Below are 576,716 nucleotides of genomic sequence, written 5' to 3'. Positions count from 1 at the left end.
TTTAAAAACAGAATCCCATCCAGAAGAGATAAAGACACAGCTCACTGCGGAAGCTGTGCCAGGCCAGGCACCAAGCCTTTCACGCACATTATCGCACCGATTCCAGCCAAGCACCTGCGAGGCCTGTTCTACCATCCCAAGCGAAAGACTGGTGAGCAGCCTTCGAGGTTAGGCAGTTTGCCTAGGGTCACCCAGCTACTTGATGCAGCCAGGATTTAAACTCAGATGGTTTGATCCAAAGCCCTTTGATGTTTGCCATCTCCATGCTCTGCCGCATGATAGTTACCTTCTGTCCTCTGAAACTGCAGCTGGAGGGAATCCGTATGAGGCTGTCTCTCCCAGCTTCTATAGTTGACCAGTCCTGGGCATTCATTTTGACTGGATTGAACTTAAGCCAGTTCATTTTCAGCCAAGTCTCCAATTTAGGCAGCCAGTGGGGAAGATACAAAAACCACCCTGTCGGAATCAGATGAAAAAAACACAGGCTGGGGATTCTTCCATAATGATGAAGTAGGAGGTCCGGTCCCTTGCTGGTATTTTAAATGGTCTCTTATTGACACTGAGCATTGAGCTTCCCTCTGGCAGGAGACACAAGAGCAGCCTCCCCTCTGTGGACCAGCAATCACCACAAACCATCCTTGGGATTTTCAGAGAGAAGGATGGCTTTATAGAACGCAAAACAAAACTCTATCCACACCTCAACACCTGAAAGTGAATAGTGCTTGGCGATGGAACAAGGAGCACAGTAAATATTAAATCAGCTAAACCCAATTCAATTGACCACAGGACTTAAAGTGGGAAAGGAAATAGAATTGATTGAAATGGATTTGCCAGTCTCTTCTGTTCATCTTCCAGCCACATCTATCCTCCCTTTTATCTTTCCTTCCACCTGCTTGGCCATCAGCCATCGGCTCGGCTCCCGGGAGTGCTGTGAGTCCACTAACCCTAAGGAAGGCACAGGGGAAGGTGAGTGGGCAGAGCAGGTGGGCATCGAGAGCACAGAAGCTTCAAGCTTTTGTTTCTTCTCACCCTGGAAGCAAAGGGTCACTCAGGAGAGAAGGATCTAGAGCAGATGTGGGGCAAGAACCTACAGATTCTGATGGGAGGGAGACCAAGAGGGGAGAGGGAGAGAGGAATTCAGAGGGAGGGGATGTAGAGGAGGACAGGGGTAGATAAAGTTTAAAAAGGAGGAGAATGGAATGAGCTGAAAGGGAAGAGCCCCAGAAACAACCCAGAAAGTCTCTCTAGAATAATATGTCCAAACAGCACTATTATGCCTTCCTGCTTTTTTTTTTCCAAGTCCTTAGAGAATTTAAAAATGTACAATAGGTATCAAGACACCTAAGAAGTCTTTTTATTTTACCTATTGAGCCCGAGTAGGACAGAGCCCCATTTGCCTTGAGACTTACACTGTCTTCCTTCACAGAACCACTAACAAGCACCTGCCCCCGTCTATGGGCACATCTGTGTCCTCACCCCCCAGTGAAAGACTATCAGGGGCGGGTACTGTCTCTAATAAGCCCTTCATATAATTGCTGCCTCATGGTAGGTATTTAATAAATAAATTAAAAACCTAAGTACCATTGAAGCCAAGTCTTTGAATAGACACAAGAATACAGCCTGTGTGCCCTAGCTGGTTTGGCCCTGTGGATAGAGTGTTGGCCCTTGGACTTGAAGGGTCCTGGGTTCGATTCTGGTCAAGTCACATACCTTGGCTCTAGGCTTGATATCTGGCCCTGGTCAGGCACGTGTGGGAGGCAACCAATTGATGTGTCTCTCTCACATTGATGTTTCTCTCTCTGCCTCTCCCCCTCCCTTCCACTCTCTCTAAAACTCAATGGGAAAAATATCCCCAAGTGAGGAAAAACAACAACAAAAATACAACCTGTGTGACTGCATGTATAGAAAATTCCAAAATAGGCAAACCTAATCTGGGGTAGGGAGTCAGGATGACTTTTTTTTTTTAATATGTTTTTATTCATTTCAGAGAGGAAGGGAGAGGGAGCGAGAGATAGAAACATCAGTGATGTGAAAGAATCATTGATCGGCTGCCTCCTGCACACCCCACACTGGGGATGGAGCTGGCAACCGGGACATGTGCCCTGACTGGGAATCAAACCGCGATCTCTTGGTTTTTGAGTAAGGGTAGTAATGGGAGGTGGTGTGAGTGGCCTCTGAGGAGTGGCGATGTTCTGTTGCTTAATCTGAATGGTACGTTTTGTTTTCGTTGTGAAAATTATTGAGCTGTACACTTATGATTTGCACACTTTTCTGTATGTATTTGTGTATGCTGCAATAAAAAGTTTACTAAAAAGAAAAATCAAATAATTAACTACTCCAGCCAGTAAACCTCTCAAAAGAGATTTAGGTGGATGCAAGATTCCAATTATACAAGGAGCTGCTTCTCCCCTTCTTTCTTTGGCTGAGTATAAATTAAAATAGCTTGCAAATTATATGACAAGTCTCACCAGCACTTCCTAAACATAATTACTCAGTACCATATCTTATTTCGCTGCTAATCAATCATTGATCCTTAACAGGTCAACAAAAAGAAATGCATCCATATGTATGTACAAATTACAATTTAATTAAGGACCTCTATAGTGCCATATCCTATATTTTTAATTCCCCAAAATGTTGTTATACTGGAAGGAAACCAAAAGGCTTTTGTACATCAGTAAGCTTTCAGGATGTCAGACACTGAAAAGTGAATTGTGCCTCTGATTAATTGACTTTAATAATAATAATTTTACTTATATAGAGACCTTGCCAAGGCATTCAGGGAGCTGTAAAGCAACTCATAATCCATGATTAAAGCATTATACAAGCAATATATAACAAGCCTCCCTCCTAAAGTAAAACAAAGGGAGGAGATGGATGGGCTGAGATATGAAGGTGCAGGAGAGGGAACAGGCTGTAGATTCACTGTGGAGAGGGTGATAAATGCTTCATTAGGGGATGAGGGGAGTTTCCTGGGATTGGCGAGGGAGTGTAATTTAGCGGAGTTGAATTGAAATAGTGGCCTATGGGGAGTCAGTGCTAGCCCTGCTGAGATGTGTGCACTTCCTCCTCTCTGCGCCTGATGGAGGACACAGATAATAATCACATCTCTCCTGCCAGCTACATCCTATCTAGGAGCAGGATTTTTCATAATGATCCAACCAGCAGAAGCTAAGGAAATACTTATAAATTATTCCTCACTTCTTGACATTGACAAAAGATCTAGGTAATTTTCTTTTCATCAACTCTTATTAGCAAAGTCCTGGAAAATATAAACATGTGAAAGTGACAGCGAAGGTGCACAAGTGGGCAAGTTCTGAGAAAACAGCAGTGGGAATGGAGACTTAGGTATGACTGGTTGAAACGTCCTTCCTTTGCAGACTTTTCCCCAGTCCCACCAGCACTCCCTCCCCATCCCACTCACCCTGCCTACCCCGGGGGATACCTCTGCAGGTCCCATGACCTCTCTCATCACCATGGCCCCTCAGTTAGTCTTTTTAGTTTTTTATTTTCTTTTTTTTTGCAACTTGCAACCAATGCATGGACATTATAAAAAGTGTGGAAAGGAGAGAAAGATGTAAAGGAGGACAAAAATTATCCTATTCCAACCACCCAAAGGCAGCTGCTTTTGAGATTTTTAAAAATATTGTATTAGTGTGTGTGCGTGACATGTATATGAGAAAAGCCTCCATGGATATGTACTAAATAACCACGTTGTCAGTGATTATTTCTAGGTGGTGGAATGATGGTTGACATTCACTTTTATTTTTATGACTTTATATAATACTAGAAATATTATATATGGATATCTATTAGTTAAAATCAGAGCAAAAGTAATAAAGTAAAAAGAGTCAAGTAAGTTATTTTTTTTATTGAGCTTTGCCACATGCTATTAAATATTACCTAGATCATCTTTTTTAGATGGAATAACAAAATAAGACTTCCAAAAAGATGATACGGCAGATGTTAAAAACGTTTTTTAACAGAGCTACTCCACTGTAGGTTTCAAGTTTAATTCATGTTTAGTTTCACTAAGTAACAAGCAAGGAACGATTCATTGTAGGAAAAGTTAAAGTAATTAACAAAACCCACAACTGATGAGATGGAAGATTAAAAGTGAGGCTGCCTCACTAATAAGGTGATATGTGCAGTGAAACAGAAAGGCTGAACTACGAAAAGGAATTTTCCTCTGGCCAGAGCTGGAGCAAGGAATTCCCTATGGCTCAGTTAATTTCACCTAATCCCTGGGTAAATCAAATAAAATGTTTATCTTATGCTGGGTAGATACAATGACTAATATCTACCCAATAGACAACGATGTCTGTAATGAAATAATTTTTCAAACCTCTCTTTTGTGGTTTTTTTAATCTAGGTTGGCTATGTAATCATGTGCCTTTGTTTGATGAAAGCTTACAAAGATGTTCTGGCAGGGGAAACAGGGGAGCCAGAGTTTACTGGGAATCCTTGAGCAATGAGTGATTTATTAGTGGTTGAGGAGTCAAGTGAGAGCTAGTGCCCTGGATGGAATAAAAGAGCTTCCATTATTCAGAGAGTGCAGGAGAAGGATGGGGAGAGACTGCGTGGAAGGCTGCCATAAGTCTAACAAAAAAGCAACTTTCTGGGAAAGAAAGTAGACATTAGGGCAAAGAAGGCAACCGTATTCTACTTACTGAGCAAAAAAATTGACATTAGGGAGGACAGAGGATAAAAAATGAGTCTAGAGAAAGGCAGATTGCAGAGCGTTAACACTGTGTATGTTTTGCTTTTGTGCGACTATTTCTCCTTCAATATGTGCCCCTCTCTTGATTGCTGATTACATAATCACCAATTTTATAGACTGCTTTGTTCAAGATGAGGATTTTTAAAAAAGCCTATGACTGATGCTACAAGATTGTTTGGTCTTATCTCTTTGCATGTTTGTATTTACCTACAGTACATGGCATCTGAGACTATCACAGAAGAAAGAAAACAGGAAAGAATATAAGCCGCCTTAGTCGCTTGAAGTAGGGAAGCAGCTGAGTCAAAGCTGGGGTTATCAGGTCCAATTCTTGGATTACTCCCATGTGGTAAGACTGTCTTTGAACAGTGTTTATCAAACCGCAGGTTGGGAACCATCACTAAGTTGTGAAATCAGTTGGGTGGATTGAGTTGCAATGTATATTTTTTATGTGAGTCAGGGTCAAAAAAGAAGTACATTCTTGAATAATAGCAAGTTAAAAAATGAAAGCATTAAAATCCCAATTCTCTGGAAAAGTGTTCTTTATTATAATAATTTTCCACAAGATTTTATAGTAGGGAGAGCCGAGGCTTGAGTTGTTTCAAACCAGACTAAATAAGGACGTTCTCAGAAATGCACCTAACTGGCAAGTTAAACCTTTCAGTAAAATGGGTGAGGGTGAATATGTCTGTGTGAAAGTGGGTATTGAACTTAACACATGTCACCCTTTGAAGCCCAGTCATGTTAAATCTACATATGTTCTTCTTTTGGTAATTTAGGAAAATTCATGGGAAGCTAGTAGATCATTGAATTCAAAATACTAGATAAGAAAAATATCACGTGTATTCCTTTTGAAATATGCTGCTTGAGTTTTCTTTCTAGATTTACTTCACTGTTTATATTTTCTATATAGTTGTATTAAAATGAATTTCCTTCTCTGAACATAGAATCTCTGACTTTGGAGGAAAGTGGGTGATTTAGAAACAAACTGAGTGATTGAAAATTGCAACTTTGAGATTAAAATTTGCCTCATGTGCCCTGGCTGGGTGATTCAGTTGGTTGAAACGTCTTCCAGTACACCAAAAGGTTAGGGTTCTATTCCTAGTCAGGGCACATACTTAGTTTTCGGGTTCAATCCCCAGTAGGGGCGAGTACGGGAGGCAACCAATGGATGTTTCTCTCTCATATCAATGTTTCTCTCCCTCTCTCTCCATTGCTCTCTCTCTAAAAATCAATAAAAAAAAACATATCCTAGGGTGAGGATTAAAAAAAAATTTGCCTCATATATTCCATGAATTAGCTATTTTGTAAGAATTTTGCAGCTGGCAAAATTCACATTATATATATATATATATCTCCTATATAATAAAGAGGCAATATGCAAATTGACCATCATGCCCTCCCACAAGATGGCCATCTCCATGTGGTCACAAGATGGTTGGCAGGGGAGGGCAGTTGTAGGCAATCAGGCCAGCAGGAAGGGCAGTTAGGGGCAACCAGGCCAGCAGAGGAGGGCAGTTGGGGAGGACCAGGCCTACAGGGGAGGGCAGTTGGGGGTGACCAGGCTGGCAGGGGAGGTCAGTTGGGAGTGACCAGGCTGGCAGGGGAGGGCAGTTGGGGGTGATTGGGCTGGCAGGGGAGCAGTTAGGTGTTGATCAGGCTGGCAGGGAGTGGTTAGGGGGTGATTAGGCTGGTAGGCAGAAGCGGTTAGGGGCAATCAGGCAGGCAGGCAGGCAAGCGGTTGGGAGCCAACAGTCCTGGATTGTGAGAGGGATGTCCAACTGCCTTGGGGGATTGGGCCTAAAGTGGCAGTCAGACATCCCTCAAAGGGTCCCAGATTGGAGAGGGTGCAGGCTGGGCTGAGGGACAACCCCCCCAACCCCCCCCAGTGCATGAATTTTGTGCACCAGGCCTCTAAAATATATATATAATTTTTATTCTATTATATAGTATTTGCAAAAGAGAAAAAATTAATTTGTCCAATCAGTCTTAAGTCCTATTGAAGATGAATTTACTTTAGAAGTACCAGAATTCTTTTACTAGGAAATTTTGCACCTAGAGTCAATGGAGGGTGAATAGCATCATATCTTGTTATTCACGTGCACACTCACCTGAATTGATCCATTCTCTCCCCAGCCCGGTCCCTGTCACTTTTCAGGATGTAACAAAGAGAGTTGTTATAGAATTGCCAGTAGTGACCTGGATGTCAGAAAATCAATTATTTATGTAATATTATATCTTAACTTTATTTTAGTATACTTTTAAAATCCATATGTGAAATTCCCCAAAAAAGGAAGCACTTGGTAAAGAGATGTGGGTGAGTGATGAGGGGCCTTGAGGAAGAGAATAAGCAGTGATGAAAATCAACTGCAAGGGTTTGGCATGCAAACTCATGTGGGAAGCATTTAAAATCTTTTTCTATGACAGTATCACTAACTGAAATCCTAGGCAATCAGACTTCCAGAAAGTACTATTTAAGAGCTTACAGCAACAGATTGAAGTGTGGTTATTGCTTTTTGAATTTTCATTTGCTGAAAATTCATCTTTCAGTCTGTTCCTCACTTAGTTATTGGAGGTTTGTAGTACTCTCTTTAATAATTAGCAATCAGATTTCTTCAAAAGGGAAAAAAATTCCTTGCAAAATTATCTTTTTTTAAAGTTGCTGATTAAAGAGCACTGGTTCTTGGTAAGAGTGCTGAAGATTACTTAGAAGCGCAAATCTTTATTCATGAATACCCTTTGAAATTCAGTTTTGCATCTACTTAATGTCATGTTTCTTCAAAATGAATGAAGCTATTTAAAAACAGGAATAAATACCCCACATTTAGTCCTTTCAAACAATTAAAATAGTTAAAAGTGATTGTCCTCTTTGCTTAGAAAACCTTACCACCTAAACGTCACTCTTTGTAAATTTTTTACAATATTAAACACAATGTCTGTCAAAACTCTTATCTTTTTTTTTGTAGAAATTAACAAGCTGATGTAAATATTGATATGAAATAAAGGGGACCCGAATAGCCAAAACAATTGAAAAAGAAAAGTTGGAGGACACATACTTACCAATTTCAAAACTTATTGTAAAGCTACAATAATCAAGATTAACAAAAAATTAGCATATGTTTAGACATATAGGTTAATGGAATAAAATGGACAGTCCAGAAACAAACCCATACATGTATGGTTAACTGATTTTTGACAAGTGTATCCAGAGAATTCAGTGGGGGGGAAAATAGTATTTTCAACAAATGATACTGGGACAACTGGCTGTCCATGGGCGGGGGAGTGAAGTTGAACCCCTTCTTTATGCCATATACAAAAATTAATCCAAAATTAGACTAAAATGTAAGAGCAAAAAGTATGAAATCCTTAGAAGAAAACATAGAGGTAAATATTTGTGACCTTGGATTAGGCAATTGTTTCTTAGATATGGTACAAAAGAATAAATAATAAAAGAAAAAATAGATTGAACGTTGTCAAAATTGAAAACTTTTTTACTTCAAGAAAATGAAAATACAACTCACAGAATGGGATTAAATATTTACATATCATATATCTGATAAGGGTTTGATATCCAGAATAGATAAGGAACACTTACAGCTCAAAAATAAAGTACAAATAACCTACTATTATAATGAGCAAAGGATTTGAATGGGCAGTTCTCCAAAGGAGTAAATAAAAAGAGTCTCAGTATTATTGTCATTAGGTAAGTGCACATCAAAACCACAATAAGATACCACTTCATAGGCATTAGGGGTGGTTAAGATCAAAACATGGACAATCATAAGTATTGTTGAAGATATGGAAAAACTGGAACCTATATACTGTGTTGGTGAGAATGTAAAAAGGTTCTTCTACTTTGGAAAACAGTTTGGAAGTTCTTCAAAACATTAAACATAGAGTTATAATATATCCATGCAATTACACTCCTAGGTATAAAGGGAGTTGAAAACATGTTCACACAAAAATTTGAGCATGAATGTTTATAGCAATATTATTTATAATAGCCAAAATGTAGAATCAATCCAAATATCCATCAACTGATGAGTGGATAGAAACAATATTGTATATTCATTAAATGGAGTATTCAACTATGAAAAGAAATGGAGTGCAGATACATTCTACAGCAAGCATGTCAAACTCAAGGCCTGCGGGCCGAATGCCTCATTTATTTGGCCCGTGTTAGCCTTTGAGTTTGACATGCTTGTTCTACAGCATGGACCAACCTTGAAATCATTGCTTTTGTCTGGAAGAAAGCTGCCCCTGCGTTCTTGCCCTGATGCCAGACAATTTAGTTTCTCCCCGTATATTTTTTAATCCTTTCAAGCTGCTGACCCAGCTCTGGAGCTCAGAGGGAGTGAGTCTGAGTAAATCTGTGTCTGGCCCTTTAAGAGGAACTGCCTGGGTCTCCAGCAGCCTACAAGTCACTCATCCATAATTCCCACTGGTTTTACAGCCCAAAGTTATGGGGACTTCTCTTCCTGGCCCTGGAACCCTGGGCTGGGGGCCTGGTGTAGGGTTAGGATCCCTTGTTCCTTATGGGAGGCCTCCTCAGCCAAGATATCTCTCCCAATTAAAAACAAACACACCACACTTGGGTGTCGAACCAGCCTGTTCTGTACCTCCACCCCTGCTACCAGTCTCAATGTGCTTTCTTCTTTAATTCTCTAGTTGTAGGACTTCTATTCAGCCATATTTCAGGTGGTTCTGAATGATGGTTGTTCTGTATTTTAGTTGTAACTTTGATGTGGTTGTGGGAGTATATGAACACCATGTTTACCTGTGTCTCTATCTTGGTTTCAGAGAGCAGGATGTGTTCTCTGATCAACCCTGCTCATATTCAACTTTCTCTTACATACTCTCCATTTTACTAATTTGTACTAATAGACATGCTGCTTTGAATTGCTGTTAATTATTTGTGTGTCTAGGTGATTTTTCTTACTGGGTTTTCAAAGGATAAGGGTATCTAGTTTTTTCATTTCTGTTTCATTTTATTTTTATTCCTTCACTATCTTTAAGTAGAATTTTGCCCAAAGCCATTACTTTATTATGGTTAATCAAATGTGTTGACTTATGACCTACCTGATTATTAGCAACCACAACACAATGTCATCAGGGTCTCCCTTTCCCTTTCCTTTTGACTTGAGGTCTATTATGATTTCTTCGTTATAAAAGAATTCTTTCCAATTCCTCTTGGGGGATGCCCAGGCCCTTGGATTCCTCTTTGGTTCAGTGACTAAGTGAACCAGTGACACTGACCAGTCAGAGATGATACTATGAGACAGGACTTGGACAAAATTGGTTTTGTTATAAGCTCCTGTCCCATATCTCTCCTTCCTGGGGTGTGGTGTTATTCTTCTTTCTTTTTATCCCTAAAACATACAGGGTAGGATCTAAAAATTGATCACAATAAGACACAAAAATTGATAAGATTTAAAATGTCCCCTTTCCTTAGATTAATTGCAATTCAATAACCTAGCAAAGTCTTAAACTGAGGATTGAGACTCAAACCATGGAATTTCAGATATTTCCTCCTGCAAGAGGAAAAACATTTTCTGGCCAGCTTTGTTTCCTCACCCATCTCAGCACCCTTTTTAACTTGAATCTAGACGCATCGTGCTCCCAGGGGTCCCCAGTTCATATCTGAAATTGGCTCTGGATGTTGCCTTCTTGGTGACAACTTGATATTTATGTGAAATGAAGTGGTAATTTCATTTCCTGTTTCTTGTACAAAGATGCCTGGTGCACAAACTCCATCTAACAAGTTTCCATCAATAATTAGCACTCTGTAGGAAACAGACACAGGGGACTGAAGAGCCTGGAGGAAAAAGCCTCTATCCCTTGAGTGCTTCCTTTAACAAATCGTAGGCACATCCTTCAGCAAGAAAGGCTGAGGGGAAGGAGAGGTAAAGTTTAACGTACAACTTTCCAACTTCGGCTGGGGATAAATTGGGTAAGCTTTGGGATTCACCAGAATCGGATCTTCTAATCATCTTGAGAAAGCAGCTTATAAGTTTAATATAAATGTAGAGATGCCCTTGCTAGGAGAACCAGGCAGCACACATGTCATCTTTTTGATTGACAGCTGCAACAGCAGACACTAATGCCTTTCAGATGATGTGATCATATTCTATCAAACTGTAAGGCTCTAGTGTAAATTCTACGTAGATCACTTACTGACTCTCCTGATAATAAAAACATCAGAATATGAATATTTCTTTCTTTGGGAGCTTAACAGAGAGGACACTGAGGCAGCTCTGTGACTGTATAAGCCAAAATACCATTGTCAACCATCCTATCTAATAAAAGAGTATTATGCAAATTGACTGTACCTCTGCTATACCCACAAGCCATGCCCATCAGCCAATTAGGAGCGAGTATGCAAATTAACCCAACCAAGATGGCTGTGGCCACGGAGTGAGCAGGAGGCTTGGGTTTCCCTGGCAATAGAGGAAGCCAAGCTCCCTCAGCTCTGGGCTCTGCTCAAGGCTACAAAGTTTCAATTATAGAAGATAAATAAATCCCAGATACCAGGGCCTCTGCTTGGGTCTCCAGATGGCATGGTCGGCCTACGAACCACCACAGGCCCCTCGCCCAGGCCGCCCCACGCCCCAAGGGAACCCACCCTGATCCGGGACACCCTTCAGGGCAAACCAGCTGGCCACCACCCATGCACCAGGCCTCTATCCTATATAATAAAAGAATGATATGCAAATTGACCATCACTCCAACACACAAGATGGCTGCCCCCATATGGACACAAGATGGCCACCACAAGATGGCCAGCAGGGGAGGGTAGTTGGGAGGGACCAGGCCTGCAAGGGAGGGCAGTTGGGGGCGATCAGGCCTGCAGGGGAAGACAGTTGGGGAGTACCACGCCTGCAGGGGAGGGCAGTTAGAGGTGACCAGGCTGGCAGGGGAGGGCAGTTAGGGATGACCAGGCCTGCAGGAGAGGGCAGTTAGGGGTGACCAGGCCTGCAGGGGAGGGCAGTTAGGGGTGACCAGGCCTGCAGGGGAGGGAAGTTAGAGGCAATCAGGCTGGCAAGGTAGCAGTTAGGCATCAATCTGACTGGCAGGGGAGTGGTTAGAGGGTGATCAGGCTGGCAGGCAGAAGCGGTTAGGGGCAATCAGGAAGGCAGGCAGGCGAGCAGTTGGGAGCCAGCAGTCCTGGATTGTGAGAGGGATCCCAGATTGGAGAGGGTGCAGGCTGGGCTGAGGGACACCACCCCCCCTCCCGCTGCACGAATTTCGTGCATCGGGCCTCTATAATAACCAGGGCCACTATAAAAGTTAGTTTGGATTCAGGTAATAGAAGTTTTTAAAAGCAGAGAACTAAGATCATAGGTTAGAAGTACCAAATGTATGAATAGTCCTTGAAAGTTTCTCTATGAGATACTGCTTTCTAAAAGAAACCCACATCTTAGAATAGTTATTTAATCACAATAACATGGAAACTCCCTATATTGATTTCTTCCAAATAACAAGAAGGCTTTTCATACATATAGTGTTTTACTCTATATAAGGCAACACAGTGCAATGATTAAGAATATGACATTGCTAATTACTATCTGTGTGACCTTGATTAAATTTTTTAGCCCTCTGTGCCTTGGTTTCCTTATCTGTAAGTTGGAATAACAGTAGCACCTAACTCCTAAGAATCTTGTGAGGACTAATTTGTTAAGACACTTGAAGCCCTTAAAATGGTGCCCGACACAGAGTAAGGCCTCCATAAATGTTAGCTCTCAGTACTATTTTCTTTTTCCTAACTACATTCATTTGTTAGTCACAATAAGTTTTGCAGTGTTAAGATATATTGATGTGGCAGCCAGTGATAGAACTAACGAAAGCAGAGAGACAACTTACTGATTCATGGAACCCAAGGAAGTTGGACACCCAAAACTGTGGGAAGGTCTCAGATGTATCAGGTGTCCAGGAGTTCTGGAATCAGGACTTAGATGTCCCCAGAACATGTTTTTTTGTTTTTCATTCCTGCTTCCTTCTGAGATCAGCTAAATTTGCCTTTCACTGTGGACTAGCTTTCTTATCATGGTATGTAACAACTTATGATTTCAACTTAGGTTTAAGTCTAATCACTTCTCACACTGATAAAGAATTTACTACTTATTTGTCATTCTCAAGTTTGGAATCCTGGAGAAGGATTCTGATTATTAGAGATTTACAGGGACCAATTGATGGGGACCAGGAAGTAGGATTTTATAAAAACATGATTATCCTATTATATATCCCATGATGATGGTGAGAGAGGGTGGGAGGTAGAGAGTGAGGCATGTTGAAAAACACCAGGGTTAGGGTGAGTGAGAAGTTGATATATATGCATTATACCAGGAAAGATTTTTTTAAATGTTGTTGTAGTTATAATTCACATATCATAAACTCACCCTTTTAAGGTGTACAATTTAGTGGTTTTAGTATATTTACAAGGTCGTGCAACCATCACTGCTATCTAATTCCATAACATTTTCTCACTTTCCCAAAGAAACCCTTACCCATTAGCAGACCTCCTTGCGGTTAAGTGAGGCCACATCACTTTGTTCTCAGCAATATAAACAAAAGTATGTGGGAGGCTGCTGGAAACATTCTTTAAATTGAAAGAGGCAAGTTTCTCCTTTTCTTCCTCTGACTCTTTCTGCCACCAGCCTGGACTGCTGGAATGATGACTGGAATATCAGCAACCATACTGAGCCACGGATGGACCTTGCGGATGGGTGTCGTATGCTGTGTATGGTACAGTAGATAGCTAGGAGACTGATGATACTGTGGAGTTGCAGGATCAGCCCTGCACCTATCTCAGGTGATTCTGGTATTAGAGAGGGAGAAAAATAAGCTTCTACCTTTTTTAACCACTGTCAATGTGTTATGTTTTGTTTTTGTTTCTGGTGTTTGGCTATCTTTGTTTAGCTAAACCACATGCTAATCCTATATAATAAAAGGCTAATGCACACCTATTACCAGTCTCAGCAATTGACCCCTGGTTTATGGACATTCACCAGTGTCCCACTATGTGTGTGAATGAAGAAATTGGTGTTTCCAGAGTCTCCTTCTTTGGAATATCTCATCCTTGACCCAGGTGCATCTCTTGTCTACCACCCATAGAGGGCTTCTTCTGGCTAAGGCTGTGGCTCTGGCTACCAGTATTATAAATGGAGTTGATTGACAACCTGACATGCCATCTCCTTTTTGCTTCATTATAATGCACTCTAATTTTTCCCTTCCTCCTCCTGATTATTTCTGTTTTGGAATTTTCTTTCTCCATTGGTGGTGTGGTGGGTGGGATATGGACTCAGAAGTGCAGAACTGAGTTGATTATACTCATCAATTCTTTGCACTCTAGCATTGTTCATCTATTCAAGGCCATCTTTTGCTTTCTTTTATTTGATCATTTTTCTGCCTTCATTCTTTCTCCTTTTAAATACTATATATATATATATATATAGTATTTGTATTATTTGTACTAAGAAACAATGTACATATATATATATATGTATATATAATATATATATAATGTATATATAATATATAATATATATATTAAATACCATATATATATATTAAGAAATATATACATATATTTCTTTATTTAGATATGTGTGCTTCATTGAAAAAATTAAAGATATTTTGCATGTGTTTTTAAAGGCAACAAATGGAATTGTGCACTGTGTTAGTTTGCTAGGGCTGCCAATGAAATACCATGGACTGGGTGGCTAAAAAAAACAGAAACAGATTTTCTCACATCTGGAGGCTAGAAGTCTAAGATCAAAGTGTCAGCAGGTTTGGTTTCTTCTGAGGCCTCTCTCTTTGGGTTGCAGATGTCTGCCTTCTTGCTGTGGACCTCACATGGCCTTTCCTCTGTTCATGTACAACCCTGTTTATTTTTATGTATGTCCTAATCTCCTCTTCTTTTAAGGACACCAGTCGATTGGATTAAGGCCCCTCCCAGTGTCCTTGTTTTAACTTACCTTTTAAAGACCATATCTCCAAATACAGTTACCATATTTTCTGTCGTATAAGACGACTTTTTAACCCAGGAAAATCTTGTATACGCCCAGTCGTCTTATATGCCGGAAAAATATGGTACATTTTGAGGTACCAGAGGTTGGGACTTCAACATATGAATTTGAGGGGGACAGAATACAGTCTGTAACATACTCTATAGCTCATTATTTTCTCTTTCAACTTTCTAAGATCTTCCCCTAGCTGATTTGGCTCAGTGGATAGAGCCTCGACCTGTGGACTGAAGGGTCCCATATTTGATTCTGGCCAAGGGCACATGCCTGGGTTGTAGGCTCGATCCCAGTAGGGGGCGTGCAGGAGGCAGCCGATCAATGACTCTCTCTCATCATTGATGTTTCTATCTCTCTCTCCCTCTCCCTTCCTCTCTGAAATCTATAAAAAAAACCCACAACATTCTAAGATCTATTTATGTTACTCTATGCAATCTAGTTTTTAACTTATGACAAGTAGTTCTGTTTATGGGATATGCCATATTTTATTTATTTATTCCCCTAAAGCTGGACTCCCTGGTTTGTCTGAAACCCTTTACCACCATGAATAATGATGTTTACACATTGCTCCTGTGGGCCTGAGCAAGAAATTCTCCGGATTATGGGCTTGCTAGGATGCAGCATGTACACATGTCAAGTATCAATAAGTACCTCCAGGCTGCTTCAGAATCAGCTGCAGCTGTGGATGAGGATTCCTCCTTCTCAACATCATCATCATCATCACTTAATGCCACTTCCTAATATTTTCCACTCTAATGGGCAAAAAATTATCTTGTTTTGTTTAGCACATTTCTGACCACTATTAAAGTTGAGGATCTTTCTATGTATTTAATAGCCAGTTAGGTTTTCACATCTGTGAATGCCTGTGTAAATACTTTGCTCATTGTCCTATTTTTCTTGATAATTTGAGTTCTTTGTATATCTAGACATTAATCCTTGTTGGTTTCTTGTAAATATCTTCTTCCACTCTATCACCTCTTCCATGAGAAACTTGATCTAGTGCCTTTCATAAAGCAAGAATCTTTACTTTTGCTCTAATATAATTCATCCATTTTCCTAATATGGTTTGGTTTCTTGTTTAGTTTCTAAAATTCACCAACTTCCTGCCCCTCAATATCACAAAGATATTCTTTTACATTTTATATTCTTAGCTTTATATTATTTAATTGGCTCTATAGCTCTCACACTTATGGCTTTAATCAATTTGGAACTTGTTTTTTAATAGTCATTATTAGATAGTTACTTCTCAATGCCCATTCTCTTGCTCCTTAGGTATGTAGCCTCAGATTTTAGAGAGGCATATTGCTACCCATAAGAAAGATTACATTTCACAGACCTCCTTGCGGTTAAGTGAGGCCACATGACTTTGTTCTCAGCAATATAAACAAAAGTATGTGGGAGGCTGCTGGAAACATTCTTTAAATTGAAAGAGGCAAGTTTCTCCTTTTCTTCCTCTGACTCTTTCTGCCACCAGCCTGGACTGCTGGAATGATGACTGGAATATCAGCAACCATACTGAGCCACGGATGGACCTTGCGGATGGGTGTCGTATGCTGTGTATGGTACAGTAGATAGCTAGGAGACTGATGATACTGTGGAGTTGCAGGATCAGCCCTGCACCTATCTCAGGTGATTCTGGCATTAGAGAGGGAGAAAAATAAGCTTCTACCTTTTTTAACCACTGTCAATGTGTTATGTTTTGTTTTTGTTTCTGGTGTTTGGCTATCTTTGTTTAGCTAAACCACATGCTAATCCTATATAATAAAAGGCTAATATGCAAATCGACCAAATGGTGGAACGACTGGTTGCTATGATGTGCACTGACCACCAGGGGCAGATGCTAAACGCAGGAGCTTCCCCCTGGTGGTCAGTGCACTCCCACAGAGAGAGCGCCACTCAGTCAGAAGCCAGGCTCACAGCTGGCGAGCACAGTGGTGGTGGCGGGAGCCTCTCCCACCTCCACGGCAGTGCAGTGCTAAGGATGTCCGACTGCTGCCTGCTCTCCAGGGGTAGTGGGCCTAAGCCATCAGTCGGACATCCCCTGAGGGCTCCAGGACTGCAAGAGGGCACAGGCCGGGCTGAGGGACCCCCTCCCCGAGTGCACAAATTTCATGCACCAGGCCTCTAGTATAGTATAAAGTAGAGAGCCAAAACCCTATTTTCCCCCCTATACTAGTAGTGAGCCTATCTTCCCAAACCCATCTATGTAATGATTTGCCCTTTCCCTACTAGTTGTGATGTTATCTCTATCATGTATTAAGTTCTTATATATTCATGAATGCATCTAATGTGAGGATCCCCATACTGTTTTATTTGTCTGCTCCTGCACCAGAAAATAGATATAAACTCTATCAAGTGTTTTTCCTCCATTTATTAAAATGATTCTTCTCATTTACCAATGTCTGTGAGGTAACTTTAAGTATAACTGTTGTAAATAATTTATTAGTGAATATTACTCCAATATTCAATATAAAAGTCTGTCTGCAGATTATTCAGTGAGTTTGTTCCATTTCCATTGATTTCTCTGATTTACATAAATGCTTCTCTTCTAATACTTGTTTCCTATCTTCCCTTGAATAGATTAAAATATTCTTATAGTGTTTGAACATGAAGCATCTATTACTATTTTTATGATAGTTTATTCTAATTTATTAAATCCTCACTTATGCTTATTTTTCTCCATCACTATGTAGGAAAACTATGAAGTAACAAAGAAACAAAGAAAACAGGAACTTTAGCACACTATAATTTCCTTCTCCTCGACACCGCCCACCCATCACACACACACAAAACCCTCTTCCCCATCCAATAGGTATCAGCTAAATTTCAGTTCTGAATTATTATGAATATACTTTTTCTTATTTGTTTTGGCCAAGGCTTAAATAAACAAAAATAAATCTTACTATGTTCTTTATTCACCCTTTTTCCTCATATCTTATTGCTTCCTCCTATATTAATATTCCTTCTTGATGGAATACATTGGAAGAGAAAGTTAGTGTGGCCAACTCTCTGAGAAATGTAATACCTAACAGTATTTTTATTCCATTATTACATTTAAATGACAAATTAGTTGATTATAAAGTTCAAGGTTGAAAGTTGTTTTCCTTCAATGCTTGAAAGAGATTATATATCTGTTTTCTATACAGTTTTGCTGTTGAAAAATCTGCTTTTCTTTTTCTTTGATGTTTTAGAATTTCACTATAATGTGTTTAGAGTAGAGTTTTTTCTTGTGTGCCCTATTCAACAGTTTAAATCCTGGAGTTTTGGTTCTTTCTTTAATACTGGGAGACTTTTGGTCATTACTTCCTTAAATATGTTGTTGTTTTCATTTAATCCCTATCTGCATCTGGGGCTCCCACTAGATAAATGCTGATTTTTTTTTTCTTCATGTTTTTTACTTCTCTTTCATTCTCTTCATCTCTTTATCCCTTCCTAATACCTTCTGGGAGAGTTCCTTGACCTGATCTTCCAACCCACTGATTTGTTCTTTGACTGTAATCATTCTGCTATTAAATCCATTTGGTGTATGTTCTATTGTCTATTTTTCATAATTGCTTTCCTCTGCTTTGTGTTTCTAATATTCCTACTCATACCTATGAATGTTATTTATTTATTCATTTTAAATTTTTATCTGTTACAGTAAGTCTGCTTTTGGAGAGGCAAGTTTTTCATTATTTATTTAAATTTTATAGTGAAAATGTCTTGATTCATTTTCCACCTTCCCCACCCTGCTCAGGGTCCCTGAAGGCTGACCTGTACCAATGACATCAATCGGCTTCCTTGTCTTCTGGCTGCCTGTTGGGTTCAGCCTACAGGGAGACCCAGCAGGAGAATGGTGGAAGGGAAGAATGTGAGGGCATTTATTTTCTCAGTTTACTCCCTAGGGTGTTGATATCATCCTTAAATATAGATCAGAACTCCTGTCAAGATAGCGCTCTCCAAATGACTTTCTCCTTGTGATTCTGATACCTCCTACCACTCCTCCACCTTTCAAGCCTCTTATTAGCATTTAAACACTGCTATATGCTGCCTAAAAAATTATAAATATGTCTTTCTACTAAAGTGTTGTCAAATGATCCATTTGAGTATGCCACCATTTTCTGTTAGGACCCTGACTGTATATTCAAATATGCTCATGATATCTACCTGGGAAGAGGGGCAATGGTTTATTAGGGCTTGAATAGTATTTCTCCAGTGAGTTAGAATATAGGAAGCACTTATACCAAGTATTCTTGGGCAGTGCTCCATGGTTGAGAGGCCCTGTGCTGCAATCCAAAACTAAGCCACCCCTGCACCATCCTCTCCACCCCAGGAGTTCAGTCCCTCTTCCCAGGAACTGCTTTGATCCAAGGATGTTACAGTTGTTTCAACTGTGGTGGTGGGTTGAAGAGAAGCAGGTTGCTGAGGTGCTTGACAGCTCATCTGCACTCATGCTGTCCATTCTGTAGCTTCTGCAGCTTCCAGGATATTATCCTGTCACTGTGGCAACAGAAGAGAAGGCAATGATCTGCTCAGGGCAATCAGGAGAGAGAAAAGAGCTCCACTAGAAAATGCCCTGACAGCTTATTCCCACTTGGGGCTATAGAGCATGTCTCATCATCTACCCACCCCTGCCACCACCTTTTATTTCTAAAGACTTTCTCATTATTTTTGTTTTGTTTTATTTTTCAAGTTGTGGAGCCAGCTCTGAGCTCTTCTTTAGTGTCTTTTAGGTTCAGTTTGGGGTATGGAATCATCAGTGGAATTCCTTGGACCTGTAATTGAATGTGGTTGCTCAAACAGATACCCATGTTTTGTTAGCATTGACGTTCTGATTGACTAGGGCAATAGTGGCTTGCCCAAGGAAGCCTCTTAACTGCTACTGACTCATGAGCTAATAGACAAGGTCAACCTTCAGAGGTCATTCAATCTATCCCCCTAGGAAAATCTTCACCCAACACTATCACAGACAGACAGTTAGGAAATGCCTGCCCAAGTGAGGGAAGGTCTGGCTCTATCTTCTATGGTTATTGTACTTACCACCATCTTGAATATTGTAGTGGATGTTCTGATGTACCATCCAGTTCCTCTTTAGGAACAAAATATTTTTACCCCAACTCTTGGGAATGCTGCCAGCAGATAGTCTTCAGATGTCAGTTCTTTTTGGGGACTGCGTAAGCTGAAGAGATAAGAAGAAATATGATGATGATGATCTCGACAACAACAGTGCTGCTGCTACGAAATGTAAGGGAGGAATCAAAGAACTATCAAAGTTCCCACCTTTAAGTAGCTCACACTTTTGTTAGGAAGATGATTCATAAATAAAAACTATATATATGATAAACACAGTAATTTGGGAATTTGGAGGTATATGCCTGATGTCCGTTGGTCAAGGCTACTATTGGAAGATTCTGTATGTAGGAGGGACTTGTAAAGGGTCTTGGCTGGATGAAATTAGCCAGAATATATTGAAAATATGGTTGATTTAGGGATTTCTTAACTCTATCAGATATTGTCTATCTTACTTCAAATAAGATTAATATATATTTGGGAGAATTCCTGTAATGACCATGGGAGCAATCAAAGAAAGCCGAATTTCATCACAAAAAAGTACCTACTCGTCCTTGCAACAACCCTGTTGGATAGGTACTATTGTGATTCTCACCTTTCGGATTAGGAAGTGAGGCATGGGGGGCAGGGGCGGCGGGGTTTGGGGGAGGTTTAGTGACTTGCCCAAGATTACACAGTGAGCAGGTGGTTGGTTTTGGACCAAATCCAATGCAGTATGAGCCAGAGTGTATGTTTTACTACCCTTTTCCAAGGCAGGTACTGCTTTCCTCTGAGACACCAAAAGATGAGAATTGGCTTGAAACTATGTAGGAAGTGATAGTATGGGTAAACTACTATACCTCTGGGGAGAGGAGCTTGTTTATCATTTCTCATCTTTTCTGCAAAAGCAATTTTTGCAGCAGCTCAATTTATATCACAAGTAAATGAAACAGGTGCTCATTAGACTTCCAGGCTGGTATAACTCTCACTTTGCAATTACTGTAAGAGGTGGAGAAGATGAACAACCCTAATGTTCACTATGGAAACCTGAACATCATTTCTGTTCATGTGGAGTTCATTACCCCAAGTTCTTTAAACTGGGTTTTGTGAAACAGGCAAATGTTGCTGGTGTGGAAGGGCAAAGGAGAGGAAGGTGGTGTATCTTAAAAAAACAAAAATCAAGTAATTGATAAAGATCCCCTGCTCTTTCCTTTTATGACAATCTTTTAGTGTTTTTAATGCCTCAATGTTTTTCATGAAAGTTAATAAGATATTTATTTCGGATGGGACAGCACCTTATCTGATGGCTGAACTATCTTGAGTTTAGCCTTTGAGGCTTTAATGAGCAGAGAATGTATGCCATTGTAAAATGTCTGAACAGAATTCATCCAGATTGCACAGAGAAAAACGGGCTTTTACAAACATGAGGAGAGCAACAGATTGATCCAAGGGATTCCTAAAGTCACTGATTTGTTTTTAAGGACTTTTCTTTGGTAAAGTGTCTGCTGCCATTTGTCTGTCAGTAAACCTGGGATCAAAGTTCTGATTCCCCCAGGATTAATCATTTTCTTCTTTATCTACATCAAAGTTCTTTGATATGGCAAAACTTCCTTTTTCAGTTGAACTTGCTGTATGTTTAAGTTTCAATCAATAACAGTAAATATTGATTTGAAAGGTCATTGTTTACTTGAAGGAAAAGGGTTATCATTAGAAAAATTCCAATTTGCCATTTTTTAATTCTATTTCTTTCTACAAAATGGGTTTATTTAAAAATCTTAGTAAGCTGGGAATTTGGCCAAAATTTCTTTACTGTTTCACTATCTTATTTTAAAATATTTGGGGGAATTTTTCTAATTCTGCATGGATTTTGCAGCATAGTTATAAGTATAGAGTTTGGAGTCACAAACATGAGCTGATTTGTAGTTCTATACCTTGTTAGGAGATAATGACAAGACCTACATTTAACGGTGGTTTTTACTTTCAAAACATATAATCAATATCAAGAATTTAGTTCATTGCCTGGCACACAAATGCTCAATAAATATTAACTATTGATACTATTATATTATTTAAAAACATATATATGCAAATTATGGTGTGTGTGTGTGTGTGTTGCATAATCTAAGTACTGCTACAGATTACAGAATCTGAATATAATTGGGCTCAGCAATTTTCTTAAAAGTTCAATAGATCATAAAAATCCTTGAGCGAAGATGTCATTTGTATGGGGATATCCAACATGATATTTAAAAGTTAGACATGCATGTCAAGCCAGCTTGACTTTGTAGTTTAAAATGGAGAATATATTTTTGCTTTAGAATTCAAATTTATAGGTTCACAATGCCCAATATAGTTAAAATAGTATATTTATAAGTACATACTAATTGAAGTGATGATATATGCTAATGGAGTATGAACACTACACTGTGTATCTGTTCGTGTGTGTGTTAATGTGACCATCAGTATTTCAAATAGGGAACCACAGACCTGTTAATAGTGTTGACGGCCTATTTTTCATCATAGACAACTGGGGAACTGTAAAAGAATCACTTTCACATATTTTTTCCAAATGCAGATGCCTGGGCTTCATCTTGGACTTAATGAATCACAATTTCCAGGAATGGAATCCAAATATTTGCACTTAAAAAAAAAAAAAGGAAAAAAAATATTTGCACTTTTAATACTGCAGTTCTGTCATAAGCTACTAGGAAAGTGGGAATTTATAAAAGTATGGTTTTTAGACATTCCGTAACAGACTGTGCAAGACTATGATCCATGGAAAGAGGCAAACAAATGAGGTGAGCCCTTCAGTTGCTCCAGCATCCTGCCTAAAGGCTGTTTCCAGGCCTCAGGGCAGGAGGGGGAAACCCAAACAGAGCCTGAGGGTCTCAGTGGGGGGTTCTGGGAGACGAAGGTAGCTAGGGTTTGTGGAGCAGAGTATCAGAGAGGAGGAAGTTGTACAGAGAAAGCTCTGGAGATTAGCAGAGGGTTCCCTGAGTCTGGCTGAGTAGCAACCTGTGTATGCATATGTGAATTGAAGCTCCATGAGCCTGGGGAAAGACCAACCCTCCAATCTCTGCTTCTCCCCCCACCCCACCAAATAACCCACTCAAGATCCTATTTTCCTATTTTCAAACTTTTTATAGATGGAGTTATATAATATATATATTGTGGGGGGTTGACTTACTTTGTTCGACATTATGTTTGTGAGGTTGATTCATGTTGTGTGACAGTAGCACATTAATTGTCATTGCTACATGTTCTTTTATTATACACAGTATTTATCATTAGGCAATTAATGGAACTTTAATTTAGCTATTCAAGTTTTTAGCTATTACAAATAATGGTGCCATGAATATTTCATACATGTCTATTGGTTCATATATGTAAGCATTTTTCTTCAATATTAACTTAGGAGAAGACTGGTTGGGTCTTAATATATGTGTACATGTACTGTACACTTTTCCCAAAATGGTTGCACCAATTTCATCCCCACCAGCAGTGCATAAAAGTTCTAGTTGTTCTTATTCTAGTCAACACTTGATGTAGGCATTCTTTTAATTTTAGACATTCTGTTGGGGGTGTAGTGGTATATTGTTGAGGTTTTAGTTTGCATATTTTACTGATTATTAATAATATTGAGTATCTTCTCATATGTTTATTGACCATTTGAATATCTTTCTATAGCATTGTCTATATTTTTCTTATGGTTATGGAAATTATTTTTTTATCTTCTGAATACAAGCGCCTTGTTATATTTTTAAAATTTCAAATATTTAAAAAACTCCGTAGTTTGCCTTTCCCTTAGGAACACGAGTGCCTAATTTTAATTTATTCATCTTTTCCTTTATGGTTAGTGCTTTTTGTGTCCATTTAAGAAATCTTTGTCAACCTCACTTTATGAAGATTTTTCCTATGTATTTTTTCTAGATATTTTTCCTACTATGACTTTGGGAACAGTCAGATAATCACTGAATTCTATTATCAGTTGTTGTTGTTCTTTTTTTAATATGGATATACAATTAGCCCTGTACCACTCATTGCAAGACCATCTTCCCCTCTCTCTGCTGTGCCACCTTTCACATATGTCAAGTGTCCGTATGTGGGTGGGTCTTTTGCTAGATTCTATTCTGTTTCATCTCTGTTAGTCTATTCTTGTACCAATACTACAGTCTCAATTATAGTAGCTCTATGACAAATCATGATAGTAGTGTAGCTTCTCCAACTCTATTCTTTTTCGTCAAGATTACTGCAGCTATTAGCCCTTTCTATTTCTATATAAATGTTATAATCAGCTGATCAATTTCTACCTTTTGGTGTCAATTGTAGTATTCTTCTGGAAATTTTTCCATTTGACTAAATTTCTAATCTCTGATCATAATCCTAATATCCTCGTATTATCTTTCTTATTGTCAAAAGAATTCATGGTAATTTTCCTTTTACATTTTTATTATGGTTATTCCTGCCTTTTCTCTTTTTCTCATTGATCAGTCATGCTAAGTTGTTATCAATTTTCATAGTTTTTCCAAAGAATAAGTTTTTTTGGCTTTGTTAATTGGCTTGTTTTTCTTTTTAAATAATTCTTGCTTTTGTAATTAAAATTTCCCTGCTTCTATTTTGGGTTACATTTAGTTTTATTTTTGTAACTTCTTGAGATAGATACTTAAACCACTGATTTTAAGCACCTTTGCTTTTTTAATATATATATATTTGGCTTCTAAATATTTTCCACTAAGCACTGCTTTAGTTTCAACACACAAATTTTATCATGTCTGATTTCCATTATTATTTTGTTCAAGTATTTTCTAATTTATGATTTCTTCTGGGTCACATGGGTTATTTAAGATTGTATTATTTAAGTTCTAAACATACTGGAATTTTCTAGGTTGTTTATTTTGTTTGTTTTTTGTTTGTTTGTTTGTTTTTAGTGGTGGCATTGCTATAGACCTCTAACTTATTTCCACTGTGGTCAAAGAATATACTCTCTTATGAAATTTGTTAGAGTAACTGAAGAAAACATATATTCAAATTTGATAAACAATTCTACACTTGGGTAAATTATTCTATACATGGCATTCAAGTTCATGTCATCAAGTTCTTAATATTAGTTATTAATAATTAAGATTTATCAGATAGATTATCTATTTCATTCTTCTTTATTATTTCTCTACTAAAATTCTCTATTTTGTCCTTTTAATTTCTTGGAGATATTATTTTGAAGTTCATGTCTGGTAACTGCATCAGACAGAATAATAAATTCTTACCACATATTTAGATAAGTTTCATCTTCGAAAATACCCAGGCATTTTTGATTGGGTATCAGATATAAAATGTAGAGAGGATATTGAAGCTCTGGATAATGTTATCTTTCTTCGGAGAGATTTTTCTTTTACTTCTGGAAGTCAACCTTGAGTGAGGGCCTCCATGTCACCTTACAATCAGAAATTAAAATGATTTAAAGTCTAATGTCAGCATCTGGCAGAGCTGGTCTATTTCCAGTTTACTCCTCTAAATGTATATCCCTTTGGGGTCCTGATGCACCTCTAGAAATAGATTTCTTTTCTTTGGCAACTCTTCAACTTCAGTTTTTGCCTCCTAGACCCATGTCTGCTTAAAGTTTTGCTCAGCTTCTTATCTACTGCTGGTAAGAATGCCATCTCTCTTGAAAGGGTAGTGGCACCAAATGCCAGACTCACCTTTGGGTTTCCTCTGTGTGTGTGTGTGTGTGTGTCTTCCAGTTTTACTAGTTCTCAATGGGTTATTTAGTCCAAATAACTAGTTTTTTAATATAATTTTTTAATCCTCACCCAAGGATATTTTTCCGTTGATTTTTAGAGAGAGTGGAAGAGAGAGGGAAAAATAGAGAAATATCGATGTGAGAGAAACATTGATTGGTTGCCTGCTTCATGCGCACCAAAGAGGGCCCCAGCTGGGGAGGAGCCTGCAACTGAGGTACTGGAAATCGAACCTGGGATCCTTCGGTCCGCAGGCTGACGCTCTAGCCCCTGAGCCAAACCAGCTCAGGCCAAATAACTAATTATTGATAGCTAAAAAATAGAACTCTTAGACCAGAGAATTTTTATCTAATGGAGTAAGCTCATCTCATCTTATGTGTTAATTGGTTCAGTAAACACCTATGATTGAAATTCTCCTGGCACATTTGTTGTTTTCCATCTCTACATTTTAGAGTGGCTTGCTTTATTGCTGTTGGTAGCTGATGCAGATTTTGGTACTTGTGTCTGATTTGGGTACTGCTGCCATATGTAAAACCCAAAATGTGATTGACTTTGTCGCCACTTGGTTGGTGGCAGTTGGAAGGGACACAAGGAAAATGTTAATGAAAATCCAAAGGGCCTGAGAAGAGTGTTTGCAGAAATTTAAAAGGCCCCAAAGAAGCTGTCAGTTGAACCTAAAGGGAAGAGAGGAAAATATTATTGAAAGCTGGAGAAACAGGTGCTCTTGCTATGTAGTAACAGAATATGAAAATTAGAAAATGTGATAATAAATTTGATGATCTAGCTAAGGGAGTTTCAGGAAGAGCACTGGTGGTTCTGCTTGAGTTTTTAGCTACCTATAATGAAACGGAAGGAGCGAGATGAACCAAAAAGGAACTGTGGCAGGCAGAATTCTAAGATGGCCCCATGATCTCCACCTCCTGGTGCTGCACCCATGATTAGGTTACATTATATGGCAGAAGGAATTTCACAGATGTAATTAGAGCCCCTAATCAGTTAACTTTGAGTTAATCAGAAGATTATCCTGGGTGGGCTTGACCTAATCAGGTAAGCCCTTAAAAGGGACTTGCCCCTTTATGTGAAGAGATTTGAAGTGGAGCCAGGCCATGAAAAGGCCATATGGTAAGAACCTGACAGTGTCCGCTAAGAGCTGAAAACAGCAAGAAACAGGGACCTCAGTGATACAGTCCAAGGAAATGATTTCTGCTATCAACCAAGGGAGTGTGGAAGCAGATCTTCTCCAGTCAAGCCTGAAGATGAGGAGAGCTGGCTGACACCTTGATTTCATCCTGGGAGGACCCAGCTAAAATATGCTGGACTCCTGATCCACAGAAACTGAGAGATTATAAATTTGTGTTGCTTTAAGTTTGTGATAATTTGTTACACAGAAATAAGAAAACTAGCCCTAGCCAGATTGGCTCAGGAATAGAGCATCAGCCTTCTGACTGAAGGGCCCCAGGTTCGACTCCGGTCAAGGGCACATGCCTGGGTTGCAGGCTCAGTCCCCAGTGGGAGGCATGCAGGAGGCAGTCGATCAAAGATTCTCTCTCATCATTGATGTTTCTATCTCTCTCTTTCTCTTCCTTCCTCTCTGAAATCAATGAAAATATATTTTTAAAAATGAAATAAAAAAACTAATATAGCAGTTGTTCAATTTTCAAGCAAAAGTTGAAGAAAGGAGCCAGGATATTTTAGATGTGAAGATAAAAGTATATATTTTTAAATCTCTTAAGATGGCAAAATATTCTCAAATTAATGGCTTCAAAATTAAAAGTAAAAATAGCTTCTTTGGTTAGCACATATTTGAGGCAGTATAGTGTAGTATAGCTTCTTTAGTTAGCACATATTTGAGGCAGTATAATGGTTAACTTGTTTGGGTGGAATTCTGGCCCTGCCTTTTACTAGCTGTGTGATCTTGGATAAGTTACTTAAATACTCTGCTTTAGTTTCTAAATATCTAAAATGGGTTTATTTACCTCATTAGGTTCTTGTTCTGATTAAATAAGTAGATACAATACAAATAAAACAGAATTTTTTACCTAGCAAGTGCTGAGTAAATAATTAATGATTACTGCTAGGACTCGCTTTGTCTTTTTTTTTTTACTTTTGTCTCATTTCTTATGGGACATTAAAGGCCAAGTCTAGTTTGAGGAGAGTAGGAAATATAGAGGAAAGAACAAATAAAAGAGAGAATTGGTGAAGAGGTTCAAGTACATGTTGAATTATTACAGCCTGTAACTTTTGTGATGCTCTTTGGGTGCAAAATAATTTTACGTTCTCAGCATGCATAGAAGGAAGGAAGGAAGGAAGGAAGGAAGGAAGGAAGGAAGGAAGGAAGGAAGGAAGGAAGGAAGGAAGGAGGGAGGGAGGGAGGGAGGGAGGAAGGGAAGGAGGGAGGAGGGAGAGAGGGAGGGAGGAGGGAGGGAGGGAGGGAGGGAGGGAGGGAGGGAAGGAGGGAGGGAGGGAGGGAAGAAAGGAAGGAAGGAAGGAAGGAAGGAAGGAAGGAAGGAAGGAAGGAAGGAAGGGAAGAAAAAAAGGAAGAGAAGGAAATAAGGAAAGACTAAATCCAGATAGAGATCAAATCTAGGCTGGGCTTGAAAGATTATTATTATTGTTTAAAATATATTTTTATTGATTTTTAGAGAGGAAGGGAGAGGGAGAGTGAGATAGAAACATCAATGATGAAAGAGAATCATCGATTGGCTGCCTCCTGCATGCCCCCTCCCTAGGATCAAGCCTGGAACCCAGACATGTGCCCTGACCAGAAATCGAACCATGACCTCTTGGTTCATAGGCCAACGCTTAACCACTCAGCCATGCCGGCCAGGCTGCAGGCTAATTTTTAAATTGATAATTTTGTATGGCCCTCGAATGATGTTATAAATATCCAGATGACCCTTGGCAGAAAAAAATAAATAAACCAGAGCTCTTTTGTTAAACACAGGGCATATATGAAAAGGAGTGCTCATATCAGTCTATGCATAAGACCTGTTTTACTAATTATTCCCTCAGCATGACATCTCCCTGGGTCAGACACTTAGTAACCACACCCAGACATCCCACAGGTGGCTACTGACATCCAGGATGTCCTCATCAGGCCAGGCCCAGCCTCTGCACAGATACAGAGCAGAAGCAAGGAAAGAATCCATCACTCAGGCACATGTCTCTCAGAAACACTTCATAAAGAAAAATGGTGGCTGACTGAATTGCATAATCCTCCCTCTAAACATCCCACCAGAAAGCACATATGTTCTTGAAATGAACATCCCTAAGAAGAAAGTTGTCTAAAATGTGCTGCATGTGTGTTTTCTTTTCCTGAGGGAAAACCTGTTTAACTTTGGGTTTCACCACTCATAAATTATCACGTTATTTCTCACTTATGGCGTAAATATCAGTCTGGTTGGTATATGCACCCACACATCAGCTGAGACAGAAGAAAGCTAAATTTACCAAACATTAAATCAATAAGCATGTGTGAATGGGTAAACAGCATGAGATCCTTAACTTAATAAGGCCACAGCACTACTGTTAATCATCTGTTTTGCAACTTCTGGAGTTTTTTTTCCTTCTAATTTTATAGTGTTGCTAGAAGCCTAGATGAGTGAAGGTCCTATCTATCTATCAGAAGAGAACAATGCACCTCAAAATAGGAAATGGGAAATATTCCCTGGGCAATGAAGCCACGGTAATACCTAAAGTGCTGCAGCCAGTGCAAGATACTGTGTTTAATAAGGAAGAAATAATAACTATAGTGTATTTTCCTTATTTCAACTAATGAGAAACACTGGAGTAGACAGGACTGCCAGATGTCTCAGGAAAATATCATTCTTCCAGATGGAAAGTGGAGGAAACTGTAGGAACAAATTAATAAAAATAGCATTTCTTCTCCTTCTTCTCTTCCCTGTAAGACAGGCCTCCGAATCCACAAGAACAGATTGACTACCTCTTCACAGTGAAAAATACCCGCCAGCACTACAGGCTATCCCTTCCTAAACAGTTCTGTGTAAATGTGAAGGACAATAGTATAGAGAGAGTTGATCTGCCCAGTAAAACCCAGAGGGATTCTGGGCTTGGAGTTGGCCAGAATATGGGAGTGACAGGGAGGTGGGAAACACGGCATTAATTGGAAGCCCTTGTAAACATATACAACAAACTGCCTGAGGGAAGCTGCTGGGCGGACTCTGGCCTCTACTCATTCATCTGACCAGCATATAGCCCAACTCTCAGCCACTTATCCTAAAACAAATCCTTTGCATTGATACTCTCCACCCTCTTTCTACCACTGTCACCACACGTAAACATAGCTCCTAGGCAGCTTTTCCACTCAGGTGAGAATGAGAAAGAAAGTATGCTAACATTTGCAATGGCAGAAAATCCATATTTGCTACCTAGAAAGAGTAATCTATCCATGTTTACAGGTTAATGGACAATAAATCACAAGAAGAAAGCCAGAATCATGAAATTAAAAGTCCAAGATAAAAACAGTATCTGATTCCCAATAAATATGAAGTAATTTAGGAAAGAGAAAACAAAAGAAAAAAAAAGCAAAACTAAAAATATATTTTCAAAGAGATTCAAGAATATATTTTAAGTGTACGTATGTTTTTAAAATTCATGAAATATCTCTGAATGGTTCATAAGAAATTAATAACAAGGTTGTCTCTAGGGCTGGAAACTGGGTGAGCAAGAGCTTACTTGTTACTTTACTTTTTATTTTTACCTATTGAATTTTGCCCCAGGAACATGCATTACTATCAACAGATTAATAAAATTTAATATACCCATAAATTAAGAACAAAGTACTATAAAAAAGAAATGACCAGAGAACAAGAAGAAGCTCTTGGAAAGTAAAAACATTATTTTTGAAGTAACTCCATACTGCTTTCCACAGTGGCTGCACCAATCTGCATTCACACCAACACTGCACAAGGGTTCCCTTTTCTCCACATCCTCACCAACACTTGTTTGTTGATTTATTGATGATAGCCAGTCTGACAGGTGTGAGGTGATATCTCATTGTGGGTTTTTTTTTAATATATTTTATTGATTTTTTACAGAGAGGAAGAGAGAGGGATAGAGAGTTAGAAACATCGATGAGAGAGAAACATCGATCAGCTGCCTCCTGCACACCCCCCACTGGGAATGTGCCCGCAACCAAAGTACATGCCCCTGACTGGAATCGAACCCGGGGACCCTTGAGTCCGCAGGCCGACGCTCTATCCACTGAGCCAAACCGGTTTTGGCATCATTGTGGTTTTAACTTGTGTTTCTCTGATGATTAGTGATGTTGAGCATCTTTTCATATGTCTATTGGCCATCTGTATGTCTTCTTTTGAAAGTAAAAGCATTATTATACACACACACACACACACACACACACACACACATATATAATCTTTATTGTTAAGATTATTACAGATGTCCCTCTTTTTGCCCCCCATAGCTCCCCTCCACCCGGTTCCCACCCCACTCCAGGCCCTCGCCACCCTATTGTCTGTGTAGGTAATGCATACATGCATATAAGATTTTGTCTAATCTCTTCCCACACCACCCCCCACACTCCCTTCCCTCTGAGAATCGTCATTCTGTTCCATTTCCATGCCCCTGATTCTATTCCATTCACCAGTTTATTATGTTCATCAGATTTTTTATTCTTTTGATTTTTAGATTCACTTGTTGATAGGTTTGTATTTGTTGTCACTTTGTTGTTCATAATTTTTTATCTTTACCTTTTTCTTCTTCCTCTTCTTAAAGAATACCTTTCAGCATTTCATATAATACTGGCTTGGTGGTGATGAACTCCTTTAGCTTTTTCTTGTCTGTGAAGCTCTTTATCTGACCTTCAATTCTAAATGATAGCTTTGCTGGGTAGAGTAATCTTGGTTGTAGATTCTTGCTATTCATCACTTTGAATATTTTTTGCCACTCTCTTCTGGCATGCATAGTTTCTGTTGAGAAATCAGCTGACAGTCTTATGGGCACTCCCTTGTAGGTAACTGTTTTTCTCTTGCTGCTTTTAAGATTCTCTCTTTGTCTTTTGCCCTTGGCATTTTAATTATGATGTGTCTTGGTGTGGTCCTCTTTGGATTCCTCTTGTTTGGGTTCTTTGTGCTTCCTGGACTTGTAAGTCTATTTCTTTCACCAGGTAGGGGAAGTTTTCTGTCATTATTTCTTCAAATAGGTTTTCACTATCTTGCTTTCTCTCTTCTTCTAGCACCCCCATAATTCAGATGTTGGTATGCTTGAAGTTCTCCCAGAGGCTCCTTACACTATCTTCATATTTTGTATTCTTCTTTCTTTTTGCTCTTCTGGTTGGGTGTTTTTTGCTTCCTCATATTTCAAATCATTGATTTGATTCTTGGGATCCTCTAGTCTACTGTTGAACCCCTGTATATTATTCTTTATTTCAGTCAGTGTATGCTTTATTTCTGACTGGTCCTTTTCCATTTTTTTAAAAATTAAAAAAAATTTTTTTTTTTTTTGCATTCTCACTAAGATCCTTGAAGGTCTCACTAAGTTCCTTGGAAGTTTCTAGAAGATTCTTGAGTAACCTTATAACTGTGGTTTTGAACTCTATATCCAGTAGTTTGTTTTCTTCCATTTCTTTCATTTGTGTATCTTTGTCTCTGCATTTTGGCTGCTTCCCTGTGTTTGTTTCTATGAATTGGGTAGCTGCTAAGTCTCCTTGAGTTGATAGAATGGCCTTGTGTAGTAGGTGTCCTATAGGGCCCAGTGGCTCAGCCTCCCCAATCACCTGAAGTGGACACTCTTGGTGCGCCCTTTTGTGGGCTGTGTGCACAGTCTGGTTGTAGTTGAGCCTTGATTGCTATTGGTGTCACTGTGAGGAATTGACCTCCAGGCCAATTGGCTGTGAGGACCAGCTACAACTACAGTGGGAGAGCTGCTATGCAGGAGACACTCTTATGGGGCAGGACTTGCTTCACTGAGGCTTTGTTGCTCACTGAGTCTGCCCCTTGAGTGTGTCACTTATGGATGTGAAGAGTTGTAATCTGGTATGGTCTGACACTGACCACTGGCTACACTGGCTCTTGGGTCTCCAGGGAGGTGCAAAGTCAGCCACTGCCTAGGGCCACCCAGTAGGAGTTCCAGAGAGATCTGCAGGTTCCTCCTCTTTGTGTCGGGTTTGGAAGTGTCCATGCAAGGCCCAGCTGTGAAGCAAGGCAGGCTGCTGCTGGTGCCAGCCTCGGGCCTTTTATTGATAGCTTTGGGGCTCCCAGACCCAGCTACAGCTTGTTTGACAAGTTTTAGGCTGAGAAAGAACAGGCCATTCTTATGCAAAATCCACTGCACAGAGCTTGGGTGGGGTTGTAAATTGGGTGGGGCAGGGTCTGAGGGAATCACCAGGGCGGAGCAAACAGAAATGGCTACCAGTCAGCCCTCTGACTGGGGAGGTTCCAGCATAGGAACAATGATCCCTACGAGCACCTCCTCTGGGAGAAAGCCACCCTCGAGTTGCTGCCCCAATGCCAGACAATCCAGTTCCTCCTGGTATGTGTCTGTGTTCCCCAGAGCCTTGCCCTGGTGCTGGAGCTCAGAGGAGGGGGGACCTTGTAAGTTCAGTTTGTGGTGCCGGCCTTATAAGAGGAACAGGTGGGTCTCCAGCAGCCTCTTTGTCAGCAGCCCAATCTTCACTGGTTTTGCAGCCCGTAGTTCTTGCAGCCCATAGGGACTTCTTTTCCCAGCTTTGGGACCCTGGGCTGGGGGTCTGGTGTGGGATTGGGACTCCTTGCTCCTCCAGGAGGCTTCTGTAAAGATGCTTTCCCTTCCGATTGAAAAAGAGGCACACATGGGTGCCGGACCAGCCCGTTCCGCACCTCCGCACCTCCTGCCAGTCTCAATGTGCTTTCTTCTTTACCTCTCTAGTTGTAGTACTTCCACTCAGCCAGCTTTTCCATGTTTCTGGATGATAGTTGTTTTGTACTTTAGTTGTAATTTTGATGTGGTTGTGGGAGGCAGCAAGTACAGGCATTTACCTATGCCACCATCTTGGTTCTCCAGTAAAAGCATTATTGATGAAATAATAGAAGAGTTGGGATAACAGCAAATAAAACAGAGACAGCAAATCTCACTAGTATGAGCTTCATAAAAATAAAACAGAAAGGAAAAAAGAGAGATTATCAAAGAAATAACAGAAGAAAATTTCTGGGAGCTAAAGAGACATGGAATGTCTTTAGGTTGAAATGGCTGTTTTCATAATTCTTCTACTGTTTTAAAAGATAACTGCTTAAAATTATAATTATAAAACTATATTGATGCACTTAGAACATGTAAAGATGTAATTTGTATGACAACTAGTCCAAGAAGGGATGCAGGAAGGGATAAATGTTGGGGTAAAGTTTTATATAATATTGAAATTAAATTAGTATTACTCTGGAGTAGATTATTTTAAATTAAGATTGAATTTACTCACCAAATTTAGAGCAGAGTGAATGAAAAAAAGACACACAACCAGAAATATAATTGTGAAATTTCAGAATTCTAAGAATACAAAAAAGATGCTAAATACTTCCCACAAGCCTGGTAAAATGGCTGATTCCCTATTCAGTATTGGGTCCTTCACGTACACAGAGGCAGGGATCCCGTAATGTCTACTCTAATGGAGCAGTAGGCTGCCATTATGGAAATAAGAAGGCATATAAAAAGTCAGTGAATAATGGGAAAACATTTTGGGATATCTTTTAAAATAAAGATTTCTATGCAGGAGAATGTCTTTGTGAGTTTGCAGGAAAAAAATAGATGGTTTTTTTGTTTGTTTAACAGAAGACACCTAAAGCACAACCCATTAAGTAAAAAAATTTGATAAATGTGTCCATATAACTAACATATTCTATGCCAAGAAGGATAGAATAAACAAAAACAAGAGATTGAGGAAGATATTTGTAACTTGTATCTTTAGATAACATTTTGGAATTCAGAATATATAAAGTTCCTATAAATCTGTAAGAAAAATAAAACAGTACAAACTGGACAAATGATCTCATGAGGCAATTCATAGAAGATGAAAATAGAATATTGAGTGGAATGATGCATTCTAAATTACAATGATGGTTGCTTCTAAACAGACACTGTCAAATATCTAGTGAGGGAGAGGAATAGGTGAGAACAAAGAGGAGTCTCACTTGTGATATAGCTCCTAGTCTTAGAGAGAGGGCGGGGGGGATTTCTCCATCTAGAGTTGGTATAGGAAGTTGACATATACATATTCCTGATTAAGACTTCTTAGTCACATGTCACAGATGGTTGCCTCTGATGAGTTACAGGCAGTATTCTTATCTATACCACATTTTTTTACAAGCCTTACAATTCTATAATTAATTCTGTGTCACCCAATTTAGTTTATGGCCAGGGACTCCTCATAAGCAATTGCTTCATTGTGTTTTACTTATTGTGGTTAAGATAATGTGACTGATGCCTTTTGCAATAACAATGAGATTTCTCCATAAAAGTCATTCTTTATGAGCAGATAGTTCATGATAGCAGCTTGTTAGAAGCTTGGGTTTCTCTGCCCTTCCTTCCTGGCCACCCCGTTCATACTGCATTTGAGTCCAGGCAGTAAATATGACCCAAAAAGATGGATCAAGGAAGTATTTGACACGAAAGCTCTTGCAGGGGAAGTGGCTTACCACCGTGTGGATAGAAGCCATTGGGACAGGTAGTCCAGGGAACTGGAATTAGATGTTGTTCTTCCAGCCTACTAATAAGACTAGGATAACAATAACTGGATAGAGATCTTTATTTTGAATACCTCTCAACATATTTAAGATGTAGGCTGATCTTTAGAAAAAGTACCCAAAGAACCTTGTGATTAGCATACTTTTAAAAGGCAATACCATAGAACTAAAATAGCTACAGAACTTACTCTTTTGATAAGGGAAAAACTTTTTTCTAGATTTATGCTCAGGTTGATAATGGAAATAAGATTCGTTCTTAGTAGTGAGAAATCTCAGTGCCATCTGATGTTCGTGGTTGTATTATTCAGAGTAGTTAATTGCAACAGACAGCCATGAAATCTCAAGGGGTTAACACATAAAGGTTTGTTTCTCACTTTCATCACAGTGCAACGTTGGCCAGGCAGTCCTTCATCTCATCTGTGCATGCTCTCCAAGGTTGCCTCCACTGGAAAGAGAGTGGTGGAGAAAGCATATCAGCGCCCACATGCCACAGCCTGGAAGAGACACATTCAGAGCCCACTGGTCAATTGAGTGATATGGCCCCAACCTAACTGCAGTGGGGATTGGGAAATACAGAATGCGGGTGTAGGCTTATGTTTAGGAAAAAGTACCCAGAGAATGCTATACCAAGCATCACTTTTAAATGCACGGTCATAGAAGGAACACATAGGTAGGTATTTGGTAAGCATGGTGTCTATCACTGTAGCTAAGCACAGCTCTCAGGTCAGGTTTTAAATCAGTATCACTTATATTTAGTAAAGCTGTCCTACTACATTCAGAATTTACATTTTAACTCCTTAAATCTATGAGCAGAGTAGGTATTGGCATGTCTAATTTAATCTTCAGATATTATGGAGCATACCTTGCCCCCTTTCGCCCCCCTACCCCCACCCCAGCCCCCTTGCTAAACCTGTTAGTAAAAGCTTATTTTTATGGATAGGATATTTACTTTTAATAAGTCATTTAATTTCTGAGATTCTTTGGCTAGTGCTTTCATGTCAATTTTGCTTTAGTTAAAAGGGGTTGAAGGGCCATTGATAGTGCCTCTTAGAAGATGATCCTGCAACATTATAGCGAATACATCTTTTAGATTCCTGGGTGGAGACAGGTGGTGCAGCCCAGAAGTAAAATAATCAGTGTGCCCCAGACAGTTGATTTTATATGTCATCATAAATCTCTAGACAATGACTGATGGTGCTTGTAAACATCCTCCCACAAGCTCATCAGATGTGTTTGTCATAGTGCAACCAAGAACCGGGGGCCCCTGTCATGGTCATTGTGAGTCACACAGGTAACGGAAGCACAACATACTTTATGAAAACAGTGTTTGCTTTGCTCCAGATGGAATTGAGCCTCTCAGCATATGAATCCCAAGAAGTGGTCTGACCTTAGATTGTTCAGTTTGTTTTAGCCCTCATGCCTGAGGTTTCACTCATTTGCTTATCGGTAGTATCTAATGGATTTGTACTGTGCTATTTTCCAATATTTTGGGAAAAGCATCTCTCCTCTGTTGTTATAAGAGACTTTGATTTTGTTAAAAAATAATGAGCAACAATAGGTCAGTAGGCCTTCAGCAAGACTGCTCTTAATTATTCTAGAAATACACAGCCACCCCATCTTTGTTTTCTAAGAAACTTCAAAGGAACAAAAAAAAAACTACCATGTACACAGAGATGGAGTGATTTTACTCCATTTTTAGATGTTGTAGGTAATGGAATATAGTATTTTGAATCTTTTAATTACATGTTTTAATGGAGAAAAGCTGATGATTTCATGCTGTCGTTGTTGAAGAGTGTTAGGATACTATTAAATTCACACAGATTATCTATAGGTCTAGGAATTGCTAATGTGTTTGAGCTTTGCCCATTATTTTCACTGTTATTCTAGTTCATCTCAAAGTCTAGCATAACATGTCTTCTCAGGAAGTCTATGAAAATTCTGCCTCTGAGGATGGGTACAAGAATAGGATGTATGGGTGTTTAGGAAGAAGTGGTTTAGATAGAAGTGGCTGTTTTACTTATTCTACCTTCCCCATCCCTTGAATACTCTTAGTTGCCAATTAATAGCTTTGTGGACACAAACTTAATTTTTTATAAGTTAAATATGCAAATTTCTTTATTAATGAGTGTAACTTGAGGAAGATGAAGTTACCTACATGTAACTGACAAAGTAAGTATTTTTTACATATATATTCTGTTACTTATAAGCGAGGCAGGATAATACAGTGGTAAAACATATCAGCTTAGAATCAAATTTCCTATATTCATATTCCATATGAGCTATGTGACTTTATGTCTCAGAACCTTAGTTTCTTTGTCTATAAAGAGAAGAAAATAATATTATCTATCTTACAGTGTCATTATAGATAAAACATTTAACATAATTTAGTAAGTAAAATTAATATTTTTGTTTGTGTTAATATGAGTTTGACCAGGTGCTGTCCAAGGTCCTGAGGTGAGTTCTGACTCATAGTACATTACGACACAACATGAACAATGCAAATGGTTTGCCCAGAGCTGTACAGTATGTACAGTCTATCAAGTAGATAGCCTTCCACTCAGTCAGGTTATAGCTATGTAGGACCATCTTTCTTACTAACTTGAAGTTGGACCACTGAAAAACTGCTTCACATAAGTTGTATGATGGGATTAAGTGCCACTAAAACAACTTGAGACAGCTGTTTTGATTTTCCTTCCCCTCAATTAATTTTATTAATTGACCAATTAATATCTTTGTGGACACATCTAAATTTTTAAAAATGCATATGAAAATTATTTTTTAGTTATATGAGTTTGATGTATGAGGGGAAATTTATGATAAGAATCTGTTTAACTTAATAGACATCCTATCAGCATTATATTTATTTATTAAATTATTATGATTAGAATATAATTCCCAATGGGTTGATAAACTGTATTCAATAATCAAAATTCTTCCTGACATTGTATTATGTATTATACTAGTGACCAGTGCACGGATTCGTGCACATTGAAAAGAAATTAATTAGAAGGTGGCTGGTGGGGCGGGAGTAGGCAAGACAGGCCAGACACTCTCTGGAGCCAACCTCCCGCAGTCCCTCCCTGGCTGGCCACACCTGGGGTGGTGCTGTGGTTCGAAGGGCATCTGCGAAGTGAGCCCTGGGAAGTGGGGTCCCTCAGCCTGGCCTGTGGGGATCGGGCTGAAATCGGCTCTCTGACATCCCCTGAGGTGTCCCAGAGTGCGAGAGGGCACTCTGCAAAGTTGCTGTCGTACAAGGTGTAGAACGCAAACACAAGTGTGCAATAAACCAGATTCGGGGCTGCAGTGCCCCAGCAACAACATAACCCACGGCCAAAGGTGGAATCTCATGCCCACGAGGAATCGGGCTCCCTTCTCTCTGGTTTCGGGATGTGTCATCCTGCGCGTCATAGGGACCAGTTGGACGGTTGGACACTTAACATATTAGCTTTTTAGATAGATAGATAGATAGATAGATAGATAGATAGATAGATAGATAGATACCGTATTTTCCGGCGACTGGGCATATAGAAGATTTTCCTGGGTTAAAAAGTTGTCTTAGCCGAAACCGGTTTGGCTCAGTGGATAGAGCGTCGGCCTGCGGACTGAAAGGTCCCAGGTTCGATTCTGGTCAAGGGCATGTACATTGGTTGCGGGCACATCCCCAGTAGGGGGTGTGCAGGGGGCAGCTGATCGGTGTTTCTCTCTCATCGATGTTTCTGGCTCTCTGTCCCTCTCTCTTCCTCTCTGTAAAAAATCAATAAAATATATTTAAAAAAAAAAAGAAAAGAAAAAAAAGTTGTCTTATACGCCAGAAAATACAGTAGATAGATAACTTTTATTTTTTAACTTCTTGTCCACATTTCTTATGAGAGAATATATGCTCCCTAAAAGCAAGGTGTTATCTCTTTTGTTCACCCCTTATTCCTAGAGCCTGGAGCTGTGCATGGCATGTAGAATATGCCAACAAATTAGATAACTTAAATGAAATGAACAAATTCCTGAAAAGACAGAAACTATTAAAATTGGCTAAAAAAGAAAATCTGAAGAGACATATAACAAGAGATTGAATTTCAACAGATGCAGCAAAATCATTTGAAAAATTCCAACACTTTCAACACACACACACACACACACACACACACACACACACACGGAATAGAAGGGTATTTCTCAACCTGATAAAGGGAATCTATAAAATAACCTACAGACAAATTAGACTTAATGGCAAATCACTGAAAGCTTTTCACAGTCCACAGAATGGGAGAAAATATTTTCAAATCATATATCTGACAAGGGTCTTGTATCCAGAATATATAAGAAAAATAACCCAATTTAAAAATGGGCAAAGGATATAAATAAACATTTCTCCTAAGAAAATATACAAATGGCCAACAAGCACATAAAATGATGTTCAACACCATTAGACATTAGGGAAGTGCATATTAAAACCACAGTGAAATACCACTTAACAACCATTGGAATGTCTATAGTCTAAATCATGGACAATAATAAGTTTTGGCAAAATGTGGTAAAGTTGGGACCCTCACATATTGTTGGCGAGAATGTAAAATAGTGCAGCAGTTCAGCAGTTTCTCAAAATATTAAACATAGAGTAAACATATGACCCAGCATTTTTGCTCCTCAGTATAAACCCAAGAGATTGAAAACATATGTCATGTACATGAATGTTCATAGAAACAGCATTCATAATAGCCAAAAAATAAAAACAAATTCCCATCAGTGGATGAATGGATAAATAAAAGGTGGTATTTTAGTCAGTGGATATTTATTCAGTCATAAAAAGGGATGAAATATTGATCCATGCTACCTCAGGAAAGAGCCTTGCAATTATCATGAGAAGGGAAAGAAGCCAGTGACATAAGGCCACACATTATATAATTCCATTATATAAAATGTCCAGAATAGGCAAATCCATAGAAATAGCAAGTATATTATGGGTACAAGGGGGAGGAAGAAATGGGGAGTTATTAATATTTCTGGGGTTTCTTTTTGGGTGATGAAAATATTCTAAAATTAAATAATAGTGGTATTGCACAACTGTGAATATGCTAAAAGCCACTGAATTGTACACTTTAAAATGGTGAAACACATGACAGGTGAATTCTATTTCAATAAAGCTGTTTTTAAAATATGAAAAAAAATGAAGTATATTTAATAGCCAAACATACTTTTCTTACCTTACCTGCCTCTTACAAAGGACACGGAAAGGAATCCAGATATATTGTTCACTTTCCATTATCCTCTCGCTATATTTACTCTGTCACCTTTTTCTTGAACTTTGCAAAAAAACATTTGTTCTTACTTTCACTTACTACTTCACTTCTCTCTAAAGCCCTACATTGTGTAAATAAACAGCATTGCTCACAGTGAGAGAGAAATTCATCCTCTTCACAAGATTGAAGGCAGCAGGGAATAGTCTGGAAGTTACAGGATATTTTTTGGTTGACTTGAGAAAGAAATCTGGACACACTCCCACATAAAAACTTCTATCCATATGTGTTTGCTTATGTAGAAGTTTGGTATAACATACATCTAATGTTGTGATAAAGCAAATTATTTTGTAGTCGATGCATGATAATGTAGAGTTTCCTAAAGTGATATAATATTGTGGGGAGGATTATCTCTTCATTCTCCCCCTGCCCCTGCCCCTGCACAGAACCCAACTCTTCCCAATGCCTGGAGAGGGAATGGGGAATAGAAAGGAGCTCTTTCTAATGTAACTGAAGGAAGGAGACATGCACCAATGGATCATGCTAGATTCAGGGAATGTCCTAAGGGAATTAACCTTCGTGATGTGAAGTGTCTGAATTGTTGCTAGATTTTTCCACTCTTGGGTTGGCTCTTTTTTTATAGTTTCTTCTGTCTTCCTATTCAGTCATTGATTTGAAGCTCTCCTTCTCTCCCAGTGTGTAAGGGGAACTGGATGGAATAAAGAGTGACTATCACCATCAGCAAAAGCAGGACACAAGTCTGCTCCTTGGGGTGGGTAGAGAAATGGTTATAGAGCCTCAGGTACTTTTGAGGGAGACGAGAAGACACAGGAAGAGGGCCCAAGGGGAATATTATCTGATAATTGAAGTCACTGGGGCTATCTCAGAGTAAGGTCCTGTGTCTAAACGTGCAAATCAGAGATAACCCAGCTAGATAAAGAAAGTCAGTTGCAAATCTTTGCCACCTCAAGGCCCCTGGGAGGATTAAAAAAATTTATTTCTTAACTCTGGTGTAATAACAGATAACAGTCAATGGGATTTTGTACCTGTATTTAATTGGTCGAAGAAGTGGGTAGGTCACTCTTACCGTGACTCCTAGAATACCAGCTAGCTCTTTGACTTTTCAGTTCTGAGGGACAGGAGGAAAAGAGCCATGAGTGGGACCAACCAACATTCCCTTCCTTGATAAAAGATCTTCTCTTTTGTTTACAATAATAAACATTCGATTGAGGGATGAAAGTTAAAAAATTTTTAATTTTATATTTTCCAGATCATGGTTATATTCAGACACACGCACACACATACACACTGGTTCTAATATTTGGGGATCAGTTTTATAGGTTGCTTTATAAAGTGGTCGTTGATTACATAATTAAACAAATACATTTGGTATTGATGAATTAATTTCAGATTTAGGGGACAAGAAAGGAATTGAATTTAGAATTAATATCTTACCCAATAGAAAAAGTAAAAATATTCAGTAATTTTATAAAATGACTAAATGCCAATTCTATTTGATAAGCATCCCGATGAGTCCTACAAAAGGTAGGGGTCCGTGAGTCTGAAATGGTCCATTCTTATTATTAGGATAAATCTCCAGATCCATTTGGAGCAAATATGTGCTAATAAGACCCAAAATGAAAGAGATCTAAATTCCTCTCCAGATATATAGATGGATGGGTGGATGGATGGATGGAGAGATGGACTGATAGACAAATAAACCACTGCCCGCACATTTCAGGATTTGCAAAAAAATTAATTCTCAAACTAGTCAGGTATTCTAATGATTTAAGTGTGTCTAAGAAACAAACACACCTATTTTTATGAGGTGAGGCAAAATGACTCTTGTGCCAAAATAATTCAGCATTGTCAAGGGCTGGGTTTCTTTCATTGCTATTGTCTTAATGCCCAGAAAAATGCTTTGTTTGAAGCATATTCCAGGACAAACACATCTTTCAAGTGTCAGATTTCATATGCCTGCATCGTTTCCTAGTCCCTTACCTGTCATTATATGAAACTTTTATGACCACTGGCAGACAAAGGCCAGAAAGACAAAGGGAAGAAAAAGAGAATAGTTCTGTAAATAACAGATCAGCAATTTAGGCTCAGCTGAGGAATTTGGCTCCCAGGCCCCAGACTGCTGAAGAGGCTGGATTCAGATGTAGTTGACACTCTCGAGTCATACAGATGAGCTTCAAGTGCCCTTGTGCCCTAATGTTAGTGGTGCTAACCCTGCTCAACCACCACACAGGTCACAGAATCTTACATCAGTTGCTTAATCTGCTTGCCTTTTATCTGCAAAGTGAATCTACTGACATTGTACTCTCCTTTGATACATAATATAGCTAGAAAATATGGCTAATGAAAAATAATTAGAAAAGAAAATAACAGCTATAAATTAAATAAGTATAAATGAAATAAAGATGGTCATCATAGGCACAAAGAGAACTTTGATTTCTCCATAACAATAATAGCCTAAATTTATGGAAGGTTTTATTATGTGCCAAGAATTATTCTAAATACTTTACTTATTTAACCACTTATTTAATGTTTTTTGAAACCCCATGAGTTCAGTATTTCATCTATAACATGCAGAGAATAATCATTCTGCATCACAAAATTGTTGGAACAATCTCAGGCATAGAGGAAGCACTCAATAAATGTTAGCTGTTATTTGGCTCACAATCTACTGTGTGTTTTTTTTAAAGATTTGAAAGCAACAGGAAGAGAGAGAGAGAGAGAGAGAGAGAGAGAGATTTGTTGTTTCACTTATTTATGCATTCATTGGTTGACTCCTGCAGGTGTCCTGGCCTAGATCAAACCCACAACCTTGGCATATCAGGACAAAGCTCTAAACAAATGACTACCTGGCCAGGGCCACAATCTTCTCTTTTTCACTCCTTGAAAATTCAGGCATTTGCTTTGCCCCAGTTTTCTGGCACTTTTTTCCTTCTCCATGACATCACAAAAGTCATATACACAGATTCTTTCCATGTTTTAACGTAAAATTTTTAGAGCTTGAAAGATTGGATGCATTTGAAGCAGGGGTGGGGAATGTCCGACCCACAGCCTGGATACGGCCAGAGAAATCATTTGGTCTGGCCCTGCCAAGGCAACCGCAGGCGGGACTTGAAATTCATTAAATCTAGGGGCTTTTTTTCTTAGCAACATACATTTATGTTGTGAATTATATTGAGCGAATGATGTAATAAATATCCAAATGTCCCCTGGTAGAAAAAAGGTTCCCCACCCCTGATTTAAAGCCACAAAGTCCACGCTTACTTGGTATCTTCTCTCCTACCTTCCCGTTCCCTTTTTGCTGAGGTTTAAGCCATGCTTGCCTTGAAAATAGTCCTGATATTTAAATAGTATATTTAAATTTACAAAGTAATTTTAAATGTGTTTTCTCCATATAGCAGAGTGGTCTTTGGAGGAATGTTTAGGCTTGTGTCCAGCTCAGCATCCACTGGGTGTGTAATATGAAGTGATTCACCAACTTCAGCCCGTTTCCTCGTGTATAACATGAAATTAATAAAAAATACATACCTAAAAATAAAAAATGAAAAGCATAACTACCTGGGATCTATTTTTAAGTGATATAATACATGCACAATAGAAAGTACACATAGTGTTAGTGGAGATTGTTATTTGTAGTAGTAATAGTGGTGGCCTTTCAAACATCTCTTGCACCCCACAGAGTTAGACTGAGCTAGCTAGCCATGGTCATACACTTAACCTTACTGTAACTGACTGTATCCTTACCAATAGAAAAAGGAAAGAAGATTCCAATAATTGTATTAAAATGCCTAAAGGCCAACTCGATAAACATCCCAGGGAAACCTAGAAAGCTAGGGGTCCTTGAATCTGGCTAGTTCCACTCCTCTTAATAAGTCTCCAGATCTGCTGAAGACATCTAGTGGGAATTATGTCAATCAGACCACAATTGGCATGTCACCCAATTCTAGACAGTAACACAAGAGATAAAGTCTGCTAGGGAGTTTCCAGGAAAGGAGTTCTTGCTGCTAAAAGACAGCTGCAGGAAAGAGCTGGTGCTTCTTCCTTCGGGCATTGTCATGCCTGGATGTGATAATGGGAACAGCTGGAGCCATTGTGCTGCCAGCCTGTGGATGAAGCCAATACAAGAGGAAGGTGGGGGAAGCTGGAACCTTGGGGTGCTGGGCGCAGAGCTGCCCTACCCCTGAGCTCCTAGTTACATTTTCCTACTGCTTAAGCTGTCTGGGTTGGGGTTTTCTCTCACTTCCAGCCAAAGCACTCTCTGACACAAAATGTTGATAATAATAAATCAGCAACAACATATGAGAAGGACTGATGAGCTTTATATTTCTCTATAAAACTTTCAAAGAGGTCCTGCAAGTGAATTATTTAATCCAAGTGTTCACAAGAAGGACAATCCCTCCCATATAACTCATTTAAAGGTGCCATGTTCTAAGCTTATATGTGGCAAATTGGTTTTCCAAATTTCTTGGGCTTTATATTTCAGCGGGATATGCTGGAGGCATACTATATGCTTGGGCAAATATTATGATCCAGGAGATGTGGCTACATTTACTCTTGCCATCTTATGATAAAGCTAGGGTTCTCCAGTTATAGAACTTTTGTAGAATAATGATCAGCTAATGGCTTTCAATCACCCCCTTGTCCTTTTTTTTTTATTACCATTGCTTTCTAATGTCCATATAAACATTGGCTTTGATGTTAGATTTTCAAATAACCAACACATTCTCTGTTTTGAGAACATTTTATCAACATGATCTGTGTTTGACCTTATGTTTAAATTGATTTTTTTTCCTGATAACCCGATAACCCATTCCAGATGATCCTTTTTTTCTTTGCAACCAGTACTAACTATTATGATCATCTATTTCCTAACACCCCTGTTGCTCTTCAAACTTTAGGGTGGTACAGAATCTCCTGGAGGGCTTGTTAAAACAGATTACTGACAAACTTTAGGTCTGGACTGGCGCCCAAGAAGTTGCATTTCTAACATTTCTCAGGTGATAATCATGCTTTGTCCAGAGACTACTATTATAACACAAACTTCTAATATTTTTTATTTATTTATTGAGAGTGACATTGGTTAACAGGATCATACAGTTTTCTGGTGTAGATTTCTATGTTACAAGGTCTGTATATTGCACTGTGTGCCCACCACCCAAAGTTTTTAATACATTGAGGACTTAGAAGTGAATCAAGTACACCATCGTTGGAAAATATTCTCAGGTGTTTCTTTCCTTTCAACAGATCAGTATGAAATTTATACTAATACCATTTTTAACCCACATCTAAGAAGATTACTTGGACTTTTAATGTATTTCTTCTTCAAGGTTCTTCCTTGGCCCTTTTCTTCTCTTACTTGATAATCTCACCAATGTTCACTGTTTCAACTATGGTTATTGCATAGCTATCTCTGATATTCATATCTCCATCTCTGACCTCCCTCTCAACCTTCAGGCCTCCTTTCTCCGTAAGCAAGCTCTCCAGGAACTTAAACTTGTGTTGTCAAAATATAGTCTTCCCCTAAACCAACTGGTTTGGACTGCTTTTTATTTCCCAAATTCCTCTGCACTATTAAATGAAATAGGAGTGCAAACACCAGAGATCTAATCATCATATTGTGTGATCATGGGAAATCAAATAACCTCTCTGGCCCTCAGTGTATCCATCTGTAAATTGGAGTAGGGATTCATCTTTTGGTTTTTATGGTTTGGCTATAACTGTAGCTGTGGGTGTATTGATTGTTTTAGAGCCTGGCCTTGCTCCTAGTTTCCATTAACAATGGGAGTCAGGGAACTTCCAGGCTTGTGCCAGCCTGCTTTTACTGGCTTGGAGGAGCTGAATGCTAAATAATCAGGACTTTTGCAAGTTGGTTGTAAATCTTAATAGCTTGAAATTGGCCATGATGGGAGTATTTACTCCAACAAATTGGCAGATGCTACAAATCAGAGCTCTTGCCCACCCCTTCTCAATATATCACTGCCCCTGTGCATTGAGGAATGCCCACCCTCACCCTCATCCATGCTAAGAAAATGCTCTGTACGGATACAGAAAATGCTTGTCCTTCCTATGGTCTTCCAAAATGTTAAGGGGCACACCATCATTTCTTAGTTGTGGCTGACGGAGAATAAGAATGGCTTAGAACCTACATTTGAGAATGTGAGACATGGACCTTAGCTTCCCAGGGTTGGTCTCTGAATAGACTATTGGAAAAATATACTTGCTATATATTATGTGACCACTTGTTCCCTCTCACTCCTTTTCTCTCTTTCTCTCTGAACCATTTATCAGCTGCCACCTTTTCTCTTCTGTTGTTTCCTTTCCTGCTTTGAGATCGTAGACTAGGAACTGAATGCACAGGCTGTAGGAGCGGTCATTCCCTCTCTGAGCTGAGAGGCCACTGCAGCACTGTGAGTGTGAACATGCCTTTGTTCAAGCACTGGTTTTACCTCCTTTTAGCCATCTAATCTTAAAGTATTTATTTGAACTTTCTGCTCCTTTGATTCCTCATAGATAAGCTAGAGATGCAGTCAGTTCTGCTATAAGACCTGTTAAATAAATTAAAACAAAAAAGAGAAAAGGGAAAATTGTTCAAAGAAGTTGAGCACAATACCCTGGTGCGTATACAAGAAACATGATGAATGCAGAAAACTACACGCAGCTGCACGAAGCCCCAGTGGAATATACAAACATGCACACACCTGGCACAGACAAGAAGCCATGCCCATCCACATCTGGTGATAGAGCTTCCCCTCCCATTTCTGATAACCCTTCTCCCACCACTTCACAATAACAAGCGCTCACTTGGGCCACGCAGTCAGACACTCTTCCCTCTCATTGACTCTCCCTCTTTATTTCCAGCCTATTTTGTATTTTATCTCTCCATTCGCCGATTCTCTCCTCACTCTTTTCCTCTATTTCTTTTGTTATCTGCACACAGAGTGGCAAGCTGGGAGCAGGTGGAAAGGCTATGGGACTGCAGGTGCCCACCCCCTCAAGCAAGCTGCAGGTCTTTTTCAAGGTAAAATACAGTATGTATTGTAGTAATTATGTATTTCTTAACTATTTCACATCTATAAATGTGTGCTCCCATTTTTATTATGTGCCCCTTTTTAAAATGTGCCACTGAAAGGTTCTTGAGTGTTATACCCCAGCCTCGCTTTACCATAAGCATAGGACCTGTGCTTTATTGCATAATTTTGCACAGAGTGGTGATTTTCAGGGACACAAAGATCATGGCTATAGTAGAACAGATACAATATCAGTAACTGCCTCTTTCACAAGGTTAATGATTAAGTGAGTAAATATATGCAAAACACTTGGGTTAACACTTGGCTATAGTAAGTGGTAAATTAGCAATGGCTATTTTTGCTCCAACAAAGCAGGGATTGAAGTAGATAGTATTCTCCAAAGACCTTCCAACTCCAGGATTCTATGCATTCTAGAGTCTGGCCCCCTCATTGTGCATGCATATGAGATGGGAAACTTGAGGCTTGCTCGAGGCCATACAACTAGCTAGTGAGGCCATGGGAAAGCACTGATATCCAGGGCTCTTACCGTCTCTCCAAACCAGTGACCCACAGACTAAAGGCAATAACTGAAAATGAATTGCAAAGTAATTAACATCTCTCAGTTTCTAAAATGCACACTAAATGTTAGTAGTTATGTTAAAATGTGTCACATGGAAGGGACTCTAAGGTTCTTAGCCGTTTGGGCGGTGTCACAAGTTATAGCTATAACTATATAGCTAGAAGGCAGATGTCTGGCCTATTCAAATTTTACTCTGAATTAGAAGCACTTTTCCATATTTGTGCCTAAAGGGAGAAAGGCATACAAGGGTAACATCCAGTCATTGGCAGATGAATGCCTAAGGGGCAGAGAGAAATTTATTTTTATCTCTCCCATCACATTATTATCTTTTCAATAGCAATTCCCTCAACTCCCAACATTCAGAACACTTATGCCCACGGGTGAAGGTTTTATATGTATTGCTGATGGTATACATTGCATGCCTAGCTAAGGGATATTTGTCCTTTGTTATGAAATAGCTTTAAGAGCCATTGTGACCTCACTTACATATCTATTTTAAAAAATTTTTATAATTTATTTTTCAACTACAGTTGACAAACAATATTATATTAATTTCAGATGTACAACATTGTGATTAAACATTTATATACTTCACAAAGTGATCATTCTGATAAGTCTAGTACCCATCTGACACCAAACATAGTTATGATATTATTGACTATATTCTGTATGCTGTACTTTTTATTCCTATTACTATTTTTGTAACTGGGAATTTGTGCTTCTTAATTCTTTCACCCATTTCACCCATTTTCCCAACCTTCCTTTTACCTGACACCCATCAATTTATTCTATGTATCTGTAGTTGGTCCTATTTGTTTTTTCATTTATTTTGTCTTTTAGATTCCACATATAAATGAAATCATATAATATTTGTCTTCTCTGTCTGATTTATTTAATTTACCCATAGGTCCATCCATGTTGTTGCAAATAACAAGATTTCATTCTTTTTTATGGCTGAGTATAATATTCCATTGTATATATGTATCACTTTTTTTTTATCAACTCAATAATCCATGGACACTTAGATTGTTCCATATCTTGGCTATTGTAAATAATGCTGCAATGAGCATAGGGGTGCATATATTTTTTCTAATTAGTGTTTTGGAAATACGCAGAAGTGCAATTGCTAGGTCATATGGTAGTTTTATTTTAACGTTCTGAGGAACCTCTATACTATTTTCCATAGTGGCTGCACCAATCTGCGTTCCCACCAATAGTGCACAAGGGTTCCCTTTTCCCCACATCCTCGCCAACACTTGTGGTTTGTTAATTTATTGATGACAGCCATTCTGACAGGTGTGTGGTTTTAATTTGCATTTCTCTGATGATTAGTGACATTGAGCATATTTTCTTTTCTTTTTTGAGTTTTATAAGAGCTTATTTGAGCCAAACTGAGGACATATGCCAGGGAGCAAGATCTCAAATGCTCCTTGAGCATCTTTTCATGTGTCTATTGGTCATCTGTATGTCCTCTTTGGAGAAATGTCTGTTCAGGTCCTATGTCCAATTTTTAAATTGGGTTGTTTGTTTTCTGGTGTTAAGTTGTGTGAGCTCTATATATATTTTGGATATTAACCTTTTATCAGATGTATCATTGGCAAATGTCTTCTCCCATTCAGTAGGTTGTCTTTTTATTTTGTTAATAGTTTCCTTTGCTGTGCAGAAACTTTTCTGTTTGATGTAGTCCCATTTGTTTATTTTTTTCTTTTGTTTCCCTTGCCCAAGAAGACATATCCAAAATAATGTTGCTAAAAGAGATATCAAAGAGTTTATTGCCTATGTTTTCTTCTGAGATTTTTATAGTTTCAGGTATTACATCTAAGTCTTTAATCCATTTTAAGTTTATTTTTATATAAGGTGTGAGAAAGCGGTCTAGTTTCATTTTTATGTATGTATCTAAGACATAACTTATTTAGATGGTTTAATGGGGATGGTGGGTCAATTAATTGTACTCATTGTGTCACTTCTTGGAGGAAAGATGAACCAATAAAAATAAGGACATTCTTATAAAGTTGTGTTTTTATTTTTCAGCCTGGATTATATTAAAATAACTAGGGGCCCAGTGCACGAATTCATGCACCTTGAAAGGAACTGTGGGCCGCGAGGCTGCGGTGGGCACAGGGGTGGGTCTTGGCCTGGCCCCTTCCATCATGGCCCCCTGGTCCCCTGTCTCCCAGCAGCCCCGCTCCCGCTGTTGCTGCTCCCATGTGCTGATGGTGCCAGTCCCACTAGCACCCGCTGAGCAGAACGATTGGGGCCGGCACCAGCAGCGGGTGTGAGCAGTGGCTGCTGCCCCGATCACCCCTCAGGAGCAGGGGGAGGTGGAGAAGCTCTCAGGGGTAATTGGGGTCGGCAGCCGTTGCTGCTTGCACCCAGAGTGATCAGGAACTGCACTGGGCACAAGCAGCAGGTATGAGCAGCAGCTCTGGCACCGGCTGTGGGTGTGAGCAGGGCCAGCGCCGGCAGCAGGTGCGAGTGTCTGGCGGGACTGTGGCGTGTGGGAGCAAAGATTTTCAGTAACCACCAGAGGCTCACCCCGATGACAGCGACCAGAACCCCGCCTTGTTCTGGCACCCTCGTTCACCTGCTTCACCATCCTACCGTGGCCGATGCCCGCCATGTTTCGTGCACGCCCCCTGGTGGTCAGCGCATGTCATAGCGACTGGTTGTTTGGTTGTTCCGCCATTCGGTCTATTTGTATATTAGGGTTTTATATATATAAATAGCAAACTATATTTTTTAGAGCACTGGTTCTCAAAATATGTCCCACATATCCTGGGAGTCCTAGGGACCTTTTCAGAAGGTCTGCAAGGTCAAACTAGTTTCATAAAAACATTAAGACATTATTTCCTCTTTGTCAGTGTTGACATTTGTCTTGATTTTGCAAAAGCAAGTTGTAGCACCTTAGCCCCAATCAAGGCAATGGTACCAAATTGCCCTAGTAGTCATTGTGCACTTGCAGTTCAACAAACAAACAAACTCTGGTTTCATTTAAGAAAGTCCCTGCCGAAACCGGTTTGGCTCAGTGGATAGAGCGTCGGCCTGCGGACTGAAAGGTCCCAGGTTCGATTCCGGTCAAGGGCATGTACCTTGGTTGTGGGCACATCCCCAGTAGGGGGTGTGCAGGAGGCAGCTGATTGATGTTTCTCTCTCATCAATGTTTCTAACTCTCTATCCCTCTCTCTTCCTCTCTGTAAAAAATCAATAAAATATATTTAAAAAAAAAAAGAAAAAAAAAAAAAGAAAAAAAAAGAAAGTCCCTGATGCAGCAGTAAAAATTATTAAATCAATCTTTGAGAACATATCTTTTTCATCTGCATGACAAAGGGGGAAGTGCTGATAATGCACCAAAGTCCAATGGTTGTCTCAAGGTAAAGCAATAGTACAATCGTTTGACTTATGAGCTGAACTAGCCACTTTTTTCATTGAACAGTTTTAATTTGATTGAACAACTGATATATAAAATATGACATTTTAGACTTTGCATAAATGAACCAAATGCATCTTGGTTCTAACTTTAGATATTTGTTGCCAGTGATAAAATTTGAATATTATAGGGTTTTGGAAAGTTTTCAAATGCCACCATAAGCTTGACAGCTTCTCAATACTTAACAACTATTGGTGGTGATATGAATGAGTGTGATTTTTAAATATTGTATAGTAAAATATGTCAAAATTTGGAAGATATGTATAGCTCAGTGAAACAATATTTTCCAATATGTGGTGTTATAAAATCAGGAATGGGTAAAAACAATATTCAAAATACAAGCAAGACCAATGGACTTTAATGTGACAGAGTATGAAGAGTTCATTGATATGGTTTCAGATTTCTTATTGCAACCAACCTTTAAGAAGCTTCTACCTGTTGGCTTCCAGTTAAGATGGCAGAAGAAGTAAATGGCACTTGCATCTTCCCATGCCCACATCAAAATTACAACTGAACTAAAGAACAATCATCACTGAGAACCACCTGAAGTGTAGTTGAACAAAAGTCCTATAATACAGGATATACAGAAGAAGCCAAGTGGAGACTGGTAGGAGGGGAGGAGATGAGAAGTGGGGAGGTCCCACACCCATGTGTGGCATTTAAAAATCAGGAGGGATATCTTTGCTTTGGAGGTCCCTTCTAAAGATCAAGGGGTTCCAGCCCCACACCAGGTCCCCCAGCCCAGGGTTTAAGTGCCAGGAAGAGAAGTTCCCATAACTTCTGGCTGTGAATACCAGCAGGGATTGTGGCTGAGGGAGACAGAGGGCTGTGTAGTCCCAGGTGTTCTTCTTAAAGGGCCCATGCAGGATTGACTCGGAGTCACTCACTCTAAGCTCCAAGTGCTGGGGCGGTAGCTTGAAAGGCACCAGGTGCCATATCTTAGTGTCCATCAACCTGGCTAATACCACTCTCTGTGTCCTGGTGATTAAACTCAAAGAAAAAAATAAAATAAAAGGAAACTTCTTCCTGCTGAGTTTTGCCATATATCAAAGAAGACTATCCACAATTATATAAAAAGAATATTAAAATAGTTCCTCCTTTTCCAACTAAGTATCTGTGTGAAGCCAGATTTTCTTCATATACTCAAAGCAACATGTTGCAACAGAGTGAATGCAAAAGCAGATATGAGGATCCAGCTGTTTTCTGTTAAGCCAGTCATTAAAGAGATTTGCAAAAATGTACAACTATGCCACTCTTCCCACTAATTTTTTTTTGTTTTGGAAAATATAGTAATTTTTCATAAACAATGTGTTATGTTAATATGTTAATTAATTTATTATTTTAAAATAAGTTTATAAGTAGATATTTTATATGTCTCCATTTAAAGTGAAATAAGCTAGTCAGAGAAAGACAAGTACCATATGATTTCACTCATTGTGGAATTTAATGAACAAACTGAACTACCATGCAAAATAGAGACAGACTGATAGACAGCAGACAGACAGTTCTGGTGGTGAGGAGAAGGGGTGTTGAGAGGGGTGGAGGGATTGAGCAAAAAAGAAAAAAAGAGAGAACTCTTGGAAATGGACAACAGTGTAGTGAGGGTGGGGTTGGGCTGGGGGAGTGGGTGGAGGTGGAAGTGGGCATAGAGGGGATAAATGGTGATGGAAAAAAATAATGTCTCCATTGAAATTTCTAGTATAATACATATTAATGGATATGATCTACAAAAACAAAAGCTCTTGGGAATTCTCAATATTTTTTAAAAGTTTAAAAATGGGTTCTGAGCCCTGGCCACGATCCGAAGGGTCACAGGTTTGATACCTGGGCAAGGTCATGTACCTTGGTTACAGGTTGGATCCCTGGCCCTGGTCAGGGGGCATGCAGAAGGCAACCAGTTGATGTTTCTCTCTCACATCGATGTTTCTTTCTCTCTCTCCCCGTTCTTCCTCCCTTTTACTCTCTAAAAATCAATAGAAAAAATATCCTCTGGTGAGGATTTTTTTAAAAAAATAGATCCTGAACTCAAAAAATTTGAGACTTATTGTCTTAGAGCTCTGAACTGGACTTAAAGAAACGTGGCCCATGAACCACTAGCCTCAGAATGATTAAATATAATATATAGAAATATGTATAAAAATAAATATTCCTGGGCCCTTTCCCACATTCAAGAAACAGACTCTCACAGCACGGGGATGGGAAAACCTTCATGCCTGAGAAGCTTTTTCAGTCATTCTGATGATCATGCAGGACCCTGTACTGTCAGGGGTCCTGGACAACATTTCCAGGTTGGCTACAATTTATGACATGATCTTGGGTAATTCTGTTAGTTTCTTGAAACCTCTGTTTTCATCATAATAAGTTGGACCCATGGGCTTACCACAATAAAAACTTATTCAGAGAGCCTCAGATAAAAGGCTTTTAGAACACCCCACACGTTGCCATTTCTTAAATTACATGCATTAAAATAAATGACTACATGTTGCAAAGCTATATCCTTGACTATTAAAAATAGTGTTTAAAGTAGCGTTTTAAAAAACTTTAAAAGTAGTCTCCTGATCTATTCTCCATCAATTTTAAAAACTTACAGCAGACATTTTTATCAACAGTGCATATTAGCTGGGTTCTAACCCAATGTGTATTCCCAAAAAACAATACCTGAAAAGAGAGAGCAAGAGGAAAGCATAAAGGTAGAGTATCCCCCCACCCAAGTTAATAAATAACAGCTATAAAACTTAAATACAAAGTGACTCTGAAGTGCCAAGGAGCCCTGAAAAATGAAATCTTTTTAGAAGGAGAGATGATCCTCTCTGCCTGAGGCTGCAGAGGGAAAGAGTGGTACAATCCCTTTCATGTTCCACTAAGCTCCAAAGTCCACAGCTCCATTCCCTCAAACCCCCTGAAGGCAAGGACGGGCCCAGAGTTCCTAAAGCTCACTTGGAACAGGGCTTCAAGAGCTTTAAAAGTTAAAAGCAAAAACTTTAAACTTAATCTGTTGCTCCCAGGAATATCCATTGAAGGAGGTGCAGCTAGGGGCAGAATGCGTCCTCTCTGCCCTTCTCTGGGAAATGGTGGAGCTGTCACTTCCTAGGTTCTTTTCCAATAACAGAGACAAGCCATCCAGTAATTCCTGATAGAGGCTCACCACACTCCTTCCCTTTGTGCCTCACATGCTGATGCACCATGTCAAGGCAAGGCATATTTTCCTGAATGAGGAGTCCCTTCCCCCTGGCCAGTGTGGCTAAGTTGGTTGGAGCCTCCTCCCGTACACCCAAAGTGGTGGTTTCAATTCCCGGTCAGGGCATATACCTACATTGCGGGTTTGATCTCTGGTAGTGCAGGAGGCAATCTATCAATGTTTCTCAATGTTTCTTTCTCTCTCTCTCTTTCTCCTTTCTCTACAACCAATTTTTTGTAGATATTCTGTGAATAGGGAATATCTACACCAATAAAAGAGAAATACGCAAATTGACCGTACCTCCATGACGACCACCAGCCAATCAGGAGTGAGTATGCAAATTAACCCAACAAAGATGGCAGATTAATTTGCCTATGCAGGCGCAGAGTAAAGACTGAAGACTAAAGACTGAAGACTGAAGAGGCTTGGCTTCTCTGCTGTGGCCAAAGCGAAGGCCTAGGTGCTGGAGGAAAACTGGTGCCAGCATCCTGGGAAAGGAAGTCCTATTGCACGAATCTTTGTGCAATGGGCCTCTAGTGTTTAATATTAATGGATCATGTTTATTGAATCTGTCATGTCAGGTGCTGGGCTCACAACATTTCCAACAATTCTATGAGGCAAATACTGTTATTACATCTCTTTACACAGGAGGAAACTGAGGCACAGAGACATTGAGGAACTTTCTAAACCAGTGGTGGGCAACCTTTTGAGCTTGGTGTGTCAAACTTCGCCAAAAAACTGAGCATAACTCGGGTAGTGTGTCACTTTGAGGAAAAAAAATTATTTCGCAAATGTTTCATCCTCAGAAGCAGCAAATGTTTCATCCTTGGCATGCAGCCACCTTAGCGGCCGCGTGTCATCAGAAATGGCTACACGTGTCAGTGCTGACACGCGTGTCATAGGTTCGCCATCACTGTTCTAAACACTCCCCAGTTAATAAGTAGTTGCATTGGATTCAATCCTACAAGTGTAGGACTCCAGGACTTGAGCTCTGAACAGCTGCTACCTTATTGTATTTTCTTACCCAAAGAACTGAGAGACAGAATAACCACCTTTGGAATGGTGAGAAGAGAGGGAATGGGACCCCTTAGTAAAGTCTTTAAAGCCCAGTAATAAGTCTTCAGAAGATTATTCTATAGATTTTATTAAATCTCTCACCTGCATTAAATTTGACTATTTTCATGTCTAGTTTAATTTGTTGCCCACTTCATTTGTGAATGGTAGAAAAGCTGCCGATTTCAGGACTATGGTGGCCAGTGGTTTCTGATTCCCCCTCCTCCCTTTTTTCTTTTTAGATATGTCCATTGATCAGGATTCAGGGCACGGTCATGAGTAGGGATTTTGTAGTATTGCTTAAACCTTTGAGCTAATATGCTTCTCTGTTCCCCAGCATCATAGTAGCTCTTATAGACCATGTCCAAACAATACTTTCTAGCATTTCTAGAGGAATGGAGGTTTGAAAAAGCATTTGTGTCTGAGGGAATCACTTTTTAGAATTCATTGTAGAGACTATTGCTGGATGTCCTAGAATTATGGCCTTTCTGATTTTTTTCTGTCCCCTCTTGCTCTCCAAATCTGTAAGCTGAGCCGGAAACCATAGTTTTTAGCTATCTCCATCATTCTTTTTCTTTGTGATCCCCAGTTCTTCCCCCAATAGAGTCTTTCTTTATATCTTATACTCTTAACATTGACATTTGTTTTTAGTCCAAAACTTACTTAAGTCATTTGAGAGTTCTATGATCATTGACTTGAGTTGTACAGAGTGGATGTACTGCAAAAATCTAAAGAAATAGCTTCTTTGCTCAAGGGAATGTCAACAAGAGAAACAGGGAAAAAAACAACTCAGATATTTTAGAAAGCATGCAGTAGTTTCTCAGGCCTTCTTTTTTCTTTAAACCTCATTTCAGTGGAAAGAAGGAATCTTTTGAGGGTTACCAGTCGGAATTGATAAGACAGTTGGGTTATAGAATATGTTGGGAGAGAAGGTCTTTTACTTATTATCAGATCCTCAGAGTACATTATCAAGGTTTGCCTTGTTGACATGTTTAAGGTGCTTAACAGCATGCTAAAGTATTTACACAGTTGTAACTTATTTATTTAATATAATAAATAATATTTGTATGGTGTTTTTGCATGTATTGCTGTTTGTCCTCACAGCAGTGCAGTTCAGTAGGCATCATTGATGATGCATAGAATGTTAAAGAACTTGTTTGAAGTCAAGCAGCAAAAAAGCAGAAGAGTCAGGAGTGCTCTCCTTTCCAATAGTACTAATATAAAGAGTTAAGTTTGCCTTAAACAAACATGCTGTCACTCAACAAGCATTTACCATGTACCTCTTAAATTAAATCACTAAATAAGTTTTACTCGAAGGTGAGTAATGGGATCACTGCCCTGAAATTCCTTATTGAGAAAAACAGACATGCAAACAAACCTCAGATGTAACATGGAATAAAAAAAAAGACTGGACTCTAGAATATTAGCTGAATATGTATTTAAAGTTGATAAGGAGAGCTTGCTATTTCATGGAGTACTACCATGAATTATATTGTAATGTGGATATTCACCCTCTACTTAGTTTTGTCAACCTTGAACAACACTCAGTTTGCTTAGAGTCTAAACTTTAAACTAAGATAATTTCGATTCTTTCTTATATTATTTACCTATAAAAGAAAAAGGAAAACTTAATTCAGTCCTTTTCCAAATCAGAACAAATTGCAAGTGGATTGGGTACTAAGCACATTTTAAGAAAATTTGAAATTTAGTTCTGTTCCTAAGTGAGTTGTCTGTGTAATATTACCCATGGGGTTATATGTAAAAACATCTTCCAAATGTTACTTGGCATAATTATTATTCTTGATAGCAATGATAATAAAATCCTGACATTTTGTCTTTTGTATTTTGGTTGGAAGCAGAATCATTAGATCAATTAACCAAGCACAGAACCTGGAGATACTTTAGAATCCTTTGCCTCATATATTTAATTGGTTGTAAGCAATCTCATCTAAATCTCCATAATTAGGCATTTTGTGCAAGCTTTGTCTGCTAGCCACCATGCCCCCTTTTTAGTTTATGGGAGTACCCTCTCTCTGGTCTTTCTCCAATAGCCTGTGGTTAATTCTGAATGCTAAGGTTCTTATTCTCTCCTGCAATAGAGGACAACATTATGCAGCGGGAAAAGCTCAGGATTTAGAGTAAACAGATTTGGATTAAACTTCTTCTGCCAAATTACTAGCTGTGTGATCTTGGGCAATTTACTTAACATCTTTGATCCACCGTTTTCCTCACCCATGGAAAGTGGGTGATTATGATAAAACTTACTTTGCTAGGTTCTTGAGTAGATTAAAAATATATGTAAAGTCCCCAACACAATGTCTGGCACAATTTATACATTAAAAATGTTATTTTTATTCCCAGCTCTTTAATTTGGTTTCTCATTAACCAGTAATTCAGAATCCAAACTGAGTTATCTGTGAATTAGTCCCGTGGTCCTTCCTTCCATCCCCCATCCACTACTATCTCCCCAGATAGTCACCACCTTGCTTTGCTAGCTTTCTTTGTCCACTGGAGCCTGCTTATCTTCCCTATCTTAACCTTTCATTCATCTCCAGCTTAGAGTCTAACTCATCCAAGAGGTCTTCCTGATTAAATAAGAAGTTAGCATGTTTATTAGCTTATCTTTCTAACATTTCTAACATTTGAGTTTAACGTTAACCATCTGCTGTGTATAGAATAAATACATAAAACTATCCTTTGCCTGTTTACCCCCACTCTATAGCATATAGCAGGCAAAGGTTGGTAGAAAAAATAGCTTGATCAAATGCATAAACTATTCTTGCTAATTCAAGTCATTCTGCGATTCAAGTCAAAGGTAAAGAAACCAAGTCATAATTTCTATGAGTTTGAATCCAAGAAGCTGTGATTTTAATTGATGGAAATGTCAGTTATGATTTAGTGATAGCAAATGCTATATGACTCTTAAAGGAAAATATATCTCTATAGAATTGTCCCCTCACTACAGCATAAATGAAATTTACTGAGTACTGAGCCACTACTGCCCCCTATAGTCCATACAAGATATATTAGGGAGCAATATAAAATGTTTTGCCTTGACATTCTCAGGTTTTTGTGTGTGTGTTTTTTTTTTGCAGGGGGGGGAGACCATTTTATTTTTTTAAATATATTTTTTATTGTTGATAGTATCTCAGAAGGTTTTATTGTCACAAGATATATTGATTGTCTAACCAGCATCCTATCCCCACCTACCCCTTCACAGTGGAACTCTGATCTTACACAGGCATCCACAAAATGCAGCCCATGTGATGGGCTTTAAATAACCTGGGTTGGTTTAGTAACCTGGCTTAAGCAATCAGTGCATGGCATTCTCTTGGTAATGGAACGTACGTTGGGCCAATTAGACTGAAAGTAAGGAATCTTATTGCATAATTGGGGGAGAAAATTTCATTTGCTCTCCGCTGGATATAAATGAGGAATCATATATCCTTGTTACTTCTGGTAACCTTCTCTGATCATTGGGAAAACGATGTGGAAAGCAAAGCACTGAGATGAAAAGAACATGGGGTCTGGACTTTGAGCTGCTAAATCAGCCAACCCGGACACTCTACCTACATTGGACTTTTTATTACATGAGAAAATACATTTTATAACTGGTTAAGTCTGTTTGAAAGCATCCTGTTAACAGTACCGAAAATGGAAGCAAAGGAAATACTAATAAATCTTTAAGCTCTGTTTATTTCCAAGCTTAAGGACATTATATAAATATACATTCTGGGATGGCACACTTCCAAGGCATACTTTCTCAGCCCATCTGTAACTAGAAACAGAATGGGTCTATTCAGGTTCAATTTCTTGTTGGGCTCTTTAGCTTTCTAAACCAGAGCTTCTTGATGTTAAAGCCCATGAGTCTGTCTATGGTCAGCCAGCAACCATATGATTGCTGCGTTCAGGTATTTGACACATCTGACTTCATTGCCATAAACTTCTTTCCCCAAAGCCTGGCTTCTCTCTACTTAAAAATATATCGTCAAATCAGACCAGATCATCATAGTTATTTTTACTGAGTTGCCCATTGGTGAGATGTCATCACCATATTTTCTTTTTTTCTCCATTTATCAAACATGTATTGAGTACCTGCTATGAGTCAAACATTATATAGAGCATAAACACATGAGGAAAACCTCTGTTCTTGTTTTCTAGATTTTACAAGCAGTGTCATGAAAATTATTTGCAATATGTAGAAATAACACTTTACCCATATGCTAGGTGTTTGCTTCTTTTTCCAAAGTGTGAAATAGTCATTGATTTACAAATGTAATATAATCCTTTTTTAGCCAAGATTTACTCAGTTGCAAAGTGGACCTAATAATATCTTGCTGTTTATTTAAAAAAGTTTTTCAATTACCGTTGACATTCAATATTATATTAATTTTAGGTGTACAGCATAGTGATTAAACATTCATATAATTTACAAAGTGATCCCCCAATAAGTTTTGTACACACCTGACACCATATATAATTGCTACAATATTATTGATTACTAGAGGCCTGGAGCACGACATTCGTGCACTGCAGGGGTGGGGGGGCGTCCCTCAGCCCAGCCTGTGCCCTCTCACAGTCCGGGAACCCTCAGGGGATGTCCACCTGCGCAGAGGCGGGAGATGCTGCTGCCACCGCTGCTGCGTTTGCCATCTGTGAGCCTGCTGGCAAGATGGGCTTCTGGCTGAGCCCTGCTCTTCCTGTGGAGCGCATTGACCACCAGGGGGCAGCTCCTGCATTGAGTGTCTGCCCCCTGGTGGTCAGTGCACGTCATAGTGACCAGTAGTTCTGCAGTTTGGTCGATTTGCATATTAGCCTTTTATTATATAGGATTTTCTTTAAGCTGTACTGTACATCCCTGTGACTATTTTGTAACTACCAATTTGTACTTCTTAATCCTTTCACCTTTTCCACCCATTCCCCCAACATCAGATCTCATCTGGCAACCCTCAGTTTGTTCTCTCTCTCTGAGTTTGTTTCTGTTTTGTTTGTTCATTTACTTATTTATTTTCAGATTCCACATATAAGTGAAATCATATGGTAATTCTCTTCCTCTGTTTGACTTATTTCACTTAGCGTATTACCCTGTAGGTCCGTCCATGTTGTTGCAAATGGTAAGATTTTACTCTTTTTCTATGTCCAATTAATATTCCATTGCAGATATGTACCACTTCTTTATCCATTCATTTTCTTATTGGAACATTTAATCCATTTTCATTCAAAGTAATTATTGAAAGGTATATGCTTATTGCCATTTTATTAATTGTTTTCCGATTGCTTTTGTAATTCTCTGTTCCTTTCTTATTCTCTTGCTATCTTCTCTTGTATGTTGCTGATTTTCTGTAGTATTGTGTTTGGGTTCCTTGCTCTTTATTTCTTGTATATCTCTTATAGATTTTCGGTTTGTGATTACCCCATACTTCCTATACACCATGTTATGCTTTTAGCAGTTTAAGTTGATGATCACTTAAGTTCAAACACACTGACTACCATTTTTACTCACCCCCTCCACATTTATGTTTTTGTCATTATTTTTTTACTTCTTTTGTTTGTGTGTTTGTGTATATCCTTTAATTTACTGTTATAATTACACATGATCTTTCTAATTTTTCCTTTTAACCTTTGTACTAGCCTCAGTGTTGGTTGAACCACTGCTTTTATTATGTGTCTGCCTTTGTCAGTGAGAATTATTTTTCTTTGTGATATTTTCTCTCTCTCTTTAAAATAATTAATTAATTAATTTTTAATTAATTGGGGTGACATTGGTTAATAGGATCATATAGGTTTCAGGTGTGGATTTCTATGTAACAAGATCTGTATATTGCACTATGTGCCCACCACCCAGTCAAATCATCTCCCGTCACCATATATTAGGCCCCCTTCACTCCCACCTCCCCACTGCTTCCCTCTGATAATCACCACACTGCTGTTTGTGTCTATGATTTTTAGTTTTATATCCCACATATGAGTGAAAGCATATGGTTCTTAGCTTTTTCTGCCTGACTTATTTTACTTAGCATAATATTCTCAAGCTCTATCCATGTTGTTGAAAATGGCAGTATTTCGTCTTTTCTTATGGCCGAGGAGTATTCCATCGTGTATTTGTACCACATCTTCTTTATCCAATCCTCTATTGAAGGACACCTTGGTTGTCTCCATGTCCTGGCTACCATGTATAGATTTATGAATTCTTTATATATTTTGAATATTAATCCTTTGTTGGATCTACTGCTTGCAAATATCATCTCCCATTCAGTTGGCTGCCTCTTTGTTTTGTTGTCAGTTTATTTTGCTGTGCAGAAGCTTTTTAGTTTGATATAGTCCCATTCATTTATTTTTGCCTTTACTCTCCTTGCCTTTGGAGTCAAGTTCCTAAAATGTTCTCTATGACTAAGGTCCATAAATTTAGTACTTATGCTTACTTCTATGTAATTGTTTCAAATATTATATTTAGATCTTTGATCCATTTTGAATTAATTTTTGTACATGGGGACAAACTGTAATCCAGTTTCATTCTTTTACATGTGGCTTTCCAATTTTTACAGCACCATTTATTGAATAGGCTTTCTTTACTCCATTGTATGTTTCTGGGTCATTTGTTAAAAATTGTCTGCCCATGCGGTTTTACGTCTGGGCTCTCAATTATATTCCATTGATCTGTGTGTCTGTTTTCTGCCAATACCATGCTGTTTTGATTATTGTAGCTCTGTAATATAATTTGAAGTCAAATAGTGTGATACCTCTGGCACCGTTCTTTTTTCTCAGGATTGCTTTCGCTATTTAGGGTCTTTTGTGGTTTTATACAAATTGGATGATTTCTCATTCCATTTCTTTGAAGAATGACATTCGGGTTTTGATAGGGATTGCATTAAATCTGTATATTGCTTTGAGTAATATGGCCAGATTTTAACTATGTTGATTCTTCTAATCCCTGAACATATTTTTCCATTTTGTTGTGTCTTTTTCAATCTCTTTTAACAATACTTTGTAGTTTTCAGTATATAGGTCTTTCAGGTTCTTTGTTAAGTTTATTCCAAGGTATTTAATTCTTTTGATTGCAATTGCAAAAGGAATTGTGTTTTTTTCCCCCATCCATTTCTTTTTCTGAAGTGTTGTTAGTATACAGGAAGGCAATGGATTTTTCACATTGATTTTGTATCCTGCAACTTTATTGTATTTGTTTATTGTTTTTAATAGTTGTTTTTTTTTTTATGGAGTCTTTAGGGTTTTCTATGTACAGAATCATGTCATCTGCAAAAAATGAAACTTTTACTTCTTCTTCCCCAATTTGGATGCCTTTTATTTATTTCTCTTGCCTTATTGCTCTGGCTAGGACTTCTAGGACTGGGTTGAAGAAGAGTGATGAGTGTGGACATCCTTATCTTGTTCAGTTTGCTCGTATTTTGTTTAGGATTTTTGCATCTGTATTTATCAGAGATATTCATCTGTAGTTTTCTTTTTTGTGTGTTATCCTTGCCAGGTTTCAATTTCCTTGGTAAAGTACTCTTTTGTTCATTAATTTGTTTTATGAGTGCATTGAATTGCCTGTCTGTATTTTCTCTCATCTTGTTGAGTAGTTTCAGAACTGCAATATTGAATGCTCTGTCATTTATATCAATACTTCCATGTGTTCCAACTTGCTTTCTGGAGATTTTTCATTTTCTTTCCGACCTTCTTCATTACCATGGTTATTCATGGTATTTACTGCTCTCCTTTGTCTAGGCATTTATTGTATTGCTGAACTTTCTCTAGCAGCTTTCTCTGAAGAGGTCTTTCTACTATTTTCTAGTAGATGATGCTGAATCACAAGATTTTTACCTCTGTGACCTCCTTGGCTTCCGTCAGACAGTACAGCTGCACTGCTTCAGGGTGGAGTTTGTTTTGCCCTCACTGTAATGGCAATCCTGGACCTCCGGTGGTTCCCTCCTGCCCATGCACCTCACCTGCATATCAATAGCAGAGGGAAACAGTGATTTTACTGCAGTAGCTCTTGGTTTACAGATAATGTGCTCCTCGACCCAACAGCAAGGGCAATTGGAGGTGTTTTGGGAGCCCAAGGGGTGGCAGGGCTCTGTGGCTACATTTCTTTGTTTGAAACACCACTGCCTGACAGTACTATGTCCTTGCCCAGGCATCTCTGCTGGCTCAGCCTCTGTTCATCCCGCTCACCCTGATGAAGAGGTCACTGGGCCAAGGCCAGCCATTTGTGGATTAACCTCTGGTAGAGGTTCCAGCTGACCAGTGAATTGGGTGGAGCGGGGGTTTCAGAGAATCACCAGGGTGTGGTGAGAACAGTATTAGCCAGATTAATGGAAACTCAGATTTGCACCTACCTGTGCCTGCCAGCTGTGCATAGGGAGGGCTCAACAAAGAAGAAATGGCATCTGCTGGCACTTTAGTCCAGGAGAGGGCTGCCCTTCCAGCCCTTGCCCTGAAGCCAAATAATTCAGAGCAGCTAAGCCTATGTGCAGGCCCTTTAAGAGGACACTTGGGTCTACAGCAGCCCTCTGTCTTGTCTCACACAACCCAATCCCTGCTGATTTTCACAGCCAGATTTTGCAGGGATTCCTCTTCCTGACACTGATGCTCTGGGCTGAGGAAACCGGTGTAGGGCCAGGACCCCTCACTTCTCAGGGGGTCCCCTGAGTTGTCCCTCCCGATTTTTATCTGTCATACATGGGTGTGGAACCAGTCCAGTTTCAATGCGGTTTTTTCCTTATATCCTCATTTATAGGGTCTATGTTCAGCTAGTATTCAGGTGGTTCTCAAAGGTGATTGTTGTATAATTAAGTTGTAATTTTGATTTGGTTGTGGCAGGAGGCAAGCACAGTGTTTACCAGATGTCCTCATCACCATAGTCTCAAGGTTCTTATTTTTTTTTTATACTAGTAGACATGCCAAACCATTATTAATTAAATTCAATATTTTTCTCTTTATATTTCTCCTCCCATGAGACATAACTGTCTTCTAGTATGAAGATTAGTAATACCTGAGCAATTTATTTATTTATTTTTAAATATTTTAAAAATATATTTTATTGATTTTTTTACAGAGAGGAAGGGAAAGGGATAGAGAGTTAGAAACATCAGATGAGAGAGAAACATTGATCAGCTGCCTCCTGCACACCCCCTACTGGGGATGGTCCACAACAAGGTACATGCCCTTGACCGGAATCGAACCTGGGACCCTTCAGTCCTCAGGCAGAGGCTCTATCCACTGAGCCAAACCAGTCAGGGCAATTTATTTATTTTTAAAATTAAGAACATTTCTTCAAAAAAAAAAGTGTTTCATAAAAGAGGGGACTTGAGAGTTATTCACAAGAATACTTAAATTTTGTGGTTTTATTTAAATAAAATTCTATCAAACAAATTAATTTAAACATATTTTGGACCATTTGTATCTTATAATTAAAAACTGCTTGGGAGTTTCACTGCCTGAGCTCCTGTTTGTGCTTCCAAAAGAGTTGATGACAATGGTACTTCTTGAATTGTTGCCAAGTAATGAGAAAAGAACACTGATGTGCTTGATACATTGAGGATGTCTTCTCATCAAAGGAAGGCCAAATGGTATCACAACAGACTATATGAACTAGGTTTCTCAGTAGTCTAATTATGTAAAAACTAGTGGCCTGGTGCACAAATTTGTGCACATTGAAAGGAAATTAATTAGAAGAAATATTTTAATATCGCTATTCACCCTTTCTCTATAAGAGAAGTGTCGCCGAAACCGGTTTGGCTCAGTGGATAGAGCGTCGGCCTGCAGACTGAAGGGTCCCAGGTTCGATTCCGATCAAGGGCATGTACATTGGTTGCGGGCACATCCCCGGTAAGGGGTGTGCAGGAGGCAGCTGATTGATGTTTCTCTCTCATCGATGTTTCTAGCTCTCTATCCCTCTCCCTTCCTCTCTATAAAAAATCAATTAAAAAATATATTAAAAAAAAAAAAGAGAAGTGTCAACCAAATTCATGATCGACAATGACAGATAGAAACATACGCGTACAATTGGTGCTAGTCAAAGCTTTATATGTATTGCGCATGCGTGAGTCAACTTAGCCTTTTATAGATATAGAATAAACTTGCTTAATTAGACCTGCTTTCTGATGTAGCTAAACTTTTTCCAGCCTAGTGAAGCACCCCAACTTCTCTTTCAGGTAATTGTCAGCAACACAGCAGTAAATATCAACGTGAAGCACATTATTATTGTAGATCATGCAGGGAGAACAAAGGGTAAAATATATAACTGCAGCAGTGTTTGACTATATTCTGTGCAGTGAGAAAACCTGAAGTCATTTTCAAGGTCCACCATTTCTTACTTCTTTTCAGTCAGGTCAAGTTTCTAAGCTTTCTAAATCTCTGTTTTCTGGCTAATGAAAAGAAAATAGGATTCCACTGAGTCTCCTATCTACCTACTCCAGAACTTCTGTGAGGATCAAATGAGATGAGGCATGGGAAAACACTTCACAAACATTTGGTTAAAATGTAAAATGTTGCCGAGACCAGTTTGGCTCAGTGGATAGAGCGTCGGCCTGCGGACTCAAGGGTCCCAGGTTCAATTCCGGTCGGGGGCATGTACCTTGGTTGCAGGCGCATCCCCGGTGGGGGGTGTGCAGGAGGCAGCTGATCGATGTTTCTCTCTCATCGATGTTTCTAACTCTCTATCCCTCTCTCTTCCTCTCTGTAAAAAATCAATAAAATATATTAAAAAAAAAAAGAATTACTTAAGCATCTAATACAATGCCACTGTATCAGAATATTTGCCTACACATCTCTCACCCTACTAAAAGCTCCTTGCAAGAAAGCTCTGTATCTTCTTAAAAAAAAAAAAAAGTAAAATGTTTCCACCTGGCTATAAAGCAAGTTGTGTTTCTGGGCTGAAGAAACTCCAAGGAGGTTAGTCGCTAGGGAGAGGAAGCCAGGCATTGCTATATGACATCATTACCCAGCGCCCACAGCGACCATTTCCGGGCTGGGTTGGGCTGTGGGCCACATTTTGCGCCATGGGGTCTCGGCAGCATTGGCTGCGATTTGGTGGGCTGCTGTTCCTGGGTGGTGGCGGGGCCCATGGCACTCTTGGGGGAAGCCGAGTGTTGCTTTGTGGGCGCCAGGTCCACCATGCTGTTTCTCTGTAAATGGCCAGTGCATGTCACAGCAGCTCCTGCATTGAGTGTCTGCCCCCTGGTGGTCAGTGCGTGTCATAGCAACTGGTCAGATGGTCGGACACTTAGCATATTAGCCTTTTATATATATAAATGAGGGATATTGAGTCATCAAATTATAGCATGCCAAACTTAAACTTTTATCTGAACATTCAATTACATTAATGTTGCAAACAGGACAGTTTCAAACATTTACCATGTAAAATTACAGTTGGTAACTAGCTTGTTTTTGTAGCCTTGTTTATATTTATTTATTTTAGCATTATAATATATTTAATATCATTTCTGCATCATTATTATAGGCTACAGTTTTAAATAAAGACAAAACCAAAATGTTTTCTATAAAAGCACAGAAAGTACCATCTGAGTAAAGTGTTATATTCAACATGGTTCACTGAATGGGTAGTAAAAATAGTTATCAGCCTAGATATTAGGAGACTAAAATTCTTGGCCACGTTCTGCCTGTGGAAGTCTAGTCATTTATCAGTGCTAGGCTTCAGTTTCCTGAATTGCCAAATGGGTGTTCTGGGTTGATAACCCCCAAAGCCCTTTTCCAGCCCTCAGCTCCTCATTACACACATTTGAAAAGACTTTGAAGAATTATTAAGTGCTCAGACTTTCTTACGTTTTCTTTTTAATTGATTAATTAATTTATATTTATTGATTTATTTTTAAAATATATTTTTATTGTTGAAAGTGTTATAGATATCACCCATTTTCTCCTCCTTACTGACCCATCCCCCCAGTCCCTACCCACTCCCCAGGTCTTATTTTGTTGGTCAATTCATTTTGTTCATTAGATTCCACAAATAAGTGAGATCATGTGATATTTGTTTTTCTCAGTTTGACTTATTTCACTTAGCATAATATTTTCCAGGTCCATCCATGCTGTCACAAAGGGTTAGAGACCCCTCCTTTTTTATAGCTGCATAGTATTCCATAGTGTAAATGTGCTTTGCTTATATTTAAACAAATTTGTTTCATGTAATTAAATATATAAAAGCTATAAGCACACAGAGTTGATGCCTTGTTTATCTAAGTGAACATTTAGTAACATCTCACTGTATCCATTACTAGGAACATGATCTTGGGTAAAATATACACTGAGTGGCCAGATTATTATGATCTCTGAACGCATAATAATCTGGCCACTCAGTGTATATCCTATATAATAAAAGGCTAATATGCAAATTGTCCCCTAGACCAGGAGTTCGACCAGTAGGCAGGCCGGCCAACCGCCCATGTCCCCTCTGGCCAGGTTGGCCAGACCCCACCCATGCACGAATTCATGTACCAGGCCTCATATATATATATACTTGGAAGTCCTCAGGTTCTACATATATACTGAGTGGCCAGATTATTATGCATTCAGAGGTCATAATAATCTGGCCACTTAGTGTATAGCCTCTTTGTTCCTGGGTTTCCTCATCTATAACAGGAGATAATAGTATTATTTACTTCATTACATTTTGTGAGGATTAAATGATTTAATATATGTAATATATTCTAAAGTGTACCTGAAATTATATTAATTACTCTATGAGTTAAATCTATTTTTACTACTATATATATATATATTTTTTTAAATATATTTTTATTGATTTCAGAGAGGAAGGGAGAGGAGAGAGAGCTAGAAACATCAATGATGAGAGAGAATCATTGTTCAGCTGCCTCCTGCATGCCCCCTATTGGGGATCGAGCCCACAACCCATGCATGTGCCCTTGACCAGAATCTGGGACCCTTCAGTCTGCAGGCCAATGCTCTATTCACTGAGCTAAACCAGCTAGGGCTACCATTATATTTTTACTACTATTACAAATAAAATTATATAAGGCAAACTGAAAGTTCATCAGGATCTTTTCCTTATTTAAGGATGTAGTAGAATTTGATGTCTTCCCTTTCTCAGAGCTTGGCAACAAATCTGTGGCCCATGAACAACAAGAGTGAGATTATTATAATATGTCTTCTTTGGCCTTATTTTGGCTCCATTTATGTTCCCATCCATATTTTCTCTTTTCTTTACTCATACTTCTAATTTATGAGGTCTTGTTGTACTTTATGTGTTTTTTAAAGCTATGTTAAGTCCATTTTGAAACAGAAGGTGTGGTACATAAAAATCAATAAAAATGCATATCCACTACTAGACTGTGTGGAAATAGAGCATTTAATAGACATTAAGGTTCACTGGGATATATTACCACATAAGGAAAGAATCTCAGAAATTATTTCCTTGCCTGTGAGATATTTTCTCAGGAGCAGGAGTACAATGCAATTGACCACAATTATCTTCTGTCCATTCTATGAATGTTGCAAGTATTCTATTTCCATAAAAAAAAACCCTTTGGTAGTAGTTTTCTCATTTTCTTTTCTCTTTCACACAATGAGTTCATTTAGGACACCCAATGTTTGTCTATATTTTACTTAAATTTCTAAATTTGTGATTGAAAAATTTTTCTTGAGAAGGAAATATAGGCATTCATGATGAAAATACAATGACTCAGGCCCAGAAAAATAGAATATTATTTGTGATGACAGCTATATAATTTCCCTTTCCTGCTCGCTCTGCTTTATTTTTCTGGGCCAGATTTCAACCGCAAATATTTTGTGCTGAGATAAATGAATACCCTGTAAGAGATTTTTAGCTGCTGTTAGAATTTAAGTGAGATGAGAAATAACGTGATTCATCAGGTGTTAAAATTTTCTACTTATAGTTCTTGGTAAAAAAAAAAAAAATACCTATCAGTGTATTCAGAACTATATTGCTTTTAAACCAATTATCACTTTGTGTTGGGGGCTGAGATGGGAGAGAGAAAGGAAGTGATAACTTCACTTAAAAAGTGTCATCCATATCCTTTAAGGAGCATTATTCTCCAATTAAGTTTCCCTATTCAACCTGATATTCAACTTTAATTTCATTAATATTTTTTCCTTTAAAAGTATTCATTTGATGCATGGTTTATTAAGACATGTAAAGAGAAAACATGGAACCTGAGGACTTCCAAGTAATAAATAACTTTTAAGTGATTTTTGTGCTTCCCCACATCCAACCAATTCAGATTTTATGGCATGTTAATGATTTCTCCTTTTATTAATTATTGTAATTTCTGCCTGCTGGACTTGCATTTGGAATAACAGCAGAATATTTATTCTCTCAGGATTGCCATCTGTTCTTTATGTGATCAATGTCTACCTTCTGCTGGTAACATAAAGTTAGAAAGCTACAAATGGCTTTTCACAGTGTCCTTGTGAAATGTAATCACCAACTTGAGGTTTCCTTGAAACATGTACACAACAAATAATTTTGACACATAGAGGTTTCTGGTTCTTTCAGATCTGTGGATCAGCCTAATATAAAAACTGACATGTGGCCCTAGCCGGTTTGGCTTTGTGGATAGAGTGTCAGCCTGTGGACCGAAGGGTCCCAGGTTCGATTCTGGTCAAGGGCACATACCTCGGTTGCAGGCTCCTCCCTGGCCCGGGCAACCAATTGATGTGTCTCTCTCACATTGATATTTCTGTCTGTCCCTCTCTCTCTAAAAATCAATGGGGAAAAAAATCAATGGAAAAATATCCTTGCGTGAGAATAGAAAAAAAAAGTGACATGTGGTGTGGTATGAATAGTACTAATAGACATATATGATGTTTGCCAATCTCTTCCCTACACATTTCATGGATTATTATCCTAATCCTACCTAATAAAAAGGTAATATGCAAATTGAACATACCATCGACACACCCACAAGCCACGCCCACAAGCCACGCCCACAAGCCAATCAGAGCAAGTATGCAAATTAACCCAACCAAGATGGCTACAGCCACAGAGAGCAAGGTTTCCCAGGTAACAGAGCAAGCCAAGCTTCCGTGAGCTGTTGCAGGCCTAAGCCTTCACTCAAGCTACAAAGTTTCAATTATAGATGGCAAACAAATTCAAACAGAAATGGCGGCAGAACGAAGCTTGAGAGAGCAAGCCAGGGTTGCCGGCAGCAACAGGGGAAGCAAAGCTTTCCGCACACCCTGTCCGGGCCCAGCATCCGCTTAAGGCTACAAAGTTTCAATTATAACCCCAACAGAAACGGCTGCCGGCCGAGGAGGGAGCAGCAGGCTTGGCTCCGCTCCAGGCTACAAAGTTTCAATTGTAGAAGGAAAATAAATTCCAGATACCAGGGCCTCCGCTTGGGTTGCCAGGGGGCGTGGCTGGCCTGCAAACCACCACAGGCCCCTCGCTCAGGCCGCCCCACGCCCCAAGGGAACCCCCACCGTGATCTGGGACACCCTTCAGGACAAACCAGCTGGCCCCCACCCCTGTACCAGGCCTCTATCCTATCTAATAAAAGAGTAATATGCAGATTGACCATCACTCCAACACACAATATGTCTGCCCCCATGTGGACACAAGATGGCCACTACAAGATGGCCAGCAGGTTAGGGCAGTTGGGAGGCACCTGGCCTGCAAGGGAGGGCAGTTGAGAGGGACCAGGCCTGCAAGGGAGGGCAGTTGGAGGTGATCAACCCTGCAGGAGAGGGCAGTTAGGGGTGACCAGGCCGGCAGAGGAGGTAAGTTGGGGGCAAATAGGCTGGCAGGGGAGCAGTTAAGCATCAAACAGGCTGGCAGCAGAGTGGTTAGGGGGTGATCAGGCTGGCAGGCAGAAGCAGTTAGGGGCAATCAGGAAGGCAGGCAGGCGAGCAGTTGGGAGCCAGCAGTCCTGGATTGTGAGAGGGATGTCCGACTGCCCGTTTAGGCCCGATCCAACCAGGATCGGGCCTAAACGGGCAGTCGGACATCCCTCCAGGGGTCCCAGATTGGGGAGGGTACAGGCTGGGCTGAGGGACAACCCCCCTCCATGCACGAATTTCGTGCACCGGGCTTCTAGTACTAAATAAGTCCTTCTCAGCTTCCTTGAAATTCTGACAGCAAAGCTTTTAAGTTCAAGAAGTGAGGTTCTATACACAAGAAGTAAATATTTGAAGAGCTGTGTGCAGATAAACCCAGTTAATGGGTCTGTATGGTATGTTTTGATGTTCCTCTCCTATTGGCCTTGATGATCTATTTGGAATAAAGCAGACTTATTCTTCCTAGATAAAAATTTCTGAGTCATTCATTAAAATTTAAATACTCCTTGAAGGGTGACTATAAACTACTTTCAATCACTGAAATTAGTTTATCAGATTTTAATGTGTTACTTATTTAAAAAAACACACACAAAACCTCAAACAATCTAAAGAGAAAATTTTCTTTCCCATACTCACATTCCAGTCCATTCTTAGATATCTTCCAAAAATTATCTTTGCAAATACAGGTATTTATTTCAGATTAAATTTTTCAAGTGGGACAATCACATATTTAAAAGTTAATATTCTTTTCCTTTATAACCATCTTCTTTATTTCATACCCAGAGGAACTGGTATTAAAAGCATTTCTCAATGCCTTGATAAAAGCAAATAATATCTTATAATGTCTGATTTTTTTTTAAATGGGAAGACACTATGTACTTTACTTGCTAGTTGTTTTCTCACTTAACAATTCATGGATATCTATAAAAAGTAACCAATATAATCTTACTTTTTTCTTTTAAACAACTACGATATTCCTTAGAATGTATATACCATAACCAATTACAACTACAACAATGTTTTAATAAACATTCTTATAAGTGGTCTTACATCTCATGTTTTTACTTCAATAAAAGGGAGTCCCAAAAGTGAAATTTGTAGGTAGAAGGATATGTATATACTAGTGGCCCAGTGCATGAAATTCATGCATGGAGGGGGGGTGGTTCCCTCAGCCCAGCCTGCACCCTCTCCAATCGGGGACTCCTTGGGGGATGCCCAACTGCCAGTTTAGGCCTTATCCCACAGGGACCGCTGGCTCCTAACCACTCACCTGCCTGCCTGCCTGATCTCCCCAACTGCCTCTGCTTGCTTGCCTGAATGCCCCTAACCCCTCTGCCTGCTTGCCTGATTGCCCGTAACCTCTCTGCCTGCTTGCCTGATTGCCCATAACCTCTCTGCTCGCCTGCCTGATCGCCCCCAACTGCCTCTGCCTGCCTGATCACCCCTAACTGCCCTCCCCTGCCAGCGTGATCTTGCCCCCAACTGCCCTCCTCTGTTGGCCTGATCTCGCCCCAACTGCCCTCCCCTACTGGCCTGGTTGCCCCCAATTGCCCACCCCTGCTGGCCTGATCTTGTCCCCAATGGCCCTCCCCTGCCGACCTGATCTTGCCCCCAACTGCTCTCTCCTGCCAGCCTGATAGCCCCCAACTGCCCTCCCCTGCCAGCCTGATCTCACCCCCAACTTCCCTTCTCTGCCAGCCTGATCTCACCCCCAACTGCCTCTGCCTGCCTGATCACTCCTAACTGCCCTCCCCTGCCAGCCTGATCTCGCCCCCAACTTCCCTCCTCTGCTGGCCAATTTGGTTCTAATTGGTTGGTTTCTATGCCAGTCAGAGTCAAAAGCTCCGCCTCCTAGGCAGCCATTGGCTCCTCACACTTCACCCAGATTTGGTTCTGACTGTTCGGGTTTCTATGCCAGTCAGCGTCTCTGGGCCTATCAACAGGGTCTGATCAGAAAGGCGGGGCTGATCAGCAGCCCCATTGGAGACCTGGAGAGAAATGGAAGTGCAGCTGCTGAGCTGCCCAGAGAGAAAGAGAGGGGCAAGTGATGATCAATAGCTGCCACACAGGCTACGGATCAGACCCTGCTTCTCTCTTCAGGCCTCTCTCCGGGCCTGATTCACAGCCCCCTCAGCAGTCAGTGCTGAGTCACTGCACCTGCAGCCGCAGCAGTCAACACTGGGTTGCCACGGCAACACAGAGCTGTCTGCAGGACTGACTTCTGGTTGGTCGAGCCTTTGGTCGTGACAGACTCATGGTTTTTATATATTAGGATTACATTTTAAGTGATAAAGCCAGATTTCAAAAGTGTCACAACTCATCCTCAAATTCCTACCAGAGACTTTTTTCCCAGCATCCTTGACAGCACTAGCTTTTTATTATTGTTTATAATGTGCTACTGTTTTTACTTTTATTTGCCTGGTTGATTGAACATCTTTTATTATTTGCCAATGAATTTACTCTTTTGTGAATTAACCATTCATATTCTTTGTCACCATTTGTATTGAGTTGCTTGTCTATTATTATTTTTTGTTATTACTAGTTTTTAGAATTAATTGTATATTGGTTGTATAATTGGTAGTAATATATGTTGCACATATATTTTCCTAATCAATGATGTGAGAAGTCATTTAGTGTAGTGCCCAGTTTCTGAAGCCAGACTGTCTGAGTTCAAATACTAGGTTTATTATTTATTGGTTGTGTGATCTAGAGCTATAGTTTCATCATCTGAAATAGGGGGAAGATAATAGTGCCTAATTCATAAGGTGAGATGAGGATTAAATGAATTTTAAAATGTAAAATTATGTAGAATAGACATGATGTACAGTAAGCTAATATTTTTTGTTTGCTAATATTATTTTTATAATATATTTTGCCTTAGAAACCTTTTAAATTGTTATACAAGATCTATGTTTATGAGTTTGCTTAATGGTTCCTGAGTGTTCTGTCTTATAAAGATTTCCTCTGCCCCACAATTATGCAAACTAATAACTTTATTTTTCATTTAAAGTTAAATCCATATATAATTTATTTCTGTATATGTAATGAGATAGGAAATAAATTTTGTTTTTTCCTAGATAATTAGCCTACTATATTTACACTATATATTAAATAATATCTACTTTTTCCTATAAATGGAATACTACCTTTGTCATTTATGTATACTTGATGAATTTTCCTTCACTCTATTTTACTATTTCTACTATTTTTATTATAGTAGCATTATCTTATATTTAATATCTGATAAGGCAAGTCCCTTATCAAAATTCTCTTTTTTAGAGTCTTCTTGGCTTTTCTCAGATGTTTTCCATTGACCTTTAAAATATTACTCAGCTCTAAAATATGTTTATTTGAATGGAATTAAATTTACATATTAATTTGAAAGGATAACATTTTATGATGTTAAAGTTCCTCATTTGGGAACATTTTTCAATGAGTTCAGATTTTTATTTATGCTCCTTAGTATAATTTTGTTTTTTTTCATGTATATTTTGTCATGAATGATATTTCTATCTGTTATAAATATGCTACACTATTCTGTTGATTATTGCTAGTATAAAGAGAACAAATTATTATTGTAAATTACCTCAAATACATTCTTTTTAAAATACTATTAACTTATTACAGTAGTTTCTTAGAGTTTCTGTAATCATATCCTGCAAAAAAATAATTTTGTTTTTATTTTTCAATATCTACATGAATTTTTTTTCTAATGCATTCGCTCTAAAATGATGTTGAACAATAAAGTTAATGTAGACATTCTTTCTGTATTGTTCCTGATTTTAACATAAATGGCTTTGGCATTTTACTATTTAGTATGATGTTGGCTGATAGTTTGTGTCAAATAATATAATATTTTCCTTCAACTTTTATTTTATTTAGAAGGTTGGTTGGTTTTTTTTGGACGTTTTTAAAAATTGATTTTAGAGGGGGAGGAAAGGGAGAAAGAGAGAGAGAGAGACTGAGAGATGGGAGAGAGATACATAGATTGATTACTTCCCATAGCACCCCAACTGGGTATTGATCCCATAACCTAGGTATATGCCCTGACCAGGAATTGAACCTGCCACCTTCCAGTGTATGGGATGATGCTTCAACCAACTGAACCACACCAGCCAGGGCTGGAAGTTTTTAAAAATAGAAATGAAGATTGAATTTTGATAAATCTTGTTTTAGTATACTATTGCTATATTCATAACAATACTCATTTTTACACCCAATTTGTTGTTGTAATGAATTATCTTGAAAGATTGTTTAATATTGAACTATCCTTGCATACCTGGGGTAAACTCAAATTATTACGCTTTTATTTGTTTCTAGATTAGATTGATTATATTTTGCTTAGAATTTTAAATCTATGTTCTAAGGAAAACTGACTTATAAGTTTCTTGTTTGTACTATCTATTGGGTTTTGTCAATAAGGTTTTGCTGTCTGTATAAAATGAAGATTAATGCATTATACTAACAGCAAAAATACATTGGATGACGGAATCATCAGTTTTTAAAGACTAAATAGATCTGTAAAGCCATCTGGGCCTATAGCTGTTCTTAAAGGTGTATCTTTAGTTGTCTTCTATTATTATTGGTTTGTTTAGGTGTTCATTCTTTTCTTAGGCTAATTTTAGTAATTTACATTTTGCTGGAAATTTTCCACTTCTCCCTAGATTTTCAATTTTATTGCCTTAGGGTTGCACAGGTTTTTTTTCCTACCATGTCTATAATCTCTTCCATATCTGTGGTTAAACCTCTCTTTTCTTAAACTATGTTAAATTATATTTCTTTCCATTTTCTTAATCAGGCTTATCTTTTTTATTTTTCTTAAGGAGCCTACCTTTGTTCCAGATTTTTCTTCAAATAAGAGTTAAATGAAGTGGAAAAGATAAGACACAGGCAGAGAGGAGAGCCCTGAGAAAGGCCCTGTGGTGGGAAGGCTGTAGCTCACTCACTACTTTGCCATAATTAGTACTTTAGGGATTAAATAAAGCTATTATGTTCTAGCTCTCAGATTGTCAGAGGTAGCTTGGTACAGTGGCAGGATGACAAAGAGATTTCAACTAATATGGCAACCCAAATAGATTGGAATCTGCTGCCTGCTACTCTGTGTGGAGAAGGATACTGAAACCGTGTTTCTGACAGTAGGTTTAGTTATTAGATTTGGGTCCAAGTGTATTTACTAGTTGTGCTTGGCACACTGTAGGCAGTCAACCAATAACTGTTTGAGTGCTCTTAAACTCCCTGAGCCTCACCATTGCCATTATAGAATGGAATGGCAATACCAACCTCATGGATTTATTTTGAGGACTAAATAAAATGACTATTTGTGATTGCAAGTGTTTTCTCAATTATAGAATGTTATGAAGATGTAAAATTTATGACCTGAAACTGTACTAAAATTAGACTCTTGAACTGCTAAGTCATCTACTAAACACTTACTATGTTTTTATTTTCCTGACATATTTAATAATTTATCATTTAATAATAAGCAATTTAGAAAACAAATTTCAGCAGCAACAGGTTGCTCACTGGCCTATAAGACTTGCCTGATATGATAAGATGTGACCTCAGGGCTTCCTTAGTTTCTGATTTTCATCTTGTATATATATTTAAGTTATAATAACAATTGAATTCCTAAAATGACTGTAACAAAATAAATATCTCTAAGACAACAAAATCATGCCCAGTTTTACATGGAAATTATTGGGAGGTACAGTCACTAAGCCAGAGCCGTCAAAACCTTTGTGGGTTTACCTATGATTTCCTCTTTAAGAGAATCAGTCATACAGGCTCACTTTCAACATCAGTGAACAGTTGCTTTATATATAGGTCAGGATAATAGTTGTCCTAATCATTATTAGCCACTTATGCCAATTATTAGCAAAATACAAAATGTGGTGGATGAAAGAGGCTTCATCCTTCTTTTAGATGTTATATCTTAGTTTAGGCTCAGTTTATCCTTAAGCAGGGAGCACTGATGTAGTGAGGTCATTTTGAGGACAACATTATTTTTCAACAATTAACACTTGTCACGGGGCCTCTCTTAAGTCAGCCGTTGTTGTCATTTTCCCCTCTTTTTCCTTTTCCTTTGACCTGGAAATCCCAGGGCAGGTCACTGATGCTGGACCTTTATCAAGCTGTCCTAGAGTAAAAGCCATGACTCATTCTCAAATTCAGAAAAAGAGAGTTCAATGATTAACAGAGGCAGGGAGGAGGCTACGGTGGAAGCCCATGACTGAGTTCCCAGAAAGGGCTGCATATTGGCAAACAGAGGGTAGGGTTTTCATGTCAGCTAGCAAAGCTGCTTGATCTCAATAACTCACCAGCCTCTGTCACTCTGTGCATGGATCACACTATCCACCCAGGTCAGAGAGCATGGATCCTTTAAACAGAGGGACATGCCATTCTCACTATGGGGCACCTGGTCCCTGGGCCTTCTGACTGGGAAGAATTTCTGACTTCATCTCATGTGAAGCCTCTGAACCATCCATTCTCTCTCAGGCACTTTAAATGACTCATGGAAGAACCTTGGTTGGCTCTCTGGAACGGCTTCTAGAAAATAAAGCAGGGTGGCCAGACTGTATTTTCATGAAAGTAAAGGGGAGTTAGGAAATTAACCATTTTATTACATACTTGAGGCCCAGTGCACAAAATTCATGCATGGGGGTGTGTGTCCCTCAGCCCAGTCTGCACCCTCTCCAATCTGGGATCGGGCCTAAACAGGTAGTCAGACATCCCTCTCACAATCCAGTAATGCTGGCTCCCAACTGCTTGCCTGCCTGCCTTCCTGATTGCCCCTAACCGCTTCTGCCTGCCAGCCTGATCACCCCCTAACCACTCCCCTGCCAGCCTGATTGATGCCTAATTGCTCCCCTGCCAGCCTGTTTGCCCGTAACTGCCCTCCCCTGCAGGCTTGGTCACCCCTAACTGCACTCCCCTCCAGGCCTGGTCCCCCCAACTGCTCTCCCCTGCAGGCCTGGGTCCCTCCCAACTGCCCTTCCCTGCAGGCCCAGTCGCCCCCAACTTCCCTCCTCTTCTGGCCTGGTCGCCCCTAACTGCCCTCCCCTGCAGGCTTGATCACCCCCAACTGCCCTCCCTTGCAGGCCTGGTCTCTCCCAACTGCCCTCCCCTCCTGGCCTCATCGCCCACAACTGCCCTCCCTTGCAGGCCTGGTCCCTCCCAACTGCCCTCCCCTGCTGGCCATCTTGTGGCGGCCATCTTGTGTCTACATGGGGGCAGCCATCTTGTGTGTTGGAGTGATGGTCAATTTGCATATTACTCTTTTATTAGATAGGATAACACATTTGATGGTCAATATTAAATATATGGATATTTTAACTCTTAGAGTATTTCAGTGCAATATCTGAGAGCTATGCATTATAAAAGCACAAAATGTGGTCTTTTTTGCCAGCTTTATCAACCCATGATATCCCTAATCATCTTGAACAGAGAAAGCGGTTATAAAATGTTTAATACCTTTGACTTGACTTCTACCTAAACTGAAAAGGCAAACAGCTAGTGATCACATTATTGTGTATACCTTAAATTAAGTTATTAACTGTTATAAAATGGAAGGAGATTTTGTGATCAGCAATATTTCAAAAACGCTTTAGACAAAGGCTGTCTAGAATAAACACTTGCAAGTATATTTAAAAAGCTGTAAATCCACCTTGCAAACAGTTTAGTGAACTAATTTAGGAGTTTTACCAGAAAGGAAGAACAATGTCATCAGTAATTTTGTGAGTCTTATGAAAAGTAATTTAATAAGAGAAAAGCCATAAAAATTTGTCTTACAAATGGGAAATCTAACTTTCTGAGTTATAAAACATCACTGTTAAGACAAGGTTGCACACATTTGCTGCTCAAGCCTCACATACTAGTACAAAATAATAAAAATAGTTATAATAATTTTAAAGGCTTTAATTTGGCCAATCATATATGTGTGTTCATAAAGTAGTAAAATAACTACCATTTCTTAAATATGAGCATATAACTTACAGTTAGTAGACATTAAATTGTGTCCGAACTTTATTCTTGGATTCTTAGGTTTGTGGGTTCTCATAAAACAAAACTCACAAGCCTTCCAGAATAATCAGAACCACAGAGGGCTAGCAATGCTTGCCAAAGGAGTGGGGGATTTGTTAGAGATAGTTGGTGACAGTTCCCAAATCTAATGCTCTAGTCACATCATTTGTACCACTTGATTATTTACAAAAGCACCTGGATTTGAGCACTTTTGGTCGTGGGCTCAAATTTATTTACATATCTTAATACTGAAGCTACAGCATTTGTCGTATGTCTCTTGCCTCATATTTTAATGTAAACTGTGCTTTTTAACACTTCCTGTGTTTATTATATAAATGATAGAGAATTTGACTAAGTTAAGGCTTTTAAAATTATTGATTTCTGTATTACTGCCTGCAGCTTCAGGAGCAACTTTGTAAAACCATATCTTAACAGTGACCAGTTTTATAACTCTTATAGTGTTAGATTTTTCAATTATAAGACAAATTTTGTCAATGGCTTTTCTCATATTAATCCTTTAATATTAATCAACAATGAAATGTCCATTAACTGATTAGGAAATAAGATATATTATTCTGGGTTGTGTAATGTTGAGAAGTTTGGGTCTTCAAAAAAATGTTAGACTTGTTGCTGACTTTGAGCAATAACCACATTATAGTCATTAACTGAAAAATAAAGACAAAAATATGCCATTGTGTCCACTATGTGAAAAATAAAATCTCGTAATATCATAGGCATGGAAGTTGCTTATCATTTCACATTTAGTGCTTTGTTTGAACTGGCCCATGACCCATTTGAGATCAAAGTTCATGCAACTGGCAAGTAATGGTGGCATTATTTTGTGTCTCTGACATGTGAAATGCACAAAAAAAGGAATTCATAGTGACAAATTGTTTGGCATGAACAAGTCCCCTTTAACCCTTAAATATCTTTTCAAATTTGAATGCGTATAAATAATGAGATAAATAAATTATTAAAGGTGGCCAGTTATATTCTTATTTTCCTCTCCCGAAAGGCTTGGTATTCCTAGTTCTTGTTTTTATGCCATTCAGAGTGCATTTCATGGTCTAAGACCCACACATTTACTAAACATGACAGAACTTTAGCAGTGGAATAATGCTATATTTTAGCTATGTAATGCATTAAATAGGCTTTTATGTTTAGGCTTAAACCCTAACTATGATTTACTATATCTGGAGGAGAGTGTGGGGGGAGGGAAATAAATTCAGAACTGGAATGCAATGTTGCCTGTTACCTGCACATAGCCAAAATTACTTCCAGCCACACCTGTGTGCCACGCACAGGCCAGAGCAAAGAGGAGAAAAGGAAGCCTGATGCTTTACAATATAAACTTGAAAGGGAGGCTTACCACTGGAACAAGAGAAGCCACTTCGCTGTTCGGATTCCTACCTTCTGCCTCTCCGAGGCAGAGTATGAATCAAGAAAAGTTAGGTAGGGTTTTCCTTCACTCTTCAGCACCATTTTTCAAATGAAGAACTTATATGAACTTTAAAGGGGTGGCCAGTTAAGAGAAAAATGAGGGGTAGGATTATCTGTCCAGGCAGATAGTCAAGGTCCAAGGTTTGTTTTGGGGGTCAGCATGCCTAGGAAGGGGCACTATTTTTGGAATGCAAGGTCTATTTGGGGGGAATCAAGGTCTCTATTTTGTTAATCAAGTTCTTTTGGGACACAGCTACATCTATTTGCTCACATATTGCCTATGACTGCTTTCATGATACAACTGCAGAGTTGAGTAGTTGCAACAGAAACTGTATGGCTTGAAAAGCCGAGAATATTTGCCAGCTGGCCCTTTATATGAAAAGTTTTCTGATCCCTGATCTGGACCCAAACTAATTAAACTAATTGACACTATGATGCAGATGACTAATATTTCTCCCATAACCACCCCCAAGAATGTTAACCTATTAAAATGTTATTAAGACAAAATTAATTGCAACTATATGAATAAAATCTCAGTGGCCACTTGACATATTTTGTAGTAGATACTCTAAGGTCTACCAGGAGATGCCTACATCTTTGGTTACGTGTACCCTTCACTTAAGCCTATTTTTAGTTAGCTGAACTCACTATATTTGCTCATACCCTGTTTACTGGGCTTGGGTTGCTCTTTCCATTTCCACCCCACCCTTTGTATCTGAATAATTCCTACTTGTCCTTAAGACTTAGCCCAAGATTTTCCTAAGAGATTTATTCCCCATTAAAGCATTCCCCAAACCTCTGCCATCCCATCCCATTGTTTTTCTTGCTGACCCCACAATTCTAAGTACCACAATGCATATTATTCACTTTATCAAAGCATTTGTCACACTATATTATAATGACTTGTCTATAATTTTCTCCATCCTACCTAATAATAGACAAATATGCAAATTGACCGCACCTTTGCTACGCCCAAGCCACGCCCACTAGCCAAGCCAAGCCCACCAATCAATCAGGACAAGTATGCAAATTACCCCAATCAAGATGGCTGCTAATTTGCATATCAAGTCAGCGTAGAAAGAAGCCAAAAGCTGCTGAAGGGAGCAAAGCTGCAGAGAAGCAAGCAAGCTGCAGGGAGGAGCGGAGGCGGGGCTGGGGGGGAGAAGGAAGGAGAGCAGGCGGGCTGGCAGAGAAGGCAGGGGCAGGGGAGAAGGGAGGAGCGCAGGCGGGGCCGGGGGAGAAGGGAGGAGAGCAGGTGGGGCAGGGTAGAGTGCAGCAGGAAACCCTATTGCAGGATTTTTCCTGCAACGGGAACGCTAGTTAAACTATAAACTCCTTGAGTGTTCAGACTGCCTTTGTTCATTCTTATATCCCCAAGGTTAGTATGGTACTTGGCATACTATAGGTGAACAATATTTAATGAATCAACATTTATTAATCTTCTTTGGTTTAATCCCTGATAAGCAAAATACTGGCTATTCCAATGGGAGGAAAGTTTATAAGTAGAGAACCTCCTCAGAAAATTTCCTTGAATACTATGAAAAGAAAGTGGGTAGACAACATCTATAATTGCATCCTTGTCTTGTTTCAAATACCTTATTTTTTGAGCACCACTAACAGCTATTGAATTCCAAGATAATTTTTTTGTGTGTGTGTGGTGAAAAATTGCCAACAAGGTCGTGTGCTCAGAAAGTATAGATTACAGTTTTTTATAAACCTGGGTGTATCAAGGCATTGATAATGTGGGCAGTATTTTCTTAAAAATGAAATGCTCCTGAATAATTTTCCCATCACGTCAGTACATAGCATTGAATCCAACAGCATTAAGCAAATTCTTCTTTTTTATTTAACTTTACTGGAAAGATTTACAGAATTATAGATTATTATTGTAGGTCTTCATCATAGAAGTAGCAAACTGAGAACTCGAATAGGAAGCCCCATTAATATTATCAAGTTTTATAAAACATGAAAGTCCAGACCTCTATTTTACAGTGGTCCAGACTTATCTTGATCAAGTTGAAATTGACCTTACCATGAATGCTACTTCTGAAAACCAGGCCTCATCAGCACTGGCCATTAAGCGGAATAATCCATTCAGACATATTGTCAGGCATCCTGCAGGTACTGGAGAACTGCATGACAACAGAATAAACCTCCACTGCTAGACAATGGGAGGATATTTCAATCTTCGGTTGATGCAGTTTGTTCTGTTTACCATTCACTTCCTCTTCTTTTGGTACATTTTCTTTTATGGACTCACCTCTATCTCCCTCATAGTCCATGTGCTTTGGGTGGGCCTGACTCTACACTTATTCACTCTAGGCTCTTGGAGACATGTCCCAGACTAGACCAATTAGCATTTCCATCACAGTAACTGGTTCTGGGATTGGCATACAACTCTAAGCTAATCCAATGAGACTCAACCCTGAAGTGATAAATATCACTTGCCAAGGGCTACCATGGTGAGAAGGTCTACCTAAGAGTAATACCACTGCAGGGGAGAGCAGAGCTGAGAGTTAGAGACTGAGTAGAGTCCTGGCAGAATTATTTAATCTATGCTCAAAGCTAGAACTTCCTTTGAATACTTCAGTTATTTCAACCAATAAATAGCATTTTTTTTTTATTAAACTAATTTGAGTGGGGTCTCCATTGCTTACAAACAAAAGGTTCTATCAACTCTAATGATTATGTAATGAAAATAAAGCATTATCTGGAAGAGATATATGGGGAGGGTCCAGAGAGTTCAAATAATAGAAGAGTAAAAGAAAAGGTTAAGAGAATGAATAATGAACATCTCTGAAAGACTTCTAAAGCTAGTTTAAAAATTAGACAAATTCTCAACTAGGAATGATATGTGGGGAAAATAAGTTCTAATATTTCACTGAAGCTGTTAAAAAAGCAAGAAACTTTGTTCCACTGTATGAATAGATCATTTATTCATTTAAAAAATACATATTTTATTGATTTTTTTACAGGGAGGAAGGGAGAGGGATAGAGTTAGAAACATCGATGAGAGAGAAACATTGATCAGCTGCCTCCTGCACACCTCCTACTGGGGATGTGCCCACAACCAAGGTACATGCCCTTGACTGGAATCAAACCTGGGACCCTTCAGTCCGCAGGCCGGCGCTCTTGTCCACTGAGCCAAACCAGTTAGGGCTCATTTATTCTTTAATTAATGGATATGTAGGTGTTTTCTGTTGTTGCTAATAATAAAATATTACTAGCATTCTTGTACATTTCTCCTTCTTCACGCATTGGGCATGTCTCTCTGGTGTACAGTTAAAGGCAAAATTACTTTATTGCTTCAACTTTACTAGATATTGAAATATTGCTTTCCAGATGGTTGCAATGATTTATATTCCAGCAGCAACTTGTAAGAGTTCTTGTTAATTCATAGCCTCATCAATACTTGCTATTGTCAGACTTTTAACTTTTGACAATATAGTAGGTATGAAATTGTTTCTTGTTTTACTTTGCTTTCCAGGATTTTGTCATCTGGTATAAGACACTGGTATTTCCCCTTCTTTGACTCAAGGATGAATAGTGTAGTGGTTAGTTGCTAGGGAACAGTCTGTCTATACTTGAATTGGGCTTATACCATTACCAAGAAGTTAAATAACTTGGAAAATTTGTTTTATAATTTTATCTGTATAAATTTTACATTTTTGTTTCATTTCTAGAGGGTATATTTTGTTGTTGTTCTGCTCTGAGTAGTATATTACTTGTGACTTATAATGAATATGTGAGTTACAAAGTTAGTTGGATTTTTATGCAATAAATTTGTCAAATTGAAGCTGCTTCAGACCTTCATGTATATGCTATCAATCATATAAACTGTATTTTTCTTTTTTTGTATTTTTCTTTATATTATTTTTATCTTCTCATCTTTATTTCATGTTTAGGAGGGCAATACTTATTATTTTCTCAATCTCTTCTATTTTCATTTTTATCATCCTTTTATTCTTGGCTATTTTAATTCTTTTCTTTGTCTTAATGACATTGACTATTAGAGTTTTTGGTTCTGTTGTTATAAGATAGTTTTTGACATTTTAAAACTTTACACCATTTAAAAAATTTTTGTTTTATGTTTTTGACACTCCTTAGAATACTTTTCCCTCATCATATTTGAATATTGGTATAATCAATAATTATGAAAAACAAAATTAATTTTAAGGCATACCAAAAGCTGTCAAATACAATTATCATCAAATCATTCATACTAATACTACATATCTAATTTTACTGATAAATATGTTTAGATTTGTCACTGGAACACTTGATTCTTCAGGCCATTTTACTGCACTGGTGATGAGTTTGTGTATTGTTTTTTGATTTTTTTTTCTGGAACCATCATATTATCAGTGTGGTCAGACACACTAAATATGTGAGTTAATAGATTGGGAATTTTGAAACTCATTGATGTATTTGCTGTTTGTAGTGGTACTACAGGTTTGTATCCTTTGAATATAGGAATTACAGTTAATTTAAATGATATTTCAGGTGATCCTATAAAAATATATCATTACCATTGTAAACACTGCATTATATCATGGTTTTCTGACAGAACTTCTGGAACATCTTATGATTGGAAGAATTTTCCATAGGTGAGCTTCTGACTCCATACATTTCAAATCTTGTTTCTCTTCTACTATCCACATATTTCGAGTGCCAGGGACCATAGCCCACAGTCTATGTTATAACCTCTAATTGGCACCTACATCACATGACTCCAGTTAGGTCCACACAGTGGCAGCAGAAATATTTCTGAAAGTCATTCTTTACTGAAACAGAAGCCAGCAATAGCATCAGTGAATAAACACTAACTGTAAACCACATAAATATACCCAACTAAACTCAAATGCAGTGAATCTCCAAATCGACTTCCCTTTAGTCATAGCCCCCAAAATGCTCACAGCCACTCCAGTGACAATTTACACAAAGAGAAATGTGATGAAGAGGTAGTTAGACTCGAAAGCGACAGTGATCTTATCCAATGTGGTCAAAGTATCTTACTTTTCAATTTTTACAAAAACATGACCATGTGAACCCATTTCTAGCCCCCACCCCCCACCTCAGGCCCTGGAGGAGTCTCCTGCAAGCGAAAGGCCCTATAGTTAAGCCTGTGGCTTTGGTTAGGAGGTAGAGGTCCAATTTTGTTATGTTCCATATGGATAACCAATAGACTCAGCATGTTTATTGTAAAGTCCATTTTTTTCCTCTTTGGATCTTCAGTATCACCTGCTAATATATTGGGTCTCCAATATAATCGGGAACCACATGTATATGTGTTCACTGCACAGGTTCCGGTTTTCCCTCATGGCTGGTTCCTTTTTAAAATGCTTTGGTCTCTTAGCAATTTCCTTTACTTTCTATAAGCCTAATAATGCAAGGAAAGTATGTTTTATACTGGTTCTACTTGTTTTATAGCAGTGGTTCTCAACCTTCCTAATGCCGTGACCCTTTAATACAGTTCCTCATGTTGTGGTGACCCCCAACCATAAAATTATTTTCGTTGCTACTTCATAGCTGTAATTTTGCTACTATTATGAATCGTAATGTAAATATCTGTGTTTTCCGATGGTCTTAGGTGACCCTGCTAGCGGGTCTCAACCAGTGGGTCGCGACCCACAGGTTGAGAACCGCTGCTGTAGAGCCTAAGACCATCGGAAAACACACTACCGGGATCGGGCCTAAACAGGCAGTCGGACATCCCTCTCACAATCCAGGAATGCTGGCTCCCAACTGCTCCCCTGCCTGCCTTCCTGATTGCCTCTAACCACTTCTGCCTGGCAGCCTGATCACCCCCTAACCACTCCCCTGCCAGCCTGATTGATGCCTAACTGCTCCCCTGCCAGCCTGTTTGCCCCTAACTGCCTTCCCCTGCAGGCCTGGTCACCCCTAACTGCCCTCCCCTGCAGGCCTGGTCCCCCCCAACTGCTCTGCCCTACAGGCCTGGGTCCCCCCCAACTGCCCTTCCCTGAAGGCCCGGTCACCCCCATCTTCCCTCCTCTGCTGGCCTGGTCACCCCTAACTGCCCTCCCCTGCAGGCTTGATCGACCCCAACTGCCCTCCTCTGCCGGCCTGGACATCCCTAACTGCCCTCCCCTGCAGGCTTGTTTGCCCCCAACTGCCCTCCCTTGCAGGCCTGGTTCCTCCTAACTGCCCTCCCCTGCTGGCCATCTTGTGGTGACCATCTTGTGTCCACATGGGGGCAGCCATCTTTGACCCATGGGGGCAGCCATCTTGTGTGTTGGAGTGATGGTCAATTTGCATATTACTCTTTTATTAGATAGGATATATATATTTATATATTTATTTATTTATTTATTTATATATTTATTTATTTATTATAGGAATTGGCTCATGTGGTTATAGAAGCTGAGAAGCCTCATGATCTGCCACCTGCAAGCTGGAGAACTTGGAAAGCCAGTGTTGCAATCCAGTCTGATAGTGTAAGTCCTGATCTGAGTCTTAAGAACCAGAAGTGCAGATGTCTGAGGGCAGGAGAAGAGAGATATCTCCGCTCAATCAGACAGAGTAACTTCGCCCGTCCTCCACTTTTTTGTTCTATTTTGGCCTCTACAAATTGGATGATGCCCACCAAAATTGGAGAGGGCCATCTGCTTTACTCAGTTCACCAACTGAAATGCTAATCTCTTCCATAAACACCCTAATATACACACACAGAAACAATATTTTACTGGCTATCTGAGAATATCTTGGGCCAGTCAAGTTGACACCTAAAATTAACCATCACAGCTTATAAGTGCTCTGACCAATAAATACTAGCCACATGTGGTATCAAAACTTGAAATATGTCTAGTGTGGCTAAATAACTTAATTTTAAATATTATTTAATTTCAATTTTTAGGTTAGGGCTACTATAACGGACAATGCAGATCTAGAGAATTTTATTTGGGAGGGGGGATTGCTGGTCAGGAAAGGTCTCTCAGAGGTAAAAAGTGTGTAAGTAGAGATGTTGAGGATGAGTTGATAGATAGAATCTAAGTGAGAGGTGAGGTGGGTAGGGGAGGGGAAGCCTGAGGGTGTGCTGTTAAGACTCAAGAAGTGGGAAGCACATTCCAGAGAGAGGAAACAGCATTTGCAAATCACTGGAAACAGAGAAGTTTTAAAAAGGGATTTTTAGTGTTAATAAATTGGGTTCTTTTGCAGAAATTTTATGATATAAATGATTTTTTATTGGCCAAGGGCTTATTTCATTTCAGTATTTTAATTTGGGATGCATTAAGTAACATGTTCTGGCAGGAGAGGCATATCACAGCCAGTTCTCAAATATCCTACCTTTCTCAGTGAAATTTCATTCCCTAAAGACTTAGCTTACCTTTTTTTACTTAAGAGCCTTAATGTCTTCATTTGGTATTTCATTTAGATTCATCATCTCCCAATGTTTTGAAACTTATGGATCTGATACACACACACAGACACACACACACACACACACACACACACACACACACATGTATGTATACTAGAGGCCCAGTGCACGAATTTGTGCACCAGTGGGGTCCCTTGGCCTGGCCTGCAGGATCGGGCTGAAACTGGCTCTCTGACATCCCCTGAAGGGTCCTAGATTGCAAAAGGGTGCAGGCCAGGCTGAAGGACCCCACTGGTGCATGATCGGGGCCAGGGAGGGACACAGATGCGGGAGGTTGGCCAGCTGGGGAGGGACTGCAGGAAAGCTCCAGGGCATGTCTGGCCCATCTCAGTCCCCGATTGGCCGGACTCCAGCAGCCTGCTAACCTACAGGTTGGAGCGTCTGCCCCCTGGTGGTCAGTGCACGTCATAGTGAGTGGTTGAGTGGCCTTAGCATATCATTAGCATATTACGCTTTGATTGGTTGAACAGCCAACCGGACAACCAGGCACTTAGCATATTAGGCTTTTATTATATAGGATGTAATTCTGATATTATATATAATATTTAATTCCCATTGTGTTATGATTAAAATTTAATACTGGGAGATAATTTCTTATTCTCAAGAAAGGATTTACAGTCCAAGGATGCTTAAATATAATTTTTTGGTACACTAATTAGCACTTCATAGCTCTTTTAATTATAAAGAAATATTATCCCATTTTAAACTCCCTTTTCCAAAGACCTACTCATTTCTCACTCCTGACACCACCTTTTCTGTGTGTGCAGATTTTATTGAATATAACCTATTTTTCTTGAAAAGCATTTCTCTAATTTTCCATTTAGTTTGAAAGTTTGTAGATTTTTGTGCATCGGACGAATATTATTATTTTTTGTGAAATAGATAAGATCTGACCTCCCATGTTTTTCTCCATTAGACCATGTGTATGTTTTATTTTGTTGTTATTGTTGTGAGACAGATATTTTTGATGTTTATGTAGGAAGTAAGATCTAAGGTTTAGCACACAAGCTGGGAAACTGGAAGTTTTGGATGCCACTTTACTGTGTGACTTAAAGTCAACTGCTCAGGTAGGATGATGCTATTCCTAATGTTCAAGGTGATTCTATACCCATCTTATGTATTTTCCTGATTTATTTTTAATATTATTAAGAAGTGTTAATAATAACTGGTTGAAGTGTATTCAACCCAGGAATTTTCAGAGATGTGTGACATAGTCTGGTCTAAAGGACTACTAAGTGGAGTGTACATCTCTCTTCTTAAGCAGCTCAACACCACTAAGGGCGTTATTTAAACAGTCTCCATGCCTGTTAATGAACAACCACAGGGCTGTAGTCAGAGATTGGAGCCTGAGTAGTTAAGAGTATAAAAGTCACCTGAATGCACATAGCAAAGTAATGTCGTAAAAAGTGAAGAAAGCACAAAAAAGGGGAAGATTGAAGAATAAACGTGGCCACATAAATGGAACGTTAAGAAAGCCATGGTGCGTGGTGCCCAAGAGCGTACCTGCACTGAGTGGAAAGAGGGGGACTTTTTGGTAAGGAAGTGCCAGGTATGTCCTAGGTCAAGTGTCAGTGCTTGACTAAAGACGATGTCAGCAGCCACCTGGGATCGAGCATGAGCAGATTTGATCCCAGGCTTCTCTTCTTACTGAGTGCCCTTCACAAATAACTCAATTTTTATGGATCTCAACTTTCTCTTCTAAAAAGTGATAATTATATCTACTTCACAAGTTAATATAAAGACTAAGCGAGGTAATCTGACCTTAGATAAAGAACAGTTCTCTTCCCATCCGTCTAACAACATCAACATGCATTCCTTAGAGGCATTTCCTGGGGTTCGGTGCTGGGACTGGAATTGGACTGTTCAAGTTATAGCTCTCACTTAGCTGTGTGACCTTGGGCAAGTTACTTGATCTCTCTGTGCTTCAGTTTCATTATATGCAAAATGAGGATATCAATAGGATATGGGCTGTTATGAAGATTAAAAATATGTGTAAAGTACTTAGGACAGTGCTTAGCACAGAGTAAATATTTTTAAAGTGTTAACTGAAAATGTTCAACAGTTGGGGGAAGTAGAAGAGGGTAAAGGGGGAATATATGATGGAAGGAGACTTGACTTTGGGTGTTGAATGCACGATGCAATATACAGATGATGTTTTATAGAGTTGGACACTTGAAACCTGTATAATTTTATTAACCAATGTCACTTCAATAAATACAACAAAAAATAAAAAAATTAAAACGTTCAATAGTTTTGGATTCTTTCTAGAAGTGATTCATTTTTGTCTTTGGTTATATTCACATAGCTGAACTGGAAGACATGGCAATAGTCTTGCCAGTTGTGGGTGAATTTCTTGTCATTCTAGTGGGAAACATTGCCTGCCCAGAACAGGAGGTGGTGGTAGCTTCCGCTCTAACTAGGCTTGTACATGGTTGCAGGGCAGAGACTGGAACCAGCAGCCAGGCTGCCGAGCATCCAGTCTTTGTTACTGGCACTGGGCAAATTAACATGTCTGACGTTTCCTCCCTTGGGAAACGGGGATCATTTTTGCCTCTCTGGGTGGTTGGAGGATTAAATGAGGTAACTCACCTACAGCTCATACAGCCGGCACCCATCACCGGGCTGCAGTGGTAACGATCATTACATCAAATATATATGCAGCAGTTGAGCCCTCAGGGATTTTGAAGGCAGCTAGAAGTGGGCCCTTTCTACCTGCCTGAACTCAGGCGGGGGTAAGAGGAAAAACACAATTTCTCCCTTTTGTAACTAAATGACTGTGGAGTTCTCCTCCCTGGACCTTGCCTTTCATCCCCGCCTCTGCTCCCTACAAATATAGGCAAAGACACCATCCCGTCCAATTCTATAATCTTCTCATTTCTGTATGCGGGTTTATCTGCGCTTGGTGGTAAGCCCGGGTTGGGTGGGGAGAGGCATTAAAAACCTGGCAACCCCACTCCCCATCTCCGGATGCCTCAGGGCCCTGCCTGCCGCCCTCGGTTAAAAACCTGCTTTCTATTTCACTTCCCCGCAGTCTTCTGTGCAGTAGCTCATTACCACGCGATTCAATCACCACCGCTGCCAGCATCTCCCCAGAACGTTCCCCCCTTCCCCCATTAAGGGGACATTGGTCGTAGCTGACATTTAAAGGTAATAAACACTGATTTTAAAATATTACAACCATCTCGCCTGAAGAACCAGCAGCAATGAATAACAGAGCAGTCCAGCGAAGAGCGCCGGCCGGGGCTCGGCTCGGCCAGCCCTTCCTGCCACACCATTCCCCACACCGGGCTGCACAAGGCACCGTTTCCAGGCACCACTCGAGGCTGCCAATTCCACTTTCGTTTAATCTCATTTTAAATCCGGCTACAGATGAGGCTTTGTGGCTGCAGCGAGAAGCAGGGCAGGGGCAGCAGCGGAAGGGACTCGAGGCCTGGATGGGAAGGGGGCGTAGGGGCCGCTCAGGGTTCGGGGCCGCGGGCGATCCCCAGAAGAAGTGCGGGCCGCTCCCGCTCCGAGGTGGGCGAGCCCCCAGGGGCGCGGGGCGCAGCCGGCGCAGACAAAGAACCCGGCGCCAGCTCCCGTCCCCACCGCCTCTCTCCTTCCCCCACGCCCCCTCTCCGGAAAAGAGGGGAATCTGCGGGCCAAAGGGGATGGTCGGTTCACTTCTTTTACTCCTCCCGAGAGCTAGGCAGGAGGTTCTCTCTCTCCGAGGCATTGACGTCCCGCACAGAGATTCTCGGACCCCGTGCCCCGCGACAGTACCCTCGGACCCCGCCAGCTCGTGCCCCTCAGCGGCCCTTTCGGGTGCGACCCGAGCTCCGGGAGGCTGCGCCTCGCACCGCGCGAGGTGCGGGAGAGGGAGCTCGGGAGGACGGGGGCGGGCGGGCGCGCGCGCGCGCGGGGGGGGCGGTGCTCGGAGGCGGAGGAGCGGCGGGGACACGTGCGGCGGTGCGGGAGGGGCGGGACTCGGCGCCCGGGGCTTTAAGAAGGTGTGGAGGGGGGCGGGCGCTTTCCCAGGACTGGCCGAGGGGCGTTGCGCGGAGGCAGTGGCAGCTGCGGCGCGCAGTGGCTTGGACGACGCGCTCTCGGCGCCCACAGATCCGGCCCCGCTCCAGCGCGGCCCAAAGAAACTTTGGGAGCCGGGGTCTCCCGCCGAACTTCCCTGCGGGGCTTCGCTCCCGAGCCCGCCCCGCTCCCCTCCGCCGCCTCCTCGCCTTCCCTCCGTGTGGCTCCTCCGTCCCGGCGTCTCCAAAACTGAATGAGCGAGCGGCGCTCGGAGCGCGCGGCGGCATGGAGCGCAGTGGCTGGGCCGCGCGGACTTTCCTCCTGGCGCTGTTGCTGGGGGCGACGCTGAGGGTGCGCGCGGCGGCGGGCTATTACCCCCGCTTCTCGCCCTTCTTTTTCCTGTGCACCCACCACGGGGAGCTGGAAGGGGATGGGGAGCAAGGCGAGGTGCTCATTTCCCTGCACATTGCGGGCAACCCCACCTACTACGTACCGGGACAAGAATACCATGGTAGGTACCGAGGCATCTCCGCGCTCGCCACCTGACCCCGTGCGCCCGCAGCGCAGCGTTTTCTTCTCCCTTTTCCCAAGGGGACAATTTAAACAGGAGCCAACCCTCCCCTCAACATTGCGTCCTGTGGAGGGACACAGAACAAAGTTAGTGAGAATGGAGGCGGGATTTATTAAGCGCCCTCCGCACACATCACACTCCCCTCACGCATCTATCTCACCGTAATGGGCTGGTAGTTGTAAGAGATGCCTGAGAATTCTCGGGGGTCGGGTCTCGCCCCCCTCCCTCCCAGTTCATGTGGCTGACACTTGGAATGAACCCGCGCATCTTGATTCCTTAACCCCAGTACTTGGATTCCAGACCTTTGTCTCGCTCCCGGTTCCCCCCTGAAGGGTCCGCGGCTGACGTTGGCGCTGGCACCGGGCTTTCCGGATGGTCTGGTGACAGATTGACGCGCCCCGGTCTTCGGCCGCCCCGCGCGCTCGCCAGCCCGCGGCAAAGTTCCCGCTGCTCACCAGCCAGGGGTCCCTCTATTTTATCCAGCATCCGGCAGCCGTCCTGAACGGTGGCGGCTGCCCCCAGCTCTCTCTCTCTTTTTTAAAGTGTTTAAATGTTACTAATGATGCTTTCCCTCATCCCTCTGTGACTTTAAATGTGCTGTTTATACTTAGAATGATCTCTGTGATGTTTATTAATGACTTTGTCTTCTATTTGTGCAGCTTTAATTTCCAGGTAGGGGCTGGGAGGCCCTTATAATTTAAAAGTACCTTTAAAAAAAGGATCATTATAGAGTCCTTCAGCAAAATTAAATATTACCGAAGAAGTAAAATTTACTTCCAACAAATATAATTTTATGTGGTGCATGTATTTTTAATATTGTAGACTAGTAAATCCAGTTTGGGGGAAAATAAAAAGGTATTGTCTATTTTTTTCTGTATTTCTGCTGGAACTTCTTAATATTTCACTTCCATGGAGCTTTCAAGCCATGACAGGCACTATTTAATAAGAATTTTAAGGCAAAAATTTCTTCTACCTAACCAAATAGAAACTATTGTCTAGTAATCTCATAGTTTTGATCTCTTGTAGGCTAACAATTATTTACATAGCAGGAGATAATCCATGGACCAGCTGGCATTTCAGATAACCATGCATATAAAAATGAAGAATCCTTAAGTTTTCAATTAAAAAATACCTTTATGTCTACCTTAAAGTGTTAAGCCTAAACAAATGCTTCCTAGAGATTTAAATGAGTGCTTTTACAACTTTCTTGTGGCATGGTGGCAGCCTTGTCTGTAAAGCAGTTTAATTTGGTGGAATTTTAGACTTTGGAAAATTAATTTTCTATAACCAGTCTCTTCTTGAATAAAAGGGCTTACCACATTCTCTTCCCAAGAGCATTCTTGTGTTTTTCCTGGGGTCTGTAAGTGGAAAGACCAGCCAACATGGCAACGCCGATCTAACCCAAAGACTGAGCCAGTCAGTGTGGGTAGCCCTCAGTGAGGGTGCTTGCCTGTTAGTAGCTGGAAGTGAGAGGGGTAAGTAAGCGAGACAAGGCTGAGCTAAAAGGTATGATTGTCAGGTCCTGACGGAAGACCATGTGATAATACAAAGCCCGTTTTCCACATCCGTTGTAAGGTGTCAGCATAGAAAACTTAAAAATACCAAAATATGATCTAGTATTTGCTTTTGCGATAAATCTAGGAAATGTAAGTCACCCTAAGCCTGACCATAATCACATCCCTAAACCTGAAAAGGAATGGATGACACAGAATAAGAACAAAGTGTAATACTTCAAGTTGGACATTGGGGGGATAGTCTTGATTTGTACCTCTTTTTCACTACCAGAAAAGGCAGAGAAATTTTATTATGTAAGGCTAAGAAGATCAAATTATGATAAGGTTTGAGAATAGTTAATGCCAGATATGAAATTTCTGTTACCTCTTTTATCAATATTTAGATTTTGAAACTGGCTGTAGCTCTAGACCTTCAGAAAGAGTTTTTCCCCTATAAAATGTTCTACAGGTAGAAGAAATATTTAAAAATGTAACAATGCTTACATGTGTCTCTTTTTCTCTTAGCCTTTTAAAAATTAATATCAAAAATTAATTACATAGTATCTTTTAAGAATTGAACTGCTGAAAACTTTACCTAATATACTTTTGTGGTTGACTCCTTTTATGTGAGAACAAAATAGGTCATTCTGCCAAAAAATTTTTAAGCTAAGACATCAGTAAAATATTAGCTTCAGACTTTATTTCTAACCTCCTAAGTCTTTAAAACGTAGCAGTATATCGGAAAAAAAAAATCATTCCTACCTATGATTAACATTGAACTCAGCATTTGAAGGAATCGTGTTTGGGTGCAGCTGATGGCTGTCTCCTTTTTGCCTAAGTGAATGCATTGAGATAGAGAGAGGTGGTATGTAGCACGGCACCTTACCCAGAACATTATTGTGAATGAGACTGTGTCAGCTGCCTTCTGACCCTGGTGCTGTGTGACAGAGCTTGGAATGTGAAATGGAAAGGCAAATGTCAGTCTGGTATAAGAGTGGTTCAAAATCATGGCTCTCTGTATGTGTCACACTTATTAGAGATTTACATTGAAAATTAATTTTGGAGAAAAAACAGAACCAAGAATATAATGCTAAAGAATTTGAAGCTTGTGTGTCTAACAGAATTGTTACATATTCCAATGTTAAGTAGTATACCCACCTTTTTGCAGTTTGGGCAACTCTGTAAACAGTGCATGGTTACTTCTACTATTTCCCATCTCTTAATAAAGGGGCGCCATTTGGTACCCCTGTTGTCAGCTTCCTATGTCTTTTAAGCTCTGTTAGTCACAATGAACTGTGGTGTCTTTAAATGAGTCCACCACACCACCACAGTGCAGAAGCTCAGCAAAAAGAGGTCTCATATAACATCCTGTTGAATAAAAAAAGCAAGGTCTCAGGGTCAGAATTCTTTTTGGTAGAATTTCCTTTTTTTGCACAAATCCAAAAATATTGTCATTTTCCACATCATGGTTTCCAGGCCCAAACCTGCATTTTTTAATTTATTTTTTCCCTTCTTGGTACAAAGTTGCAGATGATGGGAAAATAGGAAGTGGAAATCTAGATGGTCCAGTCAGGTAGCCATCCTCTTTCCTAGTGATGCCTGGTGATTCCCTGCTCCTTCTCCCAGGGATCAGGCCGCATTGTGAAACAAGCAGACGTTGAGTTGATGCCTGCACCTTTCCTTTCCCATGATAATCCCGCTTTTCACCCCCACAGGTCAGGTATCTGGACACCTCTTTTGTTGTTGTTGTTGTTGTTGTTGTTGTTGGCAGCCCCTCCCCCAATTTAATTTATAGTGAATATGTCAATATTTGTCAAAATTAAATTCTCCCACAGTCTCAATCACAGCAGTGGAAAGATGTTTTTTTTTTTTTTCCTTTTTGTTTGAAGGATTTTTGGCATCATTTTGGGGAAGAAAGACGATATACCACTGAAATCATGTTAGTAAGGACCCATCTACTCACAAGATTGGCTTTACTCAGTGACCATCAGAAGGAGAGGTCAGACCTTAGAAAAAAACTTAAGTGAAAGCCACGCATAGGTATATGAGTCTGCCCAAAGTGCTTGAGACAATTTGTCTGAATTCTTAAAAAAAATAAATTAATTTTAAAATTGAGGTTACATTATATAAATTTCAGGTGACTAGAATCTCTGTTATTGTAGTGGCATAAGGTGGGGAAAATGTTCAATTACAGTGCAAAATATGCTCTAAGATATTGATTTGAGGGGAAAAATTATGCCTTAAGCAAAAATGAATTGGTGATATGGCATGATGCTTTTAAAATGGGATGTTTTAAAATGGGATGTATTTTTAAAATCCCTGCCAATAATTCTTTCATGCTACATTTCCACTCCATTATTTATTTAACCATATTGTGAGGTGGGTGGGAAAATAAATTCCTACTGCTAAAACAGAACATTTACCTGAAAAAAAGAAATAATCAGGATAAAATATATAGAGTACTTTGTTGTAACAATTGTCAGCATTTCTGTTATACATACATATATTCTGGAATCAACTGGTTGTTATTTTAAAATCACTGTTCAAAGGCAGTGCAATATAATGACCTTTCCAATATAGGAATGATATATGTCAGCCATAATTTTTGGTAATATACTCCAGATTAAATTCTGTTCAAAGGACTGATTTTAATATTTGGATTAAAGTGATCTGCTCTTGCTAAGGTTACTGTTGCTCAGCTGTATGGTTATTTATCCTTTATATGTCTCAGATGCCGGAATCAGTATATTTAAACTCTCAGAATCATTTGTCAAATACAATTTATAAGTGAACTGCAATGCAGCTGTGTCCTTCTTGTGAATGACTAAGAAAATTGAGCATTTAAAGCATTTTGCTTTGCTTGTCATGTATTTCATCTCACTTTCTACAATTTATTTCAAACACATTTTGCTGAAGTGGTTTAGATTGTTTCTTAAATCATAAATGTTGCTCTAATTTATATTTCCTGTGTGTTTCAATTCCAGTCATTAATAATAAAACAACAACAGGTCTTTAGAATTATTGAAAACAACTTATTTATGCAGATATTCTTACTTCACTCACCACACTACATTACAAGAAAGTATTTAATTAGGATATTTCCCTTTGATTTTATGAATCTTTATTTTAAACTTTTAAAATTTTCATTAAAAATGTTAAAGATTAAATAAGAAAGTTGTATCATTTAATACTGTAAGTATAATTTTTACAGAACTGTCTTGTTAAATTTTTTTTATCTGTAAAGAGTAGGTGATAGCTATTTTAATTAGATTTAAAGGAGCCCTGACAACTTTGCTCACTGGTTAGTGCGTTGGCCTGCAGACGGAAGGTCAAGGGTTCGATTCCTGGTCAAGGGCATGTACCTTGGTTTCAGGTTCTGATCCCCGGCCCCAGTCAGTGGGAGACAATTAATTGATGTGTCTCTATCACGTCGATGTTTCTCTCTCTCTCCCCTCTCCTCCCTCCCACTCTCTCTAAAACAAATCAATGGAAAAATTATCCTCTCATGAAGATTAAAAAAAAAAGATTTTTAAAGTCAATACTATTGAGTTCCAATTTTTTTTAATATATAAATTAGTTTCATTCTAAAGGATATCTCTTTCTCTTTTTTTCCTCTTTAGAGCTGGTCAAGTTTATAGGATGATCTGGGAACCTTGCATTATCAGTTACATAGGATATGTTGCATATTAAGCTGTAATTGCTCTGATTATTTCAGATGCTACTTTGACACTTACTTTTTGTGTCTTTAATCTTTACAATTAGTTGCTGATTCACTGATCCCTTTATTTCAATTTATTTACATTTGAAAAAACATAAATTGAGTGACTAGTACTTTTTGAACACTGGCATTTAAAAAATGTTGTACATATTCTCACACAAAAGTATGAAGCTTAAATGTTTTAAGTTTTTAAATTTAAAATTCTTTATGTCATACAGAAATAGGAAACGTGGTTGGCTCCGCACTGTCAGGAAGAGAAGAAAGGCAGGGCATTTGTTTGGATGGGTAGGTTCACTAGGAACAGAGAAGTGGTGTAGGCTGTGTCTGAGTGATGACATAACACGTATAAATCTAATTATTTTGGTTTCAAGAAATGATTAGTGCTTATTCCCCCAACTTTTGAGTCATTATAAAATAACCAAAGTATATAATTTTAATCTAATAAGCTTTAGGCAAAGAAGTGTAAAAAACACGTTTTCAGCAATTGGAATTGAATTTTCAAATATGAAGATCCCATAGTGACTGTTCAAACAGTCAGGGGTGTTCTTTGTACGTGTGTGTGTGTGTGTGTGTGTGTGTGTGTGTGTGATTATTCTTCACTCTCAGGAAATCCCTATGACATGATCGCACGTTGGTATCAGTTGTGTAGCCCAGAGAGTAATTTTCACCGTGGTCACCTGCTATGTTCATCTTTTTGACAGCAGAGCTTCTGAAGGGTTGAATGCTGTGCTTATGGGTTAACCAATTATTTCTAAAATGTGTGGTTCTCTAAAGCTGTACATTTTTTTCTTCTTTATTTGATCTGCTGTAGGAACCAACTATAACAACTGGATTTGGGGGTGTACGGAAGGATCAGTACAAAATTTGATTTGTGATTTAAAGTAATCCAAATCACGCAGAAAACAAAGCTAAGGTAATTAGATCGCTTTGAATGCCACAAAGAGATAGTTATGGGAACTCCAAGGTTCCAAAGTAAACACTGAAAACCCAGGTTATCTTTCAATGCTGAACTAGCTCTCCTGAGGAAAATAAAACTTTATTTTTAAAACAAAATACATTAAGTTTTGATTAGAGGACTCTTTGAAACTATAGGAGAGCTCATGAGTGTTTCAGATAGGACTGGTTATTGATGTACATTGGTGCCCATGTACCAGGTGACTTAGAGAAGGAGTGATAACGGTTTACCAGTGACTGCTACACTCGCCTCAGAATCATCTCTGCCTTGCCTGCTCTGCCCCTTTCCTTCCATCTGTATCTCACCTGCTTTCTCCCTTGATCCCTCTTTTCCTCCTCCTAAATTTTTTTATTGTCTGTCTTCTCTTGCTCCCTTTCACCATGTCACAGGTCCTTGCTTTCCCTCTCCTCTTTTCTGCTTTACAATTCTGCTTCTTTGCTTTCTGTTCTTTCTCTTTTTCTTTCTTCCCTTCTTATTTCCTGTCACCATTTCTGCTCCTTTTCTCTCTTCTGAAAAATAGCAGTACATGTATGTCAATTATTGGACTCATTGGGTGTTTGCAATAATAGATGCGGGTGAGTACGTTTTTGAATTGCTCTTTAAAAATGTTATCTCTCTGTGACGAGCAGTTGCCCTTTTTGAAAATCATGGGTGATCCATTTCTAATAGAAAAGTGGGCCCTTCCTCCTACACTGTAAAATCTCTCAGAAGAACGATCAAGCATGAGGCTGTGTAATGCTGAGTTAGCTACTTTCCCTGCTGTCAGTTATGTGGTCAAACTGTAGAATCTGATGCACCTGAGCACATATATACACACAGGAGACTGCACAATGAATTCGCTTGAATCTAAAGGCAGCTCGTTTTCTTGCTGATCTCATTGCCGAGGCTCATCATTGCAGTTGCATGTGAAATAGTGATGCTACCTTTGTAGGGAGCTGGCAACTCAACAGAGGCCAAGAAGGGGCTGGGGGACCTTGGTATAAGGCAAACACTAGATTGGAAGTCAAATAGCTCTGGGGTAAGTCCCACAGTTTTTCTTGAACAATATTGGTTTTATTGTTTTGTACCAGATGAACTCTAATGTCTGTTCTAGTTCAAAACGGCAATGATTCCTTACCCGAAAGCTCAGACTTACAACACTAGAAAGAGCAGTGCAGGGAGGCACAGGGATGTAGCGGAAAGAGTTCAGGTTTGGGCAGCAGAGAGACGCTGTGAATATCCGTTCTCTGCCACTTTTAGTGGTGTGCCTTTAGCAAGTTACCTATTCTCTCCAAACCTCAGCTTTCTCACTTCTAATCTAGAAATAATAATAGCTTTATTTCAGGGCTATAGTTATTTGAAAAGGGAATACATATAAAGCACCTGACACTTACCTAATAAGTAGGTATTTATCAGATAATATTTGTCTTCTGGTACAATCACCCAGCATTAGGTAAGTATATTTAGAATCATTGTATATACCGATAGAAGCTATTCACCTGTGTCTGTTCACTTTGTGCCTTGTTAGTATGTGGCATGTTTCAAAGGAGATTCCAAATAGAGTATATTGAGAAGTAAAAAAAATAAAAATAAAAAAAAATCAACCTACTACCAAATACGTATAATCAGAAAGTGCTTCCAAGCCAAAATGAATATATGACTTGCCTTGAATTTAAAGAGTTAGTATAGTTCTAGTCTAACTTAGCCAGTTTCTTCCTGTTCTAAACCGAGTATTCTTTCTTAGTTGCTGGTCATGATCACAACCAAATTTTGTGTATTTAGGTATTAGTCTAGGAAAGATGTCAAGATAAGTAAATAGCAACCTCAGAGTTTAATATATTTTGTCAAATCCTATAAAAATATATGTCTACAACCCTATGCAAAATAATTTTAAAGTGTAAAACTATTTCAGCCAAAGCAGAACTAGGAGAGATTGATGTTGATAGTGGATCCAGGGTTCCCCAGTCCTCAGGGACTGAGGGAGGAAACTTAAATCCACAAGTGGTTACGTGGTGAAGTGGAAGGCTACTTCACTTACAACAAAAATATAAATGTTAGGATGAAGGCATTGGCTGGCCAGTGCACTCTGTCTGTCCATGGAGCAAAGCTTATATGGGTGGGCAAATGACTATTAGGTTATTTGGGAACATGGAGTTAGATGATCTCAATGGCAGATTCCAAGCTCTAGGAAAGCGGCTCCTTCCAACTCCTGTCAGTGGGCTGGTTGGCATCTTCCTTCCTGGACAGTGTCGGAGGAAGATTGTCCTGTTTCTAGACTCCGTAATGCCTTGTTTTGTGGCACTAATTGCTTGTTGTCTTTCCAGTCATTACCAAAATTCCCTTTCTGACTGATTTTGTCAAGAATAACGATGAGTCCAGTTAAAAATATTCATCTTCAAGGCTCCATTGTCATGTAATTTAGTGAACAGTGGAAATCTACCGGGTGGTGGGGTCTTTAGAAAGATTATTGATAAAATGGACAAAGATGATTTAAAAAAAGACTCAGCAAATACTTGCTTTTTGCTCTCCCCTTACCCATTTCTTCTAGCCAGGATGTGGTACAACCATCTTAGGACCTTGGGGATAATGCTTACATGGTGTGGCATTAGGTGTTTGGATGGAGCCTGGGCCTTGGTTTATACCTGTACCAGTCCTGAAATACCACTTCTGGACTTCTTGTATCATAAGATAAATGAGTCAGGTTCCTGTTATGTACAGCTGAATGTAATCCTAATGATTTCTTCTAAGCATACAAAGGATTCAGTTTATATTCTCTTTAAGGTCAGCCATACTTGTATCAAGCTCTGAATTACTCTGGTTCTCCCATAAAATTGCTTTTGGTCCCCATGATAGAACTAGGATGTTTCCTAAGACACGTTTGATAATATATTTCAAAGCACCCCTCAAGTTGTGCAATTCCTGCAGGTCAGCAGAATAGTGCATTTCATGTTAACTTGTAAATAATGCTTTGAGAAGGTAACCTGTGCCTGACCTCCAATTTTTGGAGTTTCTTATAACTGACAAATTATGCTAGTTAGTTTCCTTCACTGGACTTGGTTTCCTGGTAGTCCTATCTCTCTAAAATGCAGTGTCACCATATGTAAATCCTGTTGATCTTTAAAATACTTAGATGTGTGACATAGTTGTAAATGTGAGCTCTGCCCCAACCTTAACCTTATTCGTCATGTCTGGCTCAACCTCTAGGCCCAAATCCAACATTGTCATTTCTCTGGCTTGCTACATTATCAACAGCGGAAACAGGCATCTCAATCTTACCTTCGGGAACATGTAATCTTTTTGTTTAGGCCACTTTTGTTATGAATGTTGAACTATCCTATGATCATGGTCCCAGTTCTTTTCTTACTTCCTTTTCTCTGTAAACACTTCCTGCATTCTCATCCTGCAAAAAGATGCAATAGGTCCAGTGTTTGTGATGAGGGAATATAAAGAAATTAGTTTTAAGCTCTTTTAGAAAAAGTTGGTTCCCATGCCCATTCCAGCCCTGATACTTTCAAAATAGTTTAAAAAGGCAACTCTAGGTCTTAGGAATAACCCTGCCTTAGCCAGTTTAGCTCAGGCTGATAGAGTGTCAGCCTGCGGACTGAAGGGTCCCAGGTTCGATTCCGGTCAAGGGCACATGCCTGGGTTGCGGGCTCAATCCCCAGTAGGGGGCATGCAGGAGGCAGCCGATCAGTGAATCTCTCTCATCATTGATGATTCTATCTCTCTCCCCTCTCTCTTCCTCTCTGAAATCAATAAAAATATGTTTAGAAAAAAATAAAAACCGATAAATCCTAAATAGCATTTAGCATATACCAGGCACTGATCTAAACACTTTACATATATTAATACATGTTATTATCAGAACAACCTCATGAGGTAGGTATGTACTTTTATGGATATAGAAACGGAGTCACAGAGATATAAATGTTTTTGTCCAAGATCACAAAGCTATTATGCAGTCCATCTTGCTCCAGAATCCATACTTTTAACCAGTATGCATTTATTTTTAGAAATGATAATATTTCAGGAAAGGTATAATAAGAAGAAAGAGTAAGAGACATTTTAAGAAAGAGAAAACAAGGAAAAGTAAAAGCTAATTTTGTTATTTAAAACAAAGTTTAAAAAAATCAAACCAGAAAGTTGACATCCAAGCCTAAAAAGGCCAGAATTTTAGTCCTAAATATTCCTTGACTAGATGTTATCTTTTAGATAACGCACAAAGCAAAGATATCATTTAGTATGCTGTTGACCTGAAAGTTAATGTACCTTCAAAGTATGGAAAAGTGATTTGTAACAGTTGGTGAATGTATGTAACATTAAAATTTTAAAGTAAATAGTAAATTTGTTCTCTGACTCACCAATAGAACTTGAGGAGCACTGAATATAAGACGAGAGTTATGAACTTAAACATTTTAAAAGATTTTCATTGATGTTCATCCGTTTGCAATATATGTCTGTCTTGAGCATATTTCATAAGTGTTTTTGGTCTGAGGGGCAGCTTGCGAAATTGAGTGATATGGTACGCAATGAAAGTTCCGGGCGGTACCCCAGAGCTTTCCGCCGTGTCTGACCTCACTAGTCAGAGGTCTGTTCTCACAATGACATTGACACCGATGGCATAACATTTGTTTTGTCCCTGCCTTTATAGGGTTACTTTTTATAAGTGGATCAGATCTTGAAAAATCACTTTATGTTGAGCTCATTTGAGTGAGAAAGAAAGAGCAACGGCCAAGCTACCTCTCCTGCCCTTGCCCCCCAGTAATTCACCGAGGGCAGAGGGCAGACCTGGGCTCTGTGGCAACCAGGTGAGGGTGACACATGAGGGATTGCCAGGCTGTCAGTGTCTGATCTTGTCTCACACTTACATTAGTAATACAGACGTTTCCTCACTTGTCACCATTGTCGTTTATCCCGAAGTTTGCCATCAGATCTGAACTGAAGTCCACTGGCACCTGGTAGAAGCTGAATCAAAGGGTGGAGGACAAATTCAGGGTGAAGGCTTCCCGTTCAGAGCCCTCAGAGGTTCTCAGAGGGCCTGAAGGGAGGCCCATGCTTTCACTAGGAGAGAGAAATTTGCCTCATTAGACTTTAACAAAAAGACAGTAGCTTTTATAAAGATACTAGAGGCCCAGTGCACGAAATTCTTGCACTGGGGGGGGGGGGGAGGGGGGGAGGCAGGTCCCGGGGGGGGCGGGTCCCTCAACCCAGCCTGCACCTTCTCGAAGTCTGGGAGCCCTTGGGGGATGTCCTACTGATGGCCTGCAGGGAGCGGACCTAAGCCATCAGTCGGACATCCTTAGCACTGCCGCAGAGGTGGGAGAGGCTCCCGCCCCCGCCGCTGCACTCACCAGCCATGAGCCCAGCTTCTGGCTGAACGGCCCACCCCCTGTGGGAGCGCACTGACCACTAGGGGCCAGCTCCTGTGTTGAGCGTCTGCCCCCTTTTGGTCAGTGTGTATCATAGCGACTGGTCATTCTACCATTCAGTCCATTTGCATATTAGCCTTTATTATATAGGATCACAGCTGTCACAGGGGTGGGTGGGGGGCACTGTATGAAAGAAGGTGAAGGGATTAGCCAAAGAACATACATGCATAACTCATAGACACAGACAACAGTGTGGTGATGGCCAGAGGGAAGAGGGGGTGAGGGCGGGGTGTGTGTGTGGACAAAGCAGTGAGGAGGGGGAGATTGATATCTGTAATAGTGTGAACAATAAAAATAAAGTAAAAAAAAAAAAGATATTACAAAAAATGCAGAGAAGGTCCACATATAGATGTTTTCTTTTTTCAGGTAGGACAAACCAGGTAGTTTCTCCTTTTAGCATTTGCCAGTGAGCTGTGCCAAGTTGTAATTCTAATGGGCAAATCTGTGAGCCACAAGGGTGGGGTCACAAGCCGTAGGACTGCTTTGCCCGATGAGCTGGCCTGATGCAGGTACTAAACCTTTGAGAATATTCCTCTCAAGCACAAATAGTTTATGTCAGCCTTTTAACAGAAACGGTGAGGCAGACAGTTCAATTCCAAATAAATTGTGAAATATTTTAAACACGCAGAAAACTACAAGAAATGAAAATTCAAAATAGGTATCACTAATGAGTACCCAAGGGATACCTGTCTGTAAAATACACTGAAGTAAAATACAAATGCTCTGGAGATCAAGCTCTCCACAATTGTTAAACTAATACTCATCGATTTGACCTGCATTGCTGAATTATTTTTGCTCTAACCAAGTTTGTCCTGTCCCACCTATACCAGTTGTTCCCAAGTGTTTTTTACAACTTAATGAAAAGCAAAGAAGCCCTGCAAACACAGAACAGGAAATCTTGAATGAGGCACATGCTTGATTGCCATCCTGTAGAAACAGCCATTAAAAAGTCCATTTTAATTAATTACAGACTAATAAATGTTTACAGGGAATAAAAATAGTTAAGGATGGTTATTGGACTATTAATAAATAAAGGAATTTCTTAAGCTTTTATTTTGCCAATCTAACAGCCTCTAAGCCTTTATTTTTACTGATGGTGGGAAACTGACCTGACTTGAAGATTTTTGAGTTTACTAACTACCACAGAACTATACAGTTTGGAGACTATCAGATATATCAGGGTACTCTGGTTGCCAGCCACAGACACATACATCGGCTAACTTGGGCAATAGGCAGTTATTAATAGGAAGTAGGGCCTGGCCAGTGTGGCTTAGTGGTTGAGCTTCCACCTATAAAGCAGGAGGTCACGGTTTGATTCTTGGTCAGGGCACATGCCTGGGTTGTGGGCTCGATCCCCAGTAAGGAGCATGCAGGAGGCAGCTGGTCAATGAATCTCTCTCATCACTGATGTTTCTATTTCCCTCTCCCTTCCTCTCTGAAATCAATAAATATATATATTTTAAAAAAGGAATTGGGGTAACTTGGAGAATGGAAGGCAATTCCAAGCATTAGAATTGATGATAGTGTATCAAGGAGGAGGGAGTGATCAATTACTACAGGAATTGTGGTGGTAAGAACTCCGATTTTCTGGATTTTAAAAAAAATTTCTGCCCTTTCCCCTGATTTTCAGGGTTTTCTGGCCCCACAGTTGAGACGAATCCTCTCCAGCTCCTTTCCTTTCTTGCCACTGAATTCTAATTCCTGGGACCACAAGTCTCATTGCCCTACCTGGGGTATGGCCATCCCACGGAGATGGATGTTGGGGTGGGAAGGATATATTTCCAAAGGAAAATAGAGGTACTGTTACCCCGAAAAAGGGAGAGTAAGTGTAGGATAGACAAAAACAGCAGGTGACTGCCACAGTATTCAGTATGTATGTTTAAGAAAGAAAGATGTGAATGATCTCTGAGATAGCAAGGTGCTGTGTACAACACAGGCCATGTGGAGAAGCACTGGTCCTGGGTACTGTAGCATCCTTTAGCAGATGTGAGGGTGTCAGTGATTTGTGTGTGTGTGTGTGTGTGTGTGTGTGTGTGTGTGTGTGTGTGAGGGGGCGGGGGGCAGGGAGCAGAACTATCCTCTTATTGCACATATCGATCTAGCCTAAAAGTGAGTTATCGTGCTTCTGTAGTTTTGTGAATTGTCTAATTCTCTGATATCTGCCCAGTGGGGTACAGACTGCCTATCCTTTACACGAAGCTCAGATTTTATGGGGTGTGTACGTCCGTCTTCACTTCAAAACCCCAGAGAACTTACATTCAGGAGCCCGCAAGGGAACATCAAAGGTAAATTAGTGACTGCATGGCTCTGGCTTCATGCTCACAATAGACAAACCATCCCTACATTCGCTAGGAAGATGTCAAAGTGCTTCTCTCAGTTTTCAGCTCACCAGGGTCCTACCACCACTTGTCACAGTTGATCACCTTGGCCTTCTCCTTGACACACTGTTACCATTTGGCCTCTGGGATTCCCCTCTCTCCTAGTTCCTCCCTACCCCTACCTCCTCTCTCAGCCTCCTTTGCTGTTTCGTCCTCTCCTCTCTGACCAGGGCTCTGCCTGCCCTTGCTCCTTTTCTCTTTTTCATCTGTCCTATTTCCCTAGGGATCCCATCGACTCTGATGCTTAAAGAGCCATGTACATGCTAATGACTCCCTGGACTCCTATGTCTTACTCCCTACTCAGCATCTCCGCTTGGATATCTCTACTGGCATCTCAAACTTAATATACCCCCAAATGAGCTTTTTGTCTCCCCTAACTCTGTCACCGTCAGAGTAGCTCCTTGAATTCCCTCAACTCTATTACTGCTGAGTTCTTATAGTTGTACAATCCCCAAGCCTTTTTCTAACACCCCACATCCGATCCATCCATAAGTCCTGCTGTGTTTACATTAACAAACACACCCAGAATCTGATATTGCCACCCCCTCTCACCTGGATTATGGTAACTGCAAATCACCTGTCCTCTTTCAACACTTGCTCACCTTCATTCTAGTCATAAAGCAGCAGCCAGATTGATTCTATTAAAACCTAAATCATGTCACTCCTTTGCTCCTTACCTAGGGCAACTGTGCATTCTGCCAAGTGGCCTGGAACAGGCCTGGTCAGCCCCTGTTTTCCCAGTGTCCCATCGGTTTAGCATTTTAAGTCACAAAGTCTACATAATTCCATCCATCCCTGTCGTTGTTCCCCATCGCTGAGAAAAGTGATAGTCCTTGGCCGATAAGGCCCTGTCGCACCTGGCTCCTCTGTGACTTTTCTGACCTCAAATGTTACTACGTTCTTTTCCAATGAACCCATGACGGCCTCTCTTTTGTTCTTCAAACACATCTCAGGGCCTTGGCACTTGCTGCTCCCCTTTCCAGCATGCTATTCCCCAGTTAGCCCATGCGTCCTCCCTTCCTGATTCAGGCTCATATTCAAATGCCCCCTTCTCAGGGAGGCCTTCCCTGACCACACTGTTTAGAACTGTGGTCCCCCTCTCCCTTGTATTCCATATCCCCCTGGACGGCTTTATTTTTTTCATAGCTGTTTTCATCACCTACATGTTTCCCTTTTACCTTGTTTGCTTTCTCTGTGCCTTCAGGAGAATGCCGTTATGCTCCACTGAGGCAGGGGTTTTGTCTGGTCCCTTTGCTGCTCTGTGGCCAGTGCCTAGAATAGTGCCTGGCACATAGCAGGCACTTTGAACATTTTCATTTAATGAATCAATGAGCAAAAATATCACTTAGGAACCCTGTCAAATCTCAGTTATAGTTAAAACTGTTGTGTGAAAGTGATAATTCCAAAATAATTGAAGTAATTAAGGGAGTGATTTATGAAGATGGGTTTGTGAGTACAATTTCTAAATTTTGATGTTCTGATTCCATGATAATAATGTTTAAAAAATATGAATACCATGTTTCTACTTTCCCACCCTCCAAACTTACAAAATTCTCATGACTTTTGTGAGGCTGTGTAATGCTATTTATAGTAGCCTGCTGGATTCCCTTTGCTTTAACTATATGTTAGCGTATCCAAAAAAGTTCTCATAGCAATTAGTGACTATAATTATTAATAGAAACTATAATAGACTTCAAGCTCTTATTCCCAGAAGCTCCTTTATGCTGCACCATAAATAAATTTGAAGCAATTCTGATGAATGGGTAACTACTTTGTATTCATCTGAATGGGAGTATAATGGGAAGAACAGACACCGAAATAGCTTGGCTCCACACTCATCAGATATGTAATAACTTTATAGAAAACACACAGAAAAGGACACTCAAAAAGTTTCTTAAAAGATTTAATCTTTAGCCCTAGCTAGTTTGACTCAGTTGGCCTGCGGACTGAAAGGCCCTGGGTTCAATTCCAGTCAAGGGCACGGGCCCGGGTTGCAGGCTCGATCCTCAGTAGGAGGCGTGCAGGAGGCAGCCAATCAATGATTCTCTCTCACCATTGATGTTTCTGTCTCTCTCTCTCCCTTCCTCTCTGAAATCAATAAAAACACATTAAAAATATTTTTAAAAAAGATTTAATCTTTAAAGAGAAAGATATTTGGGCAGAGATGAATCTACAAAGGGAACAGTAGCTGAGAATTCTAGATCTTCATTAAATTGCTCTTATTGATACACTCTTAAGTTGTGTGGATCAGAAGTTCCCAAACTTGTGGGTATTGACATGAATGTTCCCAGGAGTTATTCATGAGAATTAATAAGATTTAAATAGATAAGATTTAAATGCCCTCTCACCCACTCTAATATATTTGAATACTTTAATTTATGAGCCTTTGAAATCAGAGGAGACTTAACCTTTAGAGATTTTTGTGGTACATAGCAGACATTCTCAGGGGACTGGCTGGGTTCATTTCCAACTTCACATGGTCAAGCTCTGTGGCCTTGAGCAAGTGACCTCACCTCTTTGTGTCTCAGTTTTCTGTTCTGAAAAAGAGCACTGATGATTGTACCTGTCTCATTGGTTTGTTATGAAACTTCAATGAGATAGTGCATACAAAGAGCAACACAGCACTTGACACAGAAAATAATGTTGAGTATTATTATTAACTAGAGGCCCGGTGCATGAAATTCGTGCACGGGGGATGGGGGGGTCCCTCAGCCTGGCCTGTGTCCTCTTGCATCCGGGACTCCTCAGGGAATGTCGGGCCTAAACCAGCAGTCAGACATCCTTCTCACAATCTGGGACACTGCATGCACCAATGACCATACTTTTCATACAGGTGAAAGGCATCTTGCTGTTGTATGGGCAGCTACATTTTTTTTGCCCTGATTATAAAAAGTAGTGTATAATATGATCCTTCTGAGGCAGTAGTACCATTTTCCCCATCTTATTGGGGGAAAAACTAAAGCAGAGAGAAGTAATTGGCTTTGTCACACACTTATAAGTGTCAGAGTCAGGGCTGACCACAAAATGTGCAAGCCGGAGTCCATGCATGTCATCACCGCATCATCCTGGTTTTTTGTTCACTATTAGAGTAGTCTTGCCAGGTTTTAATTTTTAAATCTAAGAGACTGTTCCCAATATATAGGGTAGGGTCCCTAGGCCTGGCTGGCAATCAGGGCCATCTGTGGGGTGACCGGTGAGTGGGGTGATCGGGGGTTCCCCGCTGGCACCTGCCTTGTCTGGTGGCCTGGTGCCACCCGCTGGCTGGCCCCGCCCCCCGATTGCTGCCACTAGTTGCCTCACCCTGGTGGTCAGTGTGCATCATAGCGACTGGTCATTCCACCATTTGTTTGATTTGCATATTAGGGTTTTATTATATAGGATGTGGAATACTTTCTGATTCTTTTTCCTGTGAGGTTCTATATTTACAATAATGGGGTTTATAATCTTTGTTCTCTTAACATTATGTGCTCATTGTATTGACATTTAAGAAACAATTTTAATGACTGCATAATATTCTACTGTATGGTTGTAGCATGATTTATAAATTGTTTGGCATTTTCATTTTTTTTTCAATGTTGTAAACACTATAATGAATATCTTTGTACATCTTTCAAATTTTGGCAAAAATTCCCCTCCCCCCCAAGTTGAGGTCTTATTTTTTTATGAATTTGTATATGCACATAGTGTTAATATACTAGTATTTGTGCAAACAGATGCATTTTCTTTTGTTCTCTCATATTGCTTTTGTCCTCAAAGAGTCCTTTTCTGCTTAGACACTAGGTAAATATTTACATAAACATTTTGTCTATTTCATTGTATTTTATGGGTGACAATAACATGCATGCACTGTTAGTGCCTTGATCTCATTTGTTTATGCTTCTTTTCTTGTGGAGCAAGCCGCGCCCTAGAACTGCAGAGGCACTCTCTGTTGTCACAGTTACCTTCTGCTTTTACCTGCTTTGTCTTAGCCGCTATGAGAAATGCTCTTGAAAAAGCCGACCCGTGCACCATATGGATTGAATTATTGCTACTGACTGTGGTGGCCGCGTGCACATGCCAGGTGCCGTTACTGAAGCCTTCAGGCACCTCTGTTTCTTTTGATGGTGTAGTTCACTCTCCTGCACACAGTTCTTTTTGAGACTCTAATTTTCTCATTGTGAAACACCACTGGATCAGATAGACTGCTGATATCATGAATGTACTCTTTTGCTGATAGTACTTTTTGGGGGTACCAATCATAAAAGCATTTCTACTTCATCTTGCAGCACCTATGTATTGCCTCATGCTTATGTACATTAGTAGTGTGTGGAGCATTTTCCTCTTTACCAAAGAAAATATTAATAAGGCAGAAAGGGAACACATATAAAATGCAAACTGTGTTCTTTCTATGTTAGCTCTCAAGTGACTCTAGTGGCTCTCGACTCTCATTCTTTCTTGTAAGTGGTGCACTGTATCTCATCATAGCTTTTTCTTTTCCTAAATCTAGTGATGCTCAACTTAAGGAATCCTCCAAGGATGACTGCCCCTCTATTTCTAACAGAAGTCAAGTGACCGATGCCAGTAATTGTGGCATGGGATCTGCCCGTAGCTCTCCAGCCTCCCAGTCCCCCTCGGCACTTCTCAATGGGACAGGGTCATACCTCTTTGCCCTGTAATTCTGACAAATACTCAGTAGGGAAATTTAGAAAATTTTGTTATGAGATCCAGTGAAATCCTCTTTGAAACTGTCCTCAGGACTGTGCCCTTCCAGTGCGAGAAGGAAACTAATCTCTAAATCTAATCTTTTACTTGTAAGCAATTTGTGTTTTTATCCACATATATACCTGCAGATAGGAATGGGATCAAACTATACCTACCACAGTGGGCTTTTCTCACTCAGCTATATGTCCTAAGTATCTTCCTTTTTTTAAAAAAATTCATCTTTATTGTTGAAAGTATTATAGATGTCCCCCTCTTTTCCACCATTGATCCCCTCCACCCCGTTCCCGCCTCCTCCCCACCTTGTTGTCTGTGTCCATGGGTTATGTATATATGGATATAAATTCGTTGGTTAATCTCTCCACCCCTCCCCTTCCCTCATCAGTCTGTGGCATGCTTCCATGTCTCTGGATCTTCCAATGTCAGTAAATGCAGAGGTTCATCTTTGTTTAGTGGACACAGTATTACATTGTATGGATATACACACATATACTCAATCCCTCTAGGATTCAAGTTCAGGGTAATATCTACAACATTGCAAGAGATTTTTTAATTCATTTTTATCCCCTCCCCCCCCTATGCCGTAGGGCAACTAAATATTCTAAAACTGGCAGTTTGTTTAGTTTATTCATCCAGTGCTTACATTTGGAAAATAAAGGAGGTTCTATAGCCTGGCTTCTCTAATCTGAAATATTCATCTATACTTTGTAAAAAGAATCATAATGGATTTAATGTTTTATATTCTTATTGTCATATGCTATATGTAAAAATAAATTTAATTTTCTAAATACATTCTAAAGATAAGATTTTGACATGGTAAACATAGATATAGGTAAGAATAATTCAAATGTTAAAAATTGGAAAAGAGCAAAGAATATTAGTTAAGGCAGGTAAATTCTTACTTTAGTTAATAAAATTAAATAATTGTTTAAACAGTTGAAATTAAAAATTTTATGGACAAATACTGTTCACATAAGTCAGGGGTGGGGAACCTTTTTCTGCCAAGGGCCATTTGGATATTTATAACATTATTCGTGGGCCATACAAAATTATCAACTTAAAAATTAGCCTGCTATATTGTCAAACATTTAGTTAACTCACCCCTAATGCCTTGGCAGGGCCAGACCAAGTGATTTTGGGGCCTTAGCCCATTCCCCACCCCTGACATAAGTATTCTAGATTCTCTAGCTGTATAGGAAACAAAGGACTCTGCGGTGCTGGCAAAAACGAGAAGAGGTCTAGGAATGGCATTGATCCAACAGGTGAGTAAAGAAATATGTGAATGAGATGTGCTATCATTGCCATTAATGTCAAGATTATTTATTTTTTCCCCCAAATGGATTATTTAGAACAAAGTCTTATTTTGTGGTGGTAAGGAGAGGGATAAAAAGACCCCTTTCAACAGTGTTTGGGAACTCAGGACTTAAATACTATCATTACTAAAGAGTAGCTAATATTAACTTTATGCTTCTTACTTACAGACACTTGTAGTTTATATACATGATCTCATTTAATTTTCACAACTGTTTGAAATGACACTCCTCTGCATATTTACATATGGCGAGACCGAGACATGAAGAGGATTAAGTGACGCTCCTAAGGTCATGGAGCTAACAAGGGCAGAGCAGAATGCAAACCCAGGAGGAGGATTTCTAGAGTTGGACTCACAATCCTGAATCACTTCCCATGTATTTGTCTCATAAGAAAAACAAACAAACCAACCCCCAGAAACTAGTTCAGCAGCACGGTATGTTTCTGTTTGCTTTACACTTGAGCTGATACATGATGCATGAGTGAATTAGCTCGTACCTGGTGAGCACATTATCCAATCGGCTGCCTTCTCTCTGTTTCTTTTTTGGTCTTATCCTGCCCATTGTATTGTTTATTAACTGCCACAAGAATGTAAACCATTGAAAATGGGGCTGAGGGTGGGGGAACTGAAATTCATCAGTTGGTGATTTCTAACTCTCCCTTTACTCGCTCCAAAGGTAAAGCAAAAATAGGTAAAACTATTTCTTGGATGATTATTGCCAATCATAAATTTTAAAGATGAGTTTTGAATTCCTTGACATTTAAGATATATGGTTTGGGAATAATGGATTGGTTCTTCATCAGGACCTGGACCAGTTGTAGAGTATCTTCTTAATTCTGTCTTCTCTCAGAATTGTCACCTGTTTACCTCAGTTAGCCAGGAACACAGGAACCTGTAACAGGCATGTGGTCTAGTCTGTATTTCTTGCACAAGCAACATTTTAAATTCTGTTCATTAGCTCTTTGCTGACCAAACACATTTGTGTTACAGCAATTCATCTGCCCTAACAATTTCCATATCCCTCTTGTGCACACTCGCCTCCAAACACCAACTATCCATAAAGCTGGCCCGAACTTGTTAGTGATTTCTGAAGAGGAATTAGCACGTGTGTGAGGAAAGCACCTCAGCAGTCTTTATTAATTACGTAGCTCTGCCATTTCTACTCTTTCTGAAAAGTTTTACAGTACTTTTTCTTATACATAAAGAAGGGTTTGGGGGCAGATCAGAATGCCAGCTTTGCTTATTCATAGGAATCCTCACATGGACACACACACACACACAAATATAAATAAAGATATATGGGAACATTTCATAGAAACTTTAGTGTTTGTTTGTTTTCCCATAGTGGCTGGTCACTCTAATCCTGGTTTGGGAATCAGTTTTATTTAGAGAGGATTCTACTATTTCATTGATTGATTTATTCATTTGCTCATCAAATACATCAGGAATTTTCCGTCCTTATGGAGATTAGAGCCAAGCTGGGAGAGTCGGAAAATAATAAGAGAAGCAAATAAAAAATACAGTATGTGAGATGAGAAAACTAAAGCTAAGGAGAAAAGAGTGCAGGGAAGGGGATAGGGCATGTCAGGAGGTGGGAGGTGGTGAGGAGCAGCCGACCTGAGTGAAGACTTGGAGGCGTGCGGGGTGAGCTCTGCAACTGTCTGAGGAAGAGCTCCCTGGGCAGAAGCGACAGGAGACACAGAGGGGCCTCCATCTGTATTGGGTCACAGCAATGGTGGATAGTGTGTCTGGGTGGGCGGGCAGTAGAGGGAGATGAGGAGAAGGGGAAAAAGACAGAACCACTAAAGTAGAGTTTCATGGGCCTTGGTTAGGAATTGAGTGAAAGGGAACCTTTTGAAGGGTTTTGAGCTTTCAAGGAGCTACTCCTTCGAATTTCTTCCTTTCAGAAGGACCATTCTGTACTGCTGAATTGGGAATGAGCTGCAAGAGAGGCAGGAATGGAGGCAGGGAGCAGTTAGGAGGCCATTGGGACTGATGAGCTGGATTAGGATGGTATCCTGTTTTAATTTTTTGAACATATCGTGTGTTGGGGGAGGGGAGGGAGAGGAAAAGGAGGGGCGAGGGAGGGAAAGAGAGAAGGGGAAAAGTCAGTGTGGCTTCAAGAGTTCTGGCTTGAGTGACTTGGGGAATGGAGTTGTCATTTATTGAGATGGGGAAGACTGCAGGAAGAGGAGGTTTGAGCAGAGCATCGGGAGCTCAGTGTAGGACATGGTAACACTGAGGGAATTGTTGGACACACATGTGAGAATTGCTATTAGGCAGTTGGATACAAAAATGGAATTCAGGGAAGAGGTCTGAGCTGGGGCTATAGATGGGTCATCATCTGCATGTAAATAGTATCACAAGGAGTGAGTGAGGCAATCAGAGGAAGTCCGTGGGGATTTACTCTAAGCCAGTGGTCAGCAAACTCATTAGTCAACAGAGTGGCTTGCGAGCCGCAGTTTGCTGACCACTGCTCTAAGCAATGCAGGAAGGAAAGGAGCAGCGTGTGGTTACGAAAATTTTATGGGTTTTGTGTTTAGAGGTTTGTATGACTTTCAACAAATCTCTGTTATCGGGCTCAATTTTCTTGTCTGTAGAATGGGGAAGTAAATAGCCTCAGTTATCACTTTTTTGGACTAGATGAGCTGGTCATTTGTAAAATACGAAGTCTAATGTTTCTGAATTTTTTCAGTTTGGCAACAGAGAGGCTGAGATGCTTTAATTTCGGTTCAGTGAGATTATTTCTGAGAGCCATTGCATAATGAGTCATCTGTGTATGGCTAATCACAGGTACTACTTCTGATCCTAGTCTTTCATTTGTCCAAACGTAAGTTCTGATGAAGTGTGCATGCATACACACACACACACACACACACATACACACACACACACACACACACACAAACACACACACTCTGATGATCCCTATCAGTCTGATCTCTCTGATGGTTGGGTGGCTGAGACAACAGTGAATGGTAGAAAACTTCCTATGAGGCTGCTTCACACGGACCCAGAAGCATCCTGTGGTTCACATGGATTTCCTTAAACTTGCAGGAAATCAGTCACAAATCAGACCTGAACTTTTATTTTAGGAATTTAGTCCATTAATCTTGCTATCTTTCCTTGAAGTAGTAGAAGCTGTATACCAAATATGTAAAATAGGTCTTGTTTGTTTCAGAAAGACAAATGAACTCCATAAATCGCCAGTAAAAATCGCCTTATTCTTAGGGGAGGGGAATATTCATTGAGGGCTTATTCCACGTGGGCACTGATGGGTGCTTATTGTGCATTATCTTGATTTAATTAATCTTTCTGTGAACATGATGAGTTGATACTGTTCAATCCATTGTTTAGATGAGGACCTGAGACACAAATAGCTTAAATCCCTTGCCTTGAGTTGCATCAGTAGGGCTGTTCAATTTGGAAGTTAGAAGTCAAACAGCGCTCTGGGGCCTCAGAGCTCCTGTTGTCCCATGATACACATTGTATTCTTGAGGTGTCCAGGTCAGGAGAGCCAAATTTAGGAGAGGTACGTCTGCCTAGGGGAGTCTGAAGGGGCCCAAGTCTGTGCTGGTACTTGACCAATGTCTGCTGTTCTAGTGTTTCCAATGCTCAGGCGACTACTGGGCCATATGTTATTATCTTTCAGGCTATTACGAGTGCTTTTTCAAACCCACATTAAGGTATATGTTTTGCCTTCAAGCAGATTTTCTGCAGATTTAATGTATTTCCTCTCTGTCACACAAACATGTGAGTATTCCTTAGTCAATAATCCAGGAATGACTATGAAATCTGAAAATATTCAAATACATATAAAACTAATACAGATGCATTTAGAAGAGAGGACCCCTATTGGAGAGGTCAGGGAGCCTGGGATAAAAGTGGGTGAGTGGCAATTTATGGAATGTAATGAACAACATAAACTAATGAACAAAAACAGATTCAGAGAAGCATCGATCAGACTGTCAAACCTCAGAGGGAAGGTAGGGGAGGGTGGGGGTAGGGGGAGAGATCAACCAAAGGACTTGTATGCATGCATATAAGCCTAACCATGGACACAGAAACCAAGGGGGTGAGGGCATGAGTGGGGGGGGTGGGGGGGGTAATGGGGAAATAAGGACACATATGTAATACCTTAATCAATAAAGAAATTTTTTTAAAAAAAATAAGTGGGTGAGTGGGCATCACACCAAGGTCCTGCTGTGTGTGTGTGTGTGCATGTGCACACGTGCATGTGTGCATGCACAATGCAAGGTAACTATGAAGGTTAACCTAGACATGTGGCAGAGTTTTATGACATATTACACACATGTAAAGGACTGCTGTTATGGTTGAGTCAATTCTCTCAGAATTAGATAACTTTTTATAGTTAAAGACCAGGGACTCATTCTTCTAGTTTCAATCCCTAATATAATTATTTTAACTTCACCCATTTTTATTCAGCAAAATGTGTGTGTGTGTGTGTGTGTGCATGTTATACACACACACACACACACATATATATATAATATAATATAATATAATATAATATAATATATACATAATTTATTTTCCTTCAGATACTAATTTTCTTCTGGAGTGATGAGAAGTTTGAACAATCCTTTTTCACTTGAGACAAATTTCAGATTTCTCTCTCTCTCTCTTTTTTTAAACTCGAGGGACAGAATTCCAGAGATATTTCCAATGAGAATGGCTTGATGAAGCCAAGGCAAACAGCCCAGTGCCCCTCCAGTGATACCTCTGCAGCATTTCCTGCGCGCTGCCAGCTTCCTTCCTGCTCTGTGGCAGTTTTCTTAGTCTCCTGTTACCTGTGTTTAGCTTCCAGTTCCAGATTTGAAGTGTTAATCTTCTTCTGGCTTAGAGAATCCCAAGACACCAAAAACATTCATTCATCACCCTCCCTCCTTTTTTGCTTTTCATGTTCCTCTTTGACTGTCATTTCTAAGCACAAGTTGTAAGGTTGCCAGGACATTTCTCTTTTAACACCCCAGTGATTCCATTCTTCTTTATTTTGGTCCAGGACAGCAGTATTTGCCATCTACAGCTTCTTCTTTACCATCTACTTCCTTTTCAAGTCTACTCTGACATTCTAGCAGTTCTAACTAAGCTTCTTAAATCATCGCTAATAATCCCTTTTGGGAGAAGATGTAAACAGTTCTTTTTAGTCTAAAATACTTTCATATCTTCTCCTTGTTAAGCAAGCTTCTATCCAACGATTATAGTATATCAGTATGATTTCTAATTAATAAGTTTTGAAAACTAGCCTAGAGGAGATATTTTTCACATAAGATTTATTTTTATTTTACCCCAAATTATTCTGTAAGGATATACTTTTATATCATGCTCATTAAAATTTATATTTTTGTCATATTTTAAAAATTTTGCTTGGCTTTATCCTGGCCTTTTATTTATAGGAGATTGATTCAGCAATATTGTTACCCTGTTTTCTTATTGAACACTTGTTAGGTTAAAATAAGTTTTATCAGGGTTGGGACATCATAGAGGAACATGACTTCATATAATGAAGGGATAGCAGGGGGAGAAACACCTTTTAATAAGACCAGAGCCCATTTCCATGTTAAAACACTACTTTCTTCAGTAAGATGAAATTTGAAGGTGGATTTTTTTTTAAAGAAATCAAAATGGCATGTTATCAGAATATTCCTTCCATCCTTCTGTGAAAGTGTCAGCATCCTTCCTATTTAAACATGTAATGATTTAAAATTTTTCCTGAACTTTTCAATGTAAACAGCTACTGTGTTTGCCTTTTTAGTACATGTCTCCGTACTGCTGTCTATGGGAAAGATACTGGTTCTTCATGTCTCCTTTTACTTTATACGGATATATGCATTTGGGGTCATTTTCAGTGACATAACTTAGGACCCCAGAGATATTCTTACAGTGTCAAGTTTACATCAAGAGAGAGAGAGAGGGAAGGAGGGAGAGGGAGGGAGGGAGAGAGTGGGAGAGAGAGAGAGAGAGAGAGAGAGAGAGAGAGAGAGAGAGAGAGAGAGAATGTGTTTAAAGAAAGACTTATAGAAATATTTCAAGAGAAATCTTCATATTATTTGAAAACTGAAAAGGGCCCAGAGCAAGTTGTCAACTCATGATTGCTTAGGTGCCAAAAGTAAAATTTTAAATAAATTTACTTTAAAATAAATATTACACAGTGTGTTAGTGAAGTCAGGAATCATAGAGAGTTGTACATAACTTATGTACTTTAAAAAATCAGTATTTTATATTTTCTGACTTTGTAAATAGACTGTAGGAGGATATAAAGAACCAGACCCAAGGTTCTCACAGATTCTTATACTCAATTCTCTACTGCCTTGAAGTTCATCAAATAATTAACAAACAGAATCAAAACAACATAAAACAAAACCACTGGTTTTAAAAAAGCCCTAAAAGCAATAAATAGCAATAGCATCAAATCTAAATTATTTCCTTTAGGATTAACTTGACAGTTATTACAATGAAATGATGTTTGACATCAAGTAGGAACTGGTATCTGAATCTATAATAAAAAGGTAATATGCTAATTAGACCAGACAGCTGAACAACCTTCTGGATGTCATTCTGGACATCCTTCCCGATGAAGCTGCAGCGACGGGGGCTGAGGCAGAGGCGGTTAGGGTGATCAGGCAGGCAGGCGAGCAGTTAGGGGGGATCAGGGTGGCAGGCGAGCAGTTAGGGGCAATCAGGCAAGCAGGCGAGTGGTTAGGAGCAATCAAGCAGGCAGGCGAGTGGTTAGGGGCGATCAGGCAGGCAGGCAGAGTGGTTAGGGCGATCAGGCAGGCAGGCAGAGTGGTGAGAGGGCAATCAGGCAGGCAGACAGAGTGGTGAGAGGGCGATCAGGCAAGCAGGCAAGTGGTTAGGGGCGATCAAGCAGGCAGGCAGAGTGGTTAGGGGCAATCAGGCAGGCAGGCAGGTGAGTGGTTAGAGGGTGATCAGGCAGGCAGGCGAGCAGTTTGGGGTGATCAGGCAGGGAGGCGAGTGGTTAGGGGTGATCAGGTGGGCAGGTGAGTGGTTAAGGGTGATGAGGCAGGCAGGCAAGTGGTTAGGGGCCATCAGGCAGGCAGGTGAGCGGTTAGGGGTGATCAGGCAGGCAGGCAAGCAGTTAGGGGCAACCAGGTGGGCAGGCGAGCAGTTAGGGGCGATCAGGTCAGCAGATGAATGGTTAGGAGTGATTAGGCAGGCAGAGGGGTTAGGGGCGATCAGGCAGGCAGGTCAGTGGTTAGGAGCCAGCAGTCTCAGATTGTGAGTGGGATGTCTGACTGCCGGTTTAGGCCTGATTCCACAGGACATCGGCAGTCGGACATCCCCTGAGGCATCCTGGATTGTGAGAGGGTGCAGGCCGGGCTGAGGGAACCCCCCGCCCCCGTGCACAAATTTTGTGCACCAGGCCTCTAGTGTGAATATAAGTCCCTTAGACTTTTAAAGTTAGGGGCTCAAAAGTCTAAGAAGGCCTAAAACATAGATCTTGTGAGAGCTAAATCACATAAGCACCTACAAAAGACATAATGAAAATGTTTTCATGGTAAGGAGTGTTGGAAGATTTGATAAAAGTTCAGGTTAAATACTAGAGTGAAGGGAATGTCTCCTTAAAGCAGGCTGCTGCAAAAAAACTGAGATGAACATAACTTCCACCCTGCTGAGTGTGCCTGATTAGGACTATGATTTAGTGATATGTTCAACATCCAAAGTAGTAATTATATAGTTAGTGATAAGGTAATTCCAAGATTTAAATTAAAGAACATAGTAGTTTGCTAATATTCCCCTCAAAAATACTATGTTTACTCTCTAGAATATTATTCTTCCCTCTCTATTTCATTTAGATATAATCCAAAGACGATGTATTAAAATCGATGTTATTTAGTTACAGTTAAAGGCACTTGACTCTTAACAGTTGGTAAGCTGTTGGATGCAATTTCTAATTGATTTTATCGGTTGTAAACTTGGGAGAAGACTGGGGAACACTGGTTAAAAAAATCAGCTGCAATTATGACAAGCATTGGAGATTCTTGTTTTGCAGAACAACATTTCAGTAGTATTTGCACAAATTACATTTTCAATAATGTTTCAGCAGTCTAATTCAGAAATGGGAATAGATCGTCAGGCAGTATACAATGTAGGAAAGGAAAGACTTTTATGATAACTGTTCTTTAAGTCCAAAAACATTTATAAGGAATCCTTTTTTAAAAAAATTTCTTTATTGATTAAGGTATCACATATTTGTCCTCATCCCTCCATTCCCAGCCCACACTCCTCCCCACACATGCCCCCACCCCCCTGTTGTCCTTAACCGCTGGTTAGGCTCATATGCTTGCACACAAGTCCTTTGGTTGATCTCTCCCCTTAACCCCCACCCTCTCCTACCCTCCCTCTGAGGCCCGACAGTCTGATCCATGCCTCCTTTTTTTCTGGGTCTGTTCTTGTTTATCAGTCTATGTTGTTCATCATTTCCCCTAGATGAGTGAGATCATGTGCTATTAGAAATACACTTATAAGAACCGAAAATGAGACAAGCAATAATGGTTATGCTGACAGGCAAATGAATCAGTCTGTAGTAAGTTTCTTTCTGGGCCAACAGTTCTTTTGAGACCCAATTTCAATGTCACACAGTTCCTTATGTGTACATGTCAGCCATGACATTTCAGTTCTGGATGGTGGACAAATGGTGGTAATGCTGGTCTGACCCTCTCTGGTTTGGTCCTGGGCAACCTGTAGTGACGCACAGCTGTTAACTGCTAGTATGGCAAGGCGACGTCAGCATCTTCCATCTCTGGACTGCTTCTCTTCTGTCTTGATGGCTGGAGTAGTCCTGTCGATTCCTCTCTGTTGCTGGAATCCACATGGTCTCAGAGTTGTTTTCTGAAAATACAAGGAATTTTTAAGCAAAATAATTTTGAAATATTTTTCTTGTTAGAAGACAATAGAAAATACCTTTAAATAACTGGATAGGTTAGATGTTAAAGTCACTTAGTGATATTTCATGTCAGAAATGTTTGGTATTTGTTTTAGAAGTTTATATATTTACATAAAAATGAGCAAACTCTCAGGAGCCACTTTAGAAAATGTGTAGATTTAGCATTTTATGTGCCTTCTTTTGGATAACTACTAAATTCACTTCCCATACATTTCTTAAAATTTTATTGTAGAATATGGTCTATTTTATAAAATCTTAGTAAGTTATTATATTGATTATTTTAAATTTGACCATGTCTAGAGAACATGATTTCCTTTAAACGTGTGCTTAAAGTGTGCTGTAAGTTGCTTTGTTTAGCAGCCCACCGAACTTCTGGATATAGAACATATGAGAGGTGCAGAGTAGAAAATAAAATGTTCTGTTCAGATTTATATTCTCAATATTCCGTATTGGTGTATTTGTCCACTGGTAATGAAAGAAAAGGTTTTGATGTAGGATATCATTGTCTCTCTTCCTCATATGTAAACAGGCTAGTTCCAGATTTGGCCTTTGAACTATGATTTTGGGGAAATTACTTTCCACTTAATGGAAATTTCTGAATATAAATAATACTGTCTATTCTGTATTTTTTCAAGTAAAGGCATTTTGAGAATTAAATTTATTAAACTAACTTAAAAATGAATATACATTCCAATTTGTACAAATTTAACATGAAATGCTTAAATTATTTTAAAAAATCATTTGAAGTAGGATGAAGGAAGTTGAAAAACACACACACACATATACTGATTATATAAAGAAGGAAGTATGAATGTATGTATGTGTATATTCACCAAATGTTTCTTTACAGAGGGGACTTCTTAGAGCACCTAGAATGTAATTTCAGTAACAAAATGTAGTTCTAGTGTAAACCATCCAAACAAAATGCATATAAGTACTAGCTGTTTGAAAAAGTTTCACATGATTCATTGAATATTCTTAATGCATTAATGATCATAATGGTCATGACATTGATGGTGCTAGATATTAATATAGATGTAGATAAACTTGTTTATGTAAAATTGTGTATCTGGTCTGAATTTACTTCATGAAAGTTGTGTTATTCATCTGGTGAAAGTGGCCGTATTTTATAGTTAGATATAGATAGATACAAATATACAGAAATAAATCAATTTGGAAAAACTTAGAAATTTCCGAAGGACAAGTTTCTTAGTAACTATAACTCTCCTAACTAACACATACATTGTAAAAAATAACATTTAATAATGTATAATAGTTTCTTATTCTATATAATAAAAGAGTAATATGCAAATTGAACAGTGGAACGACTGGTTGCTATGATGCGCACTGACCACAAGGGGGCAGATGCTCAACGCAGGAGCTGCCCCCTGGTGGTCAGTGCGTTTCCACAGGGGGAGTGCTGCTCAGCCAGAAGCCGGCTCATGGCAGGGCAGTGCAACAGTGGTTAGTTGGACATCCCTTGAGGGCTCATGGGCTGCCAGAGGGATGTGTGACTGCCAGCTTAGGCCCGATCCCCTGGGGAGTGGGCCTAAGCCTGCATGTGGACATCCCCCCAGGGCTCTCGGACTGCGAGAGGGTGCAGGCTGGGCTTAGGGACCCCCCCTCCCCCGAGTGCATGCATTTTCGTGCAATGGGCCTCTAGTGTTACTATATTATCTGCATTAAAGTTAAATTTCAGCTTCACTGGGAAATTTAATTTCTGTATCTCATGAATGGTGTATTTCTGTTGTAATACATAATGTTTTACTATAGCACTGCATTTGTTTTCTAGGGCTGCTGTAACAAAGTACCATCAATGAGGTGGCTTAGAACAAGAGAAATGTTTTGTGTCATAGTTCTGGAGGCTAGAAGCCTGAAATTCGAGGGGCTGGGTGGTTCCTTCTGAGGGCCGTGAAGGAAGGATGTATTCTAGGCCTCTCTCCTTGGCTTGTGGATGGCCTTCTTCTCCACGTGTTATTTCACACAGTTCTTCTACGTCTCTGTGTCCAAATTTCCCCTTTTTGTAAGGACACCAGTTATATTTGATTAGGGCTCTCACTAATGACCTCACTTTAACTTGATGACCTCTGTAAAGACCCTATTTCCTGTTAAGGTTGCATTCTGAGGTACTGCGGGTTGGGACTTCAACATGTTATTTTTGCGGGGAGGGGATAGGCACAATTCAACCCGTAACAGTAACCATTGTTTTGTATTTGATGCACAAAAGTGATTCCCTGCTAGGATTAAAGGAACTGAATATCTTTTTAAGACATAATGAGTCCGTTAATTTCTATGAGATTTCTGAGTGATAGAGTATATGTAAGAATAAAACATTATGGCAATTATTGAATTTTTAAATGCCAGCATTACTTTTAAGATGCCTGAAAGGACTTGAAATGAATGAATTCATTTTAGGGGGTGTTATTATTCCATTTCTACAGCTAGTGTTTAGAAGATTTACTAGAATAACATGCAAGCATGAATCCTTTGTATTATCTAAAATGCCTTTAGCATACTACTTACATTTGTCTAGGGGAGTTCATTAAAGCCAGATTTTAAGTAAGCTTCTACAAATAATTCATCATGGATGAAAGGCAGTTAACATCCCACAAGCACTTACTTTTGCTTATCATGACTGTTTTTGTTATTATTATTGTCTCTTTGCACCTGAGATAAATGTATTGAGAATTTCATCAAAAGCTTAATATACTACAATCTTGTTTTCCTCTAATGTACACACCACTATGTAACCAGAATTCTCAAATATTACAACTATTGTTATTCAGTTGTAAGAAACATAGTAAAGTGTAATAATTTCAAGAGCCTATAGAAGCACTAGCATTAAATATTAAACATTTAAATGAGGAAGCACTGATTAATTAATAATATTCTCAACAGCTCATGAATGTTTAATACCCATAACTTGCCAATATTAGATATTATTAAACTGGGACCATGGTCACTATAGGACTACTTAGTTACCATTTTTTTATTTGCAGGCTCAGTTTATAAAATGATTTATTTTATTTTAGGTAAATATTTTGAAATTCTGACCTTTTTTTTTACTGTTTCATAAGCTAAAACAGAATGAAAAATTAAAGGTAGTAGTTGAAATTAAGTTTGCATAGTCTTAATAAAGTGAAAGTGCCTAGTGTACCTTGTTTTTTGACTTCTAAATTTTTTAGACTTAAATCATTTAAAATTTTCAATTGCAGTTGACATACAATATTATGTTAGTTTCAGGTGTACACCCCAGTGATTAGACATTGTATGACTTACTAAAGCAGGCGTCCTCAAACTACAGCCCACGGGCCACATGCGGGTGTTTTTGCCGTTTTGTTTTTTTACTTCAAAATAAGATATGTGCAGTGTGCATAGGAATTTGTTCATAGTTTTTTTTAAACTATAGTCCGGCCCTCCAACGGTCTGAGGGACAGTGAACTGGCCCCCTGTTTATAAAGTTTGAGGACCCCTGTACTAAATGATCATCCCGATAAATCTATGTATTTGTCTCTCAGGCTTGGTAGTGGACTATTGTTGTAGGTGTCTTGTAGAGTGCAGTGGCACACCTTCCTGATTACCAAAGCTGGGCACTCCAGTTGTGCACGCCGCCTCCCTATCATGTGGGCTATGTACACCCTCTCATTGTAGTTGAGACTTGATGGTTGTCCACACATCAATGGGAGGGGTTTTTCCTCAGGTTGATATTCTACAAGGACTGGCTGCTACCACCAACCGCCATGGAAGATCTGCTGTGCAGGGGCCTGCCTTGGTAGAGCAGGACTTACTTCCGCAGGGCTTTGGTGCCCGCTGAGTCTGCCCCTTGAGTGTGTCACTGTGGAGATGGTTGGGTCGTGTTTTGACATGGTCTCTAGGAGTCCACTGGGTGTGCTGGCTCTGGGGCCTCTTGGTAGGTGCAGGCTGCCCAACTTTGCAGGACAAATAAGCCCGGCAATCCCAGAAACTGCAGGCTGCACTGGACCCACTAGTGGACCCTGATTTAAATTTTCAGGTGCTCTTTTATCTTCCAGTAGATATTATTCAGTATCTATTATGTGCTCAGCATGGGGGTAACAGCAGTGAAAAGGACACTGCCATGCTTTTAAAATATATATATATATTTATATTTTTTTTTTGATTTTTCACAGAGAGGAAGGGAGAGGGATAGAGAGTTGGAAACATCGATGAGAGAGAAACATCGATCAGCTGCCTCCTGCACACTCCCCCACCCACTGGGGATGTGCCCGCAACCAAGGTACATGCCCTTGACCAGAATCGAACCTGGGACCCTTCAGTCCACAGGCTGACGCTCTATCCACTGAGCCAAACCGGCCAGGGCGACACTGCCATGCTTTGATGAAGCCTATGGTTTATTGAGGAATTTGGAGATTGAACAAGTAATTACTAAATAATTATTTAATTATTTGTATTTACAACATGGTAAGTGCTAAGCAGGAGTAGTGTGAGATGTGGGAATAATTAATGGAGCTTACAATCTGGCCATGGGGCTATTAGGGAAGCTTCCTTGAGGATAAACAAATTATGATATGACTTTCAGGCAGAGTAACATTTGGCCTGGAGAAGGGCTGGAAGAAGAGCATTCTGGCCAGGGGGACCATACCGGAAATCCTTGAGGTCCATGAGTTTTAGGAGGGGGGGGGGGTAAAATGAATCAGGTTTGAAGTCCAAAGTAATAATTCAAGGTGAGAACTGCTTTTTTCTAAGTAGAATCGGTCACATAATTTCAGGTTGTAATAATGGATTATGAGTATTCATGATAAAAACTGGTCGTAGATAAAGGGCAACAGCACAAGATTTCTTTTGCAGGGTTAGAGATAGGAGAAGAACTTTCTTACGTCAGTCAGTTTTGTCCTGCTGTACTTTCCCCTGGTCAGTCTTTTGAGAATTCTCCCAGCATCCTGGGAGCGCTTAATATTTGACAGTATAGTTCAGAGATTTTTGCTGTTTGCTGTTGTCTTCTCTTTCTGTGAGTGTGCCTAACTGTTATATGTTACAAATCTTACAATTCTGTTTTGGGGCTGAACTAGAGGCAGTGCCTGAAGAAAAAAAAAAAGCCGAGGCTGGGAACTTTGACTTGTCAGGGAACAACCATGGAGGACTCTCCCTCTAATGGTTTTAGTAAAGAAGTTGCAGGGCATGTTATCCCAAACCGAAACAATCACAGAACTGTGTCCAACACCCAGAACTCGGCCAGTGTTGGGAGGTCTTCGGTGTTTATTTGCTCACATTGGAGTCTTCAAATCCCATGTGTGAGTAGCTAAAGGTCCCCACTTATGGGCCTCCTTGCCACTTTGGAAGCCAATTCAGACCATTATTTGAGAACCTGCAAATCTGCATGAGTTAGAGATTCATCTTCAAAAGATAGAGGGATAGCTGTATCACATCTGGCTTCCTAAGTGAGAGGACGATGGGCACTAAAATGCTCTTCTTTTTCTCTTTGCCTCTGAATAGTGTCACCACAAGTGAGAATTCAGAGGGCTCTTTGATGTAAACAAATAGTGTATCAATTCCTGACTTAAGTCACCCTAACTTGCACTAGACTTGGCTGCTACTGGGCCTTCAAGTCTTGTTCTGCTACCTCTTGGCAGATGTCCACCTGCAGTATTTATCCCTCCGGGAACACAGTGTCAGAGCCTGCATCCCGGTCTGTGCTCAGTGAAGTTAGAGGTGTGGCCTAAGAGTCCCAGTCACTGGCCACCCGCTGTCCGCCACACTCTTGTAACTCTTAGCTGAAAAGTCAGAGTTATTATTAAGGACTGTTAATTAATTTACTAATAACAATGACGACCAATATTAGTCCTAAAACTGCAAGGTCACTGGTCTAACTTACCACAGTATTATCTCCAATCTCTTACATTAAGAGTTTCTCACGTTTCTGGAGATAATTGGTCCATTCCAAGAGTTCCAATGTCTACTTGATTGCAAACTCCACACAGTCATTGAAAACCAGGGTCTGATCTTGGCCAGTGTGTGGCATGGACACCTTAAACCAGTCTGACCAGGTCCAGCATTATCTTGCCATCCAAAAAGGCTTCTGAATTTTAAGGAAACTTGTCTATCGAAATGGCGAGGAAATTAGTAATGGTGGTCAGGACGGAAATGTGCTTCTGGTTCAGGACACCTTTCAGGTTTTTTTTAAAAAAAATGCTTTTATTGATTTCAAAGAGGAAGGGAGAGGAGGGAGAGATAGAAACATCAATAATGAGAGAATTATTGATCGGCTGCCTCCTGCATGCCCACACTGGGGATCCAGCCCACAACCCGGGCAAGTGCCCTGACCGGGAATTGAATGGACCTCCTGGTTCATAGGTTAACACCTAACCATTGAGCCACACCAGCCAGGCCTCCTTTCACAGTTTTAATCCAAATTGTGCTCAGTGCCCCATCTCATCCCCAGTTTGGTGCCCATTCCTCTAACATCTATCATGACTAAGGTTAAACCTGCCTTCTCCCTAGTCAGACAGAAGCCTTTCTCTTTTGAAAGTGGAAAACTAGGATTGCAATGGTATGATTCTTTTTAACTCATGACGTGTTATTTATTGTATTCAATTTAGGAGAAAGTCATTATCATAAATAAATAATATTAAGTGTGCAGTTATTACTGGCCACATCTGTACAGTGATATTAAAAAAGGTAAAAATGTGTTTGAGTTTCAATCTCAAAGGAATCACAGTTGCTGTTTCTGTTAATTAAGAGACAAAGCAATGTTTTTTCCCCAACTTTGACACTTTAAATAATTATTTGGAATACCTATTAAACATACAGATTTCACATGTCTTTTTCTCTCATTCCCACTTAGCGCCTAGAAATTCTATTTTCTTAGATCTTTGGTAAGTGTTTAAAATCTGCATTTCTACCAACTCTCCTAATGATTCCTATATAGGATGTATTCTATAGGCCACACTTTGAGAATCACTGGTTAGGAAATGTGTTCCTCAATAAATCTAGTTTTTGCTTTTTAGAATAGATGTGTTTGTAGACTTTTTGTCAATGTGGGGGTGAGGTATATTGTGTAGTAGAAAATTCAGGTATAACTTTTGAATTCCTCAAAACTTAACTACAGTCATTCCTTGGTATCTGCAGGGGGTTGGTTCCAGGACCCTCGAGGATACCAAAATCTGTGGATGCTCAAGTCCCTCACATAAAATGGGGTAGAGCAGTGCATACAGTTGGTCCTCTACCTCTGAGGATTCCCAGCCATGGATTGAAAATACTGCTTTTGATCTGTGTTTTGTTGAATGTGTGGATGCAAAACCCAAGGATACAGAGGGCTGACTGTATATTTATTGGGGGGAAAAATCCACGTATAAGTGGGCACATGTTGTTCAAGGGTGAACTGTATTTTAAATTATGATGTGCACACATCAGCTTTACTTAAAGAGATACTTCTGCCTGGAAGGTTCTTTCTCTTTATCCCAGTGGCTTAGTGGTCTATCAATCCTTGAGGCAATCTGGTAGCATCACTAGTAGACTTGTAGCTTCAGTTGTAATTTCTTAGCTTAAGATAAGTTATGAGCTCTTTGATTATCAGAGAAGTAGTGGACAAATGTTCTTTAGTTAAATGTTATAATTTTATATATATTTCTGGAACAAAATGTTGACAGAAGTGATTTCTAGAGAATGGTAATTCAGGTTACCATCTGTTTTACAAAAACATTTTTTAAAAATGTCAAAAATTTAGGATGAGTAGGCATTACCTTGATAAATAGAAAAAAGTGAAATTTAGTTTTAATAAATGAAAAATAGCTTTCATGTGGCTAGGTATGGTTGGAGATGGAAACTGAAAATAATCAATAGAATAAAATAAAACCAAAATAGAGAGGCATTCCAAATAAGAAAAAAAATCAATTAGCTCTAATTTTTTTGTTTGTTTATTGTTTTAAATTTGACTGGAGGAGGAGAAAGCCAGTCCCTTTTAGTTACTTATTTATTTTTAAATCCTCACCTGGGGAGAGGCGGAGAGATAGATAGATAGATAGATAGATAGATAGATAGATAGATAGATAAAAATAAATTAATCAGTTGCCTTCCCCATGTGCCCCAACTGGGTATCGAACCCACAACCCAGGTACATGCCCTGACCTGGAATTGAGCCAGCAACCCCTTGTTGAATAGCCACTCCAGCCGGACCCAGTCTCCTTTAAAAGGAAGAGACAGCTTGAATTCTTCCATGCCCTTTGGACAATTTTGACAACCTGTATTTGTCTTAATAAGTTCCAGAGTGTCAAAAAGTGTTTTAGCCACTTTAGAGGAAACACAGGAGGGCCTGGGATTTATGGTCAGAGTAAATCACTAGAAATTTCAGTAATTTTTTCTCTTTTTCATCTGTATTAAAACTCTCCCAGGGTGACAGTTGTGGGCATTTGATCTCTTCTGAGGGGATAGTTTTGACCCAATGATACGGGGGCCAGGAGGGAAGGGGAGGTGACCAAGGGAGTAATTGTCATCCAGAGAAGAAGATTTGGGCCTTGAATGTTTATTGAGTAGAAACTAATTTTAATGCATTCTTGACCTTTGGAAAAAGAGGTTATTATTAATTTAGCAATGAAGTTTCCTGGCTAGGATTGAATCCAAGCGTCCATCAAGGTGTAGATAATAGGCAAGAGTTTAACAAAGGAAGGAAATATTAACCCCAGCTGATATCCTGCAAGATTCCTTTATTAACAGTCAGCTGTGGAAATTTTTGGTTTCAGATATCTCTTCTCTAAATCCATTATCTAATCTATCACCTGGCTACCCATCATCACATTAAGTTATTTTATTGAATCTGGAGATAAAGCAATTTCATTATCATTTAGGCTTAAAATTTGTTTATCTGATCAGGGATCAGATGAGAGTTTATGCCTCAGGGTGCTCCTAGGACTTTATGGGGTGCTGTAAGGAATGAAAGGTTGGGGGCTCCAAGAGATGACTGTGGAAATGGTAGCAGCTCCTGGTAAGCCTGGTAGTCTTGGGGCAGGAGGTTGATAACAGCACAGTATCCTCATCAAATCTGTGTTTTTAGTGATTGCTTTCAATAACTTCATTCTCAGTAAAAATTACTCAAATCCTATTCAATCGTACTTTTATAGCTCAGTTAATGAATCTAACAGTTTTGAACACACAACATGTAGTAGAGAGTATTCTTAAAACCTCATATAAATCTTCTCATCTAGTTCCTATAGTTCCATTTTGCTTTTTAGATTTCCCTTTTTGTTTTCTTGATAGGCCTTCCTTCAACCCCAGTAAATTACCAAATCAAATATTGGGGAGCTTAAAATACTTTTTTTTTGTATTTCCTTCCTTTTTTTTTGGACTAAGTATTTGTATAAAACATAATAAATCAAGCTTTACCAGTATTTTATCGATGTATATTATGCCTACAAAAAAGTAACAAATAGCATAAATGTATAGCTTATTGAATTTCCACAAACTGAACTTTACCCAGATCAACAAGCAGAGCTTTTGTAAATGTACATTTATTTATTTATTTATTTATTTATTTATTTATTTATTTATACTTTTAAACAGAATTGGATCTTGCTGTTACCTGGAGTTTGGCATCCTGCCTTTTCCACTTACATTTTATTAGTAAATAGTCCCTTGTGCTACTACATATTTCTCAAAAAATAAGCCTTTTAATGGCTGCACAATAGATCTTCAAGTGTGTGTACAATAATTTATATGGCTATTCTTTGAATATTGGATATTTAGGCTGTTCCAGTTTTTCATTATTATAAATAGCATTGTAGATTATAGTATTTGAACATAAATCTCTGACTGCGTCTTTGATTCTTTCCTTAGGATACATTTCCAGAAGTGTAATTGCTAGTTTTAAGAGCATGAATATTTTAAAGCTCCTGATACAGATTGACAAATCACTCCAAAGAATGGCTGTACAAATCCACCGGAGTTCCTAAGTGCCCATATTCCAGTATCGGGTGATCTCTTTGTGTGTGTGTGTATCTTTGCCTTCTTGATAGACAGAAATTGGTGATTTGACCACAGTTTGGGTTTTCTTTGATTATAGTGAGATTAATGCTTTCACATGCTTATTGAACATGCTAACTTATTTTTCTGTTTCTTTTATTTATAAATTAAAGTAAAACTACAGAATTACTCCTTGTATTTTAAACATTTTGGGGCTATAAAAGCATATAAGTCTTTAGGAGAATGTCTTTTTTAGCTCATGAAATTTTGGGAAAGTGATAAAATATGTTTTCCCTTTATACTTTCTTTTTCAAATATCCATATAACTGGTTTTAAAGAAAAATGTGTCCATTTCTGAAATTTAAGGATTGTAAATAAATTTGGAATTAAAATTATTCATATCAAATGATTTCCCCCCTTTGGTACTGGTAATGTTTTATTTCCTTTACATTTTCCCCCCTTTTTTTAAATAAATGGAGGTAACATTGGTTAATGACATTTTATAGGTTTCAGGTGTACAACATTGTAATTTGATATCTGTATACTCTATAGCAGGGGTCCTCAAACTTTTTAAACAGGGGACCAGTTCACTGTCCCTCAGACCGTTGGAGGGCCGGACTATAGTTTTAAAAAAAACTATGAACAAATTCCTATGCACACTGCACATATCTTATTTTGAAGTAAAAAAACAAAACGGCAAAAACACCCGCATGTGGCCCACGGGTCGTAGTTTGAGGACGCTTGCTCTATAGTGTGCTCATCACCAATAGTCTAGTTTTCACTTTTCACCATATATTTGACCCCCTTTATCCATTTTGCCCTCCTTTCTTTCCCTCTCCAAACTACCAATCTGTCTGTATTTATGAGCTCGTTTTTATTTAGTTGTCTATTCAGTACATTAAAAAGTTATGATATTAAGGTTGTTTGTCAGGCTTTAAAGGTATATTTGATTTTTTGTTACCATACCTGAGATACATAAAATATAGGAAGTTTTATAATTTCAGGAACTAGAGATTTTTCTAAAGTAGCTTTTGCAGGAAGGCAGTAGAATCCTATCTAATAAAAGAGTAATATGCAAATTGACCATCACTCCAACACACAAGATGGCTGCCCCCATGTGGTCAAAGATGGCTGCCCCCTTGTGGACACAAGATGGTCACCACAAGATGGCCAGCAGGGAAGGGCAGTTGGGAGGGACCAGGCCTGCAAGGGAGGCCAGTTGGGGATGATCAAGCCTGCAGGGGAGGGCAGTTAGGGATGACCAGGCCGGCAGAGGAGGGAAGTTGGGGGTGACCGGGCCTGCAGGGAAGGGCAGTTGGGGGGAATCCAGGCCTGCAGGGGAGATCAGTTGAGGGGGACCAGGCCTGCAGGGAAGGGCAGTTAGGGGTGACCAGGCTGGAAGGGGAGGGCAGTTAGGGGCAAACAGGCTGGCAGGGGAGCAGTTAGGCATCAATCAGGCTGGCAGGGGAGTGGTTAGGGGGTGATCAGGCTCGCAGGCAGAAGCGGTTAGGGGCAATCAGGCAGACAGGCAGGTGAGCAGTTGGGAGCCAGCAGTCCTGGATTTTGAGAGGGATGTCCGACTGCCTGTTTAAACGGGCAGTTGGACATCCCTTGAGGGGTCCCAGATTGGAGAGGGTACAGGCTGGGCTGAGGGACAACCCCCCTCCGTGCACGAATTTCGTGCACCGGGCCTCTAGTTTTTAATAAAATAAGAAGAAATTCATTCATAAAAGTGAGGATGAGGTGGGAGGTCAGTTTTTTCTTGTCAAATGAACAATATATTCTCTTCCTGTCTGTTCAGGACTGGTAGAGTGTGCTGTGTTTTTATGTAATGTGACAAATAACCTGCAGTTCTGAGCCTATTAGGATGAGGCCTTTTTAACATGTGTGTATTAATCCCTGTGTTAGAATTCTGATCTCCAGATGTTACAAGCATTAAGCCATTCTTTCCTCTTTTGGAAATAAATTTGCCAGAATATTCTCTGTATGTCAGAATACCTCAATATTAACTTTGAATTTTACCTGTTGTTTATTTGCTCTACGTTTTTATGTCAACCAAGTCCAATTTCTTCCTCAGTATTTCATAAATAATGCCTATATAATTAGGGCATAGATGATTTTTACAGTTGGAAGGAACCTTAAAATCATATAGTCTTTTGAATTCTCAAACCCATGGAAATAGGTGAAAGCAAGAATATAATAATTTTAAACCAGATGAACATATGGAAAGTTAGGAAAGGTTTATCTGCTAAGTTTGCAGAAGGAATAAATTTTTGCCAAGCAGAGGTAAGTGTGTGTGTGTGTGTGTGTGTGTGTGTGTGTGTGTCTGTAAATCAGTAAGAATGTTTGCAGTAAAGGAAACAGCAAGTACACAGGTTCTGTGATGGGAGGAAGGGAAGTGTGTTAGAACAGACAGGAAGAGGATATATTGTTCAAGATGAGGTTGAACATTTTAAGATAGGGTTTGTAGGGCATTGCTTATGGTTTTGTCCTATATCCAAGGAATAAAGATAAGTTTTAAACTGGCGGTATGAGTGTGGGAGGAGTACCCCACAATCAGATCTACGTTTGAAAAGACCACTCCGGCTACTGTGTGGAGAGGTGAACTAGAGTGGGTGCTGAGGGACTGGTAAAGTAGAAGTAGGTAGGAAGGTAATAGAGAAGATGAACACTTGAGATGTGGATAGACTTCAGATATACTTAAGAGATAAAATTGGCAGTATTGGGAATTGGTGTGTGGGGAGCTGTGAGAAAGAGAAATTAAACATGATTTCAGTCCTTGGATTTTGCACATGGTTGAATAGCTGTGCCATTTAGGGAAGTGGGGAGCACTGAGAAAGGATGAAATTGGAGATGGTGAAATGAAGAATGTTTTTATGCTTCATAAGGTCAGAGGCATAGACTCATTTATTGATGTCCCTCAGCTCCAGAATAGTTTTTGGCACATAGTAGGTATTCACTAAATATTTGTTACACGAATGAATTATGCATCCAGTTTTGGACAGGTTGAGTTTGAATATCTGAGACATTTAAGAGGCAATGTCAACTAGTTGTCTGGACTTAAGGAGATCTAAGTTGGAGCTTCAAGGAGGAAGATGAGATCCCTTGACATGTAGTGATAGAAGATGCTGAGGTTGCCTAGGCAAAGGAAATAGACTAAGCAGTGGAGAGGGCCCAGGACAGAACCTTACATTACACTTCTTTATTTTTTTAAATATATTTTTATTGATTTTAGCAAGAAAGGGAGAGGGAGAGAGATATAGAAACATCAGTGATGAGAGAGAATCATTGATTGGCTGCCTCTGCATTGGGGATGGAGCCTGCAACCTGGGTATGTGCCCTTACCCTGAATCAAACTGTGACCTTCTGGTTCATAGGTCAACGCTCAACCACTGAGCCATGCTGGTCAGGTAAAGTATACTTCTTTAGCAGTTGGGGAGGGGTTGGCCAGAAAAGGAGAAGAAGGCATTCTAGTTACGTGGGGGGGGGGGGAGGGGAATGAAGCTCAGAGAGGCTAAGGAGAGAGAGTAGAATGGTACAGAGGAGTCAAGTCAGATGGGAACTAAAAATACCATTGGCTTTAGCAATATGGAAGCCATTGTGACTTTAGTGAGAGCTGTTCTAGTGGAGTGTTTGAGGTGGCAGTTGGATTGGAATTGATTGAAGAGTGAATAAGAAATGAAGGAAGGAAGGCAGTAGTTTGGAGGCAAAGGGTGAGGATATTTTATTATTTTTAAAATATAATTGTAGACCAACATAAAATGAACATGAATTAGGGAAACTGGAGTGTACTTAAACATAAATACTTAGAATGCAGAGGAATTTCTTTCACTCATGACCAAACATTTGCTGAACACTTTTTGTGCCAGGTCCTTTGCTGAAGAAATAAATGAGTCACGCTAATGGCGTTGCTCTCCTTGTGTAGAGACTGTGCTAGGAGATACGTATAGCCTTGCATTTCAGCCATTAGTTGTTATATGTTAAAGCGTTAGGTAAGTATATGGGTTAAAATGCTATTTTGTATGGGGTTCCTCCCAGGATGGCTGCTTCTTCAAATGTTTTGATTCTGTCCAGTAGCAGGTGAGGTGAACCAATTTCTCATTGACATCTTGAGATCCCTTTTATGTCTCTAGATTAATGAGAGTACCATCAGTGAAGCTCCCTCTTCTGTTGCTGCCAACCATTCTTAGCCCAAAACCAGGGAATAAGTGCTGCCACCACTACCAGGTGGAATAACAGGACTACACATGTGCTGCCAGTCAGCATGGTTGCCTAGCAACAGGAGGAGGGGCTGATGTCTGTCAGCATGTGGGCACAATAGATGCTAGCTCCAGGTGCTTCATGGACACAGTGATTACATGGACCAACCTCCATGTCACCTTTGGAAGACGTGGTTCTGAGGCTGGAAAGCGGGACTGTTTTTGGAAGCTAAATTTAGAAGAGGAAGGGGACTATAGGATATGATCATCTGGCTACATAGATAAGTATTGAAAAACAGAATTTGGTTTTCTGGCAATGACTTAGCTATGAGACTAATGGGCTTCTGGCAAAGGATAAAGTATATCTCATGAAGACAAGGTGTTTGGCAGGCATATGATTCTCACTGAATTTGAGGAAGTGAGAGACAAATGCCTCCATAAATTCCGCCCCCCCCCCCAAAAAAAAAAAGAGTTTATGGTGGATACCAGGTGGGAAGTAGGAAGAACCACAGTGGAAAAGAAACAGAGTGAATATGAAATTTTAATACAAGACAACTTATTTCCTACCGATTGTTGAGATTTTGAAGTGTCCTGTAAGATGGATCTCTTTGTAGTCACCAGCTGCCCTGGAAGGGTTTGGGGAAAATTCCACAATGTATGGATTAATAAATAAATATTGCCCTGACCAGTGTGGCTCAATTGGTTGAGTATCATCCTGTGCACCAAAAGGTTGTGGGTTTGATCCCCTGTAGGAATGGGTACAACAGGTAGCAGGTAGATATTTCTCTTTCTCCCTTTCCCTTGTTTGCTCTCTGAAAAAATCAATAAAAACATATAAAAATAAATGAATAAATAGGTATTATTGGGAAAACTTAAAGGACAAAGAGCCACAAATAGAAGAATGTGCTGTCTCTCATCATCCCAAGCAGAGGTGGGTAGGGAGCAGGAAATGCAAAACCCTTGGTAGAAGTCTGTGTCCCTGCCCCCATGGTTCTCCCTTTTTATAGAGCAAGTGAAAAAAAAAAACAAAAAAACCAACAAAAAACACCAGTCCTGTTGATAGGGGAAAAAGTCAGTGTGCTTGGGACCAGGCTATCAGAAACAAAAGTTGTGTGGAAAGCCACCTGCCCAGCTTCAGGAAAGCTTGGAGCCCATGCGGTACGGCAGCGCCCAGTGCGGGAGGAAGCCACCTATTCTATGGGGAGCTGAGCTTGTAATTACAATTGGATGTTATACAAATGAGCAGCCCATTTATTTCTTTTTTAAAAAATAATTTATCTAATAACATATGCTATCAGTGTAAATGTCATTTAAGTTATATTCTTATTTAGTGATTATCCTTATATAAAACTTTTGGAAAAGAATGAGTTGTTGATTACTAGAAGAGCAGCTAGCTGTGCCCATACCTGAGAATTTCTCTGTTGCTTCATATACTTGACATTATTTTGTGAATTTCAATGTTAGCAATTTTGATTTTTAAGAATTAGATTTTGAAATACGCGGTAAGGATTCTTATGAAAATGGTCAGGAACACTTTTTCAAATGTTATTTTTGTATATATACAGATGGTTCGAATTCTATCATCAGTACCAAGTAGTAGCAGCTTATTAAATATTTGTTTACTGAACGAATAAATTGAGCAAGATATACTTACACACACACACAGAGAAACTTTAGGTCTGATCATAAAGTAAATGAGAATTTTATATTTGTCCTATATAAGTTAGTTATAGGGTTTTATGGCTTAATCATATATATACCATTTGTGTAATTTAGTCAATATGTCTTTAAATGCATTCTTGGATTTTAGCACAATTGCTTGTAATTAGTTAAATGTATTGAAATGAACATACAGAAGTGGCAAACAAGAATACTATGAAAAAATCCTTTTTAAAAAAATAAAACATTTTTACAGCTACATGAGGTTTAACTAGGTGTATTTAGGAGTTCTATCAATTATTAATGCTGATTTAGTCAGTTTACAAATATAACCAAGATATATCTCTGTCACGTAATGTATATGACATACACATGAGTACCAGCAGTGTCACCCTTGGCATGTTCTTGGACAAGTACACAGTTTTTGAAAATATGAAAGTATTTTGAAAATTGGTAATGGTCTATTATCAAACCAAACAAAACTACAAACAAAAGCAAATATTTATGTTTGAACAACTTGGGAGCACTATTAGGAGTTGCCCTGTGATTGTTACATGAGTTCAAATTGTCCTTAGTTACCCTTAGTCAAAACCACATTTTGGAGGAATTGGGAGGCACTTTTTGTTAAAAAGAAATAAATCCAAGAAAGTGTAATAAAAACAAAACAACTACAGGTCCTTTTTACTGGTACTGCATAAAGGCTTTAAACACCTGGTTATATTGGGAAAAATTACACAAGTATTTTTTCTCTAGGCACCTGTTCATTTCATCATAACATATTTACCTGTATATGTGCTTATGATAGTTGCTAAGCTTATTTTTCTCAGCCTAAGAAAGCTTAATTAACATCCATGTGTCAATGAAAAGAAAACTCTTCGAATTTCTTTGAGAAGGTTTGGGGTAATAAATCTCCCCAAATGCTTTCTTTTAAGGCCAATCTTTGCTTAAATTTTAAAAAGTTATGATGAGTTATAGACAAGGTAGTTTTTCCTTGAAAAAAGCAAGAACAAAAGGATAAAAATTGCTGAACACATGAACACCACATTCCTGTTCACACCACTTTAATAATTTATCAAGTGCAGGGCCAACAATATGAAATTTTCATGTGTGCGTATCATCCAGCCTCATATAAAAGTAACACATGAAAAATAAGGTCACAGATAAGTCACAAATACCAGTGACTCTTGGCTACAGTTCTCTAAATAATAATAGTAAAATGTCATTTCAAGAAAAAATATTTTTGGTTCTAGAAACTGAATTCATTGTTATTGCAGGAATTTATGTTTAAATTCAGAATTACATTATGAAAGCCAAAAGTGGATGAAAAAAATTATTACTTTTTTAACTGCTATTAGGACTAGAATTAGGGTAGAGCATTGTAAAATTATATTTTTCTTCTTTGTTTTCAAGTTCACTGGTTAAGGAATCTGTGTTTCGCATAGATTGGACAACCATAATAGTGTTCAGGATCTCATCTCAGGTGCTTATTCCGACATAGGTCTTCAAACCTTGGATAGGGATTTCACCTGAATAAAATATGTGAGATTTTGCCCCAAAGATTAGTGTGTTTAGAAATACTGAGTGCATGAGTGTGAGTGTGTGTGTGTGTGTGTGTGTGTGTGTGTGTGTGTGTGACCTAGGGAATAAAGAAGAAAGGCAATGTGAAGAGATGAAGAAGCAGGAAGGTTTACTTTACACTCACCACTGTCATTTAAACTTACTTCCAAAGAGCTTAATTTTAAAATAAAAAATTCACGAACGCATTTGACTGCACCGTTTTATCTCCTAAGAAGAATTTAAAGAAGGAAAAATTCTCAGTGGCTCTCCCTTTATTACTCGTGGTGCTGGAAGATAAGACTTAGAGACGAGGACGTGTGGTTCATCTGAATCTCTGAATCTGTAATAAATATACCACAATAGGCTTCCACAGAGATGCTGGGTCCCTGTTCCAACCAGCAGAGAGCATTTTTATAGACCCTAGAACATGTTTTAATAAATCATTACATTTTGCATATAAGATGGATTTCCTGGACTGTCACAACTCCCAGATAATGCTCTTGTCTTTCCTCTCCTTTCAGAGGAGACAAACTTAGGAGGGTGTGTGCAGGGCATTGTCCCCCCATCTCCACCCTACCCCTTTAGGGTGGTTGTTAGAATAAATAGGGAAGGCATGGGTGGATGATCTCTCTCTACTCCTCACAAAAGGCTAACTGGAGTCCCCTCATTCCTGGTCTAATTTTTAAAGCTCTCCATGGTTCACTACTATAGATTTCTGCCCTCCCTCAGTGAACCTTGACCTCCCGTCATTTCTTTTACATATTAACTTGGATTTTTTTTTTTATTGGTTGTTGTTGGTTTGAATATGTTATCATTGAAATACCTGGTTTAATATTTGAAAACCACATGAAACTATGTCATAATAGAATAAATGTATTTAATGAGAAGTAGATCAGGAATCATGTTCTTATAGAGGTTCTGAATATAAATTATAATGTATTTTTAGGTAGTCTCTATTTGGTGCACAGAACTAGTAGCACTGAAAAGGAGAATCAGTAGTTGAACACACCATGTTGATGAAATTTTGCAGCAAATAAACTCAGTTTATTTTATTTTCAGAGTAATATGTTTGTTCCTCGGGCAGTTTAATCTGTTCTGTATTCAAAAGGCAAATGAGTTTCTGCTCATAAGGCAAAATGTGGCATTTAAAAAATATTGACAATTTAGTTCTGCTGGTATCTTTCATTTTCAAAATATATAAAACTAAGAAATGGAAACTGCCATTGGTGCATCATTACTAATACTTAATTTCAACATTTTTGCAATGTGCTATCCGCTGATGTTTGCCATCTTGAAAAAGATGGAAACACCATTTTATATATGTTTCTTTTCTGCACATATTAAAGGTCTTTTCTATAAAGTAGTAATGGAATATGCTTGAAGTGATCAGAATTTAATGGACTGTAGAACATTTGCAGGCCAGAAGCTTTAGGATGAAATGCAAACAGCATTAAATGCCTAAATTTATTTCCTTCCAGACTTTCATCTTACAGTGATTTTCTGCAAGAATGGTATTAGGGGCTTGTTGGGAACAGTTAATAGAAGCTATGATAGATAATAACTGACTCTGTAATTAGTCATTTCAAGACAGAGGTACTCTTTGAGTCCCTGATAAGAATTGAATTGTGTCGCTACATCATGTTTTCATTCTGCTGTCACAACCCAGCCATTCATATTCATAGACTCCGGTGCTAAGCTCATTGCCAATTTAACACAGATGTGGGGGAGATATGTACAAGCTCCTCAGCCTTTTGATCCCTTTTTATTTTTTATTTGAGGAAATGGCAGAGTAACTTCAGAGTGAGGATAAGGGTATAGGTGTCTTAGTGACAAAATTATCAGAAGATTAATTTGGTATATACATTATGTGTGTACATTCACCCATACAGCATATTTTTATATATGCAAAAGAAATACTATGATGCGTAAATGTAAAATTCAACCAAAATATCCTGACATTTCTGATTTTTGAGTACTATAATTTTTATTTTTTAATTTAATTTTTATTTCTTGTTTCAGGAGAAACCTCTGTTTTCATATACCTCTGTGAATAACACGGGTTCTTTTTCTGTGTGGGAGAGATGTTAGATTTCACAATTTCAGTTACACTGGCTACACTATATTCTCAGTTATTTTTTACTTTATATTACTTTATGTTGTAACAATGTTTTTGTATGGTTGAATTCTCCTGTGAACCTGCTCTGGGGAAGGTGGGTTGTGATCAAATGTTCCTGGTTCCTGAAAGCTGTGGGATCACTGGGGTGGGTGAGGTCAGAAAAGACCTCCTGAGAGATGGCATGTGAGCCTGTTGCTGAAGAATGGGTAGGATTTTAACAAAAGGAAACAGGGGAAGTCATTTTGTGTGAGGGTGCTTTTTAAAGAAAGGCCAGGAGACAGGGAAGCAAAGATGTTAGTTTAACTGGATCAAAGAGTGTCTTCAGGTGAAATGAGGAAATTTGATTGGAGAGATTAATTCTGGCCACAACCTGAAGATCTTAGAAACTGCATTGAAACAGGATTTTAATCTGTGTATAATAGGAAGTTAGAGATCGTTTGTTGAACAAGAGAATGAGGTGATCTGATAAGACACATTTTCTTTCTGATTACAGATAATAATATACAAGCTTTATTTCTGTGCTAGTTAAGTTCAAAATTTTACTTGCAACCCAAATATTGATATTGCTTTTTATCCCCTCGATAATTAAAGTAGCTAGTATTTTTTTCATAACATTTTAATGCAAAAATATTAAAGATATAAAAATTGACTTTAAGAAAAAAAATGTTCCTTGGGGAAGAATTTTATAAATGTATCGTGAAAATCTGTAAAACCATGAAAAAAAAGTAGATCATATGGCAGATTGAATAGTTTAGGTGTTCACCAATTTAAGTCATTAAATTATTATTTGGTGATTTTATATAAACCTTTGGTGTCTGAAATGGGTAACTAACTGGTGGGTCCTATCCCATGTGGTGATACATTTTAATTTGTATAAAGCATCTAGAGTTGCTGATGTCACGAAGAGTTTATAATAAGGAACTAGTTCTAAATATCTCTTTTTGCCTTCCTAGTTAATAAAACAAAAAATTACAGTGCTAACATAGTTGTTGGCTCACAGAAGCTTTACATATATACTAGAGGCCCAGTGCACGAATTTGTGCACGGGTGGGGTCCCTCTGGGTGGCCTGCAGGGATCAGGCTGAAACCCCCAGTCCAATGCTGCCTGCAGTTCCTACCTGCTGCTTCTGCTCATCCTGGTCCCACTTCACCAGCTGTGGGCTCATGCCCAATCAGTCCCCATTGGGAGAGGCTCAACTTGCCGTAGCAGTGCTCGCCAGCCATGAGCCCTGTGTCTGGTGCCCTCCTGAAGGGAGTGGCTTGCAGGATTGGGCCAAAACCAGCTCTCTGACATCCCCCCAGAGGTCCTGAGGGCGTAAGCCAAGCCAAGGGACCCCACCAGCACAAGATCGGGGCCAAGGAGGGATTTCGGGAGGGCTCCAGGGCATGTCCCGCCCGTCTCGCTCAGTCCCTGATTGGCGGGACCCCAGCAGCAAGCTGACCTACCAGTCGGAGCGTCTGCCCCCTGGTGGTCAGTGCATGTCATAGTGAGTGGTTGAGTGGCCTTAGCATATCATTAGCATATTATGCTTTGATTGGTTGAACAGTCACTGGACGACCAGACACGTAGCATAATTAGGCTTTTATCATATAGAATAGCTTAGTTCTTAAAGTCTGAATGTGTTATGTACTTTCTAGGGCATTTTATTATTAGGGCTAGTTTGATTGTCCTAATTGTGTTTCTAATGTGTATTTATGATGACCTTTTCCCCCCATCAACTTTTAAGTCTTTTAAAAAATATATACATATTTTTTATTGATTTCAGAGAGGAAGGGAAAGGGAGAGAGAGATAGAAACATCAGTGATGAGAGAGGATCGTTGATTGGCTGCCTCCTGCACACCCCCTACTGGGGATCGAGCCGGCAACCCAGGCATGTGCCCTCGACTGGAATCGAACCTGGGACCCTTCAGTCTGCATGCCGACTCTCTAGCCAGTGAGCCAAACCAGCTAGGGCTCCCCCTCACCTTTTAATATGAAATTTTTTCTGAAAGAAAAAGTAAAAGATTAGGCAACAAATATCTGTATACCCACCACCGAGATTCATCAGTAATACATATTTTACAATAAATTTCTCAGAAAGTGAATTGACACTTGGTAAATATTATTTGTTCTCTGGCCTAGCATTAGTTAGAGCATTTGGCTGATAATCTTGAAAATACAATGAAGGGTTTGCTTATTAACTGGGCAAGTTAGACATCAGAACAAGCAGTCCTAACAGCTGTTTATCTTAAAGGTAGTTCAAATATAAGAATTTTGTGCAGTTTTCCCTTATCCTAATAAACAAAAATTTATATATTTTACCTACAACTTCTATTTATACAAAGGTAGTTTCATGAGATATTTTTTAAAGGAGATATTTTAAAGTGTCATTTGCTTTGGGACATTTAAAATTCTGCAGTTTGGGACCATAACATTCTGAATCAAAGTGTCAAAACTTACAAAAATATCTGTAGTGGGAATTAGGACTGTGTATTTTACTCATTCTGTAAATGAGTATCTATATCTGTATATACCTATACACAAAGTCCTATGATTTATGTATACTTTATTTAAAATACTAGACACAGATACCGCTGTCTTTAGTTCATCAGCTTCATCAAGGGGCCAAATAATATGGTAACCATAAAATGATAACGTTTCCTACTAGTTCATATACATATTTTAAATTATTTTGCATTCAGAAACGTGAGCTTTGGTTTTTTTCTGATCATGAACCATATTAGTACTATGTATAGTAAACCATTCCTTTAATTTACCTGAGGCCACTCTCCTGCTTTCAAGAAGATTATTCCAATTGCCCGTGTAGCAGAGCTTTGTGGATGTAAGTGATGTGCTAAGACTGGAGACACTAGAATAGTGCTTGAAGGGTGAGTCCCTGTGGAATTAGAGGGAAAAAGTCAAGTCAGGGCACATAGGAAGGGTAAGAGCCAGTGCACATTAGGGGTCAGATAAGCTTGATAGAAAGGAAGAGGACGATATGGCAGGGTACTGGAAGGGGCCCCCAAAGAAAGCGGAAACTGGCAGGAACTGATGATGCTGAATTACACAGTAAGGACAGCTAGCCAGAGCAGCCTCAAAGCCTGAAACGATTTGTTTCTATGTGTGTTTTTTTTTTGTTTGTTTTTTTTTAGTTTTTTCTTTTTTCAGAGGAAACCCTCATAGACTAACTAGAGGACGCAAGTAGAGGTAAGTGGGAACATTCATTGAAAGGGAAAGAGAGGGCAGAGAGAAGGGTGCTCCTGACAGTTTCAAAGTCCAAGTGTCCTTGGCATAAAATTTTCAGTATCTTGCTTGGATTGCTCATGACTTCACTGCTAGTGTTTCAGTCAATAAAAAAAAATGTGGGCTTCAGATATCTTGAAGTTTCCTCCAAACTAGCAGGGGATCCAAACGATGTCAGGTGTTTTTGAAATACAAAAATTAGACCCATTCTTTTCTTGAGTAAAAGAAAACCTGGCAATCAGAAAGTTATGTCTTGTATCCCATACAAATCTGGGCACCATTTCCTTTTTCTTAAAAAAAATCCAGTTCACATATGGATTATGCATTACTTCTGTAAAAGGAGGAAAAGGAATGCTTGTTCCACAGTGTCAAGAGAGTAGCAGTTTTCCAAAAGCAAGTGTAATTTCCCCCTTAAAAAATACTTTAACTTCTCAACTCAAGTGAGTAGGAAAATAGATTATATAATCAATTAGTTTCTAACGGAACCTTTTCTTTGGATGATTTGTGTAAGATACAGCATGTGAGAATGAATATATACTTATAAGTTGGTCTGCCGTTTTTACAGATGTCTTTGGCTATCTCTTGGCCTCTCTGCATTGATTTGTCTCGCACTCTGGAAAACATTTTAAATATATAAATAGCCACCTTTCTTCTGTCTTCTTTTCTTTCCATGTGGCTTTTCCAGTGGGAACATCTGACATACAAAGTCTAGGATTCACAAGATGCTTTTCCTCTGGAAACTAGTTGTAAATAAGACAGTCTTATACCACTTTTATATGAATGAGTCATTCCTTAATCAGTATTTTAATACATATTTATTGAACACCCAAAATTGTCAGGAATTGCTCTAGACACTTAAGATACCTGCCTGATGGAGTTTACATTCTGCATAATGAGACTGACAATAAACAGAGAAACGAAAACCATTGCAAGTAAATCAGTATAATGTGTTAAAGATAATAACTACTTATAGAAAAAAAAGGGGGGGGGGGAGAAGAACCAAATAGGGAACATCAGGAATGTGAAAATTGTGGGGGCAGGGAGACAGGGGGTCATTTGCAATTCTAAACAGTGTGGTTAAGGCAGGTTTGAACTAAGACTCCAAAGAGGTGAGGGAATTGGCCCTTCAGGTATCTGGAGAAAAGGACTGGTGTAATGACTTGGCATATCTGAGCAACACCACACAGGCTAGTGTGGCTGGCATGGAGTGAGCCAGGAGGAGAGCAGGAGATGAGAACAGGGAAGGAATGGAGGCAGAACACATAGGACCTTATAGGCCACTGTAAAGACTGACTTAGAGCGTTAGAAAGTTGTAAGCAGAGGAGGGACATGAACTGACACGTGTTTTAAAAGAATTCCTCTGACTCTTAATACTGAGAATAGACTGTAGAGAGGAGGGTAGACCCGGGAAGACGAGATCGATGTCTAATGCCGTCATCCATGGGAGAGACGTTGGTAGCTCAGAACAGGGTGCGAGTGGTGAGATTCCGGATATGATCTAAAGGCAGAGCCAATAGGATTTACTGATGGTCTGGATTCAGGGTAGGGATGAAGGTGATTCCAGAGTTTACTCTGGTGTTTAGCCTGAGCAGCGGGAAAGTAGTGCCTCTATCAGTGGAGTTGGGGAAGGCCACAGCAGAAGCAGGTGTGAGCCATGGGGGTGGGTGTTCAGTTTTGGTTATGTTGAGGTTGAGATGCCTCCTTGAGCATGCAAGTGGAGATGTTGAGGAGCAGCTTGATACATGTCTGGAGTATATCAAGAGAGAGAGAGAGAGCTGGACTGGGGAATGAAATTTGGGAGTAGTCAGCTTATGGATAGTATTTAAAGCAAAGAGACTCTAAGATTAATAAAGTGTTTTTTCTTAGTCATTACATTTTTCTAAGACAGTCAATGTTTAGAAATTATTTCTCACATATTTAAGCTCACTTAGCCACGAGGTCACAAAATAATATCACGGCTAGGAATAAGACCAGAGAGAGAGAGAGAGAGAGAGAGAGAGAGAGAGAGAGAGAGAGAGAAACCACACAAATACCTTGCAGAATGTGACATGGTAAATTGATAATATTGGGAATAAAATCCAGTCTTCTTATTCCTGAGATGTTTTCACTAGACCTGCTGCTTCAGCACCCAAGGATCTATGTAAAGAGGAGCACTGACTTGAAGCAGGCATTGGGGGTGTGAAGAACATCAGAATTTGCTTCATCCTCTGGGTCTGGAGGTGCACTGGGTGGCAGATTGGGGCGGGGGGTTGGGGGCGGGGGCTCTGGAAAGAAGTTAACCTGGATGGACATCTAAGGGGCACAGCAGACTTGGTTGTGCTCTGAACTCACATGAGTCACAAGCCGTGCAGGCAGCTTGCTAGGCGCACATCTCTTCCTGGCGAAACATCACTGGATATGTATACGCTATTAATAAATTGAATTTGTCAGTTGTCATGGTAGACATGGCAGGGGTTTTGTTTTGATCAGAACTGAGTAACTCTCAGGAAGACCCAGAGCTGCCACACATGCTGCTGCTCTTCCTCAGCCCTTTCTCCAGGAGCGCTCAGCCTGTTACTTAAAACGGAGAAGATGGGCGGGTGAATTAATAACAGGCTGGGGGGTGCCACATGTCTTGGGCCCGCTGAGGTCACAGCTCAGACTTGGAGTGGACTGTGGTCAGACGTGAAGCAGTAGGTGGGCGGGCGGGTGGAGAATCCTAGCAGGCAGCAGGACTCAGACGTGGGCAGTCCACTGATTGGATATGTGCAGGCATCGGCGAGGCAGGCGCCAGGAGCTCCGTAAAGCATTCCTGTTCTCAGGCCGAGAAGAGAAAGGCAGGGCTTCAAGGTCTTCGAGAGGGCAGGGCAAGGGAACTTTTATCGCTTAGTTACTATATTCATGATAGTGCGTTGAGATGAATACGTTGATAGAGAGATGGTAGGTATGTTTCTTTTAATTCTTACCATAAATCTGAAAGTATTAGAATTCCTTTTTGTAAATGAGGAATTTGAGACTTGCCCCCAGGTCACACACTGATCAGAGGTAGAGGAGGTAAGACTCAAGGGTAGGTTTGCCTCACCCCCAAACCCATAAAACCCTTACACTTTTCAGAATTTTGGAGCTAGGAAGTGTAAAGGAATGGAGAGGAGTCCACGGGGCTGTGTTTGTGTGTTAGTATAGGCCAGCTGCCATCTCACTGGACTAGATAGTGGACGGGGTTGAGAGGAAGTGGGTATAAACAGAGTCCCGTGGGTCCCTGAAAGAAACTTCAGGTTTGATCTATTTGCTGTGAAGGATGACCTGAGACACAGCATTAGAGGGCAGAGGTCAATATAGTCAATTTAACAGGAAGTAATTTACCGTAATTCTAACCCCCTTAGATTGGGGCACAGAGGCAGTTTAAGCTCTTTTTACTAAGTCTAGGTCAGTGGTCGGCAAACTTATTAGTCAACAGAGCCAAATATCAACAGTACAGATATGCGTCACTGCAGATTGCCCAGGACCAAACCAGAGAGGGTCAGACCTGCAATACCACCATTTGTCCACCATCCAGAACTGAAATATCATTGCTGTTATGAACACATTAACAACTGTTGGACATAGAAACCGGGACTCAAAAGAACTGTTGGCCCAGAAAGAAACTCACTACAGACTGATTCATTTTCCTCTCAGCATAACCATTATTGCTTGTCTCATTTTCAGTTCCTATAAGTGTATTCCTAGTATCACATGAGCTCACTCTTCTAGGGGAAAAGATGAACAACATAGACTGAAGAACAAGAACAGCATCGATCAGACTGTCAGACCTCAGAGGGAAAGTAGGGGAGGGTGGGGACAAGGGAGATAGATCAACCAAAGGACTTGTGTGCTTGCATATGAGCCTAACCAATGATCACGGACAACAGGGGGAGGGGGGCTTGCCTGTGGGGGGGATTGGGAAGGGAACGGGGGGAGGGGGTTGATGACAAATATGTGATACCTTAATCAATAAAGTAATTTAAAAACAAACAAACAAACAAACAAAAAACAAATATCAACAGTACAACGATTGAAATTTCTTTTGAGAGCCAAATTTTTTAAACTTAAACTTCTTCTAACGCCACTTCTTCAAAATAGACTCGCCCAGGCCATGGTATTTTGTGGAAGAGCCACACTCAAGGGGTCAAAGAGCCGCATGTGGCTCGCGAGCCGCAGTTTGCCGACCACAAGTCTAGGTGAACTCACTGAATCAAAGGATGGAGACATCAGTAGAACCAATTGTAGATATCTGGGGCAAACAAATCCGGGGGCTGAGGGTTAGAGTGTGATGCTGTAGATGGGGATTAAGTGGTTTTGCTCAAGGATAGGGAGCAGCAGATGAGAGCCCCGTGTGCAGATTCACCTCTTACCCAGCCCAGGGCTTTATCCACCAGCCATGGGGTCACTCCCTGGCCACCCTTGGTCCTCTTTCTCTCTAATAACAGTGACATTGACTCCGGCAACTTTCATTTTTGTTTTCTTCAAATACTCCTCATGTATGTAAGTAACCTGAGAAAGAGGTTATTATTAAACAAAGGTTTGGCCATAGCCACTTTGCCACTTGGAGATCTGGGGGGAGCAGAGAGAAAACGGGAGAGAAGCCAGGTTTAACAGCATAAAAAATTTTTACTAGTAGATGGTCTGTACAGTTTCTTAATTGTTTTGTCCCACAGATTCCTCATTTGTTTCCTGGGAATAACAATAGTATCGCCTTTACAGAGGCACTTTAATAATGAGATGAGATAATACATGTTGACCACGAAGCTCAGTGCCTGCGGCGTGGTTTACAGTAGTCTACATGCCAGAACTCAAATTTTTAGTTGTTATTAAAGGACTAGCGTTCCCGTTGCAGGAAAAATCCTGCAATAGGGTTTCCTGCTGCACTCTACCCCACCCCACCTGCTCTCCTCCCTTGTCTCCCGCCCCGCCTTCTCCGCCAGCTCCCCTTCTTTTCTCCCTTCCCTTCTCCCCCGCCCCACCTTCTCCGCCAGCCTGCCTGCTTTTCTCCCTTTTCTGCCAGCCCGCCCGCTCTCCTTCCTTCTCCCCCGGCCCCGCCTCTGCTCCTCCCTTCTCCTCCCCCCCAGCTTGCTTGCTTCTCCGCAGCTTTGCTCCCTTCTGCAGCTCTTGGCTTCTTTCTACGCTGTCTTGATATGCAAATTAGTCGCCATCTTTGTTGGGGTATTTTGCATACTTTGTCCTGATTGGTTGATGGGCGTGGCTTGGCTAGTGGGCATGGCTTGGGCGTAGCGAAGGTGCGGTCAATTTGCATATTTGTCTATTATTATTAGGTAGGATGTGAAGGTGATTTACTCCAACATCCAGTACCATTTTGGAGATAGCATGATGTCCAGCTATTCTAATGATTTATGTGTCTTGTTTTATGCTTTACAGTATGGCTCTTTCAGACCATTCAGCCCTACTCACCACAATTCTTTGGAGTTTAATTTAAACATTTTCATTGAAGTTAATGTGACTCTTCTCCTCACAGCCACCAAGCATGATGACTGCCTTGAATTATGCACTACCAAAATAATATTACCTTCTCCCAGCTTCTTCCTACAAATAGCATCATCCTGATCTTATAAAACCAATACAGGAGAAAATATTATATCCAGGAGGAAATTATGATCAATTTTTTTGGGTGGAGAGCAAGATAAAATTTTAAAAAGCCAAACCTGAGTAGCATACAGATACATTTAATTTGAACCGTTTCTTCCCAGGAACATCCTGATTTTCTGGTTATGAAACCATTGGAGTCATCTTGGAGACTTTGGTCTAACACTTACAGCATGCAGCAGTCTCCCTCTCTTGTTCTCAGAAGGAAAAGGGCTGACTGTCTTCATGCAAATTAGTCTGCTTTTGTCAAAAACTTCAGGGACTCATCTCTGTAGATTCACAATAAGTGCATCTGACTGTTCTTCTTTCAGCTTATGTAAGATTGTTTCCCACAGTATGGAATACTTCAAAAATAAAGTGTTTCATCACATTGCCAAAACTCCAGCCATGCCTTTGACTGCCTTCAGGGGTGGTGATGGAGGTGGGGAAACTAGCTATTCAATACTCCATTGTTTTCAGACAATTTTGCACATAGCTAGGGAAAGTGCAAATGAATGCAGAAAGATAGGACTGATGTTCTAAATTTAGGACTAGCAATTATAGACATTGGAGTTCTGAGGTTCTTTTTGCTTTCCTGTCATTACTAATTCCTGTAAAGAAAATACCAAGTAGCGAGATACATATAAAAATTAATATGAGTAAAATTTTTGACAATGTCTAACACTTGAGAAATGTATCTCATTATTCTGACTGTATTAATTGAGGTTTCTTTTCTCTTCCCCACCCTGTATTTCAGTGACAATTTCAACAAGCACCTTTTTTGACGGGTTGCTGGTGACAGGGCTGTACACATCTACAAGTGTTCAGGCTTCACAGAGCATTGGAGGTTCTAACGCCTTTGGATTTGGTAAGCTATCCTGATATAAGAAATCAATACTTGGCAATATTTTATATAGTTATAGGTCTTGTTTTTTAAATATCTGTTTTAAGATATTAGACATTTATTATTTCAGCTAAAATAATATGGCGTGATTTTTGTGTGTTTGCTTTTGGAGTTGGGTGACTTGAAATAAGTCATGTAAATGTGCAGCCAACCATGAGCTTGGCGTGACCACCTAGGTCAGTGGTTCTCAACCTTTCTAATGCCACAACTCTTTAATACGGTTCCTCATGTTGTGGAGACCCCCAACCATAAAATTATTTTTGTTGGTACTTCATAACTGTAATTTTGCTACTGTTATGAATCGTAATGTAAATATCTGTGTTTTCCGATGTTCTTAGGTGACCCTGCTAGCGGTTCTCAACCTGTGGGTCGCGACCAATGCTGTAGAGCCTAAGGTTGAGAACCACTGTTCTAAGGTCTAATTCTTTAGAAAAAAAATTCCTCTTAGACTTTAAAAATTCCACTTTTTTAACCCCATCTTTTTTGTGCTCTGCAGAGGTGAAAGGTCAGTTACAATGTAGTTAGGTACATAATATACACCTGGGGGCAAAGTAGGTTTATAGTTGTTCATATGGAAAATACTACAATAATCCTATATAATAAAGAGGTAATATGCAAATTTGTCCTCATGCCCTCATGTCACAAGATGGCCACCCCCACGTTGTCACAAGATGGCCGCTCCCATGTCATCACAAGATGGCCACCATGAGATGGCCGCCCCCACGTTGTCACAAGATGGCTGCCCCACGTCATCACAAGATAGCCAGCAGGGGAGGGCAGTTGGGGGGGACCAGGCCTGCAGGGGAGGGCAGTTGGGGGCGACTGGGCCTGCAGGGGAGGGCAGTTATGGGGGACCATGCCTGCAGGGGAGGGTAGTTGGGGGCGACCAGGCCTGCAGGGGAGGGCAGTTGGGGGTGATCGGGCCAGCAGGGGAGCAGTTAGGTGTGTCAATCATGCCAGAAGGGGAGTGGTTAGGTGCCAATCAGCTGGCAGGGGAGCGGTTAGGTGTCAGTCAGGTCCACAGGGGAGCGGTTAGGGGGCTATCAGGCTGGCAGGCAGGCAAGTGGTTAGGAGTCAGCAGTCCCAGATTGTGAGAGGAATGTCCGACTGCCAGTTTAGGCCCACAGGGATTGGGCCTAAACTGGCAGTCGGACATCCCCAAAGGAGTCCCAGATTGGAGAGGGTGCAGGCTGGGCTGAGGGACACACCCCCCCCCCCAGTGCACAAATTTCATGCACCGGGCCTCTAGTCTATATATATAAAAGCCTAAGCAACTGGATGACTGGACAACCAGTTGCTATGACACACACTGACCATCAGGGGACAGACACTCAATGCAGGAGCTGTCCCCTGGTGGTCAGTGTGTTCCCACAGTGGGAGCACCGCTCAGCTGACCGACGGGCCCCAGATGCTGGGCTGACGGCTGGTGAGTGCAGCTGTGGTGGCATGAGCCTTTCTTGCCTCCGCGGCAGCGCTACTGGGCAGTGGCAGTGGCAGGTGCAGCGGGGCCAGGATGAGTGGGAGCAGCAGGCAGGAGTGGCAGGTGGCGTTGGACTGCTGGTTTCAGTGGATCCCCACAGGCCACACCAAGGGACCCCACCAGTGCACGAATCCATGCACCGGGTCTCTAGTTAATAAATAAGGCAACTTTTGCCCCACCCTGTATATGACATACTACCTCTTCTGTTATAACAGGACATACTAGTATGGTTGCCAGATTTAACAAATAAAAATTTTATAAGATATCCAGTTAAATTTGAAAAAAAATATACATTTTAGTATAAGAATGCAATATTTGGGATAAGATGTACTGGGTTCTACTATAGCCCAAGTAAATCAAAACCAGTTTGGCTCAGTGGATAGAGCATTGGCCCACAGACTGAAGGTTTCCAGGTTCGATTCAGGTCAAGGGCATGTATCTCGGTAGCATGCTTGATTCCCAGCCTTAGTCAGGGCATGTAGGGGAGGCAACCAATCGATGTGTCTCTCTCACATCGATGTTTCCTTCTCTCTGTCTCTCCCCTTTTCTCTAAAAATCAATGAAAAAATATCCTCAGGTGAGGATTAACAAAAAACAAGGTGGGGTTTGGTACTGGTAATTTTTAAAGTTCCCGAGGTGATTATAATGGTTTTCCAGGGATGAGAACCACTGTACTCGGTTAGTCCAGTGCCCCGCAGCATCAGCATCACTGAGAACTTGTAAACACAGAGTCCCAGACCTCACTCTAGACTTAGTGAATCAGATCCTCGGGGCATAGGACCCAGTGAGCAATTTTTAATGAGCACTCCTGGTGACTTTGATGCATACTAAAGTTTGAGAATCATTCATCTACATTAATTAAATGGGAGAGACAGACATTATTTATTATTATTTATTTTAATTCTTATCCGAGGATATTTCCCCCCCCTCATTGATTTCTAGAGAGAGTGGAAGGGAGGGAGGAGGAGGGGAGAGAGAGAAAGAGAGAGAGAGAGAGAGAGAGAGAGAGAGAGAGAGAGAGAGAGAGAGAGATTGAGATTGGTTGCCTCCCACACATGCCCCTTCCAAGGCTGGGGAACCTACAACCGAGGTGCGTGCCCTTGACCAGGAATCAAACCCACCACCCTTTTGGGCTGCAGGCCGATGCTCTAACCATTGAGAAAACTGGCCAGAGCAGAGACAGGCATTATTTAAATGACCATATAAATATGCAGTAGTAAATCTTGCTAAGGGCTAGCTAGCTAGGTGAAGTGCTGAGTGCTGGGAAAGGGTATGACAGAGAAATGAGATCTAATCTGGGGTAAAATGGGATGTAGTTAGGAAAGACTTTCCTGAGGAAGTGCTGTTGAGCTGAGATGTGAAGGATGAGTAGGAATTACTAAACGTCGGTGGAAGGTGGTGCACAGGATACCTGAAGGAGAGAACAGCAGATCCAAAGGTCTCAGGTGGGAAGAGACTGGCTATGTTGTAGGCATTGAAAGAAAGCCTTGGAGTGGCTGGATCTGGCATCAAGAGGGAAGTGGTAAGGCTGGATAGGAGACCAGGGTGAGACCATTCAGGATCTTGAGTTGGGGAAGCCATTTAGGATTTTAGGCTGAGAAATGACTGGAACAGCTGTTCATTTAAAAAAAGATCACTCTGGGGTCAGCCTGGAGAACAAACTGTAGGGTCCAGGAGTGGATGTGGAAAAACTAGTAGGTGGTGAAAGGTTCTGATGTGTCAGGGCACTGAGGAGTCCAGGTGGAGGGAAGCTGGCATTGGCAATAAGAAGGAATAGTATGGCCTTGGCTGGGGAGCTCAGTTGGTTGGAGAGTCATTCCGTACACCAAAAAGTTGTGGGTTCAATTCCCGTTCAGGGCACATACTTAGGTTACGGGTTCAGTCCCTGGTTGGGGCACATATGGATCAATATTTCTCTTTCACATAGATGTTTCTCTCTCTCTCTCTTTCTCTTTATCTCTCTCTTTCTTTCTCAAAATCAATAATAAAAAGCAGCATCACACATATCCTCAGTTAAGGATTTTACAAAAAGTTAAAAGGAGAAGTGGTATGAGGAGGGGTGAAAGTTTGGGCTGTGGAGACACACAGATGTGCTTGCAGATCCAGTCCCAGTTCTTTTTAGCCATGTGCTTCAGCCAAATTGTTTGACTTCTCTAAGCTTATTTTCCTTATGTAGGAAAAGATGGTGATAATGACTTCATAAGATGTTGAGTACTCATGAGGATTAAAGGTGTTGATTTATGTAAAGCCCTAGCACATAGAAAACACTCAGTAAAACTAGGTATTCCAAAATTATAAATCTGGATAACCAAAGTAGTTGATTTTCTCAGTTCAGGACTGTATATTCTTTCTTTTGGGAGAAAAATTGTTCTCAGGTGGAATTAATTTGGGTTCTACAGATCCAGATGATTTGAGAAGACTCGACTGAATGAATTACCATTTGCCAAGATGGAGGCTTTAAATGAGAAAAATCATTAAATATCATTCATAAGTGTGTTGTAAACACAATTTGAAAGAACATACAAAATGCATGTATCATATTTCCTCAGATTTTAGCTAGTAAACCAAACAAAGACATGAGAATGAAATAGAAATTATTTAGGACACCCAGGCTTCAAGCCATTGTCTGTGGTGACTTTGAAAAGCTCAGTTTCATTTGAATTAGAATGTATTTTGATTGGCTCAGATTACAAATAGTCTTTCCACCATTGGCCATTGATGGTTTGTGAAGAGGCTTCAGAACATGAAGCTCATTGATGGCAGTTAGACTTCTCTAATCAAATGCTCAGGTCTCCCACTAGTCACTTGGCATTTTTATAGGACATGACTTTTATATGGATGGATAGATACATGAGACCTTTTTAAGTTTCAGAAAGATCCAAATAATTGTATGTGTATATATGTGATAGTGGTAAATTACCTTAAAATTTAATAAACACCTGCATATTGTTAAACAGTTAATCTTCATAAATAATGTTTTTGGATAGAAAGCAGGAGGTAAAATGTCTTTTTAGATAAATGGTCACTTTTTGGGGGAAAAAAGCACATTATTTTTTTGGTATTTGATTTAAGTTTAACATTATTTACAATTTAAGAACAAAATGGAAATATGTATTTGCTTAAGGTGCAGGTTAGAAAGTAGAGGAAACTCTTAAGAAGGTAAAATGTAAGAGAATTGCTGCTCTTTGGTAGTTTAGTAGTTGTAGTAGGAGCAGGCTGAAATAATGTGGCATTCTTTGATCTAGAGCAAAGTTGTTGAATACATAATCTATCATTAGGCTCTGACTTTAATGGAATGTTAAGCAAACATGATTTGTTTGGCATTTTCCCAACACATCATAGGATTAGCGTGCAATGTTAATGTGTTTAAGTAGCAGTGACAAATAAGGCAAAGTAAAGCATAGAGTTGAGTCTGAAAAGGTACTTCTGAAAGTTTTTCCCCTTGGAGTTAATTTTAATGTACTAATTGCACTGAACTTGTAGTCACTCTGCTTGTAGTATAAAATATGTGTATGACCAGCCAAAATAAGACCATCATTATTCTTAAGATACTGTTGTATAAATGTAATTCCACTAACGATAGCCTTTTATGCAAAACCAACATTCTTTAAAATGTATGCCTCACTGACCAAATATAGACAAATGCCTAATAGCCAGAAGTACATTAAAACAATAGTTATGCAAAAGATGATTGAATGCCAGCAATGTGAGATTTGAAATACCTCGTTTTGCTTGTCAATATAAGAAAACATGCTGCCCTAGGGAAGTGTGATGTTTAATTATGGATATCTCTTTGTGCATCCCAGAAAAAAAAAATGCTTCCCTCGACTTTGGCATTGAATTCCAGTTCAATCATGTAAATCTTCAACGCTCATTGTGGTTGCTCAATAAAGGGATATTTGAATATTCTTTCATACAAAGTTGTTCCGTTTCCAGAGGCTGCAATGCATTTTACTCAATATTTAGTATTCTGGCTCTAAAAGCATTTTACTACATTATTGGTATTCAGGCTGTAAAACCTGAGAATTGCATTTGCAGGTCTGATTAGTAGCAGTCACACTTCAAATTGTTAGACCTTGCATAAATTAAACTTTTGTGTTTTGCATTTCTTGGATAGATAATTTTGTTCAGCTAATACATTAACCATTCTAGCCTTTTTTTTTTTTTTTGCTTAAACTTTTATAGTTTTCTGTGTATTTCATTTATTTTTTCTGTAATAATTAGGCATCCTGTATCCAATAATTTGTTAATTATAAAACTCTTAAAATGGCAAGATTTTATGAAATCCAAATTCGGGGGGAAAGTATTATGAATAGATCCAATATTTTTTTTCCCTTTTCTAGTCTTTCCTCTTAAGCATCCAGTTAATTATATAATATTTTAAATAGAGATTGACTATCATAAAAATTTAATACTTTCAATATAACTTTTAAAGCATAATAATAATTTTTTAACTTAGTGATCTGATTTTTTCAATGTGATTTGATACTCTGACTTTAGATGAATATATTATATTTACAAAACGAATTACTTAAATTTTTTAAAAATACTTCAAATTTTACTAAATCATATAGTGGTCACTAGTTAATAGAAATGTATACTTTACTAGTAGATTTAGACAGTATGTTAATGTTTCATTGCTAGGATGCAAGTTTTTTCTTCTACTTGTAAAAATTGTCACTAAAAATGAAAATATAGTGTCTATTTAAGCTATCTTTTGGTTATACTTCACATTAAAACTGCATAGAAACTTTTACAACTTTGCTAATTATCACCAGGATCCCCATATCCCTGGGGATATGAGTTGCAGTTCAGTCCTGGGGGTATGAGTTGCAGTTCAGTCTTATGTGTCCTGTCTGTGTGACTAAAAGACATACACTTGTGATGTGAATACATGCACATATTTAGGGTTTAACATCTGTAAAGAGGGGACACCACTAACAACTTTATTACTGGGTCCTGTGTAGTCGTGGTATTTATTTACTAGCCTAAATGAAGCTAAATTACTCAGAATGATCTTGTTAAATTATTTTGTCTGTCTCTTTACAAAGAAATGCTTTGCAATGTACTTGAAGAATTTTAAACATATTGAGGGATTCAAAGGCATGACCTTTTATTGGGTGTGGTAAATGATCTGTAACAGGAAGACTGTAGGTTAATTAAACAAATTACTCTAGTCAATGGTACAAGGAGCATAGCTGACAAGAGATGAAACTTACATTAACTTATCTTATTTACAGGGAATTAACCTAAATTTGGCATTTATTCATTCCACTTACTTATGCCAGCATTATCTTCATTAAGAAATAGTGTTATCTCGGTTGTGTCAGCCATTTGACAAAGAACTCAGGGATACTTCCCAATTCCTAAATAACTAGCTTAAGAAAGAATAGTGGGCATGATGAATATAAAGCTGCTGAACTAATCAGTCAACAAAGTGCTAAAGCAGATGTTGAGGGGCATGAGATTAGGGCCAAGTGGAAGAGTTAAGGGGGGAGTCAGCTCGGTGCAGTGATTCATTACATGACCTCTGGAGTCAGGCAGCTCAGGCTTCATGGCTGGCTCTGCTTCTTGCTAACTTGGGCCACATACTTTCTTCCATGAGCCTCAGTGTCAGCATCTGTAAAATAGCATGCTAACAACCGTGCCTAGTTCACAAAGTTGTTGGGTAGGTTAAATGACATGATCTACTCAAGTGCCTAGAATCTATGCTCATAATATGATTACATAAAGACTCAGAAGGGATAATTTCTATTTGGAGATGGAAAACATAATGAGAAAATGGTGCAAGTGGCAGAGGTTTGAAAGAGGGAGGTTGATTCTAAATTGGAGATGGGGTGTGTGCCCATAGAATTTAGATCTGAAATGGTCCTTTGGCAGAGCCCGGTATAGGTAAGGGATCGAGGCTTAGGATGAGCAAGCAGTGGCTCATCACAACATAATGTAAGCGTGACGACTAAAACCAGGAGTCCTGACATCATATTCAGTTCCCAGATACTTTTCAAAAAACATACAGTTCATATACCATAAAATTTATCACTTGAAGTTTACATTTTAGTGATTTCCTGTATATTCACAAGGTTGTGCAACCAGCAGCACTATCTAATTCCAGAACATTTCATCCCTTCCAAAAAAAATTCCATATCCATTAGCAGTTACTCCCTAACCCCTCTTCCCTCAGTCCCTGACAACAACCAGGCTCCTTTCTATGGATTTGCCTATTTTGGACATTTCATGTAAATAGAATTGTGCACTATGTTCTCAAGGTTCATCCATGTTCTTTCCTTTCCCTGACTAAATAATTTTCCATTATCGGTTTACCGCATTTTGTTTAGCAGAGGGACATTTGGCAGTTTCCAGATTCTTAAAAGGAATTAGGGCTGAGCAAATTGGGGGAAAAAAATGTTTAAGGGGGATGCAAAGCAATGGGACCAACAAGTTTCTTAAGTATGCATCAGTGACTCTAAAATCTCTAAAGATCCCAATGGCTTAGCCTGTTCAATGGCTGAGACCTGAAAATGGTTAAACTTAGAGATCAAGACGAATTACTCCTCTGCCCTCCTTGCCATCAAGGGATAGGCCACTGTGGCATGTTTTTACCTTACCCTTTTGGCCCCAGTTTAGACCATGAGATACACAAGCAGATCTAGGTCGATCTCATTTACCAGTACAGGAGTTTGGAACCAAGACTCATCAATCCCAGTCCAGCTACTCATGAGCTGGATCAAAGCACAGGTAAACATTTGGGAGCTCTGGGCAGCCATCCTCCACAGTGGCTCAGAGAAAGGTCCTGCCTGGAGAGGAGAAGGAGAGACCAATGCTGCATGAGGTTCCAGAGCATTCCCCTCTCTTTAGGTTTTATTTCCACCAGGCTCAGATATTCTGGGTTTCTAAGAAGCACAAATAAAAATAGCTAACATTTATCAAACACTTACTATGTGTCAGGTATGTTGCAGGAATTAATTCTTTTGATCCTAACATAAATCCTACTACAATTATTCTCGTTTTGTAGGTGAAGAACCTGAGGCACAGATGGGTTAAATAATTTGTCCAAGGTCACATGTAGGGAGTTGCAAAGCCACAATTCAAACCTGTCTCTGCAGCCTGTCATTAAGCTCTCCATGACAGCCCAAGTCAGCTTGAGTTAGTTTCTGTTACAACCAAAAGAACCTTGATAAAGGATGACCCTTGGTGCGCTTTCCTTGCCTGTCCCCACTTCCATCTCTTCCAGTCTCTTTATATCTTTTTTTCAGTTACCTACTCATACCACATACACACACCTACACCTATACACCAGTCATAATAACCTACACTCAGTCAAAAATCTTAGATACTTAAGACCGCTATGCCCTTGTTTATAGTGCTTGGAATTCCTTCTGGCTCTGTGAGCTGGGCAAACATCCTGCCATCTTTTAGGGCCTCTGTTCTGACTCACTTCCTCTATTGAGCCTTTATGACTTGTCCTCTTTGCTTCTCCCTGGTCCCCACCTCCATGGAACTCTCTGCTCCCTCTTTCATTCTTAAACTCTCTTCTCTGACCTCCACCAGTCATCTCTAACAGTCTATTGAATTTACTTGTTTAAAAACCTTTTTACTTCTTTGAGGACAATAGGTGGTTTGGTCACCGTCAGTCTCATGGCATGTAACAAGTGCTCAATAAATATTTAATGAATGAATAATACAACAAAAATCTTTGAGGATTTGTAAGGTATTTTACTACTAGAATTGACATTAGTAAGTACATGTATGTGTACAAGTGTGCAGGTCTGGATGAGAAAGAATATTATTGTCTTTAAGTTCAAGGATATTTCTGAATCTATATCCTATCTAATAAAAGAGAAACATGCAAATTGACCGTACCTCTGCTACAACCACAAGCCACGCCCACAAGCCAATCAGGAGCGAGTATGCAAATTAACCCAACCAAGATGGCTGTGACCACAGAGCGAGCAGGAGACTTGGGTTTCCCGGCAATGGAGGAAGCCAAGCTTCCCACCCGCTCTGGCCAGCCCTGGCCTCCACTCAAGGCTACAAAGTTTTAATTATAGAAGATAAATAAATCCCAGATACCAGGGCCTCCGCTAGGGTCGCCGGGGGGCATGGCCGGCCTGCAAACCACCACAGGCCCCTCGTCCAGGCCACCCCACGCCCCAAGGGAACCCCCACCCTGATCCAGGACACCCTTCAGGGCAAGCCAGCCAGCCCCCACCCGTGCACCAGGCCTCTAGCCTATCTAACAAAAGAGTAATATGCAAATTGACCATCACTCCAACACACAAGATGGCTGCCCCCATGTGGTCAAAGTGGCTGCCCCCATGTAAACACAAGATGGACACCACAAGATGGCCAGCAGGGGAGGGCAGTTGGGAGGGACCAGGCCTGCAGGGGAGGGCAGTTGTGGGCGATCAGGCAAGCAGGGTAGGGCAGTTGGGAGGGACCAGGCCTGCAAGGGAGGGCAGTTGGGGGCGATCAAGCCTGCAGGGGAGGGCAGTTAAGGGTGACCAGGCCGGCAGAGGAGGGAAGTTGGGGGCGACCAGGCCTGCAGGGAAGGGCAGTTGGGAGGGACCCAGGCCTGTAAGGGAGAGCAGTTGGGGGGGGGGGGACCAGGCCTGCGGGGGAGGGCAGTTAGGGGCAAACAGGCTGTCAGAGGAGCAGTTAGGCATCAATCAGGCTGGCAGGGGAGTGGTTAGGGGGTGATCATGATGTCAGGTAGAAGCGGTTAGGGGCAATCAGGAAGGCAGGCAGGCAAGCAGTTGGGAGCCAGCAGTCCTGGATTGTGAGAGGGATGTCCGACTGTCCGTTTAGGCCCAATCCTACCGGGCAGTCGGACATCCCTTGAGGGGTCCCAGATTGGAGAGGGTGCAGGCTGGGCTGAGGGACATGCGCCCCCCCCCTCCCGTGTACAAATTTTGTACACCGGGCCTCTAGTATGTACATATGTCTACATATCTATATATACATTTAAAACTAAATAAACATATGTCAATTTTATCATCAGAGATCCTGGGGAAATTTATTATCCTGCCTACCACTTTGTGCCTTTCTCTCCTGGAGGTGGCAGGAACTGTGCCTTCAGTTAGGAGAGTGATTGACTAAATGCCTACTTTAGAATCAAGAGGATAGGAAGAACAAGAGATTGTTCAGTCCAGCCTCATACCTTCAATGTCTTCATGAAATGAGGTTAAATTCTTATTTCATCTTAGATCTTTTAAAATGATGACTCTATAATTTCCTGGGAACAAATTCCAAGATTGCATCAAGTGAGATCATTAAGGAAAATTTTCTGGTATGTATGTGTAATCCCTTGCTTTAACTTCAACACTTTTATCATATAATTTCTTATATAATTGAAAATGGTAAATGTTTGTTAAAAAGTAATTGCCACTTTTTTTTCTTACCTTAAGGCAACCCCCCCAAGAAAACCCCCACACATTCAATCTAAGATTCATCCATTTCATAGTATCTTAATGATTTACTTGTTAGTTTCCTCTGGATACTCCACAGATTCTAGATAGAGGAATTTAGTCCTGATAAGATATGTGCCCAGAAACCACTGTAGGTTCTTTAAAAACAACAACAACAAAAACCCTTCAGCATAAATAATGACATTATTGCATTGTTTTCCATTGAATAATGTAAGAATTCATGAGTCCGTACTGTTAATAAAGAAACAAATGGGAGAGAAGGGAGAGCCTTTCCGTACTGCAGAATGCCAACTAATAAATATAGAAGGGATGATGGAATTGCAACCATAATAGCTATTCATATGAATATGAATAAATGGATGCTAAAATTATGGGTGAAAGTTTGATGAGGAACAGAATATTCAGTCTCAAAGTGTCTCCTTCCAAATAGCTTATTAGTTACAAAGGAAAAAAAATGGTAGCTGTAGTGGAGAAAGCTGAGACCCCACCTTAGCCCAGTGGTCAAGGTTAACATCACAGGGACAGGACAAACCAACATGTGTAGGACATACCAAGGAGCTATCCCTTATGTGCTCTTCCTGCCCACAGGGCATAGCCTCCATCTAATGACAAAACAATTAGACAAACCAAAATGTGGGACGTTTTACAAAGTAACTCGCCTGACCCTCCAAAAATTTCTATGTCAAGAAATAAGAAAGGAACTTAAATGAGACTACAGAGATTAACAACTAAATGCAGCATGATTCTGAATTGAATTCTGCCCTGGGAAAAATTTGCTATAAAGGCATTATTGGGAAAATTGCCAAAATTTGAATGTGAACCATGAACTAGGTAATCGTAGATTGTTCAATATTAAGTTTTCTGATTTTAATAGTTATACTATGATTCATGCAAGAAGGTATCCTTGCTCTTGGAAAATATTTAGGGGAAAAGAAGCATTATATCTTTAACTTTCAGATGATTGAGATATACACACACACACACACACACACACACACACACACACACATATATATATATATGAGGGAAGGAGAGAGAAAGATAATTGTATTTATAATTATTTAACTTATTGGAGTGGCACTGGTTAATAAAGTCATATAGGTTTCAGGTGTACAATTCTATAATCATCTATGTATTGTATTATGTGTGCACCACCCTAAGCGAGAGAAAAATAATTTTAAAATAAATAGGCAAAAAGTTAACAATATATAATTCTGGGTCAAAGCCATGTGAAAGTTTTTTGCTCTATTTTTGTTACTTTTTCTGTAAATTTGAAATTATTTCAGAATAAAAGTTAAAAATGTAAAACAAATATATCCTTAAGGAAGATTTCTTCTAGTTTCTTTCTCTTCCTTATTCCTGCTCAAATCCATGTTCTCTGAAACAAAGTAAACTGGTAATTCATAAATAAGAACATCAGGAAATTCACATTTTTTGGCAGATTCTAATGGAAGTTGCCACTATACTGTTATGGTTTTTGAAATTATTTTGTTAAAATTTTTGCCTGTGAGTGTTAAAAATTATTTTTGATGAGACTATTTTGTCTTGGCAAATATAACCTTATTTCTATTACTTAAAAAAATATTTGCCCCAAAGACTGAGTTCCAAACAAACAAGGATAGAGCACTAGGTTATCTTGTGGGGTACTTTTTCAAATGCCAATGTTTTAAAGAAGAATTTGAGTTTCTGTAAATGAAGTCTTACCTTCCCTGGATAAAAACAGAATTAACAATACTTTTATCTCTCTTTCTTAAATAATAATTTAAAAATCCACTTAGTTCTTCTCTGGTAAGAAATATTGTTTTTGCCCTGGCCAGTGTGGCTCAGTGTGTTGAGTGTTGTCCATACCAATGGGTTTTCGGTTCATCTACCTGCTGGGGTGCATACCTGGGTTGTGGTTCTGTCCCATGTCAGGGTGTGTTTGGGGAGCAGCTGATCAATGTTCTCTCTCACATTGATGTTTCTCTCTCTCTCAAAAAAAAAAAATTGATGAAAACATTTAAAAAAAAAAGAAATACTGTTTTTTAGAAGCGTGACACTTTTCAGCAAATGCCATACTATCCATTTTAATAGGAGGTAAGATCAAAGTATATGTGTAAGAAGAGAATAAACTTCAAAGCCTGACTCTAGCAGTCATTTTGCTTGTAGTATGGTTTACTTTTGAGGTTTTTGAGTCTTCTTTTTGGGTATCCAGAGAATGATAAATCAGTTTATGTTCTTAAGTTCATAGTAATTAATAAATACTCTTGGACAAAGTTGGCTTCTTTCCTGGCAGTTAAATCTAAGAACAACTTAATTATATAATGTTATTACTTCCTAGAAGTAATTCTGATAAGTTATCTGTGAAATATTTTTGAAAAAGAAGTGAGAGTAAATTCTTGGTATTGCCTAGAAAATAGCTCTGGATGCAGCATGTGAATTTGAAAATGGATGTAGGAGTCCAATAAAGGCACTTCACCAAATGCCAGTTCTGTTTCCACTCTTGTCTTCTGTTCTGTTGTTTGTATTCACCACTCTGATGCTGAGTTTTTGCATGTAGCCTCATAGACGTGTGGGTTGCTCTCTGAGGCAAGCACACAACCAAATTACTGTTTTCAGGACTCGGAGTGTCTGAATGGAAAGATACTTGACAGTGTGGGTGTTGCCATTTCAGAAAACAGAATAGCAAAAATTGTTAATATTTTGGTAAAAGTTCAGACTGAGCTCCCCGCCTGCTTTTCTTCCTACATGTTTCATACATCAGAACCATGGGTTGTTATTATCTAGTTAATTATGTTATTTCTGGTTTTTGTTCAGAACAGTTCCTGTTCACATGAACTCTAGCAAATAGCAAGTTAAAAGTAGAGTAAATGGAACTATCAGACACGATGTTCTGGGGAGATGTTTAGTTTATCCTTAATTGTTTTCTTTTTTAAATACTTATTTGCATTATGAGGAGATTCTTTTTAAATCCAACTTTTAACCTATATGATCTGTGAGCATTTCTAACAATAGCAAAAATAGAGAGAAATCTGTTATAAGAAGAACTCAACTGGGATTTGGCTTTCTGTTTCTAGAGAATGGGACAAATGAGCTCACTGAATAATTGTGAGGTTGATCAAATTTATCTTCCAATCCCCTAGCCTCCCCTCTTTTCTCTCTTTCTTGTCTCCTTTTCAATAAGGAGCTGATATCAGCCACATCTTAGAGTGAATTTTAACATGTGTTAATAGCTTTCCCACACTACTTCTTGCAAACTTAGTGTCTCATGATATGTTAATAAGTCTTACATGAAGAGAGAGTTTTATGATATTAAAAAGCTTGGACCCTGGCCGGGTGGCTCACTTGATTGACATGTTGTCCATACATTATAAGGTTGTGGGTTCAATTCCTGCTCAGGGCACATGCCTATGTTGCAGGTTCGATTCCTGGTTGGAGAGCACGTGGTTTTTTTACATTGATATTTCTCTCTCTCTCTCTTCATCTCTCTCTCTCTCTCCTTCCCTCCCCCCTCTCTGTTTTCCACTCCCTCTCCCATGTACAAGGCTGTTGTGACCACATGAATTGGTGAAAAAGATGCAATCACAGTGACATTTACATGGTTTTATGTTATGCTGGTAATCTAATGACCTGATGTTGTTTTTAAAAGTAATTTGATAGGGATTTGAAGTAATCTCAATATACTGTTCAACATTTTTTTATGAAAAATTTCAAACATACATTAAAGTTGAAAGAATTTTACAGGGAGCATCCACCATCTAGGTAAAATTTGTGACAAATCCTAAGGCTGCATTAGATGAGATTTGATAAACATACAAATCTGTGTAACCCAAACCCCTATCAAAATATAGAGCACTACCTTAATGCCAGAAAGTTCCTTCATGCCTCTTCTCCATCAACTCTCACTTCTGCTTCCCAGATGCAACCACCATTTTTATTTTGTTCCATCATAGGTTAGTTTTTGCCTGCTCTAGAACTGTATAAATTCAATCATGACTCTTGTGTAAGGCTTCTTTCACTCAGCACAATATATTTGAGAATTATCCATGTTATGTGTATCTGTAGTTTGTGTTTTTTTACTGCTGAGTAGTATTCCTTTGCTTTTCCATTCTCCTCTTATTAGATACTGGGTTATTTTTAGTTTGGGGCTATTATGCATACAGCTGCTGTGAACATACTGTACAAGTCTTTTTGTAAATACAGTTGACCTTTGAACAACATGGGGCACTGACTTCCCTCCCCAGCCCTGAGTAAAAAATCCATGTATAATTTATAACTCATCCCAAACTTACTTGTTCCTTGGTATCCACGAGGGATTGGTTCCAGGACCCCTACGGATACCAACATCCACAGATGCTTAAGTCCCTATATAAAATAGCATATTGATCAATGCATATAGTCAGCCCTTTGCATCCACAGACTCTCAACCACAGGTCTTCACCTATAATTGGTGTTGTCAGTGTTTCTAATTTTAGCCATTTTGGTATTTGGTGGTAACTATTGTGGTTTTAATTTGCATTCTCCATCTGCGTAATGATGTTGAGCACCTTTTCATGTGCTTTTTGGTCATTTTTGTCAAATGCCTGTTCAAATATAATGTCTATTTTTAAAAATTGAGTAGTCTTATTATTGAGTTATAGGACTTATTAGGTACCAGTCCTTTATCAGATGTATGTTTTGTAAATCTGCTTTCCCATTCATGCTTTGCCTCAATGATGGGTACAAGTTTTAAATTTGATGAACTCTAATTTATCAATTTTTTTTCTTTTATGGCTATTCTTTCTGGGTTCTATCTGGGAAGACATTGACTGCCTTAATGCAAATCTAATTTTTTAATGCATGCTCTAGATGACTGAGCTTAGAAAGTAGCTATTTTCACAACCTTTGGGTGAGTAGAAAGCAGATAACAGAGTTCATATACAACATTTCTAAAAGTTTCTCATTAAGCATTGAATACTTGTTTAAAATAGTCAGGGCATTTTCCATTATGTGGCACCATTTTTACACTTAAAAGTTTTTCATTCCACATGTATAAGCTTCTGATTTTAATGTGCCACTTTATGAAGGATTGAAATTGCTTCAGACTCCCGGATTATAGTGTGATAAGCCAAATGGGCTTCAGGACACTCCCTTCACACCAGAGACACATGCCAGAAGCCAAACAGATGGTAAACTAGGCAGAAGTGACCCTCGGCATTCTCATTAGAGCAGTTAGGGAAATTTTAATGGGCCCCCGTTTGCCTTGTTCTCTATCTTATACCCTTTGAACTGCCACTTTTTTTTTCTTGTTACAAGTCAACAACCACCATGTATATTTTAATAGGGATTATCAAACACAATTTGCCCAGAAGATGTACAGCCCTCTAATGCTAATTAGCCAAGTTTAAATAATCACTGAGTTCTGGGATAATTGGAAAGAAACACTGTTTTTCTTGCCAGTGCATAATTACTAATTAACAGGAAGATAAAATATCAGTGTAGCAGTCATAACTAGAAGAATCTGTTAACAGTTAATTAACTGATGAGTTGGTGCAAGGTAATGTTGGTCAAGAAAGTTTACAGATCAAGTTCTCTTGTAAATAAATATGTAAAATTACACAGTTAAGCCAGAGTAGAGCATGGGGTGGAGTAAAAACTGTGTGACCTTGGTTTAAGGAGGACGGTCATTACATGAAAGAATTGGTGTTTCTTTGCTGTAAATATTACAGCCATCAACTAATGGTTGCTACTCTGCTGCTTACACATAAGATTTGAGGCGTTATTAATTTGCTTTCTCTTGATCCTAGTAATTGCATGGGCTTTCTTAGCCTTAAAATATCCTCTTGAAATTGCGCCACAGCCCCCTCTGTGTTTTTCTGCTTATTAGAGTTAGGACTTGCATGAATGAAATGGGTAGCTGGAGATTCACAAAGAAGAGAATAGAAACTTGACTGCCAATTTTCTTTTCTTCTTCTTTTTTTTTTTTTTGTTAATGCAGGAGTTATCATTATATTATTCTTCAAAAATATTTGAAAACACATACATTAAGCCATTTTTAAAAGTGAACATTTTCACTAAAGAATAGCATGCTTTTAAATATATATTTAGTGTCAAGCATTTAATACATACTGCTTGAAGGTTAAATTCTTTATAATTTCATTTGTGTAGAGTTTACTCACTGGGCAAAAACAAAAAAATTAATTATTTACTTATGAGTGCATACTTTTAATTAAAACTTTTTTTGCAGAGTTCTTGTAGAATTTAGAAGCTCTGTAAATCATAAAATACTGACTTGTTCAAAAGATAAGGTGGTAGAACACTTGGTAAACTATGGCTTCATAAATTATGGTGAAAATGAATATTTTTGCTAATTTTCTTTTGAAATAAATGAAAGTGATTAGAGAAAACTTTGTAGTAGGAACATTTTAATCCTTGTACACATACTTCCACTTAACATATTAAAAAGTGGGGAAGCATTATCGAAGTAGAAATTTTAATGTTACAGTTTGTTCTCTTATATTCAGACCTCAGCCATACATGAGTTGTCTGTCTTGAAAGAATGAAGGAGACATCAGTGCAGGGTGTTTGTTTTACTTCATTCTTTTTTTTTTTTTTTTGTCTGCTTTTTAAATGATGGGCTATCACTTAATCAATTTACTTAATTTTTTTAAAAATTCTTTTTTATTTTTAAATTATTGTGAGATACAATATTATATTAGGTTCAGGTGTACACCCAGTGATTAGATATACAACTTTCTAAGTGATCATCCTGATAGATATCGTACCTATCTGAGACCACACATAGTTATTAGAATATTATTGACTATATTCCCTCTGCTGTACTTTACATCCCCATGACTATTCTGTCGGAACCAGTTTGTACTTCTTAACTCTTCACCTTTTTCACCCATCCCCCCAATCAGCATCTCATCCGGCAACCATGTTCTCTGGCGCAGCCAGTGTGGTTTAGTGGTTGAGCATCGGCCCATGAACCAAGAGGTCACTGGATTTTTTTCCCGGTCAGGACACATGTCCAGGTATTGGGCTAGATCCCTGGTGTAGGGGATGTGCAGGAGGCAGCCAATTGATGTTTCTATATATGTATCCCTCTCCCTTCCACTCTCTCTCTAAAATCAATAAAAGCATATTCCATCCTTGTATTGAGTCACCTGTGAACACAGCTTTTGGGAGCAGAAAGGAGACACTGTAACTTCTTTTCTCTCTCTGCAACATCTTTCCTTCATCTGCCCATGCACTTGGACTCTGCAGAAAGATCCTCTAGCTTCCCTTCAAGGCCCTTTCTACATGGCCATTCACAGAAACCTGCGCCAGACCCTCTCTTCTTTGGAAAGTCCTGTGATGGGCTCAGAACTAAAGACTGCTCTGGCTAAGCCATCAACTTTCCTGTTGCACATCTAACATATAGGTTAATGATTGCAGGTATATTCTGAATTGTGTCATTTCCTATAGGCATATACAAATTTCCTAAAGCAATCCTGCTTTCAGAATGATAATATGGGTCTGCATTAGAAAAGCCAATATTATGCTGGCCAGCCCTAGTGATTTTAGTTTCAAAGGAAACACTAATTTATATTCTAGGGCATGAAAAAAAATAGCAAAAACGAATTACAGTTTTGAAGGCTGCACTGATTTGTTGAACTGAACTCATTTTTTAAAAAACAGACTGTATTATTGAACTTAAATTTTTAAAAAATGGTTTGGCCCCAGAAATCTAAAAATTTAAAATTTAAATTCTCTTACGGATAATTGAAACACTGACTGATACAGTTTTTATGTGAGAAAAAGGACTTATCTCAGAGCTGGATATATTGACATTTCCCCCAGAGTTTCCCCATGAGACAGACCCCTGGGAAGAGCCGGGGCTCTGGGTCCGTGAGGAGGGACAGTGGAGAGGGAGGAGGATGCCTAGCAGTTGGTGAAAGGATCACACCACTCTTGTGAGAGACCTGATGACTTTTACTGTTACTCCTTACTTACTCTTTTATTTTTTCCCTTCTCTTTCATTTCAAATTTTTTCCCTGTCCTACTGCTTTTGACTTTCCTGTTTTCTTTATCCGCTTGTTAGTTCCCCTCAGCACTTCCACTTATTTTCTCTCCTTCTGCTTCTAGGTGGTTGCTCATTTTTCTTCTTCTGAGATTTCTTTTTATTGAGGTATGACTGACATGTAACATTATATTAATTTCAAGTCTATAACATGATTCAATATTTGTTTACATTGCAAAATAATCACCACAATTAGGCCTAGTTAACAGTCATTACCATACATAGTCAACAATTTTTTTCTTCCAATGAGAACTTTTAAGATGCACTCTTTTTAGGAACTTTCAAATATACTATACAGTTTAACTATAGTCAATATGCTGTACCTTACATTCCTATGACATTTATTTTGTAACTGGAAGTTTGTACCTTTTGACTCCATTTACCCATTTTGTGTCCCCATAACCCCCGCCTCTGACAACCACCAATCTATGTATCTATGAGCTTTTTGTGTCTGTTTGGATTTTAGATTACATATATAAATTAAATCATATGGAATTTGTCTTTCTCTGACTTATTTCATTTAGCATAATGCCCTCAAAGTTCCTCCATGTTGTTGCAAATGACAATATTTCATTCTTTTTTATGATTGAATAATATTCCATTGTACATACGTACCCCATTCCCTTTATTTATTCATTTATCTAGGGACACTTAGGTTGTTTCCATATCTTAGCTATTGTAAATAATGCTGCAGTGAATCATAAGGATGCATACATCTTTTCAAGTTAGTATTTTCATTTCCTTTGAGTAAAATGCCCAGAAATGGAATTTCTGGGTCATATGATAACTCTATTTTTAATTTTTTGAGGAACCTCTATACTGTTTTCCACAGTGGTTGCACCAATCTGCATTCTGTTTTCTCCACATTCTTACCAACACTTGTTGATTTATTGATGATAGCCATTCTAACAGGTGTGAGGGGGCACCTCATTGTGGTTTTGATTTGCATTTCCCTGATGATCAGTGATACTAAGATTCTTTTTATGTGCCTGTTGGCCAGCTATATGTCTTCTTTGGAAATATGTGTATTTGGATTCTCTGCCCATTTTTAACCATATTGGTGTTTTGTTTTGTTTTGATGTTGAGTTGTATGAGTTTTTTAATACATTTTGGATATTAACCCCTTACCACATACATAATTTGCAAATATTTTCTCTCATTCAGTAGGTTGCCTTTTCATTTTGTTAGTTTTGTTAGTGATTTCCTTTTAGCCCCCTTTCAGTTACTTTTACTTATTTTCTCTCGCTCTTCTTCTAGGTAGTTACTCATTTCTTTCAATTTTCTATGACTTTTTGTCCTTGCTTTTATATTTCTCTTCTCCGTTGCCCTGCCCCCACTTTTCCTTCTCTCTCTTCAGTGCATCTTTTCTGCTGGCCTAAGATCACTTTCTTCTCTTGTCCCCTAATCTCTTCCCTCATTATGTAAGCAGCATTTGCTCACTTGGATTATCCAGAGTGATATTTAAGTTCCTGGCATATTTTTCATACTCAAGCAGATCGTGGCCTAAGGAGCAGAGCAAACTTATGAAGCTACATGAAGAAGTTTGCTGAGAAACAGCAGCTCTAGGTGGAAAACTGAAATTGTGAGGCACTGTCAGGTGAAAGATAAATATATTTTTATTTTAAAAGTTAATAATTATAGTGAAATATGTTAAAATAAGTATGTTATAAAAATTATATTTTATATTTTTAAAGTATATTTAAAATTATTGAATAAGGTTTTATGCTCCCTGTTTATAATTTTTATTTCAAATATTTGAGATGTTATGAATTTCAAAGCACAAAAATATTACAAATGTATTAGGCCTGTAAAATTCTTTTTTAAAAATTTATTTTATTGATTTTTTTTTTATAGAGAGGAAGGGAGAGGATAGAGAATTAGAAACATCGATGAGAGAGAAACATTGATCAGCTGCCTCCTGCACACCCCCCACTGCGGATGTGCCCGCAACCAAAGTACATTCCCTTGACTGGAATCGAACCTGGAACCCTTCAGTCTGCAGGCCGACGCTCTATCCACTGAGCCAAACCGGTCAGGGCAGGCCTGTAAAATCCTTAAAGACTTCAAAACAAACCCAAAAAGAGTTGGTTGTGATCTTATAAAAAGTTTCCAAGTTTCCTAATACATTCCTATAAAATAGATATAGCTTCACATGGCCATGGTAAGAATTGGATATAATTACAGAGAAAAATTACCTAGCATATAACATATGCTTTCAGTGACTCCTTTTCTGTTTCTTCTTTCACCATTTAAATTTGCTGTTGAATTGCTAGATGCTGTCATACCTACCTGCAAAATTTCAATGGCTTAAAACTATAGAATTTTTTTCTTGTGTGTCAGCCCATCATGAGTGTGTCTAGTTGGCATGAAGGCTTTGCTCTGTGCCACTCAGGAGCTAAGTGACAGAAAGGGGCTCTGCTATCTTCACAGGCTTCTTAGGTAATCTTGGGCATGAATTTCCAGCTTACTGAAGAGAGCCATCAGAGTAAAAACGGTACAACTATTTCTTAATTGTCTTGGCACAGAAATGATACATCACTTCCACTCACATTGCATGAGTGAACACCTAGTCATATGGCTTAACCTGCATTCATTGGGGTGGGGTGAGGTTATGCTGAAAAAATGTAGTTCTAGATGGGGCAGCTGCTTCCCAGCAACAATTCTGTTCTGTAGGATGGGGAGCATGACTTTTGGTGGACAGTGATATATCCTTCCTCTCATCTTTTGTCTGATATACTATATTCTTTTCTTATGTTGTTCATGCTGTTCCCCTTGGTTGAAGCAAAGGAATTCAGAGTGTACATGATGTTATGCACAATGGGTCTGAATGGTTGAGAAAGGAACTGAGGCCTGGAGGCTCCTAGAAAAGGGGGTTAACAAGAGAAGTAAAGGAATCAGAGGCTCAATGGGTTTCTAAAGGCAATAGACATTGGTTGAACAAACAAATAATGAATGAACATTGAGGTGGGGTAAGGTAGTAAGAACTGGAAGAATAGGAGCTCTTGGTCAGAGGTGAGCTGTAGGGAGCTAATACTTCACAAGTGGGACAATTCTAGGTAGGAAAAGGTCCAGCTTGTCCTTTGAAGTGTTGTTGACGTGCAGTGGAAGAGAAGGTAACTGGCTTTGAGTTTGTCTTGGAGCTGGAAGGAAAGGCTGTAAGGGGAGCCATTTATGTAGGCATTGAGCACACTCACAATTATGTCAGGGTTGTGTTAGAGAGAAGACTACTGGTCTGATGCTAAGTCATTGGGTCTCATCATCAACATTAATTACCACATATAGCACAATGACATGAGAACCACCATCCTAATCAGCACATTTGTGTGATATGCTACAATTTACAAATCACTGTTATGCATTGAATCCCACTAATGAAAGCCTGAAAGTGCCTAACCTGAACACAGGGTTGTCGTCAAGATGAAAAGGAGTTTATTATTCTAGCTCAGGCAGAGTGGCTAAGGAAGACTTTTAGAGACAAATGAAGGACAACCCAGTTAGATCATTTACTAATTTCTTCTCAAGAAAATAAAGACTGATGGAATTCCGTTTCAATTGCTACTATCCACTTCTTGATTCAGAGAAAGGATGGGAGTCAAGGATCATACATTTTAGGTAGTGCTTAATTCTTTTTTTGTTGTTGTTGTTTGTTTTTTGTATTCTTCTTTTTCTTTATTTTATTGTTGAAAGTATTACAAATAGTAGTACATATGTCTCCTTTTTCCCCCATTGACCTCCCCCTTGGCGTCCCCTACCCCACTCCCGCACATGCCCCCCCCCCTTATGTAGGGAGCTTGATTACTCAGATACCAAAAGGGCCTTGGTGTCCCCCATAATAAAGTCTCACAGTGTGAATCCCAAAGACAGTCTTCTACAGTTTGATAAGCACATTGATCTAGAGCTGCACTGAGATAAAATGACAGTCTTGCTTAATTAGAAATAGAAACCTTTTAAAAAAAGCTCTGAGTGCTACCCACTGTGCCTAAGCCAATCTAAGGACATAGGTATAACTGCAGACTGTAAAAGGCACAGGGAGAGGGAAACCAGAGGCACAGTGACCAAGAGTTGAAAACTATTGCCAGAGGGAAGAACTGGAGTGAAGTCAAGGAAACATAAGAGAACCGAGGAGTGCATTAACAAAAAGGTCATTGAATTGAAAAAAGAATTGAATTGATGGTAACTAGCTGGCCACAGCTTTACAAAGTCCACACTACATGTGCCAGCTAAATCAGTGTTGCAAAGGTCACGTTTTTCGCTGGCACACACTGTGTTGTGCTACCTACTTGGAGGAGGCTGGGAAAATGTTTCTTGTGCCAGGCTTTAGACAAGGGATTTAGGGTTGGTGCATCGAATTAGTACCATATTCCTTTCTAACATGGAAAATTTGATTTTTTTTTGTAGATAACTATAGAAAACTTACTCATTTGACAGAACCTTTATCAGTCTTCACAATGTCATCCCCATTTATAATTTCAGTGTTTCTCCTGCCTGCCTGCCTGCCTGCCACCCACTCCCCTCTGTCTGTCTGCCTCTCTGTTTCCCTCTTAATCTGTTTCTGTCACGTGGAAAGAATAAGGTAACTCCTGGAGGGAGGTAGTATGTTCTGGAGGAGACTCTGACTCCATCTGAGCCTGCTCCTGTCAATAACGACTAAAGAGAGGGAAACACAAAAAGCTTCTCCTTCAATAGCCTTCCATCAGGCCTTTGCTCACTAGCCCTCTTGACTCTCAGAAGAATAAAATTTTATATGGCTTTTTACAGTTTTTTTGAGTTGTAAGCTTTAGCTCACATGTTACACATTAAATTCTTGGTAGCATTCTCATAAAGAGAAATAAGGGCAATAGACCCCCAGCCTCTGTTAGTGTTTTTAGTTGTGTGGAATTGGCTGTTTCTTGCTACCAAAATGCCACTGTAGCTCAGCAAAGCTCATCACCTCCTAAAGGTGTGATATCAGAAAAGCAAGTGTGTTTTACTTACATGACATAAAGTATAGATTGTTTTCACCTTCTAAAGCAGTCTGGGATCATAGTCCTAAGAATAGTTTAAAAGATGGTGTAAACTACATCACTCCACTCTTGACATTATCGCCTGCATAATTGGCTGTTTTGGCTTCTGTATTTCCTCTCTTGTCATAATCAGGGCCGCGTGACAAGGGCTCAGAACAAGTAGCTGCAGCTCGTGAGTCCTTGGCATATTGAGGTCATAGCTTGTGGGTCAGTGGCCTGCAGGCCAACTGAGAATGTCAGAATTCTCCCAGGATCTGAGAACCAGAAAGTCAGAATGATAAGGGTGGATCAGTGAGAGTCATCCAGAGACCCGGACAAGTGGCTGGATTCCGGGCAGCAGAGCTGCTGTGAATAACCGGGCAATTTTTACGTTACACAAAGCTTCTTGGCAAGTGGGAATAAAATATGGCTTATGTTATGCTTGTCAAGTCTTGTACATTGGTGCAGGAACATGTCTTCCAAGAGAAAGCACCCATGGATTACCCAACTGTGGGGCCACGGGATTCTCCCAACCAGAGGATGTGTCTTTCTCCTCTCTTCAGAGGCCGAGAATAGACCAGCAATGGCTCTGCCAGAGAATCTTAGTATACTTTAAAGCCATTTTATTTTTTAAAAATACAGTAAATCTCTAGAACTTATTTTGTATAACTGAAACTTTGAACCCTTTGACCAACACCTACATTTTCCCTCCCCCTAGCCTTTACTACTGTTCTACTCTCTGCTTTTATGTGTTTGACTATTTCACATTCTGTGTATAGATGAAATCATTCAATATTTGTCTTTCTATGTCTCGCTTGTTTCATCTAACAAAATGTCCTCCCAGTGCATCCCTGTTGACACAGATGACATGATTTCATTCTTTTTAAAGGCTAAATAATATTACATTGTATGAAAAAGAGCTCAGTGCTACTAATCATCCAGAAACTGCTCATCAAAACCATAATGAGATACCACCACATGCCTGTTAAGATGTCTGTTATCAGAAAAATAAAAGATAGTAAGTATTGGCAAGGATGTGGAGAAAAGGGAACTCATATATATTGTTGCAGGGATCAGGTTCCCTCCTGTCTGGATTGGGCCTGTGGGGATGGGGCCAAAACTGGCTCTCTGACATCCCCCAAGGGGTCCCGGATTGTGAGCAGGTGCAGGCCAGGCTGAGGGACCCCACTGGTGCACAAATCCATGCACCAGGCCTCTAGTTAAAATTATAATGATCATTCAATCCAGCAATGCCACTTCTGGATAGATAGCCAAAGGAATTGAGATCTAGATCTCAAAGAGATATCTATACTACCATGTTCATTGCTGCATTATTCACAATAATCAAGAGATGGGAACAACCTGTTTCCATCAGTGAATGAATGGATAAAGAAAATGAGGCCATCTCTTTAGCATGATGTTAAATTAGTGGTTGCTTGAAAACTCAGGTGATTAGATGGGATTAGGCAATGCCAAATATTATTAATGTACTAATATCAAGGACATTTAAACATTGAGGCAGTTTTTGCTTCAACTTTTGGGATTCTCAGTGGCTTTCAATGACTAATCTCAGAGGTCCTGGTCCAAATGTCATCTGTGGGAAGAAGCTATGAAGATCCCTGGTGAGGTGGGGAGAGCAACAGCAGGTCTTTGCTATTCCTCTCTAGGCCTCTCTATACCTTCATGCCACAAACACTTATTTGATTCCCAGTGCTCAGGTTATCGTTTTATTTCTTAGATAAGCTGGTAGAGGAGAGCTCAGGTCCAGATGCCAGTTTTGGAGGCCAGGGGATTTTATTTAGGGGAAAGGAGATTTGTATGAGATTTTGGGACAGACCAGAGAGTGAACATAGAACTCTCATGATGTCCTGGGATATCTGGAAGCAATAGCGGACCCTTACAGGATGTTATAAGGTATTGACAATGCTGGCGGTCTGAAGTTAGTCACTGGCTTCTAGAACAAAAGGAGCACAGTTGATCCATGCCACTGAGATTTTTCTCCAGAACCCTGTGGGCTAGTTCAAACCTATTATTTCAACATTTTATATCTGTGTATAAGATGAGAGAGTGCCGGGGTTTTTGTCCCAGCATTAAGAAGTGGTTCAGCAATCTGGAGAAAGGTTGTGCATAGATTAAGTAGGAGTCCACAGACGAAAGATAGTTTTGAAAGGCATTGGGGGTCAGAGGAGCTTCAGCTAAAGGAGCTAAAGACTTCCTTGACTCAGGACCCCTTGCTTTTTATTAACACAATTTGTCCTAAGGCAAGGTGGAGATAATACACTTCAAAGGGTAGGGTACAGAAGCATTGTCAGATTGGGGAATAGCCTACAACTGTTCAGGTGTTGGGACAATAGGAGGCAATAACATGTAGATTAAGAAACCCTGAGCTATCTGGCAGTAAGCAATCATCCTATTCAGGTTTGGGGGAAGTGCCTTCCAGCAATTCCAACAGGTAATTACATATGTGACTTAGCCCTTGTTGAGACCCCAAGTTTCATCAACCTTTTGATAAAACTCTTGTAATTATGACATGCTGGAATTGGCTCCCGGCAAGAGAGGACCATATTCTTCCTAGAACCCTTCTGAGAATGTCCAAGGCAAAAGTAGAGAAATAGATCTTTACTAATTCTGGTGTTTCCTCATTAAATCCAACCATCCATCTCTCTTTCCACCAACCATGCCCACGTGCACAACAAAACACTTCAACTAGAGCAAAGATACAACACAACTTTTCCAAATGACATTCTGTGAAGGTCCTTCTTGTCTAGATTGGGTTGATCTCAGGTCTGACCACAGAAACCTCTTAAGTCATACAACATTCAACTCTTAGTTCTCCATCCTTTCCTCCCATCCCAACTTCTTCCAGTCAGAGTAGTTCACAAAGCTTGATTATGCTACACCCTCCATTCATTTTTCTTTTTACTTATTTTTGCATTGGAGACTCTTAGCAGTTTGATTCTCCTTTACATTATTTTTCTTTTAGTTGCAAACATTTTAATCAGTATCCTTCTATCCATGCAAGCTTCACCTCTCTCCTGCAACTGACCTTTTGGTTTGCTATTGTTCACTGTATTAAGAAAAGGCTCTTCTGCACCTTTTCAGGTGCGATGATGAACCAACTTTCTTCTTTTAAAATAGACCCGTGGTTGGCAAACTGCGGCTCGTGAGCCACATGCGGCTCTTTGGCCCCTTGAGTGTGGCTCTTCCACAAAATACCACGGCCTGGGCGAGTCTATTTTGAAGAAGTGGCGTTAGAAGAAGTTTAAGTTTAAAAAAATTTGGCTCTCAAAAGAAATTTCAATTATTGCACTGTTGATAATTGGCTCTGTTGACTAATGAGTTTGCTGACCACTGACCTAGACCCACCTAAGACCCATCCTAGGGACCCTCACTTCTGTGTCATTGTTAATCAGCCAATATCAATATTGCCAATCAGCCAATCAGCCAATACACACAATATTGGTGTAAACTATGAGGTTTTCTAGGGTGACAAATATTGAAGTCAGAATAGGAAGCAGCCCAGCCAATGTGGCTCAGTGGTTGAGCATTGACCTATGAACCAGGAGGTCACGGTTTGATTCCCGATCCGGGCAACATGCCTGGGCTGCAGACTTGGTCCCCAGTGTGGGGTGTGAAGGAGGCAGCCTATCAATGATTCTCTCTCATCACTGATGTTTCTCTCTCTTCCTCTTCCTTCCTCTCTGAATCATTAAAAATATATTTTTAAAAAAAAGAGAGAATAAGAGGAAGCAGCTTCTGAGTTCCCCAACCTCCATTTCAGCTCTTCGGCAGTTTACTTGTATTACTACTGACAAGCTTTCTCTTTGGCAGTTAAATCATTGCCAGAATCCTGGGATGGGAACAAGCAGAGGTTTTGGAGGAACTATTTTATTAATTAATAAAGACCCCTCAAAAGTAATCTATATATATAAGTAACAATTGCATGAAACACCTTGCACTTGTCTTCATATTGTCCTCTTTATTGTTTTGTCTTAATTTGTTTATTGTTTGCTACATATATTTATTTTGTCCTGTTCTTAATTTTTTTCTTGTCCGTTTTATATCTTCACTACATTGTTAGCAAATGAGTTCCAGGGTGGTAGCTGCCTAGTATAAATTCCATAGCCCCTAATATGAAGACAAATTTGCTGTGGGTATGGATTTATTATTGGTGATGAGATACATTCCCCACAATGGTGGAAAAATATGACATTTCATTAGGGATAAGTTTAAGTGACCTTAATTGTTATCGCAATTGTTAGTTCATAAGCAGTTATCCTTATCTCAGCAGTTTCTAGATAAGATTATAACATTATGGGATTTGCTTAATTAGAATTAGGTTTTTTTTCTGTTCTGAATATCAAAATGACTTTCATGTTCCCACAAAACAAATAATTCACCATAGCTTAAAATCAAGATGTGCATTAATTTGTACATGAAAGATAATCCCTTGATTGAAAAAGGCTAATTGGGGTTAGCTTCTGTTAGTACAGGCTTAGGAAATAGCTTTCATAGATTTTAGCATATAGATAAATCCCTTTTCAAACTTCCTATGATAAAAAATATGTTTTTGTTGGCTATCTTTTAAAGAATTTGGTGCATAAAGAAAAAATCTTATCAGGCATAAAATGTTTGTCCATTTTCTCTTAATATGGATAATGAATTCCCTATCCTATTAACACAGGTTGGATTCATGTATAAGAGATGGAGTTTTCCCTTTTCTTTTGCCCATTTATTCATTTTGGTTTTAAGATAAAAGCAAGTTTAAATTGCATTCTTACTGGAAAAATCATCTGTCACCTATTTTTATGGAAGTACCCAGGGATAAAACTCATTCAATAATAGGCTCTAATAATTAGTTACTTCACAGAAATTATATTTAAGATCTATTTTCTTTTACCCTTACAAATAATACAATTTCTTTTGGAAGAGTATAATGGCTATTGAAATAACCACTTTTTTTTCTCTCTCTAAAAAAGACCTAAATGTTTATTTTATAAAAGAGCTTCAGGTTGGACACATGACTTGGAAATGCAACTATAAGACTCTCAATGCATTTAGTTATAAAATATTTAAAAATTATAAACATTTAGAAAGCTATTACAGTAAAATAGGAATAGGGTGGTGAAGGTCTAAACTATTCTGGGGACAGAAGGATTTTAAAAGAAGTGATGAATTTTAAAAAGTAACCAAACCAAATTGGTGGGAACTGTATTCTAAATATAGGTTGTCCCCCCAAAATGTGTCCACATACTTTCAATAATTATAAAGGCAGTGTTTATTAAAATATATTACATTTTCAAAATTGAGCTGTCAGCTTTAAAGTATGTATACATTTTTTTGGGACACCCTGTATATTGATGGGAAGATGAAGGGAGGAGTCAAAGATAATTTTGGTTTAGAGCAGTGGTCGGCAAACTCATTAGTCAACAGAGCCAAATATCAACAGTACAACGATTGAAATTTCTTTTGAGAGCCAAATTGTTTAAACTTAAACTTCTTCTAACGCCACTTCTTCAAAATAGACTTACCCAGGCCGTGGTATTTTGTGGAAGAGCCACACTCAAGGGGCCAAAGAACCGCATGTGGCTCGCGAGCTGCGGTTTACTGACCACTGGTTTAGAGAATTAACAGTGATAATAATATAGCCAGTATGATCAAATAAGGCCCTGATTTGGAGGGTTTATAAAAGTTCAATTTGAGGTACTGACCATAAACAACTAGAGAGCTGTATATTTCTCCAGCAAAATGGGTTTATTAGAGAACAGGAATGAATTGCAGTTTGGGACATGCTGTCTAATGGCTATCCACATGCAAGTCCAGAGAACAAAGGAGAGGAATGTTCTTCTATAGAGGAAAAGGGGAGTTCAGAGGGGCGGTTGTAAATAGAGTCCATTGGAAGAAACTGGAAGTTTGAAGTGTAGTGGCTTTTCATTGGCTGAGTGGTGCTGGGCAAGGAGAAGATCCTCCTTCTTCCTGTTGGAGTAGAAAAACTTCTTCCTGATGGAGATAGAAAGTACACTCTTCCTGTTTAGGATAATTGATGATGAGTGGTAGGGAATGAGAGCTCCCCCTACAGACCCTCACAACTCCAGTTTAAATGTGGTTTCTGTTTATTAATCTTCACAGAGGTAACAGAGGAAATATGCAGTAGGAACCTGAAGTGAGACTGTAGCTATGAAGCAATATAGAGCTAGAGCTTTGTATTGGAGGTCCCTCCAAGGACATGAATTTAATTAAGTAGCATTTGTTCTTTTCATTTATTTTTCGTTTCCCCCATTTTGTTGCCTTCCTTGTGCTTTGTTTAAAGAAACTTTTAGAAGTTTGAATAGAAGGGGAAAATACTAAATTTAGGGACATTTATTGATGGACTGACTAATTGGCTGATTGGTTTGCTGGTTGATTAATCAATTCACTCATTTATTCATTCACGGGAGCTTCGTGGACCAGGAATATGTTGATTTGAATACAGTATCAATAAGACATGATTCTGCACTTGAGGAACTTATAATCTAGTGGGTTGTGGGTATTTTGTTTATCTATCACTGTCTAGCAAACCACCCAAAACTTAGTTGCTTAACAAAAACAATCACTTATTTGTTCATGATTCAATAATTTAGCTATAGTTTCATGGGAGAAATTTGTCTCTATTAACATGAGGCACTACTGAGGATAAAACATCCAAGATGACTTTTTCACTCACAAATATGGTTCTTATTCTTAAGGTGGGTATGGCTGGAGAATGAGGTGATCCTTAAGCTGAGTTTTAAAAAATATATATATTTTTATTTCAGAGAGGAAGGGAGAGGGAGAGAGAGATAGAAACATCAATGATGAGAGAGAATCATTGATTAGCTGCCTCCTGCATGCCCTCTACTGGGATGGAGCTAGAAACCCAGGTGTGTGCCCTTGACCGTAATCAAACCCGGGATCTGAACCACTTTCCAGAGCATCGGCCAGTTCACAAGCCGATGCTCTATCCACTGAGCCAAACGGCTAGGGCTTGAGCTAAATTTTGATGGGCAAATGTGAAGGACAAGTTGTGGGGGGGGGGGGGGGGAGAAAGAACATTAAAAAGAAGAAGAAATGATATTGGAAGACTGTGGGACAGTATTCAATATGATGCATTCAGGGAACTTCAAGTAGGTCAGTGTGTGAAGGAGCCAGAAGGAGCCAGAAAAAGGCGTATGTGGTTAATTGTAGGAACTAAGGCTACACAAGTGAGCAGGGTTAGGTCACAAGGGTCATGTTTGTTGAACAAGGAAGTGCCTAAAGCAGAGGATGTTGGTGATACCAGCAGTTAAGGGTCTATTGAGGAAGAAGAGTTGACAGGAAAAAAGAAGGAGCTGGCAGAGGTAGGAAACAAAACCAAAAGAGAGCATTATCACAGAAATCCAAGGAAAGAGTTTGAAAGACAACACGATCAACAGATTAAATGCTCTAGAGAGGTCAAGAAGGATAAGGATGAATGAGAAGTGTCTGTTAGATTTAGGAAAGAGAAATAGTGGTTGGTGGCCTTGATAAAACCAGTTTTAGTAGAAGCAGAAACTACGTTACAATGAATAGGAAGGAAACGAAAGGCAGGAGAAAGAGACCAGTAGCCAGAGGGAAATGGGAACAGAGAGAATTGGTTTGATTGTTTAAGATGGGAGAGGCCTTGGTATATACGGTGAAAAGTAACTGGTAAATAACAAGGGAAATACATTTATTGAATGTTTTTTTATGTCCCTGGATAAAGACATGGAAGCTCAGAGTAATTATGCTACTTGTTCAGGTCATACAGCTAGGAAGGGGGAAGGGAGCAGGGATTTGAACCTAGGCCCCACTTTCTGGAGCTCATACTCTTAACTGTCATGCTCTTAACCACTGTATTCAATGATAGACAATGAGAGTGGCAATGACAATGGTAATGATTATGGTAAAGGAGGGATGGATGCTTCCTATACAATTATTGGTGCCTTTATTTTTTTATATTCGAAATAGCCATTTCATAATGGTAATGATTCATGATCTATCTCATGACTGAGCTAAAAATAAACAATAGCTAAAAATAGATTTAAAAAAATACCAGGTATTTGTGTGTATAAAATTCTATTCTGTGTTTTACTTTTTTTTTTTTCAGGTTCTAAATAAAAGTTACTTATAAATTACACCTAGGATGTGTAAGCTTTTCTACTTAGATGTGCTATGGCACCTTTTTGCTTGTGATTGTAGATGTTAAAATTACCTGCTTCTTAAATCAGCCATCTGTTTGAAGTCTAGAAATAACACAATTGAAGAACAACTGGGCTTGGCCTTCTCTACTATTGGGAAGAAATTATTATATTTTTGTAGTTTTTCATTTCAGAAAAGGACAAATTTTTTTTTTCCATTTAAATACACTATAGCATTAAACTCCTGCTTGTGGAAAACGCTTACAAGCAGTTTCTGTGATATTTTGGCAAATATTGCAATGATATGTAGGTGAGTAAAATGGCTCAAGGGAAAGAAAATTAATGATGTTTGGTAATGAGTCAGGTTTGTGATTATACGTGTGGAGGATCAGTTTTTAGAAAAGCATTTTTATTTCCCGTATCGGTGTCTTCAGTTGTCAAATATTAAAAATTAGAAATATGTCCAGAACGAAATTGGCTCATGGGAAAGACAGCAGTCAAGGTTATCAAAACATTAGAAAACACAGAGTTATACCACCCACTCCTAGCACCTGCGAGAAACTGCAAAATGATGAAAATGCATATGTTGCCAACTGGGCCATCTGTTCTAGCTAGTGTTGGCCTGGTCAGTGTTTGGAATGGAGACACCTGTCAGAGAAATTCACGTGTTGCAGGAAGGATAGTTGTTGGTGTTCTGGCAGGTCATTCTCTTCCTCAGAATCAAAATGAAACAAAAGTTTTGGCGCTAGAAGCCTGCATACGGTGCACCATCCTTCCAATGGAATATGGAAGTGTGGTTTGGTCCTGTCACTGCAGTGGGCTATCTTATTGCACTTAATACCAACATCAGAATATGAAAAACCAAGAGATATTCTCTGCTCTCCCCTCCTGCCAGCTCCAGTGATCTCTGCCTGCCTTGTAAAACAACAGAGGAAGGAATAGTAGCCATATTATTAAAGGTAGCTAATACTTATTTGGGTCAGACATTATGTTAAGTTCTTTGCATGTATTGCTTATTCTACTTAAAATGCTCTGAAAAATATGTGATTTGTGTGTAAATTAAAGCCAGGAGAGTTTGAGTGATTTGCCCAAAGTTATACAGACAATACTGAGAATAGAATCCAGGTCATTCTAACTGCAGAGGTCAGCTCTTGACCATAAAGTCATTTTTATTTTCATGTCTGTAGAAGATGTGGTTGATGATATTTTATAGATGGCTTGAAACTCAGGATAGCTTAGACACATCTAGTATCCTTTGCTTTACCGAGCATTAGGGTCTGAGCTTGAGGTACACTTTGACTTGAGTTATGACTTGACTCCAAGCCTCATGTTTGAGAATTAACCAAGAGTAGAGTCAAGCCTTATCATCTGCCATCTGAGTGGAAAGACATAAATAATAGAAAACCAATCTGGGTTTGGTCTGCAGTCAGAAGCATATATTCTTGTGGAGACAAACATTTGGACAGATAGTTTACAAAGGGATTTGTGAATCTGCCTTACTTGAAGACAGGAAAATAAATTCAGTATTATTTCTTTACTCAGATTTAGTATATTAATATCCCACCCCCATCCTGGACACAAATGATTTTGTAATTTTTATGGTCAGTTAGAGCTAAAGTTCTGGAAGCAGGAAATTTTACCATGCATTTCCATCAGAGTGGCAGACTCTGCCTTGGAGGAGCCCCATTCACCACCTCCAGGCAGCCGCTCAGGTCAAGTATCTAGTGATCTCCACCTGCTCTTAATTTCACAGTAGGCAGATATATCTGGATCCTGGACGAGTCATTTCTCAATAACAGCTCCAAGATGTGTGTACTTGAAAGTTGGAAGAAGAAGAAGTCAAGCACCAACAATTTGATAAATATTTACCAAAGTGGACACCAGAGATACAACGTTGAGTAAATCACCATCCTAGTATGATGGCAAACTGGCTGTACTTTAGTTGCAAAGATCAGGGTAAGAACAACAATAAGGGAGCTTATAAGAGAGGCAGAGTGTGTTCTTCAGTAATGCAGGACAATGCTTCATTGTGTGTATAAAATTGAAGGATCCAGGAAGAAGGCGGATATTTCAGAAAGAGGGACCAGCATGTGGTAAGGCCTGGAGGCAGGAGAGATGATGGCATTTTTTAATAACTGGACGAAATTTAGTGTGACTGGAGAAATGGAAAATGAGAACCTGAGAAGAAAGTTGAAGTCACACTCTACAGGGTCTCATAGGCCATACTAGGCAGTCTGGAGTTGAAGATATTTCAGCAAGGAAGTTATATGACCAATTTGCATTTTAGAAAGATCCCTTTGGGCATAAGATATGGAGAATCGATTCAAAAAGGGCAGGAATGGAGGATGGACACACTTGGCAATAATCCAGGGGAGAAATGATGGGCGTGAAGCAAGGTGGTGATGGAGGAAATGGAGAGCAGTGCATCGGTTAAGATATAATATAGAAATGGAATCTGCAGGTTTGGAAGTTGGGGTTGAAGGACAGTGATGGGTTAAAGATAACACTCAGCTTATTGACCCAGGTAGAAGGTGATGGTTTCCATTCTAACAGGGAACACATCAAGGATGATGAGCTGAGTCAGACATGTAGTGATGTTCAAATGGAAGTGTCTAGTATGCAACACTAAGTAGTTTATGGGAGGTTTGGGCTTCAGATAAAAATTGGGAATGAGCTAGCAGGGGGAAGGGAGAGGAGAAGAGTGAATTCAACTCTGAGGTGTACTAATATAAGAGAAGGGCAAAGTAAGGAATTTGAAAAACGCTCTGAGAAGAGATAGGTAAGAGGTAGGAGACACCGGCGAGTGGGTGCCCTGGTGGTCACAGGAAGAGAGCATTTCCTGAAGGGTTGAAGATGTCCCTAGGTCAAAGCTGTGGAGAAGGCAAATGAAGTAAAGCCCGGAAAGTGCCCAGAGGCTCAGCAGTACAGAAGTATTGGTTGTGTAGAGGTAGACTTTCTATGTCTAGAAATTTCTCAATTGATAAAACAATAAGTAAAAGTAACTAATTTAAACTTGTTTCTATTTTAGAACCTAAAATATTGGTTTTCAGCCAAGGAGACTCTTTTAATAGCTGAAATTTTAGCATATAAACATGCGATAATTTTTTTCATAGTTTGAATCACATTTTTTTTCAGATAGCATTAAGTATTACATGGTATATTTCTGAAAAGAGTGTCCATTGTTAAACTTTTCAGATAGAGATTAGTTCACACAGTAAAAATAAAACCAAGCATCTGGCTATGTTCTGTTAATACTCAGTGTAATTACAATATAAAGTATTACTAATGTCAATAGAAGGTCAAGAGCAATAAAAGCTTAATAATAGTAATACGTTATATTTGATAGTATTTTGTGCTTTTATATACTTACATTTAAGCATGAAAAAAATCTTGTAAATTAATGAATACTTTTGGAAGGACAGCCGATAACTGTAATTAAGGAAAATAGACATTTACATTCTTTGTGTTCACAGCTTTCAACAATATAGTAAATCCCAAAGTTAATGCTCCCTAGCTTTATCCTGTGTCAGCTTGCCCTTGCATACAATCTTTCACAGATATATGTATTTAGAGGATGAAGCAAAGATGTATTTGGTGGAATAAAAAGGAGATATTCTGACATTTCATTTTTAATTGAATCCCTAATGACATGCTTTTCTTTCAGTCTGTCTATATAAGTTGATCCTAAAAAAATGTCAGTGATGGCCAATTGTTAAAGCAAGTAAGAGGCAGAAACCAGAGTCAGTAGTCCCTTAAGAGTACAAAATCAAACAAAGAAATAGCTATTCTGTGACAAGAACCCCTAGGTCGCTGTGAGAATTCATGTTGTTATGTTGTCTTCAGAATGCTTCTTCAAGAATGCTTGCTCGAAAGAGGCTTTTATGTGAAGTTTTACTGACTCTTGGGGGTTGCCTCTCACATGTGCCTAAAATATGAATTATGTCCTAAGTCTCTTAAATCTCTTCAGAATCATCTTGCTCCCAGGATTTCATTTAGAAGGACCTGAGGTAATTTCCATTTATCAGTTATGAAGGAGAGATTCAGGGCTTTGCATTTTAACTGGTTGCACTCTTTGACATTTCCAGATTATGTTGGGAAAAAATTCCAAAGATTTGTATGTATTTTCTTTTGCTGTGATCTTTAATAAGTAAGTCATATATTTATGTCCACTTGTAATTTTAATAAGACATTATAAGTTTGCTTAGGTTGCAGTTAATATCTAGCATTTGGGTGGGGGGGGATGATAACGCATTAAACCTCTATTAAATACTGTATAACAATCTCTATTAATATTTGGGTAATATTTTATTTGGGCCACATTTTAAAATGTGGTCATTTAAGATGTTTGAAATGTCTATTAAAACATGTTCATGAGAAGTTACAAGAATATAAATAATAAATTATTAAATTAGTATTATATCCCCTTGGTTTAATTTCTAAGAGTAGTACAAATGGATACATTATTTCTAATGTGGACTCTAGTATTTAAAGCCTCTTGTCACTCCCCTATCTTGCAACCTAGAAATGTTGAAATAAACTAGTAAGCCACACTATAGAGCTGGGATTGTCCTGTCCACAGATGACTGATATTATTATAGTGACATAGTGGTTCCTAAAATGTTGTTTTGCTCTTCTCCTCTTCCTGTCAATTCTAGTGTATTCTTACTTTATAACTGATGTCTAAAATGAAAATATTTCCCACCAGATTCCTCTGTGACTCTTTTCTGGATGGGTGAGCTCACTCACTGCTGCCCCCTACTCCTTCCCTCCACCGTCTGTAGGAAGTCAGTAGGCAGAGCTAACCACTGAGACAAGGTGGTTATTCTTGTTTTGAAGCCATAGACCTATAAATCTGTGACTATTCTATGTTAATATGGTGACTATAGCCTTTTGCTTTGGAAATAAGTTCCCGGTGCTTAAAAATTGTGTGGTGCATGTGTTCTGTATATTGCTAAAAGCAGCTGGTGTGATAAGTAGTAAGAATATGTTTGGTTGTTTTTATTTGTTTGTACTTTATAACTACCCATTGGTGAAAATAATTTGAGATTACTTACAACATAGAAAGAATTTCAAAAAGGAATTTACAAAGTAAAGGATGAGAAGAAACCACTTAGGAAGTAGGTAACTCCCTGATTCTCAAGTTAGTTACTTTAGTTGAGTACACAATTTAGCTCTGAGGCATGGCCACTTCATCCATAATGAAGTTCTGGTACTGGACCAGCTAACCCACTACAATCAATCTTAAAACTGGACAATATATATGCAGAGATCGTTTTTACTTAATGAGCAATGGGTAGTGTAATACAGAGGTGAGCCTCATGATTTCTGCCTACAGACAGTTTCCTAATTGTGGATTAGCAAGCTGGAGTCCAAGCAGCAGATAGTCTCAGAAGGTGGTCCTGCTGAGATGAGGGGGCAGAGATCAGAGTTTGGGGCAGGTGAATTGGCAAGTATCTGTTGGATTGGACATTTGGAGGGAACTGTTCAGAGGGAGGGGCCTAGAAGTCTTTTGAGGATTGCTTATGAGTTGGTGGCTAGGCTGCACAAGTACAGGATGAGACCGGATGGTGCTTGCCTGACAGAGGGTCATTCAGGGATGAGAACAGAATAGAGGAAGTAGAGGGTGTATAGTGCTGGAGGTCATGGAAGAGCCAGCCCAGCCAGAGTGAAGAGATCATGATAACACCTTAAAAACACTCTAGACATCCAGCTAAAATGCTAAAAAGGCCAGTGAGGTCATTCCTTAGGAGTGAAAACCTGACCTAGAGCAAGAGGTCCTCTAGAACAGTGGTCGCCAACCTTTCAGACCTCACGGACCACCGGTTGGTGACCGCTGCTCGAGAATCACCATTCCTTGACAGAGATCCTCAAGGATAATAGTGTGTGGATGCTGAATCCTGTCAAGTTAGAGGGACTTGGGAAATTCTCTGGGCTTTCTACAGATCTGTCCTAACAAAGCTTTTATAAAACAAACTTTACATAATTTAAGACAATCAGTCCGTAATTGAACTGTCTTTCAGAACATTAATCCAAACTCTTCAGAGGAAAATAACAGAATTCAGAATCTCTACATGGTGTCATCAACAATGAGTAAATGTGAATACACAGGAAAATGGGACTTGCAGTTAAGAAAAAAAAAAAAACACTCAATAAAAACCAATCCTGAGATTATCTAGATATTGGATTTAACAAAGACTTTAAAGCAGCAATTATGAAAATGTACAGAGAACTAAAGGAAAATATACTCAATTCAAAGCATTCGATGAAAACATGGTCTTGGTGAGTTTAATATAGAGAGAATATTAACAGAGAAAAGAAACTATAATAAAAGAACCAAATGGAAATTCTAAAACTGACGTTAAAATTCACTGGATGAGCTTAACAGAATTTTAGAGAAGGCAGAAGAGTCAGTGAAGTTGGAGACAGATTAATAAAAATTGTTCAGTTTGGATCAAATAGAACAAAGTTTGAAGAAAAACTTCAGGTGCCTGTAGGCCAGTGGTGTAAAATCTGAATAATAGGATTTTAGAGGAAGAAGAGAATGAGAGTTGGGCACAAAAACATTTGAAGAAATAATGGCCCCCAATTTGATAAAAAAAAAACAATTTCCAGATTCAAGAAGCTCAACAAATCCCAAGCAGTGTAAATAAATAGAAAGTCATATCTAAGCTCACTGTAGTCAAACAGCTAAAAAGCAAAGATAAAAGGGAAGCCTTTAAAGCAGCCAGAGAAAAAAGATGCCTGTACATAAGTCAGAGTGACTTCCTGCTTCTTATCAGAAACAGTGGAAGTCGGGAGACTTGAATGGCGCCACTGAAGTGGAGAAAGAATAAAAAACACTACCTGTCAGCCCAGAATTCTATATCCAGCATAGATAATTCTCAAAATAAAATTTAAAAAGGTATTTTTCAGATCAATGTCAGGTGAAATAATTCATTGTCATCAGATCTGCTCTACAGGAAAGTCTAAGAGACATTATTTCAGTTAAGGGGAAATAATGGCAGGTGGTAACTTGGATCTATACAAAGTAATGAAGGCCCCTGGAAATGGTATGAAAGTGGGTGAAAATAAAGCATGGTGTATTTTTTCTTCTTGTTGTAATTTCTTAAAAGAAAGGTGAAAAAAACGAGTAACATTAAAATGTGGGGCTTAAAATGCCTATTTATTATACCACTTCACATCTGACCCTTGTACATCCTTGTTCACACTTCCTTACCTTTAAGCTTCATGTTCCATACTTTAAAAATTTGTAAAGTTACTACTTGCTTCTGAACCTTTGTGCACAGAAGGAACAAATGAAAAGTGATAGACTTAAACCTAACCATGTCACTAGACACATCTAATCTAATAATAGACAAATATGCAAATTGACCGCACCTTCGCTACACCTAAGCCACGCCCACCAGCCAATCAGGACGAGTATGCAAATTACCCCAACAAAGATGGCGGCTAATTTGCATATCAAGACAGCATCCAAAGAAGCCAAGAGCTGCAGAAGGGAGTAAAGCTTTGAAGAAGCAAGCAAGCCGGGGGGCGGGGGGGGGGGGAGGAGAAGGGCGGGGCGGAGGCGGGGCCGGGGCCGAAGGGAAACGCGGGCGGGCTGGAGGAGAAGGCGGGGCGGGCGGCAAGGGCGGAGCAGAGGCGGGGCCGGGGCCGAAGGGAAACGCGGAAGGGCTGGAGAAGGTGAGGCGGGGGACAAGGGCGGGGCGGAGGCGGGGCCGGGGCCGAAGGGAAACGAGGAAGGGCTGGAGGAGAAGGCGGGGCGGGGGACAAGGGCGGGGCGGAGGCGGGGCCGGGGCCGAAGGGAAACGCGGGCGGGCTGGAGGAGAAGGCGAGGCGGGGGACAAGGGCGGGGCGGAGGCGGGGCCGGGGCCGAAGGGAAACGCGGGCGGGCTGGAGGAGAAGGCGGGGCGGGGGACAAGGGCGGGGCGGAGGCAGGGCTGGGGCCGAAGGGAAACGAGGAAGGGCTGGAGGAGAAGGTGAGGCGGGGGGACAAGGGAGGAACGGAGGTGGGGTAGAGTGCAGCAGGAAATCCTATTGCAGGATTTTTCCTGCAACGGGAAAGCTAGTCTATATATATATATATATTAAAGCCCAGCAACCAGAATGGCAGAACGACCAGAACAACTGGGACGACTGGTGGCTATGACGCACACTGCAGCAGCCAACCAGCCTGATCCAGGCCCCGATCGGCCCCCCCCACCCCGCCGCCCCAACCCCCAATCGTCCCCCAATACCCTGATCAGGGGTGGGGTCGGCTGGCCAACCACCTGCGGCCCCTCCCCCCTGCCAGCCCGGCCAATGGGCCCCCATCAGGGCGGGCCAGCTGGACCCCGCCCATGCACAAATTCGTGCACCAGGCCTCTAGTTGAATATAAACAGATTAAGTGCTCCAGTTACAAGTCAGAAATTGTAAATATTTCTGGATTTAAAAATCAAGATCCACATATTCCACATATATCCTGTCACAAGAGGGGAGGCTTAAGTAGAAAAATATAAGTGGATTAAATAATGTACATTTAATTGATTTCTGTGTGGAGGTAGTTTTTGAAAACATAGTTTTGCCTTTTTATACTTATTTATTTTAACACAGAAATATAATTTAGGAAGTCTAAAAACATTAACGTGACCCTTAGAAGTTTGCCTCAGTGATGGTTTAACAAAAAAATTCAGCTGGTCAGTCTGAGTCTGAATTTTCAAATTGGTTCCTGATATCTTATTTTACTGATTAAAAAGAGATCCATAGACTTTAAGTTATGGAGATTCAGGTGGTATTTAATTATGAAAATGTACCGTCTTTGTCTTTGGGTCCATATGGAGCAGCATCCCACTTATGCATGGAGGTGGCCTTAGGGGTGCCTTTAGGTAGGGCCAATTTTTTAAAAAAAAATAGTGCTTTGAATTTTGTCAAGCACTTGGACAGAGCAGGATGGCCTTGGCGCCAGGAGGAAAAAAAGGCATTGAAAAAGGAGGTGGGAAGACACAGAGGACAAATTTGGCTGACTTCACAGCGTTGCCTGGGGTCTACTCTGGTTTGGAATATGAATTAGGCAGTTTGTGATTGGTACACACCGTTTTATCACACAAAGAAAATTGGTAGATTCCCCCTACCCTTACTATTTTGTAAAATGAAATCAAGAGTATATCTATTTTTATAGTTACTAAACATTATAGCCTCCTGCAGTCAAGAGGAGATTAAATTTCAGGACACAGAGGAAAATATGCCAAATCAGGAGCAATAACAATGATTTTTTTTAATAGCATATTTAAAGGTAAGAATTCTGAGCCAAAAATTAACTTAGATATTTCAGTTGAAGAAATACTGATTTTTCTTCTAGGAAATATTATTGAATATTCTCATTTAAATTTCTTTTTATTTTATTTATGTGTAGTAATTGCATGGAAACTCAGCAACTTTGATCCAGCACATTTTAAGTGGTTTGTAATATATATTCCAAAATAAAAAGTAGCACAAAATCTTCAGTAACTTCATATTTCCATGCCCAAAGGACACATAACAAACCTGTGTGTGAGTATTTTTTTTTCAATAAGGCAATATAATGAACTAATCTTTCTCTTAAGGGTTGACATGTTGGGGTACTATTATCAAACTGGGAAATATAAATGGCCTGGTTTATCGAGTTTCTCTTTTAAATGAAGGCATAGGCTCCTGGTTTGAATGTAGTGTACAACAATAAGAGTACATAAATAATATATTTTGTAACAAAATCCACACATAAATGTTTAAATTGCTTCAAGTAAATATTAACTGTCATTTATTTAGCTGTTGCAGAACTTACGGAACATCAATTCAGTTACAGTTGTGTGTGTGAAGCAAGCTAATTTTAGTGTTACCAGTTCTCATTTTTGGTTAGGGTTAATTTTTTTTTCTTTTTTTTCTTTTCTTTTTTTAATATATTTTATTGATTTTTTACAGAGAGGAAGAGAGAGGGATAGAGAGTTAGAAACATCGATGAGAGAGAAACATCGATCAGCTGCCTCCTGCACACCCCCTACTGGGGATGTGCCCGCAACCAAGGTACATGCCCTTGACCAGAATCGAACCTGGGACCCTTGAGTCTGCAGGCCGACGCTCTATCCACTGAGCCAAACCGGTTTTGGCGGTTAGGGTTAATTTTAAACTATACAATTATATTTTATGTATTACCTGGTTTTGTTTACTAGGTGAAATATATTTACTTATTAGGGAAGTAATTAAGTAGTGAATAAAGAACCATCTAGTTCTATGTCTTTAAAATGTGTGTATGCTAAGGATGGGGGAGGGCTATGCATAGGTCATAGAGGGCAGACAACATGATCCATTGGATGATGTGAAGAAAATATGAGAACTTCTATGTTTTTATCATTGTCCTAGCTGGGGTATATTTTGTATTGTGTATAGAAGTAAGTGTATATGTTTTATGAAATAAAGACATACTAGTACATACTGGGGTACATGTTCCAAAAATATTTTGCCGATAGGGATAACTAAATTTTGATCCAATTGCAACACATTTTCTTTTGACTTAAAATATGAAAAGGAGAGGAAAAAATTACTTTGTAAATTACCTACTTTGGTTACCTAAATGATTTACTGGGGTCTAAATGATTTCAGGAGTACCATCACAAATAGTTTTTAAAGAATCTAATCAATTGCGCATTTAATAGATGGGGTTACAAGTGCTACATCCATTACCTAAAAAAGAAGCAAGCCCATACCTGCTGTCAAACATGCCCAATGTGGGTCTTTAAAGTGCACCTGGACTCACTTTGGGAAAACCATCAACGCAAAACAAATCTGTTTCGATTTGTTTTTCCCAACTTTAATTAGGGTTGTGTTTGTTTGTTTGTTTTTAGGCTGTAGTGCTTTTTTGTATATGGTGAAATAGTACTCATTGCTTGCTTCTGGTAATAGATTCAGGAGTTTATCACATGTTCAAGACCAATTCCAAAGATCACAACTGATCATTTTAAATAACAATAATTCTTGCATTTGTTATGGCTTCCCAGTTTACAAAATATTCTAACTGGCATTATTCCATTTATTGCACATAACATACTATACATAAAAGATTGCTAATATTAACCTCCTGTTGCAGGTAAAGAAATTGAAATCAAATGGTTGGGTAAATTGATCAAGGTTCCATAGTTTTCAAACATCAGATATGGATGCTTAATCAAGGTGCTTGACTCCAAGCTCAAGGATTTTCACACTCTGAATTTCAAAATAAACACTTTTCATTACCTTTTTCATGATGCCATTTACATACGGGCCTGAAATGACAGTAACTAGTCTTGGGATCTTGGTTAGTCACTTAGAGTGGAATTGTGTCATATATGTGTTTAAGTTATGACAGTTCAACTAGAGTTGAGGGAAGTAGAAGGAGAATAAAAATAAATGGTGCAAGTAATTCTTCTTGTCTTCCCATCCAAAAAGCACATGCCTCTGGGTGACGGTGAAATGCAGCATGGGAATCTGCTGTTGCTTTAGTTTGTCTGAGTTCTTGCATGACTCCAGTAGTGTGACCATCTCCTGGGCTCCGTGTAACTTTATTGCTTAAGGTTGCATATGTTTTGCTCAACATGTCACATTTATGCCAACTACTTCATTTGGTGCTCCACTAACAAAACAGTGATCTCTTCCAATGCTGAACAACTTAGTGGGTTTTTAAAAGGAAAATAATGATTGCAAGTGATTTCACCTTACGTGGAATGTGAGATGTGTCTGTACCATACAGTCTTGGAGTGAAACTTCTTCCTCTAATAATGTCCATGTTACCCATCTCAGAGGAGATTCAGGTAAAGGAATGTACAGAAAAGCAGCATGAAAAAAATCACTACATGAATACAGAACATATAAGTGTTGAATGTTTTATTTGATCTAATCCCACTGGGCAAAGTCTGCCACCATAATTCACCTTTGATCCTCCAGATGCTCTCACTTTAAGCCCCTTTCCATAGCTTTTTCATAAAAATCTGCAAAACTACAAAAGTTGGTGTCCCATGAAGATGTGGTTACGGAGAACACTGAGGTGAGGCCATTAAAAGGTCTAACCCCATTATACGGGTGTGGGGTTTTCAGAATGGCAGCTGGGCCTCTGAAATTTAATGACTTCTATGTCCTTGTGATATTGTTGTAATTAACCCAGTTATTAATTAACTAACACGAAAGAAGCGAAGGGAAGGCCAGATAGTATAGGCATGCCAGTTGTACAGCTTTGCCAGGAAGCTGCAGTTTAACACCATCCAGGACTGTTCCTTGCAGATTCTGAGAGAAGGATCTGGGACAAAGAAAGGATAGATGAATGCCCAGTAAGGTCTGAATGACGTAGGAAAGGTGATTATCTGTCAGTCACACCTGGGAGCAGGTCATTGGCCAGAATAGGCGTGGCCACTGCAAGGATATGAAATCTGAGGTGCATTAGCTCCTGAACAAAGGGAGTTCCCTCTCTTGGCCCTCTTGGCCCACCTTCATTTGCTCACATGGCCCACAGCCATGTGGACCTCACACAATGGACTGATGGACTGGAATTAGTCTGATGCTATACTGGACTCGACTCCACCATGAAACAGAAACTTTGGACACTGTCTTTGCTTTTAGCTCTACTGAAGCTCCAGCTGCACAGTTTCTAGGACTGGTTTAAGGAGAATGGGACTTTACAAACCAAGGGATATATTTCCATAAATAAAACTTTCTACCACATCTCATCCTCCCATGGGAGCCTCCAGAAATTCTTATTGCAGCAGCTCCCCAAGAATCCCCTTCCACTAGCCAGAGAAATTCCACTCATGGAATTCTCCGATGACATTTGGACAAATCACACCACCTTCCTGAGCCCCAGTTTCCTCATCTGTAAAAGGATGAAATTAAGTCAGATGCTTCCAGGGCCCATTCCAGCTCACATTCCATGATTCTCTCGCATGGTGCATGGTGTCTAAGTTGTCTTTTGGGTAGAGACTATAATGATCATGATTATGTCTTCTGCTTTTATGCATTGTGTATTTTCCTCTTAGATTCATAATGGATGCCTTTATACAAAATGACCAATCTCTTTTATATGTGCTTGTTAGTTCCTGATTGGTCCTTTCAAAGAATTTTGCCTTCGCAACATCCTTGGGATTGATTTCTACACCTTACAACCTTGCGATTGGTTATCTGCAAGCTTCCTATCTTAGCAATATCTATACATTTTAAAGTTAATGCCTCTCTCATGCACCCTTCTTTTCCCACCCAGTTGGGGTGTCTTAGTAACTCCTCCTAGCTGGGTTCTTGGGTTTTACTTTCCCTTCCCATGGTCCCACCCCTATCTACCTAGCTTTCTTTTGTCACCTCAATAGGATGGCTGATACTAAAATTGGAAATTAATTTCCAGTTAACACTGCCTTTTATCTTCATGAACTGTGTATCAACTGTACTCCCCTGCAAATTCTCAGACATTGCTGTAATAATTCAAATTCACTGACAGCGGAGCACTTTCAGATCCATACACTGAAGGATCAGTCATTCTGTACTGCCTGAAAAATCTTAGTGTTTCCTTCTTTAGTGAGAAAATTTGTACTTGTTTTATCCCACTCTGCTTCCTGCATTTCCTACGTCTTGGCCTCATCCAAGACAGGTTAGAATTACGACCACAGTGAGCTGTACATGATGGGCAGCCACTGAATTAATTCATGGGTTTCCCACTGTCAAAGTATGACTTTATCTTTATATCTGTGATATTGTGATTTATAATAGGAAATATACAGATGGTCTTTGACCCAGTTCCTGGCACAGACCTCCTAAAATCCTTCAAATTTCCTATAAGAACTATAAAAGTGTCTTTTGTTGTGTTAATGCCATGACTTGGGAAGCTGTTAGGTAACCTAAGGAAGGGGGCTGGTTGCCAGGGAAGCCAACAACATGATCAATAACTTCCTCGCCCCTCCAACCTCCTGGGAGGGAAGAGGGGGGTGGAGGTTGACTCAATCACCAATGACCACTGATTTCATCATTTATGACTATGCAATGAAGTCTCCATACAAACCCAAAAAGTTGTTGGTGAGCATGTCAGCGAGCATGGAAGCTCTGTGCTCCTTCCCATACCATGCCCTATGCATCTCTTCCATCTGGCTGTTTCTGAGTTACATCTTTTTACAATAAATTAGTGATCTAATAAGTAATGTTTCTCTGAGTTCCGTGAGCTGCTCTACCAAATAATCAGGTCTGTGGAGGGAGTTGTGGGAACCTTTGATTTATAAACAGTTGATCAGAAATACAGGTAACAACTTGGACTTGAAATTGGTGTCTGAAGTCCAAGGAGGAGGTCATCGGAACCTCCAATCTATAGTCAGTCTGTCAGAAGCACATAACCTGGTCTTGTGACTGGTATCTGAAGTGAAAGTAGGAGAGCAGTCTTGTAGGACTGAACCCTGAATCTGTGGGAAATGGTTTAAATTTTACTCAGCTGGTGTCTGGAGAATTGTTTGGATATGGGGAAATCTCTATCTTGCTCCCCCCCCAATTGAAATTAGTACCAAAACCTATTTAGTATACTTTCATCTTTTTATTTTCAGTCTCTTCCTCTTTGCCTTTTTTCAGCTTACAGATATGCTCAAAAGACTAAAAACAAAAAATAAATCCTGTGCTTGATCTGACTTCACCCTCAAACTATCATCATACCTCCCAGCTTTCCTCCTTGCCAAACTTCATGTGAAAGCATACTTGCCCTGGCCTGTGCTCAATTGGTGGGAGTGCCGTCCCACACACAGAAAGGTTGCAGATTCCATCCCCAATCAGGGCACATACTCAAGGTTCCAGTTCAATCACAGTGGGAAGGCCACCATTCGATGTTTCTCACATTGATGTTTCTATAAATTACTAAGAAATTTAATTTCTTCACCCCCTACTCACCACTCAATACATTATTAGAAAGCTTTCTTTTTGCACATCATACTATTGATTTTATTTTCATAAAAGTCAACATTGGCATTCTCTTTTAGTCTTATCCAATGGCCTATTTTTAATCCTATCTTTCCCGGTCTCTTGGCAGTATTTGACACTGTCGGTCACTCTCTATATCTGGAACTCTTTTTTGCCCTTCCTGTGGAACATAAATAGGTTTTCCTATTAGTGAGCAGGAGTTTCTATAACGGTTTATGACCAGTCTTACCACAGAAACCATATGTTACCTGAAATATAGCTAGGCAGAGTGCCAACTTAACTAAAAAATATCTTTCACCGAGACACCTAAAATACACCTATTTGCAAATAACGTGATTCATGACCTGGGCTCTGCCAACCTCCAGACTTAAGTCCTACTTCCTCCTCTCTCTTCCTAGGCAGATAACAATGCAGTCATTTGTAATATGCTATAATCTTTCCAAAATATAAACCCTAAGAGCATGACAGCATACCAGGGGTTTGGGACAATTTTTTTAACTTGGGTAATATTTGTGGTTGCTTGAGATGAAGGAGTCCTCAGAGAACTGAAAGCATGTTCCTACACCAGCTTCTAGAAACGTTTAAGCACCTTCAATCAAAACTATATCAGCCCAGCTGACATGGCTCAGTGGTTGAGCATCGACCTATGAACCAGGAGGTCAGGGTTCAATTCTAGGTCAGGGCACATGACTGGGTTTTGGGCTCAGGCATGCACCCAGTGTGGGGTGTGCAGGGGGCAGCTGATCAGTGACTCTCTTTCAACATTGATGTTTCTATCTCTCTTTCCCTCTCCATTCCTCTCTGAAATCAAATATATATATATATATATATATATATATATATATATATATATACATATATATATATGTATATATATATATATATATATATATATATCATCAGAAAAAATTTTTTAAGCAGTTTCTCCTCCCTTTATGCTAAATAGAATACCTCCTACTCTGTACTTCAGCATTTATAACTAATCTTCTGTTTTGTGCTTTAATGTCTGTTTGCCTCCTCAGTTAGGGTAGAAGATCTTTGTTATCAAGCATTGCATTTTATGTCTGTACTAGAGGCCCAGTGCACAAAATTCATGCATGGAGGGGGGGTGTCCCTCATCCCGGCCTGCACCCTCTCCAATCCGGGACTCCTTGGGGGATGTCCGACTGCCTCTCACAATCCAGGACCACTGTCTCCTAACCACTTGCCTGCCTGCCTGCCTGATCACCCCTAACCTCTCTGCCTGCCTGCCTGATCGCCGCTAACCACCTCTGCCTGTCTGCCTGATCGCCCCCTAACTGCTCCCTTACCGGCGTGATCACCCCTAACTGCTCCCCTGCTGACCTGATCACCCCTAACTGCTCCCCTACTGGCGTGATCACCCCTAACTGCTCCCCTGCTGGCCTGATTGCCCCTAACTGCCTCTGCCTCACCCCACACCTGGGATCCAGGCTTCCCTCCCTCTGGCTGGCCTCAGGCAACTAGGACCTGGGTTGGCTTCGCCCGGGCTGGCCGCAGCCACAGGGGACCATGGGTGAGTGGCTTTGCCTGGGGCCACAGTTGCTGGCACCTGGGACCGCAGGGCATGTGGCTTGTCCCTCTCCCAGGTAGCAGGTGCAGTTGCTGGCACTCGGGACCGCGGGGCGGGCGGCTTGTCCCTCTCCCGGGCCACAGCCTGGCTGGTCCCCATTCCTCTCTCGCAAGCTCATTTGTGCCTGGCTAGTCCCCATTCCTCTCTCCACAGTGTTGAGTGTCTGAGCAGTTAAGGCGTGATAGTGTGATGATGTGAGGGTGTGATGACCATTTGCATATTAGCTCTTCATTATATAGGATTGGTGATATTACTTTTTACAATGCTAAACACATGGTAGAATTATCCTGAGGGTGTTATGAAATTTTCACCAATGACATGCTGTTGATTATTTTAAGGATGTTGGTAAAGAGTCAGAAAATCATTTATCATTTCATTATAATAATCTTATATAATAAAAGGCTAATATGCAAATTGTCCCCTCGACCAGGAGTTCCACCGGGAGTTCCACTGGGAATTTGACCAGGGGGCAGGGCCAGCCAGCCAACTGCCCTTGGCCCCGCCCTCCAGCCAGCCTGGCTTGATCGGCCTTGATCTGGACGGGCTGGCCGGACCCCACCTGTGCACAAATTTGTGCACCAGGCCTCTAGTAATTAAAATAATAGCCACTGCATTTTAGTGTTTTTATAATAGGGCTTGTTATGGTGTTTCTGTTTGTTTTAGAATTATGATTGGTACATTTTCCAGGAAATTCTAGCTATCTCAAAATTAAAATTCTTAGGAATTATACTTACTATTGTGAGATAATGGTGCTTATAGCCTACAGTTACTAAAATGGATTTGAAGTCTGTTCTGGAAATGAGCCCATGGGCTGCTTTGACTAGAAAAATACAGATACCAATAAGAGACTCAAGACCCAGAGTTGATGCTTTCTACATTTTCACCTTTGAAAGAAATTTGTATAAAAATCAGAGGAAGTATGGGCATGAGAAAACTTTTGGGGCTGATGGATTTATCTTAAAGCTGGATTTTGGTGATGGTTGCACCACTCTGTAAAATTATTTTTTTTAAAATCACTGAATTATGCACTTACCATGGGTGAATTTTATGGCATATAAGTATTTCTCAAAGCTATTGAAAAAGAGAAAAAAGAAATATGAAGGAAATTTTAGATCTTTATGTAGGCCTCCAATACAATTAGTGCTCTTAGGTTTTTCTTCCAGTTGCTGTGCCTGCTATCTCAGAGACATGTTACCCAGTACTTGTTCTTTAATAAGTTATAATAGTACTTTTTTTCCTACGTGTCTTCATTAGTCCATTGCTAAACTACAGATTTTTCTCTTTAAAAAATCTTTTACTATAAAAAAATATGGAGAATGCTCTAATGAAATACCGTGTGTCCATCTCTCAGCTCTAACAATGACCAAATTCTTGGTTACTCTTGTTTCATTCACTTACCTGCCCTCCCCTTTGCCCTTGATTTTTATGAAGCAAAATTCCAGACATCATAGCAACCCTTTCGTAAATATTTCAGTATGTAGCTATATCATTTTTGAAACAGGATCAGTGTCTCTTAAATCTTTCTTTAATTATCTCTTCATTCTTTGCTTTCTCTTGCTTTGTTGTCATTGTTGAAGAAACCATATTTTTGTCCTGGAGTTTGCTAATTGCATCCTTGTGTTTCTCTGACCCCTATATTTTCTGTTAGATCTGGAATCTTGAATGGCATTGACATTGTTTGGCAAAACATCTTCATAAGTGGTGTTGGGAATTCCATCAGGAAGTACATAATGTTTGGTTCTCTCTGTTTGTGATGTTAGCAGCCATGATGATCATTGCCTAGATCCATCAATTCATTATGGGTTATGAAATGGTAATACCCCAATTCTTTCATTCTTTCATAATTTAGTAATTAGAATAATTTTATAAAAATTAATGACCCTTCATCAACTATTTGGATACCCTGAGGTAGAGTTTACATATGAAAAGCAGAATTATTTTCAGTTTTCAAGAATGAGTTAATTTCCTGTAAGTTTCCAGTAATGCCCAATTTATGTTTGTGAATTTTTAAAGTATCATTTTAAACTTATGATTTAAATATATTTAATGTGTTTCAATCAGTTGAGGTTATCATCCTAGTTGATGCTCAAGTTCTCTCATTTTTGGCCAGTGGAAGCCTATTCAAGTTGACCCTGGCATCCTTGGTAACTTGCTTGTTTTCCGGTATGACAAAATGTTCCAGGCTGAACATGTATGTTTTATTTCCTAGACCTTTGCTCTCTAGAAGCCCTGTTTTCTTTTCATTGGCAATGCTAATTTGACAACACTATTTCAATGTTGCTCCAGATGATTATTGTTTCTAAGCCTTTTCAGTAAACAGAGCTCAGGAGTGTCTCTGTATTACATTTTGGCCTTTTGGCTAAGATTAAGTGTAGATTGTGTGTGTGTGTGTGTGTGTGTGTGTGTGTGTGTGTGTGTGTGTGTTTAAGGTAAAATATATCCTAAGTTCTTCCTGATACTTCCATTTCAAATTTAGGCTTACAAGATTTTTATTTACTTTAGCGGTGTGCTTTAATTCAAGGTTGGTAGTAAATATTTAACAACCTGTTATCTGCAGTGGGAATCAGTGAGTATTCTTACCTGTAGTGTTTGCCAATTTTTGTGATTTAAATAACCTCATTATTGTTTTTGTTTGTTTGTTTTAAAATATATTTTTATTGATTTCAGAGAGGAAGGGAGAGAGAGAGAGATAGAAACATCAATGATGAGAGAGAATCATTGATTAGCTGCCTCCTGCATGCTCCACACTGGGGATCGAGCCCACAACTGGGACATGTGCCCTGACTAGGAATTTTACCATGGCCTCCTGGTTCATAGGTTGATGCTCAACCACTGAGCCATGCCAGCCAGGCAACCCCATTATTGTTGATTTAAATATTTTAAGTAATTAGGGATATATAATTAAACTACTGTATTTGGATTGATTTAGAAGAGTTCTCTGTAATGTGCCACCAGGTAGACATTGAGCTATCAGCTGTAGAGTGTGTATGCACTTTTTGGGATACCTTGTATATTTATATATCTTCTTTTCTCTCTTAAATAGCAGCAACCTGTACAGGTTATATATCTATGTTGTTTTTTATTGAAAATTTTAAGAATATTTCTAGGAAACCAATTAATATTAGTATGTAGACATATTCCTCATTACTTTTTTATAATTGCATAAAACTTTATTGTGTGGACTATATTCATCATCCCTTATTAATGGGCATTTGGGTTGTTCTAGGATTTTTAATAGGGTTTTATTTATAAATAAATAGTAGTGTAAAGTATTGGTTATCAGCTTTTCGCATCAAAAAATTTACTGATCCCTACATCCTCAACTTCTGATTCAGTGGGCCTTTATTATCTTGAATTGATTTTTTTAACCAAGTGTCAATATTATGTGTGTGTATGTATATATGTATGCATGTGTGTTTAAACTATTTATTATGGAAAATTGTAATCTTACCTACTAATAGACAAACATGTAAATTGACCATACCTCCGCTACGCCACCAGCCAATCAGGAGTGATATGCAAATTAACCCAACAAAGATGGAAGTTAATTTGCATACATAGGCACCGAGTGAAGGGGGCGGGATGCTTGTGTTGTTGCCATGGCAACAACGCAGGTGTTCTGCCCCACCCCCGGTCTCTCAGGGCCTCTGGGCATCGTGGGAAGGCAGGGCCAGAGTGGAAAGAATTGGCTCCAGGGCCTGAGTGGAAAGGGGCTGGGCCAGAGTGGAAAGGCGGTGCCAGCAGCCAGGGAAAGGAAAGCCCATTCTAGCACGAATCTTCGTGCATCGGGCTTCTAGTCACATATAAAACTAGACATCATAGCTCAGTGAACCCTGTGTTATCTATTACTCAGTTTCAACAGTCATCAACTCAGAGCCAATTTTGTTTTATCCATGTCCTTACCCATTTTTCCTTTCTCCATTGGATTGTTCTGAGGCAAATCTTGGGCTTGAATTTTGTGACCTTGATGAAATCATGTAGTCTTGCTAAGTATCAGTTGTCTCCTCTATAGTGTACAAATAATCATACCTATTTTCAGTGGGGTGCTGATAAATGTTTAAGAACCACCTCTCGGGATGGGGAGTGGGGACAATCCTGGATTTGTAGTGTTTGCCAATTTCTGTGATGTAAATAGTCACTTTCATGCTATCAATATGATGTCACTGAATTGGGAAGAATAAGCATTCTCTAGCCAGTATAATCCAGCTCACCATACCACTGCTGCTATTTCATAGAACCATAGTGAGGATTTATTGGGGAGGGGTTGTGGGGGGAGAGGAGAGTGCAGGTCAGATAGTAAATATCAATAAATGGTAGCTCTTATTGTTGTTATTATTTCTAGGCTAATGAGACTCCCTTCTCACTTGAGAGAGTCCTTCAACAAGTTCCTCCTCATTATATATATTTCTGCATCTAAACATTCAGTCCTCAGCACTGTCAGAGGACCCATAAAGCAGTGTAATCCCATTCACTGACTTACTCCATATGATAATTGGCTTGCTACACATTATAATTAAAATAAAAACTTAAAATTTGATCCCTTAGGGGATATAATAAAGAAGTGTTAATGTATTTGCCTCACAGATTTCACAATATGATGAATATTAAGTGTTTTGAGGGTTGGGTATAAAGTTATTTCAGAGTTGGGTTTTTGTTGTTGTTGTTTAGCCTAGTCATCATTAATTACCTTCTGCTCTTGATAGAAACAGCTGGGGTGATATTAAAAATTTCCATTTATACTTATGATATAATGAACGACATATGCTCCATTCAGTTTATCGTGGTTTGGCTTGCATGTTTAAAGCCAATAAAACAAGTAATTGTACTAATGCCTTTAGAGGATGTAGCTTAATAGTTTACTTGCATTGCTTTGACATTTTGTTCTTGGGGATTTGAGGAATGTAAATTGTTGTCATTGTGCACATTTGAAAAAAAATTAAAGTGGTCTCAGAGACTTACATTGGGCATCCTCTCTTCCCTATGTAACCTTTTCTCAGCGAGCTGAAGGCAAATCAGACAAATTCTGAAACCCTGTCACTATGTTCTGTGCTCCATTTGTTCACATTTTTGGAAACTTGCTAAAGATTTGACACATAAATAAAGATAAAAAATCAAACTTAGAACTCTAGGTTTTGTGAGAAAAAGTTCAAGAGGCCCTGTTATTTCGCAGGGGAAACTAATGAAATTGAATACATTGTGTGCCTTGTTAAAAATTCAATTAATATACTAACATTATATTTAATCTAGTACTTGAAAGATTACATATGAAACCTTTAAAGATACCAAATGTACAAAGAGCATCATCACAGTGGAACTGAAGTGGCCCTTTTTTCTTTTTGAGTAGTATTAATTCAGGTTTATCCACACATTCAAAAAGTACATAAAACACGCATTGTGTTTTCATTAAAGCTAATCTGATAATTTTTATAATCGTCTCTGCTTATTTCTACCCATTCACCTGATTATAACTCCAGTTTTAAAGCTAAAAGGGTCAAGTATTTGCTACATTTTCCAATGACTGGCCCAAGGGCATGAAGACTTGAAAATATAAAATAGAAGTCTTTCACCTCCACTCTTCTTATTTTCAATGCCTTCTAGGCAAGCCTGGGCTCAGATCTTTATTTGGATTGATAAAATGTGTGGGGATTCCCCGCCCCCCCTTTGGGGCTAATATTCATTTCTCAGGCCAGTTGTGCATAAGAGGATCAATTAATTAGTAAATAAAATTTGCATCACACCATCAACATTTGGTATAACAAAGAATAAACACTGTTGGAGTACCATTGCTACCTTGAGTGTCTGTGTTTTATTTATTAAAGCAATTTCATCACAAGTTGATGAAATAAAGATGTATAGTAAGGGAAATACTAATGAGTGTTGGTACAGGTCAGAAAAGGAAGTCTCTTGTGAATAAGCTAAGTATAAACAAATACTAAAGTTTTTTATGATGTTTAGGATTTGTAACTATATATTTACAACACTACAAACCACCCCCCAAACGACCTTTTAACACCTCCCTTTAAAATTTAAAATATTATATTGATTAAAAATGCAATTATGTCAAAGGTGAAGAGACAGTATATTGAATTACAGTAGCTAACATTTATTGAGCACTATGTGCCAGGTACTATTCTAGGAGTTTTGCTTATGTAGTTCTTCCAACAATTCTAAAAATTAGGTTTTATTATAAACTAGAGGCCCGGTGCACGAAATTTGTGCACGGAGGGGGGTTGTCCCTCAGCCCAGCCTGTACCCTCTCCAATCTGGGACCCCTCATGTCCGACTGCCCGTTTAGGCCCGATCCCTGGGATCGGGCCTAAACGGGCAGTCGGACATCTCTCTCACAATCCAGGACTGCTGGCTCCTAACTGCTTGCCTGCCTGCCTTCCTGATTGCCCCTAACCGCTTCTGCCTGCCTTTCACAATCCAGGACTGCTGGCTCCCAACTGCTTGCCTGCCTGCCTTCCTGATTGCCCCTAACCGCTTCTGCCTGCCAGCCTGATCACCCCCTAACCACTCTACTGCCAGCCTGTTTGCCCCCAACTTCCCTCCTCTGCCGGCCTGGTCATCCCTAACTGCCCTCTCCTGCAGGATTGATCACCTCCAACTGCCCTCCCTTGCAGGCCTGGTCCCTCTCAACTGCCCTCCCTTGCAGGCCAGGTGCCTCCCAACTGCCCTCTCCTGCTGGCCATCTTGTGGTGGCGATCCTGTGTCCACATGGGGGCAGGATCTTTGACCACATGGGGGCAGCTATATTGTGTGTTGCAGTGATGATCAATCTGCATAGTACTCTTTTATTAGATAGGATAGAGGCCTGGTACAGGGGTGGGGGCCAGCTGGTTTGCCCTGAAGGGTGTCCCTGATCAGGGTGGGGTACCCTTGGGGCGTGGGGCGGCCTTAGCAAGGGGCCTGTGGTGGTTTGCAGGCCGGCAACCCAAGCGGAGGCCCTGGTATCTGGAATTTATTTTCCTTCTACAATTGAAACTTTGTAGCCTGGAGCAGAGCCAAGCCTGGGGCTCCCTCTGAGGCCCGAAGCCATTTGTGTTGGGGTTATAATTGAAAGTTTGTTGCCTTAAGCGGGTGGGCCTGGTCAGGGTATGCGGAAAGCTTTGCTTCCCCTGTTGCCAGCAGCAACCCTGGCCTGCTCTCTCAAGCTCCATTCTGCTGCCATTTGTTTGAATTTGTTTACCTTCTATAATTGAAACTTTGTAGCTTGAGTGGAGGCTTAGGCCTGCAACGGCTGGCAGAAAGCTTGGCTTCCTCTGTTACCTAGGAAACCTTGCTCTCTGTGGCTGAAGCCATCTTGGTTTGGGTTAATTTGCATGCTTGCTCTGATTGGATGGTGGGCATGGCTTGTGGGCGTGTCGGAGGTATGGTCAATTTGCATATTTGTCTATTATTATATAGGATCCCATTTTATAGGCAAGGAAATGAGGCCCTAGAGAGTTTAAGTTGGCCACAGTCTCAAAGGTATTTAATGGCAGTGACAGGATTTTAATCTTGTCTGCATACCACCAGCCCTGTTGGAACTTAATTGCATCCTAAAGAGAATATTATCTAAAAATAGACCTGATATATGTATTGTAAATGCTATAGTTAACTCCTGGTAGCCTATAAGGGAAATTCAAGATTTCCAGAGACTGCTAAAGACGGTAGTTGTATAAAACATTACCATGTTGTAAATGGGATAAGAATATCAGTGAAGTCATAGAGATTAATGTACAAAACCTCAGCAAAGCCTTAAAGATGTGGCTCCCCAACCCCACCGTCTTCCCTGACGACTTGTTTTCCTGGAGTAGAACAAGTGATTAGCATATTTTATTTGTGCTGTTAATGCCAAGCCTGTTTACCACGGCTGGATTTGCCTGATTGGTGGCGTTTAGTACAGTGCTTGGCAGTTCTCTGTGGAGCACTTAGACGTCAGCTGTAAATCATGTGCTCAGCCTCCCTGACTGTGAGCTCCAGTACCTCCCACCTGGTGCACTGGGCGCAGCTTCCACACACTCACCATATGCAGGCAGAATCCTTCTGTGTCTGGGGGCAACACTGCAAATTAGAAGGTGAATTTGTAGCAATCTGGGCCGGCCCTCACATATGCAAATCCTGTTCCTTATAATTGGAATTGTGTTTGTAAATCCCTATACACCCAGGTGAGACTAAATCACACCCCTGTGCATAGGCAGAAGAAAAAAACAATCTGTTTAAAAAAGGCCATTTTAGCTTTCTCTAAAATCTGGACAGTATGGGTGGCCGTTTTGAAATTGTATACTCTTTCAGGAAATGGAATCACAGTCTTTTATGGAATACTCCTTATTTCATAAAACATTATAAAATGTACACTTAATGACAATTAGTGATATTTCCTAGCCAGTCCATCTTTGGAAAATGATCTTGATGCCACCTCTTGTGACATCTTTATAAAGAACCACATTCCTGTAATGTAAGCCTAAACTCTGCCTGGCTCTTATTGATAACATATGTTGGACAGGCAGGGGGGTGGTTAATTGAGTTGGCAAATAAATGAGGATAGTTTTTACTAATAACTTTTATTAGGTACATTGACTTTTTCCTATTTGACGGTCTTTAAAGACAAATTTAATGATCATTCTACTGTGACTGTTTATATGTTCTTTTAGAGTTTATATTAGTCAGTGATTTTCAATATTTAAAAAATATATGGGTTACCTCTTTTTAAAGATACATATTAATTTCAGAAAGTCATGCAGACTCCTGCAGGCAGTTTCCAGTTGAAAGCTAGAAATTTTTTAGAAGTTTTTGTCAATATATTTGTGTGTGTGTGTGTGTTTTTAATGTACATTTTCTCTCTCCCTCCTGCTACTCACTCTTCTAACTACTTCCATTATTTTACGTGGTGTTTTATTCTATTTTGTATTTTAGGCAAGTTTGAATTGTAAAACCAATCAATATTTAGAAAATGAGTTATTGTTATAGCATCTTAACAAAGCATAGCCTTTCTACCTTTCAAAGTCACAGAACTACATTCATGATTTCATAATCACAAACACTTCTGCACATGAGAAGGCCGCAGCTCCTCGAAAGGAAGAAGATGGAGAAAGAGAGGGAGGGAGAGAAAGAGAAACATAGAATGTGAGAGAGAAACATCAATCAGTTGTCTCCAGTATGCTCCCTCATAAGAGATCGAACACGCAACCTAAGTATGTGCCCTGACAGATAGGTGCCCCTTGAGTGTGCTGCTCCTGTATGTGGTTGGGTGATGCTTTGACACGGTCGGAAGCTGTCTACCAGGTGTGCTGGCTCTGGGGCCTCCCAGGAGGTGCAGACCAAGGTCAGCCAACCCTTATGTTCTTCCCAGGGCCACCCAGCCTGAGCTACAAAGTGACCTGCAGATGGCAGCTACTTATGCTGGGCTTGGAGGTGCCCAAGAGAGGCCATGCTGTTAACCAAGGCCTGCTGTTGTTAGTGCCAAGTCTGGGGCCACTTAATAAGAGGTATGGGGCATGCCAAGGCCAGATGCTGCTTGTTTGAAAGATTTTAGGAAAGTCCGAAGCATGAGTCAAGACAAGCCATTCATCTGGAAAAGCCACTGGAAATAGCTTGGTAGGGGGGGTGGCAACTTGGGTGGAATAGGGTCTCAGGGAATCACCACGGCAGGGCAAACAGTGTTTGCCAGGTTGATGCAGATGTAGATATGGAGCCTGCCCGCTGACTCTGTTGTTGGGGCAGGGTTGGAGAGTTGCTCATCAAAGGAACAATGGCCTCTGCCAACACTTCTCTCTAGGAAAAAAGTTGCCTCTCCTGCTCTCATTCTGATGCCAGACAATCCAGTTTCTCCCATATGACGCTGGTGCCTTTTGAGCTATTGCCCCAGTGCTGGATTTCAGTGGGAGTAAGCCCATGCATGGCCTTTTAACCCTTTGCACTCGCTTGCTTTTTCTTGATTCCTTTATTCTAATGCTAACCGTGTCGAGACACAGTCGACATCTGAGTGCAAAAGGTTAAGAGGAACTGCCTGGAACTCCAGCAGCCGTCAGCCGCAATTTCCACTCTTTTTATTTTTTAAACTTCCTTTTTTTTCTTAGTTCAGTAGAGTTTTATTTATTGTGTTTTTTCTTCACTCAACTCTGAAAGGTAAACAACTAAAAAGAAATCAGAAAGAGCCAGAAGTATGGGAACCTCTCTTCCCAGCACTGGAACCCTGGGTTAGGTAGCCTGGTGTAGTACTGGGACCCTTCACTCTAAAGGGGACCTTTGCAGCCAAGATTTTTATCTGTCACACAAGGGTGTGGGACCAGCCAGTTGTGCATCTCTGCCCCTCCTACCAGTCTCAATGTGGCTTCTTTAGGTATTTAGTTCTAGGCCTTTTGTTTAGCTCGATTTCAGGCACTTCTGAATGATGGGTTGCTCTGTAGTTTAGTTGTAATTTTGATGTGGTTGTGGGAGCATAGGAGTACTATGTTTACCTATTCTACCATTTTGATTGTGTAGAATTCCTAATCTATTTTAAATATGAATTTTAAAATGTCTAAGTACAGTGGTCGGCAAACTCATTAGTCAACAGAGCCAAATATCAACAGTACAACGATTGAAATTTTTTTTGAGAGCCAAATTTCTTAAACTTAAACTTCTTCTAACACCACTTCTTCAAAATAGACTCGCCCAGGCCATGGTATTTTGTGGAAGAGCCACACTCAAGGGGCCAAAGAGCCGCATGTAACTCGCGAGCTGCGGTTTGCTGACCACTGGTCTAAGATGACTTTGTAATCACTTAGCCTCATTGCAATACAGTTATTTCCCTTCCCCATTAGACTGTTAGTGATGTGTTATGAAATTTGTTTCATCTACAAAATCTATGATAGACACATAATAAATGTTTATGAAATGAACCGTTGCTAAATAAAGGCATTACAATTGACATCATATGGTCTTAGAGTAATTTAAAGTGTAGGAGCTCTCCGTGGTACTGAAGAGACTCTGTTCTTTCCTATGGGATGTGCAGAACCTTATGTTTTGTTTCACAGTTACCTTCACCACCCTCTATCATGACTTCATGACTTTTTCTGCTACTTTGTAGTCAACTTTCTAGAGAATCCTAACTCTTGTCAAACTCTCTTCTGCTTCAATTAACTGTACATACCTTTTGGTCAAGGCATTTATTGTTCATGAAATAGCTATCTGCTCCTCCACACTTTCTGGTCTCTTTGTAGTTTATGGGGACCCATGTGAATAATTTTGATTAATAGGTTATGAGGAGAAATAAAGTATGTTATTTCTCAGTTGAAGCACAGAATAGAGGATATAAGTCCTCTAGCTTTCTTTCTTTCTTTTTTTAAAAATTCCTCACCGAATTTATGTTTTTATTGATTTTTAGAGAGAGGGGTAGAGAGAGAAGGAGAGAAACATTGATGGGTTGCCTCCCTTATGCGCCCTGACACAGTATCAAACCCACAATCTAGATATGTGCCCTGACTGGGAATCGAACCCACAACCTTTTGGTGTATGGGGCAACACTCCAACCAACTGAGTCATCTGGCCAGGGCCTATAGGTTTCTTTATCCACTTGCTGTGATGGCAATGGAAGCCACACACTGAGATAGCATAGATACAATATGACAGTATCTTAGATTGCTGAGTCCTTGTATGGAGGACAGCTTCCTTAAAGAGTCTTTGACTCAGATACTGTTGACCTGCAACTTCGGGGGCAATTTTTTACCACAAAAAAACCCCCACCAAATTTCCATGATTAATATGGTCTTTTAATATAACCCTGATCACAGTTTGTTTACTTCTATTTTTTTCTAGATTAAGTTTCTTGAGAGAAATGATTTGCTCTCTGGGTATTCTGAGAGCATAGAGATGTTCCTAACATTAACCTTGGATATAAGAAGGAATTGTACAGAAAATTTTTTGAAGGGGCTGGTTTATGTTCTCATATGTATATTAAGTGATGAGTAACGGTTTAGCCAAGCCAGAGAAATAAAGGACACCTTAGGCCAGGGGTCAGCAAACTTTTTCAGTAAATGGCCACCAACTAATAAATATATTAGGCTTTTCAGATCATAAGGGTAGATCTCTATTGCATATTCTTTTTGTTTTACAACTTTTCAAAGTGTAAAACTATTTGTAGCTCAGTGCTTGTACAAAAACAGGCCCTGGTGCAGATTTGACCCTTGGGCCATAGTTTGCTGACCCTAGTCTAGGGAGAAGAAACCCACAGATGTGTACATACAATTATAATCAGTTTGGCCATGATGGAGTATAAATTTTGAATAAGGGTCATGATAAATCAGCTGAGAGAGAGAGAGAAATGAAATGAGGTACTTTTGATGGATAGAAAGTTTCAGTTATGAAAAATAATTTTATTTTTATTTTTTTATTTTTTTTTTAAATATATATTTCTTTATTGATTTCAGAGAGGGAGAGATAGAAACATCAATGATGAGAGAGAATCACCGATTGGCTGTCTCCTGCATGACCCCTACTGGGGATCGAGCCCACAACCCGGGCATGTGCCCCTGGCCAGGATCGAACCTGGGACCCTTCAGTCCACAGGCCGATGCTCTATGCACAGAGCCAAACCGGCTAGGGCTAATTTTATTTTTAAATTAAGTTTTGCTGAAGATCTTTTCAGCCTCCTATGTTGGCTTGGGTTTATATCTCCGAAGCCTTCTCCTCTTTGGATTTCTTTAGCCTGTATATGTGTGAAATTCAGCTTCTAGACTAGACGTTGTGCTATGAATCTAACACACACCAGGACAAGTCAAAGCACCCAGTAGTGAGGAGGAATGTAGTTCTGAACTACATGGTGTGTTTGCTGTGGAAAGGCTGGAGGCAGACAATGTGTAGGGATTTTCTACCACCAGCTTTTAGGGGTGAGGGAGAGTATGAAGTGGTAGGAGGGAAGGAACCAGTTTGTCAGGACCTTCAGTTAAAGCCAGTGAATTCTGTACGTAGCTCTTTGGAAAGGATTCTGCTGTGTCGAACTCAGTGGGCACACAGGCGTAAGTGTAACTATATGGCTTTGCCCTTTAGGGGAGTACTTTTGACCTAAGGATATCTCTCTCCATCTGTATCTAACTCAGAGATATATCTACCAAGAGGACAAAGGGAATTCAGTAACTTCTGATGAGAAATTGAGGTATTTAGAGAAGGAGGGGAAACAGGAGGAGAGGGAGAGGGAGAGAATCAATCCTTGTGCCTAGAGGAGAGGCCCTCTTCCTGCTTGCACTCGCCGGCTCACTTCGTACTCCATCACTGTATTTGGAGAGGATTTCTATTGATCAGGACAGGGGCCTGTCTCCTAATTAAGGTCCTGGCCCTTATGAGCACAGGGAGGGAGGATGCCCGTGGACAGTGTAGGACAGAAGATGGACTTAGGTTGAAGTGCTATTCACTAGCTCTCTTGTCCTTTGGTTAAACCCACTGGTTCTTGATAAGTACCCTTCATCTCTAAAATGGGAATGATAATAATTGCCAACAAATATAGTGCTTTCTATGTCATATGCTCATTTAATCTCCATAGCCACCCTATTATTTATCACCTCTATCTTCTTGGAAAGGAAATTGAAGAAAGAGTGTTCCAGTAAGCTGCCCAAGAGTCACAACTTCTTGGTAGTGGAGCAAAGGATCTGTACCCAGTCAGACTGCCTCAGGGTCTATGTTCTCAGCCTTTCCCCTCTACTGCCTCTCCCATAATAGTAAGGTAATAATATGGGAAAACACTTGACACAGAGAAGGCATTTGCTAAATGGTAATGCTAGGAGAGAAATGGAGAGGGAAAGCAACAACAAGAATTCTCATCTTTGTAACTGCAGTGAGTGAGGAAGGAATCTGGTTGACTTAGAATAAATGCTCTTTTTACATAACCAATAAGTGTGGAAATAGCATAGGTCTTCATATGTTTTCTAACGTGCCCATAGACATAGAATTCCAGAGTGACTTAAAAAGGGTTTTAGTATTTTTTTTGCTTCTAGATTTAAAGCTGAAATTAAATGCCTTCAAATCAATGCTTTAAAAATTAAACAGACTCCATGTACATATGTGAAAGTGTGTGCACGTACTATTCATTATCTTGTAGCACTACTTGAGAGGTTTTTTTTTTCATATCCATTTTCATCAGGCTTGTACTTCACAGATAAGCTGCAATAAGGATGTTTTCAGGAAGTTCTGTGATTACTTTTCAGCAGATAAAATTGTGTTGAAATGCTTGAGTACATTAACCCAGCAAAGAAGGCAAATAAGAGACAAATCAAATTCTGTAAGTAAACAGTTATTCATATCGAATCATATGAAAAGTTTAAACAATGAGAAAAACAAACTCCATAATTCATTTTCTCTCTTCGCTTATAATATTGTAACACGAACTTTCCAAACTAGATTTTCAGAACAGGCCAATTTTATTAAGTAATGAAAGCTTTTAGATAATCACTTTTAAAGAAAAAGTAATTGATAAAAATAAAAGGAAATAGAAATAATTTTAAATGTTTGTCTTAAGACCTGGCCAGTGGTCAGAGTGTATGTTCAATTTCCAGTCAGAGGCATGTAACTGGGTTGCAGGTTTGAATGCTGGCCCCTGTTGGGACGTGTGCGGGAGGCAGCCAATCAGTATGTCTCTTTCACATCAATATTTCTCTCTCTCCTCCCCATTCCTTCCCTCCTTCCAGTCTCTAAAAATCAATGGGAAAAAAATATCCTTGGATGCAGATTAACAATAACAAAAAAGTATCTTATTTTATACTTCTTATGGAGACATAAATTGATACATTTATTAAATTTTCTGACAAAATATTCTTCCAAACTTCCTGAAAGTTTTTGAAGTAATCAAATAGTATTTACTTTGAGGTTTCATCATTTTTATACAGGAAGGTTACATGTTCTACAAACAGAAGTCTAAAATCTTAATGTAATATTTGCCCTTTGGTGATATCCCATCCACAGACGTCTTTGTTCTTGAACCCCAGGAAAAGTAAACCAGGACATGTTCTACCCATGTTAACACTAACCATGGCAAATTACAAACTAAACAGATATGTGTAATGTACATCTTTAATCTACACAATATGGAATACACCCAACATGAATGTGTAATTTTTCCACTACTTTGGTTATTTTTGGTAATAAAATCTTCAATGTGTTTCTTGGAACTGAATGTGGTCTACATTTTTATGAGGATATGTACATTTTATTTTAGAGATGGGGGATCACAGAAATTCTAGTTACAGTTCTGAAGACCCAAGGTAGGCACATTAAAAGCAAAGAAAGTATTCCTGAGGGAAAATGGAGTTCATACAAGGTTTAGTCACAAACTTAAAATAACTGAAGACTTGTCAGGGAAAATGATGTCCCAGAAGGCACAGAAATGTGTATCACTGTCTTAAAAGGGATCATGGAAGCAAGTTTAGAACAGTTAAAGATGTTGTGAGCCTAATCGTGCAGAAGTATAAGGTGGCTAAAAGAAACTCTGATATAGGTTCCTATTTTATAACCACAACTTTGATTAGGAAGATAAATACATATATTTGAGTTACATATTTAAAGGATTGAATGACTTAATGAATTTCAAACACCATACTTTGTCAAAAGAATAATTGTTTTAAAGAGTTATATTATTTCCTTTAAAAAATATTTTTATTGATTTCAGAGAGGAAGGGAGGAGACAGAGATAGAAACATAAGTGATGAGAGAGAATCACTGATTGGCTGCCTCCTGCACACCTCCTACTGGCAACTGAGCCGGAAGCCTGTGCTTATGCCCTGACTGGGAATCGTACTATCACCACCTGGTTCATAGGTCAACACTCAACCACGGAGCCACAGCAGCCGGGCTATATTATTTCTTGATATAGAAATTATAACAGGATTGTGAATATTCTGTTTCTCAAATGTGGGTACACAACATTTAAAGGAAAATGTATTTATAACATGGATTCTTTAAAATCTTGCTAAAATCAAGACAGTTATCAATCTTGTGAAACTTCAGAGTTTGAAGGATATACTTTACTTTCTTTGCTCAAAATTAGGTCAAGAGAGCCATACTTCTTGAAGTGCTTACTTTCTCTTGTAGTTAATTATAATAGCTTCTTTCTTTAGGGAATAAATGCCATGTGAAAAATTTTTGTGTGACAGTTTACACATAACCACAACAATAAAAATGAAATCTTTATTTTTTTAATTAAATTTATTGGGTGGCAATGTTTATTAAGATTATATTGGTTTCAAGTGTACAGTTCTATGACACATCTATATATTGCATTGTGTACCCACTACCCAAAGTCAAATCTTCTTCTGTCAGCATATATTTTATATGTTTGTATTTCCCTGAAATATGCAGCATAATCAAATTCTTTTATTATAGATCCCATTTTCTCTTTTCCAAGTAATATTAAAAACTCAATATGTATCCTGTTATCCAGCCTGCAGCAGGGAAAACACCATCATAAATTTAAATTCATTACCAAATTCAAATTTCAGTTATCCCAAGAATAGGCTTCTGAATATATAATATAAATGCTACATATTAATTAGGTGGTATATGTCTTTCATGACACAAAAACCACTGAGAAGATCAGTGTGGCAGATGCAATAAATTGTTTTCATAGGACACTGGAAGCTGATCCTGACTGCTCTCGTTTTCCTTGTTCTCATTTTACATGCGCACCTCTGCTCATTGTGTGATGTCCTCCCATCTTTCCTCTGTTCATTTAAATTGCACTCAGCTGTGGCACTGAAAGGGGTCTTACTGCTTGTGGACCAGCAGCTTACAGATGTCAGAACTGTCCCTGAGAGAGGGTATCCTGACAAAGTCATGCAGTCTGTGGCAGAGTGAGGTGACAGTCTCTGAATTATACCCTGCTGCTGAATATAATTTTTTTTTTAAGTATGGGAAATTTTAGCCTTTCCCCAAAGACTCAGTTTCAGTGTCCTTCCTCAGTAAAGCCATTTCTGACTATATAGCAAGGGCACTGTGGTTTGAATTCAGGCTACACTGCCTACTTGCTCTGTTCTATTTGCTGAAATGGAGAAAATTAACAGCTCCTATCTCATGGAGTTGTTAAGAGCCTTCAAAAAGTTAATATTCACATAGCACTTATAATAATGCCAGGCCATTGTAAGTGCTCAACAAGCATTGGTTATTATTACAATTGTCTGTGTTAATCACTCTTTCTTTCCTGTTTTGTATTTTTCAGGAATACCACCAAGTTAGCTGTTTTATTTAGAATGTCAATTTATTCCACTTTCCTCTTCCCAGCTCAAGTCATTTCAGGGTAGGGACCATGTGTACAGTTCTATGACACATCTATATATTACATTGTGTACCCACTACCCAAAGTCAAATCTTCTTCTGTCAGCATATATTTTATATGTTTGTATTTCCCTGAAATATGCAGCATAATCAAATTCTTTTATTATAGATCCCATTTCTTCTATGTACCTCCATAGGGCCTAACATAATGTTCGATGCAAAATAAGAATTCTGTAAACACTGTTGTTTTTCCTGCTGGTTGATAAGGTAAATAGATTTCTAATAATTGCAACTCTGGCCAACCTTTAGATGTTCTCAAAAAAAATTTTTAATGTGGTAGGAGTATAATCTGCCAGCGCTCTATGTTATAAAAAACAAAAGACCACTACCACTCATATTACTTGAAGGTATCTAAAAAATCCTCAGAATACATATTGGGGATGGTTCAGGAGTAATGGACAAGAAGATAGGCTATTTTGTATTACTACCAGAGTCATACATAAGACACTGCTGGATACTTTCAACTTGTGTATTGGTGCCGTGGTGATATTACACTGAGCCCTGAATTCTGGACAGCATTTTACTAAGACACATTTTTAATGCATGTTCTCAGCTACATGTTAGAATTGCTTTGTGTGCTTGTAAAACTCTCATTACCCAGGCTTTACCCCAAACCCGTGAAGGCCGAATCTCTGGCACCAGTGTTTCCTCAGCCTCTTCAGGTGATGCCCCTGTGCAGCCATGTTGGGGAACTTACTGGGCCAGCCTGTTAGGCTGCCAGACTATGGTTCTGTGGCATATTTATCTGGATAGGGCATTATGGTAATTATGACAATATAGCTGCCTTATAACTTCCCTGTCAAGTACTATGTAACCTAGACATCCATTCACTTTCTAAGGGAAGTTTTGAAGAATGAGGAGATATTCGAATGTGAATACGGTTACCAAGGCTGTGAAACTCTGCAACCTTATTTTGTTTGATTCATTTCCCTTCCCACAATGACTGTGGTTGGAACCTGTGTTTTCCTTTAGGCAGCTGACTCCTGCAGATGTGTCATTTTCTGTACACTGGCTCCCTGTTTATGCCCGGCCAAAGGGGAGCGGCAATGCCTGAGTCACCTTCAGCTCTCGGCAATTTCCCCGGGAGTCTCTTATTCTTTCTAACCTTGCGGTTTCTCTGGCTTGAAGAATTTTGTCTCAAGACACAGCTAAAAAAAAAAAAAATGAATTCTTAAATGAGAAAAAGGAGCATTGTTGGCTGTATAAAAAAATACAGATTTATTTTTCTATTTCTTTGCCCAGTATGAACTACTATTCTGAATAACTTTCTATTCTAGAAGATCCTATTTCACTAGTTAATGTAACATATGTCACAAATTCTATGGTCTTTTTTTTATAGTTACATTATTTTTGTATTTATTCAGAAAACATTTCTTGACGATCTGTGATGTGTCAGGTATTGTGACAGTTGCTTGGGATATAAAAATGAAAGACCTAGTCCATCACAGACACCTTGGAAAGATGGGCCAGTGCAGTGATGAAGGAATGCAGGAACTGCTATGATGCTAGCCAGGAAGGGCACCTATCCAATCACAGGTGTGCTGTACTGGGAGCTGCTGTATGTGTTTGGGCCTTTAATTCTCGCTATAACTTCAGGATTCAGGGGACATGGTAATTCCATTTTTTAAAAAATATATATATTTTATTGATTTTTTTACAGAGAGGAAGGGAGAGGGATAGAGAGTTAGAAACATCGATGAGAGAGAAACATCCATCAGCTGCCTCCTGCACACCCTCTACTGGGGATGTGCCTACAACCAAGGTACATGCCCTTGAACGGAATCAAACCTGGGACCTTTTAGTCCGCAGGCCGACGCTCTATCCACTGAGCCAAACCGGTCAGGGCGGTAATTCCATTTTATCGATAAGAAAACTGGGTCTCAGAGAGAGTAAGTCATTTGCCTATTTAAAAAAGCCAATAAACGAATGTTTTATTTAACTGCCCACTCCTGGCGATGTTTTTATTAATAAACTTTATTTTTAGAGCAGTTTTAAGTCAGCAAAATTGAGTAGAAAGAACAGAGATTTCCCAGGTACCCTTGTCCCCACCCACCCACGCCACATAGAGCGTCCATACTGTCGCTGTCCTGCACCACAGTGATATATTCATTACAACAGATGAACCTACATTAACACATCATTACCACTCAAAGTCCATATTTCACATCAGGGCTCACTGTGATGTTGTACATTCCATGAGTTCTGACAAATACACAATGACATGTTTCCACCATTGTAGCATCATACAGAATCGTTTCACTGCCCTAAAAATCCTCTGTGTCGGCCCAGTCATCCCTCTCTCCCTCCCAACTCTGGCAAACACTGATCTTTTTACCATCTTCATACTTTTGTCTTTCCCTGGATATCATATAGTTGGAATTATACAATATGTAACCATTTCCGATTGGCTTCTTTCATTTAGTAATATGCATTTACTTATCCCTGCCTTCTCATGGCGTGATAGTTTATTTCCTTTTAGCTCTGAATAATATTCCATTGTTTGGATCTACCACAGTTTATTTATCCATTAGCTCACTGAAGGACATTTTGGGGGCTTCCAAGTTTTGGCAATTATGAATACAACTGCTATAGATATCCATGTGCAGGTTTGTGTGTGGACATAAAATGTCAGTTTATTTGAGTAACTAGTAAGGAGTGTGATTGCGGATTATATGGTAGGAGTATATTTACTTTTGTAAGAAAACATCAAACCGTTTTCCAAAAGGGTTAGACCATTTTGCATTCGCACTTCCAACGAATACGTTTCCCTGTTGCTTCACATCCTTGCCAGCATTTGATGTTGTCAGTGGTTTTGGATTTTGGCCATAGTGAGTGTGCAGTGGCATTTGATTGTTGTTTTAATATGTAATTCTCTAATGACATAAGATGTTGAACATCTTTTCATATGCTTATTTTCCATCTGCATGTCTTTGTTGATGAGGTGTCTACCCATTTTTTAAACAACCATTTTTTAAAATTGAGTTCTTTATTTTCTTATTATCCAGTCATGTATTAATATGTTGTACTTGAGGTAAACCTGAGAGAATAGTCTTACGGAAAAAGGAGAGAAAGCGCCCCGATAGCTCAGCTGGGAGCTGACCCGGCGGCACTCACAGCAGGGCTGTGGTGTTCTCATGTTGAACATAAGTAGTTTCACAGAACATCAGCACCAAACAAGACCACTCTGAAACTGTGATGACCACGTATACTCATGCCTGGATATAGAACATGGTGCAAACCACCAAAATGACCAACATCCCCTCTTCTTGTTAACATGACTGCTGCTGCTTTTTCTTTCAATCACAGCTTGAGCCCTACTCAATTCCTCATGTCTCCTAGACAAAAATTAAGATACTCTGATAAAATTGCCCTTACTCTCTGATAGTGCCAAATCCAGATGTAAAGCCACCTTTCTCTGTAACATCCCCAACAGGGCTGGGCAGGGAGTGAGGGGAGCAGGTGTTCCTAGGATGCAGGACTTTTGGTACTAAAATTTGGAAATTCTGGGACATGCTTGACCATCCTATTGTCTAAAATAACAACATAAGCCCAAATATTTTAACAAGACCCTTCTAACATCCTCTCTGAGTTGCCTTCCAGTTATCAATGGAATTTTGTTTTCTTTGCTGTAAACACTTCCGGTAAATCCAACCTTGCTATCCTGTAGGTGTGGTCCTGGTGGTCTTTGGTGATGGGCAACAACCAATCAACAAAATCAAAGCAAAGCCAATACTATGGCAATAAATTTATTAGATTACTCCTTACTGATAATGTTGTAAATGATTAATTTCCTTCTAACAATAGGAAATAGAAAGTTGCATAGTTTATGGGGAAGCCCAAACAGCATGATGGATCTTAACATAAAAGAAAAATGTCCAGAAAATATTGTTAGGCTATGGTAAGAAAGACTGTTTTTTGTTGTTTTTATAACAAACTTCCTTTTTGTCTCTCAGGGATCATGTCTGACCACCAGTTTGGTAACCAGTTTATGTGCAGCGTGGTGGCCTCTCACGTGAGTCATCTGCCCACAACCAACCTCAGCTTCGTCTGGATCGCTCCACCTGGTGGCACCGGCTGCGTGAATTTCATGTAAGTACCCACAGTGTCTGTGACCACTAAGGAAGGCAAATATACTCCTCATTGGGTTACATATGGGGTAAGTATTTATTATTTTAACAAGTTTGACTATAATGGAATTCACTAATTTTGGTGTCAAAAAAGAGATGAAAACTTTTTAAAAGTAACTTTATTTTTGCATATTTATAAATTCCTCAAGAGCTCTAAATTAGATTTTAGCTGACCAAAATACACAGTAAGATAAAAATAAAGGCAATATGAAAATTTTAGTTTAGAAAATAAGATGAAAACAGGTACTAAAAATGCTATGAGACTCACACATTTTGGAAGAAAACCACAAATTTGGCTTTCTGCTTTCTGACCATTAGTGACAAGAGGGAAATTTGATCAATTAAGAGATTCATGATGGTGAGAAATCAGGGATGCTATAGAAATTTAATAACTTTCTCATGTGCTTTCATTCAGAGGAAACTGGGAAATGGAGTAGCAATGCCTCCACGGCCTGGGACAAACACTGCGCTGTGGCTCACAGGCTGTGGCTTGTGACATCTCTCAGTATAGACTCTACCACTACCACTGCCCCAGAATCACCACTCCTCATCCTCTTTAGTTATCTTTTCTTTCCATATCTTTTTTTTTTTTTTTACTTCTAGCACATGATATACAACGTATTTAATTATGTATATTCATTGTCTGTCTCTTTCTGCTGAAATGCAGGTTCCTTGAAGGCAAGAATTTGTTTGTTTGTTTACTCATTTGCCCCAACTGTCTAAACAGTCCCTGGCACACAGTAAGCATTCACTAAATATTTGTTGAATGGATAAATAGGCCAATGGCATAAGGTCAGAGGCAATTCAGAAACAGCATTCTATGGGCAGCCAAGCAAAATAGAGCTGGACGGCATATTGAATCATTTTCTATTCCAACCTTCTGCTCAGACGACAAAGTCTCATAAAATATGCACACTCCAAATTCACTACTAGCTTTACTTCCCTTTAATAACATACAGTTCAGTGTCAAGGGTTCCTACTTTTTGCCTATCTTCTGGGTTACCAAGATGCAAACATCAGATTAATTCTTCTGGTTAATTGACATTTAATCTCATCATTTTCTCAGGAAGTCTTTCTTTTCCTTTCTTTTCTTTTCTTTTTTTTTCCTCTTCTTTTCTTTTCTTTTCTTTCTTTTCTTTTCCTTTCCTTTCTTTTCCTTTCCTTTTCCTTTTCCTTTTCCTTTTCCTTTTCCTTTTCCTTTTCCTTTTCCTTTTCCTTTTCCTTTTCCTTTCCTTTCCTTTCCTTTCCTTTCCTTTCCTTTCTTTCTTCTTTCTTTTTTCTTTTCTTTCTTTCTTGACACATCTATTCAGCATCATGATCAGACTATTACATTTAGCAATCAACAGCATGGGTGCAAAAAACACCTACATTAAAACCCTTTTTGGGAATGCTTTACACTTTCCACAGAACAGAAACTAAAATAACCTGTGATACAATCAGTCACAAATTCAGTCCTCGAGTTTTTTGCTCATTCACATAAGTACTGTCTAAAACATGTCTTCTTTGTAGCAGCTAGGCCCTGCCACCACTGTGCTTGGCTGAGTTCACAAATCTGTTGTAACCTGTAGCTTCCCTGTCACTTCTCTGGCTCTCCTCTCCTGCTAAGCTTTGTTTCCTGGCAGTAATTAAAACCTTCTGCCACTGCCATAGCTACTGCTGCTGCTGGAACCGCCACAGCCACCTTGGTTTCGTGGTTTGGCAAAGTATTGGCCTCCACCACCAGAAGGGCCAGAGCTTCTGCCTCCAAAGTTTCCTCCTTTCATGGGTCCAAAATCTGAAGATTGATTGTTGTAATTGTCAAAATCATTGGCTTCCACCACCAAAATTGCTTCCATCATTACCAAATCCTTTATAGCCATCCCCACTGCCACCATATCCACCGCCACCACGGCTGCCACCAAAGCCGCCTCGACCACTGCGGTTTCCTCCGCGACCGAAGTGTCATTTCCACCAAAACCACCTCCGCAACCACCTCCAAAGTTTCCAGAACCACTTGGACCTCTTTGGCTGGACGAAGCACTAGCCATCTCTTGCTTAGATAGGGCTTTCCTTACTTCACAGTTGTGGCTATTCACAGGGTGGTATTTCTGAATGACAATCTTGTCTACAGAGTCATGGTCATCAAAGGTTACAAAAGCAAAGCCTCTCTTTTTGCCACTGCCTCGGTCAGTCATGATTTCAATCACTTCTGTTTTCCCATAGTGTTCAAAATAATGTGTTAGGTGATGTTCTTCAGTGTCTTCTTTAATACCACCGACAGAAATCTTCTTCACAGTTAAGTGGGCACCAGGCTTTGAGAATCTGCTCTTGAGACAGCCCTCTGTGGTTCCACAACTCTCCCATCCACCGTGTGTGGCCTTGCATTCATGGCTGCATCCACCTCCTCCACAGTGGCATAGGTGACAAACCCAAAGCCTCTGGAGCGGGTGGTGTTCGGATCTCTTATCACCACACAGTCCTTGAGCGATCCCCATGGCTCAAAATGGCTCCCCAGACTCGCATGGGTTGTTTCAAAGCTCGAACCTCCGATAAAGAGCTTCCGCAGCTGCTCCAGCTCGTTGGGAGACTCAGACTTAGACATGATGACTGCAACAGGGGAAATTCCAATGATGCTTTCAGTCCATGGCGTTCACTGGCAGAAACGCCTCAGGAAGTTTTTCAAACTTGAACTCATTCTTTCCAGTACCTCTTGCTAAGGTTATTGATTGCAGTAGCATCCCAACTGGTCTGTTCACTTCCGGCCTGTTTCTCCTCCAGTCCATCCTGCACATTGTTACCCAGTTTATCTTCCTAAGGTACAACCTTGATCACTCAAAACTTGTATACCCCCAAGTTTCCATCTGAAAGCCAGCCCTTTGGCATGGATTTGATATGCTTTTCCCAATATTGATGTTTGCCATCTTCTCTTATTTCCTATAGCATGCACCTGTTGGATAGGGCGCTAATTGATAAGACTTCCTACAATACCCTGAACGTTTTGTGATTTCCTTTCTCCGTGCTTTTCTCATAGCCCAGAATACTCTTTTTCTATCAATTCCAATTGTTAAAGTCCTACCCTTTTTTCAAGAACTGTTGAAAATACCCACTCTTCTATACTATAACACTTCCCAAGACATCAGTAACAGAAGTGACATGCTGATTGTTTTACTGTATACTTATTTGAGTTAATTTCTTGCCTTTTCTATTAGAGTATACTGGACGGGAACAGCTTCTTATTTCTTTGAGATTTCTTCACAGTTGATACAATGTCTCAAACAGAGAAACCATGCGAAAAGCCCCTTGAATTATATGAGGTTCAATGTTGTTTTTTTCTTTTGTTAATAGTAACCTCTGACTCTTTTGACATACTTTACCTTACTCATGTTGGCACTTGGAATGACAACAAATTTTTCCCATGCATCACTTTTTAATTTAAAACAGGAGTTATTTTTGTCAAAGGTAGAACACAAAATAAATTGTCAACAATATAGAACTGCTTACTTCAAAATAAATATAGGTTTAAATTTAATCTGTTTAAAAATCATGTTTGATGGCATATGACCTCACTGTTCCTGGGATATCAAACTTTACTTTCTCCTGAGAAATAACAGGTATTTTAAGTCCTAACTTCAAAGAATGTTTTCTTAGCAGTTGGGCAGAAAAAATACAGTTTGGTCAGAAGTAATTTTTACTCACTGCAAAGAATATACACCCTCACTTGTATTTCCCAACAAAATTTTGATGATGCAATTTGCACTTTTTGATATCCTTAATAGCATTAAGTCTCTGCTTCACATGAGCCATGACTGTGTTGAACTTTGCATGGAGTAGCTGCTTCTTATGTGAGCAAGATGCTTTTGTTAATCTCCTTTGCTAATTAGCTTGTGAGAGACTACAGGAAAACTGAAGATTGAACATGGACCGATGAAACAATTTATCTGAAAATTTCCAAAATACAATCTTGCAATGTTTTACCTTTGTTCCTTACTACACTATTTATTATGTGTTGAGTAGAGCTATATAAGAGTTAGCATCTGTAATTAGTATATGCCCAGCAATAGTTGAGGGGATTGCTAATGTTCACCATAAATTTTAAACATTCAGCAAAAATAAAATAACACATACCGTAAACGTATGGCATTTGAATGTAAATATATCATGATTCCCTTTTTTCTGACTTAAACCTCAAAAATTAAGTTTCACGTTTTAAAGTAGGAAGAATACCTTTTTAAAAATTAAACTTAAGCCATGCTTATATGCTTTAGTCATATATTTTGTATAACTTTTTATCGTTAGTTACTTCATACATTATTTAATTTTTTTACAAGTGTATTTTCCTTTTTAGCTGGATTTTAAATCCCCCAAGGTCAGGGACTGTGTTAGCTATTTTTATGTACCTAATAGGTCCTAATTACTAAATTACAGATGATAGAAGGCCCTCAATAAAATTTTCTTAATAGCTCATAATGATATCATATTTCATTGAATCTGAAATACTGATTTTTAAAAAATGTTTTGGAATCTCAAAAGAAGAGATTATAATTGGCAGCATTTACTTTATTTCTTAATGTCTTACAATTGATTGTGTCTTGGATTTGAAGAACCCAGCTACTAATAGCTATCATGTACCATGTGTACGGTCTCTCTAAAGTGGCAGTTGAATCGACACTGCACCCAATTCTGTAATTTCATATTAGAACAGCCGTGTATGATGCAAACTCTGTGATTAAAAACCCCACTTATCTATTTAAATCCTTTTTTAAAATCTTGTAGTAAGAATTATGGAACATTTGAACCAAAATCCCAAACAATTACATCCTGTGCTGTGTGTGCCTTTCCCAGAGAAGAGCATCCTGTATAAATAAAACAGGTTTTATAGCTAAACCACTTAGCCACACAGTAATGAGGGCTGTCTTTTTTTTACTGCCTTTCTCGTTAAAAATAATCAAGTGAGAGACATAGAGGAGAGGATGTCCTGAGAATAAAGTTGCTGACTGTCCTGGTACAGATGTATAAAATGGATAACTAGCCCAGCCGGCATAGCTCAGTGATTGAGCGTTGACCTATGAACCAGGAGGTCACAGTTCAATTCCCAGTCAGGGCATATGCCCCGGTTGCCGGCTCAATCCCCAGTGTGGGACATGCAAGAGGCAGCCAATCTTATGATTCTCTCTCTGCCTCTCTAAAATCAATAAAAATATATTTAAAAATAAAATAAAATGGGTAAGTAACTAAAATTATTTTATCATTAGTTTTTGACACCTGTTGATAACTTTTCAAGTGATAATTTTACTCAGAGATCTGCTTAGTATCCAGATCTTATGACTATATAATTTGTTCTTACTTTTATATTTGATTAGTCTTTAGTGATGAGTAAGCCTCAAGTTAAAAGAGGCCTTTAATTATCCGAACTTCTTGTATGTAAATTGTCCCCCCAAAATCCTAAGAGTGAGGAGGGTATATGGAGAGAAGAGATAGAGGAAGGAGGAGGAGGAGGAGGAGGAGGAGGAGGAGGAGGAGGAGGAGGAGGAGGAAGAAGAGTAGAAGAAGGAAGTAGAAGAGAAGGAGGAGGAGGAGGAGGAGGCAAAGGAAGAGGAGGGAGAGGAAAAAGATAGGGACAGGGCAAGGGAATAGAGAAAAAAGGAAAGAATATGAAGGAAATCTCCAAGCCATCTAACCCTAAATATTAGTGAGAAGCTGCCAGGGAATAGGGATTGTAAAATAACAATTACAACATTAATTAATAATATTTTTGAAAATTTAGGATGTGCTAGTCACTGTTCTAAATAGTTTACATCTTTTGACCCATTTCATTCTCAAAATAATTCTATGAAGTAGGTGCTGTTATTATCTCAGCTTATAGTGACATTAAATAACTTGCCCAGTGAGTGACAGCTTGGATTCAGAAGGTAGTCTAGTTCCAAGCAGCAATTTTTGCCACTTTACTACAGTTGTCTCAAAAATGATCACTTACCTATTTTTTATAATGGTACTGATACATATTATGGCGTTTATTATAGTAATTTTGAAATCTACCTCTGTGTGAGAGAATTATCTAATTCTTTCGAACATTGAGAGGCACTGATTTAAACTTCTGAAAATACGGAGAACACATTAGATTACATCTTGATATATATGATGTAGATTCATTCCTTGAATGCTTATTATATATCACTAGAGGCCCACTGCATGGATTCAGTGGGCTCCCGCAGCCTGGCCTGTGGGGATCAGGCCGAAATCAGCTCTCTGACATCCCCCGAGGGGTCCCGGATTGTGAGAGGGCGGTTCTTGGGTGATGCACCCCGGAATCGGGCTCCCTCCTCCTCTCTGGTTCTGGGTGCATCACCTGAGAACCAGAACTGCCAAGTCACCACAGCTTGGCAGCTCCTGCACTGAGCATCTGCCCCCTGGTGATCTGTGTAATCATAGCTACCGGTCAGAGCATCTGCCCCCTGGTGGTCATTGCACATCATAGCTACCGGTCAAATGGTCAGATGGTCACTTAGGCTTTTATATATATAGATTCCTTGTCAAAAGTGAATTCTACATAGGGAGGGGATGTGTGAATTAAAGGCAAAATTTATCATCAGTAGATTTATGTTTAACTGCTTGGACAGAGATGCTAGAATAATATTAGAATACAAGTGGAACATAGGAGATCAGATTTGTGCCCAATTACTGACAATTTAACATTAAATAAACTCCCCCAAACTGAGAAAAGAATCTTCCAGTCAAGATAGTGGAATAGGTAAATGTGATACTGGCATCCTCCCACAACAACATCAGGATTACAACTGAACCACAGAACAACCATCATCCAGAATACCTGAAACCTAGTTGAACAGAACTCCTATAACTAAGGACATAAGGAAGAAGTCATGGAGAATAGTAGGAAGGTCAGAGATGCTGAACAGGTGGCCCCTCACCCATGTGTGGTGCATAAAAATTAGGAGGGATATCTTGGCTGTGGAGGTACCTCCAAACCTGGCAAAGGAGCAGCCATATGCAGATTGCTCTGTAGCTCATGCTGAGTGGCTCTAGAAAAGGCATGGGTGGTGGCTGACCTTGGTCTGCACCTCCCAGGAGACGACAGAGTCAGTGCACCCAGTGGACAGCTTCATACCATGCTGAAGGACCACTCAACCACCTCCATGAGCAACACACTCAAGGGGTGGACTCAGGGGGCGCCAAGCCCCCCTGAAATAAGTTCTGCCCCTGGATAGCAGGTCCTCCACGGTGGCCATGGCCAGTCCTCCCAGCCAATCGGCCTGAGGGTAAATCTCTCCCATTGACATGCCATCAGCAATCAAGGCTCAACTACAAGAAGAGGGTGCACATAGACCACAGGGGGCGCATCTAGAGCGCCCAGTTCAGGTGAATGGGAAACTGTGCCACTGAGCCCTACAGGACACTTACTATATAAGGCAACTCTACCAAGACTGGGAGATGTAGCAACTCTACCTAATACATACAAACAAACACAGGGAAGCAGCCAAAATGAGGAGACAAAGAAATATGTCCCAAAAAAAAAAAAAAAAAAAACAGGACAAAACTCCAGAAAAAGACCTAAATGAAATGGAAACAAGCAGTCTACCAGATGCAGAGTTCAAAATACTGGTTATAAGAATGCTCTGTGAGTCTGGCTGGGGTGGCTCAGAGGTTGAGCATCAACCTATGAACCAGGAGATCACAGTTCGATTCCTGGTCATAGAAAACATCAGGTCAGGAGGCAGCTAACCAATGATTCTCTCTCCTCACTGATGTTTCTATCTCTCTCTTTTCCTCTCCCTTTCTCTCTCAAGTAAATAAACACATTTTAAAAACAACACAAACACACACACACACACACAAAACCATTTGAGGAAATAAAATTTAAACAACAAAATTTCTGGAATTCTATGAATTCTAAGATAACCTCTTTAAAAATGAGTCAGTTCATATTCAGAAGTTGTCTTATTACTGAGAAATGAGTATTAAACAAAATCATTTCCATCTCCATTTTAGCACCTCACAGAATTGAGGTCAAGTTTTGGTTATCACATTGACGAGTCCTAAGCTAGAAACAAAAATGTATTAGTCAAGTCTTCTCCATTTGTTTCCACTACTAGTGTTTATAGAAGGGATTATGAATAATATGGGCATATTAGTTATCTAGGCTGACATATTTCAAAAAGCAATGTCTTAAAGTAGTATGTGAAAGAGAAACAGAAATGCTTCAAATTAAAAAATGTACACGGTAGTTGCAAAGGTGCTAAGATGGTTGGTTCCTTAATCAACCCCTGGTTTTAACTTAAGCAAATACATTGGAAGTATGACTGTAAGGCTAAGCTACGTAAGCCTTTCTTCTTAATCTGCCTGCAGGCATTAATGCTCAGAGTTGAGATGGCATCCTTATTTGCTAAGTGCAAAGATGGTTACAAAAGAGCTTTTCTCACTTGGAGGATAAAAGCTAAAGTATTCTTTAATTTTGGTTACTGCCTGGCTCATCGCAGCACCATAATAGTTATTTGGCTCAAAACCAAAAACTAGCAATACAGTGCTTACATGTCTATGGATCAAAATTAGATGAAAAATTGCGGTTTTTCATCTCCAAAGCTATTTGCTGCACATTTTATAACTCTCAAGATGCCTTTTGTAATATGTGATAACAGAGCCAACTGCAGCATCTGCCTGGAAAGAGATTACTTTAATTATGGACTCAATGTCCTATTTTCTGCAAGTGATCCCCAGAGACAGGCTTCCTGCCGGAGCAGAGGTGCAAGGATGCACATTAAAGCCCACACGTTAACCACGAAGGGGTGGATAAAGTGACACAAGGACACCCGTAAACCGCCTTCATTCTCCTAGTCTGTAGTGTGATGGGAGAGTCTATAGTGGTAGTTTTTAAAAATAACGATAGGTTTTTAATTATTCCAGCATCTGTTGTTATGGACTTCTGATGGTAAGGGCAAGATGAGTTTATAAAAGAGCCAACCCTTTGATAAGTCTGTATGGGAAACAGACTATATTAAAAAAGGTTTGGTGAAACATCATTTTCTTCCAAACGGAAAAACGTTATGTGCTTTATCGGTTCCTTGCTGTAATATTATTTAGAAAGTGTAGCTAAGTTATGTTCCTGTCAATCCCAGTTCTGGATAACACAAGTGCCTCATTATTAAGAATTCATTTGCCATTCACTATGAATTTCATTAGAACCAATGCACACGTCTTGTGTATTTCCATGGAAGTTCGTTATAATTTAACATTGATTGAACATTATGAATGGGTACTTAAAGCAAAATGTTACCTTGTTCATGTTAATTATAGAATTAGACTCCTTGATGAATAGCTTTTTTTGAGAATGAGTGAGTGGCTTTTCTTTTTGAAAGCACAGCACATACTCACATAGGATATTTGGGATTTCATCTGGTTTCTCTAATAGTATAAGCATATTTTGCATTTTTCAAAAGATGGGGGATTATAGAAGAGCAACCATGGGAATTAATTTTAAACTTCAAAAGAGGAATTTAAGGGATTTGGCATGGAATCGTTCTGTGTGGGAGAGGGAAAGACGGAACAGAAACATTTACCTACAATCACATTAGGTGAAAACATCGGGTCTTTTAAATATTATACCAACTATGACATACATTATTTTCTGGTGTTAAAATGAAATGCTATTAATATTTTTATAATTTGTTAAAGAAATCTAAGTAAACATATCTTAGGGCATTGTAGATAGTTGTATTTAACTTTAAAAATTAAAATAAACATTTGATACCTTTTGGACTTTCTAATTTATAATAAATGCCACATTGGAGAAATAACAATGTGTATGTTGAAATGGGTAGTTTTACAAAGATTTTTGTGCTGTAAATCTTATAAATGAACAATTGAACCTGTATTATCTATCTATCATCATAATTTATAAATAGAAGAATTGGTTTGGTGTTTATTTCTGTTTAAAGAACTTGGATATAAGGAATTAAAACAATATGTATGGACTTAAGGGAAAACAGAGACTATTAGGAGAAACTGAGAGTATAAATAACTGTACAAGTCATCAGTGCAAGAAAAATAATTACTGTTTTTTAATTTTATATTTTGCTCCTAAAACATAGGTTTCTTTGTCTCCTAAATTGGATCTTAGTTATGTTGTGCAATGGGATATGTTGTGCAAATAAATAGCAAGGGGAGATTTATCAGTGGCTCACTTGGAGCAAGATGAGATGACCTCTTCAAAGTTTAAAGGGAATCAGAGTTTTCTCTTGAGGACTGTTTATTCTTGCATTGCAATTCCATATTGCACTTAGGTAACTCCTAAAAAGACTTTGAAAAAATACATATTAATATTTTTCAATCCAAGAGTTGTATTTGGAATATATACTTTTTTTTTTCTTGTGGCTTGTGTCAGACATTGTATTTCTGAGTTTATTTTTTGTTCAAATGTCAAGATATTTTTAGCTTTCTATATTTCACTTTTGAGTCAGAATGCAAAATTCCTTAATTTGGATTTATAATTTAAAAGAATGACAGTAAACAAATATATGCCTCAAATAGGCATTGTTTTTTTTACATTTAAACTTGACAGTAAATACTACTTCTTTTTAAGTGTTTTAAAATAATTTTATTTCATGATTGTAAAAGCAATGCTTATTTATTGAAGAAAACATGCACACACACACACATTCATACTTGCACCCTCTATATGTGCACACACGCACACACACACATGTACACACATACATGTTCCTATTATACCAGAAATAAGAATACTAAGTATCTTTATCCAGATGTATGAATTTAGAGTGGGGCATTATAGTGGCTGTACTATAATGTATTTAATCAGTACCTTATTTTTGGACATTTTGTTTGTTTCCAATGTTCACTGTTGTAACAGCTTTGATAAACAACTTTATAGCTAATGATCTTTGCATAGTCCTAATTATGAAAATATGTTATTGTCATAGTAGAGTTAATTAGGAAGTCAACCTGATTAAAATGAAAAGCTAAGCTATGAAGTCAACCTTATTAAAACAAAGTCATATTATAATTTTTGTGCTAAGGCCAGCATCACAAAGACTAATGATAGTTAACTTTTTAACTTTTATCAGTAATAGTCCTATAAAGTGCTGTTTGATAGTTGTTCACAGGTTAAGATAAATGCCAGTTTCCTTGTCATTGTTCTCATTACCTAATCATCACTTTAAGAAACCATTGTCTTTCCCTTTACAATAATTTTTGTTCTGTTGTTAAGTTGTTCTATTTTGAAATTTTAATACATTTCTTTTATAAGGCAAAGCAATTCAACGGAAAAGCAACACATTCTGTCCCTTTTCCAAAGCTCCCTGGGATACATAGCCTTGCAACTAACTAACCTGTAATGAGTGAACCTGTTAGTCTATGTTTATGCTTTTTCAAAAAATCATTGTTATTTCACATGTGTAATTTGAATGTGATATTCTCATTTTATATTTGTAAGGAAAACAGAGAATGTAAATTTCACCAGTAAATGTAAGTTAACTTTATTATATTATGCAGATATTCACTTTCAGAATTCTTATTTAATGACTATAGGTCTTTAAAATTATCACAAACTAGAGGCCCAGTGCACGAATTCGTGCACGAATATGGCCCGGCCAGCCCTCACCATGGGGGCCGAACGGGCCAGTCTGGTGAGGGAGAGGGGATGTGGGAGGTTGGCCAGCTGGCCCTGCCCCCAATCGGGTGGGCCGGCTGGGGGGAGGGGCCACCCCCCATCAGGCCGGTTGGCCATCTGCAGTGCACATCATAGTGACCAGTTGTTCTGGTCATTCCGGAGTTCTGGTCACTTGGCTTTTATATATATACACTAAAGGCCTGGTGCACAAAATTCGTGCACTGGGTGGGAAGGGGTTCCTCAGCCTGGCCTGTGCCTTCTCAAAGTCTGGGACCCCTCGCTCCTTACTGCCCACCTGCTCGCTCCTTACTGCTCAGCTCGCTGCTCCTTAGTGCTGCCGCAGAGCTGGGAGAGGCTCCCACCACCACTGCTGTGCTTGCCAGCCGTGAGCCTGGCTTCTGGCTGAGTGGCACTCCCCCTGTGGGAGCACACTGACCACCAGGGGGCAGCTCCTGCATTGAGCGTCTGCCCCTGGTGGTCAGTGCACATCATAGCAACCGGTCTTTCTGGTCGTTTCACCGTAACCGTTGCTTACGCTTTTATTATATAGATGATGACATCCACATTTTTCTATTAATACTGTTTTCTTAAAACATTATTATTATCTGTCCTTTATTTCATATTCTATTTAGCCTATACTGGGAAAGTAAATTCTGAATATAAATATTTTTGAGCTTTTTCCAAAGGAAATCCTACAGACTAATTCTTAGATAACATGGCTTATTACACACACAAATGTGAGCATGATAATATTGACCGTTTTAACAATGTAGAAGAATCTAAACTAATGTCTTTTTCACCTGGGTAAAAAGTATTTTTCACCTTTATCTCTGCCTTTACTATATTAAAAGCAGGTCATGACCTCAAATAGAGAGGGATGGCTACATATTTAGAGTCTTGGCCTGCTGCTTTGAATATTTGTCTGCCCTTGGTCTCAACTCATTGATTTATAAATCACCTAGAAGTGAGAATTCACAGTGAAATATTCGAGTTTATGATTAACACTGCTAGATTCTTCCAAAGGAGTGAAATGCTAACTAGATGTAAGTAAGTAGTAGGATGATCTTATAAAAAGGAACGAGCAGAAGAGTGGCAAAATCAGCATCAATATGTAGACAAATTTAAAGAAATATAAATAAGGGAAAATAACTTGAGCTGTTATTACAAAATAATGGTCTATGAGTTAATTAACAGTTCTATCCTAAGAGGAAGACTCAAGGAGCAATTATAGACTGTATCTTGAAGAAATAAAAAAGTGTTATTGTGGCTTACATGAGCCCCCCAAATTCTGAGAAGCCTCTCAAGGGCTTGGAAAGAAAGAGAAGAGACAATGATGGTCTCACAGGCAACAATCCCTACAATAGTGGTTGCAATGTTAGATAAAATTATTTTTGGTGGAGCTTATAGTATGCCAATGCTAAAGGAAAGATCTTGGAAGAAAATGCGTGTGTGTGTGTGTGTGTGTGTGTGTGTGTGTTCCCAGAGAAAGTACCTCTGAATAACCACTATAAATCATTTTTTTTGGGGGGGGGGGGGGGGATAACTTACTGCATATGATCTTTTTATATTTTTATGTAAATTAAAAGATAATTTATATTTTCTTGATTTTTTTAATGTAATGACACCTATCTTGAAAGCTATAGCCCCTGTTTGCTAATTCTATATTGAAGAAATGAAGATGAAAATTTAGAACAATAGAAGCCTTTTTTTTTTTTAGAGGACTTGACATATTAACACTTCAACTTAAAGGACATTTATACATGATAACTTAAAATAATGTTTTTTAATGAAATATTTAATCAGGATTTAAATATAGGATACCTTTGAAATACATTTTTGTTGTTTCAAATCCATTTACACAGAGCTTTTCAGCATAGCAACATTAGGATGAGCATGGACTTGTATAAAAAATATCTGTAAAAAATGCTGTTTTCTCTTGGAGATTTTCAAAGTAACCTACTTCAGTATGCCAATTTTAAAAAGTCTTTGGGTTTATACACTTGACTTACAAAGGGATTACCAAAACTGAGATTACTATAGCACAGTTGTTGCATCTGTTCCAATTCAAAAATATGACTTCCACAACCCATAATGCTAATCCACAGGAGTTTCATTTTTAAGTGTAAAATTGTCAAAATGTCCAATAACAGTATTTGACCAAGAAGTATGAGTTGCTGGCAAATCAAATGTTTAATAAAATTGCAGTAAATATGATAATGATATATGTTTAAACTTTCATAGATAATTACTTTTCTCTTGATACCTCAAGTCAAACTCATGATTTTACTTTAAATCTGAGGAAAATTACATCTACCCAACTGCTAGTCTTAGAAACTTCAACACATGGGTAAAGATTTGTTTTGTTTCCATGGAAAGAGTGAAAATTTTGTATGTCATCATAAAATGTGTAAAGCTTTCCAAGGTCAAATATTAACCAAAATATTATATTTCTCAAATATTTGAAAATGGGAAATTTTCTATAGCAAAATCAACTCAAAAATAACTCTAATATAGTATTTGTTTGCATTTCTAAAAATTCAATTACTTTCATGAACAAATCTTTTCAACATATTAAGTTGCTTAATATATAACCATTGGACAGCTGAAAATCAATAATGGAAAATAACACAGAAAGATTCCAACATATATCATTTATTTTATCGTACAGATTGCTTATGTTTTTCTCTGCACTTCCATCCCTAATTGCCTTTGCAACTAGCCATTCCTATGGACAGTCAAAGATGTATAAGTTAACTTGGATAATGCTACCTTTTTGGAAACATTGTCAAGTAAGTGTATTGATATGAGCAAAGTTTTCTTAGCATAGCATAACTTTAAGTTCTAAAGGTAGCTAGAAAAAAATCTAATCTTTCATTTTAAAGATGAAGAAGCCCAGACTCAGAGAGGTTAATTCAATGATTCCGACCTAGATGGTGGCAGCTCACTGTAGAACCCAAGTCTACTTCTCTCTTTACCACACTGCAGGTCCTTCAGCTCATTGGTCTTCTGGACCCTTAGAAGGCATTACAGGCTGAGTTCCAATATTCTATTCTCTCTGTTTCTTCACATGTTAAAACTGCAGCAAAGACAGTTAACCATTACACTTAAATACCACAATACTGACCCTTGATTACTGATGAATATGGGGATATTTTATTTGGATTTATTAAGCTACATGGACTTACATTCTGGGTTTTCTAGAAGGGCTCTAGTTCAGGTAACTGTATTCTTTTCAATAAGGTCATTTGTTAACTGTATAGAACTAACTAATAAATATACAAAATTTAATCTTCATTTGTTTATAAGTCAATTGGGACAAATTTCCAAATCAGAAAAAGCTTTAGTGTCTTTTGGTATGCTATCCACTATGCTAGGTGTCTTACCTTATTATTCTTATTTAATCTCACAAAAATCTTATGAAATAAGCAATATTATTACCCATTTCACAGATGAAGAATCAGAGCCTTGAGCACTTAAATAGCATATTCATTACACGGCTAGTTCATATAGCTAGAAGAGGCAGCACTACAGCTCAGATTTAGCCTGGATCAATTTGGGTTCTTAATGCTTTTCTGATAACCACACAAAATTGATTATCACTATATGTAAAGGTAGAACAAGAAAAAAAAGGAACTCTTACTTAAAAATACTATAGTCTATTTATATGGAAACTAGAAGCCCGTTGCATGAAGTTTCGTGCAATAGACTTTCACCTGGCTGCCGGCACCAGTTTTCTGCCAGCAGCAGTTTTCCTCTGGCCACCCGCTGATCAGAGCACCTCCCGCCAGCGAGATCGGCTACCCTGAGAGGAACTAGGATCGGGAGGCGCTCGATCGGCGGGTGGCCAGAGGAAAACTGCTGGTAATCGGCCACCCCGAGTTCCGCCACCAGAGTCTTCCGCCGGCCCCATGGGTCCTTCCGCAGCGTCGGCCGTTTAGGCCGGCCCGAGGAGCGGGGGTCGGGGACTCGCAAGTCCCCGCCCCCCGCTCCTACCGCCGACCAATCGGCCACCCTGAGTCCCACCCCCCGCGCCTCCAGCCGGCCCAATCGTGGGCGTAGCGGAGTGATGCAATTTGCATATTACCTTTTTATTATGTAGGATAGGGATCAATAATTACTGGTTTGAGTGTTAAGAAAAAGCACTATTGGGCGGCAAGAGTAATGAAAAGTTTTAAATAAATAAACAACAACAACATGGTTTTCGGATCCATTAGAGTCAAAACTGGCATGTTACAGTAGAAAAATAGAGAAAAGGAAGATGAGGAAAATATATAGAACAGAGATCTCCAAGCCTTCTTTCTTTTCCCAGAGGCCTTCTTCCTGATATATTATTTGTACTCCCAGTTTAGGATTTCCTTACTGTGCTCATGGCATAAACTTCAGTTTTTTGGAATTTGGAAAATTTGCTTATGTGGAAAATTCAATTTTCCAACTGTGTTCAAACAATGAAGCATGTGTGTGTGTGTGTGTGTGTGTGTGTGTGTACATTGACTTTTAAAAATAATATGTATCTTTCCCTTAAAATAAGTCAAGACAAAGGTAGCTAGATTGACTTGTTAAAGTTCTGATGTCATTGTCTTTCTGTCTCAGTTCCCCATCTGATGATATTCACTTTTATTTAGAAGAAAGTGAGAAAGTGTATGCCTTCTTGATATTCCTGAGTGTCAGTAACCTAAAGAAACAAAGCATGTTCCTTGTCTGTTATCTTTTCTCAGTTCCCATGCAGTTTTACTGAGAAACTTCAAATTGATAGGGAGGTGGATGTTACCACATAATAGGCAACGAAACAAAACAACAACGAAAAACTGATCACAGGATCATAGAGGATAACTGGTCATGTATGTTGCAAGAGAACAGGTTTCCAGTGACCTTCCAGGAAGACTAATGTCACATCTACTTTAACATCTTCATTATTGACCTGAAACAAGGGAAAACAGCAAGTTAATTGAATTCTCAGATGATGCTAAGTGGAGAGGTGTTTGTTACTTAACACCAGTGAGGAACAAGACAAATTCAAAAGGTCCCTAGAGAATGTTAGAGATAGGAAATAACGACAGGAAAATGGAAGCTTAAAAATGCAAGTAAATTTACCTAGAGAGGAAGTAATTTGAAACACTGATATTAGATAAGCTGGAATTAGAATGCAATAATGATAAAAGAAGCTTTGAGGTGATATTAAGCAGAAAATGAGTTATAAGCTGGAACATAATATAGTTAACATGCTACTGTATTTAGGACTCTTGTATGCAGATTCTGCATAAAGGATCAGATAAAGACTCTTTGCTGATGAGACCTCATTTTGAGTTCCTTGATTACGAATTACAAAGCAGTAAGAAAAAAAAGATTAGTCTTTGTCATAGGTATGCAAATACCCTACAGCCCAGGAAAATTCAGTGCTAACCAGGTACAAGCTACAATAATAAAAAGGCCCCCTTACCCTCAAAATATGTCCCTTACCTGTGTGAAGCACAGTGCATGAGGTTCTTATCTTTAGAGTCACCACTTTCCGAGAGATTGCTGTTCCAACTGTGACCATTACATTGCCCGTTGATTACTTGTGAAGAGTAGATCTGGAAATGCATTTATTTGAAAGACTTTAGCAGCCGTGTGGCAGAGGCAGGACTCTGAGTGGAGGAGGCAGGACAGATGAATGTGTGGCATGGGATCTGCACAAGGGTCAGAAGGGCCAGGTGGGGCCAGATGGTGTCACCCTGGGCAGCTTGAGGGACTCATTTCTGAGGGCCTGGGGAGACAGGGTGGTTAGGGAACACTCACTAGGCAGTAACTGATGGAGAAGAAGGAGGTTAGTGAAAGTCACTTGAACTCAAATGTTTTCTGATTCACATAAGAAAGCAGTGTCTGTGGCCACAGCTGCCAATTTCCTGCTGGTCCTGTGGCTCTAACAAGACAAAACCATTTGAATGACCAGCCTCATTCTCACCAGTTTATTCTTTACAGGAATGCTATTAGCTTATTTAAGGGCTTATGGTAGTACCATTATATCACTCACTGGATAGGTTCATTAAAAAAAAAATCTTTTAGAATTAATACCTGATATATGTTTCCTCTAGATGGGAGAAGTTTGGAAGTCAATTTTTTTACCAAAAAAAAAAAAAAAATCTATGTTAGTTTATGTTTACCAAGGGAAATCCACAATGAATTAATTCTGCTCAATGAATTTTTGCTCTTATAAAATTGTCTTAATGCCAAACATAGTCTGTTTCGAATATTGTACCAGAGGCATTTATTTACAATCTGGTACATATGTAGTTCGAGCTTCTTAGCATAACTTACCGTGAATTAATGACTTGTTATTTATTGCTCAGCCACTCTGCAGAAGTGATTTATAGGTTCGTGCTATGCACTGGCGGTTACTCTGCAGTCTCTGTGCTGGCTGTCTCATCAATATCATTAAATGAATTCACAGTGACACAGCTCTGCTACTGTAGTTTTTGATATGAGGGATAACCGAACATAAATCAGCACTCATGTTTAATTCATGAGATGTACCAATCTCTCATGTAGGCGTGAGTTAGGTTAGGGGATGTCACAGATGTGTTTTACAGTACCTCTTGTGATTAAACCCAGGCCCTCCCGTATGACTCTGTGCACCAAGTGAAAATAATAGGTTGCTCTGCACTATGCCATTTTTCAGATAAAAGCAATTTATTTTTATTTAAGTATGATTGGTTTCTATTGTTGCCCACAAGTGGGATATATTTTAGAAAGTAACACTGAGAGAGGTATAATGAAAGAACAGTTACTTCAAGCTTGTAATTCTGGTATATTCTTTAAGTAGTAAAATATGAATTAATAACTAGAGTTTATTTAAAAATACTTTTTGCTACAATTTTAAAAAAATAGAGTAATTGAACATTCATGCTGAGTCAAAATAGTTTACTCATTTGCAATAATAACTGTAAAAATAACTAACTATGGAAGAATGGGCCTGGTTATCTTTCTTTTTTAGTCCAGATCAAGAAAAGAAAGATATTATAGCTTAATACATAGCAAGGAAAGTCAGCAAAATAATATACCAAAAAAAGAAGAAATCATGATATATTTATATGTCAGCTTTCTAAAGACTGAGGGAGGGAGGAGAAAAAAATGAACACTCCTAGTGTCATGAGAATCTTACTGGCATTGTCATTGCCACAATGCCCGATATTTCTTCTTTGAACCAGACCCTGTGAGTGCACTGTAATCCATGCAGAAGATGTGAGCTTTCCTCCTGGAGAGACGGGTAATCTGGCTCCGGCAGTGCTGCGACCAGGGGCGCTGGGATAATGGTGAGGTTGCCAGGTTGTCGAGCTCCATCACCGGCCCCCTGTGTAGCCCTGTGATCGGCTCTGCTGACTGTCACAAAGAAAGAATGTGACATGTTTCTGCCAAAGAAAATAATTCCAACATATGCACGAAACTGACACAAATGTCTTCTCCTCCTTCCCCTGGTTCCAGTTGATTAGACCTAGCTTGAGGTCATGATGATTTTAAGACCTACTTATTTGGGTCTTGCTCTGAAAAGAAGATGGATGAGCAGTTGTTTTCAATGCCCAAGTGACAAAAGGATGAGAGGAAATGACATTACTTAGCAGTGTAATAAGTAATTGATTTCATAACGCTTGGGGCAAAGGGCAGAGTAAATGTACGCATGAGCGCAGAGGAGTCCCTGGGCATGTCAGCAGAGGAGTAAGAAAGTAAGCACACGAGTGCTGGGGAATAGGGTGGCTTGAAGGGGAAAAATTACTAAAGAAGGGTGGTTAGTAACATCAGCATAATTGAATGGTCCCTTTTGGTGTGAATTGTGAGATTAAAAATTTTTCAAAGTAGAGAATTTCTGTAAACAATATCAACCAGAAAATCTGCTTCCTGGAATTTCTGTCACTTAGGAATGGGCTTCATTACACACAAGAAAAATCCTGAGTTTTAGTGGCTGAGAAAAATACAGATCTGTTTTTGCTCACCCAAGAAGTCATTGACGTCACATATCCCCTATTGTGTGGGAGTTTCTGCTGTTCGTGGTCACAACAGGGATTCTGTTCTAGCTGATTCTTTCAGAATTTTTCTTATTTTTACATAACAGGCCAGTTCTTGGCTTTCCCATTTTAGGCATTATATCTTGACTTTCCACAGGGGAAGACTAAGTTGTTGTTTTGTGATTTGGGTTGGGTCAGTAGTCACAGTTTATCATATTGATTATGTAAAACCATTCACAGCTGACTCACTCAGGTACCGTACCATAATTTCTTTTCCTTTCCATACTAAGTTTTTGTTTTTCCCCTGGAATTAATAATGTCCTTGCTTTTTTTTTCATTTGCTTTCTGTTCTAAGTATTTGTTTCTCCCCTAATTGTGTAACCCTTCTTTCAACACATTCAGACCCATTAAGTTTTCCATCAGTTTAAACTCTTTTGTAGCAATCTTTCCTGGAGCCTCTGTCCTGTTCTAATCTGGACCGGCTGCTCTTTGGTCCAGCTGCACAGCTGGTGCGCTGGGATCTCCCTCTCCCTCACTCTTGCTTTGCTGCTCCAGCTTCCTTTATTTTACATGTTCCTCTTGGTATTTCCCTGAACCCCTCCTCCACTTTTGTTATTTTTGTTGTTATTTGGAAGAGAGCATCCTCGAGTAATTTCCCCAAGTAGAAAAAAAGTTTTGAGACTTTATTAGTCTGAAAATGTCTTAATTCTACCCTCTTGATTGATAGGTTGATTGTGTATAAGAATTTTAAGTTGGAAATGTTTCCCTCACAATCAGAAGGCAGGGCTCCAGTGCCTTCTAGCCAGTGCCCTCTAGCCCCCAGTACAGCCTGAGAAGACCAAGGCCATTCTAATGCTTGACCCTTTCCAGGAAAACTTTTGTTATTTACAAATTTGTAGGACTTGTGGAATTTCATGAAGATGTGCATTGTTTTGTTATAGAACCTCAGTGGGCTCTTCCACCGGCAACATGTATTCTGAAGGTCCAGGAAATTTTATTGAACTATGTCACTGAGGATGTATGCCATTCCCATGCCCATTTTCTCTATTCTCTTTCTGGTGATATGAATGCCTCTATCATATCGTTAAACATTCTGGACAGGTCCTCTAGTTTTCTATTTTCTTTTCTTTTTTGCTTCTATTTTCTGTTTATTTGCCTTTTGGCTCTAGCTCCTGAGGGATTTCCTCAGCTTTATCTTCCAAATCTTTCATTGGTCTTTCAGCTCTGCTATTATATTTTAAATTTCCAATACATTTTTCATTTTTCTTTTTAATAATTTCTATTTTTTTAAATCCTCACCCAAGGATATTTTTCCATTGATTTTTAGAGAGAGTAGAAGAGAGAGAAAGACAGAAAGAAATAACGATGTGAGAGAAACACATCAATTGGTTGCCTCCTGCACACGCCCCAACCAGGGCCCAGGCCCGGGAGGAGCCTGCAACCGAGGTTCATGCCCTTGACCGGAACTGAACATGGGATCCTTTTCTTTGTACCCATGTGTAAACTCTATTTCCTTTTATGTTTTCCCTTCCTATTCATTTTCGTCTCTTTTTCAGAATAGAGAATTTCCTCAAAAGTCCCTTGATCTTTGGCTGTAGGGCCCTACAAAATTACCTAGAAGTTCTGTAGGGTTAGTGTAGGGGGTGATGAGAGAGTTGAGTAGTGGTTATCTTTACCTTAGATTGATCTGGCTTGGACAATTCCCTGAGAGTCTCAGATTTTGGGATCTTTAGATTTTTCCCTTAGGCAGGTCAGAGTTTCCAAAAAGGATGTTCCAGTCACGTAAGGGAGGGTGTTCACCTAGTTTTGAGCCCTAGAAGAGAAAGAACGCATGGGGAAGGGGGAGAGAGTAACTGAGTATGTACACTTTCACTTATCCCTATTTTCAGCATAGTGCCCTGCCCACAAATGTGTCTGGTACCTCTGAAGTATAAACCTCCAGTCTTGTTGGTGTGATGAGGCCCTGTGATGAACTGCATAGAAGTGAAGAAAGCTTCTTAAATAGTCTTCAACAAAGAGTCTCTGTTTTCAGTCTCATCTCCCTAACTTCAGAAAACACCTAGCACTAGTAATTTCTGCATCTCTTTCAGCTCACTCCACTGCTGACTCAGGATCCAGTGTTTTGGTGTGTCCTTGCTTACTTGCAACTCATGCTTCCGCTTTCCAGTTTCCCAAATTTTGATGTTGTCATCTGTCCTGTTTCCGTGGGTCTTTTGGTTTAGCCTTTTTACAAGACCCTTTACTGTCTTTTAGTGAGGTTTCAGGAGGGAGTAGCAGTTGTTCGCATCCAGTCCCCCATCTTTAAAACCTGACAACTTCTCAGTTACCAATTAGAACTCAACTCAGATATTGCCTCTCCATCTCATATTAGGACTCCATTCATATTAGGAGTCCTTTTTTGTGCTGCCATTGCACTTACCTCATTCCATTATAATTATCATTTCATGAGTCTCTCTTTATTAGTCTGTGAAGTCATTCACTTGAAAGCTGTGTATTATTTGTCTTACTATCTCTGGCACTTGCAAGAAGCCCATAACATAATAGGTGCCAGGAAACACTTGTTAAGTGAATGAATGAGCATGGATTTTAGGATCATGAAGAAGAGACACTTTTCCTGATATAGCCTATCCTGAAGAAATTATACTGACTTAGGATTTAGTTGCAGTGCTACTTGATTTTTAAAGCCAAGAAAAAAGATAAATTGGACTTGGGTTGTTTGTTTGTTTTTAAAAAGAGATAATTCATTTTTCAGGTTCTCTGGATGGTTATTCAATTCCTGTTTGTTTTTGTCCTTTTTATAAAATGTGAAAGAGGTAAATTATATTTTATGATTGTCTGTAAGAAAGTACTTACAGGGAGCTCCATTCCCCCTTAATACCAAGGATTATGACTTTAGCAGTGGACTAAACTGAAGTCCCCTCTTTCTTCTCTCCACTATAATAGATTCCCCAGTTATCCAGCACTTATTTCAGATGCTAGTGAAATGTTTGATTCTTTCTCTCTTCTGAATATATATTGTAGTATTATGTCCTCCTCACCTGAAAAATTAAGTATGGCATTATTTAAAAATTTTTAAATGAATACTATATTTTTCCATACCAACAGATAGACCATTTATTTTTCAGAATGGATAAAAATTCCTTGTAGATGTAAAATCTTGATTTCTCCTTACTAAGCAACTCAAAATCCACATGTTCTCTTCTACATATTTTCTCGTTAGAGCTGAAAAATGTTTTATAAACCATAGTGGGTCAGTGTTTATTCCCATGGAGTAGCTGATGAGAAAGGCCCTTGGGAAAGCATTCATTGTCCCTTCTAGCCTCTCCTTGCTTAGCCAACATTTTTCTAGACACCACTGTGACCATATCCACGTGTCCCTTAAGTAGAAGTCAACCATTTGGGCTAACTCTTCATTTTAAAGGTGTCTGTGTGATGAATTATAGCACACTTTGATAAATTGAAAGAGCCTCTGACTCAGGAAAATGTGAATAATCGTCAACCCCCTCGCCCCCAAGATTTAGCCATCATCAGATCAATAACTAATTGAGAACCCTTAGATTAAAATCCAAATAGCTGGAAGTTGGCTGGCATTTGCAGGAGGACTTATGTTTATACCCACTCCTTCCTCTAACACATACTCTGGCACATTGTTTTAAATAGTTAGATCAGAGGAATAGAACATTGAAAATGAGGGCAGGGTTCAAATATTGATGAAAGTCTTACAAAAGCTGGCAACATATACTATTGTATTGCCCTTTGTATGCTTTTACCTGTGTAGGTGCTTACACATATGTATTCACATGCCAAGCATATTCATATATCTAGAGGTGGATAAAAAAGCATTGACTATCAGGAAATCAGATTTTTATTCTCTCAATGTAGTGATTCTTCTACAGCATACAAAACAGTTTCATAGCTGTTGCCTTATTTGATCCTCATGTCAGCCTATGAGCTAGGCAAACCAGCTATTGTTCCCATTTCACAGATAGAGAATGGAGCTTGGAGGCAAGTTATTCACCCAGACCATGTAGTGGCAAAACTAAGAGTAGAGGCTAATTGTCTTTTTTCAGACCTTGAATTATTTCTTGACTGTGAGATGTTTGGTTTTTTGTTTTTTTACTCAACCTGAAGGAAGATGCATTAGATACATGGTTGGCACTTTTAAATTATTTCATGAAAACCAAGTCCCTGCTAGATTTGCTGATCAGCAACAATTGCACATCATTTATCCATGATCATTTATTTGTTCCCCAACTTAAAAAATATCTTGGCTGGATGTGATATGTAGAAAAGGAAGGAGAGAAAAACATCATGAAAAGCCACCCCACATTAAATAACTTGAGAAATCTGTTTTCTAACTCATTTTTGTAACTAATATTTAAGATTTAGGAGTTTTGTTTGTTAGCCAGAAATAACCTATTACTACTTTCTACATTAATTCTTAGTGATATCATACATTAGTTCATTAGATCTATCTAAAAGATTTGTTTTGCATTCCTTATAAATAATTTGTGGGTGCACAGACATTGCAGAATCAGGCTTGGTATTACTACACATTATTTATGACCATATTCTTCAAATATATTCTAACCTGGAAATTGTGTGTAGATTTCACATTTACATAACTAATATATGCATTGTCTCTGCCACACAGTAAGAAATGCTTACCTGACAGGCTGTGACCTGCATAGTGTAACAGGCACTATTCCTAATTTGTCAAAGATTCAGAGCATAAATTATGGTTTTCTTTTCAGACTACTTACTATTCAGTGCCATTTTGTTTGAAATAGAAAAGATATCCAGCAACTTCAGATGAAATTTGAGATTTCTCCTCATTCATATTTTGCCTTTGTTATCAATCAGGATGGTTAAGCTGGACATAATTTAGAATAATTCTCATATGTCCTTGAAATAACCTTTCTCTTAACCCCAAGCTGAATCAAATAATTCTTATTATATGTTCTTGAAATAACCTTTTCCTTAACCCCAAACTTTTGTAAAATTGTCAATAAACAAATACAAGTCTCAAAGATAAGATATGAACCCTTTAAAAATATTCCTATGATAGGAAATGTCTCCCCCTACAAAAAGGGGACGTAAATGGGTGTGTGTGATAGACTCTCCCTCGGCAGGAGTGAAGCTCATTATGTGATGGAGATCTCCTTTCCGATTACACATTATTTGAAGATCTTAAACACAGAACTCAGAGATTCTCAGTGGTTTTCAGAGCCTTGAGATATTTTTGGGTGCAATTTTCATCCTTTATAAATTTGTTCACCTTTTAAAATAGCTAATGAACCCCAATTTCTAAAGCATTTTCTGTAACTGCATCTGTTGCTAGGAGAGGAGCAGAAGAAAAAAAATGACAGCATCCTAAGATCTATAACCTTGACAGTTCCTGTTATCCTGGAAATGTAAGACCCAAGGTTGTCATCAAGTCTCATACAGATCTTCACCCATTAAAATGAGCAGAAGTGCCTGAAAATTTTTATATGTCTCTAAGTTTCTTTCAGCCTTAGAAGCCAGATATCGAGCTGCAATCTCTAAGCAATTTGAAAGCAAGGCTTAGGTATCTATTCCCCATAGAACATAGCATGACGCTTTTTACTTAGAGGGTGCCAAAGAGTATTTCTTGAGCCAACCATGGGAATGGTAGGCAAAATCATGGACTTAGTCTTATAAATTTTCAATTATCATCACTTCGTTCAGGTCTTTTATTATATAACTAGAGGCCCAATGCATGGATTTGTGCACCGATGGGGTTCCTTAGTCTGGCCTGCACCCTCTCGCATGCAGGACCTATCGGGGGATGTCAAAGAGCTGGTTTCAGCCCGATCCCCACAGGCCAGGCCAAGGGACCCCACCGGTGCACGAATCTGTGCACTGAGCCTCTAGTATGCATATAAGATCTTTGATTAATCTCTTCCCGCCCTCCCCCTTGCCCCTTTCCCTCCTAGATTCATAAGTCTGTTCTATGTTTCCATGCCTGTGGTTTCCGCTCCTGTGTTGAGCGTCTGCCCCCTGGTGGTCAGTGTGCATCATAGCTATTGGCCGGTTGGCCAGTTGGCCGGTCGCTTAGGCTTTTATATATATAGATATTGTGTTAATCACCTGATCCACCAACCTCTAAGAGTTTATTACATAAAGAAAGAACATTAAGTATATTAATGAAGAAACATTAAGTGAAGGTGTGAATTAAATAAGAAAGAGTTAATATGTATTTAAAAGGGCTAGATGTATTAAACATCATTGTGAGTACATTGGTATGAACACAAGATAAATGCCTTTATTGAAATGGCAGGTGAAAAACAAAAATTGGAAATGTGTTTATAAAATATGAGTTTGAGTAGGAATGAAGATGCAGTATTTTAGTACTGCAATCATAAAGCTGGGAAGTATTTTAGGGGAAAAGTGAGCTTATTCTTGACTCATAAGAGAGACTCAAAACTTTGTTTTTTATTTACCTACTAGAGGCCCGGTGCATGAAATTCGTGCACGGGGGTGTGTGTCCCTCAGCCCAGCCTGCACCCTCTCCAATCTGGGACCCCTCAAAGGATGTCCGACTGCCCGTTTAGGCCCGATCCCGGTAGGATTGGGCCTAAATGGGCACTTGGTCATCCCTCTCACAATCCAGGACTGCTGGCTCCCAACTGCTTGCCTGCTTGCCTTCCTGATTGCCCCAAACCGCTTCTGCCTGCCAGCCTGATCACCCCTAACCACTCCCCTGCCAGCCTGATTGATGCCTAACTGCTCCCCTGCCAGCCTGATTGCCCCTAACTGCCCTTCCCTGCAGGCCTGGTCACCCCTAACTGCCCTCCCCTGTAGGCTTAATCGCCCCCTACCCTCCCTTGAAGGCCTGGTCCCTCCCAACTGCCCTCCCCTGCTGGCCTGATCGCCCACAACTGCCCTCCCTTGCAAACCTGGTCCCTCCCAACTGCCCTCCCCTGCTGGCCATCTTATGGTGGCCATCTTATGTCCACATGGGGGCAGCCATCTTTGACCACTTGGAGGCAGCCATCTTGTGTGTTGGAGTGATGGTCAATTTGCATATTTCTCTTTTATTAGATAGGATGTGGGTAATTCCAAATTTAAATTCACTTAAAAATAAAGCCTGGGAATGTTCATCCTATGTAGTGGTTGGAAATATGAAAATAACGTCTTATAGGAGATCTTGTGAAACAAATGCTGTCGGTTTACTTCATTTCAAAAAGTGCCAGCATTCTTAAAATAGTTTTATATTGTGACCTTGATTATTTTGCAGGCTTTGTCTCTGTTTTAGTTGGTAAAACAAGAATTACAAGAATTCTTATATCTACATTTTATATGAAAGGTACACTTTTTAAATCCCTGCTTGGATATTTCAGATGTCATTATATACTTATCCCTGAAGCCAATCTAAGCCTTTAAATGGGACTGGCACTCTGATTTCATAAGGAGACTTGCAATTATATTGGTACTTAGAAGCCTAGTTTATTTTCCTAGGGATTTAATGCACAGTGCTAACATTATTTTTTACTGCTAAGCAAAATGCTTCTCCAAATATCACATTTGGGTATCTTGAATTTATGTGACTTTTATAATGTGTCTATATTTAAATTAACTTAAATTCTTGTGAACCTTGATCTAAAACTAAGTCCTATAAGTGAAAATCCAAATTTATAGGAAAAGACCAATTGAAGGATTGGCCTAAAATAGTAGTTCTTTAACTAGCAATCTCCTTTTGTTCACTTAATACTTGAATGCCCTCATATTTTCAGGAATGTATGCATAGCCTCTGTTATAAGGCAAATATCAATTTTATTTTTATTTATTTGCTCATTTCTTAATTGTATGTTGTTACTGGAAATGATAATTTTAGCACATAATAATTTTTGAATATTTTTTCCTCTACAAAATTTTTGAGAATGTGTAGCTGAATTTGGTAAATTGTTTCTGTTATTTCTTTTTCCCCTGAATTTGTGAAAATGACTGATCTCTCATATTGCTCTTGCCTTTGTATTCTTAATGTCATATGCTGACAACTTTATCTCTAAACTGCAAATGTGGACTAAAAGGAAACCTGATTTGTATTTACTTTGTTTCTCATTCATTCAGTAAAATCAGCTGATATGTATTGACCACCTACTATGTGCTATGGATTATGCCAAGCCCCAGAAATATGCATTGGTGAACAAACAGAAGTGGTCCCTGCCATAGAACCTGTATTTTTATTGTTATTATAATTATTGTGGCTAACATAACTGAGAGCTTATTGTATACCAGGCTCAGTGTTTTATGTGAATAATTTCTTTAAATCTTCACCACAACTCTATGAGATAGGTACTATTATTGGTGAGGCATAGAGCAATTAAGTCATTTATTTATGTGATATTAGAGGCCCAGTGCACGAATTTGTGCACCAGTGGGGTCCCTCAGCCTTGCCTGTGGGATTGGGCCGAAATCGGCTCTCTGACATCCTCCAAGGGGTCCCAGATTGTGAGAGGGCGCAGGCCAGGCCTAGGGACCCCACAGGTGCATGATCAGAGCTAGAGAGGGACATGGGATGTTGGCCAGCCGGGGAGGGACCATGGTAGGGCTCCAGGGCATGTCCGGCCTGTCTTGTTCAGTCCCAATCGGCTGGACTCCAGCAGTAAGCTAATCTACTGGTAGGAGCATCTTATCCGTGGTGGTCAGTGCACATCATAGTGAGCGGTTGAGTGTCCTTTAGCATATCATTAGCATATCACGCTTTGATTGGTTGAACAGCCAACTGGTTGACTGGACACTTAGCATATTAGGCTTTTATTATATAGGATACCCCAATAAGCAATCACATTTAAACTAAGGTGTTCATATACCAGAGCTCGTGATCTTGATCACTGTACTATACTTCCCACAAAGAACATAATTATAATTATGACAAATGACATGGAGAAGTGAAAGCTATAATGAACAGATACAACAAGGAATTTGATTTAGTCTAGAAGATAATGAAGGCCTCTCTGAGGAAGACATTTAAGATGAGACCTCAGGGATGACTAGGAGTTGCTCTGTGTAAGAGAATTCCCCCCAAAATAATTGCACAGCATATGCAAATGTCCTGAGGTAGGAAATGGTTGGGTTGTTAGAACTGAAAGCAGGCCTTAGGCTGTAAATGTGATAGGTTGATGAAGGAATAATGGTAGAGCAGCATGTATTATGGAGCACTGGTCTCTCCGCAGAGGCACAATTTGATGAACAATAGAAATTTGCCGTTGTTCTAAATATAGTTGCTTCCTCTATAACCAGATCTACTCATAAAAATACGTATTATTAGTAGACAGTGCATGATTTGAAAAGGAATATCCTTAGCTATGTGATTCCCTGTGTGTTTCCCATTTCAGGATGAAGGAAACTGGAGGTACAAAGTATTTGAATCTATAAACCAGTTACTTAAGGTGGATAATTCTGACATGATTTTAGTTTGTTATTACTATTAAGGTTGTAACCCATGGATGTTTTTATTGCTCTTGTAAATTGCAACTCGGTTGCTAGGTGTGGTGGTCATGGCAACCTATGACACGTGAAAGGCAAGTAGAAAGAGGGGATAGGTCTGCCACTAATGCTCAGAAAACGGACCCTATGACAGAGAATGGCTAGAGGCTCTGGACCTGACAGGGGAGAGCACAGGCCAGGGGACACTGACATTGGAGTTTTTCTTAATTGGAGCCCAGTGACAAATCTGGACAGCCAACACTGGGAACCTAGAGAGAGAGGGTGTGTTTGTCTGGAGCTCTAGTTGTGGGTGACTATGATATAAACTTCTTGAGGGCATAAAACATTTTTTGTTCACTGCTTTATCCCCAGCGCCCAGAATAGTGCCTGGCATTATAACCAGGAGGTCTTGGGAGCAGGTACCTAGGTGGAAGTCTGAAGTCCGCTGAGACAATGTGGAAGGGAGAAAGGAGCTCCCTAGGGATGTTCATGTGGGGAAAGGGTCCCAGATCTGCCTGGCAATGAATGGAGATAGAGACCAACATAGCGTCTCAAGAATCATGGTTGATCCCCAAGATCCACATTTGAAGAGGCAGCTAAGTTCTCTATCTCCCTGGATGACAGGACTACCATAATGTCCTTTGTCCTTCCTGACTCTGGGATTGGTTTAAGAACAGAGAGAAGATTGACCTTATGGGTGCCAGGATGACGGTAAGCCACCAAGCCATATTCATGGGAATCATTTAGGACCTCTTATTGCCCCTGTTTCACACATGAATAAACTGAGGAGGTGATTTAATTTGCCCAAGGCCAATACTATTAAATGGTAGCTAAATTTAAACCCAGTTGTGGTTACTAAACTCATGCTCTTAATCACAACACTTTGTTGCTTCTTAAACTACATCTTCGCTTTCAAGTAGCTATCAGAACAAGACTGTAAGCTGGCTACCAAGGGCATTGCAGAGAGATATATCCGACAGCAGTGCTGGTTTGGAATTGGTCCTGCAGAGGCAGGGAATAGTGTGGTCCAGGGCTGGGCGATCAGAGATGTCCTCACACGGGAAATGGAAAGGCTGACTAGGGGCACAAATCACAGTGCATGTAGAAGCTACACACAAAGATTCTCTATCTGTGACTTATTAGCATAATTAATGATTTGTTGTTTTCTCTCAAACGAAAATTAGTTTGTCAGATGTAGTCATTGAGGAAGCTAATTACACATAGCCGCACAGGGCCTGCCCCAGGCAAAATGGAATGTCTTTGACTTTGATTTGTTGCCTCCTTTCTTGGCAGCATTTCCTTCCCTTCACAATTCCTTTATAGACCCTCACATGCCCAGGATTTTTATGCTGCCCTTATCTTTTCCTTCCAGAAGAAAATTGATGTAATAAATGAGTTCATAATAGGGTTGGTTGGTAATTTAATAAATTATACTGCCTGGAAATTTTTGTGTTTACAAAAGGGGTCTTGCTAAATGTGACATGGTGTCCTGGATCGGATCCTTATGGGGCAGGGGGAGGACATTATCTGAAACATGGTAAAATCTGAATGTTAATTTCTTAGTATTGATACACGTACCATGGTTGTGTGAAGAGTTATCATTAGGGGAAGCTGAGTGAAGGGTGTGTGGGAATGCTCTTGTGCTGTCTTGGCAACTTTTCTGTTAAATCTAAAATCATCCCCAAATAAAACATTTAAAGTAGCAAAAGGACCTTAAAAAGAGATCAGTTACTTTTCAAAGGAATAAATCTCTAATTAAGAATTGCAGGCATGTGGGTCACACCATATAGGTATGTAAGGATGACTCTGTAGCTGTATACCCACTTACTTTCTACAAACTCTTCGCATATTTTTAACCAGTGAATATTTCTGTTTTGTAAATTTTGGATGATACGAATTTGTATTCATGGTAAGAAGATTGTATCTATTCTTCTCACTGCTATAAATAATGCTGAAAGACAAAAAAACAAAAAAACAAAAAAACAGGCTGAGATTTAAATTTGCAAACCCAGAAACACACAGCCAATTTTTTTTTTCCTTTTTAGGGAAGGAAAATGATTCCAGAAATCTGAATTAGGCAAATATTAATTGATGTGCTAGGAGATGAGTAACTTAGAAAAAACAAGTTCACTAAATTGCTACTGTTTTAAAAGATCAGAAGGAAAACAGATTCACTGGGCTTTTAAATACTCACATAGGGTTTGTTCTTTAATGGCAACCTGGAAATCAGTGGTCTTTATAACTTAATTTAAGGAATAAATGCTTGAGTGTATACATTCAGTTCAGTGTTCCAAAAGAATTTACTGTGTATAACTCCAGGAACATTAAAATTAGATAAAGAGTTTAGAAACATGATTTTCCTCTTGGAAAAGGTAGACCAACTAGTTGGCACTGTGTCAGACTGAGAGACAATAGAAGCTTGTTCTATTATTTATACAAATTGACTGGTTTGGCAGTTGCTACAGCAATGAGCCATAATGAACTACCCAAAAATGAAAATGTGATTTCTTTAGCATTATACAAAAATGGAATATTCGCAGGCGGAGAATGACATTATAAGAGCCCAAGCTTTGTCAAATGGCATTCCTTGTTGCTACTTTATTCACAATGTAATTCAAACAGTGTATGTTTTCTGGGGAAAAATTGTAAAGATGGGCCCATCATTTTTATGCTATTAGTCATGGTCTGTGCCTTGTAATTCCAAAGGAATTTTAAAATATTCATTTTCCATGACTGACTTTTCACTTTTAACTCATTTGTTTCTCTGCCTTTGTTTGCAATAAAGGCTTTCTTTTAGCTACATTCCTGAAATTGGATGATTTGTTCATGTCTTCCCAGCAAAAGGGAGAAAAAAAAATCATGAAGCATATAATCCAACTCTAAAATGCCTAATTTTATGATTCATTGACTCAATCTTCTTTGCTCTGTTAGTGAATCCCTGGTCTTAGTGATAAATTCTTGACTTTGAATGTTTATACCTTATATTTTCATCAACTCCCATTTATCCAGAATGGATTTTCTCTAATAATATTGTGTGGATTTCCAGGAAAGATCTTTTTAACAAAAACCTTTCAACTTTCCCAGCCCCAAGGGCTTGTTAGTCATAGAGTGAACTCACAAAAAAATATGAGTCAGGCAAAACAACTTTCCTGAAGCGGAGACTTCGCTTGAGCCGGCAGGGACCATTTATGCAGATATCTACTGCAGAATGTGTGTGTCGGGATCTTTTCTCCTTTGCCCAAAGCAATGCAGGAAGCTGGTTATGACTGATCCACAGAAATTGACTTCAATAGGAAATGCTCTTGGCATTAGGGGGTATTATATATAATTAAACTGCTAGACATGAGCCAAATTTGAAATATTTTTTCATAGTATAAATATGGTATTCAATGTGGTAAACAGAAGTTTCAGTGCAAATACTGTAGTTTTGATATGGGCTGAGTTCTTACAAACCTATTATAGACCAGTGATTCTCAACCAGGGACAATTTTGCCTATATTCCCGGGGAACATGTGACAGTATCTGGAGACATTTTTTGTTGTCATACCTGACATCTAGTAGAGACCAGGGATGCTTCTAAACATTCTGTAAAGCACAAGACTGCCCCGACACCAAAGAATTATCCAGCTTAAATATCATTAGTGCTGAGGATGAGAAATCCTTCCTATACACCAGCTTGTGAATGAGTAGACCAGAACCAACTCTGAAAATGCATTATGTCATACAACATCCCTTTAGGACTCAGGGGTCCTCAAACTTTTTAAACAGGGGGCCAGTTCACTGTCCCTCAGACCGTTGGAGGGCCGGACTATAGTTTAAAAAAAAAACTATGAACAAATTCCTATGCACACTGCACATATCTTATTTTGAAGTAAAAAAACAAAACGGCAAAAACACCCGCATGTGGCCCGCGGGCCGTAGTTTGAGGATGCCTGCTTTAGGTTAATAGGAGAATCCCACCTCACTGAAAATTATTTTTTTGTTGTTGTTAGTGGGAGTTAAATATACATGTGATTCTTATCTACTAAGTACAGTGACAAATCACGGGGAAAGGCGGGGCAATTCCCATGAAGGACCAACAGAGTAAACTGTAATTTTCACTAATGGGTTTTTGGTTGGAGAAAGAAGGACTAAAACAACCTGCTGATAGTGGTGGTTGTCACCAGTTGGAAGATGTTGCCAAGAGGGAGGAAGAAGCATTCTGAGTCACGGGGAAACAAGTAATAGTGGTATATCTGTTCAGACCAGTCATGTTCAAGCCTGACTACAAGTAGAATCTTGCGTGCCCGAGCCCCATGCCCAGAGATCCTGAATAAACTGACTGAGACTGGGGCCTGGCACACTGTCTATTTTTAGAATTTGCCTTTTAAACACCCTTAACACAACACATATTATCTATCTGGCAAAAAGGTTACTTGTCCTGCCACTCTTGTTGCCTGTTTCCATCTCACATTCCCATATCTTTCCCTGAAAATGCACCCGCCTGAGTGTTATCCTTGGTGGGAAGTTTCACATTCCTCATGTGTCCACTGTCTTTTTTTTATTAGCTAGTAAATGGTTCTTATTAGACTTGTGCTGAAACTTGTGCTATTCCAAAATCGGGCTCACTGGTGACAGAACTGGTGATATCATCAAGAATCCCACCTGGACACACTCTAGCAGCACGACAGCACTGGAAGCAATATGGAGATCAGTCCTAGTATGCTTCTGTACACTCCTCACAAACCCACGGGAGTGTGTTTCTAGGTGAGGCGTGTACAGAAAAAAAATCATCTTTCATCTAGACAACATCCTAAGCATTTGGCCTGGTTATTTCAATACTGTAATTTATTTAAAAACAAAAAGGCACACATAATTGCTTTTGCATGTACTTGTAAAAGTTGTAGTTTATGCTATAAATATGCTAGATAGTTTAAGGGGATTTTCAATTAATCATTACATCAATAATTTAATGTGTTTTCTTTCATCTAAATGCACCCTTAGGCAGGTAAGAGAAGCACTACTTACACAAAAGAAAAATTACTCTCTCTTTGTGCTTAAAGTTGCATGAGATGCAGAAATTAAACTTTGGTTAAATTGAAATTTGGTTGCAGTTTGAGGCCACCTACTACATTCTTTTTAATAAAGCATTGAAGAATGGCAGCATTTCAAAAAAATACTAATTTAGCTCTGTTTTCTGGATATTTCAAGCCTTAAAACACTTCTCTTTGTCTATTTTAACTTTAACCTCAAGAAAAAAGAGGTATACCCAATTCACACCTTAATAATGATTATGAGTCTTTAATAATGTCCTTAATAATGACATATGTCTATCTACCATAAGGTTATTTGCAACCTTCTAGAATATATTTCAATTTTATTTTTTAGTAACGGCTTCATTGAGATACTCACATACCATAAAATTTGCCCCTAAGTATACAATTCAGTGGTGTTTAGAAAATTTACAGAGTTGTGCAGTCATCACCAAAATGTCAGAATATTTTCATCACCCCAGAAAGACACCCTGTGCCCATTAGCAGTCACCTCCCATTTCCCTGTCCCCTGACAATGACTAATCTACTTCTTGTCTCCATGGATTTGCCTATTCTGGACATTTCATATAAGTGGAATCATACAACATGTAGGCTTTTATAACTGGCTTTTTAAACTTAGCATGTTTTCAAGGTTCATTCTTGAAAGGTTCATGTTATAGCATGAACAGTACTTCATTCCTACTTATGGCTACATGATATTCCGTTGTATGGATGTACTACAATTTAGCCATCCATGGAGGGACTTTTGGGTTCTTCCACTTTTGCCTGTTATGAATAACGCTGCTAGCAACACTTGTGTTTATGTTTTTTTCTGTGAGCATGTGTTTTCAGTTCTCCAGGGTATACTTGAAAGTGGAATTGCTGGGTCATACAGAAACTCTGTGTTTTGTGTACTCACAACTGTAGCCCTACCCTGTATTAATTGACCGTATAGGCATGGGTTTGTTTCTGGCTCCCTGTTCTGCTCCATTGATCTATGTGTCTGTTTTCATGTTGTTTTGGTTAGGATAACCTTGTAGTATGGTTTGACATCAGGTAGTGTTATGCCTCCAACTTTTTTCCTCTTTCTCCAGATTGCTGTGGCTATTCAGAGTCTTTTGTGGATTATTTACTCTAGTTCTGTGAAAGGCGCCATTGGTATCTTGATAGAGATTGCATTGAATATATAGATTGCTTGGGGGTGATTTGGACATTTTAGTGATGTTAATTCTTCTATCTGTGAACACGTTATATGCTCCCACTTATTTGTATATTCTTCATTTTCTTTCTTCAGTGTTTTTTAATATTCTGAGTATAGGTCTTTTATATCCTTGGTTAAATTTATTCCTAGGTATTTTATTATATTTTTACGTAATTGTACTAGTAAGTGGGATTGTTTTCTTCATTTCCCTTTTTGATAGTTCATCATTGGAGTATAAAAATGCAACTGATTTCTAGATATCTATTTTGTATCCTGTTACTTTACTGAATTAATTGATCAGTTCTTATAAGTTTCTTGGTGCAATCCTTAGAGGACCCTATAAATAGTGTCATTTCATCCACAAATAAGTACAGTTTTATTTCTTTCTTTCCAATTTGGATGCCTTTTATTTCTTCTTCTTGTCTGATTGCTGTGGCTAGGATTTTTAGAACTATGTTGAATAAGAATGGTGAAAATGGACATCTCTATCTTGTTCCTGATCTTAAAGAAAACTTTTCATTTTTGCCCATTAAATATGATGTTGGCTCTGGGTTTTTCATTTATAGCCTTTATTATGTTGAGGTATATTTTCTCTATTCCCACTTTGCTAAGAGTTGATTTTATCATAAATGAGTGCTAGATTTTATCAAATGCTTTTTCTGCATTCATTTATATGATTGTGATATTTATCCTTTGTTTATGTGGTGTATCACATGTATTTATTTGTGGATATATACTAAGCTTGCATCCCAGGAATAAAACCCACTTAATCATGATGTATGATCTTTTTACTGTATTGCTACATTCAGTTTGCTAATATTTTTTGAGGACTTTTGCATCTTGCAAGGACATTTTTAAATAAATGGGAAAAATAAATTTATATCCCTACTGAATGCCTTTATACTAAAATAAAGTCCAGATGAATATAAAAACTTCCCAAAAATGCATGTAAATATCTATTTAACTGAATTTAGAATGGGAAAGAGTTTCTAAGCATGAAAACCCTAGAAAAATTTAGAAGAAAATTATCTCTCAATAAAGTTTTTTTTGGGGGGGAGGGAAATAAAAGATATGGTGAAAGACTTACATAATTATTTAAAATATTAAAAATAAAAAATTTAACTAATATAATAAAGAAAAGATGATATAGCTATATAGTAGAATATTATTTACCCTTTAAAAATCTTGTAATATAAAACAATATAAATATTTAATGCAACATTTATTAAAATACCGGTGACATTCTTGTTAGAATTAGTACAACTAATCATAAAATTTATATGGAACCTCAAAAAATCCCGAATAGCTACAGAAATTTTATGGAAGAACAATGTAGTAGGTATCATGCTCCCTGATATCAAAGTATAGTATAAATCTACAGTAATCAAAATAGTATGTTACTGGCATAAAAACAGATATGTAGATCAATGGAATGGAATGGGATGGGATGGGATGTAATGAATAGAATAGAATAGAATAGAATAGAATAGAATAGAATAGAATAATAGAGCACTCAGAAATAAATGCTCACTTTTAGGTCAATTAATCTACAAAGGAGTCAAGGATATACAATGGAATAAAGACTGTCTCTTTAATAAGTGGTGTTGGGAACACTGGATAGATGCATGCAAAAAAAAAACAAAATTGGATGATTATCTTACACCATAGACAAAAACAAACTCAAAATGGAATAAAGATTTAAATGTAAGACCTGAAACCATAAAACTCTTAGTAGAAAACAAAGGGAATAAATTCTTTGGCATTGTTCTTACCAATATTGTTTTGGATATATCTCCTTGGGCAAGGGAAACAAAAGAGAAAATAAACAAATAGGGCTACAACAAACTAAAACGTTTTTGCATAACAAAGGAAACCATAAATAAAACAAAAAGACAACTACTGAATGTAGGAAGATAATTCCTAAATGACACATCTCACAAAGAGTTAGTATCCAAAGCATATAAGAAACTTATACAATTTAACACCAAAAAATCCCAAACAAACAATCTGATTAAAAAATGGGCAGAGGACCTTAGTATGTAGACATTTCTCCAAAGAAGAGACATATTGGATGCATACTGTCGAGTCTCAGAGGGAAGGCGGGGGAGGGTGGGTGCGTGCGAAAAGATCAGCCAAAGAACTGTATGCATATATGCATAACCCATGGACACAAACAGTAGGGTGGTGAAGGCCTGCAGTGGGGGTCAATGGCAGGCTAGAAGAGGGCAATGGGGGGAAAGGAGGACATATGTAATACTTTCAACAAGAAAGTTGTTTTTTAAGTACAGTAATTTGCAGATGAAAAGGAAGCAAGAATCTTTGCAAGTGAATTGATTTCCTTGAAGATCAAATTTACCAAATTCAAACCACCTCTCGTTTTCCCCATTTTCCACATATTTAGTAACATTTCCTGGAGGGTCTCTTGGCATAGGCATGCTGATACTAAACTAGATTAATGTCAGATTGCTGATTAATGAATATCCTTCCAACTGTGAATGGACAAAGCACAGTAACATACCACACCTCACTTGTAAAGCAGGAAAGAAAGGCAGGAAAAAGAAACCCAGCATTGCCCTTAATTTAAAATTTATTCTTTAGGTAAATCTGTGAACATTTCATAAAATAAACAATACACTTGGGTAGGCATTGTAACAACTATATCAAAACCACTTTGTATTCCTTTTTTTGGAAACTGGATATCCATATGGCACATTTGAAGCAAAATATGCACCTCAAAATATAGTTTTGATTTTTCTCATATGTTCAAGTCATTATAACAGGTGCCTTATGGGAGATAATGTTTTTTAATTAACTATTCCTACTATTCCAGAAGCTTGAAATCTATTTAGGTAGACTGTATCTGAAGAGTAAATATTCATATATTGAAATAATAATTATTATTATCCATATTGTCATACAGGGAATATGAAGCCTAGAGTGATTAAAGAAGTTGTGCAAAAGTCAGATAGCTCATAAGTGGCAGCTCACTATGTTCAAACGTTGGCACTTCTGACTCCAGAGACTCAGAGCTCAGCACTTGCTACAATACACATTCAATTATTAAATGGCTTGGGCAGACAGTTGCTCTAGGAGTTCAGTTAAAATTAAAATGTGGCATATTCTTTAAAACTCATAACAAGCCCTAGCCAGTTTGGCTCATTGGATAGGGCATCGGCCTCTGAACAGAATTTCCGGGGTTCGATTCCAGTCAAAGACATGTACTTTGGTTGCAGGCTGGATCCCCAGCCTTGGTCAGGGTACATGTGGGAGGCAACCAATTGATGTGTCTTTCTTACATCGATGTTTCTCTCCCCCTCCCTTCCACTCTCTCTAAAAATCAGTGGGAAATATCCTCGTGTGAGGATTAACAACAACAACAAAAAGTCATAACAACAAAGTCTATTTTAAGCTCTGAATATAGTGATCATAATGAATTTTCTTTATTTGGTAGAATCTTTAGAGCTTTTCAAATGATAGATTATAATAGCCCAAGGGGATTTTAAAATTACTTATTTAATAGGGATTCTTATTGCCAGATTTGCTCTAGAAATCTATGCATCTCCCAAGAAGTTGATAAGTACTTATTAGAAGCTTGTTTAAGAAATTTGGTCTACTCTCCAGAACAATGAACAATGAGGATATTTTTAAAACTCTTCTGAAAAATTACTGCTAATTATGGAAAATTCAGTGCAAGTTATTAGCACCACAAATTTGATAGACCTCCCCCAAAAGAGAGCTATAAATTACATAAAATAACAATTCTGAAATTAAATAAGGCCTGTTACTATATATCATAACTGTGTATTTTCATTTTTATAAGAAAAGAAAAATATATTATGGTTTAAATATTGAAGGACATGACCTCTAGTCTTTCAACTCTTAGTTACTGTGTTTTCAGGAAATTTTAATATATTTTTTAATATTTATATTTAAATGTATATACATATGTTTTTATTTAAACTATGTATTTATTTAAATATACACATATTTAAATGGGGATCAAGCCTGCAACCCGGGCATGTGCCCCAACTGGGAATCGAACCATGACCTCCTAGTTCATAGGTCGATGCTTGACCACTGAGCCATACTGCCAAGCAATACATTTTATTTTCAATATTCATATTTATAGGCCCCTAAAATTCCTAATGATGCATCTCCTGTAGAGTTGGGCATTTTTATCTTTAAATCTGAGGATTTAAAAAGTTGGTAAAGAAAATGCTGCACAACAGGGGGTGATGGTGAGGGCATGATTGGGGGGGGTGGGGGGCAATGGGGGAATAAGGACACATGTAATACCTTAATCAATAAAAAAGAAAAAAAAAGAAAAGAAAATGCTGCACGTGATGATTATCTTTCAATATGCTCATTGTTTCCCCATGGAGTTTGGGCAGTGGTGTGGCTGAGACTGGCATTCGGTGCTCTTGTATTTGTAAGAGAACAGAAGAGATGTGAGGGGTCTTGCAGGCTGCTGGAGAAACGGTGACACAGGGACTGCAGTGAGCTGATTAGAAGTTGAGGGACTGATTGAACACCATGGAAGAAGGGATCAAGGGAAATGGTATTTTTAAAGATTAATTCCAGGGAGCTGCTGGCCAAGTGACCAAGGTTCCAACTGGAAACAGGAAAGTAGTTTGTCCTAAAGAAGTTAAATAAAAGTGCTTAACTATGGACTAAAGGATTGGATTAGAGAGCACAAGCCAGAGAAGGAAGGAATTTGACTATCAGGCCCATAAAGCAGGCTGTCCCCCTGGAAAGAGATTAAAGGCTACCATCAAATTTATGAATCGGATCAATGACGATTTAATGTGATGGTTAAACACAAGGATTCTACACTCTGTGTGGGTTTGAATCCTGACTTTACCACCAGTTGTCTGATATTAGGTAAATCACACAACAGTTCTGTGTCCCAGGAAAATGGGGATAATGGTATCTAACTTGGAGGGCTGTTGTCAGGGTTGAGTTAATATATGTGGAGACCTTACAACAGTGCCTAGCAGGGAGTAAATTTTAATTCATCAAAGAAGTGTTATAATAATAATAACAGTATATAAAGTTTATATATTCATATACCAGTCACATTATTACTACTCCTTTGGATTTTCCCATGCACAGGATTTCAGATAATGACATTGAGCACATGGTATGCTCTGCAAATCAGTTTCTAACTCCTGAGCCTTTTCTTTAAACGTTAAATAAAGAGAACATGTAAAGGCCTGCTGCTCTGGTTGAATTGATGAAGCCTGGAGCACTCCCAGGGAGACCCCTGGGCGCCACTATGGAACACATTTTGAAAACTACTACTGATGCAGAGGAAAGAATCCAAGGCTTGAAATCAAAACCTGGAGTCAGCTTCTATTGCCATTAACAGTTTGTGTGATACTGAGCAGGTCCTTGCTATGCCTCAGTTTCCTGATTCATGTGCTGTAAGAGTTATACTAGATCAGTGGTTCTCAAACTCTGCCTCTCTAAAACCCTAAGAGTTCCAGAGAAGTGCACCAGGAAGTTGGGGGGATGGGTGATGGGGAGCATGCTGGATGAGGAAAAGGAACCTAACAACTTCAAAAGCGAGGACTCCTCTGCTTCATATATTGGAATTCCATAATATTTGTTTGAAGAATGAGAACCACTGCTAAAGAAATTTTAACTAGGTAATAAAAGTTCCTTTGGTTTCAATTATTCTCTAGTTCCTCAGAAATTTATTCATTGAACCAAAGTAGCATAAGAACATGAATGAAAGCAACAAATCCTAAATATGAGGAACCTGAGTAATAGGGAAAACAAGAAAGTGGACTATTCATAAGGTGCTGTGCATGACTGAGATATTTGAATATCTCTAATACCCAGGGAAAAGGCAAAACCTCTGAATTTTATCTAGATACTAGAGGCCCGGTGCACAAAATTCATGCACGGGTATCTGTGTCCCTTAGCCCAGCCTGTACCCTCTCCAATCTGGGACCCCTCGAGGGATGTCCGACTGCCCGATTAGGCCCGATCCCAGTAGGATTGGGCCTAAACGGGCAGTCGGACATCCCTCTCACAATCCAGGACTGCTGGCTCCCAACTGCTTGCCTGTCTGCCTTGTTTGCCCTTAACTGCCCTCCCCTGCAGGCCTGGTCACCCCTAACTGCCCTCCCCTGCAGGCCTGGTCACCCCTAACTGCTCTCCCCTGCAGGCCTGGGTCCCTCCCAACTGCCTTTCCCTGCAGGCCTGGTCGCCCCCAACTTCCCTCCTCTGCTGGCCTGGTCACCCCTAACTGCCCTCCCTTGCAGGCCTGGTCCCTCTCAACTGCCCTCCCCTGCTGGCCTGGTCGCCTCCAACTGCCCTCCCTTGCAGGCCTGGTCCCTCCCAACTGCCCTCCCCTGCTGGCCATCTTGTGTCCACATGGGGGCAACCATCTTTGACCACATGGGGGGAGCCATCTTGTGTGTTGGAGTGATGGTCAATTTGCAAATTACTCTTTTATGGTGCACGGCCAGCTGGTTTGCCCTGAAAGGGGCGGGGGGGGGGGGGGTTCCTTGGGGCTTGGGGCTGCCTGGGCGAGGGGGCTGTAGTGGTTTGCAGGCTGGCCACGCCCCCTGACAACCCAAGCGGAGGCCCTGGTATCTGGAATTTATTTATCTTCTATAATTGAAACTTTGTAGCCTTGTGTGGAGGCCTGGGTCAGCCAGGGTGTACGGAAAGCTTGACTTTCTCCATTGCCGGGGAAACCCAAGCCTCCTGCTCGCTCCGTGGCCACAGCCATCTTGGTTGGGTTAATTTGCATACTTGCTCCTGATTGACTGGTGGGTGTGGCTTGTGGGTGTAGTGGAATGATGGTTAATTTGCATATTATTCTTTTATTAGATAGGATTCTTGCCTTATTCTGTTCATGGGGAGCATAGACTGGAACAATGACAATTAAGTTTATGGATCAAGGGGAAATCTCTCTGTATAAAAGCCTAAGTGACTGAACGACACTCAATGCTGGACCTGCCCCCTGGTGGTCAGTGCGCTCCCATAGCGGGTGTGCTGCTCAGCCAGCTGACTGACTGGTGCCAGAGGCAAGGCTCATGGCTGGCAAGCGCCACTCGGAACTGACTGGGCGTGAGCCCACGGCAGGCACAGAGGGGTCAGGATGAGCGGGAGCAGCAGGCAGGAGAGGCAGGCAACGTTGGACTGCCTGTTTCGGCCTGATATCCACAGGCCACACCGAGGGTCCCCACCGGTGCACGGATCCATGCACCGGGCTTCTAGTATTACAATAAGAATACTATACAGATACAATCAGAAGACAATTAAAAGGGACAATTATTTAAGCACTATACATTGGAGGACTTTTCTTGGTGGTTAGTAGTTTCAGGAAATACGTCCCTTCCAAAGAAAATGTCAAATTAAAATTCTACATTTCTAATTGCTATGCTAACCGTTAGAAGTGTATGTGAGCTCAGAAGCTCCTGACTTGATTGAGATTTTAACAATGAAATGTTTTGAGGTAAATCGAGTTAACATATTCCCTCTGGATGTAAAGCCTCTGATTGATTAGTGAGTCTGTAGGCCATGCTTATAGTTTGGATTGGTCCTATATTCAGTCCTCCTTAGTTTCAGCTTGCTAAGAGCAAAGCAAAACCCATACACATGTGTGAATATAGACAGAGAGAGGTAGCATCTGTTTATCAGCAATTTTGATACTGATTAACATTGAACAACAAGGCTGATTACCCTTATCTCCTTCACATATGGTGTTAGTTGAAGGCTTCCCACTGATTTTTCTCTCCAATTATAGCTCCCTTCCACCATTCAGACTCGCCATTGTTTGTGTGTGTGTGTGTGTGTGTGTGTGTGTGCACATGCGCACTAAAGTATAATATTTTAAGTTTCATTGCTGAAATATGTTAGCTTGGAGCAACTTCATCCATAAACACTTCAACCTGTATTAGTTTATCAGATTTCTTTCAGAGAGCTGGGTCCTAGGTGACTTGATACTGGTGACAGTAATAATTCAATGGGGGATAGATACCAGAATAGTCAGCAGCATGGAGGAGGAAGATATATCCACATGGAGACCATGAGCTCCCATTGGGCCCCACAAAGGACAAGATGTTGACTGAGTGGTGCACATATGGAGGGGAAATGCAGAGGCCAAACTTTGCCTTCTTGTGACCAAGCACAGTGCCTTGCACATAATCCATCTTCAGTAAATGATGGTTGAATCAAATTACTTTTGCCCTAGGGTGGATTTGTCTAGAATAAAGTTGAGATTTAATGTTAATATATTTTAGTTATTTGCCCTAACCAGTTTGGCTCAGTGGATAGAGCGTCGGCCTGCGGACTGAAGGGTCCCAGGTTCGATTCCGGTCAAGGGCATGTACCTTGGTTCGGGCACATCCCCAGTAGGGGGTGTGCAGGAGGCAGCTGATCAATGTTTCACTCTCATTGATGTTTCTAACTCTTTCTCCCTTCCTTTCTGTAAGAAAAATCAATAAAATATGTTTAAAAATAAATATGTTTTAGTTATTGAAAAGATCAGGTTTTATAAAGCAACATGATTTTCTGTTTTAAATTTATACATTTTATACCAGAAAAAAATCATTTTTAAGGAAAAACAGTTTGAATATAAAACATAATTATTCCATTGTTAAGACAGTTCCTATTAGCCATTAAATAACACATCTGCTGTATATATATATATATATATTTTTATTATTAATAAAAAATATATATATATATTTTTTACCAATCTATGTGCACAGCTCTGATTAGAGTAGGTAAAAGATATATATCTCCTTCAAATGGTGAATTAGACCCAGTAAATGTACATTTTATTATGACAGATTTTGTAATTATGAAAGCTTCAAGTAGCCCTCTTTTAAAAAAATACTTTAAAATGTAATTCTTGTCTCACCTCTCTGTATGTTTTGGTGATTGTTGATTTCAGTACAAAAAGTGCATTAAGAGCATCTTTTTCCAGTGCTAATATCATTATTGCTCCACAAAACATTTTCTGTCAAGGCTTGCTGAAGAAGAAATTTTAACAAGCATTTTTTCCATGCTTTTTCTTCTATCCAGGATTTGCTCACATCTGTGGTTTTCAAAGTAAGCCCACAAATGCTACAGTATTTTTACAAAGTATAACCAGAAGATAATTCATAACCCAGGTGCCTTGGTTTAAGCCTCACTCTATTGTTAATTTTTTTCATTGTTCAGATGCAATAATGTTTTAAAAAATCATGGCCACACAATAATGAGGGTTTTTAAAAGTTAAAAAATACATAAGTTATCACCAAACTTACTATAAGATTTACATTAACCTTTTCCTTTTCATTTCCAGGGCTACAGCAACACACAGGGGCCAGATTATCTTCAAAGATGCTTTAGCCCAGCAGTTGTGTGAACAAGGAGGTAAGAATCTTTTACTTCTCCGTGTTCATTGTGTCAAAATTATTTATGGTAGGTCCTACGTTCTATGTGCTAAGTAAGTATTTCATTAATAGTGCTTGATCATGATGCTTTAGAATTACTGACTCCTTCATACCATAATAATTATTTAGTAATTATTAATAAAGATCTGTAGACTTGTGAAAATATTAAGTGTGAACTAAAAATAACAAGAAAAAATTATTTTCTTTTCATAATTATTTTCTAATGAATTACAGTCAGTAATTCTGCTTTATGATTGCCTGACATACATCCCAGTTCTCACCCATACCAAACTCTAACAGGTGCACATACATATGTGTGTACACACATGCACATGTGCACACACATGCACACACATGCATACTCATGCACACTGAAGGGTGAAACCAGGACCCATGCCCTCACACAAAATTGATCCCTCTACCTCTTGAGCTTCCACCTGACTCTGTGTCTTCATGTAGCATTTCCCACTTCACATGGATTTTCTTCTGAAAAGTGATGGATGCCACCTTTGAGAGACCGAGCTCCTCAAGTACAGGAACCAAGCCTCCATGCTCTTTGGTTCCCCAGGACCTGGCATCGTACCTGGCATGTGACAGCCACTCAGAAAATGTTGATAGAGTAAATACAAGTATTTCTCAGCCACACATTTCTTTCTGTATTTAGGCATCTTGACAATGGATATATCTGAGCCAGTTTTTATAAATTTCATGCCCTTTTCACCATCAGCTTAGGCATATTACCATTTTTTTGGCTTACAGATATATATTTTGGGGAAACTTATTAATTTAGGAGTTACATTATTGAGTTTAAAGGAAATTTCTACCCACTATCTCTCTGCTAAAGAAAATCTAATGGATTTAGAGAAAAAAATGAGGAAAATTTATATTGGTTTTGGAAAAGCATTAGAAGATACCATTTATTATTTGTAGTAATATATACATCATCAATATGGCTTTATCTAAGCAATATGATACTTGATGGTTATTACTGGCAAACTGCTGTTAGTTTACATACATCGCTCTTAAATGAGAAAGCCCTATTCTAATTATAGTTTCAAATACATCATCAGTGTTCTTGGGTTAAACAGATATTAGTCTGTAACTTTTGAGAATGAAAGAATGTGATTGCCTTCATAGTAGGCTTAGAAATCTATCACAATGTAAATATGTTTCAGACTATGAAAATGTTCACATTATTGAAAATATAGAACACCATATAGGAGTGAACATAATACTCTAAAAACTGCATAGTACCAGGAAAACATGTCTAATTTTATTAACACTTATCCTTACCTAAAAGCTGTTTTTTTTTAAGCCTGGGATTTTAAAAATCTTTTATAATGTAAATGAATAGTTGGGAATGGGATACATAGGGCAGGCGAAAGTAGATTTAAAGTTCTATGTATTGAGAATAATACAATAATTAATTAATAATACAAGAATAAACTGTTTTATGTACTCACAACTGTAAACCTACTTGTGTCCCACCCTGTAAAGACTGAGGATGAGGAATAATATTTGAATTTATGCTCTGATCTTAGAACCATGCAGTCCTTATCTGCAGATTGGTGATGAAGCCAATAAAGTTAACATGACAAAATATACACTATACTCACAAGTGGCCAGAGTAGAATCCAAAAGTCTGGACTCACAGCCCAGTGTTGGCTTCATTATGCCAAGTAGATTCTTAAATTTAAAATAAATAAATAAACATTAAACTCTCAGAAACCACAACCCGAATAAACAAGGTCATCACTACTGCCTTCATCCTGGAACAGCTAGGAGAGAATACACACTTTTTGGAGCCCTGGTAAAACAAAAGTCACAAGTGTAGGGCTGATGTGGGTGTATCAGCATGGCCACTGCTGGCCCAACAGCGCACACACATCATGGTGGAGGGGGCGCAGAGAGAATAATGGTGTGCGTGTATATTTGCTGGCCTGGGAGCTTCTTGGCATTCCCTCTTCAAACGCATACATCGATTATTTAGCAAGGCCAGATGGCAGGCTTAAACAGCTGACAGCAGTCATGCCCTATAGTGCCCCCGAAGAGTGTATGCCATTTATAAGCCATGCTGGAATTCTCTGTTGTTGGGATGATGGAAGTGGATATAACCAAAGGCAAATGTTTTATGTCAGGAGGAAAGGGGTCAGGCTTACAGCTGGAGCAGAAAACCTTGGCTGCTTTCTGCCGGCTCAGCAGTGCTTCTGCTGTTCATCACCCTGAGTGGTAGAAAGTGTGGCTGTGTTCGCTAAGGGCCTTAGGGTCACGGTGGTGGGCAGTGTATTTCTGCCATTCAGACTCCAAAGTCTTTGGAATTTTTAAATCCTTTTGTGCTAAGAATTGGTGACATTTTATTTAAACTGAGATGGAGGGAGATAAAAAGTTCAGTAAGCAAGTCCATAGAGTGAATGAGGTGTTAAACCTACCTCGATATTTTTCAGCACTTCAAGAATACCTATTAATGTGAGCTGATTGATAAGTTAACTAGCTTGGTTTTGGTGATTGTTTCACAATGTCATATACCTTAAATATATAAAATTTATATTTGTTAATTATACCTCAATGAAGCTGGGTGGAAAATAGCTTTTATACTCAACTATTGTATGAATTGTAGATCAGATCTACCCAAATTTTCCCTTGACCATCCTTGGTTATTCAGTAGTTTATCTGACTAAATATTTTTCCACTACCCTAAAATGCATTTTTTTTAAATTAATTCACACTAAACATGTCAGAATTGACTAATAGTCAGAATTAGATTTTACCATATCTACTTTAATGGTTGAAGTGGAAACAATAATGAATGATATGTTTCACTTGAATTTGTCCAATGTTAAAACTTTTGCTAGTTAAAGTCATCTGTTTTTCCCAGGGCTGTATTGTGGTTTACAATCCAGTTTAGCAGTTATACTACTTTGCTGACATCCCTGCACATTGTAATGTACAAACAAAGGGAGCTGAGTTAGGAGGCTCAGATAAAACCATCCAGGAACCTTGCTTCAAGTTCTCACAAACTACCCAACAGGGGAAAGAACTGGGGCCCTCCTAGGGCAGTGGCTGACAAAGTGTCCCCAAGAGATCCTTTCAGCAGATTAAGGGGAATGACAAAGAGGCTACTCCCCAGGGCCACACTAAAATGTCTTGCTACTGGCTTTAGGTGGGTCTGACTACTTTTTTTAATTTTCTAAAGATCAGTGTTTTGGACTGGTGCTGTTTTCCCCAAGATGACTGAACATATATTTAAACAGCTTGCTTTTCAATCTTCGGAGCTATATACATTTCCACATGACAGCTTTATCTAGTCCAAAGTCAAAACATCAAGATTTATGCCTGAGAAGAATTTGACATTGAGTGGTTTTGGATGCGCATAGAAGTATGTTTCCTACTCAAGCTGCTATGTAATCTGCTGAATTCCCCCATATTTTGAAGGACAAAGTCTAAGTTTGGAAGGGCGGCGAAGCTGTGGTTAAACACTTTTCATTACGATTCTGTTTTGGCTTGTGAAATATTACTTCATGAAACCTATTAATCTGACCTTATTTTTATACTTGAAGATTCAGTTGTTCAATGTAATACAGATTTTCACATTGGTGTTCTTAAGAGTTGGAACTCATTAATATTAATTAATACATATTGTGCTGTGTCCCCAGGGGACATATGTGGATGTATGATAGTTGTGTGGCAGTTTCACATATTTTTCTTAAATATCTTATAATATAGATATTTTAGTCCAAACCTAGGAGAGAAACTCCAAAACACATTTATAGAAAAATATAAACTCAATGGACTGGAAGTCATGCCATCTCCTCTGAGGACTTGCTCTACAGTTTGTCCTCCCTTTTCCAAATCATCAGCTTCTTCCTTTACACCATCCCCTGCTCAGAGAGTCAGTAATGCAAGGTGGTTAACAACATAGGGTTTGGAAGTATCTACATTTGGGTTCAAACTTCTGTTCTAGAACTCTCTAGCTGTGTAATCTCAATTATTTTACTGCAAAATAGGGAAAATAACAGTACCTACCTTTTCGGTTGTCTCATATAATTTTCAAGAACCCAGCACAATATTCTGTGCCCAGAAGGAACATAGTAAAGTTTTGAGAATTAAAGGCAATAATGACATGCATAGGATGTTAGCTAGCAAATAAATAACCTTATAAATATTAGCTGTCATTATTATTATTAGGCACTTACATTTGGATGTCACTTACATACCTTGAACTCAATATATTCAAAACTGAATTTGACTTTTCCCCAAATTTGGACCCTTTTATTACAGTTCTGGTTAGTGACTAAATGGAGACTTAGATAAACATTACTTTTCCTTCCATCCATCTCTATACCCAATGTGTCTAAGACTAATTTATCTCCCTTTATCTTCTTAACATCTCTTACCATCACTGCTCTTTCCACACCTACAGCATTTCTCTGTTTCAGGCCTGCCACATGTCTGTCAAAGTGTTCTCAAACACAAACCTCATTTTTTAGCTGCCAGTCTCATTTGCCCTGTATAGCCTAGCTTTCAGGGCTACCCATGAGCTGATGCTGCTTCTCTCTCTCCAACTTCATCTCTGCGTTTAGGCTCTCTCCACGCTGCCCACTCTCACCTAGCACTGAAATCTCTACTTCAGCTGTCATAAGCACTGATTTCATCAAACATGCCATCCCCTCCCCTATCTCTGTGGCTTATCTGTAGTTTATATATGCCAGTTCCCTTCCCTGGAATACCCTTCTCATCACCTCTTCCTGTGTCTTACCCATGAAATTGTATTCATCCTTAAAGATCCAGCTCAAGTCTCTCCTCCTCTACCATCGTTATTTTTATCAATATTCCACCTATACTTTCTAATTGAATTTAGTTGACCATATTGCATTGTCATATGTTAACTTCTACATGTATTTCCTACTGTATTTTGAACCCTTTGATCCAGCAAAGATTGGATTATTTTTATATTCCCACAGCCAGCCAGGCACAGTGCCTAGCACTCAAATATTGGTTGTTGAGGGAATGAGTGAACCACGTACAGCAGGTGTAGCTTTCCAGAATTGTCTAATTACTATTATTTTTTTATTTTTAAATTATTTTTATTTTTTTTGGTTAATCCTCACCCGAGGATATTTTTCCATTGATATTTAGGGAGATTGGAAAAGAGAAGGAAAAACAGAGAGAAATATCAATGTGAGAGAAACACATCGATGGTTGCCTCCTGCACGAGCCCTGACTGGGGCCCGGGATGGGGAGGAGCCTGCAACCTAGGTATGTGCCCTTGACCAGAATCAAACCCGGACCCTTTGGTCCACAGGCCGACGCTCTATCCACTGAGCCAAACAGGCTAGGGCTCTATTATTTCTCTAATTGCTAGCCAACCTACACCTCCTGCACACCCAGAACTGTTTTTACAATTGTATTTAGTCATTCTGTACTTTTCCCTTCTCCACTAATGGACTTTATTAGGAATAGCCCTACAAAATACATAGTTAGATGTTATTTCAAATGATGTTTATTGCATTGCTCAGTGTCCCCTTTCTAAGAAACCACAGGAGAAACTTTTTCCAAGTCTCTGTACCTGAAATAGCTGCCTTTTTTCCTGAGCAATATGTGTTCTTTCATGTTACAAACTCTTCGATTTCTGTAAGCTTCAGGACCAAACTAAAGATGTCACCGCATTCATGTTGCATACTTATCTCAACTGGATGCATTTTTTTTCTGACCCTCATTTGTCATCTTCTTTAATTTTTCTACTTTATGGTCTTGTTCAATTGTCTGCCTTTTTTTCTTGTTAGCTGCCTCATATCTATTTTAGAACAAGACAAATTGTACAATTTATTCTTACGTACGTAAAAGAAAGTGGAAAGTAAGGTAAGATGAAGATGATAACGTGTACCAGTGACTAAGAGAGGAAGGAACAGAGGAGAACACTGGAACATTAGAATTGTCTAACAACCATGATTCTAGATATAATTTCTTGCTGAGGTTATTAGTACCCAATCAACTAACCTTTTTTTGAGCAACTATGTGTTAGGCATAGGGGTACAGAGGTATACAAAATGGAGTCTCTACTCACAGGAACTCACAATCTAATCAACTTTAATTTCCACTCTGGCCTTTAGGATTGAGACATAGAGAGGATACATTTCCCAAAAGGGACCTCCTCCCCAGCCAACAGGAAATGAACTCTTATAGAGCATAAACTAAGCTTTCATGGCAAATGCCTCAATCTGCAGGTGGCTTAAATGTCTAGAAGAATATTGCGCAGTCATAAACCAGTCGGGAGGTAGGTGGTCCAGGGGTGGAGTGGGTCTACTGTGTACAGCATTTAGCTTCCATATGCAGGGGCCACGCTGGCTACTCCGGCACTCACAGGTTCCTGCAACAGGAAGCATGCCCATGGGTCATCTCCTCACCTTCCTATGGACAGGACTTAATTCCTCTGTCACAGGAAGTTGCAGAGGACACAGAATATTCTAACTGGGGTCCCCAATCCAGTTAAAATAAAGAAGGGGAGAATAGGTATCGGTAGACCACTAGCAAATTTCTGCTATCATTAGCAACAAGGTTTCTTCTTGTAGTAGTAGTGTTGTTGTTGTTGTTGTTTTTTGATGATGATAATCTTGATTTTCCTTCCCATCTCTGAATGTTATTTAAAAGCCATGTATATATGCTTAGGCTATAGTTCAATTTATAGCTGCACTCCCTCTCCTCTGCTTCATCTGTGAACTTCATCTCTTCAAGTTCTCAGAGGTCTAAGATTGAAAAAAAGATGGCTATACAGTAATATTTAAAAAAACAACAGCAACTCACCAGCAGGTCAGATGGTATATTTTGTTTTCTGATTTTCTCACTAAAAACTTTTACTTATATCATAGGCAAATTTTTGAAATATGTATGGATGTCTCCTCAGAAAAGATGAGGGCATGCGCATAGCAAAAAAAAAAGTCATAAGCTTTAGTGTTTAAAATCTCATTATTGACAGCTCATAAAAGAATCTTATCTGGAAGAGTTCACTGTTCCCATTTGTAGATTATAAAGATATATTTTAGTTTTGCTCCTATTTCATTTATTTTATAAGGCGAGAGATGATAAGTTTTTATGTGACACAAATCAAATTGAGATGGGAAATAGGGGAGGACGGGAAGAGGAAAAATACTTCCTAATATTGCTGGTTCTGTGTATAATTTAGCTGTCTTTAAATATTAGGTAATCTTTTATACTGAACAGAAGTATATTCCAGAACACAGGGAGAACTATTTTCACTCTAAATTTATAACATTTTTAGAAGCTTAATTATCATACTTGAAGGTCAAATGGTGTTTTATTGCAATAAAATACAAAAAGTAATAAAGAAATTATTCCTGGGGAGATGAAAATCTAGGTTCATAGCTCATTAAATGGTAACTTCACGGGCCATGTCTAATTTGTCATATTTATCTGTGGAAGTTTTATACATTTGAATTTCAAATTAGGTGAAGAGATACCTGAGGCAAAACTACCTAGGGTCTTTGAATGCTAAAACGATTCAGGAGATATAATTCCCATCACAAAATACCTTTATTTGTGAGAAGTGTCTGTCATTATATACATATATATATATATATGTATGATGCTTGTCTGGCTCAAAGCCTTCTCTTTTTTATTTTAAGTAATCAATAATATTAACACAAAGCTCATTAACCACTTCCTTAACTCATTTTTTAGGCACTCCTTTTTATTTTTCTGCCCAGCATATAGAAATCTCCATTCTTTGTACTGAATAAATTGTTAAACAAGTTGGCTGAAATATGTTTTGGAGTTACATGATTACTTAAAAGTTTTCTTCCAAAATAAGTCAGTTAAAAGAAAAATACTTTCATCAAAAGAACAACCTTTGGGGGAATTAAACACGACTTCATTCTTTCTAATGTGACCTCATGATCTTCAGGAACAACGCTTAGTTTTTGCCCACTGAGTATGATGTTGGCTGTAGGTTTGTTATATTTGGCCTTTATTAGGTTGAGGTATGCTTCCTCTATTCCCACTTTGCTGAGAGTTTTTATCATAAACGGATGCTGGATTTTATCAAATGCTTTTTCTGCATCTATTGATATGATCATGTGATTTTTATCCTTCATTTTGTTTATGTGGTGTATCACATGTATTGATTTCTGAATATTGTACCAACCTTGCATCCCAGAATAAATCCCACTTGATCTTGTATATAATCTTTTTACTGTATCGCTGGATCAGGTTTGCTAATATTTTATTGAAGATTTTAGTATCTAAATTCATCAGGATTATTGGCCTATAATTTTCTTTTTTTGTAGTGTCTTTATCTGGCTTTGGAATTAGGATAATGCTAGCCTCATAAAATGAGCTTGGAAGTCTTCCCTCCACTTGAATAGTTTTGATTAGTTTGAGGAGGTAGGTGGTGGTCCTTTGAATGTTTGCTAAAATTCGCCTGTGAAGCCATTCGGTCCAGGAATTTTGTTCTCTGGGAGTTTTGATTACTGCTTCGATTTCATTAGTTGCAATTGATCTATTCAGATTTTTTTATTCAGTTTTGGAAGATTGTTGGCATATGGTTGTTCATAGTATTTTCTTATAATCCTTTGTATTTCTGTGATACAGTGTGCAGATGATGCTTTGTTGAGTTGTACACTTGAAACCTGTATGGTTTTGTGAACCAGTGTGTTCCCAATAAATTCAATTTAAAAATAAATGAAGATAATGTGATCTCATGAGATGTTAGTGAGCTCAACTTCTGAAAGAGCATAAACACAGAAATGCTTTTCAAAAATGAAGTTTTTCTTTACTTTCAGCATGTAAATTTGTCTCTTGGACAAATTGAACTGATGATAGGAAGAATTTAATATTGAGAAACCATATGATGATCCATGTTTATGATATTTACTAAAAAACACCCAAAGATTTAAACTATAATAATAAAAGTGTAATATGCAAATCGACCAAATGGCTGCACAGCGGAATGACTGTCCAGATGACCTTCCAGACAAAGCCAGGGCTGCAGGGCCGAGGCAGCCGGGGCTGCGAGGGCCTACTCTTGGACGAATTTTGTGCATCGGGCCTCTAGCCTATTATAAAGTGATTAAGAAAAGCACAACTGTGAGCTCCAGGATCCAAATGAAATCATAGAAGCTATTATGGAATTGGAAGTGTTTGCTTCCTATTTCAATTTACCGAAACTTTCAGATCTTTAATTTATATCTGCAAACTTCAGCTAGTGTTTTCTTGCCAATGTCATACAAATTATTAACTACATATAGCCTGTGAGATGCTCTAGATCAAGCATGTCTAACTCACAGCTGCGGGCCACAGGCCCACAATGAATATTTTTGCAGCTCAGCCAATATAATAGTATGTAAGAAACGTTTTAATAAAAATTTTGTAACTTAATTTTTACAATATCCTGTTATACATAATCCTATATAATAAAGAGGTAATATACAAATTGACCCTCAAACCTTCACAAGATGGCTGCCTATGACCAGGCCGGCAGGGGGGTTAGTGTGGGACGACCAAACAACTGAACAAGCAGGCTGCGTGGGGCAACCAGGCTGGTGGGGGGCTGTGAGGAGCAACCAGGCCAGATCGGGGGGAAGTTGGGGGTGACCAGGCCGGCAGAGGAGTGCAGTTGGGGGAGATTAGGCTGGCAGGGGGGGTAGTGAGGGGAGACTAGGTTGGCAGGGGGGCAGTTGGGGGCGACGAGGCCAGCGGGGGGGGGGGGTAGTTAGGGATGACCAGGCCGGCAGAGGGGGGCAGTTGGGGGCGATCAGGCCAGCAGAGGGGGCAGTAAGGGGTGACCAGGCAGGCCGGCAGGTGAGTGATTAGGAGCCAGTGGTCCAGGATTGTGAGAGGGATGTCCGACTGCCGGTTTAGGCCCGATCCCCAGGTTCGGGCCTAAACCGGCAGTTGGACATCCCCCAAGGGGTCCCAGGTTGGAGAGGGTGCAGGCTGGGCTGAGGGGACCCCCGCCCCCCATGCACGAATTTCATGCACCAGGCCTCTAGTTATTAATAACGAACTACAATGTTCTCTAATGACTGATTACTATAATCGTGTTGCATTTGTTTCCCTTACGCACCTTAAGCGCAGGCGCACCATTTCTCTCCACTAATGCTAGCAGCAAATATTTTAGCAACTGATTGCCACGTCATTAGGCTTGTACTGACTTGTTTGGTGTGCACAACAAGAATATTTCGCTTTCGGAGATTAAGAAAAATAGGTTTATTTGCGTTATGCTTATTAATTTTTACAGTTATTCAGTGTCTGGTAAGTTAATGTTCAAGAAAAAATATTAATTTTTATTAAAATGTTCTATTATTTTATGTTAACGGTTACTCATTTATTTCAACCCTTTGTATTCATAATGTCTTTATTGAAATAAACCTATGTTTCTATGAAAATTGAAGCTTTTGTTTTTTGCAGCCCACATAAACTAAAAACCTTATTTATTTGGCCCGTATTAGCCTTTGAGTTTGACATGCTTGCTCTAGATCCATGGTCGGCAAACTGCGGCTCGTGAGCCACATGCAGCTCTTTGGCCCCTTGAGTGTGGCTCTTCCACAAAATACCACGGCCTGGGCGAGTCTATTTTAAAGAAGTGGCATTAGAAGAAGTTTCAGTTTAAAATATTTGGCTCTCAAAAGAAATTTCAATCATTGTACTGTTGATATTTGGCTCTGTTGACTAATGAGTTTGCCGACCACTGCTCTAGATGATAGAGAAAATATAATTAGTGAATGAAAGGTAATGTTCACTGAGTAACTCTGATGACAAACAATGATAGATATTTAACATTAGTTAGGTTTAAAAGTTGGAAAGGGATTGGTAAGTAGTTATCTATAATAATAAAAGTGTAATATGCTAATTAGACCAGATAGCCGAACGACCTTCTGGAAGTCCTTCCAGACCACCTTCCGGACGAAGCTGGGGCTGTGAGGGCTGAGCCCCTTGCACAGATTTTGTGCATCGGGCCTCTAGTTTTCATATAATGGTGGTCAGATTAACTCACACTGACTGGAAAAAAAATGAGCTATTAAAAAATATCTCAAACTCCCCACCCACCCCCCAAATAAAGATATTCCTTAGAAAGGGACCTGCAACTCTTGTGTCTCTAGAACCAGGACCAATACATGTCTGTTAACATATATGGGCAAAGTGCTTTTTCCATTTTCTCAAGTGTCAGCACATTCTTTTTCTACTGTTATTTTAAACAAGTAAATACTATCCTTGTTTAACGAGACTAAGAAGCATGTTTTTCTTAGAAAATGTTGCTACTGAATCTATTTGTTTTCATGTTAGGCCTACTTAGTCTTGTGATGTGAATTGCTTGTCTTCATGTGAATTGGATCTCCTTACAATTGTTTCACATAATAATCATTTGCCTTTACTACTCCTGGCATACTTGTCTTTATCAAGTCTACATTAGTATGGATTTCTTGTATTTAGTCAAAGCAGTTTCAGTCTTTTTCATATGATAACTCATGGAGTTTAGTAATTGCAAGAATAGCAGAGCTGAATAAAAAGGAAGCTCTACAAGGGATATATTTTTTAAAACAAATTTTGAAGTATCTTATAAAACCGGTGATTCAGATTTCTTTTATTTTCAAATATATTAGCTTATTCAATTTAAAAAACAAATTTCTGTTCTCTTTACATATTCAATAAAATTTTAGTAAAATGATATACCTAATCTTCAGGTATTAACACTTAATTGTTCCATAGCATCTAGGAAAATGTTTGGCTATGCAAACATCTAGAATATCACTGAAGCACTTCAATATTGATCTACAGCTTTGTATTCTGGAGAATTTGAATGATAATAACTAAGTTTTAAAGGTCTTTGGCTTTTTCAACTAAAAACACGTCAAAGTATGCCAGGCCTTCATTAATAATCCTTTGCTGGAAACAGGGTTTTAAAAAATATGGCAGCTGTATTGAGGTTCTATCATGATTCCTATATTCTGTTGCTTGCTTATTCTTTCTTAAAGTAGAATCTTCATTTTAACTGGCCTGGTTAGCATTTCATATTTCATCTGTGGTTCTAAGTTGATTCCTTTTGTTGACATTTGGCATGCTACTCAAGTTATCAAGATACAATTAAGTTCAATTTCCAGTTCAGTCAAGTTACTTGAACCTGATCAAGCTTTAAAAAGGACATAGTTTCTGTGAATCTCAATAACATTAAATTTGTGAGGGAAGATTACAGAGATGTGTGCTTATTTTGAGTACAATCTAGAGTTCATTGAAATACAGTCATTTTCCCTTCATGTGTTCTATTAACACAGATAGTGATGCTGTCATCTTGCCTAGGATAAATGACAAATTAGTAGATCTTCAGAATTATACGTTGGATTTATTTATGCATTGCCAGTGTTCAGGGATCTCCTTTGAGAGGTCCATGAAATCCAACTGCAGGATATGGTATATCACGATCATTGTACTTTAATTTAAAAACACCATTGACAGTATGGCTGCTAACCATTGTACTGCTTATAAGAGTTTACAGCTTAGTGGTAGGAACTTCATGTTAAGCTGAATTGCCTCAACATTTATGGTAAGAAAAATGATTTACTAAGTAATCAGGTGTTTGTATATACCAAAGTGAACTCCTGGTATTCTTCTCAGGATGAATTTTTTTCCATAGTGTATCTGATACATTTATTCATTTTTGTAAATCTAGGAATATCCAAATTTGTTAACAGTTCTGTGTTAGGGTATAAAGTAAGTTCCTCATAGCGTAAAGTTCTGTCCAGCATTTATGTATAGTCTTACAGGTCTTATCAGTGAGGCTAAATAAGGACCATTTAATGAAGATTCTCCCACAGTGACCCTCTGGATAGAGGACCACTCCTGGCTATCTCTTTCCCTCTCTCCAACTCAGTCTCCTCGGACAACTGGCAGGGCCCCTACCCATAGTACATCCTCCTATGTATTACCATGGTCAGCCATCTGACCTGGTTTTTTATCACAATGAAGAGACACCTAGAAGAAAGCAAGAATGTCTTTTAGTCTTCTTTTAAAGGTGTGTCTATCCTATTTTCTTCAAAGCCAAAGCCTACTCCTTTAAGAACATTTTTGTGCTCTCATTCTCAGAACCAAACTTCTCAGTATAGGCCACTTGGCAACTTTAAGTGCTATCTAGAGTTGATTTATGCAATTTCAGTTTCAAAGGAGCTGGGAAGTTGGACCTAGGTGGGTGGTGGGGTGGGAGAACTCCTTAAAGAGTCATAGAACCAGCAACAGACCAACAAAAGTTGAGATAAAATCATTCAAGCAATCTAGAAAGATGAGTCAGAACTAGTTCAATGGCAAAGGAGCAGAAAATGTATACTTGGAGGATGCCAGTGGGTATTACTTGGAAGGTTGACAAATTAGGACCTCTCTGATGTATACATTTTATATTTAATAAAGGAAAAGACCTTTCTTCCAGATTTACATAATTCAGGAATTTAGTAATTCATCCATGTTAGTAGTATGAGGCAGAGCAGGTACTATCCAAATGGGAATGTAATAAATGATGTTGAACTATATTATACTTCTTCAGGCTATTTATTCTAATTCCGTGATATATTATCCTGATAAATGTGAAAAAGATGAACTTCCTACAAGCTTAGAAAGTTTGGTTTTACTACATAAAACTAGATTGATACAGTCACTTGGTGAAAGATGATTGAAATAAGTGTCCCAGGCCTAGTACTTGACTAGATTTTGAATCATGCATGTGTAAGTATTTTTCAAAGAAATTTGTATATTTCCTTTTACAAATTTAATGTGTACTAACTATGTTCACTTTTTTTTTGAGGAAATAATGTTTAGTTATATCAGACAGTGGATATTTTTGTTAAAAATATTGAATTGAGCGCTGGCCAATTTCAATTAGTGGTTAAAGCATTGGCTCATAGCCCTAGCTGGTTTGGCTCAGTGGATAGAGCGTCGGCCTGCAGACTGAAAGGTCCCAGGTTCGATTCTGGTCCCAGGTTGCGGGCTCGATCCCCAGTATGGGGCGTGCAGGAGGCAGCCAATCAATTATTCTCTCTCATTACTGATGTTTCTATCTCTTTCTCCCTCTCCCTTTCTGAAATCAATAAAAAATATATTTAAAAGAAAAAAAAAGCATTGGCTCATAGACAAAGGGGTCTCAGGTTCGATTCCCAGTCAAGGGCAAGTACCTTGGTTGCAGGTTCCCCATCCCTAGTAGGGGCGCATGTGGGAGGCAACCAATTGATGTGTCTCTCACATCGATGTTTCTTTCTCTCTGTCTCTCCCCCTCCTCCATCCTCCATCCCTTCCATTCTCTCTAAAAATCAATGGAAAAAATATCTTCGGGTGAGGGTTAACAGAAAAAGAAAAAAATATATTGAATTGAATTTTCCTAACTAGTGATTTAAAATATTATTTAAATTTTTTTAGTTCAATTAAATTCAGGTGGACACTTACTAGGTGTTTAAACTACCCAGACTACTTATACTGAAGGACTATTTGATAAAATTCTGAGTATATTTTGACATATTTCAAAGGTTTGGATCTTCAATTATTTATTTTCCAAAATATCATAAAATATATGATCACTAAGAAGGGAGCTTTCAATTTCATTCAGTGTTTATTGAAAATCTAGTACCATCTTAGCCTGGTGTCTTGTGTGGACATATTTTCTTCTTTTGAGGAATTTGTTTCTTCTTCAGAGAAAAGACATATAGTACTTAATACAGAGAACAGTTCCACATGCTATAAAATAAGGGATGGGTTATATGATTAAAACCAATGGTTTTAAAATTTGGTTTTCTATTAAAATCATCAGAGGAGGTTTTTTTCTCTCTTTCATAATTGAGATTTTGTTATTTGTTTTGAGGATCAGTACACAGACATTTCAATTTGTACACTATTCTTAACATACGTACCAAAAATATAAAGTCATGTAGTTGTGATTCTTTTCTAAACAGTTATTCCAGTGACTTTTCAGCTTAAAATTTAGAGGCTAACTTTCCTTAATAGAGTATCAAGTACCAATATCTTCAAATGTTGATATGCTGTTACATCAAAGTCTCACTAATTCACAATTTAATGTCATATATACTACATAATCAAATTTTCAATCTTTCACAGCACATTGACAAAGAAAACTGAACTACCACACCAAAGATGTTACAGATGCACAAAATTCTGACAGGGAGAGCCAGTGATCAAGCAATGGTTTCCTTTAGGAAACAATTCTACCAAAATATGTGAATAGAAGTAATTTAAAATGTTCAAGACATAGCAAACACACAACTGACTTCAAATTGCCATTTAATATACTTTGTATTATAGGATATAAAAACTACCCCTCTCTATGGAATGTTAAGCTGACACCCAAGACAATCAAAGTCTCCCATATTCAATATCCCAATATTTTCTGGTTGTACCAAAAAATAAACCACCAGCAAATGATTTCACCTCTTAAAATACAACAACCATTTACACTTTTAAAAAATGGGATGAAGTAGAATTCCCTCCTTCTTAAAAATGTTTCTGGAGCTACTAAAAAACTTGCATTTACAAAATAGTTGATAAAAATATTTCTTTGGTTTATACAAGAAGGGAGACAGGGACCACTGATAAGACATGGTACATGACATTAGTTAGACTTGGCTTCTTTTTCTCCTGCTTCATCTGAGGTTGGACTCCCCTCATTTTGAATTTCTCCATTTTCCGCAGGTAGATCTTCTGAAGGTTCCTGGTTAGCCACTTGGGCCTGCTTCCCCTTTGCTCCCCTTTTCCCTTTCATTTGCACTTTTTTGTCTGCAGATTTATCCTTTCCTGCCACCTTTTTTGGCTTCATTTCCACTTTTTTAGGAGCAGGTTTGGCCGACAACCTGGCCAACCTCCTCTTGGGCTCCTCCTTGGCTGCCAGAGATGACCTTCCTTTTTGGGCATCGTGGCAGCGGGCCTGGTGTGTGCTGGGTGCTGAGGGCTGTGGTGTGCCTAGTGGCTTGGTGAACCTGGGCTTCCTGGCCGCAGCACATCTCCTGCTGCCCAAGCTGCTCAGACCGCCCAGAGGAGGTTTTGAAAAATACAAATTTGAGCCTCCACTCACAGAGATTCTGATTCTCTGGGTCTTAAAATATATATTTTTTAATATGTGTGTGTGTGTGTGTGTGTGTGTGTGTGTGTGTGTATATTTTTTTTTTCATTGATTTTAGAGAGAGAGGAAGGGAGAAGGTGAGAAAGAGAGAGAAAACATCCATAAGAGAGACACATGGACCGGCTGCCTCCTGCACGCCTCCTACTGGGGATCGAGCCTGTGCATGTGCCCTGACCTGGAATCAAACTAGTGACCTCTTGGTGCATGGGTCAGCGCTCAACCATTGAGCAACACCGGCCAAGCTCCATGGGTCTTTTTTAAAGGGCCCTTCCCTGATTATGTTGTAGGTGCTTCAATGAAAGATGACATGTGTCAAAACAATTTAGAAAGGATAGAGATAAATTTGGATAGACTCCTTAGAGTAAAATACTTTATAACTTATTCTCTTTATTGGGTCCTAGTTATCAGTTATTTAAAATCAAGTAGTAAGGTGAGGGTCTGGGGAGGGGGTTCTGGGAGCGGGCTGGAAGAGGTTAATGGGAGAAAAAGGAGGACCTATGCAATATTTTCAACAATAAATATTTTTTTAAAAAATCAAGTAGGTAACCACTCTATAAAGTACACAATTTTCTAACCACTTTGCTGTACATCTGAAACTAATACTGAATGTAACAAAAAAATTAAAAAATAAATAAAATCAAGTAAATAACTTAATTGATACCTCTGTAGATATTTTATTGTGCTCATCTAACCATTGAACTGACTAGTAAATATTTATAATTGATATTTGCCATAAATTTTACATTTAACTTAACTAACTTGTTCCCCAGTTTTTGAAGTTATTATTTTATATATATACTAGAGGCCTGGTGCATGAAATTTGTGCATGGGGAGGGGGTGTCCCTCAGGCCAGCCTGCACCCTCTCCAATCTGGGACCCCTCGAGGGATGTCTGACTGCCCGCTCACAAACCAGGACTGCTGGCTCCCAACTGCTTGCCTGCCTGCCTGCCTGCCTGCCATCCCTAACCGCTTCTGCCTGCCAGCCTGATTGATGCCTAACTGCTCCCCTGCTGGCCCTGATTGCCCCTAACTGCCCTCCCCAGCCAGCCTGGTCGCTCCCAACTGCCCTCCCCTACAGGCCTGGTCCCCCCCAACTGCCTCCCCTGCAGGCCTGGTCTCCCCTAACTGCCCTCCCCTGCCGACCTGGTCATCACCAACTGCCCTCCCCTATAGGCCAGGTACCCCCCAACTGCCCTTCTCTGCTGGCCTGGTCCCCCCAAACTGCCCTCCCCTGCAGGCCTGGGTCCCCCCAAACTGCCCTCCCGTGCAGACATGGTCGCCCCCAACTGCCCTCCTCTGCTAGCCCAGTCACCCCTAACTGCCCTCCCCTGCAGGCCTGGTTCCCTTCCAACTGCCCTCCCCTGGAGGTCTGGTCCCAACTGCCCTTCTCTGCTGGCCTGGTCCCCCTACAACTGCCCTCCCCTGTAGGCCTGGTCCCCCCCCAACTGCCCTTCTCTGCTGGCCTGATCACCCCTAACTGCCCTCCCCTGCAGGCTGGGTCCCTCCCAACTGCCCTCCCCTGTAGGCCTGGTCCCCCAACTGCCCTTCTCTGCCAGCCTGGCAGCCCCTAACTGCCCTCCCCTGCAAGCCTGGTTCCCTCTTAACTGCCCTCCTCTGCAGGCCTGGTCCCCCCCAACTGTCGTTCTCTGCTTGCCCAATCACCCCTAACTGCCCTCCCATGCAGGCCTGGTTCCCTCCAACTGCCCTCCTCTGCTGGCCTGATCACCCACAACTGCCCTTCCCTGCCAGCCATCTTGTGGTGGCCATCTTGTGTCCACATGGGGGCAGCCATCTTTGACCACATGGGGGCAGCCATCTTGTGTGTTGGAGTGATGGTCAATTTGCATTTTTATTAGATAGGACTAGAGGCTCAATGCACGAAATTCGTGCAAGAGTACACCTTCCTTCCCCCGGCTGTCATCATGCTTCTCCTGGCTGCAGGCACTGGCTTCCCTCTGGCACTGGCTTTCCTCTGGCACCCAGGACCGGGGCTTCTCTCACAGACCTGGCTTTGTCCTGGAGGTCATCTGGAAGGACATCCGGTCTAATTAGCATATTATGCTTTATAAATATATATATATATATATATATATATATATATATATATATATATTAATGCTATTCACCCCCCCTTCTTAACAGATTTATGTCATGAATACAAAGAACTCCTTTTGTGAGGAGCTAATATTGGACATGGTAATCTATCATAATACCTTAAGAAACAAAACAAACAAATAAAAAAAGCGGTTGGTACTATTCCTTCGTTGGGCACTACAAAACCTCATTTCTTGTCTTTGTAGTGAACTTTCTTGGAAGAGCAGTCGGCACATTAGTTAAGAGTGTGGCCTCTGAGGCCAAATTCTCTGGGTTCATTTACAGACCCTGCTTAACACAGTGGCTGTTAACAAGGTGTTCTCAATAGATAGCAGCTTTATTAGGATTATTTTGGTTTCTCCTTCAACCCTATTCTCTCTTAAAACTCTCTCTTTTCCTTATTTCCATAACGAAATGCCCTCTTTCTCAGACTCCTTTGATAGCGTCTCTTCTTCTATCGGTTCCTTAAATGCGCATCTACATCTTCATTTCACTTCTTTTTAATACCCCACAATCTCTGAGTGACTCAATCTTCTTCCCTGACTCCACTCCTCCCTTCCCTGTGTGGTAATGATTCCCTAGTTGATAGCCAGAACAGATCTCCCTCCTAGCTCTTGTTCAGCACTATCCATCCAACAGAAGTATAATGAGAGCCACAGGTATAATTTAAAATAAAAATATTCTAGTAGCCACATGTAAAAAGCAAAAAGAAATATATTCATTTAATAATGTATTTTACTTAACATAGAATATATAAAATACTACACATTTCAATATAATATAGTTAATAAAGATTATTGAGTTATTTTATATTTTTTGTACCAAGTATCTCAAATCTGGTATGTATTTTACACTTAGGGCATATCTTAAGTATTGGAATACATATTCTGTTTTAAGATTTCATAAAATTTACAGTTGAATACTAGATAGTCATATTCAAGTATTCCAATAACTGAATCAAATATCAAAAATTATTTTCCTTTAATATCTACCAGCACCTTGACAAAATTTGTTCATTTTATTTTAGAAGTCCTGGTTTCACTTTGTAACAGAAACTTATCAGCTTCAAAACTATACCTGTCCAAGTAAATTTATTTACTCTTGTGTCAACCTAGTATTATTAGCATGGGATTCATAGGAATATTGCATAATCTGAAAAGAAACTACAAAATTATCAATATCAATAAGATAGTCTTCAAATTTTTGTTGGCATTTTTGCAGACAATTTAAAAAATGCTGCATATTGATTATTGTTAGGAAGTCTTCCACATACTGATTCATGTTAGGAAAATGTATGAAACCATTATTTGTTTGTATTTTAGAGGTTTCACTTTTAACATGAATTCTCTTTTGTAAATTCTTTGCAAATAAGCTTTTGCTTTCCTTGAAGTTTCAAATTCAGCTCACTCATATGCAGTATGATATTAAGGGAACATACATCATTGTGCCATATTTTTGTCATTGATTATTGGATAATTGGCAAATATTCTTTTTGTTACCCGAAAATCCTAAATTTGAGCTAACCATTAATGAATCTTTGTAAAACTCTTCTACGTCTTCACCAATATAAGCACTGACACAAAACACAAGGCCATTAAATTTTTTTAAACACTTCCATAAACTGTTAATGATTCAGAGCATTTGCACATATGTGATAGATGTATACTAACAACTGTATTTATGGCACTCTCCATAGAGTCGGTTTTAAAAAACTGAGCACAGGAATTTTCAATGTGCATCATATGTTGGTGTGAAGCAATATGACAAACATCAGTTTCTAGTTTTAAAATGCTGTTATGTCTGGATTTTTCAGAAACAGATATTTTCATATCAGCTGAAATTCTTCAACTGATGTGAAAGCTTTAAAAAATATCTATGTCATGAGTTCTAATTTTTAAGATAGTGAATTGACAGTATTTCTGCATAGATTTGAAAGTCTTTTGAGAGAAAAAAAATATTACCAAAGTATTAATTGGGCAGTGTTCCTTATTTTCAAACTCCTGTCAGAGTGTCCTTTCTTAAAAATGCATTTTTGAACATCCACTCCTTTGCTCATAAATGTTCAGATCATCATGCTTTCGTGGTAAAATCCAAATTCCTTAGCATTCAGTGTCATGGTCTTGTCCTCTCAATCTTCTCAACTTCATCCCTTCTGTTCCCTCCTCTTACACCTTCATCCAGTCGTGCTGAACTTGTGGTTCTCCCAGAAGGCCATTTTCTCTTACTTTTCTGTGCCATTCCACTGCTACTACAGAAAGAAGCACCTCTCCCCTCCCTATCCCCATCTATCTTACTACTACTAGTCTTTCAACTCAGCACAGAAGTCATCTTCTCTTTAAAACTTCTTGTAACAGCCCTCTTCTCCTGTCATCCTGGAATTAGTATCCCTCCCCTGTCCCCCATCTCACCCCCGCACCCTCTGAATACTCTGCCATAGCACTTACACTCTGTTGTAGCTGTCTACCAGATGGCCAGTTGTTAGAGGGCAAGGGTGGTGCTGCTTTCCCCTCTATTTCCCAAACACCCAGAAGAGCCCCTGGCATAGAATGCCTGCTCAAAAAGGTTTTCAGCATATTCATGAACTATCACATCGTATTTATATTATTGAGTATTTCAAAGGATACCTGACTAAACTTGAATAATAAATGTGTCCTGTGTGTAATGGGTTCTATTCTTTGCTTTAAGAGTAATATATTACTTTTAAATATAACTAAATAGTCAGTTAGATGTCTTATTTTAGGATGTTCATTGTCATTTTAAAAAGCTTTTTTTTAAAAATAAGCTTCTAGCCATTTTATTTTTATATGACCTAAGTTTTGTGATTGCATTTGTGATGGTTTAATACTGGATTTTGCTTTTGTTGCTAATCAGTCATCTTTCCCTTTTTCTCTCTTGGTTCAGCTCCAACAGAGGCCACTATGCATCTACACCTAGGTAAGTGTTTAAGGCCCCAGTGTCACTAACCTTAGTCCTAGATCTACTTGCCCCACTCCTCTGGCTTTGTGGGCAGATGAAGCACTCTGCACTCTCTGATTTGCTGATCATTCACTGAAATCAGAGTCAGGTCCAGATTATGCTTGAACAGAGGAACTCACCAAGGATGATCATGCTATCCAGCTGAGGGCTAATGGAAGGACTTTCAAACCTGTTAGTCCATTCATCCTTAGGATCCTGTTGAGTGTGACCATTTGACAGAATATTCTACTGCTGAATTTTTCCCTGTGCTCCTATCCACTATAAGCAGACCATAGAAGTGATGGGTAAGGAGCTATAAGTATGGAGGAATTCATCTCACTTCAGATTTGAGATATCTGCTCAAATTAGTACTGCATTGTAAAAAGATAACTAATTTGGTCATTTCTTCAGAAACTGAAATGAGACTATTTCATAACTATGTGCTTTGTTTAATGGCACCCTATTACATTTATCACCCCTCATTTTTCTCATGATCTTTTCACTGTGCCAGGCACTGAGTGGGCCACAGTTCTCGAGGCAGGGTTGTGTAGTGGTTAAGAGTACAGATGTTGGAACCAAGCTGCCTAGTCTCACCTTTACCACTTCCTATCCATGGGACATCAAGCAAGTTACTTAACCCCTCTGTGCCTCAGTTTCCACATTTGTAAAATGGAAGTAATCATAGTACCTACCTCCTAGGGTTGTTATGGGGATGGACTGAATTCATATTTGTAAAGCATCTAGTCAACAACATAGCAGTGTTGGAAATCAATAACTATATAAACAACCATTGAGGCTTACTCATGCCTTTGTAAAAATTCTCTATGAAACCAAGAACTCTAAGAGTTAAATTTCTCATTCTTTTCTAGTGAAGACCTGTTTTAAAAGCAATGTCCTCCACTGCGCTACTTAATAAGAATGAAAAGAAGTCATCCTGACTGGCCCCAGCCTTTTCAGGTGTCTCTCGCTGTGGGACTTGCAGATGAGTCAGTGATTTGTCTCTTGGGCTTTTCCTTTCAACCTGTAAGCCCAATTAATTTATTTTTCTCTTTGGAAGATCTGCCTTGAGAAGCTCAGCTTTTATGTGATGCTACAGCTTGGGGCATCTCTTCTTTGGCAGACAAACAAGCACTTAGAAGCATGCCTTCTGGCCTCAGAGGTAGGCTGGTGACTCACAGTGGCCCAGCTGAGTCTCGAGTCTCCGCCACGCTGGGTATTTGAGAGAGCTGTATCCTATAGGCATTTCGGGCACCGTGTCTAATTGTTTAGAGGAATCATTAAGTCACTCCCATGCACAGAATACATCACAGTGTTCTCTCCAGTGTAAATCCCTATTCTCCCTGTTATAGTGCCCAAGGCTTGGAGTCTAAAAAGCCATTTCTCACAATACATGCTGATTCACTGGTTTCCCAGCCTTTGTTATGTGCTTACCTGCTGGCATACCTGCTATAAAGAGGATGAGGATGGCTATAGCTGGTGCTATCACCAAAGAGAATTTAGAAGTATGCTTCCTAATATGTGGAGCTGAATTTAATTACTCAGTGAGTTCAGTGAGCAAAGTAAAAAAGGTAAATGTCATGTTTTGGGGGGAAAAATTGGGAGGGTTATTTTTTGTTCGTTAGGTCATATGATTTTAATTTTTCCATAAAGCATATGTAAACTAGTTCAAACAAAATTATACAGGCTCAGAGAATTTATATTAGTTGAAACAAACTTCCCGAGCAAACCATGGGAATCAATGGAAGAGTTTTTAAGCACAAAATTCATTTTTTTCACCTTGAGTAGAAATAATTATCATTTCTCATACAACCTTGAAAATGAGCTGACTGACATTGTAGCTGGCCATGAAATTGTTTTTACTCACCCACCCTCTATTCAGTGCAAATATCACATACTCTATAGCTATGAAAACATTCTTTGCTCTTAGCATGCCCAGAGTTCTTCTAGATTATATTAAAAATGGGTGTTTAACATAATCTCAAGTGTAGTGATAATATATTGAAAACTACGGATGGTTCCCTGGCATTCCTTCTGACTTCTAACATGACTTTATTGGGTACTTTTACTTATTTGTGTAGATTATTTCTCCTATGCAGCTCTGAGGGGGAAAAAAGTTAACTCGAAACACATTAAATAAAAAATGAGTGAATATAGGAAATGAGAGAAAGCAGGAGGGTTATAGGAAAGAGAAGAGGAAATGGGTTAGTAAATTCCAGCAATGCTAGCTGACGTCGAATAGAGTGTCCTGTTTCTTTCTACACTTTAAAGTGAGTTGGAAACAGAATCTCTTTGGGCGTGTGGAGCTATGAGAGGCAAGCCTTGTGTGACCTCTCCGTATTGGTTGGTGCTGACCTTGGTCTTCCTGCCTTTCCTGCCTGGTGACACTTTGGTAGGGTTTCTCTTTGGGGGCTCTAGTTTCCAGATTTCTAGGTGTCTAAACAGCACAGCCTTTACCCTTTTCCCTTAGCAAAGCAAATGTAATCAACTGCTCATTTAACATTCAGTCTTAAGGTCAAACTATTATTTCTCATAAATGCAGCACATTGAGCCTTTTGTGTAGCCAAATCTATTGTTTAGTATACTTTTTTTCTAAATACTTTTTTTTTCTTTTAGCTGAAATACATAGCGACAGTATTATCCTACGAGATGACTTTGATTCCTACCACCAACTGGAATTGAATCCAAATATATGGTAAGTTACAGGAATATGCCTCACTTGGGTTTTTTTTTTTTTTTTTAAGCAAAAAAGAAATGATGCTGATGTTCCCTTGGAGCAGTTACATAAAATTAAATTTTTCTTTAATGCTAAGGTATCAGTAAGAATTGTTTAACTAGGGACCTGGGCTTAATGTAGACTGCATACTGTCAATTCCTGACTTAAGAACTGAATCTAGGTATCCCTCAAAGCCATGGGCATGGCTAGATGTTTTCTTCAGTTGTATACACAGAAAACATTAAGTTTTAATGTGTCTAATTATTGCATTTATACAAGCAAAAGAACGGAAATGGTTTATCTGAAATGACAGATGATTTGAATCACACTTCCAAATAACTTCTAAGCCATTGGGTCAACTCATTATTATACTCCAATCACTTCTTCAAAGGCTATTTAGGTACAATTTCACGAGTATTTTGAGGGCAAAGATATAATGAACCAAAACTTATTTGTTAAAAATTTGTTGACATGGGCACAGACAACAATGTGATGATTGCGGGGGGTGGGGGGTGGAGGGGAGGCGGGGAGGGGAATGGGAGATGGGGGATGGGAATGGAGGTAGAAGAGGGTATAGAGGAGATAAGTGGAGATGGAAAACATTAAATTTATTTTTTTTTTAAAGAAACTTGTTGAACACATACATGGATGCATGAATTTATTGGCAATTGTATCTTTGCTGACTGGATAAACTGGCCTGTGCACCCAGAGCTACAATCAGTCTGCACAATTTAAGAGAATATCTGAATGTGGATTTTCTGTGATACTCAGTGTTTTTGTATACACAATTACGAGTTCAAGATAAAATAGAAGATCTAATGTAAACTTTCAAGCTGCAACCAAAATCCAAGCAACACTCAAGACTAGGAAGAGAATAACCATTTTATCCTCAAATGTTACCATATGATATCCATTTCTGTTTCTGTTCAACAGATACTAAGCAATAATTATTTTATTTATACAATAAATTAAAAGCAGATATATTTTTTTCTGTCAGGTAATTTATACTTTAGTAAAGGAAACAATAAAAACATTTCTTGGAAGAAGTGGCCCTTGACCTGAGAGTAGCAAATGACATATAGAGAGTGTTGCTGCTTAAACACTAGGAAGAGGAACGTTTTATGTCTTTTCTAGAAGGAAGTATAGATCTATATAGTATAAATATATAAACAGAATCAGACTAGACAGCCATAAAGTCTCATAATTTATATGCAATTTAAAGAAATAATTTCAACAAAATTTCACCTTCATATGAACATAACCTAAATATAAATTTCTTAAAATAAATTGAAACTCTTTATTAATAAAAGGCAAAAAAAAACCAACAACAACAACATCAAACACCAAAAACTTTCTAAGCACAGCTTTTACCCTGGAAAAATTCTCTACTTCTCCTGACACTTGGCTTTTTCATATCCATTAATGTAGATGTTATCGGATGATTTGTTTCTTTCAAGGCAAGTTCATTTCTGTCAAGCTAATTCATGTTCTTCAGTGAGTTTTCCTGACAAATACAAAATGTGACTTTTATGTGGTTCAAGTTCTGTTGTTTTTAAAATCAATGAAACGTGATTGATTTTGCTTCACCCATTTTCATGACTGATCTATGATTTCCTGACCAGAGTTATGGATTTTGTGTCCCTTTTATTTAAGGTATGGTTTTCCCTGCGTTTTTAAAAAAACCTTTTATTAACTCTAAAAAGCCACATAACTTCTGTCTCCTATCAAATATGCTTCAGAGTAAATTCACTTTATCCCTTATTGCCCACCAGCTCTTTCATCTAGCCTCTTTAAGATAAACAAACAAACAAACTACAAAATAAAGCAAGAACCCAAACTATGAATCTTTTATCATTTGAGAGTTGACTTTGTTGAACAAAAGGTGTCAGGGGTTCTGAGGTCGGGCCAGTCTGGTTTGACTCTTGAACTAGGCACTTGCCAGCTGGGTACCTTGAGAAAAGCAAAATGCTTGCTTCACCTCTCTGAGCTCCATTGTCTGGTCAGTAAAAGTAAGACTAATACTGTCCTTAGAGCACTGTTTTAAAGATTGGTAAGTCTGAAGAGGTCTGGCACCATGCCTGGTGCACTACAGGTGCTCAATACAAGTTAGTTCCCTCCCCCATTCTCCTTCCCTTCTCTCCCCCTCCCTCCTTCCCTTTCTCTCTCCCCTCCCTTCTCTTCCTCTCCCTCTTCCCTTCTTTCTTCCTCCTGTGGTGTATTTGCACATTGGTCTCCTTATCTCCTTTAAGCCTAGATATGAACAAAAATCATTATTATTAACATTATCTTCAACCAGATTATTTAAATGAGTCTCCAAGTCTTCCCTTGTTGCATTTGGATGAAAAAATAGACATCAAATTAAATATATCTGTATTATATGATATTTGGAGTATAATGAAAATATAGTATGGCAGAATCATAGAGAAGGGAAAAAGAGGAATTGAATGCCTTAAACCCCTTAAAAATAGACATAAACTCCCTAAAGCCAGAAACTAGAACCCAGTAAAATCAGATATCTCAGGAAATATTTTCAATAAAGTAATAACAGAGCCAACTTCGTTTTCTAACTTCACTCTCTTGAAATCTCTGTTTTTTTTGTACACATATTGGCATGTGAGTTTTGTTCCTTATGATATTGCCTTTGGTTCTCTTCACCCCGCGGAATTAGAAGCCTCTGGGTAACCTTGTGGCAGCGTGGAAGGAGGGTCCTTGCTGCCGGCACCATCCCTGTGCCACTGCCACACAGGCAGAAACGAAGTGCCTGGTGTGCTGCCTTTGGCCAGAGTCCCATGACTAAATGCATCACCAAGTCATTTTCCACAAGAGAAACATGTGCTACTTTTATGAGCATGTTTCTTCCATATGGTTCAAAAAGCATCCTATACATTGTTTAATTTGCAATTTTTAAGGACAAGCAAAAAGAGAAATTAAGAAACTTCAGTCATGTCTATACAATGATGGAGAGGTAGATCAGTTTAAAAGTTAATCACTCGTAACTTATTTGCTTCCCTCAACTTTATCTAATGAAATGAACTTTCACTCTATTTCATGTAATTCTTTTTTTTTTAATGTATTTTATTGATTTTTTACAGAGAGGAAGGGAGAGAGATAGAAAGTTAGAAACATGGATGAGAGAGAAACATCGATCAGCTGCCTCCTGCACATCCCCCACTGGGGATGTGCCTACAACCAAGGTACATGCCCTTGACCGGAATCGAACCCGGGACCTACCAGTCCGCAGGCCGACGCTCTATCCACTGAGCCAAACCGGTTTCGGCTATTTCATGTAATTCTTGACATCCAAGTTTCTTATCTCATGTACAAATGACTATGATACAAAATTATACTACTCTTATTATGAATGAACATAACAGCCAGGTAACTATTCCAAGTATGTGACAGCAGTTGGAATAGAACCAAGAAAGTTTGTTACACCAGCTCAATATTGAGTGTACTGTCTATCTACTTAGTTTAAATATTAGATTTGATCTAAAAAGTAATATGTGTATTTAGTGAAAAGTCCAAGAATATTAAGAAAATAATGCAAGTAAGTCTTGCTCCCACACTAGACCTATGTCCCCTTCCTTCGGAGGCAACACTGTTAACAGTTTCTGCCAGTTCTTCCAAAGTTCTTTGTGCTCACACAGGCATAGCAGTTATGAATTCTGTTCACCAACTTGGGTATCAGAGAAACAAAATGTTCTTTATTCTTTCATAACCCAACTTAATTTCTTTTTATTGTCCCCCAGTGATGGAAACTTAATTTCAGTCAACTTTGGCTTGCCCTCTCCCATTTTTTCTGATGTTGTATCTAAGTTTCAGATGACTTATTAGTGCAAAAGCCAGAGGTTCTCTGGTCATCTGTCCCTGCAGATGCTCACTGAGTCCTCCCCAGCTCATCTAGTCTGTGGTGACTGGTCCACGCAGATAGCCTTCATCCCTCTCCTGTCCACTCCTTCTGGCCAGTGGCTCGGTTTTGAGCCCTGCTTAAGGGCATGGAATTGTTCTGCTGCTCCTGGACCTGAACGGTGGGCCTCCTTGTGATGCTCTGCTCTGGTGTGCTATCAAGAAGCTTTGGTCCTTCTGCCTCCCTGAAATGCAGAGCATAGAATGTTTCTGCCGTTTGCCCCCCAAGTCTCTCTGGGCCCTGCTAAGGAAGTGGCCCTTTATCTTCCCACTCTCCCAGGGGGTTCTGATTGCTTTGTTGGAATGAGAGATGGGAAGTAAAGTTCCAAGTAAAGAGAACAACAAAAGCCCTTCATGGGAATATAGTGGTGGCTCAGGTTTGATGAGAGTGAAGCTTTTTCACCTTGACTTTGCCTGGATGCTGGTATACCTCTGGAGTTACAATAGTAACTTCATCATTTCAATTGTGTCACTGAACCCAAGGGAGTGAGAGAGTATGGATGGAGCCACACCGGTTTATCAGCACTGCTGACAGTGCCCCATTATCAAGTATGTTCAATACAATTGCACTATTGATGATGGAGCAGATCAGTATTTATTCATATACTAGAGGCCCAGTGCATGATTGAATCATGCACGTGTAGGGTCCCCTACACGCTTTCGCTTTCGATCGCGGGGGAGCTGGGTGCCTGTCTGCTGGTGCACCAGGCCTTTTAGAAGCCTCCGGTGCAGTGGAGGCTTCCGAAAGGCCTGGTGCCGGAGTGGACAGGCACCCAGCTCCCATGCTTTCACTTTCGATCGTGGGGGAGCTGGGTGTCTGTCCGCTGGTGCACCAGGCCTTTCAGAAGCCTCCGGCTCAGCGGAGGCTTCTGAAAGGCCTGGTGCCAGAGCAGACAGGCACCCCGCTCCCCCGCTTTTGATGGTCCGCAGCAGGACATGGGCTCGCTGCCCCAGAGGCCCCTTCTGTTCCGCAGCACAGCCATGGCGCAGACGCTGAGCTCGTGCCACCGCTGGCAACGCGAGCTCAGTGTCCCGCTGGCCCAATCGGCTACCCCAGCCACCCCGAGTCCCGCCCCCTGCACCTCCCGCTGGCTCAATTGTGGGCATAGCGGAGTGATGGTAATTTACATATTACCATTTTATTAGGTAGGATAGAGAGACAACCCTCCAACACCCCCCAAAGAAGTGGGAAGAAACACCTCATGTAACTCAGTTTAGAAGCTATGTAAAGACTTGCAAATATGCTTTACCTCATTAACATTTCACTTAAGCATCTGCTACTTTCACCAACCACACTTGCATAGTTCTTTTTTATGAATGAAATCATTTAATCAATCTATTTATTTATTTATTTGTTTATTTATTATTTTTTTAATAATAGACACAGCCAGGGGCCTGTTGCTTGTGGGTTTTTTAAAATATATTTTTATTGATTTCAGAGAGGAAGGGAGAGAGAGAGAGAGAGAGAGAGAAACATCAATGATGAGAGAAAATCATTGATGGGCTGTCTCCTGCACGCCCCCTACAGGGGATTGAGCCCGCAACCCAGGGATGTGCCCTTGACCTGCATCGAACCCGGGACCTTTCAGTCCGCAGGTCAAGACTCTATCCACTGAGCCAAACCAGCTAGGGCAAATCAAATTATTTTAATATGATATTAACACTGCCAGTATTTCATATGAATGGAGAGAACTCATTTTTTTATTAAAAGGAAATGTACCTGGTAGCAAAAACTGGGAAAATCTTAGCCATCCATCAATGGCAGAATGAATAGTGTATGAGTAAGACACTCATACAATAGAATACTACTGAGCAATAAGAAGGTATGAATTATTGATAATTGAAACAACATGGCAGAACCTCTCAAATATTATGTTAAGTGAAAGAAGCCAGGCCCAAACTAGTTTTTACTGTGTGGTTTCATTTATAAGAAATATAGTTTAGGCAAACTTACTTGAAGTGATAGAAATTAAATCACTGGTTATTTCAAGGATGGGGGATTTACTGGAAAGGGCCTTGAGGAGCTTTCTGTGGTAATGAACATATTATATATCTTGAGAGACCATGGGTTACATAGATGTGTGCATTTGTCAAAACTTAAGATCTATGTGTTTCACTGTGTACACAATAACTCAATAAGATTTTTCAATAATGAGAAAAAATATGAAATAGACATTTCTGCTTCATAACTTTGAGTTTAAAGAGAGTAAAGGTAACTCATTAAAACGTGAATGAATTCTTAAAAACTAAGTTTTCTTAAGAAGTATCTTTTATACTCCTAGCAATTACAAAATCAAGGAGGAATCTTTGTGTGGCTTAGCAGATTTTAGCCCTTTAATGCTTGTTTTCTGACGATCACAGACGACATCCATAGTTATAACATCACTAGGCTCTGATGTTCTAGTGGGCAACTTGGGACTATTACAAAACATGATGATAAATGGCAACTAGATGACAACAGATGTTTCCCCTCCAGCACAGTAATGATAGCAGAGATGTCCTCGTTAGCAGAGATCAGGGGAGAACAGAAGTCACTCTGCAGAAGGAGATCTGAGATGAGTAAGTTGGGATGCCAACAGGGAGATGAGACATCAAGAAGAAAGACGCAAATGAAGTTGTTTCAGGTCCTCTGGTACCTGAAGACCTCTGTCAGTTGTCAGTCGCTTTATCATACAGAAAGCCCACAATTTACAGCTAAGGAAGCTAAAGCCACGGCTGCATTGCATAGGATTGCTTGAATCAAGAAAAGACTAGAACATTTCCACTTTTACAGGTAAAAGATAAGACTACAAGGTCAGCCCAGCCAGCATGTCTCAGTGGTTGAGCATTGACCTGTGAACCTAGAGGTCACGGTTTGATTCCCAGTCCGGGCACATGCCCAGGTTGTGGGCTCGATCCCCAGTGTGGGGTGTGCAGGAGGCAGCCAATCGCTGATTCTTTCTCATCATTGATGTTTCTATCTCTCTCTCCCTCTCCCTTCATCTTTGAAATCAATAAAAAGTAAAAAATATATATAAAAAAAGACCACAAGGTCAGGGAAATAGAGATCTCAAATTGCTGCTTCATTTGGTATTTTCTTGAAAATGCTAATTTATTGGAGCAGTTATCCTGAAATGGAGCAAAAAGATTGGTAATTTGGCTCATTAAAGGTAATTTTCTTTGACATATAATTGACTCAGTGGAGAATATGAAAAGACAGATTTTAGGATGGGGGTTGAGTTATGCTAGCTGGAGTTTTAGTCCGTGATTAATAGCCTAATAACAGAAAAGAAGTCAAGCCAACAGTAAAACGACTTCGTAGTTCTTTAGTGTCTTGGATTCCCCATCTATATATATAAAAAGCCAGAATATAACACCGGAACTACCCAACGACCAGTCACACACTGACCTCCAGGGGATAGACGCTCAATGCAGGAGCTGCCCCCCTGGAGGTCAGTGCGCTCCCACAGCAGGAGAGCCACTCAGCTAGAAGCCGGGCACACGAGTCTCTCCTGTCTCTGACAGGTGCAATCTCCAGCAAATAGACTGCAGTCCCAACGCCCAGGTGGTGAGAGTGTAGCCGGAATGGCCACGAATCAACCATCACCGGTTCCTGGAACTCTCCCTTCAGACCCTGTGACTGCACCACATCCCTTACCTATTGCCCTCTGGGTCTCAGGATGCAGGCTCGGGAAAAACCCACTGAGGGGCTTCACAAACATACTACCTGGGCCGGCCCCCATCTGAAGAGCAAGTGCTGGTGAAGTCCAGCCCAGTGACCAACACCCACGCGTGTCCACGCGGGCGAGCCCTTTGCAACTTCCACCTACCACCCGGCCCCGGCCCCATCTCCCGGAAAGGTCCGCGACCTGGCACTGAACACCTGCTCCTGGATCCCTGCAAAGCATTGGTCAGCTCCAGACGGACGAGCCTGATATAGCTGCCAGGCTCCTGGAACTCTGCCTCCGGCATAAAGAGAAAATCTCATCCTTTATCCATTGCCCCAGAGATACAGAGGAAGACAGCAATATAAAAATGGCCACAAGGTGGTGACTGACAATCGGGGTAAAAGTCAGAGAGATGGACCTGAAGGGTGGGGCATGGGAGAGAGAGCTCCCCCTCCCTCCAAGATCCCCAACTTTGTATTGTTCACCTCCAAGCATCTCTTATCCGGCTCTGAGCAGTGGAAAGCATTCAGCACAGCCCAAGGTGTTCACTGGGGACCTCCCGGCCAGCAAGGTACAACCCTGGCCGCAGAAGGGACATTTGGAAATATTTTTTTCAGGAAGCTGTGGGGAGGAGGACAGACTCCCCATGTGACTTCCTGTTGGCTCAAGGAACGTGGAAACTCCCCAGGCACGCAGGCGTGGGCTCCCAATTTCCTTTCAGTGTGCACAAATCCGTGCACCAGACCACTAGTAAAGAATAAAAACGGAGGGGACTCAATTTATTAGCCAAGTATGAGAATCACAGTTAAGTGCAGTTTCAAGGTAATCAGAAAAAAAGTAAGACTGATGAACAATGTCCCTGAGAAAGAAATTGGATAAAAGTACATTGTCGTGGCTCATTGTCCAGCAGGCCTATGGGCAGTAAGTGTGGGAGATAGCGCTGGGTGAAGGGGAGCACCTAGCCATGGACACCGAAGTCTCCATACCACTGCTGAGGGATTCTCAAGAGGTAGTTTTTGTAATGACAATCATTTAGAAGACATATGATCCAATAGAGTTAACTGATGGAACATGGAGCATAAATCTTACATTTTTTCAAGAGCAAGTTACTAAGGGAGATTGTGAATAATGAGAAAAATCAGGCAAAATATTTTCTCTGATGACATATCTTTGCTAGAACCTATTATATATCAGTGTATCTTGAAGTTGCGGAATTATAATTTGGTCTATGGGGTTTGATGGTCCAATATTCTGATCTTAGGTGCATCTTTTCTACTTTTTCTCTCCCTCCCTCCCTCTTGTTCCACCATCTCTCATTCCCTCTTCCCTTTTGTTAATAAGTTTATTCTCTTATTACAACATTCTTCTCTAACCTTCCTCTCTTGCTTCCTTCCCTCACTCTTCTTACCATTACGTAATTACTGTGGGGTAAAGTTTTATATGCAATAGAGGGGTTATCCAGAAGGTGGCCCACTAATAAAACAAGGTGTGAATCTGGAGGCATATTATTTCCTTCTTTAATCTCTGTTTTAGATGACAGAAATAAGAGCTCGCTTGGTGGAATTAAATGTCAAGTACATTTGAAAGAGTGAGAAAATATTTCTTTAAGCATCATGTAGTGGAATTCACCATAGTTGGAGGTCAGAGTATTGTATGCAGTAGTAGCATATTAGAGGGTTATTTTAACTCAAATAATATTTGTCGTTGTACGTGTTAACAAAAGAAAGATCAAATTTAAAACCCCCTAGTGAAATAAGAAGAATTTTCCTACCTTCCTCAGTGAGAAGTAATGAGAAAGAGTGAGCTAAAAATGGAGTTTGTAATTTTCACCTTTGGAACATGTTTTAGCTCCTTAGAAATAAGTCATGACATCGTTGAAGGTGATATTATTCTCAGTCTCATAGAGTGAATTTTCCTTGCTGTTTTTTCTAAAAATATTCCACATTTACAAAGAGAATAGATTTTTTAAAGAGCTTGATCTTTTACAAATAGTCATGCAGTCATGCCCTCTTTATCATAAAACTGACTATGGGCAAAAGTTGAGTGTTCTCTGCCCTGACCGGTTTGGCTCAGTGGATAGAGCGTCGGCCTGCGGACTGAAGGCTCCCAGGTTCGATTCCGGTCAAGGGCATGTACCTTGGTTGCAGGCACATCCCCAGTAGGGAGTGTGCAAGAGGCAGCTGATCGATGTTTCTCTCTCATCGATGTTTCTAACTCTCTCTCCCTCTCCCTTCCTCTCTGTAAAAAGTCAATAAAATATATATATTTTTAAAAAGTTAGTGTTCTGGTTGTTGAGGTTTGAATGGAAAGTACAAGGAGCTCCAGTGTCTCCAGAAGAAGTCAGCTGAGTGCCCTGCTACCAAATGGCCCACAGGGTCCTCTTTACTTCAGTGGATTCACTGTCCCTCATCTGTTCCGGTCTTGCAAGCTCACACATCAGGTTTTGTCAGTATCAGTGTTGGCTACTGAGACGTGTTATCTTTGGGTCAGGAAAATTATAAGTACTTTTTATAGTCAGAAACAATATGGAAATTATTTTAAGATCTCCATTCAGAAATGCTGGTGAATAGACAATTCTGGCTTGTTGAATGCCAGATTGCTGCTTCTGAGGCTGAGTCCCAGACACTGACTCCTCCTTCAGAGGCAATAAATTATGAACAGATAATACAGTGTCCTCCGTCTTGGGGCAAACAGCATGCATCTCAAATGAGAATTTGATGGTAACTGATTGTCAGTGAGTTTCCAGGTGATTAACTTGTTTCAGCACAGTGCCTGACTAAAGGCTGAGTGATTTCCCTCTGATCTGATCAGAAGAATGAGCCATGTAATTAGATTGCTCTTGAGGAAATGATATTTCAGTTATTTATTTATTGTTATCAGGATGATGTCACCACCAACCATTCATAAATCTCCAGTTGTGAGAAGGAGCCAATTTTCTCATTAATCCACCTGCTCTGCCCTGTATCCTGAAAGTCCCTTGTAAGTCACCACAGTAGGTGGGGCCCCTGGACTCCAGAGACATGTCACTTTATCTTCCTCTGTGTGTCGTGAAAGGGTGCTTTGGCTTGTTTTCCAGCTTAATAATTTCAAAATCAGGACTGAAAACATAATTATACCTTTACAAGTGTGCTCTCACTTTATCCCAGACAAATAAAAGTCCCAGCCACCTAAATAATAATAATAATAATAATAATAATAATAATAATAATAGTAAGATAGAGAATTAACACCAAAATAACAATTTCCAAACTGCCAAGGAGCTTGTAATAGTGAAAAACAAAACTTTGGATCAAAGCATTTTTTTTTTCTTTTATGTTTATGGCTTGACCCTAGATGTGTTGGTCAATGAGTACCTGCCTTTATATTTACTGATTATTTTATATTTTTGCTAGTGAAAAAATAATAGTGTTAAAGTGTACATATAAAAACTATTTGGAAATATTTGGAAATATTGAATTTGATTATATATTCCAGCCCAGCAGATTCATTCTTAACATTTTCTATGAAGTCCATAATGCTTTTATTTTGTTTTTGTTCATTTTTCACTTGCAAAACAAAATCCTTTTATAAAAGAAAAACATTAAGAAAATTCATTGTAGCTTTTCAAAATAAACGCTGAGAGTAAAAATGGTGACAAACTCTTTTATCGCACGCTGTTTTTATAAAATCGGAGTTCTTGTTCTGGCTGCATTACAGTGGAATGGCAAGAACATTGTACAAGGAGCCAGGAAACCTGAATTGTTTCTGTTCCATCATTTGTAAAATAAAGGGGCGATGAGACTCAGTGATATTTTAGGTGCCCTCTGACTCAAATGTGCAATGATCTGTGAACTCTAGTAATAGATTAGCTTCATGTGGAACCTAAGTGTGTGATACATAGGTTCAACAAGGGTTTAACAAATTCAGGCTTTGCATGGTCTTTGGAGATAGCAAGCATTTCCATTAAAATGTCTTTTAATCATACCATTGATGGCAGAGAGGTGATTTGTATGATGTGCCATGGTATTTATCAGATTCTTATGCTCTGTTTTCCATATCAGGGGGAGGAAATAAAGGAGTGGGAAGTTTTTTTGTTTTGTTTTAGATTAGAATAATATTCAGTATTACTTTTCTTATTAGGCAGAGAAGCAATTCATTTCTAATCCTTAGCCTAGGGGATCACATTCCTTTTTAAATTGAAAAACAAAAGTTTGTAACTGGGATTATTTAAAACTCCCTTCTTTCCACCAATCTCTGAAGAATATGTTATCTAGCTTTACAAAGCCCACTGTTTTCCTGAGAAAATTAAATTGTGAGGCCACAGTTTAAATGTTAGGAACAATCAGCATTTTTTCCCCTCTGAGCCTGAAAATATTGGACTGTCATCATTTAGCAAATTGAACCCCAGTTCTTAAGAACTCGTATAACTTTTCTATAGGGGAGAGCAGGATTTCAGACCACTAGTGTTCTTCACAAAGAGCATCCATTGGGTTAGTACCTAACTCTATTCAATAAGTTAAATTGTTAGGCACAGAGGCAATTTGAGAAAGAGAGGAGCATAGGACTTTAAGAGCACTTAGATATTGTTTTAAATTCTGGGGAATTATTTTTCTTGGAGTATGGATGTTTATTTCCACCTGTAGGTTTTTTAAACCTACCTTGTCTTTCTGACACAGATCACTAGTTTCTTCTGTGAAACCATAGCCACTAGTTGCCCTTTGTACTATCTGACCTCCATCTAGATCATTGTATTCATCATGAAATTATGATTTGTCTTTTCCTTTATGATAACGGTATTCATATTTGTAGTTATACAACGCTTAAATTTAATGGTAGAAAAAATATTCAGAAGTTCATGTTGTAGAGTCAGTATTTAGCAAAGTCACCTTAATGGGCAGCACAGATGGTTAGGAACATGAATAGAAATTAATCCATGGCTAATAGTCATGGGAAAGTAAGGGGAGATAGGCTCAGATTGATACACATTGAAGGGTCATGATGATGGTTAGAGCTTTCCAGAAACAAGACTATGGACAATATGATTTCTTTCCCAGAAATCCATTTTGAACTGCTTCCTTTCTCACTTTGTGTATCTCCCTCTCTCCCCTGACCCCCAATAATATGCACTCCTATGATTTCAACCATATCCTAAGCTGCCATGTCAGTGCTGATCTTTCTCTGAAGTTCAGATACATAGAATCATTGTCAGCTGGGCATCTCCAGTTGTCAGCATAACCAGAGAGCGGTCTCCAAGCTCTGTAATTCTCTAGAGTCACGCTGTCCAATATGGTAGCCACTAGTCACATGACTGATGAGCGTTTGAAATGTGACTAGTCAGAACTGAGGTGTGCTGTAAGTGTAAAATACACCTCACGATTTGAAGACTTACTATGAACAGAGAATATAAACTATGCCATTAATAATTTTACATTAATTAAATGTTAAAATGTAATTTGAATATATTGAGTTAAATAAAACATTATTAAAATTAATTTCACCTGTTCCTTTATATTTTTTAGTGTAGCCATTAGCAAGTTGAAAATTACATGTGGCTCACATTAATATTTCTATTGAATAGCAACATTTTAGGGTGTGCCCACTTTTCTCCACTTCCACCTTATCTCAAGCACTATTACGTCTTGCTCGTGTTACAGCGATAGTCCTGGCTTTTCTACCTCCAATCCATCATCTGCTAGAGAAATTTTCCTAAACGCTGGGTTTGTATCGTGACATTGGGAGTTTGAATTCCAGTTCTGTAACTTCAAGCAGTGCAACCTTGGGCAATCATTTAATTGCGCTAAGTCTCAGTTTTGACACCCTCCAAATGAGGATAAAAAATAGAGGAAGGGGTTTTACGTAAATTAATTGAGGCATTATTTGCAGAGTTTTTAGTACTGTACCCATTACTTGGTAATTGGTCCAGGAAGCCTTTCCTGTACTGGTTCCCACTTTCCAGCCCCATCGCTTGCCACCTTCTTCGTGAACCAGTATAGTTCCAGCCATACTAGTGCACTGAAGCAGCAGTTCTTGTGCGGCGCAGTCTCTGCATTCTTTGTGCCTGGTCACAACTCACCTTTCTTCCTTGCTTGGGTAACTAGTTCTCATTCAGGACCAGTTCTGGGACCACCTCCTGTGGGAGCTTTCCCTTTCTTCCTCAGTCTGAGTTAGGTACCATCACAGCCAGTGTACTCCTGCTTTGAGGAATGAGGAGCTATGGAAAATGTGAGGGTTGTTGGAATTAGCAAGCACTGGGTCCAAATTGCAACTGTGTGACTTGAGCAAATGCTAAACTTCTCTGAAGCTCAATTATTAGTAAAATGACACAGACAGCTATCTTATAGAGTGGTTGAGAGATTTTAATGGGCTTTGGAGTATGTGGCACATAATTGAATACAATAAATAGCTATCATTGCATTGGCACCCTATATTTCAGTTGTGTGTTTGTTTCTCTGCCTTTCCTCCTGGAAGGAAATGACGCTGTTTTATTTGTTTTTGTTCCACTAAAGCTCACCACAGTGCCTGTAGGCCCTCAATATAAGTTTGTTAATTTCAAGAATGAATTAATGAATGAGGAATGAATAAATAACACCATTGGCAGCTAAGAGTGGGATGGGCATTCAGGTTTAAATTATAATAAATTTTATTGACAAACCCAGTCAGACTGTGAGAAATTCTAGGAAAGGACATAAAAGACCTTGACAGGAAGCTGACAGATATGTTCCACCAATCCTTGTTGAAGCCATTATGCCTCCAAGTAGCAGCAATACAGTGAATAATTCTAAATACTGGTAATTCTAAATCTTTAAGTTTCAACAGGGCACCAATGCCTTTAGAAGCTTAATTTTAAGTTTCTGGAGCCATAAAGCACAGTCAAGAAGAGAAAGGTCTAGAGGGGTTGTTAAGCCAAATGCAGAGAAGGCTGTATCTGTTTGCTTTTTTTCTTTTTTTACTAGTATTTTAATTTCTGTTATTCCACAACATAGAAGTGTTTCTCCAAACACACCAAACATCTGTTGTCTCTTCACTGGTTCCCTGATGCCAGCTGTAGGCCATCTATGTTAGAATCACCTTTAAAAAATTTTATATATATTATTGATTTCAGAGAGGAAGGGAGAGAGATAGAAAGATAGAAACATCAATGATGAGAGAGAATCATTGATCGGCTCCCTCCTGCATGCCCCCTACTGGGGATCAAGCCCGAAACCCAGGCATGTGCCCTTGGCCAGAATCGAACCTGGGACCCTTCAGTCCGCAGGCCGACTCTCTATCCACTGAGCCAAACCAGCCAGGGCTAGAATCACCTTTAAACAATATACAGGTATCTAGGCTGCACCTGAACCCTGTTTAATCCAAACTATGGGGGAAGGAAGATGTAATACGTACATTTTATACAGATATTATTTTTCTGATATAGAGTTAATTTGGGGGCTGCTAATCAATACTTAGGAGTATTGCTATGGGAATTTCAACATTAAGCCTTGGACTTCACATCAGCAGTGATGCTTTTAGTTTAGAGTTACTGGGGGAAAATGGCAGATAGCCATTTTGAGAGTTGAACATTCTTTCAATTTTTTTCCTGTCAAAGTTGATGTTTTTTCAAGCCATTTTACAATGACTTGTAGCCAAATAATCCTCATATATCACTAAGTGAGAATCCCACTATAATTTTTGTGCTCCTTCTCTGTACTTTTATCACAATCACAGTCCTTGAAGAAAAAATAATGTATAGTTTAAAAATAGAAAAACAGTAGTAAAAAGTTCATGTAATAGGTTCTGTGTGAGGAGGAAAAAAAAATACCAGTTCTGGATGAAAATGGTGGAAATCTATAATAATAAAAAGCTCAGACAGTAACACATTGTTCTTGCTATGTGCCAAGCACTATTCTAAGTGCTTTGGACCTCAGGCCTTAATAATAGTTCTGTTCATGAAATTGTCTTATATTCATTCATTCATTCAACAGATTTTTATGGAATACAACATGCAAGGCATAAAATGGTGAACAAGAGACATGTTTGTTGCCCTTATGAAGCTACTACTATATCTCTTCTAATGTCAAGGACATTTATTAGAATCTTGCTTCACAGTAATCAAGAGATTTAAATATCCTACTAATATTTGTGATGCTAGCATTTTAAATTCCCTACCAGAAATAGTTCCCTGTTTATTCCACACACACACAAAAATTCAAAGGTTCTTGACATTGTTATCTCCTGGTGTAGGAACACAGCTCAAAAGATTGGAATGAGAACAATCATTTATTCCATGCAATATATACATAGGAAATACCATTACTTGCCAGTTTTTTACTCACTCTGCTTCTGCCTCTAGGATTTACGGGGTAACTGACACCTCTTTACACTTTTGTCTTCCTACTTTAATGGGTGTTATTGCTCTCTTTCTCTAAAATTAGCAAAATGCTGAAAGAGCATAATGCAATGATCTCCCAAACAAAGGGCACAGTGCTCTTTCCACAATGTTTGGCACCTGGAATGTGAAAGTCTTTGAAAATGTTCTTTCTGCATGAAATACAGCTCTCGTGTGGTTTGAGGTTCAGACAGGAAACAGATCTATCTTTGTACATGTTAGGTATGTAATGATGGTAGGCCAAAATGTCTCGATGCAGAGCATTGTGACTGTTCCTGTAAATATGCAAAGTCAAATCTAGAATATTCATAAATCTATTTTCTACTAAAATCATGGATACATTTATTTTTGAAATCATGTCTTAAGGATTTATTAAGCACTTCATTTTACAGTAATAAAGAAAGCAGCTAATTAAATCATTTGCAAAGTAAATGTAGTAACTCAGTACCCAAACTTGGCTTGAATTTGTATATATTTCATATTAATAAGTGGATTAAATATAATCTGATTCCATTATTTTTAGCATGGTATAGTTTCTAGACATGCAAATTTATTTAAGAACAATGTGAACGATAATTTTAAACACCTATACTCACTATATCTCAAAAGATTTATAATTTGTAAAACATCTTTTGATTTCAGAGATACCAGTTTTTAGGTCATTATACAAGTGTATATTACTTTGCTTATTTTTAATATTTACAACCACCCTTGTATTGGACATATATATTATATATAATTATTGATAATACCATCTGCCATTATTCAGAACTAAGAGATTGGTTCTGTACTCTGTATTTTTTATACAGTCCCTTATTTAATCTGCACAATAATTATGTTAGTTTACATCAGTATTATTATCCTCATTTTGCAGGTGAGAAAACTGAAACTTTGGAGGTTAAGTAACTTACCCACCACTGCAAGTAACTAAGGAATTGGGATTTAAATTTAAGTCTTTCTGGTTTCATGGTTCCTTAACATGTCACAACACAAAATACTATTGTTTTCCTCAAAGTGTTGATATGAACTGAATAGCAATAACTATTACATCTTTCCTTACCTGAGCAATAAACCACTTTGTGCTACTTAGTTCTCAGACCGGGGATGCGTTCTGTGTTCCCACAGGGTTGAATGTCGCAACTGTGAGATTGGAGAACAGTGCGGCGCCATTATGCACGGCAATGCTGTCACCTTCTGTGAGCCATATGGTCCAAGAGAATTGGTAAGTACATGTTATCTATGTACATTATTCCAAATACATTGTCTTTACTGAGCTTTTTGCCAACATCTTCCTTATCATGGGGCTTTTAGTAACAGGTTATATTTTTCACCCCTATGTCACACATTATGTTTCAAATTCATTAACTTTAAAAGTGGTCAAATGACTGGCTTCCACACTAAAAAGAGGGAAAATATGGGCATAATATGAGAGACATATGACATATATTACACATATATCTATACATATTTAAATAATTTATGACTTCACAAGTTCTTGTATTAAGTTTTACTTCTAAATTTATTTTCTCCTCGCAAGCCAGAAATGTTAGATGAGCAGTTTTGTCACATGATTTTTAAACAGTGTTCCCTAATCAGAAAAACTTTTAATGATTTCTTCTTTAAAGAGTACAGTGAATAAACCAGTTTTTTAAACTTGCGGTTTATGCAAAATTGTTCAAGAGCATGTTACTTTCCTTTAATTAATAGTGATGAGACTTAGCTTGCCAAAGATCATTTCTTACATTATATGTGAAATGACACTTGAGCATTCTCAGTTGAAAACAATGAAACCACTAGCCATCAGCAGGTGGCTAATGAGCCTGTTGTTGTTCCTTGATACTTCTTTTTGGCATGAAGAGTAGTTCATTTCACATTCTTGAAAATGGATATAGGGCAAACGTTACATTATTCTGGCCCAATTCCTTTGCACCTCCTACTCTTCTCACAACATCTCTTCTGCTTTGCTTTTCTGCTTTTGACTTGAACTTCAATGCTTCTCCTTTTCTCTCCTCATCTTCCTTATCGTGGGGCGTTCTTAACAGCTGATACTTTTCACCCCTATGTCACACATTGTATTTCAAGTTCATTAACTTTAAAAGTGGTCAGATGACTGGCTTCCACGCTAAAAAAAAGGGGGGGGTGAGGAACCTAGCTAGGCAATTAAAAGAAGATTTAGTTATAAAAATGAGAAAGTCAATTAATTTTTATAACATGGTTCTTATTTTATGCTGCTTGAGTACCCCTTTTATGGCAATGGATACATTTAATTTATTAAAGATACAAGCCTCAGAACATTGATAAATTGAAGAGGTTTTAGTTGAAATTAGAACACAAACAGAATTAATTGGATGTAAATTAAAATAATAGATGCTCATAATTCAAGGCTCACACGGTGGTACAGTATTCCTGCAGACAAATGTGACTGGAACCACAGCACTTCTTGAAAGAAATAGATGTGCTAGTACATTTAAAATAATGTACCATGACTGAATTAATTTTCTATAAACCTTAAAACAAAATTAAAATTTTATCATAGTTAATTGAGCTTAAAATAAATGCCTATTTTAGAATGTTCTCCCATTCGGTAATATTTATGGAAATGCTTGGCAAATTCTTTTTTGTTTCTATTGATTAATAGGAAATAAACATATCTAAGAATATAATTTTAATTTTCAATAATTTTTATACTGTATTAGTGTTCCAGGAGCAAATATATACTTAATACCCAAGCTGTGTTTACAAGAAGACAGATCAATCAAATGAGAAGTGAGAAACTCAGGTGTTGGTTAACATGCTATTATGTCTACTCAAATTCAAACATTTGCATGGTGCTTCAGAATTGAATCCAATCAAAACTGTTCTACATGAGAACAGATGGAAGTTATTAGCCTCAAACTTTTTAAAAAATATGCCTTCTTATTTTTCTTAAATCAAATTTAAGAAATTTGATTTAAGAAAAATAAAAAATTTGATTACTGAAGTTGTGAAACAAAGAACCATGGGCAAATAAAATTACTAGGCTAATGCTTTGTCTTTTAAAATGAATAAGAGCATCTCCATTTTGAGAATTTAATCAAATGGCCATTTCATTTTTATTTTATTTTTTTAGTCAGAGTTAGTGAGAGGCAGCATCTTCTATCACATAGGCACACGCACATTTCTGCTTTCACTGCTGCTGTGCTGTGTGGCCCTCGCCCATTTATTCAGCTCACTGAAGTCTCCATATTTCTGGTGCTGGCGGCTAACTTTATTCATTCCCTAGTCTGAAATAAAGTTAATGAGCAATGACTTACCCACTCCTTTAAGAGAAAATGTGCTTTCTCAGAGCTTAAAACAAAATTAGTTATGTTACCCTCCATTTTTAAAAAAGAAATTATTTATTGAGTTCTTCATATTTGGGGATACATTTTAGCTACAAGGGTGAGTTTGGTCTAAAACATGATCAAACTCAATAAAAATTTGCAAGGAAGAAGTGCAGAATGAACAGCCTCAGCCTGCAGTGAATTCTTCAGATTCATTTAGTGATCATACCAATTTTCTAATGTTTGGAGTCTATTTGATCGTTTAAGAGTACTAAGATTTGATAGGAAAAAAGTTCTCTGCCAAACATTCATAGTTGCTGTATTATTTACCAAAATCCCTTTGAGAGGCCCGTTAGTTTTCAGAATGTCAGATATAAAGGCTTAATAGCTCTGCAGACTAAAATTACATATTTGAACTCAAGAACAATAAATAATTTATAATGACTGGAGGGAAATAATAGGTGAATAGATTTTATAGGTAATGCTTTTTGTTATTTTTTTCTCTTCATTTTTTCTGTACTTTCTTGTAGCTGAGAATTTTACTAATAAACTAAATGGGTAAATGTACAGAAATGAGAGTCAACCACTCTACCAGTCCTTAGCTTTCCTGGTGAAGAAGGAAAAAAATGTAGAATCAATAACTAATCGAAGTCTAGGGTCACCCTCAGGTAGCACATGTAATCTGAAATTTGGCAATAATTCAAGCAACCTGCTCTTTGCTAGCAGAGGTCACAGCTGTGGAACTTGATCACGCAGTTGACACAAGCATCATTTATTGCACCACCAGGGCAGGACTCTCTAGTATATTTAATGCACTATCAATAGCTTTTAACTTACATAATACCATCATTTCAAAGAACTTATATTCAGGAGTGTTTCATAACTCATCCAAGAATCTACTCAGTTACATAAAATCAGAGGGGGGAAAGAATGTTCATTCAAATTTGGTGAAAATTTTTAAAATTTCCATGTGCTTCATTGAACTTTAACATCAGATTATTCAAGTGGAAACTTGTGAGGGCAAATAGTTGGACATAGTCTAAAAACTTTGAAAATCAGATTTCTTTTAAAGGAATCTTGATAAGGTTTACTTAAAACTTTGAAAATCAGATTTCTTTTAAAGGAATCTTGATAAGGGTTACTGGTGCATTTTACTCTCATGACTGGTGAGGGGAATGGAGCAGGAAAGAGAGTCCTGGGCATGGTGGTTCGGTTTTCCTTGAGCAGATAATCTGTGATAATGAGGGATTTAGATGAAATAGAGAATTTCCTCTGACACTTGACAGCAGTGATTTCTGCAGTGGTTAAAATCAACTAGGAGCTGGTACCTGTACTGATAGCTGGACAACTTGTACAGTGCCTCCCTTGCCCTTTCCTCATTACCCTTCCTGCTTCATTAACTTTTAATCCATGTATGTGAAGCACACACTCAGTCATCTTTCCGAAACGTGTTGTAGAAGCAGAATCTTTTGATATTCACATCTCAGCTCCATTTGCCAGAACAAGAGGCTTGCTCAGTCTTTTGTCCACTAATTCACACTGCGATTCATGCCTCGGGTATCTCTGGACCCTTCTGCAGTTGTGGACTTAATCACATGGGGTCTAACAAAGTGCAGGGATGAGGCCAGAAGGTCATTGTGCCGTCTAAGAAGTGAAAGTAAGACAGCCGACTGCTTCTGCCATGGTGAAACACAGTTATACACTTTATATGTTTTAGGGTCCAGCGATGGGAGGTGTCCCATACTTTAGCTTACAGGGTCAAGAACCCAACAAGAGAGTTGCTGAAAATGAGAATCTTAATTCTCATTTCATTTGAGCTGGTATGGATCAAAGTCAGTGCTCCAAAGAATAAATGAGTAAAAAACTTTTCAGTTTAAATTTTTAAAAAATGAATGCACCACTTCTTTTTCAGAAAGGGGAAAATTAGGAAACTAAGGGGAAGTAATAGAAATGTGTGGGAAGGATATTTCTAGGCCCATATTTGATTACTTTTGGGGGGGGGGTGGTTAACAGTTTTATTGAGAAATAATTTACATATTCTACAATTTATTCTTTTAAAGTATACAATTCACAGCTTTTCATTTATTCAAAAAATTATGTGACCATTGCCACAATCAACTTTAGAACATTTCATCACCCCCAAAAGAAATTAACTGTACCTGTTAGCTGTTGTAATTTCATTTACTTTTCAAAATAATCCTTTTCTCCTCATTTGGTCTTAATTTACCTCCCAGTTTGGGGTTGTTAACCTTTTTATGACATTTGCTTTGGGTCCCAGATCTGCTGATGTAGGGTGGAGGGGAGGGGATAGTGTAAGTGGAGGGGGCTATGTTAGATCCCTCACAAGATTAAGATGAACTGGTAGATTGCCTACAAGCAGTTTTCAACATTTATTAAGAAACTAGAGGCCTGGTGCATGAAATTCGTGCACAGAGGGAAGGGGTGTCCCTCAGCCCAGCCTGCACCCTCTCCAATCTGGGACCCCTAGAGGGATGTCTGACTGCCGTTTAGGCCCGATCCCAGTGGGCCTAAACGGGCAGTCAGACATCCCTCTCACAATCCAGGACTGCTGGCTCCCAACTGCTCGCCTGCCTGCCTTCCTGATTGCCCCTAACCGCTTCTGCCTGCCAGCCTGATCACCTCCTAACCACTCCGCTGCCAGCCTGATTGATGCCTAACTGCTCCTCTGCCAGCCTGTTTGCCCCCAACTTCCCTCCCCTGCCGGCCTGGTCACCCCTAACTGCCCTCCCCTGCAGGGTTGATCGCCTCCCAACTGCCCTCCCTTGTTGGCCATCTTGTCGTGGCCATCTTGTGTTCACATGGGGGCAGGATCTTTGACCACATGGGGGCAGCCATATTGTGTGTTGACAGCCATATTGCTCATTGGGTCAATCTGCATATTACTCTTTTATTAGATAGGATAGAGGCCTGGTGCACGGGTGGAGGCCAGCTGGTTTGCCCTGAAGGGTGTCCCGGATCAGGGTGGGGGTTTCCTTGGGGCATGGGGTGGCCTGAGCGAGGGGCCTGTGGTGGTTTGCAGGCCAGCCACGCGCCCTGGTGACCCAAGCGGAGGCCCTGGTATCTGGAATTTATTTACCTTCTACAATTGAAACTTTGTAGCCTGGAGCAGAGCCAAGCCTTCTGCTAGCTCGTTGGGACAGGCATTTCTGTTGGGGTTAATTCGCCTTCTATAATTGAAACTTTGTAGCCTGAAGTGGAGGCCTAGGCCAGCCAGGGCTGCAGAAGCTTTGCTTCCTCCATTGCCAGGGGCAACCCTTGCCTCCTGCTCTCTCCAACTCTGTGGCTGCTGCCATTTCTGTTTGGATTTGTTTACCTTCTATAAGTGAAACTTTGTAGCCTTGAGTGGAGGCTTAGGCCCACAAGGGCCTGCGGAAAGCTTGGCTTCCTCGTTGCCTGGGAAACCCAAGCCTCCCTCCTGCTCTCTGTGGCCACAGCCATCTTGGTTGGGTTTATTTGCATATTTGCTCCTGATTGGCTGGTGGGCGTGGCTGGTGGGTGTAGTGGAGTTAGGGTCAATTTGCATATTACTCTTTTATTAGATAAGATACAGTAAGAGTGCCTCAGTCAGGATCTCACAGCTTTGTTTGCCACAGAGAAACAAGATAAATATGTGTTCAGACATTTCAGTAAAAGTAAACTAACCACTGGATAAATACAACCTCTGTTTATGGCTTCTTCCTTCCCTCTTCTTTTTCCTCCCCCCTCCTCTGGATGTCTTTCACCATTTTCTCCTCCTCTCTATCTTGTCTTATTTTGGTATGTTCCTTTTTCTAGATCACCACAGGCCTTAATACAACAACAGCCTCTGTGCTCCAATTTTCCATTGGTAAGTGATTTTAGCAATTATAGCAATTTAACTTGGAAATGTTTGTTTTAATCATAGTGTACCATCAGGATTACAGTGCCAAATGCTTTTAAATTTAGAGAAGAGTAAGTCTCAATATTGCAGTAAATAATTTAAAACATTTTTAAAAGTGAAATTAAAAAAAATGTTTAAATGCTACATTCTGTTCCCACTTCTCTCCTACAGCCAATGATATTTTAAATGATACATACAATCCAAATCATCCTGTTATAGCAGAATTACCTTGCTAATTATGTTTTGCTCAGATTAAGATTGAAAGCTGATCAATTTCCTTCACTCTTACTGACTGGTAATGAAAGAGATCATTTTTGGTGGCTGAGAGAAACAATTAGGGCTTCATGTTTGACATAAATAATCTATGTTTCATTCAGATGTAGATAATTAAAAAATGACTGTACCTGGCAATATTTTTAAGTGTTTTTTGCATTAAAACTAAAAATTCCTACTCAAAACATTCAGTAAAATAAAGTATCTTTGATCAAGTGTTTGTAGTTTTGCTATCTATCATATTACTTTCCACTCTGATTTTCATAGCTATATAGTAATAATAATATCTGTAAATTTCCAAAGGGAATGTTCTAGATAAAGAAAGACACTGCCTTTTAGATGGAGGCTGGCTTTATTGGTTTTGGTGCCATCACATGGAAACCTCCTCCTGACTCGAGGATTGGGTCAGCATCCTCAAATTTCTACCATCTGCACCCTCCTATCTTTGGAGATCCACCATTAGTGAAAGGACTGTTTCCTTCAACGACCTCCTAGTCCTAGTTACAAGTCCGTGTTCTCACAGCCAGGGACACACTGTGGTTGATTGTGTTTAAGAGCAATTTTCTTCTAGTCACCTAGTTGTCACTTTTTTGTCAATGTGCCTCGGTTCAGCTTCTGTATGTATTATGTGCTGCTTGCCTGGCTACAGTGTGTGTTATTTCCCTCGCACATTGATAATGTTACCTACAATGACTTACAGACTATTTGGAAGTCAATGTGCAGTCAGCAGAAAAAGTATGAGTCAAAACAAAATAATGAGTTTGTTTTAATGTTTTCTTTGATCTGTTATCAGCAAGCTTTCTATCATAAGCATGTACATGATATTTTTATAATCATAAAAATTACAGTTCATTGTTTTAAAGTTCCGGTGCTACAAAAACAAAGTTTTAAAACTACAGCATGACAGGCAAGTAACTTAGAGATCCTTAACCAGGACAGATACGTATAAATTCACTAGGCTATGAATATAAAAAGTAAGCTGAGTAATGGTTTCCTGTTTATCTGTACTCTGAGTATTTACCATATTTTCCAGCGTATAAGACAACTGGGCATATAGAAGATTTTCCTGGGTTAAAAAGTCGTCTTAAATGCCGGAAAATACGGTATTCTTCCTTTTTGTTAGTGCAATGAATATTAATTTCAAATATTATCTTTTAGCAATTAAAGAACACAAGAGAATCCACTTTAAAATATATGCCTCACAGTTCTATTAGTATTTTAATTGTATTCAAGGTAAGAGAGATCCAGCACCAATTAAATTATCCTTCCTTAAAGGAAAAACAAAGGTCTGTTTTTGTAAGTAGTAAAGAATATACTGTAGAGCTGGCATAGATTCTTTATTTCCCCACTTTTCAGTAGCACTCTACCGTGAACAATAGAGATGAAGAAAAAGGGCCAAACAGGGGAGTTATTCAGAGAATACAGTGTTTGGTACCCAAAACTCAAAACTCAGAACAAGCACCCTGCCCAAGGTATTGGGACTAGACCCAAACATGTGACTAGCAAGAGCCCTCGATTTCCCCACGAGTGCTGCAGCCTGTAGGCCAGAGAATTGTTTGTTATTTAAAGCTTGAATTTGAAGCTTGAATTAGAAGTCAGATGAGAAACAGAGTCAGGGAGGAAAGAAAGAGGAAGGGAGGAGAGAGAGAGAGAGAAAAGGGTAGATAGATCAAGTTTATAACTAAAAATTACACTTGAGAAAGTTTTTTTGAGTGTCAGTTTCTGAATCAAAAGTGAAAGTTTAGCATGTCATTATTTGGGATGCAACAGGAAATATTTAGTGAAAGAAATTATAACTTTTTGCTGAGGGACTTCATTGGGAAATTTGCTTACTGAATTTTGAGAATAAAAATTCTTGGGAACTAAACAGATTGGGGTGGTTAAGAAACAATGTAGTTGCAAACCATTAGCTGTGTGGTGTGTGGTGCTGAATGGTAAATAGAGGATAGTGGGCAGAACTTTGCAGCAATAGTTTTGTGTATCTCATTATGAGTGCTTGGAGTAACATTATTGTGTTTCTATGGATGGTATGAAGGCAAGACTGAGGCACGCACACAAGTTTTAAAGATGTCATCATTGTGTGTATTCATCCTGAGTTTTACAAGCCCCACAATAACCAATACCAAAATAGCAGCCACAATTAGGTAGCCATTGCCTTTACAATCAGTTCAAAATTATATTGAGTGTGTTATAAAAGACATTGTACATCAATAGTTCAACATTTTATATTTATTTATGTATTTATGTGTTGTGGAATTCACCAAATTTATACTCATAATGTGGTTATAGTCTGTCAGATTTAGTGTCACTCCTCAGAAGTTCTTTTTTAAAACAATATTTTTTAAAATTGATTTTCAAGAGAGAGGAAGGGAGAAGGATAGAGAGATAGAAACATCATTGATCAGTTGCCTCCTGCACTACCCGCCTCCCCACTGGGGATCAAGCCTACAACCCGGGCATGTGCCCTGACTGGGAATTGAACCAGCAATCTCATGGTTCATGAGTTGATGCTCAACCACTGGGACATACCAGCTGGACAGGAAGTCCTTTAGGATGTTCAATGTTTATTGTTTGGTGTGATAATTCAGATGTAACATAGGAATTTTCTAGGGGATTCTATCATTACTTTTGGCTTCAATGGTGAATTATGTTTATATGCATATATAACCACAATTGAATAAACTATTGCCCTGATGTTTTTATATTGCTCTTGTAAACATTTTCAATTACATGACAAACATTACCCAAGAGTCTCAAGTACCTCAGAGATATGTATACAGAAATTTCTTGAATTACTAAGGAGTTTCTCAAATAAACTCTATTGTCCTAATGCAGCAATGCCCTCCCAAGTTTCCTAATATATATGTGTGTGTGTGTGTGTGTGTGTGTGTGTGTGTATGTATATATCATATATGCCTTCACACATACACACATATACACACATAAATATACAGACTATTTGATCTAAACTAGTTTTAAAGTTAAAGCATCTTAAAAATGCAGTTCTATAAACTGCATTAGATGTTATCAACATCTAAATCATCTTGAAAAGTGTCTCAAAATGTTCTCAGTAGAACTTTTCATTTTTCCATTCCAATGAAATATCTCATATCTATTTCTGTGCTGAGCTATTGATCTCTTACAGTCCTCACTTGATTCATTAGATTCAACTTGTGGAATTTATGGTTGTAGCCTTAGGGGCATTTACCCATTTCCTTTAGATTTCCTTTGGGATAGGAAGAAAAAATTGAGATGATGCCCTTGTAAACCATTATCTTACAGATGCCTCCAAACTCTGTTTTGCCAGGCAGGGCACTGTGCCCAGGGGAAGTGCTAGTAGTGCTTTGTATCTGTCATCCACTTAAGAATCCACTGAATTATTTGCTGTGTATCCAGCATTGATCTGAGCTAACTTGAACAATGAAAAGACAGAGAAGTGAGAAAACCAAATATTTTTACAGGACCTGGCAGTGTGGTTGAAGGTCCGGATGAGCACAGAGCATGAGCTCTCTAGAGACCTGCCAGATTGTGATAAGTAGAGATGGGCATGTGTACAGGTCCCCATGGTGACAGATCCCAGCTAGGTCTTGCACGGTACAGCAATTCAGGGAGTCTTCTTTTTTCTTGAATTATAGATGTTGCCTAAGGATACATGGGAATTCTCAAAGTTAAGGGGGATTTTTACCACTCAATCTGCCAAGCTTGTTCCTAATATATTGTTAATGTGGTAGAAAAGGTCTCTGGGCTCTTACTTGTCTCCGCAAGGATTGCTCTTATGGATTTGATGGAGGGAAGTTGGGGAGGGGACAGGCACAACACTTGGGGCCTACAAATCCATAGGCTCTTATCTTTGGCAGCATGATATAGACTATGTATCTATTTGTCAAGACTAATAGTTTCATTCAATACAATTAGCAATGTTACAGAATAAAAAAAATAAAGAATCTCTGAAAGCCAACAGCGTGAGTCACTGGAAAGGACACAAGTATTCCATGTAAGGAGACAGAGTGACACAAGCAAAGGTTAGGATGGGAATGTGAGTGCCCTCCTAGAGCAGAAGGACCAGCCAGGAACAGCTATGAGCAGTGTCAGATAAAATTGTGGCTGTCTGAAGAGTTCATTTGCACTGGCTGGGGTTTTCTAAACTTATTTAATAGGCAATAGAGGTCAGAAAAATGGCCTCTTTCACTCTTGAGCAATAAAGAAATATATGCTTGTTCAAGATAGCCCATCTCTCTTCAGATTAATAGAATTCATCAGCCAAATGGGGCTGAAAGGTAAAGCATTTAAAAACATATGCCATGAAGAGCAAATAGTTTGGCTTAGGAGGTAAATCTGTCTTGTCCATCATGGTAGTCTAAGCCCCTAGCCCAGGGACTCAAACTAAGTAGCTGATCATAAATATTTCTTGCCTGCGTGACAAGTAACTATTACAGACATTTATAATAGCATGTAACCAAGTGCTAAATTGGGGTGATGCAGACATTTCATGCCAAGAAAAGATTTTGGGGAGGTGATCTGAGGACCTCAATCAATGGAAAACATGACCCAGAAGGAAATGAAAAATCAACAAAAAAAACTGCTTGTAGTGAAGCCAGTAGACAAAAATATTATTTATGTGTTTACCAGCTTGTTGTCATTGAACTAGCTGGAATCTATTATTTGTCCATAATATGTAGAATTAGTACATTTTTTCCTTTGGTTTTACTTGTAAATATCCTAAAGATTTGGAGTTTTGTGTGTCTGTATTTTTTTACTGCATTGTTTTTAATCGTCTTAAGAGAGATGAAAGTAATTAAATCATAAATGTTTTCTATTTACAAATTGAGATATAAAAATATTCTTATATTTTTATATCTCAATTTGTAAAGCCTGAATTCTCTTATGTACTGTATGTGCTGCAGAGTCTCTGAGATAAATGAGTGCTACTCATTTTGTATGAGTATATTTTGAAAAATAAAAACTAGAAAATTGAAAAGGTATTCTTATTGGTAAATTGAAAGATTGATTTGTAAAAGAAATCTGGCATTATTTTTTCTCAAAAACATATAATGAATAAGATGCCACTTGTAAGAGGTATTATATTGCATTCAGCAAAAAGAAAGCAGGTTTTCCCCTCAAGCTTAATTCATATCCTTCTTAATTACTCAGAATTGATTCAATAGAGAAGCTCTCCCTCAATTCTTTTAGAACAGCTGATTCAGATGGAGGAGAAATTGATGCCTCCATATCTTCATATGAATTATTGCTCATTTCTTCTATAAACTTACTGAAATGTATTTCAAAATCAGACTCTCATTGTGTTCATGAGTCATTCTCCTTGGTAAGTAAGACCTTGGGGAATTTATTATGAAATAGTGAAAACCTCTTCCGGAAACATGGAAATCTCCAAGTATGAGACTAACAAAATCTCTGGTGACTTGAGTTCAAAACAAGTATAAGTAAAAACAGAATTTTAGAAAATTTAATGGTAAACATAGTTTACCATATATATGTTTTAAAAGGTTTAATATGTATTTTATCTGAGTGTAATATTCTTGGATATAAGAGATATTAAAATAAGTTTTGCTTATGATGAATTTTAAATATGTTCCTATTGATTTCAGAGAGATTCCTGAAGGGAGAGGGAGAAAAAGATAGAAGCATCAATGATGAGGGAGAATCATTGACCGGCTGCCTCCTGCACACCCCCCCACTGGGGATCGACCCCAAAACTCGGGCATGTGCGCTGACCTGGAATCGAACCATGACCTCAACTGCTGAGCGACACCAGTCAGGCTGCTTATAATGATTTTTAGATCCTCAATGATCTATATTGACACAAAGCTGAAATATTTTTATGTGAAACATTTCGATGTTATCGAAATTTAATAAATAAAGGTTTGGAAGTCATTATAATTCAGGTTATACTGCTTCTTCATCCTGAAGTTGACATATTCCCTTTTAATGTATATTTTTAAAAATGAGTTAACCTCACCCCGTTCTTAAGTCCTATTTTAAGTAATAAAAGGGGATATTCTCAAATATTATAAAATTCTGCTAAGCTTTTATAAAAAAATTATTGAGATTTTGTTCATTAGATTCTACCTATAAGTGAAATCATATGGTACTTGTCTTTCTCTGACTGACATATTTCACTTAGCATAATGCTCTCCAGGTCCATCCATGCTGTCACAAAGAGTAAGATTTCCTTCTTTTTCATGGCCAAGTAGTATTCCATTGTGTACATGTACCACAGCTTTTTTATTCACTCATCAGTGGGATGATGGACATTTGGGTTGCTTCCAAATATTGGGTACTATAAATAATGAAGAAGAGAGAGAGAGAGGCTCATGTACATGGACAACAGAGTGGTGGTTGTGGGGAAGAGGAGAACAGGGTAAGGTGGAGGAGATGTATAGGGGGGATAAATGGTGATGGACAGAGACTTGACTTGGGATGATGAACACACAATACAGTGTACAGATGATGTGTTGTGGAATTGTGCACCTGAAACCTGTATAATTTTGTTAACCAGCGTTACCCTAGTAAATTCAATAAAAAGGGGAAAAAGATGATTGAGATTAATTACAAATTTTTTGAATTATTAAAACTGATATCTAGTTATTGTTACATGAATTAAAATACAGTTTGAAGGTAGATACTATGCCCTTTCCCTTTTGGAATATTTAATTCATTATCACTCACCTTGATGAGGCTTAAAAGATAAATGTCAGTAATTCATTCATAAATAAGTTGTATTAAAATTTTTGAGGGCCATTTTAATAGATGGGACATAGCAGCAAACCACAGGATGAGAAGTTGGTCATTGATACCGACTAAATGGTTTCTCCTCCGTGAAAACTCATCCCATTGCCCAGCCTGATGTCTCTGAATCCCCACTTCCTCTGTGTTTATTTTATGGTACTTATTTCACTCTGCTTTGATTTATACAGTGGCCATTTCTGAATATCCACTTTCAAGCTTAGATGTTTCTTTGGGGGCTAAGAAGTGAAAAATATCCCTCTTTGTAAGTAGGGCTGAGTTTTGCTCATAACTAGAACTAAATAAATATGACCTGGATTTGATGAAAGCCATAGATTAGGAAAGAGATTTAGTGATGTTCCAAATTGGGGCTTATTGCTATACCTATTGTTGACTGCTGAGGCAAGGAGGGCTCTGAATGAACTCCAGGGGCGATATTAGAACTTGATCTGAGGCAGAAGTTTTCGCTTTCTTATCAATCAAGGACTCCTGATCAAAGATTCTTCTATGGGAGAGATCTTTAGAATATGCCATATATATCACAATGTCCCTGCATCCATTGTGTGGAAAAGGAAAGCCGAAGGCACTGCCCAGCCTTCAAGGAGTTTAGTATCCAATAGGTAGTGGGGAAAGTTCACATGTGAAAAACACATACACACAAAACAAAGGCTAATTAAGGTATACAGATAACAGATAGTGAGAGCACAGCCTGCTGGAAAGTCCAGGACAAAAGCTTGGGAGCGTGACTGACTAGAGCAGGCATGGCACTGCCCAGAGGGTCAGCGTCACAGCAGAGATTAGATGATGGAACTCTGCAGGAAGACAAGGCAGGGGCCACCCCAGACCTGAAGACCAAGGTCAGAGCCAGAACAGCAGTAAGAGTACTAAGGCTGTCTTCAGCTTGCTGGGCATGGTACGTAATACCTACCTACTGCCTAAGGTGGGAATGGGTCCTCTAGAAAGTGGGCCAAGCATGAACAAACACTGAGGTTAGGTTATATGGCCTTGGCTCTGGGTAAAGGAGGGCTGCTTGGCAGGGAACCTGGCAAAGCCTACACATTTTGCATTTTTCTTCCTGTGTTTCTCCCAACTTAGGCTCTATAGAAAGTTCTATGCTGTGGGCTTGGGAGGAGGCTTGCACAGGGTTGGGGACCTAAAAGTGGCTGAAAATGCATGGCAATCCATAACTTGAAAGAGAATTGGTCCCTTTCTCTCTTGTGATAGGAGTGGCAATGAAGAGGAAGGAATACAAATATTTTGGAAGTGAGGAAGCAGGGATAGGACTGAAAGGGAGAAAGGTACAAAAGGGGAGGGGGACAGCTGTTCCTTTCATATCCTGTGGTCATTGTCCATCTGCTATAAACTGGAAGAAGTCACCTAATGAGGTTTGGGGATTTCAGCCAAGGAAGTGACTAAAGGGCAAAATATTAAGTACAATAAATCACATACTGTCACATTTATTCAGAAAGAAAGGTTTGCACACCCAATAGCCTACTTACTAATAAAGTAAGTCAAAACAGAAATTATTATGAGTAGCCTCATTTTTAACATAAACAAATATAAAACAGAAGGTGAAGAGGTGTTGCTTTTAAAACCCAGCTCTTTCTCTACATTTTATGAAAGAGATCTTTCAAGTTTAGAGGGAGCATGTTTTTAGTGTAAGTAGAGAATATTTTGGAGGATTTTTACTGTTCTCCTTTATTTGACATCTCTTAATCCTTAATATCAGTTTTTAGTAAATGCTTAAAATGGAAATTTTACTTCCATATAGTAGTCCTTCTTACAACACTGTCCTTGATTTCTGCAGTTACAAATATGCTAAATTCTCCCCAAGGGTACTTTTGGGTGAGCAAAACAGTGGCAAACTCTAGGTTTCCATATTCAAATAACTGAATGATTGATCTCTTGGGACAAAGATACTGGACATGTTGATTTCTCTAAACCAACAATTTTCATGAATAAAATAATGATTCATCTCAATTTCAGTCATCGTATTTTACCAAAATTAAATTCACTTGCTCTTGACAGATCCAAGAGCAATTCGAGGATTTCCTCTTGTGCAGTGTGGAACTGTTCTTAATTAAAGTCATATCTGTGGGCGACTTTCAGTCACAATTCCCATCCCTGTCATTTGGGACTGAGAGGCCCTGGGATGCTTCCTGCCCAGGCTGCCACAAAGCATTATCCAACACAGTAACCATTTATTCCTTCCCTGCCTCTTACCCATGAATCAGAGGGTTGCCCCTGTGGCTACAACTCCTGAACTTCTGCAAGGCATGAGCTGCTGTCTCTGTGCAGGTGCAGGCCAGGCAATTTGAGCCTGTATTTTATGAGATTCTGAAGCAGCTCATGGCAGGATGTGTAAGTACAGTCAGACATGAGGACAACAGCTAACAGAATGCCTAAGAGGGGCTTGGAGACCTGGCACAGCCAAGAGGAGCATTCCCTGTTCAGCCATTCTTCTTGCATTTACTTCAGCAGTGCTCTGAGAATTGGTAAATAGCCCACATGGGGCCACCTTCTCATCTTTCTAGGTAGATCCTCTCCTCTCCCCCCATTTTCCTTGAACTCTACATTCCAAATTACTCCAGGGATAACTGATGTACAGGAAGGTAATAAGTGACAAAATCAATTTGCTTCAAAGAGTATCAGGCAAGAAGCTTGCTCACTATTAGAGTACACACTTGATTACATTTTTAAAAAATGTACTAAGTAATGGAACAAATTTACAGATATATAAGTATACATATACATATGTGTGTGTGTGTGAGTGTGTGTGTGTGTGTGTGTGTGTATGCCACATTACAAAACACTATGCACAGATACATAAATTCTTACCAAGATTAGATTTTGAACTAGGGGAGGAATAAAACAGACATGAAAACTAAGAAACATGTTAAACCAGTTATCCTGGAAATTAGATTATTATATGCTTAAACTTAGGTACGGTTCATCAGGTAGTACTTCTGTACTTGCCATATTATCAAGAGGTTGTTCTACTTACAGTAGATGACTGATGCCATGGGCTAATGCCCTTAGGATTTTTCTGGCAAACTCAGTAACAAAGGAAATTAAAATCTAAGTATAATTTAATCATTGTTCTACATCATTGTTGTTACTGGAAAATAAACATGCACAGCTGCCACCAATGAAATATTTGAACAAAAGTTTGTAAAACTATAAAAACATTGATAATCTGTATGATAATTGTCCATGACCTGCTTGCAGCAGATTCTGAAGAAGAATGAATTGCAAAGTAGCAAATCAGCTTTGTGTTTCTTGATGCTTTTGAGTACAATCTCTCTTAACAAAAAAAAAAAGGATAAATCGCCAGAACTGCTTATTATACCACTGTCTTCAAGTTGCTCATCATCTTTTGCACGATATAGAACGAGGAAGTCTCTTTCCTGAATGCCCTAACCTAAGATCCCCAGCGAGTGTGTCTAGGTTTTTCGAAGCTTCTCCAGCAGTTCCCCGTTTATTCATTGTTCTTCCCATTCACTACAATCTTGAGTTAATGGCTCTGATCCATTCATCTACCTTGGAAAGATGAAAAGATGTGTTGATCCTGTTATGATTTGCACAGGTCACAGCAGGGAGTTCTAAGTAGCCGGATTACATCCATTTCATAACTTTATCATCTTTCCGTATCAAATGCTGTTGTTTCCATGCAGCTCCTGGAGCCCTGCCTGTCTCTGAGGTCTGAGTTTTGAGTAATGGCCGCAGCAGCCCTTGAGCTGCCAGAATCCTCAGCAGGGGTCTGTCCAGACACTCCTCGAGCCTTCAGTATTTATGGGCACAGCTCCGCAATCTAGAGGCATGATTTCAGATTGTACTTTTCTCCATCTATAAATTCTGCACGCTCAGTTCTCTCCTCCTCCCATGGCCCTGTGGAACATTTAAAAAGGCAGCTTGTTTTTCAGGCAGGGCTTTAAGGAAAGAGGCTGCTACCAGCAACCACCGCGGAACCCCCCAGGAGGACAGTAGCTTCTTCTATTGTTTCTGTTCTGATTTACTTTGAAAAGTCCTGGGCTTGGTGCAGAAGGGCATAAATAAAACTATCCAGGTCTCGAGAGACTAAAACCATAGATTTATCCTTCTACTACAAAAGTAAAAAGAAATAGAGAGGGCTGCTAGAGATATCAGCTCACAAATTCCTAATCTGCAATTTCATATTACAAAAAAAAACCTCAGAAAAACAACAAACCATATATTCATTTATATGATAGCAAAGCCACACATGACCTGAATTGATATGGCAGCAATAACTGGCTGTAAATTATTTAAGGCTATTCATAATCTTTATTTTTATTTTACTACTATGTGAATCTTTACGTATTTCATTGCAGAAATATTGTGTTATATAATACTAGAGGTCCAGTGCACGAATTCGTGCATGGGTGGGGTCCGGCCAGCCTGGCCCCAATCAGGGCGAATCAGGGCCAGGCCTGTGGAGAGGAGGAGATGGCAGGAGGTTGGCCGGCTGCCCCCCCCCCCCGAACCCCCCCTTCTCCCCGCTGATCGGCCTGATCAGGGCCGGGCTGGCTGGGGGGAGGGGCCAATGACAATTGGTTGGCAGCCCCCCCCCCAACCCCCAACCCCTATTGGGGAGGGGGCTGACTGGGGTTGGGGCTGGCTGTAGGGAGGGGCTGTGGGTGGTGGGTGTTCCAGTCACTGGCTTTTTATATATAGAGATATGGGATATGTACCTCATCACTTTTCTGAAATCTTTAATTAAGTAAATAATTTGGATCCTGAAGTTTATCTGACCTCAAAGGATTATGGACCTGTTGGGCTATTGTTCTGAAGAAGGGAGTAAGTCTTGAATTCTTAACAGAAGAAATTACTAACATTTCTGTTTTTGAAATGGCCTTGATTTTACACCAAATCAAGCTATTCTTTAAGTTGTTTGTTTTTATAGCAACTATCCAAGAGGGATGGGATAAAAGGAAGACATTTATTTATGAATTTAGAAACTTCTTGCCTAGCAGGTATTTGTTATCTCCATACGTGTATATTATGGTAAATGGACTATGGCACAATGAACAGGTTTACAATATGCTTATTATGGGCTTCATTGATTTGCACATAATTGCTGCTTTTCATGTGCTTGTGTATTTGGGCATTATAAACTTCAACGGCTCTTTCAGAGTCTCCCAACCAGCCCTGCACAGAAGCACTCCAGTTAGCAAGTCCCAGAAATTACAGGTTCCCTCTGACTTGTATTGCGTCCCTGAGGTTCATGAGGTTCAACGTAGTTTCATTCAGGTTCATCTCCAACATAGCCCAGAGATGAATGGCGTGTTTCTAGTGTAAGCAAATAATTACTTAAAAGTCATTTCATCAATGTTAATTCAGTTGTAATGTGATCATTTCTTTTTAAGAATATTTTAATTGAGCCAACTCTGCCTTAAGTAATAGAGAAGAAATTTATAGCTTCTTATTCTCTTTTCAGTGTTGTCCTGCTTTAAAATATATGTTATCACTTGAGTATGCCAAGCTAAGCAAATTGGAAAATGAACTACGTAGTCTGGACTCTATGCTTCAGGACCTGTGATTTAAGACACTTGTGAAATGCAGGAATGCACACACAGTACATGCTTTGGACAGGGCTCTTTTTTATTTTTTATTTTTATTTTATTTATTTTTTATTTTTTTTAATTTCTTTATTGATTAAGGTGTCACATATTTGTCCTCATCCCCCCATTTCTTTTTTCTTTTTTATTTAGTATTTTGTTACTCCTGCCCTGAAGATATTTTTCCCATTGATTTTTAGAGAGAATGTAAAGGAGGGAGGGAGAGGGGGAGAGAGAGAAAAAGAGAGAGAGAGAGAGAGAAACATTTGATATGATGTTGATTGATTGCCTCCCACGTGCACTTCAACCAGGCCAGGGATTGAACCTGCAACCCAGGTATGTGCCCTTGACCAGGAAGCAAACCCACGACCCTTTGGTGCATGGGCCAGCACTCTAAGCAACACAGCCACTGAGCAACACATCCAGGGCCATGTGTTTACATTTGATAAACTTACTGTCATTTCCAAACTTCTTTCATATCCCCCTACAAGTTCCTTCATCTTTCTCTTCCAAATACCACTCTCTCCTATCACCTTCCCTTTATTTAATACTCTGTTGCTTTTGCCTGTCTTAGTAGTCATATAGAGCCATCATAGAGATTACAATATGCTACTGCAGCCAGTGTTCTGATTCCCAATAAATAATAGTCATTAATGGAAAATTATGCTTTTTGTATGCCATGCATTTTTTTACATTCAGAATCTTTCTATGTGTTTATGACTCATTTGGAAGTCAAACTGTACAGTTCTTTCTCTGCCAGTTGACCTCACCTCATAAACTTGGCTAAGTGGGTTATGTCTAGTCTGTCCATTTCTGAATCCCATTTGGCCCTGAGTAAATTTCTTTCTTTCTTAAAAAAAATATATTTTTACTGATTTTAGAGAGGAAGGGAGAGGAAGAGAGAGATAGAAACATCAACGATGAGAGACAATCATTGATCAGCTGCCTCCTGCTGACAACCCCCTGGGGATCGAACCCGCAACCTGGGCATGTGCCCTTGACTGGAACCAAACCTGGACCCTTCAGTCCACAGACTGACACTCTGTCCACTGAGCCAAACCAGCCAGGGCCTGAGTAAATTTCTTAACCTCTCTTTGCCACAGTTTCTTTCCTTACTTGTAAATTGGGCATGCACATAGACCTCTTCTTAGCAACCATAATTGTTCTCTTGAGTTACTGGAATTTTTTTCTTTATGGGTGCTATTAAAACTCTAAGTGACCAGATTTTCTATTTTCTTTGGATGCTAGGAACTGCAAAATCAAATTTTCAGCCCCACTCTACCAATTGTACGAACCTTTTGAATTGTATGTCCTTACACCAATATGTCTTGTCATCCTCTCAGAGCACCTCCATTTCTTACCAAGTAGACTCCTCTCTTCCCCACTAACACATGTACCAGTGATGCTAACAGATAACAAACAGATAACTCATTTGGGTCTCAGTTTTCATTTCCCTATTGAATTTATAGCATTTCCACTCAAGAGTTAGGCAGTGGCATAGGTAAAAGAAACTATAGAGAAAAAAAAATGTACTGGACGTTCTTTGATAAGCAGTAATTCAATTTTATATTTAGTCCATGAATAAGTATGGTCAGAAAGTTGCTCCCTTTTCTAGGGTAAATGAATTTATGAAATGAGACAAAAAATATTGAATCATTGCTGAAATCTATTAAATAGCATGAGCTAAAAACTGTTTTCTAGGCATTTATCATGTGTTAACTTTTTAATTTTCACAGCAGTTCTATAAAGAGAGTGCTATTATTATTCGCTTTTTACAAATGTGTAAATTGGGCACAGAGAAAGTCAGTGACTTGCCCAAGGTCACACAGCTGAGAAGCCCAGATCACAACCCTGGCAGCCTGCCTCCATTGTTCATTCTCTTAAGTCCTTACATACCTCCTCTCTGGAATGTAGCTTACTTAGAGGAAATTTTACTCTGAAAAGTGAAGTAAAACTATTATATAGAATTATCAGTAATGCTAACAAGCCTTGAATCTATTATCATATAGACTTCCCTCATATGAGAAAAAATAAGTAAGATCTAAGGATATGTGATACATCATAAGAGGCACCTACTATCAAATATTTTTTCATTAATTCATAACATTACAATTTGGTCACATTTTTCTATAAGGTTACAATTTTATTAGGTTTCTTCCTAAACATAAAAATGGGTATTCTCCCCCCAAGAGCAGTGTGTTAATCTAATTAAATATTCAAACAAACGAAATAAGTCAATTTAAAGAGACAAGATAATGTCTTATGATCAAGAAGATATTACATTTGAGAAACTTCTTTTAATGTAGTAGAAATGATTCCTGATGGAGAGGTCAGAACTTGTGCCTTGAGGATGATATTCTATGTGGATTATGACTACTTTGAATTACTTTGCAAATTGCTTATCTTCAATTATGCTGGGCCATTCTAATAAGACTTTACTAGTAAATTGAATAATTCATCTGGCTATCGTTATTCCTCACATTACTTTATCAGGCTGATAAAAACGTACCAGAATTACTTGTGTAATTTGTTTCTGATATTTTTATTCCGAAAGCAGGCTGGGTTATGTAACCATCTAAGTCATTTTGGGACATTTTTTAATTAACGTGGGTGAATTATTGCCCTGTTGACTATACAGCAGTTCCAAAGTTAATGTGTGGTACGGGTACATGTAGTCCAGAGATTCTAAAGCATGCTGTCAGAGATCGATGTCACTGTGACTCATCCAGGCAAATCAAAAGTCCGTAAGTACTATCTACCCTCCCAGTGCCCTTTTTAGTAGAAACATATCTCAGTAAATCAAAGAAATGGAGAATTTAAAATGTAAAGAAACTACAGAAAATTTATTTCTAATCAAGCCAGAGTTTATTGAGCTTCTGCTGAGTACTAAGCACTGTTCTGGGTATTAGGGACACAATTAGTGAATGAGATAGATACAGTTCCTACTCTGACGGAGCTTGCATCCTAACAGGAGTTGGACAATGAGCAAGTAAACAAGTAAATAAACAAGGGAAATTTACATACTAGTAAGTGCTATGAGTAACATAAAAATGAGTGATGACATGGAGGATGATTGGAGATTGGAGATAGAGTTTTTTAGATTGAGTGCTCAGGGAAGGCTTCTTTGAGGAGGTGATATTCGCACGGATGCCTGAGGGAGAACAAGGTCATAGCCAGGGGAAGGTCTGTGGGGAATGGGGTGGGAGGAAATTGACATAATCGGTGTAGTTTCAGGCAGAGGGAAGGAGCCCAGAAGCCCTGGGAGGGAGTGTTCGGGTAAGAGAAAGTCCGAAGTGGCTGGAGCAGAGTAAATGAGATGAAGAGCAGTAAAAGGAAGGTCTAAAATGTATGGGACAGCAGGTCATATCGTATTTTATATATCATGTTATGTGGGTGCCTCCTCCCAGCTCTGGTGCTCTGGGATGGGGAGCCTGGCTTGGGGTTGAGACCCCCATGCTTCTGAGTGGGATCCGCTGTAACGGAGATATCCCTCCGGAACCTCAGCTGCTGCCTGTGGGAGCAGGGCCAGCCCTTTTCACATCTCCGCTCTTCCTACCATTCTCTGTGTGGCTTCTTCTGTAAATCCTTGCTTGGAAGACTTCTCCTCAGCTAGTCTTCAGTTGGTTATTCAGGATGATTGTTCTATAACTTAGTTGTAATTCCAGTTTTGTCTTGGGAGGAGGAGAGTGTAACTTACACCTACTCTGCTGCCATCTCCGATCTCCTAATACTTGTAATATTGATTTATTAACTTTGAGGTTTCCATTAGAGATGGCAAGTAACAGTTGGATATACAAGTGTAAATCTCATGGGAGATATACTCCCAGGTATCATATGTTATACATGTTATTTAAAGCATTGAAAGTAGGTAAGATCACCAAAGTAGGCAATACAGATGAGAGAAGAGAAAAGCACTAAAACAATTTTAGCTAAGTCTCTGGAACTCATATTCTTATAAGTACCAGAGAGTGTTTGAATTTTAAACCAGTTTAAGCCCATCAATGGTTCTCAGACGATGCTTGTATGCCCATGATTCTAAATTACCTTTTCTCCTTCAGTAATTCTTTAACTCTTTGCAAAATTGCTACTTTAGAGTGCAGGAAGTGCTTTGAAGGAGAGAAAGTAGATCTGCAAAAAGAGGGGGTGTTTTGCATTTGACATTCGGGTTTGTCTTTCCTTTTTAGCTTTAAATATCAGCTTCAGCAATGACAGATTCTTGACTTAAGAGGATCAAGAAGAAGTAGCTGTTGCAGGTGGTGCCTGGTTATTGTCTCCCCACTGAACAAGAGTGCTTTGAGGGATGTGAGCGCTCTACCACAGCATCTAGGAGCGGGGAGTTGGGGTTGGCCTTAGTCACCTGGGCACGTGGACATCCCCTCATCCCACACAGAGTCAAGTAATCATTGTCAATCTGGGCAAGGACAATCTTATTCTGCAGATCAAAGTCTGTGTGGCAGTGTGGTTGCAATTCAGAAGGGTTTGCGTGAAGAAAAACTTCACCCAGTGTATGTAGAGCAGCTATACTCAGAGTGGGCCTGGGGAATCATTTATTCTTTGGACTGGCGTCATTTGGAATGGTAGTTTGGTAGGAGTAGCCTCAGAGTGAGGTAGATATCCAAAGCGGACTGTTTCTCTTGTGGAGGTGCTGCTTCCAGCGGGGGACCTCCCCACTTCAGTCCACTAAATATGGGCAGTGTCTGTCCTCTGATTGGCCACTTGTACCCTGTACCCCAGTCCTGGTCATCCAGCTGTCCATCCCTACATTGGAGTCCGTTTGCCCTTTTGACCATCTTTTCACATGGGAACCCTTTAAGGTAGCCCTGGGCTAGTTCTGTTTTCTAGGGTACACATTTGGTCTCCAGGAACTGTGCACCCTTGTCTCACTGTGTGTGGAAGTGCGGCTTTAAGTGCGGCTTTATCCTGAGTGATAAAGCTTTATGCTGGAGAATTGTTAAAGGATTGATTATAAGCACGGAAGTAACGTGATTCAGTTCACTTGTAGGAAGAGTGCTGGCAACAGCATGGCTGGACAAGGACATGTGAGGCTGGAGACAGGGAGACCAACTAATCACCATTGCAAAGTCCTGGCAAGAGCTAATGAGGGTCATTGACAGTGGTGAGGAGGAGATGGATGCAAAAGATATTAATACTGTAGATGTGAAAGATTTAATGACTAAGTGGCTGAGAAAGAGTGAGACACCTGCCAGGTGCCTTTTTGTTTTACTTCATAGGTTTATAATCAACTTAATCTTACAACATGGAGATGGTAGCATCTACACTAATAAAAGAGTAAGATGCAAATTGATCGTACCTTCGTGACACCCACCAGCCAATCAGGAGTGAGCATGCAAATTAACCCAACAAAAACCTTTTGGGCTAATTTGCATATGCAGGCGCCAAGCAGCTGGGTTGAGGCGGGATGCTTGTGTCGTCGCCATGGCGATGATGCAGGTGTTCCACACCACCCCAGCCTCTCCAGGCCTCTGTGCAGCATGGGAAGGCAGAAAGGCAGCTCCTGGCCAGAGCAAAAAGGTGGCTCCAGCTGGCGTGAAGGCGGTGCTGGCAGCCAGGGGAAGGAAGGCCCATTCTTACACGAATCTTCGTGCATCGGACCTCTAGTAAGAAAATAGGTGAGAGTCATGTTTGTAATCAAGGTCATCTTTGGACACATTTTTATTTTGAGGTTTATCAGCTTTGCTTCTCTTCTCAATTTGTAAACAATTTTCAAGGAATTGAATTCTGTAAGGAAGAGTTTGCTTGTCATCTGTCTTACTCTTTCCTTTTACAGGAATTCACCGTATACGTTTGCTTTTAGGTACTTACGGTGTATACAGCATAAAGGAAGCACATAAATACCACTTAAATTCTTTAGGCTAATTTGAATTTTCTTTTGAAATAAACAGATTGTCTGCCAGACCTTATTCTTGTTTGTGTTCAAGTTTGTCCTACATAATCCTGGCGGTTTCCATTTCCAGTCCCACAGTGTGTGATATTTATTTTAAGCAGCTGCTTATGAAAGGTAGAATTTAGCAATGATCAAAATGACATAAGGTGGGTTTCTGTTTGAGTTCAGAGTTGCTGGGTAAGTTTCCTTTGAATACCCTTCCTCTCTTGCTTTTTCACGTATGTTTTGGCTGTGAGAATAAATCTAGGAAAACTGCTGTTTGGCCTTTTAGTACAGTGCCAGCTTTGTGATTGCAAATGAACTGTGTTGTACTAAACACCACTGAAATAAAATAAATGAGTCTGATGAAAGCTTGGAACTCGTGCTAGAAATGTAAAAACTCAACAGATGCCATTTGCTGAAACCAAGACCCCTCTAGCAGATGGGTAACGGTTAAACATAAATGGCACCATTTTTCTTTTTTTTTTGGTTCATTTGTTTTTAATATAGTATTAAAAATCCTGCTATTCAGTAAAATAAACTTCTGACATATGTTTCATGACTGTTTGGGGTACCCAAAGATCTTTGAAATTACAGTTATACTATGTTTTATTATATGAGTTCATTGAACATGCAGAAACACATTTTTGTCTGAGCTTTAAAACTTTCTTTGGTATAAATATTTCCAATATTGAAAATAATAATGAGAAATAATCACCAAGTAGTCACAATGGGATATAATGTCCCTCTTTTAAATATTTAATGTTGGGTTATAATAAAATAATATAAATCATATCTTCCATAGTTCATTTAGTGCTTGAGTTTTCTTTACAATATTTTATTTTCTCACATACTCTCTCATCATTTAAATAACACACACACACACACACACACACACACACACACACACAAGAGGATGTTTTCATTCCTTATTAAATTTAATGACTTAGCCAGGTCAGTGTTGTTCAGTGGTTGAGTGTTGACTTATGAACCAGGAAGCTACGGTTTGATTCCTGGTCAGGGCACATGCCAGGGTTACGGGCTCAATCCCCAGTGTTGGGCATGTGGGAGGCAGCCAATCAATGATTCTCTTTCATCATTGATGTTTCTGTCTCTCTCTCCCTCTCCCTTCCTCTCTTTGAAATCAATAAACACATTTTTTAAAAATATATATTTTATTGATTTTTTTATAGAGAGGAAGGGAGAGGGACAGAGAGTTAGAAACATCGATGAGAGAGAAACATCGATCAGCTGCCTCTTGCACATCCCCCACTGGGGATGTGCCCGCAACCAAGGTACATGCCCTTCACTGGAATCGAACCTGGGACCCTTCAGTCCGAAGGCTGATGCTCTATCCACTGAGCCAAACCTATCAGGGCAATAAAAACATTTTTTTAAAAAAGTAATGACTTTCATACCATTTAATGCAATCACTATTAATTGATATTAACTTGCAAGAACCATGGTGCATTACCAATCATTCTATAATATTGAGATATTTTTGGCATAGAAAATATGTGCTTATTTTATAATTTAATTTAGAAGTTTGTGTATCTCTAAGTAAATCTACAGTTTTCCTTGTTTGCCTTTTTTCTGTTTCCTAAAATTATTTACCAAATAATATTCATCAGAACAATTCACAAGAAATTCTAGCAAAGTTAGAAAAATGAGGAAACAATCGGTTAAATATCTAAATGGTTAAGAAAAAGTATCTAAAATATTTATCATAAAGGATACTATGTCATTACAAGGTTTTTTAACTTTGAAACTTATTGCTATTTACAGGTTCAGGTTCATGTCGATTTAGTTATTCAGACCCCAACATCATCGTATCATATGCCAAGAATAATACTGCGGACTGGATTCAGCTCGAGAAAATTAGGTTTGTTGTCATTGAAAGTATTTTTCATAAATTATGACATAGGTGTATTTCTTCTTCCCTGTTTGCCTTCATTCTACCACTGACTTTATTTCTCGTGGTTAAAAGTACTCTGGTTGTTAATTATGCTGAGTTGCATAGACACACATATCATGATCTGCCCTATTGGAATAAGTATTGTTAAAAGGGTCATTTTCCACTTGGAACTTCCCACTGTCGGTAGTAGCTCTAACAAATTATTTTTTGGTAAAAGCACAGAATCCTCCACAAAATTACATCACCCATTTCTCCAGGTGGCCTGACTATGGCCTGGTTTATACGTCTAGGAATATATAATATTACCACCTAAATCTGATCCTTTGTCTGTAATGACAGTGAGTGAACAGCTGCCAGACCTTTTGCATCTAATCTCTAGTTCTGTCATTTTCCTTCTAGCTTTCCTAAGACCAGTTCTAAAATTATATGATCATAGTTATGATGCAACTTGTAATCATTTATTATATTTTCTTTATTTAAAAAACCTTTATAAGAAAATGAGGTAGGGTACTTGAGGGAGAAGTTTATTCAAGTTGAAAAGATTTGGTTAAATTAGCAAGAATCAAATTATGTTTACTCCTGCATAGGTTAAATCATAAAACAAAATTCATAATAGATATTTAATTTCAAGTATGGTAACATGTTAAAAGGAAAAAGATACCTGGAAATTTTATAAGGTCGTTATTCTGATTGGTTTACTTCTTAAATTAGAATAACTCAAGTAGAACATTTTCTACAAGTTTTCTAGTTTTCTTTTTTCACATGCTATTTTCCTTACTATATTTCCATGTTGAAAAATAGTGATTTATTTAGAGGGGGAAATAAATATTAGATTCTTAGTCTTTAACACTAAACCAGTCTATCCAAAGTTTCTAGTAGTATTTCATAATTTTAAAAATGTTACATATCTAAGTGCTAGTCTAACCAAAAACTGAGAAAAATGATTCTAATTCATGGATTTTAATAGACCATCCTCCTCTGTGACAGAATAATCTATAATGTAGAGATACCTGTTTAAGCCAAGCTCTGGCATGCTATGCCCATTTTAAACAGAACATTTTTTTTATTCTTTCTAACTTCTAGTACTTATGAAAATCATGCACATGAAATACTTATTTATATAAATGTCTTTAATCAAGGCGGCATAAATATTAGAAATTTTAACCACACCTCCATCTTTTCTCTATGTAATACTCGTATGTCATAATTTAGGTAAATTGTAGCAGCTTTTTCTTGCTGGAAAACAACTGCATACCTTTGATGTGACAAATAGTGAATGCACATACACATATAATTACAACACATAAAGATCACATTCAGCTGATTCCATTTGGCTTTTTACTAAATGAGATTTTCAATTTAAGGTCATGCATCAAACTGTTAGATATATTAGTGCAGATTTTCCTTTCCATTTGGTGACCAGAATGAACATATTTTCAGTCACTTCTTAAATCTAAATATATTATTTTCATCGTTTTAAATTCCTTATGAAGCCAAAAACATAGTCATCATGAAATATTTTTTAAAAAAGGGGGATTGATTACCCCTAAAGGTAAGGTACACCATCTATAACCTATACTGACAATTTTACAGATATATGTATATGTGCTGCTTTGGTGAGTGAAAAATATGTCTTTTCTGTAGTCCTTTTAAAACTGATTTATAGTAAGTCCAGAGCACTAATAGTTTGCATTTAGTAACACTTAATTTTTGCTAAAGCAATAATCTTTACTATAGCAGATTTCTATGTTGGTAGAATAAAATGTTGAATAAAAATATAGCAGAAGGGCTTAGATTGTAATACATGTAATATAAAAATAATTTTAAATTATATCAAGTTATTAAAGATCGATCTGCATGAAATTTTAAAGAATTATAGAGCATTTAATTCTCATGGCAAATCTCACATTTCATGTAAATAAAACAAAAAGGTATCAGATTAATCGAAATAAAATATCTATTATGTAAAGACTGATTATAAAATGATGCAAAATTTCAAAGTATAGTTTTTCTCCTTTCTTCTTCTTATTATCAAATAAACTGTGCTGAATACACATGATTTTCTAGGGGTGCCATGAAAGTGTGTGCTATTGTCTCTTCAGTGACTCCTTTACTAGCTTAGTCCTGTCCTGTGTTAAAAGTAAACTTCTTGAAGACATGTAATATTTAAACTGTCATCACTTAATATGAACTCCTTAATATTCAGCATACACTAAAAGATTTAAGGGCTATGGGATTATGAGTATTTAATCTGTACTGTATATAGTATTTTTAAGATAATGAAACTACAATCTTCATTAAGAAACAAAGTTGATTTAAGTTCTTTGACTGTGGCACTAATTCCCATCTCACCATATGTTCCAGGGCCCCTTCCAATGTCAGCACAATCATCCACATCCTCTACCTTCCTGAATACGCCAAAGGGGAGAACGTCCAGTTTCAGTGGAAGCAGGAAAACCTTCGTGTGGGTGAAGTGTATGAAGCCTGCTGGGCCTTGGATAACATCCTGGTCATCAACTCAGCTCACAGACAAGTCATTTTAGAAGACAGTCTCGATCCCGTCGACACGGGCAACTGGCTTTTCTTCCCAGGAGCTACAGTTAAGGTTTGATCGCTCTTTTGTTCCTTTTTCTCTTCTCCAAAACCTAAGGCTCAATAAGCCAATTTGCACAAAGATAACTATTCTTACCAAACCTACTAGTAAAGGAATAGGCAATGTTGTTTTTATGTTACCTCCTCTTTTAAGGATAGAAAATATTTGTTACAAAAACATTTGTCCATCCATTTAACAAGGTTTCTTTTAAATATATTTTTATTAATTTCAGAGAGGAAGGGAGAGGGAGAGAGAGAGATAGAACCATCAGTGAAGAGAGAGAATCATTGATCAGGTGCCTCCTACACACCCCACACTGGGGATTGAGCCTGCAACCTGGGCATGTGCCCTGACTGGGAATTGAACCGTGACCTCTAGTTCATAGGTTGGCACTCAACCACTGAGCCACGCCACTGGGCATTTAACAAGTATTTTAGAGGACTCACTGTGCCATGTACTGGACTGAACCTAGAGAGTAAAAACACAAAAAGGCAGATAAGTTTCTTCCCTTCAGGTGGCTATCAACTTAGTGTGGGCAATAAGACATGTCAACATGTAAATACAAAATAGCATAATTGCTATAATTTGCTGGGAAAGTGTGAGTGCTGTGGAAGTACAACTTACAGTAACAAATGCAGGCTTGAGGGTTTAGGAAGGCGATTGGGAGAAGAGGAATCCAGACAGAGACTGAAGAGTAATTTGGAGTTGGCCAGGTGGGAGGACTAGTGTTTCTGGGATCAGAAATGACATACAGTGAGAACACGAAACAAAGGTCTTGGATAATGTACAAAATAGTTTTCTAACAGATTCTTAAGGTGAGACTTGTGATAGTTAAGTCTGGAGACAAGGCCAGTGACAAAACCTTAAAGGTTTTGTAAGTTCCTGTAGAGTTTGAACTTCATGGTGAAAGTAATAGGGAGTCACAAAGCGTTCCAATTTAGTCACACAATCATATTTGAATTTGAACTGTCCCCTTGAGAATGAAGGATGGAATGATGGGGAGAGAAGGCATGCAGGGACACCAAGTAGGAGGCTGATAACAGCAGTCCAATGGGAGATCATGTTGGCCAGAATTCGCAAACAGGATGGGAAAATGTGAACAAATTTGAGAGATTTTTAGGAAAGGGAATGGAGAAGATTGGAGACTTATTAAGAATATGAGGGAATAGTAGGTGTCAAGGACAGATAGAATACACTTTGTCTAATAAGAGCTACTGTTTTTTCAATATTATTTTTTATTAGTTTCAGGTGAACAGCATAGTGGTTAGACAATCATGTACTTTGCAAATTAATCCCCTGATATTTCAAATACTCATGTGGCACCATACATGGTTATTACAATACTAGAGACCCAGTGCACAAATTCGTGCACAGGTGGGGTCCGGCCAGCCCAGCCCCAATCAGGGCAGATCGGGGCTGTGCCTGTCGGGAGGAGGAGATGGCAGGAGGTTAGTGGGCCAGCTGGGGGGAGGGGCCATGGGCAATTGGCTGGTGGGCCCCGCCCCTGGTTGGGGTGAGGGGGCCGATTGGGAGTGGGGCTGGTTGTGGGGAGGGTCTGTGGGTGGTATGCCAGCCGACCCACCCCCAATTGGGTTTGGGGAGCTGATCGGCGGTCAGTGGCCGGGGGAGGAGCCTGGGGAGGTTGGCCAGCCAGCCCCACTCCCGATTGGTGTTGGGGGGCCGATCGGTACAGAGCTGGCTGGGGGGAGGGGCCACAGTCCGATCAGGGTGCTGGGGGCTGATCAGGGGTGGGGCCGGCCATGGGGAGGGGCAATGAGTGGTTGACCAGCTGGCCCTGCCCCTGTCAGAGTGGAGGGGCCGATTGGGGGTAGAGCTGGATGGGGTGAGGAACCACGGGCTGATCAGGGTGGTGGAGGCCCATCTGGGGTGGAGCCAGCTGGGGGGAGGGACCGCAGGTGGTTGGTTGGCTGGCCCTGCCCCTGCCATCTCCTCCTCCTGACAGGCACCCCAGACTATAAAAAATATATATATATATCTTTTTTTTATAGTCTGGGGTGGGGCCGTCAGGGGGAGGGGCTGCAGGAGGTTGGCTAGCTGGCTTTTTATATATATTGATTATTGATATTTCCTACACTCTACTTTATATTCCCTCAACTATTTTGTAACTACCAATTTATACTTCTTAATCCCTTCAACTTTTTCACCCAGCCTCCCAATCCCTCTCCCTTCTGGCAACCATCATTCTACTATTTTCTTTCTTCTTTTATTTATTTAATTTTTTGTTAATCCTCATCTGAGGATATTTTTCCATTGATTTTTAGAGAAAGTGGAAGAGAGAGGGCAAGACAGAGAGAAATATCAATGTGAGAGAAACACATCAATTGATTGCCTCCTGCACTAGCATTGACCAGGGCCCGGGGCCGGGCAGGAGCCTGCAACCGAAGTTCATGCCCTTAACTGGAATCAAACCCAGAACCCTTCAGTCTGCAGGCCGACATTCTATCCACTGAGCAAACCGGCTAGGGCTCAATCTGCTATTTTAGTCATGCAATTCTATTCTGAACTCTTCCCAAACACCCTTAAATTAATTACCCAGAGTCTATGGTGGTACCCTCTCTGCTTTCTCATTCCCAACTTCTGTTTGTCCAATAAAAAAAGGAGCTAATTTTGCCCATCCTGCATGGCTCAGTGGTTGAACATCGGCCTATGAACCAGGAGGTCACAATTCATTTCCCAGTCAGGGCACATGCCCAGGCACATGCAGGAGGCAGCTGATCAATGATTCTATCTCATCATTGATGTTTCTATCTTTCCCTCTCTGAAATCAATAAAAAATATATCTTTTTTTAAAGAAAGGTCTACTTTTTATCAAGTACTTACTGTTCTAGGTACTTACTCCTTGAGGCATGTGTATACACACACACACATACACACACACACACACACACACAGAATTATATATATATATCATCTCATATAATTTGATCCTTATAAACCTATAAGAAAGGTGCTATCTTAACCCCATTTTACAGATGTTGAAATGGACTTAAAGATGTTGAGTAACTTGTCCAAAATATACCTCTCACCAGTGGCAGATCCAGGATTCAAATACAGGAATCTGACATAACCTTGATCTGTCACCAATAACTTTGCTTATATGTAATAAATACAAACTGATGTGCTTCTGTTTTTCCTTTTTCTTCTCAACATTCATTTGTTAAATTTTCATTTTCTTCCCCATCACTTTCTGGCTCTAGGTGAAAAGATTCTTGCTTTTTTCATATTTATTTATCTTGCTTCAACTTTATTCCATTAACCCTGCATGTTCCTTCCTCCAGATGACTGATTTTCAGACATTAGAATTTAGTAAGTTCAGACCAAACACTGGTCTCTTCTTTCTCTTCTGTAGCTGATTTTGTTTTCACAATCCTAGTTATGGGTCCATCTCAAGTACTGACTTCTGACCTAAAGTGAACTTAAGTAGACAGGACTATTAAAATATTTTCCTTAGGGAGGCAGGAGGCATTTTCAGTAACCTGCCTGGGAGATGAAATAGAATGAGAATGGTGGGACACTAAAGAAAGAAGTCAGCCTTCTAATGGGAGCAGACTGTCTCTGACAAGGATGTTAAAAGCCAAGGATCATACAAAGGAATGCCACTGACAAAAACTACAGCATCATTCCTTAATATGGCATCATGTTCCCTCCATACTCAAGACGTGTGTAGGCCTAGAAGATACAAACCAAACTCCCTGGCATGTAATTCAAGACCCTTTCCAGTCTAGGCCCAACCTAACTTTTCATCCTCATCTGCCCCACTGACTACCAGCCTCACAAATACAGCATAGAATTACACACCCTCACCCCTTTATACATGCTTTCCCACCTTTCTTTTTTCTCTGCCTGGAAATTCCACAGCATCCGCAAGGGCCCACCCAGCTCAGATGTCTGTCCATGTGAAGTTTTATATAGTTAATGTCTCTCTCCTCTCTGTGCTGGTATAACCATTAGGTTGAACAAAGAGGACTTGGGGTGGGGCCAGGCTGTAGAAAACAGATCCATTCTTTTTCCCAAGTGACCATTCAGATTCATCTCTGCCTTCTTTGCATGAAAACTAAAGCAGGTCCTAAGACAGCTGATAGACCAACACATGTCATCCCATCACTTTAGTCTCCTACAGTATTGGTTTAAAAACAAATAGGACTAGTTTACTGTAGCAATCCAAACCTCAAGTTTCATCCATAGTTCCTCCCTCCTCCAGCCTAGGTCTACTGCAGTGGGTGGGGAGGGAGGCAGTGGTCATGTCCTTCTCTTTCCTTACCATCCACCACAAGTTTCAGCCTCTGAACCCTCCAGGGCTGGGTCTGATGGAAGGAGAAAAGAAAAGATGCAGATATTGTTGTAAGCCAAAAGTATTAATCCCTGATCCTGATAAATGATCAAAGCTGGTTCTCTCTTGAACCTACCAATAGGCTCCTTGGAAATCTCCCCACTCCTCTCCAAAGCTGGGGATGCCTCCCATGCATCTCTCCGGGACCTCTGGCTAATGACTGCAACCTCTTTCTGCTGAGGGCTTCTTGCTCCTCTACAGAGTAGATCAGGGGCAGGATCTTAGACAAACTAGGTTGTCTGTTGTGTGCACAGGCCCAAGCCTAGTCTGTGGTAAACAGTCACCTTGGATCCATCAGTGGGAGGGAGAGTAGTTACTTCTTACAAAACAAGAGAATAGAGAGTAGTAAGTATGCAAACTGTCCAGCTGATGAATTTGAACATAATGTTTGAGAGAGTCAGGTCAAATAAGAAAGGAACAAATGAGTCACTGGCATTCATCATACATATTTCTCCTTGCCTTCTTTAGATTTCTTCTTTATTCAGTTTTTTTGGGGGAATATGTAATCCATTTCATATGAGCCTGTCCTTGTTTATCTAAAGTAGGGCAAAATGATATAAGACCAAATAGAGTAATTAACTTAGGATTTTATGTGATCTGGGGAATTGCAATTATAGGTCACCACTTTAAATCTGCCCTGGGTTGGTAGAAAGCTATTACCATCTGTTGGCTCTTTAGTAATTAATATGAAATAGATGTATAACAGTACCAGTTTCTAACACTGAACCTGGCCTTAGATTTGTTGTGCTTTTTTATTTGGAAGGGCTGTAAGAGGTTACAGAATTGATATGTTTTTCCTATACAACCATCTGTGTTTCTCCTCCATTCTCCTCACAAGTTCATGGCCTTGCCTGACTCATCTTCCAATGTTTTCTCAGAGAACTTGCCCATGTGGAAGAAAAGGCACATAATATTCTTATGCTTCTAATTACCATCATGATATTTTATTTCCCACAAATCCCTAAGCAGCCCTTTGTTCATGACCAAGTAGGTGGGACTCTGACTGCCAATAAATACAGTGCTGCAAGTCATAAAGCTCTCAGAGCACCTCCCTCATTAGCAATCTCCCAGAGTAAGCAGATCGTGGGCTTAGCACGGCAAAGGGCCTGCAACCCTTTCAATATTGAGTCCCATGTCTTAATTATTGGTTGTGATGATTTTGCCTTCCTTTACAGAATATTTCTTTTTTTAACTGTTTTATATGATTTCTGCCAGTTCATTTGTAGTCGTGAGAATAGCTACTGCTACCATAGCTGCCATTCTGTACTTTACATTCCCGTGATTATTCTATAACTACCAATTTGCACTTTTTAAAAAAAGGTTTTTATTGATTGATTGATTTTGGAGAGAGAGAGTGAGAGGGAGAGTGAGAGAGAAAGAAACATCGATTCGTTGTTCCATTCTTTATGCATTCATTGGTTGCCTCTTGTATGTGTCCTAACCCGGGATTAAACCCACAACCTTGGCATATTGGGACAACGCTCTAACCAACTGAGCTACTCAGCCAGGACCAAATATATATTTAATCCCTTCACTTTTTTCACCCATCCCCCGAAAACCCCTCCCATCTAGCAGCCATCAAAATGTTCTCTCTATTTGTGAGTCTGTTTCTGTTCTACTTGTTTGTTTTGTTTTTTAAGACTCAATTGTTGATAGATATGTATTTATTGCCATTTTATTGTTCATATATTTTATCTCTTCTTCTTCCTCCTCCTCCTCCTCCTCCTCCTCCTCCTCTTCTCCTCCTCCTCCTCCTCCTCCTCCTCCTCCTCCTCCTCCTCCTCCTCCTCCTCCTTCTTCTTCTTCTTCTTCTTCTTCTTCTTCTTCTTCTTCTTCTTCAAGACCCTTTAGCATTTCATGTAATACTGGTTTATGGTGAGAAACTCCTTTAGCTTTTTCTTGCCTGGGAAACCCTTTATATGTCCTTCAATTCTAAATGATAGCTTTGCTGGGTAGAGTAATCTTGTCACTGGGGTGTACTCCTGAAACTAATATAACATTATATGTCAATTGTAATTTAAAAATTAAAAATTATTTACATTAATAAAAAGAAAAAGGAAAAAATGAATTTAGTGAAGAAAGGTGTTCCAATTCAGTGTCCTAGGGGAAAAAAAGGAAGTGGGAAAATGATGAATCTCAGGGAAATTTCTGGTGTCCAACTCAGTGACAGTGGTCTTGGTTTTTGTCATCAGAGTTTAAAGGAAATGAAGTGATTTTGCGGGGCTCCTTCCATTTAATCATATAGTATCGAGAATCAGTGTTTCATCTTGGGTAGGATTCTCATATCCAGGAATGATACTTACAGTAGCATGGATACTGGATAATAATAAATAATAATAGTAATCATAGTGGTAAATGATAATGATGGAATAGTATAAATAGTAATAATGATGCCATTTTATGAGTGCTTGTAGGTGCCAACACTATGAGAAAGACCCTATCATCCAAGTTTTACATGTATAGCAGATGAACATTGAGTATCTAGATGTTTACTGCTTAATGTTCCTTAGTCAGTCTGGAAACATCTGGACAAGTCCATCAAATCATCTCTTTCCAACTCCTCAGACACACCCTGCAATCTGAGACTATCCTTAATTTTAAGTTCAAAGAAAAACACTAAATGTAGGTTTTTGAAGGTTTAGCTTGGAACTGCTGCAGCTGCCTACTTTCCATGACTCACCATCAAAGAGAAGAGCTGCAAAAATCAGTGAGGTACTCAGAAGGAACCCAGGGACAAATGGCTAGGGAAGAGCTGTGCGCAGGTTTTAGTTTGTAGGGTATTTTCTTCATCCTTCAATCTATCCAACTCCCCATGAAGCAGAGTTCCCAAATGGATCAACATGCCATGGAGGTGAATATTGGTCAAGCAGCTGCTTTATTTATTTATTTTTTATTTTTTATTTATTTATTTTTGGTATATTTGTTCACTCTCATCTTTAGTTGTAGTTAAAATCTGTATTTTGCAAGCATGGATGATCTATGGCTCCTTGATATCTGTATGTGTGTGTGTGTCTGTTAGGGAGAGAGGGAGTGCTTTGCTCACTCACCATTAATAAATGTTGATATCTGCTCAGCTACCCTGGATACTCTCAGCTTGCAAAGGCATAAATCACTGGCTTCTGTCAAGTCTGGAATTGACCCACAGATTAAATGCAGATCACTATGAGATAGGTGCTGTTATTTGTATTTTTTATTTTTAAGAAATCTTCCCACTCTGATTGCTGTGCCTGCACCTGCTAATCTTTTTCTGTTTATTATCCTACCTCCTAGTGTTATTAGCAAGGGATTCCAGATTTCTTCTTCTACACATTTATGGGAACTTATATTGAGAAGTAAATCAGTGCTGACTGTCAGAGTCTGTTATAAAGTTTTGTCCTTTATAATAGGCTATGATTTGACCACATGTATTCAAAAGAAGTTCCTTTAAAATGTAATTTATTAAATTTTGCACATTTATGCCAAGGACTTGGAGTAACTAAGTATACGGAATTTAGACAGGTCAGATCTTAACCTTCTCTCCACTACTACTTTCAGTTAACTAGATTGCTTCCTCTCTCCTACATTAATTATTGATAAATATCCAATAATGTCAAATTTCCTAGTTTAACAAACATCGAAGGCCCTAATGAAGACAACAACTATTAGGTAAATCAACAATTCATTAGGGGAAGCATTAAATTAGAACAGGAGAGTTTATTAATTTTCTTATAGCTCTTATACATTATGCATTTGCCAAATTCATTGTCCCAGTGGACACTACGCAAATCTCCAGTCCTATATAAGAATTAAAGCTTTCACTCTGGGTTTCTGCTGCCACCTGTCTAATACTATTGTCACAAATTGTTGAAACATTAATGGAGAATAAAAGTCATTACATCCAAATTATGAAAACATGTAAATTAACTTGCCTGAAAATTTTAAGACTTGATACAAGTTGAGGCTAATGAAAAAAATCTAAGACAAATAGTGAAAGGGATGATCACACTCAAAGCAGAATTCATTTTTAAACATGCTTTTTGGGAATATAATCCCCTGGCAGAGCAATAATGCCCAGAAATTGAGCACCCCAGAAAAATGGTCTCAACAATTCATTTAATGATTTTCTTTTTTTCAGAGTGTAAGGACAAACAGGAGGAAATCAGATATGTTTTCCAAAAATGTGATTTGCAAGTCATTGTACTGGAAACTCTCTGGTCTGTAACTTGAGGGATTGGAGTCCTGGCTTTCTAATGAGGATAAACCTGAGCTCAGTAAGACTTGTAGCTAGTTCATGTTCCCATGTCTTTTTCCATTAAGAATCGGAATGTTAACTATGATTTCCTGGCCAGATTCCAGCTTGGTTAATTGCATGCTGTCTACCTAAATTCCCTTTGCTTGGGATGTTCTTCACTTTGGATTGCATTGCTGTTATTGTCATGTTTCCCCCAAGAGCTGGGTACATGATATTGTAGAATGAGCCAGAATATAATTTGTTAAGCTAATAAGAGTACTTTGGGGATGAAGGGTTAAATGTAAGTAGTGTGCTTTTCACAATTCCCCTCAATGCAGCCTATTTGTACAGTAATTAATGTGGAATAGCATTAGTGAAACATGGAATTGAGCCAAATCACCATGATGAGAGTGGCAATAAGCACAGAAACAAATAATCTTGATACTTTCTATTGAAAATAACTATTCAAACAAGTCCCCAGAGCCTCTCTGCCTAATGTACCCATTTTTTGCTTGTTTTTGGTCTGAAGCTGACACCATTAATAACTAATTAAGTTAATACAGTAATTGGTAAGTGAAATTTATTTTCTTCTATATGAAAATCACAAATGAACATAGTAACTCCCTGGCCAGTGTGGCTCAGTTGGTTGAGTGTCATCCCAGGCATGGCGAGTTTGATTCCTAGTCACGGCACATGCCTAGGTTGCGGGTTTGATTCCCAGTAGGGGGCGTGCAAGAGGCAGCCAATTGATGTTTCTCTCTCTCATCAATATTTCTTTCTCCTCCTCTCTTTCTTCTCTCTCTAAGATCAGTAAAACATATTTTTTTAAAAAGTAGTAATATTTTTCCATCAGCTTTGTACCTAGACAGTATAGTGACACTCATTAACGTAAGGTTTGTTAAATGAATGAATAAAATGATACAAAAAAGAGGAGGGAAATAACATTTACTGATATCCTAAGATTCACCAATCTTTAGTAGGCATGTTACTTATAATATCTCATCTAACCATCACAATTACACCCATTTCACAGATGGAAAAGTAGGCTCAGAGAGGCCAAGTAGCTTCCCCAAGATCAAACAGCTTTCATTTTCATAGCCAAGTATATTTACTATAAAGCCAGGCCCTTTATTCCTCAGTATTTGCAGCCTTCCATGTTGTGGTTAGTATCCTTGGCCTTAATTTGAGGAGGCAAGTCTGAAAACCTCAGACACTGAAAGTCAAGTTGATCCCCATCAACAAGGTTAACAACTGCCCTATGGAATTTTACATTGTTATCCTTCCTCTCATTACTCCAATTCAAAACTGTCACTATTGCCATTTTAGAGTTGTCATAACTATTGCCAAGTAATTATACACTTGTCACAAAATATACCATAAATTGAACCTTTATGAATCTTAGCATAAAGTGGTTCAAATGTGAATGCTTAATGAATCCAGAAAATAATGAGAAAAAAATACTCCGTAAGCTCCCGACAAATCGCTCTCCGCGGGTGCATCCATTGTGTTGACTAGAGAAAATGTACTTCAGCCCTCCTGCCCTTGGACTGTGTTCATAGCCAAGGTTTTATTAACTGGCATTAAATTTCCTAGAAATTGTGCAAAAAATGACAAATTCATTTTGCCTCATGAAGGAAAGTGTTCTCTTCCTACTTTGACTTTTTAAATAATATGAAAGCCTGCACTTTTAAAGGCCATTGAACAAAGATATGGGAGATATGTATTTCTAGATGATAAAGCTATAACATAATGAAAGGCTTAGGAAACACAATGATATGTAGGCTGTAAGTCAGTCACTTTCCAATCACACATCTCACTTCAATCCAGAAACTCTTACAACAATATATGAGTTTATTTCCAGTCACATAGTGGCTAATTTATGGCTCTGCCAACAATGCCATTTTAATTAATTTTATTCATCTTATTTCTCTTTTCTCTGCTCCTCATATCTCATCTGTTTGCATTGCCTAGATTTTAATTAAAAAAACCTCTCCTCTCTAAGGAGCAATCTGAAGTGGCAAAAAATAATCACTTAAAATATTACAGTCATTAAAAAATTGGCTGTGGTGGAAGCCATGCATTTTCAATTTTCCTACAAATGATGTTTTAGCTTCCTTTTAAAGTGCACTTTGTATCTGAATTGTCTGCCACCAGCCAGCTTGGCTATCAAAAACGGTCTTCCAGCTGGGTGGGCTGAGTGACAACTCCTTAATGGAGGAAATGGATGGCTCTCTGCTCATGTGGAGGGAAGGCATACCAGGCAGATTTCATTCCATCTGCCACCAGCTCTCTGCAAGCTGGCATTGCCCAAATGCCCAATATACTCATTTCAACAAAAAGGATATATAGTAAAAAAAATAAATTGCCAGGCTACAGATGCTTGAAAGAATCATCAGGGCCATTAGACCCCGGGGAGATAATATTAAGAGGTGCCTTAGTGTTCATCTTTGATAGAAACCTAATTAAGCTATGGTGGAGGTGATTGCAAGTACTTTTACAAGTACAGAGGTGAAGCCATTAACATTTTCAGCAGCGTATAGGGAACAACCTTAGAAAAATGCTATCCTGAATTGCGGCCAAGGACTTGTTATATTGAGGAATTTGCACTGATGTTTCCTGTTGATGCTTTTCTGAATGGCAAATTCTTGTCACTTAGTTACACTGTGTTCTGCTTTTCAAGTAAAGGAAACCCATATAACAGCAAAGTAGGAAAATATTTTTGATTGACAAATACAAAGACTATGTTTATGGAATTTTGTTAAATAGTCAGAGCCATTTATTAAAAATTTAAGTGTACATTTAAACAATTTTAAAGGAAAATTTGTCATCCCAAAGCTATCATTTCACTTATTAAGAGACTATCATGTAGATTTAAACTATATAAATCATTTGCTTATGATGGCATAATAATGCCATAACATAAATAATTGTATCAAAATTAGTAAAGAAATTTACATGAGTTTATAAAACTAGGAAATTAAGCTATGTGGTTATGATTCATATTCATAAGGGATTTTTTTGTTGTTTATTGATTTTAGAAAGAGAGAATAAGAGAGATACCGATTTGCTGTTCCATTCATTTATACATTCATTGGTTGATTCTTGTATGTGCCCTGACCCAGGTTCAAACCCACAACATTGGCATATCGGGACAACACTCTAACTAACTGAGCTACCCTGCAGGGCCTTTTAAAATTTTTTTCATTTAAGGAATTTTTAATAATTGGATATCTTCAGTACTTAAAAGTATCAAGTGTATGTCATTGGTCAATGCAAAAATAATGCAACAAAATCAAAATAATTATAATTAATGTATGTTAGGAGGGCTAGATATAGAAAGAAATATTTGGAGCCCATCTATAAAATTTATACTTTTATTTTACCCAGAATAAATGCCAATTAGTTACCTGATATATACTCATCACAATCAAAAGCTCTAACTCAGGACATCACATGCTATTTATAATCATTTTCTCAAGAAAACCTGATAGATTTTTTTACTATACTCAAAATAAAATAATCCTGACTTCCAAAATATTGTTGTTTTTAACATAACAAGAGATCATTTAACTGTCTTTTAAAGTTGTCTAGGTTTTAATTGTTATTTCATATAAATGACATGAGTTTGAATAAATGCTGAACAAAAACAGCTGGCTATTAAAATCACTGAGAGCAATTTTCTGGAATTCTTTTCATAGTTTCAATGCACATTTTGTTTGGATTTTAACATAGTACATTGATGTTATACAATGCATCTGTAAGAGAAGTGGCAACAGACATCTTGCATTATTAAGTTTTCCTGTCTCAGAAGAATGTTTGGTAATCTGCCAGAATTTGGAGGGCTTTTACATTTCTAATTGATGGTCTATCTGCACTAAAAATGAATGAGTATATGCAGTGCCTACCATATTGTATTGTGGGAACTATTCATTTATATTTTACTGAAGGTTTTAAGTTGATCTTAAGAATTTTAATGACTATTCTAATGAGAAACACAATAAAAATAGATTTAATTCCTGGCTGGTGTGGCTCAGTGGTTGAGCATCCACCCATGAACCAAGAGGCCACTGGTTTGATTCCCAGTCAGGGCACATGCCCAGGTTGCAGGCTCAATACCCAGTAGAGGATGTGCAGAAGGCAGCCAATCGATGTTTCTCTCTCATTGATATTTCTATATCATTATCCCTTTCCCTTCCTCTCTCTCAATAAAAAAATAGACTTAAATAGCCTTCAATTTCACTATCAACTATTACTAAAAGTTTGGAATATAATGTCTTTTTTTTTTTGAAAATGCACATATTCAGAAATAAAATAATTTTATTACAACACTGAAGAGTTTTAAGAAAGCACTTCCACATAATATTATTTGTGCTTCTAACATCATCTCTAGAAAATAGATATTATTGGTCTTATTCTATAACTTAAGAAATAGGACAAAAAGAATTAAATGACTTTTACAAAACCATGTTGCCATTAAGCAGAGAAATGTGTGGGAACATGCCTTCTGACTCCAATCCTCAAATTCCTTGATGCATAGTAACTGAATTTTCATTTCTTGTCATCTTGATTATTTTTGGTTTCCAGTTCTTTGTTTTCTTCAGGTGCTTCATTCCTTTAGGTGCTAAATTAATTAAGGTAAATTCTAGGAGAAAGTTCCAACAACCCCTACCTAATCAAGCAGGCCATGGAGTCCCATCAGATGCAGAGGTGCAATATCAAACACACAGAGGCCAGGGACTCCATCTCAATCCAAATGCATTAGGAATAAATTCTCAGTCTGGAGAGCATCTGGGAAACAAGACCATTTCTAAGACATTGAGCCATCTGGGACCAATCCTAAAATAGAATTAGCAAGGAACTCTAGCCCGACCAGCATGGCTCAGTGGACCCATGAACCAGGAGGTCACAGTTTGATTCCCCATCAGGGCACATGTCCAGGTTGCGGCACTCGATCTCCAGGAGGGGGCATGCAGGAGGCAGCCAATCAATGATTCTCATCATTGATGTTTCTATCTTTCTCACTCTCTGAAATCAATAAAAAATATATATTTTAAAAAACAAACAAGAAACTCTAACTTGCTTTGTAATTGTCTTAGGAATCCTCAGAAATGAGAACCCCAAACTGGCCCCAACCCTTCGCAAAATTCTTAAGTATAGGGCCTATACTTAATCAGCTTCTCAGGTGGCCCATTCCTGCTCAAAAGTTTGAAGAATTCACCAGTTTTACAGACTATCCCCTATTTAGTAGTCCTTATATTAGCCTGCCGGCTCACATCACCCTTACTTCAAACTTGAAAAACATAGGGTTCCACTCAGAATGGCTGAGGCAGAAATCATATCTGATCTCCTCAGTGTGGTGGGGAGCAGAGCAAGCCATCTGTGTGAGTTCAGTTCATCTGCAGGCCCTGCCACCCAGGAAATGGCAGCCCTAACTTGTGAGATGGAGAAGGTTGAGCCACCTCCTCCTGAAAGGCCACTGTTTACTTTGGGTGTGTCACACCCTTCCTTTGATTATGTGGCACTGAACTAACTAAGACTGAAGAAGAGAATATTCAAAAAGCAATACCCTTTTCCCTCCACACCCAAAGGACACTGGATCTACTTGGGAGGGATAATAAAGCTAACTGTGACTCTTCCCTTAAACTTGACAGACAGGATTAGGGTGTTTACCATCCAAAATGAACCCTAACTGACATAAACCACTGCCCTGTGTGTCTTCATTTAGATTCCGTTTTAAGTATTGTTCTTTTACTACAGATTGGTAAAGAACAGTTTCTTCCCTATAGGAATAATAAAACTACAAAAACTAAACCATTTTATCCTTCAGGGAAACTTGCCAAAGACAGATCATGCTAATTTTTAGATTCTACTAGTATGAAAATTGGTTATTCAAAATGAGTGTTACATTTTTTCAGGTTGCTTTCTTCATACTTGATATGATAAATATTACTTGTATTTCCTGTGCTGGCACTATTGCAGTTATAGTGACAAAAGTATATATTTACTAGAGAATTTTCAATAATTGTACAATTACAAGTGGTCTATTAAACTACCAAATGTTTTGTAACAGCAAAATAACTAACATAAAGATCATTTAAATATACTTTATTTTCCCAAAACATTAAGACATTTTAATGTTGTAAAACAACTTTAACAGCATGCTAATTTTATAATGGTTTCATCTTTTACATAAAATTTCAACCTCAATTTCATTAAAATATGTATTAGATATGTTAATAATATAAATTTGGAGGAGGAGTGAAACATAATTATGTACAACACAGAGTCTTAAAATATTAAACAATTCTGCCCTGGCCAGGTGGCTCAATTGGTTGGTGTGTCTACCAAAAATGTTGCAGGTTTGATTCCTGGTTGGGACACATGTCTAGGTTGTGGGTTCAATTTCCAGTCAAGGCGCAACCGATCTATGTTTCTCTCTCTCTCTCTCTCCCCATTCCTCTCTCTCCAAAATCAATACAAGCATATCCTGGGTGAGGATTTTATATATATAGGAAAAAAAAATAAAAAATTAAATTGATGTTTAGCCAGAAATGACCAAAGTTTTATGTTAAGCTAGTTATTGTTTTTATTACACAAATACATCCTTTTAAATTGTAATATAAATTATTCCATTTTCACATGTATAAGATTTTATGTATGCCATTCCCATGGTTAATGACAATGTATTGTTTGCATTGATATCAAAGTTCTTATGTTGCTTCCAGATAAACATAGGCCACAGTTGTTCAGGATTCCAGAATGTGAAGATAACTGTGAAACTTACAGCTCAGTGGATTTATTATTAAAGAAGTTATCTGTGTTATTCTACTTAGCATTTATTGTCTTTACGGGATGCACAGTAGTGGAGGATGCTTCGGCTTTTCATAGCTTAACAGTTTCTATTTACTGTTAAATAAAACAGAATCCTGGTTTTGATCAATGTGTGTGGGTTAAAGATTGCATGTAATGATCTCAGTTTAGAATCTATAAATAACCTGTATTCATTGTGTTGTGAAGAAGATTCTCTGACAGGAGATACATTCCACACACAACAGTATATCTAAGATGATAAGATCCAATGGATGTGCTATGAGGTGATTCCCCCAAGATCATATGCTTTTTTGACTCTTTTGAACTTACAGGAGCTTCTGAAAGCTTTATTTACTCTTTCAGTGTAGTAGTCTGAATCCTCCCCCAATTGATTTTACCAGCATTAACCAGCTTAATTGTCATAAAACATTTGTTTGCTCACATCATTCCTCCATTCTAGACTACCACTGCCAACAGAATATTGTAGAGATCTCTTAGACTACCATTTAAGATCCTTTGCTGTCAGGCTAAAGTGTAATTCTGAAAATCATGCCTACTTATCACCTTTGTCATTCATTTATTTGTCATCCAACTTGGATTTTGTTTTTATTTTAAAGGCTGTTGAAGTCCTACTCATTTATGAAGCCTGCTCACCTACACCAGCCCCCTGATACAGTGACTTCTACCCTCTCTCACTCATCAGCACTTACTATACGTTGCCTGGCATTGAGACCTATCTTTGATATGTCTCACCTAGACTGGGATTTTTTTTTTTAGAGCAAAGAATATATATTATATCACTTCATTACAAACCCCTTTCTCCCAGTACCTTTGTTAATCTCTTCTATTACTGAGTTCTCCATGAAAGATTAATTTAATACCTGAAAAGGCATAGCCGTATCATTCACTCATTGATTTATTTAATTGTTGAAAGAATACTAGATATATTTTAATTCCTACTATTTGCCAAGCACTGTGCTAAGACATGGACTACAACACAGAATAAAATGGACATGATCCTTGCCCTACAGAACTTACTTTTACTGTGCATAACTAATATTTTCTGCCCAACTACTTCTCTTCACATCTATTTCATTTTAAAAATATATGTATATAACATAAAAGAATGTTTGATCTTTTATTTATTAGCATTTCTCTCTATATAACTTGTTACCAGGAATTATTAATGCAAATTTATCACATTTTTTAAATACTCAGTTTACTCAGCTCCAGAGTTTGCTCTTGCCTTTGACTATTCACTTTAAGTTGAAAAAATGTTAAAAAATTATTATAAGAAATTTTTTTTGTAAAACTAGTGTTCTTTTGGAGAATAACAAAGTTTATGATTTCTCAGCACTTCTTAGATCTGGCCAGAAACTTTTACTCAAAAGGTGGCTGAGAATATATGATCATATCAGGGATTACTTTGACCTTTTCTATATTCCATGTTTTGATTAGCTGGCTAGTCTACTCATATCCCATTTACAGACAAATTGTGGAAGATTTGAATGACAAGCTAGAACTATATGGAATAATGAAAAGGTCAGTGCAATTTAGCCCATAACCACAGTATTGAAAATATATGACAAGTCATTATCACACTTAATTTCTACAACAAGGACTATGCTGAAGATGGGAAATTACTCCAATTAAAATATTCTTGTTTCATTCTGAAGGCTGAGGTGGCAGAGATCAAATGGCCTCTTGACTCCTTTTTTTATAATAACTTAATAAGTTAGAAAGAAACTGTAATTGAATTAACAAGACAAAAAAAAGAGGTAACAAGCTCTTTTGACTTGAGAGTCCATCATAGAGGGAATAATATAATGACTTTTCTAAAAATTCTAATTATACATCAGTAAGACAGATTCAGCTACAAAACCAATTCAACAGCCACCCCATGCTCTCTTTTTATCTACAGCATAGCTGTCAGTCAGATGGGAACTCCATTTATTTCCATGGAAATGAAGGCAGTGAATTTAATTTTGCAACCACCCGGGATGTAGATCTTTCTACAGAGGATATTCAAGAGCAGTGGTCAGAAGAATTTGAGAGCCAACCTACAGGGTAAGTAATTGTTATCTCCCATGCTGTGTAGAGCACTTACATTTATTCCACTCACATATTTTAATGCATATTGTTAAATAGCAAAGCATAGCTAAATCAATACTGATGATTCTTAGAACAGATAAGGGTTAAGTTTAACCTAAATATTTTTTATTAGTAATCAACTATTTTTATGCATATTAAAAATTGGTGATTGTAAATACCTTTTATCTTCAGTTGAAACACTCATATTTTATCTTTGTTTATTCAGTTTTTACTGGGAGAAAGTATTTTTTTCAATCTGTATAGAATATAAAATCTTTTCACGACTATTATATTGAGAATTTCAGTTGTCTCCATGAAATCTGAGGTTTATCAATGCGATTATCTGATTTTTGATGGTTCTGATCTTTAAAAGTTGTTGAGGGGGTAAAATTTATCTTTGAGATATTAGTAAAGGAGGAATATGGGGTTGAGATTGCAGTAGAAGAGAAATGAAGATATGAGAGTGTTTTGGTGGCACTATTTTCTGGCCATTCTGAGATATGTGCTTTCTTCTGGGTCCTATGTTCTAAGATATCTCATATTAATCAAGCAGCATTTTCATAAGTTCACATTTAAAAATATTAATAGGTTCAGAAAATCAAAATTTATAAGGTAGTGTAAGTGGGGAAGAAAATCTAGAAATTTTCTGGTTCTCACCTAGCTTTGTTTTTGCAATAAGTACATGTAATCAGTACACCAGGTCCCATTGTTTAGTATATGTTTTCTAATACTACAATGAGAATAAATGAAATAGCACTAAATGTAATTTCATAATAAATATGAAACAGCAGTCATTTGATTGTTAACTGTGAGAAGCTTTTCCATAACACATCTGAGATATAGTCATGTCTCTCTGTTCACAACAAGTTAAATCAAAACTGGATGGAACATCTAAGTGCCTGAGTGGCAAGAAGGCCAATATTGCTCTCTTGGGCTCCCCACTTCCTGTGCATTGCCCAGGAAGTGCATTCAGGCCCAATAAGAGGGAAATCTGACCAGCAGCCTGAGCTGCCACTGCTGCTGCTACTCCTTGGGGCCACATCGGGGTCTTTTACTGCTGAAAGCTAGGTTTCTGTTGTGGCTTACAGCTGTTCTTTCTTGCCCCAGGGAAGTCTGTGACACCAGGGAGGGTTAGGCCTCTGAAGGAGATTGATACTTTGAGGGACCCCACACCTTCAGGGGCCTACCATTGACCTCTATAGGCCTAGCACTGATGCTCAGGCCTTCAGTCCACAAATTCCTTCTTCTCTTAGGCTCCTGTCACTCCACTATCTCCTTGAGAGACCAGCAACTGCTGCTCCTCTTTTCATCTCCAGGATCTACTCAGGCATTAGGCTGCTGTTTTGTTGTAACCCTTACACTACACAGGGCTCATTCCACGCCCCTCACAGACCAAAGGGCTCTAATGGGGCCCAGAACTTTGACAACGTACGCAAGGCATCTTTACCTACCTTCTGGAGATAAAGCATCCATCACCAGCAAAGCATTCTTTCTGACCCCGATACAAAGACCAATTCAAATATTCTTCCTGATTATGTAGTTTGACTGCCTATGAGGGGGTCCCAGATTTTGAAGCAGAAGAGATTTGCTGATCTCCACTCCTTCATTTCTCCAAGCTTAGGCCACTCATCCAGCAGTGAAGAGTCTTCCTCTTCAGTGAGGGCCACATCTCAGTGATACCCAGCCCTCGTCCCAGTAAAGCAGAGAAGCAATTTTCATCTTCAGTGCTACCATGTCCTCTCCCTCTCCCTCTCCCTCCTGTCTCCAGTAAAACTTAGTCTTCATTGCCACTTACTCTTTTTAAATACACACACACACACACACACACACACACACACACACACACACATCTTTATTGATTTTAGAGAGCAAGGGAGAGGGGGAGAGAGATAGAGACATCAATGATAAGAAACAATCATTGATCGGTTGCCTCCTGCATGATCAGGGATCAAGCACGCAACCCAGGCTTATACCCTGATCAGGAATGGAACCGTGACCTCCTGGTTCATAGGTCGATGTTCAGTCACTGAGCCACCATGGCCAGGGCAATGCCACTTACTCTTACTGTTTTGAGGAGAAAGAAATTTTATTTTTACCTATTTTATCTCCCACAGTTCCCTTTTCCTCTTTTTTTTTTTTTTTTTTTGCATGTAGTATCATGAAGTCCTGTTTATAAAGGAACAAAAGAAATCCCCTCTACTAGTAACAGTGGAGATAAACTCACAAAAAAACCCATTCATGAATTAATCTTAGAAAGCAATTGTTTTGCTATTAGGAGAAATTAAACATTTTTAAAAATTAATGTACTGGTCCAAAAACATCTGGTAATATATAAATGTCAATTAACAGATCAGACATTCCATGTTCACAGAGCACTAATGATACAAGAGAATCCATGGCTAAACCAAATAATCTTCCAAAACAAAACAAAACAAAAAGAACTAAAAGTATTTGTGCCTAAGAACTCTATCATTTCACTTATATGTGGGATATGAAACTGAAACTCATGAACATAAACAGCAATATGGTGATTGCCAGAAGGAAGGGGGTGGAGGAAAAAGGGGCTCTTAATATAAGGTGACAGGAGAAGATTTGCCTTTGGGTGATAGGCACATAGTGCAATATACAGATCTTGTAACGTAGAAACTCACACCTGAAATCTATATGTTCATGTTGACCAATGTCACCCCTATCAATTTAATAAATAAAATAAAAAAATAAAAGTATATGTGCCTTAAAAAGAAAAAAAGCTAAAATCAGTATGGACACAGATGAACATCAGAGTAATCTCTATTCCCTCTGTGACTCGGTGGTTTCAACTATGCCTTTGGACATTCCTCTGGACTAAGGATGTATCAGGGATTGATTACATACAGTTCAGAGGCTGATGCTTTCAAGCTATGGCATTGTCAGCAGGTTTCTTATCCAATAACATGGGATAATGTGCTTGACAAAAACACCTGTGCCGCTCTAATTGGCACACAACTAATCACCTAAGTTCTAAAAGTAGTTTGTTCTAACACCACACCGTGGCTTATTTGGAGCTCTTCCCCCAGGATATCAGGCCACACACCCAGAATTACCTCACTATGCTCCCATCTGGTGCTCAGTTATTAAGAAGGCATTATGATGTAAAGGTATAAAAGGATAATGACAGGATCTAGCATATTCGGCGTTTGGGGTGATGATAAAAATGCTGGTTTAGTCTACAGTGATGTGTGTGCTCCCTCCCCGCACCCTCCCAGTCCCAAATGCTATTTGATTGGTCTAGGAAAGAATGCTGCTATAATAATTTTTAATCATAGCTTTGGGAGGAAAATTGTGTCACAAAATCAAATTAATGTGAAGCATTTTTACCTATGGTAAAAGCTGACAAAGGAAAATAGATTAGGATTCTGGTAGTGAAATTCTTGATGTGTTTTGTTTTCTCAGCCAGGTTTACAGAATATTTGTCTCGTTCTCCTCAAGCATCTCTGCCCACATAATTTGTCATTATAAGCTCACCTGCCTAAGTAGGTAGAAAACAGATGATATTTAGAGTAACCAATTGAGTTGATTTAATTCTGTAGCTTTGAGGTCAGGTTTTTAAATAATTTTAAAATTAAATTATTTATATGAGTATAATATTTTCATCTCTTTTAACTGTTTTCCTCCCATAAGAAATATGGGAGAGAAAATAAAAGATGTGGTTCTCTCTAATAATATTTTGAAACCTTGCACCTGAATAGCAAGAAAAAAAAGGGAACTACTAAGCCATTATGACATTTTTTGGAACCCACTTTTACAAATATCCCTGTTTTCCGACCATTGAATCCAAGAATTTGATCTTAGATCACAAGGATGCGAGAACGGTTTGCCTTTCATATCACAACGCTGTCCCAAAGCCAGTTGTTGAGTTTAGTCTTTCAAAGTGGGATTTTAAAGTCTTTTTTCTTTTCCCTAAAGAAGACACATCTGCTCTTCTGCAAGCGAGAAACGTTAATAGATACACTGCTAATTTATGCCAGTCTTTATGAACTGTGGCTTAACCTTACAAACACATCATTTAATTAGCAACCACCATAGCTTACCTAGCCGAGGCTGTCCTCAGGTGGGTGGGGGCTTTATGGAAAATGCATTACTATAATATGGAATTTGTATACTTGTCTTTCATTCCAAAAGCAAACATTGTATGTTTTTACTATTCAGATACTATTTTTTCTTTTTTTAAAAAATTTTATCTTTATTGTTGAAAATATTGTAGATGCTCCCCTTTTTCCCCCTGACCCCCTCCACTCACACCCTACCGCACCCCAGGCTTTCACCACACTGTTGTCTGTGTCCATGGGTATGTATAGATGCATATAAGTTCTTTGGTTGATCTCTCCCACCCCACTCCCAAATACCTTTTTTAAAAATATATATATTTTAGTGATTTTTTTACAGAGAGGAAGGGAGAGGGAAAAAGAGTTAGAAACATCGATGAGAGAGAAACATCGATCAGCTGCCTCCTGCACACTCCCTACTGGGGATGTACCTGCAACCAAGGTACATGCCCTTGACCAGAATCGAACCTGGGACCCTTCAGTCCACAGGCCGTCGCTATATCCACTGAGCCAAACCCGTTAGGGCCCAAATACCTTTTTAAAATATCTTTATTTTGTCATCACCGGAGTATTCATGTTAAAGAGAGCAACTCTACAAGTGCAATGAATATTAGAATAATTGAATCAAAACAGCATGTTCCAGTCTTCCCTACCTGCCCCAAATCCTTGGAAATTACAGAAAATTATGCTCGTGCTCAGTTGGTTGAGTGTTGTCCCATGTACCAAAGGTCACTGGTTCAATTCTGGGTCAGGGCACATGCCTGGGTTGTGGGCTCGATCCCCAGTAGGGGGTGGGCAGGAGGGAGCCGATGGATATTTCTCTCCCTCTCCTTTCCTCTCTCTCTAAAATCAATAAAAATCATATTTAGAAAATGAGCAAATGAATTTATAATAACACTATAAACCAGAATTAGGAAGGATTACACACACAAAAGAAAGTGAGAGGAGGAAGGGGTTTGGTGGAAGGAGGAAACTGTAGCCCAAAACACATGTTGAAAAAGACCCTACCAAGGGTGTCCCAGTGCTGCTCCAGGTCAGTGATGCTGGACACAGAGCAGGAGGGGATTCTTTTTTTTTTTTTTAATATATTTTATTGATTTTTTACAGAGAGGAAGGGAGAGGGATAGAGAGCTAGAGACATCGATGAGAGAGAAACATCAATCAGCTGCCTCCTGGACACCCCCCACTGGGGATGTGCCCGCAACCAAGGCACATGCCCTTGACCGGAATCGAACCTAGGACCCTTCAGTCCACAGGCCTGACGCTCTATCCACTGAGCCAAACCGGTTTTGGCAGGATGGGATTCTGAGGTACTGCTGTAGTACCTGCCAAGTAGGTGAGCCCTCACTACACCCACTTCCAAGCAGGGGTCTTTCCCCGTGAGCAAGCAGTGAATGTGGACCCTTGGAATGGAAAAGCGGGGCAATGTCAGGTGGCTGGAAACCTCAAAGGGAATGCAGGGCCACCATGGCAGTCTCCAGCCAAGGGCACATCTGCCTCCCCATCACTGGGCGCAAAGGCTCCACAAGTAAGAGAGAATAGTAGAAACAAATTTAAGCAAATGACCCAAAAATCGTCAAATCTGAGTAAAATCAACTCCGAACTAAAGAACTAAGAGCTGAGGAATTAGAAGTAGCGGACTATACAAATGAAGATTTTTATGAGAAGTATAATTAATATCCTCAGAGGGATAAGTGGTCATACTGCATTTGTGAAATAAAAAGATTTTATAAGGACAAAAAATAATATGTGAGAAATGAAGCTTTATGATTGTTAAAACAAACTTAAAGAATTTTCTCCCCCTGAATATCAGTATAAATGAAGAGCAAATTAATGAGTTGGACATTTGAGTCTTGGGATATTCCCAAAACTAGAGTCATTAGATAAAAGAAAAGGAGATGTAAGTTATTTGGGGGGGGGAGGGAAATTAAACATTAAAATAGTTGGACTTCTAACATTAGAAATAATAGGACATCCAGAAGGAGAAATCAGAGGGAATATTCAAAGACTATTTATTATTGAAGGAAAGTTCCTGAGATTTAAGAAAGAAGAAGGAAGCAAAAAACCTCTAAATGAAAATGGTTAGCAGAATGAATGGAAAAATACCCAATTCTAGACCATCTGAGTACAAACTTTGGAGTACTGATAAGAAAGGAAGTCCTAAGAGCTTCTAGTTGAGATTCATTGTACTTTCCTTGGTAGCATTAAGCATAAGTTTTAAAAAATGAAGAAGTTATTTTAATTTCTGAGAGAAAATTATTTAGAACATAAAATTCTTCTCCAGAGAAATATCATTCATGTCATAGGGAAAATGAAAACCTTTTTCAATTGCATAAGGTTCGGAAAGTTTAACCTCTCTGAATGAATTACTGGAAGGTGTATGCCTGGATATTAACTCTAAAGGAAGATGAGAGATTCAAGAAAGAGTAGTGCACAAATAAGCTCATCTGGCCAGTGTTGCTCAGTGGTTGAGCATCAACCTGTGAACCAGGAGGTCACAGTTCGATTCCCAGTCAGGGCACATGCCCGGGTTGCAGGCTCAGTCCCCAGTGTGGGGCACGCAAGAGGTAGCTGATGGATGATTTTCTGTTATCATTGATGTTCCTATCTTTCTCTTTCTCTCCTTTCCTCTTTGAAATAAAAATGTATTTTTTAAAAATCAATAGAAAAAGTATCCTCGGGTGAGGATTAACAAAAAAATGGTATTTTATGCAACAGTATATCTGCAGCACTTTGCACAATGTATGGCACATAATAAGCTATCCAAAAACTTAGAAATTAGTTGTTATCCTAACTATAATTACTATCAGTAATGGGATATGAGCAAAGTGGTGTTCAAAAAAATTTGCTCATATTTATTAGTGATATATATGCAAGAAACACAAACAGAATTAAAAAGGCCAAGAAACCCCTAAATAAACCAATAAGTAGGTCATTATGAAAAAAGACAATACTAGTTAAAATGATAATTGGATATTTTTAAAACCCTGAAGGTGCTAAAATGGATCAGCGTAAACTTGTTGCACACTGTTAAAAGACACATATTACTTCTTACTTGTTTTGTTTTGTTTTTGACCTGGGTTCTAACATTGCTTTCTATTTAAGCAAATTATTTTTATTTTTAAAGAGTATAAATAGTAATTTTTCTAATTAAAAAAATCTCTATATGTTAGCTACGTATGCTAAAAATTGTTCTGGAACTCCTTCATATGAATTGTAGATCCTTTTTAAATTGCAGCACATTTGCACAACATCTATGTTCTTGGCACTGCCATTCTTGAATTGGTTTTTTGCTCCTTCCCCCTCTACAAACCAGCTGTCCATATGAGCCTCCAACTGGCTCCCTAGCTGAGAGGACCTTCTTTACTGAAGTCAAATGGAAAAAGAGGTTGAAATATTAATTCTTCTGAAGTGCTTTGATTCCTGACTTCCTGGGTCATTAGCCAGTGATAGGATTTTCCTGTTGAAAATGTCAGAGTAGGTTGCTAGCACCAAAATGTTCATATGCCTACTTCGTATGTCTTTGTTTTCCATATTTCCTCCTTGGTAGTGCACCTCATCAACACTGGCCACCAAACAGTCCTGAATATCTAAGAGTTTATGTGAAGCAAGAGCAGAACTCTCACACCTTCAGAACCTTAGCTTGAGGTTATCTGTGCTTTAGAACATATCCAGGGGCATTAGAGAATTGAGAATGTAATTCCTCAGGCCCAGAAAGTGGGATAAATAATATACAGGCAGTCCTCGGGCTACGTCTGAGATCCATTCCTATGGCGCGACGTAATGCAATTTTTTCCGTAAGTTGGAACCCACCTACATAAGCACCTATGTCACTTGCATGGAGCCCACATACACAGCAGTAATGAAGTGAAACAGTAAAAAAAAAATTTAAAGAAAGATAACAATTCCTGACCTTTACTTGTGGGTAAATAAATAATAAAAAACATAAAGCACATATGTACATACGTCGAAATGACAGAACTTTTTTTTTATAAATACTGTAAATGGGAGATGGCAATGTAACCACAAAATGACGTAAGTCGAGTCCAACGTAACCCAAGGACTGCCTGTAACTATCTATTACTATATTTTTAAATTAAATAATAGACTAATGACTAAATATAGCTTGGCATGTGCATAATAAAATATTACCTGAAAGAAGAACAAAGTTGGAGGGATTACAATACCAGATATCAAACTGTATTATAAAGCCACTGTTCTCAAAACTGCCTGGTACTGGCACAATAACCGACATATAGACCAGTGGAACAGAACAGAGAACCCAGAAATCAATCCAAGCCATATGCTCAATTAATATTTGACAAAGGAGGCAAGAGAATACAATGGAGTCAAGACAATCTCTTCAATAAATGGTGTTGGGAAAATTAGACAGATATATGCAAAAAAGTAAAACTAGGTCACAACTTACACCATACACAAAAATAAATTCAAAATGGATAAAGGACTTAAATATAAGATGGGAAACGATAAAAATCTTAGAAGAATCCATAGGCAGCAAAATATCAGACATATTTCATAGCAGTGTCTTTACCAATACATCTCCTAGGAAAATGGAAACTAAGGAGAAAATAAACAGATGGGACTACATCAAAATAAAAAGCTTCTGCACAGCAAAAGAAACTATCGACAAAACAAGGGAGCCCACTGCATAGGAAAACATTTGCCAATGTTACGTCTGATAAGGGTTTAATCTCCAAAATTTATAGGGAGAACTCATACAACTTAACAAAAAGAAGATAAATAGTCCAATCAAAAGATGGGCAAAGGACCTAAATAGACACTTTTCAAAAGTGGACATACAGAAGGCCAAGAGACATATGAAAACATGTTCAAAGTCACTAATCATCCAAGAGATGCAAATCAAAACAACAATCGGTACCATCTCACACCTGTCAGAATGGCTATCATCAACAAATCAACCAATGACAAGTGCTGGTAAGGATGTGGAGAAAAAGGAACCCTCGTGCACTGCTGGTGGGAATGCAGACTGGTGCAGCCACTGTGGAGAACAGTATGGAGATTCCTCAAAAAAGTAAAAATGGACCTCCCATTTGACCCAGTAATCCCACTTCTAGGAATTTATCCCAAGAAAACAGAAACACCAATCAGAAAGGATATATGCACCCCTATGTTCATAGCAGCACAATTTACAATAGCTAAGATTTGTAAACACCCTAAGTGTCCATCAGCTGATGAATGGGTAAAAAACCGGTGGCACATCTACACAATGGAATACTATGCTGCTGTAGAAAAGAAAGAACTGTTACCATTTGCAACAGCATGGATGGACCTGGAGAGCATTATGCTAAGCAAAATAAGCCAGTCGGAGAAAAATAAGTATCACATGATCTCACTCATTTGTAGAATATAATGAACAACGTAAACTGATGAACAAAAATAGATCCAGAGACATAGAAGCATCGAACAGACTGTCAAACCTCAGAAGGAAGGCAGGGGAAGGTGGCAGGTGGTGGGGTGGGGTTGGAGGGATAAGAGATCAACCAAAGGACTTGTATCCATGCATATGAGCATAACCAATGGACGCAGACAATAGGGGTTGGGGGCATGTGCTGGGGTGGGTGGGAGCAGGTGGGGAGAGGTCAATGGGGAAAAAAGGAGACATATGTAAAACTTTCAAAAATAAAGAATTTAAAAAATATATATTACCTGGCCTGTTTATGTAGAGCCAATAACCTGGAAAATGTGTGCATTATTAATGTAAGTGAAAAAGGGCAGAATATAAAAACATATACAATATTATCACAACTATCTGGAAATATACATATAGAATATTAGAAGTAAATACACTAAAATATTAATTGTGCTTGTGCTTGAATCTGGAATAGTGTGATTATGGGTGATTTTTTCTTGTACTCTTTATATTTTCCAATTTTTCAATAATGAGAATATTATTATAATAAAAACAAATAGAATTTCTTTCTTTAAACTTCAAAAAATATTTCCAACTGTACTTTTTTAGAATGACTTATGCAGGTGTCCTTTCAAGGCCTTAGGCTTCACTTGTGTTACGAGTCTTTCCCTAATTAAAAAAATAAAAATAAAAGGCTAGTTAGTAGTGGCAAATGCCTCCTACATAAGACAGAATACCCAGAATTCCAACACACCAGCAAGATATAAAAAAGATGCCAGAGGGCATACAAGACATCCTGGGAACAAACTTCCATTCCCATCGTTGGCCTTGCTGACTTTTTTCAAATGGTCAGAGAGAGAGAGTAATCTCTGAGCCACTGGCTTATTCCCTCCAACTTCCAGCCCTACAGTCTTATTCCACTACCATCCATACCCTATTAAGATAACTGCTGTATAAATTTGTTCTGAAGAGCCCTTTCAAGAAATATATTTTAAAACAGCTCATCTAAAATTATAGAAAAATATTTGAGCACAGACAGTGGTTTCCTCGGGTCCGCCATAACTCAGTCTCTAATAGATGATTTAATAAAGAGAGCAAAGTGCAAACTATTAGTTATATATTTTAAAGACATTGCTTGCAAAGTGGGACACGCCTGCAACTGACTCAAAATGTCTTTCTTAAAATTTAATGCTATCTAGTGGAATGAAATTAAGACAAAATTAATATTAAATCAAATCAAACAATTTTATATTGGACTCCTTGTTCCAGGGAGATAGTATCAAAGAATCTTATATATAACCTTTGAAAATCAAAACTGCATATATATATACACACACACACACAAAACAAAACAACCCAATCTCCATTATAGCCCTTTCAATGTAAGTTGATGCTTTGGGTAAAAATGGGCTTCAAAATTATTTAGAACAGTTTGAGCATCTTCTTGTTATTTTCTATAAAGTATTCCCCCTGTCCGACCAGAAGAATGATGTTACCCCTGATTAAAATCTTTGTCACAAATACTTATAAAGCTGAGGGGGATTTTAGCTAAGCTTATAATTCAGGGTCAGTGAATTGAAGATATATTGCCAATCTAAGTTAACATTGTATTAAATGGGCCATGTTTTACAGACATGTTTATTTAAAGCAAACTCTACTTGACCATGCAGATAATATAAAATTAAAATAAATTTAGGGGCCCAGATAGATTGTGGCCAAAATCTCAATACAAAAGACCAAGCTATACTAATAAAAGGGTAATATGCAAATTGGTCACAACGTCCTCACAGTAACAACTGAACAGCAGGCTGCGTGTGGCGACCAGGCTGGCAGGGGGGTTAGTGAGGGATGACCAAACAACTGAACAGCAGGCTGCATGGGGCGACCAGGCCAGCAGGGGGGTTAGCGAGGGATGACCAAATGACTGAACAGCAGGCTGCATGGGGCGATCAGGCTGGTGGGGGGGCCAGTGAGGGGCAACCAGGCCAGCAGAGGGGGGCAGTAAGGGGTGACCAGGCTGGTGAGGGGGGCAGTGAAGGGCAACCAGGCCAGCGGGGGGGGAGGGGGCAGTGAGGGGTGATCAGGCTGGCAGGCAGAGGCGGTTAGAGGTGATCAGGCAGGCAGGCAGGTAAGCAATTAGGAGCCAAAAGTCCTGGATTGTGAGAGGGATGTCTGACTGCCGATTTCGGGCCACAACTGGCAGTCGGACATCCCCTGAGGGGTCCCGGATTGGAGAGGGTCCAGGCTGGGCTGAGGGGACCCCCCCCTCCTGTGCACGAATTTTGTGCACCAGGCCTCTAGTAGATAGATAAAACACAATCTTTCAGCTAAATACCCCCTTGCTGAAAGATATTTAAGCAAAAACACTTTTCATACTGTACTGCAACTTTATCCAGGATTGTTTCTCTGCTTATTCTAATATGAAAAAAATACTCAGTATAAGTTAGACATTTCTTTTAATTGCCGTTTTCACTTATTTTAAGACAAAAAATAGCACTACATTTTACAGGGAAGAGGGGGGAACAGGAAACTAACATTGATTGGGACTATAATGTCTCAGGCAATACATTCTTTTCTCTAAATATTCTCCAGTGCAGGTTATATTTTTGGTCTTATTAGTGAGAAAGCTGAATGCTGTCTACCATTCTAAAGCCAATATTTTCATTCATGTTAATCCAGCAAGGAAACATAATATCTATCTATATATATATAAAAGCCTATGCAACCGTTACAACTGAACAACCAGAATGACCAGTCGACCAATCGCTATGATGTGCACTGACCACCAGGGTGCAGGCGCTCAATGCAGGAGCTGCCGCCTGGTGATCAGTGCACTCCCACAGCCAACCTCCCTCAGCCCCTCCCCCTGGTCTGCCAACTTCCCGCAGCCCCTCCCCCCGGCTGGCCAACCTCCCATGGTCTCTCCTCCTTGCCGATTGCCCCCCCTGATAGGCCCTGATCGGGGGGCCGATAGGCCAACCTCCTCGGGTCCCTCCCCCCAGCCTGCTGGCTTCCCTCGATTGCCAGCCAGGCCAAGGGACCCCACCCATGTATGAATTTGTGCACCGGGCCTCTAGTGTGTAATAAAAATCTGAATAAAATTGAACTTCAGTGAAATACAGTAGAACCAGATGAAGAAAGTAATTTTTGAAATGCAATACCTGCAGGGAAGCCTTCAAATAGAGCTCATCCTTTACCTTCACCTAAGCTGTCTGCTAGAGGGAAAGCCTACCAATGCAATGGATGTGGAGAAGGCTTCAGTCAAAGCACACCCCGTGCTAGACATCACAGGACTCATACTGGAGATAAACCTCATGAATATAAATTAATGTGGAAGGGTTTTTACCTCTGGTACATCCTTTATTAAATATCAGAGAATTTATCCCAAGTAGAGACCTTATGGATATTAGGAATTTATTCAATCTCAGAGAATTCATAGTAGATTAAAAACCTATGAATTTGGCAAATGTGGGATCTTATAGCCAGGCTTTATTCCATATCTTAGTTCAAACCTAAAGTTGCTAACTTGATTTAATATATTCTGAAAAATATAATAAAACAATTTTTCATAAATCTGTCACCTTTAGAACCATTTGCCAATAAGAGTAGGAAAAGATCTCTGATTAAAATATAAGACCTTTATTGCCTATGTTAATATTCTTAGTATTTTCATCAACCTATAATGAGATCATTTAACTTTTCATTCTGAATTATAATGTATATAAATTAAATGCCTTTTAAAATTATTTTATTTGAATATTATTTGCTTTTTTAAAGCAAATGTTTAAAATAAAAAAGTCCCTCTTGCATATCACATTTCCAACAGTTAAAATGTTGGTATCCTATCTCATAAAGAGGGAATATGCTAATTGACCATCATGTCCTCACAAAGATGGTGGCACCCACAGCCAATAAGGAGGGAATATGCTAATTGACTGTCATGCCCTCAAAGAGGGCATTGTCCACAGCCACAAGATGGCAGCACCCAAGTCCCCTCAGTCCCACCGGGGGAACAGGTGCATGGTATGGCTGGTCCCATCCCTGGGCAGGTCCGGCCGCTCCGCCCACCTGCCTCTGAAGTTCCCCAGTCCCCTCAGAGGTGTGATGGGGGCGTCGCCTTCCCCTGATCGCTGGGTCGACTCCCGCCCCTGAGGCATAGGCAAGCCTCGGATGACAGCTGCCCAGCCACCCAGGGATGGCCTGAGGTGCAGGCAAGCCTCAGATGTCAGCTGCCCAGCCACCCAGGGCCCTCCCAAGGCACAGGCAAGCCTCAGATGTCAGCTACCCAGCCACCCAGGGCCTGCCCAAGGCTCAGGCAAGCCTCGGATGTTGGCTGCCCAGCTGCTCAGGGGGCGCCGAGGGGCAGGTAAGCTTCAGATGGTGGCTGCCCAGGCACCCAGGACCGCACAAGGCTCAGGTAACCAGGGTTGGCTGAGGCTTTTGCTGCCAGCAGTGGCAACAGCAGAGGTGTGATAGGGGCATCACCTTCCCCTGATCACTGGGTCGACTCCCGCCCCTGAGGGCTCCTGGATTGTGAGAGGGGGCAGGCCGGGCTGAGGGACCCCCCCCGCCCCGTGCATGAATTTTCATGCACCAGGCCTCTAGTCCTCTATAATAAAAGGCTAAATGCAAATCAACCAAACAGTGGAACGACCAGTTGCTGTGATGCACACTGACCACCAGGGACAGATACTCAACACAGGAGCTGCCCCCTGGTGGTCAGTGCACTCCCACAGGAGGAGCACTGCTCAGCCAGAAGCCAGGCTCATGGCTGGCAAGCACAGTGGCGGTGGCAGGAGCCTCTCCCGCTTCCACAGCAGCACTAAGGATATTCGACTGCCGGCTTAAGCTCGTCAGTCAGACATCCCCTGAGGGCTCCCAGACTATAAGAAGGTGCAGGCTGGGCTGAGGGACTCCCCCGAGTACACGAATTTCGTGCAACAGGCCTCTAGTGTGTGTGTGTGTGTGTGTGTGTGTGTGTGTGTGTGTGTATGTATGTATGTGTATATATTGGCATATATTCATTCCCACTTTTCTATGACTGTACCAAAAAGAGAAACTGACCAGAATTTCATTTTTTATCTAACCACCCCTATTAATAGACAAAGAATATTGTAATAAAAATTTTTATTGAAATAAAAATTCCTAAAATGAAATTTAGAGAATCAGACATGTATGTATATATATACATATATATAGGGTGTCCCCCAAAAATGTATACACACACTTTGAATAATTATAAAGGCAGTATTTATTAAAATACATTTCATTTTTAAAATTGAGCGATATCAGCTGTGAAAATGTGTATACATTTTTGAGACATTTATGTATATATGTAATTTTTTTATAGTTACTGCCAAATTTCTCTTAAAGAATATATATGATCCTTTTTTTAGGCTCATGAAGGAACATTTTGTTTAACTTTAGCTTTATTAAGATATAATTTAAATTGCTGTATAATTGACTGAGAAATTTAAAATTGTAAGGTAGTTAAAGTGTACATCATGATGATCTGATATATGTATATATTGTGAAAGAGTTTCCTCCATTTTTCAGTTGACATATCATCGCCTCATATATTTATCTTTTTTTAACTTTTGGTAAAAACATTTAAGTTCTACTCTTTCATATCATTCTTAAAAGGATTCATATTTGAGCTGATTAAAGCAATTTTATTCTCAAACCATTCCAAAACAGCTGATAGGGGGAATCATCAGCTTTCCAGTGAAGAAACTGCTTAAAATATATATATATATATCCCTTTTTCTTGACATAAAAAATAGGAAGTTGTAGTTTAAAAATACAAATTAAATATTATTGTGATCTTGCTACCTCTAAGGGGAAAACGTTGCCTTAAGGCATTTTATTGATTATAAACTTTTTTCTGTGTTCCAGCTTCGCCCCACTCTATAATAAATAATAGATACCGCTGTTTTTATAATAAATAATTTGGGGACTTTATTTTTAGAGTTAGTCATCAAAGAATAAATATAAATTGCTATGTTGTACAGAGCCCTCCCCCCTAGGCAGACATTTCTTCAAATGCAGTTCACATAGAACCACATTTCCTTGGAGAAAACATAATTTAAACCATAGAGAACTAACACTCCTTTTCAGGGAAATGCTCATGCCATCCTAGATATTGCTAATATTGTGGAGCTCTTCCAATGCCACTGCTGGCCTCAAAGATTTGGTTGTCATTTACTTTCATGTAATTGTTAAATTAGGAGAGATTCATAGACCATATTATTTTTGTAACTGGAATTAACCACAATTTTGCAACCTTAGATCAGAAGTCTAAAGTCCAAAAGTGAACTTCCCTCAGTGATTGATGGAGCTCCAAGATCCCCTGAAGGATACTTTGCCTTCAGCTAAGTTCAAGCCAGTGTTTATAGAAATTCATAAATGAATGAGCTTGTGCTACAAAAGGCTCCTTCTGAATTTTTAATAAATGCAGGATAATTTATTCAAAGTGATGAGACTTTTACAAAATTATTTTTCAGATTTCTCTCTGCTTCTTTCTCTTCAAAGTGGACTGAACTTTCCATTTCACTTTATTATAAATATTTGGGTTGATAAAGAAAATAACTTCACTTTTTAACTTCCAATAGATAATGGAAAAATAAAGACCAATGTAGAGTAAAATTGAAATATGTTGGACTTTAAAGATTGAAAAGAAATGTACAGTCTGAATTATATCTAACACAACTCTGTGGTACAGGTCATGAAAATAATCCATTTATATTAATCTATAAGTTATTCAACTAATAATTAAGAGAAGAAGACTACTAATCTCAATTCTCACTTGAATAAAAGGTTCTTTAAATCCATGACAATGCTATCTTTTTAATTTAATTTTTAACTTTAAAAATGCTCTAACATATATAAATGCCTAAAAACAGCCATCAAATGCATCATTTGTAACCTTAACTTATTTTGTAGATCAGTAGTCTGAGTGGTTTAATTGTGATAAATGAAGATCAATGAACCAGTGTGAAATTTTCTTGTATGAGTCAAGAGAGATTCCTGGTTAATTGACAGTGGTCAAGTACTATTAAGAGCTTCCTCAAAGTTATTTATTGTGTTCCTGAATGATTGAAATAATCAATTTAAATGCAAAATAATGGGCATTTTCTCAACATTTTGATCACAAATCTATTATAAACTGGAATAGTTCAACATAATTGTCCTGACACAGTATCCTCTATAGAAATGTAACTACTAAAATAACAGTGAACCGAGAGTCAGAAGATCTCAATTTCAGAACCAAACTGGCAGTTACCCTTCGCCAAGTCACTTACCTCTGTGTGCCCCAGTTTTCTCCATCCATAGGCAAGTTAGTTGTGTGACTAACAATGGCAAAATTAGACATGACCAGAAATAAATACTAAGGAGAAATAAGAGTTTTTATATAGTATTTTATTCTCTTCTACATATCCAAATGCCTATTTGACAAGACCCAATTTAAATCACATATCCTTTTTTTTGTGCCAGATAATATATAGCTTTTCTTTTTATAATTTTTAATGTGGAAAACACCACATGAGTACTTGTGACATTATGGTACTATTTTCTATGGTCCCCTGTTTTCTTATTTGATTTCCCACCTCAACTATAAGTACTTTGAGAATAAAGACTACCATTTAGTAGACACTCTATACATAGTATTGATTAAATTTATCCTTCTATGGAAAAAAAACATAATTGTGAATAGAATGTGTTTAAACATTTGTTCATTATCAACAGACTGACAAATCTCAGAGGGAAGAGTTTAATCAAAGAACTTATATACATTTATGCATTATCCATGGACACAGACAATAGTGCAGTGAAGGCCTGGGGAGGAGGTAGGGTGGGGTGGAGGGGGTCAATGGGAAAAAAATGGGAACATCTGTAATACTTTCAACAATAAAGATCAATTTTTCAAAAGTTTGTTCATTATCTAAAATCTGTAGTACCGCATTTTGTTTCAGAATTATCCAGTACTAAGTAAATGTTCTTCATAAAAAAGAATAGATTGTACTCTTTAAACCTTTGACTTAATCTTCTAATTCTTAATGATTCTAATTTTTTTTAAGGTGGGACATCTTGGGCGCTGTCATTGGTACGGAATGTGGAACAATAGAATCAGGTTTATCACTTGTCTTCCTCAAAGACGGGGAGAGGAAACTATGCACTCCGTACATGGACACTACCGGTTATGGGAACCTGAGGTTTTACTTTGTTATGGGTGAGTACATTTTGAACAAATTTCATTGACCTAGGGCAGATTCAAAGCCAGCACCTCTTCCTGAGGAAGTAAGAGTGTTTGTTGTCTACAGTATAAAATGCAAGTTCAGGAAATATGAGTTCTACTGATTGAGCAAAATCCTGTGATGCTCACACCTGCTTCAGACGAGCCCTGCTGGAACCATCCTGTAAGAGAGCTAGTCCTGGCATGCTATGACTAGGCCTGAAGACAAAATGCCATAATACCTTCCTCACCGCTTCCTCGATGGTCAAGCTGAAAAGACCATGGGAAAGAACTGAGGACAAAGTCACTCCCTTGTCCAAAGCCCTAGCTTCCAAAAAAACAACTATCTAGCTGAGTCATTTGTTTTCATGGGGCATCCTTTTTTTATTATGGGAAGCCACGAAAAAAAACAGGTTTATAATACTTTATAGTGCTTTATTATTCTTTACTTCCTAATAGGTTGGCAAACACATAAAAAGGTGTTTATAAGACGGGTTTTTCTTCAAATTATTGTAGAGCAAATATTTAGAAGTTCGGAAAAATACTCAAGGGGGATTTAAGGGGTAAAATTTGTGACCTCTCAAATTTATCATTTTCGTCAACAACAGCCACAGTTGCATATTCTTTCACTGGATGTCATTCCAGAAATGTGAGTAGCTGTCACATGCCTTCTTTTGTTGAATGACTGGAAAAGCACAGGCAACACCTGGAAGTTAGACAGGAAATAAACATTGTCAACCTTTGATCTTACTGACATAGATGTCAGTCCATCAGGACAAACAGTGTAGGCTTTAGCACTGGCTGTTACTTCTCGTACATTCTGCATTTCCTACAGTTCAGAGTGGCACATTAAACTCTAGAGGGTATCATGATCTCAAACACAAATGCCTGTGTGATGCTACCTCATTTTCAATAATGATCTGTTTGGTAAGAGGGAAGTTATATAACATATAATAATGTAATGGAAGTTATATAAATATATAAAATATAATGTAGTCTTCCTATCATAAAAATATCCTCACCTTGACTCTGAAATTATTTGTATATTTAAAGACCTAGAGCTTAATTCCTTTAAATAATTAGAATTCAAACTGTCTCTCATTCCATTAAGTGACTCCCGGGAAACCTTAAGCCCCCCCCCCCCCCGCCCCAAATTACAATAAACATTTGATATGACAGTCTAATTTAAATATCTTCTCTTTATACCATTTTGACATAATATATTTGAAATCTTGATTTTTCCCCCTATTGTGAATCATAGTCAATCATAGAAATCAACTCAATTCAGTGCCATTACATAAGAGAGTGTCATCTTTAGGTGAGATTAAGACATCTTTAATTCTTTCTACAAAGAAGATTATTAGTGAATCAGTTAAAATAATTTTTACTATGAGGTGAAAATTCAATTGAATGAGCCCAATGTACATTATCCCAAATAAAAGTATCTCCATTCAATTAAAAAAATTAATGATGTTCTGGCCAGTGTGGCTCAGCTGGTTGAGCATCATACCATGCACCAACAGGTCGCTGGTTCCATTTCCAGTCAGGGTGCGTACCCAGATTACAGGTTTGATCCCTGGTCTGGGTGTGTGCATGGGGCAACTGATCAATGCTTCTCTCTCACATTGATGTTTCTCTCTCCCTCTCCCTTCTTCTCTCTCTAAAATCAATAAAAACATATTTTTTAAATTAGTAAATTCCTATTGAATTTAAAGAGCACTGAGCTAAAATATATGGAGATTACAACTGGGAAAAATGGCCCCTAACTCACAGAGTTGCTTATCAGTGAGTTCATACCTGAAAAGTCCTCAAAACAGTGCCTAATAGCCCTAGCCAGTTTGGCTCAGTGGATAGAGCATGAGCCTGTGGACTGAAGGGTCCCAGGTTTGAATCCAGTCAAGGGCACATGCCTGGGTTGTGGGCTCAATCCCCAGTAGGGGGCTTGCAGGAGGCTGCCATTCAATGATTCTCTCTCATCATTGCTGTTTCTCTCCCTTCCTCTCTGAAATGAATAAAAATATATATATTTTTAAAAAGTGCCTACTAAATAGTTAAGACTTAATATATCTTCATATTTTATTATAAAGATTACCTATACAGAGTTCTTGTCCACACATGCCATCTATGAGAGAGAATGCAGTGGGCTATAATGGAATGAAAATGCTGTGAAAGTGCAGGGAAGCTCTGGGTAATTGGAGTGGATTAGGGTAAAGCTTCATGGAGATAGTGTTTGAACTCAGCCATGAAGGGTGGACGTGATTTAAATTTAAGGGGAGACATTAGAATCTAAACCAACATTTTGAGAAAAACCACAAGGAAAAAGTACATGGCATGTTTGGAACTAGGTGATTTTCCCAAAATAAATGAATGGAAAGAGACACAATGGAGCTAGAGAAGCAAATTGGAGACAGAACAGTGATTTTCTTTAATATCATACTAAGGAGTTTGAGTTCTCTTTTTCTAGGTCACATGGAACCATCGGATGATTCCTGTCAGTTCTGTAAAATATTTTCATATGTGTTTTAGATAGATAATTCTGGAAGGAGTAGGAAGTAAAGACTGAAACAATGAGAAATTAGAAGACAGGAAACCAGTCAGATAGGGTAGGGTTGGCAGATTTGGGGAAGGGAAAGCCTATTTAAATTTGAATTTCAGATAAACAGGGAATAATTGTTGTATAACTATTGTTCATACAATGTATTTTATCTGGCAACCCTAAGTTAGGAAGATATTGCACTAATTCCAGCAACAAAGGAATTATGGCAGTGCTGGTGGTAATATCCTAAAGGAGGAAATGAAGAATAAATAACTAAAGAGAAGGAACCAACAGAAGTTCACACCCAGTTCCCAGTTGACTGTGGGGATTATGACAACAGTATTGGAGAGGACACAGATTTCTCTCCTGGATGACTGGAAGAATGGGCCATTTTCCAGATAGGAAATGTCAATAATATATATAAATAAAGAGTAAGTGTGGAGTAAAGGTTTTTATATTAGACTAGAGGCCTGGTGCACAAAATTCGTGCACTGGGGGGGGTCCCCTCAGCCCAGCCTGCACCCTCTCCAATCTGGGACCCCCTCAGGGGATGTCTGATTGCTGATTAGGCCCAATCCCGGGGATCCCTCTCACAATCACGGACCGCAGGTTCCTAACTGCCCCCCCCTGCCAGCCTGGTTGCCCCCAACTGCCCCCCTCTGCCAACCTTGTCGCCCCTAACTGCCCCCCCCCGCCAGCCTGGTCACCCCCAACTGCCCCCCTGCTGGTCTGTGGTCGCCCCCAACTGCCCCCCCACACACTGACCTGGTTGCCCCACGCAGCCTGCTGTTCAGTCATTTGGTCATCCCTCACTAACCCCCCTGCTGGCCTGTTCACCCCAAGCAGCCTGCTGTTCAGTCATTTGGTCGTCCCTCACTAAACCCCTGCTGCCCTAGTCGCCCCACATAGGCTGCTGTTCGGTCATCCATCTGGTCATTTAGGTCGTGACAGCCCCTGGCTTTTTATATATTAGGATATGTTAAGGTTGAAGCTTCTGGAAGGCCATGTAAAAGTAGAACCTCTACTAAGGATCTGAATCAGATTTGAAAGTCATCAGCATACAGGTTATAACTGCAGCCACTGAAGTTGCTGTGTTCTCCCAAGAAGACAGCAAAGGACATTAAAAATTCTTAGGGAGGACACTCAGCAAGGTGGAGGTGGAAGGAAAAGAGTAGATAAAGAATACTGAGAGTGGACATAAAGAAATGAAGGAGGAAAGCGTCCTTCTACTCTAAAGGAGGAAGGGAAGAGAATGGTTCGGGAGTGAAATGACGGAGAGGTGATCAGCAATGTAGGGAATGCCACAGAGAGAGCCCACCAATGCCCCATGGTGTACAGTCAAAAAGAAATAAAGAACTGCTCCTTTAAGAAGTTCATCAGTAAACAGAAGAAAAGAATGGAGTGTGGATCTTGAGGAGAAAACAGAATCCAGCAAAGGTGATTTTTAAGATAGAATATGGTAGGATATGGCAGTAGGGTAGGATAAGACTGGACCTATAGAAAAGACTTTCAAACTTTAGTAGCTGATGCAGAAGAAAGCAATAGGGGTGGGGATTTAAGATATGATAGACAGTTGATAAGTAATCCTTCATTAAACATGGCTCCTTAGGAAAATCAGTGGCTGATTGTTGCTCTAGGCCAGATTATATTCCCTTCCTCTCAGGACCTCCCTATTTGTTCTTCCTGGTTTCACCCCTTGGTTCAGATCAATCTACTGTGACTACCATTTCTGGAAATTTTGCTCAATTTTCAAAATTTGATTCAAATTTTCCTTTGTCTATACACTGAGTGGCCAGATTATTATGATCTCTGAATGCATAATAACCTGACCACTCAGTATATATATGTATATATATTAGAGGCCCGGTACATGAATTCATGCATGGGTGGGGTCTGGCTAGCCTGGCCAGGGGGAGGGGACATGGGCAGTTGGCCGGCCTGCCTGCTGGTCGAACTCCTGGTCGAGGGGGCAATTTGCATATTAGCCTTTTATTATATAGGATATACAATAAGTGGCCAGATTATTATGTGTTCAAAGATCATAATAATCTGGCCACTCAGTGTACATTTACTTATTCAACACAAATTCCTTAAACACCAGTATCTAGCACTGTTCGTAGAGCCAGAATACAGTGAAGAAGACAAAAATACCCTAACATACATCATTCCTTTATTATTTCTTGAACCAAAATTTATTGAGCATCTCCCTTATGTCCAGCTCTTTTACCCAACACCTATCTCCTTTCTGTGAATTTGGCCTGCAATTAAAGTACACAACACAATTTACTGCTAACTATTGTTCTTTCATGTATATTGGTCTTAACAAACTTTTTTTAGTTAGGGCTATGTCCTGCACACAGCAAATAACAAAATAACTTTACTAATATAAATACCTTGCAAGCTACTTAAAACAGGATTTAAAATATTTTAAAACTGACTGTCCATCTTTTTTTATTGAAATCTTCTGTGCTTTAATTGCTGTACAAAATGCCCCTTGAGTCATACCTTTCTACAGTACATCAAAGCATCTGAAGCTAAAGAAGAATCCGTGTCTTTCTGTAGAAGCTGCTGTCACTGAAACTTCACAGAATTGATAAATTGCCCCCAGAGGGATCTTTCAGATAAAGTCTGTCATCATTTTAAAGTCTTGCCTCCTTTTGGACTTTCTTATTCTGTCATTCTGGGCTGAATGAGCTCCGACGTGTGAAAGCAGGTGCAGTAAACGAACTGTTCTTAAGACAGCAGAGGAAATTCACAAGGAACAAATTAATGAAATTAGAGATTACTGATGGTTCAGTTCCTGTGTCTATGGGTGTGGCGCTTTAAACCTTCACTGTCTGTAACTTTTCACATTTTATTGTTCTTTTTGGTAAGTCTTTAATATGCGCTCAGTAAGGAAGTTACATTTTTAAAATGGGAACTTAGTTTTCTTGTAGACCTTTCTCCCAGAGACTTTCATTTAGAGTGGCTTTGCTAACTATATAACATAAAGGTATGTAATGAGCCCTGACCAGGTAACTCAGTTGGTTAGAGCATCATCCCCATACGCCAAGGTTGTGGGTTTGATTCCCAGTCAGTACACTTACAAGAATCAACCAGTGAATGCATATATAAGTGGAACAACAAATTGATGTTTCTGCCTCTCTCTCTTTATCCCTTCTTCTCTCTCTCCCTAAAATCAATAAGTAAATAAAAATTTTTAGAAGAATTATGTAATAAAATGCTAAAAAATTCGATATCCGATGTCAAAATCATAGTATTTTCTTCACAGAATGAGGACCACATTATCACTATATCTGGCTTCTCTGTTCTCAGTTCAGATTACTCAATTTAGTAAATATTTATGATATGCCAAGTTACATGTTAGCATATGTAACATGCCAGATTTCATTGCTCCACAAATACCGCCATCCACTTCTGCTTTTATGTTCTTCTACTGATTAGATTCCAGCTTTCTTAATTAGCATCACATTATCATTGATTTCTCCCCAATTTCACTCCTGCTTTTATGGTTGGTACTATAATGAACGATAATGGTAGGTGGGGAGAGACTTCTAGTGAGACATGAAATCCTTTCAAATTCAGATTATGCCAACAGTTGCTAGAAGACAGCAAATAGTATAGATTATTGGCCAAATGCAGTAATGAGAAGATTAGAGGTTCAAGGGCTAAATGACATAAGATCAACACATGGCTTTTCCACCACTTAATTATCAGGTACCTGTTCTCTTATTCAGTTTCATCATCAGGATGCTCTTAATTACCTCTCAATCCTGATATTCAATTATTTCCTATGTCTCTAAAGTTGAGTGATAAGGAATACTCTGTCTACTTTACAACAATCAAATGACGTACCAAAAATAAAACTGAAAAATGGAAAAGAACTACATTTAAAACATAAACACCTCATATGTGCTAAAATATTAGAGATATTAAATGCAAAAGTTTAAATAACATTATTTTAGAAATCTTTAATGCGGTGAGTTACCACACTTTTTTAAAAACTATAATTAATAGTTTCTAAAATTTGGCCATAAAGACCTTAAATATAAGGACATAATGATTTATTGAAAAGTAGTACACCATTTTAATATGGGTTAAAATATGGACATGAGGTCATAGCTTGTTGTAGAATTTTAGTTTAGTAATCTCATCAAGCAAATATTTATTTCGGCCTTCACAAATGTCCAGTCTTTGATCTTTAGCATGGCCTATCTGAACTATCTTCATACATTTTTTCTTTAAGTCTGGTTACCTTTGTTTAGTGTTTTTCTTAGGTGACATATGGGTCCTATAAATATATTCTGAAGTTTAACACTATATTTTATTTGACATGTTTATGGATGCATGTTGGTACTAACAGTTTAAAATATTTTGTGCAGGAGGAATTTGTGACCCTGGAGATTCTCATGAAAATGATATCATCCTGTATGCAAAGATTGAAGGAAGAAAAGAACATATTACACTGGATACCCTTTCTTATTCCTCATATAAGGTATACATGCCAATTCATGTGCCAAATGGCCCCACCGCAGAGGTCAAGTTCAAAATAACTAAGACCAAGTTAGATACAGAGGATAACTTTCTCTTCTAGCAGCCCAGGAAGCTACCAGATTACTTTAAAAGTGACATGGACATTTTAACATTCTTTTTTTTTTCCTAATACAAAGAAAAATTAGGTTTAATCAGGATGAATGAATTACAGCCCATCAGATCCAATAAGGTGGAGCCCAATACTGTGATTGACAGTTATTCTTGTTCCCAAAAAAAGCCCTAAAAGTGGCTCTACTTGCAGCCTCCACAGTCTTGCTATCAGACATAAGGAACTTTTTTCAGTATTTTGTGATTTTCTAATAGAAGTAAAGATTTTTATTACTTTGCTTTTTTCTCTGCTAATTAGGGGCATTAAGATTGACCTTTTTCCTTTGCCCTTTGGATTTAGGACAGGTGTTGGCTCTGGTTATTTACAAGCATCTTCAGAATTATATGTGATGCTTGTCATAGGTTATAGAATTATTCCTTTCTTATAGTAGATTTCATTGTACTGAGACTACACTAACACATTCATTGTTAGTTAGCCTCCTCTCCACATTGATGGCACCCTAGTTACTCTAAAGAGCTTGAACACACCAGCATCTTGCATCTCATGGTTTCAGTTAGAAAGATAGGAGATAAACATTGAGGCTATAATAGGGAACAATTACATGCTAGGGTCACCCAAATTTAACTACTTAATAATGGACCACTTTTCCATCTGTGACTCAGTAGGGTTACACCTGCTATGGACATCTGCATGCCTCAGACCATATCAATCTGTAAGTTATCATGGGTTAACTCATTGGCTCTGGCTGTTTCTGCTTAGAATCTGTTTTCAGAATAACGACTTTGGCAAGGCATTATTAGTACTGTCCAAATTCAGCTTAAAAGAGCACTGATGAGCCCTGGTTGATGTGGCTCAGTTGATTGAGCATCATCCCATGTAACAAAAGGTCACTGGTTCAATTCCCAGGTCAGGGCACATGCCCAGGTTTTGTGTTCAATCCCCAGCAGGGGGCATTAGGAGGCAGCCAATCAATGTTTCTCTCTCACATTGATGTTTCTCTTTCTCTCTTCCTCTCTCCCTCCCTCGTTCCCTCCCTCCCTCTTTTCCTTCCTTTCTCTCTCAAATCAATAAAAACATATTTTTAAAAAGAGGACTCATGATAAGTATAAATGTCAAGCTGCCTTTGTCATATGTCAAGGCATATAATATGGATACAGATGCCTTGATAACTTTTAAAGACCTTACACAAACTTATCTTCAGGAAGAGAGGGCCAGGTGGCTTGGTTGGTTGGAGTGTCATCCAATACACCAAAAAGGTTGTGGGTTTCATCTTGGCTCAGGGCATGTACGGGAGACAACCGATTGATGTTTCTTCTCACAACAATGTTTCTCTCTCTCTCTCTCTCTCTCTCTCTCTCTCTCTCTCTCTCTCTCACACACACACACACACACACACACACACACAAATCAATAAACATATCCTCACATGAGGATTTTTTTTAAAATGGCAGTTAGCCCAGCTGGCATGGCTCAGTGGTTGAGCATCAACCTATGAACCTGGAGACCACGGTTCAATTCCTGGTTAGGGCACATGCCCAGGTTGCAGGCCTGATCACCAGTAGAGGGCATGCAGGAAGCAGCCGATCAATGATTCTCTATCATCATTGATGTTTCTATCTTTCTCTCCCTCTACCTTCCTCTCTGAAATCAATAAAAATATGTTTTAAAATATAAAAATTAAAAATGGCAGTTATGTATATTATAATTGCAAGATTGATTCTAGGAAAATTTACACAGACTCACATAGGGAGGATTATGAGTGATTTTGGTTTCCTTTGTTTTGAAGGTTCCATCTTTGGTTTCTGTAGTCATCAATCCTGAACTTCAGACTCCTGCTACCAAATTTTGTCTCAAGCAAAAAAACCATCAAGGGTATAATACGAATGTCTGGGCCGTAGATTTTTTCCATGTCTTACCTGTTCTCCCTTCTACGATGTCACACATGATACAGTTTTCCATTAATCTGGGATGTGGAACACATCAACCTGGTAACAGGTAGGAAGCCCTATTTTTGAGTGTGTGAATTAATTAAAAATGAACACATCGACTTGACTATTAAATCAGAGCAACTTCTCAGTAGGTTTTCAGCTGGATTTTTCAGTTTATTAACTACCCATTAATAAACTGAAAAGTTCTTCAGTTAACACAGAGCATGATTGGATTGATTTCAAATAGGAATAATTTTATTCTACGAGCTTGGTCTTAGGTATTAGAGGAGTTTGCATGTGCTGTGGCAGCCATCCATTCCAACAGATTGCTGCGAGAAAAGAGAAAACAAATAACTAAAAAAAGCTGGAACTCATGTTGGTTGGTGACCCCCTAATAATAGGAACAGAAATAAATTAGCACTTCAACAGCTATGATTTCTCAGTTTCACTTGCTGAAGTGTTGCTCTTGTCCTTTCTAAAGATTTTGTCATTCACATCCACGGGTTGAAGTGGCGGCAGTGTGAGACATGGTAATTGCCTTGCCATCTATCAAACTCGGGAGCACAAACTCCAGTTACCATTTGTTGTCTTTAAAACAGAGGTTGTTTCTATAGCAGTAATGTAACTGCTTGCCCTTTGAAAGCTGGTCAGACTTCAGTGGAGAGTAAAACAATATTTTCAGAAGCAGCATCTTAAAAACTTTTACCCTCGTTATATAGATGTCTGATGTACCTAACAAGAAACAGGTAATTTCATTTTATTTGTTCTATTTTCCTCTTTCGTGTTGTGCTTGTTCTGGTGTTATCAGTGTCAGCTTGGAGTTTTCTACCAACCATGGGCGTTCCTGGTCCCTCCTGCACACTGAATGTTTGCCTGAGATCTGTGCTGGACCCCACCTCCCCCACAGCACCATCTACTCCTCTGAAAACTACAGTGGGTGAGTAGATTCTGAGATATCCAGAAACTTTAATCCATGTTGCAGACTCAAAATCAGTGAGTAAGCCTGAAACTAGTATTTTTTACTTAATAAGCATGGAAGCTGGCCTCTCTTTTTCAGCTGATTTAGAAGTGATCTTGTGAAAAGGGAAAAAAAAAGACTAACTTTGGTATATCGGATATAAGATTATAATGGTAGGATCATTTATTCTTTATGTACTTGGCTGTTATATTTTGGATTACATAAATTCAAATTCTATATAATGATTCTGTGGTTATTGCCAGAAGCCTTATTGCCAAAATACTTAGTTATGGAACACTGCGACATAGATAGTGAAAGTTAAGCTTTGGAGTCAAACCTAGGTTCAAGTCCTGATTCTGCCATCTACTTGTGTAATGATATTTACTCTTTCTAACTTCCTGCTTTTTTCCACATAAATTAAGGGAAATGGTACATCCCCTTGAGGGCAGTTAAGAGAGTTAAAGATGACTATGTAAAATACTTGCCATTTTACAGAATAAGCACTAGATAAATAGTAAAAACACTTCCAAAGAGAGAAAATTAAGTTGAAGATTATTCTCTTTCTTAGCCTCTCTTTAAATGTGCATAGAACTAGGGGATAGCAAAAAATAAAAAGTAATTAATGCTAATGGGCACCCCATCTCTGCACAGATACTTATCATAGAACTAGAGGCCCGATGCATGAAATCTGTGCAAGGGGCTCGGCCCCCGCCCACCGCGGCAGCTGCCTCTGCCTCGGCCTCCACCCCCCCACCGCCACTGAGGCTTCGTTGGGAAGGTTGTCTTTACATGTGGTCTAATTAGCATATTACACTTTTATTATTATAGATTATTATAGATACTATTTAACTCTGAGTTATTCATGTAAAAATTTCTAAAACTAATGTCTAAAAACAAAATAATATCATTTGCTATTAAGAATGTATATGGATCATATGGGTGTTTTTGTAAGTGACATGTTTGTTTTAAAACTATAAACAAATAAACTCCACAAGTAAATTTAAAGAGTTTATTATCACATTGAACAGACTGTCAAATCTCAGAGGGAAGGTTGTGAGGAGGGAGGTAAGAGATTAACCAAAGGACTTACATGCATGTATATAAGCATAACCAATAGACACAGACAGTAGGGGGGTGAGGGCATGTGCTGGGGGGTGGGAGCGGCCAGGGAGAGGTCAGTGGGGTGGGAGGAGACATATGTAATACTTTCAACAATAAAGAATTTAAATTTTTTATAAAGTTTATTATCAAACTTTAGTGCTACCCCAAGCACATAGAGACTAGAACATCGAAAGCATGTAAAATAAATTGAAAAGATGCGAACAGTGTGTAGAGCTGTTTTGTGCTAAATTTCTTGCAGGTGGAACCGAATAACGATCCCCCTTCCTAACGCAGCGCTAACCCAGGACACCAGAATTCGCTGGAGACAAACAGGACCCATCCTTGGAAACATGTGGGCAATTGATAATGGTTAGTTTATGCCTGTCTTAATCACATGCCATTGAAGTAGAGTCTTCCTGTGCTTTTGTTCGTCAGCACAGACGTAATCACATTTCCAAGTCATGGTCTTGTGATTCATTAAACGCCCTTTCTTCCCTCTCTTCTTTGCATTCCATTAGAAGCCCAAGGATACACGAGCAGAAAATAAAAGGCAGCAGAGTCAGCAATATTAGATGCTAGAATGTTTCAACATACATAATTTTAAAATGCATAATGCCCTGAAACTCAAATTCACATTGATGACAAGGGATATTCTAACATTTTCTTTGAATGTTTTATGCAAAATTAGCATAAATACTTACCATACTGCATGTATTAAAATAAGACCCATTCTTCTCTTAGTAACTACGACAACATCTGGAATGCTTATCTTTTAGATGCAGACAGCACACATAAGAACACATCTTCTCTAGAATGAAACTTGTGAAGTAAAACTTCTACCACTTCTTCAGAAAACAGTATAAAAGAAAAATTTTAAAATATGTAAAAATATTATCTTTAATTTTTAAATAAATTACTAATTTTTGTATAATTTTAAAGCCAATATCACTTAGGATAAGTGCACATGAGAGAAGATAGTTTAAGTATTGTGTTCCATGGCTATAAACTTCTTATATTTGTTTTCAATAGCCAACACTCTGGTTTTTAATAATTCTAATTATAGGCAGATTTAGAGATTTCCTTTTTTCAGAGAGTATATAAATTTGATTAAAGAGTTATAATATAAGGAAGTAGACAGGGAGGGAAGAAGGGAAGGACAAAATATCAATACTTAGCAAATTCAGCATTGCCACTGACTTACAAAGTAGTAAAAGCCTATACCATTGTTTAATACTTATCTTCCATGTCTTAATAATCTTTCTGTTATTTTTTAATAATTTAGAAATTGGTATGCAATTAATTAAATAGGTTCTTGAAATTCAGAAATAACTTCAGGCAAAATACTTTGCTGATGCGGCAATGTAAAATTGTTAAATAATCTGTATTCAAAGAAAACTAGTAAAAGTCCCAGATTTCAAAGACCACATGAGTTATATGAACACAAACAGTGCATTTGAAAAAACAAGTAAAGATGAACTTGTTGAAATGGAGTTTCTCCATCTATAGAACATTTTGCAAAGCATTTTAATTACTACACCTCGTAATTAGCTGCAGGGAATAAGTATGTGCCTCTGGATAGGGGATATGGATGACTTTTGCCATACTTTTCAAAGATCCTATAACAAACATATTACTTTGATAGTCATAAAAGAAATTGAAAAATCAGTAATGAAATAAAGCATCTGAAGAAATTAAGAATGCAATGAATCACTTATAAGTCTATGAAAAGAATATCTGAATTTCCTAAAGAAGGCTATTACAACAGGATTCCAAGTCAGAAAGTGTTTACTACACATCCTGAGTTCTCATTATCAGGATTTGTGTAGAATGAGAAAAGGTAACGATATATAAAATGAGCATGGTTAGCACTGTTTGCCAAATGCAAAACTTGGGGCAGTATCTCTTCAATTCTGTTATCTTATGTGTAAGGCTTTCACACAAAAACAGGACCTAAGAAGCCAGGAAGAGGACACACACTCACTCCTTTGGAGAGACATGTGTGCCATCTTGCCAAAGGACTCTCTCCCATTTCAATATGGAATTCCAAAATTATGTGAAGAAAAAACAGGTCAATCTCCTACTTCTGTTAGGTATGCTTTTTCTTCATGGTGAGTTAGCTTCCCCTAGTGAGTAAAAAAAAAAAAAAAGCATTTTAGAAATTATCCTGAAATTCTTAACAAAATGGAAAATCCTAGAACAAGTCTTAGTTGTCACTTTTTAAATTTTCCCAATTTCCTTACATTAATGGTAGTAGTGAGGAAAACGAATCTGTCCTTTCCACACTCTTAAGAAAAAGAAGCCTGACAACTTATTCATACTGCGATTCCTAATGACTCCATCTTTAGCAGGCAGGGATGACAACAGAATTCTTAATTGTAATTTAATTTTTTATTGACTGGGAAAGTCTTGTTTTATTGTTGTTAATTGTTGTTGTTTTTATGATGGGAGCTTTTTGAATGATGACATGGGTATAATATAAGGCATTCTCAGGAGTGAACCTGCAAAATGCAGTGAACCACTTAACAGGACTTAAGACCAAATCCTACTGCAGCCATGAAATCAGGTGTGCTGGGAAGACAGTCCATAAGCTTTTCCAGGCTAAAGAAGAGTGAAACTCCTTTCTGGTTCCTCAGCACTCAGCGTCCAGTGGAGCTCATCAAGCAGATGGAGCAGGAAGGACATTGGTCCCCAATATGGTGGTGACGACCATAACCCTATGGTGTCAGACAACATGCTAAGCATGCAGCTTCTCGTTTATTCTTTCCTCCAGGGACAAAGAATAGGGACACTGAGGCTTAAATGGATAAATCACTTATCCAATGTTTCCCAGGTGAAACTGAATATGAATCCAGAGTTATTTGACACCTAAAACCAATAGTTCCAACCACTCAGTCTGCTATCGACCTCTTCTTCAACCATCAGTTTCCTACAGCAAGAGTTTTTCCTGGGCTGCTTTGCATTCCATTTGAATTACTGTATCTGTTAAATGACTCCAGAGAATAAGTGCTTATAGGAACACAGGCCACAGGAAAATTTATTTATTTTTTTTTTTTCTTTTTTTTTTTTTAATATTTTTATTGAGGTATTATATGTGTACATATCTTACTATTACCCCCCCCCACCCCACACCCACACATGCCCTCCCCCCCCAGAGTTTTGCGTCCATTGTTTATGCTTATATGCATGCATACAAGTCCTTCGTTTGATTTCATAACTCCCCCACCTTTCCCAAACTTTCCCCCTGTACTTTGAAAGTCTGTTTGATGCTTTACTGTCTCTGTATCTATCTTTTTGTTCACCACTTTATAATGTTCTTTACTATCCCTAAATGAGTGAGATCATGTGGTATTTTTCTTTCATTGACTGGCTTATTTCACTTAGCATAATGTTCTCCAATTCCATCCAGGTTGCTGCAAATGATGAGAATTCCTTCTTTTTTATGGCAGCATAGTATTCCATTGTGTAGATGTACCACAGTTTTCCGATCCACTCATCTGCTGACGGGCACCTAGGCTGTTTCCAAATCTTAGCTATTGTAAATTGTGCTGCTATGAACATAGGGGTGCATATATCCTTTCTGATTGGTTTTTCTAGTTTCTTCGGATATATTCCCAGGAGTGGGATTACTGGGTCAAATGGGAGTTCCATTTTCAGTTTTTTGAGGAAACTCCATACTGTTCTCCACAGTGGCTGCACCAGTCTGCATTCCCACCAGCAGTGCACGAGGGTTCCTTTTTCTCCGCATCCTCGCCAACACTTGTTGTTTGTTGATTTGTTGATGCTAGCCATTCTGACAGGTGTGAGATGGTACCTCATTGTTGTTTTGATTTGCATCTCTCGGATAATAAGTGACTTTGAACATGTTTTCATGTGTCTCTTGGCCTTCCTTCTGTCTTCTTTTGAAAATATTCTGTTTAGGTCTGTTGCCCATTTTTTTATTGGATCATTTATCTTCCTCTTATTGAGTTGCATAAGCTGCCTGTAGATGTTGGAGATTAAACCTTTATCAGTGATAGCATTTGCAAATATGTTTTCCCATGCAGTGGGCTTTCTTGTTGTTTTGTTGATGGTTTCTTTTGCTGTAAAAAAGCTTTTTATTTTGATGTAGTCCCATTTGTTAATTTTCTCTTTAGCTTCCATTGCCCTAGGGGCAGTGTCAGTGAAGAAGTTCTTGTGGCATATGTCTGAGATTTTGTTGCCTGTGGATTCCTCTAGTATTTTTATGGTTTCCCGTCTTATGTTTAAGTCCTGTATCCATTTTGAGTTTATTTTTGTGTATGGTGTAAGTTGGTGATCTAGTTTCATTTTTTTGCATGTATCTGTCCAGTTTTCCCAACACCATTTATTGAAGAGACTGTCTTGACTCCATTGTATGTTCATGCCTCCTTTGTCAAATATTAATTGAGCATAGTGGTTTGGGTCGATATCTGGGTTCTCTATTCTGTTCCATTGATCAATATGTCTGTTCTTGTGCCAGTACCAGGCTGTTTTGAGAACAGTGGCTTTGTAATACAGCTTGAAATCGGGTATTGAGATCCCACCTACTTTATTCTTCTTTCTGAGAATTGCTGAGGCTAGTCGGGGTCTTTTTTTATTCCAGATGAATTTTTGGAGAGTTCTTTCTAGGTCTGTGAAATATGCTGTTGGTATTTTGATGGGGAGTGCATTGAATCTGTAGATTGCTTTGGGTAGTATGGACATTTTAATGATGTTGATTCTACCAATCCAGGAACATGGTATGTTCTTCCATCTGTTTACGTCTTCCTCTATCTCTTTTTTCAGTGTCCTGTAGTTTTCTGCGTATAGGTCTTTTACCTCCTTAGTTAAGTTTATTCCTAGGTATCTTAATTTTTTTGGTGCGATGGTAAATGGGATTGCTTTTTTAGTCTCTCTTTCTGTAAGTTCATTATTGGTGTATAGAAAAGCCATAGATTTCTTGGCGTTAATTTTGTATCCCGCTACATTGCCGAATTCATTTATTAAGTCTATTAGTTTTTTGATGGAATCTTTTGGGTTTTTTATGTACAATATCATGTCATCTGCAAATAAGGACAGCTTCACTTCTTCTTTTCCAATTTGGATGCCTCTTATTTCTTCTTCTTGCCTAATTGCGATAGCTAATACTTCCAGTACTATGTCAAATAGAAGTGGTGAGAGTGGGCATCCCTGTCTTGTTCCTGTTCTTAGGGGAAATGGTTTTAGTTTTTGCCCATTGAGTATGATGTTTGCTGTGGGTTTATCATAAATAGCTTTTATTATGTTGAGGTATGAGCCTTCTATTCCCACCTTGTTGAGAGTTTTTATCAAGAAAGGGTGTTGGATTTTGTCAAATGCTTTTTCTGCATCTATTGATATGACTATGTGATTTTTATCTCTCAATTTGTTTATGTGATGTATCACGTTTATTGATTTGCGGATATTGTACCATCCTTGCATTCCTGGAATAAATCCTACTTGGTCATGGTGTATGATCTTTCTGATGTACTGCTGGAGCCGATTTGCTAGAATTTTGTTGAGGATTTTGGCATCAATGTTCATGAGGGATATTGGCCTGTAATTCTCTTTCATTGAGTTGTCTTTATCTGGTTTTGGTATTAGGGTGATGCTGGCTTCATAGAAGGAGCTTGGAAGTGTTCCTTCCTCTTGAATTTTTTGGAATAGTCTGAGGAGGATAGGTTTTAGTTCTTCCTTGAAAGTTTGATAAAACTCTCCTGTGAAGCCATCTGGCCCCGGGCTTTTGTTTGCCGGAAGCTTTTTGATGACTGCTTCAATTTCTTCCATAGTTACTGGCATGTTGAGCTGTTTAGAATCTTCCTGATTGAGTTTTGGAAGGTTGTATTTTTCTAGGAATATGTCGATTTCCTCTAGGTTGTCCAGTTTGTTGGAATAGAGTTGTTCGTAGTATTTTGTAACAATCCTTTGTATTTCGTCGGGGTCTGTTGTTATTTCACCTCTTTCATTTCTGATTTTGTTTATTTGGGTCCTCTCTCTTTGCTTCTTGGTGAGCCTGGCTAGAGGTCCATCAATCTTGTTTATCCTTTCAAAGAACCAGCTCTTGGTTTTGTTGATCTTTTGTATTGTTTCTTTGGTCTCTATGTCGTTTATCTCCGCTCTGATCTTTATTATTTCTTTCCTTCTGCTTACACTGGGCTTATCTTGTTGCTCTCTCTCTAACTCTTTGAGTTGTTGGGTTAGGTAATTTATTACCATTGTTTCTTGTTTTTTGAAGTAGGCTTGTAGAGCTATGAACTTCCCTCTCAGGACTGCTTTCATTGTGTCCCATAGATTTTGGATTGTTGTGTTTTCATTGTCGTTTGTTGCCATGATGTTTTTTATTTCTTCCTTGATGTCTTTGGTAACCCAGTCATGGTTTAATAACATGCTGTTTAGTCTCCAAGTGTTTGATTTCTTTGGGTTGTTTTTATTGTAGTTGATTTCCAGTTTTATGCCACTGTGATCTGAGAAGATACTTGATATGATTTCTATCTTCTTGAATTTGGAGAGACTTTGCCTATGTCCTAACATATGGTCTATCTTTGAAAATGACCCATGTGCACTTGAGAAGAATGTATATTCTGTGGCTTTGGGGTGAAATGTTCTGAAGATGTCGATTAATTCCATCTGTTCTAGTGAGTCATTTAGGATTGATGTTTCTTTGCTGATTTTTTGTTTAGAGGATTTGTCCAATGGTGATAGTGGGGTATTGAAGTCTCCTACTATGATTGTATTACTGTCAATCTCTCCTTTGATATCTTCCAGGAGTTTTTTAATGTATCTTGGTGCTCCTGTATTGGGTGCATATATGTTTACCAGAGTTATTTATTCTTGTTGGATTTCTCCCTTTAGTATTATGAAGTGGCCTTCATTATCTCTTGTTATGTCCTTCACTTTGAGATCTAATTTGTCAGATATAAGTATTGCAACCCCAGCTTTTTTTTCATTTCCATTTGCCTGGAAAACCTTTTTCCATCCCTTTACTCTCAGTCTGTATGCATCCTTTTTTTTGAGGTGGGTTTCCTGTAGACAGCAGATATCTGGGTTTTGTTTTCTTATCCAGTCTGTTACCCTGTGTCTTTTGATTGGGGCATTCAATCCATTTATATTTAAAGTTATTATTGATAGGTACTTATTTGACGCCATTTTTATTCTATACCCCTGTGTACCTTCTTTGCTTCCTATTTCTTTCTTTTTTTTACAGCAGACCCTTTAGCATTTCTTTCAGTGCTGGTTTGGTGGTGATAAACTCCCTTAGTCCTTTTTTGTCTCTGAAGCTCCTGATTTCACCTTCAATTTTGATTGATAGCCTTGCTGGGTACAGTATTCTTGGATTTAGACCCTTCCTTTGCATGACTTGGTATATTTCATTCCATTCCCTTCTGGCCTGATGAGTTTATGTTGAGAAATCAGTTGCTAGTCTGATGGGGGTTCCTTTGTATGTAACTGTCTGTCTCTCTCTGGCCGCTTGTAAGATTCTTACTTTGTCGTTGGTGTTTGCCAACTTAACTATAATGTGCCTTGGCGTCGGTCTTTTGGGGTTCATTTTGCTTGGAACTCTGTGAGCTTCTTGGATTTGTGTGGGTTTTTTCTTCCCTATATCAGGGAAGTTTTCTGTTATTATTTCTTCAAACAGGTTTTCTATTCCTTGCTCAGTTTCCTTTCCTTCTGGCACCCCTATTATCCTGATGTTGTTTTGTTTTGTATTGTCCCGAAGTTCCCTTACGCTCTCCTCAATCTTTCTAATTTTTGTTTCTAGAAGCTGTTGTAATTGGGTATTTTTTTCCATCTTGTCTTCTAGCTCACTTATGCGGTCCTCTGCTTCATCTAGTCTACTCTTGATGCTTTCTATTGAGTTCTTTACAGCAGCGATGTCACTTTTCATTTCTTCTTGGTTCTTCTTCATTTCTTCTTGGTTCTTACTCATATTGTCGAATTTGTCTTCCATCCTTTTCAGCCACTTTATGACCATTTCTCTGAATTCTTTCTCTGATAGGTTGTTTGCCTCTAAATCGTTTACTTCCTTTTCTGGTGATGCCTGTTTCTCTTTCCTGTGGGGGCTGTTTCTTTGTCTCCCCATGGTCTCTCTTCTCCGGATGTCTGGTTATATAGATTTCTCTCTCTGGCGTTGATTTAAAGGTATAAAATACAACACAACCAGGCACAACAGACAAGGCACTGAACAGAATTGTATTCACGATATTAATAACCTCCAATAAAGGTAACCACCAGAGAAAGACAAATTAGGGAATAGGAGTGGAAGAGGGAGAGTAAAAAGAAAGAACAACAACGAAGAAAAAAACAACAACAAAGAGTGTGAATCTGTACTTGGGAAAAGAGCAGAAAGAAAGAAAAGAAATAACAGAAAAGAAAAAGAAAAGAAAAAAAAAGTAAGAGAGACAAGAATGATACTAAGAGAGAAAAGGGGAACAAACTATGTATATGGGGAGTAAACTCCACTAGAACAACCACTATTCCCAGCAAATTCCAGCAACACGAGCCTGGAGATTAATACAAACTGCAACAGCAGCTAATATCAAGTGAGGCAAGGGAAAACAAAAGTAAAAAACAAACAAAAACAAAGCAAACAAAAGAACCAACCAAACCAACAAAAAGAATAATCTAAACAATCTCATAAAAAAGCATAAAAATTCAATCTAATCAACATTCAAGCAAACAACAACAAAAGGCCCGAGAGAAAAATAATTTTTTAAAGGTAGCGTAGAGAGAGGTTTGTATGGATTTGGAGCAGGGGGTTGGGAATTAGATATATAAGTAGGGTGAAGTTTTAGCAGGGAGTAAACTGAAAAAGTAGGGAAAATCTAAAGCCAGAAAGGGTTAAGATAAACTGGGACCAAAAGGGGAAAGGTTAGGAGAGTGATGGCATAATGTTAGCTTTGAGATAGGGTAAAGCGATTGTAAGGGAAAGATGCAAATCGAATGTAGGACACTAATCCAAAAATAAAAGAAAGAGAAAATCAAATGACATTAAAAAAAAAAAAAAAAAAGTAAAATAATAGTAATAATAGTGCTGATTGAAAATAAAAATGTAATAATTAAAAAGGTGAAAATCAAGTGAGGAAAAAGAAAAAAATATTAGTTTCTTAAGTAAAAGATGCAAAAAATGAAAATAAAAAAATATGAGAATAAAAAATTTAAAAAATTGAAAAAAGAATTGAAAATTAAAAAATAGGAAGACTAAAATGTGCAGTAGCGGCTGTCATTCACTTCCTCTATTATTCTGTTTGTTACGCCTTTTTCCCAGTCTGGGCGGTATTTCAGTTCAGCTTCATTCCAGGGCTCCTCAGTGTTGGAAGCCAGTCCTGCTTTTTAAGCCAGCCCTATCTTAATTTCTCTTATTTATTTTTGATTACACCAGAGACAATTAGCGTTTCAGCCCCTGGGTGGCAGTGTTTCTGAATTGACTTCCGGGCCTCTCTAGCTCTTTTTTCTTTTTTTTTTCCCCTTCTATGGCACTCACTACCGGTTTGTGGAGATGTGCGCCTCAGAGCCGCCTCTCTGATGGTCACAAGCAGCTCTGGCCCCAGGTTCCGAAAAAACACCTTCCCCTGCAGTCTTTCAGGGTTTCCACCTGGGTTTACCTCTGTATTGGGCTTAGCAATCAGAGTCGGAAAGAGCCCAGGTGTGCGGACCGTGGGTCTGTGCCCCAGACTAAGGAGCCTGCACTCCTTTGAAAATTCTTAGTCTGACCCTCCTCGTCAGATTAAAATGAGTTGCTTTCAAGAGGTCACTTCTGTTAGCAGCTCAGAAGACCCCCCTCCTCATTCACGGATCACGGCAGTTCCAACTGCCGCTGATTTTTCTAGGCACAGACCTCCCGGCTCCTGCCGGTCCTGCGGCTGCCGCACTTCCCTCACCCACCGCGGGGATCAGAAACCGCAGCTTATTTCAGACAAAATCTGACCTTTCCGTGGTGCAGTGAAGAGTTTCTTTGAATCCAAATGTTTGCGCTGATAGGGGACCGGTGGTCTGGTGCTCCCAGCAGTTCAGTGTTTGCAGTTGTCGCAGAAAGTCAGGTTTCCACTAAAATCCTCCTTTCCTTGCAAGATGGCGAGGCGCCGGCGAGCCCGCAGCTCCAGGAGGGGACCCAGCCCCTTTGGGTGCTGCGCGGTCAGAGGAACACTGCCCAGCACTCCCCCGCCTTCTCCTGGAGTTTAGCTGTCCCTTGGCTTGCCCACATACACTCCCTCTGCGAGCCTCTGCTGCTCCGACTCTCCGCCCCAGGAACAGACTCCAAACCCGACTCTATTCCGTCGCCATTTTCCAGGACCCTTTCAGGAAAATTTATTTTAAAGCAAAATCATTTTAATTTTGACATGGTTACAAGATAGAAAAGAAAATGGTCATGAATGGTAAATTTGTTTATGCCTGAAATTGAATATGTGATGTCTTAATAACCATTGCATCCCTAATTCCTCATTGGTTTTGTTCCACTTTTATACTATTTGGTGTGACTCGATTATACTGATTATCAAACAGCTTAGTATCTTAAATATATTTGAGTCTGAGTATCTCAGAACCTACCATTCAACAATGAGGAGCCCTATCACTCAGCATTCCAAAGATTAGAATTTCAGGTATTAGAATTCATAATATCATTATCAGTCAAGCCCACCATTTAGGAATAGATCTGCATTATAGAGAAAAGATTTTATGCTCAACAACAGATTTTAATTCCCCATTTGAGGAAGGATAATTAATACTTCAAAATATATGTAACACTCATCTTCAGTGTTATAGATATTACCTGATAAGAATGGAAATCATAGTTTTTAAATTAAATTATACCCTCTCCATTTCATGCTATATCTAACTGATCCTTTGTAAATTCTTTATTTCTACCTAAAGAAATTAAGCTATGTAGAAAGCTCAAGGCAGAAGCATTAGTATTCTGCCTGAAATCATTTTAGCTCAGGAGACTCTGTTAAGGAACCCAAATCACATGTTCCTACTGTCTTTGCTATGAAACATTAAAATCTTGAAAGAATCAAGTTAAGACAGTTCTGGCAGATTTGTAACTAAGCACTTACCTTGTCACACAGCACTCCACATGTCACACTAGTTTCCTGTGCACAGCGTGTATACAATGGGCTAGATGTCATGGGCATTGCTTCACAAAATTATTTTAAATGCCTGGGGTATTCTTGGTTTTTCCCATTTTTATGCCATTTTTCACATGCTGTCTCTTGCCCTGCAGTTTACATAGGCCCGTCGTGTCTCAAATTCTGTTCTGGCAGAGGACAGTGCACTCGGCATGGCTGCAGGTGAGCCTTTTAAAATTCTACTTACACTTCTTTTTTTTTTTGGTATATACTTTATATGTTTAAGCCACAAATCATTTTAACCTAATATTTTTTCAGGGTTTTGAGGTCTTTGAAGACCAAAAGTAGGGTACTCCAAACGGAATTTAAGTGTAATACAATATTAAGTGTATTTTGTAAATTGACGTTAATGAATAAATTAATTTCTATTAAACTAAAATGTGAACAAATTTAGCATAGCTCATGTAAATTCGTGAACAAATTTAAGTTCATGTAGCTTGATGACTGCCTTTTCTGTATTTAGTTATGTTCTTTAATATGTTATTTTTCCATAGACTTGTTCTAGTGTTCGTGAGTCATATTTTAATTCCTAGCACACTTTGTAAAATTAATTATTTTTTTAATATATTTTATTGATTTTTTACAGAGAGGAAGGGAGAGAGATAGAGAGTTAGAAACATCGATGAGAGAGAAACATCGATCAGCTGCCTCCTGCACGCCCCCCACTGGGGATGTGCCCACAACCAAGGTACATGCCCTTGACCGGAATCGAACCTGGGACCTTTCAGTCCGCAGGCCGACGCTCTATCCACTGAGCCAAACCGGTTTCGGCTAAAATTAATTATGACAATCCTGACCCATGGACCTAATGCTAAAGGAAACTGAGTGAGCCAAATTTAGCAGATTTGATAAGAAAATTCATCTTTAAATATAACTTTGCAATTTTGCTTCCTTTTGAAAATCATTTGGGTCTTTAAAATGATGTGTAAGGTATATTACATAATGTTGAATATTAGTGTGAAATTATACATAGATAATGTAATATCCAGGTACCACTGGATATTCCCATGTTAATATTTAATTATAAGATATCCTAAAAATCCCTGAAACCACAGACAATCTTTGTTACACAGATAAGTTTTCAGCAAGATTATCTAGTCTGTTTTTTTTCTTGTCCTCCAAAGAGTAATTAATTAATTAGCCAATTACTTCATTACTAGCACACTCATAAAAGACCTTTGGACCTATTCTTTGTGAATTATATGTCTGAGGTAAGACACTTGCCAGTACTGAGATTAGAGTATAGAGTATCAGGTTAACTTTTTAATTATATTTCAATGAATTTAATTAACAGAGAACTCACTCTGCACAATGGAAATGTTTTATAAAGTATGGAAAGAATTTCAAAATTCCTATTCATATTTCAAAACATAATTTGCATCTCTTTGCTTTTTCATATAACCACCAACTCCCACTCAGAAACACTAACTCATTAGATCTATGAATCATGGACTGGTATTTTCTTCAAGTTGTTACCTTTATTCATTTTCCATAACCAGGCCATCCTCTGGTTTAAGGCATTTTAAATAAAATTAACACAAGGAGGCCAGACACTTTAGTAATTCCTGACATTGTCCTGAAAATTTTTGAAAACAAATTACCTAAAAGGGCAGCTGCTTTTATTAATAAAAATAGAAAGTGCTATTTTTAAAGACCTATCTATAATTACAGTAGTTATGTGTCATACTTCATTTATTATGTACAATATCCTTGTTAGCATTCAGTAGTTTTATTACAGCAACCATCTGTGTTACTCATGATGGATGCAAACAGAAATCTGAATGGCTGTTTTATGTCTTCGGGCATCATTCTCTTTTGACACTATACATTATACCGAATAATCATAGCCTTCACCTCTGGAAGTTTTACAGAATGTTTTCATGAGTTGGAACTTTGGGTTGGTTGTGTTGGTTTTTATTTGTATTTCTGACAATGTTTTATGTAATATTCATTGGCTTTATGCATTTGTGGCTGAGCTCTAGGTTTGGCCACTACATCCTTTTCCAGCAATATGCGCCTTGTCAAGTTTGAGCAAAATTGCAGAGAAAAGAAATTCATATTCACCCAGCCAGCAGAGCTCAATGGTTGAGTGTTGAGGTCGTGGTTCGATTCCCAGTCAGGGCACATGCCTGGGTCGCAGGCTCCATCTGCAGTGTGGGGCATGCAGGAGGCAGTTGATCAATGATTCTCTCTCATCGTTGATGTTTCTATCTCTCTCTCCCTCTCCCTTCCTCTCGGAAATCAATAAAAATATATTTTTAAGTGAATTCATATTCAATACCACTAATTTCCTTTAAACAGATCCTTGAAATTTGGGACTCTGCAGCTTTGTGTCTCTCCAGATTGCTCCTCTCATCACTACCATTATTTGCTACCAGAATTCCACCTCTCTTGTTCCCTAACACTTTCTTGCCTGTGTATAATCCCTTGGTCTGTGTATCTAAACTGACAACTCACTATCCTGATAAGCCCACCCCTGTTAGAGATGTTAAAGATGCTAATGAGAAGGGCAGAGAGCTTAGAAACCTTTCTACACACGTGTCAGCCATGTATCTTACCAGGGAATGCTGCATTTGAGGGTGGGTAGATGAACCAATAGGGAACATCTTTGGAGTCAGGAGAGCCTCAGATCACTCCTGGAATCACCTGTGTGTGTTTTGCTGCAAAACAAAGGCTACAGAGGTATTTAAATATCTGAGTGGAATCCTAATTAGCATTCTATCCCAATTGTGTAACTTTTGACTAAAAGTATACTTTCAAAACCAGAATATTGGAACTGACTCTACTGTAAGTCATCTCTAAATGCTCACCAATTTCTCCCAGTCACTGGTCCTAAGAAGACACATTTAAGATACACAAAGGTGCATTTGTCCTGAAATACACTCTGGCAATTTTCTTGTTGGGGACACTGATTCCATTTTGTGGCCGTATTCAGTTTCCCAGTGTTAAAATGTGTCCTCTTTAGGTAAGTTGTAAGTCCTTCTTAGAAACTACTTGGCTATTCAGAGTCTGACTAAGTCAATGAGGTAACATGTGAAAGAAGCAAACTGTGTGAGGCTCATTTACATGCTCTGCAAAATATTGTTTTTCTTTCCCACTCCCAACTCTAATGCCAAGACAACCCTCAAACTTCAGTTTATGGTAGTTCTTGGCATTTTAGGGCCCAACTTCTTTGATAATATGATGATTGCTATAAACTTTCTCCCTCTGCATATCCAATGCACATAAAAGTTGGCATTTGATTTCAGCATGTTCATACATTCCTTGGACCTCTCTGAGGCCAAGCATGGATCCCAGTTTCAGAGCTAGTGGTAACAAACAAATAGCCGTCTGAGTTATACCATAATATCACTTCACTGGTACACTTGCTTTATAAAAGTCTTGTTTCAGACTAGGAAGTTTTGCATGCTTTCATGAGAACCCCCATGCCACCCCAAAAGACACCAATTTAATTTTGTAATGGGCTGGCTACATAGTAAATATAGTAAGAAAGAAATAATAAATAAAAATAAAGGGTTTGAAACTAATTCCTGATAAGTAAATTTCCTTAAATATAAAAAAGTTCTGAATTCAATTGTTGAGTCTTCTGGGATGAGTTTTTTCACTGGTAAAAGGCTCAGGGAGTTCCATACATATTCTAGTCAGCTAACATAAGCAGTGTATTCTTACATGGCAGCAGGCAGGTTGTTGTGGGTTTTTTTTTTTTCTCTTTTCCTTGAAGCACTACTAATTTGGGATTCCACTGAGAGTCAACACAGTTCTGCAAAAGACATCTATCTAGGTCAAGGGTGTAAGCATTTCCTTTAAAATGCCAATCTAAGTTTGAAATAGTTAAGGATACATTTATTTCCAATCTTTTTCAAATAATTCCCGTCACAAATATAATATGTATGTTTACACTTGTTCTTAAAGGAAATTTATTCTAGATATCTTATAGAAGCATTTTGTTTATGTTGTTTTTTTTACAAGTGAACATAATTATAGATAAAAGTATATGCCTTTGACAAAGATTTTAAATTGTAAATGTGCAAAAACATAGATCTATTTGAAGATAAATTGCTGGCATTGGTTGAAGGTGAGTGCTGAGTTATTGTTTTAAATTATAAGCTTTTTACAGCGGAGCTATGCAAAGTGTGTGTTCTTCTGTTAATGTTCACAGTCTGCCCTTACCAAGTCTTCTGATTCCGAATTCTCCAAAGACTAATGAGCCTTGCCTACCACTCAATCAAATTCTGGCCTCTGGACTTCCTCCTCCCCAGGGCAGATTCAGGAAGCTCTGAAAGGACCAACAGTTTAAGATTTAATTTCATGGGCTCTCTTTCAGGTGTGACCCTGGATTTTCTGGCCCAGCTTGCGAGATGGCATCCCAGACATTCCCAATGTTTATTTCTGAAAGCTTTGGCAGTTCCCGGCTCTCCTCTTACCATAACTTTTACTCTATCCGTGGTGCTGAAGTCAGCTTTGGCTGTGGTGTCCTGGCCAGTGGTAAGGCCCTGGTTTTCAACAAAGATGGGAGGCGTCAGCTAATTACATCTTTCCTTGACAGCTCACAATCCAGGTGAGTGAAGGCAGGGTGGAATACATGCTGAAACCAGATAATAATGTTTGAATTTAGACCTATTAATTTTCTATTATTTATTTATTTTTGCTGATATATACATATTCTCATTTAAAACCAGGATGAGAGGGAGTTCATATAGGGTTAATTTGCCCTAGTTTCAAATAAACTAAAAAGCTCACTGATGACTTTAAGATACTAATGACTGACTAGAGTCTTAAAAATATGAAATGTTGGCATCAAAACTGTGTTCTCAAGCCAAGGACTAGTTAATTATTTATGTAGTTTTATTTATTTGACAGCTTGCAGAGGCTGATTAGATTTACATTGTCCCTTCCCCCAGTGCTTAATAAATAATGCAGTAAAGGAATGATTGGCATTTTAAGTGTACATACACAAGTCATAGGATACAGATATGTATAAATATACAGTTATATTTGTACATATGTATCTGTATATAAAGCAGGTGTGTTGACCTTATCTTCTACACATATTCATACATCTCACAGTGAAATCACATTTTATAAAAGAGGGATGAGTGGAAACCTACAGCTTTGGGGTAGTTCATTTAAATTTGTTTGAAATTCTTTATAAACCAAGATGAGCATTATGATTAAAAATGTTTGTACACACACTAATTATAGACAATTCATGTCTAGGTTTCTTCAGTTCACATTGAGGCTGGGGAGCAAGTCTGTTCTGAGCACATGCAAAGCCCCTGACCAGCCCGGGGAAGGAGTGTTACTGCATTATTCTTATGATAATGGGATAACTTGGAAACTCTTGGAGCACTACTCATATCTCAACTATCATGAGCCCAGGTATGTTGCAAATCATTTGGAAAAAATAGTTAGAGTAATTGCTCTTTCCTGAGGAAATCTTCATTCAAATGGTGTAAGATTCCAGATATTTTTTCACTGCAAGATGGTGAGGACAAAGATTGATGAATCTTAAAATGAAAAATTAGCAAGCTACATTCTTCTAACCCAATAAATTTGGAGAAATTTATTCTCATATTTTGAAATGTGCATATAAGAGAAATAATTTGATGCCTAGGAAAGAGAAAAATACTTAATACTATTTTTCTCATTTAACTATAGTGCAAACTATTAAATATGATTTTAATATAATACTGAATTATAAATGCTATTGATGAATATTTGATAGCAATACAGTATTACAGTATCTTATAATAAATCATATGAAATAATAACTCATAAAATATGATCAATAAATTTGTACTATAATTAAGAAATGAATATAAATTAATTTTTCTAGCATGTATAGAGTCCCTGGCAAAGGTGGAGTGTGAGGATATAACTTAAGTCCCTTCTTTACGCTCCTTCTATTTTTCTTTAGCTTATGTATTTCACAATCTATAAGTCACAGTTGTGAGACTTAAGTTTCACTTAAAGCTGAGTAGTAACCACTATAAGTGGTACAATTTCAGAGATGTCCAAATCATCTTCATCCCTTTCAGAACATTTATTAATCTGCTCACTGGAATTCCTTTAAAATATCAGGAAAAGAGTAGGATGAGAAAGTGAAAATACCATTGTAAGAGGTTAACACTGTGGCTTACATTCCCAGTCAGATATAAAGAACTCACTCCTTGAAGTCCATGCGGATCATGGGGAGATGTGAAAAAGACTGAGGCTGTGGGCACTGAGGTTCGTGTGGGCACCGTGGCAACTGGCAGGAGCACTGATGATAGCTTTGACATACTTGAGCATTTTTTAAAAATATTTTTTATTGATTTTAGAGAGGAAGGGAGAGGAGAGAGAGAGAGAGAAACATCAATAATGAGAGAGAATCATTGATCGGCTGCTTCCTGCATGCCCCCCATTGGGGGATCAAGCCCGCAACCTGGGCATGTGTCCTGACCGGGAATTGAACAGTAACTCCAGGTTCATAGGTCGACACTCAACCACTGAGCCATGCTGGTCGGGCAAACCTGAGCATTTTTCATAGGGCTGTTTCCAGAATTAAGGATTTACTAATTGATGAGAACTTTTATTTTCATGGAAAATAAAGTAGCATGTATCAGAGGTTATAGTTAACAACTATTATGAATTATAAACACTATATAAAATTTTAAGAACATACCAGATGTATTGGATATTTTCCTTTAAAGGTAAATGTAAGGCTAAACTCAACTTTCTCACTCAGTAGACACATATGAATACAAAAGAAACATTTCATAGGCTCTCCACAGTGAACATTAAAAGAAAATTTTAAATCAACGTGATAATAATAACGATGAAAACATGAAAAAAGGTCACCACCCTAAGTTAACTTGGCCTAAAGCACAATTTTTTCTAACAAGGATGGACAGCTCCAAAATTCAGTAATCAATCTATATCATGAAATTAAATTAATCTTTGTTGATATGAAAAATAATTACACATTTAATGTGCTATTGCAAAGGTGCATTTAATCTTGCCTGCCACTTGACAGCAGCATTTTTCTTCTAAGCAGGACCAAGGTGGCTCTTCAGCATTAGGTATGTGCATAGCTTGAAAGATTAAGATCAGAATGGAGATTTTCTTTCAAGAAGAGGGGAGAACACTTTCATTTTCTATATATGTACCCCTGTCTGAGACTCTTCTTCCCTCCCCCTCTCTCTTACAAATATTAATAAAAGGTGATTGACAGAAGTGGAATTTGATATATTCTAAATGCTAAATTATATCTTATGTGATAAGTAATACAAACCACATAAATTCTTCACAAGAAAGTTAAATATATCTTGATGCCGTTAGCCATTGCTGTATTTTCTTCAGCATAATGTGCTGCCTGTAATTGCTCTGAATTCCATATTGTTCCTTTCTGTCATGGTTGTTTGAAAATGAAGTATGATCTATAAATTAGATATGTTAATTGGCTAACCATTACTACTCCTAGCCAATTTCTAATAATTTGCTTGCCTATGATTCATTCAGTAAATAAAAGAACTCTATGTGCTTGTTATTTATAAAATTGAGAGTCTGTGAATATATTTTAGTTAATCTTTTAATTCAAACTGATTATGATGTCTTGTGAAATAATTGGTATTTTTATTAATGTTAAGCTTTGTATCACTGATGAGACTAAAGTTATTCTATATATTTCTTTTCTTATTCTGCATTTTTCTTAATTTTGGGGCTTGTTCTTATATTCTAAAATTATTATGAAGCCTAATGTTATTTTATTTTGACTATTATATTTTATTGTAAGAAATACTAGAGGCCCGGTGCATGAAATTCATGCATTGGGGTGTGTGTCCCTCAGCCCAGCCTGCACCCTCTCCAATCTGGGACTCCTTGAGGGATGTCCGACTGCCCTGTGAGATCAGGCCTAAACAGGCAGTCGGACATCCATCTCACAATCCAGGACTGCTGGCTCCCAACCGCTCACCTGCCTGCCTGCCTAATTGCCCCTAACTGCTTCTGCCTGCTAGCCTGATCAACACCTAACCACTCCCCTGCCAGCCTGATCGATGCCTAACTGCTCTCCTGCCAGCCTGATTGCCCCTACCTGCCCTCCCTTGCAGGCCTGATTCCCCCCAACTGCCCTTCCCTGTCGGCCTGGTCACCCCTAACTGACCTCCCCTACTGGCCCGATTGCCCCTAACTGCCCTCCCCTGCTGGTCTGGTCACCCCTAACTGCCCTCCCTTGCAGGCCTGATCACCCCCAACTGCCCTCCCTTGTAGGCCTGGTCCCTCCCAACTGCCCTCCCCTGCTGGCCTGATTGCCCCCAACTGCCCTCCCCTGCAGGCCTGGTCCATCCCAACTGCCCTCCCCTGCTGGTCTGATCACCCACAATTGCCCTCCCCTGCCAGCCATCTTGTGGTGGCCATCTTGTGTCCACATGGGGGCGGCCATCTTGTGTGTTGGAGGGATGGTCAATTGGCATATTACCTCTTTATTATATAGGATATGAACTTAGTATCTACTTTAAAAAGGAAGATTGATACAGAAAGTTAACCTAAGTTCCTGGGCTCTCTTCTAGGAATTTTCCAATCAAATGGTTCCATAGCTATTCTAACCAGCCCCTGTAATATGCATAGAGTGGTGAAAGCAATCTGCCACCCTACCCCAAGATATGAAGTAAAAGTCGAGAGCACAGACTCTAGAGCCAGGCTGCCCAGGTCTAGATCCTGGCATTGTCACTAAAAAGCTGCCTCTGTATTCAAATCTCTATTAGGGTACGCTGATAATAGTAGTTCATTCTCACAGCAAGAATTTAAATCCTTATGCCAGGTACTGTTCTAGGTGCTAGGACACAATAGTGAAAAACTGACTCTGCCATAAGGATATTATCCCAACTTCATAGCTGAAGATGCTGAGCCACATAGAAGTTTAGTATCTCCCCAAGAGTCTGGTTATAGACCACAGTCTTAATATCTCTGCCAGAGAAAATATTGGTCATTTCAATTACATTATCATATCTACTAGTCTATACTAATTAAATACTAATATGCTAATTAGACCGGGAGATCTTCCAGGAGACCTTCCGGACATCCTTCCGGACAAAGCCATGGTGATAGGGCTGAGGGGTGATCAGGCTAGCAGCAGGGGCATTGGGGGCAATTAGGCCAGCAGGGGGGCACTTTTGGGGGCAAGCAGGTCAGCAGGGGGGCAGTTGGGGGCAAGCAGGCTGGCATGGGGGGCAGTTGGGAGCAAGCAGACCAGCAAGGGGGCAGTTGGGGGCAAGCAGGTTGGCATGGGGGGGCAGTTGGGGGAGATCAGGCTGTCAGGGGGGGCAGTTGTGGGTGATCAGGCCAACAGGGGGGAGCAGTAGGGGGCTATCAGGCTGGCAGGAGGACAGTTGGGGGCAATCAGGCCAGCGAGGGGGAGCAGTTGTGGGCAAGCAGGCTAGCAGGGGGGAAGTTGTGGGCAAGCAAGCCGGAGGGCGGGGGGAGGCAGTTGAGGGTGATCAGGCCGGCAGGCAGAGTGGTTAGGGGCGATCAGGTAGGCAGGCAGGTGAGCAGTTAGGAGCCAGAGGTCCTGGATTGCAAGAGGGATGTCTGACTGCCGGTTTAGGGTCAGATATTCCCCGAGGGGTCCCAGATTGGAGAGGGTTCAGGACAGGCTAAGAGACCCACCCCCCCTCGTGCACAAATTTTGTCCACCAGGCCACTAGTATACATATAAAAGCCTAAGCAACCATCATGACCAAACCACCAGATTGACCAGTCGACTATTCACTATAATGCGCACTGTCCACCAGGGGGCAGATGCTCAACACAGGAGCTGCCCCTTGGTGGTCACTGAACTCCCACAGCCAAAATTCTGTAGCCGCCCAACCTCCCACAGCCTCTCCCTCTGGCCGGCCAACCTCCCGAGGCTGCGATTGGGATTGGGTGAGATGGCCCCAATTGGCCCCAATCGCCAGCCAGGCCGAGGAACCGCACCTGTGCACGAATTCGTGCATCGGGCCTCTAGTACATAAATATGCACTTTATTTTCCTATAAAGTTTCCTGAGAAATTCCACTTTTCAGTTATTTTTTAAAATTATATTTATTTTCATCAGAGAGAATAGCAATTGTTTTTAAAATTATTAATATAAAGGAAAATTATAATTTTTAATAATTGCTAATTAAATTAAATTATTCAATTAAATCATATTTTCACTGTTGATCCAGTCTAAATATAGTTTTGGTTTATTTTTTATGTTTTTGGTATATTAATATTAATAATATACTTATTTAATAAACAAATGAATATTTAGAAAAATTACTCAGCAGACTGTGTAAAGTATTTAAAAACCATAAACATATTATAGCTATGTGTGTTAGCCTGAGAACTGTTTTTTAATTTATATTCCTGTATTTGAATATTGATTTTTCATTATTTAAAAGGTATGTTTTCTAACATTGCAAAAAGTCCTACCAGTTTCTTACTAGTAGTTTATGTAATCAATGATGATAGTCATGTTATTCTACCCATATTTCCATGTACAAGTTATTTAAAGGGACTATAGATACTTTTAATAACTTTTAGTGTTTAAAACATTACATTTCCAATATGTGATTTAAAGTTTCTTTATGCAATAACTAAAGATAACATAATGCAAATATTAAAATCAATCTAATTTCTTAGTAAACCACACAGACATTAAAAATTTTTAATAATTTATTTCTAAGTTATCCAACTGTCACTGTCTTGAGAGTTTTTCTTTGCTCACTAAAGAAAGACTCAGTGCCTTCACTGTGCATTTACTGCAAACACCTCTCCTGGTGTTTAATTGCACATTGATGGGAGACAAATGTTCCATTTGCCATTTGCTTCACATCTCACCTTGTGTATGCGTGTGAGCAGCATGGCACTGTGATTTATGGAGCTTTCAAGCAGATGTCATTGCAGTGACAATTAATGTATGGTTCCTGCTGCTGTGTACAATAATTGCTCCTGGAAATTAGATATTATTCTTAATTTTCTTCTCCATTTGTCAGGTAAAGGTTTGTTGTCATAGCCACCATGACACAGCAAGTGACCTTGCACACTATGCTACACTCATGGGAATAAGGAAGTGCCATGGTTCAACCAGCCCCAAACTCTAATGCGTGTAACAAGCTGCCATAAATCCTTTAGCAGCACTAACTGGTTTGGCTCAGTGGATAGAGCGTCGGCCTGTGGACTCAAGGGTCCCAGGTTTGATTCCGGTCAAGGGAATGTACCTTGGTTGCGGGCACATACCCAGTGGGGAGTGTGCAGGAGGCAGCTGATCGATGTTTCTCTCTCATCAATGTTTCTAACTCTCTATCCCTCTCCCTTCCTCTCTGTAAAAAATCATTAAAATATATTTTAAATAAATAAATAAATAAATCCTTTAGCAGACTGAGACGAATCCTGCCACTTTGAGAACTGTGTTTTACTGACTTAGCTTTTCTGAGATCAGATGAGTGAAACAAAAGTCACATTTTTTTTTTAGATTCTTAAAAGTGTTTAGAAGATTTTGTTGGAGTCAGGCAGGAAAATTGGAAATTTCAGAAGAATATTTGTAATAGTGGAAGAAAACTGTTTAAAAATACTATACAGCAGAAAAAAGAATTCTGCTATACGTGTTTGTATTTTAAGATGTCAGAGTAACATAAAATTTTTTACTTTTTCTCCTTTAGAATAATCTCCGTAGAATTACCAGATGATGCAAGACAGTTTGGAATTCAGTTCAGATGGTGGCAACCGTATCATTCTTCCCAAGGAGAAGATGTATGGGCTATCGATGAGATTATCATGACATCTGTTCTTTTCAACAGCATTAGTCTTGACTTTACCAATCTTGTGGAGGTCACTCAGTCTCTGGGATTCTACCTGGGAAATGTTCAGCCATACTGTGGCCATGACTGGACCCTGTGGTAAGGACTTCATCTTTGTTCTTGTTGTTACAATTTGCATTGAGGATTAGAACATAAGGAGGATCTTCCAGTGCAGCTAGCACTTAGTCATTTGTTGACAAATATTTACTGAACATGAATCATTTGAAAGTCGTTATTATGTCTACAAGTAAGCTATCTTTGGAAGGAGGACCCAAAAAAACTGATAGGTTTAAATAAATACAAAATTTCACCATATTTATTCATCTCATTTTTATTTACCACCATTAAATATAAAAACTTTCCTCAATAAGTGTTAATAACTAAAGTGAATAACATTCTCCCTTCATGGAGACCCTCCATAATCATAGTGAAATGTGAAATCTCTCTAATGCTATTTTAATAAAACAATAATTAGTTCTATTTTTATGCTTTCATCAAGTCCAAGAAGATTTTCCATCTTAATTTGTTAATGTGGATCTCCTTTTTAATCCATTTTATCAGCCATATTAACTCATCTGGTTAATATCAGTGGGGTTTCAAGATTGTGGTGTGTCTTAGTCAAGATACCTTTCGTTCTTAGATATCTCCTCCATGTTCATATGCAAACTTAATTATACATTAATTAAACTTAATTATATGTTAAGCAGTAAATAAATAATTTAAGGCTACGATTAGAACTTCAAGAATAATAATAGGATGACACAACAGTGATTAATTAGACAGGGGTTGGCTGCTTTAAATAGAGAGGAGGAGGCCATGTTCATATCGTTCAAATAGTGGATATGATACATTCCACGGCTTAGAAAGTGGAAGAACAAGGAAGCTCCACACACGTGAATATCTGAAGGAAGAGCAGTCTAACTGCGGGAAACTTTGTGGTTAAAGTCTCCAGAACAAGAGTGGCCGTGGCATGTTCGAGGATCAGGAAGGAAGCCAATGGTGATTGAGCCCAGGTAGCGAATGTGAGGAATACAAGCCAAGAGATGTGCATAGGCCAGGTCACACTGGGCCTTCTACGCCCAGAAATCCTGGATTAAAACTCAAGTCTGCTTAATTCCAAAACCCATAGCCTTCACCACTATGCATTCTGCTCTCTCTCTCTCTCTCTCTCTCTCTCTCTCTCTCTCTCTCTCTCTCTGGGTTTCTTTAGAACTTTAAACATGATTGAGGAAGAATTTTCTAAGAGACTTTTACCATCTACTGAGTCATGGTCAAACCAATTTAATTTCTCCAGATGAAGCTTGCCGAAAGCCATTCACCACAGTTGTCTCCAGAGAGCATATCATAAGTAACCCATCAGTGACCTTATCATAATTAGAGGTAAATTTCACACACCATTGCACAGAAAATTACCTTTGATGGGGATTGTGTAGGGACAGTCCCATCTCGCACACAGCAGGCTAAAAGTCTAGCATCAGAATGACAGCTAATGGAATGGAAGTACTGCTGATCACTTCTGCTGCAAGCACTGTCAGACTAGATACAATGAAATTTCTATGCAACAAAATAGGAAAAGCGACCGTGTTTTCTCTAGTTGATAGCCTCAGCTGCTTGTTTTCATGTATATTCTTTTTTTTAATCCTGGAGCCTTCAAAAAAATAATAAAGGGGTGAAGCAAATGACATACAAAGATATAAACCAAAATGAGGTTTTTGGAATTTTATGATTTTGAAATTTTAAATTGACCTGAATTAACAGTAATCAAGTTGGTCATATACCATAAAACTATATCCCCCAAGAGTAATGTAGTTGTTTTTTCCACCACTTTTAATACAACAAAGAGTCATATCAGGAATGCAAGTCCTGTATCATGTTTATTTTCAGAAATAGTTAACATCAGCTTAAATAAACTCCAAAGTTGCTGAGCATTTTAATTTAACACTTGGGTTGAATGCATGATAACAGCAGTTTAATTTATATGCTTTGATCAAACCCTAAGAACAATATCCTTTCACACAAGTCTGATGAATATTCTTAACCCACCACTGCTTTAATTGGTGGAGATACATTTACTTTGTGAAAGTACAATCACAATAATTATAGAAAACCATAAGAAAATATAAATAAGTGTACAATCCCCATGGGAACCTTGAGCAGCACAATAGGAGTTTTATTAACAACCACATGTGAGCAATCAGATTTGACTTTCTGATCTTCTCTGAAATGAAAAGGAATTGTCCTAGTTAAGAAACAACAGAGAGTATACTCTGGCAGTGATAATGAGACTAGAGAAAGACATTAACCACTTTAATAAGAACATGAAAAATGCTTGCTGCTTATTAAAATGAAACAACATGGAAGACCTCAAACTGTTCCCATTTTCTTAGCCAATGAATCAGCATAAAGCCCCTTTTAATGACACTGTTTTCTCTCTACTACTGTTGAGGAACATATTGTCCAAGTTCAATGTGAACTCACTTTGCTATAATATTAAAATTCAAATGATGGTATTGACCAACTATTTATCATAACTTCCTAGCCCTAAAACAAATTATTTTTTAATGCAAAACCTTTGGAGTATATTATCTTATTAAGAAAAAATTCTTTGAACATGTTAATAAATTAGTGGTCTGTGCCCTTCAATAACCTTGTTTCTCTCAAGAGAAATTTTGAAATGTATACATGTCTCCTACAGATAGCTGGTGTTAAATTAATTATTGTTGGCTTTTCCCAGCTGTGAGTTCATTTGGTTCTCATTTTCTAACTCATGATTTTCCATGAGCATGGATTGTTGTTACTGAGAATATTCTCCAGGGAAAACTTGTACAATTACTTTTTCATTAGAAGAACCACAGTCAATATGCTATAAATCACTTTACAATGTATCATCTTGGAGCATGTTTTTCTGTGGAGAAATGAATTGTTTTTAATTATTTGTAGTACTTTTCTTCCATACACAGTATCTGAAATCAGAATCTCTACTTTATATTCTAAAAATAGTCTAAAATCTCTTACATATATTCTAAGATCACTAAGGGAATACTTTTAATGTGGAGATTTATTAAAGACTAGAGGCCCAGTGCATGAAATTCATGCACGGGGGGGGGGGGTCTTCTCAGCCCAGCCTGCACCCTCTCCAATCTGGGACCCCTCAGGGGATGTCCAACTGCCAGTTTAGGCCCGATCCCACAGGACATCCCTCTCACAATCCTGGACAGCTGGATCCTAATCGCTCACCTGCCTGCCTGCCTGCCTGGTCACCCCTAACTGCCCCCCCTTGCTGGCCTGATCGCCCCTCACTGCCTTTGTGTGCCAGCCTGATCTCCCCTAACTGCCCGCCCCTGCTGGCCTGGTTGCCCCTAACTGCCCCCCACTGCTGGCCAGGTTGCCCCCAACTTCCCCCTCCCCACCAGCCTTGTCACCCCTTACTGCCCCCTCTGCCTGCCTGGTTGACCCCAACTGTCCCCCTCCCCCGCCGCCGGCCTAATCACCCACAACTGCCTCCCCAGCTGGCCTGGTGACCCCCAACTGCACCCCCCCATGCCAGCCTGGTCGCCCCTAACTGCCCCCCTCTGCCAGTCTGGTAGCCCCTAACTGCCCCCCCCCGCCAGCCTGGTCACCCCCAACTTCCCTTTCTCCCAGCCTGGTTGCTCCTCATGGCCCCCTCGCTGGCCTGGTTGCCCCACGCAGCCTGCTGTTCAGTCGTTTTGTCATCCCTCACTAACCTCCCTGGTGGACTGGTCATAGGCAACCATCTTGTAGGGTGTGATGGTCAATTTGCATATTGCCTCTTTATTATATAGTATCATCTAATATTATTAGTGATAATACCAAGGGACATTTACATTCCTCTGTCCTATCTAATAGACTAGCTAGGTACAGAGGTGAAAAGGACATTGTAGTTGTATTATGTAAGGTTTTATTTCAAGATGTGTACAACTGTTGACAGATGGTTGTTTTAGCATATTAGTATTTGGGGTTGGTTTTAGTACAAGAGATAAAGAGTTTTCCAGATAAGCCAAAGCTAAAGAATTTCAACACACTAGATGGACTTTACAAGAAATGTTAAAGGAAGTTTTCAAGTTGAAAAATAGGGCACTAATTAGTAACAGGAAAACATATGAAAGTGTAAATCTCACTGGTAAAGGTAAATTTTAGTTAAATTCAGAATACTCTAATATTGTAATGGTGGTGGGTAAATCACTTAAAAATATAGTATGAAGGTTAAAAAGACAAAAGCACTAAAAACAACTGTAACTAAAATAATTTGTTAATAGATATGCAGGGTAAAAATGTAAATTGTGACATCAAAATCATAAAATGTCAGGGGGAGGGGTAAAAATATAGAGCTTTAGTATGCATTCAATCTTAAGTTCTTATCAGCTTAAAATAGAGTACTATAATTATAAGCCTCCTCGTAAGCACAAAGCAAAAACCTATAGTAGATAGAAAATTATAAAGAGAAAGGAATCTAAGCACACTACTACAGAAAATCATCAAATCACAAAGGAAATGAGCAAGCGGAGAAGAAAATAAAAAAAAAGAATTGCAAAACAGCCAGAAAACTATTAACAAAATGGCAATAGTTAGTCCATACCTATCAAAAATTACTTTAAATGTAAATGGACGGAATTTTCAATTAAAAGACATGGATTGGCTGAATGGAGTAAAATTAAATTAAAAAAACAAGACCCAACTATATGCTGCCTATGATAGACTCACTTCAACTTTAAGAACACACTCAGACTCAAAGTAAAGGTATGGAAAAAGATAGTCCACTCAAATGCAAGCCAAAAGAAAGCAGGGGTAGCTATACTTATATCAGACAAAATAGTATTTCAGCCAAAAACTGTAATAAGACACAGAGATCATTACATAATGATAAAGGGGTCAATTCAACAAGAGGATATAACATTTATTAATATCTATGCACCCAACATAGGAGCACCTAAATATATAAAACGGACCTGAAGGGAGAAATAGACAGCAATACAATATTAATACCTCACTTCCAATAATGGGTAGATCATCCCAGTAGAATATCAGTAAGGAAATATTGTACTTAAGCAACATGTTCAACCAGGTGAACTTAACAGGTGTTACAGAGCATTCCATCCAAAAGCAGCAGAACATATTCTTCTCAAGTGCACATGGCACATTCTCCAGGATAGATCATATTTTAGGCCATAAAACAAGTCTTAGTAAATGTAAGAGGATTGAAATCATATCAAGCAACTTTTGCAACCATGATAGTATGAAACTAGAAATCATTACAAGAAGAAAACTAGAGAATTTACAAACATGTGGAGATTAAACAGCATGCTGCTGAACAACCAATGGGTCAAGAAAAGCAAAAGAGAAATAAAAAATATCTTCAGACAAATAAAAATGGAAATACAATATAACAGTGGAAATCCAACAAACATATGGGATGGAGCTATAGCAGTTACAAGAGAGAAGTTCAAAGTGATAAATGCCTATAGTAAGACAGAAGAAGGATCTCAAAACAACCTAGCTTTATACTTCAAGGAACTAGATAAAGAAGTACAGACTAAGCCCAAAGTTGGTAGAAGGAAGGAAATAACAAAGATCAGAGTGGAAATAAGTGAAATAAAAATGGGAAAAAAATAATACAAAAGATCCATTAAACTAACAGCTGGTTTTATGAAAAGATAAACAAAATAGACAAACTTTTGCTAGACTTACCCAGAAAAAAAGAGAGGACACAAACAAAATCAGAAATGAAAGAGGAGGCATTATAACTAACACCACAATAATACAAAGGATCATGAAGCTACTATGAATAATTATATGCTACAGGAAGTGAGTAGGGGTGAGCTGGCTCCCAAGAGCCACTTCAACTGTTATTTCACAGTAAGCGATTATTCTAGGCAGCTTAGCAGATAAATAATGTAAATATATTGAGTGACAAACTGAAAAGTCACTTACTCTTTATTTCCAACAACTATGAAAAGAGTATTTGCAGTATCTGGGCCTCTATAAAAGTGGAATTACAATTGAATATAACCCCAAATAGGTTGATAAAGGACTTTCTAAAATAAAGCCTATTTATTAGGCTCTTTCATCATGAGGATTTTATTACCTGAAATTTTTTTATTCATTGTTAAACTAATTTATACACAACTATTTATTGATTGCACTATGGGCACTATTTGTGCCAGAGGTGTAGCAGCTGGCATTAGGGATGAAGATAGAAAATTCCTTTGTAGAGGTTACATTCAAGAGGGGAATAACGACAATAAACAAGTAAGCACGTGCATAATAATATTTCAGATGTTGGTAAGTGCTATGAAGATAAGGGAATGGAGTGTTGGGTGGCAGAAGTTGAGAGTGAGACTATTTTAGGTAAAATGGTGAAAGAAGCCCTCCTGGGAAGCATAAAAGTAAAAACCAGAATAATGATAGACGACCATGGGAAAGTGTGCAAGAAAAGCTTTACAGGCAGAGAGAACAGCAAGAACAAAGATGCTGAGGCAGGCAAGGAACAGGATTATATTAGGACCGTATAGAACAATATAAAGATTTTGGATTTTATTCTAAGTGTTATGGGAACTCAGGAATAATATGATCATACTTATATTCCAAAGTAATTGTAGCTGCTATGTAGAGAATAGATGGTAGAGGGTAATAGGAGAAGCAGTAGAAGGAGCTCAGGTCAGAAACTAATAGTGTCATCGGCATGTGCTTATGGTGGTGCTAGGAATAGGATGATGGCCGTGGAGAAATGGACCACTTGAAGGTATATATTGGAGGACAAAGTCTTAAGAGCTGCCAAAGGAATGGATAAAATGGCTATGTTCCAAGACTAATATCCTGTTGATGTTCAGACAGTTAACTTTTGTATCATTTATTTCTCCAAAGTTAGATTTCCCTAAAAATTTTCGTTTGGACTAAGTAGCTCAGTGATAATACAGAAGTAAGAGAACATACCAGTAAACAAAGTAATAAGACAAATCTACATTTGATTATTTAGATTCATAGTATGTCTGGCTTGTTGAAACAGAAATAGAATGCGCTGAGATAGTTACCTTTCTATGGACAGTGGTTCACAAAATCTCCATGGTAGGCCCTCAGTCATCTGGCCCAGTCGGCCTCTCCTGCCTCCTCCCTTTCATGCAGTCTACCCCAACCACATTGGTCGTCCTTCTGTACTCCAGCAAGCCAAGCTCTTTCCTCTCTCAGCACCTTTGCATTAACTATGCCACTTCCCAGAAAGTTCTTTCATTGGCCATTTTGGGCATAGTGCTTTCATTAGTCGTTTTGGACACACTAAGCTTTCCAGGGGACTAGAAAAAGTCCAAGGACTGGAAAAATGAATATTATCTCAAAAATGATAAGAAAATTTAAAAAACAAAATTAATAAATGATAATTAGATATTTATAAGACATCTCATACATCAGCTCCATTCATTGCAAAATTTAAATATTCACAAAATTTCATGGTATTGGAAATAATTTTTGAGTATGCTGAGGAATCACAGCCAAATATATATTACACTAGAGGCCTGGTGCACGAAAATTTGTGCACTGGGGGGTAGGGGGTTCCTCAGCCCAGCCTGCCCCCTCTCACAAGTCTGGGAGCCCTCAGGGGATGTCCTACTGACTTAGGCCCGCTTTCCATGGGGAGCAGGTCTAAGCCACAGTCTGGTCTCCCTCTGAGAGAGGAGACTGGCTGATCAGGAGAAGGTGCTGCCCCCATTGCCCCCTCACTGCTGCTGCCACTGCCAGCCATCGAGAATGCGAGGCCTGAGCCCTGGGCCTCGCAGCCGCCACCTTGGCTGCCTGCCCTTGGCCCTCACAGCCACTGCAGCTTTGTCCAGAAGGACATCTGGAAGACGTCCATTCTAATTAGCACATTACCCTTTTATTAGTATAGATGCATTACTAGGAGTCAAATAAAACTTAAAGGCAAAATTGTAAAATCCACTTGAAAGTTTTTGCAACAAAAAGTACATATTTAATGTGGGAGAGGAGTGCATTTTAATATGTTATGGTATATGAATGAAGTTTCTAAAATGAAAAGTATCAAGGTCCCATAAATGTCTTTAAATGGCCCTGCTTGAGTATGTGCTAAATAATGAACTTGGCTGCACATAGTCGGAAGGATCAGGTTTTTCTCTCTGACCACACCTCTTCTTCCATGCTAAACATTTTCAGTCAGGGCTTTTGGGCTTGACTACATGGACCAGTGTGTTCCTTTCTGAAAGGAAGTGAGGAGCAAGACAACAGGAGTATGTTGAAAAGCAAGTTGTAATTATGAAGAGTGTAACTGTAGATTGAGCAAGTTCACGTCAACCAAAATTGATTCTGGAGTTACTGTGGATGCAACATAAGCGTAACAGGAGTAAGGAGGTTCTGGATAATAAAAAATCTGAGATGAGTTGAAATTATTAACAGAAACAACTAAGCTCCTCTGATTCTTCTCCTCTCAAGTAACCGTTGGTGAAAAGGGACCCTGACAATATAACTACTCGTACACACCCACAGGTTCCTGACGAGAGACTGGCAGGCCCACAGGAGTTGAAAGAAGTTCTTTTCCCCTGGATCCTTAGACTCTCCGCTCTCTGACAGCAGGTCCCCTCTCTGTCCCTCTGACTGCCTTTCTCCCTTCTTCTCTCTTTGGTGGCCACAGCCGACTGCTCTGTGCCAACTCCCCATTCACACTTTTACCCAGCAGACATTTCCCTTTGTTTTAAAACACAGTTTACTCCAACTGCTAAACATTTCCTAAAAATGCTGTTAGGTGGGCAAAGGAAGACTCAATTGAAAATTGACAGAAATATTTGAAATAATCGCATCTTACCAACAAATATGCATATATGCATAGCCCGTGGACACAGATAATAGGGTGGTGAAGGCCTGGGGCCGGCGGTAGAGGGGTGGAGACAGGCTAGAAGAGATCAATGGGAGGAAAAAGGGGATATAGGTAATACTTTCAACAATATTTTTAAAAATTTTTTAATAAACTTAAAAATTATATATTTTTTTAAGTTATTGGAATTAGCTGCTTGCATCTAGACTTCAGGAGAATTGGGCTAGTTCCACAGGAGACAAAAGGTTGGTGGCAGCTGCCGAGGGGCCTGTGGACTCCTAATGAAAGATGGAGGAGACACTCTATGGCTCCTGGCAGAGTCTGGTCCACCCACCTGTCCCGCAGTAGTGCCCCTGGAGGTGCATGTAACCTCACTAGAAAGAGAAGACAGTGCTCATTTGTGGTCATGGCCATTGTGTACTAACAGCCTGAATCTCTAACTTTGGTGAAAAATTACACCAAATTCTACCTCCCACATGTGAAGTTATCTGATCCATTAGAGAAAACTGCTAGGTGCTCAATTTTATGAGTTTTGTTCACAAAGAGGCTGCTTTCTGTAAAAGATGAATAAACAGCAGCCAAGCAGCTCGACTTAGGCTTATTAATAACCTAAGAGTTTGTTGGTGTGTTTTGCATGCTTGTTCAGTTATTTCCTTAGGATAAATTTCTAGAAGAAGACCTAACTTAAGGTAAGATTGTAGTGCTGACTTGAAAAACTGTAGAAAATGGAAATGAGAATGAAGAGCCCAAAGAAGATAAACTATGTACTTTAAATAAGAATAGTAAAGATAAGCAAAATAAAGCAGGTGCCAGAGACAAATGTATAAAAGGAGCCTGAAATAAATGACAAATACTACATGTACTGCAAAATATCTTCAAATGCCAACTCAACAAAGTAAATAAGGACTTTTTAAACAAAGTATTGAATAAATACATGACAAAATTGATTATGTGCAGAAATTCCAAATTTGTTTGAAGCTATAGATTGAATGAAGTGAGTGAAAAGAGCTGTAATAAATTTAATTTGGTATCTGGAAATTTCTTATATAGAGAATTAGTTCAGTTGAGAAACTGGTTGAGAGAATATAGTAAGAAAGCCAAAAGGAAAATTAATAAATCAGCTTATCATAGAACATTGTATGTTAAACCCACATGTTTTACTTACTGTCTCTCTGAAATCCCACTGAGGTAATCCAGGCATTGTAACATTAGAGAGAAAATGCCATTCTTGGCATTTGAAACTTGAATGAGCTTCTGAAAGAAGTGGTGTTGGAGAAAATGTGTTGATGAGACTAGAATGAATGAAAGTTAAGTGGCTCCCTCACCCCTGGCCCCACTGAACTCTTTCAGACTGAAGCTGGGGCCAGAGTCCAGGAACAGGTGGTGCCGTGGGGCATAGAAGTCCATAGGGAAATGAGAAGACTCAGCCCTCCACACACTGAATGCCATAGAACAGAGCAAAGTGCAAGCGTGTTAGAATTACAAAGGGAAAATTACCCCCATCATAATTCAGAGTGTGACCTTACTAGTAATGTTGTGGTTAAGTTCCTGATGGATCAAGCAAACCAAAAATAAATGAGGATCTAGACAGATATATGGAGGTAATTGACAAAGGTGATTTAATAGATAAAGAAAAAACGTATACCCTACAGGTAAAATATATACATATTCCTTTCACTGTCCATTGGACATTTTCAAAAAATGTGATTGGGAACTAGGCTCAGAGGCAATCTCAATAGATACCAGTAAAACATGACACCAAGTAAAGGTCACGTATTCTACCACTGAACATTTCTAAACTTGTGTTGGAGTACAGGGGCTTACTGAAAACAAAATTTAACAACAAATTGGGAGTGGGGAGATATTTGTAATAGATGACGGGCTATATATGCCAATATGTGAACAACTCTTACAAATAAGTAAGAAAAAGATAAATCTGAATTTTAAAAATGGGCCAAGTACATGAAAAGACCACACACACACACACACACACACACACACACACACACACACACACACAATAGCCAATAGCCAATAAACATGTATAGCATTTTAGCTTCTTTAATAATCAGAGAAATGTATAGTAAAAGACTATATGCATAGAGTAGCTAGATTAAAAATGTTGTCAATGTTCAGTATTGACAAGTGGTAAGAATTGGCAGCTCAGTCATTGTTAATGTTCTTGGTAAATGTAACTTGGTACAAGCTCTTTAGAGGGCAACTTGGCAATAAGTATTAATTTTTAAAATTTGCTTTGGCCAAGCAAGTCTTCTTCTAGAAATTTATCCTAAGAAAATAATTGGACAAGCATGCAAAATACATAAATATGCATGTTATAGAAGCCTTATTATTTACAACAGTGAAAGGTAGAAACAACCTCCAAAGATTTCCATAATTAGAGATTGTTTTTATTCATTAAAAATGACAGTGCTTCACCACATGGAAAGATAGCAATTAAATTGTTATAAAAAGAAAAGAGAGAAGGTTTATTATGATTTTATAATTATTTTTAAAAGAAAGAAAAGCGAGTGTGTATGTATGTGTGAGCAGAAGAAAGTCTGAAAGTATTTGCACCCAGGATTTTAGCAGCAGTCATGTCTACGTAGTAGAATTGAAAATTTTTACTTATAAAAATGCTTCTATATTGTCAGATTGTTTTTTCCAATAAAGGTAAAATTTATATAATCCATTAAAATCATACGGTCATTTCTGTTATGAGACTATAATATTGTAGAAATAACAAATGTGTTAAAAATGATACCATTAATCACAATATCAACAAGTTTTTCTGTCCACTCCAGTAAATATTTATTTAATGATTACAAGAACAAAACCCAAAAAAAGATGATATTAGAGAGGCTTGGGTTTATTCACGTGTTCTTCTGCAGATGAATCTTCTGAATGGGATCGAACCAAAAGCAGCTTTTGTTGCTCTGATGTTTCTCTGGAAATGAGCTCTGCATTCCCCCACTGCTTTGGTTATGTGTATCTGCCTTTCATGTAAAAGAGCCTTTATTCTGGAGATGGGAAGGAGGCTCTGGGGAAATACAGAGTGGTTTTTTTAAGTGAGGATAACCTCAAACTCTTGTCTGTGTTCATTACAGCATTTAAGTAACTGCAGTTTTGTAAAAGCTGCCTTCACCCCAATTGAGAGACCTCTCTCATATGTCCATTTTATTTAACATTCTTTAAGTGCCCTCCTCAGGCATGCCATTGATGACATAAGGGAAAGGATATCGAAGTAGGAATAAGAAGGCCTAGTTTCTAGCTTTTAGTAAGGGTGTGACCCTGGGGACAGCAACTCCGCCTCTCAGTTTTCCTTCTCCATAACACAATGTTCAGGATCTCTGATGTCTTCCAAATGGTCTTGACTCAAAGATCAAATAAGATAATCCAGCTGTTGGAAAATCAGGATGCCCTACACCAACACCGAGTGCTTCTGTGAGGTACACAGGCTGTGAGTGCTTTAGGGGATGCGCAGATGAACGAGACATGATCTCTCCATGTGCAGAGGCTTCCAACCTGGTCAGGAAAACAGCCTTGGCAATAGAGACTAAGCAAGGGCGAGGGAGGCAAAGCAGCTGTACTGTGGACTACGAATAGAAAGAACTGTGGAGACGGGAGTTACATTCTGGTGTCACCCATTTTACCGGGTCATAATAGAGAGCCTACTCGCCTTCTTGGAGGTGGGAATGAAAAAGCACTTGTCCTAGTGGAAAGAGATCCCCATTCTCTCATTAGATCTTGTAATTCATGCAGGAGCTTTTTTATTGTTCCTTTATTTTTTTATCTTGCAAATCAACATGAATAAAACTAAACCTCATGATTCCCAAAGCATTCTGTCTCCAGAATTTCTATCCCAAAGGCAGATATGCTCTATTCTTTTTTTTAAATATATTTTATTGATTTGTGTTTTTTTACAGAGAGGAAGGGAGGGGGATAAAGAGTTAGAAACATAGATGAGAGAAATATCGATCAGCTGCCTCCTGTACACCCCCCACTGGGGATGTGCCTGCAACCAAGGTACATGTCCTTGACCAGAATCGAACCTGGGACCCTTCTGTCCGCAGCCCGACGTTCTATCCACTGAGCCAAACCGGTTAGGGCGCACTATTCTTTTCTATTTCTTTTTCCTGCTGCCCTGATTGGGAGAAAGGAAGATGTAGGAGCAACAGGCAAATGGACATGCCAGCCAAGTCCATCTGTATCTTTAATCTTAAACCTTTAATTGTTTGGTTAAAGGCTTAGATTAAAGCTGAATAAGTAAATCAGAATTATAAAACAGAAGAACTTCAACTTCATTTTTGCCTTTATAAACATATCTTAGACCAACAGCAAAGAGGAACAGTTTTATAAATTTAAAAATGGCATTAAGTGAAATTCTCTCCCCTAAAACTTCTGCTGAGTATGAACATCAGAGAATTCAGAAGGGAAAAAATAGACCTGACATCACTGGCTTTCAGCAAGTCTTTGTAAGCAGCCAAGTGAGCTTGTACTGGGAATGGTCAAGAATTTAAGGCAGAGGCATCTGTGCTTTCTGTGTGTTATTTTGCTTCAGATTAAGACATCAGGAAAGGTATCAGACAGTCCCATGAAGTGTGGCAGGTGTAGCGGTTAGACATGCATTCAGTTCTAAGTTACAACAAAAACAAGAAAAGACTGACCATGACATAAACAAAAGGGAAGAGGCATATTTATCATTTGTAACAAGCAGACCGAGGATATGTGGTACAGGGCTGGTAAGCAGCTCACTCAGGCTCTCAGGGACCAGGCCCTCTCCATCTCTCCTCTGCCACTTCCTTTGAGAGACCACCATCTTCATGCTTGTTCCCTTCTTGTCACAAGATGCCTGCTGCCCTGATGGGGAGAAAGGAAGATGTAGGAGCAACAGGCAAATGGACATGCCAGCCAAGTCCATCTGTATCTTTAATCTTAAACCTTTCATTGTTCGGTTAAAGGCTTAGAGTAAAGCTGAATAAGTAAATCCCCCTAGCATCCTCCACTTATGTCCCATTGGTGAGAACTCATTGGTGGACATAGACCAATCCCTAGAAGGTAAATGGGGAGAAGAAAAGAGACTGTGGATGGCAGCTGGATCTGCCACAACTGCCTGTGGAGAGATTCATCCTACGTAAAAATTGTGTTACTATTTATCTGTTCTCATTTCGCCTCTTGTCCTTTTATGTAATTTTTATCTTGTTTCTTTCTTTGTGTCTTGGTGCCTTTAAAAGCTCAGGATACCTCATAGAGCACACACTTCCTCTCTTCAACCAAGTTCATGGTTAATTTGTGACCATGCAAAAGTTAGGTGCAGACAAAATACAGCATTTCTGTCTCTTTGTAGGATTTAGAGGACACTAAACCATCTCAGCAGGGAGGAATTTTCAAGGAGCTGATGGTGAACATAATTATTTGTAACCAAATCAAATGAAGCCTAGTTGGCTGCCTCTAATTACCTTTCTCATGAAGGGTATGAGAGTATTTAACCCTTGAAGGTAAAAGCAGCATTTATTTTGCACAGGAAGATGCGTTTGGGATTTTTTTTTTTTTTTTTGCCTACTTTAAAGTATATAGACGAGTTTGTGCCTATATAGTGTAATAGTATTTTTGCTCTGTTGATTTCTTTTATTATGTAATAGTGCTAAAATTTGCACATTGACCCATATTAATTGCAGTGAAAATGTGTCCCACCACCAAACACAGCCACTGAAAATATTCTGGTGAATTTTCTTTATGCATAAGTTTGTGGCTTTTTCTAACTTACTTTATCATATGCATGTTGATTTTATTAATTATGTTCATTAATATTTTAAATACTGGCTATCCCCGTTTACTTCAGCATCCCATTTTCTCTATAGTTTGACATTGAAATAGTTACCAATTACTATATTCAGTTAAACCAGCAATACTCATCATATTTTATAAAATTGACTTTGAATTTAGGATTATTTCCTAAAATAGATTCCAAGAAGTGAGCTTGATGAGTCAAAGGATTTATATTCAAGAGCAATATGTGAGTGAGTTGAGTACCCATTTTCAAGTACATTTGACAACTCTAGGTATTAACTTTTAAAAACTATGTATTGTGCATGGCCGACATGGCTCAGGGTTGAGCATTGACCTGTGAGCCAGGAGGTCACGGTTCGATTCCCCGTCAGGGCACATGCCTGGGTTGTGGGCTCGGTCCCCAGTGTGGGGTGTCATGATTCTTTCTCTCTTATCATTGATGTTTCTATCTCTCTCCCTCTCCCTTCCTCTCTGAAATCAATAAAAATATACTTAGAAATATATATATATTATAATATTTTAATATATAGATTGTTTCAAATTACATTTACTAGATTTACTGAAAGCCATTCTAGAACTTGCATGGTTTAAATATGTAAAATGAAACTATTTGGGTGTATCATATGAATTGAAGAGCTTAATTTTTTCCCTGATACATTGCTGTTTTAAATTTTCTGATTTCCCTCTTGTCTTTCAGTTTTACAGGAGATTCTAAACTTGCCTCAAGCATGCGCTATGTGGAAACCCAATCAATGCAGATAGGAGCATCCTATATGATTCAGTTCAGTCTGGTCATGGGCTGTGGCCAGAAATACACTCCACACATGGACAACCAGGTGAAACTGGAGTATTCAACCAACCATGGCCTTACCTGGCACCTTGTCCAAGAAGTAAGCTTTTTTTTTTCTAAAGCTTGTTAATAGACAGGTAGCCTCTTCCTTTTTGCATTTACAATTCTAAAAGTTTAGATTTGGTTGAAAAGGAACAATGTTATTTATAACAGAATTAACATAAAGTGAGCAGCAAATTATAAGGATGCCACATTCTGCACTGCCAAATGCTAAAGGGTAATTGAAAATGAAAAAGAAGTGGGCATAACTTCAGGACTGGTTATTCTAGCATGGTGTTTTGAATATTATTTTCAAACCCTCCCTCTATAAACATGTCTTTTCTTCTTTCCCTATAGCATGTCTTCATCTGTTTTGAAGTCTCTTTACCTATAGGTAGACCTTATTAAGAATATGTTATCTCTTGCCTTTAAAAACAAAAACGAAATACATAGATTCAGTTTCTTAGAATAAAATGTACTTATTTATACACTAGAGGCCCAGTGCAACAGTGGGATCCCTCGACCTGGCCTGTGGGATAGGGCTGAAACCAGCTCTCTGATATCCCCTGAAGGGTCCTGGATTGTGAGAGGGCACAGGCCAGGCCGAGGGACCCCACCGGTGCACGATTGGGGCTGGGGAGGGACATGGGAGGTTGGCCAGCCAGGGAGGGACCGCAGGAGGGCTCCAGGGCCTGTCCAGCCCATCTTGCTCAGTCCCAATCTGCCAGACCGCAGTAGCAAGCTAACCTACCAGTTGGAGTGTCTGCACCCTGGTGGTCAATGCACGTCATAGCAAGTGGTTGAGTGGCCTTAGCATATCTATATATATAATAGAGAAATATGCTAATTAAAGGGGACGCCGTAACGGGTCGACCGGACAGGAGGAGGTTGTGCGCGCAGCATCAGGGTGGGGCGGCAGGGGCCTCTGCGCCTGAGCTGGGGGAGGGCCTGATCAGCAGCAGCCGTGGCTGCTTCAAGGGCCGGGCCAGCAGTGGCTGTGGCTGCTGCAGGGCCTGGGGAGCAAGGCAGGGCCAGACAGACTACTTGAGGGTGGTCGGCGCCGCACGATTTTGAATCGCGCACTGAGGTACTAGTCATTAGTATATTATGCTTTGATTGGTTGAACGGCTGACTAGACACTTAGCATATTAGGCTTTTATTATATAGGATACATACTTATAATCTGACATTGCTATAAATGCATAAATGTCATAGTGAATAGAATACCGTATTTTCCGGCGTATAAGACACCTGGGCGTATAAGATTTTCCTGGGTTAAAAAGTCGTCTTATACGCTGGAAAATACGGTAATTTTTCCAAATGCCAGTTTTGTGATAAAAGGTCAAAAAATGGATCCTAATCAATTTCTACTTTTACATGTGAGTTTTGGAAGACTTTTAATTCCATTGTGCCATCTCATTTCAATTATTGCCCAAATATTTTAGCTTCACAAAAGGAAAAATCAGGGATTGCATCCATAATGCAAATAGTTAATTTTATGTTGTTAGGTTTCTCCCAGTTCTTTTTCACTTATGCCTGACTCTCTTTTAGGAATGCCTTCCAAGTATGCCAAGTTGTCAGGAATTTACATCAGCAAGTATCTACCATGCCAGTGAGTTCACACAGTGGAGAAGAGTCATCGTGCTTCTCCCCCAGAAAACCTGGTGAGAGACGTTTTTAGATATGGCTGTCACATTAACTTATACTGTCTCTGTTAATATGACTCGAATATGAAGAAAAGTTGAGCACAATGGCAAGATGCATGAAAATTTGGTTTTCCAACTGTCCTAGCTTTTTCTGACCTCCCTTTTTACCCCAACTTTGTTTTTATGGTAGAACTCAGTGAGCCCATTCCTTTATGTTTGACATGATGCAAGAATCGAAAAACTTCTGTGTCAAGATAGTTTGGGTTTGAAAGGCTGTTTTCTTTTTGTAAAGCCCTACTTTTTATTTCAAAAGCTTAACATACTTTTTTTTTCTATTCACATTCTTTCAGTAACAGTACAAATCATTTCCTGGGAAGCAGAATCCTAAGGAACTAGGGAGAAAGTTAAACTTTATCTTTTATGTATCCCCATAAAAACGTCTAGTGGCACTTTGAAATAAATGTTCTTTGTTCAAATCTTAGTCTGGCTTCACCCATTACTGCAAATCAGTTAAACCTGAAAAAGAGTGAAAATTAAGCGAGTGATCAGCTGTTAAAGTGTGTATACATTTTTTGCAACACCCTATAGTAATGCTGAATTGCCGTGTTGTGCAACACCTGAAGCTAACATAATATTTTATGCCAACTATACTTTTTAAAAAGAGTTTTATTTTTGTGATGTGAAGTTTGAGATGCTTATCTATCCAAGCAGAACTGTCAAGAAGTGAAATGGACTTATGAGTCTAGAGCTCAGAAACAAGGCTTGGGCTGAAGAGTTAAACGCTATGCTTACTATTTAAAGCGCTGGGTCAGGACGAGCTCACCCAAGCTTTGGACTAAAAATTAGGAGGCCTGAGTTCTCAGTATGTCTCTGCCAATGACCAATTAACCACATGATTTTAACTATTCACAACCTCTTCAGACTTGATTCCTTATGAATGTAATGAAGATGTTTAATTAGTTGATTTTAAAGGTCCCTCACAGTTCTAAGACACGATTCTGTGATTTGTGTAATAGAAAAAGCATAAAAGAGACAGGGATTCTATTTTTTTTTATGGTATCTGCCTTCCCAGAGTCCTTTTGTAAAGAGGAAATTGCTAAATAAACCCTTCTAAGATTATTTTATATTAAAGTTAGGCTCTACACACACAAAAATTGATTAGATAATAACCTAGAATTATTATACCACCTTTAGTTGAAGATTGAATTACAGCATTATATAAGAATGCCTTCATGATGATTTTTAAAGATTCATCATTATGTCAGTGGGATGCTTGAAATTTGATTTCCACAGATTTCTTTATATCCAACTGTGAGCCATTTTCTGTATACTCTATTCATGCTTTGCATAACAAGTTACCTCTTTCTCTAACATCCTACTTTTTCACGTCTACTGCTGGGAATATAATCAAGATGTATTTCATTTCAATGCTATTCCAAGTATTTCTATCAAGATACAAAAACAACACATTAAATAATTGAAATACTGGTCAAACTTGGTACTAAGCTACAAATGTTTATTCTTTTTACTATTTCACCATTAAGTATATTGTCCTCATTATTTAAAAAAAAACACACTAATTTTTGTTCATTGATATGTGGGGTGCAATTTCAAAGTTATGATGGTAAGATAATATTAATAGTATATTTTAGAGATGTCTTTTCATTTCCCAAAACATTATAAACTATTCTTTTTTAATTAAATGTACTGGGGTGACATTGGTTAATAAAATTATATAGGTTCTAAGTGTACAATTCTGATACATCATCTGTATATTGCACTGTGTGTTCATCACCATGTATTTGACCCCCTTTACCCTTTCTACCTCCTCCAAACCCCTTTCTCTCTGGTAACCACCATACTATTATCTGTATCTATGAGTTTTTGTTTGTCTTGTTTATTCATTTTTTACTTTTAGTTCTATATCCCACATGAGTGAAATCATATAGATCTTGACTTTTTCTGTCTGATTTATTTCACTTAGCATGATATTCTCAAGTTCTATCCATGTTGTCACAAATGTCAGTATTATATCATTTCTTAAGGCTGAGTAGTATTCCATAAAGAATCTTCTTTACCTACTCATATATTGAAGGACACTTAGGTTATTTCCATGTCTTGGTCATCAGGAATAACACTGCAATGAACATAGGGGTACATATATCTTTACCAATAAATATCTGCAAATTTTGGGGATAGATACCCAGAGAGGGATTGTTAGGTCATATGGTAACTCTCTTCTTAATTGTTGTTTTGTATTCTGTTTTTAAAATTTTTTAATTAAATTTATTGGGGCAATATTGATTATATAGATTTCAGGTGTACAGTTCTATAATACATCATCTATAGATTTTATTGTGTGTTCACCACCCAAAGTCAAGTCTCCTTCCATCACCATTTATGCCTCCTTTATCCTCTTCTACCTCTCCCCACCTCCTTTCTCAGGTAATCACCATACTGAGGTCTGCTTTGTTTTGTTTTGTTTTGTTTTGTTTTGTTTTGAGGAACCTCCGTACTGTTTTCCATAATGACTTAAGCGTTTACATTCCCACCAACAGTAAATGAGGGTTTCTTTTTCTTCACAACCTCTCCAATACTTATTACTTGTCTTGTTGGTAATAGCCATTCTAATAGGTTGAGGTGGTATTTCATTGCAGTTTTGATTAGCATTTCCCTAATAGCTAATGAAGTTGAGCATCTTTTCATATATATGTTGGCCATTTGTATATCTTCTTGGGAGAAGTGTCTGTTTAGGTTCTCTGCCCATTTTCTAATTATATTGTTGGTTAGGTGTTGAGTTGTATGAGTTCTTTTTAAATTTTGGATATTACTCCTTGTCAGAGCTGTTGTTTTCAAATATCTTCTCACAATCGGTTGGTAGCCTTTTTGTTGTTTGTTGTTGTTGTTGTTGTTGTTGTTGTTTTTACTGTTTCTTTGCTGTGCAAAAGCTTTTTACTTTGATATATAGTCCCATTCATTTATTCTTGCTTTTACTTCCCTTTCTTTTGAAGTCAAATTCATAAAAATTCTCAATGTCCAAGGTCTATAAGTTTAGTACCTATGTTTTCTTCTATGTAACTTATTGTTTCAGGCCTTATATTTAGGTCTTTGATCCATTTTGAGTTCATTTTTGTGTGTGGTGACAAACAGTAGTCTAGTTTCATTCTTTTGCATATGGCTTTCCAATTTTCCCAGCACTGTTTTTTTAACCCTCACTCAAGGATATTTAGAGAGAATAGAAAGGAGAGAAGGAGAGAGAGAAACATCAATGTGAGTCTGGGGATTACATCCATGACTCTTTGGCAGATTAATGCTCTAACCACTGAGAAATATTTGCCAGGGCACCAGTACTATTTATTAAAGAGGCTTTCTTTTCTCCATTGTATGGTTTTGGCTCCTTTGTGGATTTATTTCTGTATTCTCAATTCTTTTCCATTGATCTGTGTGTCTGTTTTTCTACCAATATTATGCTGTTTTGATTATTGTTGCTTTGTAGAATAATTTGAAGTGAGGAAGGTGATACCTCCCACTTCATTTCTTTTTCACAAGATTGCTTTGGTTATTCGGGGTCTTTTATGGTTAAATACAAATTTGATTATTTTTTCTTTCTATTTCTTTTAAAAATGCCATATGGACCCTAGCCAGTGTTGCTTCATTGGTTGGATCATCATCCCCTGCACCAAAGGGTTGAGTTCAATTCCTGGTCAAGACATATACCCAGGTTGCAGGTTCAATCCTGGTCGGTTCACATATGGGAGGCAACCAATCAATGTTTCTCTCTTTCTCTCTCCCTCTCCCTTTCACTCTCTCTAAAATCAATAAAACATATCATCAGATGACAATTTTTTTTTAATGCCATTTGGATTTACATGGGGTTTGCATTACTTTTTTGAGAGGTTTTGATAATTGTTTTATTTTCCTCATTCAGTTCTTAATCATTCAGTCTAGGAAGGTTATATGTTTCTAAGAACTTGTCCATTTCTTCGAGGTTAGTGAATTTTGTGGCATATAGTCTTTCATTGGATTGTAGTATGATCCTTTTTATCTATGATGAGTACGATGACCTCTCCTCTTTCATTTCTGATTTTGTTTATATGAGTCTTTTCTCTTTTTTCCTCCTCTAGCCAGAGGTTTGTCAATTTTATTAATCTTTCCAAAGAACCAGCTCTTTGTTGCATTAATTTTTTATTGTCTTTTTGTTTTCTATTTTATTTAATTCTTCTCTAATTTTTTTTCTTCCTTCTGTTTACTTTGGACTGCATTTGTTCTTTTCCTAGTTCTTGAAGAAGTAATGTTAGGTTCTTTATTTGGGATTTTTATTGTTTCTTGAGATAGGCATATGTCATATTGTCATTCTCATTTCTCTGTATGTATCTTTTATCTATTCTTTTATTTCTTCGTTGACTGCAGTTGTTATTTAGTAGCATGTTGTTTAATTTCCACATATTTGTAGTTTTTCCTAGAAAAGCCTTTATTTCTCCTTCATATCTAAAGGGTAACTTTGCTGGATATATTAATCTTGGCTGGTAATTTCTTTTTTTTTCAATTATTTGAATATTTAATTCCACTCCATTATCTTATAGAATTTCTGCTGAAAAATCCAATGATAATCTAATGGGATTTCCTTTATATGTTACCATCTTCTTTTTTCTGGCTGCCTTGAGAATTCCTTCTTTGAGTTAATTTTTGACAATGTGTTTTGGAGAAGGCCTTTTGGGATGGAGATAATTAGTAGGTGTTCTGTTTGTTTCTTGGATTCAAGGATCCAGCTCTTTCTGTTGATTTGTGACCTTCTTGTCAACTATTTCTTTGAATAGACTGTTTCCTTCTCTCTTCCCCTTCAGGTGTACCCATTATTCTAATATTTCACTCTCTTATAGAATTATATAGTTCTCTGGATAATAGAGTTCTTTCATTTTTATTGCTTTCAAATATCTTCTTCCATCTACATAATTTCTAGATTTCTATATTTAATATCACTAATTCTCTCCTCCTTCTGGTCAGCTCTATTTCCTAAACTCACTGGTTCATTCTTCATCTCTTTATTAAGTTCTTGAGCTCCATAATTTCTATTTGTTTGTTGTAAAAGTTTCAGTCCATTTGGTAAAGTCCTCCTTTTGATCATAGATTTTCTTTCTGGGTTCATTAAACTATTTCTCTGTGTTTTCTTGTGTCTCGTTGGGTTTTTTCAGAACTGCAGTCTTGAATTCTCTGTCATTATGTCCATGCCTTTAACTTTATTTTCTGGAGATTTTTTTATATTCTTTCTGAGCTGCCTCATTACCTTGGTTATTCTCCTGTATGTGTTCTGACTGGGAATTGAACTCACCACATTTGAGTGCATGGGATGATGCTCCAACCAACTAAGCCACACTGGCCAGGACTGCAAAGTTGACTGGGCATCTATGGGAATGAAATACACTTTTTTTGTAAGAGAGGCACTTCCCTAGTAGGTTGATAAGAATAAGCCTTTTGTTTGTTTGTTTACCAGAAGGTGGCACTGAAGTGCAGTGTTTTAGTTTCTATTACACTGTCCGGCTTCTGGGGTCTCTGGTAGGCAGTGGAAAATGTCCTGTGTTCCCTGAGGTGGTGGGCATCTCCTCTATGACCAGTTCACCTCAGTCTCAGGGCACCAACCCCGTGGGGGAATGTGGTGGGTGATGGGATTCCAATCTCAACGCTGTCCTCTGCAACCAGAAGCTGCTGGCAGTGCAGCCAAGGGTGGGTTGGAGTAAAGTGAGCTGTAAGAGGCCAGCCGCTGCATTTATGGCTTTGTTCTCCTCTCAGCAATGACCACTGCTAGACCTTCGCTGCCGCACCTGTATCCCCATCCGTCACAGGGTGCGCCCACCACTCAGGGAAAAATGCTTCTGCCTCTCCGGTTCTCAGGGCTGCAGATAATATGCTCTGTAGCCTGACACCCACTCTAGCTCTGGGGGGTTGTAGGGCCACCAGACAACCCCATGGCACCTGTGCACTTCCACTGGGCTCAGCTGCAGCACACAAACACTCACTGTATCTCTGTTCCTTGGGGCAGCAGCGAGTACAGGCAGCAACCTGATTCCTCCCCTCTTTCGAGACTGACAAGTGAGGTCACAGCTGCCTCCATGGCACCAGCATCTGCTCTTCTCCGTACCCACCTTCCCTGTTTGCTCTGATTTGCATACCTTCAGATGTTTCAGTGCATGGGATCTCTCAGCAGTGTCTGTGTGTGGAGCAGGAATGAATTCTAGCTATTCAACTTGTTGCAACTTCAAGGGGAGAGAGCAGAGGAAGCTCTCACACCACCATTCTTCTGGCATCACTCCATAAACTATTATTTTTAATTAATGTAATTTAAGCTATTTCCAAAAAGTATTATTTTTATTTAAAAAAAAAAAAAGCAAAAACTTTGCAGCCTTGGCCAGTGTGGCTTAGTTGGTTGGAGCATCGTCCCATGCACTCAATCCCATGTCAGGGCACATACAGGAGGCAGCCGATGGATGTTTCTTTCTCTCTCTCTCACTCCTCTCTCTCTCTCTCTCTCTCTCTCTCTCTCTCTCTCTCTCTCTCTTTCTCTCTCCCTTCTGCTCTCTAAAACCAATTTAAAATTTTTTAATTAAAAAAAAACCTTTTTGTAGAGTATTTTACACTCAGAGTGTATATTGCATTGTTATTTCTTAGTTTAAAAGATAGACCACTGAGCTAAAAGTTTTAGCATAGTAGTCAGAAAAGATCAATTCTCATCAATGTTTATTAGACACTTATGAGGCAATATATTAATTGACCCTTAACTGTTTTGTTCTTACACAGTGCCTGCTATGTAGTTGTGGTGCTCATTAAATGTTGGAAAATTAAATGGAATTTAATTCAATATGCCTAAGTGAACTAAAGAGATGTTTTATTACAAAGCATCTCTTTTTGCAAACAGAAAATAAATCTACTAGATTATTACTCTACTAGATAATTGAATTCTACTAGATAATTGAATTCTGCTTTTCCAAATTTTCTTCAAATTTCTGGGTAAAGAAAGTAAAAATATTTTTTGGAAGCAAACAACCCTATAAGGTATTTATTTTAATATTTCTACTGACTAATACTTAAACTAAACATTATTGCCATATTTCAAAAAAAGTTCAACTGGCTATTATCATTGCTTTGGATCTATAATGCTTAAAAGCTCTGCTATGAGGATAAAGTTCATTTATTCTCCTTGGCATGCTTGATAATATTATTTATAATATTCATTTGAAACTTCTGAAAATAGCATGTTTTTCTCAAGCATTGGGGAAAGGGAGTGTAGTTTAGTCTGAAGCAGTATTCCTTTTGGCAAATCTTTGTCCTACTGTTTTGATTCAAGCATATGCAGCTATAAGTTGAACTCATACAAGCAAATGTGGTCCCTGCATTATCATAGATCTGTTAACTTCAGAAAATATTCTAGGTAGAGCAACTTAGAGTGGAAATATTTAATATGTATACACCTGCTCAGAGAAATTTTATTGTATGTGAACTGAGCATTTGTTACCCAATGAAAATTAATTTTGTTTTTATGAGAGACATTTACATAAGAACAGGGCCTAATGAGACAGGAGCAGCTGTCAGTTGCTGACTTCATAAACAAATCAACACCTAATGTCTGAATGAGTTTCAGGATAATTGGATAAATGTAATTGCAGTAACTCTGAAGTTGGAAAATATAATATTTAGTCAGCCCTCATTTACCTTGATTCCTCAGGTTACCTAACTATCAAGAGATGACTCAGAGTTATTTTAGTTCAGGCTAGAAGTTTATATGGGGGAAATTTAATGAAGGAAAGACTGTCAAGTTTTGTTGCTTTGGGGAATCCGTAAAGTTTGGTTTTTAAATGTAAATCAGCTTCCTTTCATGATCCACAGAGCAGTAGTCCCACTTTCAGGCCCAATCCAAAGAGATTTTTCCCCTAAGAATATGATAGTCAGAGGGACAGGGAGAGAGGGAGAGAGAGAAAAAAATAAATTGAGAGTTGGTGATTAAATATTTGTATTGAGGGCACTTTTTATCAGTGATGCAGCTGCAAATCAGTGACATCGCACCTTGTGTTCTCACATGTGACCAGCTAGAGATTGCTCAGAGGACTAATTTTTATTCTCACTAAATATGAACCCAATATTTGACCTCTTTTTATTTCCTTTACTGTTAATATCAATACATTAAACTGTGGATTTTAATTTTAAATGGAATAATCCATTTTAAGCTTTTCATTCATTTTTTTAAATATCTTTGTATTGACTTTTAGAGAAAGAGGAAGGGAGAGGGAGAGAAAAGATAGAAACATCAATGAAAGAGAAACATCAACATAAATCAGCTGCCTCCTACACACCCCCTGCTGGGGATCAAGCCTGCAACCTAGACGTGTGTCTTAACCCAGAATCCAAGCCATGACCTCTTAGTGCATGGGTTGACATTCAACCACTGAGCCACACCAGCTGGGCTTAAGCTTTTTATTTTAAGGAAATATCTTTTTTCAAGAGTTTATAGGACACATATAAGGATCAGTATAATCAGAAAAAGAATTTGGAATGTGTCTACATGTGACTATTTAGAAGCATAAATAAACTGGGAAATCTAGGACAGGTTTCTGAAATCCTCCAACCCCATTTTAAGGTTTGAAATATCAAAACTTCAAAATAATGCATGCCACGGTTTTCATGTAGGCATGTGACTATAAAGAAAATAAACTTGGTGAACAAACCACCAAAGTAATCACTAAATTTATGAGCTGGAAGGGATCTTAGCAATCAGTTTGTCCAAGTCCTTTATTTGAGAGGTGAGGAATGAGAAGCCCCTGAAGGCTTACATTTCTCACCAAAGGTCACACAGATGATAAATTACAGAGCGGAGGTCCTGGGAGTCAGGTCTCCTAACTCCTAGAACATTCTTCACTTCGTTGCCTACAGAAGTCAGAAACAGGCTGCCCTTTCTTGGCCTGTCGCTCTACTTATCCATTCATTTTTTAGCAGACCTTTTTTGTACGCCTGTGTGTTTTGTTTCTTTTCTGTTCCTGTGCGAACTATTGAGACAAAAGATATCTCTCCCCAGAAGAGCTCACAGTCTAATCTCCTGTGGCCCTAGACTTGACTCAGATTATAATGAATCATAAAAGAATATAGTCATCTCTCCTTTTCATGACACTGATGCACAAGTCCAAATTTACTTCCTTTCTATAGGGCTCTATGCTCTAAGAATATGTACCTATTTTATAGTAGAATTTTCTAAAAACCATTTCTTAATACGATTGTGTAAATTGCAATGGTTGTTAGGCTACAAATATAAACTATTTCCATAGAGGAGTTGCATCTGTACTATTGTATGTACCATGATGACTCTGATATGCAGCAAACCTGTGTGTACTGGGTGCACCTCAGTGAATCTGGAATTATCCTACTAGGAATGAAAATGCAACCTATTAGCCACAGATCATTGGTAAAACAAACAGTAAGGGCTTAGTCTGGATTTTCACAGTCTGTTATGTACTTAGGGAGTATTTAATATGTGGGTAATTGATGCAGTAAACTTTAATGGATTATTCAGGGTCGTTAAGATCAAGTGTATCTGTAGATAGTGTGCTTGGGGAAGGTTTAATCAATGGAACTGAGCATGCACGTTAATTCTGCAGTTTTTTTCCTTTTATTTTTCACTTTGACCAAAAAGAAGTAATTATGGGTCCCTGAAAATTCCCAGAGGTGAAAAATATGATGCAATTTTAAAAGAAATTATTTGTGATAATCAAAGAATGAAAACCTTTGACGTTGCTCTCAAAATATTATCTTATTTAGACTTTATATCTGGTTTAAATGAATTAAGGTCCCAAGTGTTTCTCTAATAGATTGTTCAACTTCTTATCTCTACTTAACATCAGCTTGTCCATGAAACCTAAACAAGTTAATGTTTCAGAAATAATAAGCAGAATTTAGCGCCTAGTTGTTCACACTTGTGCCGACCCTCTATCCACTGAGCCAAACTAGCTAGGGCTATACTTGCAATATAGTACATTGCCACATGTCCCCTCAACCCCAAAGCAATAACTCCAAGAAAACTTTAGTTTTCTATTCAGAGGTAACTGGAAGTCTTCCAATAACTACTCATGTGTTTAGTGTAAGAAATGGTATTACTCTAAGTTAAACACTTCACATTTTCATCTGTTAAAGGGAAGCTGTTTAGTATATACCTTTATTTTTCTTAAATATCTTACTTTGTTTCTTTTCCTAGTATCAAATCTCTATGTAACTATAACAAAAAAATATGAAGTTTTCTTTTTCTTTAAAATGTCTTCAATTAAAATAAAATGTCCTAAATTAAACTAAGGTATATACAAAATAAGGAGATTTCTTTTTAATTTCCTTTTATGATAAAATTATTGAATTGGGTGGTAGTTGACTTGAAATTGAACTACAGAAAAATGATTAGCAGCCAAATACAAGTTCCAGAAAGTTGGTTATCTAAAAGATTTTGAACTTGGATATTTTTTGTCTGTACTACTACATGTCAGTTAAAATACTGTTTTTTATGACTGTCCCATTTCTAGGTCCAGTGCCACCCGCTTCCGCTGGAGTCAGAGCTATTACACAACCCAGGACGAGTGGGCTTTGGACAGCATCTACATCGGCCAGCAGTGCCCAAACATGTGCAGCGGGCACGGCTCCTGTGACCATGGCATGTGCAGGTATACGCATCAGAAAGTGGGACTGAGCTTCTGCTTCCCAGGATTTGTCTTTATAGGGACCCAAATGCAGTTGTCATTAGTTATGTGGATAGACTGAAAAATAATGAAATAGTCCAAAGAAAATGGGCCCTCTTCTCTGTTCTTATTGTAGATGTAAAGATATTGTTACATATAAATTAGTACAAAGCCATACATTTTAAACTTGGAAATCTCACCTCAACCAAGGCCTCTTTGGTCTAAACTTCAGTTTATTAATTAGTTCCAAAGTTCTCCTTGGTAGTTAAAAGAGCCTTGCGATTGTTTCTCTTCTTTGCCCTGACAGTCTCAAAGCACTAGTCAGACAGCTGCTACAGTCTGTCCTACCCACTTCACCAGAAGCTCAAAGTTGTATACAAGAGGAGATGGTGATTATAGATAATGAGGATGAGATAGGAACACACTTGAATACTTAAAAACTCTAGAAGACATGTAATTTATTCAGAAAGAGGAACTAGAAAACGTGGCCAGAGTTACATGTTAGTTGAGCAAACATTTATATGTGACTTTTTAAGGCTACAGGAAAATCCCACTATTCCCTCTCCCCACCCCCACCATGCACACACACACACGTGCACATGCATGCACACACAGACATTCATATCCTTCTTCATTACTACCTGGTGCTAGAGTTCCCTGTTACAGCATTGTTTCTTGTAAGAAAAGATTCTATTCCTTGTTTTGTGGTGTACAACACTGAAGGTTGTTATGACCACATATACAGATTAACACTGTAGAGAAAAATCCCACATGACTGCTGAAGCCCAGAGCAAAAGTGAGACATAGGAAATGTTGCAGGTCACATGGCCATGGCACTCACAGATGAAACTATGACTTGTTTACTTGACCCTCCTCTCTCTAGGTGTGACCAGGGATATCAAGGCACTGAATGCCACCCGGAAGCTGCTCTTCCTTCTACAATTATGTCAGATTTTGAGAACCAGAATGGTTGGGAGTCTGACTGGCAAGAAGTTATTGGGGGAGAAGTTGTAAAGCCAGAACAAGGATGTGGGGTCATCTCTTCTGGATCATCTCTGTATTTCAGCAAGGTATGACTAAGAGCGGAGAAAAGTGCTGACTAAGTCATGACTAAGGCATGACAACAATGATCAGGGCAATGGCTATTTCAATATGTAACTGATTTATGGAGCAGTCCAGACTCAGAAGGTATAGATATGAGATGATTTTATTTTTCCCCACATTCTCTGCTTTTAACTTGGCTTTGTTAAGTTCCTATCCCTTAACTACATCTGGGGAACTTTTATAGCTTTATGATTGTTCTTAGTTACTGCAAATCTAGGTTAGGCCAGTTTTAAAATCCTGCCCCTCTTGTACCTGATTTAAATTTTACTGCTTTCCTCCAGAGCCAGCCAGTCTTGTGTCTTGGGGGTCTTTGAGTAGGGCAGGGTCTTGGTTGCTTCTCACCCCAGCCTTTGGAGGGTGTGTGAACATGCAGGCCTGTGGGTGAAGGTGTGAGTGTTGGTGGAGGTAGTGGAGATTAGACGTTATAAATGGCAACTCTGGAACCAGACTGCCGCTTTCCAGCTCTGTGACTTTGACCAAATTCTTTAACTTCTCTAGGGCTTGGCTTCCTCATCTGTAAAGTGGAGATAATGAAGGTGTCTATCTCATTAGGGTTATTATGCAGATTAAATGCATTAGTGTAGTTATAAATTGTGTAGTACAGTGCCTCGTGCATAGAAAACACTTCTGTAAGTGTTTATTAAAGTTGTCAACCCATTAATCTCTAGAAGATTATTGGAAGAAGGAGGAGTAATGGTGAGGTGTGGGTTACAAAGCTGTTCCTAGGAAACTGATCAGCTCCTCATGGTGAGCAAACATCCAGGGTCCTATTTTGGCTCAATTTGGTGCCTGCTGGTATGGGATTGTCAACTTGGGCTACTATAACAAAAGTACCGTATATAAAAATATCATTAAAAAATAGCATTGGGTGGCTTCAGCAGCAAACATTCATTTCTCAGAGTTCTGAAAGCTGGGAAGAGATGAAAACACCAGCAGATTTGGTGTCTGGGGAGGACCACTTCCTAGTTTGCAGATGCCGTCTTCTCTGGAGAAAGCAGAGAGAGGAAAACCAGGCTCCCTTCTGTCTCTCCTATGAAATCACTAATCCCATCATGAGGGCTCCAATCTCATAACCTAATTACTTGCCAAGGGCCCCACCTCCTAATACCATCCTTTTGTGAGTTAGGCTTTCAACGTGAGTTTGGGGTGCACAGACATGAAGTCCATAACAACAGACTCTGCATAGAAGTTTCTCTGGCAGTGCTCAGCTTCCCCAGTGGCAGCACAGGTTAGGCAGGCAGGTCAGTAGACACCAGCTAGGAACTGAGGTGCCAGTCAGATTCTCTTAGAACAACTCCAACCCATGAAGCTTGGTTAGGGATAGGGGACTGGGATACAACTCCTTTACTACAGTCTAAGCAGGTCATTCTTTTTTTTCTTTTTTTAAGCAGGTCATTCTTTTCTTCCTCCTCCAATTCATCTCTCCATATTGTCTCCAGAAGGACTGGAGGGGAAGCAGTTTCTGTTCTCTAACCTGACAATGTGTCTAACCCCAATATAGAATGTGGGGTACTAAACACCAATCTTTCCAGCAGGCACTGCAGCCACCAATTCTAGGACGATTGGAAATGTCTCAGTCTTCATCATGTAACAAGCACACAAGTGTGCATGAAGGGTGGATATGTTGGGGAATTTGGGCAGAAATCCCAAACAAGTTAATATATGCATATGCAAAAATAGAGACAGGTTTTGTTTTGATGCAGGTGCAGAACAAAGCATCAGCAAGTAAACAAGACAGAAAATGATAGAAAATTCGTGAGGGATTCCATGTAATGATTATTTCCTATCCAATGACATTGAAAGTCCCCGGAGCCTTATTGTTAGAGAGAATAGTCAATAAGTTACTATATACATTGCGTAGATCCAGATACGCCGTATAATTGTACAGAAATGGAAAGATTGTATCTCCCTTAAGTATCAATTTTAAAACAAGATTATGAATTCTTAACCAGTATGTACTCAAACACTCCAAATAACATGTGTGTGTATACACATATTTTGAGGCTATGAAGTTATATATCACTATTTCTTACACTTAATTTAAGATGATGCCTGGAATCAGACTACCTGGGTTTGTAACTGGGCTGCAAACCTCAATCATTGTTTCACCTTGCACAGTTAATAACATTTTTATGTATCTCAATTTTCTCAACTCTAAAGTGTGATATTGGGAGGGTTAAGTGAGTTAATGCAAGTAAAGAATAGTGTTAGGCACATAGAAATAGCTCAGTAAGTGTTAGCTATCATAATTACATCTTATGAGACTAAATTACAAATTGTTATCATTAAATATTTCCCTATATATGCCCTGCCACTACTTAAAACGGCATTTCAAAGTAAAATAATTTTCCCAGCTCAATCCAGCTTTCTCCCTCAATTTTTGTCAAAATATTTGAGGATCATTGTTTTCTTTTACTTTTTTCTCTTGTGTCAGATCTGTTCTGAATTCTAAGTGAGAGAAGCTAGCATAAGAAAAAAGGAGGAGCCCCAACCGGTTTGGCTCAGTGGATAGAGTGTCGGCCTGAGGACTGAAGGGTCCCAGGTTCGATTCTGGTCAAGGGCATGTACTTTGGTTGCGGGCACATCCCCAGTAGGGGATGTGCAGGAGGCAGCTGATTGATGTTTCTAACTCTCTATCCTCTCCCTTCCTCTCTGTAAAAAATCAATAAAATGTATTTTTTTTAAAGAAAAAAGGAGGAAAATTTGTTCATGTAATCAAAACACAAGGAGTGCTTAGGTCGAACTGGCCTCAGAGATCTCCCCTTGAGAATAGACTCTATTTTCTGGTCAGCTTGTCATTATGAGATTGGAACCATGGCCACAAAGCTTTCTCAGCAGCTCCATAGACAATTCTGGGGAAGGTTTCTGATTGGCCAGTCTTAGTGTCCTGGGGAATGGTGTGCTGTGATTGGCACAGCCAGAGTCATGTGTCACTCCTTTGGCAGAGGTAGGATACACAGTTTGGCAGCCCCACCAATCAGTATGACTGAAATAGGGAAGAGGCAGTAACCCAAAGGAAGGAAGGGTTCTCTAGACCTTTAAACCACCCTCGATTGGTTTCTGTAGAAATATGTTTCTATCCTGTCACTTTTCCAGCACAAATATCCAAGATGGTTTCCAGTACTACTGCCCTAATATGTAACTTATTTTCTCTTTATGAACATGAGCCCTCTGCCCCATAAAAAAAAAAAAGCTCTCCAAATCATCCCAGGTCTTGCCAATTTCCCTGTCTGCTTAGTCTGCACTGCCTACCATTAGGCCTTCGATCGTCTCTGTATCCATATAAACCTTGCAACATCCTGCTCAAATCCTGCTGCTTCCATAGAGCTTTCTGGAACTATGACAAACTACACTGATATCTTCCTTTTTTAATTTCTCATCTGTGTTCTATACAGATATAGATTAACTTTTTATTCTCATAGTGCCCAGTAAGATGCATCCCTACTGACTGAGCCAACACTAGAGAAGATGTACAACTCACAAATGCATGCCTTGTGCTAGGCATTTACATATCAATAAATACCCTCAAGACTGAATAGACTGGAGAATTGATAAATGATTATGTGACTAAATGGGATCAACAAAGACTAGAACTTGGTCTGCAGCCCTAAATTGTCCTTACTGTCACTGTACATTTCCATTAATTCTCCTTTTGAGTTTGTAAAATTGGCACCAAATAATATTTGTTGAAGAAAGGAATGAGTGAATGAACGAATAAATGAATGAAAATTGAGAAACATCAAAAGGGTCAAAAGAAATGGTTATTTTCAAGTAAATATAGTAGATTTGTTTTTATAGTGGCATTTGATTTTAAAAGGTTTTAATGGGAGTTAAAAGGTGATGTTTTATGAAGTGTTTTTATAAGTTTTATTTTAAAGGCTCTAAAGCCTGGAGACATTTCCTTAAAAATTTGTTTTATTTTATCTAAACCCTTAAAGCAGGAAGCTATTTTAACCTAGAATGTTGAGGGGAAATTGGAAGATATTTTACACACTCCAGGGATTAGGAGATCCTTAATCTGTTACTCCAACACACATGCACGCACACATTCCATGTGAGTCTATGTCTACACATGCACACCCAACTACACTGATCGTAGTGTAACAGGAAAACTGAAAAGCATGTGTCACATCACATTCTAAATTCTGACACAAAGTGCGCCAGGAGTCATTTTCTTTTTCCTTCCTTTAGAACAATGTTCAGCATTTCGAGTCACTGAACAAAAGGAAGGGATTTGTGCTATTCTCTAGTAAAAAACATCTTCAGTGCCAAGCCAAGCACTTGTACGATATTTTCCGCCATTTACAAAAATCCCCCAAAACACTCTTGCTAAACCTCTGGAGACCAACACCATAGTCTCCTGGAAAAATAACACTGGCAGGTGAATTTCACAATAGGCCAATCATTCCAACCAACTAATTGGGATAATACGATTTTTTATAATTCACACCTTAGATCTTTATTCTTCTGGCTTAGTTCCTTTCACATGCCAAGTTTTTCATAAGAGTTTGCTGGATTAGAATTAACCAGCTAGGTTCTGTAGTTTTTCTTCTCAAAATCACTCTTCCTGTAATGATCCTAAAACATGAAAATTCTAGGCCAGATTATAATAATATCTGAGGTATTTCACACTTACACTACTTCAAATCAACAAGAAAAATCAAAAGCACATATAACACATTGAAAATGCGTATTACTTTTAAGATTTCTTCAAATACATATTTAAAATTGAGCATGCCAAATAGTAAGTTCCTGTGTCAGGATTAATTTCAGTTCTTGTTTCACTGGATCCTCCTTTTGAGGGGGTTGGGAATCTCTTAATTGGCTTTAGATTTTTCAGTAACAATGTACTCTTTTAATTAGCCCCAAGTATTTCCCTGTGACTCATAACTGAAACCCTTTCTTAATTAACTTAGTGAATTTGAGTAGGGTTTAAATTATAAGTGTGAGGGGTGTTTTTCTCTATACTGAGTATCCTATCTCAGTGTTTCTTGCCAGTTTTTAAGTGAACTTCTTAGGAGCTCTCCGAGACCAGTTCAGTCTGGGTGGAAGAATCTCGTGATCAAGCCTTTTTTTTTCCCAATCTCATTAGCACAAACCTATTTACACACAACAGCAATCATGACAAACCTTGTCAATTTCTATCTAACACCTTACAACAGGACTGTAACATGTAGGAGACACACTAAGTAAAGGAAATAAGTTGCTGGATTTGATGGAATTTTTAACATATTTAAGACACAAAGAGGCCATGTAGTGGTGGCAAAAACGTATTTAAATGGTCCCTCCCAATCTCTCTGTTTCATGTGGGAGACAGACAGACAGAGACAGACACACTGACTGGGAGCCTGAGAGACTCAAGTACTCTTTTGTTTTGTCAAGTTTCTATCTTAAGCCTGTTTCACTTTTATTCCCAAAATGGAGGAGATCCCGGCATACCTCCCGGGAAGACATTCAGTGTGCTAGGCAAGTTTCATGCAAAATGTTATTTCATCCAATTATCATGACACCCTATAAGGAAGGTATTGTTGCTGTATTGTACCTTTGAGGAAAGTAAAGGTCACACAGCTAATGAACAGCATGAATAATGGGGCTGAGATTCAAACCCAGCTCCAATTTATCTCAAAGTATCAAATTCTCCCGTACTCTGCCTGGGGGAGATTCACAAAACAAAGATTGGAAGTGTTTTCATTTAAATTAATTTTATTTTATTTTTAAAGACTTTTGAATACTTTTTGGTGTAATTAGCAGTTCCCAAGGATCTCATAACCAGGTCTAGCAATTAGTAATATAGCGACTAATCGAATGTATTGAGAAACAGTGACCAGAACCAAAGCAGAGACAATTAAATGGCGCAACTGCTCCTTTCAACAATAAATGGTGACAAAATCGTCTCCATATAGTGCTAGCATGCTCATATGAATTTAAAACTAGAACAACAAAATGCCTAGGAGCTCCCAGATAATTGAACCTGTGGTGTTTCTGTCCTTCGGCAAGGCTGGGAAAAGACAGCTGGTGAGCTGGGATCTGGATACTTCTTGGGTGGACTTTGTCCAGTTCTACATCCAGATAGGCGGCGAGAGTGCTGCGTGCAACAAGCCCGACAGCAGAGAGGAGGGCGTCCTCCTTCAGTACAGCAACAACGGGGGCATCCAGTGGCACCTGCTGGCAGAGATGTACTTCTCAGACTTCAGCAAACCCAGGTAACCACACCCTGATGGCCTCCCAGTGGTTTCCAGGAACGTAAAGATTATACTGTTGTTGAGGGTTTCCAAAATGTCGTTAACTTTTGCAAAAATAGACGAAATCATAAATATCTGGTATGAATGATAGCCTGATACATAAACATTTCATTTCATCAAAGTTCCTGGACAGAAAGCATTTGTATTCGCATTTGAATTTTTAAAGAATTTGAGAAAAATGTGACTAGAAGAAAAGTGTGACAATTGACCATCCCCTCCCCCCACCCCGCCCAAGGAAACTCTGTGACATAGGGCTACTCCAAGCATTTCTGGATTTTTTTTTCTAATGCACACACAAAATATGTTCATATTTTAGATATAATAGTAAGCTATATATTTTTTCAAAAGTCTTCTTATGGCTGCACCCAGGGCTAGTTCTACACAGTATATGGATAAATCTGTGGAGGTTGGATTCTCTCAAATTTTTCACTGTCCCATCCCTGTTTTTATTTTCATGAATAGGGAATATATATAATAAAATGTCTTAGATAATGACTGTCAAGGAGTTTGGAAAAATGATTCATGTTTAATACTAATACCTGTACCAGGCAATCAATGTATTTATATATGTAAGTTTAGTTCTTTTACAATTATGTAGTTTTTTGAAATTTTGTGTTTGTACTTTATATTTTATATATGTCGTTAAAATCTACTCAAAAAATATCACTTTTAGAGTATTCCTTTTTATAATCTCTGCATTTTTACTTTAACACAAAGACAAAGACAAAATGGGCAGTCAATGACATCTTATATATGTTGACCAATCATTATTGAACTTTAACATACTAAAGTTGTCCCTGTTTTGAATTTTATTACTGAACCCCCAGTGGTTTTATTGAAAAAAATTATTACTGAAGATTAGATATATTTAATTTTTAGACATTAAATATATTTTAAAATGTTACTTAAAATATAGCTATTTTGTACAATAGAGGTTCATATGTTTATTGTTTTAAAACATTGAGTAATTTAAATGTGACATAACTTTTCATAATATAACAGAAATAGACATACTGACCAAAAGCATTTCTACTAAGGACACATGGGAGAGGCAGAAATCAAAGATGAGGCAACTAGGTAAATCAAGAAATATAACATCCAGGGAGAAAGTCAGGGATGGTGAGTGGGAGATGGAACCTAGTGAGGTTCCCCAGTCCAGTAGAGAGGGGATTGTAATGGTGCCAAACTGGTTAAAAACACCACCCAATTTAAAATCATTCAAATTATTTCTCCAGGAACAGTTTTTTCTAGTTATTTCTTGAAAAGGTTATGACCATTATTATGGTATTCAAAAGACATTGTTCAGTGAATTGAACACAGTTGAAATATTGCCTCCAAAATCTACAATTCCAAATGGGATACACATGACCAGGACTACATCTGCTTACAACTTCAAACCTCTTGTCAGATCTATTAAACTTAGAAATTTTTCAGAAAATATCAAGAGATCAAACACAACTAAACTTTCTCTTATTGCTATTCTTGTTATGTTAACAGCTGCTAAGAAAGATACAGCCTTCCTTTTCTAACCGTAAGTGACTTGCTTTGATGCAGATTTATCTACCTGGAGCTTCCAACTGCTGCCAAGACCCCTTGCACCAGGTTCCGCTGGTGGCAGCCCGTGTTCTCAGGGGAGGACTATGACCAGTGGGCAGTCGATGACATCATCATTCTGTCAGAAAAGCAAAAGCACATCATCCCAGTTGTCAACCCAACTTTACCCCAGGTATTTTTTCAAAAAGAAGTCAATTATAAAAGTGCATGAGATTAAAGAACTTAGTGCTTTATACTTGAACGTGTAATATAAGTTTTCTCTGTTTGCACTTCATTTCTTTTATTTGCACTTAATTTTTATTACCTCTTTATACCACTAGTTCCCAGATTATTTAGAAGTAAAAAACAAACAAACAAACAAAGAACTATGAAGTCTGGCCAAGTCATCAAGCATGATTATTAGTGTGTTTATAAAATTAGATACACTGTGACAAAATATTTTCAGTTGTTAAATAATCAGAAGAAAAAAATCATTGCGGCCAAAAAGAAATTAGCTAAATTAGATATTCTGCTGTATTTTCTAGAAATACCAATGGTGCATGGCTCTGCATGTCATGAACTGAAAATTCCTTTCTTGTTTTCAGTTGTCAAATTGCCTTTCTGTGTTGTTTGTATTGTTTGTATTAGAACTTTTATGAGAAGCCAGCTTTTGATTACCCCATGAATCAAATGAGTGTATGGTTGATGTTGGCTAACGAAGGAATGCTGAAAAATGAAACTTTCTGCTCTGCCACGCCATCAGCCATGGTATTTGGAAAATCAGATGGGGATCGATTTGCAGTAACTAGAGATTTGACTCTGAAACCTGGATACGTGCTACAGTTCAAGGTACTTATGCACAAACCTCTTCCGTCTTCCATATTTATATGTGAAATTGACAAAGAACACAGAGTTTTCATATACTATTAAAGAAGGGACTCAAACAGAAGTTCAATAATCTTAACCTTTTGCACTCGGATGTCGAGTGTGACTCGACACGGTTAGCATCGGTAGCAGGAATTGAGAAAAAGCAAGCGAGTGCAAAGGGTTAAAATGGCCAAGCCTTTCAGTTCCACCCCATAAAAAAACAGCTTATCATTTTTTTCATGAGCCCTGGAAGTTGTAGCTATGTCATTGTATTTTTTAAGTGCTCGTGGACTTCTACTAGAACTAAAAAGAAAATTGACTCTTAGGATTTCAATCTGATGGTGACTTACTGAATCCCATGCTTCTGAATAGTAATAGATAAGTTCTCCCTTTCAACTTACTAGCACTTTTGGACTCATGAGTTATTGTATGCTTTTACTATAGCATTTTCAAATAATTTGTCTTCCTTTGATTCTGTAAACTTATACTTTATCATTGTCCTCTTAAAAGCTTCTTGTTCTTCAGCACTGGGATAACATGTCAACATGTATAGCAGGTATTTACTTTGACAAGCTCTTTTCTCAGAAGCCTAATCAAAATTTCATTGTGTTTATGATAAAATCCCATTGGTGAATTCTGGGGTCGAAAGAAATGCAGTTTTAATGAACTAGCACAACTACATGGTCCTTACATAACAGCAGGATGCAGATGCTAAATAATTTACAAATGGAATTATTAAAGAGATCAGATGTTTATAGGCAGCTCTAAAATATAGTTTCCACTGGTCTATAAACAAGGAAGTTGATTAGTGAACTGTTATCCTTCTCTGTTTAAATTTTGATGCTAAACTATGATGGGAAAGCCATTAATAACTGTATATGACTCTATAATAATTTGTTGGTACTCTCTAAAGTGATAACAAAATAACAGCAATAGCAAATACAGTGCCAGCATACTATGCTGTTTCTCCTCTGACACTTTTTTTATTTAATGTCATAAAATGAGAATAGTAAAGATGTGGAAGTCTGCAGGATGATATTTTGAAGTTTATAAAATCTACATAAAGAAAACATTAAATGTATCAAGTATTTAAACAACCAATAAGAATGCATAATGCCTAAGAAAAAGCTCAATCCTCAGATCACGCCAGCAGAAGACTATTGACTTGTGGCCGTTAGTTAATAATAGATATGTAATATGGGTCATTCAGGGATTGACAACTAACATATTTGGCATCTGTAAGAAAACTTTGTGTCATTTGTAAAGAAATGCACAGTGCTGGTACTAGGTGATAGAAATATGGAGGTTAAAAATATGGCTCTAGCCCTCAAGGATCCCAGAAACTAGTAAGTGAACCAGAAAAGTGAGCAGTCCCAGGACTATTGTAGTAGAAACAGGCTGTGATCTATGGGAGTACCTAGCATAGCACATGTGGCCAGTGCTCCAAAAATGTTAGTTGAATAAAAGTGTGGGTGGATGGGTGGATGGATGGATGGAAAGATGGATGGATGGATGGATGGATGAAATTGAAATTGGAAATGTCTGGAAATACAGAGACTTAGATGAACAATGGAGGGGGAAGAATTCCATTAGAGGGAACAGAAAGTGCAAATATATTAAAATAATGAAAGTGCTAATGAAACTGGAAATTTGGAAACTTTAACAAGTCTGGAAAATGTACCACAGAGGTGATAAAGTTGATCCTAATTGTCTTTACATCACACACTAAGCCCCTTGTAAAGCCAAACAGATCAAGATTTGGCTATGAGGGGGGAAGCACCCATCAGGTTACAGGAAAGTAGGGGAATGCCTGCCCCCCCCCCATCCCAAAGCCATACAACTCAGTCACTGACATCCCCTGGATCTGCCCCAACCTCTACACTCTGGCCAAGGCAGATGACTCCTCAGTAGGGTGTAAGCTCTGCAGTGTGGGGCGAGAGGGAGTCCAGAAAGGGGGAGCTATTGCATTCCCTCAGGCTGGTGCCATAAAGAGGGGAATGCTAAACCCAAGAAAGATGGTGTCTGTGGTGTGGAAGAATGACTCAGCTCAGGGATTTTTGAAGCTGTCTCTTTAGCTGTCTCCCCAGAGCCACAAACCTCAGACTATCCTCACTCGATTCTATTCTGGTCCACCTTCCCTCGCCAGAGCCCAGGGTGAGTGACTGTGAATGAAATTTTGTATGTTGGCTCTTTAAGAGGGCACTTAGGTCTCTAGTGGACTCCTGTCTCATCCTGAGGGACAGAATCCCTGCTGATTTTCACAGCTGGATATTATGTGGGCACCTCTTCCTGGCTCTGGTGCTCTGGGCTGGGGAGCCCAGCATAGGGTTGAGACCCCACACTCCTCAGGGTGAACTTTTGCAGCTGAGATATCCCTCCGAACCTCAGCCGCAGCCTTTTTTCACATCTCCACACTTCCTACCAGTCTCTATGTGGGTTATTCTGTAAATCCGTGTTTATAACACTTCTCTTCAGCTAGTCTTCTGTTGGTTAGTCAGGATGATTGTTCTATAATTTAGTTGTGATTTCAATTTGGTCCTGGGAGGAGGTGAGTGTACCTTTCACTTACTCTACCACCATCTTAAGGAGATTATTGGAATCTTCTCTTGAAAGACTGGATCAAGCTACTGCATAGTGACAATGATGAACTGGTTGACTTCTCAAGCTCTGGCCCAGTATTATTTGTCTATGGCCCTACCTTTCCTTCATCCTTTATTCTTTGGTCATTATTGTGATATTTTGAGTCCCTACTTAAATGTTTTCTATAATATTTGACTAGTCTTATTTGTAGTCTTATACAGTAAAATTCTATGATGGCTCCCAGCAACAAATGAAATAAGATAAGAATAGATCATTCATATAAGGTAGCATGTAATTAAATAAATATCAGAAAGAGTGTTTGACATTTATGATTATCAAAACTATAAACTAAAACTATTTAAAATAATGTATACACTTTTTGAATTTGGAAAGGAACTGTCTTAAACTGGAATAATATTCAGAGTTGTGGTAAAATTGACTTATTTGAAACCAATTGGTTAAAAATGAACACATATAGCCCAGCCAGCATGGCTCAGTACTTGAGCATCGACCTATGAAACAGGAAGTCACGGTTCAATTCCCAGTCAGGGCACATGCCCAGGTTGCAGGCTCAGTCCCCAGTGGGGGGCATGCAGGAGGCAGCCAATCAATGATTCTCTCTCATCATTCATCTTTCTATCTCCCTCTTTCTTCCTCTCTGAAATCAATAAAAATATATACATTTTTTTAATGAACACATATAAATAGAAAATTTAAAGAGTGTCTACATTTTGACTTAGTAATATTGTTCCTAGAATTTATCTGGTGATTAACAAATCAACTGAAGAAAAAAAAAGATACATTTTTTGCAAAACTGCAGATAATAATAAAATAATACATTAAATAAAAAGTAGGAGGAAAGTTTTAGAAGTGTGATAACTTCAACTATATGACCAAAATATATACTTCTTAGTAAAGATTAGAACAAGTATGTCATACTCAAAGGCTACCACAGGCCAAATAAACGAGGCATGTGGCCCACGGGCCACGAGTTTGACATGCTTGGATTAGAAGATAAAAAATCGAGAAAAAGGTAGTGTGTTAGAGCATTGGGATTTAGGTTGCATTTTGGATGCTATTAATCCTATGATGACATTCCTCTACTTAAGTGCACAGAGCAATATTAATTTTATTTCTGGATTCTTTTGCTTATTTGATGCTGTGACTAAGCTCGCTCGTTCATCTAAGTTGACAATGATTTCTTACTGGGCTTTGGCAAGAAAATTGAATAAAGATGTTTTTTCCACTAAAGCAGAGAGGACAGCCCTCTCTTCAGGTAACCTTCATGTTCTGAAGAGGACAGCTTTTCATCTTCTGCTTCCCTCTGTTTGTGCCATCTGGGAAAGGAGAAGAAAACATAGCTTGGCTTTTGTCCAAGGTTTTAACGTCACGATACTGTGCTTCTCTCTTTCCTCCTATAATCCCAGGAAATTCACAAAGTGGGCAACTGGTCCAACTTCCTACTAAAAAGCACCTATTGTTTGCCTAAACAAAGATTTCCAGAACCTATGGAAAGGTCTTGGTTAAAACTGAGCTGCAGGTCTTATTATCAATTTAATTCGAACTCAGTAGAAAGGGCCCTGGCAACTGTGGCACCTAATTTGTTAAATGGTGACTTGGAACTAAAATTTTGTATCCTTCTGCCTTTCCTTTCAATAGCTAAACATAGGGTGTGCCAGTCATTTCAGCAGTGCTGCCCCAGTTCTTCTTCAGTACTCTCATGATGCTGGTATGTCCTGGTTTCTGGTGAAAGAAGGCTGTTACCCAGCTTCTGCAGGCAAAGGATGTGAAGGAAACGCCCGAGAATTGAGTGACCCCACCATTTATCACACTGGAGACTTTGAAGAATGGACAAGAATCACCATTGTTATTCCGAGGTCCCTTGCATCCAGGTAAAGTGACCTTTCTTATTATGTGCCATAGCTGCTATTTCTTGGGAGTATATACTTATCTCAATGTTTCTATTTCATGCATCTTAATAACCTAAAAGAATTCATATAATCTAGCTTTATCTATTTAAGTAATGACTCTTGAGGAAAAGAATGCTGGAACAAAATTCCTAAAGTAGGGATGTGTGTCTGTGTGTGTGTGCACGCACGTGTGCACACGTGACACATTTACACTTGTGAAGCAAATTCACTCACTCATTCATCTGTTCAACAAATATTTATTGACCACTATTCTAAGCACTGGCAGTACAGCCATGAACAAAAGATATTAAAGGCTAAAAAAAATTATAAGACATTATATCAGATTTCACTTTATATAGATTTTTGATAAATTAATGCCTTCCTATAAAGACAGTTTGAAATATCTTGCAATATAAATGATCCCTTTAAATGACTATTACAATAAATATTAAAACAATAGAGGAAAAGATTAAAATTCAGTTAACAGAGGAATGAGATAAATAGATCAAGCACTTCAAATGAATTTGTTTCATTAATAGGACAATAAATTTAACTCTTAGTTTCCTGGCAGCTCCAACAAAGGAGGAAAATATAGGATCATTTAGTTCTCATTGTTGGGTTAAAAAAAAAAGGAACCATATACATTCTGATTTTTTAAAAGATACACTTTTTCTATATTTAGTATTATAGAATAAACTAGAGGCCTGGTGCATAAAATTTGTGCATGGGGGGGTCCCCTCAGCCCAGCCTGCATCCTCTCCAATTCGGGGCCCCTCGGGGGATGTCTGACTGCCAGTTTAGGCCTGATCCTGAGGATTGGGCCTAAACCGGCATTCAGACATCCCTCTCACAATCTGGGACCACTGGCTCCTAACTGCTCACCTGCCTGCCTGCCTGATCACCCCTAACTGTCTACCCTGCTGGCCTGGTCACCCCCAACTTCCCCCCCTGCCGCCTGGTCACCCCTAATTGCCCCCCTCGCCAACCTGATCATCCCTTACTGCTCCCCCCTGCCGGCCTGGTTGCCCCCAACTGCCCCCCCACCAGCCTGGTCACCCCTAACTGCCCCCCCCCCCTGCCGGCCTACTCACGCCTTACTGCCCCCACTGCTGGCCTGGTCATCCCCAACTGCCCCCCCACCAGCCTGGTCACCTCTCACTCCCCCCCCCCCCCCGTGGGCCTGGTCTCCCCTCACTGCTCCCCCCTGCTGGCCTGGTCACCCTCAACTGCCACCCTGCGGGCCTGGTCGCCTCACGCAGCCTGCTGTTCAGTTGTTTGGTCACCCCTCACTAACACTCTTGCCAGCCTGGTCACCCCATGCAGCCTGCTGCTCAGTCATTTGTTCACCCCTCACTAACCCCCTGCCTGCCTGGTCGCCCCACACAGCCTGCTGCTCAGTCATTTGGTCGCCCCTCACTAACCCCCCTGCTGGCCTGGTCGCCCCACATAGCCTGCTGCTCAGTCATTTGGTTGTCCCTCACTAACCCCCCTGCTGGCCTGGTCGCCCCATGCAGCCTGCTGCTCAGTCATTTGGTTGTCCCTCACTAACCCCCCTGCCAGCCTAGTCACCCCACGCAGCCCATTCGGTCGTCTGTTCGGTTGCGATGGTCGCTTAGGCTTTTATTATTATAGATACATAGCATGTATATGTATGTTTATGCCAGGTAGAGTAGGTAACATAGAGATCAGTATTTTTAACGATCACTTTATGAAAGATAAAGGAACATTCTTCAAGTAGACACTTTTTAATGGAATCCTAGAACATAACATTAAATTGTGATTCAAAGCATTTCTGTATGGAGCTGAGACAATACAGTAAGTGTATTTGCACTGCTTACTACTGATGTGGCTTAATATATGGTTGGCATACTCGTTAGTGCCATTCAGCAATATATTTAGCTTGCTTCATTCCTAAAATATGTAAGATTGTGCTATCCCCATACTCTTTAAAGTTTGACATGGTCTAATGAAATATGAGTAAAATAAAGCATGTGACTTCAAGAGCCCATTGTATACTTTGTCATGTTCTCTGCTTCATGAAAGCATGTTTTAAGATGAAGCTTACATTAATTTGGGTCCCTGGGTGTCTACAAGAAGCAGACAATGTATACTGGACATATAGCATAATCAGGAAATAAGCTTTTGTTGAGTTAAGCCACGGAGATTGGGGATTGTTACCACAGCATAACTTGCCTCATCCTGACTGGTATAATGATAAAAGCTTAGCTATCTATAGGAGTGGCTTATTCATAAAGTTCTTGAGAACTATTCTGTTTATGAATCTTCCACCTAACTGATCATCAACTTTGCTCTGTATCATCTAGCTAGGTAAGCTGATTGTGTTCTCTTAGATGTGTATCCCTGAAAAAATTACACCATAAACTTCAGTAGACAAACTTTCCATCACAGTATCAGGCACTACATCAGGTCAAGGTATAGACATGGCTACCTGTATAAGGCTCCTCTTGATCCATAGGCCTGCAAACTAAAAAGACAAATTATGTACCCCACCTATATTCAACATTGGAAAGACAATGACCAGATAACCACAATAGACACTCCCACTAAAAAAAAAAAAAAAGGTAAAGAATGGGAAGCACATAGTAGCCACTGGTTGTAGGAATTCTGAAAGCCAGCAAGATACTTGTTACCTGCATCTCCCTCTTTCACGAACAATGTGCAGGACAAGGAAGTTTCCTTGATTAAGACAGTTCTGTTCCTTAATCTGTTGTTCTTCCCAGCTGTTGGTTCTACTCTCCAGGCTTCACCCTTTAAGACATCTTTCCTTTTCCATAAAAACATGCAGCTAAATAGCCATCTCATCCTGCTTTCTGCCCATCTCAAGCTGGGCATGCAGTCCTTGTACTCCTTACCTCCACCACTGCCTTTCTGTCTACATGCTTTTCTGAAACTGTGGCCCAACCACAGCTCTTCCAAAATATATAGTGCAGCACTCTACGAAGTTGGGGAGCATCAGGCGATGGGTTGTGGGGGGGAGCAGGGTGGATCTTTGCTGCAATGAGTAGAATATGAGGGTGCTGGAAGATATCACTAAAAAGTAGTCAACAGAATCAGAAGCCAAAACACAAATCTGGTTTGAATCCCCAAAGCCAGATAATATACAGTGGAATCTGAAGCTGTAGTTTGTTTGACATTGGGTGAAATAATCCAACTGATAAAGCCACATGTGAGAAATAAGAGAAACTTGTCCTTAATATCACAAAGCAAGCCAATATTTTGAGGCTACCAATGTATCAATATTTTCTTCGACCTCAGCTTTTGGAAGAAGAAATATTGTTCATTAGAATCCAACTTCCTGGTTAATTTGAATACCATCCAGCTTATTGGTTGATGGCATTTCTGATGAAGAGCTCTCTACTAGAGAATAGTAAATATGTTTCTACTTTAACCCAAGTAAATGAGCTGTTGTTGTTCCTTCTGCAATATGTTAAACTTAGATATCTCCAAATACAATGTTGGGAAGCTGAGAATTCTAAGTGTGAAAATTGTCAAAATTTGGAGCTATTTTGTCAGAAAGCAACATGCCTATAATAGTTACTAGAACATTGCTCTTTCACAAATAATTCTAAGCTAATTTTCTCAAAAGGAGCAGTTTGTACTCGTATGAATTCTCTTGGTTCTTGCCTACAGAGGAGAGACATTGACTGTGGTAAATGTATGCCGGTACATCCCTCCTGACTCTCAGCAACACCCCCAACCATACAGTATGCCATGCAACCTGCTGTAGGTTCCTCATGCAGAATGCAAAAAAAAGTTTATATATCTGGGAGGGCTAGAAGTAGTTGCTTAGTAATCAGCAGAATGTCCCCTCCACCACCTGTGCACCTCTGCACTGGACAAGCAGGTGCTTGGGAACCTTCCTTGTTTGAGAGGCAAACACAACCTTCTCTGAAGTGTGGTAGCGGAAGAGGGTGTTGTAGAAACCAGTTCTCCTGGTCACTCAGGCATCCTCCAAACAAAGGTAATTGATGAAGGGCACAAAGATAGAGTCTCCTCTTTTATTTCTTCCTTATCTGAGACATGCAAAGGGGAAGTTTTGTTCAGTAAGTTTTTAAAAAATATATTTTTATTGACTTCAGAGAGGAAGGAGAGGGAGAGATAGAAACATCAGTGATGAGAGAGAATCATTGGTTGGCTGCCTTCTGCACACCCTCTCCTGGGGATCGAGCCCTCAACCCAGGCATGTGCCCTTGACGGGACCGTTCAGTCGCAGACCTACGCTCTATCCACTGAACCAAACTGGCTAGGGCTGTTCAGTAATTTAAGTAGTCAAACCACACTATGGTTTATTTCTAGTAAAACTGCATAAGATTAAATTCTGTGTTTTCCTCAATCATTACTTCCTTCAGTTCTTTCCAGATCTTCCTGACTCTCAAGTCAAAGGCCTCTGTTACATGCTCCCATAGCTCAGTGTCCTGCTTATTGGTGATAGTTATCAGAATTACACATTCACATTTCTTTGTACAGGGGTTTAATTAAGTCTGTCTCCTCACTCAACTGTGGGCTATATGAAGGCAGGAACCAGGTAGGATGTCTGCTTCCCATCATATCCCTGGCTCTGGTATGTTGTAGGCACTTGGTAAATGCTGGTTGAATGAAGGGATGTTGAATGAGGAATAGGTGATTATCTACTTTCAAGACACCTCTCTTTTTAAAATATGATTTCCAAAATAAATTCCATTCTGTTAGCAAGAACTCATTGTTCTGAAGTCTACTGTGTCTCTCTGAAAAGGCACGACTAGCACATGCATACATGTGCACACATACATTACTGATCTTAATAATTTCAAAGCTATATCGCCTCCCATATGCTAAGCAAAATACACCAGTCAGAGAAAGACAAGTGTCACATGATCTCACTAATATGTGGAATCTAATAAACGAAATAAACTGATGAACAAAATAGATCCAGAGACATAGAAGCATGGAACAGACTGTTGAATCTCAGAGGGAAGAGGGGGTGGGGGGCAGAGATCAACCAAAGACCTTGTATGCATATATGCATAACCCAGGAACACAGATAATAGTGCAGTGAAGGCCTGGGGTGGGGGGTGGGGGCAAGTTAGAAGGGGTTGATGGGGGAAAAAGGGAGACATATGTAATACTTTCAACAATAAAGATTTAAATAAATAAAAATGCAAACTATGTGGAATATAGACATTCTTATTAGCTTATCTTTGGCTGACTTATTTCCTCCCTTCTTATGATCTCTCTATGATTATATTTTTTAGTAAACTTACTAGTTCTTCCTTTTATTCCAGCAACCCAGAGGTTGCTAAATTACTTGTGCTCAATTCCAAGATTGTGCTACTGAGAGGAGAACAGAATAGCAATAGGGATCAGGAAGCAGGCACAACTTGGAGAAATTGCAATGAAGCAAAGCTCGCCCACATCATGATCAGTGAAACCTCTGTTGCTTTGATTTGTGCTTCCAACAAAAAACCAACTAGCAAAGATTAAAAGAAGGAAAAAAGGTACCAGCTCTTGCCCTTTCACTCTGGAACATAGGTTTCCAGCAAGGACACTCGGCTATGATTCACCATGTCCTGGACTCCCCTTATTAACAAAATGATTAGTCATTTTGTTTTATTTAAATATGCCTTCATTAATGCTGAGCTTCTGAGATCCCTCACCCTCTCAAATACCTAACAGCACACTGTGCTGCTTGGTTCTGTAGCAACCTTAGGATCCACCAACAGGGGTGTCACTTTCTCTCTGGCCAGACTAGACTGATTTTTTTTATTATTATAATGAGAACTAGAGGCCTGGTGCATGAAATTCATGCACAGGGGCTGGGAATGTCCCTCAGCCCGGCCTGTACCCTCTCCAATCTGGGACCCCTTGCGAGATGTCCGACTAAACCGGCAGTCGGATATCAGTCTCACAATCTGGGACTTCTGGCTCCTAACCGCTCGCCTGCCTGCCTGCCTTGCCTAATCGCCCCTAACCACCTCTGCCTGCCTGCCTGATCACCGCCTAACTGCCCTCTCCTGCCGGCCTGATCACCCCCAACTTCCCTCCCCTGCCGGCCTGATCACCCCTAAATGCCTTGCTCCTCTGCCAGCCTGATAGCCCCTAAATGCCTCTGCCTCAGCCCCTGCCACTGTGGCTTTGTCCGGAAGGAATTCGGATGTCCGGTCGATCCAGTCTAATTAGCATATTTACTCTTTTATTAGTATAGATTACAGGACTCCAAGAATCAAATATGTCAAGGTGCCCTTCGTCCACTATGAAATTACCAAAGCTTCTAGAATTCTACCCAAAGGTAGGATTCTTCAACCTTCTGAATGCCTCTGGGCCTTGGTCTGAGGTTGCCCCTTCCATGAAGCAGAGATGCCCAGGTGGGAGAGTTTGGGTGGAGAAAAGAAGGTGTTCTTACCTCTTTTTTTTCTTACTTTCCATGGAGTAGAAGCTATGGATCCATATGTCTCTGGATTTTATTATAGAAAAATAAAAAGAAAAGACAAGTATGACTTCTATTCAAATAGGACTTATATCAGGGAATTGGTATGTTTTCTTCTTTTATTATAGATACACAGCCTATATTTTGGAAGGGACACAGAGCCCTTAACATTTTCCTTAAGAGCAATTTTCAAAAGCTACTCTTCATTAATTCCATTTACTTCTTTTGAGAGGAAAAATCTCTTCACAGTCTAAATAACATTGCAACCCCAATGGGAGGAATTTTTCCAAGGTCCATGATTCTGCAACTGTATTTCCTTTTTTCTTTTCCTTTCTTCTTTCTCTTATTTTTTGCTTTGTTTTTCTAATATTTAGTTCAATTGTCTTTTACCATTGAAAATAAGACCTATATATTTTTAATTAGCTTCAAAGAAAATAAATGTTCACTGAAGAATGTGTGTTAAGACTTTCTGTTAATAGATGAGTAACCTCTGAACTCTCTTACTCCTAGTAAACAGCATTATTGGTTACATTTTGCAAATTTGCCTAAAGTAGTTAACTTAAAACAATAAAAAAAAAACACACATTGCTATAGTTCAGTGTTGCCAAATTAGCAAAGCTATTAGAAGAAGCAGAAAGAAATGTGTTCTGATACTGACATATTATGTTCATAATAAAAGAGGGGAGAAGGAAACATCTTTGTCTACAGTTATCCTTAGCAATCTTTATTGATCTCTAAGATTCTTTACCTTTTTTTACTGATTCACTCCAAAGTCTATAAATATTGGCAGCAAAATTAATTGAAATCTAGATAGCCTAATCCATCTTTCCTTTTTTATAGCAATAGAACTAAGGAAGAAAATGTATTTTCCTGGTATGAAATTAAAGATGCGTGTAGGTTTCCAAGTATTTAAAAAGAAAAGAGATGTGTTGAAAGGATTGAAAAGATTGGAAAGCAACTGGAACAAGTCTTAGTTTGGCGACCTCGAGACTGTTATTGTGGGGGGAGGACTGGACAGCAGCCCAGCCCACTGGTGTCCCAGGGTTTTGAAGCACAGGGACCAGGTCCCTCCTTTGTTCATTGGCAGTTACCAGTGTTCACTGGCAGCCCAGCTGGTTGCTAAGAGTTCATAGAATGAACGCCTTGGAGATTTGCAGATGAAAAGTGAAGAGGAAGGCAACAGGTGGGAACTGAGCTGTCAGTACAAACTTTATTCTTCACTATCAGAATCATGCCAGTGGCAAATAGCCAGAGTCCCTTATGTGTTCTAGCAAAGAGCTTTCATTTGATGGTTTCAACAATTTCCAGGGAGCCTCTTACAATCTACAAGTAAAAACCTATACTATGTTCCTGGACATCAAAAGTCTCCGGTACCTGATATTGAAATATTTATGCTAAAGAAGAAATCAAGAAGGTTTGAGAAAAAATCTGAGAGGGACACCTTATGAAGGCTGTGTCCAATCAAGCATACTTTCAAATATATATTTAATTTTTCTTGAATTATTTTAACTGTTGTAGAGTTCAGTGCTTAGCAATGAGACATTGGTACAAGAACACATGTTGTTTTTCCCAACAGTAAGATCAGATTCCGCTGGATCCAGGAGAGCAGCTCACAGAAGAACGTGCCTCCCTTTGGTTTGGATGGAGTGTACATATCTGAGCCTTGTCCCAGTTACTGCAGTGGCCACGGGGACTGCGTGTCAGGGGTGTGTTTCTGCGACCTGGGGTACACCGGTAAGGCCTCAGACAGGTGTCTGCTTGTAAACTATGTATCTCTAGTTACTCTATTTCATGTTACTTCTTCCAAGGAAATATATTCTAAATTTATTCTTCCTTAAGTCCTAATTGTAAGAATTTGCAACCCAAGCACATGAGATGCTAAAATATTGTGTAGTTTTGAGCTGCCTAAGGAAGAAAAATGTAACACAAACTTTTTTATTGATTCTAGAGAGATGGGGAGCGAGAGACACACACACATGCAGAGATTGATCTGATGTTCCACTTATTTATGCATTCATTGGTTGCTTCTTGTATGTGCCCTGACCTGAGATTGAACCTGCAACCTTGGCATATTAGGATGATGTTCTAACTAACTGAGCTATCCAGCCAAAGCCAACACAAATTTTTATTAGTAATAACAATAACAATTAACATTGTTTGAGTTCCTAATTCATGCTAGGCACTATAGTAAGTGCCTTTTGTTTTTATCTCATTTCATTCTAACAGTAAACCCGTCCCATAATATTGTTATTGTTCCTGTGTACGTTTAAGGAAACTGAGGCACAGAGAGACTTAGTAATCTGACAAGGTTACACAGGTAGGATTACTAGAGCTAGGCTTCAAAACCTTGTAGTCATTTTCTAAAACCCAGGCCCAAGCTCTTAGTCACTTGGCTGCGAGGACTCCCTGTGCTTTTTACATCGTTTTTTATAAGAAATGTAATTCTATACATTTAAAGTAACAATCAGCTTATGAAATGATAAATCTAAGACTACCAATGAGAACTTTACAAGAATAGCATTTTCTGACCACAGTCACCGTTGAATGTTGTTATAAGCAAAAATAAAAAGGGAGCTGAGATTAAAGATAAAATTAAAGAGAAAATATTATAAGCATCAATACTTTTCTTAGAATTTTTCTTGGAGACAACTTTAAACAGATTCTCCTTAGCTTTTCAGTGCCCTGCCCTTCTGAAGTGTAACCAGGGGCAAGCGTGCTGTTGCAGGGGCCTTCCGCGGAGAGCACTGTCACCTGTGGCTTCCGGGTGGTTGTCTAAAATCTGGGATTGATCCTCTTCTAGAAGGGCAACAGAGAAGCTAACTTTATTGTGGACAAAATCTATTTCTCAGTTTGTACAAATCCTTTGAGTAGCAAGAGCCATGGAAATGTGTGGTTCCCAATGTCTCCCTATTAAAAAATAAACAATTATAGAGGCAGAATAGTATTTCTGAGGATGGTAGTGATGGCTGCATTTCAGTCATATGATTGTGAGATACAAATCTCCATTTGGTTTCTTTCTCCTAACACCTGTGCAAATGTTTCCTTGGCCCATGCGCTTGAATGCTCCTTACAACATGAAAGGATTTCAACGAAACCTCTCTCCCATGTATTTCTTTTCTCGGAAGCCGCACATGGAACCTGTGTGTCTAATGTGCCTAATCACAGTGAGATGTACGATAGGTTTGAGGGGAAGCTCAGTTCTCTGTGGTACAAGATAACCGGAGGCCAGGTTGGAACGGGCTGTGGGACGCTTAACGATGGCAAGTCCCTCTACTTCAATGGCCCGGGGAAAAGGGAAGCGCGGACTGTCCCTCTGGACACCAGGAATATCAGGTAAGTAGTTCATTGGTGCACTTCTCCTTGAACATTGTATTTACCATGTCATTTGGTCTAACCTGAAACGTACTCTGTTTCAGGGTTCTGTTCTGTTATTGAGGTTTACATAATAATGTTTCTCTATATAGATACTGATAAAATAAAACTGAGGTATAACTTTTAAGTCTGTAATAAAATGGGTAATTTCTACAAAATTTATACCACAATTTATTAATCAGTATACAGTCATCACCCAGCCTTGTATGTCAGCGTGGTTTTCTAAAGTTCTGCATTATTATGAAGACAATTTGGTGTTATTTTTAACATATTCCAGGTAAAACAAAGATTTTTTTTCAACTTTAAATTTTGTGTCTGAAAATGATACATCCCATTTATCTAAGTTTATTTGTTGTCGCTTAATGAAAAGTGCTCCAGCAATTTAAAATACCTACACTGACACCTACTGGTAAAATAAATAACTGCTTGGTTTTAAGGCCAAGTGTTAATTACACATAAAATAAAACTGTGCTGCTTATAAAATCAATTAAATTATTTGAGAACTGGGAGAAAGAAAAATGAAGAAATGTTTGAAACTTACAGACTTTATTCTCACTAAAATCTGGAGTTTTGTGTCATACTTTCTGCTTTCAATCTCTTTCTCCTCTGAGTCCTTCTCACAGGAGCCTGCCTGTCACGTAGACCCTCTCAGTTGGTTTACCATGGACTGAGGCATAATGTCATTCACACTGAGTGAGTGTCAGTGTGAAAAATTAAACCATCTAATTATCTGGCCCTAACAAATGTAGCATTCAGCTTCTTAAAAAAACAACAACAAACATTTCTTGCTTGACTAGTCATTGAAATTCTGCAGATGAACTGGATGCTGCCCTCTTGGATTTAGGTGTTGTTCTTGCATGGGATCCATGCCTGATTGTGGTACACAATTTTAGGTGCCTGGGTGGTGTCTGCTCATTTAGCCTTGGCACTCCACTTATATTCCTCTTCTGCTTGCGGTAGCCACGCTTGCCGCAGGTGGACTTCGGAAGGGGACAGCCCTTGGAGCCACTGTGGCAGCACAGTGTGTGTGACTTGTCGCACCGCTTTCCAACCAAGGATGTTTCCTTCAACATCTTGCTTCTGTGGCCAAGACCAAAGAGCTCAGCTTCTTAATGTTAGATTTTTTTTTTTCCTCATCTTGAGTTTCCAAGAACAGTATTATCTTGATTTAAGGAATTCTCATTTCAGTGACTTCATTTCATTACATCAGCCTGTCAAAATAAAGTGGGATTAAACTGTTTTGTTTTTGTGGTTATTACAGAATAAAATTAATGTCATATGAATTATTTTTTAATGGTTACAGAATAACTTATTACATAATCTCTGTTGTTTCTGGTGCTCATATGCCCTTTATGTTTAAAACTTAATAATTATAGGATTTGTGTGTGTGTCAAAACGCAGAAGATTAAATGTCTTCTGAATTCACCTATTTGTAAGTAAACTGGCGTTTTTTTCCTTCCCAGACTCGTTCAGTTTTATATACAAATTGGAAGCAAAACGTCAGGCATAACCTGCATCAAACCAAGAGCTAGAAATGAAGGTGAGCTGCTATCTTTGATAGAAATTGCAATTACTATTGTAAAGTTAGTTCTTCTTCCTCCCAGAGTTGGTCCAGGATTTTGCAAATTGATCCACTGCCCTGAATCATTCCTTCTCCTCTCTTCTTCGTCATTGAATGGGCAGCTGTATAGAGCCATGATCTCTAAGATTCCTCATGCAGATCCGTAAGCCTGAAGAGCATCATGTCTGCTCTGGGTCAAAGTATATTTGTTTTAGGGAACCCTAATCATTTTATAACTTTCCACAGGGAGGAAAAAAAATAGCAGAGACCTTTACATTTGACTCGGGGGCTAGAAACTTGTTTGCGTAGATCATTATTGAATGCGGATCAAATGTTACTTTCTGCCCATAAACATTCTGGGGGTACTAGAATCATTGAGTATAAGAAGCATTTCTTGATAATAATAAACATTAACTTTGAGCACACATTATATGCAAAGCACTATTCCATGTGTTTTAACTGTGTTCATTTAGTTTCCATCATACCCCATTGCTATAAGTACTATTAGTAGTCCTATTTTATAGATGTAGAAGCTGAGGTACTAGGAATTCAAGTAACTTACCCAAGATCATGCAGTTAGTAAGTGGGTGAACAGGGATTCAAGCCACTCACACTGGGTCCAGACCCCATGACTTAACCACCATGCTATACTGCCTCTCTCCTTGCCCAGACCTCTGCTCTCTCTAGGCATCCATACCATCTTCTGCCTCAGTGATCCAGTTCTGAAGGAAATGCAGAAGGCTTGAAGCATGCGAGGTGGCCTTCAGGAGCTCCACAAAGATAATGAGGTTCCTTAAGGGACTCTGAATGTGAATTGGCTCCTAGCACAAAATCCTCCTCCAAACCCTGATCTCATAAATGGCATGTGAAGAGTTTTACAGCTTCTAAGTTTGTTATTATCTCAAGCATGACTGTGTAAAACATGGTGGCTTAAACAGTGCCTGTTAGCCAATAGACCTATTGATAGCTCAGTTCTAAAGGTCCTTGGCCGTAAGAGCACACGCTGGAAGCTTTTGTGACTTTTTCTGAATATCTCAGTACTTTTAGTCTAGTAATTATCTAGATCTCTGTTTACTGAAGCAGCAGTCTAGAAACTTTTATAGACCATTTTGTGTTCTCTAATCTCTTTAACAAGTGTTTATTAAGAGTTTGCTCTAAGCCTGACATTATCCTAGTGAGCTGCAGATACAGCGTCACCAAAAGACTGATTCATCGGTCATGATGAGCTGGGTTATGCTGCAATAACAAACAGCTCTCTAAATCTTGGTTTAAAAAAAAAAAAAGATTTCTCCTTTGTGCTACATGGATCCTCTGAGGGCCTCATTCCAGCACCAGAATAATGAAGCAGCTGCTGGGTAGATTGTGGGTATTGTCAGCCATGTAGCACAGGAAAAGAGAATGTGGTGATGGGGACAAGAAGTACAAACTACCATGTGCCAGCAGAGGAAGAACCAGTGTCCCACTATTGACCACAGCAGACTAAACCCCTGCCCTAAGGGCACGTACATTCTAGTGAGAGGAGTTAGAAAATAAACAACAAAGAAAATAAATAAGCAAGATGTTAGATTGATGGGCTAAGTGCAAATAGATAAGCCAATGAGATGGAAAGTAAACTTATGCCGGGGGAGATGTTGATTTAGATATTGGGGGGGGGGGGAGGGTACTCCTGAGGAGTGATGTTTAAATAGAAATCTAAATGATGAAAAGGAGCCAGCCAGTTCAGGAGCATTTTCCTGGCGGAAGAGACAGCAGAGGCCACGAGGTAGGAAAGAATTGTGGTACTGCGGGAGCAGAAAGAAGGGCACTGTCTTGGGGCTCATAAAGGTTGGGGAGTGGTCTGTAATAAGGGACAGACAGGAGCTGGGTCACACAGGGTCTTGCTGGCCATGGTAAGGAGATGGGTCTGAATCCATGTGTCATGGAGACCAACTGAAGGTTTCCCGGCCAGCCAACGACATAGGATAAGTGTTTACAAGGTCACCCTACAAACCCTCTATGAAATTCAAAACAAATGAATATTTTTCCCAAGCACATGCTTGGCCCATGCAGAGATAGGAGCTTTGAGGAGTGAGAAAAAGACCAAGTCCTTTCCTCAGGACCTTGTTTTCTGATTGGAGAGGTAGAGCATTTTGATGTTTTCTTTAATCCTTATAATAAAATTACTATTTGAAAATAGTTTGTGGTTGGGATAGTGTAACATTTATGGCTCTTTTGAAAATTGCTAGTCTGTACCCCTATTCTTATATAAGCTACAAATGAACAAAACCTCTGACCAAAGTATAATAGGAAGCACCCACTCTTCTTAGGCATTAGGCTCTCCTCTATATGACCTCTGGGCATGCCCATTGGGCGAATTCCCTCAGTGTCCCTTTAGGAAAAACAACTTCTGCTCAGCTACTCTTGAGCCATTTTCTTAAACTCACTGCTGGTCATGTAATTCACATCCCACAGGCATTTCTTAGCCTTTTACTAAAAACTGGCTGTTAACATGTAAATCTTTCTAAATCCTTGAACCAATCTTTTTTAGTGATGAAACCAAAGATTTTTTACTTACCCAAGCTGAAGCTTCAATTTACATATTTGGAATGAAAATCAAAATTAGGCTATTTCCTATAAGACTGGGCAGAATGCAGATGGAGTTGTAATTTACAAGGAGGAATGTTTTACATGCTGTAAACACTCAGTAGATGAGCGAAAATGGCTTGGTTTATTCAGATGTGCAGTGTGTTAGATGACACAGCTAATGAGGCTCAGCAGTTGATATAAAATATGGATATTGCTGTTTCCCCTTACTGCATTTCTCCACTCTTTTGTAACTTCTCTGGGAGGCATTTCTTTATTGTCCTTTGGCATTGGGGGTCCTCGGCTCTGCAGACTTCGTTGCTGCCTGAAGGTATATGTGACTCTCCTGGAAAAGTAATGAGGAGAAAGGCAACAAGCAGAAACCAGATGGAGTGTGGGCTTCTTGAGTTCTCCTATTTTAATGTACGCCTGAAGCCCTTCAGAAGCCTGTTCAGATGCTGGTCCCTAACTCACGTTACTCTGGTGATAGACAGAGGGACGTTGGGTAGATGGGATAAGCGAAGGGGAAAGGGTGGCACAGAGGAAGGAAAGTAGAACCAACATTGGAGGGTAGTGAGTTTTTTCTGCTTTGCAATTTAATAATTTGACTTTATTCAGACTTAGGTGACCAAGGTCTGACAAAATGTGAAGAGCCAGTAAGGAATCCTTCTGCTTAACAGAATTTCAAATTGGGCCTCGCTCACTGCTTAACAGAAATTCAAATTGGGCCTCGCTCACTGCCTGGTGCTTTGGCAGAAAAGAGCACTACTTGATTTTGTGCTGGGGAGTTTGAGCTGTTTCTTCTGCGTGTATAATAATGATATGAGACTAATATTCAGGACAGAATCTAAAATTCAAATACATAATCTGGAGTGGATTTTTATGTTCCCCTTACCAACCTACTCATCGTTCATACAACTTGAGTGGTCTTTAAAAGAGCTTATGTATTTTTTTTTCTCCATTTCCTGGGAGGTGGTGCATTAGAAACTGTCAAGAAATTGATGAGCCTTCAGGTCTACTAATTCATTCCTTGGAAGTTAGATGAATGTGCCCTCATTCCTTGAGTCGAAATTTGAAGTTTCTGCTGCAGCCTTGGCATTTAAAAAATACTGGTCGTTGCCCTTTTTTGCCTCTAGGAAAGCTTTCCAAGTAACTGGATTTATGTCTTTTAACTCAGGGCTTATTGTTCAGTATTCAAATGACAATGGAATTCTCTGGCATTTGCTTCGCGAGTTGGACTTCATGTCATTTCTGGACCCACAGATCATTTCCATTGACCTGCCACGGGAGGCAAAGACACCTGCTACAGCTTTTCGATGGTGGCAACCCCAACATGGCAAGTTACGGCTCACCCCAACTTTCCTGGTAGCATTTAGGTCTTATGGTTAAAGCCACCTTGTATTGTGTGTTTCTTAATTTGCTGTCCATTTCTAGACAATTTGATTTAAAAGCACGGTCATGAAGATATGTATATTGTATATAATGAACCTCCTGTAACTGCCTTTATTTCATCTGATTTCAGGGAAGCATTCAGCCCAGTGGGCCTTGGATGATGTCCTTATAGGAATGAATGACAGCTCTCAAACTGGGTTTCAAGACAAATTTGATGGCTCTATAGATTTGCAAGCCAACTGGTATCGAATCCAAGGAGGTCAAGTCGACATTGACTGTCTCTCTATGGATACTGCTCTGATATTCACTGAAAACATAGGTATACATTTTCACCAGACAGAGGGAGAATATTTAATTAACTAAAGGACTAAATTAAGTAAAAATCAAGAGGAGATTCTCTAATGCAAAACTGTTGCATAACTGCCTGTGCTTGAGGGAGGCTCCTGGAACAAAAATAAAGTTGTTTTGTCCTCTCATATAACTCGGTGAGCCCAATGACAGTTCTGGTTAGAACTCTCACAGGGCGTGTAGAATATGACTGAGGTTTCTTAAAAGGAGAGCAAAATATATCTAGCTGAAGACATTCCTTTGTTTCATAATTTGCAGAATTGCAGACTTAAGGCTCTATATTCACCCTTCTCAAGATAGTGAAGTTTTTCCAGACTTCCATGTTTTTGAATCTGTGCTAAACAAATAAAAATACTTACCAGCGAAGAATGAGGCACTAAGGATAAGACATGATTTTCATTTGCCCCTGGAAGTGTCTGTGACCCACATAAATGCCAAATAAGAAAAGAGAGCACAATTATATGCTGCCCATTAAACTTTTCCTTTCGTGTAGGAAAACCTCGTTATGCAGAGACCTGGGACTTTCATGTGTCAGCATCGACCTTCTTGCAGTTTGACATGAGCATGGGCTGTAGCAAGCCCTTCAGCGACTCCCACAGCGTCCAGCTGCAGTATTCTCTGAACAATGGCAGGGACTGGCATCTTGTCACCGAAGAGTGTGTCCCTCCAACCATTGGCTGTCTGCACTACACAGAAAGTTCAATTTACACCTCGGAAAGATTCCAGAATTGGAAGCGGATCACTGTCTACCTTCCACTCGCCACCATGTGAGAATTGTCATTTGGCTGCATGGCAGAACTTCCTTTAGGTTTCTGTCACCTAATTTGAAAATAATTGTGATTCCACTTGGCAATGCTGTTACTGTCTCGTGGTGATCAGGCACAGAATGTGCCAGGAAGAAAAGTGTAAGGTGCTTTGGGCTGCGGTTTTTAATGTGGTGAGGAGTTCCGAAACTTTGTCAAGGCTGAATTTTTCTGCTCCTCAGCCACATGAAGGCTGCCCATCAGATTTCATTTTTAAACTGTTGTAAAAATAAGTATCTTCCAAATAAACAGACAGATACTTACTCACATTAAGCAGTAAGTGAAATCATCACATATGGAAGAGTATCCTCAGTTGTTAGTTTGTGGGTTGTTTTTTTTTACTCTCAATACCACAATAAAAAGCTCATATTATTTTACATCTTTCTTCCCACATTTAAGAGTTGTATTGGGGCTTATAACAGGCTCCCACTTTCGTGGTTTAGGCATTTGGATGTTTTAGGATCTTTCTAGGAACTAAGGTGTACTGTGGTGGCTGGTTGGACATTGTGCCATCTGGGACTGCTCCCCCCCACCCCCCGAGTCCTGCCTCCCCCCCCCCCCCGCACCCTCTGCACTGCTCTGTTCTGAATTGCAAGCAGATTGGCCTGTGCAGGCTGCAGGTGCCAGCCTCTGTACCTGCTGGCTTCCTGATAGATTTAGACAGTGGCAGACACTGGCGAGAGATTGGAGGGTGGAAATAGAGATAAACCAGGATATTCCTCCCTCTCCCTTTCTGCCTCAAGTGCATGTTGGCCAACCTCAGTGGCTCCAGCTCTTCCCAGGTGGCCCTTCATGTGAACTTGACCTGTGGACACCAACAACAACGTCTCCTGCCTGTGTCCCTCCAACTTTGGACTTGTAGAGGCTTCCTGGCTTTGCTAACCTCTGGTTTCCTCGCTACCCCTGTTGGCTTCTCAGCTCTGCCGCTAACTGTACATACAGTTCCTTGCATCAAATTCTGTCTGTATTAAATACTTATAATGGCTTTTGTTTTCCTGGTTCAATTTTGATTCAGAGAAGCATAACCAAATGGCAGAAAAACACTGCAGGAAACCAAAGCATTTAGTATTGAACCTAAAATCATTTCCTATGGACCCCAGAGCTTTACAGGATGCTTCCTTGTAGCTCATTTATTCACTTTGTTTTTATTCAACAAGCATTTGTTGAATTTCTATTGAGTTTTAGACCTCTTATACACACAAATAGGCTGATGCCAGGACACAAATGCATTATTTGGGATAACAGACTTCTAAGCCATTTATGATATAAAATTCTAACAGGTAATACACAGGGATATTATTGAAGCACAGGGAGGTAATATCTAACTCAGTTTGGGGAGAACAGAGGGAGCTTTCTGGAGGAGCTGATGTCTGAGCTGAGTCTTGCCCTAACACAGAGGGCCTGCTGGAGGGCATGTTTGCTGTTGAAAGCCTAAACAAAATCCCAGACACCAGAGAATTTCATGGGAAAATGCAAGGATTCAGTGCTGTCAGAGTATAATTGTGAGGCAAGAAATAGGGGAAGACAAGACAAGGGAAGAGAGCAAATGATGAAGGGATCACGTGTGTCGGGACCAAAATAGAGGCAAAGCTCAATGGAGCTTCCATTTACTGTCTCACAAACCCTTTAGGGACCGACCATAGAGCAGGGACCTCATGGCAAGAACTTTGCACAATTCACCCTGGGTCTCCTTCCCAGTGTTGGATGGCAGTGAAAGTCTGAGAGCAAAAACTAAAATTCTGCATATGGTTCAAACACAGAATAAACCCATAGTTCAAAATAACTCTCCCACCTCACACGTGTTTGAAGCCTCTTGCATGAAAAAAAAAAAGGTGAAATATTTTAAAAGCCTGTTTAATACTTTCTTGTTTGTGGTGCAAGAGGAAACAGCATCCAATACTTGATACGAAAATTTAATGTCTTAAAGAAGAGAGAACTGGAACCTGGAGGAGAGTACTTAAAGTAAATGGAGAATTGAAGTAAATGTTCTCATGCTTTCCAGGTTTCTTGTCAAACTCAGTGTGTTTTCTTTGCTTAGATCTCCCAGGACCCGGTTCAGATGGATTCAGGCCAACTACACTGTGGGAGGCGACACCTGGGCTATTGACAATGTGGTGCTGGCCTCCGGGTGCCCGTGGATGTGCTCGGGACGAGGGACTTGTGATGCTGGACGCTGTGTGTAAGTTAATAACACTGGCAGTTCCTCTTTTTGGAATGCGAAAGTAAACATGGCTTCTTTAACTCAGGACAAATAATGCCTTTTCTCCGCTCTTTTTTTCCGTAGGTGTGACCGGGGCTTTGGTGGAACCTATTGCGTTCCTGTCGTTCCTCTTCCCTCCATTCTTAAAGATGATTTCAATGGGAACTTACATCCAGACCTTTGGCCAGAAGTGTACGGTGCAGAGAGGGGGAATCTGAATGGTGAAACCATCAAATCTGGAACATCTCTCATTTTTAAAGGGGTCAGATAACATTCTACTTCTCTGTACTGCTGCTGAAATTCCTTTCGTCACGCTCTGCTCCGCACAGATGCATTTCTGAATCTGCTCAGATGATGTGTTTTATACATAATTATTGTCTTCTCGCCCAAACCATGTTTCCTCTTCTATTCAGCATATTATTTATGACCACTTAGGCATAAAATTTTTCCTCCACTTTGGTAATCATACCTTTTTACTTTCTTCTTGAATTATAGATGTAAAAATTATACAGATGAAATTTCTAGAATTTTCACTTCTAGAATAATAACACTTTATGTGTTATTGACTATTTAATTTGCAATATTTTAAAATAATTTTTTAAAAATATCTTTTTATTGATTTAAAAGAGGAAGGGAGAGGGAGAGCAAGATAGAAACATCAATGAGAGAATCATTGATCAGCTGCTCCTGCATGCCCCCTATTGGGGATCGAGTCAGTAAACCATGCATGTGCCCTGACAGGGAATAGAACCCTGACCTCCTGGTTCATAGGTCAGTGCTCAACCTCTGAGCCAAACTGGCCGGGCTAAAATAGTTTTAGGAAAGGTCTTTGCTTTTTCTTTCTTTTTGCCCCCCCCCCAATAGAACCATGTTTTTACTAAGAAAACCAAACATTTAAGTCAAGTTAAATAGCATTCTCAAGCATTGATAGAATTTTTTGTATTTCATCCTAGATATCTGGTTAGAAAAGTACCAGGCGATTGTGTGAAGCTCCGTGCTGAGCTGGCACATCTGCGTATGTGAACCCATGCTTTATCAAGTCTCTCTCAGCATGGGAAAACCAGCTAATCTAGGTGTGCAAATGAAATCTTTAACAGAAATCTGCATGGGTTTCTGTACAACCTTAATGATTAACACCTACCACTTGAAAATTAGACACCCCGGAATCTTTTCAATTATAGCTAATAGGTGTTGCCTATCATCCTTGTTTGGATTTAGAACTTTCTCAGGTTTTGGATGAGAAAGAAAAAATGCTTAGGGGTCTGAGACTTACAGTCCCTAAGAGTTATGAGGGACCAAAGAAATTGGGTAGAACTACTGGGTTTTGTTGTGTGTGGTGGGGAGGGGAGGTGTTAGTCTTATCTAAGGCTTTAGCTCTCATTACCACTAGCTCACTTCTGATCCGTTTGAAGCCGTTGACAGGATAAAAAATGAGAAGCCCTGTCACCTTTCATGATTCAAATATCTTTCCCTGGTAAATTGTTAAGCAATAGAATTAACCTGGTCCCTAGACCCTATAAAGGAGGAAGACATATAGCCTTTTATGTTTTCCCTTTAGCCACCACCCAAATGCAAGAGCAGCCAAGCATTATATGTATTAGACATATTATCCATCAGCTCAGCAAGATGTAGTGAGGGCTTAGCGTGTGCCATTCAGTAGGTTGTAGTTTGACCTAGAAAGGCATTCTTTCATGAAAAAAGAAATGATAGTCTCTTTTTAATGTTTATAGATTCAGGAATTGTATCAGTTAAAATAGCTTGTTGTATGCAAAAGAATTTCTCACATTTTGCACAAATGGATTACTGAACCTGGAAAAATAATGACAAAAGAAACATATCTACATGAACTAGAATATGTGCAGAACCCAAGCCTGACAGATTCGCCATGTAATTATCAATGTCAAGTGCTGAACTATAAACAAATACTACAAATATAAAGGAAAGATATTTCCATATTACAGATCATACCCACTTTCAACAAAATTGCTCTTACAAAATGAAGTGTAAAATTAGACACCCCGGAACTTTTTCAATTATATGAAACAACTTATACTTACATTCCATAATAAATGGGGAAGGGATAGTCCTTTTTCTTAATATTAGCAAGGGATATGTACTAGTTGGATCTATCAACTAACCACCTCAAAGCTTTTTCATTACAAGCTGAAGAAGACACCTTTCCCCATAACTGCCACCTTCACATGGCATCAAGTTGCAAAAACATCCAAGGCTTAGTGCTTGTTAGTGTATGAGGGAGAGTGTAATGACCTTGACTCAGGAAGAATAGGCATTGATTCAGTGTCACAGACTGAGCAAGGCAGTGAGTTATTAGGATAAAAGAAAAACAACTGGAAATATAAGGCTTGTTACATGACAACCTTCAATCCTGAAAGTTTGAATCTACACTTTGTGAAGTTCAGGCATGTGTTTAAATGCAGTTGCGTTTTCATACAATATCAAGTAATTCTCAAATTCTAAATTTAATATTATGTGGATTTCTTCTCCTTAAACCAAAAGATGATTTAATAAACAAAACACTGGTGCCTGGTTGGTGTGGCTCAGTGGTTGGGCATCAACCTATGAACCAGGAGGTCATAGTTCAATCCTGGCCAGGGCACATGCCCAGTAGGGGGTGTGTGCAGGAGGCAGCCAATCAATGATGTCCTCTTATCATTGATGTTTCTAACTCTTTCTCCCTCTCCCTTCCTCTCTAAAATCAATAAAAATATTTTTAAATTAAAAAAATCAACACTGGTATCAAAATATTTTTGAATTTAAAAAAATCAACACTGGTATCTTATGAAGGATGGAGGATAAGCTTCAGAATCTGACATGTCTGTGTTCAAATCCTGTCACTTATAAACTGTTACTGTCCCTCTGAGTATCAGTTTTCCTGCAACATGAAGAGAGTAACATCGTCCCCTTAGGAGTGCTAGAGGCTTTAAATGAGAGGTGTCAGTCTTAGAACACAGCATGTTGTGGACAGTATGCGGTTGCTATTACAAAATCAGTTCTATTTAAAATGTTTCAGCTATTGCGGAAAGTGCTCTATAGTAGATGTTCTGAGGAAGAATTTGCTTTGCCTAAATCTATATGATACTCATTTAAAGAAATCAGTTGACAGTGTCACTAAGGATAACACAGCCCTTCACCACCGAAGAGTCACTTCATTCAGAAGTCACAGCTGAAAAACCGAAAGGCCGGTTTGGACCTTTTAAATTTAGTTAAATTTATCATCATGTCCCTGAGTCTTTTTCCACCACTACGTTCGAGCTGTAAGAATTTTAACATTAAAAATTTTTTAGCTTACAGAAATTTAACTTCGGACATTTTCATGGTGAAATTTTATTGGCCTTCAACTGCAGTCCTGTGTGCACACATAGAAAACAAGCTATGGAGCTGTCAATGCCAGGCAACCAGAAATAGTTATTAGCAGAAAAAATTGCTAAAGCTAATGTGACCATTTTCCTCCTTCCTCGGCTTCTCTGCATGAGCCGGTAGAGCCCAGGCACGAGGACTCGCTTAGTGATGCCTTATTTAACTTGGCCAGCTGGAAGGCGTTGTGTCAGCCTGAATGAGAGCCCCCTGGGGCTGTCAGAGTGCGCAGAGGAGTGGTACGTTCCTAAGGCTCCTTGGAACCCTGAGAAAGTTACCTATTAGTTCCCAGCTTCCAGCAGGAGCACTTGGCACATTTTCCATCTGTTTCCTCGTTAGTCCTCTCACAGCATGCTGGGATCAAAGGAGGCTATTTTTTTTTTAAAGGCCTGTAGATATATAATGCTATCATTTTTGCACTGTTTCTAATAGTCACAGCAAAATGTGATTCAGAGTTGAGATAATGCAATTGTGTCATTCAGGCATAAGAAATGAAAGCCTTTAAGAAAGTGGAAACTATCAGTTTTTCTTTCTACACTAGACCAAATATGGCTTCTTGATCATTATATGTATGTATTTATTATTTAGTTGATCCAAGTTAGGGTGTATAAAATCAAAGAAAATAATTTTTCAATGAAATAAGGTTGCTTAACATATTATGTTTTTGTTTTCAGGAAGGACTAAGGATGCTTATTTCAAGAGATCTAGACTGTACCAATACCATGTATGTCCAGTTTTCACTTAGATTTATAGCAAAAGGTAAGTCATTTCTATGGGTATGATTTTATTCTTTCCCTTCAAGAAAATTCTCCCATGCACAATTCCTTATCCACAAAGAAATAATGTATTTGAGGTCCATAAATTTTATCATATCGAAGAGCTAACATAAATTTGAGTACATAAAGGTTAACAAATGTTCTTCTATAATAAAATTCGCCTTGATTTAAGGTAAGATTACTGATTTTATAATAATTGCACATAGCTATAATAATCATACTAGTTCTGTGATAGTTAAATTTATCATCATGTCCCTGAGTCATTTTCCACCACTACTTTCTAGGTGTAAGAATTTTAAAATTAAAAATGTTTAACTCATAGAAATTTTGGATTTTCTTTTACATATGTGAATTCAAAAAAGCCAACTCTTTGTCATTCTGAGATTTCATATTAACTAAAACATTTTCTTGACAAATAATGTCAATTGTATATAACAAATTTTCAAGTAGATTTTTATTTGTATCCTGAGATTTAAATATTTGATTCTCTGTAAACTTGGGATGCCAGTAGAATAAAAGAAAAAGTTTATGTAATATTTCCTAAATGAAAACACAAAGATATGTCTATAGCTGGAAAGAGGAGATACTATTGTATGAAAATCCAAATTTTGTTGTGTTTTTTTGAGATATATTCATACAGAAAATTCAACCTATCATTACTTTAAGTTGCCTCTGAAGCATTTGGACTACAAAACCTCTATGTGAATATAAGTCAGCTTATGCAGTGATGCCAAAAGAATAGTCTAAGAGCAGACTGTTTCCCCGTTTTAGCACCGAATGTCTTATGCTTGTGTTATCTTCTTTCTAGGTACTCCAGAGAGGTCTCACTCTATTCTGTTACAATTCTCCGTCAATGGGGGAATCACTTGGCACCTGATGGATGAATTTTATTTCCCTCAAATGACCAACATACTTTTCATTAATGTTCCCTTGCCATACACCGCCCAAACCAATGCTACAAGATTCAGACTCTGGCAGCCTTATAATAACGGTAAAAATACACATGTTTTCTTATGATCAACACTGACAGTGTCATGTTAACATGTTTGTTTCTAAGGTGGGAGGAAGTGTTTATCAACTGAGTAGCTTAGCTATTCATCAAACACATTTCACACACTTCACTTTTGAGGAGTCTCAATTAATATTTAACTTTATATATACATATATGTATATATCTTTATCATCTCTTCATATTTGATCCATAAATTCTCTTGATGATGAAAATATAATGGAATCTTGTCATAGGTCTAAGGTTTTTAAAAAATAATCCAACATTACCATTAGGCACTCATCAATTGTAACTACATTTTTTGCTGAATTCATTTAGGAACACATAGTTCTTCTGAGTGTGGCATTTCATTAGCGAGATAGAACATTATAGCAAAATGCCCTGACAAAGTGAGAGAGGGCTTACACCAAGAAGATAGTGCCTTAGATAAAATATTCTTATCACATACACTTGTTTCAGTTGAAAAAGCAAAGCGAATGTATAATTTAATAGCATTTTCAAATGGTTAAAGAAAATGATTTTACAAACTTTTAATGTTTTATTGCATCCTATATTTCTATTAACTGCTGATTATAAAGGACCAGACTCTACCAAATTATGCATTTAATGGTCTATGTAAGCATGGAAATACCACATTAAGCAGATTCTTTGCAGAGGTAACACAGAAATAAATAAGAAAAATGTACTGCCATCTCTAAAATTTAACCTGAGCATTTCCTTTATAACTAACTAGAAGCCCAATGCACGAAGATTCGTGCTAGAATGGGCTTTCCTTTCCCTGGCTGCCAGCACCCCCTTTCCACTCAGGCCCTGGAGCCACCTCTTTCTGCTCCAGCCCCACCTTCCCACACTGCCCAGAGGCCCTGAGAGACCAGGGGTGGAGCAGAACGCCTGCATTGTTGCCATGGCAACGACCCAATCGTCCTGTCGGCCCGTCACTCTGGCGCCTGTGTATGCAAATTAACCGCCATCTTTGTTGGTTAATTTGCATATCACTCCTGATTGGTTGGTGGCGTAGCGGAGGTACGATCAATTTATATGTTTGTCTATTATTAGGTAAGATAAGTCAAAATAAATACTTTTAATTTGTTGTGAAGAGAAAACATAATCTTTTATGTTTTGTACCTTTTATATTTATGTTAAATATAATCTTTTCTATTTGGACCAAATAAAAATTCACAAAGGAATGCAACCAGTTTCACAGTCCAAAGGATACTGTCTTTGTGTTATGTTTGCATTGCTTACCTGGTTTTTCTTTATTGTTTTCACCAACTGCTTCCAAAATGAGGGAGAGAGAGAACCATTTAAATCATCAGGTTACTCCTACAGGCTCCTGTTTACAAGTACTTTTTTTATATTTTGTAAGAATTGTTCTAAAAATAGGAACCTGTGAAAAAGAAACTTTGGGAAATCTTGACGTTTCTGCTTGGCATGGTCTTTATCTTGTTTTCAATTCAATGTAAACACTGCTTTACAAAAGTAGCCTTGGTTTGCCCTTCTTATCTACTTAGTAATATCTTCCTTAAACACCCAGCCTAAGCCATGAGTCAAATTCTATGGCAGCCTAAGGAGTGATTTTACTAGTTTTCTGTGTATTTCCACATATCTTTAAATAAACAGATGTTTTGAAAAGCATTAAGAAAAAAATAAAGTATATAACAGTATTTTCTTCTGTGTAGTTTTTAACAATTAAATAAAATTATGCATCAGGCAGTGTTTTAATAGCCATGATCCTTCAACCTGACAAAAGCATGATGCTAAACCATGGGTTAACTCTAAAATCATGAGTTGCTTCTTGAATAGACTAGTTAGTGTAGCTCTGTTCTAAGTCTTCAGGTTGACTGCCTATCCTCACAGATCCAGATGTCTTATATATTCCCTGAAACCATGAAAACAAACTCAGAGCTCACTCTTGTCGGTGGGTTAGGGTTAGTAGCACCACTATGACAAAAAAGGCAGCACACTTCACAAGCTGTTTGTCACGTCTTTCTTGAATTAATAAGGCTGTTCCATCCTGTGTTGATTTAATATGATTGAAAGCTTAATTTGTTTTATACTGTCACTATAATCACTGCAAACACAGTGTTATATAGTTAGTGTTTCATTGCCAGGGCATTTGTTTGACCTGTTGTTACTGCGTCCCTCTGTCCTTGACTTTTTCCATGAGGAAAATGTCCATCTGATTTTCACCTTTGGAAAAACTTGCTTTCTCCAAAACTGCCTTAGGTAAGAAAGAAGAAATCTGGATCATTGATGACTTCATTATTGATGGAAATAATTTAAACAACCCTGTGATGCTTCTGGATACATTTGACTTTGGGCCCAGAGAAGACAATTGGTTTTTCTATCCTGGTGGGAACATTGGTCTTTATTGCCCATATTCTTCAAAGGGAGCACCGTAAGTACTTAATTCAGAAACTAAAACTGAAACCACTGCTCTCTGCAAATCACAATGAACTTTTGCTTAAATGGATTCCTTGTTGTTGTTTTGTATGACAGTGAGGAAGATTCAGCTATGGTGTTCGTTTCAAATGAAGTCGGTGAGCATTCCATTACCACCCGCGACCTCAGTGTGAATGAGAACACCATCATACAATTTGAGGTACTTGGCTTTGTTCTACCAGAATGCTTTACATTTTATCATGAACAAAACCTATGAACAAAGAGGAAAATCTCAGATAATTTCATGCATTATGGCTTTCCATTTTTATACAAGGACAAAACAGGTTTTACATCATAACTCATTTTTATTAGCAGAACCAATTGTCATACTAAGGTTTATTTCTGAATTTTTGTCCTTTATTTATGACATAATCTCCCACCTTCTAAAATGGGAAGTTGTTGAAATAAATTATTTTAAAAATTATAAGTATAAAAAGGACATACTCTTCTAGTATTATTATTTTCATAATTGTTATGTGTTATTTAGGACCCAAGTCAATGTAACTATATATACTAATAAAAGGGTAATATGCTGATTAGACTGGATAGACCGGACCTCTTCCAGACATCCTTCCTGACAAAGCTGCAGTGGCTGCGAGGGCCAAGGGCTGGCAGTGCAGGAGAGGTCGTGGTGCGGGCCGGTCCAGCGCCGTGGCCCCTTTCACAGAGGCAACGGTAGAGGGGGCTGCGTGGTCCCAGTCCCAGTGCCGCCCCTTCTGCAGAGGCAGCCACAAAGGCAGCGGCGCAGGCCTGGTCCCGGCACCATGCCTCCACAGAGGCTGGACAGGGTGCAACCTGCTGTGCCTCAACCTCCCACAGCCCCTCCCCCAGCTGACCTGCCCCCACATCACCCCCCACCCACTAGTGGGCGGGGGGTGGGGCCAGTGCTAAGAAGCGAGGACCAAGGGCCAGCAGCCACAGTGGCCGACAGTGGCAGCAGCAGCGGGGTGAGGGGAGCGGTGCCTTCCCCTGATCAGCCTGGTTGCCTCCGCAGAGGGAGGCCAAACTGCTAAGCTGTCAGTAGGACATCCCCTGAGGGCTCCCAGACTATGAGAGGGGGCAGGCCGGGTTGAGGGACACCCCGCCCCCCGCCCCGTGCATGAATTTTCGTGCACCGGGCCTCTAGTAGCCTATATTATGCTAGCACATATATGTAATATTTACCATGGTGTCATAAATTTTACAGATAAAGTAATACTGCACTGTTTTTATAATTTCAAATATATTTTCTCTGTGTATTTCATGAATATTTATGAATTCTATTTTTCAATAAAGTAATTAATAATGTATTTTTAAAAACCTTTGTGTATTTCAAAAACTTAGATAAAAATAGCAGAACCAAAGGTGCATTATGCCAGCGTTCAGTAGTACTAACTTCCAAAGATACTTGTGTCATATCATTGGGCAGACGTTCTTAAAATAGTGTCTAATTGCATCAACACAGTTTTGAATATTTGTTTTAGATTAACTCCCTGTGATCTCTAAATTAGAGGTATCCCTTACATTTTAAAAGTCAGGGACCAAATGATGCCTTGATGAAGAAATTATTCAGTATTTATTCTAAATTTTCTGTTATATTTTCTAATTTTAAGTTACTTATATGACTTTCTGTTATATTTTCTAAATTTTATGCTTTAAATATTAATAAAAGAGTTCTGTTATCAGAAGAATCCAAGTAGAAACAAATGCCTATAGTTAAAAAGGTTATCAAATCGCAATAGTTTATTCACCAGAGGTAAGAGGAATAAGTTTAACAATAATCAGTAAGTTAAATAAGTATAAATATATTCTGTTGCTATATATATATATATATATATATATATATATAACAGAATTGCTATGATAGCAAGAAAATGTTACCTCAATGGGGAGAGAAATAAATTTCACAAGACAAAATAACATTCATTTACTTAATTATGTTTTTGTTAATTTACTTGAAAACATGGGAAAAGGACTGGAGGGGGTCTTTCCTTAATGGTTAAAAAGGTCTTTCTAAGAATGCTCTCCCTGTTCTGGGAAAAATGATTTTAATATTAAATACGTGTTGAAGATTCTCCTCATGCAAAACTGGGATTACATGTACTTGGAAGGTGTCACAAGAAGGAAAATAGAAGGTGTTCCTGTCTAACAGACTAGAAAAAAAATGGTGGTTAGAATTAGGGAGAAAGTCTTTTCATTACAATTAATTTGGCTTGGCTATGAAAGTAGGCCAAAGGTAAGAACCGGAATTCTGTGTCAGCCTCTGCTCTACCCACTTCCTAGGGTTTTTTTTTAATAAAATGAGGGGAAATAAATTTTTCATGAGACCCATTGAGTTTCTTTATGAAAAAGTATTACTTAAAGGTAATATCCGATATTACTCAAGCAAAACAGAATTTCATAGTGTTAAATATTTCAGCAAGACAGTTCCCAGGAAATGGACTCAAGAAAATAATGACGTGGTGAATCATTTCAAGGCTTATTGCTTCGAGGTAATTTGTGTCATTTTTTCTTCTTCCCCAAGATCAACGTTGGATGCTCAACTGATAGCTCATCGGCTGAGCCAATAAAACTGGAATTTTCAAGGGACTTTGGGGCAACCTGGCACCTGCTGCTCCCCCTCTGCTACCACAGCAGCGGCCACGTCAGCTCCCTGTGCTCCACTGAGCACCACCCGAGCAGCACCTACTACGCAGGGACCACCCAGGGCTGGAGGAGAGAGGTTGTGCACTTCGGGAAGCTGCACCTTTGCGGGTAAGGACCTGCGGCTTTATGCCACATTTATTTTTCATTTGATGGTTTTCTTTTGACATCATCGTTGACTTTATTGGAGAAATTTCCACCTTCAAATTTCTTCTTCAGTTCTTCACTTGAAACAGACTGATGTATGTTTAAAACATAGGACACTGAACTAGCGTAATTACTAACTTACGGTTTGAACATGGATTTAAAGGAGCACACCGGGGACAAGGGTTCATATCCCCCATGGTTCTTTATTAGATCAATTGGGAAGCAGCAGAAATATGGCTTTCCCCTAATGTAACCCTTCCCATTCCCTCCTCCATCACAATATAAATGCAGTAGGAATTTTATGGCTTTCAAACATCTACCGAGGTTTCTTGTGCGGGGAGAAGACACATGGCGGATGGAAGCCTACAGAATGTTTCGGGTGTCTCATAAAAAATTGTTAGTACTCTTTCCACAGGCATTTCTACTTTTTCAACCTCTGTCAGCATTTTTTTAAATCCTCACTCAAGAATATGTTTTTATTGATGAGAGAGAGAGAGAAACATCAATCTGTTGCCTCCCATATGTGCTCTGACCAGAATTGAACCCAAAGCCTTTTGCTGTACAGGACAATGCTCCAACCAACTGAGCCACACCAGCCAGGGCCCTCTGTCAGCATTCTTGTTACATATACAAGATGGGGCAAAACTAGGTTTACAGCTACAAGTGAAACACAGAGTACTGGCACAAGAGCGGGCATATAGACCAATGGAGCAGAACAAAGAGCCCAGAAATCAACCATGCCATTATGGTCAATTAATATTTGACAAAGGAGGCAAGGGCATACGATGGAGTAAAAGCAGTCTCTTCAATAAATGGTGTTGGAAAAAATGGACAGGTACATGCAAAAAAAAAAAAAATACAACCAGACCACCAACTTACACCATACACAAAAATAAACTCAAAATGGTTAAAAGACTTAAATGTAAGTTGCAAAACCATACGAAATCCTAGAAGAAAACATAGGCAGTAAAATATCAGATCTCTTTGAGCAATATTTTTGCTGATGAGTCTCTGAGGGCAAGGGAAACACAGGAAAAAATAAACAAACTGGACTACATCAAGCTAAAAGGCTTCTGCACAGCAAAAGAAACCATCAACAAAATGAAAAGGGAACCTATGGTATGGGAGAACATATTCACCAATAATTCATCTGATAAGGCGTTAATCTCCAAAATATATAAAGAACTAATACAACTCAACACCAGGAAGACAAACAATCCAATTTAAAAATGGGTAAAGGACCTGAATAGACACTTCTCCAAAGAAGACATACAGGTGACCAATAGACATATGAAAAATGCTCAAACTCACAAATCAGGGAGATGCAAATTAAAACTACAATGAGGAATCAGTTCACACCTGTCAGAATGGCTACTGACAATAAATCAACAAACAAGTGCTGACAAGAATGTGGAGAAAAGGGAATGCTAGCACACTGCAGGTGGGAATGCAGACTGGTGCAGCCACTATGGAAAACAGTATGGAGTTTCCTCAAAAAAATTAAAAATGGAATTGCCTTTTGACCCAGTGATAATACTTCTGGGTATATATCATAAGAACCCCAAAACACCAATCAGAAAGAATATATGCACCCGTATGTTTATAGCAATGTTCTTTACAATAGCTAAGATCTGGAAACAGCCCAAGTGCCCATCAGTAGATGAGTGGATAAAAAAGCTATGGGACCTTTACACAATGGAATACTACACGGCTATAAAAAAAGAAGGAACTCTTACCCTTTGGAACAGCCTGGAGAGACCTGGAGATTATTATGCTAAGCATTATAAGCCAGTCAGAGAAAGGCAAATATCATATGCTCTCAATATGTGGAATCTAATGAACAAAATAAACTGACGAACAAAATAGAACCAGAGTCATGGATACATGGAACAGACTGACATATGTCAGAGGGGAGGAGTGGGGAGCATAGGGAACTGGTTAAAGGAAGGTAAAGGGATTAGCTAAAGAACATATATGCATAGCCCATGAACAAAGACAATAGTGTGGTGAGGACCAAGGGAGAGGGGGCAGGGGCTGGGTGGAGGTAAGCTAAGGAGTGGAGGGAATGGAAAACATCTGTAATAGTGTCAACAGTAAAAAAAAAAAAAAATTTAAAGAGAGAGAGGAAGTTAACAAAGCAGCTTGTCTCAAAATTTGTCTTTTTCCCTCAGAATAAGGAACTTATTCTTTCAGGGTCTGTTAAAAAAAAGTAATTAATATTATACTTACAAGATTTACATTCCTGATGTGAAGCTCAGCATAGAATTCTTGGGTGTTCAAGCAAAACTATTAGTACTTTTCCAAAAGGTTGAAAAGGAATTTTCAAAAATCTGCATTATCTTTGAACATAAATCTGTTGATTCCGTTTCATATAATCAGCATACTTTTTACAATTTAATTGTTAAGGGCTTTAATATTTTGTGTTGTTGAATATGATATTTACTTATTTTTAAAATATCTTTTTATTGATTTCAGAGAGGAAGGGAGAGAGAGAGAGAGAGAGAGAGAGGAGAGAGAGAGAGAGAGAGAGAGAGAGAAACATCAATGATAAGAGAGAATTATTGATCAGCTGCCTCCTGCACACTCCACACTGGGGATTAAGCCCGCAATCCAGGCATGTACCCTGACCTGGAATCGAACCATGACCTCCTGGTTTATAGGTTGGAGCTCAACAATTGAGCTACACCGGCCAGACAATATGTTATTTATTAATTCTTGCTACTTACAACAGGATACTCTTCTAATAGACAATCTGTGTTTTAAAAACAGTAAAAAGAAAAAGCAATACTAAGCAAAATGTCCTCAAGGATCTTTTTTTTTTAAATATTTTATTGATTTTTTACAGAGAGGGCTAGAGAGCTAGAAACATCGATGAGAGAGAAACATCCTCAAGGATCTTTAGAAGTGACAGCCGAGGAGGCAGGGAGAGTCTCTCGGGAACATTGGAACAGGTAGAGCTGAGGATTCAGCAAGCACAACCAGAAAACTGCTACAGTGGGGGTACGGGTGGAGGTCGGAGGTGGAATGAGCTTGTCTATTAAAAAATTGGGTGAGGTATCTCAGTAAAATCTTTTTATCCAAAATCAGTTTTATTATTTAAGGTTACATATTGCAAAAAATATAAAGATATATAAAAAAGTGGAAGAACTTACTGGAAACATACTGGGGAATAATAACATGGACTCTTCTCATGAAGTGTGAGGCCATCAGCAACAGAAGGTGTGATCCTCATTTTTTTCATATTGGTATTAATATCATTCAGCAACCATAGCTCTCATTTTCTGGAACTCATGATTTCACATTTCTAGAAAAGAAAATCTGAACCAATCAGCTGTGGCCAGGAAGTCAACAACAACAGAAGCCTGGCTGCCCCCAAATCCCAGCTTATGGGCAGTGTAGGCAGGGAAGGGCTGGGAGAGCCAATCTCTTAGACACCTGTAACCAGTACCATGACCATTATGGTATTGCTGAGAAGCTCTAGGTTTCCTCTTTTTTTTTTTTTTTTTAATTTGACCTGGCTTATTTGCCTTGGTGGGTACAGGGCTGGCCTAAGCAGGGTGAAGGATCCCCGGGAACCGACCCCTGGACCTTTCGGTTTTCGGCCTGACGCTCTCGCCCCTAAGCCAAACCAGCCAGGGCTAGGTTTCCTCTTTAATAGACCTTTAATTTCCCAGGTAATTACTAAATAGAAAACAACCGTACATATAGGTTGTAAGCCATGACTTGAGATTGCTTTGACAACTGAGACTTGCTTCAGCAAGTTCCCACATGAAAAAAAAAAATATTATTTCAAGGAGTAGGAAATAAGGTCACAAAGATCTGCCAATCAGAAGTTCTGAGTGAGGAGACCCACTCCTGGACAGTGTCCTCGCACCGTGGTGCCTGCCTCACTTAGCCTTTGGTCATGTCCACCAAACTGTTGGCACATAAGGTATGATGATGTAATTTGGAAATTTGAACAGGAGAAATGTAGACGCTAATATTTTCACTGACTGGTATTGAGTGTCGATTTAAAATATACCTCCTCCAAGAGAAAAACAGTTAGTTACCTACAAGGGAGCACCCATACGATTATCAGCTGATTTCTCAACAGAAACTATGCAGGCCAGACAGGAGTGGCAAGAAATATTCAAAGTGATGAATAGCAAGAATCTACAACCAAGACTACTCTACCCAGCAAAGTTATCATTCAGAATTGAAGGGCATATAAAGAGCTTCACAGATAAGAAAAAGCTAAAGGAGTTCATCACCACCAAACCAGTATTATATGAAATGCTGAAAGGTATTCTTTAAAAAGAGGAAAAAGAAGAAAAAAGTAAAGATAAAAATTATGAACAACAAATACATATCTATCAACAAGTGAATCTAAAAGTCAAGTGAATAAAAAATCTGAGGAACAGAATAAACTGGTGAATATAATAGAATCAGGGGCATAGAATGGGAGTGGATTGATAATTCTCAGGGGGAAAGGGGTGTCTATGTGGGGGGTACGGGAAGAGACTGGACAAAAATCATACACCTATGGATGAGGACAGTGGGGGGAAGGTAAGGGCAGAGGGAGGGGTGGAAACCGGGTGGAGGGGAGATATGGGGGAGGAAAAGGAGAAACAATTGTAATAATCTGAACAATAAAGATTTATTAAATTAAAAATAAATAAATAAAATATACCTCCTCAAATCCTATATAATAAAAGCCTAGGTAGCGTCACACCCTCACACAATGCCCTCGTGCAACATCGTCATAAGATGGCCACCACAAGATGGCTGTGCACACAGCAGAGGCAGGGCCTGGTGGCCACTCTGCGCTGAGGCCTGGGGGTCCCTGTGGCTCTGCGCAGCATGGAGGAGGCTGGTCCCAGTGTCTCCGCCGCCTCACACAGAGGAGGAAGGTCTCGGTGGAGGAGGTGGGTCACTGCAGGGGAGGGCAGTTGTTGGTGATCAGGCCAGCAGAGGAGGGCAGTTGTGGGCAATCATGCCAGAAGGGGAGGGCAGTTGGGGGTGATCGGGCCGGCAGGGGAGCAGTTAGGCATCAATCAGGCCGGCAGGGGTAAGGTTAGGGGGCGATCAGGCTGACAGGCAGAAGCGGTTAGGGGCAATCAGGCAGGCAGGCAAGCAGTTAGGAGCCAGCAGTCCCGAATTGTGAGAGGGATGTCCGACTGTCAGACATCCCCCGAGGAGTCCCAGATTGGAGAGGGTGCAGGCCAGGCTGAGGGACAACCCCTCCCCCGCACCATGCATGAATTTCATGCACCGGCCTCTAGTTATAAATAAGGTACAGAACTCAGACCATCATGTTATTTGTATTCCATGTTGTTTCTATTTCTATGAAAAGAAAGTAAATCTGTTAAGAAGGCATGCCCACTCCCACAATGGTATAAACCTATCTTTCAAACTGCATTCAACCATTTCTGCAAAGAGAAGAATTTGCCTTCATAGTGTTGTCTAGTCCTTGTTTCAGGAAAAGAATTAACACTCTTCTTAAAAACCACACAGGCATGAATTGCTGGAAGGCAAAAGTTAAATTTTCTCCAACTCAGTCAACCATCCCTTGGTTTGTATTCAGCACAGCACATAATAATGGCACGAGTGCTAGATGCTAAAATATATATATAACCCACATTTAAATGACCCCTTTCTGTGCATTTACTGGACATTGGGCACCATAAAAAGTATTTTCAATATTTTCAGGTATGGAAATGTCATTTTTTGCCTCCACAGTAGGCAGTTCACATCTGAAGTATAAGTGTTGAGCTCCCACTGAATTTTATTCACATCACCTTTGTGTCCTTTTCATCTAGAGTTTTTTTGTCTTTAAAACTGCTGATTGCTTTTGCTTTATACAGATTCATAATGAGTCAACCAAAACCCCTATTTCATGAAAGCACTGTTGTGTGCTTGAAATTTTAAGTTTACATTTAAAGAACAGGTCCTTTTGAATACCACTGGCTTGGGAGAACAGGCACTGACATTCACCAGGGAGGGTGGCAGTGAGAGATTTTCAAAATAAGATTTCAGGAGAAGACAACCACAGTGAGACCAGGCCCTTCAGCCCATTTATCATAGCACTTGCAGTTTCTATGTCAAGGTAGGTGAACAATAATAAATATCCAACCAAGGTGCTTCATTTGTATTCAGAACACTTGAATAAATAAGAAGTTCAAAAAAATCCATGCAGGCTTTTGTTCAAAGAAAAACTCCAGCCATTTCCCTCAGCTCAGCAGTCTGAAAGTTCAAAAGGTAGGAAGTGCTCCTGGCCAAGACTAAACTCTGACAGGTATTTGAAAATAAATTTAATTATGAACTGGCATTTTTGGGGCAGCTTAATATAGTTAGATATTTGATATAAACAATGAAATTGGGGTTAAAACTTGATTCCATCTACTTTGCTCTCTACTAAACTTTGGAAACCTAATAAAAGCTCCTAATATTGACTTCTAATTCCTGTTTTAAAAAGTATTCTGAATTTGGTTCCTATGATAATTGAAAATTGGACAGATTCACAGGGCACAAAAATGAATACACATGCCATCTCTATATCTGTCCCTTCTGAAATAAATCCATCTTCTTTGAATTGAGTTTCTGTACATAATAAAATATACTAAACTATTTCTGGACCCCTGCCTAAATATATAGATTATTTCCAAGGGACTAACTTATCATCCTACCTAATAATAGAGTAATATGCAAATTGACTGCACCTTCGCTACACCTAAGCCATGCCCACCAGCCAATCAGGAGCAAATATGCAAATAACCCAACCAAGATGGCTACAGCCACTGAGAGCGGGAGGGTTTCCACGGTAACAAAAGAAGCCAAGCTTTCTGCGCCTCCTGTTGCCGGCCTAAGCCTCCACTCAAGGCTACAAAGTTTCAATTATAGAAGGTGAATTAACTCCAACAGAAATCGCTGCTGGCCTCGGAGCGAGCAGCAGGCTTGGCTTTGCTCCAGGCTACAAAGTTTCAATTGTAGAAGGTAAATAGATTCCAGATACCAGGGCCTCCTCTTGGGTCGCCAGGGGGCATGGCCAGCCTGCAAACCACCACAGGCCCCTCACTTAGGCCGCCCCATGCCCCAAGGGAACCCCCACCCTTCAGGGCAAACCAGTCAGCCCCCACCCATGCACCAGGCCTCCATCCTATCTAATGAAAGAGTAATATGCAGATTGACCATCACTGCAACACACAATATAGCTGCCCCCATGTGGTTAAAGATCCTGCCCCCATGTGGACACAAGATGGTCACCACAAGATGGCCAGCAGGGGAGGGCAGTTGGGAGGCACCAGGCCTGCAAGGGAGGGCAGTTGGAGGCGATCAACCCTGCAGGGGAGGGCAGTTAGGGGTGACCAGGCCGGCAGAGGAGGGAAGTTGGGGGCAAACAGGCTGGCTGGGGAGCAGTTAGGCATCAATCAGGCTGGCAGCGGAGTGGTAAGGGGGTGATCAGGCTGGCAGACAGAAGCAGTTAGCGGCAATCAGGAAGGCAGGCAGGTGATCAGTTGGGAGCCAGCAGTCCTGGATTGTGAGAGGGATGTCCGATTGCCCGTTTAGGCCCGATCCTGGCAGTCGGACATCCCTCAAGGGGTCCCAGATTGGAGAGGGTGCAGGCTGGGCTGAGGGACATGCCCCCCTCCGTGCACGAATTTCGTGCACCGGGCCTCTAGTCAACAATAAAAGGCAATTCACTTACAAATAAAAAGGAAAAGTACCTTTGATTTAAAAAGAAATTAAGAAGTAAGAGAAAAAAAAAGAAGTAAGAGACATAGTCTAAAAATAAATCTGATTTTGTCACTCCTCTCTTTAAAATAATCTATTGGGGCTCTCTCTTGCCATGGTTGATGATAAGCCAATAGAATAAAATAAGGCAGGGGTCCTCAAACTTTTTAAACAGGGAGCCAGTTCACTGTCCCTCAGACCGTTGGAGGGCTGGACTATAGTTTAAAAAAAAATATGAACAAATTCCTATGCACACTGCACATGTCTTATTTTGAAGTAAAAAAACAAAACGGCAAAAACACCCGCATGTGGCCCGCGGGCCGTAATTTGAGGACGCCTGAAATAAAGCTTTTCACAACAAATGCTATGCAACAAACACTTACTGAGCATCGCTGTATGTGAAACACTATATGGGGCACCACGAGTGAGTGCAAAGAAGAAAGAGGCATCGAGATTGGCCTCTAGGAGTTCACAGCCAATAGGAAAAATAGGTATGCTTTTACGTACCTACACCTGTGATAACTATAATAATGGAAATTCCATCAGAATTATGGAAGAGAGAGAAATTAAAGGACTGGTTATATGCTGTCTGACTCAGCAAGTTCACTACTTTACCCAAAAGAGTTGAAAATAGGTATTTAGGCAAATACTTGTTCATAGAAGCACTATTCACAATAACCACAAGGTTGAAATAAACAAATATCCATCAACTGATAAATGAATAAATAAAGTTGGTATATCCATACAATGGAATATTATTCGGTCATAAAAAGGAATGAAATTCTGATATTTGCTACAATGTGGAATAACCTTGAAAACATCATGCTAAGTGAACAAAGCCAGACACTAATGGTCACCTATTGTATGAGTCTAATTATATGAAATATCCAGAATAGGTAAATCCATAGAGACAGAAAGTAGATTAGTGGTTGCCAAAGGCGGGGAATAGGGGAACTGCTTAATAGGCACAGGGTTTCCTTTAGGGGTGATGAAAATGTCTTGAAACTCTATAGAGGTGATGGTTGGCTAACACAGTGAATCTGCTAAGTACCACTACGTTGTGTGCTTTAAATAGTTAAAACAATATATATACATATACTTTTGTGTTATACAAATGTCACCTCGACTTAAAAAAAAATGTTATGCAGAGTGTAGATAGAAGGTATGAAAGAAGCTTCACCGATAAAGTCAATATTGAAAAAGTTGGATCCCTGGCCAGGTAGCTAAGTTGGTTAGAGCATCTTTCTTATATGCCATGGTTGTAGGTTTGATCCCAGTCAGGGCACATACAAGAATCAACCAAGAATGCATAAACAAGTGGAACAACAAATTGATGTTTCTCTCTCTCTCTCTCTCTCTCTCTCTCTCTCCTCCCTCCCTCCCTCCCTCCCTCCCTCCCTCCTTCCCTCCCTCCCTCCCTCCCTCCCTCCCTTTCCCTGTCTCTCTAAAATAAAATTTTTAAAAAGAAAAAGGTGGGCCCTAGCTAGTTTGGCTCACTGTATAGAGCATCAGCGTGCAGACTGGAGGGTCCCAGGTTTGATTCCAGTCAAGAGCACATACTCGGGTTGCGGGCTTGATCCCTAGTAGAGGGCATGCAGGAGGCGGCCGATCAATGATTCTCTGTCATCAATGTTTCTATCTCTCTCCCTCTCCCTTCATCTTTGAAATCAATAAAAATATAGTTTAAAAAAAAAGAAAAAAAAGAAAAGAAAAAGTTGGACGTTCAGGTGGAATTTTGACATAGTGATAGAATTGGGAAGGGCTTACAGGGAGCAAGAACTTTATTGGCAAAATCTCATAGATTGAGAAATGGAGTTTGTGTTCCCAAAATTGAATTATATTTTCTATTTCTTGAGTGTGAGTCAGTGTTAGTAACTGCCTACTGCTTAATGATCAAATGTGCTTACTTTGAAGGTATGTTGTTCTATTGATTAGATTTTGAAAGATTTGTTCCTCTTTTCCAGATCTGTGCGTTTCAGATGGTACCAAGGATTTTACCCTGTTGGCTCTCAGCCAGTGACATGGGCCATTGATAATGTCTATATTGGTCCCCAATGTGAAGAAATGTGTAATGGACATGGGAGCTGTATCAATGGAACCAAGTGCATATGTGATCCTGGCTACTCAGGTCCAACCTGTAAAATAAGCACCAAAAATCCTGATTTTCTCAAGGATGATTTTGAAGGTAATCTTTTCTTATAAATTATATGTAGCATTGTGAAAGAGATTACATTTTAAACAAAATTTGTAATTTGTAAGTAATCACTAGGTTTTACTCTAATACTTCATTATTTATCACTGTAATTGAAACTACCCAAACCTTCATTTTGTTCTGAATTTTATAGGGTTCCATTTTTGAAACAATGGTCAGTGAGAGAGAACAAGACTGTAACTGAGAAAAACTAAGGTTATTTTCACCACTTTTGCTATCACATGTAATTTCTCATTAATGGTAATTTTAGAAAATGTCTATAGAGGGTTAATCTTCTTGGATGGAAGGAAAAGTTTCCAGAGATGGAAATTCCTTTCATTGCTTTATCACCAACTCATTAAGCAGTCTCTTATCACTTTCTGTACCTCACTTAAACCTAGAATCTAACATTATATGTGACGATAATGTTACAACATAGAAAAATACATATGATGTAATAATTGAAAGTATTCACAATTATATATCCTTTGGATATGCCCTCTGATAAAACTGTGGGAAAACATCCTCATAAGAGAAAGTCCTAAACAAATGTAATAGCTATCTATATTAGGACTAGAGACCTGGTGCACAAAATTCGTGCATTGGGGCAGGAGGTGTCCCTCAGCCCAGCCTGCACCCTCTCCAATCTAGGACCCCTTGAGGGATGTCTGACTGGGATCAGGCCTAAACGGGCAGTTGGACATCCCTCTCACAATCCAGGACTGCTGGCTCCCAACCACTCGCCTGCCTGCCTGCTTGATTGTCCCTAACCACTTCTGCCTGCGAGCCTGATCACCCCTAACCACTCCCCTGCCAGCCTGATCGACGCCTAACTGCTCCCCTGCCAGCCCGATTGCCGCTAACTGCCCTCCCCTGCCAGCCTGGTTGCCTCTAACTTCCCTCCCCTGCTAGCCTGGTCCCCCCCAACTGCCCTCCCCTGCCAGCCTGCTCGCCCCTAACTGTTCTCCCCTGCTGTACTGGTCCACCCCAACTGCCCTCCCCTGCAGGCCTGGGTGCCCCCCAATTGTCCTCCCCTACAGGCCTGGTCGCCCCCATCTGCCCTCCCTTGCAGGCCTAGTCCCTCCCAACTGCCCTCCCCTGCTGGCCTGATTGCCTACAACAGAACCTCCCCTGCCGGCCTGATCACCCACAACTGCCCTCCCCTGCAGGCCTGATCTCCCACAACTGCCCTCCCCTGCAGGCCATCTTGTGGTGGCCATCTTGTGTCCACATGGGGGCAGCCATTTTTGACCACATGGGGGCGGCCATCTTGTGTGTTAGAATGACAGTCAACTTGCATATTACTCTTTTATTAGATAGGATAGTATTCCATTGTATTGATATTACCTAAATGTAATTTCAGAATGTACCTTAAAACCATAAATATAATAATTTCATAGACAATTTGTAAAAAAGAAAGTAAATCCTTAATTTGGGACAAAGGGAAAAAATCTTTAATCCCACTATCCTATCTAATAAAAAAGTAATATGCAAATTGACCATCATTCCAACACACAAGATTGCTGCCCCCCATGTGGTCAAATATGGCTGCCCCCATGTGGACACAAGATGGCCACCACAAGATGGCTGGAAGGGGAGGGCAGTTGGGAGGGACCAGGCCTGCAAGGGAGGGCAGTTGGGGGCGACCAGGCCTGCAGGGGAGGACAGTTGGGGGGGACCAGGCCTGCAGGGGAGGGCAGTTGGGGATGATCAGGCCTGCAAGGGAGGACAGTTAGGGGTGACCAGGCTGGCAGAAGCGGTTAGCGGCAATCAGGCAGGCAGGCAGGTGAGTGGTTGGGAGCCAGCAGTCCTGGATTGTGAGAGGGATGTCTGACTGCCCGTTTAGGCCTAATCCCATGGTTCAGGCCTAAACGGGCAGTCTGACATCCCTCAAGGGGTCCCAGATTGGAGAGGGTGCAGGCTGGGCTGAGGGACACACACCCCCTCCTTGCACGAATTTAGTGCACTGGGCCTCTAGTTTAGACATAAAAAGGAATGAAATACTGATACTGGCTACAACATAAATGAACCTTGAAACATTATGCAAATGAAAAAGTCATATACGGAAGGTCACCTACCATATGATTTCATTTATAGAATCATCAGAAATAGGCAAATCCATAGAGCTAGCCAGCCGATCAGTGGTTGCCAGGGGCAGGGTGAGAGGGACATGGGAGTGACTGCCTAATGAGTGCAAGGTTATCTTTACAGGGGATTATAAAGTTCTGGAACTAGGTAGTGGTGATGGTTATACAGCACTGTGAATGTGCTGAATGCCATTGAGTTGTTCATGATGAAAATGGTAGATTTCTATATTATATGCATTTTACCACAATCAAAAAACTGAAGTAAATCTATGATGAATATCTGAGGAGATTTGAGAGCTGGTTTTGAAAAATATTGTTTAATAGGAAATATCAAATTATCCTGAAATTTCTCCCATTAAAACGGTGTTAAAAATATTTAACACTTGTCTGATACTGTCCTCACAATAGCAAGGACATGGTGAAGAAGTCTATGGAATGGTCACATGCCCTCCCTTACTTTTGTCCTGAATCACTCTGTGACTAGCCAGTGTCGTCTTTTGCAGTGTGGAGGAGCAGAAAGGAGGGACCCATCTGGCTGGACCATAGGGTCCTGTGGACCCTTAAATAACACAGCCAAGGTTAAACAATTCAAACTTGCTAAAATGTTGAAGAGGCCTCTTACCCCAAATCTATGACTTCGATGTTTATGACTTCATATTTTGGAACTACACAAAGCACTTACCATACTCCTTTAAAAAATATGACTAAATAAATAAATAAAAATAGTATGACTATAATTGGAGTCATACTTTTTACCTTTTTCAGGTCAGCTGGAATCGGATAGATTCTTATTAATGAGTGGTGGAAAGCCATCTCGGAAGTGTGGAATCCTTTCTAGTGGAAACAACCTCTTTTTCAACGAAGATGGCTTACGCATGTTGATGACACGAGATCTGGATTTATCACATGCTAGGTAATCACTTTGGAATGTTGTTGGAAAATCACATTGTGATGTACAGTGGCAGAACATCATTGAATCAGAAAGAGATCTCAAAGACAAGGCCTTCCATTGGAAATGCTGAGTTTCTCTCTCATCAACGACTCCATTAAGACACAATTTACATAATTTACATTCTAAAACTGAAAGAGAATTGTGCAGTAACTAGATCAGAAATGAAATACTGATAAGCAGACAAAAGTTAATATCTGGTATTTTATAAGATGGTGACTAGGAAATGGCAATATTTAACTTACTTTAACTTCAGGAAAATAATGTTGCAACTTCTTTACCCATCTTCTACAGAATGCTTTTCATTAGCACTTGGACTGTGTAGAAATTATTTACACCGTGCTTAATAGAAAGCCTAATGGAAATACCATACACCCTCAAATTATTTACAATTAACTTTATATCCATTAGCAATTTAAGTTAAGAACATTTGAGTGTAGCCTTATTCTTTATAAGCATTTCTGTTCAATGACTCGCTCATGCACTCTAAGCACTCATTTTCTAAATTGAGCACAGTCTCTCAGAAACAAACATTTAGAACTGGCTCAGAGGATTATGTCCTGTCAAGAAGTATATCCTTTGATCAGTTGATGAGTGCCAAACACTTAGCCAGGAAAATAAAGAAGACAATTTAACATGTGTAAAATGGAACCCTGACCTATTTTTGCAAGTGAACAAAAGAATGATGTTTTTGTTTTTTTAAACATTTCAGAGCAAATTAAAATACATCATAACAGATTATCCTCTCCTTCATCCTAAATATTTTATTTATTGAGTTATAAATTTGATTATGCCCCACAGAAAATACAATTCTATCTGTGAGATAATAATTTTACACTTAGAGGAAACAAGATTGTATTTATCACCATCCTATTTTAATGTATCTGACTTAATTTGATGCTCTTTTTTCAGATTTATCATTGGCAGCTGAGTTCTCCAATTTAAAAATTATTACATTTTTCTAAATAATTCTGATATGGTTTATCTATGACTAAATTAATATAAACGTTTTCCCCAATACAACTAGATGACATGCTAAAAGTTTTTCTCCGTAAATGACTACTATTTCTATAGATATAAACGTCACTAGGCACGAAACATGTACTTTTTTCATTAATCCAATGTTAAAAGCTCCATTATTTATCTCATCTCAGTAGCATGCTGTGTAGGATTTGCATATATTGACCTCAAAATGCTCTGTGTAAAATACCCATTTTCTCAAGTTAGGATATTTATACACAGTTAATGGAGATAGGGGAGAGGAGGAACCCATGAAGAATGCATGGTTTTATATATGGAACTGATAACTTTTATTATAAGCCCCAGTATATTTCATATGTGTGGCATGCATACATAATTGGCTGTATGCATTGGATTTCACATGAAGTTTATTCTGCACTACCCGGTAGCAAGCAGCCAGACTAGGCACCAACAGTTTGCCTGCCAAAGATAACATGTGAGCTTGTTTTCATTGGCACCCCAGCTGCTTGCTGCCACTCTGCCCACCTCCCTGCCAGCTGGAAAGGCTGCACTGGCTGGCCGCCACAGTTCTCGATGGCCGGTATCATCCATCGCAGACCCAGCAATAGTCAGAGGTTGGCACAGCCCACCATCACCACCACCCCACACTCATGCTCCCCTGCCCCTGGGCACAAAAGACAGAAAAGAGGCCCAGGCTTACACACCTCTTCCAAAAGATGGCTGGCCTTTTACAAAGAGGTGTTACAACTGGTGAATTTAAATGTGTCTCCCAAAACCAGTAATATGAGATCTAAAAATCTACTGGTATAAACTGAGAATGGATGATTTCACCAATAAATGAGGTAAACTGTATTAATTATATTCTTCCTGTTTCGGATACTAAGGACAAGGATCCAAATTTGCCTTAAATAGTTAACAATACACACTCCCCAACCTGGACAGTCTTCGGACCCCTACTGTCTTCTCATAGCATGGCCAACGGGTGCAGTGAATGCTCACTGTCCTCAGATTCACCTCTGTGGAGGGCTGCAAAATATAAATATGGGTGCAGAATTGCCTTTCTTCAGATTTCACATTGTATTAACTTCCTTTAGCATTAAAAAGGAAATCGGGCTTTGAAATGATTTCTTTGGACATGCGTTAAGTTGTTATATTCATTAAAGCCATGCACTCCCCGTATTACCCCGAGTGCTTGTGTTTTGCTAATGGTGTGAATTTCTCACTGAAGTAAATATCTACAGTAAGTTTCACTCATGTCAGATTTGTGCAGTTCTTCATGAGACTGGGATGTGGAAAAGGGGTTCCGGATCCCAGGAGCCAACCTGTGCTTCTGCAGTATTCCCACAACGGCGGCCTCTCGTGGAGTCTCCTTCAAGAGTTCCTTTTCAGCAACTCCAGCAACGTGGGCAGGTACATCGCCCTGGAGATACCCATGAAAGCCCGTTCTGCTTCTACTCGGCTCCGCTGGTGGCAGCCATCCGAAAACGGGCACTTCTACAGTCCCTGGGTTATCGACCAGGTCAGTCCCTTTAGAATTAACTATTATAATGTTGTCACTTATCTGAATGTGGCCTTAGATAGCAGCCCTCCAGTTCACTAGAGAAAGCCCAGGATGGACAGTTGAGTGACTTGCCCAAGGGCACACAGCTAGATTAGATGTGGCATTTAGCTTCCTTTCATTCTCTTTTCCTTCAATTGCCTGAGCCTATAAAATAAACGACACAACAGAAGGCCCAGGTCCTGCTCAGAGAGGATTCTGCCATATGGATAGAGGGACTTTATCAAGCGTGATACGAGGTTATAATTCTCTGAAAAGGAAAATGTGCAAATTAGCATTGGTGCCACATGCAGTAACTCCCAAATCCTCTTTCCCGGCCTTTGAAGGAAAAAATAAATAAACCTCCCTAACATCCTATGGACAACTCTAAAGGATCTTCATATATAATAAAATGCGCATCAAGTAGAACTCAAAGAACCTGTTAACAAACTGTAGAATCCATACAAAGAATTAAGCTGAAGTGCCTTAGGTTACAACTGTCCTTAAATAGAAATTTTACGTGAAAAATAATCACATGTAAGCCAAATTTTGCTTTTCCACATATAGTTTCCAAAGGCACAGTTTGGCCCATGAAAGCTGTGAATGGTTTTGTCAATCCTACTATTTGTTTTCACGGATTTTCATGGCTCCTTGCCAGATGGCCAAACAGACCACATAAACAAGAGCATTCAGAAAGGCCCCCTAATGTTGTGTTTGCTGTATGATGCCAGTTGTGACCAATATGACTGCTAAAAACAAACAAAAAGACTGTACTTTCTCATATCTTAAAGCCGAACTGAAAATTTGTGCTTTTTTAAAATTACAGATTCTTATTGGAGGAAATATTTCTGGTAATACAGTCTTGGAGGATGATTTCACAGCTCTGGATAGTAGGAAATGGCTACTTCACCCTGGAGGCACCAAGATGCCTGTGTGTGGCTCGACTGGCGATGCCCTTGTCTTCATCGAAAAGGCCAGCACCCGTTATGTAGTCACCACAGACGTTGCTGTGAATGAGGATTCATTTCTGCAGATAGATTTTGCCGCCTCCTGCTCAGTCACAGACTCTTGTTATGGTAAGTATTGCAGATGCGAGTAGAGGGACAGATGTGTATAAATAGGCATCTAAGGCTACCTCTATCAAAGGACTGCATTACATCTCTGATTAGTCTGAAATTAAAACACAGGAGCACTTTGAGTCAAATCATAACTGCATTCTTGAAAAATGTATGTAAATTGAGTTTTAGTAGTTTATTTTTGCAATCATTTTTTAATTTTTCAATTGCAGTTGACACACAATAATTTTAGGTGTTTACTCCAGTGCTTAGACCTTATATAACTTACTAAATAATCATCCCAATAAATCTCTTACCCATCTAACACCATACACAGTTATTAGGACATTATTGACTGTATTCCCTATGCTATACTTTACATTCCTATGACTATTCTGTAACAACCAATTTGTACTTCTTAATCCTTTCATTTTTCCATCTATCCTCCAACACCTCTCCCATTTGGCAACCATCAAAATGTTCTCTATATCTAGGAGTCTGTTTCTGCTCATTAATTTATTTATTTTTTTAGATTCAATTTTTGATAGATATGTATTTATTGCTGTTTTATTGTTCATATTTTTTTATCTTTTTCTTCTTCTTCTTCTTAAAGAAGACCCTTTAACATTTCATGTAATACTGGTTTGGTGGTAATGAACTTCAGCTTTTTCTTGTCTGGGAAGCTCTTTATATGTCCTTAGATTCTAAATGATAGCCTTGCTGAGTAGAGTAATCTTGGTTGTAGGTCCTTGCTTTTCATCAGTTTGCATATTTTTTGCCATTCCCTTCTGGCCTGCAAAGTTTCTGTTGAGAAATCAGCTGACAGTCCTATGGGTGCTCCCTTATAAGAAACTAGCTGCTTTTCTCTTGCTGCTTTTAAGATTCTGTCTTTCTCTTTAACCGTTTGCATTTTAATTATGATGTGTCTTGGTATGGGCCTGTTTGGGGTTATCTTGTTTGGAACTCTCTGTGCTTCCTAGACATATATGTCTATTTCCTTCACCAGATTAGGGACTTCCCTAATATTTTTTGTCAATATTTTTAAAATAGGTTTTCAATTTTTTTTCTCTTTCTCTTCTCCTTCCGGCACCCCCATGATGCAAATGTTGGTATGCTTAAAGTTGTCATAGCATATTCTAAGCCACCTCATTGTGACCAGTTTGCATCCTCTCAGTTGTGCATGTACACATTGCACTCATACATACCTTGCACACACTAATGGGCCTATCTTAGGAGAAATAAAAACTGACATTATTGCATACTTGGACTCTTCACCAGAACTTACAGATCTGGGGCCCTCCTGGTCTTTCACCACCTCAAGCCACCCTTCTTCCAAGGGATTCAAACTGTTTTAGATTTGAAGGGAATGCCGAAATCTGAGGAATTTGGTTACTTCAAAGGTCCTGCAAAATCCAGATTTTTTCATATTTATTAGTTTGAACTTAATGCACCTTTCTTAGGGGGAATTCCAGAAGTATTCTTTCTACCTCATATTCAGTCAATCAGCCAACACTAAACTAGATGGTAGGAGTGGAACTTGGAAAAATATAAGGTTCACATCCTGTCTTCAATAGGTACAGTCCAGTTGAAAGAATATTTCAAAAAGTTAGAATCCAATAAATGTCTAAATCAAATGCTCCATGGAATGGTACTGATGCAAAATGTAATGAGAGTCCAAAGGAGAGAGAGATGATCAATGGATGGTCAATCCAAAGTGTTTGGTAAGATTTCAAGAAGGACCTAAGTCTCAAGTGGCTTTGATTGTTGGAGTGGGTTTGAAGGATGAGTGGAGAGGAGAAAAAGGCCCATGCCATCTGGCAGCATAAGCAAAGAAGCAGAAGTAGAGCTCTTCTGTTCTATGGGGGAAACTGTGAGCAGACCATCCTGAAGGAGACCAGAGTGCTGAATTTATTTTATTTTTTTATTTTTATAAAATGTTTATTCTCCTAAATCCAATGCATTCACAGAGTGTTAGCACTTTAAATGTTTATCTTTTCCACCAACTGCAGCATTATCTAAGTAAACCAAAATAAGCACTTTATCATAGATATAGTTAATGATTATTAATACTTTTTTTAAAAAAAGAACCTAAACTTCCCCCAAATTTCAGCACAGGTAGTTTAATTGTAGATTTCAGTTCTAGATGATTTAAAAAATAGTGTGTAGAAATGATTCTTCTTACTTAAATGTATTATATCATGTTATCAACTCACCAAATCAAAAGCAATTGCCAAGCTGAATAAGTTACAAAGAAATGATAACTCTGGCTTGTACAGAAATGGGCAGTGTTTTCAAAGCTCTGAACAGTTACCTACTAATACAAATCTCCGCCGCTTAACTTAGAGTTGGAAGATGAGTTTTCACAGTAATGTAATTTTAACCTCCATTTTACATTCATTTTAATATATTACTAAGATGTTGACTCTATGTCACAATGGTGCTTTCCAGTGTTCACAATTTACAGTTTCAATTTATACAAGTCATTCACTAACATAAGGGACAGTTATTACTGCTACAAACTATCCCTAAAAAAAAACAAAAAACCCACCTTACACCAGAGTGCTGAATTTAAAAATAGAAAAGGACTTTAAGGTCCAAGATACCTACTTCCTCATTATATAGGAGGTTAATGAGAACTCAAGGAGTTAAGTTATGACATGGTTTGCCTAGAGCGGCACCAGTACTGAAACTCTGCCCTATAAGCTCAGCCATGTGTGCTTTCTACTGTTGGTTGGTGCAGCGTCTTGAGAGAAAGAGGTCGAACTGAATGATAAAATGAAAGAGGCAAGTGGATAAGCACAGTTGGCAACACAGTGCCTTAAAAAGCAGTCGTAGGAATTTGTGCTTGACCAGGTCATGAATAAGCGGGCACAAGTACAGAGGAATGCCTTGGTATGTTCCAGGGAGATTAGCCCCGAATGCCTTGGTATGTTTCAGGGAGATTAGCCCCGAATGCCTTGGTATGTTCCAGGGAGATTAGCCCCGAATGCCTTGGTATGTTCCAGGGAGATTAGCCTGGAATGCCTTGGTATGTTCCAGGGAGATTAGCCCAGAAGCTGAGGAAGGTGGGGAAGGAATAATCCCAGTGAAGAAGCCTTAGTGGTAGTCTCTGTGGGAGGCCACGAAGACCTGAACTAGAGGGCAGGAAGAGAAATGGAATGGGTAAAATCGATATAGGACAATGCAAACGAAAAGGAAAGAAGCAGCAGATATCAAAACTAGGTGAGAAAATAGAGGGTAAAGGAGAGAGAAGAGTAAAATTTCGAACCTAGAAAATGAGTGCAAAAGTTTTGTCATTGATAGAATTTGGTTGTTAAAAATATGTTTATTTATGAGGGGAAATGATGAGTGTTTCTTTAGCTTGGGTGAAAGTAGCTTTGAGTGGAGATATTCTTTAGTGAGGAGGACTTTCAATATGCAAAGCAGGAACTTTGTGCATATTGTGCATGACAATATGCCAGCATCAGCACCATGCCGAGCTGAATGAACATTTGTTGAATAAATAAAATCAATTCTGAGATATAAATTGGGCACAGAGGTAGTAGTTGAAGCCCTAAGAGTATACAGGTAGAAAAGAAGACCAGCCCTAGCTAGTTTAGCTCAGTGGATAGAGCGTCAGCCTGCAGACTAAAGGGTCCTGGGTTCGATTCTGGTCAAGGCCACATGCCTGGGTTGCAGGCTCAATCCCCAGTAGGGGGCATGCAGGAGGCAGCTAATCAATGATTCTCTCTCATCATTGATGTTTCTATCTCTCTCTCCCCCTTCCTCTCTAAAATCAATAAAAATATTTTTTAAAAAAAGAAAAGAAGACCAGAAATGGAGTCTGGAAGAATGTCCAATGTTGGTAGTTGTGGTAGTAAGCACAAGAGTCAGAGGGAAAATGAGACAGTTGATTCCCAAAGAAAAGGAAGTAGAAAGAATCAGGGAGTGATCAATAATATTCAGTGCCCTGGGGAGAACAAGTACAATGAAGACTGAGACAATCCATTGTATGTAACTAGAAAAGGCTCGTAGGTACCTTTGGGTAGTGAGTGATCCATACTAGCTGAACCTGAGAATTACCTGGAGAGCTTTAAAGCTCCTGACACCTTGGCCATGCCCCAGAAGAATGAAATGACAATCTTTGAGGGTAGGACCCTGACATCAGTAGATTCAAAAGTACCCAGCTGATTTCAGTGTGCAGCCAAGATTGAGAATCACAGCCTTAGAGAAAGTAATTTCAGTAAGGAGGTGGGGGTTAAAGCAGTTTATAAAGCCTTCAGAAGGGAATAGAGAGAAAAAAATATAAAATGGGGAGTATAAATTGAATGTTTCAGAAGAAGAGAAAGGAAAGAAATATCTTTCCAAAGGCCCAGAGCAAATTGGGTATTTTGGCAGAAATTACATGGCTTTCAGCTACCTCCTATGCCTTCTGATTTCCCAGTATATACCATTACACAGCAGAGCAAGATGTATTTCTGTAACATATATTTTATAACTATTAGGTTAAATCATAAATATATATAAATTATGACTATTATGACTATTGCTTTAACAGCTTTGTTATGGTGGTTCTGAAAATTGCTCAGTATAAAGAATGATTTAGTAAATTTTACTTATGTTTCATTTAATTATATCCCCTTAAAAGAAAAATTATTTTAATATGAAAAATGTAAAAAATAATAACTAGTAATATACAGAGGGAAAAATCAAACCAGGAAACATCTCAAAATAGAAAACATTGTATGGGGGGAATCAAATTGATATTTGATTGAAATGAATACATAAGTTATTATGGTTCCTGGGTCTAGAGACATGTATTTCTATTCAGAATAATGCCTTCTATTTCAGCTATTGAATTAGAATACTCAGTAGATCTGGGATTATCGTGGCACCCATTGGTAAGGGACTGTCTGCCTACCAATGTCGAATGCAGTCGCTATCATCTGCAGCGGATCCTGGTGTCAGACACTTTCAACAAGTGGACCAGAATCACCCTGCCTCTTCCTCCTTACACCAGGTATGGATGCATCTGTGTGTTGTGAACCCAAATGTGATATGATTTGGCATGTCAGATCTCAGCACAGCAAGTTTAAATGAGATATATGAGATTTTGTTACCTATTGATGGTATTCCCCTGCACGAATTAAGTCTATCTTGGTAAGTAACATAGAAACCAGTTTTTATTATGACATTGTTTTGTCTTTTCCAAAAATAGAGACTTTTACTTACTTTTAACTCTAATATTTTTAAAGAATGACATATCCAAGAAATCAGTAAACTTCTCCACCTTCATTCACTTTGCCAAGAACAAGTCTTAAATTTAAAACAGGCACATTGGATATAAAGTAGATTTAAATAGATTTTGTTTTCTGCCACTCAGACTGCTGTAAATATAGCAGTGAGTGGTGTCAGATAAATGGGGTATTTGCTATCATAAATGTGTATTAAAATTAATGTCTGTTTCTGAAATTTTATTTTAAATTGTATCTTGAAAATTATCACCTGGAGCATTTTTATGTGAAAAAACAATTATAAATACTTTATTCATTGTGTCTATAAGAAATGATGGTGGCTTCCTTTAGAGGGATAGTAAAAAGATAAGTGGGGGGGGGGAAGAAATGATGTTGGCTTAATAAAATTGCCTTGGTAAAGGTATAAAGTTACGTCTAAATATCTGTGTGCTTGCAACTGTTTGAGTAAAGCAGATAATCCACCTTGTCTAGTGGGATGGTGCTACATGACTCTCTTTTCTCCACCTAAGTAAGTGCCAATCATAGGAAAGTTTTAAAATCTGTTTAGGAATTTCTGTTCCCTCCAAGAAAATGGCAATCAGTTGCTGTCCTCACAAAAGAAGCAAAGCAACCGATGCAGTTTATGGAGAAGGAGTTATAGTGTGGGCTCATTATTGTTCTCTCGCCTCTCCACAAGTGAAGAATGAATAAATCTTCCTAGAACATGACCATAACAGTCAACCATTCATCTAGGGCATAACTTTTCTTAGGATTATCAAAAATGGGATGGTTTCAGTTACTGACAGCCAAGGGCTGCCCTACAATTGCTGGCTCAGAGGTACGAAGCTATATTAACTGTCAGCACAGTTGCCAAGTTTAAATGAGATACGTGAGATTTTGTTGCTCATTAAAGGTATTGCCATGCATGAATTATTAAGGTGATCTTAATAAGTAAAATAGAAAAATAAACCTCCATTAAGGCAGCAGTCTTTTAAGTCTTTATGTATTCTGTGAATTATTACCCAGCTACTTGGTAGCATTTTGCAAATAAGTGACATTCTAAGATTTACTCCAGCTAGTCATTATCCCCTTAGGTCTTTTACTCAAGGAAAATAATTATTCCTCATCTTTTAACCTATCTTTTAATTGTCTCTTATACATACCCATGATAATTTTAACCCTTTCAAATTATATTTGAAAAATCTGATGATAATTTATTTTCTCTTGCTATTGTAGTAAAACTATACAGTTCATTTATTATACTACTCTCAAAGCTCACATTGTACAATGGTTTTAAAGTCCAACACTGCCTTTTGGATAAGTCAACAAGATCCTTGGGATAATTCAGAAAGAAACGTGTATGTTTGGAGCTTAAGTCAGACCCACTTCTTATCATGCTCTTCCACGTGCCAAAGATTAGAACAGTGCACCAGGCTTAGAGTACTTTTTCTCCAACACAGATTAACATATTAATTATACTATATCTGTTCTTATATCCACTCACTTTCTAAACATGTTGTTTCCTTGTTTTGAGTCGAACTTACTGTCTCAGTATCTGTGAAGCATTGAGACATCACTGTTTATGTTGTCCAACAGGACAGAATTGAGAATTTTAGTTTGTAGCTCTTTCCTATAAACAAGCATGATCTGACAACTTAAAGCCATGTGCTATATAGGGTGTGGCAATGTGCCAGTGTAGGTCTCTCCACTCACTCACTTGTGACCCCAAGCTAGGATCCCAGTATAATTGGTACAGTGGTGGTAAGTCAACTGAGGTTGGTTGTCCACAAATTAACATGAAACCATTAACCAAACTGAAATGGCCAGTAGTCATCAGTCGTGATTATTCAACCATTTAGTCGCTCATTAAATATTTTTTAAAGTGTTTAATCATGTGCTAGTTCCATGTGAGGGGCTGAACTCATTCCTGCCTCAAGGTGCATTTAGTCCAGTGGGAGAGGGAAATCCCCAGTAATCACAGAAGTAAATATACAATTAAATAAAAGATGAAGGACAGTTGCCTGATGCTAAGACATTGTATATAGTAGGGAGATTTGCCTTGGTGAAGAAAGCCAAGGAATGCTTTCTTGAGAAAGGATAATTGAGGCAAGATATGAAGGATGCATAGGAGTTAAGTAAGTGGAGAGTAAGGGCAAGAGTGTTGTATGTAAAGATAATAACTTATAATAGGAGGAAGCAGGTATTTGAGATACTAGAAGAATGGATCAGAGAAAGAGAGAAGGTAGAGTGAGGTGTGAGATGGTGAGATCATGAAGATCATTGTAGGTTGGACTAAAGATTTGCAGATTTGTTACATGAACAATGAAAAGCCTGCTAAAGTGCTTGGGAATAGGGAGATGTGATCGGATTTGCACTCAGAAAAGCTTATTATAACTGGACAACAAATTGTGGAGGATAAGAATAGATGTAAGGAGACTTTTAAAAAGGACAGTAAGAGCTAGTAACTTGGACTAAAGTGCAGCAAACATGAACAGAGTGGAGAAATTCAAGAGAAATGGAGGCAATAAAATTGACTGCGCTTACTGATTAAATGGACGTGGGAGGGTGAGGGAAAGGACAATGTTGAAGATGACTCCCTGGTTTCTGAATTGTAGAACTGAAGGCATGCCGGTGCTTTTCACTGGGAAGGGAACACAGACTAAACACAAGGTACACCAAACTCTGCTTCAAACATTGTTCTATTTAAACCTTAATAAATGGAGGTAGATAGAACCATAGTGTATATTCTTCCCCATATACACTGGTTAAGTTAGATCGTCCTACAAGTAAAAAAAAAAAAAAAAAAAAAGAAGAATGGAAAGCATTGTGCTTTAGTGGAGGCTCTAGCTTTTCAGCACAGTGAGCTTTGAAGCAAGTCATTTCATGTCCCTAAACTTCAGTTTCCCTATCTGAAAAATTGAGATACTTTTACCGTAAGAAAATTGAGTAAAAGTTCATGGAAGTGTTTCAGATATTGTAAGCATTTATTAAAATATAAATCATTTTTATTTTTTATAAGTTAACCACTTACCACACTTGTTTACTATCAGGCTTAAACTTCAGTCAGATTAAGAAGTCTTCCTAAATTAGCGTAAGCAAAGTGAGCCCATGGTTACAGTAGGATGCTATGTTAAGTTCCTGTAGGAGGTTACAATATGATTTGGGGAAAATGAGAAGTATACCTAATAAACAACTTAAAAATAATACATGCTGTGTGTACGTTAGAGCTTCACTAAGGAATGGGCTAGAAATGCCGTAGGTATTAAGAAAGGGAAGACAGTGTTCAATGCCAGGGTTTGAGAGGGTTTTTTGGAAGAGATGGACCCTCAAAGGATGGCTAAGAATTCAGTGGGTAAGAAGAATATTCTAAATTAGGGGAACCGTGTGAACAGGCCACATGAGCCTGGGTGAAGCACAGGAGTTGCTGATAGAAGCAGAGAGCTCATGTCTGGAAGGTGTGGAAACTTGTGAGTAGAGTTGGGTTAACTTATAGCAAGTTTGAAGCAAGGCAAATGAGTTTAGACTTACAGGAAAAAATGAACTATCGTGGGTTTGGGATGAGACTATTCTTCTAAGAAAAAAAAAATTGGGAGAACAGAGAGACTTAAGTAAGAGGAAAGTGGAAAAGGAATTGTGATAGTGACCTCACATGAAATAACAAGGCCCATGCTATGGCTAACATGGAGGATATGAGGCAGATATTATAGGACATTTCAAAGAAAGAATTGATAAAACTCAGTAACAATTTATTTAGTTGCACACATCAAAAGATGACTCTGAAGTTTGAAACCTGTAAGAGTGGTGAGAAGAGGTGGGAAGAGAGTTAAAGTGTATTCAAGGAGGGACAATATGGCAAATTTAATCAATTGATGCTGAATTAAATAATATTGCTGGAAATACAGATGCAAACATGCATTTGACAGAGATACAAAGATTGGAGACAAGGTAAGGTAATAAATTTGGAGGCATGATCATAGAGGCGATAGGCAATGCTGTAAAATGTATCAGCTCTCCATAGGAGAGCATTTAAAAAGAAGAGAAAGGGCCTGGCTGGTGTCCCTCAGTGGTTAAGGGTCCACTCATTAACCAAGAGGTCACCAGTTCGATTCCTGGTCAGGGCACATGCCTGGGTTTTGGGCTCGATCCCTGGTAGGGGGCGTGCAGGCCGATAGATGTTGCTTTTTCATCAATGTTTCTATCTCTCTACCTCTCTCCCTTCCTCTCTCTCTAAACTCAATTGAAAAAATATTTAAAAATATATATGTAGACTATTATTTTAAAAGAAAAGAAAGGATACATACCTAAATTTCATAGCAGAATGAGTGGAAATGACTATTAAAGGAAGCAGGTGGAAGTAGAAGAAGAATCAGAATAACATGATATTGAAAAGCCAGTGAGAAGAGAGTGTCAAGCAGGAAGAAAATCCCGAAGAAAAAAGTTTCACAATAAATTTACTAAATTTAGTCAGTGACCTTCAAAAGAACAGTTTCAGTAAGACACCGAAAATAAATGCAGCTTGTATGGCCCAAAGCCCATGGGCTTCATCGCTGTATTAGTACTACATCTTTATTGCTTGCGTAAGAGTTATAGTTCTAGGAGACGTAGGAAGGGAGAATGCTAGGAGCTCTTGAGAGAAACTGAAAAAGAAGATATGAAGATGCCAAAAATCAATTTCATAGCCCCTAACCTGAATCTGCCACCTCTTCTTTACTAGCCCAAGACTAAAAATAACAGGTGGCTCAAGTGGCTTGGGTTCTTGAAATGCCACCTGAGAACCAGGGTGAGTCAGTGGAAGGGCAGGTAACTCGAATCCACCAGAAAGGTAGAGGGGGGAGCTGCCACTGAAAGGCTCAGGTGTGACTTGGCTATTTTAAGTCACAGTTTGAAGATGATCCACTCCCTTCTACTATCCCTAATGACCTAGCTGATACCAGAGTCGTTAAAGATTAACTACAACACTTTGGAAGCCAGGTGGTTTTAACCACAGCATGGAAGCTACTTAATGTTTGCAGGAAGTTGAAGGGAAGGTGATAAGCACATAAAAGGGCTAGAAGACTGGAGCCACTGGGGTGATAAGATGGGGATGGAGGAGGCTGTAGCTTTTTGCAGGTAAATAAATTTAGGGAGGGAGGATATTTTCCATGATATTTCTACCTATTATCACTATAAATGAAAAAAAAGGTCTTATTCGAAGAAAACCAAATAACTAAGCACAATATTTACTGAGTTCGCCATGGAGAAATATTCAAGGGCATTACAGGTTTATTTTTTAAAAGGGAGATTCTTTAAACTTGCCCTGGTATTCTTGATTTCCCTCCATCATTATGTTCAACTCAGTACCTTTTGAAAGATTTTTGGCACGCATTCATATTACTGAACACCTTGTTAAATTTTTTCTCTGAAGTCAAGGAAGCCTTGGACTTCTCTTACCTACCCATCTTCGAATGCATTATTTTGATACTTTAAACATTGCTGCTGTAACTTTACCAAATGTCTGCTGGTCATTCCAGACTACAGGACATAAAATAATTCTGTCTACTATAAACCATTGTACCATTGATTTTCACATATTGAATATGTTAATCCTATTTTGTCATTATGTTAAAACAAATTAAATCTATTTCTATTTATACTGCAACAGAGACTAAAACTATTTCTGGAAATTCTGCATTCCCTCTAGGCTTTATCAGTTGTCGACCTTGTTGCCAAAGTTTTATTAGAGAAATTTGAGATTTGGCTGTACTTTGTACATATTGCTATGTGTGGATTCTTCAGAATTGTTAAGATTGTTTTAACAATTAAATATAAGTAATTTTCCATTGAGAATGTATTTTGTAAGTTATAGGAAGTTCCTTTCATTTGAAGGATGGGCCAGTGTATTTGATGCCTCAGTGGGCTTACTCAGAACACTGTAGTTTTGATTATGATTACTGGTTATAATTATCAGCAAAAATAATACAACCTTATTTTATCAAAAAAGGATATCCCTTTTCTTATTATAATCATTCAATCAAAATATTACAGTGAGTATGAAGGGACCACAGATTATTTTTGGCTCATGTTTATCTATTTTACATCCAAACATACAAAATTGAAGAGAATAGTAAACTATACTTCCATATAATCACCCCCCAGCTTCAACAATTATCAATTCAAGGCCAACCTTGTTTCATCAATAGCACCACTCACTCCCGCCCCCATCTTGAAGCAAATACCAGCCATTATCTCATTTCAACTATAAATGTTTTAGTATATCTCTTAAAAGGACTTTTTAAAGAACTTATTGTTATACCATTATTACACTACAAGTTAATAATTTTTTAGTCAATACTTAGTATTCAATATTCAGGTGTCCCTGTTTGTCTCCTAAGACCTGTTATAGTTTTTTTCAAACTAGGATACAAATCAATATAATTGGTTGATATGCTTCTTAAGTCTCCTTTAACCGGAATCCCCCTGCCTATCTTTTAAGATGAGGACTGAGACACAGGAAGGTTATTTGATTTTCCCCACGGACACACAGACAGTGGTTGAACCAGGATTATACCAAAGTCCCCCATTTGTTCTCTTTCAAGGAAGAAAGGCCATGTGGGGTGGCTCACTTACATTCTTCTATTGTGCTTTCCACCCTAGCTCCAGAAAGATATCATGTGCTTTCCACCCTAGCTCCAGAAAGATATCATGAAGGAGCTAGGTCACCTTATGAGAGTACTTTACCTTTATCACATGTTTGGGGTCATAATCTGTAGTCCAAACACTTTCTCCTCTCATGCCAGTTTTCAGACCTCAGTGTATTTAATAAGGAGAAAGGAAAATTAAATGGCATTCATTCATGGTGAGATCAGTGTTACCTAAAAATACTAGAGCCTATTTTTTTCTCTAGCTCTTGTCTGTGGGTCATGGCTGTGACCCTGTGTTCAGTTTATCTGACCTATGCTTTTCCCAGTTATACACCTGTGAGTGGAATTGCTGGATCATAAGGTAACTATGTTCAACGTTTTGAGAAACTGACAACAGCTACACCATTTTACATTCCCACTAGCAGTGTATTTGGGTTCAGATTTCTCTACGTCCTTGTCAACTCTTGTTATTGCTGTGTGTTTTTATCATGGTCATCCTAGTGGGTATGAAGTTGTATCATATTGTGGTTTTGATTTCAATTTCTCTAATGACTAATGATGTTGAGCATCTTTTCATGCATTAATTGGTCATTTTTTATATCTTCTTTGGAATAGTCTCCACTTTTGTCTAACACAGATAAATAGGCTAATTGAGGAAACTTTATGCCAAATATAATGGCAGGATCTTGGATAAGATTTTGAAATGGGACAGACATTGCATAGCCCGTAACTCAAATCAGAGGGTCAGAGGCTTCAGAAGTCGACATTGACTTGCAGAAGTCGAGATGAATAGACATGTGTGTACATACAGCAGCAATACACATTGCCTCCAGTAGCTAAACAAGCATTCGTATGTTGGGGTTATGGTAGATGTGGGATTATTCTGTAGAGACTGAGATAGAGTTTTGAGGGATCTACGGAATGAGAATACAAAATAATAATAAACCAAGAGATCCTTGCCTTGTCTCAGTTTTGTGAGTGAACCAGTGTAATTAGGTCACTCACCCTCAACTTCTTTGTTGGTAGAGTACTGAGCTATGGTTTCTGGTTCTAAGTAATTTATGTAGCTCTTTGAGAGTAAGGGAAACATCAGGGAATAGTGAAAAGATTAGAAAAAAAAATATGTATGGTTCCTATCAAGGGCTTTTTCTCCTGTTGGTGATGACGACACGGACTCTGTAGATAGAGCCGTCTGGAAGAAAAGAGCAGATTCAGACTCTGCAATGTGTGTGGAAACCTATTGAAGGTGTAGGAAAGGTTTGCTGAAAGGTTCCCAGGGAGGGCAGTGATGGAAACCATGCTATTGACAGGAACGTTTTAACTACTTACCAATGGATATTTAATTATTCAATGATACTTAGGAACACTTGCTATGTGCTATATAGATGGAGAGGAAAGAAATCTGTTCCGGGCTATTTTCTTCCCAACACCAAGAAGCAGCAGCTGGTGGTGGCTGTCATTATAAAAAAGCTTCAGGATAAATGATGACACCTGCCAAGGGACTTCAGATACTCGCAGGTCGTGGAAAACACGACTAATTAATTATCACAACACCCTAGGGAGGTGGGAAGTAGCATTTCCTAGTTGTACGGGTGGGGAAGTGTCAGCCCATAAACATCAGTGGTTTGGCCCCTTGACACAGTGGAGCTGTGACAGGACTGGGAATTCAACTTCCAGACATGTGGGGTTTTTTCATGGCTGCAAGGCTGTAGAACAGCTCAATTGTGATACTGCGGCTGTGAGGCAGCCCTGGGGCCAGGCCCCTCTCTGGCTGGACAGCTCTGCTCTATTCTGCTTTGCCAGTCTGCTTTGTGCTTTGCTGGTCTGCTCCTCTGTGTAGAGCTGGTCTGCTCTGCCCTGTGCCCGTCTGCTCTGGCCTGCACTGGTCTCCTTCTCTCTGCTCCAGGGAGGTAACTTTGGTGTTTCAGCTCAGCCAGGGAGGGAGACTCAGTCTTCGGTGGAAAGGGAAAGTTTACTCCCAGACTTACATTTTTAATTTCTATTCCAATTCATCCTCTTAGTGAATGTGTTCCCTTTTCTTATACAACTAGAGGCCCAGAGCACGAAATTCGTGCAAGGGGGGAGGTGGGGGGGGGGGTCCTCTCAGCCCAACCTGTACCCTCTCCAATCCGGGACCCCTCGGGGTATGTCCGACTGCCAGTTTAGGCCTATGGGATCGGGCCTAAACTGGCAGTCGGACATCCTTCTCACAATCCAGGACCACTGGCTCCTAATTGCTCACCTCCCTGCCTGCCTGATCACTCCTAACTGCGCCCCCTGCCGGCCTGGTCCCCCCCAACTGCCCCCCCCCTGCCAGCCTGGTTGCCCCTCACTGCCCCCCTCTGCTGGCCTGGTCACCCCTAACTGCCGGCCTGGTTGCCCCACGCAGCCTGTTGTTCGGTCATTTGGTCGCCCTTTATTGCCTCCCCTGCCAGCCTGGTCACCCCACACAGCCCACTGCTTAGTCATTTGGTCGGCCCTCACTAACCCCCCTGCTGGCCTGGTCGCCCCACACAGCCTGCTGCTCAGTCATTTGGTCGGCCCTCACTAACCCCCCTGCTGGCCTGGTCGCCCCACACAGCCTGCTGCTCAGTCGTTTGGTCGGCCCTCACTAACTCCCCCGCCGGCCTGGTTGTCTCACACAGCCTGTTCGGTCATCCATTTGGTTGTTTCGGTTGCGACAGTCACTTAGACTTTTATATATAGAGATGACATTGGCTAGTGTTAAGTACTCCTGTTTTGTGGGTACATAATTACTAGGTGTAGTTATTCCCAAGGATATAAGATTATCACATTTGAGACACGACCTTAAAAATCATCTACCGTATTTTCCGGCGTATAAGACAACTGGGCGTATAGAAGATTTTCCTGGGTTAAAAAGTCATCTTATACGCCGGAAAATACGGTAATTTAACCCTCTCATTATATACAGTATGTTAAGTTACTCCCTGTGGACATAGAATTTACTGGTACCAGAGTATAGATCAGAGCCCTTATTTGAAAACGTCATGGTTAGAGGTCCCCATAAAAGCTATCAACCCCCACAATGCATCTGACTCTTTTTAAAAAAAATTTTTTTATTGATTTCAGAGAGAAAGGGAGAGGGAGGGAGAAACATTGATGAGAGAGAATCATTGATTGGCTGCCTTCTGCACGCTCCTTACTGGGGAATCGAGCCCGCAACCCGGGCATGTGCCCTTGACCAGAATCGAACCCGGCGTCCTTTAGTCCACAGGCAAACTCTCTGCCCACTGAGCCAAACCAGCTAGGGCGCACCTGGCTCTTAATTCTTCTGTACAAGCTCTCTGTTAAGTGGCTGCCCAGCCTGATTAAACACAACCAGTGATTAGAAAGCCACCACTGCTAGGCAGCCCATGCCACCTCCCAATGGCAACGAAGTTCTCCTTCCCCTTCAACATCAAATCACTGCCCCTCCACTCTGACGCCCAGCCCCTGCCTACCCGTCTGTAAGAACTCTCTTATTTCATTTTCCTGGCCATCTTTATTGCTGTTAACGTGCTATCCTTTCAGTAACTGTTTATGAAGCCCAACAATAAAATAATAAGTAAGGATAATTATCTAACAGAGGAAATTACACATAAAAAGGCACTTTTGATGCAAGGTGAGAGGACTTTGATGAAGCATATATAAAACATTAGGGAAATGAGGAAATTCCATTACTTGCCTACTATCTATAAGCACTAAAGATATAAAGCAATATTTCCCAAAGGGATACAGAGATATTCCCTGCCCTATTCCCTGCCCTTCAGAAGCTTATGGTCTAAAGAAAGACAGAAGAAATATATAAGTTTTGACTTGCTATCAGAATCCAAGTGAAGATGTGCTCTGGAAATACGATATTCCACTATGTTGTTTATAAGATGTTGCTGAGCATTAACAGGCATGGCTATTAATAAACTTAGTCACTAAAAATTAAGTGATCAGCAGAGCCACTGAGTTGCACAACTGCAGGGGCCTTCTTCACATAATTTCCTGTGAGAATGGCGGCCCCTGGGTACCAATTCCCTGCACCTATAGAGCACGTACTAAGCGCTAGGCACTGTACCTCGAGTGTGTAATGTTGAACAAAAGGAATTAACCCTGCTCTCTTATAACTTCCTCTTCTGAGGAGGAGACAGACATTTAAGAAATATATATGCACATAATCATAGGACTACAGTTTTGGTCAATACTATAAAAGGAAAAGAGCAGTTTGCTGTAGAAGAAATGTAATTTTTAAAGGGATCACAAAGAAAAATTTCTCTATGAGTACCTGGCATTTCCTCTGAGCCCCAAAGGCCACACAGGGATTAATCAGGCAGAGAGAGGGAAAATATGCAGGCAGAGGTGGGAGATCAGTGAGCTTCAAGAACTGAGAGTAGGAGCCATGCTCCAGAGTGAGAGGACAGGATGAGGGACTAGCTCGTGTGGAGCCTCATAGGCCAAGGAAGAGTTTGGGTTTGAAGCTAAATGCTATAGGATGTGTGATAAGAGGGAATTAGGTAGATACTTCTCTGCTGGGAGTGACATATGGGGGCTGATGAGCAAGAGGATTGTGGAGAAATCTGTCTGTACATAGATGTTCAGTAAACAAATATCAAACTGAACTATTTGTTTTCAGTGTGATGATTTCAATTCTGATCTGTTTCTTTTCTATTTTCTAAACTTAATAGAAATGTTTTCTGTTAGAAAATACGAAAACCTTGCTGTTTGTTGTTGGTCATTTGCCCTGCCTGACACAGATATATCTCAGTCAAGTGATTCAATCTGTTAATGACAAACATATCTGAGACCATAAAACAAAACTTGCTCTGGCTAATCCTTTCCTCTGTTTCAAACTCACTTGAGCCTCAGGCATTTTTTGGATTTTACTGCCACCTAGTGTCTCTGAAATCATAAGTTTGTGTTTCTGAACAAGACACTTCCCCAAACTGTACAACTGTGCAAATATATTTCTACTTCTGAAATGGGATAATGTCTAATTTGATTTTATTTATGTTGCTTTTAAATCAATATAAAATAATTCTAGTCTTATTTATAACCCTCTCTCTTTTATCTGTTCAGTTATCTAGCATTTCACTGATCCCTCTGATTTGCACTCCTACAGTCTTTTTAAGGCTTGCATGTGAAAATTCCTCACAAATGCTGTGTGAGGGGGACCAGTATGCCCAAGTATCTGGCCTTAGGGAGCAAGCAGGAGTTGAAATCCAACTCATAGCCTGCTTCCTAAGTCAAATGCAAAGGGGTTGTGGCTGCTCAAGGACTGGCATCTTTTTCTAATTTGCAAATGTAAGTTGGCTGCAGACCCAAGTCACTCCACAGTGGCTCCCCCCCACAAAAAAATTCAGGGCTCACAGTTCCCTTGAAACAGTTGGTTTTAGGGTTAGTTTTAGTTTCTGTTTTAGTTTGTTTTTACGAGGCTTATAAAGATCATTGGCCCAAAATATATTCTCAAGCTTTTGCAGTTCAGTTTGGTTTGGTTTTGTTAATCACTTTTGCATAGAATACTGCAATGATGAATGCTCTTTTCGGAACACAAGTGGGGATATCCATGCATTTGTGTTACCCTCCTCCATGCACCTGTTTAATCACACCAGAACACGTCTTTTTCACCACACCCTTCATTAAAATTCTCTCTTTCTTCAAAGGTCCCAAGCCACTCGTTTCCGTTGGCATCAACCAGCTCCTTTTGACAAGCAGCAGACATGGGCGATAGATAACGTCTATATTGGGGATGGCTGCATAGACATGTGCAGTGGCCATGGGAGGTGCATCCAAGGAAACTGTGTGTAAGTAGATTTGTTCTCTTCCTTCTGTAGAAAGTTCCTGACTCACATTCCAGCCAGGAGATTTTTCTGAAACTGGTTTATTAGTCACTCCCAAGCTACCTGAGGTTATACATTTGTCCTAAAATCTGATGCTGAGCTAACTACAGTGTTTATGGCAACTGTATCTTCATTCTTGCTTGGAGTTGTCAGGAGAAAGCTGAATTATAATTGACTGATTTTATTTCCTTCTGTGTTTCTGTGATACACCAGAACCTTGAAATAGACATTAAAAGAAGATCAGGAGTTCCATATGTTCTGACCAAAAGTAATACATCATTAAGTATTTTCCTCACTTAGGTCTGAATTTATGTAATGATGTACATTACTGTGGTTTAATTGGTCTTCCTGTGTCATTTGCTTAAGAAAGTACATAAATGCCTGATCAATTTAACATGTATATATTTGATGGAGAGGCCTATTATTTTACTCTTAGAGATCCGTGGCATCTTCGGAAGGATCTAAACTAGGTGGTGTGTGTGTGTGTGTGTGTGTGTGTGTGTGTGTGTGTGTGTGTGTGTGTGTGTTTTGTGTACTACAGGCCTCTGTGCTTTATTTTCAAAGATTATACTGTTTGATGAATTGAAGATGCTAAGAGAGAATTCATAGTGCCTTCTCCACTCATGTCCACACACCTGGAAAGTCTTGCTTTTGTTTAATGATCTGGCCCATATCCAGAATTATCTCTGAGATTCCCGAGCCTCCCAGTTCTGGATTCATTTTTCCTCCCACATGGAATAGAGAAGTCAGTCCTTTGGTCAAAGAGGTCAGATGCCGTTCAAAGTACCTTCTGCTGTTGGGAACATGGCTTCTTGGATTCCCAATTGGCCCAAAGGCTCTATTAAGACCCGTTCTGTACATTGTTAGTGCCTACCAGTTTAGTTTGGCAGCTGCAGCTGTTTATCAGCCATCCAGAACTGTGTCATATAGATACAGGGCTTTAGTAAATTTTTTTGAAGTTGCTTCTTTCTCTCCACCTGTAAGTCCACGCCACTACTTTAGGAAAGCCTAGGGACATTTAATCCACAGCTTATTTTTAACCTAAAGCACTCTTAAGGAGAGGAGGTGAATACTGGCAAGCTCTGTGAAGATGAATAACCTTTCATCATCACGGATGGGAAAAGGTTCGGCTTCACTAATTTGAGCACACACTTGTGCAGGGCTGTGTTTGATGTTGACTTTTCCTGTCTCTTTCTCCGCACCCAGCTGTGATGAGCAGTGGGGTGGCCTGTACTGTGATGAGCCTGAGACCTCCCTTCCAACTCAACTCAAAGACAACTTCAATCGAGCTCCATCCAACCAGAACTGGCTTACTGTGAACGGAGGGAAATTAAGCACCGTGTGTGGAGCTGTGGCTTCAGGAATGGCTCTTCATTTCAGCGGAGTGAGTGGTTGGCTACTGGTTAATCATTTCTGCATCCTCCAAGATTCCCCCAAATGGTTGCATCTCCTTTAAAGTTTAATTGGCAGATCAAGATGCAGAGTTATGCATTCTAAATGCACAGCCGGATCTGAACTTGCAACTTTATACATATCAGAATACACTAATTATGTCCAACATTTTCCTATCACAAATCAGCTGAGACAATTTAATTATGCAGGGCAGTGCCAGCACGAGACATATTGAAGTACATATGTTTAGAATTTCTATCCTGGGAGAGAGTGCCGGCACAATGTGTGAGGGTCTTCCATCTTGATGATGCTCTAACTGAAAACTCGAGCTTGCAACAGATTTTGGAATTAAGGAGCCAAAATCTAGAAAATGAGCTTCAGTGTTTCCTGAATTTGTTAATAACAATTAATCCTTTCTGTAAATTATCCAAGAATAATTGTCAGTAATTACTAGATACTTGTATTTATAGCAAATTATTTTCTGAATGACAGCAGCAATGTTAGAAAATTTCCTTCAGAAATTTATACTCATCCTACATTGCTGCCAAAGATGACTTGTTTAAAAATAGTATTTCTCGCCCAGCTGGGCTCAATCCCCAGTTGGAGGGAGGGTGCAAGAGGCAACTGATTAAGATGTTTCTATCTCTTTATTCCTCTCAATAAAAAGATATTTTTAAAATATAGTATTTCTCCAATACCATAATTAGATATCCCTCACAGGCAGTTGAATTTTTATTATAAATTCAGCCCTGACTTGTTAGAGCATCAGCCCATGCACCGAAGGGTCACAGATTCAATTACCAAGCCTGGGCACATACCTCGGTTGCAGGTTTGATCCCTGTGCCCATGCAGAGCCTGTGAGGGAGACAACCGATTGATATGGCTCTCTCACATCTCTCACATCTCTCTCTCTCTCTCTCTCTCTCTCTCTCTCTCTCTCTCTCTCCTCCCTCTCCCTCTCCTCTCTCCCTCTCTCTCCTTTTTCCTTCCCCTATTCTCTCTTTTTTTAAAAAAAAATATATAAATTTACTGTGAGTTCTTTATTTCCCTATCATGCCCTACCTTCGAGTTTGCATTTGTGCCAATGAAGTATATTATTTATATTCAGTGTTTTAGGCCCAAGAGTAACAAGAGGACATACAGCATATAAGATTTTTTTAACCAACCACACTGACTAGGAATGCAGTGTGTGTTCACAATACTCTTTCTAGCTTAGGTGGAACTCTAAGGGGAACTTAGGGGAACTCGTTTTCCTCAGATATTCAACCAAGAAATCTCTACCTACATTAATGAGTTAATATTGGTGACATTCAAATCAGCTATAAAAGTTTAAATAAAAAGCACTACAACTATTATCTCTAATTATAATAAATGCCTATGAGTAACTGGGAAATCTATATATATATATATAAAGAGGTAATATGCAAATTAGCTGGGATGCCATAATAGTCACAACCAGCTCAGAAGGAGACTGCGCATGCAGCAGGACAGAGCAGGGCCCGCAGAGAGCAGGGAGCAGGATGGGCCTGCCTGCCCGGGTACAGCCACGGCAAGCAAGCAGGCCCACCCACAGAGAGCGGGGAGCAGGGTGGGCCTGCCTGCTTGCTGGGGCACACTGGCAGTCCCGCCTCTGCACGTGAACTGCAGAGGAAACACCTTTTCAGACAGCTCATTGGCTAAGCTCCTGGTATGCCACTCGCAGTGTTCTTGGTAACTTGCATAATGAGAATCCAAGAAGGTGATCTAGGGTTTTTCCACCTCACTCTGGAGGAAAAAACAAAGGCCTGCTGCTGGAGGGGCTAAGAAATGTCATATCCTGCCCTAGCCAGTTTGACTCAGTGGATAGAGCCTCGGCCTGTCAACCACAGGGTCCAGGTTCGATTCTGTTCAAGGGCATGTACCTAGGTTGCAGGCTCCTCCCTGGCCGGGGCCCAGGTCAGGGTTCATGCAGGAGGCAATCAATCTAAGTGTCCCTCTCACATTGATGTTTCTCTCTGTCTTTCCCTCTCTCTTCCATGCTCTCTTAAAATCAATGGAAAAATATCCTCAGGTGAGGATAAGAAAGAAAGAAAGAAAGAAAGAAAGAAAGAAAGAAAGAAAGAAAGAAAGAAAGAAAAGAAAAGAAAGAGCTGACATATCCTATGAAAGAGACATCTTGAAAATGCCTAAAGAACATTGTCATTTTTGCGTGGTGAAGGGACTGAAGTCTGTCTTGATGAAAACACCTTGGCGGCTGCAGCGACCAGCAGTGGTGGCAGCAGCAGGGTGATGGGGGCAGCACCTTCCTCTGATCAGCCCAGTCGCCTCCTGCAGAGGGAGGCCAGATTGCAGCTTAGGCCCGCTCCCCAGGGGGAGCGGGCCTAAGCTGTCAGTAGGACATCCCCTGAGGGCTCCCGGATTGCAAAGGGTGCATGTCGAGCTGAGGGACCGCCCCCGCTCCCATGCACGAATTTCATGCACCAGGCCTCTAGTGTCTAATAAAAACATAGAACAGTTACTTTAATTCCAGCTCTTATCTTGCTTATAAGAAAATAGAAGACAATCTTCTTAGATACATTGCCCTTTGTAAGTTCTAATACAGAAATTTCAAAGTTCAGCAAATATTTGCTGAGTACCTACTGTGTACTAGAAGCCATGCTAGGAGCTAGTATAACAGGAGAAATTAATAAAATGGGTATTTTAATATTGTGTAACTTGTATTATAAAAGAAAAACAAAAAGGATGGAAGCCAGAGAAAACCAATAACATGCAATCACAATTCCTTATCACTGTCTGTTCCATTCTGCTTTTCCTTAGGGTTGCAGTCGACTGTTAGTCACCGTGGATCTAAACCTCACCAATGCCGAATTTATCCAATTTTACTTCATGTATGGATGCCTGATTCCACCAAACAACCGTAACCAAGGGGTCCTCTTGGAATATTCTGTCAATGGAGGCATCACCTGGAACCTGCTAATGGAAATTTTCTATGACCAGTACAGCAAACCTGGGTTTGTATTCTCTGTTATCTCTAATAACAAGTATGATTAGCAAAGATTCTTGGTGAGCCCTGCCAGTAATCAATCACGGGGACTTATGGGGACCTTGACATTACCTATCAGTAGAGGATGCCTCTGAAACCGACCCACTTGAAGGTGAGGTTCTTGAGATGGATAAACAGCTGGTTTGGGTTTTTAAGACCAACTAGTTTTCAAATCCCAGAATAAGATAAAATACAGCCGACAACGGTTTGGCTCAGTGGATAGAGCGTCGGCCTGTGGACTGAAAGGTCCCAGGTTCGATTCCAGTCAAGGGCATGTACCTTGGTTGCAGGCACATCCCCAGTGCGGGTGGGGGGGCGGTGCAGGAGGCAGCTGATCGATGTTTCTCTCTCATCGATGTTTCTAACTCTCTATCTCTCTCTCTTCCTCTCTGTAAAAAATCAATAAAATATATTTTTTTAAAAAAAGATAAAATACAGTACCAATAATGAATAGACCCAAAAAAACATATATATTCATGAGCTTGTGGTAATTAAGTTCAACAGCATTTTGGGAAAATGAAAACAGAAAAAATATTTATTTATATAGGTTCATTCCATTTTAGAGAATTGGGGGCTAGAAAATAAACACAAAATGTAAATATTCTTAAGAATCCTAGAGTCTAGTTTTAAATTCCTTATTTAAAAACCCTGAATAGCCCTGGCCCTGGCCTGGAGCACTAATATTAAGAATAAAGGGAAGTAAATTAGCATGCATTAAAAGTGAGAGTTTATGCAGAGAACAATAAACCTCAGGAAATTATTTTCCTCAACAGACTTTATGAGTTGTGAATATAAGTTTGAAAGGGTTTCACATATCCCTGGGGTTTAAATCCATAATTGTGACTAAGGGGTATTTCAGACCTGATTTCTCGCTGGTTAAGGTTCATGTTGGAGCGTGGAGCCATGTTCTTCCATGTCTGTCCTTGGTGGCTGAGTCAGAAAGGCGTGCTGGGCTCATTAGCCCATGGTTCTCACTCAACAGTTCTTAACACACATGTAAAGTCAATGTCAAACCACATGCAACTGATAAAGTAATTACTTACAGCCTGGTACTGTCAGGCTGAGAGTCCAAACTATCCTGCCATAATCTAGTGTGCATATTTTGAGCAAATTGTTGGTGCTCGTTGGGCGTAGAATGAAATCAAGGAGCCAGGAGAAGGAAACGGATGAAATTAGCTCCAAGGTGACATTTAAAAAAAAAAAGTCAACTGGCTTATGTCTACCCAAGTGCATATACTCTAGGTCTACAGTTCCCAGGCAAGCAGAAAACTGTGGAGTCCTTCTAAGGCAGCCCAGGGGCAGTCGAGTAAGTTGGTAGTTCCAGGATACTTGAATTGTTCGCATTCTGTTTCCCTGACTTAGTGGCCGGAGAGACTTCATAAGATCAAGTCAGTTCATTGTGGTTTTTAAAAATTATTTTAGTCAATGTCCTCCACTCGCTATGTGACACGGTTGTAAATTACTTTTACTTACATGAGACCTTTGACAATACTTCCCCCACCCCACCATCATTTTCTTACAGATTCGTGAATATCCTTCTCCCTCCTGATGCTAAAGAGATTGCTACTCGCTTCCGCTGGTGGCAGCCGAGACACGATGGCCTGGATCAGAACGACTGGGCCATCGACAATGTCCTCATCTCAGGCTCTGCCGACCAGAGGACAGTCATGCTGGACACCTTCAGCAGCGCCCCAGTGCCCCAGCACGAACGCTCCCCGGCAGACGCTGGCCCTGTCGGAAGAATTGCTTTTGACATGTTTATGGAGGACAAAACTGCAGGTACATTTTTCATAATGCTAAATAAAAATCCAGTGGAAATGCTATTTGGATTTGGGTCTTTTCAAAAGAGTAGACTATGGAACCTTTTACAGATTCCCAAATGGTACAGAAACAGAGAAAGGGTATCACCCTTTTGTTTTTCTCAGTCTTCCTAGTTTACATTATACCTAAATATTTTCTTTCATTCACGCCATCAAGTATGTTTTTATTAAATAACATTCTGTAGTTTTGTTAATAGGACATTTTATTTTCGTATAAAATTTTCATTTCTGTTTCTGTTTTCTAACTTTGGGTAGAAAGCCAACATTTCCTGGTCACTTTGTTTTAATATCAAGAGACAAGTGTTTAGTTTTGCTACATGTCCGATGCATTTGTGATTTATGTTTCCGAGAGTGTCCAAGGTCTTGCTTTTCCCTTTATTCCAGTAGGAGTAGCACAATGAAAATTTGCCTCAAGTATTTTTGTCATGAAATTTTCATCCTTTGTGTTTTTTTAAGTGAGCGAGCATTGGCTATTCCATGACGATTGTACAGTGGAAAGATTCTGTGACTCCCCTGATGGTGTCATGATCTGTGGCAGTCATGATGGGAGAGAAGTGTACGCAGTGACTCACGACCTGACTCCCACTGACAACTGGATCATGCAGTTCAAGGTGAAAATGTTATGGTCTTGATTACACAAGTAAACATATACTAGCAATATAAAAATGAAAAAGCAACTGTAGAGACAAAGGTCATCTACTTCATTGACTTAATATATACTTGGAAATATAAAATTTAACATTAAGGTATACAACTCAATTATATATAACTTAATGACATAATATACTTTACTTCTGAACTATTTCAGGATAAATCTTTTATAAGAGTAAATGTGCTTCTGCTCAGGGTCAAATACTAATAGAGCAAATATTGATAAATATGTAGAATACTGATTCCAACTGGCAATCTTTTCCTTTACAAAAGGATTAAAGTTAGTATGGTTATATCTACTTTTTTTACAAGAGCATTTTAATGTTTCTGAAGAAGGAAAATTATGGGAAACAAAGGCATGAATAGCATTAATGCCAGCGTTAATTTTGGCTAAGATTTTATGTCAACCAATTTATTCTGTCTACCTTACCTGCACTGTATTAGTAACAAATGCCGCATTATGGCTACCTCCATCAAAGTACCTTCTGTTATCACTTCATTATGTCTTACTTGTAGTTGAAAGTGATTTATTGAGAGTCATAAATTGTAGGACAAAATAGTAAACTTGGTAAAGCTGTTAGCATTCTGCCAAAGAGAAGCGCCAGACCATTAGCACAACAAACAACAATTTGCAAGAGGGCCCAGGCCTCCCCAGGCAATCAGCCAACCATGGCAAAAGCACAGGTTTCAGCTTCTTTCCAAACTCCCTGCCCAATATATTTGGCACTTTCTGTAACGTGTCACCTGGAGCAACCATGTCAACTTTCCCACGCATCAGCAGAACGAGGAATGAACCTGAAAATACAGGATAGATGTGGTGCAGTGTCTATCAAATGATCAGCAACTTTTTTGTACCAAGTCCTTAGAGTAGAAACATGTAATATGGGTTTAATGTATTAACAAGCTTGCTTTTCTGTTTATTAGATCTCTGTTGGATGTAAAGTATCTGAAAAAGTTGCTCAAAATCAAATTCATGTGCAGTATTCTACTGACTTTGGAGTGAGCTGGAATTATCTGGTCCCTCAGTGCCTACCTGCGGACCCAAAATGCTCGGGAAGTGTTTCTCAGCCATCTGTATTCTTTCCGACGAAAGGATGGAAAAGGATCACCTACCCCCTCCCTGAAAGCTTAGTGGGAAAGTAAGTAGAAAATTAAAATAAAGCCTGGCTCCAACCATCCAGGAGTAGATTAGGGACCCTGGTTGAGCCTGAGAGTCTGTGTGATTGTGAGTAAAATGCTGTCTTCCTCCCTAACTCTAAAGGCTCTCTAAATTGGTGACCTCATGAATGGCTAAGTCAAGGAGATCTCAAATTGTAATTCTCAGACTTGTCAAGACGGACCTTGGCAGGCCCTTTCATGTGCTATACCTCAGTGTCGGCAAATGGGAACAGAGCAATGGTGATGGCCTGGGAGCCAGCTGAGAAGGTGTATGTTACCCTATGGACCTGTAGACTGTGGTCCACCACACATCATATGCTTTCCTCGTTACGGCCTTGTCAACCCATGATAGACGAAGCCAGGAGCAAAACCCTAACTCATTATGGTGTTTGTACAAATCCTAACTCTTCATGCTATTTGTACAAGTATGGTTTGTAGGTTTCATTTTTCTCCTATCAAAGCATTATATTCTGTACCTGCAGTGAAAAGTAATTAGTCTGGATCAGTCGTGAGCCAACATGATTAAACTGTTCTCTAAAAAGTCTGTGGATAAGTTAATTTAAGGCAATTCCAAAAGATTTATCTTTCAACTGTAAAATTAGGAAAAAAGATACATTAAAGAAAATGATAGGTGAACTTCCATCATAGGAATCATAGTGCGTGGCTAAATGAAAAACTTTCTCGTGAAAGAGAGTTATGATATATGACCAGAATACATAAAGCCTTTTGAATAAGGTGCTTACACATAGCTTTTCCAGTGTTTATAGCTATCATTTACTACTTAAGCATTCACAGTTTTCAGGAACAAATCTAAAGGGCTTGGTCAATTAACATAATAGGAAGCCAAATCAGGATACTTTCAGCTGCTGGTAACAGAAAAGCCAATTCAAATGGACTCAATTAAAAATGAAATGTATTATATCTATAATGAAAATAATCCAAAGATAAATGATTCATAATAACAATATTCAAAGACATTGTTATTTCTTACTCTTAACTCTTACTTTGTTCCACTGTCCACACATTGGCCACACTCAGCCTTCAGGCTGGTTCCCCTGACCATAGATGACTTTCAGAAAATTGGAACGGAATGCAATCTTACCTGTGTTCAATGCGAGAGAAAGAGAGTTGCTTTTCTTTCAAAGAGAGCCAGAGCAAGCATCTCCTTGCATCCCATTGGTACAAATTAACCCAAGAATGCCCTTTCCTGACTCAGTCAATAGTTAAAGCAATTATATTATGAAAATTATCTCATATGACTCATCTGGGGTAAAATGCATGCTGGGAAGCCACCACAACATCCTTCCTCATTTTCCCCCTCCTGTTCTCTCTTTTCTTTTTTATAATGAAGTACAACTTACATTCAGTAAAATGCACATATCTTAATTGTTCAGTGCAGTGAGCTCTTACCATTGTGTAATCCTTGTAACCACCACAGGAACCAAGGTACAGAACATTTATATCACCCCAGAAAGTTCCCTCATGCGATTTGGACTCTACACCAACATGGTGTGGAGTATTTTAATATGAGGTTAATTATGGGGTTTGTATTTTTCCCAGAAGGCAGAGAAGAACAATGATGAAATTAAAATCTCAGGAAAATGTCCTTTAATATAACCCTTCCAAATTTGTTTTCTGATTAGCATAGTTACTCTGAGAATATTGATTATCTTTGGGGAATTCAGAAGTGTCTGTTTCCCAATCACCTGAGGGCTGTGTGCATGCTGACAAGGCTCTGTCCAAGGATTTGCTCACCTTCTGCACCATTTCAAAAATGCAATTAATGAATCTAAATTGTGATGCAATCACTGTATTCAAGTTCATATGCAATGTTTTAAATAATTGTGTGCTTTAAAATGCTCCTATTGCTTGAGATAGAGATTTCGTTATGTTTTCATTGTGTTGTACAAGTTTGTTCATATGTTATAAAATTTAAATGAAACTAGCTTTAAAGTTCCATGACTAGAAAGAAAAATATAATGACAGTCAGAAAACATTTTTTATTAATCCATTTCATACTCTCAGAGTGTCTTAAATGTTTTTTCTCTTGCACACTGAATGCACACACAGGAAAATGAACCTGAATAGAGTTAACGTTTGTTTTTCACTCCTCTGCTTTTGTGTTGCTAATAGTCCAGTAAGGTTTAGGTTCTATCAAAAGTACTCAGATATGCAGTGGGCAATCGATAATTTCTACCTGGGCCCTGGATGCTTGGACAACTGCAGGGGCCATGGAGATTGCTTAAAGGAACAGTGCATCTGTGATCCAGGATTCTCTGGGCCCAACTGCTACTTGACTCACACTCTGAAGGTAATGTCAAAGTCCCTGATGGAGCATGGACTCGAATTGTAGGCCCTGACTTAAGAACCCACTTACGTGTGAGACTAATAATTTATACAATGTTCTTTGGGGGCCCCAGGAAATAAATTCTTTGGGTAGAAACTAAAAAATGTCATAGGTTTCTTAGATCAGGATCTAGTACAATTTACCCAATTCACAAATACACCAGACTGTATGGAGCAAAGTATATAAATACTGTATTATAACTTAAGAAACATAGTCACAAGTAATGAATAAACTGAAAAAAAAATCTAGTTTCTTTCATGACATTCAAATTTCATTAGCATTCTTCAGATGGATTACAAATTGTACAAATCTATATTATGATTCAAATCTTTCTAATGAGAGTTTCCATGGTTAACAATGCATGTCTTCAGACTAGAGTCCCTACATGTAAACCTCCATTTTTAAAATTGCATTGATTTGCTAACAACAGCAAGGTAAGGTTCACATATGACTACACATCTTTAACCATAGAGATGATCATGTTCTAAGTCTGAAGAAGATCTATTTAAATCATTTCAACTATACAATAAGATAACAACTAGATAACTCTCTTAAATAAGTGGGGAAAAGTATATAGTTTTTCTGTATAATTGCTGCAATAATAATTCTAACAAATTATTTCCATGATATATTTCTACCATTAGAAAACATTGGGTGCCTCAACCCAATGCAAAACTGTATTATGGACAAAAAGAATATACTATGGGAAAAGTGAATAATCAAGATCTTGCTATGATGTGAGGAGATGAAATAATTTTACACAAAATTTAGCCATAATGAACCCTAATATTTAATTATCTACTCTGCATGTTTCATAATATCATAATAAATTATACTGCTACTTTTATAAACCCCCATTTAAATAAACATAATTTGGGAGTATATGCTTAAGTAACATTTTACAAATAGGAGTATTACTCTACTCAACCTTGTAATTGTTTTAAGATTCTCTCTAGACTTTAAATTCTAATTATTAAACATTATTTAAGTTTAAATGATCTTCACTATATGATTGAAAAGAACATGTGAAGCTATCCTTTTTTTTCATATCCTTGGAAAACCATTTAACACTAGCTCTAATTATTTTATTTTATTTTATTTTATTTTATTAATGATTTCAGAGAGGAAGGGTGAGGGAGAGAGATATAGAATCATCAATGATGAGAGAGAATCACCAATTGACTGCCTTCCCCATGACCCCACTGGGGATTGAGCCTGAATACGAGGCACATTCCCTGACCAAGAATCGAACCGCGACCTCCTGGTTCATAGGTCAACACTCAACCCCTGAGCCTACACCAGCCGAGCATCAGCTCTAATTTTTAAAGTCCAAGATTTAATTCTGAATTAACTTAACTATTCCATAGTTATTATCTGAAATTATTTTTAACCACAAGCTACTTATTTTTTTCCAGACTTTTCTGAAGGAACGCTTTGACAGTGAAGAGATCAAGCCTGATTTATGGATGTCCTTAGAAGGTGGGAGTACTTGTACTGAGTGTGGGATTCTTGCCGAGGACACTGCACTCTATTTTGGGGGATCCACTGTGAGACAAGCTATTACTCAAGATTTGGATCTCAGAGGGGCAAAGTAAGTCATTTTGAGTTTATTTTCATCACAACTTAGCACATTGGCCCCAAAGCAAGGAACACATGTGGGAGAAGGTTGTTATCCAGGACTTGAGTAGAGTATTTGTTCTAATTTACTGTTCTCATGGCTAATGTGTGCTTGCTTTCAGATTCCTGCAATACTGGGGGCGCATCGGCAGTGAGAACAACATGACCTCCTGCCATCGGCCCATCTGCCGGAAGGAAGGCGTGCTGTTGGACTACTCTACGGATGGAGGCACGTTTCAGGGGTGAAAGCCATACCTTGGAGCAGATTCCCAAATTCCATCCAGTGCCCCTCAGAAAAGTCTTTGCAAAGAGAATAGTGAAACTTACAAAGAGGGAGTTACGGATTTTAGTTGTGTTACACATTCCATATATGTGACTTCTGTGTTAGCAAAATCCTACCAAATAAAGGAACAAGAGAGAAATCACATTAAAAAGTTGTATGGAGTCTGGGGGATAGACTTATAGGGAGATCACTTCGTAAGTTATGTAAATGTCTAATAACTATGCTGTACACCTAAAACTAATATAATATTGAGTGTCAACTGTAATTTAAAATTTTTTCAATTAAGGAAAATAAATAATATATTAAATAAATAATCTCCAAAGTTTATGAGTAAAGAAAAAAATCTCTATGCTTAACTGAAGCTAGATTATAAGTTATACAATTAAAAATAATTTTTATATAGTTTCCAAGTAAAAGATAATTTTAAAAACATTTTAAAGTGTTTTAAGAAGCTTTCATGTGAACATGTGTGAAATAAATTCAAAGAGAACATACAAGATTATAAAAACATCATTAATTGTGAAAGAAGATAGTCTGAATTTGCAAGTGTGTCATAAACTATTTTAGCCAAATTCTGTTTTATTATTTGGAAGTAGCTGAAACCAGAAGTAATGCCATAAGGTCTTGAGAATCAGCTTTAGCAGGTAGATATTCTTAATAACTAGCATATAAATAGATGGCCCTAAAGTACTGTATGTATTCAAAAGGTGTTTTCTTAAATAATTTAAACATCCCATCTACAGTCATATCAGTTGTTAAGAGGGAACGTTCATATCAGTCCAATAAACCACAAATTGCATAGAATTGTAATGGCTATATTTTTTAATAATAGCAGTTCTTGTCTAGAAGCATGCAAAACGTGGATGTTTCTCATTATTCATGAGGAATAATACATATTAGGAATCTAGCACAAAATTTTAAAGGCAGAAAATATATAATGTTTAGAGTTTTTATCTTTGGCCAAGTATTTCTAAATATCCTTCCCTTCATATCATCAGCCTCATATTGCAACAATATTTATAAGTGCTGAGCCTTTCCATTAAAGTCAATGAAATAAATTCTCATTGGTTGAAGTTTTGTTTTTTGTTTTCCAGAAGCTTGCAGTAACTGCAGTACACCAGTGGTTTGTGGGGGGTTTTCCCAGATATGTTACTATGTTGGTTTATTTGTTGTTATAGGAATTACTTGGACTTTGCTCCATGAGATGGATTATCAGAAATACATTTCTGTTAGACACGACTACATACTTCTTCCTGAAGATGCCCTCACCAACACAACTCGGCTTCGCTGGTGGCAGCCTTTTGTGATCAGCAACAGACTTGTGGTCTCCGGGGTGGAGCGTGCTCAGTGGGCACTAGACAACATTTTGATTGGCGGAGCAGAGATCAATCCCAGTCAACTGGTCGACACTTTTGATGATGGTAAGAAACAAGACATTGAACGGTCTTTCCTGTGAGCTGTTTGTCTGTTTGTGTTTTTGGGTGAATTACTATAAGAAAATTTAGAATGGTGCCTAGCATATATTTGGTGTTCAACAAATGTTACCTATTGTTTTGCCCCATAGTTTATAAATCTTCAAGGCTTGCTGAAATGTCAACTGAGAATTCAGTAAATCCTGTTAAAGACGAAATGTCTAGCTCCAAATAAAACTTGAAATTCCAATACCCCAAAATAATTTTAGTTTCTTTAGGAATTTCTTTACTGCAGAGATATACATTACATTGGGTTAAAAGTATACCAAGAATCTCAAAAAATGGGCAAAGGACCTAAATAGACATGTTTTGAAAGAGGACATACAGAAGGCCAAGAGACATATGAAAACATGTTCAAAGTCACTAATCATCCGAGAGATGCAAAGCAAAACAACAATGAGGTACCAACTCACACCATCAGCATGGCTATCATCAACAAATCAACAAACAGCTAGTGCTGGTTAGGATGTGGAGTAAAAAGGAACCCTCGTGCACTGCTGGTGGGAATGCAGACTGGTGCAGCCACTGTGGAAAACAGTATGGAGTTTCCTCAAAAAATTAAAAATGGAACTGCCATTTGACCCAGTAATATACCACTTCTAGGACTATATCCCAAGAAATCAGAAACACCAATCAGAAAGGATATATGCACCCCTATGTTCATAGCAACATAATTTACCATAGCTAAGATTTGGAAACAGCCTAAGTACCCATCAGCAGATGAGTGGATTAGAAAACTGTGGTACATCTACATGATGGAATACTACGCTGCTATAAAAAAGAAGGAATTCTTACCATTTGCAACAGCATGGATGGAACTGGAGAACATCATGCTAAGCGAAATAAGCCAGTCAGAGAAAGATAAATATCACATGATCTCACTCATTTGTGGAATATAATGAAGAACATAAACTGATGAACAAAAATAGAACCAGAGTCATAGAAGCATTGAACAGACTGTCCAACCTATGAGGGAAGGTGGGGGGTGAGGGAGTAAGAGATCATCCAAAGGACTTGTATGCGTGCCTATGAGCATAACCAATAGACACAAACAGTAGGGGGGTGAGGGCATGTGCTGGGGGGTGGGGCAGCTGGGAAGAGGTCAATGGGGGAAAAAGGAGATTTATGTAATACTTGTAACAATAAAGAATTTTTTAAAAAGTATACCAAGAATCCTTTTGCAATGGTGAAAGTCACCCAGACTAGCAATTACATTTTATTTTTTAAATTTATCTTTATTGTTGAAAGTATTACAGATGTCCCCTTTGTTTTTTGTTCTTGTTTTTTCCCATTGACCCCCTCTTCCCCACTCCTGCCCCCTCCCTAGGCCTTCACCGCACTATTTTCTGTGTCCATGGATTACGTATATGTGGAACCTAATGAACAAAATAAACTGGCGAACAAAATAGCAATTACATTTTAAAAGTTGGGTAATCGTTATAAGTACTAGTAGTTAATAATCTTTTCTAGATTTGATTTCTCAGCTTGGATTTATATTTATAGCAATTAAATAGAATAAGAATAAATCTTAAAGAGTAAACAGAAAGCTAGAGTATAGATATTCAAGTAATTCAACAATAAGCCAGTCAGCTCAAGAGAATAACATGCCATATTCTTTCCAATTTACCTTAACAGAAGGCACTTCCCATGAAGAAAACTGGAGTTTTTACCCTAATGCAGTAAGGACAGCAGGATTCTGTGGCAATCCCTCCTTCCACCTCTACTGGCCAAATAAAAAGAAAGACAAGACCCACAATGTGCTCTCCTCCAGAGAGCTCATTATACAGCCAGGGTACATGATGCAGTTTAAGGTAAGGGAAGTGGCCCTTCCACACAGAGGACGGCATTACGTTTGCAGGAGGGGATGTGGAGAGAATGCTTATTTGGGCAAGGATAAGGAAATGATTGATTTCATTCATTAAAAGAGACTTTATCTTATGAATAAAAGAAGTAATCTTTCACAAAGTTTTTATCAGGTAGGATTATTGGAGCATATATAAAATCTATAAGTATACTGGGACACAGAAAGAAATGTAACTGTATTTTTACACATCAGATATGTAATCTTGAATTCACTTTCCCAAACCTTGGAAATAGTTGTCTGTGTGTGTGTGTGTCTCTCCCTCCCTCCACCTCTCCCTCCCTCCCTCCCTCTTTTCTTCTCTCCTCCCACTTTTCTTATTATATACCTACTTCATGTATGAAGCCACTTTGCTTCTTTATTTATCCTTTTTTATTATTACTTTCCATTTTCCTTTTGTCTCTTACTTCCAAACACAAACCTATATATTAGCCCAGTTGCAAATCCTCAAAGATTTTAAAAGGACTCTCAGATCTTTTAAGTGCATATTTATTAATATAGAAGGATATCAATTACAATGTTTTGAACCAGTGAAGGAAGGCATAGAAGGTAATTAACAGTCAGATAGTCAGAGAAAGATAAAACAGTATCAATTGATGTCTTTATTATTGCAAAACATACTAAAGGAAAGGGCATTACAGAAATGATTACTAGATCATTTTAAAGACAAACATCAATTGTTCTAATGCCCTTATTTAAAGAAATGTTCTACAATGATGGTTAATAGTAAGAGTCCTTATTAGCAGAAATAAAAATGTACTGATAGTTGGAGGAAGAAATGTGGAGTTGTTTAATGGGTAAAGAGTTTCCATTTTTTAAGATGAAAAAACTCTTCAGATCTACTAGAAAAAAAAGAAATTCACTCTTTTTCTTCAACTCTATGTTAAACTCTCCTTCAGAGACCGGAGGGTGAGGCAAGCTCCCCAAATGCTACCATTCCCTCAGGATTATCTTTAACGTAGGGGCATGATGGTTGTTCAAGGTCGTGGGTCACATCCAGTCATTCTAATCCTTTAAGAATAAGGGTTTCCCTCTACCTAGCCAATATCAAAGTCATCATATTTGATTAAGTTGACTGGGACCTCCTCTTTTGCTGCCTTATCAACCTAGAACTAAAGAGACTAATATTTTCTTCTCTAACCAAATCAATTTGTTAAAAAAAAATTGTCCCCGGAAATTTAATAAAGTATCACTAAAGCCGCATTTTTAAAAGTCACCATAGACTTCCTAAGCTCTACATCTGACAGCTTTCATTCATTCCTCATCTTTCCTTTTCCCTCTGTGCCATTTGGCACTGTCGTCCTTGCCCTCTCCAACCCATGCCATTCCCTTTGGCTTCTGGGCTCTCTGCCAATTCTGTTCTTATCTTCTTGATATCTACTTCTATCTCTTTTTTAACTCCTCCTCTTCCTTCACCTCTCTAAATGTCAGCATTTCCCAGTACTTCTCGGCTTTCTTCTCCCACCATAGACATTCTGCCATTGGAAATATCATTCATCCCTGGCTTCAGGTCTTAAAGATATGACCAGCTCTCAAATCCTCATGGCCAACCTTGACTCGGTACCACAATTAATTTAGTATTTTAATAGCTTGTGTACATTTTCATACCTTTGTTTTGTTGGTATCTCAACTCAACATGGCTAACAATGAATTTCATATCTTCCTTCCCCATATCAGCCTCTTTCTGATTTCCCTGTTTCTATTAATGGCACTACCTTTCACCTATTCCCCAACTTTAAATTTTAAAGTACTCTTTAAAATTTTCACATCTAATCCTTCACTGTATTCTTTCATTTGAATTTTCAGTGTTCCTAGCACCCATCCCATTTGCTCTGTTTGCACTGTTACTACCTCCATTCTGGCCCTAATAAATCACTAGTCCATTAACTAGACTTCCCACCTCTAATCTCTCTCCACATTCACGTTGATCTTTATAAAGCACAGCTCTGAGTGCATCATTCCACTGTTCATAAACCTTTAATGATTTCCCATTACCCACCAAATTAAGGCCAAACACCTTAGACTACAAGTCAATCCTCTTTCTACCTGTTTTTCTCCTATCTCTACCTCTCACACTCTTTCCACGCTTCAGGGGCAGTTCACATGCACCCAACTTGATGATTTTTTTATTAAAACATATTTGATATGTAACATTATGTAAATTCATGTTGTATAACATGGTGATTTGATACATTTATATACTGGACTATGATTGCCATTATAGCAATAGTTAGCACCTCTATCACATCACGTAATTATTATTTCTTAAATAGAATCTCCCCTTCATATGAAGCAGCACAGCATTTTATTTATTTCTTTTATGATTTCCATTTTCACTATTAGAATATGTTTCATACTCTCTCTCTCTGAAGCCAGAATTATTTTATTCATGAATGTATGGGCTGAAATTTTTATCACTAACCTTCTCCAATAATAACCCTGAAATAGGACTTGTTGATTAAGTAGATGATTAGGACTTAAATTTGAATCGCCAAATTTTTATAGTATTTATTCATTATTGATTATTCAAATGCTTAAGCATATGTAATATGTAAAGCTTTTATTCATATGGAAATTGAAAAACCCTGAGAATGAATATTAGGTCATTAAAAATTGCTATTTTAAATTATAAATAAAAATAGTAGCATCAAGGATTAGGATATCACTGACAATGTTTTGAACCAGTAATACTTTGAGTTTCTTTCCATTAATTCTTCTAATATGACTTTCCTTTTGGCCAATTTATAGTCTCTAAATTTATAATTAATATGTTATACTAATTAAGTAAATAGGAATAGTACTTATTTAACCTTAATTCTCATCTCCATGCAAAACTGCATGTCTTTAGCTGAAGTCAAAAGAATGTATTCTTGGTGTTCTGGCAGACTGCTCTGTAAAAGCTTCAATGAATGTTTTTTGACTACTAATCATAATGAAGACTGATGGGATTTCTATTTAATGTAGATATTACTTAATCCTGCCTGATTCACATTGATTGTTTATGTTTATTTTAGATTGTAGTGGGTTGTGAAGCCACTTCTTGTGGTGACCCTCATTCCGTAATGTTGGAGTACACTAAGGATGCAAGGTTTGTGAAATAATTGTTACATTTCCTCCAAAGCTGAATACACAGTTCAAATGGTTGTCTACTTTTAGGGCAACTGTTTAAGAGGAACAGTATTTTGTATTAAAAGTGTCAGCTCATGTGTATTTCACATGTAAAAATTCCATGCATATAAAATTTACACATCTTATTTTCACATTTTTTTTTCAAACCAAGAAAAGTCTATTTTCATACTAGGCTACAGCCAAAAAAAAAACAACCTTTATATTTTAAAATAAGTAAAATACTACATTTGTCCTGAAAGTACAAATGTTGCTCATTTTCAACCAACCTTAATGAAAATTTTAGTCAATGAGAGATCTGAATATGCTTTGGCCAGTCACATCTCCTAAGCATAGTAGACAGATCGAATAAAAAACTGACACAGAACAGTTACCATCAAAGGGTGCTGATAGGCCTGCCTCCCACCACCACTTTTTAAAATGAGTTATAGGGAGTTAAGTTTGGTAAGACCGAGAATTTTGTCAGTCAACTCCAGGTATGTTTCTGGTAACAATATCAGGGGGAGGAAGCCATTAGAATGCAGCACTTTGAATGCTATTATTTTATTCTGTTGTCTGTGAATATATTCATCTGCTTGTAAAGAAGTAGAACAGATCTTGTGTGCAGTTATTTTCAAGTTTTCTTTTTGGTGTCTGTAATTATAAATATGCATAGGAAATGGGACATTTACATTGAAATATCTTACTTTAACCCAAACCCAAAGCATTATGTCCACATTAGACAGGTCATATATTTTCCTGAGTTGTCTAATGAAACCTCTTTGGTTTCTGCAGATCTGATTCCTGGCAGCTGGTCCAGAGCCAATGCCTCCCATCCTCTTCAAACAGCATTGGCTGTTCCCCCTTCCAGTTCCATGAGGCCACCATCTACAATGCTGTCAACAGCTCGAGCTGGAAGAGAATCACCATTCAGCTGCCTGACCATGTCTCCTCCAGGTGGGTCGCATACTAAGGTAAACTTTGCAGGATTACCTGGCAGTCTCTACCGAGCTCAAGCAGTGAGCTGAGAGCAACTGATAAAATGAGGCAGGAGTTTTAGTTGCAGCCTTAGTACCCTGTCCCCTCTTCTCTCCTTCCTCTCACCAACCTCTGCCTCAAAATGGCAACTGCATATCCTGGGAAGAAATAGGGTCATATTTGTAGAGGACTCATAGATCTCAAATTTTATTTTGACTGAAGACCATAGCACAGTGGTCGGCAAACCGCAGCTCGCGAGCCACATGCGGCTCTTTGACCCCTTGAGTGTGGCTCTTCCACAAAATACCACGGCCTGGGCGAGTCTATTTTTGAAGAAGTGGCATTAGAAGAAGTTTAAGTTTAAAAAATTTGGCTCTCCAAAGAAATTTCAGTCGTTGTACTGTTGACATTTGGCTCTGTGGACTAATGAGTGTGCCGACCGCTGCCATCGCACATGCCAGACTCACTCACAGGCTCCAAGCACAGAGCCCCGAAGACCTGGAGTTGGCAGCATATCTCCCCCATGTTCTGTGCTCCCAAAGGCGGCACTCAGTCCGGATACACACAGCCTCTGGGGTGTGCAGTGTTGGTCAGGATACGAAAATTCATTTTACTCCAAGATTTAGAAAATGAGAAACCTCTGTAGGAAAAATGGGCACAGGCTAATGGAATAGAAGAGAAAATACACAGAAAAATTTTAGGGGAGGCACAAACTTCCAAAATAGTGTGTTGGGGGATACTCCCCACGTTTTAGGAGTAGACATTCACTCACCGCTGTGAGGTAGTGCTTAAGGGAGAAGTTTGGGAAGCCCTTTTCTGAGGAATAGCCCCCATTGCCATGGTCAGAGGCTGGGCACAGCCATGGGAAATAGCTGCCTGCTGAATGCCTCCTGTTCTCTGTGGGACTTTCAGTGCGACGCAGTTCCGCTGGATCCAGAAGGGGGAAGAGACTGAGAAGCAAGGCTGGGCGATTGACCACGTGTACATCGGAGAGGCTTGCCCCAAGCTCTGCAGCGGGCACGGGTACTGCACCACCGGCGCCGTCTGCATCTGCGATGAGAGCTTCCAAGGTCTGGACCCCAGGCTGCCCTTTTCAATCCAGGAGAGCGTGGCGTTCTCCTTCTCTCAGCACGAATACAAAGGCCACTGGGAAATGGATAGAAACTCCAGCCTGAGGGATTGGGGATAGATGACACACTCTGATCACAAAGTTATTTGTCTTTGGAATGAATTATCAAGGATAAGTTCATGCTATGTTCCTTGAGGTATTTTTTTAATGCAGGTTTTATCCTCACATTCCCCATCTTCCATTCAATTCTCTGCCTCCCACATTTTATTTCCACTCTGGACCTCTCTCCTCCCTGGCCTAGCTGCCTATCCAAGGCTACTTTGCCAATATTTCTTCTCTCTCATAGCCTCTCCCAACAGCAGCTGCCACTGCCCTCCCAAGATGTAGCTGACAATTCAAGATATTCTGTTTCCCAGAACAGATATACTCTATCACAAAAAAAAAAAAAAGAGGAAAAAAAAGCCTTCATAGCTAATAAAAAAAGATTAAAAAATCATTTTTACTGCTTTATTTCTAAGAGCTGGAGTATCCTTGGGACAGAGTAGCTCCTCAGCTCCTGAAATCATAAAAAAATTGCTCTGTCGGCCTGCAGCCCTGCTGTCCTTTAATCAGCAGGAGTGGGGAATGTCCGGCCCACAAAATCATTTGCTCTGGCCCTGCCAAGGCAACCGCAGACGGGACTCCAAATTCAATAAATATAGGAGCTTTTTTCATAGCAACACAAATTTATATTAAGTGAGTTATATTAAGTGAATGATGTTAAAAATATCCAAATAGCCCCTGGCAGAGAAAGGCTCCCCACTCCTGGGAGTCTAATGCAATATTTCTGCCTCTGTTGTTACAAAGTTCACTTTATATGATTACCGTTATATTCTCAGAGCTTTAACTCTTGTCATATAGCGATGCTCAAGAAATCTCATTTGAAGGAATCCTTACTGTGTCTTATGCTTTGCTAGTTACACCGTGTCCACTAATCATTTGGCAGAGTCATTTAGTGTTTATGATATCCCATAAGTTAGCTAATTATAGTCAGTCCCACTTTACAGATAAAGAAACTGAGACAATGAGGTTAAGTGACTTGCCTAAGGTCACAGAGCTAGTAAGTGTCAGAATAGAGGCTGGTGCTCACGTTATCCTTCCCAGTCAGCCTTGCTGTCTCTCATAGCTGAGAGATTTATCCAACGGGGGCCAGAGTTTTGCAACTTACCCAAGTGTGCAAGGAAAGAAGCCAGCGATTTGAATTCTGGAGTAGAATCTAGTTAGATTTCTTGGTTGATGCTATTTCCTTGCCTGCAAATGAAACGAGTGTGATTAATGTAGACTGCTGCATATCTCTGATATTAGAAATTACTTAGCGGTCGTCTTTTTCACCTGGTTTCATTCCTGCTGAGACTGGCGGGTCTGGCTGTGTATTAGCTGGGGAATTTGATCTTGCGGCAAATGACGAAATCAGATGTCTCACAAGGAGTCCTGGATGTCTGGAATTTTCCCTCTCCCCTGATCCAGCAGAGCTCTGTGACCTTTTCATTTTAAACTATTGTGGGCATTGAGGAAAGTTGGGATGTGCAAATCAATGGGAAACGCAACCACATACACATTTGCTAATGTACCGTCTTACCTAATGCTAGTATTTCAGCTCAGTGGTCTCTGAGAGACACGTCCAGTTTATTCATTATGCACTTACTTATCCCAGCTTCATGACTGAATGTCTTGTGCTAGGTCCTGGAATCCTATAATGAATGAAATACAGACTCTGCTCTCAAGAATCCTCAAGTATAGGGCTAGCAGAACAAGAATATGATTTATCTTATTTTCTGCTACAGAATCATGCTAGGGGAAAGCTATTAGGCTGGCCTCTCATGCCAGGGAGGAAACTCCCTACTAAGACCCATCGTTGGGCTGTATGCAGGCCCAGCCAGATGCTGTGGTATTTAAATATAGGTTCACATGAGCAAGAAGTATATTAGCAACTACATATTTTAGTGAATACTGACTCAGAGATAATGGAATTTATTTCAACAATGTTAGCCAATAATCCTATATAATAATAGACAAATATGCAAATTGACCATACCTCCGACACACCCACAAGCCACGCCCACCATCCAATCAGAGCGAGCATGCAAATTAACCCAAACCAAGATGGCTACAGCCACAGAGAGCAAGGTTTCCTAGGTAACAGAGGAAGCCAAGCTTTCTGCCAGCCGTTGCAGGCCTAAGCCTCCACTCAAGCTACAAAGTTTCAATTTTAGAAGGTAAACAAATTCAAACAAATGGCAGCAGAATGGAGCTTGAGAGAGCAGGCCAGGGTTGCCGCCAGCAACAGGGGAAGCAAAGCTTTCCACACACCCTGGCCGGGCCCACCCACTTAAGGCAACAAAGTTTCAATTATAACCCCAACACAAATGGCTTCGGGCCTCGGAGGGAGCCCCAGGCTTGGCTCTGCTCCAGGCTACAAAGTTTCAATTGTAGAAGGAAAATAAATTCCAGATACCAGGGCCTCTGCTTGCTTTGCCAGGGGGCGTGGCCAGCCTGCAAACCACCACAGGCCCCTCGCTCAGGCTACCCCACGCCCCAAGGGTACCCCACCCTGATCAGGGACACCCTTCATGGCAAACCAGCTGGCCCCCACCCCTGTACCAGGCCTCTATCCTATCTAATAAAAGAGTACTATGCAGATTGATCATCACTGCAACACACAATATAGCTGCCCCCATGTGGTCAAAGATCCTGCCCCCATGTGGACACAGGATGGCCACCACAAGATGGCCAGCAGGAGAGGGCAGTTGGGAGGCACCTGGCCTGCAAGGGAGGGCAGTTGAGAGGGACCAAGCCTGCAAGGGAGGGCAGTTGGAGGTGATCAACCCTGCGGGAGAGGGCAGTTAGGGGTGACCAGGCCGGCAGAGGAGGGAAGTTGAGGGCAAACAGGCTGGCAGCAGAGTGGTTAGGGTGTGATCAGGCTGGCAGGCAGAAGCAGTTAGGGGCAATCAGGAAGGCAGGCAAGCAAGCAGTTGGGAGCCAGCAGTCCTGGATTGTGAGAGGCAGGCAGAAGCGGTTAGGGGCAATCAGGAAGGCAGGCAGGCAAGCAGTTGGGAGCCAGCAGTCCTGGATTGTGAGAGGGATGTCCGACTGCCCGTTTAGGCCCGATCCCACCGGTGGGATCGGGCCTAAACGGGCAGTCGGACATCCCTTGAGGGGTCCCAGATTGGAGAGGGTACAGGCTGGGCTGAGAGGGTACAGGCTGGGGTACAACCTCCCTCCGTGCACGAATTTCGTGCACCGGGTCTCTAGTTGCTAAAATAAAAGAGAAACATTTATTTCAGGGAGTCTATATCTGCTGGGTATTTTGTCATTCTTCCAGTAACAACAATGGGTTAAATTTGAAATTGAATACTTGTTCTTAATCTTTGGTCATTCTGCTTGTTGTAGCTAATTTGTGCACTTAATCCCTTCCCTCTAGGTGACGACTGCTCTGTTTTCAGTCGTGATCTTCCCAGTTACATTAAAGATAATTTTGAGTCAGCGAGAGTCACCGAGACAAACTGGGAGACCATTCAAGGCGGAGTGATAGGAAGTGGCTGTGGGCAGCTGGCACCCTATGCCCATGGGGACTCGCTCTATTTCAATGGCTGCCAGATAAGGCAAGCTGCCACCAAACCTCTGGATCTCACTCGAGCAAGGTAACAAAACTCCCGTGTTATAGTTCAGACACAGAATCAGTTGCAAGACTGGTCATCGTCCACTGTCAAATATGATCACAAACTTAATGACACAGGTGTCACCAAGCTGTGGAAACCTAAGTATCATTTGAATTTGGTATGAGGAATCATTGTGTTTCACAACTCAGAATTATCCTTTGCTTAAGTTTATTGTACAATGACCTTACATTTCTTCACATACTGAGTAGTGCGGTCATAGGCATAAGCCTAGAGAAATGGCCAAATATAATTATTGATATCAAATCAACACATTGTGCATCTTGAACTTACACAGCATTTTGTGTCAATTATATTTCAATAAAGTTGAATAAATAAATAAATAGTCAGCTAGGGATAATCTATATAGATAATTTGATGTTGACCATTGCAAGCATATAAATGTAAATGTTAAAAAATGTAAATGTATATGTGAAGTAGATTTGCAGTCACACAAACATATATCTATATGCAGCATATGTAGTTACAATAGCTAGAAACAGAGCATGGATGGGTGGATGGGAACTTTAAAAATTCACATGCTGCCCTAACCGGTTTGGCTCAGTGGATAGAGTGTCGGCCTACGGACTCAAGGGTCCCAGGTTCGATTCCAGTCAAGGGCATGTACCTTGGTTGCGGGCACATCCCCAGTAGGGGGTGTGCAGGAGGCAGCTGATTGATGTTTCTCTCTCATTGATGTTTCTAACTCTCTCTCCCTCTCCCTTCCTCTCTGTAAAAAAATAAAATAAAATAAAAAAAAAATCAATAAAATATATATTTTAAATAATAAATAAATAAAAATTCACATGCTGTAGGAGCTGCATATTAATGCAGAATAAAGTGGGCAGAGACTGTGCAGATCGACTAGGGAAGTGACGGAGAAAAAGAGACCCCAGGGGGTTGGATTTTCTTCCCCACCAGCCCTTCCCTGCTCCGCCACCTTAGCCAGTGTGAACACAGCTTTTTGTCTGTTTAATTCAAGAAGGGTTCCAAGGCTCTTTAAAGGTTGTAGAGTACTGGGTTAAAATAGTACTTGAATGCTGAAAACTGTTCAGTAGCTCTAAGTATATTTGAGAATTAAATATTTGGTTAATAAGAATATGGGTGTTTTATTGAGGTTTTTCACTTTGGAAAATATTAGTAATGTATTTTCAGAGGCAGAAAGGCAGGTTTGTGGTCTTCAATATGATAATCAAAATATAATAAAATTGATTCCTGTATGGTAACCGTGGAGATGCCAAAAGTTGCTGTGTCCTCCAATCCCATTTTTCCCATCAACAGGACTTAGTTAATCTAAAAACAACTTGATTCTTTCCTTGACCCATATAGAGCTACAACTATCTACTTAGTTAACAATTATACACCATGTTGTACAGATAACTTTGTTTTAAATTAATGTATGCACTTACAAGTCTTAAGTCTAGTGCTTAATTTGACATCTACCCTAAATGGAACTACTCTGTTCATCACTGAGGATAGATCTCCTATGTTTCAAAACTGTGTCTTCTATGGGCAAGGACTCCTGTGAAAATCCAAAGGACATGCATGTCAGAGAATAGCAGGCGTGGTGGAGAGCCTGCATGTCTAACGCAGTTGTCCCTCTGCTCTGATCTCCAGAGTCCTTACCTAAAATAGCATGATGGTTTGTTCTTGTGCAGATGCTATTCAGCTTGCAGCTACTTGTAAAAGAAGCATGTAGCATAAATATTGTGGTTTTATTCCTTCTCCTCTCCATGTCCTCAGTGCCTGTTTGGCTCATACCTTTCAGAGAATAGGAGTTTCAGGTGAAATACTAGAACAAGATTTCCAGCATCGTGAAAAAGAGGACAGATCTTTGAAAGTCAGAATTGCTTTCTTTGTGTAGGAAATGAGCCTTTTAGAGATTATTTTTCATATGTAAGCTGTAAAAGATAAGCAAATTTTACTACTATTGTGATTTAGTCATAAGACTGTCTTATGAACTAGGGACTTACGGACTTTAGGAACAAAAAAGATTTTTTAATTAGAAAATACAACTCCTTTAATACTTCCTGACTTCTTGTTTAAAGATGATTTCCCCTGCCCTGGCTGGTTTGGCTCAGTGGGTAGAGCATCATCCTAAGGACTGAAGGATCCTGGGTTTGATTCCAGTCAAGGCCACATGCCCAGGTTGCGGGGTTGATCCCCAGTAGGGGACGTGCAGGAGGCAGCCGATCAATGATTCTCTCTCATCATTGGTGTTTCTATCTCTCTCTCCCTCTCCTTTCCTCTCTGAAATCAATAAAAAAATTTTTTTTAAGAAAAGATGATTTCCCCTGTGTTTTTTCAGCAAAATCATGTTTGTTTTGCAAATCGGGAGCGCATCGCAGACGGACAGCTGCAACAGTGACCTGAGCAGCCCCCACGCAGTGGACAAGGCCGTGCTGCTGCAGTACAGCGTCAACAACGGGATCACCTGGCACGTCATCGCGCAGCACCAGCCCAAGGATTTCACACAGGCTCAGAGGGTGTCTTACAACGTCCCCCTGTAAGTGGCCGGAATGGACAGGCGTTGTCTCACACAAGATCCCTGAGAATCAGAGTTTGAGCTAGAAACTTGAAGTTCCTGGACCAGCACCACAAACATAGGGGTGGCAGAACCAAGACTAACCCAGATCTCCCAAGTTGTGTTACTGTTTCCTACGAGAATAACAGGTAGAAACTGAAGCAAGGCATCGGGCAAGAGGGAACGGAGCATAACAATAGTGCTTTTTGCATATTTTCCTTCCTCTAGCCAGTATTTCTAGTCATGTAGAAAACAACACTTTTCATTTCTGCTGGGTACGCTTAATGTGAAATTTTCTGAAGATAGGCAACTATGTCACTTTTGCATAGCTTTTTGTCACCTTTGGACCCCTAGCTCCTAGCACAGGGCCCGTCACACCGAAGGCACATCATGTTTGTTGACTGAGTTGCTCTTCCCATTACTAGTATAGGAAGGGGAGTAAGGGGGAGAGATGTACATGTATTACAAGTCCTTGAATAGCCAATAACATTTAATGCTTCTCAGAAGCGTCCTGTGACCTAAGCAAATCTGAATTCCATACCCAAAGTTTTGTTGACTTAGATTAGCCTATTATTACATGTGAAGTCTGGAAATCACACACCAGAAAGGTCTCTGTTTTCTCATATTTAACCTCTTTGTCCTTCTGTCTGTGATCCAGGGAGGCACGGATGAAAGGAGTTTTATTACGCTGGTGGCAACCACGCCACAACGGAACAGGTCACGATCAATGGGCTTTGGACCACGTGGAGGTCGTCCTGTGAGTATCTGATACGTAGCATCCCATGTTCATTTTAGAAAGGTTTGAATTCCTTTGATATGACCTGCTCCTTAATTCAGTAAGAACTGTTCCTGAAGAGATCCCCTCAGGATTTTGGCTTATACTCTTCAGCAACTCAATCTATATAACTCGAGTCGACCTGAAATAATAAAGCCCCCAGTGTAATTGAATGTACCTTAGAAAACGCAATAAGCAAAAAGTTTAAGAATTTGACAATAATAGTTTAAATTGGATCAAACCAAGTCTCCAGGTAAATGGGAAACAATGCCTTCGCCAGATCTGGATTGCCTTAGAAAATGGAATGACGTCCTGAAAGGGAAATGATATGTATTGGTTAATCTGCAGAGTATTACTAGTTAATGTGCCCCAGTTACAAATACCTTCTCAGCCACAGATGCCTGAGGCTCTCTTCCATGTAATGACACGGTTGCAACTAGAACAGAGAATCTGAAGTTTCAAATCCCTCCTGACCAGCCCCAGCACCTAACAAGGGAAGGGTGTTACCCTTTGGTTTCTCCCATGTAGTGAGGTTGGCACCACTGTCACCTGGCCGGGCTGACTGTTGCACAGAGAGATGACTTGCTTTTTCTCTAACAATCTAGTTCCTGTAGAACTGGAATGCTTATGTCTCGACGGGTTCGGACTGATGGCTCCAAGTGGTTGGCAAGGAGAGGCGAATCTTCTCGGTAGATAGGTTCAAATGTTCATTCTGTTTACCAAATCGATAATGAAATCAGCCCCTTGGCTGATTTCAGTCATTTTGAAAGCAAATTTATATAATTAATTGGTAGGAAAACTACCAGATTTGTTTTCTTTCGATCATAGCCATGAGCTGAATTTCTCTCAGTCTTGAGTTAGCCTTCGTCTTAGTTTTCACTGAGGCACCTGCTTGCATGGCATCCATATCAACCCCCAAATCCAAGAGCACCCCGGTCCCTACACAAGCCCCCACTGTGCGCTCTGCTGCTTTGGACAACTTGCTGGGCTCTGCCTGCACAAGACAAAGTTGAAGTTTCAAATAACAGTCCAGACTCGTTTGAATCTGTATATGAGGCTGATGTCTTACTTAGATATTCATTTCCTCAGACTACATTAATCCAGGAGACTAGACTAACCTGGTTTCTAAAATGAATACATATAAAGTAAGGCCAGAGAGCGATGCCCAAATAGACCAGAAACCATCCCTAGAGCCATTCTGCCCTGCCTACTTTTTTCAGAGCAGTGCTTCTCAATCTGATTAAACATCAGAATCCCTTAGGCCTTGGGCAATGTCCCAGTGCCCAGGCCCATCCCTACGGATGATTTGATTTCAATTGACCTGAGTATCAGCCTTTTTTAAAAGCACCTCAGGTGATTCTAATAAACTGGTCGGGAATCAAATTTAGAGTCAATAACCACTTTATATCTTTCAAGTCTCTTGCCAAGACAGTTTACATTAACGGGGCTTCCTGTGCCTGACAAAGCATTGCCAACTCCTATGGAAACTTCAAAACGGAACAGTCCTCAGAAGAAGGCAGGATGCTAGTTCCTGCCCTTAGCTAGACATAACAGTTCTTAATTGGAGGAGACGTTTTTTCACCTGCCACCCAGCCAAGCAATCGCGGTTATCTGTCTTGGATTTCAGAGGTGTATCATCACCGTGAGTGATGTCCCTCCCTTGGACTACAGTTAAAGAGTAGCAAATATACTCCCTGGTAGGAAATAACCCTTCACAACTTGGAGGCAGAACTCTGTTCTCTGCTTCCTGTGGACCTGCTGCCCCAGCGGCCCTCAGAACACCAGCATCGCCACACAACTCCCAAGGAAATCTCGAATACCTGGTGTTGGTTCTAAGTTTTATAAGCAGCTACCAACATCATGATATTATTACTAGAATCAAGTTCAGATTGTATGAAATCTATCACGTTGATCACACCTGTTGTTTCTGGTGTTTTTCTGGAGCAGTAATCGGCATTTGTAAAGACTTCATTCACTTCCTAGTACATTCCAGCTCCAGAATTTTGATACTTTGAAGAAGGTATATCTCACCAGGCACCTCTCCGCTCTTATTCTGCAGGGCCCTAAAGCATTTCAGTGATAAGAGAGTATTGCCACACATACACTGTTGCGTCATTTGAGTTTTAGTCCGCATCTTCTTTCAGAGAATAACTTAAATAGTATAATTTTATACATATCACCATATCACTTCATTTATAAATATATTACATACATAGTTTTAAAAGCAAATGCTATCTCTTTAATGAAAATTCAAAAATTTGTTAACATTAAAGGACTTTATTTTTTCCCTTTTTTGGAGAGACATGAAGTTGAGTTCAATAAATGAGTTGTTTAAAAAGTACAATGCAAAGAATATATATTTTCAGAAATATGTCTTTGATGTTTTGCTCTTGCCTTGGGAGTCAACATTTTTATGCCACTGTATACTTTCAAAGTATTTCTTTTCAGAAGCATCACAAAAAGTTTTAAAAAGTATTCACTAGTTAATATGTCATTGGTAGCTATAATTCATTGATTTTATGAGCATAAAAATAAAAAGAAAGTTCCAGAGAATTCAAAAAAATATAATAAAATAATTTTCCAGTCTTTCAACCAAATGAGGCACAAAGAAGCTAGCCAAAGCTCATGTCATTATTCACAAATATTACTGATTTTAACTTTGCTACCACAGATGTATATTTAGAATTAGACAGAAGGAATACACCAAGAATTCCTATTAATTCAAAATATTCTCTCTATTGCCCTAGCCAGTTTTGCTCAGTGGATAGAGCGCCCGCCTGCAGACTGAAGGGTCCCGGATTCGATTATAGTCAAGGGCATATGCCCGTGTTTCGGGCTCAATCCCCAGTAGGGGGCATGCAGTAGGCAGCCAATCAATGATTCTCTCTCATCATTGATGTTTCTCTCTCTCCCTCTTCCTTCCTCTCTGAAATCAATAAAAAAATATATTTTAAATATGTATATTCTCTCTATTCACTATACTTTTATATAATAACATTTAGTTCTATAAATTAGTAATATTAACTCCTCAGGTGTGAAGCGGGGAGGAGACCGAGGTCCATATCTAAAGAGATACAAGCCCTATCTAATGAGACACACTAATATGAATTTGTGACTAGTGATTGGGGGAGTGGGATACACTTTTAAATGTATTTCCTTCTCTGAGTGAAGACTGGCCTTAGTCTAGCTTTATTACCATAGTTTCGCTTTTGTGCATGTGCACCAAGTACACATGCTAAAAGTCCTTAGAAAGAAAAATTGGTCATGCATGGTATCTTGAATTTAACCTCAGTACTGCCCATATTAACCAAGAAGATATATGAATTTGATGAGAGCAAATTTAGCACTTTTGAAAGTATGTCAAGGTTTAGGAATTCATCCTAAATGAACAAGATACATAATAGGTTTTTAATTTAATGTCTTACTTTTAAAATACTCCCTGTGGAAGGATTTGAGTTTCATAAATATGGATATACAGAATGACAAGCCCCCCCACCCCCACCCCGCCATAAAGATAAAAACTACCATTTAGCATTTAACAAGCAAAGTCATTTATGCTTGATGCTTGTTTGAGAGAGTAATCTTCCCACTCTGATGTTTTTCAATAAAACCTGCCCTTGAAAAGCACTTCGCTAATCTGCCATGGAACAGATGAACCAAACAGACAGGCCACTTTTTTCCAGCCTCACTAGCTTACAAAAAGCCCTCATTCTGTTACGTCTGAATGATGTAGCATAACACAATCATTGACAATCAAGTGTCAGAAACCTAATCTCTCTGAATTCATTTGCTAGAGTAGAACATTTGTTTTTCAGTAAATGTTTGTGAATACATTTGGGCAGATCCCTCACAAGATCCATGCTGGTGGGATCCTTCTTAGGATAAAAGTGAATTCTTTGTCTTAATGTTTTTGTTGGGCACTCATACTTCTATCCTAAGAATCTCCCTCACCAAACTATGCATTTCATTCACACATCACATTTCCTGTGTACGTGTCTAAGTCACCAGCTGTCATGTGTATAATGGAGTGGGCCAATTTTTGCATGTGTATCTTGAAAGTAAATTACTCAGTAAAGAGCCTGTGTGAATTGATTTATGAAAAAGTAAATTCTTACCACATTTACTGAAAATTGAAAACCAATATGTTGCTAACTATGATCTTAAATGCATTTATCAGATTTTAATAATATGTGTTCCATCATGACCATCCCTTTATGCTATTCATTATCAAGATACTGTCATATTTTTGGCACAAATGATTTATGGAGATGAGCATATTACATTTGTTGCAAAGCATATTTGTCCTTTATTAAATTTGATTGTTATCTGATATAGAGGACTTTATATTTTTAAAAGCCCATTCCTTAATATATTCAGGAACAAGTATTTTCTAAAATGTAATTAATTTAAAACAGAAAATAAAATTAGTAGTGGTTATTAAACCAGTACTTTCATATTTATACTTTATATGCAACATTTATGCCAAATGTAGTACTAAGCTACATGTACCTTGACATATGGTTATGAGCAAATATTGCATGTTGCATTACATAGAAAAGTTAAATATATGTATATATTAGATATAGAAGAATAAGGAATAACATCTTTAATTTTTATTTTCAAAAGAGATGAAAAATCCTATATTGCGTCTAAACCTGATCAGACTTTTATGACTAATCACAGTGCTGCATGCATTGAAAGGCATTTTTTAACTTGTGTTATATTTCATTATTTGCTGTCATTGGTTTTCCACTAGAGTAAGGTAAGTCCTGTTACTAATTCTGGGGTACTGTTTACTAATAGTTTCACCGCTGCGCCTACGTTAACTGAGAAGTTTGGTTGAAGACCTATGCAGTTGAAAAAATATATATATGAAAACGAAGTTACATGTGATATTGAGACATACAGGAACTTTTGAAACCTATATCATGTAGACTCGGAGTTCAGTTAAATTGTGATTATTCTCAAATATAAACAATATTGGGCACAATCAGCATTCCTTCATGAGGAAACAGCTTGACCCTAAGCCGGGGACTGCATCAGGTGCTCTTGAAGTGCTCACAGTTCTTACGTTCATTATGAGGGGAAAGTGAAAACAAAAATGTGAGCAAAAGAGCTAGGGGTCTGATTAAATGTAATGTCTTTTAGAAGATCAATTGTACTGCAGATGTGTGAGGATGCCTTACTTCTCCATTCTAATCTAAGTTAATGAATGAATTGGCAGAAGGGGATGGATTTATTCATAATATTTGTGAGTTCTAGGTTTTTATCCTTAGGTAAGATTGGCCTTCTTTAACATATATTTATATTTGTTCCCTTCTGGAGATACTTAGGAAAGAAGGTAAAATGTTTATCATTTATTAAACACTTGCAGATTATGCTACAAGTTTTCATTTAAACCTTACAATCCCTGATGTACACATTAACAAATGTTATTTCATTTATCAGAGAAAGTAAATATGAAATCTTCAACATTTGTGAGCTATGTGAGCCTACACTTATTTACATGCAGCGCCCCCCTCCCACCCCCGCCGCCCCCGAAAATGCCTGGCCTTGAAAGTAAAATGTGCAGCCTCCTCTCTGCAGGGGAGTTCCGCTGATTGACTTAAACAGCAGTGTTCCATCTTACAGTCACCAGTATTTCTCCGAAAGATATGGCAGTCCACTGGGTTCTTATTTCTGCATTTATATAAAGCATTATTTATTATATCATATGTTTTGTTGAGAAATGAATTAGTTACTGATCAAAAAAAGTACCTAAATGGTCTATGAGCTCAAATTATGTTTCCCAAGACTCTGTCTTCTCCATTTCCTTTAGAATCTATTAAAAATCAATTGAATTTTTCATAATAATTAATTACCTAAGATAGTAACAGTTCAAAAGAAAAGAGTTCTTGAAAGATCTTGCAATATCCACATTTCCTGTGCAGAAATAGGGAGAATTTAATAATCTCATATGCCATCTAAGTCCCTAAACTCCCTAAACAGAATTGGAAATTTAAGTTCGCATTTCCAACAAGTCATTGATGTTCATTTTCCCTTCTTTTAAGAATTTTAAAACAGGCCTAGTTCTTCCATAGCCAAAGCAAATTGATGTCAATTAGCACAGTTGATATGTCTTGGGATGAACAATATCTGCTTTCATTGGACATGTAATAAAAATTACTTTCCCTATAATTGCAGTGCCAAAATAAATATTTAAAATTCTATCACACCTATTATTATTTTGGTTACAAGGTTATCTACAGCGATACATCTCTGTATATCCAAAACAAAAATAGGCTCACAGATCTGCTCCATACAAAAAATAAACATGAGCTCTTTAAACTTAAAATTTCCCTAGTACCCAATCCTGTAAGTTAGACAGTTTAGAGGCCCCAGTAACTGTTCAATAACCATGTCAGTTTATGAAATGGTTCTAGAGGCAGACCGCATTTTGGCATAGCTTGCCAGGGTGCTTGATTTTAAAAACTTATAAACTGGAAAAATCTGCTTCATTAGATTCCAACCTAACTTACTCCGAAGATGTTTTACATACAAAATTACTAGTCAGTTTTGAGGATGCTTTGAAAATGTGGCCATTTTTAATGTGACTATATAAACAGGCATCTATAGCAAACGCTGTGTGCATATCAACATTTGTAGGGATCCAAAGATATGCTACTGATACATAAATTTATTTGAAATTCATAAGTATCCAGTAAATCAAAATGCCCCTAGATTAGATATAAGCTTCCACACTGGGCTGATAGTAAAGGTATTAAAGATCTAAAACATGTTAATATTTATTTTCTCACATACAAAGGTGAATAATTTAAGTCAGTCCATAATATGTAGTGATATGGAGAAGTTGCTCTAAAGCCATTAAACATGCACGGCAATTTTTGTTTAAATGTTCCTTTGTTCCATTGAGATAACTAAACATCTTGAGTGTTCTGAGTTTATCTTTTTTTTTTTTTTCATGTAAAATATTTTAACTATTTTAAATTCTATTTGAGTACCTTATATCTTTAAACGTGCTTTCAACAGAATAATTTTCATTGCTTTAACTTTGCAGTTATTCCTTATAGTTAAAGAGTAATGATTTACAACAGGAATCCAATCAGTAAGTCATCAAAAGTTCAACAAACATGCCTTGACCATGACCATGCCGTTGGTGAGGCAGGAGGCTCAGGCTGTGGTGTGGGGGTCGGGGAAATTGAGGGATAGGCTGCCACAAAAGTTTAGTCATGGGGAGCCAAATTGTCTCCATTCAAAGCAGAAAATAAGCACTAGGAACATTCAAAGTAGAGGTGGGGGGGGGATCACTTTTGGAGGGGGTGAGCAATTAGTAAAGTGCAATACTTGAAAAATAAGTAGAAATTTAGGAAGCGATGTTGAGGTTGGCAAATGATGCAGATGGAAGAAGTTCAAGGTGAGTTTGGATAGAGCAGTCTGTATAGGGATAGGGATGAAGTATAGTAGAAGAAAGAGTTGAAAAACAATAAGATTAAATGTGTAGAAGATTTGAAATATCTGGCTAAATTGACTTTGATGTTGCCCCATAGACAAGAGGATTGTGAATGCCTTTTTAACAAGGTAAAGCCAGAATTTGAGGGAAAGTTTACTGACACTTGTGTGCAAAGCCCACTGCATGAATGTGCAATTACAAAATAGTCACAGGGATGTAAAGTACAGCATAGGGAATATAGTCAATAATATTGTAATAACTCTGTATGGTGCCAGGTGGGTACTAGACTTATCAGGAGGATTGCTTCATAAGTTATATAAATGTTTAACCACTATTCTGTACACCTGAAACTAATATAATATTGAATATCAACTGTAATTGGGATTTTTTTTTAATTTTTAAAAGAAAAAAGGCATTCGGGAGGTCCTGCCAAGCGGCATTTCAGCATTCCAGAAAGATTGGACCAACAGGCACCTGCTCCCCAACTCCCTAGCAAACTTGACATTATTACAAATCATAAAACATTTGCCAATCCAAAATAAAATCCACTGTATGTATGTGTGGGAAGATACACACACGTACATACAATTACACATTCAATGATGCTTTCTTAGTATTTCTTTTTTTTTAATATATTTTATTGAATTTTACAGAGAGGAAGGGAGAGGGATAGAGAGCTAAAAACATCGATGAGAGAGAAACATCGACCAGCTGCCTCCTGCACACCCCCTACTGGGGATGTGCCCGCAACCAAGGTACATGCCCTTGACCGGAATCGAACCTGGGACCTTTCAGTCCGCAGACCGACGCTCTATCCACTGAGCCAAACCGGTTTCGGCATCTTAGTATTTCATGATTTCTTTTCAGTGGTATTTCCTAAGGGGAGACAATGAGGAGGCTAATTGAAACCACTGTGATAGCTCAGGGAAAGGGCCCCAGGTGACCTACAGTACTGGCAGGGACACAGCTAGTGCCAGTCCCAATATTTTGTGCCTAAAGAGGTAACAGGATTCTTTCTCATGACACCTCACTAATTCAATACATTAGGTCATTGTCCTTTTTACATAGGAAGCACTTAGTAGATAATGATCCTTTTTAAAATATATTTTCCATACCGAAACAGCTGTCTCTACCAGTTGTGCACAATTCCCTGCAGACTCCTAAAATCCATTTTCAGTATTTTTACCAGATTCACACCTAGTATGTATGAATCTGAGTGTGTACAAACATAGGGAAAATATATGCATGCAAATATGATTACACATTTCATTACACTTTCTTAGTTTCTTAGGATATGTTTTCAGTGGAGTGTCTCTTTCATAAAATCATATTTATAGAATATGAACCCAGCTGCTTATTGTTTAAGGAAGGTAGTGGAATCCAACGTTCAAGGGAAAACTTACCTCTTCATTTGCCTCGAGACTGCATAAAATAGGAATGTCAAGCTGATTCAGATAATAAGTTTGTTTTTGCCTTAAATGAAAATGTTTGTTAAAGGAATCGAATTATGTTTCCTACTTGTGAAAAATGTATTTAAATAAGGTAATGGGTAACAGCACATGCCGTCTCTCAAGTGAAATTCACCCAAGTAAATGTTTTCAGAAAAGATCCAAGAATAAAAGGCTTAAATCCCCAATTTCAGTCTACTCCTGCAATGAATCAAAAGAATTTGCCTTTTTTTTTTTTTTTTTCCTGGTTTGGAGCTCACTCATGAATAGAAGGGGGTTTCTTCAAGGCCAAAAGCAGTGAATACAGATGTCAACGTTCAGTTATTCTGTCCCGGGGTGGCAATGTCATCATGACCTATGAACCCTGAAAGTTTTCAAATACATATCAGGGTGACTTAGGACTTAGACTGGATTGCACTTTCAGGGACTGGACTTAACGCTCTCTCTCCTTTCCCTCTCTGCCCCTATCCTTCCTGGTGGTAACAGCACCCGCAAACAAAATTACATGATGAATTTTTCACGGCAGCATGGGCTCAGGCACTTCTACAACAGAAGACGAAGGTCACTTAGACGAAACCCATGAAGAATCAAAACGTTTCTTTTCCCTTCCAACATGTGATGTGTTGCTTTTCATTCCTTTAAACCTCTCACTGCATCTGAGATCAGGAAACTCCCGTGAAGGACTTGGGGATTCCCTGAAATTAGCCCTTCTCAAGACCGAGTGCCCACCACTGTCCCACACTGTGAACTAATGCTAAGTGACTTATTTTCTCATGAGTAAATGTCTTCATGTTGATGTGTCCGTGAAAATGGTGATCTGTTGTAATATCCGTTACAGTGGCAGTATCGGAAATAAGAAATAGTTTAACAGGAAAAAAAAAAGCTTAAGCACAAAAATTTAAGAGATTTTTTATGTTCAAAATGGCATTTTAACATTCTTGGTCACGACGCTATTTAAGTGGACTGTATTTCAGCTATGTATCATGTTTTATATGATTAAATTATCATCGTGAGTCCTTTTATGTATCCTCTTCTACTATATAACATGGACACTGTATTTACTTGTTATGTTGCAATATTTTGCTGCTGAATTTCGGGCTACTTATATTCTGCGGAAAATTCTTTGAAATACCTACTCAAGAAGATAGTTGTAAAGATATTGTACCTTAATATACTCCTTAAAAATGTATGTTGGTTTAGCGTTGTTTTGTGGATAAGAGAAATGCTTGACCTTGAAATATTTTCTACTTACAAATTGTGGATGAAAACCCTGTCTCCCACATAGGAGTTCCCATTTCCTTGTCTAAAGATTCCTTTTAAGTGTTCTGTGGCTGATTGACCAGGAGTAATTGCCATCTTGTGTCTGTGGTAACAGAGTGATTTGTAAAACAGTGGATGTTTTCATTGTGTTCTCTTTGTGGCTTGTTTTTCCTGCGGGTCATATTCCTACCCCTCTGATGAAGTTGTAACAACACCAGCAACATTGTAATGGACCTGTAGCCCTGAACTCTTTATTAACTTAACTAAAAGGTTGCACTGTAGGGTGGACCTCGCTAAAAGCCCATGCTTAAATAAAATATGTCCAAAAGCCGTCTGAAGCTAATTTGTCTTTATTCAGTCTTAAAGTTTGTATAGGGTTTGTAAGCCTGAGTTTGCAAAGGACAATGTCAAATATATTTACTGGGGTTTTGTTTCATCTTTGAGAATGGCAAGTCTCTGTAGAAAGTAGTGTTTATATCAGTAACATTAAATATGCTATAATATCAGTTGAATTTGTGCATACAGTATGACCCAGCTACTTCTAGGCATTTATCACAGAGAAACCCTTAACATATATACACAAAGAGATGTATGCAAGAATGTTAACAGCAGCATTATTTATAATTGCGAATAATCAGAAACAATCCAAGTATTCATCAACAACAGAATAGATAAATTGTGGTTTATTCATATAATAGAATATTGTATGATAGTTAAACTGAATAAACTTGTAGTGCACCTGTTAATAATAAGTTGCAAAATTACATAGTATGATGCCATTTATCTGATTTTAAAACTTGCAAATAAATACTATATGTTGCTTACAAATACATGCATATATTGTTATAATATACTAGAGGCCTGGTGCACGGGAGGGGGGGTCCCTCAACCCGGCCTGCACCTTCTCTAATCTGGGACCCCTCAGGGGATGTCCAACTGCCTCTCACAATCCAGGACCGCTGGCTCCTAACCGCTTGCCTGCCTGCCTGCCTGATCGCCCCTAACTGCTCCCCTGCCGGCCTGATCGCCCCTAACTGCTCCCCTGCCGACCTGATCGCCCCTAACTGCCTCTGCCTCACCCCGCACCTGGGACCCAGGATTCCCTCCTCCAGCCAGTCGCAGGCACCCGGGACCCGGGCCGGCTTTGCCCAGGCCGGCTGCAGCTGCAGGAACCATGGGAGGATGGCTTAGCCCAGGCTGCAGCCGCAGGCGCCCAGGACCATAGGGCGGGCGGCTTGTCCCTCTCCTGGGCCACAGCCCCAGCTGCTGGCACCTAGGACTGTGGGGACTGTGGAGTGTGCAGATTGTCCCTCTCCTGGGCCACAGGCACAGCTGCTGGCATCCAGAACTGCGGGTGGCTTGTTCCTCTCCCAGGCCACAGCCCCAGCTGCTGGCGCCCAGGACCGCAGGGCAGGTGGCTTGTCCCTCTCCTGGGCCGTAGCCTGGTTGGTCCCCATTCCTCTCTCGCAAGCTCATGTGTACCTGGCTGGTCCCCATTCCTCTCTCGTGAGCTCATTTGTGCCTGGCTGGTCCCCATTCCTCTCTCACCAGTTTGAGTGTCTGAGCTGTTACTGCATGAGGGCATGACGACCATTTGCATATTAGCTCTTTATTATATAGGACTAGTGGCCCAGTGCACGAAATTCGTGCATTGGGGGGGGGGGGGAGTCCCTCAGCCCAGCCTGCACTCTCTCCAATTGGGGACCCCTTGGGGGATGTCCGACAGCCAGTTTAGGCCCGATCCCTCTTGCAACCTGGGACCACTGGCTCCTAACCGCTCACCTGCCTGCCTGCCTGATCACCCCTAACGGCCTCTGACCTGATCTCGCCCCCAACTGCTCTCTCCTGCTGGCCTGATCTCGCCCCCAACTGCCTCTGCCTGCCTGATCACCCCCAACTGCCCTCCCCTGCTGGCCTGGTTGCCCCCAACTGCCCTCCCCTGCCAGCCTGATCTCGCCCCCAATGGCCCTCCCCTGCAGGCCTGTTCTCACCCCCAACTTCCCTCCCCTGCTGGCCTGATCACCCCTAACTGCCTCTGCCTCAGCCCTCACCACCATGGCTTTGTCCAGAAGGAAGTTGGATGTCCAGAAGATGGCCAATCTAATTAGTATATTACCCTTTTATTAGTATAGATAGATTATATAGGATAGGATTGCTTAAATGGGGGGAAAGCCTTTTTCAGCAGGAGGAGATGCTCTTGGCAGACAAAAATACATAATCCCTATATCTGGACTGATAGCCAGCCATATGCACTATACTGCCAAACCGGTCATTAAAAAATTGAACTGCTTTCTAACATCTTACACCAAATAGTTGTTGCCCTTAAAACCCCTCCTCAGCCCCCACCTTAGGTTCTGCCTTTGCAGTTCACCCAGATTAGGTTCTGATTGGTCGGGTTCTATGCCAGTCAGCGTCAGAAGCTCCGCCTCCTAGGCAGCCATTGGCTCCTCACAGTTTACCCAGATTTGGTTCTGATTGGTCAGTTTCTATGCCAGCATCAAAAGCTCCGCCTCCTAGGCAGCCATTGGCTCCTCACAGTTCACCCAGATTTGGTTCTGATTGGTTGGTTTCTATGCCAGTCAGTGTCTCGGGGCCTGTCTCCGGGCCTGATCAGAGAGGCAGGCTGATCAGCAGCCCCCTCGGCAGCCCAGAGAGAAAGAGAGGCATGGCTGCTGGTGAAGCCCAGAGAAAAAGAGAGGCAAGGGCTGATCAACAGCTGCCACGGAGGCTGCAGATCAGACCCTGCCTCTCTCTCTGAGCCTGATCCGCAGCCCCCTCAGCAGTCAGTACTGGGTCACCACGCCCACAGTGGCGGCAGACAGTGCTGGGTCGCCATGGCAACCCAGCACTGACTGCAGGACTGACTTCTGGTGTTTGGTTGAACCTTCGGTCATTACGGACCCTGGGTTTTTATATATTAGGACAAGCATGTGTGGGAATAGTAAATACAAATTTATGATAGTGATTTCCTCAGGCAGGGAAATAAGATCAGAGAAGGGGTTTATGGAAGGTATCAACTCCAACTAAAATGCTTTATTTCTTTTTTAAAGTTCAGAATAAAATATTGCAAAATGTTAAGATTTCAATGAGTTATGTGCATACAAGAGTGTTATCCTCTTCTCATGTGAAGATCTAAATATTATTTTTTTAGAATAAATGGGATTTGTCAGGCAGATTCAGTGGGGAAAAATGGACTTTGTGCGAAAACACAAACGCAGGAACTAACTTAGCTCCTTAGGGGAGTCACCGATCATTTGAATTTGAGGAGGGGCTTGTGGGGAGCCGCCTGGAGAGATGTATAGGGACCAGTGTTGCTGGGGAGTCAGGCATGAGGGATGGGGAGTGGTTTCTCATGCTGACAAAACTCAGCTTCACCCCAGAGGCCTTGGGAAGCTGTTGGAGATCTTTAAGCAGAGGAACTTTGGATAAGTCCATTCTGACCAACGTGTGGAGAGTGGTTTGAGTAAGTAAAGGGGGGGGAAAAGCTGGGAGGGTAGAATCAATAGGTATATCTGGGACAACAGCTGAGGAATAACTTCAAATTGTCTGACAAGAATTTTACTAAGGATTCATTCTTCTTCAGAGTGGCTGCTTCCCAGACAAAATACAGTAGTAAATATAAAAAACAATTGCACATTTTATTGTGCAGCGGGGAAAAAGTCAGCTGTTCCTGAAAGAATTCCAGTTCAGAGGTGAAAGGGTCTTGTCGTTATTGCTGCATCTTCCAGGTAGTCCTTCGGGTGCTTATTATAAGTGGATTTTTACAGTTTTTTAAAACTCCAACATGGACGGGAATTGATGCTGTCTTCACAGACGCGGAGACCGCACAGTGACAATGGGAGTCTGGCGCTCTCCAGTGGCCTTGTTACCTTATTCCAGTGTCTGGGCCCACAGTCCAGAAATCGTGTCAATACAGCAGAGAACGAGAAGTTAAGTCTGGAAAATATAACTTTTTATGGAGAGGATACTGGTAGAATAATATATGGATACATGTGTGAATAATAAAAAGGCACAGAACTGTGTGTAAGAAATCTTGCCTCAGTAAACTAACTTTCACCAAGTTATTACAGGAATCTCTTAATGTTCCTATCCGTGGGAAGCAGACATATTGTGATGTTGGGCGCTTTTGAACAGCTCTGCAATCACCACAACAGAAACTAAACTCCCTTAAAGAAACCCAATTACTCCTCGTTCTAGTGTAGTTTCTTTCACATTAATACTTTGGGTAATGTGCCCTAGCCGGTTTGGCTCAGTGGATAGAGCGTCGGCCTGCTGGACTGAAGGGTCCCGGGTTCGATTCTGGTCAAGGGCACATGCTAGGATTTCGGGCTCAATCCCCAGTAGGGGGCGTGCAGGAGGCAGCCAATTAATGATTCCCTCTCATCGTTGATGTTTCTCTCCCTCTCCCTTCCTCTCTGAAATCAATAAAAATATATTTTTAAAAAATATTTTGGGTAATTTGAAGTTGATTCTCTTTGGTCTGCCTCTTCATTTCCTAACTGTAACAGAATATTTATATTCTAGTACCTTCCGTGCTTGGAGCTTGATAAAATAGCAAAGGGGGAAAGCTGTCTTTAGCCTCTCTCCCTAAGACACACCCATACCTAACCAGACCCTGCCCAAATATCATCACGGAAAACCAGCTTGGGACCCAGTGCTACAGATGTTAACTAGTTCTCATATGGGAGACAGAAAGGGCAACCAGCTTTACTGAGTATCAGACACATGGTAAGCATTAACTTATTCATCTCACAAAAATTGTTACTATAGGATATAACTTTTCCCCAAGGAGTTTGTATTTTAATAAGCAGTGCTAAACTTCCAGAAATGCTTCAAGATCCAAAAGAAGGAGTTTTTAATGGTGAGATTTCAGGCATTTGTTTAGGTGATTGAGGTGGATATTTTGGCAAACATGCCACAAAAGTCTTCACTTGGATGGATCGGGCAGTGGGTCGCTCATCAGGAGGCCTGGGTCCCAGGGCCCAGCTTCCCATGAGACTTTGGACCTACAGATTAGTCCACTGCTCCTGTTTCAAACCCTTAGTGCACGCAAATGCTCAGCTTTTGCTGTTTTCAGTACCTAGGGTGTGTCTTCCCTACCTGCCTTATGCGGCCCTGGTACATGAGCCTTTATAACCAAGCAAATGGACCTAATACTCAACTGAAAGGTACTTAGAAACTGTCTAAACCAGAAATAAACAATTACGTTTACATGTTATGCCTACTTTGGGGATGACACTTTTGTCTCAAGTCCTTATTAATGACATGCTGCTTGTGAGTGGGGCAGATCCATGTTTTGTTGGCCTGAAATTTATATACTTTGGTGGACTCTCTTTAAGAAAAAGAACTCAAAATGCAAAATTAGGTACAAAAGTGAATATTTATTTAGAATGGGAAAAGAAATTATGGAATATATCCTAAGAAACTAGAAACACCAATCAGAAAGGATATATGCACCCCTATGTTCATAGCAGCACAATTTACCATAGCTAAGATTTGGAAACAGCCTAGGTGCCCGTCAGCAGATGACTGGATCAGAAAACTGTGGTACATCTACACAATGGAATACTATGCTGCCATAAAAAAGAAGGACTTCGTACCATTTGCAGCAACCTGGATGGAACTGGAGAACATTATGCTAAGTGAAATAAGCCAGTCAATGAAAGAAAAATACCACATGATCTCACTCATTTATGGATAATAAAGAACATTATAAACTGATGAACAAAAAGATAGATACAGAGACAGTAAAGCATCAAACAGACTGTAAAATTACAGCGGGAAGGTTAGGGAGAGGTGGAGGAGATAAGAGATCAACCGAAGGACTTGTATGCATGCATATAAGCATAACCAATGGACGCAAAACTCTGGGGGGTGAGGGCATGTATGGGAGTGGGGTGGGGGGGGGCAATGGTAAGATATGTACACATATAATACCTTAATAAAAAATTTTTTTAAAATTTGCAAATTTTTACAAGTCGACAAATATAAACATTATCTAGAACTGTCAAACTTAATCAAGAAAGATGGATCAGAAACACAAAGATGTCATCCAATATATTGGGATACATAACACAGGCAACTTCACTTACAGATGAATTCACTATTTATTTGTTTGAAGAACTAATAATTAAAAATTTTCTAAGTGGGATGAAATCTGTAAATCCACGGATCCAAAAGGTTCAGCAAACTTCAAGCATGATAAATAGAAAGAAAACCATTCCACTTAATCCACATCATGATTAAGTGGATAAAAATTGGTGACTAAGATTAAAAAAATCTTTTTTTTAATCCGCACCCAAGGATATGTTTTATTGAGTTTAGAGAGAAAGAGAGAAACACCGATGTGAGAGAGGAACATGAATCGTTTGCCTCCCATACGCACACAGACCAGGGATGGGACCCACAACCTACGTACCAGTATGTGCCCTGACCGGGAATGGAGCCCACCACCTTCTGGTGTACCAGACGATGCTCCAGCCCACTGAGCCACCCAGGCAGGGCAAAGAGAGAAACGTAAAACAATCCCTCTCCCATTCCCAATCTAATACAAATTCCTCACAGTGCTCTGAATTCAACCCCTCTTGCCTCTCAGCAAACTTACTGTCAGGAACTGGGGAGAGCCTGAGATTTTCCTCTGCTTGCAAACTCCCAAGTTAGCCTGCTACTGTTTCACAGATGCCGGCAGAAGATACAAGACTCCTGGAGAGGCAATCATCCTTGAAATTCTCATAAAACCTAGTGATGGACTTGCCCTTTGCTTCTGGTGTTTCTTCTACCGTCTGTTTGTGTGTTCTCAGTCTTCTTTGCAGACCCAGCCTCTCCTGCTTGAATGTACTACAGTGGCCGGTATCTGATCCTCCTCGGCACCCACTGTGGTCCTTTCCAATCCATCCTCCAAGTAGCACCTAGATGGAGCTTTTCAAAATGCAAATAATTCCCTGGCCGGTGGGCTCAGTGGTTAGAGCGTCAGCACCACCTATGGGCTTGTTAGAACTGCATCTCCCAGACCTACGGAATCAGAATCTGCTTTTTTTTTTTTTAAATCCTCGCCCAAGGATATTTTTTACATTGATTTTTTAGAGAGAATGCAAGGGAGGGGAGGAGAGAGAGAAAAAAACCTAGATGTGAGAGACACACATCAACTGATTGCTGCCAGCCCTGGCTGAGGGTCTAATCTGAAACCCAGGTATGTGGGAATCGAGCCGGGATCTGTTGGTGTGCCGCCCGATGCTCTATCCACTGAGCAGCACTGGCCAGGGCCAGAATCCGCATTTAAAAAAAAAAAAAAAAAAAACAAGATTCCCAGATGATTCTTATGTGCATCATCGTTTACGTACTGGGCTGCAGGACATGTTTATGACGAGATAACCTCATCAGATGGCAAAAAGCCAAGTGTCAAGTGAACGACACCAAAAAGGCACGTCACTGGAACCCAGTTCCTCCTTACTATCTCGTTCTGTTAGAATTCACTCGGAGGTGTTGAAAGCTGGTTTTACACACACGCTCCGACGTCAGTAATTCCTCGGCGCGGGGCGCTTAGTGGTCTGGTGCCCTTGAAGAGAGTGCCCTCGTGTGGAGGAGAGAGGGAATTTCCAGCTCTCCCTCCCGCGCAGAAAGGACAGCACCGGAGGCTCCGGGGGTGATGCCTGGCCGCGGCTCACGGGTGGGGTCTCACTGTCAGACGCCACCGGTGTCTCCCTTCCCAGCTTTAAGACAGGTGTCGCTGCAGTGCGTCCGCGCAGAAATGCACAAAGCAGAAAAAAGGATGAGCCTGAGCCAACTATAACCGTGCAAAGGCATAAAGGCAGAGGAAATTTTTCATATTGAAATCATTCTCCTCCTCACCTTGAATGTGGGCAGTCTGACCACGGGGTTCTCGCGCATCCTCGTCAGAAATTAAGCAGGCTCTTTCCTCCCTTCCTTCCTCTTGCATCCCTTTCTGCTTTTCTTTCCATTCTCCATTTTTTCCCTCCATTTATCTCCCTTTCTCCTGAAGAGCATGTCATGTTCCATGACTTTTATCTTGTCAATTCTAGCTCGAAAGCCTGGAAAAGAATCTGTGACACTCGCTGTCTTGTTGCACAGTATTTGCAAGTAGAGTGTTCGTGGAAGGCAGCTCACCAAGGTTTGTTTGAACCGCACATTGCCGTTAGCATTTTAATGTTCCTGTGTCGATCTCAGTCTCCATAGTGACTGGATTTGACAGTATGTGTTAGGGTGTGTTCACCTTTTAATAACAATAACGGGCACTGTTTCCTACGTGAATCCTCCCGTTTACTGTGCTTCCTGCAGCCTCGGACCTCTCCATGTGCCTCCCGCTTCCTGCCGCTCAGCTGCAGGAGCCCCCTGCGGGAGGTCTGAGCGGCGGCTGTCCTCTCCCCGCCCCCCCATCCCCCACCCCACCCCCCGCCAGAGGTTCCCGGTGCAGAGAAGAGACCCCGGGGTTGCGCGGGGCGGGGCGGGGCGGGGCGCGGCGGGCTCGGGTTTCGGCCTCGCGCGGCTGCGGCGCCTCCACTGCGCCGGGCGCCTCCTCCGAGAGCCGCGCGGGAGGCAGCGGCGCGGGGTCCAGCGGCAGCGGCGGGAGCGCGGCGGGGCGGCGGCTCCGCCCTGGGCAGCCCGGGCAGCGCCGGCCGGTGAGTGCGCGCGGGCGGCCGCGGGCCTGGCCGTCGAGGGGCGGGAGGGGGGCGCGCGGGGCGCTGGCAGCCGGGCCCGCAGACCGAGCCCAGCGGGGCTCTCGGGTCGCCGCCCCTCCTGGTGGTTGTTCTCTCTCTCTCTCTCTCTCTCTCTCTCTCTCTCTCTCTCTCTCTCTCTCTCTCTCTCTCTCTCTCTCTCTCTCTCTCTCTCTCCCTCTTTCCTACAAATAATGGTCAGCTAACTAGACTTGCCCACCCCTGCGCCGCCCCTACACCCGGACAGGACAAGCCCCCAGAAGTTCTGTGCTGTGCAAACTCCCCCGCAGCCTCCCCCGCAGCCTGTGCAGCCTGGGCGTTGTGTTGTGTTGTGTCTGTTTGACCTTTGCAGCCAGACGGCTGCATCTTCACTAGACGTTTGCACCCCCTGCTGTTCCCCGCTTTGTTGTCCTGACTTCTCAAGCGCCCCGATGTTGGTCCCCAAACGCCCTCCTCCCAGCCCTGCTGTGGCCCCCCTCAGGGCGCGCTCTCAGTCCAACCTGTTCGTATCCCGATCGATTTTCTTTAAAAAAAAAAAAAAAAAAAAACACCCACAAAACTTTATCATTTGTTTTCGCCCTCTCTTGGAGACCAGGAGCTGCCTCCAGTTATGCCAGGGTGGGTCTGCCCGCTGGCCCCGCCTGAACCTCGGGGTCTTCGGAACCTCCGGGGACCCAGGGTTGCTAAGAGCCTGCCCGCTCTGACAGCTGGCTGTGGCTGTGGCTGGGGCTGTGGCTGCCTCCGTGGCGGGCGCGGGACCACGGTTGCGGTTCTGCTATTCTGGGCGCTGGGGCTCCGGGCTTAGGTGCGGTGCTGACGGCTGAGCTGGAAGCCAGTGAACGGGCACCGCCGGGCCCGCTGAGTGCGCGCTCCGCCCGCCCGGAGAGGAGGCGCGGTCCGGCCGCCGCGGGGGGACCTGCGCGAGTCCCCGGCTGAGGAGGCCGGCAGACCTGCGGGCAGAGCCTGCTCCACCGCGGTGACTGTTGTCCGTCAGGGACGGGAGCTTTTGTAATAACAAAAATGGCAACTTAGGGCTGGGGACCGAAAGTCAGCTTTTTCTTATGTGAAAACTGGGAACAATGTGCCTTAGAGGTACAACATGTGTTAATTGGCTGTTTATGTTCTTAGGAAGCCTTCTTGTTAGAAGTAGGCTTTGCACTCGCTTGCTTTTTTTCTCGATTCCTGCTACCGATGCTAACCGTGTCGAGTCACACTCGACATCCGAGTGCAAAAGGTTAGCGGTTACGTTTTGGAGTCAAAAGTTATACTTCCATGATTGACTGCACGGGCGGGGGGAGGGGGGGTCAGCGCCCCTAAACCTGGCATTGTTCAAGGGTCACCTGTTTTTAAGCCTTTTTGAAATGAAGTTGAAAATGGGTTTCTGCTAGGCAGGCCTAGTTGTGTAGTATCTCTTGGTTGCAGAGGACTTTCAGTCAGGGGGTCAGGAGGCTGGAGAGAGAAATTCAAACTAATTTGCATTAGAAAGAAACTTAGGGTGAGGAATTCCTAGGTAAGGTTGCCATGGCTGATACCTTAAGTGCACTGCTGGAAAGCCTTCTAGTCTATTAGGTAACAACACCTGAAGCCCCAGTGCTGTTACGTAGCATTTCTTTTTTTTTCTCCCTTTAACTACTCTGAAACTATACAGAGTTACACGTTCCTCATTAATTTATGAGCGATACCCAGAGAATTGACTCAATCCAACAAGTATTTGAGCGCCTTCCCTGTGTGAGGCGCTCTGCTACAAACTGCAGAAGAATGGAAAATGGAGGAAATTTCCAGTTGAAACAACAGTGGGCTGGTTTGTAAGGTTTGCACGGTCCATTCAGTTTAAAATAAAAAACAGTTGAACTTTCATTTCATTCTAAATGTCAAGTGTGTCCCCTGGTATCCTAATCATTTTATGTTTCTACCATTGCAGGTAGTCTGCATTTTAGTAATGCCAAAGTAAAGGTTTTTTCCAGGAAATAACTAAGAAGATATGTCCATTTTTCCTGTCATCTGCATTAACATTGAGTTAATAAAGTCAAAATCAACAAGAAAAATGAGATGATGATTTCCTTTCCTTTGGTTTCAAACTTGTGAAATCTTGCAGGAAAGAAACGAAGTCAGCATGGATGAATTTAATCCTCTGGTGCTTTCCAAATTCTGTTTTACTAAGTCGATCCTTTTGGAGGATAAATTCAATTTCATGAAATCCTTCGATGCTCTTGGAGGATAGTTCCAGAGGCTACTTTCATAAAATCTTCCATTGTGGATACCAACACCACCAACGCCATTATCTTCTCTCCAACGTCAGCCTGGGATTCTTAAGGAGCTTTGGGAGGGGACAGGTCTTTTTAAAAATCTGGCTAAAGCTAGGGACTTTATCACCAGAAAAGACGCACACCCATTCAAAGTGTTGCATGTCTTCCAGAGGATTCTTGATGCCTAGGAATAAGGTGTCACTTTAGAACTAAGTGAATCAGTCAGAGGGTTGGTGAGTGGAGGAAAATGGAAGTGAAGCAAGGAGTGGGTCTGTCCACAAACCGAGTGGATGTTATTTAATTTACTTTCGAATGACATTTTGAGTAAGTATTCTGTGAATGGGAAGTAATAATTGTATTATTTGTGAAGGAATAAAGATAAATTAGTCCTATTAATGTTTTTTAACCCTCACACAAGGACGTGTTCATTGATTTTTGGAGAGGCAGGGAGGGAGAGAAACAGAGACCGAGACAGACACAGAGAGAGAAATATCGATGTGAGAGAGAAACATCGATCAGTTGCCTTCTGTGCACGCCCCCACCGGGGATCAAACCTGACACCTAGGTATGTGCCCTGACCAGGAAGCAAATCCACAACCTTTCGGTGTACGGGACGATGCTCCAACCAACTGAGCCACACTAATGTTTTAGTTGACAAAGATTAGCTTTTACCTTGGCCATTTTGAATCTCATTTTTCAATTTTTTGTTGTTCTTCTCAATGGAAGTGCTCTGACATTGCTTTCTTCAAGTGCTGATACACCCACCACTCAGGATAGTTTCTCATGTCAACTTTGGTAGCCATGAATTGCTAAGTATGGCAATGATTCAGTTCAAAATTTGGACAAATTCTCTCTCTCTCTCTCTCTCTCTCTCTCTCTCACACACACACACACACACACACACACACACACACACACAGTTTACCTTTAGGGAGGAGATTTACACAGAGGGTGTCCCCCCAAAAAATGTATACACACTTGAATACCTGACAGCTCAATTTTGAAAATGAAATGTATTTTAATAAACACTGCCTTTATAATTATTCAATGTGTGTATACATTTTTTGAGAACCCTGTATATCTTTTTATTATATAAATATTTCAGTGTAAATCATTGTGAGAATTGTAGTTGTGTCTTGGGAGAGAATTTATTGCTAATATTGGGAATGAATGGACAGCATTAAGAAATATTTTACATCCGAGAGATGCAAATCAAAACAATAATGAGGTACCATCTCACACCTGTCAGAATGGCTATCATCAACAAACAAGTGCTGGCGAGGATGTGGGGAGAAAGGAACCCTCGTGCACTGCTGGTGGGAATGCAGACTGGTGCAGCCACTGTGGAGAACAGTATGGAGTTTCCTCAAAAAGTTAAAAATGGAACTGCCATTTGACTCAGTAATCCCATGTCTAGGAATATATCCCAAGAAATCAGAAACACCAATCAGAAAGGATATATGCACCCCTGTGTTCATAGCAGCACAATTTACAATAGCTAAGATTTGGAAACAGCCTAAGTGCCCATCAGCAGATGAGTAGATTAAAAAACTGGTACATCTATACAATGGAATATTACGCTGCTATAAAAAAGAAGGAACTTTTACCATTTGCAACAGCATGGATGGAACTGGAGAGTATTATGCTAAGCAAAATAAGCCAGTCAAGAAAGATAAATATCACATGATCCTCACTCATATGTGGGATATAATGACCAACATAAACTGATGAACAAAAATAGATCCAGAGACAAGGTAGCACTGAACAGACCATCCAACCCCAGAGAGAAGACAGGGGTTGGGGAGGGGGTTAGAGATCTTGTATGGACTTGTATGCATGCATATTAGCATAACCAATGGACACGGACACTGGGGCAGTGGGGGCTTGCCCTCGGGGTTGGGAGTGGCAGGGGGGGAGGTCAATCAGGGAAAAAGGAGACATATGTAATACTTTAAACAATATATATATATATATATATATATATATATATATATATATATATGTGTGTGTGTGTGTGTGTGTATTATATGAAATATTTTAGACGTAACTTCTTTCAAAGAACAAACCAGCAACTCTGGATAAACTTTCCTTTCTTCTGTACCTAGGGCCAAGGAGCCAGCTGTCATCCCCACTGATCAAGGTTTCACTGAACTGCACTAGACTTCCCAGCTGGGGACCCTGTCCCCTTCCCCCTTGTGCTACACATTAGATCTGGGTAAGTAGAGGGACCCCTGGAACTAGTAAAATGGGAGAAGGGGTCATAAGTAGTAATCGATTATACATGGACCAAAGGATCCCTTAACACAGGCGTCCTCAAACTACGGCCCGTGGGCCACATGCAGGTGTTTTTGCCGTTTTGTTTTTTTACTTCAAAATAAGATATGTGCAGTGTGCATAGGAATTTGTTCATAGTTTTTTTTATACTATAGTCCGGCCCTCCAACCGTCTGAGGGACAGTGAACTGGCCCCCTGTTTAAAAAGTTTGAGGACCCCTGCTTTAACATTTCCAGAGGCCTGAATCACACTGAGAGAGCAAATGCCAGAACCATCATAGCTTCAAACTCTCCCCTTTTAACTTCTATCAGGACCAGCTTACCTGATCCTTAGATATGAACCAGCTCTGACTTATCTTATTACTCTTCAGTAACAACTAGGTAGCTGGTCACAACCTTAGAATGTCATTGAGAGACATTTATTAGATGAGTAAATTAATGGAGATCATGATTTTAATCCAAACTTTTCCATTAACTAGGTGAGTGATCTTGGGCAAGTTACAAGTCAATTCAATTCTTTGGACCTTAATTTTTTTATGTATAAGATAAGGTTGTCATGTGGGATTAGTGATTCTTAATGCAATTGAATCACCTGGAGAGTTTAACCCTTTGCACTCGCTTGCTTTTTTTCTCAATTCCTTTATTCTAATGCTAACCGTGTCGAGTCACACTCGACATCCGAGTGGAAAAGGTTAATTAGAAAGAAAGAAAGAAAGAAAGAAAGAAAGAAAGAAAGAAAGAAAGAAAGAAAGAAAGAAAGAAAGAAAGAAAGGAAGGAAGGAAGGAAGGAAGGAAGGAAGGAAGGAAGGAAGGAAAGAGAAATTGGATCAGAGATTCTGATTTCATTGGACTGGGGCAGGCCCAGACATCTCTATTTTTTTTTTTAAAGCCCCCCTTTCCTGTATACACACCCAAAAAATACTAATGCCTAGCCAAGATTGCGAGTTACTGGGTTAAATAATCATTACTAACTGATTCTAAGATTGTATCACCTAAAGATAGAAAGCAGGCCTACAAAATTCTTTTTTTTTAAATCCTCACCAGAGGATATTTTCTCCATTGATTCTAGAGAGAGTGGATAGGAGGGAGTAAGGGGAGAGAGACAGAGAGAGAAACATCAATGTTAGAGAGACACATCAATTGGTTGCCTCCTGCACATGCTCCGACAGTGGCTGGGATCAAACCTGCAACCCAGGTGTATACCCTTGACAGGGAATCAAACCAGTGGCCCTTCAGTTCACAAGCTTACACTCAAACCACTGAGAAACACCTGCCGGGGAACAAAATTCTTTATATACACAGCCTGGCCCAGTATTACATACAGTTAATGGTAACCAGGTCTTAACATGCTTTTCTAAGAAACAGTCCAAATCAAGCAATTGCCATTCATTCAGGGAAGGTGCTGTGCCTCCTCACCAGTTAGTATTCCCACAATGCTTTTCGAGTTTTCAGCAGCTAGGACATTTTGACGGACTGAATCAGGTGTAACTCTGCCTATCGAAGATGATTAGTTGTTCCTAAGGTCCCCAGAGAGGATTATCTGTCTTCTCTCGGTATCCATGCCAGTGTTTAATAGCCTATTGAAATTTTCTCCTAGAGGTGATCTGTGACTTGTTGGGGTGGGGAGAAAGGTGTCAGCAAGGGATAAGGATGATCACCTTGATCGTTGCTGAAATGTGAGCTTCTGTGTCCAAACTGAGATAAAAAAAAAAAAAAAATGATCCTCACACCTTCTCAAGTAGTTGTGGGCTATTGAGTTACCAGAACTGGGATAGGAAAAAGGAGCACATTGTTTACCTTAATCATTTGTTGGGATCGAATCTTGTTGCCATTTACATTGTAAATTCTGCAGATGTTCACACTGGAAATTTATTCTTAGATTTAAAGGTATCACATTAAATGTAATCCATGAAATTTATTTGTTTAGCCTCCTCTTTCTTTCTCCTACTGCCCTTCACATCCCAAACACCTAGAAGAAGCAAAAAACAGTGTAGGTGTGACTGTCAGATCAGTAAAAGAGAAACAGACATGAGTTGACAAAAGATGAAAAGGTATTCAGGGGGAAATGTAGAACAAGGGTCAGAAGGCCCGTGGATTCAAGGAACTACTGTATTTTCCGGCGTATAAGATGACTTTTTAACCCAGGAAAATCTTCTCAAAAGTCGGGGGTCGTCTTATACGCCAGGTGTCATCTTATAGGGCGGGTATATCCCAAACTCTATATTTTAACTGGAAAAGTTGGGGGTCGTCTTATACGCCTAGTCGTCTTATAAACTGGAAAATATAGTGCATTTAATTTATTTCTTTTCTCTCTGCTTGGTCTTATAGTTGCTACAAGTTTATTCTCAAGATTTCTAAAATTTAGGCAAATCATTGTATCTCACCTACTCTGTGTTGGAAAATGTGTCCCATGATTCCTGTGTGTTCTCTGAAGTCTTCCATACACAGTGCATGAAATGGTGTCTCCATGGGTCAATTGGCATATGGTCTAGTCAGCATTGACCAATCACAGAGCCCGACTTGATTCTAAATGATGTCATATGTTAGAGAATATTTTTTTTCTGTGGTGAAAACCTTTGGTGTCTCAGAGGAACTGCCCTCACCTTATGTCAAAAATCTGGTGGAGAACTACACAACCAGCTCAGCCCCCACCTCTACATTGACCTAGAGCTGGCTGTACTCACTGACATAAAAAAAAATTGTTTTTCTAGTATTGGATTCATTTCATGTGTTTATTGCTGATCATTGTTACAAAGATTTAGTAATATTGAGCATGTGCAATTTTATTATTTTGGAAGTTATTCTTTACCTACTTTTTAAAATGAGTTAAGGTAGGCCCTGAATCAAGACCAGTGGTTTTTTTGTAGCTGTTGGTTTCAAACAGGAGCCAAGAGCAATGTCTTCCTGTGGTTTGTTGGCCATTCAGGACCCAGTGGGAATGGCCAATTCAATTGGAAGAAGCATAGTAAAAAAAAAAAAAATGAGTTAAAGTAGGAATAAATATACTAGGAAAAGATGGTTTTGTCATCATAACTTTAAACCTAATGAAAAACTTAATTATTATCAAATACCCAGTAATGTGTTTATATATAAGCATTTGTCCTCCCACAAATCTAATTTTTAAAGATAGTAAGTATAGTCAGGGTTGTTCTGGTCTTCAAGATTATCATTAGTTTGCTCCTTAAATCTTTACTGCCTCAAAACAATTAAATGCTGGAAGATAATTAGAAATGATAAAATTTTCTTAACTAGTTCATTCTTAACTAGCATCTCCAAAGCTAGCAGGGGTTTTCATTTCTTCCTTCCTTTCTTCCTTGATGCACTCATTTGTTCAACAAATGTCTAATGAAGTCCTACTATGTACCTGTTTTCATGTAGCTTTAAGTATTATGAAGGGAGGGAGGAATACAGAAAATAAGGAAGTAAAATACAGTGCAGGTTAGATGGTGCTGAGTGCTATGGAGAAATATAAAGCTGGGAAGAAGACAGTGGAGAGTTGGTTGGGTAATATTTAAAATAAGTTGGCCTCACCTGGCTGATGTGGCTCAGTGGTTGAGCCTCAACCTTTGAACCAGGAGGTCATGGTTCGATTCCCAGGCCTGGCAGATGCCCATGTTGTGGGCTCAATCCCCAGTGTGGGGCGTGCAAGGAGGCAGCCAATCAATGATTCTCATCATTGATGTTTCTATCTCTGTCTCTCCCTCTCCTTTCCTCTCTGAAATAAATTTTAAAAATATATTTTTAAAAAGGTTTTCTTTAAAAATGTAGTTTCAAGTTATCTTAAAAATTGGGTGTTCTATTTATAAGAAGTTCTAGAATAGGCAAAACTAATCTATGGTGATAGAAATCAGAAGTGAAGTTATCTGACTTGGTGTGGCAGGGATTGACTGGGTATGGATGCAGGAGACAGCTCTGGATGATAAAAACGTTCTATTTATAGGAGTCTAAAATGTGTGGCAAAACTCATTAAACATACACTGATCTGTGCAGTTCACTCTATGTAAATTGAACCTCAACAGAAAGAACATTTAGAATTGGAAGCCAACATTCAGTGAGAGCTGAATAGTAGCTGATCACTTTGGGCTTGGCACATGCTCTCTAGATTGGCACAGACTCACCTGGTTCACTTCAATCATTGTCTTTACCTACCTGGCCCTTGTTGGTGGTATGGGTGCATGATTCCTACAGTAGTCTCTTCCCATTTTTGTTTTCAACTGTAAATGGGAAGTGAATCTGAAAGGGCCTTGATTGGCAGTGAAGAAAACAGTACTTGCCTCCTAGGGCTGTATGTGAAGCATGTAACAAAAAGAAACCTGATAGCTTGCATCAGTCAAGCAGCTCACCTACATTCATCTCTCAATCAATGGTGTTCTCAGTGAAATCTGGGATTCTCCGAGGTCTCTGAACATAACCCTCACTCTCCTCTCAAATGCCAAGGGGCTCCTGTGTTTGCAGACTCCTCCTCCAAGAGAATAACAAAAAAGTACCCTTTATTCACACTTAAAACTTACTTTTATTATGAAAATAATGGTGTCTACTGTGGAAATACAAAGAGTATAAATAAAAAGATAATAAAATTACCCACAATCTGTTTACCATTTTTTGACAAATGCTTTCAAATCCTTCTTCATATATCTATTTTATGTTAAAAATGTGTTCAATTGATAAAACTTAGCACGCAAACTTCCCAGTTTACAAAATGAAAAAAAAAATAACAAGACAAAGATTAAACATGATAGACTAAGCAAAAGCATTTGCCTTCTCTCTATCCTATAACTCTTTTTAATTGACTGTAACATTTTACGAAGACTAGGAAGAACTCTAAAGAGAATGAGAGAGGAAAATGTTTGGAGGAAAGTTACTGATGAGACAGAACCCAGAATTCGTGCAAGAAGGACCTCCATGGGAATGGGGTGACTCTCTAGAAAGAGGCTCTGAGCACAGAGCAAGGACAGAGAGCAGGCATGAGCCGCAGGGCCTGAAAGCAGAGAATCAATGGGAAGTCCTTATGGATTGGTTAAGGTGAACCAGTGCTTCCAATATGAGTTTGGTGTTTTAGGTAAATTCTTTCTCTTTCTTGCATTTGGGAAGTGGTGGGCTCTGGCCTGAAAGCCAGCTCTGGCCTCCTCACCCTAAAGTCAACCTGGAAGTCAACAGAGCCCACAGGTGCAAAAAGTCTCGTAATCACCGTTTCATTCAGGGAAGGATCTTATCCTAGAAAATTAGCCCTAGCTGGTTTGGCTCACTGTATAAATTGTCGGCCTGGGGACTGAAGGGTCCCAGGTTCGATTCCGGTCAAGGGCATGTACCTTGGTTGCAGGCACATCCCCAGTAGGGAGTGTGCAGGAGGCAGCTGATCGATGCTTCTCTCTCATCGATGTTTCTAATTCTCTCTCCCTTCCTCTCTGTAAAAGATCAATAAAATATATTTTTTTAAAAGGAAACTATATACATGATTTATGGAGGAAAGCAAGACCAATTAACCAGAAAAGTCAACGGAATCTTTAATTTTAAAAATATAACCAAGAATAGCCTTCCATAGGAAGAATCATGGGGAAAAAATAGAAGTTACTAGTGATAGAGGGAATATCATTTAAAACAACTTTTTTAAAAAATATGAGTAGCTTCAGAGTGATTAAAAAGACATTGTCTCCATATAATAAAACAGAATTCTTTTAAGGAGCAAACAGAAAACAGACAAAATATCTTTAATTTTTTAAATGGTTATTAAAATAAAAAATGATTTGTTTAGAAGGGCTAAAAGACAACGTTTAAGAAATCTCCTGAAATGCACAACCAAATGTCAAAGAGATAGAGAATATATGTGCTAGAAAAGATGAGAAGCAGCTCAGTAAGTCCAACACCAGTCTGTTGGAGCTCTAGAAAGAGAAAACAAAGAAAATGGAAGGGAAGAAATTGACAAATACAAGGAAAAAATTACCTCTTGTTAAGGAAAATTATGATATAAAAAAGGTCCATCAAGTGAATGAGGGTAAAAATCCATACAGAAATACAATCATTACAAAACTTCAGAGTGAAAGATACAGAGAGGCTGCTACACTTTTGAAAGGGAAAATAAAGTCACTTACTTAAGATTGGCATAAGGCTTCCCATCAGTAAACTGGATACTAAACTACCCTGGAGTAGTGCCTTTAAAATTATAAGGGAAATTACTTTGAACTTAAAACTCTGTTGCCAGTACATTTATCAATTAAATGTAAGAGTGAAATGAATACATTTTCAGATATTCAAAGACTCAGGTCATTTACTTCCAAGTACCCTTTCTGAAGCAATTACCTAAGAAAGTCCTCCAGCAAAATAAGGGTAGAAAGAGTTTAACTCCCCAAGTGTAATTAAATTAACTCCCAAACTTACAGATGTGTATCACCAGACTTAGAAAGAAATTTATACAAATTAGGACAAGTAGTGAGCTGCAAGAAAAATATAGATAGAACCAGAAATGAACAATATTCACATAGTTGTAATAATGGGCCTTTTAACAACACAGAGGACTAAATTGACTTACACAAATTCCCTCCAGTGCAAACACACAAAAATAAAGACTAAAACACAGTTAGATGTTTAAATAAATAATTAACTTTGAAATAAAGACTACCAGAGTGCAGAAAAGTGTTTTAAAAGACAATAAGTGCAAGTTCATACTCAGCACAGCCCATACGAGTTTCTCTGTGGGATACAGATCCTAGGGTGTGAGGGTGGGTTGTACCATTCAAACCTGGAAACAAGACATGGTCTCAAGGCCAAGGAGACAGTGCACCACTTCCTCCCCTCCCCCCTTACTTAATATGAGCTCGCAGTTTTTTAAATCTACAAATCCCCATAAGGGAGTATCAACAAACAAAACAAACAGAAGAATCAGAGACCCAAGAATGTAAAGTAATGGAATATATGAACAAAATATCAAGTGTGTTAAAAATTATTAAAGGGATAAGAAGTATAGAAAACTAAAGGCAAAAATAGTATACTGTAAAAAAAGAACAGCATATTTCAAAAAGAAGATATAGACATGAGAAATATAGATTTGAATCTTTTTAAATCTATGTACCAGCTAAACAACATATTAGAGGCAAGGATAGATTAGTAAACTTCAAACCAAATCTGAGAAAACTATCTGGAATCAACCCATTGAGATTAAAAGATGAAAAATGTCAGAGATTAAAAGACACAATGATACAATGAAAAGCTCCAATATGTGTCTAATAAAAATTCCAGGAGAGAACAGATAAAATGAATTAGCCTATATTGGTTACATAAGTAAAGAAAATAAAAGAGTAATATAATCTGGCAAAAATAGTATGGAATAAGGAGTCTTAAATACTCATTTTTCTTGGTAAGCATTCATAGATAATGTCTAAATTTGATAAGTAAAAAAAATAGCCATATAATTATATTACTTAGAACTAGTTCTCAGTCCTCAAGATTTGCCTAAATGACGAGCACTTGGTATCAGGTACAAAGATACTAAATGCACAGAACAGTTACACACAAGTCCCACCAAAAATACTAATAGCTGATTTAGAGTTAAAAATAAACTCACTTAAAGAACTAAAAACAAAAATGATTTGAAGAAAATGGTTGCTTCAGGGAATAAAGCTAGAATTTGGGAAAAGAAGGAATGGAAAACTTTATTTTTCCAATTAGCCCTTCCATAATATTTGCAATTTTACTGTATCAGTATTATTTTGACTAAAGTTACTATTTTAGAAAAAGAAATGACTGGTAAACCAGTAGGTTCTTCTTCCATTTTCACATAGAGAACTTTTTCTTATTAAAATATCTGTCATTCAAACTTAAGCACCAATTTGAATTATTGAGCTTTTTACCCCACAGAAAATCCTGGAGGCGTATCTTAAGTGTATTAATGATCTTTCAAGTGTTCCTAGTTGGAAAATAAATCCTGTAATTTATCAACTTATGGAGTCACAACAAATTAGTGCTGGAAGGGATTCAGTTTATTGGAACTGAATCATTTTTGCATGGCGTGGTGGCTTTGATCAGTTCTATATAGGATAAAGGAGGATGGGGATATAGTCAAAGGACTGGAGCATATGGCTTACATTGGAACCTGTAGCCGGACCTTTTATGGTCCCCTGAGACCTGGTCCTCTTCGACCTCTGCAGCTTCATTTCCTGTAACCACGCAAAGCACAATGCTTTTGGTATTCCGTGGACATTTCCTATCCATTTTTACTCTTAATTTCGCTGTGCAGAATCACAGGCCCTGGCTTTTGCCTTCTACCCATTATTGGAGAGTCACTTCAAACCCAGTATCCTCTCCGAAGCCTTCCTTGACCTCTACTCCTGCTTCCATTTGTTAAGATCTCCATGCTTCAAAAACAAGGCATGACAAGGGGGAATACATGCCTAGAAGTAACCTAATTTAGATAAAATAGATAAACATTTTGACATAATTAATCTCAGGCACGGTTAATGAGGCAGCAGAGCATAAGAGCACGGTTTCTGAAGTGAGCAGACCTCAGTTCCAGCCCAGCTGTTACTGCTCCATGGGAGCCACAGAGGCTGCATCTGAAAGTGAGGATCGTTTTTACCTAGAGGCTGTGGTTTTTTTAATTTCACAGTCTCTATAAACAGGAACTACAATAATTACGTTTAACTACTGTTGTGTATAAATAAGAAACTCACATAAATGTCTACAATTCATATTATTTTAAGTCAATTTGTAGTTTTTATGTACTCACTTTGTAAGTTACCCAGTAAAGTGGGCATTTACGTTGTTTAAAAATGAACTCGCTTTTATTACATCACACATGTAAATTCACACAGATCAAAAAACAAAATCCCACTTATAATAGCAAAAATTTGTAGGTAGGCTAAGCATCTAATAATAAGGAAGGTGGTTAACTGCATCATTTTATATATACTATAATGCAACCATTAAAAAGTATATTTCTGAAGTTCTTCATTGACATAGAAAATGTTTATGATATAATGTTAAGTAAAAAAATTTAATGCAAAACTATTAAGACAGTATCTGAGCCATGTATACATATACATTATATATGTACAAATATATGCATTTATGATATACATTTAATATGTATCATTTATGCATGAGAGAAATGGAAATATTCCAAATTTCCTAGTGTTCATATATTACTTTTATAATAAGAAGGGGAAAAGTAACATGATTTATATATAAAAGACCCTTGGTCTCATTTCCTAAATGTTGGTATTTCCTTGACAACAATCTCTTCCTCCTGGCCCCAAAACTTTCTCTGTTTCCCTGTATGCTCTGTCATTTCATATGCCTTCACCCACCTATGAGAAACAGATGTAAAAGGATGTAAATTTCTGCAAAGACATTAGGTGACAACTTTTCTAAGGGCATGTACCATAGCTTACTGGTCTCTCAGTGTAGCCAACTCTCATGTTACAGCCAAACATGGAAGTTGAGAGTCCATAGATTAGTATTGAATGAACGAATAAATGGAGACCCAAGGCCTGGAGCAGTGCTTTATAATTTTACATTAATCCTCAGTGCAGCACTGTGAGGCCTGGTGAGACAAGTTAGGGGTCATGCATTCAACAGCTTGCTATGCAACTGGTTAAAAAGTAAAATGAGGAAGCTCTTTTGTAGAGATATAGAAAGATCACCAAGAAATATTGTTAAGTGAAAAAAACCAGGTGTAGAATGGTGTTAAGTTATGCTACCATTCATGGGAAGAAGATATATTTCTATCTGCTCGTGTATAAAAATATCTCTGGAAAGACACTGGAAACTGACACCATGGTTGCCTCCAGCCATGGGGGAAGTGAGACTTCATTTTAATCCTTTTTATATAGTTTTGAGCCATGTGAATACACTGGTGAATCAAAAAGACAATTGAATGAAAATAAAGGAACATTATTATTCCCATTTACAAATGAGGAATCTAAGGTTGAAGGAAATTAGGTGCCCTGCCCACAGTAGTAATAATAATAGACACACTTATTGAACACTTACTGGGTGCCAGGCCCATAATAAGTACTGTAGAAACATTTTCTAATTTATTCCTCTCGGATCTCTAAGGAGGTTTATTTTTATCTCAGTGTTAGAGCTAAAGAATCTGAAGGAGAGAAATGTAAATTATTTTCTAATCCAGGAAATTTGGAAGTAATAATTACTCTGGGGACAGCAAGCAAATACCAGGACTTATGGTCACCCTACTTAGAAAAGGCAAGTAACTTGCCTTACGTCCTGTCATAATGGCAGAACCAGGACTGGAACTGAGGTCTGTGCGACTCCACAGCCTACGCTGGTAACTGCCATTTACAAATTAGCAAACAAAGAGACAGAAAGCTTATGGACCTTGCAAAAAAACTCACAGCTCTTAAGTGCCAGGTGCAGAGGCCACACACAGTCCTTCTGAGACCAAAGCCTACCAGACAATGTTGCCCCTCTGGATACTAATCTAATAGTCCTTTAGCAGAGGAATTTAAGGGGAGGAGGAGGATATAAGAGGTAAAGGATGGCAGAGCCCCAGGCTAAATACTCCAGCAGCCTCGGTCCCTACCATTCAAAGACAGAGAGCACTCAGTTAACAAATGTCTGGGAGCCTGCTGCATGCTGGGCTCTGTGCTGGGTGTTCAGAGACAATGGTGCTGCCCTCACAGAGCTTACAGTGTACATTTAGGACCAGCTTAGATTTCAAGGCCTTTGGATCTTCCTACATATTGCGCTACTGCAGTTAGTCAGAGATTGTTATAAGGAGAAGCAGATAATATATTTCTAGTTACGCCGGAAATATAGAGAAGAGGAAGCAGCTTTTACAAATTGCTTTTCAGGAAAAGGTTTCATAAGTGAAAACTTTATTTTCTGGACTATAATTCATGAAAGCTTTTCTATATGCCATGTTCATTATAGGAACGTTTATGTTCTGTTGCTCTGGGAAGTGTAGAAAAAGTTTATAATAACTTTTATTTTTGTGGGTTGTTCATGCTGACACCCATAGGTAGATTATGTGAAAGATATAGTAAGTTTGGGCATGTGCTGCATACTTGGATTTAAAAGGTTAACATAGCCCTAGTTGGTTTTGCTCAATGGTTAGAGCATCGGCTTGCAGACTGAAGGGTCCCAGGTTCGATTCCGGTCAAGGGCAAATGCCCAGGTTGCAGGCTCCATCCCCATTAGGGGGTATGCAGGAGGCAGCCGATCAATGATTCTCTCTCATCATTGATGTTTCTCTCTCTTCCTCTCTGAAATCAACAAAAATATATTTTTAAAAATATAAATAAAAGGTTAACATATGCATTATTAGAATTATAAATATGCAACTTGATTACTTTGAATAGATGGATAGATGTCTTAACTGACATGTCCAGTTCTTAGTGAATAATACTCACCTTCCAACTTAAAACAGAGAGAAACATTATTAAACTGGTGTGAATGTGTGTGTGTGTGTGTGTGTGTGTGTGTGTGTGTGTGTGTGTAAACTTCTTAGTTTCAGACAACTGAACCCATTCTAGCTAATTTAAGCACAAAGATTTAATTGGCATTTTGAACAAACTTACCAAAGACTACCCTCAGAATGTTATCACTGGAAATACCATTTAAAGACCAGGAAACTAAGACCCAGAGAGGCTGTTATTTTTCCATATTCATTCAACAAGCATTTCTGAGCTCTGCCTCGCAGTCACTGTACAGATAGCAACAGGACTGGGTTTCTGTTCCCATGGAGCTTACAGTCTGGTTTCCCAACAGGTTGTTCATCAGTCTTACCCCATGGGCTTTAATGTTTTTTTTTTAAAATATATTTTATTGATTTTTTACAGAGAGGAAGGGAGAGGGATAGAGAGCTAGAAACATCGATGAGAGAGAATCATCGACCAGCTGCCTCCTGCACACCCCCTACCAGGGATGTGCCCGCAGCCAATGTACATGCCCTTGACCGGAATCGAACCTGGGACCTTTCAGTCCGCAGACCGACGCTCTATCCATTGAGCCAAACCGGTTTCGGCACCCCATGGGCTTTAAAAAATACAGATTCCAGAATGACTAAATCAGAATCTTGTAAGGACCTGGAAATCTGTGGTTTCAAGATCCCCAGGTGATTCTGACATGTTTCCAAGTATGGAACTCCTGATCTACTTAACCCTGTCATCACAGCATAGAACTTGAGATGCAGAAGTAGGGCTAGACCCTGACCCTGACCTCCAATTTGGAGCATCTTCCATAAAATCATAGTGAATCTTCGTTATTGCCAAGCAACTAATTCTTGCCTTTAGTTTGAAGTTAAAATGTTGCTGCTTTGTTATAATATTTTTAACTTTTCAATTACAGTTGACATACAATATTTTATTAATTTCAGGTGTACAACAAGTGATTAGACATTTGTACACCATGTGACGTGATCACCACAAAAGTCTAGTATCCACCTGGTACCTTACATAGTCAGTACAATGTTATTGACTATATTCCCTCTGCTGTACTTTACATCTTCATGAGTATTTTGATATTGTTACAATTTTTATTTATAAATATCTGTGCCTTTTACATTTGACAACTACTTTGAATAGGAAACAAGTTTTGCATTTTGAGAATAGTTTTGGATAAGTCACTTACACCCAAGTGAGTGTAGTTGAGTTCATTTTCTCACCTACAATGTGGGGGACTTAAATTGGATGATCTCCAAGATTACTTTCAGGTCTAGAAATCTATGATAAAAGATGTTCTAAACTATTTTTACATTTTTTTCTCTTATAGCTGTGGGAAAAACCTCTAGATCCATTTTCTTTTGTGTCACTAGTAATTTTGTTGGAGGTCCTACCAGAAGATGTGTCACTTTAAGCCATCTCAGAAGTGACTTTTCTCTCATGGGAGGGTTTGTTTTACAATTTGGTGATTTATAATTTCAATCGCCACTCTGGAACCTCATTATCTGTCAGATAAGAGTCTGGTCATTTAATCTCCTTGTGTTGGTCCCTTGGTTACTTTGCCTCTCTTATTCTGATAAGGTGGTTATTGATAGCCTTCAAGCCTTTAATTATTTAATTTTTGCTGATGAGCATTAGAAGTTCCCCAAAAGGACAGCCTTTCATTATAATATGCTCTGCGCCTTTCCGGTCCTGACCCCTCCCAGCAGGCCTTTCTTTCCCCACTTAAGACGTCTCTACACTGCCAACCAGTTATCTCAAGGAGGACAGAGCGTACAGCCAGGGTCCCAACACTTCAAAAATATTTGAGAACCCCCTCTGTGCTCTGTCTCTTCCTAACCTACAGTTACAGTTGCCCAATTTAGCAAAACATGTTAAAGTTGAGATAAAGAATAAAATTTGAATGTAAGCATGCCCCCTGCGATATTTGGAATATACGTATACTAAAAAATTGACGTGTGGCATACGGGTGAGTGTGGATTTTTATACTGCCATCCGCTAAGTCAGCGATTTTGAATCTTGGCTGCACATTAGACTCATGTGGAGAGCGTTTAAGCTCTCAATCCCTGCCTGCCGCTCAGGCCAATTAAATCAGAATCCCTGGCTGTCGTCAGGCATCAGTGGTAGTTAGAGCTGCCCAGGTGATTCCCAGGTGCAGCCAGGCCTGAGAACCAATTCCCTAAATTGAAATGTCAAATTCAAAGCACCATTTTTACGGCTAAATCAGGCCTTTATAGTTCAAATTCCTCTTCAAAATTTATTTCATGTACTTTTCAGTAAGCATTTTATATTAACCTTTACTATATTTATTATGTTATGTTCTAGCATATCATATATTATAAAGATCACTTTTTTAAAAGGATCTCATATGGCTTTAATCATGTCACTGATTTATTATTATTTCTAAAAGTATATAATTGGCTTTTGTTTTCAAATGTTTCTTCATGATTTGTTATGTCTTTTTCATATGTCTTTTTCTGTCTCTTAAAGGTCATAAACAAGTGGTTCTTAACTCTGTTCATTAGAATCATCTTAGGATGCTTTTTACTTCTTATTTTTATTGATTTCAGAGAGGAAAGGAGAGGAGAAAGAGATAGAAACATCAATGATGAGAGAGAATCATTGATCAGCTGCCTCTTGCACGTCCCCTACCGAGGATCAAGCTGGCAACCCAGGCATGCACCCTTAGCCAGAATCGAGGGCCCCTTCAGTCTACAGGCTGATGCTCTATCCTCTGAGTCAAACAGACCAGGGCTCTTAAGATGATTTTTTAAAAGTTTTCTGATATCCGCTGCTAGAGCTCTGCCTTAATTGGTCTGGTGTTGTTTTCTAAAAGATTCTGGGTTCAGGCAGAGTTGAAAGCCAGTATTTTTATATATGTCAAATACCCACCTCGCTGATCATCTGAATTTCCCAGGGAACTTTCAAAACATACATCTAATTGCTCTGCTTAATGAAGTCAAAAGAATTTTGAGAGGTTCTAGATGGAGGGTAGAATAAGGAAAAGGATGTCTAATATTTTAGAAATATCTTATTTCCCCCACTATACTATATAGTATGTATATTTGCATTATAATACTACAATGTAAACCTGTTGCTCTGAAATCTTAAGAAAAAGTCCCCACACATGGATACAGTGATACAGCGATGCATGCCCACACCCACATGGAGTGAATGTCCACCGTCTAGGCCCCACCCATGGGAATCCTAATTCAGAAGAGTCAGAGTGAGGCCTCGACAGCAATACTTTATTTTTTTTTTTAAGAAGGAACTCTTACTTTTGTAATATATTTTTATTGATTTCAGAGAGGAAGGGAGAGGGAGAGATAGAATCATCAATAATGAGAGAGAATCATTGATCGGCTGCCTCCTGCACGTACCCTACTGGGGATCAAGCCCAAAACCTGGGTATGTGCCCTGACTGGGAATTGAACTGAGACCTCCTGGTTCATCGGTTGACCCTCAACCACTGAGCCACACCAGTTGGTCTCGACAGCAGTACTTTGAACCTTTCCCCAGACGACTGAAGTGAGTGACCAGGTTTGTTCACCACTGCATTGTAGATGATACAATATCCTTAGACCATGGTCATCATTACTTGTCCCATTGACAACAGTAAATGTGTGTTAAGAGCAAAATCATTGGTAAAGCTGACTTTTTTGCAACAGGGAAACAAAAACAAACAAAAAAAAAAAACAGTCTGATTCTTATCGGCTCTATCTCGTCTTTTTCTCTTTGAGTGGCTATATGAAGGAATAACCTTTCTAAAAATAGGACAGAAGAAGACCAAGGAGGAAGTGTCCAAAAGAAACAATACAGTAAAAGTGTTTAAAATAGACTTAACCTTCTGCACTGTGATATAACAGAGAGGAAGCCTGGCATACATTATCAACAATCATGAGGCACCAATCCAAAGATTTTATTCATTCAGCTATTCCTGAGTGCCTGCTAGGAAACAGGGACTGAGCTAGATCCCGGGAATTCAGAGTATGGTGTTGCCTGGAGCAATTTACAGTCTAGAAGAGGAGACCAATAATTATAATATAGTGGGAGAAAAATGGAAAATTATGCAAAGTAGCAACTATAGACACATCTATGGGGGATTAGAGGTGAGGGGAGACTTCAGAGAAACAGAGCATAAAACCAGGCTTTTGAAAGCTACAATGATAAGTGTGGAGAGAAATTGAAGGAGAGTGAGGGGAAAGAAATGG

The 576,716-nt window shown here is 39.2% G+C and overlaps 1 protein-coding gene, 1 long non-coding RNA gene, 1 other non-coding gene and 1 pseudogene across 4 annotated transcripts; 2 read left to right on the top strand and 2 right to left on the bottom strand.

The window, feature by feature from the left end:
- Positions 1-92,601: 92,601 nt before the first annotated feature.
- Positions 92,602-548,263, top strand: RELN (reelin). 2 transcript variants are annotated; one of them, XM_008149843.3, is made up of 65 exons: positions 92,602-92,827; positions 150,816-150,926; positions 220,770-220,905; positions 265,510-265,580; positions 286,717-286,749; positions 289,384-289,462; positions 306,506-306,602; positions 312,478-312,529; positions 332,825-332,921; positions 335,319-335,559; positions 352,840-352,985; positions 370,565-370,716; positions 377,638-377,750; positions 379,645-379,853; positions 380,595-380,723; positions 382,105-382,214; positions 393,058-393,124; positions 397,287-397,520; positions 398,180-398,341; positions 404,625-404,861; positions 420,080-420,272; positions 421,763-421,875; positions 432,405-432,542; positions 433,441-433,627; positions 439,659-439,864; positions 441,458-441,629; positions 442,085-442,285; positions 446,543-446,775; positions 454,794-454,951; positions 456,343-456,550; positions 458,053-458,129; positions 461,890-462,048; positions 462,235-462,423; positions 462,946-463,219; positions 465,294-465,434; positions 465,540-465,717; positions 469,505-469,589; positions 470,415-470,597; positions 472,842-473,013; positions 473,115-473,217; positions 475,561-475,790; positions 485,501-485,721; positions 488,580-488,727; positions 491,005-491,263; positions 492,108-492,357; positions 497,167-497,335; positions 509,818-509,958; positions 511,201-511,378; positions 514,183-514,376; positions 515,931-516,187; positions 516,685-516,839; positions 517,804-518,018; positions 520,171-520,348; positions 521,800-521,975; positions 522,124-522,230; positions 523,463-523,705; positions 525,392-525,567; positions 528,632-528,705; positions 529,518-529,679; positions 530,613-530,770; positions 534,230-534,449; positions 536,773-536,970; positions 537,647-537,745; positions 542,520-542,525; positions 547,148-548,263. In XM_008149843.3, exons 1-65 carry the CDS (start codon positions 92,602-92,604, stop codon positions 547,242-547,244), a joined length of 10,383 nt encoding a protein of 3,460 aa, XP_008148065.2. In that variant the 3' UTR covers positions 547,245-548,263. The 2 variants fall into 2 exon arrangements, with proteins under 2 accessions (XP_008148065.2, XP_008148072.2); XM_008149850.3 differs by lacking the exon at positions 542,520-542,525.
- LOC129151415 (heterogeneous nuclear ribonucleoprotein A1-like) lies at positions 222,443-223,524 on the bottom strand (annotated as a pseudogene).
- LOC129151416 (uncharacterized) lies at positions 478,767-488,677 on the bottom strand. The gene is made up of 3 exons (XR_008558097.1): positions 488,571-488,677; positions 478,979-479,130; positions 478,767-478,860 (listed from the first exon to the last, which is right to left on the bottom strand). It is a non-coding gene; the product is annotated as an uncharacterized LOC129151416 (long non-coding RNA).
- A 15,681-nt stretch (positions 548,264-563,944) lies between the features above and the next one.
- On the top strand, positions 563,945-564,078 carry LOC114235036 (small nucleolar RNA SNORA2/SNORA34 family). Its single transcript, XR_008558192.1, has one exon. It is a non-coding gene; the product is annotated as a small nucleolar RNA SNORA2/SNORA34 family (small nucleolar RNA).
- Positions 564,079-576,716: the final 12,638 nt, after the last annotated feature.

This window comes from Eptesicus fuscus, chromosome 14 (genome assembly GCF_027574615.1).
Source record: "Eptesicus fuscus isolate TK198812 chromosome 14, DD_ASM_mEF_20220401, whole genome shotgun sequence".
NCBI lineage: Eukaryota > Metazoa > Chordata > Mammalia > Chiroptera > Vespertilionidae > Eptesicus > Eptesicus fuscus.
This window is presented reverse-complemented; position numbering and strand designations above follow the sequence as displayed.

What these genes read in the sequence shown, in the direction of transcription:
- RELN (XM_008149843.3), top strand. Translation starts at nt 92,602, where the DNA reads ATGGAGCGCAGTGGCTGGGCCGCGCGGACTTTCCTCCTGGCGCTGTTG. An exon ending in ACCGGGACAAGAATACCATG is followed by an intron (nt 92,828 to 150,815) that starts GTAGGTACCGAG and finishes CCTGTATTTCAG; the next exon opens with TGACAATTTCAACAAGCACC. An exon ending in GGACTACTCTACGGATGGAG is followed by an intron (nt 522,231 to 523,462) that starts GCACGTTTCAGG and finishes TTGTTGTTATAG; the next exon opens with GAATTACTTGGACTTTGCTC.